Source organism: Lemur catta, chromosome 8, assembly GCF_020740605.2.
Source record: "Lemur catta isolate mLemCat1 chromosome 8, mLemCat1.pri, whole genome shotgun sequence".
Taxonomy (NCBI): Eukaryota; Metazoa; Chordata; class Mammalia; order Primates; family Lemuridae; genus Lemur; species Lemur catta.
In genome coordinates this window covers 35,032,248-35,608,963 of record NC_059135.1, presented here as the reverse complement: position 1 = coordinate 35,608,963, position 576,716 = coordinate 35,032,248, and the positions used below count along the sequence as shown (strand labels likewise).

The window sequence follows — 576,716 nt, the reverse complement described above, 5'->3', positions numbered from 1 at the left end:
CAAAAACTAAATTTTGAAAATAGAAGGTTATGAAAACCAATGTAACCCAGAGCCTCTCTCCCCCATCTCATATTTGCTGGCAGCGTGCATCCATCTCTCCCTCTGTATCCAAGGCTATAATCTCCTCCTCCTCTTCTCATCCCACTTTTCTTCCTCCTCCTCCTCCTTCTCCTCCTTGTCATCTTTCTTCCCTTCTCTCCCTCGTTCCTCCTGGACTTCTCTCTTTCCTCTCTTCCTCTCCCTCCCTCCTTCCCTCCCTCTCTCCTTTTCTTCTACCACCATGTCTCTTCCCCTTTCTAGTAGAGGTTTGACTCTCAGGCCTCCTCTTTCTCTAATAAACACTGTACACTGCCATAATCTATACCAAATTAAACAAGAGAAGGTGGAGAAACTTCATGTTTCTACAGACTAATAACAACTAACATGTATTGAGCATTTAATACGGTTAAGCACTCAGCAAGCACCTTGCATGCATTATATTATTTACTTTAATACTCAAAATAATCTACAGAGGTGGATTCTATTATTTTTCCCATTTTTTAGATTAGAAAACCAAGGGGAAAAAGCAACAAACTTGTCAAAGATTACAATTCATTTAAATAAAAATCAAATTTCAATATTTTTACCCACCATTGAAAATAGCTCAGAGGAATTTTACCAAATTAGCAGAAAATGCTTGAAATAGACTTGAAATGTACACACTGGATCATATATAAAAATCCCTTTGGAAGATCTGCTGGAGGCCCTTCAAAATAGCAGGCTGAAATCTTCCAGAGAAACTCTACCTGGGGCTTGAAAGGCTGGTATAATTGCCACTTGTGAGGGATAGGTAGACAATGATTGAAAATATGACCTCAAAATCTGAAGTTTCTCTCTCTCTCTCTCAATATCTCTCTCTAGTTCTCTCCCCCCCCCTCTTTCCTTCTCCCTCTAGTACACACATTCATACACATGTACACACATGATATATGGATTTACAAGAATTGATTTGTGATGAATCTGCTTCTTATGGGTGCAACTCTATAAAGTGTTCTCTAGTAGTAGAACATTTTGTATTTAATAATGATCAATAACCCTCCAATGGGTAGCCTAGGATATATAATATAAAAAGAACCTATGCAAACAATTATTTTCTCAATAATATGGGCTGCAGAATTTTGAATACAGGGTGTTCCTCAAACTCAAAAATTACCCTCTTGGCATCCTTTTGTGTTTTCCAGAGGTTTAACAGTCATCAAATAATGCCAAAATTGTTCACTAGCAAGAACCTGTCATAATCAAGCATGCCAAGTTAAACATTAGAGAGTTGAATGTGTTGTGAGTGATTAAGAGCTTATTTTACAGTTGGGAAGCAAATCCAGAAAATCATAGAGGTTATCAGATGTAGACTACAGCCTCCAGAGTCTATTCAATATCAACCACAGCAGAAATACAGTAGTCCAATTAGCAGAAATACAGTAGCCCAATTATTACACAGTGTATTGGAAAGAATGTAGTGTTCTGAATTAGATGTCAGTACAGACATCAGCTCTGCCAGTGATCATTTAGCCCCACCACCCCTCTCCTACACTGCCAGCCATAGTTTTCAATTTATTTAAATTTTTTAATAATAAAAGCACTTTGCACGTTTTTTATACTGATGTATGTAAGTGGTCTAGCTGAGATATATAGGCTTTCGTTAAGTTACAACTGTCATTAGTATCTTTTGTAAATTGAACAGCACCTGGTTATGTACAAATAAAATGTTTTTATATTAATGTAGCATCATTGATTTATACTCAAATTGCTGTTGCCTAAAAACCACCTCAACCCACTCCTATAGAACTTATCCAGTTCATTTCCATACTGTACCTACTGTGCATGTTTTTGATATGGGACTATACCACTTTGCTGAAACAATCTCTTGAACTGGGACAAGAAGCAAAATCTAAAATCCAGTTCATTACTCTTTGTAGCCACATTTCCCTGTTATCTCTCTGTTCTCATGTCTCCAGTTCTACATTCCATCCAACAATTTCTTCATAGATCGTATCCTTGAGGAAAACACAAGACTAATTTATGAGCAGAAAAAGTTATTTAACAAAAGTTGCATTCTGAAATGCTGAAAGATATGACTGGTGTCTGAACACATTAAAAAGAAACAAAATTTTGTTCTCATTATGTGGTAAAACATCGTTGTTTTCATTTTCCTGTAGTATAAATCAGTGTGTGGATTAATTCATTCATATAATTATATTTGCAGCTCTTTTACCTTTATTCATGACTATAACTTCCTTTATGGGAAAGAGCACATTGCAAGTGAGTATAAAACATCTGAGCACTGTCGAGGAAGGTCAGAGATGATATGTGGGCCTGTGGACATTGTGAACATCTGAATTCTGCCAGGATGAAAAAGCAGATGCCTCGGCAATTTTACGTTATAAACACCAGGAAGATTTTTAGACAATAGATCCTTGATTGCCAAGCTGCTAAAGACAGTTATTTCATCTCTGGAAGATAATTGGTCTGCTGGTATTATACCTACGTTACTTGAAGGGATGAAAATAAAATTATAAAGTGCTATGTAAAGCCTGAAATGGCCACCTTTAAGTTTAATCTTCCCCTTAATGTTGTAGAGTCCATAAAATATGCATTAATTCTAGTTTCTAGTAGCTTTTATCAATCCATCTTTCTTCTTCAAATGGTAGACAAAGCCTAATAGAAGAGATTTCTCTCACTGCACTATCAGGCCGTAATATATCTTGTAATTTTGCTTTTTTTTTTTTTTTTTTGGTTTCTTAAGCAACATTTATTAGATAAAACATACAAAGCAATAAACAACTTCTCTAATATTGGAACTGTAAGAAAAGCTAGGATCATTTTGATAAGCCAGTTCATTCATTATAAGCAGATTAGCCTTTCACTGACAAAATATTACTATCGTAATACTTTTAAAAGATTTAAACTTATGAAACTGCTCCTAGTTTTCATTTACCTTTACATTATATTTCTTTAATTCAAAGCAATACATTCTAATTTTAAGAGTCTACATTTATAATTACAAAAAAAAATTCAGGAATTTTGATAAGGATGACAATTACCTCATTTATCAAACTCCCTGTTTACTACCACCTGGCAAGGTCCTGAATTTTTTGGCAGCAATTAAAGAATAACAAACTTGAAATGAATAAACTTGATAGATCTGACTACAACCTCCTAAAAATTGGAAACAACTTAAATGTTCCAAAATAGATGATAGATTAAATAAACTATGGTATATTCAGAAAAGAAACATAATTCAGTAATTAAAATCATAGCCTAGTAGAATAATTAATATTAATAACATGGGCTAATGTTTTCAGTAGAATGCTAAGTGAAAAAAGTAGGGTACAAAGGAGTACAGCAGAATGATTTTAATTTTATTAAAAGCATAAATAAGTTTATGTGTAAAATCTCTAGAGAAAAGCAAAACAAAATAACTACAGGGTTTTTTCTCTGTAATGGAGTGATTTATGTTTTCTTCTCTATAACTTTAAATACTTTTCAAATTTTTCCATTGACTCATATGTGTGAGTCAGAAAAAAAATTAATTGTTTTTAAATTGATGAAAACTTCAGATACTTATTTATTGATAATAGTATCACAGTGTAATCTGTATTAACTGCTAATAACTATAATAAATTCTTAATTCTAAATTAAATATCAAGATGAAATTTTTATTACATTTGACAAAAACAATTAAATTGTCCAATAAGTATATTGAACAACTACTAAACAGCTGGTATGTAATGTGCCATGGAATGTAAAAGAAGTGAATTTGATGATCAGAGAAATAAGTATGCAGACCATCTAAAATACAGGGGCCAGATTTCAGTATGATCATGGAAAATGCTAGAAAAATGGACTACGGAAGTAAAAGAAATGAACTAACATGTTAGATGTGGGAGTACAGAATTGTTAGATGGCAATACAGTGTCAGCTTATCCATTAGGCACAGTAGGCAACATGTAATTTCATTTATAAAGCTAAGAAAAAACTAACTTTTAGATTTAAAAAACTAACTTTTAGATTTAAAAAACTAACTTTATGCCAACACAGTTATAAAGTGTAATTTTTAATATTTTATTTATGGAGGAAAAGAACTCTCAAAAGCAAAAACGCCTAGGTTCCACAAACATCGTATTATAGCCTGATTCAATGACTTGCTAAAGAATAGTATTTAAGAAAACAGCTCCAACATCTCTAGAGAACATAGATGAGAAAGTGGCTAAGCCCAGCAAGACTGCATATAAATAGGTTATAGCAAACTATGAATGAAATGAAGAACCAGAGACAGAGAGCAGCTGCAAATGATGAGAACGGTAAAATAAGCAGAGTATCCTGACCAGGGATTTGACAAGTCTTTGTAAAATTAGATGTGGATCTGATGACAATACCGTTCTATGGATTTGTCATTGATCAACTCCGAGTGAATTCTCTGTGGTGGTGCTGCAGGCACTGTTCTTCAAGCCCCCTTGTTCCACTTGAATGAAGACATGCTTTTTAAAATTTCACAGTGCACAAAGCTGGAACAAATTCCTATACTGACTGGCAGAATTAAGTTAAAATGCTTTCAAAGAGTGAAAGACTGAAAACAGTGAAATTAAACAATTATGAATGTAACGTTCAACAAATGAATTGCAAAAATGCACAATGGGGAAATGCGGATTCAAGAGGTTCTATGAAGGAGGAGTGCGTGGGTGGATGGTTCACCCTAAGACCAAAATGAGCTAAGAGCTTGTCACTGCCATTAAAACAAGAACAGAAGGGCAATCTTAGACTTGGACTTGAAATATAATCTCCAGGTCAAAGAAACTTACTATGTTCAGTTGTGCATATATTATTTTTAGAAAGAAGCTGATATACTGTGATAAAGAAGTAAACAGGTTGTCAAGCAGTCTATAAACCACTATGTCACCTGAAGGAGGGAGATGTATCTGTGCACGTATTGGTTGGGAGTGGGTCATTGGCTGGGGCACATCAACTGACTCTAAATGCTTGATTATGTGTTACCATGTAAAACAAGAATTTTCTTATTTTGAGTAATTCCTGAAAACAAAACCCAAGGCTAACCGTTGCAGACAAAAGGATTTTCACTACACTATGAATAAAATAATTTTTAACAATTAGAGTTTTCCAAAATTAAAATTCCTGGAAAAGTGGTGAATTGTCTGGTACTAGAAATATTCAGGTACAAATCGGAAGATCATTTATGAATAATGCTATGCTCTACAAGTGATTCTTGTAATGGATATGTGGTGGGACAGGATGATCCCTAATATTCTTTGAGAGTAAAATATTTTATTGAAGAGAGACAAACACAAAAGACACAGTGAAGAAGAAAATGGCAAGGCTGTGTGGGAGACCAGATGTGGAAAGGCAAAGGAGAAACGAGAATCAAAGCAGATGTGTAGCCACACATCATAAGCTAAAATAGAAAAGATTTCAACTTGTGATTTCCCCATCACACACGGTGTACGTCTGAATCCTTTGTTGTCCACTCAGCTCAGCTCTCTGCAGGGCACAGGCCAATGCAGCCCTACCAGGGAATCAATATAGGCTCTCTATTAATGCCTTTTCTTTCAGGGACTGTCAGAAGCACCAAGAGCACACCCAGAGTACCCTGAATAGGTAAACTTCATAAGCAATCAATCGGCTCTTCACACTCAAATTCTCTCAGTCCACAAGACAAGGAAAAGCAGAATATACCAAAAGAAAATCTGTGAGACTTACCATTTTGAATTGCAGTGGATATCATTAAACAATGTTCTTTATGGATGTCAGAAAAAAAGTGTATATTGTGCCCCCAAAATTTATTTCCTGATATAAAGCTGGAGAAAACTAGGGCTTTTATCGGTATCTCATTTTGAGAAGTGTGGATTAAGTATAAATAATTATAGAAATAAGTCAAAAGACAATAAAACAAAATGAAAAGCAGCTTGAGACTTTTCAACCATGAAATATAAGCCTGAATGTTCAAGTTTTATTCTTTCTTGTGCAGTTTATATTATTAGCATTTTATTATGTAGAGCTGTAAATTTGGTTTTACAGTGAAAATAAAATTGGTCTCTTTTAACCTGTTTCCTTTTCTGAAAACTAAGGGTTTGAGCAACATTATTGCTACAGCCCATTTTAATTCTGAAGTTCAAAAATTAATAGACTTATATTTACTATTTACTCTAGCCACCAGAGTGGCTGATTTTGAGAGATCTTGTTCAAATTACTCTCAAACCACTTTTAGATACTCATTAGCAAGCAAGAGTTGAAATAACGGAAGCTATTATTTCCCAACTACCATCAGTATGCAAGCCTTAAAGAAAGACGATAGAAGCAAACAGTCCCAATTATTAGAAGCATGGTTTTCATATCAATAGGTTGAGGATACAGAATAGAATGTTGATGAACCTAGAAATGCTCTCTCTACATTTATCACAAATTGGTACTCACAGAATTCATTTCTTGTAAGAATCAGAAAGGAGCTTTTAAATCTAATTTGCGTGATTTCCTGGCTGTCTTTGTGGGGAACCAGGAATATTATCTCAGACCCTCGTGGTGATCCACAAGTTAAAGTGATAATCATTCTTTTTAAGCTTCACATTGCAATAGAATATATTCCTATAAATATAGGATTAAGAAATAAGACTTAAAATTGGATTTGTGTCCTTTTTGACTATTTGAGTATATTTAACATACAAAACATGCTTATTCTGTGACATAAACTTCTACACTAGCTGAAGCAGTATCATGATAGAAACTCTAAAGGGGAAGTAAATGATTGAACTTTTTGGCTCGAGGCTGCAGAATGAAAGATAACAGCACTGTCTATGAAAGTGTCTAAAAATTCCCCCATATAAGATTTTCAAAATTAAAAGAGTTAAAAATGGTTCCGAGATTCTTAACATCCTTCAAAGTGTATCTTAACAATAATTCAAATGTCTCTGATAGAACCTGATTAACAGTCAACAAAAAAATCCCTATTAACTTTTACCAGGTTCAAATTATGACATGTTCACATCATTTCATGTAATAGATGAGTAGGAAATCAAATAAGACAATTTTGGAGTAATTGGAATATTACAATATAAAGAATCTCTCTCATAGTAGATGATCAACAAATGTTAGCTCCCCTGGGAAAGCACCATCCCTAACTATTATCCTTGGATATCAAAGAGAGCACAAGTAATATTTGTAAAAAACAGTATTTTTCTCATAAATCAAAAATTCAGCAGATAGCCCTCTGTAGGTTTAGTTCTAGGCTATTCTGGTCCTGTGATATTTGATAAACACCATATTTTTAAGTCCCAGTCCCTGGTTCCAAAGAACCCTAAAGAGTGATTGAAAGTAGAAAACTGTTGAACAGTGGCAAACACATACCAAAGGGGTCAGAAATTATATTTGACCTTTAAATAGTCACAAGATTATTCCTCACCAAACAAAAGCTTTAGTAAGCATAACAATCACTGAAAGAGCGTCTTAAAAATAATCATACCCTATGCTAACCCCCATTCTTTAGTAGGGCCTAGAAATTTGCATTTTAGCCATCATTTGGGTGTTTTGGAAACACATTCATTCTCAGGGTATACTCAGAGAAACCATGTCCCAAAATACATGGCTGCTTCTCAATGAACTTCATCTATGAAAACGAAAGACGTGGTGTCTCCGTGTCAATGTGATTGTCTAAATGGATTGCAAATGCAATGGCACGCTACTTCTGCATTGGACAGATTTTCATAATTGAGTGGCTTGGGTGGGGACCTGATATAACTATTCTGAATGTGATTGATGCCACAGCTGATAAAGCTGAACTGTACTCACTAATGCGCTACGCTCTGGGAGGTTCTTTATGCTGGAGGCTGGGACTGTTGCCCAGACACTGTGATTGTAATGAAGATAGGCATGGGTCTTTAATGTTTTCCACCCCCTACCCTAAACGCTGAAAAATGGTTAGCATTGAGTATTTTTACACATAGCAAGAACAAGACAGACTGAGTTGGAAATTCTATTCCCCTGTATCCCAGTGACAATATTCTAATATAATTTCTTTTCTAATGTTCCATTAAAATGATTGATGTCAAATTAAACCTTTGGAATGGTGGCTGATCATGTGAAAGAGTGACAGTTGGCCAGGATGCCATCATTAACAGTTTGTATTCTGACTGATTTAACAACCCTGCTCCATTCAGTATTATATGTGTGCATTTACCTCAATTTGCACTTCCTAAAAAATGTTCTTTAATGAATAAATTGGCTCATGACAACTGTTGCTTGATTACCTTTTTCTAAATCTTATTTGTAAATAAGGCTCAGCTATCTAGTAACCAAAAGGTTTGCATAGATTACTTTGTTGAATTGTTCTTAAAAGAAGAATCTTCTTTTGGAAAATCATTTATTATACATTTGCTATCTATATACTGGTCAGGCTTTAAAAATCATGTCCTCCAAAATGGAGACAAAAGAAAATCAAAGAGGCAAATCAAATATGCCAAATTTTGCAGAGTAAAAATATCATTATATGCAAACCTAATGCATTTCGTAACCTGAGTGGCATTTCTTAGACCTCCAGTGCACTGGCAAGCTCCGGAAACCACCCGATCCAGGCTATCAGAATACCAAAACACCTGAATGCTGTGTCTAAAATTAGACTATTGAAATTCTCTCTGGATTGTCACTTTCCTTTATTACAAACACATTTTTTTCTTTGACCATCAAAGCTGCTTTAAATGAGTAAAGAGTGCCACCAAGCGGCAGCGTATCAAATTCCACAATCAACTATTTTCCTTTAGAGAAAAAAATACTTTACCTTTGTTAATTGTTCTCACAATCTTAAGAGATAAGGCTTATTTGCATGATTTAAAACATGTGTTTCAAATGTCCAAGTTATATCTCTGTGAAAAATCATACTTTGCTGAATTGAGGAAATTTTTTACAATAAATTTTTTAAAACATGAAAATTCTATCTGCAGCTAATAGTATTTGTAAAAAGAAGCATAGTCAAGCATCACTTAATAACAGGGATACATTCTAAGAAGTTCATCATTAGGTAATTTCATCCTCATGCAAACATCATAGCGTGTACTTACGCAAACCTAGATCATGTAGCCTACTACACATCTAGACTGTAAGGTCCAGCCTATTGCTCCCAGGCTACCAACCTGTACAGCATATTACTGTGCTGACTTGTAACACAATGGTTAGTGTGTATCTAAACATATCTAAACATTAGAAAGGTACAATAAAATGCCATATAAAAGATAAAAAATAGTATACCTGTATAGGGCACTTACCATGAATGGAGTTTGCAGGACTAGAAGTTGCTCTGGGTGAGTCAGTGAGTGAGTGGTGAGTGAATGTGAAGGCCTAGGATACTACTGTACACTACTGCAGACTTAATAAATACTGTACACTTAGGCTACACTAAATTTATAAAAAAGAAAATCTTTCTTCAATAATGAATTAACCTTAGCTTACTGTAAGTTTTTTACTTTATAAACTTGTTAATTTTTAAAACTTTTTGACTCTTTTGTAATAACAAATAACACTTAGCTTAAAATACAAACACATTGTACACCCTGAAATAACAATAAAAAGTAAAATATAATAAATACATAAACCAATAATATAGTCACTTATCATCACTGTCAAGTATTATATACTGTACATAATCATATGTGCTGTATTCTGATATAACTAGAAGCACAGTAGGTTTGTTTACACCAGCATCACCACAAACAGGTGAGTAGTGCATTGTGTTATAACCTTACAATGCCTATGACATCACTAGGTGATAGGAGTTTTTCAGCTCCATTACAATCTTACGGGACCACCTTCATATATGCTGTCTGTCATTGAGCAAAATGTCTTTACACGGAGCATAACTGTACTAAGAATCCAATTTCCAAATCTTATCGGCTGTGTAGTGACTATTGGTATGGAAATCTGCATAGTTTCCAGAAGAAAGTTTTCTTATATAAAATGTTATCATTTCTTTCCAGATATTTCAAGTATATCAGATCAAGGGCAAAGGGTCATGTTTTTTAAGTACAAAGTATGTAATACCAGCAATGTTGACCTCTAGCCCTAGCTCCACATTGAGGGGAAATGAGGTATTCTCATTATTCCATCTTGCTTTTCAAAGGATTATACAATTTTATGAAAACAAAATCCATGAGTAGTCTTCTAAATCAATCTTATTTTTTTCCATTTGTTTTTTATTTGTATATATTCCTGGGATACAAGTGCAATTTTGCCACGCTGATATATTACATTATGGTGAAATCAGAGCCTTCAGCAGGAACACCACTGAAGCAACACACACACATTGTATCCACCAAGCAATGTCCCATCATCCACTCGCCTTCTCCCCCCTTCACTTGCAGTCAATGACTTTGACAATGTACAATAGCTATAAGAACTGTTAATTATTAATCTTATATATGGCTCAGGACATGGTTGAATGATTTACTTAAGATGTCATAGGAAGGTGGTGGCAGGATTAAAATTAAAATTAAAATCTTCTAACATACAAAACTGTGCTCTTTCTAGGAGGCCAATGCTCCCTATGATAAATACCTTTAATTAGCATGCTATTTCAAGGAATGTCATTATTATACTAGGTTCTACAATAATTATAGTGATGCTGATACTGCTTAAAATATTTCTGGAAACCTTGCTTTGAATTTCCCTTACAGAGAATATAAGAAAATTAGTCTTATTACATATTTAATTCAACAGAGATTTATTCAGTATCTGTCACTTACATAGCACCACACTGGGTGATGTCAGAGTGTTAAAATGATGCAGTTGGCAAGAAATTTACAACCTGGTAGGCACAATGAGAAATGTAGTACTGATGCCTTTTTACTTAGCATTAATACATTGTGTGGCCATTGTATAGACATAACATGTACTATACTGTATTGAATCTAAGACATTGTTAAACACACTATTTTATGTCCCAATAAGGAAAAAACGAAAAAAAAAAACACTGAAAATTAAAGGGTGACAAATTGTTTTCCCATCATTTGAAAAAATTTTACATTTATTTTAAGAGCCCTTTAATCTTATTCTGACATAGATTTTCTTTAATATATAACTCTATTGCATACATAAAAAGAAAAATATAGCAAAATTAATTGGTTAGGGCTAAATAACAACTCTGCCACAACTGCTTCCTCATGGTTGATAATTATAAAACACCAATGATTATTATATGCACTCCAATTTAAGAGATGTTAAAATGTTTTAAAAAATATATTTTAGAATCACTGAAGTGCATATTTCTATAATAGTCATTGTGTAATGGAGCTAAGACAAGTCATGAAAAAAATTGTACAATGGTTTAACTCATTCACTTTTGTCTTTGGGTGCTATTATTAATCACCACAGTAGCTAAGAGCATGCATTATAGAGTCAAAGAGACCTGAAATCAATTATTCATTCTACTTCTCACAAGCTATGTGACCTTTGAGCAGGTTAATGAACCTTTCTGAGCTTCAGAACCTCCATATGTAAAAATGGGAACAATAATAACTACTGGTTATTAAATGAAATAATGTTACTTAACACACTTAGCACATGGCCAATAGTACTCTTATATTTGAGTATGGTTTAGCTCTGGTAATCCTTCTGAATAGCATAATAATACTGTACTATTAAGCCCAGGACTTGCTAAAAACCCTGTCTCTTCCCCTCTCCAATGACAGCATGTGCAATATCACCCTTTCAGCTGATCCTTTTAAAGGCCTTTGATCCCACCCTCATTAAGGTAAGAAAAGAATTAAGTGCTCTGTTTTAAAGCCATTCTTGAGTAACTAACAAGTTGTCAAAAAGAATAAATAAACCTGAAAGGGAAATTCAGTTTCTGAATTGATCCCTCAACTCCAAATATTCAAATATTAAGCAGACTATACAAAAGGAAGTTTATCCCTCATATTTATCCCTCATAATGTAATCATAATTTCAAAATAAGCTGAATTTAAACACTATCAAATAAACTACCCCAGTCAGGAGAGGTACAAACTGAAAAAATAAAATAAAAATATCTGAAAGCCTGCCTTTCAGACAATGTGGGCACCAGAATCATAATATAATGAAGACAGTTCAGGAAACACAAGCAAGGACGAGAATCTAAATCAGCTGGTTACAGTGAGCTTTGGGGTGACTGATAGCTTAGCTGCTGCTTTTCCCCAGTGTGCCTCTGTGAGAGGTGGAACCAAGCCAAGCCCATAAATCAGACACAGCCTCGAGGTTAGGACTTGTTAATAGAACATAAAGACAAACTTCAGAGACAACTTGTACCTCTCAACCCTCCCTAAGGCTGGCGAGGCCAGATATCCTAAGGCACTGAAAGCCATTTCTGGGTCACTTTCTGAATAGGAAAGGAAGCTTTAATTTGGGAATATTTCCGCACTTCAAATGCCTGATCACCATCATTAGCCCTGACCACATATTATTTGTTTCCTATTTAAAAGACATATATATCATTATAAATAGTAAATATGTTTTACCAATGGAATAAAAACATTAGTATTTCTGCAAATATATTTCTCAACTGGGAACACTTTCTAGTCATTTCCATTTAAAAGGGGGCAGGGGGCAATCCTTAATCCTATGGGCAGGAGGGAGTAAAATGGACAAATAAACAAATATTTGGAAAGGTGTACTGTATTTATTTCTATTTTACCAGAGGGAGTAGATTCGTCTGTTTCATTATTCATAAGCCACAATTTTAGTTTAGTTTTCTGCTTGCTAAATATCAAGAATGTTCTAAGCCTCCAGGCAACAGATTTCTGTAAATGATGGCTGAATTTCATTCAGTGCATTACAGCAAAAAAAAAAAAAAAATGAAATCATAAAACATGTGGGTAACAATGTTCAGAGCTTCCCTTTTTGGTGGAGCATTGCAACTTTGACGTCAGTGACTAGTCAGCCTTTGTGTATTAGGAATGTTCATATGGCAAATTAATATAATATGAATTTTATTTTAATAAAAACAGTTTACTTATGCTTCTGTTCCCAAAGGTGAAAATCACTTAATCATTGGTCTACTGTGAACCTAGATGTTGTAATAAGGTCAAAAATGATAACAAAGCAATTTTCAAGTTAACAGTGCTCACAATGCTCAACTCATAGGGACTCTCCGGATTGTTTTCACAAAAGTTACATTAGCTCTTTAAAATGCAAGATACAAAATCAGGTACATATATTTCTGCAAAGTTGTTTCTCAGTCTCTCCCTCAAGTTGTATATTTTAAATTCTCCTTTAAACTTAGACATAATGAGGAATGCTACGTGAAAAACTTAAACAGATTTAAGTTTCTGACCTACTATAATATTTTATTGAGACTACCCATTAATCATGTCATTCTGATCTGGTCTAATTATAAAAGTAAATTCTGTCCATGAAATATTGCATTTGAGCTCTGAAAAGGATTTAGATTGTCATTGACATAGCATAAGCACATTCAAAATAGAGGAAAAATATTTCCCATGGAATACCACCCATAATGTCCTGATCATAATATGCAGGAGTTTTTTGGTATGCTTTGAGTATCCCCAAAAAAATTCATGTTGGAATCTTAATTCCCAGTGTGGCAATGCTGGAAGATGGAATCTTTAAGAGGTGGAGACTAATGGGAAGTGTTGGGTCATGGAGGTTCTACCCTTGTGGGCAACTTGATGCCATTCTTGCAATAGTGAGTGAGTTCTTGCTTTCTCAAGACTGAATTAGTTCTTGCAGGAATGCATTAGTTCCCACCAAGAGCAGGTTTTTATAAAGCAAGCCCAGCCTCTCATGTGTATCCCTCTTTTTGCATGAGCTTGCTTCCTCTTCCTCCTTCTGCCATGAGTTGAATTAGCTTACCAAATGGACTGCCCGATCTTGGACTTCCCAGCCTCCAGAATGGTGAGCCAAATAAACTGCTTTTCTTTATAAATTACCCAGATATTCTGTCTCAGGTATTCTGTTATAGCAATACAAAACAGACTAAGACCATTTTGAATCCTCTAAGGCAATAAGAGAGGAAAAATAGTAGAGAGAAAGAGAGTTATCTGATAAATATATGGAGGTCAATGAGGGTAAAGCCCTCCATGTATATCCTGGGCTCTTCTCAGGGCATTTTTGCCCTATTTGCTATTCATTTGAAAATAGATATGATCTGATTTTCTTTAATAGGAGAAATCTCATCCAAAAATATCTTTCTCATTGGCTCTGACACAATGCTGAAATTCACAAAATGCTAACTCCTATAGGTCAAAATATAAATATACACTATTTCATTATATCTGCCACTATCATTTTGGTTTCAATTTGTTGATGAGATTTGCCAATAACTTGATAGAGATGTAAAATATTAGGATAGAGGTAAAGAAAACTTTGATGACAAAGGAAGAGAAAGTCTGGAAAGATATGAAGAACTTCCAGGAATCCTGCTGAAGAAAAATACCAGTGTCTGTGGAAGAATGGGAACTTGGGCTTGTCCTCTGGGAAGACTACACTGAGTACCTAGGAAGAGTTCTAAGAGAAGAAGAGAAGCTAGTCAAAATCAAAACTGGATAGAGGGACACCAAATATCAAGTATACCTACTTCCCAAAGTTCTCTAAGATTGGCCTTAACTATTAATAGAACAGATGTCAATCAATTTTAATAATTCTCAACTATTGAAAATAAAAACTGTTTATTAGGGATATGATAGATTATAGGTATTAGAATATGACTTAAGTGACTATAGCTATATCCTCTCTAGGTTTTTACACTTAAAATCTGTTTGTTGAGTGTTTTAATATTAAAAGCTGGTTAAAGGTTTAGGAAGGATGGAAGGATAAGATAGATCTCAAATCACACAATAACTAGCAGTGGAACTCTGATTGGTTCAGGTAGACATGGTAGCCATGCAAATGATTAACCCCTGTCAATCATCTAGTGAAGAATAGGAAATTAGTTTTTTGTGATCCTTTTCTTAATTCCTTACCTCAACACTCTAGGAGCAGCAGAACTGTCTACTTACAAGGGTTTCCAAACCAATATATGGGGAGCCAAACAAAGAACTCTTTACACCTAGCATTTGGGAAGAGATTGAGTTAAGATGTAGACAGAAGTAAAGGTAAAGAGTTCTTGGTAATGTATGTGGAGAAACAAGGACAACAACTCTTGTGTGAAGTGATGGTTTTTAATTGCTTTCTAATGGCTGGGCATTCATCTTCTTTGATCTATGCTAAAGCCAGTTGGAGAATAAAACCTGCCTCCATTAATTCTATCACCTTCCCCAATCCCTGATTGCCATTAACCATGGGAAACCATAACTACCAAAAAAGGGGGTAAGCAGAAAGTATATTGGGGGTTTTTCTTTAATGTAATGTGTACTAAAATATATAACTACACAAGAAATGAACAAAAAAGAAAACTAAGGTTACCGTGTGTGATGCTACACTGAGTGGAGACTGATAATAAATAATTTTAATTCATTTATTCAAATACAAGTTCTTAGGACCAAAATTGAGCTCTTTTCTGGTATGAAGCACTGTCCTGGCTTTCAAAGGAGAGGTGTTGAATGAAGAAGGTACTAGGGCTTCTTAAGTTCTACCCTCACTAAATAATTTTTAGTACAGGGCTGCATTTGACTTATATAAATAACTTACCAATTCCTACCCACTTAAGAGAAAGTACTTCTCAGTGAATTTGGAGGACTTGGTTACTCTTCATCCACATTCTAAAATTTGAGGGAACAAAGCAAAAATAACTGATAATTCTACTAATAGATGGGGTTCATAAAATAACCTTCCACACAGTTCTTACTACCTCAAGCAGAACGTAAAATAAATTTATGTGTTGAGGAAGTAGCATAAGTATTGTTAAATACTGGGATCATCCTGTGAGGAAATGATTATAATACATGCGTCACATAGTAAGATACGACCTCTACTTGAAAAACATCATCTGAATTCTTCACTAGAGATAAAAGATAAATGAATAAGATTCTTTTTCTCTTTCTTTCTGTGAACAAATAACTTCTAAATGGAAAAATGGCAATCTATTTTTGTGCTCATCATGTTTGTCTTCTTTGAATACAGGGAATAAAATGAGAGCTCAATTAAGCCAAGAAACATGTAAAGTAGTGAAAAGGTATTAAGTTCTCCCAATTTTTATTTTTAAAAGAAAGCTATCTCAAACCTTTATCTTTAATCTGCTTTCCACCTTTTTTCTAAGAGAGTCAAAACAAAATGTGGAAGAACGTTCACTGGTACTTCATGTACTTGTTTCCTCAAAGGAAATATCTTAAAAATAATTCACCGTGTTATCTAAATCTTAGGTGCACAGGGCTGGTAGTCACTTTTTTCTCTCCCCCCCCTCCCCCAGCCCACCTACTGTCACCATCACCCCTATTCCTGTCGTCAAGCTGACATGAATTTTGGGGAAAACTACTCCAGATTTTCCCAGATCTTTCCTAAAAAAGAAAAAAAAGCCTCCAGAATATATTTTGAACATTTCACCTTCTTTTCAATTACATTTAATCTGTTGTTTATGAATGTGTTTTCTTTCATTAAATCAGTAATAATCCCATCCTGCCTCTCCTTGGGCAGCTCAAGCTTAGTTGTTCTACTCTATTAATCTCTACAAAATTGGGTCCCAGATGTGCCCAGTTTTCATGTAGAGTAAAAACAAAAGTTTGCACACAGTTTCATCTTCACATCTTCTGTTTCATTTCTTGGTTATCCACCAGATTCTTTTATGTTCTACAGCTTGACCTCTAGAAATATGCTGGAAATATGTCCATACATGTGATAGTCCCTCATATATTTGAAACACTAAGCCACCGCCCTTATTTCAAATGACAGAAAAGTTTAAAATGGTGTTTTTCAGACACTTTGAATAGAAAATACACCTTTATAATAGTTTACCTCTCTTCTGTATTCACTTTGAAATAACTAGTAATAAGGAAATTCAAAATTCATAAACGTGTTCTTAATTTTTAAACCATAAAGTTGTTGATGTGATAAGGTACCCTATATCAAAAGTTGGTGATGTTTGAAAAATCACCAAGGAAAAGTGAAATACTTTATTTTTAGCAAACTGCTCTTCTCTTAAGTAAAGAACAGGGCCTGTAGCTTCTTATTTCTGGAATATGTTACATGTTAGAAAATGGAGGAAACTAATGGGACAATTTTTTAAGGTGACAGAATTAATCAGATCACTAAATTGCTTCATTTCACAGAATTCAACTCTGGAAAAGACGTCCCTTTAAAATTCCACCTGTGCTTTTCTTCAGTAATTATAGAGAAAGAAAACTGAAGCTTTGGGATTTAATTTTTTCTACTCTCCCTTTACCTTAAGCATATGAAAGTGGAATTCCTTTAAGTACATTATTAGTACCATGAAGGAGATCAATTTTTAACACTCTCCAGAGTTAGATTGGTCCAATGAAAAGCTTTCAAGAGCAGTGGCATCATGATAGCTCACTGCAACCTCCAACTCTTGGGCTCAAACGATCCTCCTGCCTCAGCCTCCCGAGTAGCTGGGACTACAGGTGCTTGCCACCATGCCCAGCTAATTTTTCTATTTTTTACAGAGGTGTGGTCTTGCTCTTGCTCAAGCTGGTCCTGAACTCCTAACTTCAAAGGATCCTCCTGCTTTAGCCTTCCAAAGTGCTAGGATTACAGGCATGAGCCACCATGCCCGGCCTAAAATTTCACGTTTTGATGCTCTACATTATGCTTTTATTATGGCATCATTCTCTCTTAAGTGGAGTTTGGTGTGAGGATCATCTTGGATCCCTTTCATTGTCAAATCACAAAGGAACATGAGAAGACAATTCTTCCAGAAGGTCATTCCAGATTATTGTTCCAAGGAGTAGACTTCTAGAAATCCCCTAAGTACAATGTCAATTTTTTAAAAATCTTTTACTCTATGTTATTCTTTTTCATATTCAAATTTTTAAAAAAGGGTAAGTTCTTAAATTAGTAGAGAACACAGAAAATATCTTTAAAGGAGACCTTGTCAATAGGCTTTGGTTGATTTTGTGACCTACCAAACACTCACCCCCACTTATCATAATAGTAACCTATTTTTGCTTGGAGACAATCATCCGTAATTAATCCATGCAGCATGTGTGTGTGTGTGTGTGTATGTGTGTGTGTGTGTGTGTGTGTATCTCAAAAGAGATATAAACAATTAACTTAAAAATCTTTTGAGAAAAAAGAAACCTCACCGTATGTCTCTTTTGTCATTCTCAGCCAAAAGGTTATGTGTGTGTGTGTGTGTGTATCTCAAAAGAGATATAAACAATAAATTTAAAAATCTTTTGAGAAAAAAGAAACCTTACCGTATGTCTCTTTTGTCATTCTCAGCCAAAAGATTATTATATTAATTATATCAACCCTCTTAAAGAATCAATTTATGGGGCCAGGCATGGTGGCTCATGCCTGTAATCCTAGCACTCTGGGAGGCCGAGGCAGGAGGATCGCTCAAGGTCAGGAGTTCAAGACCAGCCTGAGCAAGAGCATGACCCCATCTCTACTAAAAAATAGAAAGAAATTATCTGGACAACTAAAAATATATAGAAAAAATTAGCCAGGCATGGTGGCACATGCCTGTAGTCCCAGCTACTCAGGAGGCTGAGGCAGAAGGATTGCTTAAGCCCAGGAGTTTGAGGTTACTGTGAGCTAGGCTGACGCCATGGCACTCTAGCCAGGGCAAAAGAGCAAGACTCTGTCTTCAAAACAAAACAACAACAAAAAAGAATCAATTTATGTTTGGTTCCTATTTTATTAATTTCTGTTCTTGTTATTATTTTCAATCTTTTTTCCACTTGCTTTAATTATTCTTGATGTTCTTTTTCTAACTTTTTGAGATGTCTTCTTAGCTCATCGATTTTCAGACTGTATTATTTTTATTATATTTATTCATGGCTATAAATTTCCCTCTACCACTCCTTTACCTGAATCTCACATATTTGATAAGGGGGATTATATGTTATAAGTATATATTTTTATAAGACTTTCAGCAGCCTCCTTTTCTAACATACAGAAAAGGCCTAAGAATAAATTCAACGCATGGAACAAACTAAAGCCAAGGAATCAGAAAAAAAATCTTGAACCATGATGCCTTGGACTTCCTAGTTATATATGCAAAAAAAAAAAAAAAAAAAAAACCTTTTTCTTGTATCTTGTTTAATTGTGTTTCTGCAATTTTAAAATGAAAGAATCTTAAATAATTAAATGTTAATGGCTGATAAAACCCACTACAGAAACTGTTTGTTGTTCCATAGCATTTGGGGACCAGGGTATACAACCAGTTTCCTGAGGATACTATTTCTACTGCCTGCCTCCCTCAGCCATGAAGTGCCATGAGCTATCATTTCCTAGAACAAATTAATGTCAATGCTGTTCTCTTGTTTTTATTTGGTTGGCTCTTCCCAAGTACTCTGTCTGTAATTTAAGTGAGTTTCTTCTTTGGAAATAAGAAAACAAGACTCTAAATCAGATTTTCACTATAAAATAATTGTGGTTGTATAGGTATAGTTACTTAGAACATAAATTACACACTTTTTCTCCATTTCCATTCAACAGTAATGTCTTCATAAAAATAAAGTAATTTCAAGCTGATCATAAATAATTTTCTACCATTCAGATAGCCTTATATTTAAAAGAATGATGCACAAATATTGTTTTAGTCAGGATCCCAACAGAAAACAGATGGAACACTCAAGAGATAATTTAGGGAGAGTTATCTTAACATGCAAGATAATTACAAAATGACTGTTCATATAGGAGTCAACAGAGTCAGGGAAGGCACAAACAATGGTTCTGTAACCCAGGTTTATTAACATTGAAGGGACAGGGAAAGGGGGAAGTTACTGTAAAAGAAGAATTATGTAGGGGAGGCTACTGTGAAAGCAGCGGTTACCCTCAGTTAGAATAATAAAAACAGCCCAAAGTACCCTTACATGGATGGAGCCAGGGAAGTAAATATCTTGACCTCATTCCTCTGCCTCTGATTGGTTTGCCACAACTCCCTTTGGTCAAATCCAAACAGAAAACAGAGGGCGATAAAGTCTGTTTCTATATTCCACATAGGCTAGTCTCCTAGGGTAGCAAACAGGGTGGAAACGGGTGTTAGTGGATCTAAATGGGTAAAGAGATTAAAATATAAACATTGAGTGTAACTTAAAGCCTTTCTTATTAATCTTCTTATCCAAACTATTTGATATCTCACCCTAATATTTTCCTTGGTTTGAAATATTTGTTCATAAAGTATTATTTGTCCATAAAGTATTTGCCTTAAAGTATTACAGGTTAGCATACAGATAAGCTTCTGTATTTAAAAAAAAAAAAAAAAAAAAAAAACAACCTAAATAGGTTAAAGAAGCAGGCACTTATCTCTCTCTCACATGTCCCAAGATGTGTGGCTAGCTTGGTAGGGTGGCTTCACTCCATCCTGTCATCTAGGGGCCATGTTCCTTTCACCTTGGCACTCTGCCATGCCCTAAAGCACGGTTCTTATCCCATGGTCAAACTGGATCTTGAGCATGTCCATGTTCCGGCTCACAGGACATGGAAAGCAAGTAAGCACAGATCAAGCGAGTGAGGACACAGTTGCACACATCACGTGCCCATACATTCCCTGCCAATGAACTTTGTCACCGTGGCAAAGGTAATGTAGTCTTAGGAGTGTGACCATGTGCCCAAGAAGAAGAGAAAAATAGATTTCAGAAAGTGGACAACTAGAAGTATGCCAGTAGGGATTAAAATCCTCACAGCTTTTTTTAGTTTTAAGAGTTTATGTAATAATGGATCTTGTAACTAATAGATTCAGTCTCAAAACTCCTTCTTTTTAAAGGGGCCTCATCTTTTCTGAGCTAAAATCTACCTTTGTTAGTATATTTAAATATAACATCATAAAATTATTTTTTAATGATAGAGGATAATTTCTCAGTGTGAGTCTCTCACTCAAATCATTCATTTCTCAAACACATGATGTAGGACCCTCTACAATTTTATTCTCAAAATTTTCTTATCTCACACAAACCCAGAATTTCCTATTTCAAAAGGATATGCCTCATCCTCTTACTTAGTTACTTATACTGAAAATGACAAGGGTTATGGTAAGAATGTGTAGATCTACCCAAGATAGTGAGTAAAATCCTATCACACTGAGTAAAGTAAAACATGGGTTAGATATAATCATACTGGGACCTGAGGAATGATAGGCTGACTCAGTAAATAAGCAGAAGATTGTCAGAAAAAGAAAGCAAAAGTAATACCATTCCCACAGTGACATGAACTTCAGTAAAATACGCGTTGTAATTCTACCTGCAACTCACCAATGAGTTGTCTGGAATTGTGAAATTCTTAGAGACACTTTTTTATGTTTACATAGTACATAACAGATTTCTCAAACTTTAATTTTTATTCTTTAGGAAGAGAATTTATTCTACATTCCTTGACTGAGATTCCTGAATCACTTTTCTTTTTAAAACAAAGCTAGAAAGAAATATCACGCCAGTAAAAACTCTAACAATGTACCTGTTTTAGATATGTCTAAAGAACCTTTTGCGTTATTTTGTGAATTTAAGAGAGAACTGCCTAACCTGAAGATTAAATCACATTTTCTAAATTATTATACAAATATTAGCATTTGATTATAGTGCCTTTGGCATAATTTTAGTGTTTTTTAAAAATATATTAATTAAGCCATTAAAACATTGTTTTTGCCATAAATTAAATCATTCTTTTTCCATTTGTACATGTTCAAATCAATTTCAAGTAGAATCAAAAAAGTAAATATAGCAGTCATCTTCTACCTTGAAAGGCACACAGAACACTTAGTGTAGTTATTATTATTCAATATTTTATCAAAAAGTCTCTTCTTCAATTATCAGTCTTTAACGTTTAACATTTTTATCAAGATTTAGAAGTTCACATTTTTAACATTTTGCATTTATTTTCAAGAGAATAGTTTTCGTGCAGGTGCCATATGTAAATTTAGTAGAATTTCAATACTTTGATGTTTATATAGATGTCTAAAATAATTCCAAGTTTACTTTGACTCTCATCTTATTTTCTTCTGTTTTGTTGTTGTTGTTGTTGTTGTTGTTGTTGTTGTCAATTACTCACCTTTTATTATACTAAAAGCATAGTAATATTTTTATTTTTGCTTTGAAAAGTACAACTTGTTACCTGGCCAAGTGCATACTTTTCTTTTTTTTCTCACTTACGTAGAATCTTTTTCTTTTCTTTTCTTTTCTTTTGAGAATTTTACAGGGGTACACAAGTTTGGGTTACATAATTTGCTTTTGTACAGTTTGAGCCAAAGTTATAAGTGTGCCCTTTACCCAGTTAGTGTGCACTGTGCCCATTAGGTGTGAATTTACCCATCCCCTCCTCCTCCCTCCCACCTACTTGATTTATACTGAGTTTTACCTCCATATGTGCACATAAATGTTGGTCGATTAGTTCCAATTTAGTACTGAGTACATGTGGTGTTTGTTTTTCCATTCTTGCAATACTTCACTAAGAATGTTCATCTTTTTTCTCATCTATTGCTATTTATTCTCTATATCATGTGTTTCAGATAACTATATTGCAAAATTCAGTCACTGTGTTGATTTTATCTCTATTACCATTATCTATCATTCGACTAATTGAGTAACTATAACTACCACTAAGATTTTCTTTCCACTTGTGGCAAAAATGATGGGCATTAAGTTTGCTACTATTAATATTGTCTAAAATCAAATACTTTCACATGAAAAAATATTCTTTTCAAATTCAAACTCAATTTTAGAAATATAAAACATAACTGAATAAATAACAACTTCATCTAGGGCAATTCCAGAAATATATTTAGTAAACCATGTTCAGTCTTTTCAAAATTCAAAGATCTACCCTCTTACACTCTAGAAGTGTCTGAACATTCATTTTTGAAGTTATTTTTAAATGTACTCCTCCAATAAATTCAAATTCATATTATCCTACATTTAAAATATTAGGAAAGCATGAAGGCCACTGTAGTTTTTTTTTTCAAGAAGTTAATCATAAAGTCTTATGAGTAAGAATCTTTGAAAAGTTGTTTAACCTACATACACACCTACGTCCACCACTTTCAGAAACAACTGCATCAAACATACCCAGATGGAAATCTAAATCTCATAAGAAACAAATTCCATAATCCACTACTCACTGTCAGGAAATTCTCCTCTATGTTTAAATTACGAAGCTCAAGCTACAGATTAAGCCTATTTCCTCTAGTTCTATTCCTGGTGAAGGAGAAACACAGATGGACACCATCCATCACGTATTTGAAAGCAATAATTAGATCACTTTTCTTTCTCCAGTGTAAAACAGAAAAAAAAATCTTTTGGTGTTTTTGTATGTATTATATTTCCTAATCATACCTAATCATATCTGAAGGGGTACACATACAAACTATTTCAGTAATAATGTAAGTGGGGGGTTTACATGCAAAAAATCAGCTGGTAGGCAAAATTTGTTCTTAAGTGTCTCATTTTCCAGTTACCAGTGACCTCATGTTCTCTCCCTGTTTGTCCCTGTGTATATAATTCCTTGTAATCATTGCAGAAGAATATGAAATAGAAATGAGAGGGACAAGTCTTGGTCATACCCAACTGAGCCCTGCTCTTCATTTTGGCCTGGGAGCTTAAAGCATCTTCAGTGAAGCTACAGGCAAGCAGCACATTGGGATACCAAGTAGAAGAGGTGCGAGTCCCTGTTACAGAGTCTACGCAACAAAAAAATTCAAATGAGTAATAAGGCGAACTGAATCCAGACATTTCTCATCCAGGACTACTACTATCTCAAGGCAAGATGTTTCTCATTTCAGAAAAGCTGTAAGACTAGAATGGTCACTGGAATAAAACCTTGAATTGGTTCTAGAGTGGCAAGCCATCTTAAGGCCTAGGCCACATAGGAAAAAATGTTAGGAAACTTGGAGAACATGGGGTAAGCACTAGCCCCCTACATCCTGGGTTAGAGTTGCAGAAAGAGTAACAGAGGACACCAGGGGTGAGAGCAGACATCAGCAGCAGAGAGCTCACATTTATTTGGTTCATAGACATTCACTGCCTCGAGGGGGCTGAATTGATCAAAATTTGCCCTGGACCTCAAACACAGTTAGCAAAACTTGACAGATCTGTAAACCTTAAAGTTTTTTAATCATTTATTCACACATTTTTTTAGGATCTACTACAGGCATCTACTATGTATTCTAAGTGCTAGGAAATAGCAATGAGCAAAGAACAGAAAAAAAAATTCTGCTGTATGGAGCTCACATTCTAGTGGGAGAGATAATAAACAAGATAATAGTGAAACATATTGTATGCTGATAAAGGCTATGGTGAAAAAAATACAAAAGTATGGCATTTTAACAGTACACAAAACTCCTATTTTACTTAAGTCACAAGAATAAAGTTCCTTTAGCTTCATCGCAGCAATGAATTGAACACGGAGGAACTTGGGAAGGAGATCCAGTCCTTGCAGTGCTCTGAAATCCCAGAACACAGAGGGCACTTACTGCTCCCCTTGGAATCTAATTCCTCTGCCTACCCAATCAGACTGGATTAGATCACAATAATGTATTATACGATAAATATAAGGCTTTGGAACTGTTAAATACTATACCAAAAAAAGCTGCATTCTTTTTTATTGCTAGACCATTATTCATTCAGATGGAGCATCACTACCTAAAATGTCCCTGGTATCAGGCTGCTGGATTGTATCTTTGCCCTCTCCTGCAATATTTTTATCAACAGCCTGCATGAAGGCATAGAAAGCATGGTTATCAAATTCACAAATAACACTCAGTTGAAAGGCAGAGCTAATATGTCAGATGATAAAATTAAGATTCAAAATTATCTTGACAAGGCAGAACACCAAAATGAAACCCATAAAAATGAAATTAATAGACATGCTATAACTACACGATGAGTGCGTTGTGCACCGTCTGGGGAATGGTCACGTTTAAATGTTCTGACTTAGGGGGATGGGGGTGGGGGGAGGCGATGGGGGTACAACTACATGATGAGTGCAATGCGCACTATCTGGGGAATGGACATGCTTGAAGTTCTGACTTGGGGGGATGGACGAAACATGGGCAGTGTATGTGGCCTGAACTTTTGTACCCCCCATGATGATAAGTTAAAAAAAAAAAAAAAAAGACATGCTATGATTAAAAAAACAAACAAATGAACAAGCAAATTGCCCTGCATGTATACAAGATGGGAGAGACTAGGCATGATAGCAATTTTATTGAGGGTAGGAGAAGACTTGAGGCTTTAGTTGATCTCTGGTTGAACATTAGTCAACATGAAGCAAAAAAAAATGTCTTAGGCAGTATAATAGAGTAATATCTAAATCAGGATAGGCAATATCTATCTGGAAAAGAATATTCATCCCTGGGCACCATATTTAAGAGCAATATTAAATTTTTTTTAAATATTCACGGCAGGATGACAGATGGGAAATACAGTTCTCACACCATATAAGGAATAGCTGGGAGAATTTCCTGCCATAAGAAAGAGAGAGCTTATAAAAAAACTGGTACTTATTTTCAAGTCTTTTAAAGAGTTGTTACTGATAAGAATACTTCATCATTTTTAACATATTAACTGTATGACCTTAGAAAAGATCTTTGGCCTTCAATACCTCAATTTTTAAATCTCTGAAATAGAGATAAGAGTATCAATTCTATAGGGTTATTATAAGGATCAACAGTGACACATGTAAGAGGTGAAGTACATTACATGAAACATTGTCTACACCCCATGAAGGGTGGATATTTTTATTCTCTGTTGCTCTAAGAGGTAGGACTAATGGACGAAGTAGGCAGAGCCATGCCATAAAAGAAAGAAAGACTCCTAAAATGGTTAGTTCCTTTCCATAAATTTTCCATGCAAATGTTACATGACTATCAGGGAATTTGAAAAGAGATCCCTACATGGAATGAAAAGGTGGACTAGATAATTTCTAAGTGCTCTTCACTGAATAATTTTTAAGCTCCCTTCCAATGCTAAGATTTTGTAATTTTCTCTGATTTCTCTCCATGTATCTAATAGATGTGTTTCTAACATTACTAAAAATACATAACAACAGTTAAAACTAAGATTATTTATGCTTTACTCTGTGCCCCACACTAAGAGGCAGCTAACATTTATTATCCTCTTTTCACAAATGAGGAAACTGAGGCAGAGAACAGTTATGCAGTTTGATGAAGATCCCATAACTCATCACTGGCAGAATAACAATTTTAGCCCAAGCTTCAGAATTCAGAGCCAACTGGGCTAATTGCAACGCATCAGCCAGACTTTTCTCTCTATAGCTATTGCAGCAAGACAAGAGGTTTTGTAATGCCCTAGGGTTTCTTTAGCTATCTCCAAACTGTTCTTCAAACACATTTAATTTTTAAAGTAAAGTAAATTGAAAATCACCAGTTACTGCTGGTGGCTGAATTGAAAAACATTATTAGGAAATGACATGTTCCATAACAATTTATTTTGTAAACTAATAAAGCTCATTTCCTAAGTGCTGAACCTGATTCTATTTCATCCATTTTGAATACAATTCATTCAGTAATAAATGGCCCAATTCTTGTTCTAATTTATTCTAACTTACAGAACACAAGTTAACTTGTACCTATGATTCAAGATCATTGCATCATTCATCAATGTCTTCAGGATGTATTGATAAATGGACCACACCAAAGTAAGCAGACTCTGAGTGAGGGCCGGAGGAACTCTCCAAAGAGTAAATTCTGAGTTGTAGGGTCAGGTTTTTGTGACAGTGTCCTGGCTGCTCACAAACTTGTTTTCTTCCTTGTTCCAGATTGTTTCAGGTGGGTGTAGTTCCAAGATGAAAGACTTCTAGTTATGTAAGATGGTACCGCTTATTCAAAGCAAATTTCAGTGCCTATCAGATAATACAATGACAAAGTATGAGAATTGGTGCGTGGTGAGAAGCCAGAAAAAATTAACTGAACTATGTGGTTTATGAAGCCACAGGAAATTTTGTCTGTTGAAAGGGGTGGATTGCTGAGAGGAAGTAGAGGGAATTGGTAGGAACAAGTGAGAAAGTTTAGAAGTAAATTAGGTTCAAGGAAGTAAAATTCTATAACACTTTAAAACCTAAGTAATTTTTTTCTGTTTATTTGGGTAAGTTTTGCTTCCTGACTGTTATAATGGGTTTAAGTTTCTGTGTGTGTTTAAGGTTTCAATGCAGGTGTCTTTAAGCTTGCAAATGTTTATAGAATTTCCTAGCATCCTCTTTCCTGAAATTTAAATAGCTTCATATTTAGTTTTATAAATATGTCTTTTTTTTCTTTCCATGGAAAATTATAACTTAGGGCTTACTTGGAAATTTACTTTTGAAACTTATGATAACGATCTACAAATATTTCCCTGGAAAAGAGCTTTCACCTAAATAAATAGATTTTATGTACTAAAGTGTTAATTTGATTAAAATTTGATGGATATTTATTCTGTTGGTTAATCTTTCTGCTAATCTTACCAAATATTTGAATAAAAGCTTAACTACTGAACTATGCCTAAAAAATAGAAATAATGAAACTTTATAGGGTAATAGGGTATATTTATAATTATTTAATTTATCAATATATAAGAACCTCTCAAATAATTATTAATTCAGTAGATATTTATTGAGGCATTCTGCTAAGTTCTGAGCATACAAAGGAGTTTAGTGAGGAGAGAACTTACATCATACAATGTAGCGAGTGTTCGGGTGATAGGAACCCAAAGGAGAAAGAGCTAACTCAGATTGAGAGAGTCAGATTAAAGATCGGAATTAAGTACAAGAATGGAGTGGAATTAGGATAAAAAAAAAAAAAGGACAAGTCAGTCAAGAAAGACAATGAGCTAAGGCCAAGAGGTAAGGAAATACAGAGTACATGGGAAAATGTAAGAGTGGTTTATATTTACTCTCTCCAGTTGTTCTTCTCCCTTCCTCTTTTGTATCTCTTCTACAGGCTTCTATTTCTCGTTATTTCCCTGAAACAGCTTTTATCAATATCACCAATGACCTCCACATTGCTAAGTTCAATTTTAATAGTTTTCTATTGCTGCTGTAGTAAATTACCACAAACTTAGTGGTTTAAAACAACACAAATTTATTATCTTACAACCCTGTAGGTTAGAAATCTGACATGGGTCCCACTGGGCTAAAATCAAGATGTTATTAGGTTCTTGAGAATTTTATACCAGCAGAAACACTGCAAGCTTGGACTAAAAGAGACAGAGACGGTACAAAATGAACTTAAGCTGTCAGACTGAGACCACCCCCTCCCCCAAAATAAATCTACAGGCAAGAAACAGGCAGATAAAACCATTCAACTGCAAGCATGTGCTGCCTTCATGAAAAAAGACAGATGACTTCAAGGGTGGAGCACTAAACCCAGAGGGTAGAACCAAAAGCCACAAGGAGTTTTTAAATAGTTTGGAAACTGTGTCTTCTTTTTTTCCTTCCATTTTCTCCCCTTCTAAACTGAATGTTTATAGCTGGTATCTTATGCCTGTCCTTTCATTGCATTTTCAAAGCAAATAACTTCTTTCTTGAGTTTCAAGTTGACAGATAGAAAGAAATTGTCTCCTAGATGGATTTTATCTTGAGCCTTACTCATACGTGATTTAGATGACTTAGATGATGAGATTTGGGACTTTTGAGCTAATGTAAGATACATGAGATTTTAGACTTGAGTTGATGCTTTGAGAACTTTGGGATTGAGTGAGTATATTTGGCATGTGGAACAGACATGAATCTTTGGAAGTCAGAGGGTAGACTATACTAGGCAGAATAATAGCCCACCAAATACATCCATATCCCAATCTCCAGAACCTGTAAGTATGTTATGTTACAAAGCAATGGGCAATTAAGTTTGCAGATAAAATTAAGGTTGCCAGTGAGGTGACTTTAAGATAAGGAGATCATCCTGGATTATGTGGTGATCCTAATATAATCACATGGACCTTTAAACAGGAAAGAAGGAAGCAGAAGAGTCAGACTCAGGGAGATGGCATTGTAAGAAAGACTTGGCTGGCCATTGCTGGCTTTGAAGATGAAAGGGGGCCACAAGCCAAGCAATGTGAACAGCCACTGGAAACCAGAAAGGGCAAGAAAATGAATTCTTTCCTAGAGACTCCAGAAAGAAATGAAATCCTGCAGACACCTTGATTTTAGCTTACTGAGATCCATTTTCTGACTTCTGATCTCTAGAACTGTAAGATAATACATTTGTATTATTTTAAGCCACTAAGTTTGTGCTTACTTGTTATAGCAGCAATAAGAAACTAATGCACAAGCAAAGGCTGAGAAACTATCACAGACCAGAGAATGAAATGCAATCTGATGCCCTGGATTGAATCCTGAAACCAAGAGGACACTAGTGGAAAGTCTGCTGAAATTCAAATAAAGTCTAGAGTTAATTAACAGTATTGTACCAATGCTAATTCCTTAGTTTTGACAAATATGCCATGGTTATATAGAATGTTAGCATTAGGGGAAGCTGAACCAAGAGTATGTGGAACTCTCTATACCGTCCTTATAACTTGTCTCTAAAATGAAATTTATTCTAAAATAAAAAGTTTATTTAAAACAAAGTAGCTAAAAATGGAAGGAGTAAGTTTGGGTAGCTAATTCATGTAGGTACTAGACTCAAGAATGCTTTTCGCACCAAGGCATGCTAATTTTAAAATATTTAATTTTTAAAAAGTTTTTCCAAGACATTTATTTGACATTTTTCTTGATAATTCATAGCCATTAAGCAAATGTTTATAGTGCACATGGCTAATCTCAGTAAAATTATGAACTATGTAGCTTGTGTGGCAGGTACTGCGTTCTTCCTCTTTTCCTTATTTTACTACTTTTTTCTTATCTTTATTATATTTATTTCTTTCTCCAAGTGGTTTCATGCAGTCCTTTCCAGTTGAAGAATAAACAGGATGGATAAAAAATAATTTGCACCAATGTGCTTAGTACCTTAAAGTATTCAGTGTTCTTCTAAAATTTGCACTGCAAAACAAGCAGACCCCAAGGAATATTGAAAGTTCTGACAGCATAATTCTCTAAATATATGAATAAATTTATCCCAGGATTTGCTGCTTCTATCACTGTTTTCATATGTAGTAGCTAAATTATGTCTTATATTTTATCCCTCTCTATAACATGGATAGGATGGATATTTTAATAACCAAATCATTCATTACTGAGCTATCAAACTACAGGCCTCTCCTAGTCTCATTTAGATTGTTTTCTAGTAAAATCTGAGATGTTAGGATTTATTAATAATTATAATAACTTTCCACTACAAGAACCCCACCAAAGTAATTTCATTTTCATAGCAACACTATACAAAGGATATTATCATTATGCCCATTTTATAGATAGGGAAACTGAGGCTTACAGAATTGAAATAGCCTGCTCAAGATCAAGCAAGCAGTTGAGGATAGAGATGGGATTTGAAGTAAGGCTGCCCAACTCTGGAGCACAATTCAGGCTTAGCTCTCTCCCTATACCTCTGCCCTTCCTTCCCTCACTCAACCCTACACATATTACCCAATTCTGGGTAATACAAGAGAACTCATCACTGTCCTTCTTCATCCCCTAGCATAATACTAACATACTAAAACAAGAAAATATAAACCACACATAGTACACAATAGCTATAGTGAAACATGCTTTTCATTTTTAAAACATATATTTTATGTCATCTCTCTATTTCCACAGTAGCCTAGGAGACATGGTTTTCTTTCTGAATATATGTGCATAATGTTCTCTCATTCTGCTCAGGGGCAAACTATGGACATTATGATACAATTCATGTACAGTAAAGTTCATGCTATTTAGTAAATGATACTCTTACTACAGATAAAGGAAAAATTCAGTCTCCTTTCAACTTTAGGTGCTAAAACAGACCCTGTTTAGAACAGTGATTTCTAATCTTATTTCAGTGATGCCTTTATGTATTTGATAAATAAGGCACAGGTATCATTTCTCTCATGAAAAGGCATTTTGTTCAGGCACACTTTTAGGATCTCATTTTACTCTCTGTCTTAGTTCAGAGTGCTATAACAAAAACACCACGACTGGGAGGTTTAAACAACATTTCTCTCATAGTTCTGGAGGCTGGAAAGTCTAAGATCAAGATGTTGCCAGATTTGGTTCCAAGTTGAGAGCTCTCTTCCTGACCGGGAGATAGCTGCCTTTTCAATGTGTGTTCACGTGGCTTTTCCTCAGGCCATGTTCAAGGAGAGAGAAAGATCTCTGTGTCTTTTTTTATAAGTGCACTAATCTAATCATAAGGGTCCCACCCTCATGACCTCATGTCAACCTAATTACCTCCCAAAGTCCTCACCTCCAAAATTCATTATATTGGGGGTCAGAACTTCAGCATATGAATTTGGAGCTACACAAGAATTCAGTCCATAACAACCTCCTAAAGTGTGACTTTCATTATATTACTATACAATTAAGAGAGAATATCTTGGGCAATTCTGTTCTAGTCGTGTCAAAAATCTTAATCTGTCAACAAGCAAAATATGTGAAGGACAGGTTTCGAGGACACAATTAGGGAGAATAAAGTCTATTTGATGTACAATGGAGGGAAGGCACCTGGCTTCCTGAAAAGCAGTGGATTCATGAGCTGTGACTGAGAATCCTGGCTCCAACCGAGATTCTCTGGCACTGTCAAAGTGAACTAAAGAAAAGACAGAAAAGTTTCTTTTGAACTAAAATGATAGTCACACACTGTCCTAGAATAAACTGATAGGAAATCAGTAATTACTGTATTTTTGGAAGTTTCAAGAAGACTTAAGGCACAGCCATGATTAAGAGCCTATTTCTATAAGAATTTTTCATTTCTAAAAGAAATGAAAAATTCAACCCCTCAAGCCAATTCAAACTCCAGTTTTTATCCCAAATAGCCAGAATGAAAGAGAAGGATTAAAGGACAAACAGAAGAATCTAACATTAACTTGAACCCATTCAGAGCATACACTTTAGTAGGTATTGCATGCTATTTTATTCAATCCACATAACAACATCATGTGATGCAAGCTTAGGGATGGGTATATACACACCTAATGGGTGTGGTGCGCACCGTCTAGGGGATGGACACGCTTGAAGCTCTGACTTGGGTGGGGCAACGGCAATGTATGTAACCTAAACATTTGTACCCCCGTAATATGCTGAAATAAAAAAATTGAAAAAAAAACAAATATATTTTACACATTAAAAAAAAAAGTTGTATGTTGACAAAATGGAGACTCTAAAAGCATAATTTGCCCAAGATCACAAAGTGAAGTGTGAGGCAGGTCTTCTGTAATTGAGTTGAGTGCTCTTTCCAATGCAATACAAGTAGGAACTAATGTGGTATGATGTGGGGTTCACAGGAAACCACCCATAAAATTATTGCCCATAAAAAAGTGGCATGGTTTCCCAACAATCACTCTTTATTGCTCTTTAAGTCTTTCTAAATAGCTTTTTCTAATTAGTTTATATATTTAAAAGGCAAATAGTTAAGTATTATGCCCATGATGGACTGTTAAGTGAAAAAAAAAGTTGTCAAAAAATAAACACAGAACAGACCTAAAGAAATTGTACTAAAAAAAAAGGAAAATCCAAATACCCAAAAATATGAGGATGACTAGATAAACTGTAGAGAGACTCAGCCATTAGAATAAAGACTTCTACTAACAAAAGACTAGGTTAATCTATAATATTAAGTAAAAAGAGCAAGACATATAATACAAAGTAGTATGTAGAGTGTGATTACAGCTACGTTAAAATGCATATTAAATAAAAGGCTATACAAGAAGTATAAAAGTGATGCACTAACATAACAGAATTTAGTAATTATTCTCTTGTTTTTGCTATTATTTTCTCTAACATAATTCAATTAGTTTTTATAATTTCTTAATCAGAAATCAGTGAGCTTTTAGAAGAAATAAGCTCAATTATTTTAGTCAAGCCATAAAATAGCTTCCTCTTGAGAGCCAGAAGCTTTTTTTTCCATTTTATTTCCCACAGTGCACAGTTCCTTATACCAAACTGATGTTTAATTTTTTTTATCAAATACTTTTTTTTAAAGGATAGACCAAAGCAAAATAGATCTTCCTTTGCTTAGAAAGTATTTCCTGTATAGGTTCACTAATTAGAGATTTACATGTGTTAATGAGTTCCTCTTTTAAAATGCAAATGCATCAAATGGCTAAATGAGCAAAAAAGTATGAATAGAGAGCATACAAGAGGAAACACAAATGGCTAATAAACATTAAATGAAAAGTTCAACCTCATTAATAATCAAAGAAACAAAAATTAAAATATCAGTTTTCCTTATGAAACATGCAGAAATGTTCATGGTAATTCTCAACACCAAGTGGGATATAAACAAGAATAAAAATATGTGCCTCTTTCATAAATTGCTGCTAGGACTGAAAATTGGTACTAACTTTCTGAAAGCAATTTAGCAAAATGTTCCTAACTTTTGAGTGAGGAATTCCATTTTTAGGTAACCAGTTTAAGGAAAAAATCATAGATATATGTGAAAAACTTATCTTCGTGGATGTTCAATGCAGCATCATAATCTAAAACAATTTAAATAACCTAATTTAAATATTCACAACAAAGAGAAACTACATTTTTTAAATCAGTTCAGTAAAATAGTATTGAGTCTTTATAATAAAATTTTCAAAAAACATTTTAATATAGGCAATTTCTCGATATAATATTAATTGTAGAGAAATGGGACATAAATTGAACTATACATCATGATTTCACTTTTACAAATATTTAAGAATAGGCAAAATATTGGAAGAAAATGGTAGGAATGTCTTTCTCTGACTGATGGTTTTTAACATGATTTTTGTTGCCTTCTTAATTTTTTTCATATGCAGCTTTTCTAAGAGAATGTTTGTTATATATAATCAACATTTTAAACATGTATTCTACCTATTCCAGCTGCAATTTCTAGGATTGATCCCAAGTGAAGAAAATGTTTCTACACAAAGATGTTTATACACAGCTTTATTTAAAATAGTTAAATTGGAGGAATATCTTTAACTATCCAGTTAAGGATAGATGGCACAGCTGTAAAATAGACCATAATGTCTTTTAATTGTTTAATTCCTTCTACTTTATGCAAATAAATCATCTTATTTTAGCCTGCTAGCATGCACACACACACACATACACACTCCATCTTCTCCTGAAAGAACTAAATTCAGGACTGGAGTAGTGGATCAAGGTTTCTTTTCTTTGAGTACTGACAAGATGAGCAAGATTACTCCTCTTTCTGTGAGTTTCTGCTGTATTTCTTAACCACCTCAAATATAAACACACATGGATAACAGAGAGGGAACATTTTTAATAATATGAGAAAATTTTTTGACACCACAGTTAAATTTTGAAAAGCAAAGCAAAATTGCAAAATATTCAGGGTAACTCAGCTTTTTATATGTACATGAAAGTGGCCTGTTGAAAAATCTTTGAATTCAGTGGAACATAAAGATGACATGGTTTTATTTTCCCCCATTCTCTGCCTTCAAACATGCTCTGTTGAATTTCTTTTTCCTATCTTGGACAGATCCTATAGCTTCCCAGTCACTTTCTCGGTGTTAAAATTTTTGGTTTAGTCTAGTAGAGTTTAAAATCTCACATCCAGTTCTGTGCTCATCTTGACCTTTCCCCAGCTGGAGGGAATTTGGGATGGGACCAACATACTCTCCATCATTCTTCCTCTCTCCCTTGCTCTTTTGCTCCTAGCACGTCCAAGAATGGGTAGGAAGAAAGATAACAGAAATAGACCAAAGGTATACCACTAACTAGAGCTGATGTAGCCTCTCATGGCTGTAAATGATCCCACAGGCTTTGGGAACAGGTTCTCAGCAAGCCCCGAGAGGACCCTCCTCACTAAATAATTTGCTGACATGGGAATGCACTCCAGCTTAGCTGCTTCTTAACCCCACTCCCACTCCACTTCCAACTCTAGCATGTGCCCACAACCTTTCTTGCTAGTGTCCCCCTTCCTGCTAAGGCCAGTTCTCTCAAGTGAGATATGAACAGACTACTGAAGCCCAGGTACCTTCCTTGACATTCCCATGACACACTAGAAAAGGGCACATCTTTGTTGTGAAAAACAGCTTTACTTCTCTATCTCTCCCCAATCCACCATTGAATTATCTCCCCCAGCCTCACTCCAAAGAAGTATAGAGAAAGGTCATTAAGTCTGATGCATAAGCAACCAACTAGAGGATAAGATTCCTTATCTGCCATTTTGTGGTGACACCCCAATGTTTATAAGGTATTCTGGTGGATCCCTGCTACCCATGGCATTCTTCTCACAGGTTGACAGATCACATTTCTAAAAGCTTATATGGATCTCTTGAGTATAGTACTCATATAGCCTAGGGGAGGGATGAAGATACACGGGCCAGTTTTGCCACCTATTAATAATCTCATGAGGATATGACTGATGCCTCCTGAGCTGTCTTTAAAGTATGTATGTGCATGCTGTCTGTGTGTTTTTTCACTTTGTTTGGTATTAAGATATTTGGTTGTTTTGAGATTTTAGAAACAATTCCAAGATAGCAGTGATAAAAATATTCTTTCAACATTCTGTGACACAGAAAAATGACTAGAAGGAAAGATATTACTACACCACAGTGTTACTAGTGCTTCTTACCAGAGGGCAATACTATGGTTTCTTATTATCACCTCCTGATCTTATGAATTTCTCTAATTTTTAGAGAGAACATGCATTAAAATTCAAGGGGAATATTTAAAATGATATACAAATGTAGCAAATGCATACATTTTCATATAAAAGTAATTAAACAGACATGCCTATCTACAGTTATAAAAGAGATTAGTTGTAGATATGCAGAAAGTGTCCAGACACTGACAGATTCTTTACTGCTCAGGCAAATCAAGAAATTATAAGAATGGCTTTAACCTCCATAGCTATACACACATACACACTCAGAGGAGCGAATCATACTTATTCCACACAGTTACTGAGTTACGTTAAAGAAATAAGAATTTTAAGATCAATAGTAAAGTTCCTAAAAAAAAGAAAGACATCCAATTCAGACAGAACAAGGTGGATCAAGTATCAGGCAAACTAGAAGTGAATATCAAAACCTATTGTATATCCTGTACAGTCTATTCAGGTTGTAAACAGCATGTTGTTCACATTATTGAAGCTGCATCATTCATTTTTAACATATTCTTTTACTGCCTTCATAAAATTCTAAATCTAAAAAATCCTCTAAGCATTGAAATTGATGCACACACACACAAACACACTGGCTCACATATATGGGGTTCTCGTTATTCAATTATCACAGTGTCCAGGGAAAAGGAACTTAACTAAGTCCATTTAAAACCAGGGAAAAATTATATATATAATTTATGTATATGTTAAAATTATATATAATATATAAATTACATATACATAAAAATTCAGTACATATATACACACACAAACACACACACTGGAAAGAAAATGTATGAATGGGACTTGACTTTGAAAAATAAAATTAACAATTTTTAAATGTTTATCTTCTATTTAATGAAATGGAGGTTCTATTTGCAACCGTGTACCAATTCTTAGAATTTATTAAAAAGTGAACCCATCATAACTTTTTTAATTTTTTAAAATTTTTCACACAAAATTATATGATATGTTTTCACCTCAAGCTTGACTTTCACAGTAGAATCATACAAGAGGGTTGTTTTCTTGCAAAATTACTGAAGGGCTCATCCGTTTTCCCAAAGGGCCTCTCTTAATCCTTTGAAATTCAAATCATTCTCTTTTGAAGAACTTGTCCAGTCATCACGATTGCCACTTTCTGCTTCACTGTTAACTTGTCTAACTGCCAAATCCTTGGTTATCAATGGCTTTGCATGTGACTATCGCAGTTCTCAAATACTATCACTTTCCACAGACTTCAGAAATGGTTGCAAAATTTGCAATCACACCTTGAAATCTGTTAGAATTTTATTTGCAAAAACTGAATGTTTACATCTTTCTATTATCACCTATAAATGTGACTAAAAAACAATGGCATTTGATGGATAACGATAAAATATATTCATATCGTGAACACTTTTATTTCCCTGACAACATTCTCCAAAACAGAGTTCTGATGGTCACTATTAGGACAGTGAGGAGCCCTCACGAGTGTGTACGTGTGTTCACTAAATACCTGGGCCACGAGAGCGTTACCTAGTTACTGAGGAAATTTTTGGTCCTAAAAATGAGTAAAACGAGGTAAGCATGCTCTCCCATTTTTAGTCCCAAAATATGTAAATCGACTGAGAGAGTTAAACCAGATCTTATTGCAAATTATAGTCAGAAAATCACCTAGTCTGGGAATTCAACTATACTGGTGGATATTTTAACTAGAGTAAAAACGGGGAATAGAAATTTAAGTTGGGAATATGAGATAATTTAGGAGGAAAAAAAGTACTTTTAGAGGTGCTTAAGTGTGTACCTTTGGAGGATTTATGCTTTTAACAGCTAAATGACAGCATAAATATCTTGATCTGCAGAAGTACAGAAAACAATATTTTACTACTTTGAAATGTGACAACACATCTCAGAGTTACAACACACACGTACACACCACTTTTTCTTCTACAGTGCCTAATTTTAATATTAATTTATGGAATAAGTACTTATTAACTGCTATTTTGTGCTGGACTATTTTAAACAATGAGATACAACCCAATAAGAGACTTAATTATAAAGTTCTCTTCTATAGAAAATGCAGTTTCCCTATTTCTAGCATTATTTTATATCAGTAAATCTAATCTCTTCTAAACATTTTCAGACTCCTTATTAAGTTACTTCTGACTTGTATAATTTACCAGAAAATTCATTAAAGTGTTCATTAATTTTTCACCAATCTATAAACCTTATCACTGCAGCTTTTATTAGCTAAGATATAATTAACTAGGTTTGACTTTTTAATTTTGGGTACAAGTCATTTACCTGCACTATCAACAGTTTTATAATAATTACTTTTTACTCCATTAGATTTCTTTCCCCATCAGGGCCAGTAATTATAAATTCCATACGTAATATCTTATAGTCATAATGACATTTATATCTGTCTTTTTTACTCTTAGTCTTTAAATACTGAATAGTTTGTAATCTTAACTGTCTGTTTTAATGAAATCAATAGCAATAATGTGCACAAAATTGAAATATTAGTATGTTAGAGATATGTCCATTAATGGAAAATTTTGATCCTTATTTCCTGACATTTATACCACAAATATACATATTATTAATATAATATATATACAAATATATACATATTATATCCATCAATGAATATAATATGTATATTATATATAATATTATATATTATATTAATCCATCAATGAATATAATTTATATGTTATGTATATAATATTATATTCATTGACTATCACCTTTATTCCTGTTATGAAATATAAAAAATTAAATGTTAGTGACTATTGACAGGTAAAAACAGTGATTAAACAATGTTATCTCTCTTAAAACAAATACAAATTCACTGAATAGTACTGATGTTAATCTTTCCAGCAGATTCCATACATTTCTTCTGAGATTTGGTTCCTCTGAAAAGTTAAAGGTCAAAAATGGATAACAACAACCAACATAGTCTCTTAAGCAAAGTACTAGAATCTCCATAAATTGTTTTCCTATAAAGATGCACTATAAATTTTAAAAAGACAGACATAAAATGGAGTCATGAGAGCTTTGCCTAACCTAGGATTTCAGTTAGCTAAATAATTCCATCAATTTAGGCTTGACCTAATATATTACCCAAACTATTTCTCTTCTTGAAGTTTAAAATTTCTTCAAGTAGGAGTTTAAGTATCAATTATATACATCATTTTCATTTTTTCTTTTGTTTACAGTATTATAATTAGTATTTGCAGACAGTGTCTTTACATAAAATATCTAGTATAATTTTAAAGATAATCTTTTTTTTCCAAAATAAAAATCTTTAGGAAATGTACTTAATTAAACTGCAAAAAACCCATGTGCAGTCAAGAGAAACTGGTTTCTTGAGAGCTAGATACTACTTAAAAATTAGCAAGTAAAATTTGTGATTATTGGAAAATAAGTGGGAAGCATCTGAAAAATATTAATAATTTAGGAGAGTGCTCTTTTGGGACTGTCCTGTAGCATTAATTTAACATGCTGTGTGTCCACTAAGTGCCAATATAAACACTGTATTATGTCTTCCATCCAATATTTTTTAGTTTTGTAAAGCCTACAGTATTGTTATATTCAAAGATAACAATAGGTAGCCAAAAGTAAAAGCTAAGCATATAATGTAGCACATAACAACAACAAAAAAAATATGAGACAGAGAATTATTTTTCTGCTTAAGACACCAACTCATGATTATATGGGAAAAAAGTAGAAAGCTAACAGAAATGATCTTATCTAAGAAATTCCTTAAATAGCTTATATAATGGATAAAAACAAAAATAGATCTTCTTTGAAAAAGACTAGATTCTTGACATTTTCAGTCCTTCCAGTTTAAATAAACAGCCACTCACTTAGAAGTTTAACCAGAAATTCCAAAAGCTTTGAAATCTGCCATATTAAATTGGGAATTCACATTAGTTTATGTTTGCATGGTCCTCATTGTCAGAGAGGTTTTCTAATAACAGATTTTTTCCCCTAAATAATCCTCTAGAATTTTAAAGAAGCCTTGAAAGTGGGAATTTTTCAAATTAAATAACGTATTCTAGAAAGTGAATGTGAAAACTAGAGTTGTAAATGGCTCATACCTAAATATATTTTGTCAATCAGAAAATATGAATTCAGTACCAACAAAAGGCAAAATATAAAAATGTGTCAGACATATTTATAAGAGCCTATAATTCTTTGATAAAGGGTTTATGCATGCTGGGCATGGTGGTTCTCACCTGTAGTCCCAGCTACTCAGGAAGCTGAGATAGGTGGATTATTTGAGCCCAGGAGTTCAAGTCCAGCCTAAGCAACATAGCAAAACTCCATCTCCAAAAAAAGAAAACAAACAGAAAAAAAACATGAAAATTTGAATAAAGATTTACATACATACACACACACACACACACACACACACACATATTAACTACAAATACAAAGCAAAGTGAAATGTGTATGGACTGAATATTTATGTCCCCTCCTCCCCCAAAATTCATATGTTGAAGCCCTTGCTCCCAGTGTGGCTCCATTTGGAGATGGAGCCATTAAGAAAGTAATTAAGATTAAATGAGATCATGAGGGTTGGGCCCTTATCCTATAGGATTATTGTCCTTATAAGAAGAGATACCATTGACAACAACTTGGATGGAACTGGAGGCCACTATCCTAAGTGAAGTAACTCAAGAACAGAAAATCAAACACCACATGTTCTCACCTGTAAGTGGGAGCTAAGCTTTGGGTATACACGGTCATACAGAATGTAATAACAGACACTGGGGACTCAAAAGCAGGGATGGCGGGGTGAGGGATGAAAAATTACTATTGGGTACAACATACACTATTTGGCTGATGGGTACACCAAAAGCCCAGACTTCACCACTATACAATATATCCATGCAACAAAACTCCACTCATACCCCTAGAATCTATTGGGATAAAAAAGAAGACACACCACCAAGTGGTCTTGCTCTCTCATGCACACTCTCTCTCATTCTACATGCGCTCAGAGGAAAGTCCATCTGAGGACACACTGAGAAGGTGGCCACAGGAAGACAGCCCTTATCACAAAGCGAAGCCTGACAAAGCTTGATCTGGAACTTTGAGCCTCCAGAACAGTGAGAAAACAAATTTCTGTTGTTTAAGCCACACATTTTGTGGTATTCTGTCATGGCAGCCTGAGCAGACTAAGACTAAACAAATGCCAAGAGAGCAGCACAGACAATTTGTGCTGAGGGACTGTCCATGGGGAGAATGAGATCAGGATGGGCATGAGGAGGGGGAGATCTTCTAAGAAAGAGGGAAGCCGTCTGTGCACTGATTTGGATATGGATAGGTTAGCGGCAAAGGGAGTGCCAACAATAAAGGTGGAAACTGAGTATGTTCAGGAGACAGCAAGTACCCATCACTCCAGGGTAGAGGTTGAAAGTTCAAGTACAAGGAGATAAATGTAGCAGATGAAATAAGGAAACATTTCCTTTTCCATCTCATCAGACTCTCAATCAAAAGAATTTAAGTCTGCTCAGGAGATATTTCCTGGGTAACAAAGAGACTATCCATTTAAAAAGTGTTATGCCCAAGGGACGCTACTGCATCTTAGAGCTGGAAACATCCCAAAGCATCTCAGGCCCATCAAGTGGGCCCGTTGTCCCCCAAAGGACCAAGGCAAGGAAGATCCACAAATAGGGAAGAAATCACTTCTCACTATTGGATACATTGTCCAAAACTAAACAAACAAGCAAGAAAAAGCATAGGTTTCTCTTGGAGAGATGTGCTTATTTCACCAAATCACCAACCAAGATCACTAGCAGAGCCACAGAAAAACACCCACAAGGGTTGGAGAAGCCACCTCTCCCCTTTCTCATGAAATAGAATCTATTATATGACTAAAGCCTGTGAAACAACAGAGAGGTGACCATCAACTTTAATCCAGCTGAAGCCCAAGGTCTTCTTTAAAATTTGAGGTCTCAGAAAGACATCAAAAAGCAAGCCCTACTGCTGTGGAAAGACTGGAGAGTTCCCAAGAGACAGATTTGTGCAGTTACTTGATGAGCCAGAGTAAAAGGAAAGTAGGGTAGAACTTCCACCTGTACTGGCGTTTCTTTCTGAGAACGCCCTAACTTTGTATAGAAAATGAATATTCTACTGCATTTATTTTGGGGCTCCAGCAGAGAAGAGGGGTTTTGGCACCTCCAGATTCCATGGAAGAGAAATTTGCAAGAAGGTAGACAGTGAGAGTAACTTTTTAATTGCAACCAAGGTTTCTTAAAGGCTGTCCTTTGAGGGAAGTGAGGCTTGGGGGAACACAAACATCTCTGTTACAGTAAGTTAAACAGGCAGTTTGGAAACCAACATTACAGCTTTTAAGCAATTAATAAGTAAACACTGCATCAAGCTAAAATGTTCCATTAGTAAATGCTCACAATCCCACAAAGGCATGATTAATCTTTGTTCATTTCTCCAGTCGAAGCAACATGTCTTTTTCTTAAATTCCCTTTTGTACTGGTTCCTCTTCTAAACACAGTAGCTAACTAGAAGAGTGTCAGCTCTAATTGGAAGATAGTTTGGAGGCTTCAAATCTCCCAGAGGTTAAGCAATGTAGCATACAGCCAGTGTTATTCAAAGGGAATGTTTTAATACACTGGGAGAAATGCAGCCACACAGCGGCTGTGTGAACTCTGGCAGACATGCTGCCCTGAAGAAGCATTGTATTGTCTCTAATACCTTAAGTTCAGCAGTTTTAATTCCCACCTCTGTGTGATGTTTGACAGTTCATTCATTTAGAGAGCTTCTGCAAGGCACAGGTGACTCGAGTTCAGATAGTTATTTTAAGGATATGTCGCTTCTGTTTATTTTTTAATGCTAAGGAGAACACACTGAGTGAGTCAGGGGCAGACCTTTTGCACACAAAAGAAACTGTTCTTTCACAAAGCAGAATGTTTTGACATTTAGAGACTCAGCACTTCTTTGGGGATAGACTTCCTTAAGGCTGCAACATTGATTGGTAGCAAAGTTAAACAGAGTCCAACCACATAGTACTCTCTCTAAATGTTGGGTTTTAAAACACTCAAAGCTGTAAAACAGGGGTAAATCTTTCTATATTATTTGTTGCAGTGCTTTAAATATGCCTCTTTTTCAGGCTGTGAAGAGTATTTCTGAATTTCAGTCTTGATTTGATTTAGAAACATTACCAAAAATTGAATTTAACAAGGTTAACGGAGAGAGACTCTGCTCTTCACACCAGAAGAAAATAAGGAAGAAATGAATTCTTGGCAATACTACCTACAGTGTTTACCCAGGTAACCATAGTGTGGTTATTGGTCAGTTGTCTGGGATTATGAGTGTGTAAAACTGGACTGAAGAGGTAAACAGAAAGATGAGGGGTTGTGCTAGACTGTTTTTGGGTGGAGGGATTGAAACGTGGAAGAATAGAGGTCAAAGGCAGGAAGGGTAGCATAAGAGGCCCTAGGGCAAATTGTAATGTATTCAATGGCTGCATTCCTAAGAAAAATATGTCTTATCAAAAGTACTTCATTGAATTTTTTAAAAGTTAATAGCATTTCTATTTTTATAAAACTGATGAATTTACCAATGTAAAAAGAATAGTATCGAGAATAAATTAGCAACACCTAAAATATTATTTTTTATGTTCCAAACTAGCATTTTATATTTTAATGGAAAACGACTCATTTTGTCACATTTAAATAGCATAATTCAACATAAAAAACCTGTTTAGAAATTATACTGAGCTTCCTAGTATATGAAGATGAACTAGATTTCATTGAAACACCAATGTGTCAATTGCTGTTAACAGAATCAATTCTTAAAGCCTAAACAATTCATTGTTCAGATATAAAGGACTGTTTTTTTAAATAAGCTGCTCACCATAAATTTCTTCTCATTTTTCTATCCCATTTTCTCTCTATCACTATTTCCTTTAAGCCCTCATCCTAAATCCACATTATATTCGTTACATCCAAATAAAAAGTACATTCTGCCAAATGTTTTCTCATAATCCATGTTTCTTTGTTCTGTCTTTTAGTTTCTCTTCTCACAACTTGGCTCAATCTTTTTTCAGAGTTCCCAGAATTTCCTGCTGTTCCATTGGTTCTTCCTTGGAGGTTGGGAACATCATCAAGCGACAATGTGGGAGAAAGGCTTCCAGTTCTCCAGGGAGCAGTCAGTTTGTGCTCTTGCACCCTCCCCTTCCAACTCCACCTCTTGAGAATCACAGCTCATATGTTTCACACAAGCAGCACTATTAATCATCTTCTCAAGTGTCATTGTGATTATCGTGCCCCATTTTGGAAGCTTACAGCCATTTTCAGTTGTCATTTTCATCAAACTGAAATGGATAATCTTTTAGATTTTTAAAGAGTAATTTCTCAAATGCACAAAATTACTTGGTTATTTCAGGAATATTTTAAGAAAGACTTATTAGCACTTCTTTCATCTGAAGATATTTTTTTATTTTTCCTGGCAAATAACATGCAATATCACTGAAGGCTCAGGCATTAACTTAATTAAAACATAAATGTTAAATACTTCCTTTTTTTTTTTAAACCCAAGATGTTATAATGGAAATGTTCACTTTCCTTGATGTAGAAGACATTTGCAGGAAACAAGATTTCCTTTGAATGAGTAATTATATTTTTAAAATACTCAAATTAGTGCTGCATTGAATTATAAACTGACATTTCTAATAGTCATTTTGTTCTGACATTTCTACATTAGCAAATTTTATGTCTGGAAAAAATTAGTGTCTAGGGACAACATTTTGTTACTGTCCGAGTAAAATATTAGGAAAAAATTTTGCCTAAGATTTTGTTTGATTATCAGTGCAGTATGTTCAGTGGTCTTCAGAAGGAAAAAAGAAACACTTTTTAATATTCAGTAGTCATTTCAAAAAATACATTTTTCATTGTAATTGTAAATTTATTGCTAATTTTTTTTTTAATTTTGAAAGCAACATTCATCAAATATGAAAAAGTATTACACTCATATGATGAATTTGCTCCCTTGGTAAGAGCAGAGAAAAAAACTGAGAGCAAATTCATGAGAATGGCCCTGGACTAAATGTCTTTATCAAGGTAATATTTCTATAATGCAAATTATGCTTGCTTTTATTTGTGACTTGTTCCAGTAATCTATTGCTGAATAACAAACCACTCCAAATTTAGTAGCTTAAAACAAGAAAAATCATGTTTTGTTTCCAAGTATGACACGTGAGCAGGGAACAGTCTTATCTTTTACCTCTTCCTCGCGTGCTGTCAGGTGGGGTGGCAAGAAGGCTGGGGATGACAGAACTGGGGCTGGAATCTTCTGAAGGCTCGTCAGGAATTGATGATGGCTGTTGTACAGATGGGACATGAGCTGTGTAACTACTGACCAGAACGCCTACATGTGGTCCTTCAGGTAGGTGCTTAGCTTCCCCACAGCATGATGAATGACTTCTGAGAGTGACCGTCCCAAGAGTACAATGTGAATGTGCATGGCATTTTAGGACCTTGTTTCTGAAGATGCATGAGGATCATTGAGCTGCACTGTATTAATTACAACTGGTACAGATATATTACAAATTCAAAGGAAGGGGATGTGACCATACCAGTTGATGAGAGAATTGTCAATCTCATGGTGTAGAAATTGCATGCGAGATGAGATATATTATGGAGACCATCTTTGGGGAAAAAAATCTGTCATATGACCATACAGATATGGGTAATTTCAGAAGAAGTAGTTCTCCTATAATATACACTCCATAATATACTTCTACTAAAGTTGCCCTTGCCAAATACTTTCTCTCCACAGAACAGGAAACTTTTATGAATTTGATTTTGGATATGATGGGAATAACTTCTAGGCTGAACGTTACTCAAAAGAAGCTTCTCTTCTAATGAGAAGCACATTTATCAAACTATCATTGTTTCACTCTGTCAAGAGCCTAGGGTTGACAGGCTGTTCTATCATCACTCTTTGTGGAATATACAATGAACTACTTTGATTTATTCAAAAGAAATTTGTGGCCAGTCACAGTGGTTCATGCCTACAATCCCGGCACTTTGGGAGGCCAAGGTGAGAGGATTGCTCGAGGCCAGAAGTTCTAGACCAGCCTGGGCAATATGATGAGACCCCATCTCTACAAAAAATTTAAAAAATAAGTAAATAAATTTTTAAAAAGAAATTCATTATGTACCTACAATAAATAACAAACTATCCTTAGCTGACCTAACCAAGCACCTTTAAATTGATCAGTCAGCTCCTTTGCCTCGACCCCCACTAATTTTGAGCACTGGTATCCATGCTTTGTTCCCAGTTTTAGTCATGGACGTCGTCCCATTTCATATCCTGTTTCGTAATCTTGTTCTCAGCTCCAGACCTCTTGCTTCTGCTCTTGACTGGGAACTCACATGCATTGCCTTTAAATCTGGATATAGAAAGGACAAGCTTACGGGTCATTTTCCTGAATGTGATTCTCACTTTTTGTCAGACTGCATCTTCTTCCCCCTACTCTAGGCAACAGGCTGTGCAACTGCTGGTACCTGCCAGCCCAGCCTCTGCAACCCTACCTGAGTGCTAGCTTAGGAAGTCACCATTTCTGGGGGTAGGAAAGCTGAAACAATCATTCCTCCCAACCGTGAAGAATAGGAATGTGAATTATAAAGATGCTCACCTCCAATTAGTTTAGCATCTAGTTGAAGATGTAATATACATCAACAACTAAATATAATACAGAGCAGAATAAATGCATGCTATACAAATTACAAATTACTTAGCAGTATTATTAGTATTTTAGTATTAGAGAGTTCATATAAACACCTGATCAACTATGCTTAATTTTTCTAAAAAAATCATTTGATTTTGACAAATTACATATAATAACATACCTCAATCAACATGTGCCTAGTTTAGTCAGGTGAATTGGCCTTCCCAAAGGAAGATAGAATCACCTGTTGCCAAGTACAATTGAAAAATAGTGTCCTAGGACTAGACTTGTCTTAACAATAAATGACAGTTCCCACTATCCTCAACCTGGATTTCCCTGTCATTGCTGGCATAGTGTAGTGTCACTTAAATTTACAGGAAAGAAGACAGACCCCAAATATTCTAACATACTAAAATGTGTCACTGAAAGCTCTGTTGGAGCAGAAGAAACAACTGTTGCCACTGTTCAGAGATATGCTATATACCTGTGGGAACATTTCTGATCTCATTTATACTTGAGTATTTGGTTATACACAGTACAGCAGTGTGTATATTTAAGTATAAATGATATCATTTAATAATATAAATATTCAAGTATAAATTCAATCATTTATACTTGAATATTTGGTTACACACAGTTCCAGCATTGTTTAGTAGTTACTATCTGGACTACTGTGTCCTATACAAAAATTTCCACTTGTTTATTTTGGATATTATTTAAATTTCCTCTGTGTGTTTCCTACGAAAATTCTAAACATTGTCTTTGATCTTTTCTTTTTATTCAACTAGTTTGAATCCCTGAAATTCCAAGATATGTTTTGGCACAAAACAAAAAGAACAAAATAGATTAAATATTTTCCTAATTCTTTTTTAAACTTTGAAGAAACACAAGTTAAAAGTTATTGTTGTTACCATGTGACTTAATGAAAGGTACTGAATGTGTTTTTATATGCACTTCAGAAGAATATTTGTTACTTATATCCTTTGGATAATAATACTTGAACCGCCTAGCTAATTTTTCCATTATCAATATTGTTAGTCCAAGATCATTTTATGCTTTATTTGTAATTACTACAGAAAGCCTTGAGCATTCCAAGAAAGTAAGATTTTAAAAAATAATAATAAAGTTATCTTCTGTTTGTAGAAGCTAACCCTTTGAATGTGCATGACTAATGTTTGGGGAATAAATAATCATTGCTCATAATTGTGCGTGGTAGTTTCTTCACAGTCTGTGGACTACTTTGTAATGAAAGTATAATTTTATTTATTTATCTTATATAACACAATACAAATTATTTGAATAATGGAAATGTAGATAAATGCTAGGAAGGGATATTGAACAGAAATTTAAAGTCTTGATTCCGATGTGTTGAGGGATGAGTAGCCTTCATTCAGGATGGACTTATGGAGGCTCAAATACTTGCTCCCACAGTGAAGTGAAACCAGGGCTCCAGAACTCTTTTTAAATATGTTCAGTTTAAAAATAAAGTAATAATGTAAAAGACAAAAGTATGTTAATAAAAATAAAAAGATTTGTCCTGTGAAATTTGGATTAAGTCAAAAGGCCATACTTAAGAACCTAGAAGGCCACATGTGGCCTTAAGGCTGCAGGTTCCCCACCCCTGGCCTATACTAACAGTGTTTGGTTGATCTGACTGCTGCCAGTCAGTAGTTATTTACTCTGGCCTCTGTCCCTGTAATGGTCAACCTCTCCTGAGAAAGTACCTGAGTGTGTACTATTTGTACTCTGATCTGCCATCCTTTTCCACTAGCTGCCTCTGCAGACATAATAGATGCCTTTGATTGGCAGACTGCGCTCCAGCCTGAGCTAAACTAGAGTTCTGGAGCTCTAGTTTGATTTCACTGTGGGAGCAAGTATTTGAGCCTCCATAAGTCCATCCTGAATGAAGGCTACTCATCCCTCAAGACATCGGAATCAAGACTTTAAATTTCTGTTCAATATCCCTTCCTAGCATTTACCTACATTTCCATTATTCCAAATGATTTATATTGTGTTATATAAGATAATAAATAAAATTATACTTTCATTACAAAGTAGTCCACAGACTGTGAAGAAACTAAACTACCACCCACGATAATGAGCAATGATTATTTATTCCCCAAACATTAGTCATGCACAGTCAACTGTAACCACCCACTAACTATAATAGTTTTGGGGCCTGGGTTGATTCTTGTTTTTTCTTTTTTTTTTCCTTTTTTTTTTTTTTTCTTTTTTTCTCCTCCTTATCCCCCCCTGGGTAGATTATTGTCTTTATGCTGCAACTCTGTGTCTTAATGCAAAGAAGCACTGATTTGGAAAAAAGAACCTGCTTTGAATTGCACATCTAGAACCTGAGCATATCCCTATTCAGAATAACGTTAGTATGCAATTATGCAATTTCTGCCTAACAAGGATAAAATGGAGGGCAATATATACATGGTTCCTACCCTCATGAAGTTGACAATCTAAGAATCTAAGACTAAAGACAGACAAACAAGTAACTACAGTGGAAGAAGAAAAGAAGGAAAAGAGGAAAGAAGGGAGGAAGGAAGTCTATAAAAGAGCTGAGGAACAGCAGGGCTTGTGTTGTTCTCAAGGAATGATGTGAGCAGTGCCAGATAAAGCCACTTTGCCCCCCAGACCTCACCTCTCCCTTTACCAGCACTGGAAATCCCCACATTAATCTTTTTGCTTAACCAATCAAATCACCCAGCATGTGGTAGGAATTCAATAAATACTTACTGAATAAATGTCATAACAGGAATTCCTTAGCTTGTCTTTCACCAGATTGGGCCCCAAGGACATAAGCCATATGGATTCGGGAAATTGTTCTAGAACACTGTGCAAGCACTAGGCTCCCAGAAGGATTGCTAGATGCACACTCACAAGTTGCCCACAGCCTACTCAGCTGAAGACAACAATTTATTCTGATTTGCTAAGCTGGAGTTCTAATATTTACAGTGTGAATAAGTAACTATCCTCTAACACAGCGGTCCCCAGCCTTATTGGTAACAGGGACTGGTTTCATGAAAGACAATTTTCCACGGACAGGGCAGGGGCGGGGGGATGGTGAGTAAAGGGGAGCAGCTGTAAATACAGATGAAGCTTTGCTCACTCACCTCCTGCCTGGTTCCTAACAGGCCATGGATCAGTACCGGTCTGTAGCCCGGCGTTTGGGGATTGCAGCTCTAACACATCTATTTTCATAAAAAGGAAACTAACAGTTACACCTTAAAACCTATAATATCAACCACTGGCAATCACATTTAGTGCTGGCCTACTTACACTATTGGCCCTGTTAGAAGAGAAAAGTCGAAACAGATGTGCCTTGATAATTCATTCCTTTTCAGTGAAACAGATATTAGCAACTGAATTTCAACTACGTGCTAAGAAAGAAGCATTACAGTAATTTTTTCAGTCTTTAGTTTAAATTTTTCTGTAGTGGTTTTGGATATAGTTAGAGATTAATTCTATGGAGGGGATCATAGAAAGCTAAGATTCAAAGTTTTGAACCATCTATGGGCCAGTTGGCAGCAGTTTGTGAACTACATTCATAGTTCTTACCAGTTCCGGGTTCTAATGGGAACAATTCATTCATTCATTGAATTAATATTTGAGGGTCTAAATGTGAGAAAATATATGGCTAAGCAAAAATCCCTCACTCCTTGAAAATTCTAAATCATTTGCATTTGATTTCATGAAACATTAATTACACTACCTATTATGCATCAGGTCCTATGCTGTTAAGCAGATTGGCAAACCATCAATTGCAATGCAATTAAACAAGCCTTATAATAGAGATATGCAAATGATGCTACCGGAATGTAAAGTAAGAAGCAGACAACTATTTCACGATGACAAGAAAAGATTTTTTGTTGTTGTTATTACTTATTTCTGTTGTTATTACTTATTAAACACATACATGTGTGAATGTATGTGTTTAATCTTGTACTGCGTTCTTCTTACATTCTAGGCTGTAGTAAGTACTTTTCAGGAATTCTGATTTAATATTTACAGAATCCTAGGAAGTGAGCAATTATTTTCCCCATTTCAGCCTTGTATGTGTGGAGGAAGGTTGGGGTGGAGGGAGAATGGTGAGACATCAAAGCTGGCCGGATAAGAAGAGCCAGGCGATCAATAGTTTTATAGCATATATAACCTGAAGGCAGGAACTACTGAAGAATTTTTATGCAGAATAGGAACGTGATCTCCTTTCATGTTAGAAAAAGTATTCAGCCTCTACATTAGATTGGTAGGGCTATGCCACAGAAGCTTTCTGCAGAGAAGGTTTGCTGGGGCACAAACACTAAGCAGGGATAAGGGATAGTATTACCCAACAGTTACAGAATAAGTCACATAAAGATGCAGAGGGATTCTAGATGTCAAAAAAAAAAAAATATGCAGAGGGAGCCCTGGTTAAGATAACTTTGCCAAGGTGAGGTAGCAAGCCCAGCCATCATGTCAATACCTCTAGAAGCACTATTTCAAGTATTGGCTCATTAATCTGATGGCGTTGTTTTTCTGCTGGTAGTACTTTATAGGGATCTGAGAGTCAATGATTACCTGTAACATATATTACCAGTTTCTTCCTGATAAATGTGATAAAGCTGTTATCCAGAGATTTAGGCAGAACTGTACCCAAGGTTGAGTATTGAGTGAAAGAAGAACACACACATAATCTCCCAATAACACACACACACATAAAGCTCTGTTTGATCAAATACATGTAGATCCCGTATTTTGCATTGTTACGATTAAAATATACTAATATCAGCTTCCCTGCACACACTGAGCAATGTGTCATGTCTATAGTGCGGTGGTTATCATTCCAGCTGCAGATTAGAATCTCTGGGCAGCTTTTTAAAAAATACTCATTTTGAGGTCTCACTCCAGACTAATTCACTCACAATTTCTCCAGGCAGGGCCCATGTTTTAAAAGGTCCCCAGGTGACTCTGATACATAACGGTGGTTGGCAACTGCAAACTCTTAGGGGATGCATAAGGCTGCATGAGCTGCTGACTACAGTGTGGCGAATTTCAGTTCATCCCACAGTAAAGTTTCTCCTGAGGCCTTTGGGATTTCGAACGTAATCCATAGCTTTAAATCTTAAACAAATGACTTGTTTGCTTGTCTCAGCATACCTGTCAGGACATCCACAAAGGTAAAGATCAAACTGATGCAGAAACTGTCAAGAAATGCTGTTGAATCCCAGATACTATTGTGGCCCACTTTATCAATTTTAAAAAATAGCGTTTTTAAACTTGGTCCTCAGAGAATTATGTATTTGCTCATATATTTTACCTTCAATTAGCATATGTTACCTCCAAAGGAGAAATGATGACTGAATTATTTATAAAACGGTATGCTTCTCAAGAATCCTATTAAGAGGGAGAAATTAGGGCCTTTTCCTCCACAGTGATTCTTTTGTAAATCTTTTGTAAATAGACACTTTGTTAATTTGCTAAATATAACAATAATAATAACCCTAAAAGGCAAATTATTATAGAAGAAGAATCTAGGTATTATCTAATGCCTATATTACTGATCTGAGCTGTTCCAGTTAACACTTACTAAAACTCTATTTTTATTATAGGATTTCAGTATTATGTTTTTGTTTTCAACTCATCCTGAATCTTTCAAGCTGGAGCTAAACCCCCTACCTGTGACTGGAAAGTTTTCAGGACAACATGGTTGGGCCACTGAGAGCTCATCTGCATCTGACAAATAAGCTTTCTCTCTAGGACTGCTTTCTGGAAATTAAAGTATTCTGTGATGGACTCTTCTATCCCTTGTCAGGTGGATAAGCCCAAAGAATATATGTATCTTTTCTCCATAACAAAAGAAGACAAATAATGTTGTAGTAGATAAGACATAACACTGTTTGCTGGTACAACAACACAAGATGGTCTTTTCCTAATGATAAGAAAGCAATTTTCCAATATCAGTCCTAACAAGGAGTGGAAGTTTCCCACTTTAAAAGGCTATCATAGCTAAGTGATCTTTTTAGAAACCATCTCTAAGACAGGCTCAGGTAAATCTTTTTCAGATATAGTTTAGAGTCATAAAAATACCGTATTAAACCCTAAGTTGAAAAAAGGGACAAGGTATTCCAGAACATACAATTATGAAACAACATGTAAGATTTTTTTAAAGATTTTTTTAATAAAAATTTTAAATACATTTGTTATTTTACTTTATTCTTTGTGGACCAATTGAATCATAATATAAAGCCTAGGAACTCAAAGTATTCTAAAGGAGATGACCCCCTCCTGAACTGAATCCAATTTGAAGAAAAGGACATCTAGCATTCATATTGAACCTATATTAACATATCATTATTTCAACCAGATTAAATTGCTAGAAAAAAGTTTTAGCACCTTCCCATTAGGATATTTTGAGTAGATACTAATGCAAAGAGTATCAAAGACTACTCAGAAAACCTATAAAAAAGGCAAAGCATCTTTTTCCACTCACACCCGCTTCCCATCAAATAACCATCAAGTTGTAAGTTATCACCTACTTCAAGAGGCTTTGCATAGCAAACAGAATGACATTTACTAGTTTTTAGCTGTGTTGTTACTAAAGCATGAATAACTGACAAAACACCAGAGTTTTTTCAATTTTTATTCTCAGAATGCAAGAGTATACCATTCAGAATTATTGAAGATGTAATGAAGCCTATATTTAAGTTGTTATTTGAGTATTATTGAGTCATCAGAATTTCTGTTTCCAAAAGAATATACATATGTGTGTGTGTATATATATATACACCCACTGTATTCATCATAGGAAAGAATTTCTGTAAGTATTAAGAAAATGCAGCAGACTTTCAATAAGGGAAGTCTTACCTGTTTCTTTTTCTTGAGGGTATTGATCAGCTTAGCAAGGCAAACATCACTGCCTCCACAAGCTTAGAGTTATATATGGGAATAATTTGCATACACATAACAGAAATTACAGAGAGCATGCAATATATCTGTACTGCAGATAGAACTGCAATAAACATAGAAACCTGTTTATGTGTTTTCTGAAGTAAAGGAGGAAAACTATATATTGATATTATGTTTAAACACATAAGTTTAATGTTTACAAATAAATTTGGATAGGGTGAAGCTGAAAGAGAATAAACAATATTTATGCCAAAAATACCTAAGGGATAGAAGTAAAGAACAAAAAATAATGCCATGTTACTTTAAATTTATATTGTAAACAGGTAGCTGTATAATAGCATCCACTAGAAAACATTAGATCTTGTTCAAGGGGAAGAGCATCTCCTTTAGAAAACCCTGACTTCCTAGACTTTATGACTCAGTTGATCCACAAAAAAAAAAAAGTGAAATAATATATTGTACACTGTTGGGAGCATGAAAATTAGTACAGTCATTAGAGAAAACTATATGGAGGCTCCTCAACAAAATTAAAATGGAACTACCATATGACTCAGCAATTCCACTTCTGGGTATATATCCTAAGGACTTGAAATCAGTATTTGAAGAGATACCTGCAGCACCTCCATGTTCATTGCAGCATTATTGACAATAGTCAAGTTACGGAATCAACCTAAGCATCCATCAATGGATGAATGGATAAAGAAAATCTGATATACACATGCATACACAAACACACACAATGGAATACTATTCAGCCTTTTTAAAAAAAGGAAATTCTGTCATTTGCAACAACATGAATGAACCTGGAGGACATTATGTTAAGTAAAATAAGCCAGGCACGTAAAGACAAAAATTGCATGTTCTGACTTATATGTGGAATCTAAAATAATCAAACTCATAGAAGCAGAGTGTAGAATGGTGGTTACCAGAGGCTGGCAGGGGATGAGAGTTGATTGGCACCTAGACTGATTCCTTATCTTTGTGATTGTGAACTGTGCTGCAAGTTCAGGTATCTTTTTGATATAATCAATTCTTTTCCTCAGAATAGCTACTCAGTAGTGGGATTGCAGGACCCATACATAGATCTATTTTCAGTTCTTTGAGAACTCTCCATACTAGTGATCTCCATAGAGGTTATACTAATTTATATTCCAACCAACAGTGTGTAAGTGCTCCCTTTTCATCACATCTGTGCCAACATCTATTATTTGTTGACTTTTTAGTAATGGCCATTCTAATAGGAATAAGATGGTATCTCATTGTAGTTTTAATTTGCACCTCTCTGATGATTAGTGATATTGAACATTTTTTCATATCTTTCTTGGCCATTTGGATATGTTCTTTTGAAAAATTTCTGTTCATATCATTTGTCCACTTTCTAACGGGCTTTTTTTTTTCTTGATGAGTTTGAGTTCCTTGTAGATTCTGGATATTACTATCTTGTTGGAAACACAGCTTGGGAATATTTTCTCCCGTTCCGTAGGTTGTCTATTTACTCTGTTGATTATTTCTATTGCTATGTAGAAGTTTTTTAATTCAATTAATCCCACTTGTTTATTTTTGTTTTTGTTACATTTGTTTTGGGGTCTTAGTCATAAATTCTTTGCCTAGGTTAATATCCATAAGAGTTTTTCCTATCTTTTCTTCTAGAATTTTTATGGTTTCAGGTCTCACATTTAAGTCTTCAATCCATCTTGAGTTAATTTTATGTATGGTGAGAAATAGGAATCCAGTTTTATTCTTCTGCATATGACTATCCAATTTTCACAGCACCATTTATTGAATAGGGTGTCCTTTCCACAGTGTATGTTTTTGTCTACTTTGTCAAAGATCAGTTGGTTGTAGGTATATGGTTTTATTGCTGGGTTCTCTATTCTGGTCCATTGATCTATGTGTCTACTTTTATGCCAGTGCCATACTGTTTGGTTACTATCACCTTATAGTATAATTTGAAGTCAGGTAATGTGAAACCTCCTAAGCTCTTTTTGCTTAGGATTGCTTTGGCTAGTCATGGTCTTTTTTGGTTCTACATGAATTTTAGGATTGTTTGTTTCTCAGTCTGTGAAAAATGACATTGATATTTTGATAGTAATTGCATTGAATCTGTAGATTGCTTTGGGCAATATGGTCATTTTAACAATATTGATTTTTCTGATCCATGAGCATGGGCTATTTTTCCATTTCTTTGTATCATCTAAGATTTCCTTCATCAGAGACCTATAGTTCTCCTTGTAGAGATCTTTCACCTCCTTAGTTAAATATATTCCTAGATATTTGATTTCTTTTGCAGCTAATGTAAATGGGATTGAGTTCTTGATTTGGTTCTCAGCTTTATCATTGTTGGTATATAGAATTGCTATTAATTTCTGTATATCTATTTTATAACCAGATACTTTGTTGAATTCATGTATCAAATCTAGGGATCTTTTGCAGGAGTCCTTAAGGTTTCCTAGGTATAAGGTCATATCATCAAAAACCAGAGATAATTTGACTTCCTCTTTTCCAAATTGGATACCCTTTGTTTCTTTCTTTTGTCTGATCCTTCTGGCTAGGACTTCTGGTACTATGTTGAATAGAAGTGGTGAAAATGGGCGTCTTTGCCTTGTTCCAGTTCTTAGGAAGAATGCTTTCAATTTTTCCCCATTCAGTACAATGTTGGCTGTTGGTTTGTCATAAATGGCTTCTATTATTTTGAGATTTCTTCTATGCCAAGTTTTCTGAAGGTTTTATCATGAAGGGTTGCTGGATTTATCAAATGCTTTTTTCTACATCTATTGAGATGATCATATGGTTTTGTTTTTAATTCTGTATATGTGGTGAGACAAATTTATTGACTTGTCTATGCTGAACCATGCTTGAATCCCTGGGATGAAACCTAGTTGATTGTAGTGAATTACCCTTTTGATGTGTTGTTGGATTCAATTTGCTAGTATTTTGTTGAGTATTTTTGTGTCTATGTTCATCAGAGATATTGGTCTGCAGTTTTCTTTTTTGTTGTTATTGTTGTGTCCTTTCCAAGCTTTGGTGTTACTGGCTTTGTAGAATGAGTTAGGGAGGATTCCTTCTTTGTCAATCTTTTGGTACAGTTTCAGTAGGATTGGCACCAGTTCTTCTTTGTTCATCTCATAGAATTCCTGTGAATCCATCTGGTCCTGAGCTTTTCTTGTTGGGAGATTTTTTATTACTGATTTAATCTCACTACTCATTATTAGTCTATTCAGTTCTAGTTCTTCCTGATTTAATCTTGGTAGGTTGTATGTGTCCTGGAAAATATCTACTTCCTCTATGTTTTCTAGTTTGTGAGCATATAGTTCTTCATAATAGTCTCTGACCTTTTCTATTTCTGTGCTATCAGTTGTTATATCTCCTTTTTCATTTCTGCTTGTGTTTATTTGGATTTTTTCTTTTCTTTTCTTGGTTAGCCTATATAGTGGTAATCAATTTTGTTTATACTTTCAAAGAACAAACTTTTCATTTCATTGATCCTTTTTTTTCTTTTTGGTCTCTATTTCATTTAGTTCTCATCATTGTATTTCTCTCTTCTGCTAACTTTTGATTTGGTTTGTCCTTGGTTTTCTAGTTTCTTGAGGAGTGATGTAACTTGTTCATTTGTGATCTTTCTACTTTTTTGATGTAGGCATTTAATGCTAATAAACTTTCCCCTTAGCATTGCTCTTATTGGATTCCACAGGTTTTGGTACATCGCGTTTTCATATTCTTTCATTTGAAAAAATGTTACATTTTATTTCTTCATTTACCCAGTGATCATTCAGGAGCATATGGTTTAATTTCTCTGTTCATATAATTTCTGAAGTTCTTCTTTGTATTAATTTCTACCTTTATCCCACTGTGGTCTGAAGAGATACGTGATATAATTTTGATTTTTTTAAATAAGCTAAGATTTGTTTTGTGGCCTAAAATGTGGTCTATCTTTGAGAACATTCCAAGTGTTGATGAAAAAAATGTGTATTCTGTATTTGTTGGGTGGAATATTCTTTAAATGTCTGTTAAGTCCATTTGATGTAAAATCCAAATTAAGTCCAGTGTTTCTTTGTTGATTTTCTATCTCAATGACCTGTCTAGTGCTGTGAGTGGGGTGTTGAAGAACCCCAGTATTATTGTGTTGCTGTCTATCTCTTTCTTTAGGTCTAATAATATTTGTTTTGTAAATCTGGGTGCTCCAATATTGAGTGCATAGGACACTTTGGCTTTGATTTTGGGTGCCTGCAGTAGTGTGATCTTTGTATGATTTCTTAGGCAGTCCACAGAGGCTGTAGTGAAGTTTTGCTGGGAACCTGAATGTCAGCCAAGCCAGTCTTTGCGCCCCAGTGATGTAAGCTAGAACTGGAACCACCATCACCCCACCCCACAAGACACCACAAACACACAAACACACACACACACACACACACACACACACACACCCTTATACACATGTATACAAATATAGTGTTTGAATGTTAGGTGCCTATACCTTCAGTGAAAGGGTGAAATAAAATAGAATAAAAATCTACCCATTAGCAATGGGAAATATATCTATAGATAAGATGAGAGAGAGAGAGAGACAGAAATTGTTTTGTATGGGCTCTGGTTGGAAAATTGTCTCCTCTCAGAATTTATAACACCATATCTGTGCTATACATAAGTTTGAAATTTGCATGTACACTACCACATTGCCAGGGAGTCCCTGACTTAAGAAATTAACACTAAAGTGGACTAGCCTGGATACATAACAGAAACAAAAGCAAACCTTCCTGGAAGAAACATCCTGAATCTTTCCCAACTCTTTTTGCAAAAGGACTCTTCACAGAGTTCTGGATATACGGGAAGGCTAAGGAATAAAAGGTAACTCAGGACTAATAGTAGCAAAGCTGCTATTACCCTTAGCAAGAAGGGATGAGGGGACAGGGTGAGTACTGGAATCTAGGAGAGAAATAGGTAGAGAAAGTCGTTGTGAGTGAACCAGTGGGCTTCACTCGATGAACAACTGAGGACATGTGGACCTAACAGAGACGTGTGCAAGAATATTCTGTGCATCGCTGTTTGTAAATGCAAAAAAATACATTTCAAATGTCCATCAACTGGACAATAAATTCTGGTATACTTATTCATTGGAATACTGAATAGCACTTATAATAAATGAAAAAGTACTACATTTATCAATATGTGCATATTTCAAAAATATAACAAGTGAAGAAAGCAGCTTGTGAAAGATTCTTCCAATATGGTTACTTTTATATAAGTTTTTAATTTATGAAAAACACTTTCGCTGTTTATATTCATATACATGTATAATAAAAGTACAAAATATGCACAGGAATAATAAGTACAACTTTGGGATAGTGAATAACTTTTAGAAATGATTCAGAAGAAGAAGAATGAATTTGAGGAAGAACACATATAAATATTGATGTATGTCTACAGTGGTCTATTTCTCTAAAAATCTACTGTAAACATGGCAAGTGGTGAATATTTCACAAAGCTGGATGGTAGATACATGGATATTCTTCATACTATTTTCCCTACTGTTCTGTATTCTTGAAACACTATATAATAAAAAACCAAGTGTCCTAATTGTTAACTTAGATGATCAGCCTTCAAAAGTGATTCTTCACCAAGCTAAATTAAAAATAAGGTCATATGAAATTATAATAAATCCAACTCTCATTAAATGCTTCTGTATAATATATCAAGGTGAAGTATCTAATAAATACTTTAAAGCATAAAGTCCAATTTTAGGCAAAATTAAAGAATTCTAACAACTTATAGCATTAGAACATTCAGGGAGATACAGGGGAGGTGTCACACTACACTGTGGGGAGAAAAAGAGGCTCTAAAGAAAAACAATACAGTTACAGGCAAAGAAAGAAATCTTTGTATTAGATAAATTTGCTTTCATCAGAATTAGAACAACTCTTATCTAGTTAAGATTATAAGGTTTTTAATTTTGTTTTCTTACTGATTTATATACCTAACCTCATTCTAAATTTACATACCTGATCTCATTCCAGATTTGTTGAGTAAATTAACTGAATATAAATTCTTATATATATATATATATGACCTATATTTTATCTATATATGAATATTAACACCAACACATGGGTATCTAAATATATAAAGAGTATGATAGTGTTTGTCTTGAGAGGAGGAAGTGACAGACTACACTGAGATTAGAAAAAGTTCCATTTTGAAATGATAAAAGTAAGTATAGTAACATGTGACAGAGACAAATACTAAAATAACTAATCACATGGCTGTCTTTGCCCTTCCTGCCTTCCAAGCGGAAAGGATCATTTCCTACTCAAGCAAATCCCCTGCCTGAGCCTTTGCCATGCTGGCAGCTGGGCTACAGAATCAATGATTTATGTGGTTACAAGGCATTCTGTGAGTTCACTAAATTGAAGAAGTCAGAGAAATCCCTATGTGACACTCCAGGCTAGGAGTCAGTCTGCATGGACATCCAATTTCTTATGGTTTTAGAATGTTTTCTGAAAGAAAAGAAGATAGTGACAGAGACAACTGAAGTGGTTCAGAGCCCGTGCTCCACTCCTCTGGCAAAGGACGGGTCGCCTGGAGGCTGAGTTGCCGCCCAGTATATCTGAACCATAGGGAAAGGCTGCTTGTTTCCAGGCACTACTATACCCAAGTCAGAAACACATGCATTCTAATATTGAACCCTGGAAGTAGATTTGCTGTTTTTCTTATTTATTGTCTATCTCTCACCCCTAGAAAGGAAGCTCCCTGAGAACAAGGAGCTCAATAAATATTGTTATTACTCAATAAATATTTGTTCAGTGAATAAATGTATTTGAATAGTTGACTTACCAAACATAGTTGAGTCACCAAAACACTACAAAGATGACAGACCCTTATCAATGAAAATTGCCTCAGTCTAAGTGAAAGTTTAAAGGACCAAAATTAGGAATGATGCATGAAGCTACAGACATAGAAACTCTTTTTCTTGTGCCAATTGTCTAGATGCCCAGAAAAAGTATACCCCAAGGTGAAGAGTTGTTAGAAGTCGTGTTTAAGAGGCATGAAAATGTACACATAACTACTTAAACATGCAAAGGAAATACTGCTCTGCTCTTTTCCAGAACTGATTTCACCTTTTCACAAATTCCCACTGAATAGTGGAGAAGATGGCAAGATGAGGAGTTGGGGGGGAACACCAGGCCAATGTACAATATTTCAGGCTCTTCCAGATTTTAATTTCTTTGGAGTAATTTAATCTCTTAAGAAAGCACTTTGTCTTTCAGAAAGTCTTCCTTTGTTCCCACTTCTCCCCAGCATAGCATCTGGCCTTGTGATAGGGCTTACTTGACTTCATGGTGACACAGGATGGGTATTTGTAATGTTGAAAGCATGTCTAGCCCATCCTCTGCTCTGTCATGATCTCTGCTGCAGGGTTCTTTGCAAAAGGCCTCTTTTGCTGAGGTGTGGCTAGTCTATCTGCCTGGTTTAGACTGAGGTTTATAGACCCAGCCATCTACTTTCAATCACAGAATTACTATTTCCATATGTTCACCTACGACTTCACAAGCCCCACCAACTCTTTCAGCACCTACACAGGCCACTCCTTCCTCCCTCATCTACCAGGATACAGAGATGCAAGATCTAGGCCATGGTAGATAGGAGCCCTGACTTAGGCTCAAAGAACTACCCCTCTCTCCACCAGCGCTGTACTAGTTCTCCCTCACCGTGTTGGGCATAGCTGCACGTCTACTGTGAAGCTTCTCCCAGAAGCTTCTCATCAGGCACACCCACCATCCTCCAAATCCGACATTTTGTCTGATGCTTCACTCACCTTCCCTTCCCTCATTCTAGCAGGTCTGTAAGGAGAAGACTTCTCCTCCCTTTCTGCATAGCAGAAACTTTCCTTTATTCCTAGCTTATAGAAACATTGACATTCCAGCTCACCAGACTCAGCTCTTAATATAGTAATGGAGACTTTAAAAATGTAGAAAATCAATTCTCTCTCTACAAAACCTAACTTTGGGGCGCTATTGTTTTAGTGCCAATTAGAGGTGCTAAAAGTTGACGCTCTTTTGCTTATATGCCATATCAGTCCAGAAATGCCATCCAGGAACTAAGGTCTGGACTCGGAGGCCTCAGGAGTCTGCTTGGTACTTCATTTTACTGTGGGCTGAGCTGGTACCCAAGTTGCAAAACAAAGTCCTCTGAACTCTTCCCTTTCCCTCCCCAAGTGGAAGATGACTCTCCCTGAGCTGCACTGCCTGGAGTTGAGGGAGGGGTGAGGCAGGAACTGGCTTGGCCACTCCCATGGGTGTCTCACTGGGTCACATGCTCCCCAAGTCCACTGGCTCTGAGGGAGCCAGAACAGCTGCAGGAATTGCCCAAGGACTGCAGCCCTTGTGGTCCGACTGCCTTATAAATTTAGTCCAGGCCCCAGGGCCACTTTTTGTCTGGGGCTAGTCAGAACTCGGGTTTTGGCGGGGGAGGATTTCTCTCTGGGCTGCGGTATAAACACTTCCTCCGTGGGCACCAGCCGAAACCTGCCCTGTGCTGTGTTCCCCTGTGCCAGGGAGGTCCTGAGTTCCAGTGCTAAGTCCCACAGTCACCTCGCTCTCCCTCCGCTGGGCACACTTGGAGCTCGGCCATAGGGAGGGGTGACGCGAGGTGGGGAGCATTGGTGTGGGCAAGGCCAGGCTGTCTTTTCCGCCCTCTTCCCTGCCGCTTTCCTTGATATAATGTTAAAACAAGATAGTGTGATCACTCACCTGATTTTTGGTTCTTCTGAAGGTGTTCGCTTGTGTGGACAGGTGTCGAATTTGGTGTCCCTGACGAGGCGCTATCGCTGGAGACGACGATTCAGCGGTCCTGCTCCGCCCCCTCCGCGGGGGTTTTAAACGCCGCTCTGCTCGCGCTGCCACCGGCCCCAGGTGGCCCAGCTTGTCCAGCTCACGTACTGTATATATGTTAAAGGTAATATATATAAAGATAATTCATATGTTTTAAAGATAATATATATTAAAGATATTTAATAAAATTTACCACTTCATGTTTCTTCCACTTTTTATCCTATTCATTTAATAATGTTATTATTTTGTTTCTTTATCAAATTACAGAATTTTAGAGCCAGAAAGTATTATTCAAGATGGGGGCCCTGGGCTGGGGGCCTGTGGTGCGGCCCCCGCGGCCCCCAGCCTGTCGCTTTCCCAGGCACCACCCCCCACCCTGACTGGCCCCATGTGACTCTCCAGTAGCAGGACAGGGTCCCTCTGGGGTCTGGGGGCGGCTTTAAGGCCACATAGCGCCTTCTGCATCTTTCAGTGTGGGCTTTGGACTGAATCCAAACTTTACAGAACAAATCCTTTTATTAAAAGGAGTGCAGCAGAGAAAGATAAAGCTTTTCTTGCCTCCTTTGGTGCTTAAAAAAGAACAATCTTGAAATCAGAAGGCCACAGGTTCCCCGCCCTAGAAGGGTCTCTCAGATGAGGACAAGGCCTGGGAGCCGGGAGAGAACCGGGGTTGCCCCGGCCTCGATGCTGAGCGTCTACAGTCACGGGAAACAGCACGTGAGACACATCAGTCGGACGGAGGCAAGCACAAAGCTGACTCTGATTCTGAAGATACGAGAGAGGAGAGCAAACCGAAAAAGAAGAAAGAACGGTCAGAAAAGCCACGAGGCTGTGCTCAGGGCTTGGAGCCGTAGCAGATCATGGGAGCTACAGACTCTAGTGGGGGGAGCTGATGTTCCTGATGAAATGGAAAAACTCTGGTGAAGCTGGTCCCTGCCAAGAAAGCCAATGTCAGGTGCCCACCCGTTGTCATGACCTTCTATGAGGGAAGGCTGATGTGGCATTCCTTCCCTCCTGAGGGTGATGACAAAAAAACCATGACAAGAATTAACTCTCCTGAGTACCAGCCCCTGTCACATCTGACTGTGGGTTTCAAGTGGGGAGAGAAGGAGTTCTACTTGTCTTGACACCACAGAGGTGGCTTGAGAAGATGTCCTTTGAAGAGCCAGTATAGTTTCTGTGCCCTGCAGCAGCCCAAGTGCTTTAAAGCCGTTCAAGCTGTATAATTTGCCCACCCAGCCCAGTGGAGGGGAAGGGCGGTAAGTGTTTAAAGGTAACCCACTGTTCGCTTTGTTGATAAAAGCAAAGGGCCTTCTATGAAGGACAAAACTTGCATAATTGGGTGTGTGGGAGAGCAAAGAGATACCATAGATCTTCAAAGAGATCTTCACAATCTCTTATTCCCTATAGTGTTAACTCTGCATTTTTACAGTATAGCTTGTGTGTAGGTTTGGGCTATTACTGGTGTATTATTTGGGGGTAGGAGAGATGGGGTAGGTAAGAAGGGAGACAAGTAGGATCATTTTGGCTAAAATTTGGGGCCTGATTGGGGTAATTGTGAAATAATGGAAAGAACAGACAACTAATGATTTGCTTCTATGTCCATAATATTTTACTTTTTCAAAAAATGTCATTGGCACCATAAATCAGAACTTTGAGAGACTATTTAAAAGCTGTGAATGACTAAAAGCTATAAGCCAAGGTGTTCCATGCCTGAGCTTAATGTTGCTCCCCACAAAAGACCAAGCCAGCTCATAGTTACCAAAGCTGCCATTTTGGAGATGGAAACTGATTGAGGAGAGAAAGTATTTTACTGGAGACCACACACTGGCAGATCATTCTGTTTTAGAGCTGCTAATTCCTGAAATTAGACAAGAGGACCTTTTCTTTTCCAATTATGAAGTTAAAAATATCAGCTTGTCCATCTAAGGTGTTGGGGAAGTGGGGAGGTGTTGGGGAAGGGGAAGGGGTGGGTACAGGAGATGGGAGAGTAAGGAAGATTAGAAAGGCACCTGCTCTTAGGGTGGAGAACTCTTGGAGCCTCTCTATTCTTTTGAACTTTGCACCCTGAAATCTTTGGTGGCAGGGTTCAGTCACTGACAGCACAAGTTTCATTGAATCAGTTCAAGAGTTGAATGATTTCAAAAGCCCTGGTCTCAGAAGATTAAATTTTCATACTGGGACAGTGATTCACTTTAAAACACAACAAACAAAAAACATTTTTAAAAACATCCTAAGAATTAAATGTTACCCAAAATGCTCTGTCTTGCATTACAGGATCCATAAGTTCTTGACATTGTCTAGGCTTGCAACTAGAGCTACATCATAAAATCTTTTTAGCCATATGTTAGATTTCTGTGAAAACTTTGTTTAAATGTAAACTTCATACCACACTGTCAGTTTTAATAAAACTATAGATTTAATAAAACTTAGTAAAACTTAATAAAACTATAGATTTTTTAAAAAATTATGCAATTTATCTAGTCTTCTATTATTATTTACTGATAAGTGAACTGGAGGCTAGTAAGGTTAAGCAGTCTCCAGTATAACTCAGCTAGTGAATGAGGCAACAAGAACTGGAGACAGGTCAAAATGAAGTTTCTCAACTCCTACTCCAAGGCAATTTCTTCTGTAAAAGAAAAACTGCTTCAAACCTGATACAAAAGCCAACCTTTTTCTCCTTTGGGGAAGAAATTTACATTTTTGGCAAAATGCTTAAGCAAATTTTTTATGAAGTTTAATTAAAATCTTGTTATGGGACACTATTTCCTTCCCACACATCTGTCTGTCAAGAGTGACCTTTAACCAGACTTTTTTTTTTTTTCATTTATAGCTAATCCTGTGGCTCCCAAATTTTACTGCACATTGGAATTACCCAGGGAGATTTTTTAATTTTCAAATGTCCAGATCAAAGTCCATACCAATTAAATCAGAATGTATGGGGATGAAAGCTAGACATCAATATCCAATATTTTTTAAAGCTCCTCTCCCAGGTAAGCCCAATGTATAGCAAAGTTTAGAAACCACTGGTGTAGCCTAACGATAATTAATCCTCTTTCTCTTTCTCGCCTTCTCTCTTTCTTAATTGCTCTCTTTTTCTAAAAAATGGCCCTACCAAGAATGAAACTTAGAATTGGCCTACCAGAGGCTTTTTCCCTTGAATGGATTAACTATTTTTATAAAGTTTGTCCCTCTTTACATTATTTTTCAAAGAAAAATATTATGCTTACTTTAAAAAATAATACTTTTAAGAGACAAAACGTTATTCCTTAAAGACTTTACATTTACAGTAGGAAAATCTGAGATACTTTAGTTATTCAGGATAAATAAAATCACAACTAACAATTTACTGCCAGAAAAAATAGTCTTGATTAACACCAAATAAAAATAACTATTTAACTAAGCACTTTACATTTCTTCCGTGATCGTGGAAGCCCTTGCTTGCTCCTCATTATACAATTATTGGACTGCTAATGCTTTTATGAGCTCTAATCACTATTTTTGGCTTCTTCCCATTCATAGCTGCAACTCTAATTGAGTTTACTAAAAAAGTACATTATGCAATTGTCCATCATAAATTGACAGGCCAATTTCCCCACTTCCTAAACAGCTAGTCACAAAATTACAACATCTGACGGAGAATACTAGAAATCTAAAATACCTCTATTATTGAAATCTGGTTTTTTTGTCAGATTAACTACTTTTCTAAACGTCATTCCCTATGCATTCATTAACTTGGAAGATTAAATATATGCTTAAAGTATACGAAAGCAGCCAAAACTAATATTATCAACACAGGAGAGAGAGAGAGAGAGAGAGATTAAATTTTCAATATATACCAGGCTCTAAATGAGCACTTTATATACATTGCATTATTTAATCTTCAGGAAAACTCTAAGTCACATCTTTATTTTATAATGAGGTAAACTGAGACTCTGGAAGATTAACCAAGAAGTCCAAGGCATTCTGATGGGGAGGTATCAGAGTCAGGATTCATACTGTCAAACAATAAATGAAGACAACCATATTTTTGCTGTGGTTGTTAAATCCAAATCTACTGACTTGCCAGACGAGGGAATATAGGCCAATAAGAAAGTCACTAAGTAGTTAACTGAAGGAAAAAAGTCAGGGATTTTAATTACCAAAAAGGAGGAGTTTCTTATGTTTATGTGAGTTAAATATTGAAAATTTGCCCATTGGATAGAATCAAATAAATATATATTATCTGTAAAACAATTTTTTAAAACAAGTCTCAATTCTCACAAGACTTGTATCCATAATCTATATTTTTGTAAAAGCTCTCAAAATTCAGTAATAAGAAACATCCCAGTTTTTAGAAATTATGCAAACATTTAAACCAACACTTCACTAAAGTAAATATACAAATGGCAAATAAGCACATAATATACTCAACATAATTATTCTTTAGGGAAATGCACATTAAAACCATAAGGCTATGTCACTGCAAACCAATTAGAGTGACTAAAATTCAAAAAATAAAGTGCTAGCAAGGATGCAGAGCAAGTGGAACTCCTTTACATTACCAGGGAGGTTCTGGGGTGGGCAAATTGGTACAGATATTTTGGAAAATTGTTTGACAGTTTCTTAAAAAATTAAATATACACTTATTATATGACCCAGCAATCTCACTTATTTCATACAGGAAATAAAAACTTATTTCATACAAAAACCTGTACATGAATATTTATAGCAGCTTTATTCATAAACTCCAAAAACTAGGTGTCGGGGGAGCAGAATGGGGACAAATATCCTTCAACAGGTGAATGAATAACAAACTGTGTTATGTGAAAGGGGCCAGTTTCAAAGGCTATGCACCACATGATTCCATATATATGACATCCTAGAAAAAGTAAAAATAAAAAAACAGAACAGATCAGTGGTCACTGAGGGTTAGGGGTTAGGAGAATATTTGCCTACAAAAGGTCAGCAAGAGGAAATTTTGGAAGATGATGGAATTGATCTGTGTCCTGATTGTGGTGGTGATTACACAAATCAGAGAAGAGTTTAAAACTTATAGAGATATACACATACACACAAAGAGGACTTTGTGACATGTTAGTATTTATTAAATAAAATGAAACTTTTAGTCAGAGGGGAAAATATTTCCATTGTTCGTTCACTGGGACAAGGTCTTCACATAGGTCTCCCAGGGGCCTAGTGTATTGGGGATACTCAAAGTTAATGGTCATTTATCAGCTTCAGTTGATCGGACTCAACTGTGATGAAGCCCAACATCCAGCTGTCAAATCTCCTGTGGAAGTGTTTCTCTTAAGCTTAAAAAAAAGAAAAAAAGAGGCCGGGCACGGTGGCTCACGCCTGTAATCCTAACCCTTTTGGAGGCCGAGGCGGGTGGATCGCTCGAGGTCAGGAGTTTGAGACCAGCCTGAGCAAGACCCCGTCTCTATTAAAAATAGAAATAAATTATCTGGACAGCTAAAAATATATATAGAAAAAATTAGCCCGGCATGGTGGCACATGCCTGTAGTCCCAGCTACTCGGGAGGCTGAGGAAGGAGGATCGCTTAAGCCCAGGAGTTTGAGGTTGCTGTGAGCTAGGCTGACGCCACAGCACTCACTGTAGCCCGGGCAACAAAGTGAGACTCTGTCTCAAAAAAAAAAAGAAGAAAGAAAAAGAAACTCTTTTTCCAGTCCCTCTTTCAGTGTTTCTTCACCCTGAGGCAACAAGATGATTGGACAAAAGATAAGCAAATCATCATATTTTAGAGTCTACACCACCATATTGGTTCTGAGTGTCAGTCTCACAAAACTCCACTGTGTCTATTCAAGTTACTTGAGTTTTCCTTTGATGTAGAATTATCTGATATATGAACCCGCAGGATGATGGATGCTCAAAAGCACTTAAGGTCCTATTAACAATAGGCTTGACAACAGTAACAACTAGACACCATAAAAAATGTTTATAACGCACCCCTTAAACAGTTTATTATTTGAACAAGCCCAAAACAAGTGCACTAACCAATTGGTTGATTTGATTTTCCCCACCTTGGACATCTGAGAGGCTTATTCTGTTGTTTTTTGTTTTTTGTTTTTTGTTTTTTTTTTTTGAGACAGAGTCTCACTCTGTTGCCTGGACTCATGTGCCGTGGGGTCATCCTAGTTCACACCAACATCAAACTCTTGGGCTCAAGCAATCCTTCTGCCTCAGCCTCCCGAGTACCTGGGACTACAGGCATGAGCCACCATGCCCGGCTAATTTTTTTGTCTATATATTTTTTTAGTTGTCCAGCTAATTTCTTTCTATTTTTAGTAGAGACAGAATTTTGCTCTTGCTCAGGCTGGTCTCAAACTCCTGTGCTCAAATGATCTTCCTGCCTCGGCCTCCCAGAGTGCTAGGATTACAGGCGTGAGCCACCGCGCCCGGCCCCGACAGGCTTATTCTTGAATTATACATAAGGATCCAAATGCAACAGGAACTGTTAGCCCACACACAAATGCTACCTAATTTAGTGAATAAAATATTTAAAGTGATTCTATTATCCAGTGCCTTTGCAAGAAGCAAGTTAAAGCTTTTTTGTTCAGTTTTCATAGCACACACAGTTTACACAATTTTATTTGCTATTAGTATCACTGTAAGGATAGTTTCAAATACAGCATTCAGGGACCTCAAGCCACGGGAGAAACCTGTACTCAAAGCAATGGAAACCATTATCTCCAACCTCTCCCCTAAGAGATTGTCATGTCAACAGATAGCTAGATGAGAAAAGAATAATTCATCCTAGACACTACCAATATAGAAATATCAAAACCCAAAATGGCATATAAATCCTTCCCATATGGCACCCTCCCTCCTCTCTCCAGGGCCCACAAAATGAGATGACATTACCATGGTTTAAATATACCAAGTCACAGGCACACAGCCTGGAATTTTGGTAAATTCTGTTAGTATACTTCTTGGGTATTACCATAAGTTACAACAGAAAAATGTAGCTAATCCAAACAGTGTGAAAAAATTTTCCTTGATCAATTTTTTGAGTGGAAAGTGTTATTTCCTGTGTTGAGGTGCCGTGAACAATATTTTACATAATATAGGTTACAGAAAAGCTATTCTTTTATAGGAGGTATTCATATTATAAGGATTAAAGTAACACAAGGAATATATTTTAAAATTTTTTGACCATTATAATTAGTTTTTTTTTCTTCACAAAATTAGTAGCTGAATATTATCAACATGGAAGACATAATTTTTACAGCTAGGATTATTAATTGTGGGAATAATCAGAAACAGAAATTACTTTCCATGGGTGAATCTTATCATAATTGCAGCTGGCAATATTTTTAGCAGAAAACCCAAATAGATAGAAACCTCCTTGGTATTCCAGAAGGATGACGAACTCAAGTTAATTACATTTCTGATACAACTGTGCCTTGCTGAATCCAACAAATAGTTGCCTATGTAAAGAGTTTTCCTAGAATTAGGATGGTCAGAAAAATAAGAGATACAAATTTCATGATTAAAAATAACTTAGAAATTAAAATGCAAACAAATTGATCTGAATATCAGGTTATGTTTTAGATTATTCAAAGTAAAGCATAAGTGGATTAAACTTTGTCACCAAGGGGAGAAGCTTTGAAATATTTAATACATTTTCTTGATATATTTTCCTGGGGGAAAAAAATAAAACATAAACAAATTTAAAATGTGAAAAGGATGAAAACTAAAGACAGGCAATCAACAACACTGCCCAATACAAAACTCAAAGAGGCGGAACCAGGTCACACTTGGAAAAAACTCTCGAACATCAGGCTAAGCCAATGGGGACTTCTGAGGAAGGAATTGTCAAGAAAGGTTTCCAAGGTCAAAAGAAAAAACACATATTGCTTCTTCTGCATAGCCATTAGTCAAAAGATGTAGCAGTAATTAGGATTTCTGAGACCCAAAACTCAAGGGTGGAGATAGGGCAGGAAAGAATGGGAAGCAAGCAAAATGCACCAGGTCAGGCATGGAACCTGCAGAAGCCACTTGGGTGCTGAGTACAGTTGATCCAAGATGAATCTCAAGATGTGTATCTTTCGTTATCATATCCTTTATACACAGACCATATAATTAACCATACAAACTGGAACCCTTTAACGGAAATAGGGCATTAAAAATAATTAAATTACATGGCCTTTTGAAATGTTATTAACTATTTATTTGCATTACATTGTTAGATTATTTAAATAGTCCTATATAGTCCTTTAAATAGTACTATCCAGATACTATTTTCAAAAGGAAATTTTTCAAAAAAACTAAAAATAACACATATCCATCTGCACGAAACAAAATTTTTTTTAAAACTCATGTTAGCCAGGTGTGGTGGCACTAGGGAGGCTGAGGAGGAAGCATGCCTTTAGCGTAAGAGTTCAAGGCCAGACTGGGCAACATAGTGAGACCCCATCTCCAAAATAAATAAATAAATAATTTTTAAAACTTACATTAAATATCTGAACATTAACAAATAACAAAAGTGGGAAAATTATCATTATTTTTAATCAGTTTTTTAAAATAACATTTGTTTCTAATACCATGTCCTGGCATTTTTCTGAAGAATTAAAAACTCTCTGTATAGGTGCTGAGGTGCTTGATAAATTCAGTGCAAGTTCTACTAACCAGAGAATATTATCAATGATAATTCCTGTGCTCAAATGTGTGATTACTTCAATCCAAATATTTTCACAGGTACTATCTTTTGCCTCAAAAGTGATTTTCAAAGTACTTTTCTTTAACAAATATTTTTACAAGATAAATCTCATCAAATAAGTCATCTCTCTTTATGATTCTTTTGAATGCTTTGCCAAACTTGGATAATGCAAAATCATAGTCCTTCTCAGTTTCATTCCATTCTGGCACAGAATATAAATTTATCTAATTAAAAATAGAAGTTCCATTAAAAGATTCTTCTCACAAGTCAAGATATTTCAATATGCAGTTATAGAATTTCAAATTTAAATCTTATACTGCATTTGAGATAATAAGTTAATTTATTCAGTTCTGTCATTGGAAAAAGTCCAATGTCATAAGGTTTTGCAGTAATTGTAAATTTTTTAAAGCTTCAAATGCTGACATTTTGTAAACTATGTTCATTAACCACATTGATCAAAATTTTGAATTTAATATGACAAAAATGCAATTTAAATTCAGGACCTATTTAGATAAAATCTATCATTACAGTTAAAGGTAAGATAGTTTACAAAAAAATTTTCCAAAGATTTAAATATTCCCAAAATTCATTTGATAATGGACAGAAAAAAGAAAATATATATACATATACACACACATAACCATGTGAGAATACTTTTTTAAAATTCAAATTTAGCTACATCACAAAAACTTGTAGTTTCTTGTTTATGTTCTAAAGTATTTGGAAATTTTTATAACTACAGCTTCTTTGGTGGAATTTCAGCTTCTGTGATATAGAATATTATATCACAAACAATTTCAAAGTACAAGTTTTAATTTTATAAGAACATTACTTTTATCATGATCCTGTATTCCACCAAAATATCTATATACACTGCCATGAGAAAAAATGATTTTATCAACAGTGTTGAATGTTTTAACGGAATTTATGATAACATTTGTATCATTTCACCTTTGACAAAATGAACTTCTAAAGTTCTTTAACATCTGTGAATTGGATGAAAATGTCAAACCATTATAAGAATACACAGATAATTTTCTATTTGAAGTATCTGATGGCAGGATATAAAAAAAATTTTTATCCTTGAACTGATTACAATGTTCTGCAATTGGAGCTGAGACAAAAACAATCAGTATTATTTCATAGGTATACAAGAAAACAGAATGAAAAAGGAACAAAACTAACTTAGAAGAGTAATTACTTGATACAAATAAATTATTGGGCTTTCTAGGGTGGTCAGTGTAGGCACGTGACACATTCTACAGACTTACCTATTAAATTGTGGTCTTTAGAAGTAATCTTTTTCTCTTTTTTTTTTTTTTTTGAGACAGAGTCTCGCTCTGTTGCCCGGCTAGAGTGAGTGTCATGGCGTCAGCCTAGCTCACAGCAACCTCAAACTCCTGGGCTTAAACGATCCTACTGCCTCAGCCTCTCGAGTAGCTGGGACTACAGGCATGCGTCACCATGCCCGGCTAATTTTTTCTATATATATTTTTAGTGGCCAGATAATTTCTTTCTATTTTTAGTAGAGACGGGGGTCTCGCTCTAGCTCAGGCTGGTCTCGAACTCCTGACCTCGAGCGATCCACCCGCCTTGGCCTCCCAGAGTGCTAGGATTACTAGAAGTAATCTTCTTAAAGGAACTACTAATTTTTGAGATAGATGCCAATATTTCTTTGTTTTTAATGCCTTCAGATTTTCATATTGTCGGTTATATCACTATACATGTGCCACCACCCATTTGTGGTAAATGTCCACAGATATTTTGTGAGTTACCCATGCAAATCACAAAATGTACTACTTAATTTGTCATTTTTAATGCACTTTTGATTTTTTGAGTTATTAAAAATTTCAAGTGTTACCAAATATCAAAATGTATAAATAGATTTAGATTTATAAATTACCATAAATGACAATATCACTGTAGGGAGAGCAATCAGATTTCCAGATATCCTCCAGAGAAGGCACTACAACCTCTATTCTCTGCACATTTTTTCATATATACCTAAGCTAAAATCCCCATTTTCCTCTGACCCGAGTGACTAGTGACAACTTCATGAATTTCATAGCTCAATTGGCTGGTACCTCAAGAGGCTACCTCTCACCACCCTGGAGACCAGAAGGAGTGAGCTGTCCCAATTTCATGCCCTAATTCAATCTGTTTCATCAACAAGGGCCCTCCCCATTGTCCTTGTATGGGAGGCATCAGATACTTAGCCTCCAAAAGGGTCAGGTTATTGCTGCTTATCTTTCAGATTTCATTATAATATATATTGGTGAGAACTCTGATCACTATACAAGTATCTTCATAAGATCATGGCAGAAGCTGAAAGTACAAAGTAGGAAGTACAAACTATCCTGCTTATTTTAATGCAGATATTAATAATACAATGCTTCATTAAAAATTAAATATGAAGGACAAATGATCAGACAGGACATGATTACTACAGATGTAAATTAGGACTGACATTCATCTTATGGGCTCTATCACACATACTTAGTCTATCATATTAGTGATTATCCTATCATAATGCCCACCATCAACCCATGGAAAAATTTCCTCATGCATCCTACAAATGTTGTTAAGCTCCATTTTATGAGGAAAAGCTTTCTTGTACACAGAGGTAAACATTTGCACAAAGCCATCCAGTATGACAGTTCAAGGTTTACTCCTCCCTGATGTTTAAGAAATGCCCCGAAACTCTATATAATGGAGGTAGAGGTAAGTGAAGACAGTAGCAGGAACTCGGGAACTACTATGTAGGTGTGCTGACTAACCAGCACATAAAATTTTTTTTTTGGCAACACTTCTAAGTTTATAACCTAGAAGAGAATTCCTGAAGTGTTTTAAACCAACAAGTATACTCTTGATTGAACTTTACCTTCTGTAAAGTTTTTTAAAGTGTCTATTTTATTAAAGCAAAGACATTTCCACAAAACTGGTAATGCTAATCCATAATTTCATAAAATTTTAGTTCTCATCAATGATAAAACTTTTAACTCCCAACTTGATAAGAGCTTACAATGAATTTTTACTCAACTATATAGATCAGGATTCCATCAAGGTAACTGACTAACATGAAGCAGTTGTTTTAAACTGAAAAAATAATGTTCCAAAATCCATGTGTTTATTCAATAACAATATTATAAGCTCCCATAGTGTGTAAGACCTATACTAAGGGTTTCAGGTATATTCTGATGAATAAGATATGGTTTTATACATAAGAGGTTTATTATCACCTTAAGAATGTATAGCAGCACTTTAAATCAGCCAGGATCCTACTGTCACATAAATTTCTTTGGTAGGCATCAAAATAAAAGAGATCTATTGAGCTATATATATGAGCAGTAAACAATCTAAACGTAAAATTAAGAATACAATTCCATTTACAATAGCATCAAAAGGAATAAAAGACTTTTATTCAAAAGGAACAAATTTTTATCAAAAGGAACAAATTTGGCAAAAAAAATTACAATAGTTGTACCCAGAAAGTTACAAAACTTTGCTGAGAAAAAAATAAAGATCTAAACAAATGGAGAGATACTTTATGTTCATGAATGGGAAGACTCACTACTGTTAAGATTACAATGCTCCTCAAATTGATCTATAGATTCATTGCAACTCTATCACAATTCCAGCAGCCTTTTTTGTAGCAGATGACAATCAGATCCTAACATTTATATAACAATGCAAAACTAGAGTAGCCAAAACAATTTTGAAAAAGAAGAACAAAGTTGAACATCTTTCACTTTCCAATTTCAAAACTTACTATAAAGTTACACTCATCAAGACAGTGTGTTACTGGCATAAGGATAGATATACAGAGATCAATAGAGCAAAATTAAGAGTCTTGAAACAAACTTTTCTATATATAGTCAATTGATTTTTTACAAAGGTGACATTCCCAGTGTTTTTAAAGGGCTCCTCACCTTTCTAGGCTCAGTTTCTGTTACAAATTGAAATAATCTGCCTTGTAACTGCTTCCCTACTTTAAACATACAGAACACAAAATATTATGTCCCCTTGTAAAGCTATTATTATAGAATATAATGGGCTGATCTCCAATTTAAGAGTGGTTCAAAAAAGTCAAAAAAAATATTTTTGCTTAGAAAGTAGATCCATAGCATAACGTCTTAGTTTTTTCTAAGTGTGTACAATAGATGCTTTCCTGATGCACATCCATTTAAGTACACACAAAACTGTCTAGCCCCTTTCTAAAGTGCACCAGGGTATGCTGAACACTCAAAGTCTACAAGGCTCTCACACAAGTATGTGCACATACGCTCCCATCAAGTGAATCACACGTTTACCCAAAGTCTGCTGTTTACTTTTATAGCATTATTGCAATTATGTTATTTAATTAAATAATAGCATTAAGTCAGTGAAAATGGTAGAGTAACAACCTCCAAAAATCCTCTTTTCCATCAAAGCAATGAGAATACTGAAAAATAATTATCAGAATCAACTTTTTCAGAACTCTGAAAAGTAACTAAATGTTTGCAGCAATCCACGGTATGCTTACTGGAAAAAGAAAATTTGCTGAATCTCAGTAAGAACAAATATCTTTGTGGCATTTTAACTTGCCCTATATCCACCTCTCCATCTCCAACTCTACAACAGCCTTAGAAACAAACAGCACACAATTAGGGTAAAAAAAAAAAACAAGAAAAAACATCCTGGTAGCCAAAGGAAAGCAGCAGAATTGATTATATCTCTTTCAAAGTCCCATTCTCAGAAAATGGGCATTATTTGACTTACCTAGTGGATCCCTGAAGGTTTCATTCATGGCCTTTATTTGACCTGACTCAGAGCTGATCTTGTGCAAACAGCCTTTTTCTCTTAAGCATTTGTTAAAAATAAGCAGAGACAATTGTTTAATGTTACACACTGGATAAGAGTTGGGGCTTGATGGTGTCTCATAACTTCCATAGGCTTTCTTCACTCTTTTTCATTCTTTTTTCTTTTTGTTCCTCTGATTGAGTAATATCAAATGACCTGTCTCTGAACTCACTGATTCTTCTGTTTGATGGTATTTGCTGTTGAAGCACTCTATGAAGTTTTTCTGTTCAATCATTGTGTTCTTTAGCTCCAAGGACTTCTGTTTGGTTCTTTTTTATGGTTTCTATCTCTGTTCAAATTCTCATTTTGTTCATGTATTGTTTTTCTGATTTTATTTAGCTACCAGTCTGTATTCTCTTATCACACAATGAGCTTCTTTAAGATGATGGTTTTGAATTCTTTGTCAGGCAATTCATAAATCTCCATTTCCTTAGAGTTGGATACTTGTGCTTTATTTTGTTCCTTTGGTGGTTTCACATTTTCCTAATTGTTCACGATCCTTGTGGCCATGCTTTGCTGTCTGCCCATTTGAAGACGCAGGCATCTATTCTATCTTTACAGACTGGCTACAGTCAGGAAATCCCTTCCCCAGTCAGCCCATCCAGAGATTCTGGGCAGGCTGTCTGATGTGGTCAGTGGACAGGTTTTCTGCTAGCACACACGAAAAAACTCTCTAGGCCCTTTCTAAAGCACGCTGATCCATCCATGGCATACTGAATGCTGCTCAGGCAGGCTGGCCTGGTACCAAGAGGTGGACAAGCCAGCCACCTGGATTCATGGGATTGGGCCCGGAGCCTGGGTCCACTGGGGTGGGCCTGCAGCTTAATACCACAATGAGATATCACCTCACACACATTAGAATACTCATTATCAAAAAATTGAAAAATAACAAGTGTTGGAGAGGATCTAGAGAAAAGGGAATCCTTGTACACTGTTGATAGGAATGTAAATTAGTACAGCCACTGTGGAAAACAGTATACAGATTTCTCAAAAAACTAAAAATAGAACTACCCTATGATCCAGCAATCCTACTGGGTATATATCCAAATGAAGTAAAAATCAGTATGTCAAAGAGATATCTGCACTCCCATGTTCAATGAAGCATTAATCGCAATAGCCAATATATAAAATCAACCTAAGTGTCCTTCAGCAGATAAAAAAATAAAGAAAATGTATATATATCCATAATGGAATACTATTCAGCCTTTAAAAAGAAGGAAATCCTGTCATCTGTGACAACATGCACTACCCTGGAAGATACTATGTTAAGTGAAATAAGCTGGCACAGAAAGACAAATAATCTTGCTTATATGTGAAATCTAAAAAAATTGAATTCATAGACGAGGAGAGTAGAAAGGTGGTTACTAGGGGTGCAGGCTGGGAGTGATGGTGTAGAGATTGAGGAGATATTGGTCAAAAAATATAAAATTTCAGTCAGGAATAAGTTCAAGAGATTGATTATACAACATGGTGACTATAGTTAATAACAATGTATTGTATACTTGGAAATTGCTAAGAGAGTAGATTTTAACTGTTCTCACCACCAAAAATAATAAGTATGTGAGGTAATGCATAAGTTAATTAGTTTTGGTCATTCCACAATGCATACATATTTCAAAACACCATGTACATACCATAAATATGTATAATATTTGTATTTGTCTAATCTAAAAATTAATTAATTAATTTTGCAAAAATGATTTCGGGCAAACAATTATTTTTTAACCAAAAAACTTAAAAGGAAAAGCTGAGAAGGAGACATCTATAGTAGGTTTTGAAAAACTTTAACATATTCCTGGGAACTAGAAGGTCATACACATATACAGGACATTCCTATTCCCTGAACTTCTGCTGCAATTATTGCCAAACCACATCATTTAACACTTAATTATATGGAAGCACAGATGACTTTTAATTTTAAGTTACTTTCATGTCCTCAACATTATATTAACATCTAACTTTTATATAGCACTGACTATGTGCCAGGAACTATCCTGAGTGCTTTAGATGTGTTCACTTATTTAATCCTCACAATAAGTTAAATATTATTAATACCCCAAATTTACAGAGAAGAAAACCGAGGCTTACATACAGTATTTGAAATCCCTAAGTCAAATAGCTACTAAGTGGTGAAAGTGGGATTCAAATTCCAACCTTTCAGCTCAAGAAACCATTCTCCTAAACATGAAGGTGTATCACCTCTAGCTTATAGAAAAGGCAAAGGATTTGGAGTCAAAGACTTGTCAACATACCACTTTCTAATTTGGGGAAATCATTTTCATCTCTCTGAGTCTCAGTTTTCTTCTTTTTAAAATCACTCTAATAGTACTACCTATTTCATTAGGATATCATAAAAATTAAATAATAGTGTATATGGAAATATACTTTACATATTGAACAGCGTTGATAAAAAATATTCACTCATCAGATGGAGGGAAAGTAAGAAGAACTGCATGGCAGAACAGAGTCAACAAGACCTGGGTTTGATTCTGGCCTGAACAGTTGCTATCTCTGAGACCTTGAGCAAATCATTTAATCCTCATGAATCTTAGTTTTGGTATCAATAAAATAAGAATAATGCACTTCTGGGTTCTGCGGATTAACAAGAAAAAATAAACAAAACACCTAAAAAATACAATAAACTCAACAAATATCATTTTCCTTCCTACTCCTCTTCATCATCATGGAGTAATGCCCATTTCCATTCACTTTATTTTTCACCATAACACTTGTCAGCATCTGACATATTATATACTGATTTGTTTATTTTCTGTCACTCCCATATAGGATATAAACATCTTGAGGGCAAGGACTTGTCAATTTCTTCACTGCTGTATTCCTAACACCTAGAACGCTATCTTGAAAAAATAGTAGGTGCTCAATAAATATTTATTGAAGGGCTTTTATTATTATTTATCATTATCATGGCTATAATTGATATCATGGGCTATATAACTGTAATAACTTAGCATAACATTAATCAAATATTCACTGAGTAGCTTTAAAGTATATAATATGCTCTCAATCCAGTTTTCTCAAAGATTAATCCCTGCACTATCTATATCAGGATCATCTTTGGTATTCACTACACCAGAATTGCTGAGTCAAAATAGAGGTGTCCCAGAAATTTATTTTTTAAACAAACTTCTTCTTTTTTTTTCTTTTAATCCAGAGTCCTGTTTACCAACCATTTAAAAATTCTACTACTTAATACAGAATTTTGCTGTAATTTGGATGAAGGAAAGATATGCCTTTTAAATTTTAAATTCAAAGGTTGGCTCTGAAATTAATTTCAATTTTCTTAACTGTATGCTCATAGATTAAAGCCAGAAAAAAAAGTATTTCTATCCTAGTTACCACATATTTAAAGTCCAAATATTTTCTCTGGCCCAAAGAATTTGTCATAATTTTTATGAAATGGTGTTTTTAAATTTTTCTCTCACTTCATTGTTTAGAATACATCTTTGGACAATATGAATTCATTAGAGTTTAAAATTTGGGGTCAGTTAACAGGCTATCACTCAAAACATATCTAGAAAACCATCCTTATGTTACAGAGAAAAACTTTGTTTGCAATCCAAAAATAAAAAGTGCAGCATTCAAGCAACTGCCTCATTCTCATTCTAAATGATCTCACTGCACTGTGGACCTGCACTGGGTTGAATATGGTAAACACTCCAAAGCTGCAGCAGCAATCAAGGCCACCCAACTAACTACACCAGAATTCAGCCTCAGCAGGAGGGGTATTGTAAGCCACATGCACACTAGGTCTTTAGCACTAAGCACAGTGGCAGTTTTACCTCCAGTTCTTGTATGTTCTGGACTTCAAAATTTGAAAATGCTTATCTCTAGGGAGATTGCATATTTGCTCAACTAAATCTTAAGCACAAATAGCTTCATACCTTGATCTATCTTTTGTCTACCTACTTTTATAAGCTGGGAAGAGGAATGCACGGGAACAAGAAGTTGTCTCAAATAACAACTGAAGAGGAAACACAATGAGAGGGAGGGTCCCGGGGAGCCCCTGCCTGATTGCTGAGCCAGTTTTTCTTCCCTTTTACTCATTTACCATAATCTTGAGGTAACACAGAGGTGGAAATCTATAAAGGATGCTGTGACACTGTGAAGTGTCTTCTCTGGTGTCAATACTTTAGGTACATCAAAGGGAATCAGCAAACGCCTTTCATACATGTTAGCCAAAGAGAAGAGGTGCCAAGAGGCAAGGGATAGAATGGATTCCTTGTCACACCTGTGAGACACACAGCTGCAACACAAAGAAGTCACTAGAAGATAGTAAACTTTTTATTAGGACACATATATTAGAAGCCAGGATCTCCTTAAGAAACTAGGATATAGAGCAATCAATATTCTACATAGCTGACTATAAGAAAAAGGGGAAAAAAACCTAGTTATTGCTGCGAAAGAACCATTAACTGTAACAGAACAACGCTGTGATAAAGATCAAGATTTTATACCCACGATAACACATGCACTTTTGTGGTGTTCCCTGCAGCCTAAATAGTCTTTGTTTCAGTTGCTATTACTGAAATCAAGCAGTCATGTTCTACCCTCTTGGAGGCTCTTAGAAGCCTGCAACACCGCTATCTTCAGCAGTCTGCCTCACCACTCCTGGAGGCAGCTGATGCCTAAACTAGGAGGGTTATAGCAGCCTTTAATCTCTATAACGACAACACTTAGATCCTAATTGTCCAGGGAAATAATTCATGCTACAACAGTGGGAACAAAGGCTCCTTTTGGTCTCTTTCCTCCCAGTGTTTTCCTCAAACTAAACTCAAAGAGAAGATCATGGCAGTTATCCAAGGTGGACTTGCCCTGTAACAGAATAATACCTCTCTGGGGAGGTCATGACCACCTTAAGGGTACTTGATTACAGAATGGGAACAATTTCCTAAGTCCTGAAATTTAATCAAGCATCTCTAACCACTAAACAGCAGTCATCTGGTTGCTGCTGACTACAGCTGTTAAAATCTAGTCTTTTAAAAATGCAGAATATTTTCTCTCAATATGTTCTTTAGAAAAATAGAGCCATAGTTTTCATAAGTGACAGAACCAGCATAACGATAAGAAAAAATATATATAAGGTTTGTACCATTATATACCTGTACAGACTAAGGGGAAAAATCAGAAAGGGAAATATTCCTGAGGGCTAGGGTACATGTGAAAGATTTTATGGTAACACATTTCTTATGCCCATTTCACAGATGAGTAAAGTGAGATTATACAACTTGGTCAAAGTCACATAACCCCTAGGTAAGTATTCAAACCCAAGTCCTCTGAGGTGAGAATCTAGACTTGCTCCACTACACTGGACTATCTCTCCTGAAAATGGTAGGATTTAAACTGGCCTTTGAACAAGCATAGAATTTAATAAAGTTAAGAGAAGAGTGCAGTACATTTCAAGACAGGGAAGAAAATTAACAGCAAAAGCACAGAAGTAGACTGGAATGTCTTAAAAGAATAAAGTAAAGAGGATGGTATAACTTAAGCGGAGGATTTAGAAAGAGATCAGTTAGAAAATATTGGAATGGAAGGAGGGCCTCAAAAGAGAAAAGTAAAGGAACTAATTTAAGGTTACCACTCTAATAGCTATGTGTTTGCAAACAATGCCATTTGTTGAATATCTCCTATGTTCCAGGCAAACATTATTTCACCCACCCTTCCCAATTGCTTTGGAAAAACTGGATACAGAAATCCTGTAGTACTTTAAATCTAGGCACAAAGCAATAAAGTAAACAACAACTCAGTTAATGGGAACCAGTAGAAAGATTTTCTTTTGTTTTCATATTTTTCAACCTGGCAATGATCTTGAGAAAGATATTTTAGACAGAAATTATTACATTTTTAAAATCAAGACCTTAAAACATCAAATTACCCAGATATCACCACTGTACAATTCATCCATGTAACCTAAAACCACTTGTATCTTTAAATCTATCAAAATAAAAAAAAGGCACATAGAATTAAAATAAATAAAGAGAAAATGAGAAATAAAAAAATCAAATTATGCACCATTTTAAAGAACTGTCATTCACAAACCTAAATGTATTTAGCATGCAATCACAAAACTGTGTATGAAAAAATTGATTTTATAAATAGAAAATGATTAAATAGTGCAATTTGCTTAGAGTGGATAAGTACTTAAAGAAGTATCTTAGTCTAAGCATACTCTTTGAGGAGAAAAACTAATTGCTGTAAGAGAGGAATCAAATCTTGATCATGTTAAATTTTAGATCAACTCAATTCAATAAATATTTATAGATGACCTATTATGCTGAGCATTTTTTAAGTCTTTGGAAGAATCAGCCCCTCCAACAGGCCCTGTGTCACTAATGGCTATGTTTTGTATCTCATATGCTGCCACCCTTCCTGTCCTTTCACAGCTGTTTAGACGAGAGTATATACTGGCATAAGTCAATCCTTAGTTTGCCCAGTAACGTACCATAAATCATGGCCCAGCTCAAAAATAGGAACAAAAATCCCCTCTTGGAAAATATGAACTAAGAGACTACAGAGAAAGTTACTAGACGATGATAAGTCTGAAAGACCTAGGGTCCTGCATGGTCCTAGAACAGTGTGAGCATTGTGTCATCAGATTTAGAGGAAGCTGGTCTGACAGAGGGAACATGAGCCAGAAATGAGATAGGCCATGCACCCCCTGAGGGAGAGAGAGAGATGAAAACAAAATTCTGTTTCTAATGTCTCCCCACTTCTAGTTCCCAAGAGTCTTGTACATACTCCAGTGCCTGTATTTAGATATCACTGATCGTCCTTACAATAACCTTCTTGTTGAGAGCTTTTCCTTTTCAGTGCTTCTTTGTTCCCTTCTAGCAAAATATTCTTAGCTAAGATACCTGCTGTGATCCAAGCTCTGAACTATCATTTTAAGAGTACAAAAATGACTTAGGGAGAGTCCCTACACTTAAAAATCTTGCAACCAGGGAGAAAACAAATACAGGCGCATTTCAAATATAATACAAGACAGACAGTGTACAAGAGTACAAAGTACAACAAAAGAACAATGGAAAAAAATCTCCGATTCAAACTGGTTGTATCTGGGAAGGTTTCTTGAAGAAGGTGAAATTTTCAATGGGTCTTGAATAATGTTAGAGTTTCAAAAGTAAGGAAAGATGGAGAATTATATTCTACTGCAAGGAAATAGTGTTAGCAAACCCAATGATAGAAAAGGAAAGCTTCTTTGAAAAAGAGTAACTGTTCTGAAATGATTTTACTATGCAGTACATGTAGCATGGGAGAGTTTAGGAGGAGATAAGATAAGCATGGCACATGCCATGGAATGTGGAAATCATTATGTAGCCCATGGAGACTTTTAATTAGAGAAATTATTTTATTAATGCAAGGCTATAAAAACCTTAAAATTCAGTATTTAGCATTGACTAGGAGCAGAGAAAGTCAAGGTGAGACACCAGTTATCAGGCTAACTGATTATTGTAGGCCTGATCCTAGAAATATTTAGAAAACCTGGAAGTGATTTTCTGGGGTAAATGTGTAAGCAAGATTCAAGGAAATTTGCTTACTAGGGCAGAGTTCCATAGGTCACAGTGGAAAAGGTTGGGAAAGGAAGAGGATGTGCCAGGAGGACAGGAAGGACAGGGCAGTGCAAAGTTTAAAGTATGTGAGAAAATAGAAACTTTGTGAATGACAACCAAGGATGCCAGAGTTGAAAAGCACAGGGAAATTAATTAGCCTTGAGGTGCCTTAGGAATTCACTTGTAAAGTAATTGTAGTGGTTTGCATTTATAGTAAAGAAATAATTTCTGAAACCACAAAAATTATCAGTGTATCAGGGTGACTCAGTAGGTTAGTGAGTAATTTGACCCATGAAAACCAAAGCACTACATTGGATATTTAGAACTCACCTTAGCTGTGCTTCTAGATCCTAGGAAAATTCCTTTGTAACCTAACTCCTACAAAGGGTATTAAAACCAAACTAAAATAAATATTAGACATTTATATTTCTAAAAAGGCATTAATGTCTTTAAAGCAAAAAGTGTTATTTTTCCCCTTAATGGACTATGATAAATTTTATAAATGAATTGCTAATACTCAAGCAGTCTTATTTATGAAGCAGTCACTGAACATCGCTTGACCTCTTTCTTCCTTTTCTGAATGGCTTGAACAGTCACTTGGTGCCTGATACTGCTTAACACACTGAGAAATTATTCAACAAAGTGAGGGAGTTGGGTGTTGATAAGAGAGATAATCATTAAATGAGACATTCCTTTATGGCCTCCTAATCATTATTTTGTTCTCGTTAGATAAAATTGTAGTTATCTTCTACAAAATAATCTTAAGTATGAGCTGAAACATTGTGTTCTTTCTAGGGTGAAGGATGAGAGAAAGACTGTCAGTATGTTTACTCTTGATATTTTACATTATTTGGAAAACTATGTCTAGTAGTTGAAAAGTTAAACTAATATTTGATATAAACTATTGAGAACTTGATGAACCACGAGAATGATGAACAAGTATTAAATAGTCTGAGTGTTTAAAATCAAAACAGAGAAAAAAAACAGCCATAATAAAATTGGGGCATGATAAAAACCTCGTAACACGGTCTGTGACCAAATCAAATATCTTTAGCTGAATACACATTTCACAAAGTACCCTATCTGAGGGTTCTCTGAAGGGTTCACCTAACAGTATTTCATTTAGAAGACTGAAGTGAGGGAAAGGGACTGTGAGTATGTCAATAGGCATGCAAGTAACTGGGTAGAGTTGAAGAGAGAGTTTTGGAATCAGAGCTGAATTTAAACTCCTCTCCTTGGTAGCTGTATAAACTTCAAGAAATCACTTAATCTCTCATAATTTCTACTTAGGTGAAGTAGAAAGTAGGAGTACTAATATCCTTCTTATAGGGTTATTTTAAGAGTTATATGGAATAGATAATGTTGGAAATTCCTGGTATAGAATGAGTGCTCAAAAATATTGGTTTCCAACTTCTTTCACCTACTACATCATCACTTGGCCTTCTGGGGTAAGGCCTACAATAACTGTGAAACTAGGAAATTTTAGCTATGGGGAGTCAACTCAAGCCCTCCTTAAAATGTGTAAAATGTACTTTAGTTAGAAACAGAAGGCACCATATGAAGATGCTTTGGGGCTACTTTAGATAATCAATAATGAGTTGACTTTTGCACTAGTTCAAAAGTAAGGGGAAAATGGTAAAGAATTGTTTCCTATTGTTTTTAATTATTTAAACTCCAAGAGGTAACTATAATTTAGAAATGACTAAAATTGAATTGCTATACTATGTTCTATAAAAGATTTAAAAAATGTAGATTATACTCCAACTACTTAGAGAAGTCCCTTCATATTTACCCAAAATAAGAGAAATGGTCCAAAAATTATATATATGCCTTTTTATACATCCTACTGGAAATAAACATTATTTTAGTAAAGTGATACCACAACCTAATAAAGTTAGGTAGGCTGTGAGAGGAGTACTTACCTAAAAACTCCTCCAGGTCACCCTTAATATACTATTTTTTTTTGATGCAGTTAATTTAAAAGATATATCATTTTTCACTACACACTTTAAAAATAAAAGTTAAAACATGTTTTTATCCATGAAACACCCTCAAAAGCCTTGTCAGTTATACAACTGGTCGCCACATTTTCTTAACTATCACAAACATCCTTCATTGCAACCCAACCAAGTGTTTGCAGAACAGATATACCGCAGAGCCACAATTAGAAATAAAATTGTTTTGCCTCAAATTCTATCTTAATTAACCTATTATCAAGCTTCATTCTCCAAAATTGTTGCATCTTATGTCAATCAAAGCGATTATATTTTTTCAATAAATTGGAGTCACCATCTCTCCCTAACGACCTGGAAGTTGTTTCTTAAAACTTTAGTATTTTGGAAGATTTGCAAAGTCTTACAACAAAATTATCCCTTCCTCAGTATAATATCCAACAGTTTTTTGAGTGTTTTCATTCATCCTTTGAGAATTCTTCAATGGTTATAATTGTATAATGGTATAGTCATATAATTTAGTGATTTCAAATGATTGATTCACGAGTGTACATAGACATTTGGTTTAGATTAGAGCAAGGCTCAACCATAGTAAATCTAGAATGATCTCTTTGAGTCCTATTATTTCCAATGAGTTTCATTCCTACCCCATGACAACAAGCTGCATGCATGGACATCAGCAGCATTTTACACATATAAAAGAGAAAAAGTTGAAACAATGGAGCAATTCAAGTCACTACTAGAAAAAAGAAATTTCTCCAATGTGTAGCAGTTAATGAAGAAGTAATCTGATCAAAATGATAAAAAAGACATTGTTGGAGTTGGCTTTATAAATTTCATTTATCTTTGCAATTCCAGCCTACTGATCTGTGGTCACAGATCACATGTTGCCATCATGAAATCATGAAGGTGTTGAAGGTACCTGGAAGCAGAAGGCAAAAATACACTACATGTGCTACCACCATCCTACACTCAGAACAATCATTAATCATGTCACTCTTTTTTAGTGAATCTAAATGTAAGTTCTCAAAATTGGGCTTTGGACAGCCGCTACTAATCAAGCACAATTGTTTTGCAGGATAACAGACCGGCTGGCTCACACTAGGCACATTCCTGCTACTGTGAGAGACCTGTGGCACTGTGCTAACTTCAGGCCCTCTCCAAGAACAACAGAAATGGAGACATGGAAGTGCAGGGGTCAGGGAGCCAACCACACACGGACTATCATGCTTGTACTGCCGAAAAAAAAACTTGTTGGATAGTATTAATATTACCTATTTCTGGGCCATCAGGGTTTGCTGAAATAGGTCATACATAACACAGACCACATAAACAGTTCCTTAGATCATCAGTAACTGCTTCTTAAAACACTTCTGCCATTTATGTAATGGGGGCCACTTCCCAAAGCATCATCAGGATGAAGCCATGTGTACTGGTCAGCCTACTAAACTGAAACAAAGGCATTCTTATTACAGCAATTCCAAATCTTACAGCCTCCATCTGACTTTGACTTTTCTTTGAAAAAGAAGAGTTTGCAAGATGCTGCAGTGAGGGAAGAAAATCTTTTCCTATGTTTAGAGGAGAGAATATTTCAACTATAGGGCAGCATTTATATTTATTATGTCCACTCCTCCCAAGTATGCATATTTAGACATCAAATAAATGTGTGGGGGTGGGGATTATTCATGTTCTGAAGAAGAATATAAACAGAAGAATATAGAAACATATCCAAATAAGTATATACAAAGACCATAAATACTAGCTGACCACCAATAATCTGTGGCTCTCCCTGAAAAATAAAATTGATTTCTCACTTATCATATTAGCATCAAGCACCACTGCATAATTTGTCCAGATCTCTCATGTACAACTCCATTAAATAAGAGTTATGATTAAATTTATGTTTTAAAAATGCTCAATCCAATTCATTTCCTTTTAATTGTCAATTAATAAAATAATTTCATGATAATTCCTCAATTATTTTAGTTCTTTAATTGAAAAAAGTTTTGCTATGACATTAGGGTTAAAATGGACAATAGAAGATGTTATATTACTGATGGCCTATTCTTTTCTATCTAAAATATATTTCTGATCCTTTTACACAATATGCAAATTGATAAAGTTGAGTGTTATATATTTCAACTTATAGAAATTTTCAAATATTAAAAAAGTAGAGAGAATTGTCATATTAACTCATGTGCATAGCAGCCAACCATCTCCAACAATTATTAACATTCTATTATTCTAATTTATCTATACCTTTGCCTTTTTTCTAAGATATTTTAAAGCAAATTTGAGAAAGCCTATCATTTTACCCATGAATACCTCAGTATGTATTTCTATCAAAAAAGAACTTTTTAAAACATATCACAATATTACGCCCAACAGAATTTACAATTCCTTAATCACTACTAATAACCAGACCATGTTTAACTATCTGAAAAAATGTCTTTTTGAATTTTTTGGTATAAATCAGGAATCAAGGTCCAATCAGTTGATCAATCTCTTATAGTATTTTTTAATGTAGAATATTCTTTCCTCCTCTTAATTTTTTATGCTCTATATTAAAGAAACTGGATCATTTGTCTATATATTTTTTTCCATTATGTATATAAGTAATTGGATCCTTATAATAGTATTCAATATGTTCCTCTTTCCTCTATATTTCATAAAAGTTGGAATTAGAAATAGAAGCCTTATTGATTGTGGATTATTTTACTACTTAATATTTTTTTGGAAAGAATACTTCATGGTTGGAAGTGTTTGTTATTGTTTTACTTTAGGAAGCACAGGCCTCAATTTCTACTCTTCTCATATTGAGAGAGATCTACCATTACCAATGTCCCCATCACCCTTCCACTCACTTAATGATTCTAGCAGCCATTTGTGATTGTTGCCTCAATTCATTATTTTATTAGCACTTGCAAAATAGTAATATTTAGCATTCTTTTTCATTTGATAGCAATGATTTTTCTATAAATAAGAAATTCTATCATAAGCTATTAGGTATTCTGAAATCCAGTTCATACAGAAAAGACAATAAATGCTTCCATCCTTCCTTTTATCAATTTTCAAATGAGTTGATGTTCTAGCCACCTCCAGACATGTTCAAAAGGTTTTGTGTTTTTGCTTTTTTATTTCTTTGCTTTTGTTTTTGGTATTATTATTAAGTGTTTCACTGCACTGGCTGCAGTCATCATTCTTTTGCCCCCACTTTGGTCAGCACCAGCCCTTCAGCTTGGCTTCTGTGTAATTTTGACATGATAGCAATACACTTGGATAACTTTCTTTTATCTGTTCTGACAAAATGTCTGAAGCTTATCTTGTACAATCTCTACCCTGACCTACAATCAGCCATTTCTCTAAAGAGCTTTGTTCCTCTTAGTAGGAAATGGTATTTAGAAGCCTTTATCTAAGTTCTAGAGTAGTCAATGTGACTGGGTGGTCATTCCTTCTAGAGCTTTTCAGTAGACAAACCCAGAAAACATTTATTTCAGATAGAGAAAAATACGTAAATTCATACATCCCTAATTCAAGTTAATGATTACAGGATTTTTGCTTAACTTCTTTGATTTTATATTTTTCTCTTCTCTTACTCTGAATATTCTGGTTCCTAACATTTGCTAACATTTGCTTGTTCTTGCTTATTTGCTTTATCCTATTTATCTATTCATGTGTCTCTCAATAATAGTTTTTAAAAATGCCAACATTACCAACCGTAGTACCACTGAATGCAATTCAATATTTCTTTGTACTTCCCTTTGTCTTTACAATATATCTCACCAGTGGTGTAAAGTCAAAATGCTGTGCTTCAAAATCACTGGAAATTATTCTTTGTGTAGTTCTCAGTGGCATAGAGTTAGGTCTATTAGTTTCTATTTATTTTGTGTTTTACAGATTGCTTTGTTGTCTTTTTTAATTAATTTTGTTTTCTAATTACATAATATACTTACATGGTTCCCAAACAAAAAATATAAAACAAGGCACTTTGATAGAACTCTAGACTCCATCACCATCTCATCCCATCTGTTTTCTCCCTGTCCCTACAGATAATCATTTTCATAACTTTTGGTTTATACTTGCATTGTTTCTTTTTTAAAATATTAGCAATATACACATATACACACATATAAACTTAACACAAACATGGCAACATTTCTTGCACAAGAAGCAACGTATAATACACATTTTTCTGCATTTTGTATCTTAGAGATTACTCCAACCATTGTTCTATAGCTGGCTTTTAAAATAACTTTTTAAATAATTTTCTAATCATTTTGCAAGTAGTTTATTATTCCTAAAGGGCTGTTTGTTTTTTGTTTTTTGTTTTTTGTTTTAGTTTATGACTTCTTTTTCCATTGAAGGTTTATAAGTTAACTCTGTACTTTCCTGGCCATATACCTATCTCAAGACAAAAATGGCTGACTCTTAATGTGAAAATGTGTATGTCCACAATAGAAAAAATGAAGTACACTTTTTTAAAACTGAAGCAGAAATTTGTGGTTAACGATCCTCCTTTGACATGAATTGAAAAATACCATTTATCCTGTGGATTATAGCACACAAGAAAATAGGCAGTAAATTATTGGTTTAAGGTAACACTAAACATTCCTTACAAGATTTGATGTGCTAAGAACTTGCTAAAATGTACCACAAATTTTAAAAATAAATGTTTTGAATCAAACAAGTTCACTTTTTTTCAAAACACGTCTACATTAATTACCTCTGCCAATTCAGAAATGACATATATTTGATTTCATGTATGCAAATATATATGTGCAATGTATAGGTATGTGTATAAATACAACATATCACAAGAATATATCAAATGAATTTGTCACTGAGTAGGATTCATCAAGGATACTGTATCAAACAATTCAAGCATACATTGGTTACATATTGTGGGTTAAGCACTCTGCTAGCCACTGGAAATACAAAGCTGAATTGGCTGCCTCGATTTAAATGTCCCACTAAACTGTGAATTTTTAAAGAGTTGACAAAAGACAGATACGATTTACAAATTCTGAAAGAATGTCCTGATGACAACAATAAATGTTTACAAACTACAGTAGAGGCAGCACAGATGAGAAGTTCAAAGGATTAATTCTTGGGAAAGCATTCAAACTAAGTGGCAATTGGGTTAGTCTGTGAAGGATCAATAACTCTGAGGGGAAGATGGGCAAACGAATACCTGGAAAGGGAAAAGCAAACGATATTATTTTATCCATCAGAAAACTCTACATAAAACCTTTTCCAGGACTCAGTACCTCTAGGGTCTTTAAAAAATTACCCAAACCTGGGCACCAATCCACCCCTACAAATGTACACTTCGATTAATTAGTCTGGGATGAAGCCAAAGCATGGGAATTTTTTAAAGCTCCCCAGGAATTCAATGTGAAATCAGAGTTAAGAGCCACTGCAATGACTGATGTCTGAACTACCCAGAAATATTTAAACCCTGTAAAAATAGGGCTTTTTGGCTCTAGGATGAAGGGATGTCCTTTTTGCTTATAAGAATCCTATAATTGTTGTCCAATATGATATCCTGGGTGTAATGTTCTCAATATTTTCCTCTATCACTGTCAAATCAGGAAATTGTCACCTTTTTCAAAGCATATCAAAGTCAGCATTTTTAAATTATGTCAGTTGTTTTGCTTATTTTTATAAACATACAGGAGCAGAAACAGTTTTAGCACTAGTAACAAATTAGGCTTCACCTTAAGCCAAAATCTAATACAAGTGAAAGAAGATTGCTGACTTTTGGCCGTTAATGCTTAATTATGCATTTCATTAAGTAAAGTTTTTACCTTAAAAGGTTCATTAGTAACAATTAGTCTTCTCTCTGTTCTAATTGATATGCACCTGTTTCTAATTACAGTGGCACTATGTCAGCCTTAGAAAATGCATCTTAAACTCTTTAAGATAACTTGGATATTTCTGCTTACCCAAGGATATTTATCTTCTTGTTTAAGAGATAACTCTATTTTATTTCAAAAGCATTTCCTGTACTTTCCTGTACTCCTCTAATACTGAAAAGGCAAACGAGCATTTCTATTTTGTTCTTTTTCTGATGGTGTACTTCTCACTGAAGGGATGATCATGTCTCAATAAAAAGGAGACAAGAAACCCTGGAAGCTAATTTGTAATTATTAGAGTTTTTTCCCCCTAATTTTCTGACCCTCAGAGCTTAAATCAAAGCCACCTGAACTAGTATTGGAAAGTCTTTTCAGAAAATGTGACTACTCCTTCAGCAGAGAAATGGCCATGAACAAATTCTCTACTTTAAATAGCATCTTGAACAGCTGAAAGCATGGAATTCTGTATTATCTACAGGGACAAGTAGATAGAAAGGTTTACTTATAACAATCTATTTTTATAATATTAACATGGAATTTTAAATATATATTGTAAATTATTGCTGACCAGTTAATAAACAAATTCCTCCTTTGGGAACTTTCAGACTTTGAACAGAAATTAATCTTAACAAGAATAAGGAAAAGAATGATGCAGAAAAATGATCATTTGATTGTTTTTAGATCATCATTACATAATATGTAGCATTGTAAGTTGTAGACATGAATGCTCCTTTTGAAAAATAATTAGAATTAATTCCTATAAGTACAGCAAAGGAACATCTCTTACCAGGGTAAAGCTTGGGGAAAATCTGTCCAATATTTTCACTCTTCTCCTCGGGCACCTTCTTTCTCCTTGCAGCATCCTTCTTTATTCCTCCCTGACCAACTCTGAAATTTCACATCTTCTTTTTGTGATTTTTTACTTCAAGTCTACCTAGCCCCAAGCACTCCTGGGCCTCCTCTTACATAAAAACTTAGCTATCCTTTGTTTCACCTCCTCTGTTCTCAATTTGCTAATGAAAACTTGACAAATTTGTATATGTACATTCATGGCTGATAGTTCATTCCAAGTACAGTTATGAAGTTTCATAATTATCATCTACATCTTCTATTTTAAAACAAGTAAGTTATTCTAATGCTGAATATTACAGTGGTTTTGTGGGGGAAAAGAGTACTAAACAAGGTACTAAACAACATAGTTTCACAGCTCTGGGTAGCTCACTTAACCTTCTTGATCCTCAGTTTTAGCAACTGTAAAATTTATATAATACCCGTACCATTTATTGTGAGGATTATATGAAGGGAGATAAGTAAAAGTACTTTGATGCTTTTAACGTACCTAAGCATATTCCTGTACATACATATTATGTGTATACATACACACACACATATATAAGATAATATTATTTACTTAATATGGTGGAGTACATGGACCTTTCAGCCCTACCTTCTATAATTGTCAAACAAATGAAGGACTAGTTAGGATATTAGATGACAAAGGGAAGAGAAATGACCTTTCAACAGAAAAGGATTGCTATATACCTTGGAGACTACTGCTGAGATGCTCAGAGAAATGGCTTTTAGAAAAATGGTCACCATTTCATACCTTTAGCTTTCCATGTCCAATATAGCTGAATTTGACACAGTGGGAGAATACAGGATAAAAATGTCCCTGCAGGTAATTTCATCCTATTATGTTTATATGAAAGGAAGACTGTGAACTCTGTGCATTTTTTTTTTTTTTCAGTTTTCTTTCTTACAGTTTTAGTGCACTGATCAGAACCAACCTAGAGCTATGTGCTGAGGGCTATAATTTCATAGGAAGTACCACAGTAAAAAATGTGATGGATGTGTATCCATAAGGAGATAACCTCAGGAAGGCATCAGAAGCAAAATAAGATTGCCTTAAATAAACCCATTTAGGACTAACATATCATATAGACTTCAACACTATAAAATTATGGATTAGTCAAGAGTAGCTGAAAAGCTTGTAAAATATGCTGAAGAAACAAGTTCAGGCTCGTGTGTAATTTTAAAGCTGCTGAGGCAGGAAAATCATTAATTGCATTTTTTGAGTGACATTTTTGATCATCCTACCTTCTCATAAAAGAGGATTTTCTGGAAATTGAAAGAGAGTTAGGATGTCAAGAAATCAACCAAGTAAGGTGTGTTTGCCCAGAATATCATTTTCTGATATTGTGGGGATTAGCAAGAAGAGCTGTTGTTGTTGTTGTTGTTGTTGTTGTTTTCCCCAGAAATCATACTGTGACTGAGCAGTTATTTAGGATGGCCCCCATACACAATAATTCCTGACCTGACTCCTGAAGTGGGTAAAAATTCATGCCAAGAGGACATAAATGTCATCAGCTCCCTTTCCTTGTAATTTTTCAGAAGAATCTTATATAAATGTACTGATAGGAGCAACCAGTAATGGGATTCCTCAGTGAGGAAAAGAAAGAGCAATAGGATGAATGGTGAGCTTTGGGGAAAGAACAACATCAGCAGGAGATAAAGAGAAGTTGGGCAGTGTTCAGGCTGGAAAATTGTTACAGAACCAACAGAATAATCTCTGCTAATACATTGCTGGCTGCATTAACATAGCAGCTTCAGCACTCGTGATAACTACTCTTTTCTGTAGGAAGAAAGAATGTCAGTGCTTAAGCTCTGGTGCTGCTGAATATATGGAATTATAGCACTTTAATAGACTCATTTAAGGGAAGCCATTGCCCTTTTGGAAAAAGAGCTACCTCCTGTATTCAAAAAGCCATGAGATCACTGGGAAAAGCTGATGAGCTAACTGACCATCGAGTCACTGGGAAGAACAAGGGACAAGCCAAAAGGGCACTTCTCACCTACTCATAAAAAAAAAAAATGTATCTCCTTTTCACTTCCCTCAAGGTCATCTTTCCTACTATGTGTCCTAGAAATGCTTAACTTGGCTGCTTAAAAATTCCTGTAACAGTTTTTTAAAGGCGATTTGAAGTTAGTTAATACGTATCTCAATAGCCCAATGCTGCTTAAAATTAGATAAATGTTGGATTAGTTTTATACATTTATTTGATTCGGCACTAAATTTTATTTCTGTATGCTCAATCTTCCTAATTTGTTGATCGCATGACAAGTTCTCGGTGCACAACTTTTAAACATGAAAAGGGACTTCGCCACCTAACTATTTAAAATTTCTAAATCACACTAATTGCTATAAACTGCAGCTTTCACACTTTTCCCCATATTCACATTCCTTACCAACTAGTCAATCTGGATGAGATAAACAATGTTGAGAGGATTCAGTGTTGGAGAAAAAAGAAAGATGTAGAATATTTTCTCACCATACAGTTCATTCCAAAAAGAATCTGTTGACACCTACTACACGCCTGTACTCAAAACTGTGGGAGATACAAAGAATAACAACAGCAGACTCTTCAGACTTAATTTGGCTGAAGAAGAAACTCAGGAAAAAAAAAAAAAAATATATATATATATATATATATGTAGGAGGGGGGATTATATTATAAAAGTTGCGTTAAAATTATAAATTAATAAGATTTCCAAAAATGATGATTAAATAGATACAAGATGAGTATCCTGTATGTACCATGCATTAGAATGAAAAGCAATATGAAGTTTTTCCGAAAATGATTTTGTTATTTAGGTTATTTTCTTCCTTTTCGCATTATTAGAGTAAGAAAGTAAATGTGAAAGACATTTTGGTATTATTTTATAGTTAAATAATAGATCTTAAAAGAATTAATCATTCTGATTCAAAATAGATGTGCATTGTCACATTCTCAGATTTCTAAAGGCTGTCAAGTGTCTGTATATTCCTAAAGGTCAGCATCAGGAAGCCTAGAGGCAAAGTGAAGGAGTCATTCCAGTAGCTCTAGGAAAGAAGTTTTTTTCCCCTATTGGCCTGCTAAGCAAGATGAACCCCAGGATGGAACAGTGCTGGCCTTAGAGCAAACTGCAAGTAAACCGCAACTAATATGGGAAAATTGAGGATCCAGGTCAGGACAAGCTTGTACATGGTGAAAAAAAAAAGCAATAGGGGAATTGAATAAAGCTGAAGGTCTAGGAGATTTTCTTTGAGGCTCACCTCCGTTGAAAAGCTGAAGCCAAAAATCACTCATGGTTTCATCTTTTTGCAAGAGAACAGGAAATAATGTGTATTTTTTAAATTGCTTCTTCCCCTGTACTGTTTATACTATTTGTCCCTGAGTTTTTACTTTCTTATATTGCTTTTTATCCTCTTGTAATATTTCCCCAACTATTCTATAAAATTGTCTTTAAATCTTACAGAACCTAGTGTGTAATTGTTGTGTAACTGAGCAAATGTATCTTTAAAGAGATTAGCATTGTTTTGTTTTGTTTTGTTTTGTTTTGCCGACTTCATTGTGTGTGACCTTTCTCTCTTTTAATCCAGTGTCCAAAGGAGAATTGGGATTTTTATAGCATAAATACAAAATCAATATATTCCGCTTTTGACTCCCAAGGTAAAAAACTGAAGTCCAATTTTCACTTAGCCTAACTTTGTTAGGAAAGAAAGGAGTTTTCTACATTTCAAAACTATTCTCTTACATATTAAGAGCCAACCTTGGCTGACTCAAATCAAAGAGTTATGGTGTAGAAATAATGAAAAACATAGTGTAAAGGAAGTGTTTACCATGAAGAGAAAAGGGGATATCTTCTGCAATAATAAGAATAAGAAGGATTCAGAGAGGAATATGAGGGTTATACAGGTCCTAGAGGAGGAATCTATTTTCTCTAATTCCCAGATTCTCAACCAAAGGGAACAAGGATACAAGAGTATAAAAATTTTAATATAGCGCTAGAGAGGTTGTAAAGAGAATAGGACAGCATCAAACTTGTACTATACTCACCCACCTTGTCTAGCACACCAAGGCAGTGGTGGGGCAGCAAAGTCTGATGGAAGTATTACATATATATGGCTATTCGAAATAGATATGATGCTTAATATAATGTATCAACTTGGCTAAACTATGGTATCCAGTTATTTGGTCAAAACCCAGTGTAGATAGATATGGCCATGAAGGTATTTTTCAGACATGATTAACATTTAAATCAGCATACTTTCAGTAAAGCAGATTACCTTCCGTAAATATCGGTGGGCTTCATTGAGTTAGGTAAAGGCACGAAGAGAACAGATTGAGGTCCCCTGAAAAGGAAGGAATTCTGCTTCTAGACTGCCTTTGGACTCGTGACTACGGCATCAACCCTTCCCTGAGTCTCTAGCCTGCCAGTTTGCCTTATAGATTTCAGACTTGCTAATCCCTACATCATGTGAGCCAATGCCTTAAAAATAAATCTGGTTTTCTTTCTATATGTACACACAAACCCTATTGATTCTGCTTTTCTAAAGAAACCCTCACTAATGTAATTAGCAAGCCTAAGATGTCCCCCTGAGCCCACATAGCATGAAAATGCCATGCAGGAGGCCCAGGAGCTCCTGGAAGGAGGACCAGGAGATGCAGAGCAAACAGTGGACCACCTGAGACTAGAAGTCAGGAGCAGGAGGCTTCAGAATACAGGAACTTCAGGACCAAAGTAAATGGCAGCCATCATAGATTTCAATAGCATCTACACAAGTGACTCCAAAAAATAGCTAGTCACACCTAAGACGATGTCCGTTCACAGCACCCAAGGGCCAGTACAGACTATACCACAAAAATTAGGGAGGATACTAAGAATAGCACATGAGCCAGTCCACACTCCCAGCCCTCCATAATAAGTTTACATCAGTTTCTCACTGAGCAGCCTTCATGGGAAGAGACACCTGGAGAGAACAGAATACTAGCCCTCACATAAAATTTCCACTTTGAATTGACTATTACATGAAATGCACTGGGATAATCCTAAATAGACCATATTAAAGTCTTAAATTACCTTTATTTGTAAAGATTAAGTTCATTCATCTTTTCATCATCAAAGTTTGGGGTATCCAGAAAATAATGATGACTTTCATTGACCATGTGCATAGTATGTAAATTTCTACTCCACTATATAACTTATTGCTGCGAATCCATTCTCCTACCTAACCCAAACAAAGATGCCCTTAAGGTCACAAATGACTGATACTCATCTAGAGGATCAGCTGAAACTGAGGACCTCCATGCTGCAACCAAATATTCAAATGCTTTCCAACAAAAAGCAGACACAACAAAGTCATTAAAACGTTAGTTAACTTTAAAATTAACAAATAGTTTTCATTTTTTGAAATTAAGTACAAAGTAGTTAGATTTTTACAAAATAATGTACATTTTTAAGTATATAAAATTGAAGTTTCTTTCATGCAGCCTTATTTGATTACAGCTAAATTAATGCAGCCTTCCAACATGAAAAGGTTCCCCATCCCTGGCCTAACTAAGCCAATCAGGGCAACCCAGGGAATTTGTCCCATGTCCAGTCATAGTTTCACATGGGCCCTTGTCCCTGGAAGCTCCTTGAAAAATTTTTCTATTATAATTCCATCTTTAGAGGCTGAGACCAGCCAAATATGCACTTATTAAATAAATGAGGAGTTGGCTGCTCCTGGAATAGGTGTAAGGCAATCTCCCTTGATTAGTAACAGTCTATCAGATTGTGTTCAAGCTGTCTCAAGATAGAGACAAATTTTACTAGTCTATCGACAAGCCAGTGCCAGCCTCTGAGTATATTATAAGCCAGGGAGGTCACCTGGAAACAAGAGGGAGTAAATAATTCCAAATATGAAATATTTGAACAAAATCCATCCATGGACATTGGATCAAATAACCCCACACAAATTCTTTGTTACTTACAAGACTATGCACCTCCACTCCACTTCTCGGTATACGTCAGAAATCCCTCCAACATACAAAGATTGAAGACTATTCAGGAGTGTTCCAAACCTCAAGACTTCGCAGCCAGGCCAACATTCAACTATAGATCTTCAACTAACTTTTTTTTTAATTGCTAAAATAATTCCATGTGGTTCCTTTTTCTTAGCAGATTTTTTTTTCTTAAAGTACTTTTAAATTCACAGCAATATAAAGCAGAATATACACAGATTTCCCATATATTCTCTGCCCCTACACATCCACAGCCCCCCCAGCTGTGCCAGTTCATTTTGTGCTGCTATAAAGAAATACTTGAGGCTGGGTAATTTATGAAGAAAAGAGGTTTATTTGGCTCATGGTTCTGCAGACTGTGCAAGAAGAAAGCATGGAGCCAGCATCTGCTTCTGGAGACAGCTTCAGGGAGGGAGCTCCCATTCAAAGTGGAAGGCAAAGGGGGCATAGGCACATGGCTTGGCAAAAGGAGCAAGAGACAGAGGAGGGGATGCCCATGCTCTTTGAAACAACCAACTCTTGGGTGCCCTAATAGAATGAGAACTCACTCAGTTCTTCAGGAAGGGCACAAAGCCATTCATGAGGGATCCACTGGGACCTAAACACCTCTCACTCGGTCTCACCTCCAGCATGGGAGATCACATTTCAACATGAGATTTGAAGGGGCCAAACATCCAAACCACATCACCCACCATCAACATCCCACGCCAGAGTGGTACATTTATTACAATTGATAAACTTACACTGACACATCATAATCACCCAAAGACCATAGTTTACATTAGTTCTCACCCTTAGTGTTGTACATTCTAACAGCTTTTGACAAACGTATAATGACATGTATCCACCATTATAGTGTCATCTAGAATAGTTTCACTGTCCTAAAAATTGTCTGTGCTCTGTCTATTCATCCCTTCCTCTCCACTAGCTCCCAGCAACCTCTCGTCTTTTCACTATCTCTATAGTTTTGCCTTTTCCAGAATGTCATATAGTTGGAATCATACAGTGTGTAGCCTTTTCAGATTGGCTTCTTTCACTCATGAACATGCAATAAATGTTCTTCCATACCTTTTTGTGGTTTGATAGCTCATTTGTTTAATCACTGTGTAGTATTTTATTGTCTGGATGTGCCACAGTTTATTTATCCATTTATCTACTAAAGAATATCTTGGTTGCTTCCAAGTTTTAGCAATTATGAATAATGCTGCTAGAAATTTCACTGTACAGGTTATTATGTGGACATAAGTTTCAACTCATTTGTGTAAATGCCAACAAGGGCAATTGCTGGATCGCATGATAAGAGTACGTTTAGATTAGTAAGAAATTGCAAATTGTGTTCAAAAGTTGCTGTACCACTTTGCATTTCCACCAGCAATGAATGAGAGTTCCTCTTGCTCCACATCCTCACCAGCATTTGCTGTTGTCAAAGTTTTGGATTTTGGCCATTCTTATAAGTGTGCAGAGGTATCTCATTTTAATATGCAATTCCTTAATGACATTTGATGTTAAGCATCTTTTCATATGCTTATTTGTCACCTGTTTCTCTTCTTTGGTGAGGTATTTGTTTAGATTTTATGTTTTAAGAACGAGGTTTTCTATTTATTTTTGTTACTTAATGTATAGAGGGACAAATTCACCAACCTTTATAATAACTTTGAAATAGATTTTCTTCTAAGATTCCAACTATTTCGATGCTGAGATAGAACTGAAGAATCAGGGTTATTTACTAAGAAAAAAATCAAGTCATTTATTCATAATCTTTTCTTTAAACATGAAGAAAAAAAATAAAACTAGTATCTTTCTCAGGAAGGAACATGGACAATAGTGTACCTGAAAATAATAGTGCACATTGTCCAGCTGGCATAGAACATTTTGCCACCTGACTTTCATTTTCCCAATTTCACCTCTAAAACATTCACAGGACACAATGATTATCACCACCTCACTCTGCATGATTAATGTTAGTGTCTGTGCTATTCTTTGAGTTGTCACTTTAGTTTTATGAGAGGAACCCTTGCTTGTTTTGAATGCCCTTGTATTTAATCCTCATCAATTTTATGGCCAAGTAAAATAGGAATCAAATTTACTACACATGCTCTGATTCATGAAATTATTTGAACAACTATTAGCATTGGACCAAAAAGGCTATTACTTTCTAATAATCAGTCCATGTGCAAATAGGTAGCAAGTCAGAGATATTTACTTTTTGAAAATTTGTTATATCAAAAGACAATAATGTACTACGGGGATATGTCATAAGTGGGTTATTAAAAATGTTTTGGCACAAGGATAATTTAGAATATGAAATTGGTTGTTAATGGTGCCCAAGAAGTTTATAATACATTTATAGGCAAGGCTGTTAAGGGCAGTAAAAGTATCATAACATTTTTAAAAAAGAAAGAGAGTAAAGAGACACAAATGTAGGACATAGTCAAAATATCTGTAAACATCAAAAATTTAGATAAAAATTAGACTTTACCTTCTAATGAATTTTTATTTATTAAAAAAAATTATATGTAATCATTCAGATAAAAATCCTATATTCTTTTACCTTTAAATTTAAATTTAATTTAATTTAAATTTAATGACCAATATACATGTACATTATGCTTTGATACAATCTCTAAATGTGTTTTAAAACTTTCTTGAAAAGTGAATATTCATATAATGATAGTTTTATAAATTATATCATCAAAGATAAAATGAATAAATTCAAGGATAGATAAGATCCTGAAATAACAAAACCAACTATCAATGCAATCACTAGGAAATAAAAAGCAAAATTATCTATTTATCATGAATTACTAAATAAATGGGAGTTTTAGAATATTTTTGGAACTGCAAGTGACTCAAAAGGTCATGTGGTCCATCTACCATATTTGGATAAATCTATAATTAAAAGTCATTCTAGACAAATAGTTGTCAATCATTCTTCTAACAATACTTGGACCATTCCCTGACCATAAGTTCCAGAGTCCAACATTTAGTAATTACCTTCTAGAAGGTCTTCCTTCTCTTTGCCTAAATTCTCTCCTGCTGCTATTTTCTCTGGTTTACCTTCTGAAGAAATTACAAATAATCTTTCATAAAGTAGACCAGTGTTAATCAAACTTCAGTCCAACCAGCATTTCTACGTCAATGAAATAGAAAACATTGGAGTGCAGTGCACAAAGAGAAAAAGTTGATACATGAAACTTGTTTCAGTTATTCACGTGTACGTGTGAACTGAATATTCATTTATACACAAGTACACATGTGTCAGGATAAAATATATTTTTTACTAAGTATAATGGTTAAAAAAAACTTAGGAAAACATAAGTGTCTGTTAGGACATCAAGAATTTTTCTTTGTTCACTTTTAATTCCTTCTACGGTTGAAGAGCATTTTCTGACCATATGTTTTTCCTTTTGGGGACTCACAAATTGTTATTGTTCACACAATTATATTCCTTGTTGATTGTCCAATTTTGCTTTAAAAATAACTCATAAAATATTTTCTTAGAGACTATTTTTTACGAAACTATATAAACCTAGAATTGTGCCTCTTAGAAAATGAAACTAATTTAAAAACTCTGACATATAGTTTGTGGTATAACTGCTATTTAGCCTTTACATCAATGGGAATAGCTCACAATGTCTGTATGTAAGAACTAACTTTTAAATTGTTATTAGAATTGATAAAGCATGTAGGAACTGGTTTTTCTGTCTGTGGTGCAATTGAAACCTCAATTATGGTACAATAAATATCATTGCTTTGACATGTAATACAAAAAGGCATTTAAGAAAGAATTTTTCCACACTAATTTGGCACAATTTCTCATTACTAGAGGCAGAAATAACAGAACTTGGGATTAGTTTCTGGCATTGGCAATATGAATCTTTCCTAAAATAAAAACTAAATAGATGAAAAGGTATGTGATATAAAATCCAAAACTTTTCCTTTGATATTTTTCTTTAAAAATCAACTTTATTTAGGTGTAATATACATAAAAGAAAATGCCAAACATTTTTAAGTGTACGGTCTGATGAATTTTGACAATGTATACACCCCTGTAATCAGCAGGCTTTCCCGTCAATCCGTCCTCAACTGTGCTGTATGCATCAGCAGCACCTTTGTGCCTGGCTTCTCCTGCACAGCATAATGTGGTTGAAATTCATTTATTTTGTCCTGTGTTGTTTGTTTCTTTTTATTGCTAAGCAGTGTTCCATTATAAGGATATATCACAATTTGTTTATCTACACATCTATTGATAAACATTTAGGTTGTTTCTAATTTGGGACTATTCTGAATAAAGCAGCTATGAATATTTGTGTCCAAGTCTTTTTGTGGATATGTATTTTCATTTATCTTGGGTAAATACCAAGGATGAGAATTGCTGGGTCATATGTTAAGTGTATGTTTAACTTTATAAATAACTGTCAAGTTGTTTTCCGAAGCATTTGTGCCATTTTATACTCCTACCCAATGTATAAAAATGTATTTGCTATATAGCCTTGCCAACACTTCTTTTTAATTTTAGCTATTGTATTAGTCAGGATTCTTCAGAGAAACAGAATCAATAGAATTCTCTCTCTCTCTCTCTCTCTCTCTCTCTCTCACACACACACACACACACACACACACACACAAAATTATATATTGTATGTATATTTTGTGTGTAGGTTATAAGTTATTATAAGAAATTGGCTCACACTATTGTGGAGGCTAAGAAGTCCCAAGATCTACAGTTGGTGAGTTGGAGACTCAGAACATTTTCTTAAATGTCCTCTTCTTTGTGCTGAAATTTCCAATAAATGTTCCCACTTCCCATCCTCCATCCTCCAGCGTTTACAGGAAATAAAAGTGGGATCCTGACTGCCAGCATTGGAAGGATGACCTCTGACCATTGTACACTTGCTCACCAGCCAAGAAAATGCCCATTGAATCAATTCTGGATTCTTATAGGAGTAAGGACCTCTCAAAGATCATTTTGTTGGTTTATTGGGCACTAATATAACCTGACATTTTCCTTTGTTTGGTTCAAAGGCTTCATGTATATTTCTTTCAGGTGGGGTTGGGGACAGGTGAGGAGACAGTCCTATTGTGAAGAAAGTGTGAGTCCTACTAGGCTCCAGTTTCCCAAGCTGGGATTGTATTTGCTATTTCTCAGGTATGAGTTCAATGACAGGTTTTCCAAGCTGGGCATTTTATGTTTTTAGTATTAAATAAAACTTTGTAAGTTTCAAATGTCTGCCATGATTTCCTTCATATCTGAAAGCTTTTACAACTTTCAGATGTATGCATTGGAACATTTCAGAAGAATTTTATTCTTTTAGTCACATAGGATTATAAGTGTTTAATTTTTTCCACAGTTTTCCTTTATTGATACATAATAGTTGCACATATTGTAGCAGTACATTGAGTATTTAATCTTGAGAATGGGGTTGTCCAAAAGCTGAGATTTTGCCATAAATTGGTACCTATGTGCCAATAACTGTCCAAAGTGCTCGATAATTTTTAATTTATTTAATCATTTAATCACCATAACCATAGGAGCTGGTTACCAGTATTACCACTATTTTACATTTATCTGTGGCACAGACAGGCATAGATAACTTGCATACATTTACACAGCTATCAATAAGAGCTGGCAATCTAACCCAAACAGACTAGCTGGTTCCAGAATCTACATGCTTAACCATTGTGCTTTGCTGCCTCTCTATAGAGTGGTTCATTCTTTCTTCTTAAGGTGGTTTAATGTTTGAAGTTAAAAAAAAATAAGGCTAACATAAGACATTGCACCTAGCTGGGTAATATGTCACAGAGCTTGGGAAGGGCATTATGTTGAGATCCTCACATGCTTCTTATTATACCATTATAGGAAAATCTTATCTGTTTTTCCAAGGAAAAATAGATACACTAAAATTTGATGCTGTCATTTTTAGGTATTGTAAAAATAAAGGAAAAGCCAAAAATGTGTTTTTCCTACTCTCTATTCATTACTCACACACTCAGTACAACACTTCTAACACCAGATGTGTTGGGTTTTTTCCTCCACACACACCAAGCAAGAAATTCTGAAATGGATTCCCCAGCAGACATGAGGTGGGTGTCCTCCAATTCAATTCTGGCAATATCTACCTGGAGATAGCATCATATCCCATGGGTTGAGAGCTCAGACCCACAAGACTTTGCCCTGCTTCAAATGCCAAGCACAAACCCCAGCTTCTGACCTAGGCTTTTGAATGACCAGCAAGTTCCCACAACCCTGTCCTTGGGTTTCTAGTAACTTGCTAGAATGGCTCACAGAACCCAGAGAAACACTTTACTTACATTCACTGCTTTGTTATAAAGGGTATTGCAAAGGATACAGATGAACAGCCAGATGGAAGAGATGCACAGGGCAAGGCATGTGGGAAGGAGCATGGCGCTTCCACGCCCACTCTGGGTGTGCCGCCTTCCAGGAACCTCCACATGTTCAGCTATCCAGAAGCTCCTCAAATCTCCTTGTCCAAGAATTTTTATAGAGATTTCTCTCCAGCCCCCTCCCTCCTTTCCTGGAGGTTGGTATGTGGGGCTGAAAGTTCCAAAGTTCTAATCCTCTACTCACTTTGTCTTTCTAGTGACTGGCCTCATCTTGAGGTTCTCTAGGGGCCCCACCTTAAACTACCTCATTATCATAAACTCAGGTGTGATCAAAAGGTCATGAAACAAAAGATAATCCTATCACTTGGGAAATTCTGAGGGATGTAAGAACTTTGTACCAGAACCAAATATTATAAAAAAAGATGCTGCTATCACCCTTATCACTCAGGAAATTAAAAGATATTTATGAGGTCTATGTCCGGAACCCAGGAGAAAGACCAAACATATTTTACATTATACCACAGGTAAATTAATCAAGAATTATTTTTGAAAATCCATACATAGCATCAGGCAAACATTAACAATTCAAAAAAAAAATGGATGTGCTTCCAGATGGCTAACTAAAGGCATCTGGTACTTGCCTCCTCCACAAAGAAAAACCAAAATAGCGAGTAGATAATCACACTTCGAATAGATCATCTAAGAGAGAACACTGCATTTCAACAGAGAAGTGACAAGAAATATCTAAAGCAAGGATGGAGAGGGGAAACAAGGCAGCCTGCTTTCCCAGGATTGGATGAGAGCCTAGAGAGGCTCCCCAATTCAGGGAAAAAATAAATGAGAGACCCCAGCAGTCCATATGCCCACCTCAGACTCCTGCAATCCTAGCCACAGGAGAGCCCCTAAACCCTTGCAGGCCCCAACACTAACATAGGAAGCTGCCTAGAGACCAAGCAACAGCATTGCTCCAAAGAGGGAGCTCAAGCTGGGTCCCACACAACCCCCTAGTCCTAAGCAGCTATAATATTGAGAGTCCAGCCTCCATTAGACTGCTTCCTGCCCAGAGTCCCAAAGCCCCTACATCTCCACATCCTTGGGAGCCTCACTGACATTTCCCAAATGCATCCACCCCTGTGGCTGGCTGATGCTACCAGGGCTGAATTTTGAGCCATTGGCTAAAACCCCACTGCCCCCAGCAGCAAAGCTACCATGCATTTTCATGGGCTCAAGCACAAACTCCCCACCTGCAGCTGCCACCACTGTGGGCTGCTGCCAGTGGGGCTGAAACACTAGCAAAAAATGTACTCCCTAGCCATCCAAATATAGCTACTAGCACTGAAACCAACTCCAACCTGCAGCACAGCTACTGCCATCCCTATCTGAGCATTTCATAGGGGACATGAGGATCACTCCACACCTGCCTATCACAGGCAGTGCCTACACACACCACTAGGGGGCCTGAGGACAGATCCATTTGGCCCAGTTCCCCCCCCCCCATCCAGTACCCAAGCAAGCTATGCAAGGGCCTGGGAACTGCCCAACCCAGTTCATCAATGTTGACACCTGAGCATTTTTCCCAGAGCCTAAACCCAGGCCCCCCAAACTGACAATTACATCACAGCAGGAACCTACTTGCATGCAGTCTCTACTGGAGACTAGCCTGCCTAGCCCATCATATCCATGGCCAACACCAGCATGAACCACTTGGGAGCCAGAGGGCTCTCCCACCACTGCTAGTACCATCACCCATACCACACCCAAGAACCCACCCACCCACTTGGCCCACTTCCGCCAATACCAGCACATGAGAAAGCTGCCTGAAGGCTCCAAAATTGGCCCACTTGGACCTGCTAGCACTGGTTCCAGCATACAATGTTCTGGGTCCCAAAGACAGGTATGCTTGGCCTGCAGCTGCCACCACTGGGGACTAAGGACAGACCAACCAGGTGTCCCTGTCCACAGCAAAATTTCACAGCAGTTTCCACTAAAAACCACACCCTAAGTCACTTAGGAAATCACAGCCACCACTAATGCTGTTTATAGCTGAGGAAATCATATGGAGGTTACGCTATTGTATCAAAGCCAAAGTACCCAACTGAATCAACACCATAGATGCATCTTCAAGAAAAAGTTATCTACTATGAAAGCAAATTCAAAAAATTAGAAGTAACTATTATACCAGACATGCAGATATCAACAAAAGAACACAGGAAATATTTTAAAAATCAAGGAACTATGACACCTCCAAAGGAACACAATAATTCTCCAGCAACAGATTTCAATCAAAAAGAAATTTATGAAATCCTGGAAAAAGAATTCAAAATAATGATACCAAAGAAGCTCAATGAAAAATAAATACAAAGAAAACAATGCAAAGAAATCAGAAAAACAATTCAAGACATGAAATGGAAATTTACCAAAGAGATAGATATTATAAAAAAAAAAAAAAGAAATTCTGGAACTGAAGAATTTATTGATGGAAAGACCAAATACATTAGAAACCTTCAACAATAGACTAGATCAAGCAAAAGAAAGAATTTCAGAACTTGAAGACAGATCTTTTGAAATAACCCACTCAGACAAAAATAAAGAAAAAGAATGGAAAAAGCTTATGTAATGTATGGGACACCATAAAGTGACCAATATTTGAACTTTTGGTGTCCCAAAAGGAAAGAGAAAATGACAGGGATAGAAAGACTATTTAATGAAATAATAACTGAAAATTTCTCAACATTAACAAGAGATTTAGACATCCAGACACAGGAAGTTCAGAGATTAGCAAACAGACAAAATTCAAAAAACTGTTCTCTGCAGCATACTATAGTCAAACTGTCAAAAGTCAAAGACAAAGAGAAAACTCAAAGAACAGCAGGAGAAAAATATCTAATCACTTATGAGGAACCTCTCACAAGACTAACTGCAAATATCTCAGCAGAAACCTTACAGGCCACACGTAAAAGCAAAGGGAATTCGTCAACACTAGACTGGCTATACAGGAAATGCTTAAGTAAGACCTATACTTGGAAGCAAAAGGATGATATCTACCATAATAAAAATATATCAAATTATAAAACCCCCTGGTAGAGCAAACAGACAAATAAGGAAGAAAAAGACTCAAATGTTATTGCTACAGAAAAGCTTCAAACAACAATGCTAAACAATAAGAGAGAAAGAAAGGAACAAAGGCTATAGAAAACAACCAGAAATCAATTAACAAAATGACACAAATAAACCCTCAAATATCATTAATAACCTTAAATGGAAACAGATTAAACTTTCTACTTAAAAGATATAGACTAGTTGAAAGGATGGGGGGAAAAATAACCTAACTATATGCTGCCTACAAGAAACTCATCACACCTATAAAAACACATAGAACAAAAGTAAAAGAATGAAAAAAAAATTACATGCAAACAGAAACTAAAAATGAGCAGGAGTAGCTATACTTATATCAGATAAAACAGACTTTAAGTAAAAATATTAAAAAGAGACAAAGAAGGTCATTATATAATGACAAAGGGAAGAATAATAATGGTAAACATCTATACACCCAACACTGAAGCACCCAGATATACAAATCAGATATTATTAGACCTAAACAAAGAGATAGACTCCAAAACAATAATAGTTGGGTACTTCTAATACTGCACTTTCAACATTAGACAGATAATTTACACAGAAAATTAATTTTAAAAAAATGGATTTAAACTGCATGTTAGATCAAATAGACCTAGAAGACATTTAAAAAACATTTCATTCAACAGCTACAGAACACACATTCTTCTCATCAGCACATGGAACATTCTCCAGGATATACCATATAGTAGCACACAAAACAAGTCTCAACAAATTTTAAAAATAGAATTGATATCAACTATCATCTCAGACCACAGTGGAATGAAACTAGAAATCAACAACAAGAGGAACGTTAGAAACTGTACAATATAAGGAAATTAAACACCATGCTCAACATAATAAAGGCCATATATGAAAAATTCACAGCTAACATCATATTGAATGGGGAAAAGCTGAAAGCCTTTCCTCTAAAAACTGGAACAAAATAAAGATGCCCATTTTCAACATTCCTACTCAACAAAGTACTAAAAGTCCTAGCTAGGGCAATTAGGCATGAGAAAGAAATAAAAGACATCCAGATTTGAAAAGAGGAAGTCAAATGTCCCTCTTCATAGATAATATGATTTTATATCTAGAAAAACTAAAAACTCCACCAAAGAGCTCTTAAATCAGGTAAATAAATTCGGTAAAGTTGCAGGATATAAAACCAATATAAAAAAATCAGTATTATTTCTATACACCAATAATGAACTAGCTGAAAAAGAAATCAAGAAGGCAATACCAATTAAAATAAAATAAAAATTACTAAAAAAAGTAAATTACCTAGGAATAAATTTAACCAAGGAGGTGAAACATCTCTACAAGGAAAACTACAAAACACTGATAAAAGAAAGTGAAGAGGATGCAAGCAAATGGAAAGACATCCTATGCCCATGGATTGGAAGAATTAATATTGTTAAGATAACAATACTGTCCAAAGCAATCTACATATTCAATGCAATCCCTATCAAAATACCAATGTCATTGACAGAAATAAAAAAAAAAAAAAACTAAAATTCTCATGGGACCAAAGAAGAGCCCAGATTACCAAAGCAGTCCTGAGCAAAAAGAACAAAGCCAGAGGTGTCACATTACCTGACTTCAAAATATATTATGAGGCTATAGTAACCAAAATAGCATAGTAGGTACAAAAATAGACATATAGACCAAAGGGACAAAATAGAGAATGCAGAAATAAATTAACATATTTACAGCCAACTGATTTTCAACACAGGCACCAAAAATGTTCATTGAAGAAGGGACAGTCTCTTCAATAAATGATGCTGGGAAAATGAGATTTCTATATGCAGAAGAAAGAAACTGGACCCCTGTCTCTCACCATATACAAAAATCAGCTCAAGACAGATTAAAGACTTAAATGTAAGACCTGAAATTATAAAACTACTAATAGAAAACATAGGGGAAATACTTCAGGACATTGGTCTAGGCAAAGATTCTATGGCTAAGACCTCAAAAGCACAGGCAAAAAAAAAAAAACAAAATTAGACAAATGGGACTATATAAAACTAAAAAGCTTCAGCACAGCAAAGGTAACAATCAACAGAGTGAAGAGACAACCTGTTGAATGGGAGAAAATATTTACATCCTCATTTACTGAGCTAGGTGCTATGCCAAGAAAGCATAACCGGATATTCCACGTGGATAAACAGGAAACTACCTTATATTTAACTAGTGTGTGTCATAAATTTTGTTCTCTACTTCTGACTTTGGTGAAAATAATACATCTGATTGCCATTCTCTGTATAATAATATCATATCATATACACCTGAAGCTGGTAATTAAGTTTCCCTGAAGTCTTAATAACTGTAATCCTTGCAATTCCCTTTATAAACTCCAATTCCCAAACCTTTAATCGATTACTTTATTATGGATTCTTGCCAAGTTCTCTTTATTTTTTCATGTCTCTTAAAATTGTTGTGATCCAAATTCCATACATTCCATTATTTATTGTTAAAATATCTTTATCATATTGTCAGGTAGATAGTGAGGGATTCCAGGTCTCCTAGGAATGAAAGTACTGTAGCCCCCATCTTGGTTCTGGCCCACCCTAATCTCCCAAGCGGCTGCCATACCTGGGGAGGAGGGAATACCCTACAGATCTGCCAATCAGAACTTGGTGCACCAGCTACAAAAGAATGAAGGGACTCTCTAGCCCACAGGCCAAGCCACAGGGGGACCATAAAGTCTGGAAAGTGACCTAGAACCCACATGCGTAGTTAAGGCTCAGGTCATGTGACTCCCAACTCCTGTCCAAAGTGGTTCCATGGCCACGTCTGAGCCACTAGGGAGGTTTCAATAGGGCACTATGAAACAAGACACAGACCATAACCAGTCCCTTTTGCACAGTTCCTTTGGCTCTCCCTTTGCTGCAACAATGGGTCCCGTCGTCATCTGTGACATATGTATCATGCTCTGTAAACCTATACTTTGCTCTTGCCCTATAATCCTGTCTTCCTCTCCTCAATAAACCTCATTTTCATGCTTGCCTAACTTTGGCATGTCTGGTCATTCTTCGGCCATGGGCACGCCAAGAACCAATGTTTCAGACTGAAACCTGACAATAGCACTCCCTCTTGTGAGTACTGGTTTTGTAGTCAGGAGACTTAGTGTCTACTCGCCCCTTTCCAATGTATTAATATTAGCTGTTCTGTGTTGGATAAGTCATCTAATTTCTCTTTATCCTGGTTTGCTTATATGTAGATAGTAGAAACTGAACTGGAAGATTTTTGTTGTCTCAGGATACTATGATTTTATGACTTCCTTCAGTGAAACAATAATTTTTAATGGCTGTCTGTGTATAACTAACTTTTTTGCATTCTCCTTTGAAGATTTTTTTTCTTTGCAAAGTAAATTATTCTTCATTTATCTCCAGGGAGCTTCAGTACATTTATTTTTTTCAGCTTCTCAAAGTCATTCAGAATTCTAATTTTCTACTAGATGAGGGATTCACTTAAAATATATGTCCTTCAATTGCAACATGCAGTAACTAGGGGAGGAAAGCCAGATTACTCCTATGTGAATTGAATCAGTTTCAAGAATTTGTATATAAGATAAACTAGTATGTTTACACCTAGAGTCATAAAGGAAAGGTTTAGCAGGATGAGGAATAGGGCAAAAGGTGACGTTAACCAATATTTACTGATCCTCCCTCATTCATTCCTCTTCCAGTAATATTTATTTAACATCCTCATTTACTGAGCTAGGTGTTATGCCAAGAAAGCATAACAGATGTATTTCTTGTCCTGAACGAACTCAGATCTTAAAATAGGTGTCATTGAAGTGAGGAAAAGGGTAAGAAACAGACTTTAAATATGCAAAGAAGGCCAGGGGCTGTGGCTCATGCCTATAATCCTAGCCCTCTGGGAGGCCGATGGGGTAGGATCCCTTGGGCTCAGGAGTTCAAGACAAGCCTGAGCAAGAGAGAGAACCCATCTCTACTAAAAATAGAAAAAAATGAGCCCAGTGTGGTGCTGGGGGCCCATGGTCCCAACTACTCTGGAGGCTGAGCTAGATTGTGCCACTGCACTCTGGCCAGGGCAACAGAGCTAGTCTCTGTCTCAAAAAATAATGTGGAGAATATGTGACTTTTTCAAAGTATTTGCACTTTTACCAATATCTGCTGGTTGGAATCTAGTAATAAAAGGGTCTTCATCTCCAAGGCTGACCTTATGACTTGGGCATGAGCTTCTGCCCCGCACAGCTCCATGTGACTTTTAGGAATGTTCTTGTCTGGAAACAAACACTGTCTTTGTTCTTTTACCACTACTGTCTTTTCTCACAACTATCTCTTCCCCATTTCCTTTTTTTCTTACCTTCCTCCATCTTTCCCCACACACTCACTACCTTACTTTGCTTATAGATAATCCAGGTCAGGTACTTCATGTAGAGTCAGCCCCATACTCTCCATGCCATCTGGGTTCCCAAAATTATTACCAACTTTTTTCTTAAAATTGCTTTCAAATTATTTCTTCCTATGAGAAAGGATTCCTGAAAAATAATAATGATGATCAATCAAGTGTAGCATCTTTCCATAAAGAGGCTGAGAACCTCTAGTGCGGGAACTGTAAATAATTGTTGGTGGAGTGAAGTGTAGATAACTTGTGGCCACACAGTTGGAGAAGGTCATGAGAACTATAAAGGAAGAGTTGAAAAATTCTTGGTAGAACTGAAATGGAGAGATAAATTTTAGAAACATTCCAGCAACATTTGAGAACATGCAGAATGTGCTAAGAAGTAAATGTAGTGGAGGAAAGAAAGAACAGAATAAGCAGTCCAAGAATTTCCTGAGGTTCTCATTTGTAACTATAGATAAGGAATTGGACAGCTAAGAAGAAAAACAGCAATAGAAGAATTTTAATGAGAGTGATTTGATGGCTAAAGTTATTGGTCACTAACTCATTCTTGATAAAACGTATAAACAACCACGGCCTTTATTCCTTTATAAAATAAGGCCAATTCCCCACTGAGGGAATGTCAAAAACAACCATAAAAATCACTGAAAAGTTACTAAGAAAAAGTCCCTTACGTAATAACTTTTCTTCCCTCAATTTTTTCAAAGCTTTGTTCAATTTTTTTATAGATTTGTTTTAACATGCTTTTTTAAATTCTAGCAAAATACAGCTATCATTTGGATACCTAGACAATTTTTTCCCTTGTCAACTGAAAAATAATACTCATATTTATAAAGTTCTAAGAGCGATCATCATAATGTAAAATAAGATTTGTGCTTTTCTTTTTCAAAAAAAAATATGCTAGAGCAAGACTGGTTCTGAAAAATGGCAGTAAACAAAGACATGATAATGGGGAGATGCTGAATCAGGTAAGCCACAATGTTGAATATAAACCTAATCATTTAAGAATTCATTTTACAGAAACGGATGCATTTAAATTGCTATTTAGGTGCTCTCACACATTGCTGTTTATAGGGTATGGCTTAAATTCACTGTTCATTTAGTTATAGCTCAGTTGGTAGGCCTGTTAATGAACAGGGTACAGTTTGAGCCATTTATTTAAAACATGCAAATACTTTCAGGCAAGAAAAAGAGTCTTCCTCTCTGCAGGGGCACATATGTAGAAAAACTCTGTTTTTATGTTGATTCTAGTGACAATGCTGGAGTCGATAAAAGTTGAAAGCTAAATGCCTGATGGGATTTGTATATTCAGAGGAAATAAAATCCAATGCAGTTGTGTTCACAGGCTTTTTATTTTCTGCTTGGTGTTTAAAAAATGCTTGGGGAAGAGATGAATGTTTTATTGATTAGCCAACCCAACAATTTTTTACTATGTATAAATAATTGCTAGGTGTTTCAGCAAATTCTAGTTGCAAAAGTGAATGGAGTCAACATTATTTGGTAAATTACTATAATTCCTTACTAAACATTTTTTCATATTTCAATTAACTTTTTTCATCCACTAAGTAGTAAACAGTGAGGTAAATATACAGTGAGAAATAGTTTAGTCATGTCTGAACACTACTATTTTACAAAGAGCAATCATTTTTGGATACATAAGCTGTCAGTATAGTAATTGCATTTCCTTTTAATTGATGCTTAAGTCTCTTTAAGACTATCATTAACAAACCTCCTTAAATGATTTAGCCAGAAAAATATCTTCATATAATTAGCACTTTTCTGACACTAAGCAGTCCACTTTTGTCCTAGAGGGGTAAAGAGTGGAAGAACTTCTGAGGAGGCCCACCAAATGACAATTCTAGGACACATCTTATCAATGGTCACAGAGGATAAATATCTGAAACCATTTAATAAAACTCCTGTGGGGGACAGAAGGGAATGCTATTTAGTGAAGTCATTGTTTTGCATTGGCGAAGGTGGTTTTCAGACATTCTCCTTTGCTGTGTGTAAATGTGGAACATCTATGGGAGCAAATGCCTGTGCAGGCTGTGCAAACAAAAAGAGAAGGATTCCCATTTTGAATCTCCTTCCCGGATATTGTTGAGGATGAGGGGGAAAAGGACCAGATCCTATTTATGGCATTTTAAGTTTGTATGTACAGTTGCTACAGAGGATAATCAGGTTTGCCCATTCTTTCGAGGCAATGATGCTATGATGATTTTTTTAATGTCCCCAAGCATGAGTTACGTATGTAGACAGAGGCAGGTTGATATAATGCTCTTAGAAAAGACACACCAGCCAGGGTGGGGAACCTGATTAAGGCCACACATGCCCTTCTAGGTCCTTAAGTGTGGCCTTTTGACTAAATCCAAATTTTACAGAACAAATCCTTTTCTTAAAAAGGGTGCAGCAAAGAAAGATGAAGCTTTTCTTGCCTTCTTTGGTGCTTAAAAAAGAACAATCTTTAAATCAGAAGGCCGCAGGTTCCCCACCCCTTAGTCTCCATAATATACATCAGAAAATAATTTGGAAAGGATGAATTCTATTCACTTTCTGCTAAAATAGATAAGACTATCATCTCAGATTATTTTTAAAAACTTACATGTTGACTTTATTCAAATACTAATTAGAATATTTCAGTTAGATTTTTGGCTATAACAATCTTTTTTTGTTATCACAGTCTTAGACTAAATTCCCTGGTCATACCAAGTTAATTTAGACTAAATGATTGAAAATAATGGAGGTAAGTAGTAACTATAGCATTTAGAATAATTTTAGTTTTTTTCTCATCTCAGATGTTTAAAATACTTTTCAATGAACCAAAAAATACGTCACACTTTGAGGTTAATAAATTTATACATTACATAGTAATTCCATATAAGAATCAGTAATCAGCAAATATCCTTTTGGTCTTTCTTTTTTGTCTTTTGGCTGAAGACAGACATATTTTTAAATATTGTACAATTCCCAGTCTTGACTGTCTGTTAAGTAAGTCCAGCCTGATTCATGATTCACCATATGATGTAAGATAAATTTCTTCATTTTTGGCACTTAGCAGATAATTATTGGGGCTTCTTTTAACCCTGTCAGAGAAGTTATTTTAACAATATTTTAGGAGAAACATGCCATATATTAAAAATTGCACATTGTGAACCTTATTTAGTATGGTCTATTTGGAAAATGTCATGCTGATTACATTTTTTTAAACTTTTATGTCTCAGGAAAAGGGGCTATGGTGTGGTTCAGTTTAATTTAAATGTTATTTTAAAGCAGTAATAGTTTAAGGCAACTGAAGAAAACCTTTATGGTTGCTGACAAGAAACTAGATTTATAAAGAGTAAGGCAAAATTGAGATTAGACACCAATATTTTAAACACTGTGATGAAGGAATGACATACCACTATTGGTATACTAGAGTGGTAAGGTGATTCTGTATAAAAAAAGCCTGAAATTGTTTTGAAAATTTTACTGGGTTCATTAAACTAGAAAACTGGCTGCTGATAACAGATTATATTAATTATTCTAGGATTTCCTAGCAAATGAAATTAGTATTGTCTAATACCAAACTATCCTGTCAATTCCACATTGAAAAACGAATTTTCCATATGATATATGAAAACTTCAAAATGGTCTTCATCACATTTGTTGAAATGTTTTGAATGTTTTTGCTGAATAGAGGACTTTAAAAGCCTGGATTGTTTTTTTCCTACGTGTTCTTATTGTCCTTAAATTTATAACCTTTACCTTTTTCTCTGTTCTCTGTAATTTAAGAATGTGAGAAAATTGTTTCTACAAAGTTTAATGCATTTCATTGTGGTTTATGGGCACAGAGTCTAAGTCATCAAAAGCATATTATGTAGGTCTGATTAGCCTTCTTGCAAAGATCTTTTAGAATTCATATCACACACTTCGCATGCAATCAAAAGCAAAGATATGGATGAATATGGGGAAAACTGAGGCGATATCCTTGATTGTACTTACTGAATTCCAGAATTGAAATGAAAACATGTTTTCATAATTACCATTTATTTTAGCTCCATGTCAGTCTCTAATTGAATTTCTTTTTATAAACAACATCCATACAGATAAAAACTTTAAAAATAAAATTAGATGCTATGGAAGATATAAAACAAGCTGTGAATCTTGTCTTTGAGAAGCAATTAGTTTAACACAGGAGGTAAGATGTGTAAATGGCCATAAGAGAGGGACGATGGGTGTTAACATATGAATGGTTGGGATAAGTTAGTGAAGAGGAAGATGGCTTAGAAAAGGCCCGCTGAGGAATACAGCAGAGGAGTTTGGGAAATGAGTCCAGTAGAAATAATCAGAAGATGAGGAAGGCAGAAAAGTTCATAGTACATAAGTTACTATTAATGAGGGAAATTATCAGATTTGGGGAGATGCAGCTACTGCTAGTTGCAGGGGAGACCTGGAGGCTGTGATTCTGCTCTCAGCCTGTCTCAGGTCTGCTCATTTTCAGCTCTTCCATATTTGCCTTTTCATATTTCAATAGCTAACCCCATGAATGTTGTGAATATTGAAGGCAGCTAAGGGACTCCTACTGATGAATTTCTGCAATTTATTTTCTCCTTTTGCTATTCCATTTTTAATGAGCAGAATAACTCATAGGGGAGGTTCATTTTCTAACAATGTTCATTTCACACTTAGAACCAAATTCTAAGGCAACACCTGAGAGTAAGTCCTCAATTTGGAACATTGGAGGGCTGGGCGGACGATGAGAGGGGAAGTGGTTTTTTAGATGAGGCACAGCCAAGCCATGCTGACACCAGGAGAAGAAGCTAAGGTCGGGTCGTTAGGGATTCTCAGGCCATTTGCTGCCAAAGGATTAATGCGGACCTCAGGTCCTGGGTGAATGCCAACTAAGATAATTGCTGGGGGGAAAATTAACTTGCATATATTGAAAACTGCTCTTTGCCCATATATTAAACAATCTGGAAGCTCTCATTTTTCCATGTGGTTTTTGTTTCTGAGCAGCCTGATTACAGCTAGAGGCTGTATTTTTTTTTTTCTTTTTTATGGTATTCACTCGCAGAACACTGGGTAAGTAGAAAAGGCTTAGACAATTGAATTGGATTTGGGGTAGGCTACTTCAAATGTGTAGGTGATGGGGTGAACTGCATTCCTGAGCCTTTTAAGGTAGTCATTAGCAAGCACATTGTGGCCACCGCAGGTGAAATTTAGCTCATTAATTTTAATTGGGGAAAGTCATCTTTACTTCCTCCTCCTAATGCCCACACTTCATTCTATGGCTTAATTATGTTATTAATGCACCTCACCAAAAAAGCAGTTCATCTCTTCTTAATCTCCTAATAAGCGTCTTACAACTGCTCATCCAAAACTTCCCTACTGTTTCCAAGCCTTCAATTCTTCACACTCTCTCATTCTCAACAAATGAGCTCATTCCTATTTTATGGAGGAGCTAAAAGTCATCTAGCATAAATTCCCCTCATCTGTTCTCTTCTCAGTTTTGGTTTCCACACCTATCGTGTCTCTTTCCCTAATTTAGTCTCAGGGAAAGAGATGTTTCCTTTCCTTTCCTAAACTGAGTTAGCACTATGTCTGTCTCCTTGCCTCTCAGAGAATGGCCTGAGGAGCAGAAACGTCAGCACCACCTGGGATCTTGTTCTAAACACAGACTCTCAGAGCCCATGCTGGACCTACGTATCAAAATCTGGGTATTAGAAAGATTCCTGGGTGATTTGTGCACACTTTCACATTTCATTTTAGATCCTAGTCAGTCCTACATCCCCCAGGACTATTAATTATCTACTTACATTGGGATTTTACTTCTACATGTACCCTTGAAAGTGGTCAATGATCTCCAGTTCCCCAATTCAACAATCTAGTTTTAGTCCTCACACCTTTACATTTTTGTAGAATTTGGCACTGATCAGCACTTTTTTTTAACCTTTCTTTTCTGGCTTCTGTGACACCAGACTTTTGTCCAAGGCTCCAGTATGTGGTGTTGGCTTTTTTTTTTTCTTTTCTATTCTCAAATGTGGTTGAAGGATTAGCAGGGGAGAATGCTTAGGTATAAACGTGAGATACCATAATCACAAGAGATCCCCCCTTAATTTAGAATTGGGGTCCCCAACTTTCAGCATTCAAGGGTAAAATAAAGTGAAATCCAGAACTTGTATACATATTTTTTTCCTTTATCACTTCTTACAGGAATGTATACTTATTTGTTCAAAACAAAAGGGAAAAAGCAGACTTAAGGAAAAGTCCTAAGGATTAAAAGTGCTACAGGTCCTTACTGGATTTTTTTGGATGCCATATTCTAAGAGAGGCAAAAAATGAGCTGAATAGCTTTTAGATTTTGTTCAGTGATTGAGGATTTTGGTATCATAATTATTCTTTTGATGGGAATTCTCTCAGATGAGTTCTCTCTTCTCCTGCAACTTGGTGTAAATAACTTTAGGAATCAGAAAAAATGTCAATACAGAAAAATTTTTAAAAATAGCCCAGAAATCTACCTTCTCAGGGGTAGACAGATGGTAGATAAATAGATATGTGTGTGTAACACAAACCTTTTTGGATACTATTTCATTTACAAAGAATGAAAGCTGCTTTTTTCAGTTACTTATATAGTATTGGCTCAAGTTTCTACGTAAAAGCATATACATCTACGTCATTTTTAATTGCTCAGTATCCTTGTGAATGGCTGTGACAATTTATTTCAACAATTGTTTATTATTGTTTTCAATGTTTTTCTCCTTTAAATAATGTTTAAATGAACATTAATATATAGATACTTTTATTCATTTATCATATTATGCTATTATGATAAATTCCCAGAAGTGGCATTTTTATGGCAAGGGCTATGTGTATTTTAATTGTGAATGTATATTGTCAAACTGCCCACTAATTTATAGGGCATTTTCAGTGCATGTGTGTGCTTATTTCTCCTGGTATTTACCAATATTTGCAGGGCCAGCCTTAAGGTCATATAAGTACAGGGCTGGATCCTGACTTTATTTAATAAAATTTTGATATTTTGTTCATTATGGATTTCTTGGCACTAATTTGCATCAAAATGTCATTCATCCTGATTGCTAAGTTTTTTGGCACCTAACTAAATTCTGTGCCTGAGGCAAGTAATTTGTATCCTAGCACCAGCTCTGAATATTGGGTCTCACGCTTTAAAAAAAAAAAGTCCAATATGACTGACATGATGGTAGTTAACTGTTATTTTAGTTTACATTCTTAAAATTTCTAGTGAGAGTAAGTAACTTTTTGCATTTGATGATAATTTATATTTCTTCCTCTAAATATTAGTTTGTATTCTTTGCCACTTTTCTATGGGATGCTGTCTTTTGCTTTTTGATTTGTAGAAATCAAATGTGCTCTTTCTCTGTCACATAGATTCATATAGATTATGGTAATTTCCCTAGGTTCTTTCTTAATCTTTCAAGATTTGGGGGGCATTTTTTTTTTTACATAGAAGTTGAAAATTTTTTGTAGTTATGATGTGAATACTATGACTGTTCAATTTGGAAAGCTAACCTTTTGGTTATCCTTCCTTTCTTCAAATATTTTTTCCTCAGAGAGTTTAAAGACCAAGACTTCCTTGCCCTTGAGGAAATGTTGACTGTTTTGGCAATTTTTTATAACTTGAGTATTTTAAAATGTACCATCAAAGTCCATTATAGCAGGAAAAGGGGAGACAGGTGGGAGAGGAAAAGCACAGTGGAGTAACAGGTAGAACAGGGTTTTCCCTGCCACTATAAAGAACTTCTCAGAGGAGCTAGTTTCAGAGCTGCCTTTGGCAGCTCCCTGAGGAGGATCCCAGAAAGGAAGGGTTGCATCATGCACCCAGGCAGAGGAGACTCATTCCCTATGTGCCTCTGTGACACAGAAGCCACAGAGAAAGCTACCTGACTTCAAGGACCATCCATGGACTTGGATATTGAGAATGGCAATGTTAGAAATTCCCTGGAAATTGAAAGCACCGTCATCCCTCCCCACTCCACCCCTCAACCTGCCCAATTTTCTAGCTACCACACAAGCCTCTCTAATTCAGTGCAACCTTAAGGAAGAGAAGAGTATCAACTATAACAAAGTTGGAAGTAAATTAATTTAAGGGAAACAAAGTCTTATTGCCTGTATACTCAAGTTTGGGGACAGATTCATACTTGCTAAATGGTTACATTTAACAATATTTTTTTTTATTTTGATATAATGCTAAAAATAGGTCTTCCCACCCAAGAATTTTTTAAAAATTATCCTGTAATTTTTCTAGTACTTTAATGGTCGCATTTTCATTCTTAAATCTTTAATTTATCTTGAGTTTATTTTGGTGTATTTAGTATATATTGTATAGTAAGAATATAATTTAAAAATTGTTTCCCAAATGGTTAGCCAGTTTAATTATTATCTCAACTACATATGAAATTTATAAATGAAAGCAAATGGATAACCTGGCGATGGGAAGCCAGGAGTTGATAATTCTTTCCTTTTCTTACATTTTGTCAATCTAGTCCAGGGCCGGGGGACCTGCCACCTTAAGGCCACATGTGGCCTTCTATGTCCTTCAGTGCGGCCTTTTGACTTAATCCAAATTTTACAGAACAGAGCCTTTTATTTTTATTAGTACATTTTTGTTTGTCTTTTATATTTTTATTTTATTTTTAAAACGAACATATTTAAAATAGCAAAGAATCAAATAAGTTTCAACAAAATGATCCTACTAGATTGACTGACACAATTAGAACATTAGTAAGCCAAAAGGGCTAAATTGAGGGCTGCTATGCTCATGATTTAGTTCTAACTTCCCCTGCCTGACTTGGCACAATGACCACATGAAGCTGGTTGGCGAGTTTTTGGGGGTCGAGTATGCCAGCCTGCTATCAGCTTTTGACAAGGGTGCACTGTGTTTCTGTTTGAAGTGCAATTTGTGAATAGTTGCACAGCTCAACAGTATTTTTTAATTCTGTCTGCTTAACAGTCCGTCATGTCAAAGACATGTTTATCTTGTTTCTGCTAAAGATAAGATGATTTGCTTGCTTTGTGATACTACAATATCAACGTTAAAGAAATTCAATGCTCATCAGCATTATATTAATAACACTTCCCTTCTCACTACTGTACTTGACTAGTCTTTTAAAAAAATAAAAAATAAACACTCATAAGGACAACAGATATTTTAAATTAGAGGGAGAGGTACAAAAGGTTGTATTATGGAAATTAAAAGATGAAAAGCAAAAACAAAGAGTTCTTTCAAGCAGCAATAGACCTAGAAATAATACCACTAAAGCAACTTCTAGAGTAGAATTATGAAAGAATGAATTGTTGAAGTTGTAGGATGTTTAGACCCCAATAACGTTTCAAAGTCAAAAACTGCCTCTTTCAAGGAAAACCATAACTGATTGGCAGCATGAATTAGCCTCCCACTTAACAGAACAACTGTATGCAATACCTGAAAAGGAAAATATATATTATTAAGTCCCTTTGGATGGATCAACTGATACTACTGACTTGGTGCAGGTTTTACACTTCATTCAGGTCATAACAGAAGATTTTCTTTGCTATGAAGAGTTACTTACTTTGAGCACTCTTGAGAACAGAAATAGACATCTTCAACAACTTTCAGGATAAATGTGGTAAAGTTGGATTGAATTTGGTCAATTTAGTGAGTGTAAATTTACAGATGGTACACCTTCCATGACAAGAAAACATGAAAGGTTTATTGCACAGATTTTTAAAAAAAAGTATTAACAGATCCAGATGCTCTCATTTCTTTTCATTGCATCTTGCATCAGCAAAATCTCCGTGCTAACACTACTATTTTAAGTGACACTTTGCAATAAGTTATAAGTACTGTTAACTATATTCATGCAAATGCAACATGGCATGGTCAGTTTCCAAACATGCTAAAGTTGAACGATGAGGTATTCAGTGTGGATTTGCTGTATCATTCTAAAGTGTGTTGGCTATCTCAGGGACAGGTAGCTAAATTTTGTGAGGAACAAAATCAGCAATGTGAATTATTGAAAGATCTCTATAGGGATGCAGCATTTCTGTGTGATATCATGTCAAATAAAAATGACTTGAATAATTCTTTGCAAGGTAAAACTAAGTCTATATATGATATGTGGCAAAAAATCCAAGCATTTCACAAAAAGCTATCTTTTTACAAAACACTCTTCTTCAAAAGGAAATTTCGGATAAACACTTTCAGTTAGCAAAGGTCGCTGAAGAACAGCATGATATATACGAATCATTTGAAGAATACGCAGCTGTTATAGAGCTATTAATTGGAGAATACAATGAAAGGTTCACTGACTTTGAGAATCATGACATAACACTCAAACTGGCATTTCAGCCTCACCTAGTTGATATCACCAGAGCACCTAAAGAACTACAGATGGAATTGATTGAGCTCACAGGAGATGACATTTGAAAGTCATTGTTCAATGCTAAGAAAGATCCATCAGAGATATGGAAAAATACAATAGAATATCCATGCCTTTGGCAAGATGCCCGAAAAATGCTTTCTTGCTTTTCCATCACTTATTGCTGCGAATCCATTCTCCTACCTAACCCAAATAAAGACACCCTTAAGGTCACAAAACTGATACCCATCTAGAGGATCAACTGAAACTGCAGACCTCCATGCTGCAACCAAATATTCCAATGCTTTCCAACAAAAAGTAGACACAACAAAGTCATTAAAAGGTTAGCTAACTTTAAAATTAACAAATAGTTTTTAGTTTTGAAATTATAGAGCACAGAGTAGTTAGATTTTTATAAAATAATGTACATTTTTAAGCATATCTAATTGAAGTTTCTTGAATGTGGCCTAATTTGATTACAGCTAAATTAATGTGGCCTTCCAACATGAAAAGGTTCCCCACCTCTGGTCTAGTCTCTTTCCTAATTTCCTTCAGCTCTTTCCCTTTCGGTTTATTCCACCGTGAAACCAAAATGATCTTTCTAAAAGGCAAATCTGTTCATGCCATAATAATTACTATCAAACATTTGAAGGACTAGGTTGTATAAGAGGAATCTACTGTCAAGCAGAACCAGGACCTCTGGTAAGAAAATTTAGTACAAATTTAAATTGTGAAACAATGTCTTATGAGGAATTAATTCCTTGTTATCAGTTCTCTGTGAAAATAATTTCAAGCCACAATTGTGCTATGTGTAGAGTTCCATAGAGCCAGAGTTTAAAATACAATGAATTTAAGAAAAAAAAATCTATAATTTTTGAGATACCTCCAGTGTAAACGTATTTACTTTTCTTGTTAGAATTGTGCAAAATACTATATGATCATTTTAGATAGTTGTAGAGTTTTTTCATAGAAGGAAATTGTGAAATTTGTAATAAAATTGCTATTAACTGCTATGTTTATTTAAGTTTTAAGGTAATAGAATTGAATTTTCTGGATATCTAATAAATTTATTTATAATTATAATTGTTTCCTTTAGTATTGGTATAGTATTTTATTGCAAAAAATTTTCTTATTAAATGTTGACATATATTCAGTATTTCAGTTTTAGATTATCTAATTAATTATGATCTATTAAACATATGTAAATATAATATATTTGCGGGAATTTGATATTAATATAACTCATTAAAGTGATTTCTTTTAGTGTAGAATGATGTTATTAGACCAAAGACTTGATTAAAAAAAATTGAAACAAAAAGTTTTATTATACTTTTTAGCAGTATTCATCAGCTAACACTGATTATTATATGAAATGGAAGAAGAAGAGCATCAGAACTTCATAGTTTCATGATTTAGTCTCTGAACCACAATCTAGTTAAGAGTAGAGCCTCAGGGTTACTAATATATTAGGACTAAGGTCACAGAAGGGAATCAAGTGCCTTGTGCCTTGACTTGATTATTATTAAATGTTTCCCTTCAGGAACATTACATTAATTTTCAATTTCAGAAAGAAAATTACTTTTGCAATGCTTAGGACAGGATGGTAACTAGGTTCATCCAAAACCTGGACTTTTGCCAAGTGCCTTGAGATATTCTTGATAGATAATTTCCTCCGCCCTCCTCCCTTCATGCACTATGTCTAATTGTCTAGTGAGTGGAAAATATAATTTTGTGCTAAATGAATTTTTGCAGATGTTATTTGGAGTACCTACATGATCTAGCCACTAATTCACAGGGGGCCGTTTGCCTGGATAAAGACTTTAAATGTATGGTGGTTATGGAGTTCTGAGTATTTGCCAAAAAATAAATGTTTTTAGTAACATTTCTCATCTTTTTAAATGTATAGGATTAACAGTGTCGTATAGCTTAGCAGAGGAAGAAAGGCAGCAGAGTAAAGGAACAGCTCATTCAAACAGCAGGTATTTGAGGGTCTTCTCTGTGCATAACACTCTCAAAACTTTTTTCTCCCAAGGATAGCATTCTCATTTGTATTGTCTGAAAATCTACTTAATACATTTTCTAGATTGCACAAAGAAAGATTCACATTGGTCAGAACATTTCAGCTTTAAAAATTTTACTTATTTGGCATCTACATGAGCACTTTTTGTGTTTTGAATAATACTTAAGACTATTTCAAAGAATACTACATTGCTTGTACCACTATGCATGAGGTGCAAGCTGTTAATTTCTTCATTCTTTTTCTCCAAGTACCAGAGGACTCCCTCAATGCCGCTTTATGATTAGGCTGGAATACAGATCCTGAGAATAATCATAATTGTTTTTTTAGATAATGCAAACAAACTGGTCATCAGATAGGGCTGTGTTTCTACTTAGACTCTTTTTTGAAAGTATCAAATGCTTTGATATCAGTTTTGCCTAATCCTGATGCAACAGTCTTGAGAGTGTCAAGTTTAGTGTATCAGTTACCTGTTGCTTTGTGACAAATCACCTGAAAACTCACCTAATCACCTAAAAGTGGCTTCAAATAACTACCACTTATTATTTATTATAATTCTGTAGGTTGACCGGAAGGGTTTTCTAGCAGTCTCAGCTAGGACAGATGGACCTATTTCTCCATCTTCCAGGAAGCAGACCTGAACTTCTTCACAGGTCTGGCTGCTTCACATGGCAGTTGGGTTCAAAAGGATGAAATTTATAGGGGTGAGGTCCCTTGATGCCTTGGCTTGGAAGTCACACAGTGTCACTTTTGCTACATTCTATTGGCCAAAGCAAATCACAAGGCCAACTCAAATTCAAGGACATAAAGAAGTAGATACTATCTCTTGTTTGTATGAATGGAAATTTCACTTTCTAAAGTGGAAGAAATTTGGAGCCATATTTGACAATCTATCACCTCTTGTAAGCAAAGAAGTGAACATGGGTACATTCATGTCTAATCTCCATTATTAGACTGACAGTCCCTGTTAATGTAGGACCTATGTCACTGCCTTTTTTCCTCAATACTTAGCAAGATTCTTAATTTTACAAGTTACTAATAATTGCTTGTTAAATAAAATTTTACTGTATCAATTATTTTTTGATGCACGATACTGACATGTTAAAAAGAGAATACCAAATAAAAGATAGTTTGTTCCAATTATCTCAGAGATTTTAAGTAGAAATGAAACTTAAATTGTCAGTCTTACATATTGTGGGTTTTCTTTAAAATCAAGTAATTTTATGTATTTTTTAAAATAAGTTTTGCTTTTTAGTACATATTTTTAAATTTTAGACTGTTTATAATTTACAATATGGGTTCCTTTTGTGCTAGATTTTAAGTTGAAACTCAGCTTTCTTGGACTCACACACTGGAATTTGCTCTCAGTGCTGGCTCTTGGTCCTGGAATCACTTTCTAATAGTAAGTCATAAAAGATATATTAAATACATTGACAATGTAAGATAAGAAATGCATTCATATATGGACTGATGATAAATTCTAAACACACTCTAGCAATTCTCAGAGGGTGGGCTTGGGGATAATGGGGAATAGTTCGTTTTAGTATCTCTAGAAATAGAATGTGACTAGTTTGATAATGTAAATTTGATTTGATCTATATATTATAAATAACTTACGTGGGGAATAAAAATCACACAAAACAAGGCATGGTTAAAGCTTGGCTAGTATTAATAGAAATATGTGAAGATAAAGTGAAAAAAACAGGGGTAATAAAATAAAGTTTTAATACTTAGTGTATACTTGACATATCTATTCAGTGAGAACAATCTGATTAATTCACAAAGAAAAAAGAAGTTTTTTAATTTACAAAATTAACAGAGTTCATTGAGCATCTATTATGTGTGAGATACACAAAGGCTTTCATTATTTAGCTATATTAAGATAAAAGCTTTCATTTTCTACTTTATATTACATGTCTAGACGGCCTTAATTTCCACCCAGAACTAAAGAACACGTAAATAATTTATTCTTGTAAGTACAAGGATTTATCCTCCAACTTCTATCAATTCTTCTCCATCAATCAGGCCAGTCCCCAACTAAACAGATGGGATTTTCACCGAGCTCTGATGGCCAGCAGGCATTGTTGAGCCAAGAATGAAAATTAATTTTATAGACAATGACCTTCTTCTGAAAATGCTTACATAGTCAAGGTTTGCATTCAATCATTCAAGGAAGATGTATTCTACTTGATTTAAGAGAGGCCTTTGCTTCTATTGCTATATTGCTTGCTATTGAACAGGAACTCATGGGGAGGAGTAGTTGTCAAAAGACAGGGTTCTCTGCCTCTTTCCAAATGATGAGGTTCAGGTCATTTAAAAGATAATTTCTCCATTTGTAAAGGAGCATGGCAAAGCTCATCTCTTCTCCAACTATAATGATAGTGTTTAGTATATCAAAAACCACAACAATTTGTAATGTATTTGAGTGTGGTAAACTCGGATAACCTGTAGCATGTTTTCAGTGCCTGCCTCATCACAGACAATTTATTAACTTTATTTCAGTGGATCCCAGAATAACTCTTTGAGGAAGTATAATTATTCCCTTTCTACATGCAAAGAGACTGAACTTCAGTAATGTTAAAGGAATGTAACCAAGATACCATTTCAAGTTCATGCTAGAAACAAGATTTAGAACTGTGTGGACTGACTTCATATTCAGAGCTCTCTTAACTCTTCCATCTCTCCCCCTCAGGGAAATGCCATCTATTGTCACAGTATTCTTTCCAGATTGTTCGGTATGTCTTGTAACTACCCATGTAAATTATATAAATTTCAAACTAGACTTTTTCCCCTCTACCTCCAGCCATAAAGACCTCATAACTATACCACCTCCAAGGAAATTTGTCATTGACTCAAAAGGAAACTGATCTACAAGCAAAAATAGCCCTTCATGGTTTTACTAGTGATTGAACCAGTCCTAATCCAAAAACACTTAGAATCAGCTCAAACCATACTGCTCTACTTTTTAAACAAAATTTTAATGAAATAAAAGCTTAAATGGCATCAATACAGCCTTAAAACTTTAGCTGAATATAATAACTAAGTTGGGATCTTTTCTCAACCTACAAAAGTAATTAATTCACCACCTGGCTTAGTGCCTCAAAAGGATTAAATATAAAACATGAAAATTGCTTTCAGTTAAGGGGCAGTGAGATGAGATCACACGAGAACCTAGTAAAAGGCTCACAAGATCAAAGACGGCACATTGGCAGCAGGTCAGGGGTATCTGTTTAAGCACAGCTACTCTCATGGTTCAAACAATTGGCATTTATGTGGAGCTATAAATAAGCATGCTCAGTAAGGAAAAGTGTCCCCAGTTTCTACTTTTCAGAAACTGCTTGGGAAAGTGGTATTTATCCTGCTTATTGGCCACCAACAGGTTTTTGGAACCAAGTATCATTGTCATAAAGGGAAAGACATCCCTGTATTTTCCAAAAAGAAATTTAAAAAATAAGTGCAGAAGATAAGTATATGATTTATATAGTGTTCTCCATAATTCTGAATTTCCTTTTTTAGCACTTAGAGGGAGGATTCAGATCATATTCATATTTGTGTCCCTCCTTCCCAGCACATATCCTGCCACATAATAGGCTTTCCAAAAAATATGTGATGTCAGAATCATCAGGGTGGCGAGAGAGGGACATCCACAAACAGAATACATCACTCAGTGAGCCAGTTTAATGGAGTCAGTGATTGGACTCTGGAGTCAGACTGTCCAGGGTCAAATGTTCACTCTAGCACTTACTAGCTTTTTGGCCACACTCATTATAAAAAAGGAATAAAAGTGGTATAAGTTCATTAAATAAAATATGTGATAAACTTAGCACAGCACCTAGAACATAGTAAGTGCTCAGTAAATGTTATTATTTATTATAATTGTTATTGGTCTGGAATCCAGCAGGGTATTTACCAACTTTAATCACCATATCTTGATGGTTCACAGAGAAAAAGATGGGATGAATGATGGTCCTATCAGGGAGTACCAACTGAGTAAGTGACTTTATGAAAGAGTGGTAAGAAATGATTGGAGGGACTTTTAGGAGCTGTACTTCAGGGTTCTATCTTTGGCCTCTTCTGATCAATATTTTTATCAGTGACTTGGTTAGAGATTTATCCCATAAAAGTCCCCCTGACATATCTGTTATAAAATGGCATCTAGCATTCCCCAATTCAGCCTTTCTTGGCTTCCCACTAAAATATCTGCAAAAAAAAACAAGCACATTGCCAAATTTCAAAACCTAAAACTGAAGATCAATGGATTGTGGAAATACAAGAGGCATTTGTACTATCAATATGAGTGAAGAATCTTCTACATTAATGTATCACAATCAATACTAGCCTAAATGTATTCACGTGATTCCATTCCTGTTATGGATTGCCTCCATGAGCTCAGCACTATTCTAGGAACCTGGGACCTATCCGTGAACAAAACCATATGGAACAGGGAGATAAAAAGACAGTACCCATAACTGATAAATAAAATAAAATATATCGTGTGTTAAATGATGTTAAGTACTGTGGAATAAAATGGGGGGCAGAAGGGAATATGGGCCGAGGATGGGGGTTGCAGTATTAAACAGGGCGGTGAGGGAAGGCCTCATTGTTGAGAAGGTGAAATTTGAGCTAAGGCTCAAAGACAGCTTGAAGGAAGTGAGGGAGTTGGCTATGCAGGCATCTGAGGGAGGAACATTCCAGGGAGAGAGCAGAGCTGAAAGAAAGGTTCAAAGGTGAGAAGAAGGAAAGAAACAAGATATACCTTTTCATGCTTGTCCCTGGGTGGAAAAAAAAAAAACATAAAGGGAACCGAAGCTACATGTTTTCAAAAAGAGGAATAATGTCTATGCTGAATAACAGAGTTAGATTCAGAATTCAAAAAAGACCAAACTAAATATAATGAAGTTTAATGGGGATAGATGTAAAATTTTGCAATTGAGTTAAAAGAAAAAAAAAAGTATACCTAACTATAATATAGCAAAGACATAGCTTAACAACAGAATTTATCAAAGACATCTGGGATTTTAGCTGATTTTTTTAAAATCCAATTTGAGTTAACACTGGGAGTGGCTGCTAAAATAACTCTGATATTAAAATGCAAAATTATTTTGTGGTATCCCAACCCAGGAAGTTGATATTTTGGCAAACTCTACATGGTTGGTCAAATCCAGGGTGTATATTGATTAGTCTGCATTCCACATTTAAAAGTGCACTCGGAGGAATGCAAACACTATGTTAAGAAGATCAGTAGCCTGACATCTGAGAAACAGTTTATGAGACTGAAACTGAGAAGCTGGAAAAGGAAAGGCATGGAGTAGGAGTAAGAAAATGTTTAAATAGTCTTGAGAACACATACGAAACACTTTCAGCCAGTTTTCTTGCTCAAGCTTCACAATGCCAAGAGGTAATTATTATTACCTTTATTACTGTCTCTCTCTCTTTCTCTCTTTTTCCTCTGCTCATCTCGTTTTTCAAGCCAGAGACTGAGACTCAGGGTGGGTAGAAGAGAGGCTAGGTTTGACCTGGGCCCTCAGGCGTGAACATAAAAGCTCCACTGAGTGTGGCTCCAAACTAAGCATGGCCACCAGCCCCCCAGCATGAGCTCAGCTGCCCCCCACACAAATGCTCCATTTCAAACACTCCCTGGCAGACTGAGGACCAGTGTTCCAAGTTGCCAAATGACTAAATTAACTGGAGCAGTCTAATTTCTTTCTCATTTTGTCTATGTCTTCTCCTTTTAGTTCTTATTACCCTCAGCTCCCAGCACATTTTGCTCTTCCTTCTACTTTGAAAATTAGTGAATATTTATTAAATACCAACAGTGTAAGTGGAAGGAGAAGAGATAGCATGGGGGTGGGTAGTGAAGAAATAAAGATAAAAGACTACATCTGGTAAGTTGGAAATAGACAGTATATACATCATAATTCCCTTTCTAGGTGTATTCTCTAAACAAACTTTTGTACCTGTGCATAAGGAAGCAAGTGGGAGAATATTTACAGTAGCACTGTTTGTGATACTGAAAATTGAGGCCGGGCACGGTGGCACATGGCTGTAATCCTAGCCCTCTGGGAGGCCAAGGCAGGAGGATTGCTTGAGCTCAGGAGTTCCAGACCAGCCTGAGCAAGAGTGAGATCCTGTCTCTACTAAAAATATAAAAATTAGCCGAGCGTAATGGCGCGCACCTGTAGTCCCAGCTACTCGGGAGGCTGAGGCAGGAGGATTGCTTGAGCCCAGGATTTGAGGTTGCTGTGAGCTAGGCATGGCACTCTACTCAGAGCAATGGAGTGAGACTGTCTCAAAAAAAAACATTGAATAGAATCTAAAGGTCCATCAGTAAAAACATGTATAAGCAGAAAAGTAAAATGAAAGAACCAGATCTATATAGAGCTATAGAGGTCTCAAAAAAAATTGAGTGAAAAAACAAGTTGCAGAATAATATAACAACATGATGCCACTTATGAACATTTGTTAAACACACAAAAGAATATTACATACACACACACACATATACACATATATATACAAATTTCCCTGCTTGTGTTCTTCTTTCAAGAATTATATTCCTCTTTGTCACTTCATTTCCTACTATGTTCAGATGTCCCTATTTGCTCTTTTCTGGGGACCTCACAGAGATAAATGCTTGCCTGGGGAAGGAGGTAAATAGGAAAGTCTATCTGAGAAAACTTTCTACTAGGTTTTTAGCTTCATTTTTCTCACGTACCATATCTAGAGATCCTTGCTTAAAATGTCCATCGCCATTGCCTGATAGAAAATCCTCACCCATCCTTTAAGATCCAATTTAAACCAATCTTCTAAAACACTTGCCTAATTACCTTCAATTGGAATTTAATTTTCCTTTCTCTTATTGTCTTAGCACCTTTCTCAACCACAACTTTAGCATGTCTTGTAAAATTATTTATGCATGTCTGTCTCCTCACTAAAGTGACTGCCTCCAGAGACCATGGGTTTTATCTTTTGTGTTACTGAATTCCTCCTCAGCACTTAACACAAGTGGCAGACCATAGGAAGTCCTCAATGAATGTTTGTTTATCTCAGTTTAATCCTGACACTTTCACATCTGAAAGCTGTTTGATATGATATCTTGACACCATGGTGTGGACCTCATGGCTTCTTTTCATCCTCCTAAAACTAGTTTTGTGATCTGTACGCTAGACCTAACTAAACTCCCAATGGATTGCTTGTCCCCTTCTCTACCTTGGCAGACTTGTATTAACTTGAAATACCCGTCAGCTCTTTCCTGAGATAGCCTTTAGCTCCACTGTTCTATCCTGTGAGTGTGTGCATGGTTGTGTGCGCGTGTGTGTGTGTGTGTGTGTGTGTGTGTGTGTGTGTTTCTACCTTCAGACCAATTTTCATTATTTTCAATATTGAGAACTATAAACTAGTGGTCAACAGGATTGAATTATGCCTATGTTATTTTGATGCTAATTAAAAATCCGCTATATACAATCTTGGCCAGATAATATCAGCAAGAATTGATAAATAAGCTTCTTTTAAATGGATTTCCCCAATTAATTTCAGGATTAGAAAGTTATTGGAGTTAGAAGAGGTATTACCAGAGGCTTTGGAAATTTTCTGAAAGACATTCTGAATTAGCAGATAATAAGGAGTGTCTTTGATAGCTAATTTACAATTGAATGCAGCTGAATAATAACCAACCCCAAAAGATACCCAGTTGTGTACTATAACTCTGATTTTTAATATGTATTTTATTAGGACCAGAATAGCCAGTTCACATTGCATTTTTTCTCTCATCCTCTTCATCTTTGTAGATTTATTTTTGTCTTTATTGAAGCACATCCTTTCTTTCAGAAAAATCTCTGGACTAACATAGTCTTTTTCTAAAAAGTTACTTATTTTGCCGTCAATTTTGAATGATACCTTAGCCCTAGTACTTTAAGAATATTACTCTCCTTTGTCTTTGGCATCTATTACTAACAGAAGTCTAATGTCAGTTTTATTATCATTGCTTTGGCAGTAATCTGTCTTTTCTCTCCATTTATGTTGCAACATTTTCTATTTACAATTGTATTTTTCCATTTTTACTATATGTGTCTAAGTATAAATGTGTTTTTATTTATCCTAGTCATTACACAAGTGTATTTTTAATCCAAGAATTCAGCTCTTTTCTGTCTAGCTAAATTAGTAGCTAGACTCAGCCCCACTATTACAATAGTGTTAGAACAGCCTGGATAATTTTCTTTAATTCTAAAAAATTCCCACAATCCTCTCTTCAAATTCTGTTTTTTAAGTTCTTCTAGATGACTATAAACAGTCAAATCTCTCTTGCTCTTAGCTGTTCTTTCATACCTTTAACTATTTGTCCCTTTTTTCTTTATTAAGTATTCTAATTCCTATATTTTTACCATATATTATTCCCTATATAGTGTTCTGAGCAAATTCCTCAATATTATCTTCAAATTTATTAATTCTCTCTTCCAGCTGTGTTTGGTTTAGAGTCTTGATGTGTTTTATAATTTTGGTTTGCAGACTCATTTTTAGTAGGAATTATTCTCCCTCTCTCCAATCTACCCACTCTTTTCAATCTAGCAGTTTTGTGAATTCATCTGCACAATCCCCTGAGGAAACCAGTTCAGAAACTTTTGTTGGAGGCATAGTGCTCCTGCCCTGTGGTAATAATGAATGCACAGCTTTTCTCAGATCCTGCTTTTAGACTAATCCAGGTCCCCCTGCCTCTACAAGTACCCAGTTTAGTATAGCCCTAAGCAGCTGTCATTAGCAACTCTTTATGGCCTCCTTCACAGGAAAGAGCCAACTAGCCTGTAATTTCAAGTGATATCCCTGGCCTAGTGCTCTAGCTTGTGTGAAGTTGTATTCTTTCTGTATCTGACAGACACACACTCCCAGCAGCTCCAGGGCTTTGGTATCTCTCAATACTTTGCAATTATATTCTTTCTGGTCCATGGAATGTGTATCCTATCTTGAGCATAGTTATGTCCTTTTATGTGTTACTTGTCATTGTGAAGTGTTTATAGCTGAAGTTGAGGGGAAAGGTGACTGAAGTCTATCCTACCCCATTACCATCTACATCCTAGCTCTCCTTGACACAATTCTGCCCACCTCACTGGTACCCTTCCCTCTTTCTCTACCAGTCTAACTTGTGAACATTATCTTAAGAGATTTGAGTTCCTTTAAATGAGCCCAAGATAATGACATTTTTCCTCAGGTTTGGGCAATCCCCCTGCTCCATCTCCGCAGACTCTTCAATCCCAGCTAAATACCTGACAAATGTATATACACTGTTCTCTACTGATAATGGGGCAAGAGCATCATTTCACACAATCAATTGGTATTTTCTGTCTATTTAAATCTGCTGGGTCAATACAAGAGGGGAACATAACTTCTGTATTAAATGAACTTGACACTTTACAAGATCTGGAAAACTCTGTTTATCTTGAACTTTGACACTGAGCGAATCAGCATAGGCACCTTGAAGAGTTGAGTTCTCCTTTGTTTTCACCTGGTGAATTGACCATTACATGAGCAATCTATTCCCTTAGTGGATACTACAGAATATATATGAGACTCTTTTGAAAGGGGAGAATGGGGACTTGTCTTCAAGCTGTATCCGTGTTACAAAAATACTGTTTTACTTAGATGATATGCTTATGCTGGTAGAGTTTTGAGAAGGTTAATGGAATGTGGCTGCAAGATACAGCATAGCATGTATCGTATTAATAGAAAGAGGCAGTAATTGACTGATAACAGAGCCAGCTGGTAACCCATAGCAACAATCGCCACTCTCAAACAGCACTTTCAAAAATATTTAAGAATCTAACCACCACTTTTTCAATATTACTTCTCCAAAATACTTATGTGGATTTATTTGTATGGGAGAGATGAAAAAGAGAAGGTGTTAATGGAAAACAGAGAAACAGAATTAATAAAAGCTCTAGTCCAGAATCTCCCACTTTTGACTTTCAGTAGCACTTCAATTGCATCACATAATTTCTCTATCTGCAAAGTAGAAATGCTAATATTTGCCATATCTTCAACTGATAAACTCTCTTTGAACAACCAGGATTAAGACTCAACATAAATACAGCAGAGTGCTATTTTTACTAACATTTTTCAAAGCCTGCTAAAATTTTTAATCCATTTGAAAATAATTGCTTAATTACATGAAAAGACATGAACACCTGACTAAAATAAGATTTCACACCCTGTGGGAGGATTCACATAGAGCTGTCCCATGAATTTATAGAGGGAATAAATTGGGCCTATAAACTTAGAGCCTTAGGTCAGGTTTATCCCCATCTAAAGCTTTTTCCAACTGTAAGGAAAAATTTAGCCTCATTTTATGAGATGAAAAAGTCATAAAACATACTGCTCTTACACAACTGAGTGACTCAAAGTGCTATTTCTCTCAGCAATTATCATATGAGCTACAGGAATCAAATGAATTCAGGGGACGCTGTGGGCCACTGTAAAATGCCAGTGCCAGTGTTTTAAATGAAATAGCTGAACATTGTCAAATGAAGAGCCATGTTATGAACAGTGCTGGCATTTAAAAAGGAGCCACGTCTCTGCCTGCTATTCATCACCCGTGTGTGCTGGGAGGCAGTTGCCTTCTCAATTTTTTACCATGTTTATTTTTGATTCAGATCTTCAAGTGTCAGTAATGATCGGTGACTGCAAATTTGCCAAATTCAGTGATCTTTCCTCAAACTTAATGTACTTTAACATCTCTGACCCATAAATGACACTCATTTCTAAAACACCTGATGCATCTGGCCAGAAGGGACATCATCGCACATGCCAGATTCCTACCGCTGATTACCTTAGACGGTGCTTTTCACCTTTTTGCATACCCTAAGGTTTCTTTATTCACTCTTGTCTACTCATACTTTGTTTCTGTTATCATCTCTATGTTGAGGACTCTGAAAACTAAATGTCTAGCTCCAACCTCTCTTCAATCTTTAAATTCACATTTCTAGAAGACCTAATCTTTAAATTTACATTTCTAAAAGCTTTCACTGATACAACCTATCAACTCAATATGTCTCTGAAGACCCGGCATGAGAACCGCTCAGTAACTAATAACAATCAGTTTTAAGGCTTTGTGTAAGGCTTATTGTAATCAAATCTTTCCTTCTGGTTCTTGCTGTTGTTGTTCTTGCTATTGTTCATTGCCTTAATTCAGGTCCCTGTTATTTCCCACCTAATCTACTAGGCTCCTAATGGATCTCAATAGCTTCTCTTTGCAGGCCTAATAAATTCAAAACCCCAGGAATAGGCTGCACTTTCCCTTTCTAGACTTGTCTACCATGGCTCCTCCACACACTCTCAACACTCCTGTGAAACCAGGCCACTTGTTAGCTCTAAATCACTGCCACACATTGCCCCCTCTGACATGCTGATGTCTATCCTTCAAGACCCTTTGTAATTGCCTCCTGCTGTGGACTGAATTGTGCCCTCCTCCCCACCCCCACAAATTCATATGTTGAAGCCCTAATCCCCAATGTCACTAGATTTGGAGACAGCATCTTTAAAGAGGTAAACAATTTAAATGAGGTCATAAGGGTGGGGTCCTAATCCAACAGAACTAGTGTCCTTATAAGAAGAGGAAGAGACCCCAGGAGTGTGCACGCACAGAGGAATGGCCATATGAGGACACAGCAAGAAGGCAGCCACCTGCAAGCCAAAGAGAGAGGCCCCAGAAGAAGTCTTGATATTTGGACACCTTAATCTTTGAACTTCCAAACTGAATAATTATGAGAAATAAATTTCCGTCGTTTAAGCCACCTCGTCTGTAGTATTTTGTATGGCAGCCCTAGCAGACTAGTACACCCCCTCTGCCATGAAGTCTTTCCGAACGGGCTCTCTCCTCTGTGGAACCCTTCAACACTTTCTTCTGCACTGCTAACATGGCACTGCTTTTTTTCTTAACTTTTTGTTTTGAAATAATTTTAGAATCAAAGAAAAATTGCAGAAATAGTATAGAGAGTTCCTATATACCCTTCATGCAGTTTTCTCTATTGTTAATGTCTTATATAACCAGGAAGCGAACATTGGTACAATATTATAAACTACAGGCCTCACTCTAATTTCACCACTTTTTCCTCTAATGTCCTTTTCCTAGTCCAAGAATCACACATCGCATTTGGTTGCCCTGCCTTCTTAGATTATTTCAATCTGACATTTCCTCAGTCTTTTCTTGTTTTTTATGACCTTTATACTTCTGAAAAGTATTGGACAGTTACTTGGCAGAATGTCCTTCAGTTTACCTGACTTCTCTTTCATGATTCAGTTGAGATTATGCATTCCTGATAACAGTGCCCTAGAAGTGAGGTTGTACCCTTCTCACTATATTAAGGTGAGGGTGACCAGCAAACATGGTGCCCATATGTCTTGTTTTGGGTGATATTAACCTGTGTACTTGGTTAAGGTGTTGTCTTCCAAGTTTCTTCACTGTACAGCCACTATTTTCCCTTCATAATTAATAAGTAGCTTAAAGGAGATAGTTTAAAATTATGCAAATATTCTGTTTCTTATCAAACTTTTGCCAACGAATTTTATCATCCATCGATGAATCTTGTCTGCAATAATTATTACTGCTGCTGTGTTTACCCAATAGCAATTGTTCTATTTCTCTCACTTCTTTTACATTCATTAATTGGATTTGTTCTATAAGGAAGTATTTTTCCCATTCTCATTTATTTATTTATTCAATTATTTAAATCAGTATGGACTCATGGACATTTATTTTATTTTATGAGCTATAATCCCATCACTATCATTATTTACTTTTTTGCTCAAATTGTTTCAGCCCTGGCCTTTGATTTTGGAGTTCCTTAAGTTTGGTTCATAGTCCTTTCCTGTCTTCAAAGCCAACAAACAATGGCTGATTAAGTCTTTCTCACATTATGACTCTGACACTGACTCTCCTACTTCCCTCTTTCACTCACAGGGAGCTTTATGATTACATTGGACCCACACAGGTAAACCAAGTTAACCTCCCTCTTTTAAGGTCAGCTGATTAGCAATCTTAATTCCATCTGCAACTTTAATTCCTCTTGCCATGTAACATAATTCGTTCACAGGCTCTAGAGATTGGAAAATGTCTATTTGCATTATTCTGTTTCCCACAATAATTATGCCTTCAATTTTAATCCAACACCCCAAGGTTCCTTCTAGATTTCTCCTTCTTTATTTGAAATGTCTTTGTCTGATGATAATTAACCTGGCTCTCATCATCTATGGTATATTTACTTATTTGTTGAATCCTAATATACACATAAGTATACCTGGGTATATTTATGGGTATATTTATGGGTAAGCTGACCCGTACCCTGGAGAAACAAACTTAGTAACTACAATACAGTATTTATGCACAGTTCTTTTTGCCTAATCTCACAAATATAGCCAAAATACTGTTTTCCAAAATTATTTAGGTGAATTTTTATCTTCCCCACCTCCTTCACTGTGGTTATATCATTTATTTGCAGCGCAGTTAGATTCACTTGTTACTGTTCACATTCTATTTGTGGTTCTCCCTGCATCATGGTTGATCCTAATTATTTACTGGGGGGGGGGGGGGGGGGCGGGCGGAAATGATACTAGAAAAAAAGGATTTTCTTCCAAATTCAGTCTTACTAGAAAATTAGCTATGTCAGGTGTGAAAGACAGGACTTCCTGTTGATAAATAAGAAACAAACTGCTCAACAACAGCTCTATGAATATGTCCTCCAGAGGTTTCAGACTGGTGGATGGCAGGCCAGATACAGCCAATGGACCTTTTTTCTTTGAAGTGCTGTTTTCCAATAGTGAGCAACATTTTTTTATATCAAGAAATACTCTCCTGGAATATGATCAAGCTAAAAATGAAAAAAAAAAAAAAAACCTCATTAAAATACCAATTTTCACTTGTTTCCTGAAAAATTTAAAGAACTGGTAGCTCCGGGCTCACATTTCCACATGATATTAATTGGCCGGTGTTGAGAAGTGGCTGCCTCCTTTACACAGGTTGTAAACTCTTCAATTTACCACCATCTCTGCTACTTCCCAACCCAGACCACTTTTTTCATTTATGTTCTGTCTAGGCCCTAGATGCATTTGAGCGTGTAACCACGAACAAAGAGTTTAGCGTGGATGCTAATTCAGGTTGCAAATTCCAAATCCAAAAAAAATCTGAAATCAGAAATCCCAAGCATTTAGGATAAGGGATACTCAATCTGTAGGTAACAAACTCAGTTTGGATTAACATTTTTAAAAGAGTAGGTAACATTTATTTTAAAAGAGTAGGTAAAATTTTAGGTGCCAAATATTTTACAAGTACTTCATATACATCGCTTACATCTAAAAAAAAGCTCTGTGAAGGAGGTAAAATCCTCCCATTTTACAGGCAAGAAAACTGAGGCCCCAAGAAGTTTAACTTGATTAAGATCACACTACTACAAAGTGACACTTGGAGCAGGGACTCAAAGTCCTTAAAGACAACAGATGATGAAAGCAGATGGAATGACAGCACAGAGAAGAGAGAAGTCTGTTCGTTGAAAAGTCACAGAAAAACTGGAAAAGAGAAGACAGTAGAAGACTCGCAGAAGAGTGAAGTAGTACAGCAAAGAAAGAAAACAGAATAGGAAAGTAAAGTTATGAGAACACTCAGCAACAAGAGCAGAAAGGCAAGACTAGACACAAAGCACAAAGCAAAAAGGCAAGACTACAAAGGAAGCCAAGGAGGTAGCAAGACCCAAGGCAGCATGTGCAGTGGGGATGGGACCACAGGCTCCCTCAGCCCATACGCTCATCAGATACAAAACAAAGCTATTTCTCTAGCTTTCTCCACATTGTACCAAATCATTCTGTTTAACTGATCTGCTTAGTAAATCTGTTTCTGATTTCATCCACAGCAATCACGGATTATCTAGAATAAATACTTTAGAATGTAGGTGAATGGCAGTTGGTCCTGTTGAGCTGCCCTATATGCCTTAGTGCCTCAGAACCATATAGAGTCTCAGCGCTAAGTCATACTCTTCAATCATGTCCTTGAACCTATTCCCTTTTTGTTCCTGGCCCCTTCAATTCCAGTTTGTAGTTATTTCTTTGTTTTGTCATTGTTATTCTTTCCTTGTTGTACTCACTGGTATGCTGCTAAATGTTTAACAGAAAGGTCTTCAAAAGGGAAAGAGAGCGGGAGGGAGGGAAGAAGGGAAAACAGGGGAGAAAAGGAAAGAGGAGAGAAAGAAAGAAAGAAGAAAAGAAAGAAAGTTTTTGATTTGTAGCACTTGCCAATTCCCATGGTGCAAATACGCCAGCCATAGCTGATTTCAAGCTACGTTTGAGATGTCAGTGAAAAACAACTTGGGTAGAGATGTGTAGGGAAAACACCGTTTTATAGGATTCCCATCATACCATACACAATCTATAGATATAGCAATAATATAGTAATAGTAAAATGTAGATAAATAAATAGAAATTAGTTTGAAATATTTATTACTTTTTTTAATATAATATATTTAATCATAAATTTATATCACTTTAAGTTTTCATAATAGCTATGTTTAACAAGCAGCTAACAAAACACCTGAAAATGTAACAATCGGTTCTCATGAGCCAGTGTCAGCTAGCTCAAGCACACCACTGCTTAAACTTCAAACTTCTAAAGGACTTGAGACACTTAGATGGGCTACAAATCTGCTTTTTCTAATTTTTATAATTAAATTTAATTTTTGATACTGAGACCCCCATTCTGTGAGACTGCCATAAGAAAGAAGAAATTTAATCTCAGTCCTTTTTTGTACTACCTGCCCCATAGTTTGTGCCACCCAGTTCTGAGGTCTTTCCAAGTATTGGAAGGGAACCACCAGATTCTCACCTGTCAGAGCAAACAGGTGCCACTGAGATGTCCATTGTCCTTGCTCACAGGATGTCCCAGCCAGTGTCTCTCTGCTCCTCTCTTCCCTGTTTTGACACCTGTTTCTCAGGTGCCAAGGAAACCCCCAGCCCCTCGCAGGTGACCCAGCAGCACTGCTAGAGAACAGCGTGCAGGTTCCTGCATTTCAGGACCCACAATATCTCTGTTGTTCCTTCTTCTCTCCCCAATTCTAGAATTGTTTTCTACTCTGGGAAGGATATTTTCTCAAGAAGATTTAAAACTTCAAGAAAACTTGTCTATTCTACAAATCCCCTCCCCATTGTGAAGCTGAGGTTTTTTGAAAGAACATCAGGGAAGACTCCCTAGTTATTTCCATGAATTGCCCTGTCACATTCCTCCACTGAGATAATAGATACTGTCACATCCCTCTGCTGAGATAATGGGTACCCTGCAACTACCAGCTTAATTGGAGGAAAAGAAAAAGGGGGGAAATATAGTAATACAATGAAGGTTAATTTTTTTGAAAAGCTATTGCAGGATAATCCAAAAATCCAAAATCTGAAATGTTCCAAAATTCAAGACAGTGATACTTTTGCTTTTTTTTTTTTTTTTTTTCTGAGACAGTCTCACTCTGTCACCCTGGGTAGAATGAAGTGGCGTCATCGTAGCTCACTGCAACCTCAAACTCCTGGACTCAAGCGATCCTCCTGCCTCAGCCTCCCCAGGAGCTGGGACTACAGGCATGTGCCACCATGCCTGTCTAATTTTTCTATTTTTGTAGAGACAGGGTCTCACACTTGCTCAGGCTGGTCTCAAACTCCTGAGCTCAAGTGATCCTCCCGCCTCGGCCTCCCAGAGTGCTAGAATTATAGGTATGAGCCACTGTTCCTGGCCACTTTTGCTTTCTGATGGTTTGATGTACATGAACTCTGTTTTGTACACAAAATTATTTAAAATATTATATAAAATTACCTTCAGGCTATGTGTATAAGGTATATGTAAAACATAAATGAATTTCGTGTTTAAATATAGGTCCCATCCTCAAGATATTTCATTATGTATCAGCAAATATTTCAAAATCGGAAAAAATTTGAAATCCATAACACTTCTGGTTCCAAGCATTTCAGGTAAGAGATATTCAGCTTGTATGCGAACTTGCCCCTGGGCATCTTTAACCTGGCCATGCCTTGAGTGAATATTCCTTCAAAATGGGTCCCATGTAATTCTAATATCTCTCCAATCCCCTCCAGAAAAATAAAAAGAGAGTCCTCCTCCTTTCTGCTGCAAGCAGAAGGAGGTTTCGCTAAGAAAAGATGGGGTTTAGGAGAGGAGACAAATACGTATATAGATCAAAGAGCCATGCTGTTTTTCTTTCATAATTGGAGTTTACTGAAGTACACATGTGGCTCTAAAACATGTGTAAGAAGTATGAACACAGCCAGGCATGGTGGCTCATACCTGTAATCCTAGCACTCTGGGAGGCCAAGGTGGGAGGATTGCTTGAGCTCAGGAGTTCAAGACCAGCCTGAGCAAGAGTGAAACCCTGTCTCTACAAAAAATAGAAAAATTAGCCAGGTGTGATGGCACGCACCTGTAGTCCCAGCTACTGGGGAGGCTGAGGCAGGAGGATTGCATAAGCCCAGGAGTTTGAGGTTGCCATGAGCTATGATGATGCCTCTGCCTAGGAAACAGAGTGAAACCCTGTCTAAAAAAAAAAAAAAAAAATTATGAATACTATCGCTTTTCCAGCCTGGGCTGCTATCGCTGGGACGCTAGTCCCACAAAGCCCACTTGCCCTCACTGCTCTTCTCCCCACGGGTCCCCCTCCACTCTCTTCCCTGACTCTTTTCTTCAAAAGTTTTTCATCAGTCCCTGAGGGAGGGTCAGTGCAGCCTCACTGAAAACCCCTCCTGAGGCTCTTGGTCCACTCACAGAACAGCTGGTCCTGGGAGCTCCTCAGGCCAGACCTAGTTCTCTAAAGTTCCAAGGCTGCCAAGCACTGCAACCACGAATGTCCCTCCCACACCCCACGCTTGCCCCAGTCTCTCGGGTCAGTTCACTTTAATGTTCATTTGCTGAATGCCTTCTAGGAGCAAGGCGTTTGTGTGGTCACTAAGGATACAAAGATGACTACAACACAACCATGCCCTCTTGCTGCTCACAGTCTATAGTATGGTCAGTTCTTCAGAGGAGGAGGCAAACTTCATCTGGCCTCTAGTCTCAGTGATGGTGCTGGGGGAACATAATGTCTGAGGTAAAGACTAAGTAAAACTCTGACAAGCAAACAAGAGAAGCAAAGGAAGACACTCTGGGCAGGAGAAACAACCAGAGCAAAGGCACAGATGTGTGACAAAAAAGATAGAGGGAGAGGCTTCCAAAAGTAACCCAGATTCATTGGAAGGTCCAGAGAGAGCCTGATGGTGCAAGAAACTAGGCAGGAGAGGGAGAATGGGACCAGGTCATGTACCATCATCCTCATCAGTCTAGATCAATTAGAATTGGGAAGCCATTGACAGCTTTAAAGTAGAAGAGAACCAGGAGTCAACATCCTCATTGTATTAACAGGAAAGCTAAGGACCAGATGTTTTTTAATGACTTACCCAAAGTCACCGCTACTCAGGAGCAGAAGCCAGGCAGTGACCCAGGCTTCTACCTCTAAATCTAACAGTACCAGGGAACTCCGTGATCTGATCCTTGCCCATGTACCACTGTCTAAGGTGATCTCCAGCTCCCAGACCTGCTGTCCTTTTCTCCTCCGGCACATCTGTCTTCATGTTTTGGGGCCTTTGCCTACACTGACCTCATCACTTAAAAGCCTTTCTCTTATTTATCCTTCTCCCATTCCAAACAAGAGCTGATAAATTCCAGCTTATCATTCAAGACTTTACTGAGGAATCTACTCCTTTAGAATCCAGTGCGTGTCGCCCTAATAGTTCCTATCACACTTTATTGTCATCGTCTGTGTTTGGATTTGTCTCACCTAGTGAACTGTGACCTTCTTGAGAGACAGGTTCAGTGTGTTGCCTACCATTAGCACAATGCCTAGCATGGAGCAGATACTCAGCAAATAATTTTGTTTACATTAAAATGACCTTAAAAATGGGCAAGTCTCATTTAGTAACTTTAAAAAGGGATTATTTGTTGTACAAATAACCTCTTAGCTACAAATTAAGCCAATGATCTAGTCAAGAAAGATGCTGGCTAGAATTGCATCAGGTCACATGTATCACTGAAATAAATCCCAGGAGCAGCATGAGATCGTGCATGCGGCAGGTGAGTGGGACACCTCGGTATGCTCCTTCCCAGGTGAGTGGGACACCCTCTGTATGCTCCTTCCCAGCAGCTGTCCCAGTGAACCCACCTTTCCTTGAGCTTTAATCAGAGCCACTATCCACTGTTTACCCCAACAAAAACATAAAACTAACAGCTACAAACAGAAGCTGAGAGGGTTTTCTACTTTCATCACCATGGAAAACACATTTTGATAATTCTCCAGATGGTTACAATGAAGAACAAATCCAAGCCAGAACGCTAAACTAAGCCAAGTCAAAAAGGCTCATTGTGGAATGAGGTGGACAGAATAAGGGTCAATGGAAGAGCATTCTCAGTAGGTGTCCATTCAAATGTGTCGTACTTTTCATGACCGCAAATGTCACAATTGCTTCTCATTGAAGACTTGAGTTCACACAAAAGAAATTAACATGATCAATTTCCATTCTATGATCAATGAGACATTAGTACAAAAATAGTGACAAACTTCAAAGTGCATAAATCGAGAGAGATAAGAAGCATTTCTAATTTTTGGTAGAAGCTAAGTCAAAGGGTCACAAGAAAAAAAATGCAACAGCAAGGCTCTTACTACCTAGATTCACAAAACACTGCATGAGGAAACGAACCTTTCTTCTTTCCTGCCCTGTGTAAAAACTTATTTGTGCTCTTCCCTTTAATGATCCCTTTGCCCCTTGTTATGTGTTGAATTGTGTTCCCCAAAAATTTATGCAATGAAGTCCTAACCCTCAGTACCTCAGAATGTGGCTTTATTTGGAAATAGGGTCTTTACAGAGATAATCAAGTTAAAATGAGGTAATTAGGGTGGGTCCTAATCCATTATGGTTGGTGTCCTTATAAAGAGGAGAAATTTGGAGACACACAAACACAGGAGAATGCCATGGGAAGACACAGGGAGAAGCTGGCCATCTACAAGCCAAGGAGAGCGACCTGGAACAGGTTTTTCTGCCACAGCCCTCAGAATGAAGCTGACTACATCTCGATTTCAGAGTTGCAGCCTTCAGAACTATGAGACAATAAATTTCTGTTGTTTAAGACACTCCATTTATGGTACCTTATTACAGCAGCCCCAGGAAACTAATACACTCCACCTAAGCATTCTCCACCAGACATTCTTCATCCCTGTTCTAACATTTCCCAAGAAAGAAAAAAAATTACTTTTCATATGCATATTATAAATCTTACCATTTCATTTGCCTTCTTTTAACATCAGTGGGTAATCTTACCTCACAAAGTTAGATATAATGTGGGAAAAACCTCTACAATTTTCAAACCCATAATAATCAAGTTCTATAATCACCAAAAAAGAAAAGTACAAAAGAAAGCCAATGCTGAGAACTCTTATGAGGCAAGTACAAAGGCAGAAGACAAAATTGGCTGTGCACTATCATTAACTAAAGCTATCATGGTTCCTTTGTAATCTTAAGCAGCTATTCCATGATCTTTTCACTTGCAATGATGAACCAAACTTCGGATAAAAGAAAATATTTGATCTCCTTTTAGCCAAAAATCTTCTTTATAAGCCCATTTAATATTCTGGAAGGGTTTTCTTTCCTTTGAAGAAATATAAGTTTGACATTCTAAAGGCATTTGTATTTTAAAGCCTACAAAAAGATTTTTGGAGAGTACCTGGTGAAGTACTGACTCGCCCCTGTGGCTCAAAAGTTCAATTATTGTAGACATTTCACTCAGAATAGTCTATAAATAATTTCTACCTTTTAACCTTCATCTAAATAATGTTCATTTTTCCTTCACTATGATGGAGTTCAAGCCCTTACAGAATGTTTTAAAAGTTATAGGAGATACACAATTGTACTTTTTTCCTGTGTTCATGGATTTTAAACAGTTGTCTATATCCTCAAAATAAAATAAAACTTTATGTTTCCCGTAGATACAAGTTTCCCAAAAAGAAATCAGTAAGAATAGATTGCAGTTCTCTCAGACAATGAGCATGTATCAGGCAAGCATATCTCTTTTATTGTGTTTTTCTACTGAAACACAAAAAATAGATATCCTAATTTTGGAAAGCTGATTCCTATAAAGACACTTCTAAATTGTGAGAAAATTAGCTCAACAATGAGGAATGAAACTCTCTTTCCAAAAATATTTACATGATTTGCAAAGAGCTGGCTAAAGCACATCTTAACAGGCAGTTTGTATTTGTTGTAGGTGGAAAGTGCTACAGCATAGTGATTGAACATGACAAGACTTGGCTCTTGAAACTGACTTCATCTGGCAATTAATAAAATGAATTGCATTTAATTCATGGCATTTTTACCATATGAGAAAGAGTAAAATTCAAATGAAGCAAAAAGAGTAAAGTTGACAAAGATGTAATTTGAAAATGTGGCTGAAAACAAACCAAAGGTGAAATGACCTTGTCTATCATATTATTCAGGGTTCTCTGTCTGTAAGCAACAGAAACCGACTCTGCCTAACTTAAGCAGAAAGTAGATTTACAGGAAGACTGTGGGAAAGCTCAAAGAATAAAACAGCTTAAAATATTGGAATTAGACTTCCAACAATCTGGGTAGCAAAAACTAATGGGCAGTTTTGTCTGGATACTACTGCTAGATAAATAAACTTCAACTGCTTTGCCATCTAGATTAAGCCTGGGAAAAATCTGATAAGCCTACCTTGGTTACTCACCTAGAAGAGTTAAGAATTCTTTGACTAAGGTTGCTCACAGTTCAGGAGAGGTAATTTCTCCTGAAGGAGAATTTGAGAAGTGTTTAACAGGAAAAGGAGAAATGGATGGTTGCTAGGTTGCTAAAGTAAGCAAATAAATAACAAACATTCTCTATATAAATATATTCTATGTATTTTGGGGGAGAAAGAGTTTTTAGAACTCACATTTCACCTAGTAATGGCTTTATATGAAAGGCCTAGAGAACTTTTAAAAAGGTTTAGTAAATCTACAATTAACCTAAGTAATTTTAAGCCTTTGTTTGACATGCTAAAAAAGAGTTACGTGCAGGTTCTTCTATGTTTACAAGTTAGCATGAATATATCAAGTAGCTCCTGGATGTATTTTTGAAGTTTTATCTAAAGAAACATATTTGTGCACTCTAAGAATGATACTTCAACTATGCAGACATTCCTTATAAAAATGCATTTCCAATCCTACCTGTGTTTAGCTAAACTTTTGCAAATACTACTTGATCAGAAAGCCTACATCTAATTTTATGACTTTGAACTTTGAAATTGAGCAGCATGAATCAGAAAAATAAATTTTAAAAATTTTACAGCTCAGATTCTGAGATTGATTCAGGAGCTACTATTCAAGCCATCAGATAAAGATTTTGCAGTTAACTCCTGACACATTTAATATTTCTAAGCATAAATAAAAGTTTAGAAATGTAGTATTGATCTTATATTTTCAAAAACATACTAAATGAACAGACATTTAACAACAATCTGTTCAATTCAATTGAACAGACATTTAACAACAATCCTCTGCCAAATTCTGGGACTGCAAAGATGAATAAGACATAGACCCTCCCTTCAAGTCACTCAAAATCTAGAAGCCTGGTAATATATAATCATAATGTTATGTGGAGAAGCAATAAAAGATTTATGCAAAATGTGCTAGAATAGTATATGGAAGGGAAGACTCCATAGAAGATAGTGTTTGATCTGGACTTTGAAGGATGAGAAGGTGATCAGAGTGGGAAAAACTTGCTAACTAAGAAGACAAATAATAAAGGCCTTGAAATATTAAGAAACATGGAGCGATACAGGAAAAGCAATAAGCTGTTTATTGCTAGAGCATAACTTTGACATGACTACAGAACTAGTAGCTAGACTCAGGGGCTATATCATAAATGCTTTTCATGCTGTAATAAAGAATTTGAACTTAATCTTAGAGATCAGCATTTCCTAAACTATGCACCCTAAGAACAAAGAGCTCTTTTGAAGAATTTCAACAAATTTTCATGCTCAACCAAATAAGCCTGAGAAATACTGCATATTAAAACCTACATAGTAGACACTATAGGTGAGTGATGAATATCTATTTCCCTGCCTTTCCAAAAAAGTTTCAAAGCAGTTTGAGGAACTGATTCCATCTCCAGAGAAGGGCCCTGATTAGTCCGAGCAATTAGAAGATCTTGTCTCCCTTGCCCAAGATTGCTTAAGGAACTCTAACCTATACCAATAAGCACATGACATTCCTCTGGTGACAATTATTGGTCCAGAGTCACACCTAAACAATTACAGTTGACCCTCGATCAATATTAAGTTAGAGGTGCGAACCCTGTTTGCAGATAAAAATCCATGTATAAATAACTTTTGACTCCCCAAAAACATAACTACTAACAGCCTACTGTTGACCAGAAGCTTCATCAATAACACAAACAGTTGATTAACACATTTTGTCATATATTATATTCTTACACTAAAGTAAGGTAGAAAAAAAGAATATTATTAAGAAAATCATAAGAAAGAGAAAATATATTTACTATACATTAAGTGGAAGTGGATCATCATAAAGTTCTTCATCCATCACATTTTGTCCTCTTCATGTTGAACAGGCTGGGGAGGAGGCAGAACAGGAGGGGTTGGTCTTGCTGTCTCAGGATTGGCAGAGGTGGAAGGAAATCCATGTATAAATGGACTTGAGCAGTTCAAACCCATGTTGTTCAAGGGTCACCTGTACATCAGACTGAAGAGAAGTACTATTGTTCCATGACTGATGAAAAGCACTCTCTCTCTTTTTCTTCCAGGAGGCTTTGAGAATAAATGAGCTTCAGTGCTATGGGCAATGGGCAACGATGCTATAAGAACCAAGCTCAGGATGACATTGTCAGGGTGCGTGGCAGAGCAAAAGGTGGAAAGAACCAGAGTTTTTGATGACATCATTGAATTGCTGGATCAATAAATGCTAAAGAGAAGAATAAGACCTGGTTCATAATGTCAAGGAGGTTATTACCTTACAGGGAGGAAGGCACATATACAGTAATTTCAATACACTTTTAAAAAGTACTATAATGGAGATTAGTACAGGCATGAAAAAACAAAGGAGACTGGCTCTGCTAGGCAAGGCCCAGAGCTTCACATGCTCTTCACCTGAGTCTTGAGTAATGTGTAGGAGTCTGCGGTTAGTCTACAAATTCATTTTGTTTTCATACACTGACATACTTAGCATTTTACATTATACCCAAAAAAGTCATAAAATTAAAAAAAGCAAATCATTTTTAAAATGTAAGTGTGGACAAGTAGCTGACAAGTTGCATATGTATTAAAAATGAATTAAACATAGTTTATGATTGAGTCTCATTATACATAATAGGATTGAAAAGGGATTTTTTTTAGATTTAACAGTTTGATAAGACATAAAACACCTAGAATAAAATATGATTTGGAACTACTCACGCATACTTTTTCCACGTTTTAAACATACTGTCATTGTAAAGTCATAAATGACTTTGTCTCCTAGTCTCAGTTTTGCATTTATATTTCATTTCACAGATACATTCCATACAGTGGGATTTCACTATTGGCATGAGTTTAATGCCATTTCTCAAATACAAATAGCCAATCCATGACACAATTTAAATTGTTTAAAAAGTGTTTTGTGATGAGCATTATAAAACGCCATGACTAGGAGCCTTTGGAAATGTAGCCAAAATTTTAAGTTCTCTTTAATACAATAAGCCTTGTAATTGCTATTCAGTAAACTATATCTTTAATTTGAGGTATTTTCCCATCAGTAAAACTTCAATTGTTCCATAAATACCAGTTGGTTTGGATTTTGTTTTTGCTTAAAAGAGAGACATAAAAATTATGATTGATGATATAGTTTATCACCTGAAAACACTATGCTTAGCAAGCTTTGTTTCTCTACCTAATAATTTGTTAAGTGGTCTCTTACCTAAAAAATCCTAAAGAGTTTCTCACCATGTAATAAAACTAAGTGTTAAATTTTCCTCATGGCTTGTCAAGACCAAGGAATTGATAAGAGACAGCTTGAAAAAGGAAACCACATCAAAATGGTTTTATTTCCAAGAACAAGATTTGATCATTTAAAATTTTTTTTAAAAAATACTCTTTAAGTTTAATTTAATTTTTTTAAACCTAAGTTGTTGGAAACATTCTCACTTATTTTATCTTAGCAAAATGGAGAAAAATGTAAAAACGTCATGTGCATTCTTTATTTAAAAAGAAGAATCCTTTCTGGAGTAGAGGCTTTAGGCATAAAGTTCTTCATCTAATAGCAATATTTTGACTATCTTTATGCTGGAATCTTCATTTTGACATTCTTGCAGCTGTGCAAGTTTGCAGCTTCCTGAGCTAAACTCAAGAGGCTCTGAGTCCATGCCAGCTGTCTTTCAATTTCACATCAACTCTCTTGGTGTTTTGTCAGTTTAAAGCTTTTGCAAAGTTTGCAGGGCCTGAATTCATTAGATAAGGGAAATGGGTCATCTAAATCTTAGCCAACCTCAACTGCCATAGACATTCACTATTGTAAATTTCCTTCAAGACTGAATTAGAAAATAGACCCATGGGTTTTTGTCAGTGTTGGTATTTGATGATACCCTTGTAACAGCAGCTGCTGAAGCTGTATGTGCCTCAATAAAAATTTCTGTTTTAAATTCTCTTTCCTTCATATTTTCTGTATAAAAGTGGATGCCAACAGCTGCACAAATAAGGGCAAAAAGGACACTTAAAGTTCATTTTGCTAGGAACATGATAGGCAACAAATCCATCGCAAAGGCACTTTTTAAAAATAATGGTGAGTATTAGGAGAAAAAAAATCCATCTTATTTTTAAAGAATTCTGCAACATCCTAAAACAGATAAGAAACAGATTGTCAGGGATAGTTAAATAAGTTGGAACACAAAGCTTCAACCAACAAAAAGATTTGACGATTCCTCTGAGAGTGAGAAACAGCTTTATTATCACAAGCCATCACATGTTATCTATATTTTGGTACAATATACATCTCAGATCTGCAGAGACCCAGCCCTTGCCACATTTTGTCATAAGATAAAAATATTTAAGTGCATGCCTGTATTTTAAACTGAAAGGGGAAAAAAGCAAATAGCATGTGGAACAGGAAAAAGTATTGTTAACATTCTGTAAACGAATGAGTGCCTCATCCCACAAAGATTAAAATCTGTATATGTTTGCATTCTGGAGGTAATTTCCAAGACAGTGAGGACAGAAAAAAATAAAGTATCAAAAGAGGAGAATTTCAGATTATGTGATCCAACTGACATTTATTGCCAACTGCTTTTCTACAACTAAGCTATTACAATACTGTGTGACCTAAATCATGGTCTTCAGAATTATAAAAAGCCATTCACATCAGACTTGGCCAATTATTATATGATCTTGGGCATGTTATTCGTACTTCCTCAGCCTCAGTTGTCTTGTTTGAAAAATGGGGATAATATCCAACTCACAATGCCATTAGGGTTAAATGAGATATAATACATGTCAAGTACCCAGCATATAGTACATGAACAATAAATGCTAACTAATGATTTCTATCAGGGGTTCATGACATCCCCGATAAAGATAGGGTCCCCGGGCATAATGTGTTGCAAGAGATGAAAGAAACACAGACACAGACACAGAAATAATATTTAAAAGAGTGGGGACATCAGGGGACCGACCACCAGCACTCTGGTGCCAAGGTGGCAGTGACTGAAACCCAGCACTTGATTTTTATTCTCTTTGCCATGCTACAAAATACAATGATCTCATGAGAAAAAATCATGGGATACAATGATCAAAGGTCTCAGGGCTCCCCCAAAATCACAAGGTGTCTTAGCTAATTTCCTTCTCCTTTCTAGAAGTGAAAAACACATAATTCTTCAGTAGGTACAACTCTTGATCAAGGTAAACTAACTAATTTTATCCCAAGCTCAAGCTATGTACATGGATATCAATCTTTAACTTCAGTAGCTGCGACCCATTTGATCAAGGAACAAAGAAACTACATGCTTTCCACTGGGAAACTGGTTTTACATTAACTGAGGCATTGTGGAGAGAAAGGGAGAGAAGGAACTTGGCCCAATGTTCTAACAATGGAAGCCTTAAGACCCTTCTCCCGGGCTCACATACTGCAATCTACCTCTACAGCCATGAGTTTTCATGTCAGGCCACTCTGCAGCTTTTCATGCATGAGACCCCTTAGGCTCTGAGGTTGGAGCATGCTTTGCCTGTACTCCCAGATTGCTAATATATGTTCCCCAACTTGGCAGTTAACATCTGCCCTTATTTCAGGCTTCTGCTCAGGCAATTCCTTCACCTCCTTTCCTCCCACAGCCTCAGACTTAGCATCCCTGAGTCCCAGTGGTCTTAATCCCATCAGATTTCCAATAGATGCCATAGTGTAAAGAATTTAAGTGCTCCTTAATTTGTAACCCAGAATAACTATTAAATCCATTCCTGGGGAATTTTGGGAAAATAGTGTGTCTATTGAAGATGTATTTGTATGTACCACTCTTTGCCCTCTTGGGAAGGGGAAGGAAAGGATATGTAATGAAGCATTTAAGGCATGTGACAAGTCAACTATTAATATGTATTTACTGGAGAGGTCACAAGCGCTGTAACAGTGCTGTCCAATAGTACTTTCTGCAATGATGAAAATGTTCTATGCATGTACTATCAAATATGGTAACCAATAGATACATGTGACTATGAACACATGAAATGTGGCTAGTACAACTAAGTAAATGGATTTTTTAAATTCTATGTTAAATAATTTAAATTTAAATAGCCATATGTGGCTAATGCCACCATATTGTATAGCACATCTCTATACAGCTTGACACGTTCATTAGACCTTCTTAGGGAACATAAGAGAAAAATATCAACAGATCTGAGTGAATAAAAATTCAGTATAGACATCCAAAAGGCCTTTTCCCTTAATGCAATCGCCAAATCTTTAGAACAATTTTATTTGCTGAGCTGTAAATAAATGCATAAGAACTTCTCCTACGGGAATCAGCAGGGGCTTTGCTAGGTGGTCCAAGAGAAGTGGTGAGCGACTCAGATAGCTCTGCCCAAGTATGGCAGAAGTAATTGTCAGCTCCTTGATAAGATGAAAAATACCAGGACCCTTTAGGAACTGCCACTGTCATAAGCTTCCTAAAGAGGTATCCCTGGCAGAATACAATGCCAACAGGAACCAGCACAAGCAGAATCAATGCTCTAGAATCAACAAGGAGCGGTTGTTAGGGACAGCTAAGGAAGACACAATCTTGTCTTAGATACCCTCATCTCCTCTACTTTCAGTTGGTTGTTATCCTTGTAGAGGCATAAATCTTTTTTTTTTTTTTTCAAGACAGGGTTTCACTCTGTTGCCTAGGCTAGTACAGTGGCATGATCATAGCTCATTGCAACCTCAAACTCTTGGCCTCAAGCAATCCTCCTGCCTCAGCCTCCCAAGTTGCTGGGACTACAGGCACGCCACCATGCTGGGTTAATTTCTCTTTTTCTTTTTCTTTATTTTTGGTAGAGACAAGGTCTTGCTATGTTTCCTAAGCTGGTCTCAAACTCCTGGCTTCAAGCAATCCTCCCACCTCAGCCTCCCAAAGTCTGAAATTACTGGTAAGCCATGGTGCTCACCCTGAAAAATAAATCTTAATTCCCCTTTGCCATGTAACCTAACATATTCATAGTTTCTGGATATTGGGACATCTTTAAAGGGCCATTATTCTTCCTACCACACACACACACATACTCACACTCGTATTATAACAGAGTATCCATGATAATGTTGACACGGAAACCTGAGGACTCAAAATGCTATGCCATAGAGCCTCTTTAGAATAAAAGAAACTGCATGATTCTGATCTGTGATTTTTGTTCAAATTGGGTTTAACCCTGAAATGAGATTGTTATCTCCCTGTCCATTAGAGTGCATAAGCAAGTGAGCCAATGATTTTAATTAGACTGGCATAGGACACAGGATGACTTCCATATCAGATCAGTCTGCCGATTCCTGGTCCACCCTAGTTCTTACAAAATACGTAAGTGGGCAGACATGATAGATTTCCTGAACAGATCAAAGATTTCTTCTACCCCCATAAATGTTCTTCTGGGAAATTAAGTAAAGCAGTTACTTTTATGTGGCAACAATATTTCTGTCCTCTCTCAAAGTCAGAGGCCTTTAGACTTTATCAGTATTTCTCTGCTAACTGTAGGCTACTTCAGTCCATCCTCATGGGATTTTTTTTTTTAATTAATGAAATTTGACAGTCAAGAGCCACTTTTTCCTGATAGAAAAAGAGGAGCTAGAGAGGAAAGATTGATTTGTATATGCGTTAGACACAGACATTCTACCTCCTGGCTGAAAGGTTAGAATTTTGTTCACTTATTTTTCCTTCACCAGTTATTTTCTCCTTTCAAATAATTACATGAATAAACAAGTCATTCAGTTCCAGCTTAACTCAAATTTTTATGTAATAAAAAAGGTGGAATTCAATTTTGAAGTCCTCCCCACTGGTTTTGAAAAAGCAAGCAGGATTTCCCTAGGAAATTGAGTAGTCAGCTATACTTTTTTATAGTTGCAGAAGTACTGATATAATCTGCTTGATATTGTCTAAATAAGAACCATTGAGCTGAGCGCGGTGGCTCACACCTGTAATCCTAGCACTTGGGAGGCTGAGGCGGGAGGATCACTCGAGATCAGGAGTTCGAGACCAGCCTGAGCAGGAGCAAGATCCCATCTCTACTAAAAATAGAAAGAAATTAGCTGGACAACTAAAAATATATAGGAAAAAAAATTAGCTGGGCATGGTGGCACATGCCTGTAGCCCCAGCTACTTGGGAGGCTGAGGCAGAAGGATTGCTTGAGCCCAGGAGTTTGAGGTTGCTGTGAGCTAGGCTAATGCCACAGCACTCTAGTTTGGGCAACAGAGTGAGACTCTGTCTCAAAAAAAAAAAAAAAAAAAAAAAGAACCATTGAGCTGAGTAATCTATAAGATTTAATTAAAAGCATAGTATGTCCCACTGGATTATTTTTTCACATCACAGTGATAAGCTTTATAGAATGCAGAGAATTTAGCAAAGTTTTGATTTGACATTAATATCATAGTCTCTTGAACCATTTTAAAAGATTCGGTTCAGACAACAATGATGAGACATTCCATTTGCAATTTAACAAAGTACAAGAAATAATTAGTACTGAATTGTTACCCCAAATGAAGCACATATAAATATTGTTCAATATCTTTATTATTATATGTATAGCACTGCAAGAACATAACTGACACCATCGTAACATTTTAACATCTGAAAGAATACATAAAATTGCTAAAAATCATTGGACATTGACAAATGGATGCCCATCCCCCCACATCCCTATAGGATGATGTTCAACAGTGAACAAGTGTAATATCATACAATACCCATTTACTCACGCTAGCTGAGGGCAGCAGAGATAATGCAAAAGAAACTAGCCAAAGCCTTTATATTTGATTATAATGTTAATATGAAAATTTTCCCCCATAGATTTACTTTTCTTGAAATATTTTACTTGGTTTAGGAAAGGAGAATTTTTCAGACATCAGTTTGATTTCACCTGTGTTTCAAGTCATTCTCACAGCTTTCACTCTCAAAAAAAAAAATCCTCAGTTAACTTCTTTTTTATGTCAGTGTTCACTAGGCGTCATTAATCCTTAATGTTTCAGCGACCTTCCTTAGGAAAATGTTCCAAACTCTGGACTGGGGAAAAGAATTAGTTTCCAATTTACAAATTAACTCTTAGTATACCAAGCATTCTTAAGTCAGTTGATTTGAACTTGGAAATACTGTCTCCAGTAGCTCAGAGTGGGGATCAAAGGACATCCAGGGGCAGGAGGTTATGGTGGCTCTCCTGGGAGCTGCCCCCATGGAGAGGCTCCTGCTAGAAGACGCACCCTCAAGCAAGGGCTTCCTCAGCTGCTTCCCTCTGCTCCCCTTAAGGAAGGCTCTCCAAGCAGCAGCCCAGGAGACCCTTCACAATGAAAACCAGATCTTATAGCTTCCTATATGAAAATTCTCCAAGGTATCCCATCACACTCTGAAAAAAACCCCTAAGTCCTTACCCTGACTCACATGATATGGCCCGTGGCTGCTTCTCTCATCCATTTCCTGCCACAGTCCCCTCCACCTGCTGCCCACACACTCTGCTCCAATCACCTTGGCCTGCCTGCAATTCTTCAAACATGTCAAGCATGTTCCCACTTCCAGCCTCTTTCCTTGCCCATCTCTCTACCTGGAAGGCCCTTCCCCCAGGAGACCTGGCTTGCTTCCTCATTTAATTTCTGTCTCGGCTCTAGTGTCACCTTCTTAGAGAAAAAGGTTCTCTCTGATGACCACAAAATAGCACTCCAGCCACACTAAATCAAATTGCTCTGCTTCATTTTTCTATCACAGCACTGAATACTCTCTGACTCATATTATATATTTGTTTATCTTCCTTAGGACAGTAAGCTCTATTAGGGCAGGAAATTATTTTTGCCTACCAGTTTATTTCCTTAAACAGTGCATGGCATGTAGTACACATTCCATCATATGTGTTAAATGAATGAACGAGAGGTATGGTACTCAAAGAAAATTGTTCACAAACCACAGCCTGCCTAAATTGAAAATTGGTTTCTATTACTTCAAGACACACCAGCCAATGCCAGGGAAAGGTAAGTTAACTAAATAGGAGTAGTCAGCCATGTAATAACTAAAACATTCTTCTGAGTACAGTCTGGAAAATTAACAACCAGAAATTTTTAAAAATCAATTTGTGGAAACTTCCATCTTATTACCTTGTGCCTTGAGTATAACCAGAAACTCTAAATGCCATCTAAAACTGCACCCTCCCTACCCCTGTATATTTTTCAAACTGTGCACATCTGTGTAGTCTTCCAAAGCTCTTGGCTCAAATGGGAAACACTTAAGGTTACTGACATTCACAGATGAAACACCTTCACCTTCAACACACTTCAGCCTTTAAGGCTTCGAGAAACACATTATATTCAGCAGGAGTGAGGATTGCTAATGGTGGATGGACAGAATGTTAAATCTGAGACACCTAAAAAATTATTTAATCAACCCCCTAAATTTATATTTGAGCAAATCAAGACTCAAAGAGAAGTTTCTGATGAATCTTTATGATTTTATTAAACACTTATAAATAGGTTTTGTTTAGAAGGCATTATTCACTATTTTTTCCTATTTTTGTTAATTTGCAAGCGTCAGCCCATTTTATGCTGCTATAACAGAATACCACAGACAATTTATAATGAAAAGAAATTTATTTCGCATAGTTCTGGAGCCCAGGAAGTCTAAAATCAAGACACCAGCATCTGGTGAGAGTCTTCTTCCTCCATGATCCCAAGGCCAAAAGGGGAGAGAGAAAGAAAAAGTGCGTGCACAAGAAGAAGCTGAACTCGTCCTTCCATAAGGAACCCACTCGCACAATAGTGGCCTTGATCCATTCATAAGGGCAGTGTCCCCATGACCTTAACACCTCCCATTAGGCCCCCACCCAACACCACTGCATTGGGAATCAAGTTTCAAACACAAGAACTTTGGGGGACACATTCAAACAATACCAACAAGCATAAATTTGTCTTGTATTTTTCAGCTTTTCTTTAACGAACAAATCTTGAGAACCTGACATAGTGGATAGCTCTTGATTTTTGCGTACTCAGTAACCCTCAGTCCCTCCCCAGACACACACAGCTCTGAATCACATACTCTTTCCACATCCTGAATCTAAGTCCTTGGATGGAACTGAAACACCCCTTGGCTACAGAAGTCAGCCTCTGACCCTAGCCGGTTAACTAGAGCATAGACTAGCCCTGTCCACAGTAAATTGTTCATGGATGAACACATGATCCAATTAGCACTAATTACAGGACTCAGAAGTCCTAATTACAACAGTAAATAGGAGAGGAAAATTCACAGTCAGCCACAGGGAAAGCCTACCTGAAAAGTCATCCAATACAATTGAAAGCAGAGACAAGAGAGAAAGAAGCTGAGACCTGATGCCCGATGACAGTGTTAGGGCATTTAGATCCAGCTACGGCGACACCTTGATTTTTCAGTTACACCGAATTGAGTTTTCTGTCACATGATGCCAAAAATGTACTAACTAAAAAATAACTACAGAGTGTTTTATAAATTTACAGAAGAAATGCAAATACAATGGATAATGATTTAGTGTAGATAGTGATTTGAACACACACTACAGCTTTTCGCATTCATTTGTCTTCAATAAAGAAAGACAGCCTAGGCAAGCAAGACCCCATCTCTACAAAAAAAAAAAAAAAATTAACCAGGTGTAGTGGTGCAAGCCTATAGTCCCAGCTACTTGGGAGGCTGAGTCCAGGAGTTTGAGGTTGCGGTGAGCTATGATGATGCCATTGCACTCTAGCCCGAGCAACAGAGCAAGACCCTGTCTCACACACCCCCCCAAAAAAGTGAAAAATTACAAAGAAAGCAAGAGGACCATCACTCCAAAACTGGAAGCAATACAAGTATATAGTTAGCAAGTTTCTTGGCTCTAGTTTAAAGCAAGAGACCTACTTCCTTGAGTTTTAATCATCTGCATTTTTTCTTCTCTCCCAATATCTCTAGCAGAAATAAATGCCAATAAATTGTTCTAGAAAGAAAAAAACCTTGTGAATTGAATTTCTATTTTTAATGATGGATGAAAAGTTTTAATATAAAAACATACTGTAATAAAAAAACTGCAGCTGCAAAAAATTAAGATCAATTTGGAGATTTGTCTTTATTCTTAAGGCAGATAAATTGATGACTATAACAACAACTGAATGCATAACTACCCACAGTTCCTGTGGCCCCAAATATAGCTACAGAAAAGATGCTGTCACGCATTACCAGCTTTCAGCTGGGGGGAACAATAGTGCCAGCCAGAAGAGTTCAATTTTCCCTTCTCTCTGTGTGGGATCACTCACCTAACAGAGCTGGCTATAATAATAACTAGCAAAACAAAATGGAAAAGCTACACTGAGATAAGCACTTTCCAATTTCAACTCTATTTAAAAGGGAGGTTATAGTAAAAACCCTTTTTTTAGCAACACATTTTCCTATCCTGAAGAGTTTTGGAAAGTTTAATGTGCTCTCAGTCCTCTCTGGAGGGCTACAATGCATGAGTCGTTTGGCTAAGTAATCTGCCTTCCTCCAACAATACATTTATTTGTAGTTTGCTTGAAGGTAGAGCTGTAGTTGCTGTGATTATCCATGGCTGTGTTTATATAGAAACAAAAGTTGCGCTGATAAACATTAATGTAGAAAACTAAATCAATCCAAAGAGTCCAGGAGAAAAACAAAAGTACTCTCACCTAATGGTGAGTAAATTGATACCAGTGTGGTTTTATTATGAATTAAACAGAAAGCTTCCTGAATTCTTTACTTATATTAGTAAAAACAACAAAAAGGAATTGAATGTTCCATTAATTCAAAAGTGGATTGACATAGTAAAAGATGTCCATTCTCCCCAAATTGATCTACAGCTTTAATGTAAATCCTAACAAAACATAAAAGGTTTTTGTTAGATACAGACAAGCTTATCCTAAAATTTATACTAAAGGACACAGGAATTAGAATAGCCAAAACAATTTTGCAAAAGAAGAATAAAGTGGAAGGAATCACTCTCCAATGTTAAGGCTCACTGTATAGCTACGGTAATCAAGACAGTGTGGTGTTAAGGGAGGGAGAAATGCACAGATCCATAGAACAAAGAAAAAACCCAGAAATAGACCCACACAAATATGTCTGACTGATTCTTGTCAAAGGGACAAAAGCATTTCAATGGAGGAAGGATAGTCCTTTCAACAAATAGTGCTGGAGCAATTAGAAATCTATAGGCAAAAAAAAAAAAAAAACCCAAAAACCTCACACTAACCCTCACATCTTTACACAAAAATCAACTCAAAAGGATCATAGACTTAAATGTAAAATGTAAAACTATAAAACTGCTAGCAAAAACAGGAGAAAATCTTCAGGACCACAGGCTAAATAAAGGGTTCTTAGATTTGATGCTAAAAACACAATCTATAAAAGAAAAGAAAAAACAATAAATTGAACCCCATCAAAATTAAAACTTTTTGTTTGGTGAATGACGCTAAAGAATATGAAAAGACAAGTAGCAGACTGGGAGAAAATATTTGCAAACCACATCTCTGGCAAAGAATTTCTAATATAAAATACATTTTAAAATCCTCAAAATTCAACAGTACTAGGTTCCACTTCTACAATCATGGCTTGAGGGACTCTGCAGACCTACTCCCTGAAGAAACACCGTATAACTAGTAAAATTACCAAAGGAAAAAAGTCTCTGGAGATATAGTCAAGAAAATATACTAAAACTTGTTAAGAACAGCAGGAGTCTATGACATCTGAATTTAGGACCCACTATCCCCCTCCTCCTCCTAGCTCAGCATGACAGAAATTCCACTCTGGCTGAGTGCAGCTAAGAACACAGGAATCCCTCTCCCTCCAGCTGACAGTTCAGGGCTATGGCATCTCCCCAGGAGGGGCAGGCCACCAGCATTTTTTTTCCTTCTCCCCAGATCCATGTTGCAGAGGCTAAATTCCAGGCGAGTGCAGCTGAGCGGTCAGAGGCTCCCCTCCTTCATCCGGCCCCGGCCCCCATTAGCAGAGTAAACCTCTTCCCCAGACAGGGACCTAAATGCCAGCAAAGATACTGAGAAATCGGGCCACTCATACATTGCTGATGGAAATGTAAAATGGTACAGTCACTCTGGGAAAGAGTACGGCAGTTTTCATAAAACTAAACATGTGCTTACCATATGAACCAGAAGTTGCACTCTTAGGCATTTCTTTATCCCAGAGAAATGAAAATTTATGTTCACACACACACAAACTGAACCTAAATGTTCACAGCAGCTTGTTCATAATAGACAAAAACTGTAAACAACCCACATGTCTTTCCATGCATGGGTGAGTGCCTAACCAAACTGTGGAACATCCTACCATGAAATACCACTCAGCAACAGAAAGGAATTGATACATTAATCAACTTAGATGGATGTCATGAAAATTATGCTGAGTGAAAAAAAGCCCATCTCAAAAGATTTCAAGTCATATGATCCCATTGATACTATATTCGTGAATGACAAATTAATAGAGATAGAAAACAATCAGTGGCTACCAGAGACTCAAGGTGAGTGGCTGTGGTAACACAAGGGTAGCATGAGGGATCGTTGTGATGGAACTCATCTGTATCTTGACTGTGGTAGTGGTCACAGGAATATACCCATGTGACCGATTGCATAGGACAAAATACACAGACACACACAAATGAGTGCACATAAAACTGGTGAAATCTGAATACGGTTGATGGGTTGTATCCACGTCAATTTTTTTGTTTGTGCTGTTGTACTGCACTATTGCAGGAATTCCTAGCGGGGGAAGTTGGGTAAAGGGTATATGGGATTTCTCTGCATTATCTCTCACAACTGCATGTAAATCTATAATTATCTCAAAATAAAGTCTTTTTTTTTAATAAAAGTGAATTGATGTCACAAAGTTGCATGATCAAATGACTTATAGATATGCTCGGCTAAGCTAGTCACATCGTCACCACTATTTGAAACAGAAAATTTCCTTTCTGTCACCTTATTTTGGCCCTTTAAGAAATTAAAGACACTAAAAATCATATTTGGAGGCTACTTTTTCCAGCTGTGGTCCTGTGGTGGCTAACAGGTGGAGAAATTTGTCTTTGTTAATCATAGGTCTTGGCACAGAGGTGATTCGGTGCTGTGCAAAGCTCATGGTCATTGGTGTCACAGGCATGAAACAAATCCTGGCTTTGTCTTCTGCACAAGCTGTGAAATAGAATATGTAACTTGCCCTGTCAAAGTCAAGGTTGTAAAATGGTATAATAATAAAATCTGATGGAATTTTGTAAAATTTAAATGTGATAAAATATGTAAACAAATGGCCTTTGTAAAGGACTAAACAATTATTGCCATTAAATTGAAAGGAAGCCATAATGGTACTTCAGCACTTACCTAGCCAAATCCAAAATTTTATGGATGAGAAATCTGAAGTCAAGAAAAGTGACTGTCTGAGAGTAGACAGGGAGTAGCCTGTCAGGCAAAGAGCAGAGGTTTGGAAAACCAGTGCCATTTTTATAAGAGAAAGATTTCAAACAATTTAAGGAAATCACCTCTTATTTCACTCCTTTTTAATATCCTCCCTGTACCCAGATAATACTACACACAATATAGTTGTTTTACAAATGTGGACACCTTCAATTAACAAAGAAAATTTCATAGGCAAATTCTAAAAATATGCATTTATTTCATATACAATTGTTAGTCCCAATTTGAAAATCAGCACAGCTCTTCCTCCGTCTCAACAGAAAGAGAGCAAAGGTCAGGATTTGTAGCCATTTCTAAATTTTCTTATGGGATGATGCAGGCAAGCATCAGTAAATTTTTGGTGTCTATTTCACATAAAGAGCAATCTAATTGCCCACCGTGTGCCACTCATGCAAGAAGCCCTTTTTTGTAAATTTTTAATTCATTAAAATCCAAATTCTGTCATGAGTCATTGTCTTCACCTTTGGAAAATGAGCTTTATGGTCTTTTCCCTTTATGGAAAGCTGACCAGATGTTAAAACTGACAGGTTTTTCTTGGGGAATATCAGGACATTTTACATTCATAGTCTATTTCTATGAAGTCATTCTGAATAAAAACTTTAGGATTTTGTTTTATAGCAGAGTTTTACTTCTCCAAGACTCCTGTCTCAAGACTTTTTGTACTGCTTTATAGACCTGAATTTTCAAGTTTATACCTGAGCCAATAAGAAGTATATTTAAGATGTCTTTCTCTGAGCCCATGGACCACAAATATATTCATCTTTATGTATGCATGTTCTGATTATGTTATATAACTCTATGCCTTATTCTTTAACAAGTTCTTTTGTAAGCCAGACCTGCTGAAACAATAACCTTAAGCTCCCTAAGGGTTTCTTCTACCATAGTATCAGCTTCCCTGGACTTTATTGTGTTACCACAATTCCCCAGGGCTTTGTAATAATAAAAACTTCTACATGTAGAGCACTTTAAATTTTTCAAAGCATATTAATCTGTATAATTTTATCCTTTGATTCCTTGTGGATGCTATTTTTGTCTATTAAAGGTGAGGATGAAAACAGGAAAAGAGACTGCTTGTGTTCTCAGAGAGGGAGGTCAGATCAAAAAGCTGGTGTCCTTTGGACTGTGGCTCAGTTCCTGTTCTGACTAGTAATTAGCACTCACATCTACTTGCCCTGAGTTTTCCAGAAGGCTGTATCAGTCACTTCAGGACAGACTCTACCTTAACAGTCTACCAAGGTGAAACGTTACATCTCAGGAGACCATGTGCTTTTGGCTCCTGGGAGTGTTCAACCATAAACTGAATGACAAACTAAAATGGATTCAGTCAAATGGGTGGCGAGACAAGAAGACACAGAAGGTCATTTCTAACACTGAAATTCTGGGATTATAACAAAATATTTTCTTCAGTCTAAACTACTATTTTTTTTTAGTAAATTGCTTTCTCATTTTTCTCCTTCCTTGCAGATTATGATTGTTAAAGAGAAAAAAATGCTAAAGGTATTGTATAAAAAAGCATTTATGGCATATAAATGTTGGCCTCATTTCTTCAGCCAATTCGCCACTACATTAATAAATTCTTAATTGTTTATCCTGCTTCCAGTTTCTCCTCTCTCCAATCCACCCTCTATACTAGTGCTATTCATTGGAAACCCCTGCGATGATAGAAATGTGCTGTATCTGTGCTGTCCAATACAGTAGCCACGTCTACCTCTTAAGCTATTAAGCACATGAAACATGGCTATAGTAACCTAACCAAGTAATTTCAATGTTTAATTTCATTTCATTTTAATGAATTTTAATTTAAATAGCCACATGTGGCTAGTGGCTACCATACTTTACAACACAGCCTATATGACTATTAAAGTAATAGTCTCCAAAAAGACTGTTCTCCCCTGCTTAAAAATTTCTCCTGGATCCCATTTGAGAATGAACGGTGGCAGAATATGCCACCCCAAACTATGCCACCTTGGTATAAGGTGACATAGTGCCTTTTGAACTAAAGGCACTTGAAAAGCAGCAGGTGCAAAAAAAACACTCTGACCTTCCCTCTTTCTCTTAAAAGCAGGAGATGAAAGGACGTGAAAGATGTCCTTCCTATACCAGAAGGAAGCAACATTCTTATCAAGGAAAAGAAGATGAGAACAAGAAAACTCTGTACAAATACACCTTATTAAATGATTTCTTGTCTTCCTTAAGCTTCCCCGCATGGTTTAGTCTTTTTTCAAGCTACCACATGTGCATTTAGGTTTTACCACTTCTTTGGGTCTTCATTGTTTTTATGAAGGCTCCCACGTCACGTAAAACATATAAATGTGTATGTTTTTCTCCTGTTAGACTGTTTGACATCAATTTAACTCTCAGACCCAACCAAAAACCCCAAGAGGGCAAAGGTGAAATTTTATCTCCCCTATACCACATCAGTGTTTCTCAAATTTGCTGTCAAAATACTGCTTACAGTAGAGGTTGGAGAGCAGATTCCTGAGTCCAGGAGTTTAACTTAAAACTGGATAAGTTGAGAATTAATTTAAAGTGTCTTTTTTATCTTTAAATATGTCTGAATTTTGCCATCCTTTACATGATATAACCAAATTTCTCTTAATATTATACATAAAGGTCTAAAATGTCTTGCTATCAGGTATAGTAACAAAAGTTTCCGGCAGCCTTCATTGATTAACAGGTGAGAAGCTACTACATTAATGGTATCACTAATGAAATTAGCTACTGACAATTTGAGAAAATCCAGCAGAGTGAAAGACTGCTAGTGCTGGCACGGCTGGGAAGCAGCATCAGATTTGACACCCAATCTGTTTCTCTTCTGGGTATGGGTGTCATAATATTTTGAGAACTGAGATTCACATAAGTATGTGGTTACAAATGGCAATAGTTTTGTCTTGTTTTGTTTTTTCCCATTACTTTAAGAACTGTGTCAGAATAATAATTGCCAAAATGTTGCCAAAAGTGGTAGTAGGTGAGACATAATTTTAGGTACGTGGTAAATATTTTTAACCTGTGCCTGTTTGCTGAGAAGTTAAATCTCCAGTGCCATATTGTCAATGATACAATGGCTTTTACTCTCAAAGGAAAGACTTATAAATCACTTTGCCAGTGGATAAAGAAGGCTGTTGATGTTCTTGATTTTACCACAAATTTTGTAATTTTTATCACATAAAAAACTTTTTGCTAAATTCACTTTGAGAATCACTTTTTCAATAAATAATACTTTTGTAACATGAAAAAATTAATATACTTCTCATAGAAGACTAAATTAAGGCAGTGTTTTTTATTTTCCATTATTGAATGAAAAGTCCTATTAGGACTTTTCTCCCTTTTCCCTGTTTTTTCTAAGATGTAGTCTACATTCAAAATAAACCTTTCAAAGTTTCAGAGCAATGAGGCAGAGGCCAATAGTTTATCCAACTTTGAAGATACTATCAGGCAAGACTACACTTTTCACGGCATTGTTTCTAGCTATTATGCCTGTATTTAACAAGATTTCTTGTGATTTTTCCTTTAAAATATGGACAATTTTTTTAATATCATTGCAAAAGGAAAAGCTACAAGAGACTACATTTTAGATTCATTTGCAGCTCCTCAATCACGACCTTCATATTTTAAATAAACATCTAAGTGTTATGTCTTTCTTCATATCTCTTTGAATTTGGTTTCTCTGTGCATTTTTCTAGCTGTGTTTGTCGTGGCGCTCTGACTTCTTTGCCAGTGCCGGTACAATGGGTCAGGTTGCTCTAAACTTTCCTCATTACCATGAATATTTACACTGGCTTCAAACATCTTATTTTTGTCCACTGATCCACGTTCCTAGTTGTCTTTGTAATTGTAAATTGTTATACTAATACTTTCAAAATGTAAATTGATTGATAGTAAGATTATCCAAACCTTCAGTACAGTTTCAATACTTCTGTATTATCAGAGCATACACTGCAGGACATAGAGCTAAGAGTACCAGTAACCTCGTTTATAAACTAATATTTCTTTGGCTGCAATTGCAGAAGAAAGCTAGTCAGATTTGTGAACTATGTTTATGTATGTGTATAAGAAAAAATTAAGAAAAATAATAATACTGACTCATATTCTGGTAAACACACGTTTCTCAAAACACTGTCAGTGAGCCTCATGGAAGACACTCGTGTTTTCCAGTTCGCCTGTGTCATAGGCCAGAACCTGGCGTGCGGACCTTGGAAGCTGGTGGCGGGCACCCCTCCCCTGCCTAATGAAAAAAAGCAGCAGCCCAGGAGACCTGCCGAAAACAACGCCTGCAAGGCCCAGCTAAGTTACAGAATAACCACACCTGGATGGTTACCCTGATAAGGGTCTCGGTTCCTGGAATCGATACATACCACCGGCCCCTCCTAGTCCTCAATACCCACCCTAAAACCGTAAGGGAAAATTCCGCGCCAAAACTCTTCGCGCCAAAAAACCCCCACCCCCAGCTCTAAAACACACATAAGCCCACACAAAACTTCTCTCTTGGGACCGGCTACCCTCGCCCGGGAGCGCTCAAATAAAGCCCCGTTGCTTACCCCTTTCAACTCGGCTCCTGTTTCTTTCGCTGGCGCCGACCATCCAAAACCCTCACCGACCGTGGACACAGGCGGTGGACACTGTCAGACTCCCTCTGGAGCCCCCTTCACGGAACGGCTTTTTGCTACAGCTGTTTTCAGCTATCAGGTCCTTCGGGGTCAGACCCAGCTGCAGCGAGTCTCCCGGCCTACGGGGGCGCCCTTCCAGGGAGACCCACAACCAGCGACTGATCGTGGAGCCCCGGTCACCTCGACTACGCGGAACGATGATGCCAGGGTGCTTTTAGTTCCGGGTTTCTCCGTGGAGCCTGCAGTGGCTACCACGCAGCCCACTTTGTCGCTTGGCTTCTCCCTCAGCTCAATCTTGCACCCTTTCCTTGCTTTCCCCAGTAAACCTCCTACACACTGCCCTCAGTCACATAATCTCACCTTCCAGAAATACTAGAGTCCTGTTGCTTTCTCACAATACTGATGTGGGGTCCCAGTCTCAAATGGCGGTTCTTCGTGCGCTCGTGGCCGGAGAATGACCAGGCGCACCAAAGTAAGGCAAGCAGGAAAATGAGGTTTATTGAGGAGAGAAAGACAGGATTATAGAGCAAGAGCAAGGTACAGGTTTACAGAGCGAGACCCATACGCCACAGAAGACTGCCCGACCCACTCTCTCAGCAAGACGGCAAAGAAAGTGTTCGGATATGGTCTGGGTTTTGTTTTATGGCATCCGGATTGGGACCTCGTGGTTCAGGTCACCATCGAACCACTCTGATAGGACAGTTGGGAGTTCTGTGACCTGAGTCTTACTGCGCATACGGATCTCCCATGAGCCTCTCTGAAAGCCCATTTCGGGATTGAACCCTGGCAGCACCCACTTTCATCCCTAGGAGCCCCAGAATCCCTCAGTACCTACCTAACACTGATACCACCATGGCGAAAAATTGCTCGCTTTTCTAGTCACTCACTAGGCATAAAATATTACATACACTATCTAGCCCAGTGGTTCTCAATGACCTGAAGAGAGTTTTTTTTATGTTAGTATCCAGACCAATTAATTCTGGGATGAGCCCTAAGAATCCGTATTTTTCAAGAGCTCTCCGTGAGATTCGAAAGGGCAGCTAGAATAACAAAATCAACACATGTAACTAAAACCATTTATTCCCCAGTAATATTTTGAAATTAAAAAAGAAGGGGGGAGGGAGAAAGTGTGGCTAGAATTGAGAACATTTCAGGCTTTCAGAAAAAGTGTACAATTAACCAAAGAAGAAAAGGATTGTGCTGCATATCCTTGTGCTTACATATGCTAAAAAAAAAAAATGCTCCCACCACCTAATAATCTGCTAGCCAGTCTGCACACACACCCATCACCGCTGCTTTGGCTCATGGTCCACCAGGTGAACTATTTGTGCTCCAGGTCAAGGCCAGCTTCACCATCTGTTCGGTGGATCCCATCTTCCTAAGGACTTCTCTTAGAAAATGTCCCCTCCTGGTCTGCACCATTACTTTCTCTTTCTCTACTGCATTGTTTCCATTAGCATGCAAATGTGCAGAGATGGCTCCATTCTTTGCAAAAAGAAAAACCTCAGCCCCACATTCTTCTCTGGCTATGTCCAGCCTTTCAGTTACTGCCCCATTTCTCTGTTCCTTTATTAGGCAAATGTCTTCAAAGAGTTAGCTATATGTGTTTTCAGCATTTCTTCACCTTCCATTTTTTCCTAAACCTATTGAAATCAGGCTTTTATCTCAACCTTTCAAGCAAAGCTGCTCTCATCAAGATTACAGTGACATCCACCTTTCCAGCCTTAGTTAATTCTCAGTCCTCATGTTACTAAACCTACCAGGAGCCTATGACAGCCGGCCATTACTCCCACCTCAGACACTGCCTCAAGTGTCTGGTGTCCCAGATGGCACACTCTCTTGAGAGTCTCTTCCTACCCTAATGGTCCCTCCCTCTCAGTCTTCTTTGCTGGTTCCTCTTCATCTTTCCAGCTTCTATTCATTACTTTGCTGACGCACTCATCTCTTCTCTTTGCTGGATGAATTTGCTCTTTGGGGGATTATCCCAATTTTATGCCTTTAAATACTATCTATATGCTTGAGATTCCTAAATGTAAATTCCCAGTGCATACTGTTCTCCTGAATACCAAGCTTATTTACCCCAACTACGTGTTTCAATCTCTACTTGGATATCTAATTGTCATGTCACACTTACTGTGTCCAAAACCAAATTCCTCCCCAAACCTGTTCCTTTTCCAGTCTTCTCAATCTCAGTAAATTATAATTCCAACCCAATTGCTCTTACTAAAATCTTTAAAGTTATTCTAAACTGTTCTCTTTGATTCCATGCCACAAAAATCTGTTAGCTCTACCCTTAAAATATATCTAGAAGAAGACCTCTTTCCACCACTGTCCTTCTGCCACCATTACTAAGCAGCCATCGTCTCTCAAAATAAATCTCAATGTCCTTAGGGGTTTATAGGCCTACTCTTCGTGCCCCAGGTTAAGTTTCCCTGCCCGGGTGAATCTCTTCCAGCTCTCCTCCATGAATATCTGTCTCACAGAAAGCATGTACCCTTGTACTTTGTAATGTCAATCTCTCCCTCAAGACTATGAGCAGGTTCTTAGATGTCTTTTTATCCCCATTCACGGTGCACTGACTGAGCACAAATTTAAGGTTTCAGTAAATGGTAAGTGGATAAATAATGAATGAGTAAATGTTACAATATTGTCTATAATGGATAAAGAGATATATTGATCTGCTTGACAGAAAATTCAAGAGGTTATTATTAGCTACATTCACTGTGCATGCCAACTGGAAAGAATTTCACACTTGCTTTGATGTATTCATTTTTCTCCTCGATTCAGTTGGTAGAATTGAATTGTCTTTCTTCTTTTCAGAGGATGATGAATTTAAACAAAAGGGCATGTGTACTGACCCTCACGGCACAGTGACCAAGTTAGTTGACTCCAATAATTCACTATATACAAAGAAAGCCTGTTGTAACAAGACAGGAGCTAATGAAGCCAACAAAATCAGTCCTAAAAGTTTAGAAAGCCCCTAATATTCTATGTATTTTTAAATTATCTCAAAATTGTTTATAAAGAACTTAGGTAGCTGTTACATATTCCTCAATAACTCAAGTTGGCAGAATATGATCTTTTAAAAGCTTTGACTATTTTTATTTTTTTTTAATGTAGCTCTACTTGGTATTAGTTTAGAAAGGTTTACACCTGGTTCAAAATTAAAATTAACGTGTATTTCCCTAATGAGTGGCTTCATGATTTGCATTCACATTAATTCTCAACAAGCTTACTTAAAATTGTTTTGAATTAGAGTTTCATAATTAGGACTTAACATCTAAATCATATTCAGAGACTGTGCATATGGCTAAACAGACTGCCAGAATAAATTATGAGCTAACAAAATAGTAATCTATTACTTTAAGGCATTTGGTAAGTCATATTATAGTTATCCTTTTACATCTTCTTACAAAAATATTCTCTTAGGTTTTTAGCCACATTTCATCCCCCTCATTTAACCCATGACACTTACTTACAATGATATCACCTTTACCATCCCATGCCAGGTGATGGCTTAGTGATGATGTCCTATGATCTAATGACACAGGGGGAAATTCAGTAAAATGCCTAACATGCTTACTTATGTTCTCACTAACCTAAGCTCTGCTCTCTTTTCCCCCAAGCATAGTTTAACCTCCAATAATGCTTTTTTTAACTTAAAATATCACCTTCCCAATATTCTATTTAGAAATTGGCAAAAACTACAAGATTGGGTATTCATACCTTTATTTGCCTTTGAAATTTGAGCACAATTTTATTGGTTATCTTGATTTCTAACCTTTCCATCTTCCATTCCTCTCCAATTTTATTGTATCCTGGCATTGTCTCCTTGCCTTTAGTCCAAGGTTTCACAACCTCAACACTATTGATATTTTGGGCCTAATGATTCTTTGTTGTGGGGGAGCTGTCTTGTGCATTTTAGGATATTAGCATTCCTGGGCTGTACCCACCAGAGATGCTACTAGCAACTCCTCCTACCCCTACCTTGGTTGTAACAACCAAAAATGTTTTCAGACATTATCAAGTGTCTTCTGGGGAGGTGGGAGGACAGACAAATTGCCCTAGTTGAAAATTGCTGCTATACAGCAACTAAAGCTAGAGGTCTTTCCAAATGACATAGCTACTAAGGATCACTGGGATTCAAATCCATATCATCTGAATCCACAATGCATTGTCTTTCACCTAAAATGAGAAATCTTGCACTAGATAGATGCCAATTCAGGCATAGTGTGCTCCTGGAGATCATGAGTATAGATATGTAATGGTTACACTAGGAATATGTTTTTGGATAAGATTAACATTTTTATTTTATTTTATTTTATTTTATTTTATTTTATTTTATTTTTTTGAGACAGGGTCTCACTCTTGTTGCCAGGCTAGAGTGCAGTGGAATCATCACAGCTCACTGCAACCTCAAACTCCTGGGCTCAGGTGATTCTCCTGCCTCCAGCCTCCTGAGGAACTGGGACTACAGGTGTACTCCACCATGCCCAGCTAATTTTTCCACTTTTTGTAGAAATGAGGCCTTGCTCTTACTCAGGCTGGTCTCAAACTCCTGGGCTCAAAGTAATCCTCCTGCCTTGGCCTCCCTGAGTGCTAGGATTACAGGCGTGAGCCACCACTCCTGGCCAGATTAACATTTAAATCAGTAAGCTTTGAGTATAACAGATTGCCCTTCATAATGTGGTTGGCTCTCATTCAATCAGTTGAAGGCCTAAGAATAACAAAAAGACCGACCACACCAATATGAAGGAAATATTGTCCAGCAGACTGCCTTAGGACTGGAGCCACACCATCAGCTCTCCTGCATCTCAGGCCTCTTGGCTCACACTGCAGATTTTGGACTTGTTAGCCTCCATAATCACATGAGCCAATTTTTTACTTTATATAATTATATATATAATATATGTATATGTATTATTGGTTCTGTTTCCCTGGAGAACACTAATACATGGCATAATTGAAATAACAATATATATACTTTTCTTCCCCTCCATACACTCTTTCTTCGAGTCAGCAGAGTTATCCACATTTCCTTGAGAAGGAAAAGCAGACTCCTGAATGTTGTCAAAGAATCAAAGAATCAAAAGGGAGGGAGAAGCCATGGGAGCCAATCCAATGCTGGAGGAGGCCAATGAAGGGAGCACCTCAAAGGACTGGGACAGAGAACCACATTGACTGTAATCTTGTGGCCGCAGTGTGCTCACCATCAGCTGCCTGTGTGTTGCTTGTGAATCGTGCTCCAAGATTGTTCAGAGGCCATTTCAAACTGCTCAGTGCAGAAGCAACCCCTCTTTTGCAATGACCAGAGCACTTACAAGCCTCTTCCCAAAACAGGGTTAGGTTTTCCTGGGCACTCAGAGATAAGGAAGGGAAAGTCGCTGCATCAGTGAAATCATGAATGCTCATGCTGTGCTTTCTCATGCTGAGAACAATGTCCAGAAATAAAGAAAGGTCGTGAGAGGGGAAGTACAGTCTTTAATGAGTAGAGCAGAAAATGCTGCAAAGCAAAATATAACACAGAGAGAAGTAGAATCACCTTTCTAAGTTTTGAGAAATCAAACTTTCCTCCATCTGCTTTGTTTTAAATCATGGATAGCTTTTCTGAATGGGTGCTCTTTTTCAAAAGAATAGAGCTCTACTTACATGCAGACACCATACTTGTTATGATACCTATAGCTTCTTCGTTATAGGTATAAATTGAAAAAATTGAATAAACAATTTGAATAAATTGTTTCTATCAATAATAATATTGATAGAAATAATATTATATTATCATGTGATAATAATATCACATGAAAATGGCTAGACATAATTCACCAACTTTGAAGCATGTGCTTAGGATACTCTGATTTAAAATTTAAGTTGATCTATCCTGTGGCCTAGAAATTTCACTCATAAAGATGTACCCATGAGAAATTAGTGTATGTGCCCACCAAAAGACATGTACAAGAAGGCACCTGGCACCTTTATTCATTAAAGCTCAAAACTGGAAACAACCCAAACAACCATCAGTAGGAGACTGAATAAACAAATACAGATTTATGCATGCACTAGAATACTATATAGCATAAAAAATGAACTACTGATACAACAACAGCAAAAACATTATGTCGAATGAAAGGAGCCAGGCATAAAAGCGCATACTGTATGATTCCATTTACATGAATTTCAACAACAGGCATAACTAATTGATGGTGATGGAAGCCAGAAGAGTGAATGCCTCTGGACGGGGCAAGTATTGGCCAGAAAATGGCATAATGGATGCAGGAACACCCACTGAAGTGATGGAAATATTCTATGTCTCCATCTGGGTGGTGGTTCTTGGGTGTTTACATATGAAAACTTCATCAAGCTATATGTTTAATAATAGCACACTTTACTAAATGTATGTTACATCTTGGCTTTTATAATGTTAAAGAGAGAGAAAGAACTGTGCACAAAATTCACCTTGAGGAGCCTCAGGAGGCATAACTAAAAAAATAAAGGCAGTCATGCCTTAGGCTAACCCATATGAAACTGAGGTCCTCGCTGAGTTAAAGTGTCATGTGGTCATCTCAGGAGTGGAAAAACAAACACCACATACTCTCTAATAATTCGGAACTAATTGATGGGCACACATGGGCCCAGAGAGAAGTAAAAGTCATTGGAAATCAAGAAGTGGGGGGAGGGGAGGGGCAGAGGCCTTCCTAACAGGTACAATGAACACTGTTCAGGTCATGATGTCCAGAGATAAAGAAAGGTCATGAGAGTAGAAGTATAGTCTTTATTAAGCTGAGTAGAGCAGAAAATGCTGCAAAGAAAAATATAACATGGAGAGAAGCAGAATCACCTTTCTAAATTTTGAGAAATCAAACTTAAGTCAAGGCACACTGATAGCTCTGACTTAAGCATTATAAAAGTTATTCATGTAACAAAAACATTTTTACCCCTTAATATTTTGAAATTTAAAAAGTCTGACTTATCAAAAAATAAAGAGTCATGTGTTAAATGTTCTTATGGTATAATCAGAAAAAAATTATTCAAATGTGAAGGCTAAATGGGAAATCACAAGGGTGGCCATTCGAAACAACAAACACAGTGTATTCAGTTTCTATTCCCACCATAACAAGTTACCTCAAACAGAGTGGCTTTAAACAATAAAAATACCTTATCTCTCAGTCTCTGTAGATCATAAGAACAGGCTGGCTCAGCTGGTTTCTCTGCTCCCAATTCACAAGGCCAAAACCAAGGTGTCAGCCAGGTGAGCTCTCATCTGGAGAGACTTCATTTCCAGGCCCATTCAGCTTATTGGCAGAATAAGCTGTAATCCTAGCAGTTTGAGAGGCTGAGGCAGGAGGATTGCTTGAGGCCGGTTTGAGACCACCCTGACCAAGAATGAGACCCTGTCTCTACAAAAAAATAGAAAAATTAACCTCAGCGTCCTGGTGTGTGTCTGTAGTCCCAGCGACTCAGGAGGCTGAGGCAGGAGGATGGCTTGAGCTCAGGAGTTGGAGGTTGCAATGAGCTATGATGACACCACTGCACTCTACCCAGAGTGATAGAGTGAGACTCTGTCTCAAAAAAAAAGGCCCCCCCACACACACAAAAGTAAATGCAATGATGTATAGAAGGCAATATAAGAATGCTAGTCATCTTGTCAGAATTTTGAGTAGGATTATAGAGTGATGCCAGGATCCACCTTAGTTGTGACATGGGTAGAGCCACATTTCCTTTCCCCTCTGGTAGTGTCTTTTGTGTCTTTACTTTGCATAGTACATCATAGTTTATAAACTTTTTGCCACACATATACTTTCATTTCAGCCTCCGAATAATAATTAGACAAGCATTATTATCCCATATTTCATGTGTGGTAGTTGAGATTCAGGACTGTGTTTACTGAGTTTACAGGTAGTGAGCGGCAGACCAGACTATGCAGTCAGCGTCTTCCCACCAACACTGCAGCAACATCTGTACCAGCTGCCAGATCTCTCCTGCTCTCACCCCTACCCCTTTGTCAAAACCCAGCCCCTGCGCCTCATTCACAATACAGCATGAGTGATGTTTCCTCCCAGCAGTGTCTGTACTTTAATATCAAAGGAGGCAGAGTCAAAGTATAAAATCACAGACATTAAGCAATCAAATCAGGGAGAAATGGGTTGAGATGAAAGGGGGCATAAGAGGAATAAGCTCTTCCCAACACTCCTAAAATTACATCCAGAAGGTTCTCCCAAATGTATCTAAATGTTAAACTCAGTGCCAGACTCCCACAAAACTTAAACATCAAGTTAAAGCTGTTTTAGACAAATCCTATTTTATTCCAAAATCTTATTTTATTCCAAAAATGAATAAGGAAAGGTGGAGAGTTTAAAAAGAATTAGAACAAGGAAGTTATGAGGAGAGAATGTCAAGTGCCAAAAGAGAAAAATGAGACAGATAATTAAAATTCTTAGGTTGTTATGTTAAATCAGATGTATGATAGTCTATCAAGAAACGAAGAAATTTAAAATATGTCCCTCTCTTCCTAATGATTGAATAACAGCAATTTTTATGCTTTGTTCTTGTTCATCAGGAAAATTCCCCTGTACTGAACTCAGGACCTCTGAAGCCCCTACTAGAGAAACGTAATCATCTTGGAAACGACAGTGTGCCTGTCCCCTGGAAATAGCGTGTCAGTTCCTGCCCGCTTCTTTCTTTTAACTACAGTAGTTCTTTTTCATATAGTTTTTACCTTCCTGTTATCTCTTGACCTGTTCTATGCTATCAACTTCTCATATGTCTTTTAATAATATTATCCACTTAATGTTTTTCTTTTTGAAACCTCAGATCACAAAAAAATAAATAAATAAAGTAACTGAGTCTGATAAAATTAGACTAAACCCTTCCTAGAAACGGTGCGTGGAGTTTTCTTTCTTTCTTGTTTAAATTCAGAAAATAACAAATGCTTTTTATGTAATTATAAAGCTGAAAGAACCTTGACAAAATATCTATTAATAATTTGTTATGTGAATAGAGGAGATACTACTCCTCAAAGCACCAAACAAGAGTGCATACTCCTATTGTTACTTTCTTATTTTAAATCTTTTTTTTTTTTTTTTTGAGACAGAGTCTCACTTTGTTGCCCAGGCTAGAGTGAGTGCCGTGGCATCAGCCTAGCTCACAGCATCCTCAAACTCCTGGGCTTAAGCGATCCTCCTGCCTCAGCCTCCCGAGTAGCTGGGACTACAGGCATGCGCCACCATGCCCGGCTAATTTTTTCTATATATATATATTTTAGTTGGCCAGATAATTTATTTCTATTTTTAGTAGAGACAGGGTCTCGCTCAAGCTGGTCTCGAACTCCTGACCTCGAGCGATCCACCCACCTCAGCCTCCCAGAGGGCTAAGATTACAGGCGTGAGCCACTGCGCCCGGCCTTTATTTTAAATCTTCAGTGAGGATAACTTCACAGAATATTTGTTCTCTTCATAAATGAAAAAATGACAATGATGATCATGGTTGATGTACATGGGTATATATCTATTTATAATACATGGGTTTTATTTCCCTTCAGATACACTACCCATAAGTTATGGTTATATATTTCTCTGTTTAAGAGGAAATAGATCTAGGGAATTGAGAGTAACCCCTCCTCAAAAAAAAAAAAATACCGTAGAAACTATGCCAACTAGAGAAAGGACTGATCAGCATCCATGGTCACACCTAATAACCAGACAGACAGGTGGGTCAAGGTAATGGATTAATCAGAATTCTCAAGGGAAAAGCTGCCTATGTACTTGCTCTTCTTTCTGAGGAGATGAAGCCTCTGAATGACCCGATTAATGATGGGACGGTAAGAAGCCTGAATGAAGTAAGATGCACGCTAAGATGAGATGTCCTTCTACCAAACTTCATGGACATGGGGGAGGAATAAGGATGTGCTGGGGGACAGTGAGGTAGGGGTGAGGAAGGGAAGGAAGCAAAGCAGGAATTTTATTTTCTATATTTATATAAGCCAGCTTCCCTGTTATGTCCTTGAGCTTTATGCAGACTCGAGCTGAGGCTCTCGAGCAGAAATAAAGTGAAAGTAGGGCATTGTCGCCTACTTGTTACTGAGGACGGCAGCTGATTACATGGGGAATAACCTGATAGAATTTGATTTGGAGCTAGTGATTTGACACTTCATAAAAGTGTATTTCTTGGCTTAAGATTGACGGCAATGCTCAACGAAGAGTACCACCTTATCACAAACCGCATATAAGAATTGTTATTCAACTCTCCATGTAATAAGGGAACCTAGATATTTCAGGTTCTTTTGATTTACAATTGGAGTGTGCTAGTCTAGAAAATAAAATAATTAAAAGTTATTGATACTGACACTTATACAACCCCACTTAAATTATCCAGATGTTTTTAAATATCCTTAAATAATCACATGTCAGACATTTTCAAATAATAGGTGGGCAACTGATGACTGTGGTTTAAAATAAAATGAATATTCCAATGCCAGGATTCCACCAGCCCTTGCAATTCCAAATGCTAATCTATAGTTCATAAAATCCCATCAGTGATGACAGAATAGAAATGACTTCATAATTAATAAGTACCATACGAAAAATATATTAATGATCTTATTATTAGCATAATAAATAGTGGCCTATCATGAGTCTCTGAGCTCTGACCACCTTCAGGCCCACCTTCAAGATCCTCTCATCTGAAAGGAAGAAAATTAGCAAATAGCTCCATCCCATTCCACAAAGACTCAGGCATTGTATATCATAGAAGTATAACCAAAATTCCAAATTATTTTTAGATATAGAAATGGTTAGAGGCACTTTCATATGATGTTTGATCTTCATCTTGAACAAAACGGAGACAATGAACAAAAGGATCATCTTTAAAATATATATATTCCAAATTTCTATAGATGGTAAAACCAAGAACTTAGCTTAAATTAATTTTTAAGTATCATTATGTCTGAAGCTAAGTTCAATTTCTGAACCTTCTTCATTTCTATTCTATGCCAGTCATGCTTTCCATCTTCCCACAATTATCCAAATATGTTTCGTGGTTTTGACAACCCAAAGGTTGACATCCTAGTTGGCTAATAAAACAGTACGGAGCAGGAGAGTCTATTTCTTTTGACAATGAACAGCTGGAAGCACATCCCAGGAATCTGCCAATTACTGTTGAGCAGAACCAAGTTTTAGTATTACTTGAGAGGCTGTCACAAACTGATTTGTTAGAAAGCAAGTTTTTCTTATTTAGTTCCATGGACTTACATATTCTGCTTGCTTAACTTTCTTTATCATCAAAGAGTAATAATTAACAACAAATTGCTTGAATCAACAAAGAGCACTTTTAGGTCTGATTTGCCTCACAATTCCTCTTTCATTAAAGGTAATTCCCTGTTTAAAGCAAGACTCACATATCTAACTTTTCTTGCTTTCTTCAAAGAAGGGATTTTTATTATTCTGCTTCCACAGCTCTCTATACATCATATTCTTGCAAACTACTTTCTAAGCCATATTTCTAGTCTCACAATATATAGAGCATATGAAGGATTCACACTGCAGGCTGATATTCTCACTGTCACCCTTTCCTATCTTCAAATTCACACTCCTGACCTATGATAAATTCGTCCTCCTGCAGATGCACACTCTCACCTACGCTCATGAATGACAAACACAAATGTGGTAGATAACCAAAAGCCAAAACAGAATTTCCAACATACAAACTCACCAGTTATCTATTTTTGTTCATATTTTTAATAATAGAATTACTTGTTTATTTTCATAATGCCTGCTGTTAGTTCATTAAATCTGTCTTGTTTAGGCAGAAAGAGAATTTATTAGATATATTTGCAAGAGTTCACGTAATGAATGGGAACAATCAGATTCAAAGGGGCTTCCGGAGTCACCAGGTCACCCCTTCTCTTGAATAAATTCGTTCTGACCAATTTCAGTCTTGTCTGTATTCTGCTCAAGTTTCACATTCATAGAACAAAGTGTCTGATTAATTTATCTACAGTCATATGCCCCACCTCATCCCATTTTTCAAAATGGAGAGAGGCTATTCCTCAAAAAAGAAATTTGACAGTACCAAAAGTTGGAATGGGTGACAGGCAGCTGAAAACAAGCAAGGTCCACCCTAGTCTAGTCCTTAGCTTTCCGATATTCTCATACATCCTACTTTTACATCATAGATCCAAAATATCCCCGGCCAACATTCTGTAACTATTGCAGATAAAATTGTCAAAGGACTCAACATCTCCCCAAAGAAAGAGAACGCAAAATTGGTCAGTTTCTGGGGAAGTTGCCAAAAGTGGCATGTGACTTACTCTTGACCAATCATTTGGACTGTATTTCCCTAGAAACAGTGATTGGTTCAAGGAAAGGCACAGGACCCAAGGCAAACCAGTTATAGCCAGTGAGACTTTTCTTATTTCCTCACCGAGGTTGAGCCAAGTCATATGTAGGCTTGGAGTACTGCCAACAACTTACTGTCTTCTTTGTTTCTTAATAAAGTTTCAGGTAGGATTTTTCCTCTCTCACAACAGAATACTAACTGCCCATCCCTTTGCTTTTGTCTATGGGGAAAAGACTGCACTACTGTTACCAAAATAATGGCGAAATGGATACTAAGAAGCCAAAAAGCAATCAATGACCATTATATCCCCTGTTCAAACGTATTTTAGAAGCTTTATTCAAGTATCATCTACATACCATAAAATTCATCCATTTTCTGTATACAGTTCAATGAATGTTAATAAATGTATACACTTGTGTACCCATTACCCCAGAAAGTTTCCCTGTGCCCATGTGCCCTCAATCCCAACTCCAATCCCCATTCCTACACAACTACTGATCTGTTTTTCTTGACTATAGTTTTGTTTTTTCTAAAAAATTTTATATAAATGAAATCTTACCACACAGTTCTTGTGTCTGGCTTCTTTCACTTTGCATAATGTTTTTGAAGTTTACCCATGTGGCTGTGTTTTTAAGTAGCTCACTCCTTTTATTGCTGGGTAGTAAGTATTCCACAAAATGGTTATATCATAGTTTCTTTATCCATTCACTAGCTGGGGGACACTTAGATTTTTTTCTTCCACTTTTTGTTTGGCTATTTTGAATAATACAACTATGAATATTTACATACAAGACTTTGTGGGCTTATGTTTTCATTTCTCGTGGGTAGATTCTAAGACACTATTATTTTCAACTTTTATGAAACTGCCAAATTGCTTTGCAATTTCGATTATTCATTCCCTCTAGCAATGTTGGAATGTTCAAGTTCCTCCACGTCTTTGACAACACTTGGCATTACGTCTTTTTGATGATTGCCTTTCTAGTTGGTATGTAATGCTATCTCACTATATTTAGATTTGCATTTCCCCAATGACTAACAAGCATCTTTATTTGGCATTTGATGAAAAGTCTACTCCAATCTTTGCCCATTTTTTAATTGGGTCATTTGTTTTCTTATTTTTGTGTTATAAAAGTTCTTTCTATATTCTGGATGCAAGTTCTTTATTATGTATGTTATTTGCAAATCTTTTCCCTGCAATCTCCAATCCTTGTCAGTCTTTTTGCCCTAACTATTGCCTGCTGAGAGGAATGGTAGGGAATACTAATAACAATGTTTATTAAGTCAGTGTGACATGAGGAGACTTAATGGAGTACCTCCTTTTTTATGCAAAACAGACCTTTAAGATAGCTACTCTTATTATTCCCATGTCACAAATGAGGAAAGTAAGTTTTGGAGAAATTAAGTTGCTTACCCAGGATCACATGGCACATAAGTGGTGGAGCCAAAAAGTGACAAGAATAGCAAGGGGTTTTCCCTAACCCACTTCTGCATCAATTGCTAGCCAGTTAAGACTCTTGCCAAAACTCTTGACTCTTGACTCCCCTAGAGGCCCAAGTTTCCTCAAGAGAAAAAAAGATATACAGCTATTGCCCTTTGACTCCTTTTGTACCCACTGGAAATCATAAAAGCTACTCAAGCAGCAAGCAACAAACAACTCCACATGTCACTCTAACTCCTGCCAGTTGTCCAACGTACAGATGCCAGAGGCCACCGAGCCTCTGGAAATAACAGTAACAGAAAAGTCAAAAGACTTAAAATCAGTCTATGCCTTAGACAACTAATGCCAAAAACTTTGCATTAAAAAATTAAAGTCTGCCCACAGGACATTCAGATTGAAGACAAAAAGGAAGAGAAAGGAAGAGGTATTAATATTAAATAGTTTCTCCCATTTCTCCACAGAACACCTTGGCACTTGAGGCCTCCAGGGCAATACACAGAGGAAATGGTGGCCATGTGCTTCTCAGGAGAGAATGAGAATGTCCCACATAAGCATTACCCAGCAGGAGGAGCTCGGACAGAAGGAAAAAATGGCAGCTGCCGCGTGGTAGCTGAACAGACTTGTTTATTAGTGTCTCTCTCTCTCTCTCTCTCTCTCTCTCTCTCTCTCTCTCCCTCACACACACACACACACACACACACACACACAGAAACACACACAAATGAGTTCTGTAATTTTGCATGACATAGTGTATATTCAGTATAGCGTAGGATAATAGAATAAAACTTACAAGACTTCAAGTAAAAGTGCTAGTCTTGGTCCTCCCTACACTATATTCCTGTTACTCCAATTAAGTTAATTAATATTCTCTGGGTCTCATCTTCCTAGTCTCTTAAAAGAGGCAATTGGAACAGATAATATTTCAAAACGTTCACAGTTCTAACCATCTCTAATGTTCAAAGAGCTACCCAGTTCACACTTTGGCAAAGAAATTGTGACATTTCCTATAAAAGAACTATCTGAGTCCAACCTAAAAAAAAAAGTCTAAAGTCTATTTCATTCTCTGAATGCTCTAAATTAATGTTTAGGGTATTCTTATCCTTTTTTTTTAAGCAAGTGCCCTTCAGGCAACAGAAAACTCCATGGCCTCATCCGTTGGCTGGCCCATCTTCAAGGCACAATGCATTCCTAGCTTCTAACCTTGGCAGGGCATTTTTTTTCCTTTTTCCTATTGTAAGAGCTCTCTGAAGTTTGTTTGCAGAATAATGAGGAAAACATCACTGTCTGCAAGGCTGCTTGTCACCTCTGAATATATTCCATCAACATGCTGCCACTTCATCTTGTTTAGGCTCATCGACTGCTTTGTAGAAGGACACTGATGTCCACATCTATCTCCTTGAGACAGGCAAAGAAACAAATCCTTTTTCCTGTCTCAAAAAAGAGCTGACAAGCTTTTAGTAGTGTTTATCTTCACCGAAGGGTGATAACCTTGAAAATGAAAGTTTAAAGCGACTGATACAATTAGGTATATAGTCTTCTCCATTCTGCATTACAGTTGGTTTTCTTTCATACTTTTAACATGTTGGAGTTTTCCATTGTCCACACTGATTTTTCTAAAACTGAATTTAAAGTTACATTTTACTTACAAAATGTTAAGGACATAATGTTGTGACTATTTTGCAAAACTGTAATTCCTCTGTTAAGCCTGAAATGGATTAAAAATATTATTCCTTCAAAATTTTCCATCCTATCCACCATTCTTCCCATGTTATCTGTGCCATTTTTTCTCTTCCTTGGAATTTCTTGACTCCATATCATATCATACTCAGAGAGTTGAGATTTCTCTAAAATAATTTTCCCTGATTATGGGCAAATCTTAGAATTCTAATTATTTACATCTAATTGACTCAAGGACAATAAGGAGTGGATTTGACATTTCATTAATAACTTGTATATTAGGGTTCTCTGGTCACCTAAATTGTGCCCACTACTGAGATTCAAACAGATATGGATGTGTCTGGCAAGCTGGTAGCTTGGTCCTCCTCGCTCTATTTTCATGAGGGACCACGAGAGTCCCTTAAGAAAGAGTTCACCCTGTCAGAACAAAAGCCAGAAACAAAGCTTTGGCCAACAGAGGGCAGTGTTCCTGAGTCCAATGTCATGTCTGTTATTCTGTGATGTCCCAGTACCAGCTCCCCAAGGTTTTATGTCTAAGGCACAGGGGGAAAAGAGTATACTAGCAAAAAAACAAAGTATAATTCAAAATGGAAGAGAGACATTCTCTCTCGCCATGTGGCAGAGCACAGTGCAGCTATGGCCTCTCAAATGCGCCTGATTTAGCTACAAGGGAGCATGGTGGTTCCTAATGAAGGACTGGTAGGTAACAGGATGCTGAAAGGGGCAGCGGCTGGCAGGCAAGCTGGTGCCTAGCACTCATGAATCCCTTCCTGAGGACTCTTGGACACACAGAAGGGTGACGCTAGAGAGATTGGAGTCCTGCAAGAGCAGGAGCGAGCGTCCTCTTTGGCACCCCTGCTACTCTCCCTTCTCTGCCACAGCCACCCTTCCATCCTGCCATGCCTCTCTCCATGGTGGCGCTTATCCAGCCAGTCCACGAGTTGTGGCAGGATGGAATCAAGTCCCAGGGAATAACAGCCCGAAGGGGCCTTGGAGGCCAAATTTACACTGACCTCTCCCATCTTTCTGCAGCTAGTCGGTGCTGGCAAGGCTCTGAGTAGCAACAGAGTCTGTGAGTCAGCGTCCGCCCACAGCTGAATGTTGTTGCTTGTTCTCAGTGGGAGCTGAGTGTGGACAAAATATCCTTGCGGGCTTAATCTGGCCTGCAGGCTGTATTTAGCCACCCCTGCTCTGGCCCTGAATTACTTCACAGGGATACAAAAATGTCTAAAAGTTACTCTACATAGTTTTGGCTCAGAATTTGATATTGCATCTCAAGTGTGTTATCCTAATAAAATACAGGCTGTCTCATGTTCTTTTCCATACCACTTAAACAGAGCCAACGGTCTTGTACAGGGAGGTCTCTCTTTGGCACGAATTGTCTTTTATCTCTCCATCTTCCCACCTCCACAAAATCATTATTAAGTCTCAAAGATATGCCGGGGAGTAGCTTTAAACAACGTAAATTATACCTTTCCCTAAAATAGTATAATCTAAAACAAAAAGATATTAAGACTCCATAACAAGGTTTTAAGATGCTTGGAACTATAGCACTGGGCTGGGCACAAAGTAATATTTCAATCAGTAATTTTTTAGTTGCATTGTCATGAATTAAATGGAATGAAATATCCATTTGTTGGTTTGTTAAGAGCAAAGCACTGTCACATACTCAAAGAGAAGGAACTTGGAGGAAGCCTCTTTGAAGAAATCATAGGTTCATATCCTACCTCCATTACAAAGTGTATAACCTTGGGGAAAAAATCACAATAAGCTATATCTTTCTGGAGATGTTGTAATGATAAATTAGATCAGTACATGAATCATCTAAGATAGTGTCTGCTTCATTGGGAATTGACTATCATTTTGTTAAAGTCATAAAGAATATCTTTATGGCTATACACAATGAGGATTAAAAGGTCAGCATCTGTCACTTCTCTAAGCAAATGTTGGACAAATTAGATAAGAGATACACTGTCAGGAGGTCTCCTGTTTAGAAAATGAATGTCAGTTGTAACGTAAAAGCGGAAGTTCTTGATGGTACCTGAGCACTGGACGCCATGGAAAACTCACAGAAATATCAATGTTGCAGGTTACTGTCACAGAAAGCTAGCAGTCCCTTGTCTAAATACAGCACATACCATCCAGCACATACCCCTATTCCAGAGTCAGATTTGGCCCACTGGACAAGTCATGACCTCTATCTACCTGAAGCAGTTCATTGTGGAGACAGCACTAGACCAACTTAAGAGGTCTAAAGTCCTGAGATGTAGAACTGGTTCCATCCCTTCCTAGCTGTATGGCCTGGGGCAAGCTACTTAAGCTTGTTGATCCTCAGTAGTTTCCTCATTTGTGAAATGAGAACAATATCTGTTCTTCCTATGCCATTAAGTTATTGATTGTTATTATTATCTGCTCTGCCCTAGGTCCTCCTATATTGTTTGGGCTTAATGAGTGTCTCCTCAGCACTGTGTCAGGTCTTGACTTGTGGAATACCTTATGGAATCCTTGCATCAACCTAATGAGGTAACTGTGATTCCCACTCTACAGATGAGAAAACTGAAACACGGAGAGGTTAATTAACTTACGTGGTTAATGGCAGAGCAGGAATCTGACGTCAAAGCCCATGTGCCTAGCCATTATTCTAAGTTGCCTCTCAAACAGGTGGGCTTTGAGCGCCCAGCACTCATTCAACATGTATGTATTAAGCACACCAGTCCCTGCCCTCAACATGTTTATACCCAAAGTGATCGTTTAGAGATGTGCAGCATCAGATTGCTATTTGCAGCCATCCCAGATTTAAATAAACCCTGGGTCTCCAGCCAGTGGAGTAATTTCCTCTGAAAAGATATGAGACCAAAAGAGACATATCCACAACACGAGTCACCCACACCAGGTGGGGCTAGCGACAGTCAATCTCTCTGACCATGTGGTGCCACTTCCTCTCCAATTTGTAAGCACCTTCTTCTCTATTTCTACTATAGGAGCACTTAAAGAAAGAAACACTCAGTTCCTGTCCTTTAGTCAAAAGGAAAATTGTATTTTGCATGGTCTGAAATAAACAAATTTCAAGCTACACTGCAAGAAATAAAACCTTTGTTAAATAATATACATGATCATAAATCTTTATTGGACTTTCTTACTGATATGTATAACACTGCAGTATTTAATTGCTTCCATAGCCAGAGCCTAGAATTTAAAAACTCCAAGGTAATTGTCTAATATCATTTTACATAAAAGGATTAGTCTGAAAGCTTGATCTCTTCACTCCCGTTCCTCTGCTCTTTCCACTGTAAGACTGCCCTTCTTTGACTATGCTAATTTTAATTCCCTCCCTGAAGAAGAATCATGTCGTTCTTTCTTCTTCTCTGCCAAATTCTTATTGATTGCTTAGTGATGAGTTAGTAAAAGCTTGATGAGAATGCCATCTAGGCCTTCAGTGTCAAGATCAAGGAAGGCTTATAAAGAGATGCCTTTCATCTTTTCCTAAAGTCAGTGCCTTAGGTAATCACTTCATGTCCAGAGGCAACGAGTCCCCCAGATGAGGTGCCATGACTCGGGGAACTCTGCCCCAGCTTTGTCAGCTCATTAAGAATACAGTCTACCACAAAGTGACTTTTGAACACACTAAGTAGGAAGAATCAAATGGTTTCTGCAGTGACAGGGTCAGCTGGATCAGAGCCTGAGTCTTCAAATAAATCAGATATTGAAGAAGTAAACAACAAAAGAAGCTGAAGACTGATTGAATACAGACATGGTGCTTTTATCTGTCAGCCAGCAAGCCGCTGACTTTCTCTTTTGCAAAGAGACGGTGTTTCTCTGGTGCCATCTTATCACATTGCAGGTTACTTGCCCATCTCACTTGCTGGTCTGTGAACTCTTGGAGAGCAAGAACCCTATCATGCATATTTTTGTTCCATAGTTTGCAGGATATTCTCTTTTATATATGGGATGTTTGATGTATGAAGAAATAGAAGAAAGGAACAAAAACTCTATGTCCTATATCCTGAAGAAATAAGGCTTTTTGCTGTTTTCCCAGATTATATAAAATCATGATAGAAAACATGCACAATTATTTTGTAGAATAAATGGGAAAAACGGGGAATAAGAAAATGAAATAAAGAAAGAAATTAACTTTTGCTTAGGAGCTACTACACGCCATGCCAAACACTGTAGCAGGTAATTTGCATATATCATCTCATCTAATCCTTGCAATAACACTATGAGTCAGATATTCATATTCCCCTTTTTATATATATAGATTTTAAAAACAGGGCTCAGAAAGACTAAGTAAGTTGTTCAAAGTCAGGCAGCTAGTAAGTGACAGAGCTGGAATTCAAACCACCAACTCCAGTGCCCATATTCTCTTCACTTCATCAAGCCGTTTGCCACAGGCTAAAATACTATTTTACAGCCATAATTTAACAACATTCTAGCAACAAGCATTTCTATCATTATAGTACCCCCAGCATTATTGCCTCTTCTTCTCCCATTGATATACTTCTTTTTCAAGGCACTAATTTGGAACTTCTGCTTCCAGCAAGGATGGAATAACTCAGAACAAACACTCTCCTGGCTGAAACAACAATGAGAAAAACAGATAAAATATATTAAACAACAGTTTTCAAGACACCGAGAATCAGGGGACAAACTAAAGTGATCCCTGTGAGATAGTAAACGAATGACCTGAGCCCTATGACAGCTGCAACTTACTGCTTTGCAGAGTTCCCTGGACATGACGCAAAGAGGAGGTATCCAGGCCGAGCTCAGTGAATGATCCGACTTGAAGAGACAGAGCCAAGAGTCCAAGGAGACCCAAGGCAGCTAGAGTTTGTAAGGAGAGTACCAGAGGGGAGAGAGCTGAGCAGAGAAAGAACCCAGAAATTTGTAAAGGATCTTCTTTAAGTATTTAGCAGAATATTGATCAGTGTAGGCACTTGAGGAAACTACCTGTGGCCAGGAAATATCCATCCAAGATGGTTAAAGAGAAAGTGTCCAACATTCATACAAGGCCAGGAATAGCCTATTTTCCAAGCCAGATTGTATAACCTTCATAATTTGTGGGGGTTGGGGTGAAAAAGACTACTCATCTTACCCCAGTAGTAGGGAATAATTACATTAAACACTGTACTAGTCCCACCAAACAAATCTTAAGAACAGATCTAAAGTAATTAAACTGTTTTCAAGTAATTTAACTGCATCCCAAAACAAAGCTCAAGACTATTTATAAGAATACAAAGATATACAGCACCCTACAAGGTAAAATTTAAAATGTCCAGCATTCAATCATCTAAAGAAGCAGGCAAGCAAGATAGTAAGAAAATACAACCTACAATAAGCAGAAAATTAACCAAATAATACCACCCCAGAACTGGAACAGATATTAGAATCAGCAGACAAGGACGTTAAAACAAGTATAATACTGTCTTCCAGATGTTAAAAAAGTTAAGTAAAAGCATGGAAGATATCAAAGAAAATAACCAAATCAACCTTTTAGAGGTAAAAACTACACTGATTTTTTTTTTTTGAAAGAGTCTCATCTGTCACCCCAGGTAGAGTGCAGTGGCATCATCATAGCTCACTGCAACCTCAAACTCCTGAGCTCAAGCAAACCTCCTGCCTCAGCCTCCCAAGTAGCTGGCCTTGATATTATTTTTTAAATACAATGGATGAAGTTAAGGACTGATTAAACATTGTACAACAATTAAAACTATCCAAAATGAAGCCGAGTGTGGTGGCTCACACCTATAATCTTAGCACTGTGGGAAGATCGCTTGAGGCTAGGAGTTTGAGACCAGCCTGAACAAGAGCAAGACCCCATCTCTACTGAAAATAGAAAAATTAGGCAGGTATGGTGGCTTGCACCTGTAGTCCCGGCTACTCGGGAGGCTGAGGCAGGAGGATCACTTGAACCCAGGAGTTGGAGGTTGCAGTGAGCTATGATGATGCCACTGCACTCTACTCAGGGCAACAGAGTGAGACTGTATCTCAAAAAAAAAAAAAAAAAATTTCCAATTAAAAGGCATTCATTTAGACCCTATGGATTCTGTCTTACTTACGGTTTTAACTCTCCTTAATTACGCTTTCAAACTGTTTTTCTTTCAATTTACAGAAGTAATTTTTGCTTCTGACATCACATTCTGTGATGATGCTTATTCATCTATATCATAGCAAGGGACACTGTGCTCCTTTGATGGTCTTCCATGCTAAACTCAACTAAGGCCAGGAACTGGACACCTGGATTATAAATCTTGGAGCTGAGACTTTCAAACCAGGTGCCCCTGCTGTCCACGCAAGGATTCAGTTTCTCAAGGTCACTGTGTTGCTCCTTGAAGATCCGGAATCACAGTCCACTACCTCTCCCCCAGGGATCCACTCATGAGGATCAGGCAGATGTTCTTTTACCATCTTCCAAATAAAGCGTTTCTGATTCTTCCTCCTTATCCAAACAATGGGGTCACCTGCCTTCCCCCCACTCTCAGGAGCCAAGTGTGGCTAACCTTAGTGTTTCCAGCAAACCTGTTAACCACACTTCACAAGGGAGCTGTCTTCAGAGAGTCAGAGTTCAGTTACCCTCTTAAGAGAGGCCAAAGTAATTTTCTGACACTCTCTTGCCAGAGAAGAAAGGAAAACACACACAAACACACACACACTCACATCTAATTTGGAGAAAGGTAAACTTCTGTGCTTGAAAATTCTTTCAGGTCCTCATTAATCACAAAGAGGTATGCAAACACTTTATTATTCTATAATTGATTATAATGCCTTAACACTAAACCAAGTCAATAATGATAATAACAGCCAATATAAACTGGAAGCTATTGTCCTAGTCAGTTTGAGCTGCTATAACAAATTGCATAGACTGGGTGGCTTAAACAACAAACAGTTGTTTCCACAGTTCTGGAGGCTAAGTCGTAGATCAAGGAGCCAGCAGATCCCATACCTGGTGAGGGCCCAATTCCTGCTTACATCTTCACACAGCCTTTCCTTGGAGCGGGAAGCAGAGAGAGATCTTGTGTCTCTTGCTCTTTTTATAAAGGCATTAATCCTATTATGAGGGCTCTACCCTCATTGTCTAATCTAACCCCAATTATGTGCCAAAGTCCCCAGCTCCAAATACCATCACACTGGGGATTCAGGTTCCAACATATGAATTTAGGGCGGACACAAACAATCAGTTCATATTCTCCAAGTTTGTGTCCTTCTCACATGCAAAATACATTCATTCTATCCCAACAACCAAAAGTCTTAACTCTTTCAGGCATCAACTCTAGAATCTAAAGTCTAAAGTCTCACCTAAATATTATCTAAAGCAGATATGGGTGAGACTCAAGGTACAATTTATCCTGACGGAAAACTCTTCTCCAGCTGTGAACCTATAAAACCAAACCAGTTACATGCTTCCAAAATACAATAATGGGCAAGCATTGGATCGACATCCCCATTCCAAAAGAGAGGAATGGTAAAGAAGGAGGTAATGATGACAGGTTTCAGGCAAGACCAAAACCTAACAAGGCAAACTATGAGATATTAAGGCTTGAGAATAATTCTCTTTAGCACGATGCTCTGCCTTCCAGACGCACAAGGACAGAGGTCCCACCCCTCTGACCCACGGGGCGGTGGTTGTGCCCCTGTAGCTCTGCCAGGCAGTGGTTCCACTTCTGAAACTGGAGTGGCAGCAGCTTTGCCCCGTGGCCCACGCACTCTGGGCCTGTGGTGGGAGCGGCAGCCCTGACAATCTCTGAATTGCCTTTGGGGTCATTCTTCCCCCTTTTGAAGCTAAGTAGCTTTATGGTCTGGTCTTGTGGGTCTAAGAAGTTCTACAACCTTCCTTCATTTTGTTCTATCTCTGTCCCCTTCAGTTCAAACTGGAACTGTTTCTGCTGGGGTGGCTGATTAGGTCCGTGGTTCACACTCATATTAATCTCCTTATAAAATGGTGGGTCCTCCATACCCTACTCTTCTCTTCCCATCACACTGTCTAATTTTTTGTAATATAGACCAGACTGAGAATTTTCCAAATCTTTAAGTTCTGGTTCCTTTTTGCTTAACAATTTTATCTTCAATGTATTTATCTCTTCTGACATTTCACTATAAGGTCAGGAGGAACAAAGCCAGTCCTTAAACACTCACTTGCAAGTTCTACCTTCCACAAAACACTAGAACATGAACACAACTCAGCCAAGTTCTTTGTCACTTTACAACATGAATAGCCTTTTCTCCATTACACAGCAACATGTTTCCCCATTGCATCTGAGTCCTTATCAGAATTGCTCGTAATGCCCATATTTCTACCAACACTCTGTACATGATTATTTATGTATTCTCTACTAAGATAGAAGCTTTCTCTATAGCTCTTCTCTTTTCTTCTGAGCCCTCACCAGAATCACCCTTAAAATCCCTTCACAGCAATGTTGGCTTTATCTAGCAAGCCCCTCAAAACTCTTCCTGCCTCTACCCATTACCCAGTTGCAAAGCCACTTCCACATTTCTAGGTAATTGTTACATCAACACCCCACTCCCACTACCAATTTCAGTCTTAGTCAGTTTGAGCTGCTATAACAGAATACCAAAGACTGGGTGTCTTGGACAACCAACATTTATTTCTCACAATTCTAGAGGCTGGGAAGTCCAAGTCTGAGGCATCAGCAGATTCAGTGTTTGGTGAGGGCTCTCTTCCTGGTTTGCAGAAGACTGTCTTCTTCTTTTATCTACACCTGGCCAAGAAAGAAACCATCTCTCTCATGTTTCTTCTTATAGGGCACTAATCCTATTCCTGAGAGCCCTACCCTCATGACTGAATTAACTCCCAAAGGCCCCACCACCTAATACTAGCACATTAGGAGTTAAAATTGCAATGTATAAATTTGGAGAGGACACAAACAAAGATTCCACAATACTTATTATGTTCTTCATCTGATATAGTGTATTGGTTACCAAAACCAAACCAAAATTAATAACAATGATAATAAAAGTAGCAGCTACATAATAGCTAATCAAAACTGAATATTTACTATGTTCTGTGCAAAACACTTTATGTATACTATCCCATTTATTTCTCACCATTAACCTATGGGTAAGGAACTATTATTATGCCTACTTTACATGGAAAACTATTTATCTAGAAAAACTCAACTCAGCAGCTAATTAACGTATATAGTGCTAGAAACAAGAAAGTAGCAGGTGTTTACCCTCCTGCTGTTAGTACTGCAAATAGACCAAATCAATTTATTTCCACAAATGTTTATCAAGTCCCTACCATGTAACCAGGGACTATACTATGCACTGGGGATAAAAAGACAGGGTTTGTCATGAGCCCTACCAATGAGCTCACAATCTGGTGAGGTAGATCAATTTTTTAAGGGGAAAAAAATTACAATAAGATCAGTAAGTATATTACAGGAATATAGAGTGTACAGAGAAGGAAGTGATTCATATCCTGAAAACTTTTTGATCTCAAAAGAAAACTAACAATAAGTTATGCATTAGCAGGAAGAACAAAAGAATGAGAATAAATGTGATAAAGAGTGTGAGCAAAATGAGTATAAGGAAAAGTACATAAAATTGAATCTTGGGCCGGGCACAGTGGCTTCCGCCTATAATCGTAGCACTTTGGGAGGCGAGGGTGGGAGGATTGCTAAGCTCAAGAGTTTGAGACCAGCCTGAGTAAGAGAGAGACTCTGTCTCTACTAAAAATACAAAAATTAGCCTTATCCAGACATGGTGGCATGTGCCTATAGTCCCAGCTACTAAGGAGGCTGAGGCAGAAGGATCACTTTAGCCCAGGAGTTTGAGGTTGCAGTGAGCTACAATGATGCCACTGCACTCTACCTTGGGTGACAGAGAGAGACTCTGTCTCAAAAAAAAAAAATTATCATGAGGCTACAGTAATTCAGTCACATCTTCAGGCTCCACTTCTAATTCTAGTTCTCTTGCTATTCCCACCACATCTGCACTGCCTTCCTCTCGTGAAGTCTTGAACCCCTCAAAGTCATACATGAGGGTTGGAATCAACTTTTTCCAAACTCCTGTTACTGTTGATATCTTGACCTTCTCCTATGAATCATGAATGTTCTTAATGGCATATAGAATAGTGAATCCTTTCCAGAAGGTTTTCAATTTACTTTGCCAGATCCATCAGAGAAATAACTGTCTATGGCAGATATAGCCTTATGAAACGTATTTCATAAATAGTAGTAAGACTTAAAAAAGTTAAAATTAATCTTGGATACATGGGCTGCAGAAGGGATGCTATGTTAGCAGGTATGAAAACATTAGTCTCTTTGTACATCTCCATTCGAGCTTTTGGGTGACCAGGAGCATTGTCAATGAGCAGTAATATTTTGAAGGAATCTTTTTTTTTTTCTTTTTTGAGCAGTAAATATCAACAGTGTAGGGCTTAAAATATTCAGCAAACCATATTATAAACGGCTATAAACAGATGTCATCCGGCTTTGTTATTCTATTTATAGAGCACAGGTAGAGTAGATTCGTATAATTCTTAAAGGCCCTAGAGTTTTCATAATGGTAAATGAGCACTGGCTTCAACTTAAAGTCACCAGCCCCTAACAAGAGAATCAGCCAGTCCTTTCAAGGTTTAAAAACAGGCACTGACTTCTCTCTAGCTAAGAATATCCTAGATGGCATCTTCTTCCAACAGAATGCTGTTTCACTTGCATTGAAAATCAGTTTTTCAGTGTAGTCATCTTCATCAATAATCTTAGCTTGATCTTCTGGATAACTTTGTGTGGTGTCTATATTAGCACTTAGTGCTTCGCTTTTATGTTATAGAGATGGCTTCTTTCCTTAAAGTTCATGAACCAACCTCTGCTAGCTTCAGACTTTTCTTCTGCAGTGTCCTTACCTCTTTCAGCCTTCATAGAATTGAAGAGAGTTAGAGCTTTGCTCTGGATTAAGCTTTGGCTTATGGGAATGTTGTGGGTGGTTTGATCTTGTATCCAGATCATTAAAACTACTTCCATATCAACAACAAGGCTGTTTTGCTTTCTTAGCATTCATGTGTAGTGGCGCTGCACTTTTAATTTCCTTCAAGAACTTTCCCTTTGCATTCACAACCTGACTAACTGTTTGGCACAAGAGGCCTGGCTTCTGGCCTATCTCGGCTCTTGGCATGCCTTTCTTACTAAACTTAATCATTTCTAGCTTTTGATTTAAAGTGAGAGACGTGAAACTCTTCCCTTCACTTGCACACCAGAGGCCACTGTAGAGGTTATTAATTGGCTTAATTTTAATATTGTTGTGTCTCAGGGAAGAGGGAGGCCCAAGGAGAGGGAGAGAGGCAGGAGAAAGGCCAGTCAGTGAAGCAGTTAGAACACACACAAGATTTATTGATCAAGTTCACCTTCTTTTTTTTTTTTTTGAGACAGAGTCTCACTTTGTCGCCCAGGCTAGAGTGAGTGCCGTGGCATCAGCCTAGCTCACAGCAACCTCAAACTCCTGGGCTTAAGCGATCCTACTGCCTCAGCCTCCCGAGTAGCTGGGACTACAGGCATGTGCCACCATGCCCGGCTAATTTTTTCTATATAGATTTTTAGCTGTCCAAATCATTTCTTTCTATTTTTGGTAGAGACGGGGTCTCACTCTTGCTCAGGCTGGTCTCGAACTCCTGACCTCGAGCGATCCACCCGCCTCGGCCTCCCAGAGTGCTAGGATTACAGGCGTGAGCCACCGCGCCCAGCCAAGTTCACCTTCTTATATGGGCCCAGTTGATGGCACCCCAAAGCAATTGCAATAAAAACATCAATCATAATTGATCACAGATACTATCACAGATATAATAATAATGAAAAGTTTTGAAATATTGCAAGAATTACCAAAATGTGACACAGAGACATGAAGTGGGCACATGCAGTTAGGAAAATGGAGCTTATAGACTTGCTGGGCTCAGAGTTTTCACAAACCTTCAATTCGTAAAAAAAAAAAAAGAAAAAGAAAAAGGACTATCTGCAAAGCAGAATAAAGTGAGGCGCAATAAAATGAGATATGCCTGTGTGTGGAATAAATAGTCCTGTGTGAGTTTTGTTAGTTTGGTGTTTGGAACTTTTTTGTTTGGTCTAAGATAGTGTATTCACACACCGCTATTCTGGGCTTGTGGTCTTAAGAAAAATCATTACAGACTTTCTCTTTAGAAGCCATGTTGTATATACTACTTGTATCCACTGACGTCCTTAAACCTGTTTGTCTTTTAATTTTAAAAAAAGTGTTTGGATGAGTAGTTGGAAGAAAATGATTTTCGTTCATTATTGTAGGGCACAAGAGAATTTGAGAATGGCTTCTCATCTTTATTCTACAAGAGTTAGAGCTATATTTCAGGGTCTTTGTTTTATGTTGTTTCTCTTTCATCTAGCACTATAAATGGCATACACATTTAAATGCAGGTGAAAGCTTAACTATATGTGGATGATAGTGGTGATTATGGTGGTAATAAATACACAACTGGACTTTCTTGTTCATAATTTGGGTTAAGGATGATATTATCCTATAAAATATGGAAGAGTGAAAACTTGTCCTATATATCTAACTATACCTAATTCCCAAATTCTGGGACCTCATCAAGTTTCAGAAAGTGACTACCAGGCATTATGTGTAGCCCAGAAAGGCTACTCACAGGCCAGCCACTCTTGCCTAGAGTAGGCCTAAGAGGAGAATAAAACTTAATAAGAAAAGTTTAATTAAATTTTTTCCTACATGCTACTACACAAATACCTGAATAAGTTTGGGAATGTAAATGTTTCTTGACCTAAAACTCATCCATCTCCCTGAGGTCATCTGTTCTTGAGGATCATTGGAATAAAATAGCCATACAGTAGTTCTTGCTGGAATAAACCACAGCACTTCTAATATTAAATTGATATTGATGATATTGATATCATGATAGCTAGATAGACAGGTAAATGAATTATTTATAAATATATACATACCAATTATTAGATACAGCTAAATGTGGGAAAAGAGAGTATTTGACTTTAAAAAAATTAGGCATCAAAGATTTTAGATTCAATTTCTACCCTGCCACACACTGTGACCTTGAGCAAATTACTTAACCTCCTGGTGGCTTAATTTATACATCTACAGAAGGGTAAATTACCACCTATATTATTTACAGAGAGGATAAGGATTTACTTACCATAGTAATTAGCAGGACTCTATCATTTCGGTAAAATTCTAACTCAGCTGGAAATCCACACAGATTTAATTTATGGGAAATCTTAATACTGAAATAACTACTAATGCAGTTTTTTAAAATGAAACTATCCAACTGTAAAATTGGCAAAATGTTTCCCTTGGGCTAAACAAATGAGTTTCCTTTTTTTGTAAACTTATCAGCTCACTGGATCAAACTATAAGACTAGAGAGTTCATAGCCTAGTTGCCATATTGCTCAGATATTCTCACACACAAAAAACTGCAGAGCTATGGCCTCAATTGCATCCCTGACCACATCTCAATCTACTGCTTTATAGTACATGGCATGGGTCACCACGGAATTTGGTCTGGCCTAAGAATGGAGATGCTTCATAATACTTCTATCACCATTACCTCAAAAAGCAATGCAAAACCCAGATCTTGCTAATTGTATAGGTTAGTAAGATCACTTTTGTTTCATTACTAAAATGTAAACCTCAACAACATAGAGGTTTTTGTCTATTTTCTTCATTACCATATCTCTAGCTCCCAGAACAATGCCTGATATATAATAAATAATAAATATATTTTTAATGAATTAATTACTCTCAACTGGGGATTTTGGGCTCTCTTCCTTCCATTCTCAAAGAAACTATAGGATTTTCCAAAAAACAATTATGGGGGAAAATCCTCTTTTTTAGATTGTTAGGTTATGTAATATAAGCGAATTGACATATACATTGAAAATATTTAGAAATAAACAATGCAAGGACAACCCAGAAGCATCTCTATTCATTATAATGCCTACCAATAGGGAGCTACTCATAACTGTTTGCCCAAAGCCTTCATAATTTACACCTGTTGACCTAATGTCATTATTAATGACACCTCTTTTATTATTAAGAAAGCCTATTTGGCACAACAAAATATACTCTTAATTCCACCTACTAACCTAACTATACACTGGGAAATTCAGAACCTAGATTCATTTTGCGAGCTCACTTTCTCTTAGAAAAGCTAAAACTAAATTCTAAAATAATCTATCAAAATATCTAATAATGAAGAGAAAAATGCACTGTGATATACTGAAAAGAATAATAAACTAGAATTTAATAAACCTGAAATATAGTCTAAATTGTGCCCACTAACTAGCTGGGTAACTTTGGAAAAAAAGGTTCAAATGGGCCTCACTTTACCCATAGAAGAAAGCAGGATTCATTACCTACACTAGAAAATCTTCAAGAGCTCTTCCAGCTCTGCTATTTTATAATTCTTTAGTTTATCTATTATATAGTCTCCTTTATTTTGATTATATGTGGAAATATGATTTTTGGCACATTGATTTAATTTTCTAATGCTTAAGTGATTTTGGAGATCATTTAAATGCTTTAAAAATCTAAAAAGGATATTAACTTCTGACCAGCTCTTTATAGCAAACATATGTTTTAGAATGTTTTAAATTATTAAACTCAAAGTATGTTTACTTCAACTATGATTTCACAAATCTTACACAATAAAAATTAATAAATAATACCTTTGGCTGGGTGCAGTTGCTCATTCCTGTAATCCTAGCACTTTGGGAGGCCAAGGGGGGAGGATTGCTTGAGCTCAGGAGTTTGAGACCAGCCTGAGCAAGAGTGAGACCCTGTCTCTACTAAAAATACAAACATTAGCCGGACATGGTGGGGTGCAACTATAGTTCCACCTACTCGGGAGGCTGAGGCAGGAGGATTGCTTGAGCCCAGGAGTTTGAGGTTGCAGTGAGCTATGATGATGCCACGGCATAATAGCCTGGGCAACAGAGTGAGACTGTGTCTCAAAAAAGCAAAACAAAACAAAAATATCTGTTAGCTTCATTCACCTGAAATGGGGAAATGGGAGAACGACTTGTGACACAGAACCCCAGATTCTCTGGCCATGTGAATTCACCTCTTTACTATCCTCACCACCACCACCTACAAAGCAAAAAAACTTCTATGTTGAGCTTGTGGTCCAAGGGGATTTGAGAGAGTGTTGTGGATTGAACTGTGTCCCCCCAAAATATATGCTCAACTCTGAACCCCTAGAACATGTGAATGAGAAGGTCTTTGCAATATAGTCAAGTTAAGATGAGGTTATATTGGATTTAGGTATCCTTATAAAAAGAGGGACATGGCAGTATGACAATGAAGACAGAGAGTGGAGAAGTACAGCTACAAGCCAAGAAATGCCGAGGATGTCAGCAACCACCGGAAACTGGAAAAGAGGCTCTGGTGAGTTTTTCCCTCAGGGCCTTAAAAAGGAACCAACCCCGCCTACACCTTGATTTCAGGCTTCCAGCCTGTGGAAGCAACTGTAAAACAAAATCACTGTTGTTTAAGCCACCCACTTTGTGGTACCTTGCTATGGCAGCCCTAGGAAACTAAAACTGGGAACATCAAAGCAATTTTTTGCTCTATGGTGTCCCTTTCCCACAAATGAGCCTAGAATGCCTAACTCTGCTATGTAAAAAGACAAAGAATTTGTTATTTTCGTGAGCGGCTCACTCACTGCTGATAAACTGCCTCAGCTCATGGTTACTCATGGTCTTCACTGGTCCCTTTCAAAGCAGGATGTGGTTTGCCCCAACTTCCCTCCTTCTTGGAATCACCATGTGATACATACTTGTTTTTTAAGGGGTTTCCTATTACTATTGCAGAGAAACAGAGCTTAAAAATGATTAAAAAAAAAAAAAACAAAAAACTATTACATAGTTATGAAAATCTCCAAAATATAGAAGTGGTCTCTGTGGGCTTTGCTGAGATGTCATTGTCACATGGTACTTGTACAGGAAGAATGACTATTATTATTTGTAGAATCACTTCATGAGCCCCTTCGAAAGTTGGGGCTTATATTAGGCCACTGAGAATAGAAAGATAAGATAGTCTCTGATCCCAAAGAGTTTACATTTCAGAAGGAACAAAACTATTTAAGCAAATAAGGGCAATAGGTGTTAAAAACTAAAAACCATATTGTCATATTGAGGTGGCAAAAGTTAGTTCTTATTAGCAATTTCCAGAATAAAATGACCCCGAATTGAGACTTGGAAAATATTTGTCAAGAAGGCAAGGTAAAAAAACGCATTTCAGCGTAGGCAGGAGTCCAGATGTGTTTATGTAAACACACACACATATATGTTGGCAAATTTGCAGGAATTGCAAATAGTTTACTGTGGGTAGAGTAACATAGAATAGAACTGAAAACAGTAATAAAATTACTGTTTCAAAGAAAAGAACATTATCACTTAAGAGGCTCACAATCTTATAAGGTAAAAACTAATTCTTTGCTCAAAAGAATGAGAATAATATTTTCTGTAATCCCCAAGTGCAGCTTTGGTAACAGTAGGGAAGAAGAGAAGGGAACAGAAATGAAATAAAAATGATAAAGAGGTAGAATAAACTGGACTGGATCATCAATTAGATGTGCACACTCAGGGGATGGAAAACTGTAGGACAGCTCCTGGGTTTCTTGCATTGGTGACCAGGAAAATAGAGACAACATAAACTAAGACTTAGCATAGAGACAGGAAAGATAACGAGTTTGGTTGTAGGGATACCAGCAGTTTAATGCCCCTGGGGAAATACGAGAGAAGTTGTCCACTGAGCAGCAGAGACCACGAAACCGGAACTCAGACAACAGACACGACTGGCATTAGAGATAGCAAATAAAGGAGCTTACAGTTGAAAGTTGAAACTAAAGAAAGAGATAAGCTCAGTTAAATGGGCTTGTGAAATAAGAAAAGGTGTGTGGTGAGAGGTTAAGAGCATAGGCTCTGCAGCCAAAATGCTAGGGTCCGAATCATAGCACCGTCACTAACTAGCTACGTGACCTTGGGCAATGAACTTAACTTCTTTGTTTCAAGTCCCTCAAATGTGAAAGGTTGTGAAAACTGACTGAGTTATTTTATGTACTGTACTTAGAAGAATGCCTGACCCATAGTTAATATTTAATAATCTTAAAAGAAAGAGAAGAAGTCGGGGGAAAAGAGAGAGAAAGAGAGAGACTGGCGAAAGGGAGTGCCAAGGAAAGAAGCCCAAGGCAAAGCGGCACACAAGCAGTGGACGAGAGAAGGAAGCTTCGAGAAAGCCTGGAAAGTTCCTAGCAGGAAAGATAGCAAAAAACAGCAAGGAATGTATAAGAGTGTCAAGATGAAGTGTTGTTTTGAATGTTGAATCTTTAGAGAGGTCAAAACATAAAGACAAAGGGAGAGCCCACTGGCTTGGCGCTGGGGTCAGTGGGCCGCTGCCCGGCCTCCTCGCTACCTGCTGCTGTTTTCACCTCCGTGTGCATGTTCGTAACAGAGAGAATTTCCCTAGACATGAAGATGTAACATGAAGATTCAGCATTTTCTTCTAATTTAGTCAACTTCCTGTTTTTCATGCAAGCGGATCTGGGGGAACCATGTCAAGTAGATAATACAAATTAACAAAAAATTTATTATTTTTATCACCTTCCCCAATTCCACCACTGTCTTTAAACATTGCCTGCCCTTTCCAAACAATAGATGTAGTGACAATGGCAGAGAGAGAGCAAGGGCAAAAGGAAAATGTCAAAAGAAAATGTAAGAAGGTTAGAATACAAACTAAATAAGAGTCTGTCTCAAGGAATACTGTAGCACTATAGTGAGAATGTCAGTGTATGTGAAAATGTATTAGGCTATTACTTAAAACACCGATTTTCAGGCCCTGCCTACACAAAGGTTCAGAAATCTGCATTTTACACGTTCTTTGTTTGATTAGGATGCAGGCAGTCTGAGTATCTAACTTTTCAAAGTAATCACTCAGAAGTGTGTAGATAAAGTCAATAGATATTCTTTCATTAGAGGATCGGAGATATAACAAAAGCAGGGCAAGACACTTTGTGGTACTTAATCCCACACTGAAAGTATTCCTGTACAGAAGGGGCTTTCATACTTTAAGAATCATTGACATACAGATTGCTGGGTCCTACACCCAGTTTCTGACTCAGTAGGTCTAGAGGGAGGTCCAAGAATTAGCTCTAACGCGCTTTCTAGTTCTGCTGATTCAGAGACCACATGTTGAGAACTCTTTCTCTGTAGCTTCATACAATTATCATACTTTGCTCTCCTCTGTCAACAATATGAAGAAAAGCAAGCTCGTTATAATTATTAAACAGTATTAAAAAAAACAAAGAAGAAGCAATTCTGATCTATGGGGCAAGTGTCACACACACACCCTTATATACAAAAGCAAGACAATGATTTCACACATCAATTATACCAGGTGGTCTCAAGGTCAGCCGAAGTGGGTAGAGGTGCAGATGAGCAAGATTTTATTCCTTCAGTTGCATCACAGTGGTTTTCCACACCTATCTCAAAACTTCCCTGGGAGGTTTTAAATGACACCCGCAAGAGTACTGGGTTCACCCTTATCAAAGGATGTTGTTTCAATGTAAGCATACTTCAAGTGAAAAATAGTTTGAGGATTATTTCTGCTCCCTAACTCTTGGATGTTGTATAAGAACCTAAAATGAAGATTCGGTTAATGATAAAAATCAACTTACTATGCTCGTAAATGACTTATTTTCTAACTATGACTCATAACTATGTACTTACATAGTGCGTGTCCAACATGACTGTACTGTGATTCTTTTTAGCAACAAGTTTTAAATTCCTTTAAAATGAGAAACTTGAAGTTGCTTTTGCATGATGCATTTATTGTAACAAATTAAAGTGTAAAATTCCTCCATAATTGTACATTTTGTCAATTGTTTACAGTAAGTGCTTTTTCACAAATGTATATTATATGCTGACTTTCTTTTTCTTTTCTTTTCTTTCTTTCTTTTTTTTTTTTTTTTTTGAGACAGATTCTCCCTCTGTTGCCCAGGCTAGAGTGCAGTGGTGTCATCATAGCTCACAGCAACCTCAAACTCCTGGGCTCAAGCGATCCTCTTGCCTCAGCTTCACAAGTAGCTGGGAGTACAGGCACGCACCGCCACGCCCAGCTAATTATTTCTATTTTTTTAGTTGCCCAGCTAATTTTTTCTATTTTTATAGATGCAAGAGTCTTGCTCTTGCTCAGGCTGGTCTCGAACTCTTGAGCTCAAGCAATCCTCCCACTTCAGCCTCCCAGAGTGCTAGGATTACAGGTGTGAGCCACCGCACCCAGCCTATACACTGACTTTCAAATAAGAAAGGCTATCACAGGAAATAATATCTGTTAGATGTTTATATTGTTCTTAGAAGAGTATTACTTTGTATATAAATGATTAAGCTAAAATTGTTAATTATGGAAAGAACAGGTGTTTTATGACAGAGACATTTACAACCTTTAATAAATGTACAATTAGAAATGAAGATTTGTGGCCATCAATTACATAGTCATAGGTATATTTTAGGTGAACTTAAGGCAAATAGATTTTTTTTAAACAAAATCTCAGGTGATGGGATTGGAAAATAAATACTATTTTATCCCTCCACCCTTAACCCAACTTAGAGAATCAGAGAGGTTTGACCTCACAGATGTTTTAGACGTAAACAGAGTGGTTCTGATCGAATCACTCTGGAATGACTTGATTTCTAGAGCCCCCACGGTGTCCAAAGGTGCTTCTGTGAAGGAAATAACGGCCACGGTGTGAGCTGCCCAATAGCAACAGCTTTTCACGTACCTTCTTCTAAGCTGCAGCAGAAGGAAAAGAGGATTCCTTCTTTCTTTAAAAAAAATTATTTTTAAAGTTAAGGTAATATGTATATATGGTTTTTAAAAGTGTGAAATAAAAGGAAAGTGTTTTCCTCTTTATTTTTCATAATTCTAACATTCTTTTTTTTCTTATTTTACAAAAAGCCATAATTCTAAATTTCTCTCCCCAAAATTAACCACAGTTAATAGTTGTTTGGTGTAGACACATTTAAAAATATGTACATCCCAGCTTATCTACATTTTCTTTGTCTTATTTACACAAGTGCCATCATACCATGCATACTGCTTTACATCCTTTTGAAAAACATATCTTAGAGATCCTTCCGTATCTATAGGTACAAATCTTCCTTATTCTTTTTTTATTGCATAATATAAAATTGAATGTGTGTACAAGTTATATAATCATTCTCTTATTAACAAACATTTAGATGGTTTCTAATTTTTGCTATTATAAACAATGCTGCAATGCAAGTATATCCATAGAGTAAATTACTAGTCATAGAATTGCTGGGTCAAAGGGTATATGGATTTGCAATTTTGATAGATATTGCCAAATTGCCTTCTTTTTTAAAGGGTTGCCAAGTTTCACTCCCACTAGTGAATAAAAGAGCCTCAATAGCATGGTTCTTTTCTTAATCATTGCTTCCAGCTAAGAAAGGGGCCTATTTGAAACACTGGCAAGAACCCATCTACCCCCTGCAGAATTCTCCTCCCCTTATCAGAGCACCAGGGGACCCCCTGTAGTCTGGTGACAGCTCTCAAAGGTAGCTCTCTAATTTCACTAGTCAGTTTAATCATATAAATATGTATTTAGCATATTTATCAAAGGATACCCACCATATGCCAGTTTCCCTAGAGCCTGCTGATAATCTGGAATTTTTGCATCTGTCCTATATTTCATTCTGTCCTTGGGAAATATATAGTCCCAGCATCTGGATGGCAATAATAAATAATAATAGCTCCCTTATATTGGACTTTTGCTCTAAGAACTCAGAACTCATTATCTCATTGATCATAAAACATCCCTTTAAGGAAGGCATTTTCATCTGTATTTCAAAATAACATAGCGCTTGAGATACGGACTATTAAGGATTTCCCTTAAGGGTCTTCATGAATTAATCGGTTTTATGTATTCTGGCCTTTTGATTTAAGTTCAGCAAAGTTCATGACAGAGACTTTCATTAAGGAAAGTCTCAGTGCTTTTATAAAACTGTAACAAGCAGAACGGGGCAAAGGTGTCCAGATGAGACAGGAAAGGTTGTAAACTACTTTTCCCAAAGGATTTTACCTTCTTCCATTAAACAATTACAAAGGGAATAGAAGTCAGACCACAGGTAGGAAAGAAATCACATTGTAGACTAAAGTTAATCTTAAGACCCAGGGGATTTTCATGGTGATGATTTAAATGAGACAACTAAATCTATGAAACTTCATGAGACACCCTCAAGCTCTGATCAAACTGGAATAGAGGGGAATGAATGGAAAGTTATGCTAGATTTGATAGACAAGATTAAAGATGTGGGGGGAAATCTGTTGGATTGGCCAGTTTACATTGCCACGTGAGGCCTAATAGCAGCATTGGCAAAAATATGTCTGACAATAACACAAAGTGGCGTGTTCCATTCAGCACCACTGTTGTGAAATCTAGGCTGGTTCCATGGAATTCCTGGCCTGACATAGACAGGCTTATCTACAGAAGCCCCATGTGAGCAAAGAGAGACAGAGGCACGACTGTGACATTTCCTTCCTGTTTATTAAATTGACAGCCACAAGTATACAGTGGATTTTTCCATTGTTGCATTTCTATTCTTCTCTTACGAAAGTTAAGATTCTGGGGATATACAAAAGGGCAGAAATGCTTTTCATACAGGAATCCCACTCAGGGATCCTCTTCCTGTAGTTCTGAGGTCTTAGTAAAGGCTGGCATTGCCTCCTCCTGTTACAATTTGGAGCAGAATTCTGTGGCCTCAGTGGAGGAAATTAAGTATAGTGAAAAGAAAAAATAATACGAAAGTCCATATATAAAATCCCTTCTCTTGCTTTATAACTTTAGCCAAGAGTGACTTGTGAACCAGTAGCAGAGATCAAAAGACAGCGCACAGTCTCTTCCAGAAAGAACGCTGGGGCAGAATTTTTTAGCATTTCAAACACTGAAATAGACAGAGGGATTCAGAAAAATAATGTGCAAAATACTGTGGGCTTCAGTTAGCAGAACTGATTTGCTTTCTATAGCAGCAAAATTAGATGTGACTATCTTTACTGCTAAAAACAGTGGAGCTTAGCTGCAGAGCTCATAGTCATGTTAATTCCATTGCATTAAAAGCTTTTTCATTGTTTTTGTTGTTTCGGGCTATCAAAAACATGAACACTCAAGAAAATGTACTGAAAAATTGTGCCATGTTTGACCAACAAGCTTATTATGATAACATACAATTGGTATGGCTGACAGTTGGAAGATTTCATAAATGTGAAGCAGTTGCTTTAAACACACACATACACATACTAAACTGTCCTCAGTAGGAAGAGGCAAGGTCAGACTCCAAGGGGTTCCCGTCTCCCGTAGGGTTTGTCATTAGAGAATGAAGGCAAACTGCCAGTGCCTATGTACATGAATTTTTTTAATCCTTCTTTGTTTTGGTTATGGGGTCTATCCTAGTGATTTTACAAGATGCCTGCTGTGTTCCTGAGAAAATAAAATGTGCAAAGCATGCTTCCCTTCAGCTTGTCCACACCCATGGGAGGTATCTTGAGTGATTAATTGTTGGACTCTTAACTGCTGCTCTCGCCACTCCTTGGGTAGTTTGGTGTTAATCACAACAAAGTTGTCCTTTCAAGTGAAAATACTGGCAGATCTCTTTAGGTTTTATTGGACCCTCGAGACATTTGGCCTAATTTGAATCTGAAGCTTAACTTCCAAAATTTAATTTAATTTATCTGATTTTTTTTTTTTAAGCCATTGATACTGCCAAAAAATATAGGTGACCTTTTTAAAGATCCAGTTTCAGTGGTTTGGGAAAACATTCAGTGCAGAAATCTTTGTAGTCTCTAAAACTGGGAGGCCTTTTTATGGAATCACACAATAAAATAATTTTAGAGCTGAAAGGGAATTCTAAATCATCTATTACAGGCCTATCATTTTATTAGATAAAAATTTCCATGGTATAATTTTTTTTCTAAATTTGTCACTTTTTTCAATAAGGTCATATAATCATATGGTTCAAACTTCAAAAGGCACAAAACACTGGACAGTAGAAAATAAATATCCCCCACTCCCGGCCACCGAGTTAGCATCCCTGGAGGGGAACACTGTTACTAGCTGCTTCTGATTTTTCCAGAGACATTCTGTGTATGCTATGACATCCTTTCAGCAAGAGCTTCAGACCTGGCAAGGCCAGAGAGGTCACAAATTAATCAAATTTGTTAATTATTGTAAAGTTATAGTGGACCTTTTAATTCCAATGTCAGTTCTGTCACTAACTTGGACAAATTAATCTCTCTTCCTCAATTTCCCCATCTGTATGATAGAATTAATGATACCCACCAGGCAGGATTGTCAGGATTAAGTGAGGCAATATATCAAAGATGCAGATACACCCCTTAATTTTGACTATGGGAAAATATAATCTTTTTTTCTATCTACTTGCATTTCAAATACAGAAGACAAGGTCTTATCAAGGTAGGAGTGAAGATGTCTATCGAAAATATATAATAAGGAAGTAGATGTTATGCTGTCTGTTTGCATAGCACTATCACTTTGTTTTTCCCAGGCTTGATGAAGTTGATTGACTTCTTCCTTATTCACTATGGTTTCATTAATAGTTGTCTTTAATCTTCCCCCAAATCACGTCACACAACCTAGAGATGCCTCCCTGAAATCCACTGTTTTCAAAGATTTTATGCTGATAACATTACTGAGAGAGTAAGAGGCAAGGGGATTTATCATTTAATAAATATTGATGATGCAACTAATACGTGCCAGGCACTCTGCTAGGTGGTACAGAACCAGGCAAAACACAATGGAGAAGATGGTGCTAAAGATTGCTCTACTTAGAGATCAGTGAAATTCAAGGCATTGAGTGATCTACTAAGACCTAGAAAATCATCAGTCTCACTTAAATTTAAGAATTCAATTACAAGTGAAAGGAAATCCAACTGAACAGTTTAAACAATTAAAGGGGTCAGGAGCAGTGGCTCAAACCTGTAATCCCAGCACTTTTGGAAGCTAAAGTGGGAGGATCACTTGAGGCCAGGAGTTCGAGAACAGCCTAGACAATATAGTGAGACCCCTGCCTCTACAAAAAAAATTACAAATTATCCAGGCATCATGGTGCACACCTGTAGTCCTAACTATTTGGGAGACTGAGGTGAGAGGATCACTTGAGCCAAAAAGTTCTGTTAGAGCCGGTTCCCCTTGGCCCCAGGAACAGAGAGATGGAGTCACTGAGGCTGCAAAAGGCAAAGGAATTTATTGGCTAGCTCGAGCTAGGGTCCAAGTCCCAGAGCACCAACGCAGTGGCTTCTCACAAACCAGGACCCCACCCTGGGGTAAAGGTTAAGCTTTTATACTTTTTTGTATGCTAGTTTGCACACAACACGCTAGTCTGCACACGATACATTAGTCTGCACACGACACACTGGGCACTCCATCCCTCCTCCCCCCTTAGTTCATTTGCTCCTTCAAAAGTGGCTGATCGTGTTGGCTCCTGATTGGTTGGCTCCAACCCTCGGGCTTTTCGCGCCGGCGCCAGTTGTGGTCAGCGTCATTTCGGGGAAAGGGCAGCGTCATTTCGGGGAAACCGAAGCTTAGGCCTACTTCAGGAAGTTCGGCCTGGTCACGGAGTCACTCCCGCTCTTATACCTGTTTCTCACTCTGATCAACTATATTTGTCAAACAACCAAAAGCAAGCACAGTCACAGAAGCAAGTAGCATCAGTTAGAATCAAAGAGAGCACAATTCATCACACACACACACACACACACACACACACACACACACATACACTTTCCTACTATCAATTCCTGTTCTTCAGTTCAAGGTTATAGTGAGCTATGATCATGTTACTGCATTCCAGCCTGAGTGACAAAGCAAGACAGTGAGACCCTGTCTCTAAAAAAAAAAAAAAAAAGGAAAGAAAAAGAAAGGGAAAAAACCAATTGAAGGAATTTATTGGCCCACATGACTGGGAATCAAAACACTGGGAAGGGTTTAAGGAAACCAATAGCTCCATAATGCCAAAAAGACCTACTTTCTTTCCATTGCTGCACTCCATCTTCCGTGATGCAGTTTTTATCTTAGGTTGCCTTCCCCAATGACAGTCAGAAGCAACCAGAGTTTGCTTCCTAGTTCATAGCTACAAAAGCAGAGAGTAACTCTGAAGCAACTGCCATAAAATAGAGAGGAATGTTCTTTTTCAAAAACTCCAGCAACTGTCTCCTTAACTTTATTGTCGTAATTGGTTCACATGCCTACCCTGAACGTAGGTTCGTTCACATGGTTCACATGGACAGGGTGAGAGGATATTGCTGAGCACTTTAAAACAATCAGGGATTATCTCTGGAGGTGGGCAATCCAACCCAACTCATGCTAGAAAAGGTTTATCTAGAAAGTAGAAAGGCTCTGGATGGTGAGAAGGAATTTCACAAATGCCAACTAGGGCTCTTGCTACTGCTTCTTGCTGCATTCTATGGTGCTTTCTTAGGCTGGCTCCATTTGTAAGGCTTTTATTTTAGGTTCCTTCCTAATTTGATTTACACATAGCTGAAGCTTGCCGTAGAACAACTCCCACACCAAATATCTGTGACCCTGCAACTCCAATTCCCATTATCCACCTATGACGTTCATGTTTTAGTGAAAAATTCTCAAACAATATCATCTAATTGGTGTGGCTTAACCTATGGCTTGGCTCTCAGCGTAGGTCTCCACACAGTGATCCAATCCTACCAGCCAGAGGAGTAGGGTCATATGATATAAACATGGACGACGAGGCCCATCTGTTCAGCAAGGGAACAGATTCTTTTAGAAGGAGATGTGGGCAGAAAGGCAATTATATACATCTCTAACCAGAAAAAAACCCAGGGGTGAAAACGATAGGAAGAAAGAGGCACCAAATTTAAAGATGAAAGAAAAGCTGCTGCCGTGATTCAAAATAAGATGATATAACTGATCATAAACTCTCGCTATAATTGCTGTTTTGGCCTTATATTTTCTGAAATTTACTTTATAGAATCCTGAGACACTTTTTTGAGGAGAAACATTACAGAAGAAAATAATCTTTGATCGTAGATCTAGAAATCTAAAAAGATACTTATCCTCATTACTTTGCAGATACTGAAAACTGACAAAGCATACCTAAATTTTACACCTTTTTTTGCAGACTATTGCTTCCCTAAATGAATCTAACCTGAAAGGGCTAACAGAATGCCCCAGCAGAATTTCTCAAACCAAAATGTCCTCTCACCCTTAAGTAAATTACCCATTTTCACCTTCTGACTTACAAGGGGGTGTTAGAAATCCCCATCTCATCCCCAACCCAACTCCATATGTGTTCACTGGAAAGGGAGGTTTTGAGTTCACAGCAGTAGGGAAGAAATGTTGTGTGGTTATTAGAGTAGTCCAAGCAAATCTCTCCCAAAGCAAAAGAGGGACACAGAAAGCCAGGAATGCTGTGTTTTCCTTCGCTCTCTCATGATGCATTCAGCCTCTCTTTGACCTAAATACCCATCTGACTGGGTACTATTTTAAATGTGAAAAAGGTAGTGAAAGAACTCTCCCTAGTTTCTACAAACCTGGGAATGAATTGGGCTAAGGACACCAAAACTTTCCCCTGAGGTGTAGAAATAGCACTGAAAGTATTCTTGAAGGTTCTAATACTTGAATTAAGGGCCTTTTGCCCAGATTAGCCCAAAATACTAAAAATAATAAAGTTGAACTAATGAAAAATATAAGAAACAGAGAGAAAATACTATTCAAAAAAGTTATTTGACCTGTGTCTAATTCTGATTTTAGTTTAAAAACAAAACAAATCATAGGGATGCTTAAGACAGAAGAAACAACTGATACTTGAAAGGGAAGACTTTAGACGTAAAGGCAGAGTGGAATTTTTTTAATCAACATTTCATCCCGCAGCTCCACATGGCCTTCCCCGTTCTCAATAGCTTTGATTTGTGGAAATAATGGTTATGCAATTTCCACACATTGTGCTCCAATCACAGCATGTAGGCAACAATAAAAAGAAAACAACTAAAAAGCACTTGAAGCTGGAGATTTTGATAAGGTTTTCTTTTCACTTCACAAAGTTAGATAACTTGATATTTTTCTAAGGCAACTGAAATCTTCCTACTGAGTTTTAAACAGATCTGTGTGAAGGCAGCAAAGTGTCTCATTTTCTTAAATGTATTTATGGCAGCAACACTGGTTAATTTAATTGTGAAAAATTAACCAAAAAGAAACTATTGGACTATAAGAATTCCACAGTTGACAGATTGTTGGTTTTTCTCTTTAAAAAAAAAAAAGCTATGCCATCTGTTTACAAAAGATGAGAAATGTTGAAGAAAATTATTCCCCTTAGGGCATAATGCTACAGCCATTTACAGCAAGGTCTCTGGCATTTTCAAGGAGGATTTGGTACAAGCAGCAAGACAGCATCAGGTCTGCATAGGCATTGGCTGAGAAAAACAAAGATGATTTCCTCTGGTCCCTATTTTAGTTTTACTCTTTGAACTTCCAAGTTTATTTATTGTTGTTATTATTTTTAATTTGGCACAGATTGTTTCAAGAATCATCTTGGTTCCCTTTTTTGAAGTCCTTTTTTTTTTTTTTAATTTGTTGAGACTGGTTTCTAAAGCGCTCCACCTACACCACCTGTCATCAGATGGGGGGCTGCGGCTTGGAGAACACGACAGCTCTGAGTTCAACTGTGGCCGGGATAGTGAAGGGCAGCGGCAGAAGGAGGTAGAGCTGCAGATTTGGAGGTAGGTGGCAATATAGTATTTCAAAATAAAAATCCCCAAGCTACAGATCGGTGATAAATTATCATATGTTAAGTGTGCCTGGAGAAATAAAATTAATCTCTACCAATTTTAATTCTCTCAGAAGGATTTTCCCTCTTACATATAAAATCCTGGGAATTTTACCCCTCCTCACCCAGTCATTTCTATGTGATTAATCATACATTGGTCACTCGTCACTAGATGGCATTGTGTATTTCTTGACAGCAGTGACTAAATTGGTGACGTTACAGCTTGGGCTATTTTTCAGTATTTTCTTTTTTGGTATGGATCTAGAGAATCTCAATCTGACCCCGGATATGTCATCTTTATACGTTTTATGAGTTTGGCTTTGAAACATTTGAGTATTCTTTGAGATTCGTTTTCCCCAGCGTCTTCTTAGTACGTGAACCTAATAATTATCAGTCTCACATGAACAATAAATAAGTTCTTCCTCTAAATTTTCTTCCAAACCCCATATACAAATGTTTATTTATAGAGACTCTGCAGAAATCAGATAAAGCTCAACATAGCTAGGATCTCTACCTGGACATGCAAGTAAAAAAATATATATATATAAACTTGCTTTATGGAAGGATGGCCAGTTGAAATCTAGTCATGGATAAGCCATGCTGATGAAATAACAGAAAAAGGATCAGTTGATGTTTTCATAAACCTGTAGAATTTATAAAGGAAATATAATAGCCATAAATAAGAAAAACTGATATAAGTTGGTGGTCACAGTCTTGTACTCTTCCAAATATGACAGGTAATTCTGACCATTTTTATTTGTTGTATTCCAATAAACCTTATGCTACTGAAGAATGAATTCTAACTTCTATGCTGTCAATAAAACAAGTCTTTCTAAATGATAATTATGAGAATTTGTAAATAATAATGAATGATAAAATGTATTATTTGGGGTGAGGCTAACAAGACGGATGACAGATACATATAGATAAATGATAGATGAATGGATAGTATCCAATACAGTATTCAATATTCTGAATAGTAATAAAAAAACAATAATATGATCTGCTATTTTAATTTACTTACTTAGTATCTGAAAAGATGTTTCTCTGCTTTAGGTTGCCTTTTGATTTTTATTTCATTCATTCATCCATTTGACTAACATTAACCAGACACCTGCTTTGGATTTGTTCAATACGAGAGATGCAAAGATAAATAAGACACTAAACTTGCCCTCAAAAAGCTTTTAGTCTTTTATGTTGCTAAGCATCCATCCACAAAGTAAATATCAGAATCATTCATGGGAGAGGGAGAAATGGAAAAGAAAAGAGAGAGAAATGTAATGCAGAGAGGCTAGACTAGGAAACAAGATGCGTGGCTTATAGATCTGCCCGTAGCTCTTGCTGTAACCCTGGACTTCCCTCACTGTATGTTCAAATGAAATCATTTTATATGGAAGTGTTTTGTAAACTGTAAAATACTTTCAAAATGTGAGTCTTTTGAGCTTTTTAATTTCTTCCTATAAGAATCCTATTTTTTAATAGAACTTTGATCCTACAATCAAGTTCTTCCTTCTTTTTAATTTTCCCTTCTATTTCAAAATTCTAACTTCATAAATAAAGCCCATTAAATTTTCAACTCTTCTTGTAAAACAAAAAATGGACAGAAGCATCATAATCTTGGAGAGGGAGAAGGTAGGAAGCTAAGCTAAATATTCCATGATCAAAGCAAATTCCAAAACATTGAGGCTCTGTGATTATCCCCTCTCCCTCTTGTGATTTGCTGATTCTTGCTGCTTCTTTTGGTTTCTGCAGATGAGAAATGTTATTTCAAGTAGATTCTGTTGCAATAACACATGTGGGATGGAAAGACCTCTTGTGAGGTCCGTTCTGGTCTGAGAACTTTATCTCTTCTACACTTTGATGGTAGAAAAAAAACAAAGAAGATTCTAGTTGATTACTGGATTAGGAGATTCACTACAATAACCATCTGTTTTAGATTATTTCAGTAGTTCTGCAAAATGCTTCTTATTTTTCAATAAGGCCAGGCATACCATTATCTACAATAGATCAGACAGAAAACTTTTTGTTTTCCACAGATTGTATGCAGAAATCATTATTATTTGTATTTATCATTATACAACAAACTGAAAGGTATTTAAGGCCACAATGAGAGATACCTAAAGAGTTGACCTTGGCCAAGTCCTTGACTGGATCTAGGTGTGTATAGAAAGGTATATTATTTTAATTTTCTGATCCATTATGTGGGGACTTTGTCTTTTACTTTGTTACTGCATTAAGCTGTATCTGTAGTATGATGACAGCTTACTAGTAAAGATTAACTTTTAATTAAGCATTTGGGCCTCAATGTATTAGTATATCCTTGTTTGAAAGTCTTATTTCAATAAGAAAAGAGAAAAAGTAGCTTTGATTCATTCTACTTATAAAAAAAATTATGCTTACCATTATTTTGAACGATTAGTTTCACTCTAGAATATTTGTTTCCCATCAGACATGGGCTATAAGAAAACTTGGAAGGTTAGAAATGAAAGGTTAGAGATGAAGATATCTATTTAGTACATTATTTCTTTCCTGACTTTCCCTTCATTTTTCAGGTTTATGACATTTTTGTCTTTGTTTAAAATATTATTTCAATCCAACAAATGTTATAAGAATGACTTATTAGTATTTGTTGACAAAGAACTAAGGAAATGGAATTCTATTTTATCAGTTTCAGAGACCATAACACTTAAGCTTTTCGCCATCAGTATATTCAGATGAAAAGATGGTCTTTGTCACAAAAGTATATACATCCCCATTTAGCTGTGGACAAAACTTTCCTGGAAGGAAGCAGAGATTTTTTTTAAAAATTATTTCAGGAAAGTGTACTGAGGCATTTCTCTAAAAATAAGATAGCATTTCATCAGTACTGGTCATTTTTTAGCCACATATGACAAATGATCACAGATGCTCATAAAAATCTAAAAGAAACTGACTGTTGTTCTCTTTTGAAATGGCTAAGTATCTTTCTTTTAAACTGTATTTTAAAATAAAAACAAACCTTACCACTTTGATTGAAGAAAATGCAGGAAGCCATATGGTCCCACCCAAAGTTCCTGCATGTAAAATGTTGTCATGGGGAAGAAGGTTCAAGGTGCTTTTGAGAACAGAACTTTTAGGTTTCTGCGCATTAACAATGGCACTTCCTGTTTTGACCTCTAACTATACCGAGGCTATCAAGAAAGTAAGATTATGGACTTCTCCTTTTTTCACAGTGAAGAGCATTTATACTCCCTCTTACCCTGTGTGTAGAGTTCAAAATGAGTATTGCCACTCCTCAATTCTCCTGAGGTCCAATAAATTGATCTATGGTCTCCCAACAAGGGTTGGAATGTTCCATAATTTATGGTTACTTAGTCATGACTCTGGTGTTAAAGTCAATAGAATGTGCACTACTTCTTATCTCAAATACACATGAAGCTATATGTTGCCTCCAAATGGCCCTTATGTCTTACTGAAAGTTACTAACAACACTTAACAGATCAGGACTCAGTGATTTCCTCCTTCTAAGCCAGGTTCTTTTAATAAAGAGAGAGAGGGCAGACACAGTGGCTCACACCTGTAATCCTAGCACTCTGGGAGGCTAAGGCAGGAGGATTGCTTGAGGTCAGGGGTTCAAGACCAGCCTGGGCAGCAGAGTGAGACCCACCCCCTATCTCTACCCCCATCTCTAAAAAACTTTTTTTAAATTAGCCTGGCATGGTGGTGCACACACCTGTAGTCCTAGTTAACTTGGGAGGCTGAAGCAGGAGGACCACTTGAGCCCAGGAGTTTGAGGTTGCAGTGAGCTATGATGCCACCACACACTGGCCCTGGTGACAGAGTGAGGCCCTGTCTCAAAAAAAAAAAAAAAAGAGAGACAGAGAAAGGAAGAAAAGGGAAGGAAGGGAGTGAGAGGGAAAATGGAGAAAAAGAAGAAAATTAGAGTAGAATTAGAAGACCATCATTTCAAAGTGAGAAAGAAACTATTTGTTAGATTTACTAATCTGAGTACCTGTAGCCTGGAACTCCTGGGCTCAAGTGATTCTCCTGCCTCAGCCTCTAAAAGTGCTAAGATTACAGGCACATGTCACCATGCCCTGTCTGAAAAAGGACACTGTTTAAAGTAAAAGAAATTCAGCAGCTTTTCCATTTTCTGTATTGCTGTTAGAATGACAGTTTATTAGAAATGAGAATATGTTTTTCTTAACAACAAAGAAAAACCTTATCTTGAAATTTTACCCTTCAATTCTTGGGAGAAGTTATATATTTCTATGCATAGAGAAGCAATTTTGTTAGAATTTTCCCCCCAAATTCTATAAAATCTTTCTTAAATATAAATGCATAAGCTATTAAATATATATGTATATAACTTAAATTATATATGCATAGATATAAATGTTTTAGGAAGACTTAAATGGCTGCTTTCTTTAAAATATATCAGTAATGGGGATAAATACATCAAAAATAAGCTCTTTCAGGCATTTATTATTACCATTAATGGTTTATGTTTGGCCTTTTAAAAAATAAAAAATTGATATGTTTTAGATGCAGATTACAGATTGTCATCCATACCAAATGATACTAACACAATCACACATTTACTGAAGCAGGAGATAAGCAAAACATCCACAAAGGATGTCATTGGTGTAGCGAATACAGTAGCAAAGTTAAGACTGCTAATCCCATTTCGAAATCTGCAACTGAGCAGATGCACAAAGGATATTAGTGTGAGATCTGAGATAACTAAAGATAATTAGAAAAGTCAATGTGTTCTGGGACAAAAATAAATTTTAGATGTAGAAGACGTTCTGGCACACTAAAGTGATTGAACTTTCTTCACTAATATTTCTATAAATTTATAAAACTGAAATAAAAATGGGCAACTCTCAAAACTCTCAAAAACCAATGTTTTCTCTTTATTCCATAAATAATAAATACTTTGTAAAATAATTTTGGTGTAAAAATTGTCACCAGTGTATGTTTTTCTTAATTCTTAATTTAGGTTTTTATGTATTTCTCACAAGTAAACAGTTGATAAATTGATCCTCCTGGTTCATTATCAATATCAGTCAGGTCAAGGAATTAGAGAATCTATAAATAATTTTGAAAACCCTATATAAGTAAAATATATAATGTGACCATGATAATCCATTAAATCCATCAATAGCTAAGATAGCTAAGATCGCTTTTATCTCTAAAAATCAATTGCTTGGCAGATCCAGTTTTAGATGGTGAGAGCTTATGAGCAGGAACTAGGGATTCAGTTATGCTTTTTTTAAATTATAGGATAGTAGTACCACTCATTGTTATCTCCAGTAAGTCAGACCAATTTACTCCAGTAAATCTGTTTTTTCCTTTGTTAAATGGAGATGATAGTAGCCCCTGCTTTACAGGATTGTTGGAGGATTAATTGAGATAATGCATGTGAAGTGCTTAGTGCAATGTCTGGGACACAGTAAGCATGCTATAAAATTACCAGTTGCAGTAATGTTGTTATGATGATGGCGATGATGATGTCTATTCTACAAGGATTCTAAACTTCCTCTTGAGATTTCCAGTTTTACCCGGGACTAAAACGTGACCCCCAACACACCTCTATTGTTCTGCTTGAGAATTCAATATCTATACAGAAATGAAATGTTACAATCCCACCCTCCTGTTGCTGACACCTTCACATCTCAGTAGCTCCTACATAAGGAGGGGGGTAGACCTGAAGAAGGAAAAGGCCACCCTTGAATATTTGGGAGCCACTTCTGAAGGGAGAGAACTCACAAAGTCAGTACTGTTTTCTCTGACATTTGTTCACTTTGCAGTGAAAACTACACAGCAAACTCCTGAGAACCATCATTTCAAAGGCGTAAATTTTAAGGTCAGTTATACTACAAGTGTAAAATTACAATCCTAAAGAATTTGATAAAATTGTAAAGTTTGAAAGTTTAGGAATAAGTGATCTGTGCTAAGGAAAACAAAGAGAATCAACAGGCTATAAAAATCACAAAAGCTAGAAATATGCAGTAGATTAGGATTTGATGGGGATCCATGGTGATGCTAATTAGGAACTGCAAACCCCTCCCAAAAACTCACCACAGGATTACCTTGGCAGGATGAGACCAATTTGACCTCTCATCCTATCTCCCCCTACCAAGATAGAGGGAACTTTATTTAGAGGAAAGCAGAATTACATCCTTTTTCTTTGGACCTAGAGCACCTTGAAAAGCTGTTGCCAGGGTAAGTCTCCTTCTGTTCAACGCCCCCTAGGTTTAAGGTGTATCGTTGCGGAGACTGTGGAAAGGGTATTTCGTGTCTCTCTGCCGTGGCTGTCTTTTCCGTACAGTTTAAACATTCAAACTTGATGTTGTGGGGTGGTATCCAAGCAAGATTCAAGGACAGCAGAATGCTTCTGGGGTATTAGTGGAATATTTTTTTGACGACATAAACTTTAATTTCTACAGAATACAAACTGACTATCCAAGGAGAAATTTTACCTATTTTGAGTGTGAGATTCACATATCTTGTCCTCTTCTCTCTCCCAACCCCCTTTCTCATGTTCTTAGAATAGAAACAAATCTAGGAACTACTAAGTCTAATAAAGAATATGAGTGTTTGGCACATAGAAAATTGAATTATTGGTGTTTGTTGTATACACAGAATCATTCGTTTGAACCTTTAAATTATTAGATATGTTTTTTTTGTTTGTTTGTCTTTTTTCTGAGACAAAGTCTCGCTCTTTTGCCCTGGCTAGAGTGCCCTGGTGTCAGCCTAGCTCACAGCAACCTCAAACTCCCGGGCTCAAGCAATCCTTCTGCCTCAGGCTCCCAAGTAGCTGGGGCCTACAGGCATGTGACACCATGCCCAGCTAATTTTTTTCTATATATTTTTAGTTGTCCAGATAATTTCTTTCTATTTTTTTAGTAGAGACGGGGTCTTGCTCTTGCTCAGGCTGGTCTCAAACTCCAGAGCTCAAACGATCCACCCGCCTTGGCCTCCCAGAGTGCTAAGATTACAGGCATGAGCCACCGCGCCCGGCCTTAGATATGTTTTTATTTATATTTATTTATTTAATCTTTGAGACAAGGTCTCACTGTCATCCAGGCTAGAGTGCAGTGGCATGATCACAGCTCAATGCAACCTCAAATTCCCCTGTTCAAGTATTCCTCCTGCCTCTGCCTCCAAGGTAGCTAGGGCTATAGGTACGTGCCAGTATGCCCAGCTAATTTTTGTATTTTTTATAGAGATGGGGGTCTCACTCTTGCTTAGGCTTGAGATAGGGTCTCCGTATGTTGCCTAGGCTAGTCTAGATCTGGGTTTTTAAAAACAATTCAGTATAAGAAAAAAAAACTGAGATGACTGGTTCTTTGCCATCTCTCTACACCATATTAAGTGTTCATCCAAGAATTTATAAGTCAATGGTATGGTTCACATAATTGTGAGGAATCAAATAAGACAAAGATTATAGGTTTGATTTGTTCCTCTCAATGTTGCTTTCAGTTATGAGAATCTAGGTTCTAGGATCATGCATAATGTTGGATATATGACAATTCTCAAGCAACATCATATAAGATAATGTGTAAAAATACAGAATTGTGTGTTTTTTAACTTTCCTGATAAACTTTTCAATTTAGATAAAAGGAAACAACAATAAAATAGTTTTAATTTTACTCTGCAAAATATATAATTTTGTCACAGATAGTGGTGGATATATATATATATGTTGGTGGTTCATAACATCACAGTAATTTGCACAGTAGATGAACTAACATCCTTCAGTTAACAGCTTGATAAATAGTTTGAGGCTTGTGTAATTTAGTAAAAAAATAAGCAATTTGATCAGCAAAGATTTTCAGCCTGATTAGAAAATTGAACTAGTGAAATATTAAATCAGTGAAATACATAAAATTGTAATGAAAAAGATACACTACTAGCATGATCTTATCTCTTTGAATTGATCATTAATCCCAAAACATTTAAATTACATGATAAGGGGATATATTTGGAAAAGTTAAGAAATAAACTGAACAATAACAATTTTTCTACTCTAAATGAGTCATTAGAAGGAATTATTCAAATTGCAAAACACTTTTATGAAATGGTGAAATACAATATTAAGTGAATATAAAAGGAAATTAGGAAGGACAAGGGATTGTGAAAATAAACGCAGATAAATTTCCATGTAACATAAAGTATGCACATTAAAATATTTAAAAATCATGTGCAGTTTTCATGATGCAGGCCTTAAAAATTGAAGAATAAAAGATAATACAAAGATAAATTGTACAATACAAAGAGAAAGCTATGGTCACTAAATAGTATTTAATACTTTTGGGGGAACTAACATCAAACACAGAAGATGGATTAAAATTTTTTCAAATCCTGGTTATATTATGTATTCTCTGTTGGAATTGCTTTGTGGTCTTAAAAAAATTTTTAATATGTTGCACCTTAAGATTAGCTATGGCAAGGATACAATTTTTAAGATAAAAGAAAATTACTTACAGGCCCAGACAGATCAGTAGGCATTTCGGGTCAGTGCCAGCTGTGAAGTGTACTGGAGGGTGTCCACTCCCCGGGATGGGAGCACAGGCTCCAGTCTATTGGAAGGGCTGATGTGTGAATTAACTCTGCTGGTGCAAACCCTCTTTCAACTTGAAACACTCTCTCTCACTCCCCAATGTAGGAGGCCCATCCCAAGTTTACATTTCCAAAAACTTTTCTCTAAGAAAGCATGTGATTTAGAAAAAGTTAAAACATTCAGGAGAAATAGTATTTCCGAAACAGAGGTGAAGAATAGCCTTATAGAAACCCTTATGATTATTTTGCCATTCACTGAAACAAAGCAACAAAGTAAGCACACTAAATAAAACTATCTGTGACACATCAATAATAATGGATGTTTGCTGGGCTAATTTTCTTCACTGTACCTTACTATATATGTGTTCAAAAGCACTCAGGTCTCACGTTTACAGAACTTCAATGAGATCATCTTGTTCCAGATAATGTGAATCGTGAAGAGTTTGGTATTTCTTTTATTGACATGAAGGGTGGTGGTTGTTTTTGCATCTTTTGTCTTTGATCCCAATCCTCTAGCTGTTTGGTCATACCATAAGCTTAATAATTAAAAAAAATGTTTTCGGATTATCTTTCTTTGACCTACTCTGTATAGCCAAATAGGTATTTCTCAATCCTTTCCAAAACCCATGATGATCTAGTCTTACACTCTCTTTTTAAGCTCACACCAAAGCTTAGGCTGTTAGATTATTTCACTCGTCTCAGTTGCCTCTCCTCTGGGGCCTGGAATTTCTACCTCTTAGCTTCCTTTCTCCTTGCTAATGTGCCATCCTCCTCAACTCGGTTTTCTATTCCCAACCCCACATTTCCCTCTGTTTTAACTACCACAAACAGCAGTACTGAGTACTTCTCAGTTCTCAATGGCCAACACTGGAATGTACATAGTTTAGGAAATAGTATCCATAAATAAAGCTGTGTGTAATAGTCTTCCTTATAAGGGTACCTCAGGTAGGAAAAGCATTACCTTGCTGTAAGTAAATAGCCCATTGTTTGCTGTGAAACTCAAAGGATGGCGGTACCAAGGGCTGAAGGGCAGGCTAGGTGTGTTAGAGGTGAGGCACAGACACAGTGCTCTCTGTATGGAGGGCCTGAAGGACAACAGTGGACTGCAGTGTGCAGGCCCTTGTCAACAGGTCCCTGAGTGCAGCTACAGTACTTGTACACCAAGAGGTATTTTTGCACTGTTTGAATCCCTAAAATTTAAAAACTGCTGTATATACCTCTAAAGTGAAATATTTACAGGCTGGCCAGACCTTATGGTATTTAGTACTCAATTCTAAAAGCTTTTCACAAGAGCCAACAATAGCATTTTATTCCTCTTTTCTTAGGAAAATAATAAATTAAGGGTAAACCCTGGCTCAGAGAGGAACTATTTCTGGCTCACCATCTTTTGGCCAAATACCTGACCATTTAGCCACCAGACATATCCAGGTATGCTAATTGAAGAGCTGGAACAAGGGGCAGGGGTGGAGGGGAGAAAAGCATGGCTTTCTTTTGTCTAGAAATCTGGTTTGTATACAAAGAAACCAGTAGTGTTTATGCATAAGGGTATGTATTCTGGAATTGTATAAGAGAAGAAAGATCAAGCCTTCACAGATGTCAAGGAAGGTCCTAGAACAGAAACCCTGGTATCAAAGGCAGCAGTTCCCAACAGGGACCCATTTCATGGAAGACAATTTTTTCATGGACTTGGGTAGGTGGGTAGGGAGGTTTGGGATGATTCAAGTGCTTTACATTTATTGTGCAGTCGAACATCTCTGCTAATGACAATCTGTATTTGCAGCCACTCCCCAGCACTAGCATCACCACCTCAGCTCCACCTCAGATCATCGGGCATTAGATTTTCATAAGGAGCACGCAACCTGGATCCCTTGCATGTGTAGTTTGCAGTAGGGTTTGTGGTTCTATGAGCATCTAATGCTGCCACTGACCTGACAGAGGGCAGAGCTTATGCAGTGATGCGAGCCGTAGGGAGCAGCTGTAAATATAGATGAACCTTCTCTTCGCTCACTGCTCACTTCCTAATGTGTGGCCCGGTTCTTAACAGGCCATGGACCAGTACCAGACTGGCCCAGGGGTTGGGGACCACAGGTATAAGTTCTCTGGTATAAGAAATCAAGGTTCAGAGAAAAGGGAAACTTGGGGACCTGTCAAACCAGCACTATTTATCCCTATTCTTCCTAGACTTCCTAGACACTCATGAGAGATGGTATGTTGTGGGCAGCTGTGCAGAGGAAATTATCTTTGGATTAAAAAGAGTAGAAAGATTAAATCTGAAGGAACCAAACTTCAGAGTCTGCAAAGCCACAAGCCCTCTGGATGGGCCAGCTGGGTTAATCTTTTTATTCTCCCTCTGCATTGCTTTGTCTTGCTTCCCTTAGCTACCAGAGGCCTGTGGAGAAAGCACTCTATCTAGTTAGATTCCAAATTCTTCTCAAGTTAAGACAGTGACCTTCCAAAATTACTGGCTCTTTGGCTTCATTTGTAAAGCCATGAAGGTGGGGCACCCAATATTGCAAAACATGACTCTAGATTTAACACACTCATCTGTCATGTTAGAAAAAAAAAGTACAAAAAATTCAAAAGCCAAATCAAAACTACACTTTAAAGCAAAATGCTGACTCCATTTTGTTGAGATTTCTCTCCTTGATTGCAATCATTTCAAGGTGAGAGAGGGTAATTTCTTTCTCCAATCTCACCTCTTCAAAGAAAAGAAGCAAGTGGAAGCAGAAGAATTAGCACTTATCTTCCTCATGTTCAGATCCAAGGGGCAGGATGGGGCTGTGTAACACAGTAATGGAAACAGGATGAAACCCTTGTTGCTGTTTTCCAGAAACTAATCTGAGGGTTGCCATGGTAACTCACCAGGGTAAAAGACAGTTGTGAGCTTTAGGGTACAATTTTGGTTTACATTTTTAAAAGAGGATATCAAGTGCTTGCATTAAAAGAGTGAGAGAAGAATCTTTTGGAAGTGGATCGATTTAAGATTTTGGTTTGAACTTTTGAGAAAGTAGGTGTCTTGGGAAAAAAAACAACAGAAATAAATCAACTGACAAATCTTGCTAAGCCCGGAGGAGAAGACAGCAGAGCTATAAGAAAGAATCTGAAAGTCAAAAACTTGGAGCTATTTGGTTATTTAAATATGCACAGTTTTGTAAAAATGTGAAGCTATAAGAGAAATTGCTTTCTGCTATTACCTTCTCTATTGTCCTCTGGGTCTTACTTATGGAAGACTCCATTTCAGTGGATTTGATCCTGCTGTTTTCTTAGATTTTCATTCTGAAGCCATTGCTTCTATGTACTAATAGCTTTATACCTCTTTTCCCCTTTTTATAGAAAAGCTAAATGAAAAAAGGTCTCACTGCAGCAGTTTAGTTTCAGAACAATTATTCCTGGTAAAGCTATTTAACGGTATAGAAAACTACAACTAAATTTTTGCTGAATTTTTTGAGCATCTAAGCTTGCCCCTTTGGCTTCTCAGATTAGAGTATCATATACTTGTGGGCACGAGAATCTGTACAAACAGGCAGACACACCTTCTGAAGCTTTAACTTTACTTGAAAATTTTACAACATTTAAGACAAAACACAGAACTTGAAGGAAATTTCATATTTGGGGCTGGCCAGCTTCCTGCCACCTATGCCCTCTTAGATTCCCGTACGGTTCTCATGATTAAAACTTTATGGAAAACTTTAAAAAAAAACCACAATTCGAGCACTCTTCTGGGGATTTCTGAGCTCTGATCCAACTGTGCAATATGCAAGTGGCCCCAAGTTACTATTTAATTATTTATACTTAGTTTAGGGCGTTTTGACTTGTCTTTTTACAGCAATTACAGAATAGAGTATGGGTTAGTGTGACTCTAGGTCAAAAGTTAAACTTCTTCCTTCACACCAAATCTGATCCATTGCCTGTTTTTCTACAGCTTGCGAACTAAGGATGTTTTTTCTTTTACACTTTTAAATGGTTGAAAAAAATCAAGACTATTTTGCAACATAAAAATTGTGTGAAATTTTCATTTCAGCCATAAATAAAGTTTTATTGTAACAAAGCAACACTCATTTGTTCATGCATTGTCTGGGGCTGCTCGAGAGCTACAAGCGCAGCATTGAGTAGGTGCCACAGAGACAACATGGCGGATTAAGCCTGAATATTTACTATCTGGCCCTGTGCAGAAAACATAGCCAACCTCTGATCTAAATCATGGTCTCAACTATTGCCAAGTTACAGCCTGAGTTATCTAAATATAAAACATTAATCAAATTATATTACTACTCCACTAATGAGAGCTGTTCTGATGAGAGTCCCTTGTCCTGATAGAGAAGCCTGAAAGCACAGAGACCAGATTTGGTAGGATTGACAAGAAAGAAGATACACAAAGAGAAAACAAGGAGTGTCTCTTCTAAAAACAATAGAAAACTTTTCAATGCTATTTGCTGTTAGATTTCCTTTTTCATGTCAGAAACCAAAATGCCCTATTTTCAACCATGTGGAAATTCTGAAGATACTGCCACTTAATTAGAGATTTTCTTTCAGAAGAATTAATGATCAGTGTGTGCAAGTTCAAGTTCTGACCTTATTTGTCAAACTGTCTGAGGTTGAATGTGCCAGGAAAATGACAAAAGGAAGGAAGCATTTAGATATGTGTCTCCTGAGACTTAATTCATCTTTGATTATCTGAAGAAGTGAAGAAGCCATAAGAATATCTTTCTAGGCAAAAGATAACCAGCTTCTTTTTAACAGAGGAAAGGTATTCTTTTAAATTGAAAATCTAGTTGTGATTCTAATTTAGCTAAGTGTTTTGTCTCACTATTAAAGTCTAGAGAGTGTAGTTCTTTTCATGGGTCCTAGGAAATCTTTTTTTAAAAAATGGAACAATTGGATTTATAATTGTACCATTGCCTTATCAGAGTTCTCAATTTTTCTGCTAATGCACATAGTGGGTGATGGTCACATGGGGTAAATACTTGAGTATGTCCAAGATTATACACAATTCCAGGATCTCCTGGCTATAATGCAACCATTCATTTCACACTCAGGCTTGGAGAATGCAAATAAGTATAAGGAAAGCTAGAATCTGCTCTTGTGTATATTTTAAGTAAACTTCAGTACATTTATGTCAATTTTAGGAATTGTCAACATCAAATTAGTTGCCACACCTCTGTTGTATTTTCCTTGAATTTGGTCTAATGTGTCACTCTGGAGAGTGACTATAGATTCTACCCTTGCCCTGATGGGACTCTGGGGGAGGTGGTCGGGGATGTTTACGGTGTGCTGTTCACAGGACATTTCCTTATCCTGGCAGACGGCCTAATGTCTAAATGTCCAATCTGTGACCACGTGTCCCTCTCACAGGAAACTTGTTTATACTGGCAGATACACACTGGAGTGGCTCTTGTCTGAACTGTATCCAGTTTATTCCCATCAAGATAGCCACTCTTTGGAAGAGTCCTGACACAGAAAGAAGTTAGGTACAGGTGTGTCAGTCAGGTGAGACACAGAGGAGGCAACTCAACAAGACATATGACATAGCAGAAGCAGTGTGTTACTTTCAGACCCCCGAGAGAAGAGGACAGCATGCCTCACAGGGCCAACGTGAAGTGGGGAGCCGTCTGGGACAGGTACACTCCACCAGCGGGTGGGGAGCAAGAGAAAGAGAGCCAGGGACATGTGGGCCAAAGCCTTATTTGGGGTCCAGGACATTACCTAAGCAGGTTTCCCACAGGGAGTTCTAACTGTTAGATCTAGAGCAAGCAGGCATGAGTTCCGTGGAGGCACGTTGTGACAGAGAGGTGGTCATGGTGACATATCTGCTCAGCCCACACAGGGCGTGGGGGTCAGTGGGTGAGTCCAGTCTGTTGAATCTAGCTGTCCCATAGGGAGGTGGTCATCAGGACATGGCTGTTTAAGTTATCTGGATCAACCACATTGAGGAACTGGGAAGGGGTGGAGAACTGGAAACTGTGTCAAGGGTGAGCCCTCCTTCTGGTCTGAGGAAGCCTAGCTTACATGCGCGTGGATGCCGAGGCAACATGAAACTATGATCTTACACAAACCGGTCACAACACCTCAGTTGCGTGGGAACTACAGCCTTAGAACATATTGAAGTTGAGCAATACAGCCAAAAATGGGATGGCTTGGCATTCTTTGGGCAGCCTCCTTGGTAACAGTGGAGTGAGTTGGTGGCTTTAGCATCAGCGCACGGGATTTCTGTGAGATGAGGCTCCTGGACGTTGAGTTTAACGTCTCTCACAGCCTCACGCTTGGCTCCACCTCTGGTGCACATCGTCCCCATGGAACCCATTGCCCATGAGAGCAGTTGGCTGCTCAGTCCTCCTGGACTCAGGTATAGGTAAGGGATAAATCCTCATCTCTATGTCATTCCCTGCAAGTCGTCAAGCCTTCTCGGAAATTTCACTCTCCTCACAAACTGCTGGAGAAAATATTTCATTGTGTCAGGATCACTTATTTCTATGCACACTCTGTAGCATTTTCAAAAATGTGCTCATTTTCATTAGGCTCAAACAGCATCCTTCCAAGGTTGTACCTTCTCAGAATCTTTTGCCCTTAAATATTTAGGACAGCATCCATCAGGAACGAGCACCGATGAAAATCATTTGGTATGAAAAATCATTCAATACATAGTGCCTTAAGTTAAAGAAATGGAAGGAAAAGTTATAGTACAGTGGATCTATGTTAAAAGAATTCTTGCTTTTAACAAGAAAATGAAATGTCCTAAGTCAACACACTGGGCTTTTAGAGTTCTTCTATCTTTTACAATGGCTTCATCAGACATGAGGAGCAGAACAGACCAGCAAATCAGCAGGAGAGTGCCAGGAAGTAGTAACGCAGTGCAAGGCAAGTTAGGATAATTGTCGCAAATCTGCAGGGAATCTTCATTCCCCAGAGAGTTGAAAGTCTAATTGCCAAAATGAGGAATGCTGTTCTCATCCTGAAGTGGAAAAGGCCCCTTGAATAAGAATATAGTGGCTGACGTGTATCATGCAGAAGCCAGGGAGTCTCCTCTAAATATAAGGCTTGTTGCCAACACTGAAATGTAATTAATGTCACATTTCTAGATAGTAAATTCATATAACATAGAACCTAATTTCTGGAAATGCCCTACCCCACTTGGCAGCCATGAATTCAAAGTAAGGCTGTCCACAAAGCCCTGTCCATCTGGTTGGACTTTTTTCTCTCTTTCTGCCTCCTAATTGGGAGACAAAGCTTTTTTTTTTTTCTTAATTCACATGTCTTCCTTTTTGACTCTTGAACAACATCCTTTCTCTTGGATATTTTTTCTTCTTACTGTCTTAAATGCTTTATACCAATCAATAAAGCCTTTACATTTTTGCCTTTTTTTCTGTTTGTGTTTCTCATTTTATTTTCTTTAGTAACTCTGTCACTTCAATTTTCTGTATGAATATGCTGCTGCTTTCAAGCATCCTCTTTCAAAAGAAATGATAGGATTTGATGGATTTTCTTAGCAAGAAACTGATATAGCAACATGTTGAAAAAATTCTTTGATTAGACTGGATTTTTTGGTCATTCATATAGCTTCTAACTTTTTTCAGCTTTTGTTATTATTGTCCATTCTCTGATTCATGGATTTTTACTCTTTAACTTTTTTCTTCCTTCTGTTTACCTTGGGTTTAATTTGTTCTTCTGGTTGCTTAACGCAAAAGCTTAGGTCATTTGTTTTAGACCTTTCTTCTCTTTTAATACAAGCCTTTAGTGTTACAAATTTCTCACCGATACTACTTTAGCTGCATACCATAAATTTTGCTGTTATATTTCAATTTGTACTTAATTCAAAGTATTTTCTTCTTTTTACCATGTGCTATTTAGAAATATGTTGCTTAATCCAAATATTTGAAGATTTTCTATGTATCTAGAAAATGGTTGAATTCTTGTTTTGATAGCGGAGGAAAGATTTCTTTTCCTCACCAATTGCTAGATTCATGGCTGAGACCTCTATATCAAAAGACAGATTACCAAGAGAAAAGCATACAAATTTATTTAATATAAGTTTTATATGACACAACAGCCTTCATAAGGAAATGAAGACCCAAACAGGTAAACCTATGTATTTTTATGGTTAGGTTTGATGAAAAGTGAACAGTCATGGGAAGTATGATTGGAGGACAAAAGAATATCATCTAATGTTAACAAACTGGGGGGACTGTAGCAAAGGAGGGAGTTTTATGGCCTGCTTAGGACCTGTTTCCAGGGAGAAGGGGAAGGGGAAGATGAGAGAGACTTTCCTGCTTCTACAGTTTTCTCAAAAGCCAACATACCATATTTGGGGGTAACGTGTCCTAAACCCTATCATTTCCTTCCATATGGCCAGGAACATCTTTCTTAGATTTTAAATCCTTTTAAATTTATTAAGATTTATTTTAAGTTCAAAATTTGATGTATCTTCTTAAATATTCCATTTACACTGAAAAAATGTAAATTGCTATTTCAGGATGCAGTGTTCCATGTATGTCATTTAGGTCAAGCTGTTTGATAGTATTGATAGTTTTTGTTTACTGCTGCTTCCTGAATACCTAGAACTGTAGTAAATATCTCTTGCATGCTGGAGGCGGTGGCACGTGCCTGTAGTCCCAGCTACTTAGGAGGCTGAGGCGGGAGGATTGCTTGAGCCCAGGAGTTCTGGTCTGTAGTGCACCATGCCCGTTGGGTGCCTGCACAAAGTTCAGCATCAATATGGTGACCTTCCGGGAGCAGGGGACCAGCAGGTTTCCTAAGAAGGGGTGAACCGGCGCAGGTTGGAAAAGGAGCAGGTCAAAACTCCCATGCTGATCAGTGGTGGGATCACATCTGTGAATAGCCACTGCACTCCAGCCTGGGCAACTTATTGAGACCCCGTCTCTAAAAGAAAAAAAAAAACTAAATATTTTTTGTATGAATGAATGAATAGATGATCTAGATCATAACTATGATTTTCATTTTTACCCTCACCCAGAATTCTAAATATTGGGATGGTTGAAGACTAATCTCAAATCTAACCAGTGTATCTATCTTACTAGCATCCAAACAATTGCATATGAGCATGAAGTTGAAGTTGAAAGGCCATGTAGGTTGCATTTTTAAATCTATCACTGCAGAGTTCATTAAACTCATTATTTAAACTTCGAGTGGGGGTGGGGAATTAAAAAAAGGGGAAAAAAAACTTTGAGAGATTGCTGACTTTCAATAATGTTCCAAAAGAAAACATCTCAGAGAAAAAGACCATAACTACATGTATAGAGTTAGTACAAATTTGATTTCATGGTGGACAGCTGAGTATGAGTAGAGGATACGGCCACATTTTGGAAAAAAAGGGATTGTGGCACTGAAATTTTTATATCATAAGTACATTCTTTAATGATTGCAAAGCTTTTTTCATACTCTGTGTTTCCAAAGCTTTTGTTTCTTTGTATGACTCTTTAAAAGAGATATCAGTCATGTTCGTGGCCCAAGAATAAAAATTGTAGTACTTGTAATAGAGATTATAGCCTTTTCAGAGTAGCCTCACCATTCCCACAAGTTATATTTCATGTTTATTTCTTTTTAAAATTCAAGCAATTCAATATTAATTTTATTTTGAAACTTTTGCAACACCCTTGAAATCACTATAAATATACCGCCATGTTAGAAAAACCAGGATTTCTGGATTGGGATTATGATCAATTTGGAATTATGAAAACTATTAATTAGAGTTGTAATTTGTACAGTCTCCAAATGTGGTAGGAGGTTAGATTTTTCTTAATTAATGCATCTAAAGTAATCCATATTAAATTTGCACACTATTGATGTTCAGCTCTGCTGTCGTTTCAATTCTCTAAGAGACTAATATCTTTTTCTTCTTTTTTCTTTTTTAACTTCCTCCAAGAAAACCTCGATAGAAATCAAGTCTAGCCAGTTTTACTAGTTCTTACCTTAAGTATAAGTGCTATCTTTAAAATCATAGAGTCCTGCTTGCTAGTCTGAGATGTTTTTAATTAGGCCAAAACATGTCTTAGCCTGAGAATTTATCTGCATAATTCTAGGTCTTAATATATAAGAAAGCTAGCCAAGAGGATATTATGCGTGGAATTTTTTGGTTAAACCTATTGAAACTAATTTGATGTAATTCTCTATAAAAACTTTCCTCTACCTCTGAAATCTTTTAATTAGATACTGCTCTGAGTATATGCAGACATCAACTTAACATTCTGTTGTTTTTAGCTGATGGTCTTCTACATTTCTCCCCTGACTATTTCTTCTGTTATTCCCATAGGTTACTACAACCCCCCCAAAATTCTTTGTGCCTTGTTTTTAGATAATCAGGAAGAATGATTCTGCTCTGATGTGAAGGAGAATCATTCCAAATCTAACAGGAACTGTTCCGTTTTGAGAACCTGAGGAGGAGCACCTGCTGGAAGAAGTGAGGGGCTGTGTAAGGACTTAGGCAATGGGGGTCCAAGCTACCTTTCCCCTGACCTGTAAGGCCCCCACCACTCTATTTAGCTAGAAAGTGAGCACAGACCCTCTTCCTTCAGATGTCAAGAGAAGGAAACACACACTTCCTCTGAAAAGTGGATTATAAACTATGGTGCAAGTCTGCAGTAATATGGGTTCTCTACATCTCCTATACTTAGGAATTAACTAGGGTTGTTCTCAAGGAGAGGGCACCTTAAGTCCCTGGTACCAGCTACTTCTGAAAACTTTTCACTGATCTCTGAGTGTGCTTTTATTTTGAGAATACCCAGGGCCACTGGCCAGTTCTCCTCATGTGAAATAGAAAAAGGCACCCCTTCCTCATAGGCAGGAGAATACAGCCTCACGCCAGGGCCCTTGGCTTCCCTGATGTCCTTGTGTAATAACAGCCTGGACAAGTGTTGTGTGCGACTGTCCAGTGGCTACATCAGACTACAGCCCCTAAGGCCATTCTAGTTTAGGAAATAGTCTGTCCTGGTTGCCTCTCCTATCACCTCCAGAGAGTGAGAGCCAGAAACTACTGGGAAGTCACAGGACAGATAAGGCTAGTGGTTACCACACCCGCTCCTTATCTTTGGTGTCTTAGCTTAAATTTCCCTTCCTCACACAGGTCTCCCTTTGTCAACCCACCTAGAATAGAATCTTGGGTTTTTTCCTTCTTACAAGTGGCACTTATTTGTGTTTGTATGCTTATCATATTCATTGACAATCTTTTCAGCTATCTCTGTGAGGTGTTCACCAATATACCCCCCTACCCATAGCTAACTACCTGATACAGAATTAGCATTTGCTGAACGAAGGAATGCCTTTAGAAATCTCTGACCCTGGCAGGGATGGGAAGTATGAAGGAACAGAGGACGCATGGCAGCCCTTGTTCAGAGATATTTATCTGATTTCCCATGCTACATAGGCTTTCCTCAACCCTGTCACCTTTTTCCAGATAAAGAGGCTGAGCAGTTGATGTTTCATTGTTTGCTTTTAGCTAACATCCACTGAGAATGCCAGGCACTGTGCTAAGGGATTACATACATTATGTCATCCAACCTGCACAACAAGTACCCTATGAAGTAAATATAATTATTATCCTATTTTGCAAATAAGGAAACTGAGACTAGGAGGGTATGCAGTGTGTGTGTGTGTGTGTGATTACCTAAGAAATAAGTAGCAATGCCAGGACTCAAACCCAGGTCTATCTGACTCCCAGTAATGTACTCTTTAAAAAAAAATAGAGAGATAAGGTCTCTCTATGTTGCCCAGGCTGGTCTCAAACTCCTGAGTTCAAGTGATCCTCCAGCTTCAGCCTCCTGAGTATGTGGGACTCCAGGCGCATGCCACCATGCCAGATGTGCACTCTTAGACATTGTATTGTTAAACCTTTAACCTGGAACACAGTGTGATATGTGGCAAGAGATTCAAAATGTTCATTACCAACTTGCTTAGTCTGGATCTCATGACCTAACCCTCATTTGGTCTTTCTGGACTATGGAGGATTTCTGGCTCTGACTGTGTCCTAATCTAGAAATCTTGGGCTCCATCTGCATTACCTTGTTTTGCTTTCTGGGTTGGTGCTCACTTCCCACATTAGAGGCAGAGAGCTAGTTCCTGCGTAGTGTCCACAGCCCTGAGCCAGATGTAAGCTGTTTCTTACCCTAAGCAAGGTACACGGGAGTCTGGTTATGTATAGTTCAACAAAGAATGGCGCTTAATCTTCCAAGTTGGGGAGCTTCCTCTTTTTCACTTTAGAATTTTACTAAAAGGTGGCTCAGGTGGGATTTCCCCCCCCAATTTTAATGACCTTTTATAATGGCCCCCCTCTTTGCCTTTCAGTTCTGTTATAGTGGTGGTCAAGTTGGCAGTTGGGAACATCAGCCACCTCCAGAAAAAAAGCATAGACAACTGCTCCTTGAACCTAATATCAGAAATGTTTACTAAATTTTCTTATCCCAAATGATCAAAAAATTTTTTCATAACCAGTTACATACATATCTGTGCTCTGTATTTACTTGCTAGGCAGAATGTTATGGTAATTATCTAAGATATATATAATTTTTCAATATATGCAAATTGCATTATAACTCTTTAAATTCTAGGCCAGGCGCGGTGGCTGTATTAACTGACATTCCCAGTATACAACGGTTCCCTGTCTCCTCACTGTCGCCAACACCTACCTTTCTTCTGCCTTTTTGATGATAGCCATTCTCACAAGTGTGAAGTGATATATTATTGTGGTTTCAATTTGCATTTCCCTGAGGATTGGTAATGATAAGTACTTTCCCATATATCCATTGGCCATTTGCATGCCTTCTTTTTAAATATCTGTTTTAGGTTCTTTGCCCATTTATTGATTGGGTTATTCATTTTCTTGCTATTCAGTTGTTTGAATTAGGAGGTGGCATTTGATATCATTTCAATGAACAATCTCTCCAGACTATAACCTCCTCGAAGGTGGAGAATACAGTTGGATCAGGCTTCACTGGTTTCTGTTTTAGACATTATTCCTCTTCCACCCACTCTCTTCCATCCCACTTTCCTTGCCAAAAGAATAGTAATGGATAAGGAAATACTTTTCTTTCTCTTCAAATGCAAAAGTTTTTTGGCCTAGGGACAATAAGGTAGACAAACAATGCATGAAATATTATACTCAGAGTAAGAACATAACACATGCTATCAGAAAGGGATACAAACCTTGCAAGATTTCAAAGCGATCTCTCACAGGAAGAAAACAAAAAGTTAGGTAGGTAGAGGGGGCGTATAAAAAAGAGGAAAAGCCAGAATGTGTGTGTTACGAGTTTACTAAAGTTATTCTGTGATTTAAAAAAAAAAAAAAAAACAGTCCAAAAGACCTTGTTTTATTTATTTAATCAAGTAATCACACTCTCTCTTAAACGTTTAGATGCAAGCACAGAAATAAAGGTATTCATGAAGTCAGACTTGCAATTGCCAGGAAGTAGTAAAGAATGCTACCTGTGTAGTCCTAAGGGAAAGATGAGCTCATGAATGCATATGTAGAGATCATTATAAGGCTAAATTACAGCACATTAAATATATAACCCCTGAGGGTACCCAACATAAAAAAGAAAGTTGAAGAACACTGAAGCTTTAAAAAGGAGGGTGGGGGGAACCTAAGATCCTCACTGGCTGGAGAAAACAGTTACTAAGCACCCTTCAAGAAAAACACCTTATATAAAACTTGGCTTATATAAAGCTTGGTGTTTGAAAGACCTAGCACCTTAGCTGATCTAAATGAATGCAAATTTAGGCGGAGGGACTTGCTTTATCCTTCTATTTCTGGTCTCCGTAGCCCCTGGACCTGAGAGGCTTTAATAATTGTCACCTGAGTTGGATTGGGCTGAAATAAAGAGGCAAAGCTCCTCAATCATCTATTGAAATCTTCTCTGAAAGGTAAGTTTTATTTATTTACCATTTGTTAAATGGTATAGTCACTAAGGAAAGTATATGCTGTTGGTTAAACAGTTGGACATTTCTTTTAATATTTCATTTTGGGGTAACAATGTCTTCAGTCATAAAGGGAACAGTGCAGAGTGACAGACATACCCCCCCCCCCCCCCCCCCCCCCGCACACACACATAGATAGACACCTGAAGTGTCACATTTAGGGAGTGAGCCATTCAAAAAACCTTTGGTGTATTACTCAATTGACATCACCAGGGGACTCAGTGGGTACCAAAAGTAAAAACTTTGAAGACCTTAAAATAGAATGAAGTGGCTACCAATCAAAAGGAAGAAATATATAGAGTCATAAAAAGGAATAGGAAAAAAACTGAATTCAAACTGAGAGGATGCTGAGACAATGGAAAACATTAAAAATGGAGAAGCAGGAGCAGGAAGGAAATTTATGTGCAAAACTAAATTGGTTTAAGAACCATAATGTGGACAACAGGTTCTATACAGGAGCCAGCTGGACATAGTTCTCAAAAATAACCCAAAGTGATTGAAAAGAGATATTTACTTCCCTAAAATTGGCTAATGTAGACATTCCTTTTACGGAAAGCAACCACTCTAAAAGATGTTGAAAGGAGAACCACAAAAGTAAACAGGAAGAGTAAACATTTTGGAATAATGAAGGAAAAAATTTACAGAGCATAGGTACACATTATTAAAATTTCAGGGATGTCTATTTAACTATTGTGAACAAAATAAGGGAGAAAAAAATCTTGAAAGAAAGAAATACTGTTGGTTCCCCCCGACCCAGTAATCTCAAAAGTGGACCTAACCAGACATGTTTGAATGGAGATTAACTGATTAGCTGCTAGTGGGTTTAGGATCACAAGCAAGCTCATCCTAGGTAATTCTGAAGCAGAAATACAACCACCACAAACCTGAAAACCTGTCTAATACTACCTGTAAGCAGTTGAGCTTCCATTATTGAAAGAAATCTCTTTTATTCTATGAAATAACTTTAAATTCTGAATTATTCAACCTTAGGCAAACTTGTAATGTTAATTAGTATGAAGAAAACAAAAAAGCATACCAGCCTGGAATTCTGCATGTCTTTAACTGCAGAGAATCATTAACAACATAGAAACTAAAGGCCCAGGTACAATTCTTTCAGTAACAAATTATGGCTTATTTTAAACGTAAATAAACTAATTTCAGACTATAATTTTCATTAAAAAAATAAGGCATTAAGAATTTAAATCTTATTCAGAGCTTTTCTTCCACGTAGAGAGAAACTATAAAATGAAATGGGGTAGAAGTCTTAGTAAAGAAAGATTTCAGTTAGTTTTTGGACTTTTTGATCTAAAAAACGTTCATCAGGGTATAAACTTGCTGAACAGTTGGATTTTAGTCTGCTCCTTTAGGTTCCATCTTGTAGAAGCAGAACATCTTGTGTGTGCATATTCTCTTTTTTTTTTTTTTTGCAGTGATCCCATATTTAGGATCAGTTATGCCATGAAGGGCTTCATGCTTGCGTTTTTTATTTGTGGGATAACAGAAATATTAGCCAATTTGCCTTTAAGGTAAAGAAAGACAAGCAAATGTAATTCAGTACCCAGCTTTCTTGCTCTTTGCTTATCTTCTTATTTGGCATTTTTAGATATCCTTTCTACTGACTTTACTTTTTACTGTATAGTCTTAAATGAGTAAATTTTATTTTTTTCTGCAGGTATTTGAATCTATATTGACAATGTTGTAGATGCTTACATATGTTTTGAGAAAGTGTGTGTGTTTGTGTGCGTGTGTGTATGTGTGTGTGTGTTTATTTATTTTTTAAATCAACATTTATCTCATGTGCACCTACTCGGAAGTATGCATCTAACACACCAAGGTATATTCTGTGCCACACAAAAAGAAGACTAATCAACCTTTACCCTCAAGGAGATTACCATCTATTTTAGCTGATTTAATTTACATCCATGTTCTCCCCTGGGATAAAAGAATAATTTATCTCTGAGAGTGTTGAATAAACATCTTGCCTGAGCAGTAGTAAGATAAATGATTTTGGTGTTCAATAGATCTGAGTTTAAAGCCTGGCTGTGCACACTTAATACCTTTGTTTCTTGAAAGCTGAGATTTCCACTTATAAAATAAAGATACTAATTTTGTTTATTTTTTTGTATATATTCATAGAGTACAAGTGCAGTTTTGCTACATTGATGTATTGTGGTGAAGGAGATACTAATTTTTAGCTTATATAGGTGTCATAAGGGTTAACTGTGGTAATGTATATAAAACACCCAATACATGGGCCCTAAATTTTTAGTTTTTCTCCCTCATATACATTATTTAAATGTAATGCTCAGATTTAACATTGTCCATTGTCTTCATGAACTTTGGTCTAAGATTTCTTTCTTCTTTCCTTTTTTTTTTTTTTTTGCATCCACTACCCACTCCCTGGTCTAAGATTTCTAAATCAATTTCATAAATGCAGGCAGGTTGTAATTGGCAGCACTTTGGGTAGTGAATGAGGCAGCAATCTAGTGATTAAAAATTCAGACATGAAATAGGAATGCCAGAGCATGATGCTCAGGGCCAACCTGAATCTTTCCCAACATTCATCACTAGTCACAGCCTCTGCTATTTGAAACAACTTCCCACAGCTGAGGAGTGTCTACAGGAGGAACAGGAGAAAAGCCTTCATCCTGTGCCTAAAAAATTTGGAAAAAAGAAAAGTGGCTATGGAGATAGGAATTTGTTTTGCCACAGTTTTTAAAAAAAGAAGAGCACATAAATTATATCAAAAGAGTTTCACTAGAAAAACATATTAGGGCATATTGCCCTTCTGCTTCCTGTCTACCAGAGAGAACACAAAGGAAAGTCCAAGCAGATGGACACCTTTCATACCTGGGCAGTGCTTCTGCCTACAGTCTCCCCTCTTCCCATTCTGTTGAACAATGTAGAAAGTAATCTTGAGGCCAAACTAATTCTCTGCCTGAAACCTAGATAGTCAATTGATTTCCTCTTTGTCTTCTTGGTCACTCTTCAACAATCTCCCTCAAAAGAGAATCAGAGTAATCCCTACAGCCTTTGAAGAGACGGGTGGTTATCTGTAACCAAGAAATTCTAAAATGAAGTCCCCAAAGCCTACTATTAATAGCTTTTTGGGAGTCTTTATAATGTTTTAATTCCCCTCTTCCCACATTCCATGCCTAATGACAGAGAGAACCTTAAAAGGAAAATAGGTTGCTCATTCTTTGAACCCCTGCATAGGGGTTATTCTTCTATACTTTTTAAAGTGAGACTATCTCTTTCTCTTTTGTTGAACCCCTTGGCATTTTGGGGGTGGCTTTCTAACTTTTCTTTCCCTCCACTGTGAATTTTCTTTTAATATCATTATTGAAATTTTTCATTGCAGAGTAATATACATACAGAAAAATGCACAAATCTTAAATATATAGCTCAATGAATTTGTATATACTGATATACCTGTATACTTCACTCATCAAGATCTAGGAATAATCAGCACACAGAGGCTCCCTGGTACCCTTTCCGAACCAGTGATTCCTCCCTGGGAAACACTTTGCCTGATCTGGGACCTCACATAAACAGAACCATAATCTATGGACTTTCATGTATCAGTAATTTGTTCTTTTGTTATGTAGTGTTTCATAGCATGAATATGCCACAACTTATTCTTCCTCACTGATGAATATTTGTGTTGTTTCCATTATTTGGCTACTAGAAGTAAAGCTGTGCTGAACATCTCCAATGTGGATTCTTAATTTTTTCACGCCTCCTCCCGGTAGAAATTGTGGTGAAGAGAATTCTGGGGAAGGTTTATAGGTGCTCAGCTAACCTTGCTCCATGTTAGTTCTTCTGGTTACTTTGGCACCAGTATTTAAAGTAAGTAAAAGTCCCATGTCACCCCAAATTTTCATAAAGATAGAGAAAAAGATGGAGGGAAGGGAGGGAGGGAGGGAGGATGTTTAGGCATGTTAGTATAAAACCTTAAACTCCTAATTCCCATGTTTTAGAGCTATCTGATCATCTTAATTTGCAATGGCTAAATAAGTAATGCTCACATGATTACAGACTTCTTTACTTCACTTTTGGAAATACTTCATGCCCTCTGGAAGTTATTTATAGAGCTTTGTCATAGCTCTGAAAAAAGTGATAAAATCACAGTGTCTAGTGCAAGTTCCAGAGCCAATTGCACAAGGCAGTTTGGTTGACTTTGAGTATTTTTCTAGGAGGGATTTTTTTATTGTTTTAACCTGATGAAGACTCCAAACTCTTGAGCAAATCCCATGGAGGCTGAGGAAAACAGCAAAAATGTTTCTTTAGGTTTTCACTGTGGTTTCTGTAATGTTAAAAGCCATCTCCATTGCTGACTCTTATCTTTTGATTCCTTATCCCACTTCCCCTAAATTTCTCTGCTTTTGTTGTTACTTTATTTTGCTTCCTCAAATGTAGAAAGTCATTACACATTCAAGTTTGTTTCTTTTGAGCCCTAGAGTCTACTACATTAATAAATTAACGAATTACCTAGACACTATCCTTTTTCAATTTTTATATATAGATCATCTAGCAAACTGGTTAATTAAAATAATCAGTGCATAGTAATTAGCAAATTATGTGCTCAGCAGTTTGTTTTTTTATTACAGAGGCTTTAATTTCTATCATTAAGGTTAAGTAGTTTTTTAAAATTGTGTATTCATTTTGGGAATGTTGGCTTATTTTTAATTGTATCCTTGTTTGTTTAGTTATAGGAAAAATATACATATTCTTTGTAACAGCATTGCTTAATGTTTGAAATCAGAGTGTAGTCATTTTCAATTAAGTTCATACCAAATGAAGTTTGAGAGACTTCACGAAAAATTTTATCAAACCATAGAACCTATTAATAGCAGCCCCTTGGTACTGTAGAATAAATTGCAAGTGATATGAAAATAGTGACAATGGCTGTGCAAACATGGCCATTTGTCAGCCAAATTCTGGACATTAACTCTTTAGCCAAAAATACAAAAAATAGCAAATGACTTTTCAATTTTCAGTTTTTAACAATCGCAAGTAGAAGTTTAAAATATGGTTCAAGTTTGTCTGTGGCCGTTCCCCCAGCATTCAGGACTGGATCAATGAAGCTTCGGTGACACTCATCACCCATGTGCTGGTAGCAGTTTTACTTCAAGACAGAATGGAAACTATAGGCCACAGTTGAAAGAGCAAAGATACATATTTGTATTGAATGGCACTGACCATAGAAATGCATCTAATAATAAGTATATAAAAGGCTTGGAATTTATTACATTATTTGGAAGGGCATTTTTTAGACCCTTGAATTCTCTTGACATACATTAGCAGCTACACCTGGGAAAAGTCAGAAATTCTCTGTCCTAACCAAACTCCAAGGCCAACTTTCAGGCTTTCCTTAAAATGTGCTTTGTATTACACGGTCAGGAAATTGCACTTTGTTTGCTCTATAGTTCTGGGCTCAAAAAGGCTGAAGTGATAAAATTATAAATTGTGATTCTAATAGGGTGAAAAAAACACCCTAGCTAGAGCTGGTTTTGAATTCCTGCAATAGTGTTTAACTTGTTCAAGGTTCTGCATTCAACATTTACAATTGGCTCAGTGAGAGGGAGCAGGAAAAACCTAGGAAAAACCTGTTGATACAACTCCTTTAAGTGCTGTGGGTTTCAAAACAACTCTCTAGGATAGCACACATTCCTATGGTGGGAGGCAGAGTGAGCTGAAAGCCTTCCCCATTCATTCAAAGAAGGGGAAAGAGACTGAACTCACCTCCCAACAGGTGAAGTTAAGCATGTCCTGTAAGTGTATTGATTTGTTATATAACTCAAAGTGCTGTTCATAGGAGCCATAAACAATATTCTCTCACCTGGTACCTTTCCATTCCCCCACCCCATCCCCATATCCCCTAGCTCACTGCTGGAAAAATATTTCTTGCTCAGAGATGACTTTCTTTCTCCTTGATGATAGTAATTTTTTTCTCTTTCTTTTTAACTCAAAAGGAGATTTTTTTATCATGTCTGTGTGCTTTGTCTATCTAATACAATACATTGTTTCTTTTTCCTTTTGTTACTATGCTTGTGCACATCTTTAAAAAATGTGAACTTTGTATCATAACAAGTGTATGCTTTATAAAATTATAAAGAAATAGTACAGGTGTTCTCAGTGATTATATTTTTAGAACATTTAAAATGTTGAAAGTGCTTAGAAATTTCTTTTTAAAAACCTATCAACATTCTTATAGAGACTCATTTTGTGAAGTTTTTTATTTTTGCTCTTATGGATTGTTTACAAAAATGCCTAGTGTGTTTCAGAAATAATTATGCATAGTTTAGTGAAATGGAATTTCAACAGAGTAAAGCTTTGGACTGATTTTTTCATTTGTAATTAATCAGTTGTAGTTACCCATAGAAGTGATTTTATGTAATATTTCAGCAGAGGTAGATTAAAAACACTACACAGTGTGACGACTTAAAAAAGAATAACAGATCATATAAGGGTTGTGGGGGAAAGAGAAAATGGTTGTTGATATTTATTATTCTTTGAAAGCCACATTCTACTAGTGCCATTTTAAATTTTGTGAGCGTCGTCAAACTCATCAGCAGTGTAGAGAAATAGAGAGAGAATGTCTGTTCTGTTTCTACCTTTGTTCTGTACCCAATTTCAGCTGTCCTTAGTAGTCAAAGACAAAATTACCTAGCTACTGACAGTCTCTAGTTGGAGGGATAACTGCTCTGAGTCATCCACACTTTTATCTTGTGAGATCATTCATTCTATGAGCAATGACATCAATTTTCCAGGAGGCTGGCTGGCTAGGGATAAAGATAAAGGCCATGAGCACATAAGAAATGAAGTGAAAGAACTTGGAATAGCATCTGATACATTGTAGGAGCTTGATAAGTATTTGTTGGGTAAAATTCTTCAACTGTGTCCTTTATGCCAGTTCTAACTCCAACCAGATCATGCATGAGGGAGTAAGTTTTCTTTTTTGTTTGTATTGCAATTATAACCCTGGCTTTAAAAATATTGAGTGACTTTACGTTACCAAAATGAAGCATATAAGCTTTACTCTAGCAATCCGAGCCCTCCCAACTTTTATATCTTTATTTCCAATATAACCCTTTACATTTTGTTTAAGGGAGTGGTAGAGAAGAGTTGCTGAGTGGGTGGTGCTCCAACCCCTTACCCGCTTAAATGAGAGCAGTGTCATACGTTAAACTTTGACATAAAATATTGCCGGCAGGAATGCTTTAGCTGCTCAAAGGAATTTTTAAATGAATACTAAAAACAAAATTGACGTTAAAAAACTTCTGCCCTACAAACCCCATTAATTCACCACTTTCTACCTAGCAAACTGGGAAGCCTCTGTCATCTTTTGATGACTTGAATCTGATTTCAATTATTTGTGTTGTTTCCACCAATATAAATGGAAAAATTAGAATATCTTCAACCAGGGGGTCTGGCTGTCCTCATGGACACACTGAATGGATACTGGGTAATGAAGGCTCACTCCCTCAGTGCAGGATAAAGTTCTCCAGAGCAGAATTTCTCAGACTTTATAGTACATACAAGAATCATGGCCAGGTGCAGTGGCTCACGCCTATAATCCTAGCACTCTGGGAGGCCGAGGTGGGAGGATCACTTGAAGTCAGGAATGTGAGACCTTATTTCTACTAAACATAGAAAAAATTAGCTGGCCATGGTGGCAGACGCCTGTAGTCCTAGCCACTCAGGAGGCTGAGGCAGGAGGATCACTTGAGCCCAGGAGTTGGAGGTTGCAGTGAACTATGATGACGCCACTGCACTCTAGCCTGGGCAACAGAGCGAGACTGTCTCAAACAAAAACAAAAAAAAAAGAAAAGAAAAAAGAAAAGAATCACTGGAAATATAATCACAATGCAGATTCCAATTGTGTAGGTCCAGGATGAGGCCTGGGAGTCTGCATTTTAACAAGTCCCCAGGTAATGAGAATGTTGCTGGCCCACATTGAAATTACCTGGGCAATTTTTTAAAACTACAGATACCTGGGTTCCACTCTTGCCCCATCCCACTTCCTGGGATTCTGATTTAATTGGCCTGGGTTATGGCCTGAGTATGGGGATTTTTGAATCTCCCAGATGATAGTAATAACACAGCCAGGTTTAGGAACCTCTCGATCCCATTTATCTCAGTTTCCACTTGGCTGTCTATACACTTACATGCATTACTTGCCTGGTCCCTGTAGACATGTAATTGAATCAAATACTCTACCCTTTCTTGAGGAAATCACAATAATCTTTCAAACCCCCTTTTCATATACTACTGCATTTTTTAGATATATAATACATTTTTAAAATTCTTCTAGCAGTCGCCTTGCTCTAAATCCCATACAACTTTATTTTTAACTCCTAAGGCAATGACCATATTCTGCCTTATAATTATGTGTATTTATCTTAACCTACTTTGTTGATAAACTACCTAAAGGCAGAGATTGTCTCACCTCTTTTATCTTTCCCTGGGGTTCCCCCAGACCCTGACACTGAGCATGCATTTGTTCATTCACAGAGAATCCATGTGCCAAGCAGACCAGGCTCTGGTGGGGTGTACAAAAACAGACACCTGTCCTCCCAACCTGTAGGAACTTCACGTTCAAATGAGGGAGACTGATGTCCACAAATGATTCACAAAAACAAATGTAAGATTTCAGCTGAGACATGAGGGAATCTGAACTTCTCCAGACTGGAAAGAAAATAATTTTGAGGAAATCATTGGGATCTGAAGAATTTGAAACTAGGTGGAGGTGGGAAATGAGGATGACTAGCATGCAGGTAGATAAATCTGTCTATACAAACGCCCTGTGTCGGGAAGGAGCACGGACGGCACTGACTTGGAGGAACAGCAAGGTGGGCTGAGTTTAATCAAGAGGATCCAGGTTGAAAGATGTTTCAAAGTACCTAGGAAAGTAGAAGAAATTTAGTAAATATTAAGGACAGAATAATGAACCCCCTAAAAAGCAAACAATGGTATAGTAAATTCAACTTTTGACTTATATAATGACTGAAACAGGAGGCTACGGGATTGATACAGTCATAGCATTTGGAATTAACAAAACTGGCTGATTTGATTGCAATGATTGCTTATAATTTGAAGGTAACAATGACCCTTAAAAAAATTATACATTCTTCTCAGAGAATGTTATAGTTCCTGGAAACATCAAGCTAAAAAGTATTTCATGTTTATCTCTTAAGTTTTTAATTAGGAATGCATTTGTATGATTTTTTAAAGAAACTTAAAAATTTTCTGTCAAAAAATCTCCTTTCTACTCCTGTCACTCATTCACCCAGATCCTCAGAGAGGTGCCAACTATTATTAGTTCCTTGTGTACCCTTTAAAGTCTCTTAAGTATTTTCAAGCAAATGCATACTAAGCACTGTATTCCCATCTCTAAAACCATGCTTCCCCCCCCCCTTAGTTGTTCATTCTTTGTTTCTTTTTTTTTTTTTTTTTTTGAGACAGAGTCTCGCTGTGTTGCCCGGGCTAGAGTGAGTGCCGTGGCATCAGCCTAGCTCACAGCAACCTCAAACTCCTGGGCTTGAGCAATCCTACTGCCTCAGCCTCCCAAGTAGCTGGGACTACAGGCATGCGCCACCATGCCTGGCTAATTTTTTCTATATATATTTTTAGTTGTACAGATAATTTTTATTTCTATTTTTAGTAGAGACGGGGTCTCGCTCAGGCTGGTCTCAAACTCCTGACCTCGAGCGATCCACCCACCTCGGCCTCCCAGAGGGCTAGGATTACAGGCGTGAGCCACCGCGCCCGGCCTGTGTTTCTTTTTTATTGCACTAAAGAGTTTCCACATTGTTTCATAAGAAAAAAATATGTCCTGAAGCTGCTACAAGGTGGGAGGAGGGAGGAGGAAATGGGTAAATTCACACCTAAAGGGTACAATGCACACCATCTGGGAGATGGGCCCACTTTGACTCAAACGATACAAAAGCAATTTATGTAACCAAAATGTTTGTACCCCCATAATATTCTGGGAAAAAAAAGCTGCTACATATTATTGTATTATATGGATATATTAACTGATATGTACCATAGTTAGGGTGCTTCCAATATTTTGCTATTGCAAGCTGTGCCACAATGAATAATTTTGTACTTTAAACATTTTTCACATGTGAAAATATATCTGTAAGATAATTTTCCAGAATAGAAATTGCTGAGTTATGAGCATATGCTTTTCTAATTTTGAGAGATATTGCTAAATTGCCTTCCATACATATGGTATTATTTCACAATACCATCAGAAATAATAGTCCTTTTTTTCCTATAGCTGTCTCAATACTGTATTATCAACCTTTGGGATATTTTTCAGATGTAATAGATTTTTTAAAATGATATATTAATATTTAAGTTTGGATTTCTCTTATTGTGACTGAAGTTCAACATCTTATGTTTAAGAGCCTTTTTTTTCTGTAAATTGCCTGTTTTCATATTCTTTGCCTATTTTTAATATTAGGTTGTTGGTAATTTTCTTGTTGATTTCCAAAAGCTTTTTAGATATTAAAGATGTCATACTTTTTTGATAAGAGTTGCTAATAATTGTCCCAGTTTGTCTTTTGCGTTTGCTTATAGTGTTGTGGAGTTTTTTTTTTAGTTAGTTATTTGTTTGCTTTGTTTGTTTTTGCCTTGTAGAAGATTTTGGTTTTGATAGTTAAACTTATCAATCTTTTCTATTTTGATTTCAGAATTTTGAGTCATCTTGCAAAATCCTTCCATACTCCAAGACTATAAATGAATTTTTCCCCATTCATTCTAGAACTTTTATAGCTCCATGCTCTGCAGTGAGCAAGTCTATGCAAACTTACTCTCAAAGTCCAGGGAAACTTAGGGCCCAAAGAAAGAGCCTGACAGATTCAGTTTCTCAGAAAGAAACATTTAATGGGGATTTATGAACAGAAGGCATGTTTTGGACAGTGGGGACAGAAAACAAGATGGTAGATCCCTCCCCACCCCACCACCACCATCATTACCCCCAGGATTTATACACCATAGGGAAGGAATAGTTAGGACAATTAAAGTCAATTCCTCAAGGAAAGGCAAGAATGCTATATAAATCTGCCTGAGGGCAGGATTTATACTAACAATAGATAAAGTAGAAATCGTAGAGACATTCTTGGGCGGTTAACCATGAGACAACATGACTGATTGGCATCCAAGATGGAGTTGCTTTGGCCTCCACACTCCATCTTCTTACTTTTAAATCTTTGATACATTTGGTATATGATGTAAGGCATTGATCTGATTTTTTTGCATGCCCATCTGCTGTCCAGATAACATTTTTTGAATTATTATGATTATTTGAGACAGAGTCTCACTCTATTATCTGGGATAGAGTGCAGTGGCATGATTATAGCTCACTGCAACCTCACTCTCCTGGGCTCAAGTGATCCTCTTTGCCTCAGCTTCCCAGGTAGCTAAACCACAGGTGCACACCACCACACCCAGCTAATTTTTATATTTTTAGTAGAAGTAGGGTCTCACTCTTGCTCAGGCTGGTCTCGAACTTCTAACCTCAAGCAATTCTCCTGCTCTGGCCTCCCAGAGTGCTAGGAATACAGGTGTGAGCCACCGCACCCGGCCTTGAGTTATTTTTTAAGAGTTAATTGAGAGAATTGAGAAGGGAAAGCAAGATTCAAGTCTGGGAGATCTGTTCTAGAAAATTAAAAGGTCATTTGCTTTGGTACTCCATGGAAATGTTAGGAAAATTTAAATATTCCATCTGTATAGCAAGAAGAATAGCAAATATTTTATATAGGTATTGCCGTTACCTCCCCTTCATGATAGTCATGACTAATCTGTCATGGCACTTTTCCTTACAATATATGGCTTAAGGCAGCCATTTTTAATTAATCAAAATAGACACATTTGCCATCCTTGGTGTAGGATTTGATTTGGGAGGAATGATAGAAAGATAAGTAGCAAGAGATATACCTGAAAAGGCAGGTGATGTCAGGGTCTTGAATGCATATTAAACAATGGAGACAATGCCATTTTTTAAGGTGAAAAATGGCATGATAAGGTATGCATTTAGAGAAATGAGGGAATCATGGATTGAATGAGAGAAACCAAAGTCTATTGTACTAGTCCAATCCAGGGATGCTGAAGACTCGAACTCAGGTAATAGATGAAATAAAGGGGAAAGGCCATATACAAGAGGAATCTCAACAGGATATGTCAGAGTTAAACTCAGCAGGACTTGAAAACCGACTAGCTATAGGTAGTAAGAGAGAAGGTAAAATAAAACATGATTGACACATATAGTGGAGTTAAGAACCCACACAGAGAACTTAGGGGGAGAAACAAATTTGGGGATGAAGAGATAATAATGAAGAGAATGAGTCTGGTTTTGGATTTCAGATATCAATACTATATTTGTACTGCTTGCGTTTGCCTATTACTGGGCTGAGCTGTGATGTGCCTAGCTATGATGTATTTAGAAATAAAGAGATTTAGTGTTGACAGACACCAGGAATGTACTTGAGGAAAGAAACTGCATATTCAGGAGGTAGAGAATGACAAGTTAGATCTGTACATTCTCAGTAGAAAAGATGACTGCCTCAGCAATGGTGGGAAAGGATAAACTTGCACATGGAGCATGTGACTAATAAAAGAAAAACAAAACTAAAGGTAATATAAGTCTACATAAACTGGAATAGACAGCATGAGGTGACTAATTTAGCATTAGCCTCTACCTGCCAGTCCCAGCATGTTATGTCCAAGCTTGGGCTCCAGGACTTTAGACATTAAAATCCTGGAGAACATTCAAAGAGCAACAAAGATAATTAAAGGGTTAGAAAAAATAGTTGACATATGAACTATGAAAGTACACTGGAGTTATTCTGGAGAAAGAGGAACAAATGGTGACTCCCTTCACAATAAATAACTGAAGGCATTATAGAAATATTTCTCCAGAGTTCAGAGCAAGAGAAAGGATTAAATTTTAAATTGATAGGCATGAGATATAGGGCAAAACTTCCTGGGATGAAGATTATTAGAGTTATATTTGGTAGTTCAAGTTGTCTAGAGATTGTGAAATCTTCTGTCTGCGAATCTTTAAAGTATGGAGAACTACATAGGAAATTCTCTATGTGGCAAACACTCTGTAGTGAAAGATTGAAGTTTCTGATCCCTACTAGCAAAAACCCACCACCAATCTTGTGTGGGTTGCTGCCATGTGATCCCTATTCTAGAAGGTCATTTCCACTGTCAATGCCCCTTCAAGAGCCATTCATTCATTCAGTAACTATTTTAAACAACATGTGAGACATTATTTTAGATGCCAAGGATATGGAGTGAACAAAACAGAAGAAAGGAATGTATCCAATCAGTTTATAGACTGCTGCTCTGTATCAGGTACTAATCAACTAACTGCTCAGCCCTGTAAGACCCACCCTCTTGAAAACCCCTCTCCTGCCATAGTTGCCACTTCCTGGACCCCTCATCTATTTCATCACACATCCCTGCCTAACTGATGCCTCAGAGATCAGTACAGGTGACTGGAAAATCCTTGCTCCAAAAAGAAATAGAGAACTCAAGAAGTTAGATCTAATATTTTTCAAATCAAATATGGATTATCTGTAGTTTTAATTTATGCCAGATTCATTTAAGATGTAATTTATTCATTGGGTTTACTTGTTCCCTTTTGACTATCTGTTATCTGACTGCCACTAGTGGATGAGACAGCAGGATGTTCAATGATGGTGCTTATTGAAGTCATAGACAGTGACTTATATTAGTTACTCAGACAGGCATAATTAGAATATATGTTATTTAAATAAGCAGTCCCCAACCTTTTTGGCACCAGGGACCGTTTTCATTGAAGACAATTTTCCCATGGACAGGAGGCGGGGGTTTTGGAATGATTCAAGCACATTACATTTATTGTGCACATTATTTCTATTATTATTACATTGTAATATATAATGAAATATTATACAACTCACCATAGGTTGGGGATGCCTGATTTAGATATTTTGTTTATGTAATACATATAGATATATTACTACTATATATTTCTAGATGTTTAATAATACAAAATATTTGGACAGAAGGCTAATATAAGAGTACATGTTGGGAAATTATCTAAATGTCTATAAATGCATACTTAGAATTGGAAATTCAATGCCATATAGATTGTAAGTTCTTTGATTTCTTTGAAGGTAGTGTTTGGAGTTTGCTTTCTTGATACCGAATTCAGCATAGGGCAAGTGCTGTTTATATCTTTGTAGAAGTCAACTATGCTGATTTAGAAGGTACCTGTAGGATAGGGTGTCATTTTCCTCCTGTTACTATTATCTCCAAAAACTTTGAAGCATTCCACATGGCTTGATCCAACTCTCAGAAGAGCTGGCAGTAGCAAAAGGTAGGATAATTAAGGAGAAAATTCTTGGAACAAATGATTTTACTGGTAGAATTTTCACCAATTCACAGATGTGCAAACCAGCCAGAATAAATTTGTAGCAGTTAAAATGTGAAGTGACTGAGCATTGGAACAGAGTTTTGCTTAGAAAGATAGACATTAAAGGGTAAATTTTTGGAACTGCATATGAATAGGCCAACATAGATGATTCTTTGAAAGAACACAATGGGGTGGAAAGATCAAGAGCATTCTGAAATGAATGTTTTGTGTTTTCATACAATAATTACCTATGATCATAATAAATCCAATGATCAACTCCAACAGATAGGAAATATGCTCTAGGTGCTTCATAAACATTTTCCTGTTAATTCTTGATAAACACAATGTAAGGTAAGAAGTATTTTGCAGATGAAAAACCTGAGGCCCAAATAGTTAAATAATTTCCCCTACATAGTAAACGGTCGTTCTGGGATTCAAACTCAAATCTATTTGGTTCCAAACCTGTAATCTTTTCATTATATCACATTGCCTCTTGTTATGATGCCTATCGTACTTTTTTAGAAAATGAGTGATCTAGAATTTACTCTTTTAAGTTCAAGGATTCCAATATTCCCAAAAGTGTTTTGGGTTAAGTAGGCTTACTGAAGTGAACAATTTCAGTCTGAGGCCAGGAGTTAATTGCAGTTAGATGACAATACCAAAACTGTTGCTAGTCAGCCACGCCTTCCAGGCATAAGTAAAGGTGATTTTTTTTAAAGGTCAGGGAGTTTAAAGAGAACTCAAGTGTTTAAAAGAGAAATTGTGGTGATTGTGATAAAATGACTTGTAAATTAAAACCAAAGAAAGTTTGGACATCCTTGATGTCTAGGCTTGCAGAAGAAACAAAAGACAATAGCTGGAGATGCCACAGAGGTGTTGTCACCAGGCAATGATTGCCTGGGACAAGTGAGCTAAGCCCAGAAAATAAGACTGAAAGAAGTTTGAGGAAAGTACTATGCTAGTTTGTATGTAAATGAATGATGTCTCTTTAAACTAAGATTTGAAATCCGTTTAATAAAAAGGCCCATTGTATTGAGGGCTGTTCTGCCAAATTACCGAAGGACATGCATTTTCAGGACATTTTTGGTTTTTTGTGTGTTCTATCTATAGTGCAATTTTCCTCCATAAGTGTAAGTTGTAATATTTAAATATTAATACTTCCGTTTTAAGGTTCATTTAGAATTGCTTTAGTGACCTTGTAAGTTTTTATAATAACATAGAATCTACTTTCCCCCAACCACTCCAACCTTACCCAGTGTTATATAATTTATTATAAATCATTTGTTAATGATATATTTTTATACTAGAAGTAAGTGTACCCTTTTGGGAGCTTGGTATACATTTCTTAAATAAGAGCAGCCATATTAAACCAAATACTTACTATTAACGTGAAACAAATAACTGGTACTCTACACTTACAGTCTTAAGGAGAGCAATTTTTACCTTGGCTCTATAACTAAAGTTTGAGACAAGCCATTAATTACATGCTTTAACTCTCAAAAAGAAATTTGTCCCAAAGCATTTTCAGCTTTATAAAATTGCTTATTTTCACACTTTAAATGGGGCAAAATGAATACAATATACTATATACACTTTTACTTATTCATTTTTCTCAGCAACTTGCTTTTTCATCCTTTGAAAATGGAAAAGCCTGAGAATATTGTGAATATGCTTGTAACATTGTAAAAATATTCCATCGAAGTAAAGATGTTTTACTCATCTGTTAAAAAACAAACAAACAAAAAAACCCAACCAACTAACCAGAAAACTATGCGCACACATACATACACATACACAGACACACACAGACACACACACACACACACACGCACACACACACACCTTAGGTATATAATCTGGGAAAAATTAGACCAAAGATTCACAAGTTAAAATAAAGGCTTTGTCATTTTCTGAAAATTTGTACTCAGAAAGAAAATAAAAGAGAGAGATCATTAACCAGAAAAATCCTGTGATCCCTTCAGTTGTATCCAACAGGCCTAAAAGAAGGCCTGTTGTTTCCATGTATTAAAGGTGATTCTTGGCCAGGTACAGTGGCTCCACTTGTAATCCTAACACTGTGGGAGGCTGAGGTGGGAGAATCGCTTGAGCTCAGGAGTTCAAGACCAGCCTGAGCAAGAGTGAGGCCCACCCCTACTCGCCCCCATCTCTAAAAAAAATTTAAAAACTAAAATAAAATAAAAGATGATTGTCTACTCAGGAGCAGGGAAGGGTGAATGTTTTAGTCATAAATTCGTAAATTTCAAAAAGGCAATTTCATCAGGTGTTGATAACTTACATTTGAGAGTAGTCACAGTCTTTGTCCCATGAGGCATTAAAGATCTAAAACTTGGTTGACAACTTATTCTAATCAGCCAGTTATATAAGAGCACATATTCACCACTATCCATCCCCAACCCTAATTCATATATTAAATACCTATTGTGTGCAAGGCATTAGGATGGGAGATGAGTTAGGAAAATTCAGGTTTAAGACAAGATCTTTGTCTTTCCTGGAAAGCTCATTGGACCAAATTGAAGAAAACTTTGGTGATGATAGACTTAACCAAATTTTTACTTTGTTATATTTTATTTATTTTTAGAGACAGTCTCACTTTGTCACCCTGGCTAGAGTACAGTGGTGTGATCATAGCTCACTGCAACCTCAGACTCCTGGGCTCAAGCGACCCTCCTGCCTCAGCCTCCTGAGTAGCTGGGACTACAGTCATACACCACCACACCCAGATAATTTTTCTATTTTTTGTAGAGATGGGGGTCTCACTCTTGCTCAGGCTGATCTTGAACTCCTGACCTTGAGCAATCCTCCCACCTTCCAGAGTTTTAGGATTACAGGCTTGAGCCACTGCACCCAGCCTTAATTTCAGTGTGGGAAACTTAATTTCAGTGTGCTTGTAAGTTTTACATTTTCCAATGTAAAGCTTAGTACTGATTTTATTTGAACAATGTATAAGGAATCACAATCTCTTCAGATTGTGATTCCTGTGCATTCCTAATCTTGAAGACATTTTCTTCTGTTTTGTACCCTTTATTTTTCCCCTGGAGACAGTAGTCTTATGATGAGAAATCATAAAATTTGTCAGACTCCCGTTGATACAAGATAAAAAGATCTCACCCAGCTTCAGATAGTGGAACCATGACTGCGATGAATTCAATTCTGTCTTGATGGTCTGAGTAGGGCTACTTCCCAATTTCTCTTTTCTTTCTTGATGGCTTTGTACCTAAAGCTTTGAGATGAGAGTAATAAACAAAATTTTCATTAGATGTATGAGAGAGAAAATAATACAAGATATGCATTACTAATCTATGTGTATCTTAAAAAACAAGCAAACAAGACTTCCATAATTATGTGAAAATGAAAGTAGAAGAGTTTCTTTTTAAAAATCAAGCACATCTCTAGATTTTAGGGGAGACTTTAGGGGTTCCTATTGCAAAGCACAGGTGATAGAGTCAGTATCTGTAGAAGGTACACATGAGAGTGAAGAGGATATCAGGTAAAATATCATCAATAGGTAATAGTTTCCCTGAGCAAATTTTCCCAGAAGATATGATTTTTCTATGTAGAGTTACTCTTCTGTATCCTAGGCTCACAAACTGGCTGGCAAGTTTTACTGCCAGGAAAATTGATAAATAGTTGCAACCTAGAGATACAGTTTCTCTCCTTGCACATAAACGTCTTCCCATGTCCCTTGGCTGTTTTTACCTCAAAGCATTAATCCATGTTTCTTGAAGGAAAATATATTCACGATGATGCATCAGTAACTTCTCAACAGCTCAAAGACTTGCCTTAAAATTGTATTTTAAAGTATTACTTTTCTGTATTAAATGAAAGGTTCACTATTACCTAAGAGGTGATCTAGATCCGGAGTTTTGTACCAGGGATAAGCAAATTCCAATGTATTATAATGACTCTGAGAGTTTAGTCCTAAGCCATCTCTCAAAACATTTTGTAACAGTAGGTCTACAAATCTGCATTAAAACAAAACAAAATGACCTCCCCCCAGTGACTCACACCTACCTCAGTTATTTCAATAAAATAGCTACAGCTTCAATAATTGTCCATTCTTCCATTTTCAAGTGGCAGAAACTTGGAAGATGCTCATTTAAATACGTGCCAAATTTATGCCATTCTGTGTACCAGAGGGTTGGCAATGTGATTCCAGTCACACCAGCTTCCCACCATTAGCAGCATACCCTAAAGGCAATTATATTATCCAAATGAACATAACCCAGACAATAATGTCATTACTTGAGTAGCTGAAAAATGAGGAAGAGAGACTTCCTAAGGATTTGCCAGTTCTAACATGCCATATATGTCTCTTAGAATGGTTTTTTTCATTAACCCACAGCTAGACGTTTCCTTGTACAAAAGTAAGACCAGAAAGGAATTGGAAACAAGACAGGTAAATTGAGAGAAAGAAGATATACATAGTATATTGAATGGCCAGGTGCTGCATTGAGAATCTCTAAGTAACAAGTGGCAGCAAGTGAACACTGGTGAGGAATAGGAATTCTGAAGATGGGGGCACATCGCGGTCAGTATCAAACTTTGTAGACCTCCTACTCCTGGTAGTGTCTGCTGTGTGAACAATTTAAGTCTTTTTGGGAAAAGGTATCTCTATAAAGAGGCATATTAAAATACATTTTAGAAATAGACCTCTGGTATTTATTTCTAAAGTAGATCTCATACCAGATGAGTACTTTGAGTAAGATCAGCAAAATCAGTGTCATTTCTACCTTGTTTACTAATGCAATGCTATAACTAAAACATAAATGTATATATTTTAATGTTATAATTAAAGCACACATTGAAACAGTGAACATTTATGAACTATTCATCACATATAAGAGAACTGTGAGGGAAATTTAGATGCTCCCTGTACCTTGGGAGCTTTTGAGAGAGTATTTGTAGGGTTGATGAATGGTCTGTACTTTGAACATATAAAATTCTCCACAAACATTCATATATCATAGTTCTTCCACAGGGAGTGAAATAGTATACTCAAATGCTTGAATTCTTTGCTACTTAATTTACTTTCCCTTAGGAAAGTTCAAGATAAATGAAAACTTGTTAATTTCTGAAACTCTTACATATATTAATAATTCTTAAATTGCTATTATCACTTTAGCAGGCTCCTTTTACTTACATCAACCAATGTCCACATCCACTTTGATTCATAACGCAATACTTATTTTCATATTTAATACATACCTGGCAATGTACTACGCTCACTCTAGGGATACAGATTGAAATAAAAGGCCTCTGTCCTCATGAAATGTGCATTCTAGTGGAGAGACAAATCATTAATTGCAAATTGTGATAAGCAAAAGGATGAGGACATATGGGAAGGTATTGCCTATTTTATACTAAGCAGGAAAGTTCTTTTGACAAAAGTAAAAATTGAGCAGAGACCTAAAAATATGAGAAGTCAGCCTAGTAAAAATAAAGCAGGGCAATTCCTTAAGTTTTTCAGGCAGAAGTTCTGGGCCTTATTTACATTCTAACCGATTTTCTTTTTCGTTTTTTTTCCCCAATACGTTTAGGGGGTGCAAATGGTTTTTTGTTACACAGATGAATTGCATAGATGAAGTCTGGGCTTTTAGTGTACCCATCACCCAAATAGTGTGCATGGCACCTGATAGGTAATTTTTCATCCCTCACCTCCCTCCCGCCCTTCCCCTTCTCAGTCTTCAATGTCCATTATGTAACTCTGTACCACCATGCATACCTATAGCATACCTCCCACGTGGAGGTGAGAATGTGTGGAACTTGTTTTTCCATTCCTGAGACACTTCACTTAGGATAATGGCCTCTAGTTCCACCCAAGTTGCTGTAAAAGACATTATTTCATTCTTTTTTATGGCTCAGTAGTATTCCATGGTGTATATATACCACATATTTTTAACCTACTTATCAGTTGATGGGCATGAGGTTGATTCCATATTGTGAATTGTGCTGCAATAAACATACACGTGCAGGTGTCCTTTTGATATATATTTTTTTCCTTTGGGTAGATACCCAGTAGTGGGATTGGTGGATCAAATGGCATATCTATTTTTAGTTTTTTGAGAAATCTCCATACTGTTTTTCGTAGAGGTTGTGCTAATTTACATTCCCACCAACTATGTTTAAGTGTTCCTTTTTCACCACATCTGCCAACATCTATTGTTTTTTGACTTTTTAGTAATGGCCATTCTAATTGGAGTAAGATGGTATGTCATTCTAGTTTTATTTTGCATTTCCCTGATAATTAGGGATGTTGAGCATTTTTTCATATGTTTGTTGGCCATTTATTTCACTTCTTTTGAAAAATATCTGTTCATGTCTTTCACCCATCTTTTAATGGGGTCGTTTGTTTTTTCTTGCTGAATTGAGATTGTTGTAGATTCTGGATACTAGTGTTCTGTTGGATGTATAGTTTGTGAATATTTTCTCCTATTCTGTGGGTTGTCTATTTACTCTGTTGTTGATTATTTCTTTTGTTGTGTAGAAGCTTTTCAGTTTAATTAAGTCTCATTTATTTATTTTTGTTTCTGTTGTATTTGCTTTGGGGTCTTAGTCATGAATTCTTTGCTTATATCAATGTCCAGAATAGTTTTACCTAGGTTTTATTCTAGAATTTTTATAGTTGCAGGTCTTATGTTTTAAGTCTTTAATCCATCTTGAGTTAATTTTTGTATGTGATAAGAGATAGGGATTCAGTTACATTCTTCTGCATGTGGCTTTCCAATTTTCCAAGTACCATTTATTGACTCGGGTGTCCTTTCCCCAGGTGTATGTTTTTGTCTGCTTTGTCGAAGATCAGTTGGTTGTAGGTATACAGTTTTATTTCTGGGTTCTCTATTTTGTTCCATTTATCTGTGTCTATTTTTACATAATACTAGTATCATGCTGTTTTGAGTACTCTAGCCTTGTTGTATAATTTGAAGTAGGGTAATGTGATGCCTCCAGATTTCTAACCAATGATTCTTAAGCAATTTTATCTAAGCCTGTGGTTTCAAATATCATCTAAATTCTTCAATTCCAAATTTATTGTCTGACTCAGACTTCTCTTTGGAGTTTGACCTGTATAGTCCATTACCTACTTGACATCTCCACCAACATGTTTCTTACATATCTCAAACCTGAAATATCTCAAACTATGAAGTCTTCATCCCCCACGCCCACCTCCAAACCTGCCCCTCCTCCAGTCTTCTCCCTCTTGGTGAAAGATACCTCCACCTACATAGTTGTTCATATCGGAAACTCAAGAGTTACCCTTGACCTTCAACTCCACCCTACCCCACACATCTTATACACTCTATAGCCAAGTTTCTTTTTTTAAAAATTTTTTTAGATTTTTTTATTCTTTCTTAGTTTTTTTTCTCCTTTTCTGTACTTTAATGGATGCAAAATATAGCCAAGTTTCATCAATTCTACCTCCAAAATATATCTCAAGTCTGTCTACTCTTCTTGACACTGCTTCTACACTAGCATATTTTGCTTGGATAACTGCAATAGCACCAGTGAATACAAATTCAATGTCCATGTCTGAATACAACCACAGCTGTGGAGCCACAGACTGAGCACATGGCAAGTGTTTGCACTTATACAAGTGATTTAGCAAAGTTTCTAATGACAAATAAGGCTATCAGTAATTCAAAATTAATTTTTCCCCGTGGCTCTTAACTGAAAGGAACAATTTGGAGAAGAAATATTTTCACACTATTGCTGGAAGAATTGAATTAGTTAGTTCACTTGACATCTATGTTTAATATGTCAAATTGAACCTTTGATTAAAAAATCCAGTCTTTAATTAAAACATATCTTAGCCCCAAGCTGTACAGCTATTTTAAAAAATTAGCATTTTTTACAATACCCTTAAAATACATTACTTCAAAGTTTAAAGGACTTATTTTTTTTAAAAAGAGATGAAATTGTTAAATGAAATTGTAACTTCATTCATTTTATTATAATTTATGTAAAAGTTACTGATAACCTACCTTGTTTTCTGTTAGTGCTTCAAGATGCCTCAAAAAACATGAATGGAAATATGTTAATCCTTGCTGAGTCTTTGATTTGAAGTTATTTCCAAAAAATATCCTTAAAAGCAATCTCAATTTGTAATTAAGAATATTGACCAGTATATAACATCAATGTCCATTTGCAACAGAGATGTGGGAATATTGACATCACCACAAGATCAATTTTACTTGATCAATTCTAAGGTGGAAAGATCCATTCTAACGTAGAAAGCAACGCAAACTTTTATGGATATACTGATCATTGTTAATAAACTATAAAGGACAAAATAACTAGATTATATTTATGACACAGGTTGGGAAACTTCAGTAAATGCACAATTACTACTAAATATGAGAACACTTATTATCTTTATAAAACACTGAAGCTACTCCATCATACAATGACTGTAATTCATAATTTGGGTAATATAATCTTCAATGCTTAGGTTTTTTTTTTCAAGAATTTTAGAGATCTGCATTATCCATATTTGTTTTGATATTAAGAAGAATGTAATCGGCCGGGCGCGGTGGCTCACGCCTGTAATCCTAGCTCTGGGAGGCCGAGGCGGGTGGATCGCTCGAGGTCAGGAGTTCGAGACCAGCCTGAGCAAGAGTGAGACCCCGTCTCTACTAAAAATAGAAAGAAATTATCTGGCCAACTAAAAATATATATACAAAAAATTAGCCGGGCATGGTGGCTCATGCCTGTAGTCCCAGCTACTCGGGAGGCTGAGGCAGTAGGATTGCTTAAGCCCAGGAGTCTGAGGTTGCTGTGAGCCAGGCTGATGCCACGGCACTCACTCTAGCCCGGGCAACAGAGCGAGACTCTGTCTCAAAAAAAAAAAAAAAAAAAAAGAATGTAATCATGCTTTTGATTTGAGATAGGTTACTCCCAAAGAAGTTTATGGTTTTGTTCTTATCAAATCTTTTTCAATGAAGGTGAATTTGAGTGGTAATATCAGATACAAAGAAAGGTCTCCAGCTCTCGTCCCACTTCCTTTTAAATAATTGTAGTACTTGATTTGCTAATGTGAATTAAGATTCATGGTTTCATCTATTCCTCTTCAAGTCCAAAACCATTTCTACCTGTGAATTCAGTTCTTCATCTGGTGATAACGAGATGTAACTTCTCTATTTTGAAACCTCTAAAACAATGAATTTTGATGTGGTAACGTCTACTCATTCCAGAGTTCACCTAAATTAAAATATGTAAGTAATTCAATGGTATTTAATATTTGAGCTTAAAACATACCATTGTCATTCAGTTTTAGAATTATTATACCTTGAAGGACCTGAAATTTGACTGATGGAGACTGTTATTTTTCTAAAACTATTCTTTATGCAGTGGATTAGATTCTCCTTGTAGAGACAGGAACTTGGATTTTGCAAGGCACAAATAACTGTGAACCATTTCTGCTTTTCCACTGACACACAGACAGGGAAGTGCACAGGAGAGCTGAAAAAAAAAATTGTTTCTGTCTATAAGACCATTTTTTTCTCTTATGTTTCTCAAATTTAAGCATTTCATCTTCTGAATCTCACAGTGTGTTATTTAAAGGTTAAAAAAGAAATTCAGATTAGAAATCCTCAAACCCATGTGCAAGTATCAAAAGACAGGCCTATTTTATTTTGAAGAGAACTCTTTGCTGTAACTTGAAAATTTACAAATAAACATAGTTTTTTACTTCTCTGACTAGTGACCACATCTCTAATTTTGGTAGTAGAACATTGGTTGTGTTAACACAGAATAACAAATACTTTTCTATTGATCTACTACATAATCTGTGATTTGATTTCCCAACTCTTGGGTATACTCCGAGGGTTTTGCTCCTGAGCACCTGGTTACTTTCTGATCCTAACTACTCTGTAATTGAGGAATAATGTTTTTTAGTCCTGAATTTTTGGTGTTATATTCTCATCCCCTTAAGGGTTCCCATTATGTTTTTATTAAAATTTAATTTTATCTCTTTTATTAGATTTGCCTCCATATAAGCAACCTGTTCTAGTTGTTCCACTTGATGTGCCTCCTTCCAGCTACCGTGTCCTGTTAAATGACTTGTAATCATTTTATTTGGCTTGCTCATTTCAGAGAGTTTGGGATATATCAAACTCTGGTGATCAGGCCCTGGGAGTCTTTTAAATAGTGTTAGATTGACAGGAATTGTAAGAATATATTCAACTTTAAAAAACAGAAAACCCATCTAAAGGCCATTTGAACAATGAGGGAAATTATTATCTCACATAATAAGAATTCTACAGAGAGGGCAGATCCAAGGTTGAATAATTCAGTTTGCCCAGGTGTTTTCCATCTTCCTACTTTCCTGAATTCAGTGTGTTGTTTGTCCTCTTGGGCAGGTTATTTCTAGGATTCGCTTGTAGATACCAAAGTCCAGGGGTTGGAGAAGGGAAATTTCTGCTTCCACATATCTTGTTAAAGGAAGAACCTTTCCTGAAGGCTCCTTTGGCTTATTGGCCAGACTTATGTCACATATCTCTTCTAGAAGTAATTGGTAAATGAAACGGAATATCACATTGGCTTAACGCAGCAGTGGTTCATGGAACCTAGGGGCCCTGAGATCCCTTCAGGCAGTTAGTCCACAAGGTTAAAATTGTTTTCTCTAATAATGCTAAGATGTTATTTACCTTTTTTCACTCCACTGAGAGCTCAGAGACAGCAATGGCCCGGGCTAGCACTGCCAATACCTTAGCACAAATCAAAGCAGGAGCATCAAAATGTGGTAGTAGTCATTGTATACTTCATTACCAGGCATCCCTATGAAGTTTTGTGTTTTGATTGTTTATTTGTTTTTCTGGTGTGCTTTAGTTGTCGCAGTCTCAGTATTCCTTGTGCAATTGTTTGAGCTGTGAGCTGAAATGGCCACTTTTTTCATGGAACACTTTTTTTTTTTTTAAACCTGAAAAGACTGACAAAATACGGTTATTTAGACTTTGGTATTTTGCATTTTTTTGTAAACAAACAGAGTGAGCCTGTCTTTTCAAAGAAAACACTGACAGTATTTGTTGCAAATGATAAAATCCAAGTCTTCAGGTGAAAATTAGAATGTTGAAGAACTTGTGAGTTTGACAGCTTCCCAGTACAGTCCTTAAGATTTACCTGTTTAGATTGGTGGTGTTATTTTATTTATTTATTTATTTTTTTGAGACAGAGTCTCGCTCTGTTGCCCAGGCTAGAGTGCCGTGGCGTCAAGCTCACAGCAACCTCAAACTCGTGGCTTAAGCAATCCTTCTGCCTCAGCCTCCCGAGTAGCTGGGACTATAGGCATGTGCCACCATGCCTGGCTAATTTTTTTCTATATATATAATTTTAGCTGTCCAGATCATTTCTTCTAGTTTTAGTAGAGACGGGGTCTCGCTCTTGCTCAGGCTGGTCTTGAACTCCTGACCTCGAGTGATCCTCCCGCCTCGGCCTCCCAGAGTGCTAGGATTACAGGCGTGAGCCACTGTGCCCAGCCTGGTGGTGTTATTAATAAGAGTGATTCTTTTACATGGTATGATGAAATATGACAGCATTTCAAAGATTCAGTGAGCTAGTATTTTCCCAATGACCAATGCATATTACAAAATTATGCAAAGGTAAAAAGATCCATTCAAAGGCCAAAATAGGTCAAAAGATTTAAGGGTAACAGAGTACAAAATTTCCACTGATCTGTTTCCTGATTTCACATTAATTAACCTTCAAGAAACTACCACTTTTTGAGTTTTAATGTAGTACCAAAACTTATCTGAAAAAATTATTAAAATACTTCTTCCTCCTTCAATTATATATTTGTATGAGTCAATATGTATGCTTCAAGCAAAACAAAATACTGAATGCAGAAGCAGATATGAGAATCCATGTCTTCTATTAAGCCAACCTTCTCAAATTTTTTCTAATTTTAAAAACTATAGTTATTTTTCTGTAAAAATATTATTATATGTAATAGGTTTATTATTTTTATTTTTAAATGAATTAATAAATATTTTAAAATTTTCTTATTTTTAGTTTCTAAAATGGTAAATATTGACAGATGTGACCTACAAAAACAGATGCACTTTGTAGTCCTTGGTGGTTTTGAAGGGCATAAAAGGGTCCTGCAGCCAAAAATTAGAGAATCACCCAGTTTAAATTAATCAAAGATTTACCATTTGGGGCTTGGCTTTGGCCTCCTTGTGTGTGCCATCCTCTGTTGTCTCAAAAGCAGGATTCTATTAACTAGGAAAAAATGAAAGCAGGTGGCCAATGGCTTGATGAGACAACAATAATCTGCCATGGTTAAGTGAAAGAGAGAATTGTTCCAGTGGGATATGGCAATCAGCAATCTGTGACCTTTTTTGGGAAATGTTGACAAAAGATTCTCAGGTGTCAGGGACAGAGACCCTATACTGCAATGCCGCTGGGCTGCCAGATTCTAGGGGAAAGCTTTCTCCATATGGTGGACATAAAAAGTGGGCAGAAGCAGTTAGTTGCCTTTCATGCCCATTGGAGATCAACATGAGTCTCCAGTCTGGCCTCTGAAGCAATCGTGGTCTTTGCCCCAAGCTTGGCGTGTTTTGTTTCTCTCCCAGGAAACACCAAACAAGGGCATGTCATATACTTGTTCCATACCAGGACTGTAGGTCTCAGCTGTAGCGGTGCTTACCTCCAGGTTCCACAAGTCAGCCAAGGCTATTTTTAATGATGGGTTGGTTATTTAAGAAAATTAATGCAGTGACAATAAAGAAATCAGGTAGATATAGAGTCAGATAATATTTGTATGAGAGCAGAGAAAATAATGGTGTTAAAGAAAACAGTCATGGGTATATGTAAGGATCCTGTACGATAACTGGGGAAATTATAATGCTCACACTTAACCATGACTGGGGACACAACAGGAGCCACAGAATTAGATTTCAAAACAAGAGTTTCTTCTTTGGACATATTGTGTTTAAGATCCTTGAAGGTCTGTGTAGGTAGAGATGCCCAAGTAGTTGGAAATACAGTCTGACCTTTAAAAGAGAGATTGGGCTTAGAATATTGGAATGTTCAACATAAAGGCCATAGTTGAAGCTGCAGGAGTTGGTGAGACTTCTTTCCCCCTGGGAGAGAACATGAAGTGGTTAGATAAGGCAATCAAAATTAGAAACTTAGGAAATACCACTTAAGGGACAGGAAGAAGAGCAATCCGGTATTGGAGACTGGAAAAAAGGGTATTAGAGAATAAAAGAACAAAGAGAAATTATTATTGAAGAGGCTAAAGGAAGAGAGAGCTTCTGCAAGAAGATTATTCTGAAAGTACAGGATGAAGATTGTGAAAAGTCAATAAAATTTGGCAAGTAAGAAGTCAATGATGACTTCTTTAAAAAAAACTATTTTTTAAAATAGTTTCAGAATTACAGAAAAAGACAGTACAGAGAGTTCCTATAGGCTTCACATCTAGTTTCCCCTATTATGAACATCTTATATTAGTATGATACCTTTGTTGTAATGCACCAATATTGATACAGTTTTATTAACTAAAGTTCATAGTTTATTCAGATTTCCTTAGTTTTTACCCAATATTCTTTTTCTGTTCCAGAGTCCTATCCAAGTTATCACATTCCATTTAGTCATCATGACTCCTGAGGTTCCTCTTGGTCGTGATGGTTTCTCAATTTTCCTTGTTTTTTGATTACTTTGACAGCTTTAAGAGTACTGGCCAGGTGTTTTGTAGAATGGCTCTGAGGTTTTTCTTGTGATCAGACTGGGGTTAAGGGTTTTGGGGAGGACAACCACAAAGGTAAAGTGTCATTTTCATCACATCGTATCAAAGGTATGTACTATCATTATGATTTATTGCTGTTGATGTTGACCTGGATCATTTGGCTGAGTTAGCCTTTGTCAGATTTCTCCACTGTAAAGTTACTCTTTTCCCCTATTTCCAGACTATACTCTTTGAAAAGAAGTCGCTATGTTTAGCCCACACTTAATGAGTGAGAAGTTATGCATTTATTCCTTAAGGATGGAGAATCTACATAAATTATTTGGAATTCTTCTGCATGGGATATCTGTTCTCTCCCATTTGTTAACTTATTTAATCATTTGTTTATATATCAGTATGGACTCATGGATATTTGTTTTACCTTTGTGTTATAATCCAAAGCTGTATTTATGTTTTTGCTCAAATTGTTCTAGGTTTGGCCTTTGGGAGCTCTTTCAGTTGGCTTCTGTGTCTCCTTTACATACCCTCATTCAGTGATGACTACTGAGTGAGTCATTTTGCCAGAGTGGTGAACACAGGTGTAACAGTGTGTTGAGAAGTAAAAAGCAGCGAAGCAGTGGAGCACAAACACAGTTAAATAGCGCCTCAAATCAAAGTGAGGCTTATTATTTGTCTTCATAAGTCCTTAAGACATTTTAATCTCATAAAAACACAAATAGATGAAAGTCCTGGCTACCCTGTGAAAAGCCCCAAAGCATTTTTTTTAAAAAAAGCAACCTAAAATGCCCAGAGTGATCAAATTGGATGAACACTGAGGATGCCACTAAAAATTTATATCTGATGAGGCTGAGCAAAGAAAATAGTTACTGTATGTTCTTATTGCTTTTATATTTGGCTTACACTAATTTTTTTAAAACAGGGAGTAATGTGGTAAACGTTAATTATAATGTGAGTATGCCAGAATTTTTGATGTACTCAAAACTTCTCTGTGAATGCCAACAGTGCAGGATTATAGAGAAAATGATTTGATTTTAGGTCTCATTTAAATTCCTGTAAAGACTTGATCTTCAGAAATGCTATAAAAATGTTTTCCAAAGAATAGGTAATTTTTCTCACAGCGAACATCTTCTAGCAGTAAAGCAATTTTAAAATATTTAGAAGACAAAAGTTGTGTTCATTTTGTTCTCTGATCATTTCTTGAATCAACTTAAGGTTTAAAATTTTACCAGGGGCAAAAGAATTGAAAGAGAATTGGGGGTATTGCTTGATAGAGTGTGGACAGGTTAAAGATGAGGAGAAAATATTAATTTATAACTCCTCCCACTTATACCATTATCAGCCATGTTTCATGCTTTGGGTCCAGGGAAATTATTTCCAGCAGCCATCTAGCTGTATTTACTCAGTACCTACTTTGCACCAAGCAATGCACCAGATGCTGAGGATACTACATTGAACAAGGCAGTCCTTACTAGCAAGGAATCAGTGAACAGAGGAGATGTCCTTGTGCAGGGAGGGAGTAGACAGTTAAACTGCATGTTTCACAGTGCAAACCACGTGCTATGGTGGGAGGACACCTAACCCAGAAAGGGGCAGAGAAGCTCACAGTGATATCTAAACTGAATCCCAAAGGACAAGTAGGAGATAATCAGATGAAGGAAGTGGAAAGGATGCAGAGAAGAGGAGGCACTTTAAGCAAGGGAAACCATGACGTCTGTGGAAATAGAAAGTCTTTCAGTATGGTTGGGTCATAGAGTCCTAGAGTCGCATTGTCCAATAGAAATATAATGCAAATCACATATGCAATCTAAAAATTTTTAGGGCCAGGCACAGTGGCTTATGCCTGTAATCCTAGCACTCTAGGAGGCCAAGGCAGGAAGATCACTTGAGCTCAAGAGTTTGAGACCAGCCTGAGCAAGAGCAAGACCCCCATCTCTATTGAAAATAGAAAAAATTAGCCAGGTGTGGTGGTGCGTGCCTGTAGTCCCTTTCTGGGAGGCTGAGGCAGGAAGATTGCTTGAGCCCAGGAGTTTGAGGTTGCTGTAAGCTGGACTGACACCATGGCACTCTAGCCCCAGGAACAGAGTAAGACCCTGTCACAAAAAAAAAAAAAAAAAAAGGGCCGGGCATGGTGGCTCACGCCTATAATCCTAGCACTCTGGGAGGCCGAGGCGGGTGGATCATTTGAGCTCAGGAGTTCGAGACCAGCCTGAGCAAGAGCGAGACCCCGTCTCTACTAAAAAAATAGAAAGAAATTAGCCGGACAACTGGAAACCCAACTTCAATAGGTGAGTTGAGCAAGTGGGTCAAATAAGTGTAGAAAAATCTTTTTAAGTGTCTTGGCTATAAAATGAAGGAAAGAGAAGGCAGAATACGTCTACGGATGTTCACTTAGGAAATGCTAAGACATGCATGCTCTTCTTCTGCGTCTGTCTATCCTATTTCATTTCCATTGTATGGGTTGATTCAATACTGTAAAACCATAGAATTTCTGCCCATGTTTCAGAGAATATAGTTATTAAATAATGAATGTTTATAATTCAAATCAGTCAAATGATCTTCAGTCATACTATCACCTCTTCTACTAATAATTGGAATGGATAAAGCATTGTGCAGAACAATGACAGCTGATTATTAATAGCTTGAAAGAAGTGCCAAGCTACAGTAGGTTTGGGCTGGATGAGGGAGATGAGAAAGGAGGAGAAGCTGGAACCTTGAACCTGAATTTCTCAGTCACCTTCTTACTGTTCTTTACTGGCCAATCATCTATAATTGGCAGAGCTTGCCTCCCTGACCCCAAACTGGTAAAATCCTACCATCATTCAACCATGGTGAGCCCATAAGTCAGTTTATATATTTCTGCTAAATAAAAGGTTATCACAACTTCATTGTTACAGTAATTTTATTTGCTGTTACCTCTTCTCTACCTCTCAACACCACCTCCATTATCTGGTTAATCTAGAATTGGCTGATTATCAGCCGCCAAACTTGTTTAACATTGTTGAGTACTACCTTAGATATTATATAAATGCAGTAAATATTTAAAAGATGTGCTTCACTTTCAGTATGAATGTGGAATGCTGCAAAATATAAAAACTCAAATCAAAGATATAAATAGTATCTGAGCTTCACTTCTAAACATAACTGAAAGCTTAACTAGGTTAAATGTAAATTAGTTATTTTTTTATTTCTTCCAAAAAGAATGGATCTATTTTGAAAGGAAGCCAATTAATTTTAAAATTACATTTGCATCATGGTCAAGGTTTGCCCAATTGCCTCACCCATGACCAATCTAACTGTATTTAAAAAATGAGTACTGGGCAGAGGTATAAAAGCATCATACTAGCTAATGTCACCACTAATACATTTTGGTCATCTCAGAACAGCTCCAGCTACAAAGCTATTTTTTGTATTTGAAATTCTTACTTAAAATATAGGGAAAAAATTACAAACTACTTCTGGAATCTTATTCCTCAAATTACATTTAAAAATCATTTTTATGTTGGAATATGGTTCTGTTCCTTGAACAATAAAGGCACTAGGTAGTATATTTTTTTAATTTGTATTTATTGCAATGCTTCATTTATTTTTTACCCACATTACTTTTCATTATTCTAAAGAAACTCTACACCCATTACACCTTAACTCCCCATTCCCTCTTTCCACCTCCCACCCTCCAGCCTGTGGTAACCTTTATTCTACTTTCTGTCTTATGAATTTTCCTATTCTAGGTACTTTACAGAATTGGAATCATACAATGTTTGTGTTTTTCTATCTGGCTTATTTCACTAAGCATAGTGTTTTCAAGGTTCATTCATGTTGTAGCATGTACTTACTTCTATTTGAGTTCTAAAGCTAATGTTAATGTATTAGCTTGATAAAAAAAATAGAAATTAAAAGAAACAAAACCCTGCAAATATTGGCCATTTTACAGGTATTGAAAATGAAGCTGAATGATCAGGTTAAGGCCACAGGTAATAAATTAGAAGAGCTGGTGTTCAAGTTTGATTCTATGTCCTTGACAGTTCTCAAATTCAATCATTTCACTTTATCCATCATCACTTCTCACATCATCACTTCTCACAGTAACAGCTTCCTAATTGTTTTATTATTCCATGGCTGGTGTAACACATCACCATAAATGTGGAGGCTTAAGACAATATGAACTTATTATTACATGGCTATCTTTCTTCTGGAGACTCTAAGGATGAATCTATTTCCTTATCTTTTCTGACTTCTGGAAGCTACTTACATTCCTTAGCATGTAGCTCCCTTTCCTCAGCCACAATGCATGTTTCTAACAATTATTTCTCTTCTTCAGTCATAACTCCCTTTCGCTTTCCTCTTCTGCCTCCCTCTTCCACTTTTAGGGACCCTTGTCCCTAATTGGGAAACAATTAAATTGGAGGGATCTAGATGAATTAGGCTAATCTCTCCATCTCAAGGTCAGTTGCTTAGCAACCTTAATTCCATCTCCAGCCTTAATTCCCCTTTTGCCAGGTAGCTTAACATATTCACAGGTTTCAGGGATCAGAACATGGACATCTTTGGGAAAGAAACATTATTCTGCCAACCAAACTACTCATATTATCTACTTCCCTTCTTGCCTGTGATCCTGCCACTTGCTTGTTGAAAATTCTTTAGTGGCTGTTATTGCCCCAGGGTAGCATTCAAACTCCTTAATGTGGTACACAAAGGCCTTGCTTACCAGTCCTATCTCATCTTCCTCAATCCCCTATGCCCCAAACACATAATAAGACTATGTTGTTTCAGTTGCCCAAACTGAAAACCGTGCCTTCATCTCATTCTTCTGCTTATTTGCTCTCCCTCTAGCTCTTTATCTGGTTCTCTCCTACTCATCCTTAAATCAGACTTCAGATGTCACTTCCTGTTGGAAGCCTGAGTGTATCTCCAATTTTTGGCCTTTGCTGCCATTACAAACCATACCTATCTCTAACATAGCACTTGCTAGTCTATACAGTAATTAATTCTTTACTTACCTCCCCCAGCAGGATTATAAACTACTTACGGGCCAGGATTGAATTTTGTTCACCCTTGTATTCCAGCCACTTACCATAGTGGCTTGCACCTAATAGAAGCACAAATTTTTGCTTGAAGATATGGCAATCCCTTAATATTTACGTGTCTCTTTTTCCAAGGTAGACTTGCAGAAGTTGTAGATTCATAGCAATTTAAGGACTGAAATGTACCTTTAATCCTCAAAATGAATTTCACTTTAAATCTGCTGGGATGTATTTTTCTGCACTCAAACAATTCTTCATTGATTTGCTCATATTTATATTACTAGGATTGAAGTCATTAACACACACCTGATTCTGCCTACTTTTTCATATAACTTTACTGGTATAAATAAATAATTGAACAACTACATCAAATCACCATAAAAGGCGGGGGGAGCTTTCAACTGAATATATTAATATAACCAAATTGGCTAATTAACATTCTAATTTAAAAGACTGGACTAAACATCACCCTTGGAATTGATTCAAGCTAGTCAAGTTGAAAGATAAAGCAAAAAAGAACAAATGTTCAAAATAGAAATATCTTGATATGTTTTTGTTTTTTATTTATTATTTATTATATATTTTTTTAAGAGACAAAGTCTTACTCTGTCACCCAGGCTGGAGTCCAATGGCACAATCTTAGCTCACTGCAGCCTTGAATTCCTGAGCTCAAACGATCCTCCTGCCTCAGCCTCCAGAGTAGCTGGGACTATAGGCATGTGCTAAGTTTTCAAATTTTGTAGAGATGGGGTAATGTTTTATTGTCTAGGCTGATCTTGAACTCCTGGGCTCAAGCGATCCTCCCACCTCTGCCTCCCAAAATGCTGAGATTATAGGCATGAGCTACCTCACCCAATCTATTTTATTTTTTATTCCATTTAACATTACATTTAAAATTTCCATTGACCTGTAGCATTTACAGACTGGAAAGCCACCAGCTTATGGTTCTCCTGATTTTCCTTTTTCTTTCTTTCTTCTTTTCTTTCTTTAATTACTAACATTTTCAGAGAAAGTAGTATAGCTTGTAAAAATAGGGACCTGCATACAATCCTAATATAAGAGGCAGGGTAATGCAAGGGTTAAGAGCACAGCCTCTAGAGCCAGACTGTCTGGACTGAGATTCTGGCCCTGCCATATGCTATGTGACCTCCTCAGTTTTCTTCATCCGTAAAATGGGCATAATAATTTCTGACTCACAGGGTTAGTGTAGGAATTAAATAAGTTATATTCAAAGCATTTAAATGGTGCTTGGCACATTGTAAACCGTACAATTTCATGTGTTTAGGGTGGGAAGACAGACTGTAAAACATAACTGCTTAGAGAAAGCAACTGCCATTCTAATTAGAATGAAACTTGGGTGTGATAAAATCACTGGAGGCTGTAGGTGAGATCACCTAGGAGAAAGCAAGCAAGCCAAGAGTGATGGGTCACTCACTACTGGGCACTAGCAGAAGCATTCCTCACAAAACATAGGGAAGTTTTTAAAACTTCTTAAAGATGTGTGCTGGAAAGAAGAGGTGGTTTATGGGATTCTATGAAGAATGGAAAAGCAGTTTATTCTATAAAAAATAATATATGATTCAAGCTTTACTTAGAGATAGTACAAGAAAAATTTGGAAATCTCTATAAGCTACTCTTGTTTTGGCAAATCATTTACTGCCTTCTCTAATATGTAGAATTTTGCTGCATTCTTGGCTGTCAAAATTTTTTAGTAAATAAAGGTAAGCAATATTTGCTAAGGTGAAACAAGTGTGTCTTGATTTTAAAAGATGGTTTTGATTATTTTCATAAATGTCAGTTGTGAAATTGAATCTCATTATCCGTTATCTTAGAAGCCCTAGGCAAGATTTGAAATTTCCTCTCATGTGATGACATTTAAAAATGAATTTCAAAATGGATGTATTAATCTCAACCAGTTTAACAAATGAACATTTTTAAAAAAAATATTTACATGGTAACTTGTTGCTAATTCATTTCCATGTTGATAACTTTTCTTAAATCGAAGTGTAATCATCCACAAGTACTTTCCAAATTTGTAATATTTGCAATGTGGATATTTATGCCTCTTTTTTTATAATTCCTTTGGACTAGGAGTTAAGTTTTGAAAAGCATTTCTGCTGTGCCGCTAGAGTTCCAAACTATCTGAAATGGCTACCTACCATGCCTACTGTTTTTCTGCATCTTAGTATTCTGTGAGTGAGTGAGGCTGGCTAGAAGCAAGACCCAGAAGTTGGCAATTTGTCTACAGTTTTCCTTCTCTCCCTTTGCATCACATTACCCTTAGGAATCTAGATAACCATGTCTTCTCTTTTCTTAGAACTTCCTCTTCAGAAAAGTCCTGAAAAGGTACATACTCCCATGGTAGTATAAATAAGTAATAAAATGGTAGTGACGTCCCTCAGGGTGAAAGCCTCTTTGGTTTCAAGGCCTAGAAATGAAATGCTAAGTGTGGAATTCCAGGAATTGGGGGGTACAATAAGAGTAGGTTTAGGGTAAGCAGCCTTCCTGACTTCGTCATGTGGACAGATGTGTGGTCTGTTAGTCTGAGCTTTTTGCTTTTGTTCATTCTCCTGAGCAGGTCTTCCTCTTTCTCTTGAGACGGTTCTCATTTTTATTTTCTAAAGGACTTGCCATGGTGAATCAGAAGCTAGAAGTGTCTCTGTTACTGTCTCTCTTCCAGGAGAGATGCCTGATGCTAAAGGCCTTTGTTTGTATTGCCTTGGTTTGAAACTAAAGGATCTTTCTAGTCTAATGTTAGGATCATCCAGGAAAATCATACAAAGTTATCTTTTCTTCTCTGGGTGGGGAGTTGCTTAAATTTTAGTGTTAATTGTTTCATTTCTCCAATCTATTTTTGTCTCTGCAGATAGCCTGAAACTCAGTTTCCTTACATAAGCCTACCAGTTCAGAATGTTCTCCCTTGACAGGCACATGGGTCAAATGTGTCTCTCACCAGGGTTTGTATTGGTTTATCTCTCTTCCCTGGCTTTGTATACCCATTCTCAAAGTAGTGGGCTCTGTGGAAGAGGGTGGTTTTCTCAGATACACAAGTCTTGTTCTTTAAAAAGGGACATAAGGGCAGCTGTGCTCTTCTAGCGAGAACATCCATAGACCTCTCAAAGCCCATTTATCTTAACTTTCAATAGTAATAGCAAGCTTTGGTGTGTGTCAGGTACTTCCAAAGTGCATTACATATATATTAATTTAATACCTGTAAGGTAATGAGGTAGGAATTATCCAGGAAACTGAGGCAAAAGTTTTTAGAGTCTGCAAAAAATGAGAAAATACGTCCATAATTTCTTAAGGGATCAGAAAAAGACTGCCCCATGGGCTCCACCTTCTCAAAGAATGGGAATGACATGTACCTTTTGCATATCTCCGAAGCTTCAATACCCAGGCTGAAAGACAGTGTCTCTAAAGATGAATAGGTAGTTATTAATTTTGAGGCCTAGGTTTAGAACTTTACCTACATATTGCTGACATCTTCCTTTCCCAGATCTTAAAAACTATTCTGGTACTTAATACCTCCATACCCCACCACATTGACATGGCAATATGATTTAGTCTTCCTTGTGCTCTTGACTAATGGCCTCTCTCAGCATAAACTTGTTTGAACCAAACTTTTTTGGCCATGTCAAAATCAGAGTTTAAACCAAAGATGAATTTAAGGAGGTTTTTTTTATCTCTGGTTATTACTAATCTTGAATCATGGAATGAATGATCAAGTCTAAAACATTTGATTTCTTAGAATTAGTCACGTTCTCTATAGATTTCATTAAAGAGTCATAACTTTGTTGTGTATGACGACTATGTTCTCCTCTATAAGAGAGAAAAGCCAGGTTTATGGCATGAATTTCCTTCAGTCATAGCTAAAGATTGAGGTATGAAGCATGGTTCTTACTTCCTCTTTTGTAGCTGGTTCTTTTCTAATCCTCTGAGGGGCAAAAAGGCCATCAGATTTATTATATCATGCCTCACAAAGGTAGACTGGTCACATTTAAAATTTTAGATATGTGAAATAATATTGTAACTGAAGCAGTGTGAATAAGATAAACAATGAAAGGTAAACCATTTACATATAATTCAATACTCCCTCTTTCCCCCAGGTACTGAAAATCATTTATACTATTTTTATAGTTCAGATGAGCTTCTTTATGAAGCAAATGAGGTTGCTGGAAAAAAAGCCTTACACTTTCAGAAAGTCCTATGATTCCAATATATTAGAAATTCCTCACCCTAACATATTACCTGTTTATAAAACGGGTAAAAATAAAATTCACATGTTATAGTGATATTTTTGCAGCACTGTCCATTATTTAACTCAGCAGGTGATTTTGTGTAAGCCTGCAAATCATTTTCTGAGATTCTTTTTCCCAGTAGGAAAATTTACATGCTAGTCTGCAACTTAATAATTTATCCTATCTGATAATTTGCTCTAAGCCCCACCCAAATCAGTGTGTATATACTGATGTGTATGAATGCTAGGGTGAGTTTGTAAAGTGGTAGGAGGCATAGTCTCTATTTTCAAGTAGCTTACCATATAGTCTTATGTAGGGATGCTATTTAAAATATGTAACAATTAGTAAAGCATAAGCACCAACCAAGTAGAATAGGAGTCATTAATAAGAGCTGGGTCCATCTTTGCCAGGCATTAACCCTTTAGTTCCTAAAATGTGGAGATCTGGAGAATCTTAAAGGAAGGGACTGGGATAAGGGTGGGAAGCATAGGGGGATACCACTCAGATTGCAGCTGTTGACAAACTTGCATGGAAGTATTTCAATATTTGATCAATATTTGTACCATGTGTACCAGCTGAACATGATCCTGGTGTATATGTAACTAAAAAAGCAGAGTAGGTATCATAAAACAAGGAATGCAAGTGCTATATCTTATTGATACTTGAAAGAAAGATATTTTAAGAGTACTGATAATAATGTATTCAATAACATAATTATGAGCCTTAAAATATCAGCATAATTTAGATGCCTTTTTTACAGTACAAAGGATGTACTATAATGATTTTATGAACTGTAAGGATTTTAGTGCTAGAATGAACCTTAGAATTCACTTAAAACAATCCCCTTAACTTATCCATGAATCTGAGGACGATAGCCGTTGTCTCCCACATTTAGTGGCAATAGCTAGATTTGAAATTAGGACTCAGATTTAACCTCTTTCCTCCCTTTGCCAGCAGGAGTGAGGTCCATAGATTGGCTTTCCCAAACAAGAAAAGGAGGATATGAGTAGCTTAGTTTCCTGGCAGTCCTTAGGCATTTATTAAGCACCTAAAAGACTCTTTGTAGAGATACAAAACAAAAACAAAATAATCTTCTTCCATGAAGGTATAATATTAATATGTAGAATAGCAGGAGTACTTAGCCATAATGAATGGGTTTGGATCCCAACTCTTGTCCCTACCTGCTCTGTGATCTTAGGCGAGTTATTTAATGTCTGTCTTGTGCCTCAGTTTCCTGGATAATTCCTACCTCCTTACGTTACAGGGATTAAATTAACATACATGTAAAGCACTTTGGAAGTACCTGACACATAGCAAAGCTTGCTATTACTATTGACCATGGTTTTATGCACTCTGCTAGGCAGTAGCAAGGCACCCCCCAGAACTCATTCTCACTATTAAGTAGGTAGATGCTGGTTGAATACAGAAACACAGGCACCCCAGGCAGCATACAGATAAGCCTCAACATGTGGATTAAGTAAGAGCCAGGAAGCAGAGTAATGAAGCAAAGGGAAGGTGTCCAGAGCCACCTTTTAAAAAAATGTGGGTTGCTGGTTGCTTAAGAAGAGGGGAGGAGACGATTCAGAAGGGAGGTATGGTGTGAAGGAAGGAATGGGAGCAAGAATGAGCACGATGTCGGCAGGAGTCCATGGAATTGCTTGGCTGGACTGGGGGAGTTTTTGCCGTTGAGTGTTAATAAATAATCAATCAGTTGAGGAGCAGGAGGTGGTGGAAGACCTTAGAAAGTTGCCAAAGCCTCGAGAATTACTCTGAATGCGTGACATACTCTCAAGACTCAACTTTTTCTTTTAGGCTTGGAAGACCCACCGTAAGTGTGCTTTACAATAAATGGGGTCGGGGGAGGAGTTATACAAAACACCTAGCACTTGCGCACTAAATAAATATAAATTCACGTTTGCCCTACGAGACCGAGAAGGTTACTTTAACAAAGGAGGAGGGATTAATTCGATGTAGATGGTTAACTCGAGTACGGATAAACATGCTAATTTATCACTCTGAAGCCTTTTGGCTAAAGCGTTTGCGATTAGGCCTCCCATTACTCATCCGCCAGCCCAAGGCCTCAGCAACCGACATGCAAAGCCGGGAGAAAAAGCGAGAGGTAAAGGGCGCTCCACGCATGCGTTAGAAGCCGCCCCAACTCCCCCGCGGCGTCCTTTCTTGGAACAAAACTAGCGCGGAGCCTCAGAGCTCCGCAGTTTGCGTAGACTCGAATTTCTCATTGCTCCCACTATCGGTGTAGAACTCGCGAGTGGTGCAGTTCCCCTACGCAAGCGGCGTTATTCGAAGCGAACGGCTAGGCGGTGCGTGTGCGCCCATAGCGTAGCACCCATAGGCGGACGGGGTGCGGCTGCGCAGGGACCTGAGTGGGCCTTATACGCCGCTAGCGTATCGTGGCGTCTGACGCGCGGGCCTCCGCGACGAAGTTAGCGCAGCCAGCTTTGGTGAATACATGATTTGGTGCAGCTGGGGTTTGGTACCGAGCGGAGAGGAGATGCACACGGCACTCGAGTGTGAGGTAACTATAAAACCCCGATTTGTTTACATTCCCTCCCCCAGAACCGGCCCCATGCGCGGCGGAGACTGCAAGTCCCGGGACGGCGGGGGGGTAGAAAAGGAGAATAGAACCGGGGAGTCGGGGCTGGGTCCCTTGGGGACCCGGGCGCTGAGGTTCCCGCAGCTGCTGCAGTCGGCGGCGGCGAGCCAAAGCAGAGCGCGTGGTGGGCAGCGCGTGGAGCGCCGCGGCTCCTCGTGTGCGCTCCGGGCTGCTGCGGGCGGCGGAGTGGGTGGCTCAGCAGCGTCCACCACGCGTGCGGGGCCCCGCGCCGCCCTCAGGGTCCTGCGGAGGGTGGGGGACCCGCGCGGGAGGTCGGGGAGTGACCGCTGGGCGGGCGGCGGCGGCGGTTAGGGGGCTGCGCGCGGGCCGCGGGTGGTGTAGACGGCAGAGGCGGGGACCCTGTGGCCGGAGAGTGGGAGGATCTGTAGGCAGGTCTTTGGGGGGCTTGGCGACGAACTCCCCTGGGTCTCCCTCTCCTGGTCTCCTCTCTGCTCTGTAATGGGGTCGGTGAAGGGACCCTGGGATGGAGCCTCGGTGCCGCCGTTCCGGTACCGGGAGGCTAACGGACGACGGCGCCTCCTACTTGTTTTCTCCCTGACTACCCGGAAAGCCGAGGCGGAGCGCGGGGGAGTTAACATTTCAGTCTGTTGGGGTTCCCGGAGCTCAGGGCCAGGGGGGCGCGGGGGTGGTGGGGGAGGCCGGGCGGGGTGGAGGTGGCGCGGCCACCCGGCTTTGTTTCCGAGGGCCCTGAGGTGGAGAGCGATGTGGGGCGCGGCCGGGGGAGCGCGTCGGGGAACCTTTGCGGACCCCCCTCTCCGGGTCTGGGAATCTGCTGAACTCCCAGCCTCTGCCTTGGGATCCCCCTAACGCCCCATCTAAGAAGGGGGCCTTGCGAGGGCGCGGGCGACATGACGTTGAAGGTCTTCCTGTGGCTTCTGCAAAGAAATGTTCACGTGGGCGCCCGTCCGTCCACATGGGCTGTCTGTAAGGAGCTGGGCATGAGGAAGAAATGCCACAGCAGAGCCCTGGTCCTCAGCTGGAAGGACTGTTCACTCAAGTACCTGTTTTAAGCAATAGTGACGACACAAAACACATTAAGTTAAAAAAAAAAAAAAGACCACAGGTTTATACATTTTTTTTAACTTTCATTTATGTCTTTTTCTGGTAAGTCCTAGTTTTATTTTGGAACTGAGTCATTCTTGGAGCAAAAGTAGCATGTAGTTTACATTTACATTGTGTTTCTGGATGGGTACCTAAATTCTACATAATTAGGAACAAGTAATGGAAAAGCTGTAGATTTAGAATTTAATTAGTTGTGGTATGCAGTTGAAAACCTTATCTCAGGACTCTTGTGTGCTGTTTTATAATTGGAGCCCCTCTTGTGTAACTATTTGAATACCTTACTGTGAGGCAGTCACTTTTTCTAGACCTTGGGAATCCATGACAGACGACCCACATCCTGCACGCACTGAATGTTACAGTAGTGTTACCAAAAGTTCGGCACTTGTCCCTGAGGCCGCACAGAATGAGGACAAGTGATTTGAGAAGGAAACGCATACATAGCATCAGTGATAAGTGCTGAGGTAAATAAGTGCTGGCAGGGGTTTTTAACTCTTTTCTGTGATGAACCTCAGAATGATGGTTTTAAATGGATGAAATACCTAAGATAAGCGATACCAATTGTATTGAAGTGTAGTTATCAAGATATTATTTATTTATGAAGTAATCCATGCTTTAGTGAAGCATTAAATATCAGGAGTAGTGGCTGGTTTAATAATGACTGATTTCCAAGTAGTGAGGACTAAATGATCTTTCCATAACTTAAATTTATTTTAAATGCTTTAAAGAATTTTAAACTTAAAACTTCTGTAGGTACTTAACGTAATTTTGCATTCTTAATTGAAGGAATAAACTAAATGTCAAGGTTAATTAAAATTTAAGATTCACCTTTTTTCCCTTATCTGTGTTTACAAACCTAAAGTCTATCCACAGGCCACTTGATAAGAACCCCTGTGCAAGAATGACTTTGGTGCGGCTTTAAAAGAAGTGGTTAGGAAAGACCTTTTATGAGGTGACATCAATAATATATTGCATGATAACTCATGCTATTAATAGTTTTTCCCTTTATATTCCACTAATGGCTTAAAAGGTAACATGGTTCTTTCCTTTTTTTGAGCAGCTGATTTGAAGTACATTGAGGAGGCCTCAAGTTTAGTATGCAAGTACTACTCTAGGGGGTGTGTCTTTTTAAAAGTGATTTATGGAGACAATAGACTATAGGTATTATAGCAAGGGAAATTATTCAGCAGCTGAGATCATTTGCTTTTAATTAGAGAAATTTACCTTGTTAATATTATTCTATTCCCCCCTCCTCCCTCTGCCCTCAGTATTGGAAAAAATTTGGGGCTTTGGAGTAAGTTTCAAAACTTTAATCTATTGTTATCTAGTTTGGTTACCTTGAGCAAGTTGCTTTATCTTGATTTTTTTATCTGTGAACTTGAAGTACTAAAAAACCTACCTCGTGGGTTTACTGTGACCATTAAATGAGATAATGAACCTAAAGTGTTAGATTCTTAATTCATTTTACCTTTCTTCTTTTTTAACTTAGAGACAGGGTCTTGCTCTGTTGCTCAAGCTGGAGTTTAGTGGCCCAATCGTAGATTATTGTGATCTCAATCTCCTGGCTGAAGCCATCCTCCCACCTCACTTCCCAAAGTGCTAGGATTACAAGCATAAACCGTGATGCCTGGCCCCCTTCTTTTTCTACATGCAAACGTTTCAGTTCTTTAATTAGTTGTTGAAGGACTTGGTTTCTCTTTTTCTTTTACCCTGATAACTTGATTATCCCCATAGTGAGGTTTGGTGATCTCTACTGGGCCTTTGAGGGGACACAGTTATCCTACTAGTTTTATATCATTACTCATGTGTAATACCCATAGAAGTTTTTCCTGCTTCTCTTGCATGTCATAATTTATGATTACATATGTGTATCTTATTTTCTCTTCCAAATTAAATTTCTTGAGAGGGGACATACTCCACAGCTTTTTGTCCCATGCTATTCATGACACATTTATAAATGTGCAAAGCTTGTTTGTCAAGCTCTTTAATCTAAAATGCTTATTGAGTGAAACCAAACTTAAATTTTGCATTAACCTAAGGAAATACTTTGGATAAAAATATCAGCCCTTATTTATATAGTGCCTACCTCAAGAATGGAAATGCCATGAGTTTTGTTTTATATCGAAGGGATATTATTACTAGTGCATTTTCAACTGATATTCACAAGTCAAAGATGCAAAAGAAAATACACAGTAGGAAATGGAAGAGAAATGTAAACAGTCAAAACAAAGTTTTTTCCTTTGTAACAGAAAAAACAAAAAATATATAATAGCTTAAAGTTTGCAAGTCAAAACTGCCCAGTTTAAACCTCTACAGTTTGATGCTGCCCTCTAGCGTTTAATTTGCCTAGAAATTTTCTTCACCTTCACCTTTTCCTAAAACAAGATACTATTTAAATTACAATTAGATTTATTAGTGCTATAAATCTGGTCTATTTTAGGATTTCCTCCAACTGGTTAGGGTTCTACTAAGATGGACATAGTCTTTGAATTGGTTAATTTTGATTGCTTTTAGACCCCAGTTTTCCCAGTAAGGGGTGAATTTTGGATGGAGATAAAACAGTACAGTGTTACCAAGTAACCTTGCAAAAATATATGTGGAATTGTCAAACAGGAAGAGGGTAGTATGTTAGGAATATATCTTTGAAGTTAGCGGTGTGTATGAATGACAATTTTATTAATTTAATCAGAGGGAGTGTATCTCCTTATCTTTGAAAGAGTGTTATAAAAATCTGCTTCCTGGCTTAGTTTAGTCCCATGTAACTTTGTATTGTTTTGACTGTACTAATAATAAAGTTTGAAAATGTTAAATTCATATTGTGAGCTTTTTTATTTGTTTGTTTTAAACTATGAGTTTTATATAATGATTTTTGAAAAATAGAAAGTCTCAAGGACCTCTTCATAACCCATACGATTTCCTATAGTCCTTCATGTAAACTCTAAGGTTTCATTCAGATTATACCAATTATCCATATTGCAAACTTTTTTCCTTTTTATTCTTTGTTCATAAATTCTATGGGTGGACCACACAATGACTTTTAGATTTTACTAAAATAACCAAGTATATTCTCAAATAAAAATTAACCAGAAATTCAAAAGTATGTTCAGTAGGTATGAAGCAAGATGAAGCTGAAATTGTAAAGCTTAAAATAATAATAGTATTATTGAAATTATTTCTAAACTGACTGCCTAGGAGACCACACATAATGTTCAGAGCACAATTTACTGTATCACATAAATTCAATGTCAAAGTGCCATTTTTCTATTATAATAATGTACTAAGGATTTTTTTAGATTGCCAGATATAAGGATTGGCTATTTAATAGATTTTAAATCTTAGATTTTTCTTGTTAAAAGATGTTAGAATAGGATGCTGGTGGTGGTGATTTTATAGATGGTGGCTATAGGTTTGTACAAGTATAAGGGTAAAATCTAAAATCTTGTTCAAGTAATGTTTAATTTATTTTCACAATGGAAAAATGGTACGTGATTTTATACCATTTTTATAATCATTGTGTAATTACTCATTTTTTATATATTTTGCTGCTGAAAGGGAGGTATCAGGTAATACTTAACCTCATATTAACATTTCTAACAGACATAATTTTACCCTTAATATGTACCCTACTTTTAGGGACCACCCATCCCATTCAGAAAAGGTTTTCAGGGATTAGAAAAGTAAGAATGTTATAGGAAGTGATCTTATCTTATTAATATAATAAGATTATGTACTTTCATAAGGCCAGAAGTTTTATTATAATAACTACAATGAACTGTGAAAGAGGTTAATTTTAATCCTCTGTAATTATCTAAGACTTGTCAGTGATCACTCTAGGTTTAGATTTATATTCATTCAATATAGGAAGTAGAAAATCTCAGTCACTTTTAGTGTAGTGAGAAGGTCACAAAGATACATATCCTTTTGTGCTATTCACTTTAGTATCTAAGTAAAAAGAAACCATTTCAGATGTGCCCTGATACCTCTATAAACATTTTTCTAAATTCACTTTTATTATATATTCTGTGAATTTTTTTTTTGGAGACAGAGTCTTGCTCTGTCGCCTGTGAATTTTTGAATTTTAAAATAGTGGTTTCTCCTAGAGTTATCTGCTGAATTCATATATATTTGAATATTTTTAACGTGTAGATTAGGTCAGGGGTCAGCAGATTATGGCACACAGCCCAAATATGCCTGCTTTTGTAAATTATTAGTGGGGAACGTTGCTTCCTCATTCATTTAGGTATTGTCTATAGCTGCTTTTGTAAAATAGAAAAATGTTCAATCATATGATCAATTTGTAGATAATAATGTGAGTTTTCAGGTTTTCCTCATCTAAATAGTATAGAAGTTTTTTTGTCTCTTCTGCCTTTCCATTTTCCTTCTACAGAAAATACAGACCTTTATTATTATTTTGTAATTAGTTTTTTTTTTAATTTTGTCTATTTTTTTTTTTTTTTTGAGACAGTTTCATTCTTGTTGCCCAGGCTAGAGTGCAGTGGCATCATCATAGCTTACTGTAACCTCAGACTCCTGGGCTTAAGCAATCCTCCTGCCTCAGCCTGCCGTGTAGGTGCATGCTACCATGCTTGGCTAATTTCTCTATTTTTTGTAGAGACAAGGTCTGAGCTCTTGCTCAGGCTGGTCTGAACTCCTGGCCTCAAGCAGTCCTGCAGTCTGCAAAGTGCTAGGATTACAGCCATCACACCGGATCAGTAGCACCTTTATTATGCTTGGAGTTGGAAAAGGAATAGGAAGCCCGTGACCATCAACTTTGGGTTACCACCTAACTCTGTCTCACTGTGTCTATATTACTTCTGTGGCTTTTCTCACAGTTTACCTTCTCTAATTGAAAAGTTGATTGTGTCTTCCTTGTAACTCAATCAGAGTAAAAACTGTATCATATTTATTTTTATGCTTCTCCTTGCCTCTGTCCTCTTTGCCTTACCCTGTCCTCCTTTTTCTCTTCTCCCACTCCTCTCATAAAGCAGTTCATAATTGTAGGCTTTTGAACAAATGTTTTGGTATATTACCTCTCAGTCTACCTCTACTGAAGATGAATCCTTAACACTCTTTGTTTGCATGTGAAGAAGTATGTTTCGTACTGTGTCATAGAGGAACATAGCCTCCTGATGAAGGGAACTATGGAAAGATTGATTTATATACCTTTCAATATAAATGGAATAATACATTTTTTTATTACAGTATAAATGAGATCAGCAAAATGATATAATTAGAAAAATATCTTATATAATTATAATATGCTATTTAATTATAACATAATTATATATAAAATTATATGTAACAATTGTGTTATGTATTGTATATAATGTATACATTATAAAGCAGTGAGATCATATTTTCTATTCCCATGGACCCTTTTTTAGACTATCATCTGAATTCATAACTTGTTAATGTTTCAAATATACTTTTATTTTTTTGAGATTTTAGTTTTAAATTAGGATATTCTAGTTTTTTCAAATAAAGAATTCAGTATATATAACCTGTTTAAATATAGTTTATTTTCTTTAATCATAACAGTTTTTAAAAAACTGAAGAAGGAAATCAGAAAGGTTTGCTAAAGTGAAATCACTGAAAGATATTAATATATTAAGAAAAATGTTCTTTTTTTTTTTTTTTTTTTTTTTTTGAGACAGAGTCTCGCTCTGTTGCCCGGGCTAGAGTGAGTGCCGTGGAGTCAGCCTAGCTCACAGCAACCTCAGACTCCTGGACTCAAGCAATCCTGCCTCAGCCTCCCCAGTAGCTGGGACTACAGGCATGTGCCACATTGTCCTGCTAATTTCTTTCTATTTTTTTAGTAGAGACAGGGTCTTGCTATTGCTCAGGCTGAATAATCCGCCCGCCTCGGCCTCCCAAGTTTTTGGATTACAGGTGTGAGCCACCGCTCCCAGCCAGAAAAAAATGTTTTTTAAATTCACTGTACTTATAATTTCATATCATATGTAATTTATAAAACAAACATTAAAGCTTTTCCTATGAAGATTTTTACCTAAACACAACTACTTGAAAGTATTATTGAGACTAAAACAAAAAGTTTTTTAGTTAACTGATAAGTGTGTAAGTGTTGGATATTAGTTTAATGGACAGTTTTCTTTTTCCTAAGAAAGAAGTAGATGTGAGGAGGTCTTCCTTAGGGGTCTTATTATTTTTAATTATACCTTTTTTTTAAAAGAAGTAAATATATATTAAATATGGGAGGAAACCTCTTAAATTTAGAAATCATAGAAGAAATTGCAAAGAAATCAATAGGTTTCATTGCATGTACATGAAAACATCTATACATGAAAGGGAAAACATTGTAATCAAAATAAAAAGGCATGAAACAGAACTGAAGGTATTTTGCAGAAAATACCCAAGTCGTATGTTATATAAAAGCTCATATATGTTGATAAAAATATGGAGACATCAGGAACACTTTTAGAAATATAAATTAAAAATAAGGGAAGATCTTTTACTTATTTCAAAATTGATAATACTGAGTGCTAATGAGAGTGCTTTGATCATACTGCTGGTGGCAGTATAACCAAGCTTAATTTTTCTAGGAATCAATTTGGAAAGTGTGTGACAAGACCTGAAAAGTGTTAAAATTTTTGTAGTCTTTCCCCACATCTTGGAATTAATTCCAAGCAAGTAACCAAAAATAATACCACAAATTGGAATTCAAATATTTGCATATTGTGATTAAAATTGCAAACAAATTCTTGTGAAAATCTTTAAACTATAAGTAATTCATTTCCTTCCACACATGACATAATACAATTTTATTGGTTTGTCAACTACAGTTTTTTAAATTTATAATTGCTAACTTTTAGTTTTTTATTAAAAGTTATACATGAATATAGTTTAAAGAATCAAATAGTTCTGTGAAGTTTCTTAGGGAAAAGAAAAAAAAAATCTGTCCTGTTTCCTCCTTTCATATTCTTCCATCTGAGATATATGGAACCCTTTTAGTTCCTTAGTTGATTATTTTGCTGTTCATCACCATATTTCCAGATAATATGTTCACTACTCATTGTTGATTTTTCAGTTTTATTCATTATCTATTTAATGAAGAATGACTTAGTGCTCTTCCCACTTCTCTGCATATCTTCTCATTTCCTATAGTCCAGTTTCTTAGTACAATCTTATTGTAATTTTGTTTTAGAACAGTATTTAATATTATGTTTTATGATATAAATGTTACTTACAACTGAGCCATTGTTATGAACTATTGCTTTTCCTTTCCTGCACTTTGTTTTTTTCTGGCATTAATAATTTTGTTAGTTTTTTTCTATGTACCTGTATATCGAAATCTACTCCAGCTCTGTGTTCCTGAATGTAGCTCTGCAAGGAAGGGGAATATGGTCAAGAATCTGTGTTCTAGGCCAGGCGCGGTGGCTCACGCCTGTAATCCTAGCACTCTGGGAGGCCGAGGCAGGAGGATCGCTTAAGCCCAGGAGTTTGAGGTTGCTGTGAGCTAGTCTGACGCCACGGCACTCACTCTAGCCCGGGCAACAAAGCGAGACTCTGTCTCAAAAAAAAAAAGAAAAGAATCTGTGTTCAAGAATTTATGTAGTTTTCTTTTTTTATTTAAAAGACAGGGTCTCACTCTGTCACACAGACTGGAGTACAGTGGTGTAATCATAGCTGACTGCAGTCTGATCTCAAGTGATCCTCCTGCCCAAAGTGCTGGAATTACAGACATGAACCACTGTGCCTGGCCAATGTAGTTTCTTATGTATTGGGCATTGCTAAACTTGGTAATAAAGATGTTATTGGATTGGTAATTGATAGTCAAATTGGTAGCTTGCTAGTAAAAATTAAGTAGCTTTGACATTTGAATCCTACTTTTAAGAGTCAGCTAAATGGCTGAACAGAGTCATATTACTTTATTCAATAATTAACAGGACCTTGATGGCTTAAAATAATTATAAGGACAACTAAAATTAATTGGATAGAAAGCTTCCCTGGTGGGGAAGAACTAGCCTCTGTGTTATCGGCAGCATCAAAAATCATCAACATTATAAAAAGATTGTCTTGGAGATTCTGTGATTATTTTTTCCCTCTGACCTCATGGAAAAGAAGGGTTATTTTAACTGGCAGTTCTTTTGAATGGCAAGCTGGTACAGAATCATGGATGTGTACCAGTGACAAGATGCCAAATAAGGAAAATGCAAAGGGAAGAGTGAAGATGGGTGGCATGATAAAGATTTGAGGCAGGGGGACAGTAGTTATTTTTAGAATGAAGGCAACTGCCAGTGATGACTGGAAGGAGAATACCGCTCTGCAGGTTGAAGGGAGGAGGCATGCTTATGTAATTCAGGTCCTAAGGTTAGCATTCTCTAAGTCCTCTTCATGATGCATGTTATGTACGTTTATGTGCATGTGGAATGGAAAGACATTGAAGCCTATTTATTGAAAGAGTAACTAAAATTGTAAACATTTTAGTAGCTTCAAAGGGCATCTCAATATTTAGTGACTGATAAAGGCATCACAGCTAGTGCATTTACAAATCCTGGATGTTCTTTGTATACTCGAGTAGCAGAACAGACATAGCAATATAATAGGTAGCTTTCTACCTATATGGTTCCAGGTTTCCAATGTGACGAAAGGTTGAAAAGCAGAAATCCAGCTAGTTGTATTGACATTTCATGAGAAAATGTCAATATAGATTGGATGTGTTGTTGATTGATTTGGTGCCTTAAATCAAAGTGTAGATGTTTATTTTCTCTCTCTTTTAAGTTAGTGAAACAGGAGAACCACTAAATTATACCCAAGCTCAATTAGCATGCATTTGCTGTTTTTATATGAATGAATCTCAATGGAAAGATTAGAGATGGCCGAAACTGTGGAGATTTTTTGTTTTTTGGGTTTTTTTTTGAAGAGTTGTGTTAGCATTCCAAACTGTGAATATGACTTTAATAGATTAGATAGCTGGTGAAGTGAGGGGGACAAAAAAGTAAACCGTGAAGCTGTAAGAGGATTTTGTGATTCCTGCCGAGAACTCATTACTGCAATACTTATCCTTTGAATAATTTTATAATGTCATTGAAACTGTTAATTTGTGGTGAGTCTTTCCAACATCTCAGGTCTTGGATGTGCTAATGCTGCATGTGCTCTCAGAATATTTTGGTAGCATTCTTTCAAAGGAGTCACAGTAAAGAGACTTTTCCCCCCTGGTTCTATACTTTTTGTAATTTAAGTGAATGATACATAATACCACATCTAATAATAACAATACCCTCAGGTTAATATGCTTAATTGCTTTACAAAGCAGTTTCATATACATTAGTTTAATTGGTAGATAAGTGCAGGTGTTATTTCCCCTGTTCTGTATAGAGGAAACAATGGCAGTGCTGGGATTACAAGGGTTTCTGATTCCTGGTTTTATGGTACATACAAAATACTGTATTTGGATATATCAGAAATGGTAATGGAATTCAGGTTATATTACTATTAATAACTTGCACTTAAATAGCATTTACATACTACAAATATTTTAATAATATAGGAAAATAAACATTTAAACTTTTTACTACTTAAAAATATGTACATTATTTTATTTGGTTCTTATAGTTACTGTAAAATAGAATAGAGATTAACATTCTCACTTTATAAGTAGTAATAAGACTTAAAGAGATTAGATGTTTGCCCAAGAACTCATAGCTAATAAGTGAGAGTCAGCTGTCTGAGATCTTTGACTCCTAGACAAATGTTTCTTCAGTATGCATACAGTCTCATCGCTGCTCCTCACTTATTCTGTGTGTACCATTATTGAATTGCAGATGTAAACTAAATTGTTACCTAACTACCTACATTCTTGTCAAGATAGATAAAGATTGATGAAGCCATTCGTGGTATAAATACCAGTTGTATTTATACAAATAAAACTGATTTCAACCATTATTTGAGGAAGTTCTGTAATGAAACCCTTAAAAAATGAAGTCCTTTATAAAATTAGGGAACTGTATATATTGAATAAATATATTCACAGTGTTCTGGTTTTAATATATACAAGTTTGCTGGTATGGGTTTTCACATTGTTTACTTAAAGCCTTGTACACCTATATAATCTAGGATGAGAATTTTAGTGATTTCTCTTTTGGTTTCTACCTCACTGACCTTCAAAATACCAATCTGGAGCATTGAAAAGGCTTGTTTTAAAACTTTAATAAGCAACTGATAGTATTTTTTCCTATGATTATTAGCATATTGTGTGTGTATACACACATTAGGGTGTGAGAAAGAAAATTGAGATACAGATACTAATGTTATCGAAACCGCAAGGGGGTGTTGGCCTAGGTCCGGTTGCTGGAAGCACAGAATAACCAATTGCATACAAGAGAACTACCAAGGAAGAAAGAAAATTTTAATACAAGAGATGTCTTGTGGAGAATGGGAGAAGCCTGGGCTTTTTAAAGAGGGGAAATTAACAAGGGGCTACCTGTATTTTGGCAAGTTGTGTTGAAATTAGCAAGGGGCATGTGTTTGGAGCGTGTTACTAAGGGATGGTGAGTCTTGGCATCAGAAAGTCTGTCCAGGGGCCTTAACTACTTTGTCTTGCAGAAAATCCATTATTTCTGGGAAACAACTCAAAAAGTCAAGTAGTTAGTTAAGGGAAAGGATTATAAAAAATCGTATAGAAGATATTGAACTTTGTTTATAGAGCTGGTTACACTAACTTCTGGTTCTGTCATTTAGTCTTCATTTTCCTTTAAAAAAAAATGCCCTAGAGAAGTTCATTGACCTCTTCAGAAACAGGAACCTAGCGTTGGAAATAGGATTATTTTAGTATTTGCCAGTTATTTTTCTTATTATGTCAACCTGTCATTTTGTTAAGTAATGGTATTCATGACTTTGTTTTTAATATTACCAAGTAATATTAACAGATAATTTCTTTTCCCTTGGAAAAAAAGTCTTTGTAGTATATTTTAGATGGGTTACTTTAGTAAATATCTTAATAATGTTTGGTTTTAAGATATACAAGTATGCTGGTATAGTAGAAATAGCCCATGACTTTTAAGTCAGGTGAATGCCACAGACTTGAAATATCATCTTAATCATGTTGGTTACCTTCCCTGGGATTCAGATTTCTTATTTATAAAATAAGATTATTTAGCTATATACACTTAAGGATATTTTTATCTTAAATTTTCTACATTTCTATTATGTTCATCTGTAGGAAGTGAAAGACAATCATCTTTTTTGAAACAATATATATAGGAAAATTCTGTCATTTTAACCATTAGTGTATATTCCTGAATTTATTCTTGATTTAAGATATTTAATTTTATTTAAAAATTTTAGTATTTGCGACTTGGCGTTTTATACAGTAAAAACTACAATAGATAGCCTGTAATTAAAGATTTTTGTGAGTCTTTATAGAAGAATTGGCTGTGGAGAATATTAGCCCTTCTTCCTTTCTTATTTAATTGACAAATAAAAATTGATATATTTATCATGTACAACATGGTGTTTTGAAATATGTATACAGTGTGGAATGGCTAAATCAAGCTAATTAACATATGCATTTTTCACATACTTTTTTTTATGGTGAGAACATTTAAAACTATGGAATGCTTCAAGAATTTATGTGTTATCCTTGTTGCAGGGGCCATACTAATCTTCTCTGTATTGTTTCAATTTTAGTATATGTCATACTGAAACACACACACCAATTCGAGAATCTTGTTAACCTTTCTTTTAAGTATAACCATGTATTTTGTTAAGCAAGATCTTTTTTTTTTTTTTTTTTTTTTTTGAGACAGTGTCTCACTTTGTTGCCGGGGCTAGAGTGAATGTCGTGGCATCAGCCTAGCTCACAGCAACCTCAAACTCCTGGGCTGAAGCGATCCTACTGCCTCAGCCTCCCGAGTAGCTGGGACTACAGGCATGCACCACCATGCCCGGCTAATTTTTTCTATATATATGTTTAGTTGTCCAGATAATTTATTTCTATTTTTAGTAGAGATGGGGTCTTGCTCAGGCTGGTCTCGAACTCCTGACTTCGAGCGTTCCACCTGCCTCGGCCTCCCAGAGTACTAGGATTACAGGCGTGAGCCACCGTACCCGGCCACGCAAGATCTTTTGGTTCCCATAAATGCCTTTTTTTCTGTTAAAAATGGATTTTCTACTACACTATTTTAAAGAATGCATATAAAAACAGGTGAAATCTAATAAGGTCTGTAGTTTAGTTAATATAGTATTATATCAATGTTATCAATGTCAGTCTCTTGGTTTTGCAAATATACTATGTATAATGTAAGTTGTAATCATTGGGGAAACCTTAGGTAAAGGATATGTAGAAACTAAACAATTTTTACAACTTCTTGTGAATCTTAAATTATTTCAAAATAAAAAGTTAAATTTATCTTTCATGATTAAGTATGGATGTGTTTCTAGAAGCTGCATATTATTGATTTTTCTAATTGAAGGTTGGAATAAATGTTCTTCACGAAGGGATTAAAAATTAACCTTTGGTTGAAATATAACAGCTACAGAATATAGCTAACTGTTAAGTGTAAAACTCAAACCAATTTTCGTGGAAAAATTACACATTCTTGTAACCAGCACCAAGTAAAGAAATAGGACACCAACAGCAACCCAGAATTCTTTTCATGATTCAGTCCCCACACCAAAGTATAACTCCTATCTTTACTAAATATTTAGTTCTGCTATTCATGTTAAATACAGGAGAATATTAGTGAACTTCATTTTTTTTGCATCCAAAGCAAAATATTTGCATCAGAAATAGTATAGTAATTAGCACAATGATTAAATTGCCTAATTGTAAATTAACCCTATTCTTTTTTTTTTTTTTTGAGACAGCATCTTGTTCTGTCGCCCTGGCTAGAGTGCAGTGGCATGATCATAGCTCACTGCAACCTCAAACTCAAGCAGTCCTCCTGCCTCAGCCTCCTGAGTAGCTGGGACTACAGGCGCGCACCACCACGCCTGGCTAAGGTTTCTATTTTTTGCAGAGTCGGGATCGTGCTCTTGCTTCACTGATCTTGAACTCTTGACCTCAAGCAAACCTCCTGCCTCAGCTTTCCAGAGTGCTAGGATTACACCTCACTTGGCCCACCCCAACTCTTAATGTAGAAATTACACAATGATAGAGTATTTAGACTTTTAACTGTAATGGTATATTGGAAAGAGACAGCAAAGATGAAAATAAATTGTGGTGGCAACTGCTAGTTATTTATCAGAATCCATTCTTCCATTGCTTGTCAATAGGATCATATATCAATCTCTACAGCGCCTACTATAAGTTTTGGGTAGATAGCCGATTTGAAAGAATATTCTCAATTATAAAACTAACATTCTCAATGAAGAAAACTTGTAAAACTGTGAATCGCAAGAGATAAAATAGAATATTTTGGCTAGGGCAAAGCTGAATCCTATAAGGGCCAATATTTAGGGCTGAATGGTATATGGACTTGCAATATTTCTGTCTCCACCCCAGAGATCCTCTTTGTACTGTGGGTAGAAAAGAACTTGTAACTGCCATTAGAATGTTTGGGGTGCTTTATAAGTTGTAGGTATGACTATATTTCCTGGCCTCCTAGCTGATTGAGGCCATGTGACTAAGCTCTTGGAGTAGAATATGAGGGGAAATAATATGTGCAACTTCTGCTTCTCTTGCTTTTGAAGAAGAAATTTCTGAGCTGTACTTCATTCTTTCTCTTTTCCCATTGGTTGGAATAGCACCTGTGTAAGGCTGATAGGTCTCTGAATGACTGGAGCAGAGCTGCCCTCAGACCTAGAGCGGTCATCTTGGGCTGTTTTTGAGAGAGAAAAAAACTTACTCATTTCTTTTCTTTTTTTTTTTTTTTTTTTTTTGAGACAGGCTCTCACTCTGTTGCCCAGGTGAGTGCCATGGCATCATCCTAGCTCTCAGCAACCTCAAACTCTGGGCTGAAGTGATCCTCCTGCCTCAGCCTCCCAAGTAGCTGGGACTACAGGCATGAACCATCATCCCCGGCTAATTTTTTCTATTTTTAGTAGAGATGGGTGTCGCTTTTGCTCAGGTGGCCTTGAACTCCTGACCTCAAGCAATCCTCCCGCCTCAGCCTCTCAGAGTGCTAGCATTACAGGTATGAGCCACAGAGCCTGGCCCATAAAACTTACTCATTCCTTAAAGCCACTGTCTTTTGAGAGAGATCTGTTGGAATAGCTGCTTGGCCTATGCTAACAAAGTGCATGATTTAAGCATACATCTGCTATAGTAGTTCTACACTAAAATTGCAAAGTTAATGAATGATTTACTTAAAAAACACTTATCACAGATTTTGTTTGTTTGTTTTGTTTTAAGGCAGAGTCTTGCTCTGTTGCTCTGGCTAGAGTACACTAGTGTCATCATAGCTTACTGCATCCTCAAACTCAAGCCATTACAGGTATGAGCCACTGCATCCAGCCTTAGCACGGGTTTAGTATTAGATCTGTGATGTCACTCATGTCCCTTCATTCTTATGAGGTTCTCTTGAACATAAGTGATTATAGTACTGAAGATATTTAGAATCTTTGCAGTAAATAGAGTGAGTACTATGTGTTTGAAAAATCGAATCAAGTGACAATTTAAGGCACGTATAGACAGACCATCCATAGTTTTTGTGTTTCATGGAGTCATTTATTTGATGTTGTCTGATCTATATATGGATGTTTTATTTCCACCACTAGTACCTATTCATTTGACAGCGAGATAATGTGCGCTAGAGAAACCTCACAGCATAAATGGAACAACACTCGCTCAGAATATCACTTTTAACTAGTATTTTCTAATGTAAAACCAAGGTAACTGCAGGGATTGTCCCATTAGGAGCTAAAAGGATATGGATCCATTTTTGCTTAATAGTGATTGGTTTTAATCGCCTGTGCCCTTTCATCTTCATTAGTGTATAAATGAAATTGATGTATTTTAAATGGGGAGTTTATCCATGAGACTGTAAGAAATTCAAGTGTTTGGATTAAAAAATCTCAAACTTAATGTAGCTTTGGAATTAATTTTATAAACTATCTTTAAAAATTCTTAACCCATATTGCTACATATGATAATTCAACCTAATTTATTCATATAATCTTAGCATTCAATTGACTTCCAGTATCATTTTAAATAAATGGGAGTGTTTGGTAATTTATTTGTATAGATAGTCATTCTCAAACTGACTGGCAAAGCTGGATAAATCATTGCTGGGCCCTACCCCAGAGTTTCTGATTTAGTAGGTCTGGGTGGGGTATAAGAATTTTCATTTCTAATGTTCAGAAGGCTTCTGCTGCTTCTGTAACCACACTTTGATGAACCACTGAATACAGGTTATGTAATGTCTTTTCAAATTTACAGAAAAATACATAGAAGAATATAGCATGCACCTCAATTCCATATCCTGCTTTAACAAATAGTGTGTTTTGTCACATTACTTCAGATCCCCTTTCCTTTTCATAGAAATAGAACACTGCAGATGCAGTTAAATATGTATACCTCCTCCACCAGCTGATTTCCCTCCTTCCTTTCCTGGGAAGATAACCACTCTCCAGAAAGTAATCATCTCCATGTTCTCTTGCCACATGTATTTATACCCCAAAGTAAGGCATTTTATATGTTTTTCAATTATCTATAAATGATAAGGCATGTATCTTTTTGCAGTTTACTTTTTAAATTATGTTTCTGAGATCTTTTTGGATGTTAATATATGTACCTTCATAGTCACATCTATAACTGCTGTATAATCTTTAATTACATAAATATACCACATTTATTTTATCCATTCTACTCATAGGCATTTAGGTTGTGGCAGGCAAATTGATGGTTACATAATTGGCTGCTATTCCTTATTTACCTCTTTTTTCCTTGGAGACTCTTAGTCTCCCATGTTCTGTGAGGATTCCCTCTCCTACATACAGTCATGTGTTGATTAATGAAGAGGATATGTTCTGAGAAATGCGTCATTAGATGATATTGTGTGAACATCACAAAGTATACTTACACAAACTTAGATGGTGTAACCTATTACACACCTAGGCTAGGTGGTATAGCCTCTCGCTCCTAAGCTACAAACCTGTTGCTGCACTGAATACCATAGACAATTGTGATACAATGGTAAGTATTTGTGTATCTAAACATATTTAAACATAGAAAAGATACAGTAAAAATAAGCTATCAAAGATAAAAAATGGTATACCAGTATAGGACACTTAAAATGAATGGAGCTCTCAGGACTGGAAATTGCTCTGCATGAGTCACTGAGTGGGTGAGTGAATGTGAAGGCTTAGGACGTTACTATACCTTACTGCAGACCTTATTCTTTCTTTACCTGTGATTGGCTTTGGAAAAATCTGGGAAGGACTTGAGGGAAAGATTTTTCTTCCTGGATAAAAAGAGACAGGAGCCTCATGCCTGTAATCCTAGCACTTTGAGAGGTCTAGGTGGAAGGATTGCTTGAGGACAGGAGTTGGAGACCAGCCTGGGGAACACAGTGAGACCTTAGCTCTACAAAAAACTTAAGAATTGGCCAGGTGTGGTGGTGTGTGTTTGTAGTCCTAGCCAGTTCTGTGTTACTTTAGTTAATGTAACTTTATAAAAGGAAGTCTGTCTACCTTGCTAATCTTCTGAATTGTCTTGGTTGTCCATGGGTTTTTGATTCTGTGAGTTTTGGGGTGCAGTTGTGGAGTCTCGACCAAAACAGCTACTAGGATTTTAATTGACATTGAATTAAATTTGTATATACACTTGGGGATATTTTGTGTATTTTATGCAGTGTATCCCATCCATCCATGTAGATGGTGTCTCTCTCTAGTTTTTGCAGTTTTTTTTAACTGTCCGTTCATAATTTTTTTTTTTTTTTCCAGACCGGGTCCATTATATCAATCACCCAGGCTGGTCTTGAACTCCTGGGCTTTAGAGATTCTCCCACTTCAACCTCCCAAGTAGCTGGGACTACAAACGTACACCACTGCATCTGGCTAATTTTTTTAGACGGGTCTTGCTCTTGGCCTCAAGCAGTCCTCCCATCTCAGCCTCCCAAGTAGCTGGGATTACAGCCAAGAGCCACCATACTAGCTCTCAATAATGTCTTTTTTGTTTGTTTGTTTTGAGACAAAGTCTTGCTTTGTTGTCTGGTAGAGTGCCCATGGCATCAGCTTAGCTCACAGCAACCTCAAACTCCTGGACTCAAGCAATCCTCTTGCCTCAGCCTCCCAAGTAGCTGGGACTACAGGCGTGTGCCATGACACCCGGCAAATAATTTTTTTTGTTGCCTGGCCAAATTTCTTTCTATTTTTTAGTAGAGATGGGGGTCTCACTCTTGCTCAGGCTGGTCTCGAACTCCTGAACTCAAGCAGTCCTCTCGCCTCGGCCTCCCAGAGTGCTAGGATTACAGGCGTGAGCTACCACACCCGGCAATAATGTCTTATAGATTTTTCCTTTTAATGGTGTGTATGTCTTGTTCTGTTTATTTCTAGAAGCCATATAATTTTATTTATAATTACATTTTCTAATTGGTTTTCACTGAAGAAAATTTGATTTTTAAAAAACTTTTCATTGAAGTAGAGTAAGTGTTCAGAAAGTACACAAGGCATAAGTGCTGTGAATTATCACAAAGTAACCATATTTGTGTAACTACTAACTCAGGTTAGGAAAGAGAGCATTGCCGTATTTTGGAATCTCCTCCACTCTGGTCTTCTCTCAATTATTCCCCCTACCTTTCTTTCAAAATGTGATCATTATCTTGGTTTAGTTTTGCTCATTTTAAACTTTATGTAAATAAAATTATATAATATGGTTTTCTTTGGTATTTGTCATCTTTTGTTCAATCTAGTATTTGTGAAATTCATCTATGTTAATTAATGTGTGAAGCTATAATTTCATTTTCATTCCTGTATGGTATTCCATTATAATATTATTCTGTTTTATTTATCCATTTTATTTTTTATGAATGTTTAGGCTTTTCATTTTTGAGCTGTGATGACTAAAGATTATATGAATGCTCACATTGATATCTTTTCATGTCCATGTACATGCATTTCTGTTGCGCATATACCCAGGAATAGAATTGCTGTGTGAGTAGATAATCCAGTTAACTCTGTATTCTTGCCTACTTTTGACATTGGCAGTGTTTTATATTTTAGTTATATTGGTGGGTATATAGTAGCATCTAATTGTGACTTTATCCATTGCACCAATGGCCCGTCCACCTAATTGTGACTTTAATTTAAATTTCCCTAATGGCTATTGAGGTTGAGTGTCTTTTCATATGCTTCTTAGTATTAATAATTTGGCTACTCTTATGAAATGCTTGTTCAAGTCACCTACTCATTTTTCCATTGGGTTGTCTCAAAATTTTTGTATTGATTTGTAGGAGTTCCTTATATATTATTGATTATATATTGTGGTAGTCTTTTCCCAATCCATAGCTTGCCTTTTTAGTTTCTTTATGATGTCTCTTGAACAGAAACTCTTAATTTTAATGTAATATATCTTATCAGTCTTTCCTTTATAATGCTTTTTGTATCCTATAATATTTTGAAGATCTTAAAATTCTCCCAAATAAATCTTCTAGATCTGTACTTTCCAGTTTAGTAGCCAGTAGCTACTTATGGCTATTGAATAGTTGAAATGTGGCTAATCTGTGTTAAGATGTGCTGTTAGTGTAAAATACATGCTAGATTCAAAGACATAGTATTAAAAATAATGTAAAATATCTCAATAATTTTTATATTAATTACATGTTAATAATATTTTGGATATAATGGGTTAAATACAGTGTAGTATGAAATTAGTTTCATCTCTTTATTCTAGAAAACTTATAAATTACATAGTTGGCTCACATGTTTCTGGATTCTAGAAGTACGTTTGTCTGATAGAACTTTTTATAATGATAGATATGTTCTGTTTCTTCACTATCCAAGATAATAACCATTAGCCACATGTGGCTATTGAACATCTAAAATGTGTCTAGCATGACTGAGAAGTTGAATTCTAAATTTAATTTTAGTTAATTTAAATACCTGCATGTGACTAGTGGCTACTATATTGGACAGAATAGTTCCAGACACTCTATTGTTTTAACATTTCTTATTTTAGATTTAGGTTTACAAGCCGTCTGTAATTGATTTTTATGTATGGTGTGAGGTGTGGGTCAAATTTTATTTACTGTTTTCTTCTATATTGGAATCTGATTGACCAAGCTCCAAGGAAAAGACCATCCTTTCCTTTTTTAGATTCTCTGTTTTATTCCTTTGCTTTATTTCTTATTGCAACATATGTGACACTATCTTTAATAACTGATAGAGTAAATGCTCCTATTTTGTTCCTCAAGAGTGTCTTAGCCATTGACCCTTTCTGTTTCCACATAAATATTAAAAATAGCTCATCAATTTTCACAGAATAACTTCTGGGATTTTGGTTGGGGTTGTATTGGATCTATAGCTTATCCAGTCATAAACATGATATAGCCATCTGTTTGTTTAGGTCTTTAATTTTTCCCAATAATATGTGAACCTTTACTATATAAAGGTCTTGTACATCTTTTGTTAGGTTTATTCCTAGCTATTTGCTACTGTAAATGGTATTTTCTAATTTCATTTTCTAATTATAGGTATATAGGAATACAGATGAATGAATTTATTGTCTTAATATTTAGCAACTATACTATATTATTTAGTTTTGTAGACTTGTTTTAGATTTTCTACATACTTAATTCTACCTTTCATGGATTATGACAGTGTTACTTTTTTCCAATTCTTACATATTTTACCGTTTTATTTCTTCCTGCCTTATTACACTGAGCAAGACCTCAAGGCCAGAGAGGAGCAAACATTTGTAAAGGACCAGATAGGAAGGAAGCCAACAATTCTTGTATAAATATATAGTCTGTTTAGTGTTTTGCTTAATGGGAGCCAGAGTAGTCTTGAGGGTGAGTCTTGAAAAATTTGCATAAATTTAAAGGGCTGTACACTACTTTGAGTAATTAAATGGAGGTGTTTTCATAGGGAATTGGAAAGGAAAAAATTGTTTCATAGCCATGAAAGAAATGGGGTAAAACATTTGCTTAGTGCATTGGCAACTACAAGAGTTTGTGATTATTTTGAATGTGCCTAGGTATAAACTAATGCTTGTCTCTCTTTTTAAATCCTTTTAGGAAAAATAGAAATGAAGGTACATATGCACACAAAATTTTGCCTCATTTGTTTGCTGACATTTATTTTCCATCATTGCAACCATTGCCATGAAGAACATGACCATGGCCCTGAGGAGCTTCACAGACATCATCGTGGAATGACAGAATTGGAGCCAAGCAAATTTTCAGTGCTGGCTGCTGAAAATGAAAAAAAATACTATATTGAAAAACTTTTTGACCGTTATGGTGAAAATGGAAGATTATCCTTTTTTGGTCTGGAGAAACTTTTAACAAACTTGGGCCTTGGAGAGATAAAAGTAGTTGAGATTAATCATGAGGATCTTGGCCACGATCATGTTTCTCACTTAGATATTTTGGCAGTTCAAGAGGGAAAGCATTTTCACTCACATAACCACCAGCATTCCCATAATCATTTAAATTCAGAAAACCAAACTGTGACCAGTGTATCAACAAAAAGAAACCATAAATGTGATCCAGAGAAAGAGACAATTGAAGTATCTGTAAAATCTGATGATAAACATATGCATGACCATAATCATCGCCTACATCATCACCATCGTTTGCATCATCACCTTGATCATAACACTACTCACCACGTTCATAACGATTCCATTACTCCCAGTGAGCGTGGGGAGCCTAGCCATGAACCTTCAACAGAGACCAATAAAACACAGGAACAGTCTGATGTTAAGCTACCGAAAGGAAAGAGGAAGAAAAAAGGGAAGAAAAATAATGAAAATTCTGAGGTTATTACACCAGGTTTTCCCCCTAACCATGATCAGGGTGGACAGTATGAGCATAATCGGGTCCACAAACCTGATCGTGTACATAACCCAGGTCATTCTCATGTACATCTTCCAGAACATAATGGTCATGATCCTGGTCATGGACACCAAGATCTTGATCCAGATAATGAAGGTGAACTTCGACATACTAGAAAGCGAGAAGCACCACATGTTAAAAAAAGTGCAATTTATTCAGCTCCTGGTCACAAAGATCATAATGAAGATGACCGTCAACATGAAGTAAGTATAAAAAGATGTCTGATGGTTTCTTCAAACTTCTCAGGTAATTGTGGTGCATTTTAAATATAGGATAACAGTGGAATAGTTACTCGTATCTAACATATTTCTGTACATTCATATGTGAAACATCAGATAACGTTCCTGAATAAAATACATTAAGAAATCAAAATCAATATAAAGATTTTTTTATCTGGATTTTCACTTGTTTCTTATGTTCTCAAATTTGAGTTTCTCAAGCCTAAATATTTAAATATTGTTAAAAAAATGTATTCCTATGAACTGTTTGACTTTCCAAGTTAATTTTCACTGTTGTTACTGTTAGCTGGTTTCTACATACTTGAAAATTAAAATCTTTTTTGTATGTGTGTTTCATCATCATTGTTGTTCAACCTGTCCTCTTGGGAAGTCACTAGGACAGTTTCATTTTCACAATTGTTAATTTATTGAATTAACTATTAAGTGGTCCCTGGTCATTGATCTAGCTCCAAAGTCAGGTATTTTGCACATGTGGTAGGCTTGTTTTCACTGTGTCACTTTATGATAAGGCCTGCTTTCTCATGGTACTGGTCTTTTCTCAGGCCTTTAACACATTCAGGGGTGAATGCAAAAATATATAGTAATACAAAACTTCAATAGTAGTAGGGTGATCCTGCTTTCCTTTAAATTTTCATACTCTTGGATACGTTCACATTTGATTGACTCTTGATAAAAGTATTCACCTTAAGCACATTTATTTTTGTTTCCCTTGTTTATTCTAATTTTTAGCACTCATTCAGGTTTAGAGAAATTTGTTGAATTTCTTATTCATATGCATTTTAATCAGTACCATCAGATGTGGAAAATGACCTCACCCTTTTGTGTCGTTATTATTGAGATATGTTTTGCATCTAAGTAAATATCTTTGTGTTTCTTCTGTGAATAAATTGTCAGATATTTGGCTTTTAGCAGTTATAAGTACTGATTATAAAATAATATGTATTAAGATCTTAGTATGCTTTTAAAGTATGCATTTATTACTATGGATAATATCCTAGAATCTTTTGTTGGTAATAACTAGATCTTATTGGTGTTTCCTCTTTGTATCAGACCTAAGAGGTCTGTATCATCAGACTTGTTATTGGTATTCTGACAGGTCTGAGCCATACTGGGAAATCTCTCATGATTTCTTAGAACAATCTATGCATTGAACGGGGTGGTACCTCATGGTAATTAACACCTAAGAAAAATCATTTTTGTGTGTTTGTAGATTTTTGGGTTTTGGTAGATTTTTTGTGTCATAGATAAAATCATACAGTGAGGTAGCAAGTCAGTAAACAAGCATGCAACTAGAGTGGGTGTATGTGAGAAAAAGGCGCGGTGCCATCTCTTTTTGCCTTAATTTTAGATACTTATTTTTTAACTATATGATGTATCCAAACTTGTTTGCTATTTGTTTTCTGCTTATTAAAGTACAATGGATGAAGCTTTTTTTGTTTGTTTGTTTTAAATCTTCTGGTTTTGTCTTCTCAACTGACATTGGGCTAGAATTTCCCAACACAATATTCTTTGGGAGTGCCTTTGGCAATGAAGATGTCTCTATTACGGTATATTTTAATATGTTATTAAAGTACTCTAAGTCTCTTTAACACTGTTTCACAAATGAGGATCTTGAATGACTGATGATTGCAGTTTGATAGGGAAGTGGTTTTTCTCTTCATCCCATGAGAATCTTGCGGATATAATTGTGAGTCATCCCCCCCCCCCCACCTTTTTTCTTTCTTTCTTTTTCTTTTTTCTTTTCTTCTTTTTTTTTTTTTTGACTCCTTGATCTTGGAATGAGTCATTCTTATCAATGACAGAAAGTTCTTATCTTTCATGTGTTGGAATGGAAAAATGACTAAATCCATAAAATGTCTTAAATACTCTAGTTGAATGTATCCCTATAAATTCTTATTAAAAAGTTTTATTTTTAATAGGTATCTATATATTACAGATTATTTTCAAGTAATATTTAGAATATTTTTTATTCTACAGTTACTCATTTTTCTGTATGATCTTTTACTTAATTTGTTTTATCAATTTCCTTGCAGTGTTTGAACGTCACTCAGTTGTTAAAATACTATGGTCATGGTGCCAACTCTCCCATCTCAACTGACCTATTTACGTACCTTTGCCCTGCATTGTTATATCAGATCGACAGCAGACTTTGTATTGAGCATTTTGACAAGCTTATAGTTGAAGATTTAAGTAAGGATAAAAATACAGTTCCTGAAGATAAGGCAAATATAGGGGCATCAGGTAAGGAAGAGATTTAAGTTTTTTCTCCTTAAAATACTACCTGTATTTACTTTTTAAACTATAGTTGAATGAGAAAGTAATTCTAAATTGCATTGGCTTTCTTTTGGTGTTAGACTTTAAATATGTTTTAATCAGGTTTAGATACGCATGTTTAAAAGGAATTAGGGGCCGGGCGCGGTGGCTCACACCTGTAATCCTAGTACTCTGGGAGGCTGAGGCAGGTGGATCACTCGAGGTCAGGAGTTTGAGACCAGCCTGAGCAAGAGCAAGACCCCGTCTCTACTAAAAATAGAAAGAAATTATATGGACAACTAAAAATATGTATAGAAAAAATTAACTGGGCATGGTGGTGCATGCCTGTAGTCCCAGCTACTCGGGAGGCTGAGGCAGTAGGATCGCTTAAGCCCAGGAGTTTGAGGTTGCTGTGAGCTAGGCTGACGCCACGGCACTCACTCTAGCCCGGGCAACAGAGCGAGACTCTGTCGCAAAAATAAATAAATAAATAAATAAATAAATAAAAATAAAAGGAATTAGGGAAAGACAGGAAACATAATACATTTTATTTATCTCTTCTGCATTACAAAGGAGTATTTTGCTATGGATGGAGAACTAGATTAAAAAGGTTCTTAGATTTGTGATGAATTGGTTCCTCTTGAGCAAATGTTAATAATGGGGCCTCTAATTATTTGGTGTTGTAATTACTTAACATTTAGCAGGGGTGGGGAACTCTAGTGAGAAGCAAAGGTAATTAAATTTTTAAAGAAGTGAAAAGGGATGGGAAGCTAGTGTGGTTAAACTCCAGGAATGTCTAAGAAATGCAAGATGTAATTGGCACATGAACTTTATCATGGGTATTTTTAGAGAGTTTAAACTAGGGTAAAACCAAACTATTTTTAAACTTCTCGTTAGGCTTTTTTCCCATCATATGCAGGTTGGCTAGATAGCTTTACCTTGATGTTCACAGATACCTCCCACCTAATATTTTAAAACTTCTCCACACAAAGTTTATACCTCCTAATGGATCCCAAATGCTATTACAATTCATTCTTTTGATAAAATGTGGAACTCTTTGACTTTTTTCCGTTATGTTTTTTTTTCTTTTCGTTTTTTTCCCCTTGTATAATCAGTTATGAAGTCCAGTTGAGTTTCTGTCTCAAATATATTCTAACTCTATGTACTCAGTCATAAAGAACCTTCTTGGTTCTTTATTGCGTTGTTGAAATAACTTCATAACCTTTCCTGCCTGTGTTCTTGTCCCTCTTGCAAGACACCCTTAGCATTTGAACTATATTTATCTTTCTAAAATGTAACTGAGATTCCTTGACATAGAATTTTTTCTTTATAGTGATAGCTAACATTTAGTGAATACATATTTTTTTATTTACTTAGCAAACACATATTGCAGACATTGTTTTAAACTCAATTCATTTATTCCTCACAACAGTCTTATGAGGTGGGTAACTTATAACTTCCCCAAGATCTCAAAGCTAGTATGTAGTAGTACTGGGATTCAAGCCTATGTAGTTTAACTATTTTGCTATTTATGTACTAAGTGTTTTACATGTATTTTTTCACTAAATTTTGGCAGTAGTCCTGTGAGGGTGATATTATATGATTCTTGTTTTTATAGATAAGGAAACTGAGGCATAGAAAAGTTAAGTAACTTCTCCACAACTCCCAGGCCTTATAAGTGTCAGAGCCCACAACCACTAAGGTTTGTCTGATAAAAAACAAAACCTGGGCAGCTAATCCCTATGCCATTATCTTCTAAATTTAGTTAATTCTGGTATCACTTTCATGATTTTTGCCATATATCCTCATCTTTACACAATGTAATACTTTTCATTATATCTGTAATTTTTTTTTTTTTTGAGACAGGCTCTCTTTCTATCACCCAGGCTAGAGTGCAGTGGCATGATCATAGCTCCCTGCAACCTCAGACTTCTGGGCTCAAGCAATCCTGCCTCAGCCTCCTGAGTAGGTAGAACTACAGGCCCACACCACCATGCTCAGCTAATTTTTTTTTTTTTTCCCAAATAGATGGGGATCTCATTATGTTGCTTAGGCTGGTCCCAAAAACTCAAGTGATCCTACTGCCTTGGCCTCCCCAATCAACCTGATATACTTTGATAATAAAATGTTCTCAAAATTAGTGGGATTTTCATGAACTTCTTCACCATGTGCCAAACTGTAATGGAATTACTGTTAACTTAGAATAATGAATGCAGTTCTGGTTGAAATACCCAAGATATAGTGGCCTTAGAGGATAACAGTTAAAACTAAAATGATGTGCATTAACATGGATTAAAAACTGAATTCTGAATAAAGGATTGTAAGGACAGAATTTTTTTAAATTTCATAATGTAGGAATAAGGTAGACATGTTTAGGAAAATCACATTCTGGTATATGAGAATTTTATTTGAGATAGAGATATTTCTTAAAACTTAAAAGAATACAAATATAAGCAAATGCTATTACTACATAAAAAGGTAAGTGTCCTAGTCACCTGCATTTCTATTTCTGGTGAATTTCTTTGTAATAGGAAAATGACTTTAGAATAGATAATCATAATAGCCTGTATTTATTGGGACGTGTAATGTGCTGTACTAAACATGTTTAGAAGGATATTTCATTTAATTTATTAAACCCATGAGATAGGCACTTTTAGTTCCATTTGGAACTAAGGAAAAGGAGACTTAGAGAAGTTAAGTAACTTGTCCAAGGTCACATAAGCTGCCAGGTAGCAGAGCTGTAAGATGAGCTATAGTATTCTCTATCTAAAGCTTATAATCATAACCACTGTGCTCTATTGCTGTGTTGCCTGCTCTACTGCTTCCTGCTGAAAGGTTCTTAGGAGTGGTTTGCTAGAATGTAAATGGCAGAGAAATGAGGAGAGTTTTATATAGTTATGTTTAGTACCATTTTGATAGATAATACAGGCATAGGCAGGAAAGTGGTAGAGAGTAAGTATTGGTGTAAGTGTTGTTATAAATGTAGGTAATTTGGTATTAAAAAAATCCAAGTTTGGTCTTCTAAGTAGACAAGTTGGGTTCAATCTGAGATCAGTAAAAGACAGAAAAAGTGTATTCATGAACTAGATTTGAATTCTGATCTTGGAAAAGATAAAATTTGTCCTTTTTCTTGGCTTCATGCTTATTGCTCTTGGAAGGTGAGTAAACACCTAAAGAGGCACAGGTGTCTATAAATGCTCACTGTTGCAAGAGAAAGGGGGAGGCTAGGTCTGAGATTAAAATTAATTAAAAATAAATACATTTATTTCTTCTTTACAAGGAATAATGGAGACAAGACTGTCTCATCTAAAGTTTGAACTAATAGCTTTTTTTATTTTTAAGGCTTCTAAAAGATTCTTTGTTTTCATGTCACTTGTGGATTATGACTTTTAATTAGAGTTGTCTATGTTGTAGTATTGCCATAATCAGTATATTGTACTGAAGCTGTTGGCAGATGCTTGACTATAGTAATATTGAAAGTTATAGCTTATTCGATCTGAAAAGCCTTAGAGGAAATTGTACTTGCTTTGAAAACAAATATGTTACTAATAGTGAATATTGATTGGTTGTTTGCATGTGGTTATTAGCGTTGTCAGAAATGCAGCTTGAATTAATTATGTCCTGATAGATGTTAGTAATTGTTAGCGATAATGCCCTGCTAGTAATTAGTTTTAATGACTACTGCACCATTAAGAAAGGTTAACTTGTTCTATATAAATCTCCCATAGTGACACAGCTACTACCTCATTAACTTTGTTCAAAGACTGCTGTAAACCTAATATGCTATATACTGTGTATGGTAGAAATCGTTTGTTTCACAAGATTGGCTCATTTAGTCATAGAGTTGACCCTAGCTTAATTACCAAGGGGGGTTGTGAATAGGCCACTAAGCATTTTCTGCCAATTAAAATGCTGAAACAGTGTAGAAAACTGCCATCTTGCACATGCTTTGAACCAAGTTAATTAGAAAGTTTCCACAGATGAGCGCTTCTTTTTAAAAGAATGCATTTTCTCTCTAGATAATGAGAAAGGGAGTTGGTGAATAACTAAGCTTGAAGACCTTTAACGTTTTAAGCGAACTAATTTGCAGAATAAGTGAAGCTTGTTTCAGACATTTAGTGCTTTTTATTGCATGTGGTATCTTGGGTACAAATAAAGAAAACATTTGCTAGTTGTTTTTAATAGTTTGCATATGGTTAGTTTGATATGAGATTTTTAAAAGATGCCTTTTATTAATATTTGTTTTGTTTTTGCTTTATGCCAAATAAATTATGATTAAAAAGCACAATAATTTGGCTAGAAATCAAAACAAGTTTATTATCAGCATTGCCTTTTTTCCCTACACTTAGGAAATTAGGATAGAATTTATATAAGATTAGATTTAAATGTTATAAATTCTAAAGGTAAATATTTAAATAACATGGGAAAGTATTTTAAGTACAGTAAGTTCAAAACAACTTCACATTTCTTCTTATAGGTCAAAGGATTGTTCTATTTTCCTTGGAGATTTACAGGTTGTTAGAGTAGAACTGCCTTTTACATTTGTTGTGCTAGAAAGCTGAAATTATCTTTTAAAAAATTAACAACAAATAACAATAAAAATGTGTTTAAAATAGTGTACACTAATCTTAGAATAATAAGGCTGTTTTGCTAGTGAAACAGTTGTCAAAGTATAGTCGCAATATATAGAAAATAGCTGGAAATTCAGAAATTTATCTGAAAAGGGAAATCTATCTCTTTACTCTTTATTCCTTGGGACTAGCAAGAAGGAATAAGTGATAATTTATGTTAGATGGGATATAAATGCTTTAATCTCACTGCTTATGTATGTTTTTAGGTAGCATTAAAATAAGTATAAATATATTCTGATAATTCTATGAAGTTACAAGTTTGGTAGTACTCTTGTCTATCTTAATTAGCTCAAATTTTGAAAGATTGCCATTGGATTAATAGTCAGTCTTCCTTCTTTCTTTCATGTTTAACTGCGCTTAATTTTCCTTAGATCTTCTTTTCTGCGGAGCAACCTCCATCAGATAATAAATACATGAGTGATAAATAAATCACTTGGCAAAAGATTCTCTTAAAATACTATGATTTAGTGGAGGAAACAATGGATTGAAAGTTAGAGGACATTGGGATTTGTTTTGACTTTGCCATTTTAGAAAACTATTTAATTTTTTATCATAGAAAAATATATAACATAAAATTTACCATTTTAAAAAATTTTTTACAATTTATATTAAAATACAATAACATAAAATTTACTATCTTAACCATTTTTAAGTATACATTCATAATATTATGCAACCACCACTGCAGTCCACCTTCATAACTCGTTTCTTATAAAACTGAAACTCTATACCCATTAAACAATAACTCCCCATTCTGCTCTCCTGGCAACCACCATCTACTGTCTTCCTCTATGATTTTGACCAAGTATTTAATACCTCTTATATGTAGAACCATACAGTATTTGTCTTTTTGTGATTGGCTTATTTCACTTAGCATACTGTCCTCAAGGTTTTTCCATGTTGTAATATTAAAAATGTCTTCATTTTTAAGGCTGATATTTCATTATATGTATATAGTACATTTTGCTTATATATTAATCTGTCAATGGACATTTGGGTTACTTCCACATTTTAGCTAGTGTGAATAATGCTGCTCTGAATGTGGGTGTATAAATATCTTTTTGAGACTCTATTTTCAATTCTTTTGGGTAGATACTCAGAATTGCTAGATCATATGGTAATTCTATTTTTAATTTTTTGAGGAACCGCCAAATTGTTTTCTACAGTGGCTGTACCATTTTATATTCCTACCAACAGTGCACAAAACTTCCATAAGGGGTCGGCTTTTCTCTTTCAAAGCATTTTTTCTCTTAGTTCACAGATTTGCTTTCTTAAGTGAATGAGAAAGAGATATAGTCATCCCAGCTGATACATAGGAAATTGTACATGGGACTGTATAATACATATGACATGTACCAATTTGTGCACACATGAATTCACATAAAGACCCTTCCCAACTACATGTGTAAGTACTTAGCTAGTTCATGTGTGTCAATCTGCTGATTGGCCCTCGTTTATAATGTATTAGCTCTTCCATTAACATATTGACAAATTGATTTTTATTGAATTAGATTTTGATTAATTTGTTATTTGGTGACTTGGTTTTTGGCTAATTTACCAAAAGCCATGTGGGATTGTGAGTCATTTTCTCAGAACATTGCAAAATGTTTTTGGCTTTAAAGAATCTTCTCTGGACTCTTCTTCACATCTAAGACATCCCTAGCCAGAAATTAATATTATGATAATTGCAGAAAGGAAATATGTACTTAGAATAACATTCATTTTCAGACATTAGTTTTATGATTACGTAATACAATCACATTTTCTCTCAACTCTTTAATGAGTAGATTTTTATAAACATGCTTATAAGAATATATGTGTTGTCTTAATATGGTCTTAAATTTCAAAATGTAATAAGCTCAAATTTTAAAGTATGCTTCTAATACTGTTTATTAGCTTGTTATATTGTATAAATTGTTAATCATCACAGGTGTATACTGTATCAAATTAATGGTATTCTCTCTATATTAAGATTTAGAAATTTAATTTATATTGCAAATGTCTTAATAGGCAAGTCCAAAAATGAATGAACATGTATTTCCCAGTGTAGAATGTAATGTAGCCCTAGAAAAAAAATAAATCAGATTAACAAGATTTACCCAACTAGATTTTTACAAATACAGATTTTAATTTAGCATCTTAATCTGGTTACATGAATTGTCTTGGACATTAATGCATAGGAATAAAATAAATACTTTTATTGGGTAATTTTGGTGACTAATTCTAGTGTATTTTTGGCCAAAGTAATTCTGATTAATAAAAATTTCTAAGAATTATGAAGAGTCACCGTTTGTTTACTGTGTTTATATTGTGTATTTCAGGTCTTCTCTTTAGTTTTGGCAATCCCTGTCTATATATATTTACATTAGTGAGTATATACAGTTATTCCTTTTTTCTCCTGCAGAGTATCTCAGAGTATGAATTATTGGTTTTTCCAAGTAGTTTAATGCATTTTTTTCTTTAAGTTTTTAATTGAAGTTGCTTTTAGCTTATTGCTTTGAGATATATTGCTTCTAGATTGGATTATTGCCAAATTTAAGAAGAATATATTTGGGAAGGGAGAGTTGTGTCTTACTCTAGGAGATATGTTTTATCTTCAGGTTAGTGTTTTTGTTACCAACCTCAATTTGTCCCATTTAGTTATTGTAAGTATCCTGTCCCTTTTGTCTCCTTTTTTCCTCACTAATATGATGGAAACTAGAGAGCTGTGGTAGTTTTGTCAAAAATTTTTGATTTAATTGTCCAATAACTTTATTGGCTCCAAGACCTCATGTCTAAAATTTATACCTATAGCCACTTCTCTGATCTATTTCATTAAGCTCTTCCACAGATTTTGTTGTTCCTGTCTGTGAACAGGGGACAAAGTAACTTGATCATTATTATTAAGTTAGCCTTTAAACCTTATTTGACCATATATTTTTCTTTCTAGAAGTTTTGCCTTTAGTTCCCTGTGCCCTGTAGTGGCAGCAATAGTTGGGGGAATCTTCCTTTTGTTCCACTAACCAGGATGTTAACCTTTCTTTCTTTTTTTCTTGTTTTTAGATAGGTGTTTCAGAAGCAGAATTTATTCCAAATATGTACATGCATCTTCTCCTCTTTACCTAGCAATTGGAGGAGGAGGTGGTAGTTCTGTAAAGAGTAACAGATGCTTTTCCAATAAGATTTTGATTTGGGGTTCATAAAAATTTTGTAGGAAATGGTAGGTAGATTTCACAATATATTAGAAAATTTCCTCACCTCCTAGACTTTAAAAAACAATTTTATTGTAGTAAAATATACATAACAATTTACCATCTTAACCATTTAAGTATACAACGCAGTGGCATTAAGTACAGTACATTCACGTTTTTGTGTAGCCATCATCACCATCCATCTCCAGAACTTCTTCAGCTTCTCAAACTGAAATTCTGTACCCATTAACCCCTCCCTCAGCCCCTGGCAAAGGCCATTCTGCTCCTAGACTACTTTTGGACTCATTTTCTTCTTTCACTTAATAAAGTGGAGGGTGCATTGCTGATTAATCGGATTACTTCTATATGTGGAGGCCTTTGTGGGTATATGTGATTGAGTTTATTGTAGAGAAAGGTAATAGAAAATGGGATTGTAGAAAGAAGACAGGTGGAGACACAAACTGGAAGAGGGTTTCCTACTAGGTGTCGTATCCACAGGCCTCAGCATCCCTGCCATGGATCTGCCTGATTCTTTCACAAGAAGTTGATCTTGCAAGCCATTTCCACCTTGTAGATCCACCCATGGGTTTCATAGCTTTCCCACTGTTGCCGGCTACATGGCTTCTCATAGTACCATTGACGCTTAATGTCCTCAATGAGCCCATCCAGGGTGAGGATTCTGTTTAGGGTCTTAGTCCTGTATGCACCTACCACCTTCCCTTCCTGTACCATCACCGTCCTGGCAATGGACTTTAGATGTTTTGCCATGACCTTGAACTTAAGTTTCCATTCTGCAGGACACTACACTCTCAGTACTCAGCTGATCTGCAGGTGTCTTCCGGGATATTAACTTTGCAATAAATCTTTTCCTAACTCTGGTTCCTTAGGAATTGAGTGCCCTGCCCCTCCTGATCTTTTTCACTCTGATATTGGTTGTGTGTTTGGATCTTCTTTTACTCTCTTGAGTTTCCTTTATTTACATGATAGTATTAATAATTGTCTTTTAAGATATAGGGTAAACCACAGAGCTTACCTTAGTGATAAATGACCTCTTGTTTTAATTCTGTGAGATAATTTAGCTAATGAATATTGGCTATAGTGTTATGTCATTGGATACTGTGACTACGATGTCCAATGGATAAACACAATTTTATCAATAAAGTACAGCATTTATTGGGTTAATTAGTGTCATCTCCTTATCTGTCTTTTCTTTGTTTTTGAAAATTTTAAGTTAGCTTGATGATCAGATGCATTTTTCCTTTGTTCACTTATCACACACTTAAAGTCTTTCACCAGATTTATAGTCCTATTAGATTTGATTAGAAAAAGTAGTATTTTAGATTAAAACCTCTGTAGAATTATCACTCTTCAGTAAGATTTTCTGTAGCTAGATATTAAAATAAGCAGAATTTTAAAAAATAATAACATTTCTATTTCATTTTTGGCCAGTAATAGAAATTGTAATGAAAAGGTCCATCCCTTGAACCACTGGCATTTATTTCTGGTATCTTATCTGTTCATGAATGATGTGGATAAAGAAACATGCAGAATTTCTCTTCCCCACCACACCTGTGTTTCTTACAAGTCATGTTGTGAAAGCATTTCTCTTGTGTCCTGAGCCAGTTAAAATTATATAGTGAGATTTTAAAAATTGGTAAATTGTACAGAAAGCCAAATTGGAGGAAAGGAAGTTTGGAACCAGGTGCAGAGGTTAGAAGAAATCAAGGAAAATAGGACTGAATTATCCTTTGTTATGATCAAGCTACCAGTAAAAAGATTTTTTTATTATCTCATCATGTGAGTATATTTCCATTTTGGGCTGATATGTTTCTTAAACTTTGTATTAGAAAGATTTTCAAATATTATGATAGATTAGGTAGATACTTGGCTTTTTTTAATGCTCTCACATGAGTTTTATAATTACATTCTTTAAATAGTTTTATTGGTATGGCTCTTCCTTTACACATTAGGAAATTTTTATTTACAGTCTAGATATTACGAGTAACTCACAGCCTTAAGCCATTTTAAGTCAATCATGGGCCATTGAAGGTACTATTTAAAACAAATTTTTTATTTTTAATTATTATGGGTATATAATAGTTGTGTATATTTAGAGTACCTGTGATGTTTTGATACAGGCATACAATGTGTCTTAAATCAAAATGAGGGTAATTGGCATATTCTTTACCTCAAGCATTTATCATTTCTTGGGGAACATTCCATTTCCACTCTTTTTGTTAACTTATCGTTGACTATAGTCACTTTATTGTGTGAAGGTACTATTTATAACTTAAGTTTCTGAATTTCTTAATTCTTTTTTTAAGTGTTCTAGTTGGTTATATGTCATATTTTTGTTTTGTTTTTAGCAGTGCCATAAAACTTCTTAAAAAGCATAGTCTGAGTAAGATAATTTGTCTTCCATGACTGGTTTATCTTATGTTTATTCTTCTTCAGAGCTTTTTTGGTTTATATTGTAATACTAATGTTGACTATTAATTTCTTTCTTACAGCATGGATTTGTGGAATCATTTCTATCACTGTCATTAGCCTGCTTTCCTTGCTAGGTGTGATCTTGGTTCCCATCATTAACCAAGGATGCTTCAAGTTCCTTCTCACATTCCTTGTTGCACTAGCTGTAGGAACAATGAGTGGAGATGCCCTTCTTCATCTACTGCCCCATGTAAGAAATCTTACTAATCTTTTAAAAAATTAAAAGTGAAAGATATTTAAGCTAAAAGAGTCCTTCATTAGCAAGTTGTAGTGCACTAATCTGGTATTTGTGATGTTTTATTTGTTTATAGGATGAAGTATTTTTTTTTGTTTTTACAGTTTTAATAGCATTATTTTTGAAATAAACCGAATCGTTAGGTTTTTAAGTAGCAGCAAAGACTGGTAATGTCAGCTTTGCTTTCACCAGTCTTTAAAAATACTCATTGGATTAAAATGTGCTATATTAGCAGTTCTGAAAATGAATACTTAAAAAATTAGTGAGTGATCTTTTTGTCTATGTGGGATATCAAGTAAGCCTTTAGAAGAAATGTGTATGGGGTGTTGTAATTGATTGTGCATATAGCCAGTATGCCATCAGCATCTTTATTTGAGCAGTAGTAGGCAGACATGCTCAGTTAACTGTTTTAGGCTTTTAGCTCATTATACATGGGGCGGGGGTATTTATCTTTTCATCTGGCATACCGCTTGTTCTCTTCCCTTTGGGGACACTTCTAATGATAGATCACAAGCCTATGCTTCTAGTACCATGCTTATGAACTTTTTAAAAGATGGCTATCTGTAACCTATTGATAGCTAGATAAATAGCTCTCTATCATCAGCTAGGAGTATTTGATTCACTTTTTACTGTTTTTACTTCAAATTAGGAGAATAATGGAGATTTTTCTTTTCCAAATATAAAATTGCAATATTGAATATTTCCCTTCTAGAGACAGGATTTATTTGTGTGTGATGTATAACTTGTCTCCCCTTCTGCACTCTTGGCTGATAATTCCGGAATTCCAATCTAAGAACAATGTATGGCATTGCCTTTAAAAAAAAAAAAAATGAATTAATGAATCTTAAGACTGTGTATATGAATGTTTTGTTTTGTCCTTTCTACCAACCATCAGGAACAGAAATAATCTTAGAACTAAGCCTAGTAAGAGCAGATGATTTGAGAACAATATTTAAGTGCTGCTTAACTTGTTTTTCTAGTAAGAATGGTTAACTAAACTTAACCATTGAATTGACCATTGTTGAGTGGTCTAACCTCCTGTGAGAGGTTTAGAAATCTCTTCTATTGGCCACTGTTTAACAGAGAAAGAATATATACAAATGTTACAAGAAAGAAAAATGCTTAAGTCTAGTTACATAACTTAAATTCTCTAAGATTAATATTGTGATGCTTGTACATTTCACAGTGTTGAAATGTAACTTTTTCTGTACATAGATTTATTTTTGCTAAAGCTTTAAAATGTAGAAAATTATGTACACACTCTTGCTAATGTTTCAGAGTATATACAGAGATCACAAGCTCATCACCTCTTTGAAATAATTTAGAAGAATCTTATAAAAATATAATCAGTTTAAGAAAGAGATTACAGAGGGTCACAAGTAGTGACCTGCTGATGAATTAGTTTGTGTGTTTTGTTTTATTTTTACTAAATAATTGTCATTTCAGTGGGTCTTGTTCACTTTGATTTACAAAGAACTCATCACTTCGTATTATTACTTCTGGCTGCTTCTGGCTTGATTATCTCTCTATAGTATAAATATATCTTATAGGCATTTTAATTTGTGGTCTTTGTTTTGTAGTTAATATAAAATCTACTTTTTAGATAAGTGAGTAAAGCAGATTAAATGGAAGACTACTTAATCTTTAAGTGCAATAATCTTAATAATATCTAGGGGAGCACTTTAAATATTGAAATGTATTTTTTTTGCGTTCTCTAGGAAATTATAATCTTAAAATTTTAAATAGCATTTCAATTACTTGTTTAGAAGTTTTCTTTATTGTTAACAGTCTCAGGGTGGACATGATCACAGTCATCAACATGCACATGGACATGGACATTCTCATGGACATGAATCTAAGAAGTTTTTGGAAGAATATGATGCTGTTTTGAAAGGACTTGTTGCTCTAGGAGGCATTTATTTGCTATTTATCATTGAACACTGTATTAGAATGTTTAAGCACTACAAACAACAAAGAGTAAGTATTTTTTAATTGTTTATTTCATTTTCTGAGATAAAACCAAAAAATTATCTTTCTAGGCTTTTTAAAAATTATGATGTTTGTGTTATTAAATCTGTTTTTTAACAGCTAATCTTCAGAGGAAAAGCTGTGTTTGATGTTTGCCATTTTTTGTTATTATATTTGTTTTGGCATTTATAATGCCAAATACAGCAGTCTTTGTTTTAGTTCATTTATGTTGTATCATACCTAATTAAATGGCTTAGGATGGAAAAAACTATTGGCTAGTTTATGTTCCTTATAAAAATGCAAAAATATATAAATAGAAGCAAGTCTCATCAATCTTAGGTAATATTTTTGATCACAAGTGGATTTTATTATAATATCTTTTAATGAAAATCTTTTTACAGGACGCATTTCCTTATCAGAAATGCCTTGGCAATGGTAGAAGTATTAGGGATAAGAAGTCAGTTTAACGGGGCTTTGTAGGAAGAAAATATAATGAAATGATGAAAGTTGATTTTTTTTTTTTTTTTTTTTTCCGAGAGTGACTCACCTTTTGGGAGATGGTGCTTGGTCAGACTATTGATTAAATACCCCATCATGCAACTGTCTGTGTTTCACTTCACATTTATGAGAATAAAACAAATATCTAAAAAAATTTTAGATATTTTAGAAGTAAGTTCAGGGCCACTGCCGTTCACTATGGTTTACACCCCTTTCCGTTCACATCAGTTCACATCTGCCTATCCTGAATACATCTCACTAAAGTGTTTGTGATACTAATGCTGATTATCTTCAGTATAGTCTGTTTAAGTAAAGCTTTCCACACAAAAAAGTTAGAGCTAGAAAATTCTTACATTTTGTTAGTTAACTCCAAATATCTTTTTTCCCTTCAAAAACTCAGGATAATCATGGTCTTAATATGTACAGTCTACTCTTAAGATACAATTTTATGTTATTTTTATGTATGTGTTTTGTTTGCCTATATATGTGTTTTGTATATATCCCCTTAAGACAAAATATGGTTTGGAGCAGAGTGCTGAACTGGGAATACAGAACTAGCTGTGTGACTGTGACTCCTTCCCCACAATTTCCGGTAGCTGTCTAAATCATGGGAAAGATATCTTCTCATCTGTATTTTCATATCATGTGTCAAATTGTATATTTAATTTTAGTTACCATATTTTAGTCAGTACATATTTGATTGCTTCCAAAGAAGGGATGATTAAGATGGTGAGCCCAGTTAAGTATTACCTGAGGAATGGTGAAAGGAACTGGGAAGGTTCAACTTAGAGAAAAGTGAAAGAGATCTAACAGCATTTGGATTTTTGTTTGTTTGTTTTTTTGAGATAGTCTTCGCTCTGTTGCCCAGGCTAGAGTGCTGTGGCGTCAGCCTCGCTCAGCAACCTCAAACTCCTGGGCTCAAACAATCCTCCTGCCTCAGCCTCCTATGTAGCTGGGACTGCAGGGATGCACCACCACACCTGGTTAATTTTTTTTTTCTAATTTTAGTTGCCTGGCTAATTTTTTCTATTTTTAGTAGAGATGCAGTCTTACTCTTGCTCAGGCTGGTCTTGAACTCCTGAGCTCAAGCGATCCTCCCTCCTCAGCTTCCCAGAGTGCTAGGATTACAGGCGTGAGCCACCGCACCCGGCCAGCATTTGGATTTTGAAGTGTATGTGGAAGGTGAAGTAATTTGATGGACGAGTGGAGAATAAAATATGGTGGGAAACAGAAGTGCCTAGAAGGAAGTAAGAGTTGAGTAAGGAGATTATTGCAGAATAATTTAGAAGAGAGGTAATGAGGGCTTGAACTAGGGTCATGGCAGAAGGAATGGGGAAGGAAAGATGATTAAGAGAATTACTTAAATGAGAGTATCAATAAGAGGACTTGATAGTTGATTAGGTATCAGAAATATAAGTAATTAATAGTTCATCAGTACCATAAATTACATATTGCAAAATATGTAAAGTAGTTTTGGAATTACTAGTTGAGCATCATTAATCTGAAAATCCAAACTCAGAAATGCTCCAGTAGAGCATTTCTTTTGAGTGTCATGTCAGTGCTCTCAACAAGTTGTGGATTTTGGAGCTTTTTGGATTAAGAGTACTCAGCCTGAACTGTGAACCCTAATACTCTTCAATTGTGTCTCTACTAACATTGAAGCGGCAAATATTAGGTATTTAAATGTGCAAAACATTAGGGACTGTGTAGTTTACAGGTAAGTATAAAATGTAGTCCTTCAAGGGACAGTTCAAAATAAACAAGATTTTGTTTTTTATAATTTAATCTTCTTGATCTTACTTTGAACCTAAATTTAAACACATTTATTTTTGCAAAGAAAACTGATACAAGATTGGAATTCCCAAAACATGGCAGCTTTTTTGTAAATTTGAAATTGTAGGAAATAAAAAACTGAAAGGAACACCTTTGGTGCTGGTGGTGGGGGTGTGTGCTCTAAATCTAATAGTAAGAAATTCTTCAAGTATATCAAAGAAGGGAATCTGGTCAGATATGTCAGGGCATCTCTTTTATGAGTAATAGGACAGTAAGTAACCTAAGATGAAAAGGATATGACTTTTTTTTTTAAAAAAAAGAAAGAGAATTAGTGGCATTTGAATAGAACAGACATTTGAAAAATGCATAGAAAAATCAACTTTTGGAAGGAAGCTCTCAGACCGTAAGTTAAATAATACACCAGTTGCTGAGTTGTTTCAGTAAGTTTTGGGCCTTAAGGGTAATGATTTGCAAGTTTCTAGGAGAGTGGACCAGCAGAACCAAAGCAATTAATAAAAAAGTTCCATCTGGTATTTGTATTTTCTTTAATTTCTATATCCTGCTCATTGACTTGGTACTAGTGTTAGCTCCTCCTTCCTTTTTTCCCCCTTTGACTCATGGTTACTGTTTCTTTTCTTTGGGGTATCTCCATATTATTATTTTCTTTTGAATATTTTATATTTTCCCAGTTTTTCTTAGTGGCTTACAACAATTTATTATTACTCAGAATTCAGTGTGTCAGGAGTTTAGGCAGGATTCAGCGGGGCAGTTCTGCTCTACTTGACATATGCTAAAGTCACTCACACTACTACATTCAAATTCATCTGGCCACTGGGCTAGGATGGGCTGGGCTGGATAGGGCTGGAAAGTCCAAAAATACTTCACTCCCTGTCTGCATCTTGATGTTCCACATGGCCTGTTTTTATAGTCAAGTGTGTGCTTCTTCATAGGATAGTGCCTCGTTTCCCTGAGCAAAAGCAAAAGCTGCCAGGCGTCTTTAAGACTAGTCCTGGAACTGGCACAGAATCATTTCTGCTGCATTCTATTGGTCAGAACAAGTAAAAAAAAGAAAACAGTCAAAATTCTAGGGCAGGGGGTAGACCCTACCTTTTGACGGGTGGAGCAGAATGCTCACATAGGGAGAGAGGGAGGAAACCGATGGTAGCCATCTTTGAGGTTACCCCATACTCAACTAGCTATACAAGAGTACTTATGCAGCAGATAGAAGACTTAAACATCTGAAATGTGGGACATGCCAATTGGTAATCATCTCCCAGGGAACAATGACTATTTTCATGCTGTTCTAACATACTCGATTATTTGGTTTCTTAAATTAACATACATTAAAAGCAGAAATTTAAGTTGGAAGAGTTATTAGTGGTAGTTACATTGATAAAAGAAGAAAGTACTAAAAAGTCAGAGTATTAAGGCGTATGACAGGAAAAAGTCAAACCTAAACAATGAAATACAGTAATTAGTATTTACAAGTAATTGATAACTGATCAGTGGTATCCAGCCTTTTTAGCACCAGGGATAGGTTTCCTGGAAGACAATTTTTCCACAGATAGGGGCAGGGGGTGGGGCGGAGCTCAGGTGGTGATGCGCGACCTGGTTCTTAACAGGTCGTGGACTGGTACCACCGTGGGGTTGGGGACCATAGGATTAAATTATATTTACTGTCTGATTACAAGGTGATAAGAAAGAATGCTTATCTATTACTGTGATAGGTCATTTTCATACATCACCTCATTTAATCCTCATAAGAATCTTATTTTTATTTGACAGATGAGTAGTATTCTTGATCAATAAATTTAACAAACTTTCTCTAGGCTTAGCTGTAAACTACAAATTTAGGATTCTAACTCAAATTTGACTCTTTTTTTATGTCACATACAGGGAAATGTGAGACTGCATTAAATACAGAGTCAAATTCAAAAGAATAAGCTTTAGTTTTTTTGAACTTTCTATTATCTTACACTATTAAATAAGGGATGTTACACATATTTCACTCATTTGGGTGGCATATAATAATTTAGTACTGTGTACTCTATTCTTAACTTTTAAGTAGATAAATTGAACCTCTTAGTTGAGCATTAAAAGAAAATACAAATTTAGTTGGAGTTTTCATCTGGTAGATTCCTTGAATAACTTCTACAAAACTTTTTCTCACCCCTTTTCTAAATAATTTACATATAAAGTTAACACCAGTTTGTCCCGTAGATGTTAACAAGTGAATATTGTTACTAATTATGGCTACAGATTTTATACTAATCAGATGCCTTTTTTAGGGAAAACAGAAATGGTTTATGAAGCAGAGCACAGAAGAATCAACTATTGGAAGAAAGCTTTCAGATCATAAGTTAAACAATACACCAGATGCTGACTGGCTTCAACTCAAGCCTCTTGCCGGTAGACAACAATTCTGACTAAAGAGAAACTTTTAAGATCTAGAAATTGAAATATTACTTTTAAACTATGCCTGTGTTGTTTGAATTTTTTTGTTTTTGTGGCTTCCCTAATATTAGTTTCTAACATGTATTTCCTTAAATGTGAATGTGTCTTAATTGTGCTCTTATTTGTTAGTTTATTTTTTTTAATAGTGGAATTATATCATGGGGCAAGGAATGTTTTACACTTGTAGTTTACAGAAAAAAATATGAGTGAAACAAAAAACAGGCATTCAAAGTGGTGGATTAGTGTTAGTTTTATTTCTTAAGCATGAAGATTTCCTCCCCATATGATTTATTTTGTATGGAAAAAGGAGAATTGGCCTACCCTTTATATTTAAAATCTCTGCTCATCCATTCATCTGTTCTGTTACCTGATAGATGTAATGAGGTATTTTGTAATTTTCAGGAAACATTAAAGAAGTTTTTTAACCTAATTTTTCTCCCTTTCTGTTTAAACTTATATTTCCCCTAAATCCACCAATGATTTTCTGCAGAAGAGGGCAGCCTAGACTCTAACTGTAGAACTCTGCCCCAAAATACAATTTGGGAAATACTGAGATCTTTGTCAGGTAATAAACGGCTTTGGAAAACTAGTGAAAGACCCACCTTCATTTTTTAAAAAATGCTTATCAGATGTTATTATTACTTATAATCGTTTCTGAACTTCATCCTAGCAGTGTTCTCTGAGTAGCATTGTTAAATAGGCAGGGCATTGAGGGATTTAAAGAACGTTGACATCAGCTAATCATACATGACTTAAGCAAGTTATTTAAATTTTATTTGTCTTTGTTTTCTTAAATGATAAAAGGTAAGAGTGAGGTAAACACTAAGATTCCTTTTTTCTCTGAAAAATTATGGGTTGCTTTTGTTATTCTGTAACTACTACAATAACAGTCTACCCTTTGATTTTTTTTTTTTATCAACTCTTCCATGGTTCGCTCCTTAAGTTTCATAATATCTTCATGCTTTCTAACTTTTCTCCTGCTTTTGATTTCATTTCCCTTCCATTTACCACATCTGCAACATCTTTTGAACTCTCCAAACTTCAATTTGTTTTTTGAGTGTGCACATTCATGTTTTTATTGGTTGATTGATTGATCAGACTCAAGAAAATATTTTTCAATTAGAATGGCTTCTAAAAAATTTTAGGGAAATATATTTTTTAAAGAATTTTTAAAAACATTCACTTAAGAAAAGTTCATTACACTGCTGTTATGCCTGGGTTTAAATTAGCAAATATTCATGGATTTACTTGCTGATAAAGCATATTCTTTGCTATACATATATAGGAACTGATGACTCGGTTATTTCTGAAGATCGACTTAATGAAACTGAACTGACAGATTTAGAAGGCCAACAAGAATCCCCGCCTAAAAATTACCTTTCTGTAGAAGAGGAGAAAATCATGGACCATTCTCACAGTGATGGATTACACACCATTCATGAGCATGATCTCCACGCGACTGCACATAACCACCATGATGAGAATAAAACTGTGCTGAGGAAACATAATCATCAGTGGCACCACAAACATTCTCATCATTCACATGGTCCCTGTCATTCTGGATCAGATCTGAAAGAAACAGGAATAGCTAACATAGCTTGGATGGTAATCATGGGGGATGGCATCCACAACTTCAGTGATGGGCTAGCAATTGGTGAGTGGGCTTGAAACTTGGATTATAATTAGTTCTTTGAGACTATTTTTCTTCTTCCACTCTATCTGTACTAATCTTATGAACTATAATATATAAGGTTAAAATTTGGAACTTAACAAATATGTTATTATATATTACTCTTGTCATTTGATTTTTCCAAAGGCTATAATTTTGTGTTTAATAAATAAATTTGGAGGTATAAAGGTATAATCTAGTGTTGTTTTTTGAACATGTAAACAAGTGTCTATAGTATACTTCTTTAATAACTATTTTTTTTTGGCCGGGCGCGGTGGCTCATGCCTGTAATCCTAGCACTCTGGGAGGCTGAGGCAGGTGGATCGTTCGAGGTCAGGAGTTCGAGACCAGCCTGAGCAAGAGTGAGACCCTGTCTCTACTAAAAATAGAAAGAAATTATCTGGCTAACTAAAAATATATATGGAAAAAATTAGCCAGGCATGGTGGCGGAGGCTGAGGCAGAAGGATTGCTTGAGCCCAGGAGTTGAGGTTGCTGTGAGCTAGGCTGACGCCACGGCACTCACTCTAGCCCGGGCAACAGAGCAAGACTCTGTCTCAAAAAATAACTAGTTTTAAAAACTGTGTTTTTAAAACACAGTCACCATATTGAAAAAGCTACCATAACATTATATTTTCAAATACATTTACATTTCCCTGAAAGAGAACAGTTCAGTTTCCATCTTAAGTTTAATAAATTTTTTAAATCTTTGAAAAGGTGATGAAAAATTTTAAAACATTAAAAATATATTGTACCAAATTCAAGTATATTAGAATCTTGCTAATGTAAACTGATATTACCAGTCTAGGAGAACATTAAATGTGATCAATACATGATTTTCTTTGAGATCCATACTCTATTAGCATCCAGAAGTAGGCTTTGATTTATTCTGGAAAGCAGAGACCATGTTTTTGAATTCACAGTAACTGGTGAAACTTAAGAATAAGGAATTCTGCTAGTACACTTAGATGCATTTATGCATCTAATCTTAGCCCTCAAGACCAAGACTAATAATACTTTGTGCCATTTATGCTGTAGACCCGGGAAAGTTTAGATAAGGATGCTAGCCATTTAAATATCTATAAATATCAATGTGAGAGAGCAAATGCAATCATAGACTTATAAGACTTAAATTGAGCATCAGACTCAGAGATCGAAACAATGAAACTTGTTCCTATTCCCAAGCTATTTGTGAGTTAGAAGGCTACACAGGAGAGAGAATTCAATTCCATACGTAATATTGCTTTCATTGAATAGCTCTTTCTATAGTTGTCACATACTTATTGTACCCTACTATATGTTCAGAAACTGTAGTGTGTAAGATAGATGAGTTACTCATATATTATGAAATTAATTTAGATAGATATATATCATCATTAATGAAATGTAAAAATAGACGATCAGTGAACATCACTCATTTTTTTCTTATCCTCTTCAGGAGCAGCCTTCAGTGCTGGATTGACAGGAGGAATCAGTACTTCTATAGCTGTCTTCTGTCACGAACTGCCACATGAATTAGGTAATATAACCTTTAAAATTTTTACCTGAGACTTCCTCAATTGTAAGTGCATCCAAATTCAAGACATATTAAAACAAAAAATGGCTGATGGCAAGTATAGAGTGTCATTAGTTTTAAGACATATCCTGATGTTAAAATATGAAGAAAACGTGCTTAAAATTGATGAAAGGTTAATTTCTGGTATGCTTTTCTTTGTATTCATTAACATAATTATGCCATCATGATGAAGCGTTATAGATTATTACTAATTCATTGAGTATAACTTTTAAAAAGACATATTATTTCTTAATTTAAATGCCATATTTTGCTGTTAATCCAGTATTCCCCAACCATTTTGGCACCAGGGACTGGTTTCATGGGAGACAATTTTTCCACCCACAGGGTTGGGGTTGAAGGAGGTGGAACTCAGGTGGTGATGTGAACAATGGGGAGTGGCTTTGAATACAGATGAAGCTATGAAGCTTCCCTCGCCCCTCACCTCCCCTGCTTCCTAAGTTTCATGGAAGACAATTTTTTCCATGGATGGGGGATGGGAGTGGGGTTGTGGCAGAGCTCTGAGGTTAGGTCCCTGACAGGCCACAGACCAGGGGGTGGGGCCCGCAGTGTTAACCTACTGTAATTTTATTTCATGTAGCATGTAAACTCTTTATATTTTTTAAAGAATCAGGGTAAACCTTGCAATTACATAATTGAAAGTTGTCCTAGATGTACCTAAGGCAGTTTTTCTTCATAAATAATGAAAAGATAATATTGATGTTCAAAAAAGTGAACCAGACAGTTATTAAAGAAATTGCACTTCATTCTTGATTCTATCGTTAATCAGCACTGAGGTTTTGGAACATTCATTTCTAAAAGCTGTTATTTCATCTATAGAGTAAGAGGGTTGGATGATTTCTTTGTTTCATTATACATATATTTTAATATTTTATAATCTTAACATCCAAAGATCTTGTGTTAGTTTCTTATATGATTTTAATAGAGTAGAGCTAAGTGCTCAAAAAATACTTTTAAAGGCCTATTTTTTGTTTGTTTGTTTTCTTGCTTATTGATAGACTTCCCACTATAATAATAACATGTAAAACATTTCTGTTTAGGTTAGACTTTCTTCTTTTTTTATAATTTCCTGCTTACATCCATTTCCCTCCCTTGATACAGACAACAGTTCTCTTATATTTATTGTATAGTTGTTATATGTTCCTTAAAAATGTGTATTACTTTGTGCATACATGTTTTTAATTTATGTAAACTATATTATGTTGTATCCCATTCTTTTTCTTACCTTAATGTTACTAGCCATTATGTTTTAAAATCCATCCAGGTAACCATGATTTATTATCTGTTGCTTCTGCCTGGCGCTCAGAGGTATGCATTTACCACATTTTACATATTTAGCACCTAGTATTGGACACACCATGTGGCCTTTAATTTTCTGCCCCCACCGATAATGGTGCATTCAACGTCTATAGACTTAGTAGTTATCAGCCCCTGTGAGAACATCTTTTAGGTTTATACCCAGGAACAGAATTAACAGGTCCTAGGATATGCATGCCTAAGAAGTACCATATCACTATCCAAAATGGCTAAACTAGTGTAATTTCCATATGGCAATACCTGAGGGTTCCTCTGTTGCCACATCTCTGCTGACACTTGGCATTAACTTTCTCATTTTTGGCAATTTAATACGTATAACATGGTATTTCTTTGTTGTTTCTGTTGGTATTTATTGGTTTAACTAATTATTTAATTTCTCTTAATGTGCAGTAGTACTTTGGTTTTCCTTTTCCATAAATTGAAAAACAGTATCTTAAGATGTAAACATGCCTTTACACAGAAAGTAACAGGGAAATGGAGATGGCATTAATTTGAAAGAAAAACACTAACATCACCTTTTGAGTATCCAAGGAATTTCTTCATGTGCTTTCTAATTTAATTTCTTTCTAAAAACTCATCTGGCTATGAAAAACCTGTCATTTGAGTATGTTTAATCATCTTTATTTGTAGTAACCTTATTTCTCATTTTGAATAGAATTTATTCATGTAATTTGCTATAAAAATTAATAACTTATTACATAAAGCAGAAAAATATATTGGTGCATACTTGGTGCTGATTTCTGAGGGCTTGATTCCTTATAGTTTTGTTTACCTTGTGAACTTTGGACATCTAATGTTATATCTTGTTCATGCCACATAATTCTTTACCCAGACCAAATCTTCACTGCCTTGAAGACTTCTTAAATCTGTGATGTGCTTATATAATCAAAATCTGCCAATAGGTTTCCTTACATAGAAAGTAAAGTTAGATTGGTTAGTCCTACTTTCAATGACGTTACTTTTTCCCTCTACCTGCCAGTTCAGTCTTACCTGCAGCACATCCTGTTGTATGTTTTCCACTTTGCCTAAATACAGTTCACCAAACATGCAGTGTGGGTGCCTGAACCTGTTTCTTTGCTTATACCATTCTCCTATTTCGTTTGTCTGAATACCTCTATCCCTACTTTATGATGTTAAGAATCTTTCTACAACTTTGTTACTGTCCTCCACTACCTCATGCCCTGCTTGGCTTACTCTTTGCTCTAAACTTTATCACTTACTTTCTCTGGGTCCTTCTTTTGGTACTTAGTACATTTTCTTTTCAGATGTCTTATTTCTTAAACTGTAGTTTATTTATATGCAGATACTATATACTTATATTCTTCTCTAACTGGCAGATACTGCCTTTAGCCCAATTCTATAGCAATACAAATCAAGGCTTTCTATTGCTTTCTATATATGCGTAACATATTGCCTCACATTTTCATCTTTCACTTTTAAAAAAAAAAACTTTCTTAGTAATAGGGTTGGATAATCACACACACACACACACACACACACACACCCACGCACCCACCCACCCATAATATACTAGAAAAACGCCCGATTTCCCTTCTGTTCATCCACCCATTACTCCCTAAATGTAGTATGTCAGGCCACCTCATGTGTAGTTTTATTGAATTGCCCTAACCGTGGAATATTAGGGACAATTGAAAACAAGGAGTTTTGGAGATTAGGGATGGTTGCCTTCTTACCATTTACTCCTTTTTCTCTCTGCAGTTTCTCACTGAAGGAGTGACACACAAGGAATGATATCCACATGTAGAACAAATGCATTATGTATATTAATGACTGGGTAAGCCCTTGATATTCAATTCAGAGTTCTGGTAAAAAGCTGGATTAAAGAACTCTGCTTGGGTCAGGACCCCTCAATGAGTCATTCAGACCTCAAATATCTACCTGTTTTATCCCCCAAATAAGAGGTTGAGATGTTGCTATTGCTGTGAGAGGAAACATTCGTTGAAAGTATACTAAACTTTGCCAGAGTGAAGGCATGTGACTTCATGGAAATGTACATTTCCCCCCAATGCCTCGTGCTAAATCAACATAAATTGCTCCATACTCTAGCTGGATAAGATACTAGGAAAGAAAGAGCACAAAGAAATGATTCAGCTTCCTTTCCTGGAGGTGACAGAAAAGGCTCTGGCCCTTGTATCTATCAGCAAGGTTGGAAGTGGTCTACTGACCAGAATAAAGGAAGTAAAAATATCGTTCTGGAGCCTAATTTTTGCCTTAAGGCACACAGTAATGGGCACTTTGGTAAAATAGGGCCAGGTGAATATCCCTACTCTGTTACTCAAGTTGGAGAGGAATAGGATGTGGAAAGAGATGTACAAACTTCTTCCTCAGAACTCCCAAGCACAGGGAAAATCATTTTCTCTATAGGCTGAGAAGTGTGGCAGGTAGGTATGGGAAAAGTCCTCTCCCCACTTAATAGGTTAATATGTTGATAAAGCAGCATAGTACATCACATTTAAGGGTGACTTATTTGTTCTAAAACCTTTTTTGCCCTAGTTACATTTTTTTATTATGTATTCTTAAAACTCTTCCAAGATTTCCATTATATGCAGTACATTGAAGACCAGCCTTCAGTCAGTCAGTAATTCCAAGTTCTGATGTTCCTATTCTGAACGGATTGCTGTTTCTCCAGTGGTATACCAGCTCATTTTTGTTGGAGTTTAGGAATGTGATGAGAAAAAAACATATCCTTAGAACCTTAGAATGATATACAGCTCGGAGAGTTTCACCCCAAGAGGTGTGAAGAAATTGAAACCATTCGAGGAAATAGCAAACCCACATCTCTCCTTTCATGTTTGGTCTGGGGTGTGGTAATGGGTGAAATTTCCTGAATTATTAAGTCACTACTCTTTTCTGTTTTTGCCAAATTTATGTAGATGAATTTAAGTTACAGTATTACTTTGTTGTATTCTCTCCACTTTCTTCTACCTTCCTTCAATAAGGAACTGTACAAGCATTTGAAAAATAATTTATAAGAAAGCCTGTAGAAGGACATATAAGGAGGAGATAAGGTTGGGATAATTCAGAAGGGCAGGATGAGGACTGGGCTTCAGTAGAGGAGCAGATCAGCCACCTGGGTGTCAGTCTGCTCTCCAAGAACAAGCTTCGCAAACTTCTATCTGAGGCTCCCACAGAGAGACTTTTGACTGGATGGGTGCAGAATTCTTGTTATTGGGGGATACAAGTAGGTTCTCTTCTATTCTGCCGTCTTGGTCTACCATGATTTCCCAAAAACTCTTCTTGATGTTGAGTAATGTGTTTCGGCTTTAAAGATATAACATTTTGATAAATAAATGTAATCATACTATTAAGACTCAGCTCAGAGAAGTTATAATGTTGTATATTTTTCCTTTCCTTTCAAGTGAATTAAAGATCAAATAGAAATTCAAAGTAAGATTTCTATAATGTACTAAATTTTCCAACGAATAGGTTTATATACAATTTTAATGTGTATACAATCATTATTTAAAACAAGAATAAAGAACCTTAAAATATATACTCATTTAAAAAAAAAATCTCCAGAGTTGAAGTTACCAGATGTTAACATGACTATGGCATAGGACCACATTAATTTAACAGCTTTAGCAGGCACACCTCATTTGTTGTACTAATGATATCCTTTGTCAGTAGGAAGGAAAGAATATTAATTTATAAAAGATGAATAGATTTGCATCTTGGTATAAATCCCAGCTGTAAAGATTACTTTGACTTACTTGCAAAATGTTTACACAGATTCTTACTGAGAAGGGGGATATGAGGAAAAAGAGAGAAAATACGGGAATACCTTTGAGAATTTATAACCCATGATAAGACTGGGACGAACATAAATTTTAAATGAAATAATTCACTTGTTACAAAGATTATTATACAAAAATCATTTGTACTGCTATATGCTAGCAATCTATAATTAGAAATTGAAATTTTAAAAAGGTACTATGTATAATAGCACCAAAAGCATGAAATACTTAGCTTAAATCTAACAATATGTATAGAATCTGTATGCTGAAAGCTACAAATTACCAACAAAAGAAATTAGAGGAGACTTAGATGAAGAGATATATCTAGTTCAGGGACCAGAAGACTCACTATTGTAAGATGTTAATTGTATGTATACAGTGTTTTCTCAATCATAAATCCAACGGGCTTTCTTACAGAGATGAACAAGCTTTCTAAAAATTGTATATGGAAAGGGAAATGAACATGAATAGCCAGAAGAATTTTGGAAAAGGACAACAAAGTTGATTTTAAGACTTACTATATAATTCAAGAACGGAAAACCAAATACTGCATGTTCTCATTTACAAGTGGGAGCTAAGCTACAGTACACAGGGGCATACATAGTAGTACAGTGGACATTGGAGACCTGGAAGCAGAGTGAGTGGGAGGCAGGTGAGAGAGAGAAAATTACCTACTGGGTACAGTGTACACTGTTTGGGTGACAAGTACACTAAAAGCCAAGATGTCACCACTATACAATTTATCCATGTAAGCAAAAACCACTTGTTCCCCTAAATCTATTGAAATTTAACCTCCCCTCCCCCCCAAAAAAGACTTAGTGTAAAGCCACAGTAATCAAAACAGTTGGTATTGGTGAAAGAACAGACACATAAATCAATGAAACAGAGCATAGACTCCTCATATAATATAATAGATCATTGATCTAAATGGAGAATTGAAAGTATACAACTTTTATAAAAAAAACATAGGGGAATATCTTTGTGTCCTTGGGTAGGCAAACTGTTAGATACAGCAGTAAAAGCGTAATCCATTAAGGAAAAAATAACAATAAAATGGACTTCATACAAATTAAAAACTCTTCACAAAAGACACTGTTACAAGAATAAAAAGACAAGCCATAGACTGGGGGAAAATATTTGGAAAATACATATCTGGCAAAGGACTTTTAAGACCAGAATATTTAAAGACCTCTCAATTCAATAATAGGAAAATAAACCAACAACAACAACAAAAAAGTAGGCAAAAGAACAGACATTTCACCACAGCAGGTATAACAGATGGCAAATAAATAAATGGAGTTTCAGATACTGGATTTGTGATCATGGGCTGGCAAGGATGTGGAACAACTGAACTCGCATACATTGGTGGTGGGAATACAATGTCTTATAAAGTTAGAAATACACTTACTATATGACCCAGCAGTCCCACTTGTAGGTATCTACCCAAGAGAAATAAAAACTTACATTGACACAAAAGCCTATTTGTGAATGTGTATAGTGGCTTTCTTCATAATTGCCAAAAACTGGAAACAACCTAAATTTCCTTAGCTGGCAATGGATAAACTATGGTTCATCTGTGGAATATTACTGAGCAATAAAATAATTTTCCAATATATTTATAACATGAATGACTCTTACATGCATTATGCTAACTGAAAAAAAGTCTGGAGAAAAAAAGACTGCATACTGTATAATTTCATTTATGTGATATTCTGGAAGAGGCAAGACTGTAGGGACAGAAAGCAGATCATTGGTTGCCTAGGGGTAAGGGACCTAAGAAAATTTATGGTTACACAGTATGTGTATTTATCATAATTCATAGAACTCTAAATCCAAAAAAACCAGGTTATATCTCAATTCTTTTGTTTATTATTATTTTTTATTCTTATTTCAACATAATGTGGGGGTACAAAAGTTTAGGTTACGTATATTGCCCTTGTCCCCCCACCCTCCTGAATTCTTTTTCTTTTTTTATGACCCATGAAGACAACAAAGGCACTTTTCAATACTTAAAAGTATTAAATAAAAGTAGTTCATCTTGAACCTTAGTTAATGCTGTTTGGTTGTTACTCAGAAATGAACTAAATCATTTTGCTATCCAGTAATACCAGAGAAGGCAACAAAGTTCATGTAATTTGTACCTATGACAAGTTGAGTCATAGGTACATTGAGTATTAAATAATGCTTCTTTTTAAACCACGTTTTATAATGAAATTGTAAAAGGAAGCGATATATTGTATAACCTGAAAGACACTTCTTTAGTTTCATTTTGTATTACCTAACCTCCTGCTAAATGAAATTGCCCCTTTAGCACAGTTGGTGGGTGAATTATTGAAAATAAGGAGGAGAAATTTGTTAGGGAAGTTAGGGAACTCTCTCCTTAGAGAAAGCTGAGATGAAAAGACCAGAGGAAATTAAATAAAACTCCAGGAGAGAGAAGAGATAAAAGCTGATATCAAATCCAAGTCTCAGCAGGAGAATTATGGTATTTAGGATGAGATGGGAAAAGATATAAGGAGACTAGTGTTAGGCAGAATCTGGAGAATGGCAATTTAGAAGCCATTGGTAGATAATCTATCTCCTTAGGTGCATTATCTTAATTTCCCAAAATAATGTTGCATTATGTAGTTTTTAGCAATTTGTTGGAACATAGAAAAATAATGCCTTGAACTAATTTCTTTGTTCTTAACTTTTACTTACCTGTTATAGACTAGGACCTTGTAACCATGAGAGTTATAGAAGAATAGATCATGTATTTTTAGATATGTAGATGTTAGGATCGTTTCTTAATGGAAAGAAACAAACCCAGTCAGTATTCTATATAGCACCTTGCACATACTAAGAGTTAAATAATTTATTTATTAATGCTTGTACATTTAGTAACTAAAACAATTAGAGTGGGTAAAGCTATTGCTTTTGACCCTTTGGACTATTATCTCTAGCAGCATGTTGCCCTTCTACTAACATCCCTCTAAGCAATAATTGTTTTTTCCAAATGCTTCAGCTTTAGACAGATGAGCGAGATCCTCCCCTGCCCCCTCCTCCACTCTTCCCTTTCTTCCCTAGGATGTGACACCCCTAGAAAAAGAATCCCAAGATTTTCCCTCCTGTATGTTTTCCCTCCTGTATGTCAGGTCTCCAATCATGGATGGAATCTGTGTTCCATGATCACAGACCTGATGTTTGCTCTGTTTTCAGCATTTTAAGTAAGAACCTGGTGTTTGCTTTATTTTCAGTATTGTTGATGCTCTTTTGTGTGTGTGTGGGTTGTGAGGAGGGGTGTTCAGTTGCCTTGTTTATTTTTGTTGAGAGAGTTTCACTCTGCCCACCTGGGTAGAGTGCAGTGGCATCATTGTAGCTCATTACAACCTCCAACTCCTGGGCGCTAAGTGACCCTCTGCCTCAGCCTCCCCAGTAGCTGGGACTACAGGCTTTTTCTTTCTTTTTGTTAGAGAGGGTGGTCTCACTCTTGATCAAGCTACTCTCAAACTCCTGAGCTCAAGCATTCCTCCCACCTCGGCCTCCCAGAGTGGTAGGATTACAGGCATGAGCCACCACTGCTGGCCAGCATTGTTAATGCTCTTGAGAGCATCATCTAGGCTATTTATGTGCACCATTATGGCGGCATGGAAAGGTGGTGGGAAAAGCTCTTTATTCTCCTTACAATTTTAGGATTTTCAGAATTAAAGTTTAAGTTTTTGTTTTCTGGGGAAAAAATATGAACATAGTATAAGGTATGCTGAAAGCACCTTTACCTCTGTTCTTACTTAGGCTATTTCCCTTTGAAGAAAGGGTAGAAATGAGGGCAGAGCGCTGTTAATTGTTATTTACAAAAAGAACAATGACTATGCTTTTTGTTTTTCTTTGTTTCTTTTTGTTTTTTCCTGATTTTTTTAAATTTACATTTTAAGTTATACAGTAAAACTGACTTTTGTAGTATATATAGTTCTTTGAATTTTAATATTTATATAGATTATGTAACCCCCACAACCACCCTCAGAATACCAAAGTTCATTCACCCCAACCGCCTCTGCCCCGGGCTGCTCCTTTATAGTCACACCTCTCCACCTTCTCTGTCCCCTGGCAACCACTGGTTGTTCTTCATCCTAGTCTGTCTGAGAATGTATTTATAACTTTCAGACTGTCTTCTTTCAGTTTCATGCCTTTGAGATTCATCTGTTTTTGCATGTATTATGGTTTAATAAGTAAAAAAAATGTTAGGTAATAAAATATCCATTATTAAAGGTGTATCTTTTTATGTTAGTTTTAATTTTGTTTTTTACTGATTTTCTCCTTTCACATTTGTGTTTAAAATCCTATGGTTTTAAAATTTTACCATTATGTCTTAATTGCAGGTGATTTTGCAGTTCTTCTTAAAGCAGGCATGACTGTAAAGCAAGCCATTGTGTACAACCTGCTCTCTGCCATGATGGCTTATATAGGCATGCTCATAGGCACAGCTGTGGGCCAGTACGCCAACAATATCACACTTTGGATCTTTGCAATTACTGCAGGCATGTTCCTCTATGTAGCCTTGGTGGATATGGTAAGATTTTGTACTTTTTTTTTTTATTGTTGTACTAAACCTGCAAATAGAATACAACTTCCAAAATTGGAAGAAATCCTTGGAAGTGGTTTGAAGCTGACTGTTTTTAAAAATATAACTCATTTTAAAGATGTGATATCCTAAATAATCTATTAGGGAAAGACATTTAAGTAGGAGGATTTCTTTTATGGAAACTGGTTGAGATGCTGAAAATTTCTGACCAAATGATATTATTATTGAATAATCATCAGTAGTATTTAAAGAGATAAATTACAGAATTATTATACTGCTTTGAGGATTTTATAATATTGGAGTTGAAGTGTTCTATTGTTGTTAACAAAATAATTTTTTAAGCTTTATGGCAAACAAGAAGGAACTACTGCATCTGTTAGGTAAGCCAGTCTTCTGCAGGAAATGATGTATAATCCATGGGATTTATGTAATTTTTCTTATTTTTAAATTTAGCTTAAATTAAATCTAAATACTAACAGTTTTATTTTAATTTTACCCTAATATCCCAAATATGTTAGTATATTTACAGAACTAGCAATTTAGTTGGCTTTTGGTTTTGGTTTTTCTAACTAGATAGTACATTTATTTTTTTTCCTGTTAAGATCATCACATAGTCTCATTTCAGAATTAAAAAGCCTACATTTTTAATCACAGAATTAATGCCTATTTATTATAGAAAGTTAAGAAAATGTAAATAAAAAGTATTTACATTGTGTTCCCTACGGGCTAGCCATAACCACCCCCCCACCCCCACCCCTACCTCTAAAACCTCATTTCCTGTTCTTATCCTCAGCTGAGAACCTTGCTTCCTATTTCTTGGGGATCACTGAAGCCATCAAGACACCTTCCACAATTTCCCATCACCACTTCAACGTACCTTGCTGTTTCTTTGCCCATTTACTGTCTTTCGTGTTACTCTGAAGAAGCTTCCGTGTTCCTAAGGCTGTCTCCTTCAAACTGTTTACTAGAACTTATTCCCTCTTGCTAATGCCCTTAAATTCTCCTCTCTCTTTCTTGCATCATTTTTTCCCTTTGCTGGATCATTCCTCCCAACATACAAACCCCATATTATTTCTTGCTTCTTAAAAAAGTGGAGGAGAGGGATCTCTCTTAGCTCCATGTTCCCCTTTAGCTGTCACCATATTGCTACTCTCTTTCAGCAAATCACCATATTGATTGATTGATTGATTGATCAATAGGGTCTCCTTTTGGCGCCCAGGCTGGAGTGCAGTGGCACGATCACAGCTCACTGCAACCTTGAACTCCTGGGCTCAAGCGATCCTCCTGCTCATCCTCCCGCATCATTTATTTTTAAATATTCCTCTCTTTTGTCTAATGTCATCAGATTTTCTCTCTGACTGCTCTGGCAGAACTGCTTTTGTCAAATTTACCATTGATCATGACATTGCTAAGACCACTGGTCATTTCCATTTTTCTTGTCACAACAGCAGCATTTGACAGTTGATCATTCTCTCGTCTTTGAAATGCTTTTTTATCAGAAGGCTTCTGTGACACCACAGTCTCCTGGCCTTTCCCCCACCTTTCTGGCCTTTCTTTCTCAGTCCCTTTACTGGATCTTCCTCTTCTCCCCTACCTCTAAATGTCAGCAAAAGACCTAAGCAATTTCATCTAGTCTGATGGTTTTAAATATTTGTTGGCTAATGATTCTCAAATGTATGTCTTTAGTGTAGACCTTTCCTTTAACCCCAGACTAATCCACCTGTTTACTTGAGTGTCTAAAAGGCATTGCAAACTAACATGTTCACAACTTCGCCCTTGATATTTGCCAACCCCGCTCCTTGCACCAGCCCTTCCTGTAGAATCCTCTGTCTCATAAATGGTTAACTCCATTCTTCTAGTTGCTCAGACAAAAAGCCTGGGTGTCATCCTTTGACTCCACTTTTTCTGCCCTCCCCACATCTGGCTTGTCAGTAAGTCCTGAGGCCTCTATTTCTAACCCCTGTACCTCCATCACCCTCACCTAAGCCACCATCTTTCTCTTTTTAACTGCTGTCCCAGCATCTGCCCTTGCCCTGCCCTCCAGCCCTGCATCAGCACCTCAGCCAGAGGGAGCCTTGTAAGTGATAGATCAGATCATGCACTTACATGCTTCAAACCCTTCAGTGGTTTTCCATCTTATTTAGAGTAAAAGCTCCAGTGTTTTTACTTTGACTTGCAGGATTTTGGGTCATCACCAAGCATTTCCACTCTCTTCTCTTAATTTTCCTAACCTTACCTATCTCCTCCCACTCTCTCCCATGGGGCACACTCTGCCTTGGGCTGTGGCTCTTCCTGGCCACTCCATGTGGAACGCTTTTCCTGCAGACGTTCTCACAGCTGGTTCCTTCGCTTCCTTCTTATGAGGCATCCTGTCTAAAATTTCAGTCCCTCTCCCCAACATTTCACATCCTCTATCCCTACTTTACCTTTTTCTCCTTTGTACTTTTATCTCAATCTATTAAGTAACATACCAAACATTTATTTATTTATTGAGTTCTTTGTCTTTCCCACTAGGATGTTAGCTCTGGGAGGACAGGCATTTTTTCCTTATTTCATGTACTACTGGAAATGTAGTTCACAATTAGTATCAAATGAAGAATGAATGAACTAATTTTTATGCTAGGAAGCTAGAGATGTAAAAGAGTCTTTATGGTAAGGATTTATAGTTTAATGAAGAAGAAAAGTAGCCATTAAATGAAATATTTTGATATGTGTTATGATAGAGTGGATACGATATGTGCTATGTTTATGGAACTCCAGAGGGGATAGCTTAAAAATTGGGACATAGAATTAGGGAAGTTTTCCTGTAATAGGAAATCTGAGCTGAGTCTTAAAGAATGGAGTTTATTAAAGACAAGAGGAAAAGGTGTATGAGTAAGCCAGATGATTATAAGCATCATTCCTTTGACCAGTAAGTCTAACTCCTGGGATTGTATTCTGAGGAAATAACCTAAAATGACTACTACTGATAAAACAAGCAAACAAAAATAAAACCTTCCTAATGTGTTCTTTGCAGTAGCCATTATAATGTCACAGTTATATTAGCAACAGTTTAAATGTTCAAGAAAAAGGGAATAAACTATCCACATATATTTATTTAAGATTTTAGTGACACCAAAATTATGTATTTTCTAATGCTAAGTAGAAAAATAATGGATTAAAAAATTATGTCCATATTGTCATCAGGTAGGTGTTGGCCACATCAAAATAGTCACACAACAAAAATGTCATAAGGAAAAGTTTAGAGTTTATCTTGTGAACTGTGGGGAGCCATTAAAAGGTTTAAGCAGTAGAATGACATGATCACATTTTTGTTGTGCAAAGACCACTTTGGCTATAGGGAGAAAGATTTTTATTGATTTAAAGTCATTCAATGAGATACCAGCAATACCAGAAGTTTTAGTTTTGAGTTACCTTTGGGATATACAGGTGGGAATATCTGGTTTACGAGACTTTGGCCAGTGATGTTTTCAACCAGTATGGAAGCATTTTTGTATGGGTTTTTTTATTTTTATTTATTTATTTAATTTTTTGAGACAGGGTCTTACTCTGTCACCTGGGCTAGAGTGCAGTAGCATCATCATAGCTCACTGCAACCTCAGACTCCTGGGCTCGAGCAATCCTCCTGCCTCAGCCTCTCAAGTATCTGGGCCTATGGGTGCATGTCATCATGCCCAGCTAAGATTTTGGGTTTTTTTTTTAATAGAGATGGGCATCTCGCTATTGCCCAGGCTGGTCTTGAAATCCTGGCTTTATGTGATCCTCCCGCCTCAGCCTCCCAAAGTGCTAGGATTACAGGCGTGAGCCACCATGCCTAGCCCGTTTTTGTTTGCTTAATAAGTATGGCCATATCAGTAGGTATCGGTTGGCTCTTAGCCGTGGTTATGATGAACACTATGGGTATTGTTATTCAGGATAGAATTGAATGTGGCAAAGCCGTAGGGCCTATTCTCATTGGTATGTATACGTATTTAGAGGGAATATTTCTGTGAAGCATCCTGTATATTGTTTATGCTTAAATATTGAATGTCAGAATGGAAAATTTTTATAACAATAAAAACATGGGGGGAGGGGGCAGGAAAGATATAGTAAAATAATCTTACTAGAACCATATGTAGGAAGTTACCAGTTTTAGTTGTAATCCAGAGGTTGGCAAACTATCTGTAAAGGGCCAGGTAGTAAATGTTTTAGGCTTTGTGGACCATATAGTCTCTGCCACAATTATTCAGTTCTGTCATTGTAGTGGTTTCTGTCACTGCTACTCAACTCTGTTGTTGTAGCACAAAAGCAGCGTTAGATAATGTGTAAATGAATAGGCATGGCCAGATTCAGCATAGCTTGCCAACCCTTATCTTAGACCATTAGTTGATTTGATAAAGTAATTTAGTAAAAGGTTTGGACAAGAAAATAGCCTTTATTAGCCATTATACACTAGTTCCATAGATTTTTAAACAGAATATATGACTATGACTAGCATGACGAAATTCTTAAATAGGACCCTCGGGAAATTGTTAAATATACTGTAGCACTGTCAGAACATGATGGTTGGATTAACTGTACTCATTATTTAATAATGAATAATAATATTTCTTCCCAGGCAGGAGGAATTATGAATTAAGAAATCTGTAACTTAACACTACATTTCTCTTTCTTGTACCCAAAAGCACCAAGATAACTGTTTAGAGTAAAACTTAAGTGTCTAACAGAGTAGCATATCAGTATCATCTTTATGTCGATATTGATTGCAGACTTGAATTATGTTTGCAGAAAGGTGAAAATAAACATTGGAAGTAGCAACTCTTTCACAATTTTGATTAGGTTTGCATGGAAGAAATTTATGCTTTATAATAATGGAAATGCATTTCTTCCACAAATCCTATGTATTAGATAAATTAAATATTTAATTTTTATACTTTGAATCTATTCTTAAATGTAATAGTATAAACTTTTCAAAGCATTCTGCCTTTAAAGATACAATTTTCAAATTTTTTAAATTTTACCAATACTAAGAGAATAGAGTATACCATGAGGGTGGTGTGCATGACTTGGCCCTAGTTATTCTGAATAGCTTTGATAGATTATTTTCTATGTCTATTATTGGAAAGAAAATACTGGCTTAAGGGTATAGAGATGCCAGTTTGGAGTTGTCTTCAAATATCTCTTTGCTGTCATGCACAGTGAGAAATGAGAATTTCAAATGGAAAAGGGTAAACAAGTGATATAATTTTGAATTAGGTTTATTTCCCCAAAGAATTTTCCTTTCTCAGTGAGTTTTTAAGATATGTTAGTAAATGTGGGAATTATGGTGATCTTTTCTGAGAGTTTTATTGGTAATAGTAAGTTGTCTTCTATTTAAACATAAACTAAAATGTTAGAATTAGTAGGATCAGTGGTTGGTAACTGGAAAATGACTAATGCATATATTTCAAGTATTTGTTTGCAGGGATGGTGAGGAGGGAATAGAGTTAGTATTTACTTAATAAACAGCCAAAGCATAAAATTTCTTTAGTATTTGACTAAAATATGTCTTACGGGTAGCATTGTATTCAATAAAATGATTATTTTGTTTCAGCTTCCAGAAATGTTGCATGGTGATGGTGACAATGAAGAACATGGCTTTTGCCCAGTGGGGCAGTTCATTCTTCAGAATTTAGGATTGCTGTTTGGATTTGCCATCATGCTGGTGATTGCCCTCTATGAAGATAAGATTGTGTTTGACATCCAGTTTTGACCATTCCCAGTAATCACTGTTGATTACGAGAATGTACCACGCAGTTTTGCATCTGTTCCTTGTACTGTATGCACATTGCTCAAAGAAAGTCCGTGGCTTGCACTACTTACAAGTTCCATAGGTTTGAGCCTAATCACAAAAGACTGGTGCTCAGTACTGTTTTCCCTGCGTGAAGGGTCTTCTAAAAATATAAAACTTGTGATAAAGAGAGGAGAAAATGGGACTCCATGAACTAATGTTGATATAGGTTTAATTAAGACTTTTTAAAAAATAATCATATAAAACACTAAAGTAGCCTCTTTATTAGTAGAAACTTCTGTGGCTATGCAGAAATAGAAATTGAACCAAAAAATCATTTAAACCTTAAAAATATTTTAAATGGACTTTGGGCAGACATTTTTGTGTGTGCCGAGAATGAATTGTATTATAGTACCCTTCAGTCCCCCTACATATATACATACGGTGATAGAGATCAACTTGACACAACTTTGAAACTGCATAAAGTAGACTAGAGGAACTAGAGGAAAGCTCAGGCTGCATTAGAATATGAATTTAGCAATGGGAAAAGCCCTTATTCTTGAATCTAGAGTTACTATTTTTGTATATATTTGCATAGTGTTTAAACTTGCAGCCTAAACTACTGAAATTTGTGATTGTATGTTTGTGTGAGCTTCAGTTTAATGAAAGATTCATAATGGTTCTTTGTATTATTATAATACTTGGTGTTTGGGTTTTTTTTCTTTTTTTTTTTTTTTTAACTTTTGTTTAGGGTTTTGGGGGGGAGGGCAAGGGGTCAGAGCATGTGGTCATATGTCTTTTTTTAAAAATTGTAACCCTCTAGAAAATATCAAAGAAATGAACCTAAACGTGGTCTAAATAGTTGATTTTCTTACTTTAATAGTACCAACTAGTTAATTGGGAAATTTAAGTTCCAAATGTTCATTGCTTTACCAGTTTGGCATTAAAACCAAGAGCACATCCTGTGGCTGGCAGTAAGGTTGTAAGGCAGAAAATCTAAGTTTACCATGTCTATAATCTGTACATGAAGTGTTGTTTAAAACGATTACTAGAATAAACTCCATTGATACTGTGGCTATCATAGTACCAAGTGACTTGGAAGATATGTTTAAATAACTAAGCTGAAATCACTTGATCATTTTGTGCCAAGATATGCTGTTGGTGCCTGATAGGAATTAGTCTCTTTCTTGGGTGCCCTGTTTTCCTACCATAGTTATGAATGATTGTGAGAAGTGCAAGCCATGTTTATCCTGAATTTTGACTTAATAATTTGTAATACTAGTCATATGCATGTAGCTTTCTGTTTACATTTTGTGCCATATGGTCTTCACTTATGCCAGGTAAACTGTATTTGAACTGTGTGCAGCTGGCTTTGTTTTAATCTGCTTGGCAACCAATGTAGCTGCTTTAAAAATCTTGTTCAAATATATAAGAGCCAAACTCTTTTCCATTCCATTTAAAATACTTCATTTAGCCCTCCTCTTTTCTCCTGTTCCTTTCCTCTTACTCTATGAACTTTAAAACAAAACAAAACAGAACTTCAAGAGCAGCATATGCATCCAGGTATTAATAGATTATTGCCAGTGTTTCTTCTTTGTGCTCTAAGCATGGGAGCCTAGGTGTTATTTCTTTAATTTATGCTTGAATTTGAAAAATTATTTCTGACTTTCTCCATGGCCTCCATGTAATAAGTAGCAGTTTTATACATAGATTCTTTTTAGCAGTGGGCACTGCATTAGGACAGTCTCATCTCATTGCTTGGCCCTACAAGCAACCTAGCTAAAAGGTGCTGTTTTATTTAGTACTGCCAATTTTAAGTGATTCAAATATCTTGATTTCCGAACCAAGATGTATGTATAGTTCATTTTTGGTTTCTATACCCAAGGAGAATTTTGCATTCCAGCATTAAATCTGCTTCATTTAAAAACTTTTATAAAAGCAACAGCTGGAATATACTCCCAGTTTTAAAATAAATGCCTGATTTAAAGCAAGTGGGTTATGTTGAAGTATATAAAGTTTTATATTCTCTCAAAAATGGTATCTTTATTTGCTAGATTTTTAAAATCTTTTAAGAGGACTGTAATTGTTGCTGCTAGTGTTTTGTTAGGGTTCCACCAGTAAAAGTATTTAGTTTTCACATCATTCTAATGTATAGTTTCAAGTCTTACTAGACAATCTGAATTCCACTACATTTCTGTTTGGCTCCAACATTCCATTTAGCTTGACCAGTCTAATTTAACATGTGTTTGTTGGAGATCATTAATGTTACTTGTACAATGCTGTCACTGTGTGACATCCATATGAATTTTGGTGTATATCACATTGCATTCAATCAGCTGTGATTATGCTTAGAAATACTATAGTAACTAGATGCAGTGTGAATTTTTTCCATTAAGTCAGTGGCTTAAATGTGATTGTGGTCCTGCAAGGTAATACTTGCTAAAATATCTAAACTTTTTTTGTTGTAACTGAATCATTTTTTAAAAATTTATAAAGCTGGAAATGATCAAATGCTGGTTTTTTTTTTTTTTTTCATTGTCAACAGTGGTGTGTCATTTTATGTATGTTCCTAATGCTATGGAACGCTCCCAAAATAAAGTTATTCAAAAACAGCAAATATATCAATGTGTTTTCTTTAGTCTTTATTTCAGAACATTTTCTTACATTGAAGTATGGATAATTTAAAATTATCTGCATTTGTGTATAAGTAAATTCATAATTAAGTATAACTTTAGTCAAATTTATTTAAACCAAAAAAATTGTTTAAACAGTAAAATATACTTTGTTCTCAGCCATCTAATAAGAAATAGGAACAAGGAAATGATGTCTTCTGGTTATGAATTGAGTTGACATAACAGTGCTACACCCCGTCCAATCCAGTGCTCCTTGGGTTGGTCAGAGGGAAGAGTCATGGCAATCACGAAATTCGTAGAGTGGCCTGTGGTGGATAATGTTCCTCTCCGCTCACTTGTCTTATACAGTGGGGCAACATAACTTGGTCGTTTCGGTATATCTGTCCTCTTACAGGGCTTTAGCCACATCTGCAAGAAAATGCATAATACCTCTTTAAGTCAAGGCTGTAATACTTAACATATATTTGAGCCTACTATGGTATTCTCAGAGTAAGGTTATGTCTGTGAATTTCTGTTGCCCAAATAGATTTTATTTTTGTCAGCAGTGCTGTGATTGCTCAAAACATTTTTTAGAGGTCTCATAACTAACTTGAGAACCAGTTTAGAAACTAAATGAGAAAAAAACAACAGTTTTCACCTACTCTATCAAAAAGCGTATTATACAACTCTTCATTACCTCTCCACTGTACTTACCCAGGAATGATTTTGCTGCTTACAACAACAACAAATCAGATATACTTTCAAAGGAGAGGATTACTGCCACTGATACTCAAAATCATGTGCTTCATTAGTTGAAAGCCAGTGTCAAAAAATTCTGAAGGAATTTTTAGCAGCAGCAATATAACGAGAGCACCTTCCCATTTTAGGAGACTTTGAAAAGAGATATTATGTTTATTATGCTATCTGTTTTAAAACATAGTTTTATTCCTTTGTAACTACAATATACTCCCATTCTAGAGTCATTAGCCGAATTCCTAGAATGTTAAGCATACAAATTGTTGAACCTCACCAAGATTTTGAAGCAAATTAATCTTTGCACATAAGAACAAACTGATCAGAAAGATGTTTTAGAATTTAATTAAATTCATTTTTCTAGTAGTAGTGATAGCAATCCTTGAGGTGATAAGACTTGACAGCCCCGTTGTTCAGACCTCTCTTTTAGGTTTCTCAGGTCAAAACACAAATTGTATGAATGACCTTATGAGGATGAAGTTTTCTCTCTTTCTCCCACATAACTGTGGAATCCAGATTGTCATAAGGGGATCCATAAGGCGTTTTACAGGTATTAGCTACAATATAAGACTTGACACTTGGATGTATTTCATTTCAACCCAAGTGCATTTTTCTTTTTTTCTTTTTTTTTTTTTGAGACAGAGTCTCACTGTGTTGCCCGGGCTAGAGTGAGTGCCGTGGCATCAGCCTAGCTCACAGCAACCTCAAACTCCGGGGCTTAAGCGATCCTACTGCCTCAGCCTCCCGAGAAGCTGGGACTACAGGCATGCGCCACCATGCCCGGCTAATTTTTTCTATATATATATTTTAGTTGGCCAGATAATTTCTTTGTATTTTTAGTAGAGACAGGGTCTCGCTCTTGCTCAGGCTGGTCTCAAACTCCTGACCTCGAGCGATCCACTCGCCTTGGCCTCTCAGAGGGCTAGGATTACAGGCGTGAGCCACCGCGCCAGCCCCAAGTGGATTTTTCTAATGAGAATTTTTATTTCTTACTAGCTGACTGCCTTATTCAGTTGAATCATTATCCATTTATAAGTAAATTTCTTTTACTCACTGCAAGCTACTTAGGAGTTTCCATGTGAAAGGAAAAAAAAAAAAAACTAAATCCCAATCAACTCCTGAAATTGCAGACATTTATTTGCCCGTGTGACTCTCGGTTTGGGTCTCATATTTTAAGCATTTTCTACACACAGTATCTTAGTATATACGACACGTTTCTCCCAACTGGCTGTCACCTGGCCCCTCACTGTGCCTGTGACAGCTGCTCTGAAGACCTTTTAAACCTGTCTTTGAGCTGCTCCCCAAATCCCACAAACAATTCATTTAAACCCCACAGCCTGTATTTTATCATACCCTCCAGACCCACCCTTCAAATTGTGTAAGAATATCTCTAGCTGTTTTGTCATAATGTGGTTACAAAGGGAAACAATTATATGTTGTTAATCTGCCCATGTTGAAGGTAAGTGTCTAGAAAACAGCTTTCTTCACAGCTGGTTGTCATACAGTAATCTTTTAATCTGCAAACTTAAGATTTTTAGGTCAAAGTACATGTAAGAAAAAACAATCCCATATGTGTGCATGTGTATACATATATACAGTTGATACTCATTATTGATGGATTCCATATTTGCAAATTTGTCTACTCACCAAAATTTATTTAATCCTAAAATCAACACTGGCAGCACTTTCATGGTCCTTGGCAAACACTGACAGAGCATCACAGATTGGGGTCATCTGACCCATATGTTCCCAGTTAAAGTTGAACCAGGTGAGGCTTTGCTTTCTTGTTTCAGCTCTCTTAACCATAAACAAGTGTCCTTTTTCCTGTTCTATTTAGTGCCAAGTTTTTCACATTTTTGTGCTTCTCGTTTGGTGATTTCACTATTTAAATTGGCTCTCAAGTGTAATGCGGCAGTGCTGTCTGTGTTCCTGAATGCAACAACGCGGGTGATACGCCTCGCGGAGAAAAATACTAACTCATGCCTCAACGAAGCTCATAGTATTTTGGCCATTAGTTAATGTTAATGAATCAACACCACATTAAATAAGATGTCTTTAAACAGAATAAAACAAGGTCATGTATCAACTGGCTGACGAAAATGTGACCAAAGAAACTCAACCCTGTATTTCCCCTAGGAGCAATGGTTCCGTATTCTCTAATCCAATGTCAGCAGCAACTTTGTAGAACATAATTACCCATGAATAACAAGAATTGACTGTATATGTGTGTACACATATACACACACACATATGCACACACATATATGCACAGGGCCTATTTTATATATAATATGCAAAATAGTTTATATAAAAAATACATAAAATGGTCCCCAATGTATATATCATTAGAATTTACTAACCACAGGTACTGTATCATAAAGAATTTTGGGATGTGATTCTGCAAGTTTCTTGATCTTTCTATTCCAGGAAGCTCCATCCAGAAATAATCCATGAATGAAAACACCTAAATATAAAAGAAAAAGGTTAATATATTTTAAATATGCATATTGATTGAATTTTGAATCTGAAATTCCTACATGTGACTACTGTGCCAGCAATAGCAGATTAGCAGCCTAAGCCTTGTTCTAAAATGAAAGCAATCTCCTGAGTATTTTGTTTCAACATCCATATTTCAAGACCATCTATACTTTGCCTAGTGAAGTAATGCAATAGTAAAATTAGGTGTGGAAGACAAAAATGGAAAGGAATTTTAAACTAGTCTATTGGAAGTCCTCAGTGTGTGGGAACATTACCAAATTTATATTTTTAATTGGCCAATGATTATACTATGTTATCAGAAGTCATGAATTCTGAAAAAAAAAAAAAAAAAACCCTTTCTTAATTATAAGGATCCCGTGGCTATTAGGCAGCCTATGAACAAAATACTCCTCTATAGATCACTGTCATGAAAGTTAAATTTCTCCTTTTAGAATATATTCTCACTGCCACCAGCTCTCAGTCTGCATGCTGAAAGGACACATAGAAGAACTCTCTAGAGTGTAATGGCATACACTAACAGCTGAAGAGCACAAATTAGGAAATTAAAGAAACATGAGTCACTTCCTTTGGCTTTGCCTGTCTATAAAGCCTCAGGTATTGAATATAGGTATCTGCACATAAAAATATTTATTTGAATTATTGTACAGAGGTCGGCAGAAGCAATGTGGAACTGAGACCAAGGTTTTAGTTCCTAATTTGCTGTGTGACCTTGAGCAATTCATTTAACCTCAGAACTGGTCTTATCATCTGGAGAACCTGAAAAATAGTGCTTGCTTTGTCTGCCTTGTAGAGTCATTAGAATCAAATCAGCTAATACAGGTGAAAGTGCTTTGAAGAGCACATAAAAATCCATTTGAGCAGTGTGTTCAATAGGACTTTTTGCAATGATGGAAATGTTCTATATCCGTGTTGTCCAGTGTGGTAGCCACTAGCTACATGTGGCTATTAAACACTTGAAATGTGGCTAATGTGACAAGGGACTGAATTCTAAATTTTATTTTAATTATGGTTAAATTTAAACAGCCCCATGTGGATAGTTCAGTGATGGGTGTTGGGGGGAAGACTTACCCGTTTTCCCTTCTGGGTTTTAACTGATGGAAAGAATGAGCTGGAACAAAAGATCAATCTTATAAATTGGCAAAGCACTTACTTGTCCAATAACTGCCAGTGTATAACTTTGGCCAAGCTGAATTGCAAAGTGCACCTTGAGCTTGGGCAATGTTGGGGGTGGACCTGCCTGAGGGGAGAGAGGGCCTGCAGAGCACATTCTAAGTCCTGCCTGCCAGTCACAGTAATGGGCGGGAAGCGGGAAAGTAGGGGAACTTCATAACACTAAATAGAAACAGGGAAAGAGGAGAACCTACACACAAGTCCAAGTGAGCCTTGCTGACTTGTAAGCGTAGCCCAATAAATCTTTGCCTCTAACCAGCCAGATATTTATTACTCACTTGGAAAGAATGACAATGTCATAGAGAATGAACAGTAGAGTTCCGTTTCAACACCAGAAAAGTGGTGGTAGGAAGAAAAGTTCCTTTCAACCCCACAATTTTATAGGAAATATATAATATGATGAGGATGTTCAAATGCATTTTTATTTCTCATGGTAAGGGCTGTAAGGAAAACACACGACCTATAAAATGGCAGATAGATGTTAACTGGGTCCTGCTCACAGCTGCTCCAGCTCTGAGTCACACCTTTTGGCGTGTGCGAGGTGCTCAGCACGCAGTGTCAGGGGCAGCTCCTGCAGCCCCTCTCTCGCTCACTGTGTCCTGCCTCCCTGCATGCTACGCAGTGCTCCAAGTGAAGACTGTGAGTCACCTAGCAGTACCCAGCAACTCAGATAAGAGGAATCTTAGGTAAGTACATCTCGAATATTCTAGGCCAAATAAACTTTCAGGGGCACTGTAGTCTTAAAGTAACCTTTTCATTACATTTTAATTTAATGTTAGGTAAATAAGGCTGACATCTTTGAGCCCCAGAGCCCAGAAATAAACATGTACTAAAGTATGTATGGAAGAGAAAGACTGCTGAGGGGTAGAGATTGGAAAGAAAGAAACTTGAGTTCTAGCCCAGGTTGTTCTCAGGTGAGGCCTATGTTCTTCCCATTATCCTGTAAGAAAGTGATTCCTTGGGAAAAATCCCATTTCCCTAAATCATCCCATGGATTCTTTTTTTTTTCCTGGTAACTAAGTAGAAAGGAAAAAACTGAAATGAGAAAAAGGCTAATTTGGGGATATGTGTGTTTGTTGGTTAAAATGTATATGTGTGTTTTGTATTTGTATAAAACAATAAAATTTATAATTTAGCAAAAAATCTATCAGCTGTTATAAATTAAGCCTGGGCTAACACTTTGGAAGCCAGCTAAATAGCTTATTTAGCTGATGACTACTATTTACTGTCTGATCTTGGAACACTAAATGGTCTTTATTAATCTTTTAATAAGTTGAGCTTTATATTTGCTCCATTGTTTCCGAGATAATTTTGGATTTTTAATACCTTACCTCCTTACCTCCTTTCCAGAGCTTTTGTGGGTTAAATTAGTAAATCATTATAAAAAGAGATATTAACTACCCTGTATAATATTTAAGTTCAGTGTATAATGATTGGCAATTCAATAGTATGATCTTGGGTATTAGCTAGTTTATAAACTGTAGGCAATGCTTTTATAAATTCAATCTTTTAGCTAAGTTCAAAAACATATAATTCTGAGAGACATCTTCCATATTACTCAGAATTCAATCTAAATGCCACCTTCTGCCTTATAATGATACGGAAAAAATTAGAAAACATTCTTGCATCTGAATTAAAGACTTAAGAATTAACCATAGCTTCTTCAAGAAAAATTTCCTTGAGAAACATGATGATGTTTTCAAACTTCTACTTCTACCAAAAGACTTAGGAGACCACAGAGAAAGCAGCCAGGCATGAGAGCCAGACGGCCTGGAGTTGAATCTCAACTCTGTCCATTTCTAGCTGTGAGATCTTGGACAAGACACTTTACCTTTCTGAGCCTTAGTTTCCACCTCTCTCCCATCCAAGTACTACCCAGACCCGACCCTGCTTAGCTCCCAAGATCAGACGAGATCGGGCGCGTTCAGGGTGCTATGGCCGTAGACTCCACCTCTATAATGTGGATAATAGTAATATCTGTGCCATAGGGTTATTGTGAGGATTAAACGTCAAGGACTGGGCTGTTTCTGGAACCCAGCAGTGGCACAGGACAACCCCACAGCTAGTAGTCCATGCCCTTCCCTTGGTTTGCCTTTAGCCTACTCCTTTCCTCCTCCCTTCTCAAATATTGAGTTTAAACCAAATTCTTTATCCTTCTTGGTATGTTGCTACATTTATCTAACTATATTTTAAATTTTATGAGGCCAGGGGTGCAAACTTTTTTATTAGTATCTTTTATTTTGTAATATAGTAAGCTGTATAGGGAAGGAATTTTTTGAAAGCTTATGTTATTAAGGAAACAATAAACTCAACAACTTAGCAGAAAGTTGTTAAATTTCCTTCAGACATTCAGCAACAGGCCCATTCTGAGAGCTAAGAATAAAGGGATTCTGAACCAATGGCCAGATTAATGACGAGTTAGGCACCCATAGCTGGGGAAGAAATGATTAGTTCTAAGATATCACATGTCCCAATGATCTTTTATCCCTTTCATTGTTTTTAAATGCGTTTCTGCAACAAAACTATTTAAGTATTAAACATTGGAATAAAAGGTGGCTAAAAAAGGTCAAATGTGAGTCCATGAGTTTGGAGTGAATGCAAACAGCATGATTTTTGGAATTTCTACAGCAGCACGGGAGGGCCTGTGATGGGCCAGACACTCTGAGAGGCACTGAGTGCAGAAGGGCACAGACAAACAAGGTCACCACTCTCTTGGTATTCGTATTGTAGTGGGGGAGACAGGCAATAAAGAAGGAAACACATAAAATAATTACAGAGTGTGACTAATGTTTGGAAGTTAATAAGCAGAGGTGTAAGAGAGGATAACAAGGGTGGGGGGTTCAATAGATAGGATGTTTGCGGAGGTGCCTTCTGATGAGCTATAATAGAAGCCGAGACCTGAAGGCTGAGAAGTGTGCACCATGCTGAGTCTGGGCTTGGGAACAGCACGTGCGAACAGCCCAGAGAGAGAGGAGCTTGAGGCATTCGGGGAGCCAGAAGGTCAGTGTGACCTGAGCACAATGGCACGTGATGGGCTTGTACAGAAGAGACGAGAACGTGCCTGGCCCCGGTCATGGTAAAGGGGCTGGATTTTATTCAAACTACAAAAGGAAAAATGGAACTTATTTAATTCATTAACTTAATTAGCTGTCTGAATTTTCAATGGAGGCTAAGGGCTGACATAATCTGTTTACATTTTTAAAAAAATTTCTGTGGCTTCTGTACAAATTAAGGAATATACGTGGCGGTGGCAGCAGGACCATGGTGAGCACGTGCGCTTGACCTGAGCATGTGAGGAAGCAGAAGAATGAAGAAGAACTCGTGGGTTTCTAGATGGATATTGGTGCCATTTATTGAAATTACTTCAGTTTTACACATCCAGGAGAACCAAAGTAGAGATGTCAGGCTGCCAGTTGGATACAGAGGTCTGGACCTTAGGGGAAAGATGTAGGTTGGAGATTGACATTTGGAGGACGTCAGCAAGGAGATAATGTTTAAAGACACAAAAAAGGAGGAGGTCACTTGGGGAGAGGATGCAATTAGGAAAAAGAAACAGTCCCAGGACTGAGTCCTTGCAAACTCCAATATTTAGAGGAGCCTAAGCCAGCCAAACAGCATGAATGTGGCCAGTGAGAAAAGGAAAATCAGGAGTGGCTGATGTCCTGGAAACAAAGGGAGAAGCTCTATTTTAAAAAGCTCTCTTCTAAAGGCTCTCTTCCGATAGCTTTTTATTTTTTCGTAAAGGATGAGGTGAGATGTGGGGGCAGAAGGAGGGGCAGAGAAGGCATAAGTGGTCATTCTGAGAGTGGGAAAGCGAATGTCCCAGGGAATAGTCATGGGTTGCTTCATAGTGTCACAAACCCTCCCAAGATTTGTGACAATCGATTTAAAGTAAAACCACTTAGCACAATAATGTGACCATCGTATACTGTTGTAATTACATAGCCACTCGTTAGTACCTAGAGTATACAGTAGTTGAGGGACAAGATTCTAAATTGTTCCCTGTTGTTATCTCCAGTGCCCGACAGAGTGACCTGGTGAATCCATCGTTCAGTGGTGAGTCAGGAGGCAGAGTTGTCTTTGATACATTAATTAAGCAGTACTCATTCACAGTCATTAGAGATGAATGTCATTTATTTAAAGACAGCACCATTTTGATAAAATTCTGGAATCTGTAGCATTTAAAAAAGAATACTTGTTTAAAATAGTGGCCCTGTCCACTAAATTTGAAATAAAACACCAGTGTAGCCATGAACTATTGAAAGACAAACAATCCATGAAAAAAATAAAGATTTCCTCACACTCACAAAACAAATGCTTTTCTTAGCTGTAAGTTTTGGAATGACACACGTAACAGGAAAGAGTACATATTTTAGGAGTGTGCAAAGCTATGCTCTTTAGGGCCCAGGAGAAACCTCCTTTTCAGTGCTGTACCGTCTTGACCCCCAAGATCAGCATAAGATTATAGTTGGTTATCCCATGTGCTGTTAATTTGAGGATTACTTTCTTCTTAGCTTATTAGAAATAATTCTTAACTTACAAGATTTTGCAAAAAACTCCCAACAGTAAAAACGACATATACTGTTTATCCAGATTCATCTACTGTTATCATTTTCCTCCCCTATTTGTGTGTGCATGGTCTCTCTCTGTCTCTCACTGGCTCACTCATTTGCTCTCTGTCTGTCCATAAATTTTTCTTAATAATTTGAGGATAACTTACATATATGATTATTACTTTCTTAACAGCTGAGGAAAGTAAGCAAGAATGTTGTTTTTGTTCAGTGCATGGATATAAGCCCACTCATTCTGCCACTGCACTTACCATCTTCAGGAGCGTACTTATATTCTTTGTCTTCCATCACTTCGTAGTCAAACCCAAGCAGATCAATGGGAATGGTGTATTTCCTGGCGTAGTTCTGCTGGGCACTGGTCAGGAAGGCTTGTGTGAAGAAGAAGCCGGAAAGCCAGAATACAGGAGGAGGGCCGGTCTCGTACCATTGCTATGATGTGAAACACAAATGTTCTAACAATAGAGCCTTCCAACCTTTGAATACAATATGGCTTAATAAAACTTGTCCAAAGACACCCACTATATTTTAGGTAAACTAACAAATGACCTCTGAGGAGTAACAGGCCATACTCTCAAGGTTTTAAAAATAAGTAGCATATTTGGTGTTCTGACTTCATATCCATCCCATCGGCTTGGGAATTACAGTGTGCATGAATACAGATGTAAATGTCTGTTTTATACAGATATGGTTCTCTCAGAAAGGCTGCATGTAACAGCGAACATCTAATATACATTGTTGCACAATGCATTATATTATATAGTTGAATAGAATGAGAGATCTCTATAAAGTCCAGTCAGATGGTAATATTTTTTCACTGTTTTCCCTCTAGCTAGCCATTAGTGCCCAGTAGAATATGGCTTTGGAGGTTTTTCCTCCTACTCCACCTAAAATACAATGAAATCCAACATAGGGGAACACAATATTGTACAAGGAACTCCCGGAACAAGCAGGATAGTGAGCCCTTAAGGTCTAGAAATACCAAGATACCTTAACTCTGTTCATATCATAGATTGTAATGGTAAGGTAGTTGAATACTGACTTTAAATAGTGAATTATAGCAGTCTGAAGAAATGAATTTGAAGGCTTTTCCCTATAAGAGTCCAAGGTAAAACCTCATCTTTTAACAACAATCTTAATTCCTTAGTATCAACTCTAGTGCAACAGAAGGCCTATATTATGAAAAGGGAGTTTAGTCATTTTATCTTGCAGAGATTTCCTCACAGATAGCTTTTGATGCACTATGTATAGTATCTAGGAAATTAATCAATACTTCTAAAGGATATAATTGTTAATAAGAACATAGTTAAGCACCACTATTACCAGATAATTAGGAGATAGGCTTCTGCCCACTCAATACTTCCAAGACAATTAGCCATTGAGGTCATTACTGACTTGGGTTGACCCAGCAATCTAGTGATTTCATGACCTAGAAAAGTGCTGGGCAGTGAAAAAATAATACTCCTCACTAGCATTAATCGCTTGACTGGCTTTCTGAGATGTTTGCTATAGGGATCTATTTTAATGGTAAATATTTCATGGAAAAATCAACATAGCTAGATGTTTTCTCCCTTCAAATGTCACTGATTTGAATGGCTGGCTTTACTGAACATGAATACCTACTCTGAAAGAAGCTTTCAGAGATTGTTCTTCCAATACTATAATAGTATGCTGACAGGTCAATGTAACAGTTATGTACACTATATGAAATATTACGTAGTAGCCACTTGTACCTGCGATGCACAGAAAAATTAGGGAGTAATACTCATTATATTAGGCATTCTGATGAAGAAAATAAAACCAGAAGAAACTTAACAATTTACGATCATTTGGATGAACTTACCTGCAAGAATTTTAGTCTTGCAAGGAAGTCATTCACGTAGCTGCCAAGTGGTTTAAGACTTGGGTAGGATTTACCCATCCACATTCCTGGAATTTTGACATTCAAAATGCTTCTAACCACTTCTTCAAGATCTGTAGACATTACTACAAGCCCCTGAAACATATTTAACCTTGGTTAATATGATAGCATAGATTACGAACAACCCCCTTTTTTAAATGACTTCTTAATTATCCGTTGTTTACAACTGTGATTGAGTAAGGTTGAATAATATAGCAAAAACAGAGAAAGTGAAGATATTTGCTTTTGCTCACAAGAAAGTCATGGAGTCTTTGAACTAAAATATTAAGTTTTAATCTAACCAAATTTTAACAGAAAATCTTCTTTATCAATACTCGACTACTCACTAGCTATTAAATCAGAGTCTAACTTTAACTTAGTTTACTTGTCTATTAAATGGACAAATAATATATCTCCATCCTGCCTTTTTTTTTTTTTTTTTGAGACAGAGTGTCGCTCTGTCACCTGGCTAGAGGGCAGTTGCATCATCCCAGCTCACTCACTGCAACCTCAGACTCCTGAGTTCAAGCAATCCTCCTGCCTCAACGTCCTGAGTAGCTGGGACTACAGGCACACGCCACTATGCCCAGCTAATTTTTCTATATTTTGTAGAGATGAAGTCTTGCTATGTTGTCTAGCTGGTTTTCCTGCCTTCTTAGAAAGACAATGATGAATATGGAATTAGAAAAATTATATGAAATGCTTTGAAAAGTTAAAATATCCTAAAATTCAATTGTGAAGTCTAGTTTACCTTTTCCCATTTTGCATCACTGATGCACAGGAGTTAAAACTTTGAGGCTCTTGAAAATTCCTGCTTATTTGATCTTTCAATTGGGCCAATTGTTATTGTCATTTCTGTTTTTCTCATAGTTGAAAATATTATTCCAATTGACACATGGAGAAGATTTTGGAGTAAATTTGATTACACATTTCATTTGCCTCCTTCTCAAAACCCCAATATAACAGTAAAAGAATTCAATTTTTAAAGGTATAGGCCCACAAGTGCAGAAAAACATAGGGAAAGGGACAATGACAACACAATTTTGGGAGCAAGAAAGCCTATGGGCTGCTGGTAGTTGACTTAGCGGTCAGGAGAAACCTGATTCTATATTGGCAGAGGGGAAAGCTAAGAATCAACCAGATATACATTGCAGAATGTCCCCAAAATCCTGTGAATTGAAGCCCCTAGATATTATGCTTCTGAAAGTGAGGAGAGGAGGTGTTAAATGGTGTTAAATGAAAAGGATTGTTGAAACCTGGTTTATAAAACAGATTCCTAGGTCTTCTCCTCCAAAACTGTATGTTGCCTACCTTCAATGTAACCTGCAAAGGAAAATGTAGAAATCTCTAGAATGGGAAATGCCAGGCCCAGTGGGGTCAGAGTTACTATAGTTACTATACTGAAATCAGAGCGGTTAAGTCAACGTACGGATATTAGACACTGAGATCTCTGAGGCCTCTTTTCCCTTTTAGCTTCCAGAATGCTAGAGCCAGCCCTTTATCTTCCAGGAAAGAGATAGAAAACCAAGTCAAAAGGAAAAACATAATGATGTTGGATGTTTCTTAACCAAACGGCCCAGCCAGATTACACTACAGTGAAGATCACAGTTAGCAATCACTAGTCTTCTTGTAGTCTCCACTCAACATGATAATGTCCCTTTTTTTTTGAGACAGAGTCTCACTCTGTTGCCCAGGCTAGAGTGCCGTAGCATCAGCCTAGCTCACAGCAACCTCAAACTCCTGGGCTCAAGCAATCCTCCTGCCTCAGCCTCCCGAGTGGCTGGGACTACAGGCATGTGCCACCATGCCCGGCTAATTTTTTCTATATATTTTTAGTTGTCCAGCTAATTTCTTTCTATTTTTAGTAGAGATGGGGTCTCGCTCTTGCTCAGGCTGGTCTCGAATTTCGGAGCTCAAACAATCCACCCACCTCCACCTCCCAGAGTGCTAGGATTATAGGTGTGAGCCACTGCTCCCGGCTCCCATTCTTTTTTTTTTTTATTGATACATAAAATTGTACATATTCAAGGATTACATGTTACATCTTGATACAAGCACACAATATACAATGCCCATTCTTAAATGTAAGCAGACAACCAAAAATCATCAGACACCAGAGAAAGGCTTCTAACATGAGAGAAAAGTTTTTCAATTGTGCATTCAATTTTTGAGCACAAAAAAGACTACTTAGATTTTCTACTTCTTCTTGTGTTGAGTTGGTAACATATGTTTTCTCAAGAATTTATTCATTTTATTTACATTTTTAAATTTATTAGCATAAAATTTTCAAGATATCATCTTCAGATCTCTTCTACTATACTATCTATTGTGATGATCTCCTTTCCATTATTGATCTTGGTTTTTGGTTACTTCTCAAAGGGGCCTGACCCAACCTGACTAAGAGAGCTTCTCACCCATCATTCTCTACCCCCTTCTCTTATTTCATTTTTTTCATTGAACTTATCACTTACCAAAATTATGTATGTATAATATTTGTTTATTTTTAAGTTGTCTGTCTCTCTCACTAAAATGTGAGCTCTGTGAGGGCAGAGGCTTTTGTCCTAGTCCTTACCATGCTGTGTTTCCTTAGCATGTATCCTATCCAGCACGCTGTCACTATGTAGCATACTCTACACTGATTTATCCATTTATTAACTGTCATTCTATAAACTCCTCAAGGGCAGGCATTATTTTCTCTGTTCTATCCCCAGAATCAAGAACAGTGCTTACACAGTATCCGTACCCAATAAATGTTTGCTAAATAAATGAATGCTATGTATAATTCAATCATTTTTGGGTGTGTTTCACCTTACCTTGATTGCTTTTTGAATATTAATGCACGAATCTCTTATGGTCTGCAACAACTTATTGAACCGTCCCATCTCTTGGACAAGCACAGTGTTCATGCTCTGAGTGTAAGTTGTTGGGTATCTCCTCATGGCAGCTTCAATGTCAAAGTTATTTGGAAGTTTGCCCAAGATGTCACTAGCGACCTCATTTACTACTTCATCTGATGATTTTGCACCAGCACCTGCTGAACGAGACTAGGAAGAATCCAACCTATAACTAAAAATCCTCATAAACATTTAAGAATAGCTGAATAAGAAAAATCCTAAGGTAAATCTTTATAAGAAAGAACACTGGCTCTGCTATATTATCCATGATCCTTTTCCACACAAGATTTATTAAAGGGAGGATAACAGGCATGGGGATGGATTTTTCAAGGGAAAACGATTGTTGGAGAGGAAGAAGGGCATGTAAGTGTGTTCAGAGACAAAAGAGGGTCTGGAGAAAGCAAATATGCTGCACATTTTGCTGCCTAGGCACAGGTGGAGGACCAGATGCTGCAGAGAGAGGAAGAAAGAGTGTTTACTTGGTGGAGAGGCCAAGTGATAACAGGCATTAAACCCCAAAAGGAAGAAATCTCATCTCGCTTTGAGAAAGCAGACCACAAAATATATCTGCTAATAACTCTGGGCCTTCTGGTTGCCAAAAGCAGAGATATAGTTTTCCCCTTGAACCAGGAGGGCAGAGAAAATAAGCTCATTGCCTCTAAGCAGTAGGAAGAGTTATGGAGAAAAGACAGACTAGTGATTCATGTTGGAAGCAAGGAAGGAAAATTTCAATTTTTGTTTTTTATATTTATAGTGGCATTGTGTAAATGAATCTATATTTTCTAGAAAAACCCTTTAAGTCCTCAGAACAAATGAATGTGTGTATGCATGTGTGTATGTGTGTGTTTGCTGAGAGAGAACAAGCACTATTAGAATATAAATGAATATGTCTCATGTTTTTCCAGTCCGAGGAAATTGTGTTTTGTCTTCTCTTAAATTTTGTTTCCTGGTTTCAATACTATAAATATTAAATATTCTATAAATCTATTCTATAAATATTAACCATTTTACCTAAGTTCTACCATGATTTTTTTAATGCTACCTACCACATACCACCATGTTATCCTATAAAGTTATACAATAATTAAGTGTTTGTAAATTTTAATTATGTGCTAATAAAAAAGGGTTATGCTCACATAATAATTCCTTATTATGACCCCAAAGTACTGAGTTTACAACTAAATATATAAAATAATTCATAGACAACAAAAAAGATAGTGAATATTTGGCCCAAACTAGTGAAACATCTATTTCCATTGCATATGAAGAATCATATGCTGATTTCTATTTGTATTTTCATGCATGTATAAGATACTATAAACTCATTAAAAATATTTCTATTTTCTAACAAGAGCTGTGCCCCTACAGAAAAACAAATCCTAGGCCTATAGTCCTTCAAAAAATGTAATAAAAATACTTTAGTAACACAAACATTCCCCTCACCTGTTTCTCACACACCAAAATCATCAGAGTGATAGGTTTTTCTAAAGTAATATCCAACTAATAAAGAGACTTGAGAGCAACTGGATTGTGACTTGTTTGTAATTATTTATCTTAGCTCTTTCCTTTTTACCACTTTTCCTTACAGTTTTCACAAATACCAGTTGGAATCTTCTAAGGGTTCTTTTTTTTTTTTTTTGAGACAGAGTCTCGCTCTGTTGCCCAGGCTAGAGTGAGTGCCGTGGCATCAGCCTAGCTCACAGCAACCTCAAACTTATGGGCTTGAGCGATCCTACTGCCTCAGCCTCCCAGGTAACTGGGACTACAGGCATGCGCCACCATGCCCGGCTAATTTTTTTATATATATATATTTTGAGTTGGCCAGATAATTTCTTTCTATTTTTAGTAGAGACGGGGTCTTGCTCTTCCTCAGGCTGGTCTCGAACTCCTGACCTTGAGCAATCCACCCGCCTTGGCCTCCCAGAGTGCTAGGATTACAGGCGTGAGCCACCGCGCCCAGCCTATTTTCTTTTTATTAAACAAATAACATAAGTGGAATTCATTTTCAAGGAAACATTAGAGTTTAACATTTTCAGAGATCCTAAACCATATCTAGTTTTATAATATTTTAAGTGGAAACAATTTTCCTACTCAAAATAAAGTGTGACAGTTAAGCTTAAGCAAAGGAACTCTGTAAAAGTAGCATTTTCAATTCCGATAGCCCCCTCTTTTATTTTTTCCAAGATAAATTAGTTAAATATATAAGGTAAAAGTCTTGTCACTGTTAACTTGCTTTCCCAGCTCCATAGTTCTGATATCTGCCTCTGAACTGTGATAAACCCAATCTAGAATCACTGAACTACTGCTTACCCATTACTATAATTGTACTTGCCAATTGGAGATTGAGGATATTAAAAGAGGTTGTTTAATTACACACTGAAAAGATACCCCTTGTGTATTTAAACTTATTTGTTTGGTTCTGAGTCATTTTCTGTTGGAATGAGCCCACTGTTTTATGTATTCTGTAATGTGGCACACCCCATCAAGTTTAAATAAAGCCAAAAGACAAATGTCCCGTTGTCAGACTGTTGTGTTTTACACACATCTAATGTTCCTAAAAAATCTACTCATTTATGTTTGTACATATACTTTTGTGCTCAGGCAATAACTGATTTTAGTGACATTAACATGTAAAATGGACATAAAAATAGTGTCTCTTTTTTGCCTTATTAGAAAATGTCATCATAGAGTAGATCAGAGATGGGAGTTCCATGGGCTCTTCCATTAATGATAGCACACCACGTTAACCTACTAAGTGTTAGCTTTTTCAGCATCTCTGGATATCCACCTTCTGGTTCTTAACCCATTTTTAGAATCTAGAAGGGACTACAACACTGTAGTTCAGAACACAGATTCTAGAGACAAACCAGTGGGAGCCAGATTGCTTGACTTTGACTCCTGGCTTGAAAGTGCACAGCTCACTTTGGGCAAATTCCTTGAGATTTCTGTGCTTCAGCTTTCTAGCTGCAAAATGGGAACAATAATAGCCCCTATCTAATAGGACTGTCATAAGCATTACATTGTTATACATAAAGCACTTAGAACAGAGCTAGCATGCAGTAAGCACTAGGTAAGTATTTACTATTAATATTTTTACTCTGAGATTCCATAAAAATAAAAAGATCAGTTAGAATGCAGGATAATTTGCTTAACTGATTATTCATCCTTAATTTATTAAAATTTCATTTAATCACTACGGGAACTCTTGCTATTTGGACTTAATTTGCTTTCAAAATGTTTTTTAAAAACCAAATAAATAACTGAGCACATCTTTTAAAGGGAGAACAACACAGAAAAGATCTCTTAATAGACAAACAAGATTAATGAATGTTTTTCATTCAAATGTACTGATGTGTGCCCATGGCATGGTAAATTTTGGTGCCTTAGAAGATAGCTTTCCTACATCCGATGCTCCTATGCACTCACCGGTAGAGCTGCATGTCTACCAAGAATCCGCTGTATTCTTCTCCTAAACCTTTTTGTTCATTTTGCATCACCACTGCAGCTGTATACTTTAAATATTATGTAATCTGATAAAAATATTAGCGTGAAAGGAACTGTTTCTATGTAAACTAGGTTAAATGTTCTGGAATATTTTATAAAGATGAGTCATTTTTAAAAGTTGCTGTGGAATTAGTAAGGGAATGGAAAAATAAAATAGGTAAAATTCTAGATGGATTTTCTCATCAAACTGTTTCCCAAGTGTCCTTGAAATTCTTCTTCCACTTTAAAGAAATTAAAAAGGGGCATAATACATAATGTATTGGGGCCCGGTTTATGCAAGGAAGGCAAAGTGGCATTCCTAGAAACAGAATGATACTCCAAGAATAGATCTAGGTCTTGGTTCCAAAACAAAACAAATTGATGTAAAAAACCCCATATGATCATGTACTTTGTGTTTAAATCCATATTTAAGGTATGCACGTATTTTTGGCTTTTCCTTTAAATGCTTCTCCACTTCAACAGGATTGTAGAAGGAAGGCTCAGCGGTGCTGGCACATGGGGCTTGGGGAGCATCACTCACAGGCTCCTGTACAGACCACACACCTGAGTAAGAAGAATGTTATCAAATAGTAGTTGAGTTTCTGACTGATCTTTAGTGATATCTGCATTGGCATTCATCCCGAAGATTTCTGGTGCTGGAGTCAGTGGCAGAGTCTTTGTGTATTCGATGTAGCTTTTGTGCTGCAAAGATGAATAACACGAAGTCAGGAGGTTAGAAATCAATTACAATGAAGAACTTCTCACTGAAAAGAGGTAATTTTCAATACTAAAGTTATTCAGTGGATAAGCCTGTGAGACTGGATACTAAATGCTTTCCTCTTCTTTCAGCCTGGGACAAAGTTTAAAAAAAATATGGACATATTTTGAGAGAAAAAGAAAATGTACCATTCAATTTGAATAGCTTTTTAAATGGGGGAGGGAGGTGAATTCTGGTAACTTCATTTAGAAATTTCTTCCAGAGAAGTCTTTCTGTGTGACATTTTGCTGATAATGAGTCATCATTCATCACAATACAAATACTTTTCTCTGATTATTCTTGTTTACTGTTACTGTGAAAAATCTACCCAATTCAGAAAAGTAAAAATTATCTGAAATTGTATTATCCTGAGATAATTGCCATTAACATTATACGTAATTTTATGCATATGTACACACATTTCATATTTTATTTACATGAAATACTATCAAATTCCATAGCTGTCTTGCTTATACACTCATATGCAAACAGCCATCTACATATGTGGCAAAGGGGGTTTGGTCATCGATGGTTTTACTATGTCGGTCCTGCTACATGCTTTATTTCATCTTGCTTTGTTCTCAGTTGACAATTCATCTTTGGAGAGCTTGTTATCTCAACTCCCATGCTGACTTACTCCACCCCATCAGCGATCTAGGCTCTGGCACTGATTTTTCCCTTCATCCATACTAGTATCTGTCCTCAGCCAACATTAACCCCAGTGGATGGGGATAGGGTTGGGGGTTATAGCATGTGTCTCTGTTGGATGTGACAATGTGTCTAACTTTCAGTAGAAGCCCTTTGACTTTGGGAATAAAATAAGAACCAACTCAATTGTCCTAGCAATCCCTAGAAATGTACTGGCAGATAATCAGGAGCCAGGGGACAGGACTGGAGAAGAGCAGAAGGGACTCTGGCCTTGTGTGCTGCAGGTGGTTCTGGGATTCTCTGCCACCTCCTATCTGAATGGCCTTGGGCAAGTTATTCAACCTTAATGGACCTGTTTTTTCATTTGTAAAGGGGATAAAATAGTAATACCAATGTTAACTTGATACTCTACTGAGATAATTACTTGTAACTGATTTGTAAATAACTAATATAAACAATTACTGTTAATGATATTTTGTAATCCCTGTCATGTGTATTTCATTTTAATTGGGACAATGTCTTTTTTACCGGAAGGACTTAATTATGATGACAGAATTTCAGGTGACTGAGGAAGCCATTCTTGGGTGAGGAACGTTTCTGATCTCCTTACATTACAGCAGATAGGCAACCACTACGTCGACCTATGCATGGGGTTTGCTCTATCCCCGTATGACTGAAGAAATCAAAGAAAAGGGTTAGCAAAAAACAAGACCTGGAGGAAAATCATTTAAAAAAAATATCATCACAACCAGAGGAATTTCATGTTTTGCTGCTTTTAGTTTTCTTGAAGGGCATACTTACATCACCTGAAGGAGGGACAAAATAGATGCCACTTGAGTCGAATTTATAGTCCGGGTTTTCAACTAATTCTGTACTGTAGAATTTGTTTAGAATGCTGCGCAGCGTGCGCCGGTCCCAGTCATCCGTCACGCGGCCTCCATAGTTGCATTCACCGGTCATGTACCGCAGAGCGTCGTAAGGCAGTTCCTAAAATTGAGAGTGCAAGTCACTCAACCAGTTAAGGGTTATCAGCACATTATACAAAATCGTGCTTCTTGTTTGCTCCTATTATAAATTAAACATTTTACAAAAAGTTTGCATGAACACAATTTCCCGTATACGCTTCCTTGCTAATTGTTGCATTTTTTCCTAGGGTCTTTCTCTCCTTTTGTGGTTTTTCATTTCCATTCAGTCAATGCTGAGAATAGAACCCCTCTATTAACTTGTGAGCTCATTTACTATTCAACCAACATTGTTTGAACACCTACTATATGCCAGACACAAACAAGTTAGACCATAATGCCATCTCTGAAAACTCTGCACTGCTGAGTGACATTCAAAACAAATACAATATAATTCACAGATCGTCAGTGTTAATTTACTTTTTATATCTATATTTATTTGACAATTGGAATCACATTGTATATATAATTTTGCATTTATTTTTTTCACCAAACCTCCTATGACATTTCACTTACCATTTTATAAAACATTCTTTGAAAATACAATTTTAATAGCTGTCTTCTAATATTGAATACTTTGGTGGCTTCTAATTTTTTAGTGTATTGAATTATGCTTCATTAAATATATGTTTCTTAAAATTTCTGATGATTCTTTAGCCTAGATCTTTGAAAATGAAATAATTTAATAATTATATAATAATATATAATAATAATAATTTCAAGGAAAGGAGCTTACGAATAGTAATTTGTAAATGTTACCAAACTGCTTTACCAAAAAGCTGTAGCAATTGTGGCAGCCAGTTTTAAAATCTTTGCTAATATGATGTCAATGATAATTAATATTATTATTTGCACTTTCTAGAATACTAGTGATATTCATGATTTTTTCATATATTTAATAACATTTGTTGTTCTTCTGTGAACTAGCCTCCAATATTTTTCCTATTTTGTGTAAACTCTTTTATAAACTGGCCTTTATCAAATTTGTGGAAATATCTTTTCTAGGTATTTTTCTTTTTGGGTTTTTTATTATGTTCTCTAGTAATACAATTTTGAAATGTTTATGAATGCAATGGTATTGATTTTTCACATTGCACTTTCTTTTATCCTGAGCATAAGTACTTTCATATCCACCAGCAGTATAAAGAATTCTATTTCTCAGTGCTCTCAACAGAACTATTATCATTTAGGGGAAAAATGACAATTAAACAATAGGGAAGTATTTTTAAATTTTGTTTTTGAAATTGACATTTTAAAAATGTTTATTTACCACCTGTATTTCTTATTTCATAAATTATCTACTCTGTTCTACGGGTTTTTCTAATTTGAATGATTATCTTTTTTCCTTATTAAAAGTTCTTTGTAAAGATATTGAATCAGTCTTTCACATAAATTTTAGATATTTTCTCCAACTTTTATTTGTCTTTTACTTATATGTTGTTTAACTGTTTATGGTGTGTTAATATAGCAACATTTAAAAATATGTTATACTAAAATATAGCAATCTCTTATTCAAGGACTTTTTTTTCATCACTGTGCTTTACATGCCCTTCTTATGGTTATCCATTGAAATCTAAAGTACATAGATCCTACATTCCAGTAATCCCGATCTGAGGAATCTCTTCAATAGAAATAACAGGACTAGGGAAGAGTAAGTAGTCAGGTAGGTAGAAGTGATCAGAGAAGGGAAATTTGCTGAATTAGGAGCTGGAAATTATGAGACTTGTTACTTGGTAGAATTGGAACTTCAGGCAGTGTCAGAGGGAAGAGTATAAGAGAACATGTGTCAGGGACCAAGACCACATGTAGAAACAAACAGAATCAGGAAGGAGAACTCCAGAACATTTCTGTTCTTCCAGCTGCAAATGTGAAGGACGTTTGATCAGGAGCATACACTGGGCTTGTATTCAGCTTTTTAAAATCCAATAGAAATTATACAGTATGAAGAATCTAACTTTAATAAATACCCAATTATTCTAATACCATTTATTGAATACTTCTCCCATTTCCTTTCATTTTAAATGCTGTGATCATTATGCCAAATTTCTACATAGAGTAGTGCTGCCATTTTTGTTTTAGAGAGCTTGAAGATCTTTCCACTCATCATGATTCACTCATTAAACAGACACTTATGGAGCCATCTCCTGCATGTGAGGATGCAAAAGCAAGCAAATCAAAATCACCCTATAGTAGTGGCTCACAATTTGGCAAAATGTGCTCTACTTCTTAGCAAAAGTTTCTAGTTCCTGGTAAACAACTCTGTCAAGGCTGCCAGAGCAAGTTGGGGCCTGGGCACCCATGTTTCTAATCACTTTGCTAGAGTGTCTTAGGGACAGGATCACAGAGATGATGAGCAGGTAGACTACAGAAGACCAAAAACATCTGGAATCACCTCCTGCTTGTGTAGAAACTCACCCATAAAGATAAGGACTCGGCAGACGCTGGATGAAGTGACTCTCAGGCATAGAGGCATGCCAAAATGTGCCCAGGGGAGGCAAATTTGGCTCCTGGGTCTGAGCTGCCTATTCCAGAAAGAGCCCCTAAAGTAGACAAGGTTTGAGCATAGGAAAGGGCACTCAGAATTGGAGAAAAATACAGGCCAAAGCTCAGGGATGAGAAAGAACACCTCACACCGAGAGAAGAGCACGTAGTAACACATTGTGGGGCCTGGAATTGAGGGTGGGAGGGTGGTGGAAGACAGGATATGGCTAGCGAGGATAAGGGGTAACTGAGCATCAGTGACTTCCAGATTTTTAGCTTGAGGGTTGGGTAGATGGTGATTCTGTTACTTTGATGCAGGCAAAGAATGGAAAATAGAGAATAGTGACATTTAGTAGTTCTTCATGGAAACAAAATTCCATAAGATAATCATTCCTTATTCTGCTTCCATCCCAAATTTTTTTCTGTACTCCTTGGCCTATTATTTTTTACAAACCACATCATGTTATGTCAGCTCCTTGTACAGCCAGCACCAGACATAAGTCCTCAATGATGTATTTTAGCTACAGGCTTGTATGCCAGGGATCACTTTTGTGAAAACTATGTTCCTTCAAGTTCCTATTAGATTCAAGTTCAAGTTAAATTCCTCTTGAATGTCTGAGGTTTACCCTATAGATTTCACCTCCCTAAAAGCTTGCTTTTCCTTTTTATTTATTCTTGACTGAGGTGGGGGGGACTTACCAAGGTCATATTTCTGAGGCATAGGGTGAGGACTCCTAAAATCCTTCATTCTTATTTTTTTATAGTTTGACTTTTATTCACAAGAAATTAGAACATATAGATTTGGATCTATTGCCATAGGTGATGCACTGGACCTGCTTAGGAGCCAGAAGAACATGTTCTGGTACAAGTTAGCAGGTCTTGGGGTTTTATTTTCCTTGTAACCCATTCTTATTTTCAAGTTAGTGCACCTCTCTTTCATTTGATTTCCTCATTTTATTCATTCTCTTGATGGCAACAACTTGTTAGTCCAGGTTTTGTGTGTGTGTGTGTGTGTGTGTGTGTGTGTGTGTGTGTGTGTGTGTGTGTGTGTGAGAGAGAGAGAGAGAGAGAGAGAGTTTAATTCTGATCGCTTTGTCAAAACATTGGATCATTCTGCTTGAAGAAAAAATGTTGATTGTTGAAGAAGGATTGCGTTAGAATTCATATCAAAGGGAGCTGTGAATTCACATTCCTCAGAGAATTCCTCTGTAACACTGGATGGATTATATGTGACTCACGAGTAGCGGTTTTGTCAAGTTTGCTACATAATTACCATGCTGGAGGAGTGAGAAGCACTGCTCAGTTGTCACTTACTAGAAGGAACCAGTTCAGTCAGCGATATATGTCATTAAAAGATTGTTGATGAAAGTGAAATAGCTCATACTTGTACTACAGAGTTATTTATCATTTTTCATTTACTACATTTCAATATTGTATTCTTTTCCCCTAAATGAACTAAAAGAAACACAGATGGACACATTTATAATAAATTACCCATTTTCCCAAATAAAAACAGTATTATTTCTGCCAAGTCCTAGAGGTTTGAGGGAGCCCAGTACTTAAAGAGATACACTTTTTGGAAGTTGCTGTTGCACATCCACAGGCACTTAATTTACTCTCTGTCGCATTTGAAGGGATGGACTATCCTTGATATCCCTTATTTCCTCAGCCTGCCCTCTCCTGCTTTTGTTCCTGGCTGCTCAGTCTGCCCTTTCCACATCTTCTGTCCCCTCTCTCCTACCACTGATACTTGGTGCTCACCAGCGTTCAAACTTTGTTCTCTTCTTTTCTTAAGCCACAAGGCCTCCCTTTGAAATTTATGTTCTCGGACTTTACCTAATGCTCGAACAATTCACAAATCTCTATTTTGTGCTCTCTCTCATCCTTGGGCTCCGTATCTATATGCCAAGAGCCTATTAGTCATCATTACCTGGAAATCCACTTGATTTTTGTATTTATATATTAATCTTGTATTCTGTAACCTTGCTATAATTGTTTATTATTTAATAGTTCCAGGAATATTTTGGTTGATTGTTCTGGATTTTATACATAGATAGTCAGTTATCTGTGAACAAAGACAGTTTTCTTTCTTTCTTCCCAATCAATATACTTAATTCTTTTTCTTGTTTTATTGAATTCCATAGGACATCCAGTACAATGTTGAAAAGGAGTGGTGAAAGGAGATATCCTTGCCTTGTTCCTGATCTTAGTGGGAAAACTTCTAGTTTCTCACCACATAAGTATGATTATCTGTAGGTTTTTTAATATATATTATTTATCAAGTTGAGGAAGTCCCCCTGTATTCCTAGTTTACTGAGAGGTTGGGTTTTGGGTTTGTTTTTTTTTTCCTATCATGAATGGGTGCTAGATTTTGTCAAATACTTTTTCTGTATTTATTGATCATGTGATTTTTCTTCTTTAGCTTGTTGATGTAATGGACTACATTAATTGAATGTTGAACCAGACTTGCATACCTGCATACTTTTACTCTTTACTATAAACTATAATATTTTAAATTAGAATTTACTCTACAGGTGTTCATAACAAATTGCTAAATGGAAGAGTTCCTCATCCTTTTAATATTTTTTTGTACTGAAAAGTATAATTATTTCAGTACAAAAAATATTATTTCAAATATTTTCTCAGGCACTAGATCACTGCATTTTTGCCTCCATTTTTATTATCATTTTTAGGATAAATGTTAATATAAAAATAAACTCCTTAGATTTATGATTCTTTTAAAAGTTTTGCAAATTTAGATGCTGCAAAATTGAAGGCCTTCTTAATTCATTCCATCTTAGTACATAATAGGAATTTGTTCAATGAAACAAAGAAGCTCAAATAAAAGATTCTTCACATAAGTTTAATATGCCATTTGAGCTCTCAATATTTATTTTGTTCAGTTCCTTCTTTGCTTTTAGAGAGATAGAATTCAATGCCTTCCTGTTTGCAAACCTTTTTAAAAATAATCATAATTCACGGAAAGTTTCAAAGCCAAAGTTTCTTGATATTCAATGGATTAAATAATTTAGTTATAGATTTCCAACTAAATTTGAACAAAATTCTATCAAAATTTAAAGGATTAACTTTCAATAAAAGCTTTATATCCTTATAGGACATTTGGATTGATTTACCAAATGGTTTTTCAATGGTGTAAGCATGTTAAAAATCCCACTGACAAACATTTAGCAAAGAGAGAAAGGGTACTGCCATGCTGCATGTTTATGTATATGTGAGAGTGCATGTGTGAGCATCAGAAAAACAGAGGATGAAATGTAGTTGATGTGATCACATTAGGCTGTTTGGCTTCTTTCCAGAATCTATATTCCAGGTTAACACCAGTGGCTTAAACAGTTTGTTCTTCCCTGACAAATTGTCCAAACTCTGGAATAATAGGATAACGACATTTTTTAAAAAATAAAGTCATGCTCCAGAAAAGAAGAAAATTGATCTGTTCGGTTTTTTTTTTTTTTTTTTTTTTTTTTTCATTTTGGAGCTTGGTTGATTTATGGTCTTCTTGAGTACTTTTCAAAATAAGTACAATATAATCACTTTTCAGATCTCTGTAGGTATTCATGTATCAAAATACATGATAAATATAAGTTCCTGATAGACAAACTGACATCCTAACTACCTATTATAGCAGTTATAATACCCTGTTATAATAAAGTACTACTTAATAAGCTGTTGATAACTACCCTGCTATTCATTTTATAGGAGTAGAAATTAATCATAAGTCTCTGCTTACGGTATAAACACAACATGATAAAGAGCAAAGTAGGTAATGTCCTTGCTGTGATTTTTATGATACCTCATACTGGTTCAGGAACATGCGAAGTTGCTGTACACTGATTCTTAAATCAGTCTCATTGAACTCATAAGGAATATTCCACCCCAGGGGTCCGAATTTCCGTCTCTCTTGTACCAAAGCATGAAAGAAACAGAGGCCATAAAGCAATTTCTTGAATTCCTCCTGTAATGAGAAGAAATGGTGCCATATCATTATTTTTCCCCTAACACTGCATTATACTTACCGTATTTTAAAGTGAATGTAATTAAATTCTTTTTGTTTATAAATAGCACAGGGATATATTCATCCCAAAGTATAACTAAAACAGAATTAAGTATATTACTACAGGCTCTTCAGGTAAAAATACACCCATTGGTGTACATGTTCAGTTGACACACATAGCTGTGTACACCAGGTTTTTAGGAAGCATCAACTAATTTAATGTTACCTTACAAATTAGACCACTATGCACAAATTTCAAAAAAGATAACTTGAATCAATTAGAGAGCTCTAAAGCCCACAAGGAGAATACAAAATAATCAAAATAGAGCTCAAGAAAGGATTTGTGAAGCAATTTCCTTGGAGAGACCAGCTGCTGTGCTGGGAGTCCCCTTCCTGCACCCCCCAAGGGAGAAGAGTGTGTAAGATCTATCTTCTAGGTTCAAGGTAGTGCAAAGGAATTAATGGGGCCATTCAGAGAGTTGACACATGTTTCCTGCAGCTGGGGCGGGGTGGAAAAGTACAAAACTTATGCCTGAAAAAGGGAGAGCCATCTATGGCTGCAGGGAGAAGAATGAGAGGGAAATCACCACACCCTCCAAGGTGGGCCCATTTAGTGGGAATCTCCAAGAGCAGAGGGGGAGTGTGGGCTAGACATGGCAGCCAGGGGTCATTTTCAAGGTGTTCTGTCCAAGATAACTACTGCCAGGGGCTCAGGCAACCCCAACCATAAGAGTCTGTAGGAAGGGAATGCTGGAGAACCTGAAGGCAAGGGGATCAGGAGCAGCCACCTAAAGCAGAGGCAATGCTGAGGGTGACAGGGTCATAGCCAGAGGAGTCCAACAGGAGAGCCTAAGAGGAACCCATGAAAGAGCTCACAAGAGAAAAAGTCAGGGTCAGCTTCAACCCTGGCCAAGTCCAGAGAGTGCCAAGCAATACCAGCCCAGAACAAGACTCCCTGCCCCTCCACCCCTCATCCTTGCACACACTCCGAACCGAGTGGCCAGTGTCAGCAGCTGTCAAGTGCAAGAGAAGTTACAAAAATAAAGATGTCAACTCCATCTTCTTCCCCTGATGGCACGAAGCCCACCGACCACAGGCCCTAGGTGAGATACTGGGGACTGAAACCTAAATTTTGAGTAAAAGTTCAAGTAATGATTAATTAATTATACTTCCTGATTTCTAAATCAAGGCTGGCTTTGCAATTTAAAGTAACTATGGGACGTTTTATTACCTATCAGTAAACAGAAAAGTCACAGAAGTGCCCAAAGTTTCATCCAAGAGCTGGAGAAACGTTTTTCTGGTAGAATAAATTTGAAAGGGAGAGTGGGAAACAAAACAAAAGTGACACAAATTTAATCACAGATGTAGGAGAATTAAAGTTAAACATGCTGGGCTAATTCTGGAACTATTTTAGATATATATTAGAGAACCGAGCAAATCAATAAATATGTCGATATTTTTGGAAGCCAGGTTTCTCGTACAAGAACGGACATACAAATATGGAATGAGGAAAAGCAAGAAAGAACCCTGAGAAGACAGACTGAAATCGGAGGTATTGGTATGAATTCATCACTTTAAAATATATGTATGAGTATATATGTGCATATATACTAGTTTGTGTGTAGGCATATGTGTGGACACATATTTGCATATTTGTGTATGTGTGTGCACATGTACATATTTCCAAGTTCTCTCTACTGAAAGGGTCAAGAACCAAAGGCGATGCAGGAGCAATGAGCTCATATAACACCCAGAATGTGGTCTCTAATACTATTCTCCATTAAATGAAACAGGGCTCTTCAGAGAAATGGCTGGTTCCAAGAGTGAAGCAGGATAGGTACAAGGTGAGCTTAGAACAGCTTATGCCAGAAAATAAGAGGTGCTAATAATAATAGAATTTTTTTAAAAGATAGGACCTATAACAAGTACAGAGGAACCAGTTTGAAGGAGCTCCCATTGACCAAACCTGGAATAATTTGAGCACCAAAAGACTTCAGGATACTAATTAATTGTAAACTATTGGAGAAAAAAGCCTCAAGAATTCATAAGTCCATACCAATTAATAGATTAACAAATGGGGGAGAAGGGAGAGATGTTGCTGACAGTAGACTGCCACGTGTCCATGCAGAGGGCGTGCTGGAGTTGGGAGATAATCATTTTGCAGTCATCCCAGGAAAACCTGGATCGGACAAGAATCATCAGTGGATACTGAATCTAGATGGGGGTGGATTTTGATGACGAACAGGAAACTTGCATGGTCCTAAAATACCTTCCTGCAGACTGCTTATTAGTTGCAAGGGGAAAACAGTTATTATACAGTGAAGATATCAGTGAACACCTTGTCCAGGTGACCAAAATTAGTATCACCATACCATCAGTGAGGAACAAATAGGCATCACGTGCCTCCAGATGTGCTCTTGGAGGACATATCACCTATGCAGCATTTTGGCTAAGAATAAATAACCTGAATCTAATCACGAGAAAATATCAAACATACAGAAAATAAGAACTATCCTATCTAAAAAAACAGGAGGAAATGAGTTCTTCAGAGATGTCAATGTTATAAAAGACAAAGAAAGGCTGGGGAAATGTTCCAGATTAAAGGAGGCAAAAGAGACATGACAACTAAACGTAATACCAAACCCTAGGCCAGTGCTATCATGGACAGGGAAATGCTCTAAAGGACATAACGGATGTCACTACACCAACTGACAATATTGGAACACAAACAGTATAGATTAGATAAAATAGCATATTGTTGTTACATTTACTAAAAATAATAACTATACCAGGATAACATACTATCCCTATCCCTATCCTTAGGAAATAGGCTCCAACATATTTAAAGATAAAGGGCTATGATGTACCTAACTCACCTGCAACTGGGGTGTGTGTGTGCAGAGAAAGAGAGATGGGGGGACAGGGAGCAAGAGGGGGGATGCAAATAAAACTGATGGGATAAAATATTATCTTAATATTAGGAAGTGAATGTGGACAAAGGGTATGGGGTGTTGCTTGTACTATTTCTATGCTTACAACTTTTCTATAAATTTAAAATTATTTCCAAATAAAAAGTTACAACAGAAAAATTATGATGTGCTGCTTTGGCGTTTAATGAGATTTCGGTTTGGGTTTGGACTGTGTTTCATAAGTGCCTAGACCTCTAATATATGTGACTACTGCTGGAGAGACTTTTGATCTAGAAGAAAGGGAGGGTTGAGTTAAATTTTGCAAAGGGGCTCTGTCCAGCCTATCATATGCAGAAATGCCCTCACCACCTGTCTGGGAGTAATCTGCTCTCTCTGGGCCTAATCAACGCAAAAGCTGCCTAGGATAAGGTTTGACTTAGTTTTAAATATAGGCACTTTTTTTTAGTACCCAACACTTTTGTTTAATGAAAATACTTCTTTATTTTTAGTGTTTTCTTTTGATATGCACTTTAAATATATTCAGACTTCAAGAGTGTGAGCTTTTTAATGGCAAAAACTTACTAAGGTTCATAACCCCTCTTAAAAAGAAACTCTTCCATTTTTAATTATGGTAAAACACTGTGAAACAATTTTAGGTCACAGACATTCACACACACAGTTCTAATCATGAAAGCAGTGGGTGGTTTCCTGGCTTGCCTGGTGACGCTAAAAAAGACCCTTATGAGTCCCATCAATCAAGGAGTAAAATCATTTTGGCTCTCATTATAGTTATATGGAGGAAATATTTTTATGTTTTAATTTAGAGATATGGCTCCAAATAGCACAGGGCTCAGTTAACATCCTGAAACAAGATTCTCCAACCTTGCAGATTTGTACTGGGAATGGCTTACAGCTGACTTTCCAAATAGAAAGCTCCATTATTAATGACACCCCATAAGATCTCAGCCGAGCAGGAATGAGGCTGGTGGTAAAATTAAAATAAAATATTAATAAAATTTGACTTCAGCACAGTCAATAATCAGTTATCAAAACCAACTGTGCTGCAGTGCAGGAGGCCTATTTAATTTGCAGTTGTGCTCAGTGCACACGTCCGTGATCACTGGGGGCCACTTGAACTGCTTTACAGGGCTGAGGTAACAAGACGGAGCCATTACTAACAGGCTTTTTGCAGCTGCCAAAGAACTCGGGGTCAGAGATCGGGTCCATGAGGTATGAGCGGATGATATTAGCTCGTAAACCTTTCGGTGCTTCATTGGTCATTTTCACTCCATTCTGCAGGACTGACACAGGGAAATTTGGGGATGGGTAACTTGTCAGCCAAATGCGGAAATCTGGATGTGTTGATTCTGGGCTTAACTCCTGTAAGAAAATAAATGAGATAAAAAAAACGGTAAATAAAACCCAAAGAAAATCTCCAGAGCATACACACAAGGGACAGGCTGGAGTGGGGAGGAAGCATTTCTACAATGTAGAAATGTAATTTTCAGCAAAAGCCTTAAAACCTGATTCTGCCCCTAAAACAACATGCTTCACTGAGAAGGCCAACAGTGTTGTCATTCTCCTTAAAAAAAAATTAATTCATGTGACTACAAAGTTTACAAAGGTGTTATATAATTCAGAGTTGGCCAAAATAACTGACATTCTAAAAACTCTTGGATCTGCAGTGATGTTGCTGAAATATTTACAGAAATAATTCTCTGTCCCAGAGCTAGATTAAGACTAATCTATTCTTCTTGCTGTAGCCAGGTTGTGAAAATAAGCAAAGCACTTGGATAAGTCAATATTAAACCAAGCAGGGATTTTTAAAAAAGTATTTTAAAGGATGAGAAAAAGTTGGATATCTTGAAGCATCAAAACTTATCATCATTGGCTATATTTGTTCAAAGAGATAGGCCTGGACTACAGAAGGTAGTAGGACTGTCATTCGGCAGTCACAGGCTGCACAGAGCCCAGGAATAATTACCACGGGCCCTCCTCCCTTCCTGTCAAACCCACTCCCTACTGCTACTTCTCCCAATTGTCCGTGTCAGTGCTATCTATGTTTCTTTAAATTGCAGATCTTTATCAGTCAAAACATTTTGGGGCATTCCTACAGTGAAGGAGTGGGGGTGAGTTAGGAAGGATGCACAGGTGTCTACATTCTTTAACAACATGATGGTGGGTAAAAGCACCATTTTTTCCTCCTACCTGCTGCCCTCTATGTCTAGTGACTTAAACAATATGATTAATGGGCCTCTGAGCCAAGTCCCAACTACCCATTAGCGACAGCTTTTCTTTCTTATATGACTCTGAGATGGGTGTATATGATACAATTCAACAGGTCATGCAAATGGCCTGGCACAAACATAAAAACTCTAATATAAGGCCTGAAGTATGAGGAGATGTTGGTAAGGCAAATAATAGAAAGAACAGTTTTTCAGGCAGAAATAATACCTGTGATGATGGCCTATATTCTTGAGAAGGGGTGTCGTACCAATGAAAAGTGCAAGAAGTTCAACTGGCTGGAGCGTAGAAGCCAGGATGGGAAGTGGCCAGAGAAACAGGAGAGGTAGGTAGGCAAGGGTCAGACCATGAAGGGTGTCGCCAGTCATGCTGAGGGTTTGAATTTTGTCTTGCATGCAATGGGAAGTCACTGAAGGGTTTCAAGCAATGAAGCAATATATTAATTCTCTAATTCAATAAATATTTACTGATTGTCTCCAATAGGCCACACTATTCAAGGTGCTGGAGATAAAGCAGAGACTATAACAAATTAAGACAAAGTCACTGTCTTCATGGAGCTTACGTGGGAGATACAGGCAAACAAAGTGATGATAAGTGGCATAAAGACAAAAGCAAAACAATCATCCCTTGAAGTCTCTGTTGAATGTCTGGACGGTGCAAGTTCTATCATTACCCGAGTTATGCAGTAGCCTGAGGGACTCTGAGAAGAGAGTTAGGAAGGGGCTAGAGTCACGGGCAACTCAGAGGGTACATTTTCCTTGTGTTTGTTGAAATCTAGTGTCAGGTTTTCTGTTTACTCAGTGGAGCTACATGGAGTTTTCTTCCTGGAATTTCTGCTCACCAAATTAGGGAAGCTCCATGCAAGGAGGATGGAAGCAGCACCCTTGGGTTTTCAGACGGATCCTCTGTGGCAGATAACTGGCCAAGTGGATGAGAAGTAAGTTAAAGACAAGGTACATTCGGAAGCCTTTCTAGGGTGGTCACATGAATTTCACCTTGAACAGTCTCCTTTGCTGCTTTTGGTCCACTGCTGTAAAAAGTAAACTGGTTTCTGTCAGTCCTGCAGTTTACTCTCATCCTTGAGCCTGCTGCTGAATAAACCGTTGCCCCTTTTAAGAGAGATTTGCCACGGCCTGACTTTGTGTCCCTCCTTGGTTCCTCCAGATACAGTTCTCAATGTGAGCCCATCTCTCCTGTAATCCAGCCACTCTACTAATCCACAACCCTCCAAATTAGAGGACAGGAGTGGGGTTACTTAGATGTTATGTATATTTCACTAAATAAGTAGGGAATACAATCTAGTAAATATAAACTTGCATTTTTACCTCACAAACTTTCTCAAGGGTTGGCATCCAAGAGGTGGCAAGGTGACAGTTCTGAAGAACAACCCATGTTCCTTCCTTGACAGCTTTTTCTACCATCTTCATTGCAATGGGCCCTTGGCCTTGACCCAGAGATAAAGAGCTAAGTTTTGATCCCCCATATCCCTGTGTACAAGAATAGTAAAGATGTTATTTTAAATCATATTTTAAGAAGAATCAATATTGTTATTACAAGAAATATTAACACTACCTATATTAAAATTTAATTATGTAGGATTCCTCAAAGGTCCAAATATACACAGCCCTAAAAAACTCTTATTGACTAAGAATCCTATAAACACTTAGATAAAAAGCAAGTCAATTCATGTAGAAAACAGTTATGGCAGTAAATGAGAAAATCTGTAGAATCTGTTGATGCAAGGGAGAGAAAAAAAGTAAGACTTTTAACATAAGGAGGAGATGAAGGGGATTGACTGTCTTGCAGCAACTCCTAAAAGCCCAAAGCTGAAAAGAAAACTATGAATAGAGAGAAAAACCTGTCCTATTTCCTCCAGATCTTTGAATAAGCATATTATAATTAATTTGGCTACTGCATAAAATTAAGAGAACTAAAAAATTAGCCACTAATTCCCATTTAAGTTTCTTTAAGGGATTCTGTGAGGATGTTTTCCTGGAATTCAGTTCTATTTTATAATATCCTGATTTATCTGTGGCTTTGGTTCTCCTTCTTTCTAGGGTAGATGTCACCAGACTGCCTCTTTGGAAGTGGCCTTGGGTGATGGTAGCAGTGGAACAGTACGGTCTTGGGCCCTAGGGTCACTAGCAGGTAGAAGCAGCAGGAAACAAAACAGAGCTAGATACTACTGTTTCTGGGAAAAGTGGAGCTAGCAAGTGAAGACAATGCACTGAGCAGGACCCACACGGGAGCCAGAGAGTAACCACATTGCATAATGTGGGGAGGGATACAAAGAGGAATCAGGAAGGGCCTAAAGGGTTATCAGGGTTGTGTCAATTTGGAAAGGCAAGTCTCACATAAAATTAACACTTTGAGCCACCTCCACCACTTGCACTTTAGTCCTACCCACCACTGCTCTTCCTGGACTTTCAACAACCCCCCTGACTGATGGCCTGCTTTCATTTTGCCACTCAAAGCAATTCTCCATGCTCCAACTAGGGTGAGCTTTATAAAATATAGGTCAGGTCACATCACTTTATTGCTTAAAACCCTACTCCATCTTCTCATCTTACTCAAAGTCCTTAATAATGCAGGCTACAAAGACCCTATAAGATCTTGTCCCTCACACATTTGAGACCTCATCTCCTCCAGTCACCATGACCATGTTCCAACACTTCTTTAACAAATAGTAAGTGCTATGTCAGACAATCAATCCTCCAGAATATAAGAACTACACCTATGCAAAAATATATAATTTATAACTATATTTTGTTAACTTAAAATATAGTTGCTCAAAGATCTGGAAGAAATAGTACAAATTCATGTCTATTCATAGTTTTCTTTCCAGCTTTGGATTTTTAGAAGTTTCTATGAGACAGCTGATCCCTTTCATCTCCTCCTTATATTAAAAGACTTCTTAATTTTTTTATTTCTTTTATCAATTGTGTTGGCCTAGTAAAGAGCACTTTAACCTATTAGCTAGGTGGACTTTGAGAAACTACTTAACCTTTCCCAAGCTTTAGTGTCCCTACCTATAAAATAGAGATATCATCATTTACCTCATACGATTGCTGTAAAAATTAAAAGAGAAAATGTATATACCAAGGTCTGGCAGAGTTAACAGTAAAATTAAGCACTCCATAAAAGTAGTGGTGGTGGTTTTAGAAATATCAATAGTATTACCCCAAAATGTTATTTAAAAAAATTTTTTTTTACTCCCTCAAATCTGGAAGAGAGCAAAATGTTATTTTAATTACACCAAAAGGGGCAATAATCAACTCCGAAATGCCCAGTCATGTTTATTACTATTTTCTTGTTCTAGACTGTATGGTATAAGAACATACATGGTGAATTGATTTGAATAATGTTTAAAGCCTAGGAATGTAAATAGTAGAACCTATTCTAAAATCTGGTAAAGAGACTGTAATGTGTAATTGTTCTGGAAAGTCAAAGACAGTCCCTCTTTAGAGACTGAGAGGGGGGCAGGATCAGAACAGGTTAACCCTGGGGTCATTGTCTACGCTTGAATTTATTAAATAAATTAAAACCTAAGCTCATACACTGGGTCAAATGATGATACCTTCTCCCCAGTTAAAGAAAAGCAAATGCCCCTCAAATCCAAATTCTGGTTTTATAATTTGGAGGAGCTATTTTTAACGTCAGTGCTGCCAGGTAAGTATCATGTTCTTAGGACTTTGGAACATCTGGACCACCAAGCTTTTCAAAGGCTTAATAACAAATTTTTACCTTTCCCTCACTCCTTAAGACTTCAATTGCAAGCAAATGTTTCTTTAAAAAAAAATAGTATCAGATAACCTCATCTGTTTTAAAAAAAAAATAGTATCAGATAACCTCATCTGTTGTAAGGTACCTGGTCATCAGCAAATTTGAGAAGGGCAGCCATGGGATCCACTCCAGGAGAGAGCACAAAAATCAGTGGCGTGCAGCAGTTACTGTCTCCAAATGCTTTGGATAAATCAAAGGGGGGTGGTTCAATATATGCACGCCCCATTCTGTTGATTATAAACTCTTGCACCATTGGAATAACCTAGGAAGAGAAAAGAATATATTTGAAAGAACATTCAAAATCTGCCTAAGACCTTAAAAAGTTGAGATTCAAAAATATTTTTTAAAAAAGAAGTCTAGTTATATTTCTTTAGGTGTTTGTTAGTGGTGGAGAGTCAAAGGCATCACTGTTTATGTAAATGCCTTTTAGATAGAAAAAATTGCAAATTACTTAAATAATAAAAGGTGGGCGGTAATTGATACCAAAATTCAAAGGCTTTTTTCTTCCTTGGAAGGAATATTCAAGACATAGTGGATGAAGACGATAAGAAACCTGAACTCTTAAGTTTTAAACCACTGATTATGTTCCAGAATTCCACTATTCAAATGTAGAAATTTCAGTGTAAGTTATACAAAGTTTCCCATACCATCAAGAAAGAATTGATGTAGTTGGGGAAAAAAGAAGAAGAAGAATAGGAAAAGCTCTGTGAAAGAGAAACAAACCATACAGCCGGAAACAGGCAAAACTACGGTTGTATAGAATTTCTGATAGAGTGCCTGAGAATTTTCTGGGAGCCTGTTTAAGAAAGAACAGAACTCTGTGGCTTGGTGTCCCTGCTACTTGATCCTTTTATGGGACTGATGTGGGAGTGGATATCGCATAAATCAACATTAGAGACACATCATTCCTTCTTTTCAATGAACGGTCTACACCTGGCATCCTTGGGTGATGGCGCCAGGTATTCATGACCCAGGTGCAACCCCAACAAATCATGAAAGTAGGTTTAACAAACCAGTATCCCTGTATCTAGTTTGACAAATTGTGCAAACATTTCTCCCTCTAACTGTATAAACTCCTCCTCCTCCAACAGTCTTTGTTTTTGCCTGTTCTTTCTTCATTCTGCTGGCTCCCTCATTAAGGAGCTCAAAAAAACTTTGAAATGTGCTCAACGTCAAGTTGCTTTGTCAGTATAAAAGTAGTTGGATATGGAGAAAGAAAAGCATAATGGCAAAAGGATGTGTAGATTTGAAGAAAGAAAAGGAGAAGAGAAAATTAAGTGAGACACAAGTGCATTCTTCTTTCCTATATTATTTTCTCCTGTGTCTTGTTCCTGTATTTATTTGTGATTTTCACATTGAGACTTTTTTAATAGGTGAAAGCACAGATATCAATTGATCTTTCTCCAGGAAAATAAGAGAGTTAAGTTTTATGCTGAGTAAATTAATTGACAACATTGTTTAGATTTCTGACACTTAAAGGAGTCAAAACATTTGTTTGATGTCTCTGAGGCATGGACGTGTGAGCCAACCAACAATGTCTCCTGCCCAACTTTGTAAGAATTGCTGATGCACCCTTGAAAAGTGAAGTTGAAAAAGAGCCCTTACATTTGACTAATATAGCCCTAAACACCTTGAAAGCATTTTTAGGCTTTCTTTGCTCTGAATTTTCTGCTTTGAATATAAGACAACCAAGCTGAATTAGCAATACCATGTTAATGTATTGAAATATTAAATTAACTTATTTTAAATGGCTCTTTTAGAGTAAAAATGATATATCTTTTATCTCATCCACTTGCCATGATTGAAATTTATATTCACTTTGGCAATAAATGGCAGCTACAAATGTACATGTAGACAACATTAGGAACAAAATTTGTTTAATTATCGCCATGGTTTGAGTTTGTCCCCACCCAAACTCATCTTGAAATTTAACTCCCAAAATGGTAGTGTTAGGAGGTGAGGCCCAATGGGAGGTGTTGGGGTCATGGCGAGGGGGCGGGGGTGGACCCTTCATGAATGGCTTAGTGCCCTTCTCGTGGTAGTGAGTTTTTGCTCTTGTGAGATTGGATTAGTTCTCATGGGAATGTTCCCATGGGAATGGGTTGTTAAAAAGTCAGAGTGCCCCTTGGGTTTTGCCCCCTCCCATGTATCCGCTTCCCCTTTGACTTTTCGCCATGTCGTGATGTAGCACAAAAGCCCTCACCAGAAGCCAAGCAGATGCTGGCACCATGCTTCTTGTACCTTCCAGCCTACAGAACCATGACCTAAATGAATCTTTTTTCTTTATAAATTACCCAGCCTCTTATAGCAACACAAAACAGACTAAGACAATTATCTAACTTAAATTTGTCTACTAAGTTTTAACTACCAAATATACTTTTTCTCAGGCTGGGCGCGGTGGCTCACACCTGTAATCCTAGCACTCTGGGAGGCTGAGGCGGGTGGATCGCTCAAGGTCAGGAGTTCGAGACCAGCCTGAGCAAGAGCGAGACCCCATCTCTACTATAAAAATAGAAAGAAATTATCTGGCCAACTAAAAATATATATAGAAAAAAAAAAATTAGCCAGGCATGGTGGCACATGCCTGTAGTTCCAACTACCCGGGAGGCTGAGGCAGTAGGATTGCTGAAGCCCAGGAGTTTGAGGTTGCTGTGAGCTAGGCTGAGGCCACAGCACTCACTCTAGCCTGGGCAAAAAAGTGAGACTCTGTCTCAAAAAAAAAAAAAAAAAAAAAAAAAAAAAAATATATATATATATATATATATATATATACTTTTTCTCCTGCTCTGAAGTATACACATATGCACAAAAATTTAAGTAATAAATACTTACTGTCGATTTCTTAATCTCAAACTCTTGTAAATTAATTAATCCCCCTTCACAGAACATTGTGAAGACTACCTTAAAGTTTAAGATAAAAATCTTGGTAGATGAGAGGCTATACAAGGGAACAAGGGATATTTCAGGAAAAGAAGTAATGGAAAGTATTTTTTGAATCACTCACTGAATACCTGCTCATATACAAGGATAGAATTGTGTGAATATACAACACTTCAAATTATGCTGACAATTCCGCCAGCCTGCGCCTTTTCTCAACTTGAAGCAGACTGCAGGAACAATTTGCAGGTACCAAGTATCTCAAAAAGATGGTCTCCTCTGGAAAAAGTTTACAAGTATTTCTAAACTTAAGTTGTATAGTCTATGGAACATCTATTTACACAAGATTTATTAGTAAAAATCATTGACATATCATAATGCCTTTAAAAAAGTACCAATCCTGGTGTGTGTGTGTGAGTTGTGTGTGTGTGTGTGTGTGTGTTGTGAGACTAAGGGTGTTAGGGTGGGGAGCTAAGAGCAAGTGGAGGAATATCTGGGTCTAAATTAGTTTTTTGAATCCCTTACAATATTTTTCTAGATTGATTCAAATATGAAAAAGGTATGGATGAGTAAGAAGTGCCATGATGCAAGGATCTACCTAGCAAGATGACTTATGTGTTGTCCATGCGCAGTAAATATCCATTGAATAAGAAAAGGGATTAAAAACTCAGGATGCTTACTTTTGTAAGGATGGGGTTCTAATTATAGAAATTCCAAATAAAAATCACAGAATAATAAATTCATCTATACTTAAAGTTTCATTGCTAGATAAGGTATTTCACATTTCAGAAATTTTGAATGGTAGCAGATGTCACACTTCTTATAGGAAAACTAAAAATATCCTAACTGCTATCACAGGCCTTGTCCCTGCCCCTTTATTTATTATTCTTTCCCTATAGTTGGTCTTTTCTTGCTAGATTAAAAAAACATTAACATAAAAATGCCACTTTTTTCATACCCTCTTTCCTCCCAAGGCTACCATCACTAAATTATAGTTTTGCAAACAAAACGAAAAGCACATGGATTTTAAGTGCGTGGTTTTTACTTGTAGTAAGTTTGAGTTATATGTGGCCCTGCCTTTGTGAGTGGTTCAAACTGGCGTCAGTCACTGCACACAGGCACACGTGGCTGGCAGGTTGGAGTGATTCTTCTGTCTTAGCACTGGAGGATCAAGATGCTCACCTCAGAGTGAGAAAACTGCAAGGTTTCACTCTTTAATGTTACAGCTGAAAAAAACTTGTTTGCTCCCAAGACTAAACTGTAACTCCCAAGGTAAATTAAGCTGTGTTAGCTACCCAGTTTGCAAAGCAATAGAATTGGGCGTGCCTCTGCGATCTGATTATGCCAATGTTAGTTCTGTAAAATGAAATCTGTCAGTAACAAAAATTACGGACTAATTTAGGCAACCATCTTCCCAATGGCAGGAAAGAAGTTTATGGTCTTCTATGTATGTTTTTACTATTTATTGCAAGTTCCAATAGGATTTATTTGAGGACAGAAAAACATATTAACTTATATTTGACAAGTTTCTTATTGAAAACTGATTAATTTGCTGTTTATTTACAGTTCAGATAGAGAGAACTGTGGCCAGAAGCTCTTCATTTTGTAAGTGGACTCAGAACATTCCACATCTCATTATTTAACCATTTGATATGTTTCTTTTGTCAATAAAACACTATACACTATTGAATTCCAAAGGAAAGTGCAAGCCCATCTCATTTTTCCTACTGATGATTTAGTGAGAATCTTTTACATTTTTCCAAACTAGAGCATTAAAGAGCTTGGCATTTGTTGCTGCTTAGCACAGAGTGGGGCAGGTTTTGCAGGGGTGGTTTGGGAGGGGGAAAGGAGATGCTCACACCAAAAAAAGTCATGTTGACAAAGTCTGCTGGAAACTAGAGATCAATCAATTGCTGATTTTCCTGCTGGATATGCATCTCTTGACTTAGAGATGGCATAGAGTGCTAGCTCAAATATTGGTGCTATATAGCACCACTCCTTTCCTTGGTATGCTAATACTATTCTACTCTGGAAAACCAGTCTTTTAAAAGCATGATAGTCATATAACATTTTATCATATACAAATTCCAAAATTATCATTTCACCAATTGGAGTCCTTGGCAACAGTAAAATTAAAAGGTTTGAAGTTGCTGCATAATATAATGGCATACAAATAATTATTTTTACATTAAGGATATGGGTATGACAGTGTGTAGCTAATGGTAACTAGTTAATTGTATCACTTAAGATAGACTGAGTTTAGCTGCAGTAGCAACCCATTTCCAAATTACAGTGGCTAAACACAATGGAAGCTTACTTCTTGTCCCTGCAAAGTCATCCACGTGTGCAGGAAACTAACTCTCCATGCCCTGGCTCAGCAATCAAGCCTGCTTGTGGCAACACGTGATTCCATAATTTTGATGGCATAGAGAGTGCCTTAGAGAATCTCACACTGACAGTTAAATGCTGCTGCCCTGACATTTCTGCTCACATTTTATTGGTCAAAGCAAGGTCTGTGGCCACAACCCTCTCCACCCCTCAACTTCAAGTGTACGCAGGAGAGGAGAACCAGAAATACTGGTGAGTAGCATTGTCTACACACTTGTCTATCTATCCAAGGAAAATGGAAAAATCCTAGAGGAGATTTGTAAATACATATGAAAAAATTAAAAGATAGGGTGCTAAATTATTAGGCAGAGTAGCTGAGAGAAGTATAAAGCTGTAAGTTTAATCTCCATTGATGTAAAAACAGACAAAAAAGATAAAAACAAAAAAACACCCCAAAAAACAAAAAATCCCCAAACAACTCAGCTTGAATACATAACTCCCCACCTCCCTCAAATATACTTTAAAAAGAGAATGAATGTGGAAAGTAAGATTTGATCTATTTGATAGCTTGATGTATTTTCAGATTAAATTGTCAAATCTTTAAAAACATAAAACTGGGGAAAAGATATTTGCAGATGAAACTGCTGCAATTAGGAAATGGCTCATTAATCACTTTTAATTAAACTTAATATAAAACATGAACAGAAGCTTTTTTCCCCCCAAATATTGAGGGGGAAAGGTGTGGTACATGCAGAGCCATTTTATCATAGTATAATAGTCTCTATCTAGCTTAGAAAACAAAGTGGAAAACTGAAAATTTTAATAAAAGATTTGATAGGAGAAAGCCACATTAAGCAAGAGTTTGAAGCACTTTATATTGTCCCATCTTTAATACTTGAAATGAAAATTTCTGAGGCACCACACTAAAGTTTTAATAGAGATTCATTTTTTAAAAGCAGAAGGAGGATGTTTTATCAGGTTCATAATGAATGCTAAACAACTGTAGGTACTTCCAGCAACCAAGAGCAGGGTAGCTATATGGCTTTCATGGGCCCTAGGCCCCTTCACCATAAAAAATATTTAAAATTATATTTTAAAATTGTTGTGGTATAAAGACAAATATAATACACATTGGATTATATTCTTTTGATTTTAAAAGAAATTAAAACATTTTCATGGGTCCCTAAAATTATCACAGGCCCTAGGCACTGTGCCTACGGCGACGGCTAACAGACACTTGGGCCCGGCTAAGAATGGACTGCCAAGTCAAGCAAGAATTACCTGTGTTCATTGAACAGACTATGGTGCATAGAGGAAAAGGTGCCTCTACTGCATGTTATCACTGCCGTGCATACAAATTTTTAAAAAATTTATTGCTTTTACCATCTAAATTCTGCTTTTATTTTGGGTTGGGATGGAGGTATTATCTTCTAGTCATAACAAATGAAACTGTGAATACAGTAAGATTTGAAATATTTACATAAAACTTGCGAGTAGTAACAATGGAGAACTAGGATATTTTCCCAATTTCCCCCCAAAATACCTAATATCTATATTTTTCAGAATATTTTGACATCATTGTGGACATCGGTCAATACACTCAGGTGGATTTCTTTTAATAGTATATTACACAAGGCCAAACACTTTGGCTCACACCTGTAATCCCAGCAATTTGGGAGGCTGAGGTGGGAGGATCACCTAAGCCCAGGAGTTCAAGACCAGCCTGGGGAACATAGTAGGACCCAGTCTCTACAAAAACATTAAAAAATTAGCCTGGCTTTGTGGCCTGCACCTGTAGCCCCAGCTACTTGGGAGGCTGAGGCAGGAAGATCACTTGAGCCCAGGAGTTTGAGGCTGCAGTGAGCTATGATGGCACCACTGCCCTCCAGCATGGGCAACAGAGTGAAACCCTGTCAAAAAATAAATAATAATAATACCAATGAGGATATTGATGGGTGTTGAAATTTGCTAATGTAACAGGTCTGCTGATTTGTTGGTATTACAATTTATTATCTAAAAAGTTAAAAGTAACAATATTGATATTTTCCTTTGTTGTCAATAACAATGAATGTCTTTAAAAAACAATATTCCACTTGGTTTCCAAATTCCAACAAAGAGCTATTTATAAGCACAGTATTTGAAGAGTCCAGAGATTCTAGTTTAACAGCTTGATGTTAACACCATTAACTAATGTAACAAAACAGATAAGAATAAAAATGAACATGATGAGTGCAATGCTCACTGTCTGGGGAATGGACACGCTTGAAGCTCTGAATAGGGGGGCTGGGGGGGAATGGGCGGGCATGGGCAATATATATAACCTGAACTTTTGTACCCCCATAATAAGCTGAAACAAAAAAAAAGAATAAAAATGAGACTATAGCATGTAAAGGGAGTAGATTGTGAGTAATGGGAGCCATAAGTTAAAAAGAATAATCACAAAACAAAACTCTAAAATATAATTTGATTAGTTACTAATTTAGAATGGTTTTAATAAATGTACAAACTTTTGGAAAAACGGCTGCATTAGGAGGAAGTGGGGTTATTTCTTGCAGGCTTCTCCACTTCCCCATGATCACATAAAGAAGCACATATTGGGCTGGACTGTGCAGAGAGGAGGGTCTGGAATCATTGAGCTGCTTTCAAAGCCCACATTTACCTTGTCTGGCCTCAAGCAACGAATAATAAGCATCCTTTGAAACTCACTTGCTTTATCTTCCCACGCTTCAGGGAAAACTTCATGGTGTGGTTCCTAAAATGACAGTGTACATAATTCAGTGTTATTTTGGAGATTATTTCCAGAAAGAACAGTATTTTGACTTATAAACCAATTTTTTAGAGAAAACATATAACTAAATGAAATATGCTTGTATAAATTTTGTTAGTGTAAAATCAGTACAAATTATGAAGTGAGTAATGAGAAGAAAATTTAAAACACCTTAAAGTTATAAAAACTAGGACATGAACTAAGCAGGTTAATGTCAATATGAACACTAATTAAAAGACAAAAAAATAATCCCTACTATGAAAAAAAGTAAATGTGCATATAGGACTATTTTCCCATTATTTCTCCAAACACCTAGCCACTTCTCTCATCATCTACTTATAAAAATAAATATTTATTACAAAAGAAGTAGGAAAGGTATTGTACTGAAATTTATTAAGTGTTACATCTTGTTTTGAACAATTTTTAAAATCTTTTTTTATAAAGGGAGATTTGAGAATATGTATAAGTAAAGAAGAATCCAACAGAGAGAGATCTATTAAAAATGTACAAGAGAAGCATCAATATCCTAGGGGGAGGGTAAACCTTGAAAAAAAGGGGCTATGTATACCTTTGAAACTTCAGGGAAAGCTATGTGGTATCCCAAATCAGAAATCTCTGCTTTATCGTAGTGAATAAAATTTTGATTTTAAATTAGAATGAAGTATTCACAAAAACATATTTGTCTCTAGGAACATTTTTATTACTAACAAGGAGAAATCCAAAGAGATCCTTTCCAAATATTTGAATTCCTGTGAAGACACAATCTCACTAACACATATAATACAAGTAGGTAACCTAATGAAATATGTTAACCAAATAAAAAATGCTCATTTTTTTCTCTCCTCCTCTAACCTTCTCCAAACAGAGCTCTTGCATATTAAACCCATAGAAAGCAAACATTAAGAGAGTAGAAACGAAGGAATAGAAAAAATTCCAATTCTGGGAATTGGAAATATATTAGCCCTTGTACTAAAGAAAAATTGAGGGAAAAAAGCAATTGCTATATATCACAGAAGGGAAACTGTATTATGTTGTGTGTCAATTATGATAGTATCTAGTTATCAAGACAATGTCTCATGAAAATTGTTTCAGAACTGTTGTACTAGCTTTTTCCTTTCCTCAAATGACAAAAATATTTATTAGCTTGATTCCTACATTCAAAAAATCAAAACAACAGCTCTTTTGTAAAATGTTAACTCATCTACTATTAGGATTACCAAATCTAAATTGACAATGAATAGAAAGCTGGCACAGAAATTCAACAAGAATATTTTTAAGGACCATGCAGCTTTTTTTGCATCTTAATAGATTTCAAGGAGTTTGAATAGAAGTTCAAATAGAACCATTGACTTAGGATAACATAAATCAAAACTTGCATTTTAACATCTGACCAGTTGTTTAAAGCTCATTTAAATCTTGCTTTTATGCAAAGATATCAAAGATAAGTTATTTAATATTATTTCCTCCATTTAAAAACTTTGGAATAAGTAAGAGTTAAAACATACCAAACTATCATAAACTCTTTTCCATGCATCCTTTAAGTGCATAAACTCCTTGCGAATGGTTTTGAAGGCAGGCAAATCATCTAATCGACATATTTCATCCCAAGATTTTTGAGGAAGCCATGTACAAGGGTTGGCATGAGGATTATCCAGTCCAATGCCACCAGTTAGCAGAAATCTCCATTCACTTTTCTTAATCTTTGGAAAACAAGGCAGCATGAAGAGTCAGAAATGATTTCATCATAAACTAGTTTACAACCATTTAAAGAGTTGATTGTGGATTTGCAAGTTTCATATATGGTCTCTATGAAGTTCTACAGCTACTGATATGCTCAGCATTTATTCATAAGAAAGCAACGTACCCATTATAACCAGTTTTCAAAATAGTTCCATTTTAAATAGCTACTTTTTGATAATTTTCCTCCAGAATTACTAGTCTAACTGAATATATTCTATTTAATATGTTTTCCAAAATGACTGCTTAGAGTCCTATTGGCTTTAGAAATTGTAGAAAGACAGAAAGCCATCAATCTTCCATGTTTTCAATTATATTCCATAAGGCATAATGAGTTACTGCTTTAAGACTTTGGCAAAAAATACAAAAATAAAGCCTATACTTCTTCAGAATTCAACCAACACTTTACCATATGAAATCAGTAAATCTTTTTTTTTTCTGAGACAGAGTCTGGCTCTGTTGCCCAGGCTAGAGTGAGTGTCATGGCATCAGCCTAGCTCACAGCAACCTCAAACTCCTGGGCTTAAGCGATCCTACTGCCTCAGCCTCCCGGGTAGCTGGCACTACAGGCCTGCGCCACCATGCCCGGCTAATTTTTTCTATATATATTTTTAGTTGTCCAGATAATTTTTATTTCTATTTTTAGTAGAGACGGGGTCTCGCTATTGCTCAGGCTGGTCTCAAACTCCTGACCTCGAGCGATCCACCCACCTCGGCCTCCCAGAGGGCTAGGATTACAGGCGTGAGCCACCGCACCCGGCCAAAATCAGTAAATCTTAAACATGTAAGTGTGTCTAAAATAGTGACTTGACAGAACACTTTTTTGTTTCTAAAGTGTTTTCTATATTTTAAATGAATAGATTTAAAAGATAGCAAAAATTTATGTAAGATATTAAGACCAAACGGTGAGATTTGGCTGACGTGTTTACATAAGCTTTTAAAAACATTACAGTTTATACTTGGTGTAAAGATATCAGTATTTAGTATATATCAATACCAATATTTAGTAAATTTATATGGATACTTGTATGAGATTCTAATAAACTGATTTATTTTAAAATAAAACATATAAAAGTTTAATAGTAACATAATAAACCCTGTGCTTAATTTATATTTTGCCTCTGAAATTCGGTCTCATAATGTCTTGCCTTAAGTATAATAATAATTAGTATTATTTTTTTAATTATTTACAACCTTTTAAAATGTATTCCCATACAAATTAGTAAATTAATGAATCAGTGTTGATGTTATGACTTTTTTCCTTACAAAGAAAAACAGTACTGACCGCACGCTCATGTAGCAGTAGATTTACAGTTAGACAAAAGGAAAAGAGCAGCTTATCCTTTTCAAACAGTGACCGACAGACATTAACATAGAGTGAATATGTAAAGTGGTCCTTGAGAATTTGAAGCCTAAGGGTCAACAGAAAAAAAAATAAATAAATCAAAATGTATTATACTTTAAAGAAAATGCTCTTAAGAAAACCCATTACAAACCATTTAGATGTATGTTCTCCTAATGAACTTTCGTTTCTGGTCAATTAGCCTCAAAACAATCAAGGATCTTCATTAACTGGGTGCACTAATTTGAGAGCTACACAATGTGGAAACACTTTAGTAGAATTGCATTTTACTGTCAAATGATTTTTTTAAAAAACTTAATCTTCCTTTTGGAAAAAAGTGCATGGTATATTAATTTATTAGATTAAAAGGCTTGTAGACTATTTTAAACTACAAGCATTTCTGGGGAAAAAATTTTACCTCTGTATAAATACTTCCAAATGTTTTATATTTTGTAATTAAATGAACAGACTACAATTAATAGCTTTTTTATCAAATTAACATTGTTTAATATTGTGCTACTCTGTTCAAAAATCCATAAAAGCTGGAGAAATCACAAAATTTGATAAACTGCATTTTTATTTGCTATAGAGACAAAACATGGAAATAATAATAATCACAATATTTCCAACTAACAACTTTCTAGTAAGAGCTAACGTGATCTGTGTCCATAATAATTAACATCAATATAACACATTAAGCATTTTCACTTAATTATTACATAAGGAAATAAATTATCATTGAAATAAAATTTTTTAAAATATTTTTATTACATAGGTTTAATATTTATAATAGAAATGAGCAGTTGCCTGAAAACATTTGTAGAGAGCTAATGAATCACATGGATTAATGACCCGAACTTTCTAAACAAATCAATTTATCTGAAGGAAAAATCATTATAATTTGATTATGATTAAGCAAAATTATATTGGTGTTTCTTAATGTGTCTAGTAAAAAAAAATCTACCTGTCTGACCGATTTTGGCAATTTCTAGAGTGATATCCTATCCTAGGCTGTCAATTATCCTAGCTCTATTTTTTTTTTTTCATTTTTCCTTACTTGCCTATTTTCTTAATTATTTTATATCCCACTAGCATTCTCATAAGGAGAATTACAACAAATTTGTCTACTTGAGAACTCTGAAAAAGGTTTTGGTAGAGAATGGCTTGATAATGGTTGCTGAAATATAGGTGAATTCTTAGAAGACTTAAAATAAACATACTATTCCTGCCACCATTGTTACGTTAAAAGTGGCCTTCCTTTCATGCATTTAATTAGTCTCACCTGTAACAGTACAGTACAGTTACTACAGGGTGACTCAGATTTGGTCTTTATAGAATGAAATAAAGTGTTCTGTACTTCAAGGCAAATTTCCTCTGGTAGATAGAAAGATTGAAGGGAAAATTAGGAGCCAATCATATTAAAAGTTCAAGTTCAATCTCACTAGTGAAAATGCAGATTAAAATATGATATTTTAATAACTTATTAAAGTGAAAAAGAAGATAAGACTTATTCTCAACAGTGATGAGTGATACAGTGATATAAGATTATTTATGTTCCTCCTATGGAGTTGTGCATTTGAAAAACCTTCCAGGAAAGCAATTTATATCAGTAGTCTGAAAAAAGTGAACATCTTTGTCCTTATTTGGGATTCTAGTCTAAGAAAATAATCAATGATGTGGACATTTATATTTACTGAAGCATTATTTATAATATAAAAGCTAAAGACTATCTATAAATCTTATAATGAGAAAATGATAGTACATTCATAAAATGGTATACTTTACAACTACTAAAAATTATGTAGGATTTAATAATTAAAGAGGATTTAATAACATGGGGAAATGATTGTGATAGATTTCAATTTGATCCCTATAACAAAACTATATCCTAGTTAGATGTTTGTTTCTGTATTTTTTGCTACAGTTATTAATTTATTCTGCTACATAAATTCTAAGACATTAACAATTTTATAAATAACAGATGATCCAAGTTACAGCAATTTCACAGTATACACCATAGTAGTCATAACTAATATATTGTTGGTGTCATACTTAAATAATAATTATTATGGATAATAACCATCAGAAGACAAACAAGTATAAAATACATTTATATTCCTAAGTAAAGGAAATGAGAGAAAATTCCAGACCAATATTAAGAGTCTAAAACAATTTGGTAGGATAGTATCAACAGTCACATGCTTCCTATGATTTTGGTATAGTTATAGTCTAATAACTGGCTAAAGTCCACCTGTTATTTGATGTTTATCAATGACTGGCAGATAAACAAATCATTCCTCTGAGAACTCGAGTAATCTTTCTTTAATTTCTGATTTGGGAGCTATCTTCTTAATTGAAAACTCTTATTTTACCTTAAAAAAGGGATCAAACAGGCTTCTCTCTTGGTATAGTTGCTTTGGGATACTATTTGGCAGCATCTACTAAAAGGGAACACATGCTTGCCCTGTGATCATCAATTCCATTCCTGGCCATATACCTACCAGAGCTGTGTGCATATCTGCACCAAAAACCATGTACAGAAATGAGGCAGCAAAAATTCCTAATAACCCCAAGTTGGAAGTTACCTAAATGTTCTCAACAGTAGAATGGATAAAAACTTTGTGGTATAGTGTTAGGACAAATAAAAATAAGAGGCTTTATTCTCCATGTTGAAAATAAGGAGAGAGATTCCCTTTCACTCCTTTAGAGTATTTAATTTAGAAAATCTAAAATTATAAGTACTTTCTCTTCTCTTTGAAATGTATATCAACTCTTTAGAAAACCAGCCAGGGCTTTGTCAGTTTTAAGACCCAGTAATGTCTTTCTCAAAGACCTGGAAGCCCTTTCTTTGAAATGTAAACATCAAGGGAGCTGGCACACCTATCTCTGGGCTTCTATGGAAGGGTAGGAGCCTAGCTTCAGAGGGCTCCTTGCTCCAATTTACAGAACTACCTCCTGTCGTATAGACATGAAAAGTTTGGTTTTCCTCAGGATAAAACCAATTTGCTAACACAGATGGTCACCTCAATTGTCAGGTAAAGTTAGGATAAACAAAGTGACATGTAATGGGTTGTATCTGCTTGGATAATTAAGGGGGTGAGATTCTGTCTTTGCAATCTCTTAGTGGATTGCCTGTGATGTGCATCACATTCTGGTTTAATGCTGATTCAATAATAAAACTGTTTTTTTTCTCTACTATCTTTGTGGAGAGAATTTCTGGGTTGGGAGAAGATTTAGTTTTTAATTATACTTCCCTAACAGTAGTCACACAATGGAAAACTAACAAGGAAAGTAAACAAAACAGTGCACTACACAAAACAATACGCATGAATTTCACAAATGTAATGTAAAGTGCAAGATGCCAGACAGAAGAGCACACACTGTGTGATTCCAATTATATAAAGTTCTAAAACTGGCAAAACCAATCTATGATGTTGAAGGTCCCGACAATGGTTACTTTGGGGGAGGGGGTCAGTGACTAGAATGGGACACCAGGGAGATTGCTGGGCTGTTAATAATGTTCTGTGTGTTGAGCTGGGTGTTAGTTACACAGGTTTGCTCACTTATGAAACTTTATTGGGCAAATACTTCCGGTTTCTGCACATTTCTCTATGTATATTAATAATTTCAATAAAGGTTTTAAAATCTATTTTCTCTATTTACTCTTTGGTTCCAGAAACTATACTTTTAGGATTACTGTAGTCATACATATGATTTTTATTGTTTCTAAATTAAAAGAGAAGCCACATTTTATTTTCTATTAACATCTGGATAAAAGGGATGTGATTTTCTTTAAATCTTAAGGGACTATAGCACAGTAATACACAGATTTCATATCTTGGATAAGTTCTTATTTGATATAATAAGAGAAAATAAAGGACCAATAATTATTTTTAAAGCACAGAATTGTTCGAATTTTTAAATCTTATATGAAAAATATGTCTTTAAATGGCAGACCAAAGCAATTTTCTTCTCTAGACTCTAGCAAATATCTTGATTTTAAACTAGTTAAGAGAATAACATTGTAGTTGCTATTGTTCTAACCAAGGTAAACTTTAAGACCTGCAGTCAAAAACAGAGCATCATTTACTGTGTGGCTATCATGTGATTAGCACTAGTAAGTGCTGTGTATATTTCCTTTAAAAAATCCTTGCTTCACGGGAACTCAGAATCCAGGGAGAAAACCACACAGGTGTGCTTCAGTAACTAATTTGTAATGCAAACAGCTGGGAACTTTTCTAAGCAAGATCATTTAAAATTTTGTTCTCTTTATTTCAGTAATCCTTGCTAAACTTGAAAATTTCAGAACTGGAAGAAATAGAGAAGTAACCTAAACATTTTTAAATATCATAATATAAAAATGAACTTTAAACTCTATCATGAATTTCTTCCCGAGAAACAACCTACTTTCCTCCCTCTCTTCTCTTTCTCATTGGTAGACATCTGAAAATTTTTTGCCAAGCCAAAAGTGTCGGCCTTACTCCTTTATTATTAATAGTCTCATATTCAAGCTTGTAAAATATTAAATCTTACAAAAAATAGCTGAGTCTAAGAATATTCAAAATTTTAGACCTCTACTATGATAAATGAAAGGCATTCAATTCAGATTTCAGTGAGATTAACATTTTGGATTTCTAAAAAATAATTCTTACTTGTGAGTGATATATATTAAATTGAGTTTCATTTGTGGGTATGAACAGTAAAGAAATGGAAGTATCTATGTTCATATTGATCAAGACAGTTATAAAGAGCAAAGGTTGCAATTAATTACTTTCTTTGTTCAAGAAGTAATTTCACATTACACTCTATAAAAAACATGTTTTAATACCAAACTAAAAATCATTTCTCTGATAAAATATCAAATGAAATTTTATACTCTTATAGATTTAAGTTAGGTCTTAATTCCATTACTTATTATAATAGTCAACAGGTAAAATGCCTTATATTAGGTTATTTTATGTACATAAGAATAACACAAAAGAAACTCTATTGCCACAAATAATCACAAGGTTTGGGATTTTTTTACCCTGCTACTTGACAAATTTTATATATGTGTGTACCAAAGTATAAATTTGCAACTTTTGGAATGCAAGCTCATAGAGTGTAGGAGTCATATCTTTTGATGATACTAACTACTGTTTCTGTATCTCCACTCATTAATATATTTTGCAAATGATAAACAAAGGTAAATGTTTCCTCTTTTAGAATTACATTATAATCCTATATCTCAGTGAACAGTTTCTTGGCAGACTGAATTTGGGCCCATCTGTTCAATTTCTAACCCTCAAATTTATTTCTGGTACAATGATTAATCAAGTTCATTTTAGGTAAGTGGCTGCAATGCTTGCACCATTCTGAGACAACAATGGAAGCCAAAAATGACTCTCTAATTTTCATGCATTTACTAGTATTAATTAATATTTCCTTTACATACCTTTTTGCTAAATTTTCTGATTTCTCTGAATTTTCAATAGACAGGATGAAAAGGTTAATAAACCAGGTCAGTGAATATTGGTACATGGGCTCAATGTTGGCTAAATCAGCAATAGAAAAAAACAGGATGGAGGAATGGATGGCAATAGGGCGATAGCCCATGCGTGTGGAGTCGATCTTTTTCTCCGTCTCTTCGGCTACTTCCTGCTTTTGAGAAATCTCATTAGCCAAAGCCTTGGAGGAAGATAATATCTTAATAGCAGTTTCATCTTCTAATATATTGCCTTCTGAAGATGAAAGCACTTCTAAAATCTTGTCTTCTATTTCTTTTAACTGCCTGGAATAAAACACAATTTTCTCAGAAGAAAAAGAAATCGTTTAAAATCACTTCACGTATACATTCTTTTATAAGAAACAAAGAGCTTGTAACCTAAAGAAATGCATCACTTTGTGACAAATATCCGTAACAATGATGTTGTATAATTAATTTCTTATCTTGCAAAATGTCACAAAGACAGGCCTTTCTGCTCCAGTTCACTTTTTAATGATCATTTATGTGGTAACTGGGGAAAAATATGACCAGCCAATCTACTCTGCCATCAAGTATCTCAGCTCAGAGTGAACAGAAAGGATCACTCCATTTATTTTCTGAAATTTTACATGACTTATGCAGCTTTACTCTTTCTACCTATGATGTAGATGTTACGAGCAGAAAGTGGGATGCACCATATTCATTGCTTTATACCACACTCTAGGAAAAACAGGTTACTTCAGTTACATAATGAACACTAAAACTTTTGAGCTAAAACTTTGTTGACTAGTTGAAAATACACTGCCTGGACTTGTGGCAGGCCTTCTGGTTCTCCCAGTGCCTAAGAACTTGCATTTAAAAATATACTCAGCAATGCAATTTTCTAAATTAACATAGAGGCACTGTAATTCCTTACATTTTCTTCTTAAATTTTTCCATTCGGTGTAGCTATTAGATTTAACAAAAAAGAACTTTAAGATGTACTTTAATTCGTTCTAGTGATTGTGAAACAAATAAGAATAATTCTGTGTTTTATGACATTTAAAACCTTTTGTTTTCAGCTCCTTGTAATATCAAGGCTTGCTTTTCTTCTTCAAGGTCCGGCCTTTCTCGTGCCACCACAATTCCCAGAAGCTGATCTTGCATTCCCTCAGAAGTGATCATGAAGTTTAATAATGTTACCTATGAATGTAATGATATACAAATATTGCATCATTATTTCTACTGGAAAAGTCTCTGCTCATATACATTAAGTTCTGACCTTAAAATAGCCTCTATTTACTTATATATGCATGTGTGTATGTCTGTGTGTGTATACACTATGGAATTTGTAGAAACTATGATTAAAGCATAAGGAAACATGATTGTTGGATTAAAAATCCACTACAGTTTCTCATAGTCAGAAATGTAATATCTTAAAGGGTTTATTTGGCAATCAATTTATTCTCATTTCAAACTGATCTAATTTCTGACAACTCTTCGACACCAAAATTCATTAGAATTGGATTGGAAACTATCTTTAATATTACTTGGACTAGCTGATTTACATTCTAAGAATCCTAGTGGTGTCAAAAGTAAAAGAAATCTTACAAAGCAAGATAAGAGAAAAATGAACACTGTAACTACTTGTCATGAGTAAAGTATTTTTACAATATGAACATCAGTCACTATTGTGAACTAAGGAATTTACATTTTAATGATGTCCGTCAAGAGGCTGTCTGCTAACACCTGCTTCATCCAAGCACCTAATTGGTCTTACAGGCAAATCTTAAAATTTGCCCTCTCCTGGTTCTTTCCCATAAATTTGTAAACATGTCCAGGTCTCTTTTTTTAAAAAAAATGAACAACAAATAAATCATTCTATTGCTCCCACAATCCCTTCCAGCCATGGAATGATTTCTTTTTGTGCCTTCACAACTACACTTCTTGAAACTGTTATTTATATATGTTTTCTGTCTCTACCTCATTTCATTACTTGGCCCTCTACAATCTGATCCCTGCCCGGCCTCTGCACATTCCATCAATACACACAGCAACAAACCACAGAAACTTTCTGGCTTTGGTCACCATAAGCCAATAAACACTGACTTGACCTTGGCTTCATTTGAAATCCTCACCGTTTGTTTGTTCATCTGTTTTGCAGTCTCCCTGCCCTCATATCTGGAGTTAAGGTCTGCATTTATGTGTTTTGTTTTTTTTTTGGAAGACAGATGACTCTACTGATGTATCATGTACCATGTATCATGACTCTATTATGATGTATCAATAATTTATTTTTAATTTTTACAGATACATAATAGTTGTATATATTGCACCTATGTTTTAAGCATCACCTCCCACTACTCTGTTTCACGTGCCTTTCATTTTAGCTACCCAGAACTGATTGTGGAAATCCCATACTATGAAATGCCTCCATGTGCTCCAATGTTTGTGCTACTTGTACGGAAGCCCTTCCCCTTGTTATGCACCAGATCAACTCCTATTCATCTGTCAATGTGCAGATCAAGTGTTACCTCCTCTTGGACACTTTTCCAGAGAATGTGTTCTGCTCCCACCCCTACACCAGCCTTCTTCCTGCACTTCCTCCCAGGGGCTCTAACCTCTTATAGCACACATCACACTGTATACAATCATGGGTTTACTCATCTCTCTCCTAGTCTACAGTGAAACTAACTTTAGTACAGGGATCATCTTGTATTTGACTTTATGTCTCTACTCTCTGGCACAAAGTAATGCTCCCTAAAAACCTACTGAGTGGACAATCAGAATGTCAATATACCTTGTTCGTGGAGTTGCTTTCTGCTACTTCTGTTTCCTAAAACTTTTGGCATTTGGTTATTTTCCAAGGTATTTCATATAAAATAATAGCCACTATGAATCAGGATTTATACTACAAAGACTAAGATATGGTGTGGTCACTGCCCTTAAGGAGTTTTAGTTGAGTTGGGCAAACACAAGTGCAGACAACATCCAGGGTACAGAGAGTTTTAACAGCTGCCCAGGTGATTTTACTGTGCAGCTGGGATTGAGAATGGTTGCTCCTGGCAGACGAAACAGCGCAGGCAAAGCAGCAGAGCAAAGCACGTTTAGAAGAACACAGGCGATGTGTGATCCCAACACAGGACAGTGTGTAGGTAGACCCCAATGAGCAATCTTCATATGCCATTGGGGCATGGGACGTGTACAACCAAAAATAAACATTTTCTATCATGTGTCTGAGAATTCAGTACTCACAGCCATCATAAATATTAAAAATACTAGTTTCCTCCCCTTGAAAATGCTACAAAAATTTCAGGAACTACCATAAACCATCATAGGCGGCTCAGTATTTGCTCCCGTTTTCATCACTTCTCTAAAGAAAGGAGATCTCTCAATAGGAAGTACTTTGCTAAGCCCAGCAACACCACTGAACTCTATACATTAGTGAAAATTTTGTCCAAAAGTTTTTAATATATTTTATATCACCACTTAGCCAGATGACAGCAGCTCAAGAAATTGCCATTTTGACATACCCAAATCTGAAGGTTTTTTTAATTAGAATTTTAAAACAGGAGAATTAGGAGAGAGGAAACAAAATAACCCAATGGGCAAACTACCTATATGTAGGTTATAATCAACCAAACATAACACATTCAGGTTATTAGAAGGATTTATTTGCATAGCACAAATGTTCTTGTTTTTATATTTTATTCCTTCCAAGGCTCTGCTATTCTATGACATACTTTGTGTGGGTTAGAAAAAGGTGCCATCTGCATGCAGACTGAGCCCCACACCAGGCCAACACCTAAGAAGCTTGGGGCTAGATTTTACCTCTATTTAATTCCACCTCTATGCTATATACAAACTGCACAACTATAGAAACAGCCGCTAGTCTCCCCCATTAAGACAACAGTATTTCCCTAGCAGCAAGAGGTTAAAAAAAGAAGGGCAAAAAATGTTATTTTTCTAATCTCAACAAGTTCTTTGGCACCTTTGGTGGTTTTGCCTGATTTGGAAATTGCGTTGTCAAGGCACAAAGGTTTTCCTTTCTTCCAAACTGAAAATAGGTAATGCTGTTACTGATATTGCTGTCCTCTCTCTCTTTGGTCTTTGTCTTTTCATCTGTGTATTCCCAGCTCTTGCTACTGGATGGGAGACAGTGTGTTTCCTTGCCCTTCCTTACACGAGAGTATTTACTCTGCAGGAACAGAGTAATTTTGCCTATCCGGGGTCAGTAAGTGTAAAACAGCTTCTTGCAATATCCCTAGGAAGGCAATTCCCTCCTTTTGTGTAAACCTAGACACCTTCTCCACGGTGGGTATCGTTTAGGTTAAACTTTTCCCCCACTTGTCCCATAGTAGGCCTTTGGATGCCACTAAGTATAGATTACATGGATATAATCATAAATTTAGATGAGATAATAAGCAATTCTTGAAATTGAGCAATTTGGAAAACTCATTAAATGTTATATATTTAATAATTCTCTACTGCTTTGGCATTTATTCATCAAAAACTATAACTACAGCTTTCAAGGGATTTTCCCTACTGGCATGAGAAACCAAGTGCACAGGTTCCATTTACTTTAATCCAAAAACCATAGGCACAGTGTTAGCAAAATGCATATTTTACAACTTTTACCTCATTGTGTTCAGACACAAGGAGGTATTCATTCATATTCCATTAATTTTGGATCTTTTAAAATCTAGATTTTGCAAATCTAGCCATTTATTCACAAATAAACATTGAAGATCATAAAATATGGCTTCATAATTTTATTTTCATTTAGACTCAAAAGTATTATAGCAGCATGGTACCATCCCTTGGGTGCTTTTGAAAGCAAAAGGTACATAAAAGATCCTAAAAATGGGATCCAGAGGAAGTATTCTAATTTGTAAATGAAAGCAAGTAACTGCCTCGCTATGTTTTCTAATCCCTGTTTAATCAATCCCAGCAATTAAAAATAATGAAGCAATAAGACACTCTAGGGATCTTAAGGATTTTGATACTGAATCATAGATATTTCCTCCCCACAGGGTTTTATGACTTGTATTATAACCAGTTATTAGTGAACAAAGAATTGTGTGATATTTTCACATATTTTACTGAAAAGTAAAAAAGGTTTCCCATGTCATTTACTTAAAAATATTTTTTTCTAACACAGCTTTTGTCATTTCTTTTTAGGCTTCTTTCTTTTTCACTTATACTTAAAATGGTTAAATAAAGGTAATCAATAACATTAATATAACACTACCTGCTGGGCCTTGTTCTAAGCATTTTACATAGATTATTTAGTCTTCACATCACTCTATATGAGAGAGACACTTTTATTATTCCCATTTGACAGGTGAGGGAATTAAGGCACAGAGAGGTTAATAACTTGCCCAAAATCACACACTTGGCAAATAATGGACCTGGGATTTAAACCACGGTAGTGGCGCCTGAATCTATGATCTTAACTACTACTGGACATTCTTTCTCCTGACAGGTAAGTAGATAATAGATACTTTTAGGTGTTTAGATAACATATTGTATTTTAATTAATTAAAAACAATGGCCAAGAATTTCCATATTTTAACATTCTGTTTTTAAAATTAAGCTCAACGGTCATCCCATTTCCCCCCAGTCTTCCTGGCATCCCTAAAAGTCCAGTCTAAGTGTCCTCAAACTCTGAGCTCCCAGGACACTTTATAGCTCCTGTCTTCCTAGTCACTGGTCACTCTGTATACACATTTATAATGTAAACCTCTTGAGAACAAGGATCATGTTTATTCATCTTGGAAAGAATAAATTACACCATCTTAGTCCTTTCTCTGCCTCTCTGCGGAGAGATGCCTATGTTAATTTAAATATTTCCAATAAAGGAGACCATTTGAACTCACTGGATAAATCTTGCCTCTATATATAACTTTCAAAATCTGAATAAGTATTTCTCCTGCTTGCTTCTGTTAATGAAAGCAATCCTTCCCTTACTCACTCATTCACTCACTCCACAAACATTTATTGAATACCAACTAGTGCCAAGAATTAGGAACAAAAACAGAATAAGGTATAGTCCCTAAAAGCTCCAGGAGCTCACCTGCAGATCAACATCTCAAGTCATTTTAGTCATTGACTAAAACTTTGAGCCAACTTTACTCTTTAAGGGAATTTTTAGTACTTTAAAAGAACAGTGATTGAAAACAGTTATTTTAAGTAATTATATAAAATCAGATAGCAGCAACCTTAGCCTTAGAAAGAAGAATGGAGTTCTGCTTCTGAATTTCAATTCCAATAATTAGCATATTATCATTTATTACAAAGAAAGAATGTGAATATGTCATCTATTTTTAACAATGAAAATCTAAGAATCATATCAGTTGTAGAAATTAGATTCTGATAGTCTTTTTTCACAGCATACTGAGAGCTCCTTTATGACTTACATGCACACACAAAAGCAACAGCTGGAAATTATTATAGCAATTTCAAGAAACACAAAAAAAGGACAAAATCCATTTTTCTTAGGACGACTTCTTCTTAAGGCTCAGGAGGAAAATACAGTCACTTATTGTAAAATATGATAAAGAAACATTCATTTTAGATACTGGCCTTCACTGATGTTTCAGGAAGATAATGAGGATTTCTTAGCTTGGTGGTAATATAGAAGCGGAAGTCAGGCGCATATTCAATTGTAGCGTCACCAAGCCGGATACATGTACTCCCACCCTGCTTAAAGGTCTGTTTTAGTAGAAGAGGTTCCAAAATAGGATCTAGTTCTTCTCCAACATTTTCTAGCAACACTGGAGTAAAATCACAAAAAGATTCCATGTTATTTTTAATATTGACTATAAACATTCAACCCTCGGAGTTCTTTCAACCTTCTAGATGGCTTGTGTTCCTAGTTATTATTTTTGGCTTCTACATACAGGGAAATGATGCTGTAAAAACAGTTGCATTCTGTGGGAAGGGTGTAACTGGTAGTTCTACCTGGTCATCCTGCTTCTATGCCCCTGAGCCATAGTCCTACTGGCTGCCCCCCATCTGGCCTGGGATTCACTACGTGTCCAAGCATGATGGCAGTGAAGTCTATCCATCCGAGACACTGGAGAAAAAGAATTTCTAGTTGTAGTTATTCTAAATAATTACTTGCTTTTTAATTATAAAAAATAACATACTTATTGTAGAACATCTGGAAATATAGGAAAACATAAAGAAGAAATTGGAAAACTAACCCTAATTGGATTTTCTTCAGCTCTTCCTCTCCCTCAACATTTTACATAACTGACTCATACCACATATAGACTGGTAGAAAAATGACACAAAACTATATATGGTATGATAATTGTTAAATAAATTATTTTTCACTTCACTATTATTTATCTTTTTACACATACAGTTAAGACTAAACAATACATTGAATTTTGCATTGTAATTATTTCGCTTGACTTATAAATATTTCCCCATGTTATTAAAAGCTCTAATAAATATGCTTTTAATTACTGCATAATAGTCTATCATATTGTTCTCTCCTTTTTTTAACCAATGTTCTATTATTAGATATTTGTATTGTTTCCTGCTCTTAATATTATAAATAGCACTGTACAAAATTTTGCATTTCAGAATATTTTCTTCTGATAGCATTCTAGAAGGAGAAATCCCTGGGTCAAAGATCAGTGACATGGTTGAGGTTACTGATATTCTTGCTGTGTGTAAGTCTTACATTTTGGCGTCTGGGGTGCTGTCTTAGCCAAACTTGATCATGGCATTTTGTAGGAGTCCCTGAATGGACAGTGTGTGCCATCTGGATGGGAAGGAAGGGGCTCAGGGCACTGGGATGACAGGTATTTGGATCTCTATTGCAGTGAAAATGCAGACATAGTCTGCCCCTTCACACAGGTTAGTCCTGGCTAAATGAATTTTTAATTGTCTTCTTGTTGATTTCTTCCACTGCTGAGATCTTAGCCAAAGTAGGTATGTCAGATGATTTTTAAACCCATTTTCATTTTCTGCTTGCATAAAATGATTATTTTTCATGGTTAAATAATGAGTGCATCATAATGTATTAAATACATTAATCTTCTATTGTTTAGGTTGCTTCCATTTTTGCAGTTATTAATAATGCTACAATAATGAACATCTTTTTGAAAATTCCTTTGTATTCATCTCTGATTACTTAATCAGGCTGGAGTCTTAGAAGTGGAAGTAATGGTCAACAGTTGTGAGCATTTTAAAAGCTATTTTTATTGTCACATTACTTGCCTGAAAAGCTATAGAGATTTCAATGTTGCAACCAGCATTCATTTTGTTGTTTGTTTTTAAACCTGTTTTTTTTATTCTTAGGTTGTAATTTTTTATTTCAGCATATTATGGGAGAACAAAAGTTTAGGTTATGTATATTGCCCTTACCCCCCACTCCGAATCAGAGCTTCAAGCATGTCCATCCTCTAGACAGTGCGCATCGCACTCATTATGTATGTATACACCCATCCCTGCCCACCCCCACATCTTCCCTACACCTGATTGTTATTCCTAAATGTGCTCTTAGGTGATGATCAGTGAAACCAATCTGATAGTGAGTACATGTGGTGCTTATTTTTCCATTCTTGGGATAATTCACTTAGTAGAATGGGTTCCAGCTCTATCCAGGAAAATACAAGAGGTGCTATATCACCATTGTTTCTTATAGCTGAGTAGTACTCCATGGTATACATATACCACATTTTATTAATCCACTCATGTATTGATGGGCACTTGGGTTGTTTCCACATCTTTGCAAGTGTGAATTGTGCTGCTTTTTAAACTTATTTTTACACAGTAACCCTGTACTCACAAATGCTGGACACCATTGCTGACATTGTGTTTTCTCATCACCCTCACAACTTTAAAAATACGGGCTATTTTTACCTCAATTTTGCAGATGAATCAGGACAGGTAATTGAAGTAAATTTTTCAACTAGTAAATGACAAAGCAGGGACTTAATGAGGCAGTCTGGCTCCTTATAGTGTCCTCTTAACCACCATGTGATACTGTCAGCATTAAATAATATATTTGTGACCTACAATTTGATAGGTTAAAAATATTGTTAAAGGCTGGGCGCGGTGGCTCATGCTTGTAATCCTAGCACTCTGGGAGTCCGAGGCGGGAGGATCGCTAGAGGTCAGGAGTTTGAGACCAGCCTGAGCAAGAGCGAGACCCTGTCTCTACTAAAAATAGAAAGAAATGATCTGGACAGCTAAAAATATATATAGAAAAAAAAATTGGCCGGGCATGGTGGCACATGCCTGTAGTCCCAGCTACTCGGGAGGCTGAGGCAGAAGGATCGCTTGAGCCTGGGAGTTTGAGGTTGCTGTGAGCTAGGCTGATGCCATGGCACTCACTCTAGCCTGGGCAACAGAGCGAGACCCTGTCTCAAAAAAAAAAAAAAAAATTGTTAAAATTTGTATTTGGGGCAGATTTGATGCAGATTTGTTCCTCTACTCATTCAGTCACTTAGAATGCAACAGACACACAGTACCCATGCTCACTCAATGGCATTTAGCACCACACTGACTAATACAGTGAAGTCATCATTGTTCACACAGGCACATTCCAGTCTACTCTTCTTGGCTGCCAGGTTACATTGATGTCACGCAAACTGCTCTCATCATATTAACAATGGCTAGAAACTTTCTGGACAGACCTCGTATTAATATATTAAGGTTCGTTCCAGCTCTTAGTCCAGTTAATTCCAAACTTACTCTTCTGAATTTTCATTGGCTCTTTACTTTCTTTTCCCCTAGGTTTGCTTTAGTATTATTTTGTAAACACTTATTTCTGAAAAAGTTGACATCATTACAAAATACAGTTTTTCTATCAGAGAAAAAGAAATGTCCCAGGCAAGTTTTCTCTTGTTTTTCAGCAAAGTTTTGTCATTTTCCTCACTTTTTATTGTTAAAGTCACTCTAAGTTTTTTTATTTTGTTTTGTTTTCTATTCAATGGTTGTCTAGAATCACTTCCCACTTATTTTGATTCTCATTTGTTATTAATTTAATATTCTTTTTGGAATATAGCTACTCCACTGAATTCTTTTATTCTAATACCTTTCAGAAGGTATTATTTGTCTAGATGAGGTATATTTTCTACTAATATGATAATTTTGCTTCCTCTTTTCAAATGTTATAGCACCCTCATTGTTTCTTGTTTTGTTCCATTGGAAAAAACATTCCTAATAATGTTAAACAGTAATACCAATATTAGATATCAATTTCTCATTTTCATTTTTACATGATCATATATTTAAAATCTAATTTGCTAGACAGTTATGAACTGCAATTCTGTTTAAGAAATATTATAACATTTAAGTTTTGCCTGATTGCCTCAACATTTATCAGTTTTAATTTTTTGCATAAAATGATATTTAATGTTGGCTAAAAATATTTTATTATAAAATTTCATCCCCTAATCACTCTAATTTTTCATAGTTTGAAATGTAATTAAGAGTGTCTATATTAATATATAAGTATCTTTTTTAGAAACTAAAGTATACATTATGAACCTTAAACATTACAAGCTTTATTCTTTTCAAGAGTGAAAATTTATTGCCTCACTGGTAGAATCAAGTCTTGAGCCTGTCAGGTAAGATTTTTGTAGCACCTTGATTTAAAAAAAAAATATTCTCAGTATTGACTATTATAAGCCTCACTGGGAAATTAAAAGCATTTTAAACTTTAAAAGACAGAAAAAAAGAATAAAAACTTACAGGTAGGTACATGAATTACCCAGAATGCTATCCTTAATTTAACTATTTTATTTTGACTCTAACTTTTGACTCCTTATTTAACTTTTAATTATATGAAAATATGCCTCATGTTAAAATTACATGAGCAAATTCAGGAGACAGACTTCTCTTCGTATTTCTATCATCAAGTTTAACAATATGCTGGTTTATGTAAAACTTCATTCCTCATTTCCAAGTGCCAGCACATTACAGTATTTGCAAAGCTTGTGGGAAACCAAGACTGGGAATCCAAGCACACAGCTGCTAATGTCTTTGAGAAAGGCAGATCATCATCTCACTCAAAACGAACAGTTATCCTTAGCAACAGAAATATAAAGAGGATCAAATGTTCTTTTCAAATTTCTTTTGCACTTAAGACCTTAAATAATATCAGTTTTTAAGTTATAAATTATCTACATTATCTTATGTGAGACTTCAAATTAATAGGAAAAAAATCTTCCGCACATTATATTCCACACTGCAGCATGCTGTATTCAAAGTAGATTCAACAATTACTGAGCACCTATCAAGTGCCCTTAAGCAGCTTGTAGATGAGAAACAAACAGTTATATACATAAAGTAAGGGCAACAGAAGAAATTCATGCAAGTTTCAGTGCTGCCACTTCATTGGAAGAGTCAAGATATCACAGAAAAAGAGGTATTTGAACTGTATCTTAAAAGATGAAATTTAAAGGGATTCACCAGATGGATGGAAGAGTAGACATAAGCTAAGAGACTGAAACAATGTTGTGTTGTTATAAGCGCTGCCTGCTCCCAGGTACCCTGCACTCTCATTTTCTAATCCTCATTTCACGTGTAATCTCTGTCTCCCCTTTAAACCAATAAACTCTATGAAAGCAGAGACCAAGTCTCTCTTGTTCTCTTGTTCATGCTGTGTTTTCAGTGCCTACCACAGAGCATCGTATAAGGTAGTTACACAATAAATGTTTGTTAGATAAATGAACAGACAAACGAGCAAATGAAAGAAATGTTAAACCAGAAGTAGCTTGTTATCCCTGATTTGTTGTATACAAGGGGGAAAGAAAGTAAAGTGCAGGGAGATAAGAAAAGTAAAGAAAGCTCAGATATGATAGATTTTGCTGTTGATACAAAGGTTTTTTTTAATAGATTCAATGGCAAGTCATTAAAATATCTTCTATATAAATCAATTTCTTTGTCAGCAATATTTGTATAGTTAATATTCTATGCAACCTTTTCCGTTGGTATAGCTAATACAGATGTACCTTTATTTTCTAAAACATTGGCTTTTAAACTTTTTTAAAGCACCTTTTCAAAGAGGATCTTATCTTAAAATTCAATATAAAAAAGAAAAGGGAGATTCACTCTGGTTGAAGCAGAGGCAGGTAGGTAACGCAAGCAAAAGCCTCTGCCTTCTCGACCCAAGCTGCCTGTGAGGGACAATAGATCAAAAGCTACTGGCCCTGAACGGGCCAATATCTAAAGATAACTTCTTAAATGGAAGAGTCTTTAACCACATATGTTTTAAAACTGTAACAGTAACTGGTTCTTTTACTTGATGGTAAAATATAAAAATAGCTATAAAATCTGCCATCTGTCTTTCTATTAAGAGATTAAAACTTCTCACTTCTCTCTCATGACTAATGTTAGAAGGCACTGTAAATAATCATTAGCCATTTAAAAAGTATTTTGTTACAAAAAGTAGGTTAAATCACCTGAAAGAAGGTCTTGCTTGTGTGATACAGTAAGTACTGGACAAAAGCAGAAGACTTGGGGACTAGTTCTAGTACTCCCCTTAACTGGCCATACAACCTTGGTAAGCCATTTAATTAATGTCCTCGAATACCTCACTGACCTTGTTGATAAAATGAAATGGTTGGAATTACTATTGGATTTCAAATTTTTATGGCCACATCTCAAAGTAAGAAATACATTTTAAATCTTGACCTTGTAGACATATAAAACTTGAAAAATTTCATGAAATACTTATCCTTCGGTTATGCTATGAAGCCTAATATGTTCTATTCTTTTGTATTGCATTTGATTAATAAAATGTCAGTTGTGACCTACTATATTGAGTTTCTCTCTCACAATGTGACCCATAATTTGAAAAACACTAGACAGATAACCTCTGTGGCCCTTAAGTCCTCTAAAATTACGGAATTCTAACATCAAGATATGTGGCTAAGATTATAGACATCTCTAGAATGTCAAGCACATGATAGGTGCTCAATCATCATTTAATTGTCTTTTACTGTGTCAAGGAGAAATTATTTGAATATTTAAACTAAATTAAGTAATTGTAATTACTTAAAGTATTTAGGGCATCAATTCCTTCCATAAATATTCCTGAATTCCATAAATCTTCCCGAATTCCTTTGAATTCTTATCATACATCATCTGTGCCTTTCTTGTTATATTTTACTAAGAGATGATACACATAAACCATATAGTAAATGCTCAACAAAAATTAACATAAATTGAGCATTTATCAGACATTGCTATAAGTATTCAAAGTACAGTAACTCATTTCTTTCTCACACTATATGGTTAAAGTACAGATGGAGAAACTGAGTCTCGGGAAGGTCAGTGAACCAGTGAGTAACAGAGGCAGGTATTCTGAATCCAGAGGCAGTGCCTCTGCCCATCAATTGTTGGTCCCAATAAGGGTTAGTAATGGATATTCATTTTCTATTTCTCTCTCTATATATATCACTGCATATATAATCCTGATATTTAAGAAGCAAAATACTTGATAGAGATCATGTTTCTCCCTTTTATTTAACTCCTATGTCACCATACTGTATGCTAAGAACATGTTTTAAATGAAAAATACGGTGTGGGTGTGTGCACATCTGTATGTCCATTATGTAAACACAAAATTTTGTAGGTAGACTTAGTTTTTTTTCATTTCATGCTTATTCTAACAGAACCTAAAATTGTAATTAATGTCTGAGGATTAGCTCATTATTAAAATGCATAAATAAGATGTCTATAAGACTACCCAGTATATTTATTATGATTCTTCTATATTGTACTAGCTCTAATAGTAAGTGGGATTTGCTTGACTTGTCCTGGGTCTACCTACGTTGCAGTTTAAGTGCTTACATTTATTTGGTCATGTGAATAGTCAAAATTTTATGGGTTACATGAATTTAAAACATGACTAATAACCCCAATTTACTCAAATCACAAGGATTCTGTTTTTTCGTATTGACAAATGGGACATCTGCATAAGAGCTTTATTGAAAAATCTATTGTAAATGGCCAATAATAGCCAGGCATGAAGAGCTGTACTCTCTTCTCTGCCACATTTGTAGGGTAAGTTGAGAGAAAAATAACCACAGGTAATTGAACTAATGTCATGTTAAAATGCTATTGGCATATTAAGTTGCCCTTTTAATTGCAGAAGTCGAGTTGTAATAAGAACAAAAGAATGACAAACAACAGACAAAAATTAAAACAGCTAAATTAAAGGAAGCATCACAAATGAATCTTGAGACAAAGAAAACCTCCTAACCTTCTGGGCAGTTTATAATCTTTAAAATTCTCACTCGATTAATTATCAATAAATAATAATAACAAATTAACAAAGTCACCATTTAAGATGAGTCTGACATGGATAGCCTTTTAAAATAGAAACAATCTACATAGTTTTGGGTTAACTGTGCCCTCTCCAGGCATTTCTATATGGATGTTTGTTATTCAACTACATACCAGGAGTACCAAATTGGATGCAATTTTCCAGAGTCCTGACACAGTCAGGATCACTAAATTTAATTACATTAAGACTGTTGGTTTTTTCCATGTTCTTGATCCATTTATTAGCCTGACCTTGAGGATCTATCATCAGAGGCCACCTTCTTGCATTCCTAAAACAAAGAAAGATGATGCTGATCAGGCTGTGATTTGTTTATACGCTATTTAATCATGTACACATCACTTTCTTAAAGTTTATCTCTCATGACGATATTTTACTTTTTAACTTATTATAAGAAATTATATTCTTAAACCAGAGACATTTAGATTGAGTGGGCTATCTGAATGGCAACTACAAAAGTCCTCCTGCAAAAGTAACACAAGTTCTTTTACTCTTTTTGGAAAATTACAATCTCTAAATGTTAAATTGCACTTTTGAAAATATTTTCTGCTGTTGCTAATTATGTCACAACGACAACACAACCATCAAGAGGACTGGGTTGGAAATGAGGAAACTCCAGTTCTTCACTAGACCCTGTCATTAATTAATCATGTGACCTTGGGCAAGTCACTTCATTTTCTTCCTTAGTCTCTACCTGCTATCACAACAGAGAATGAGAAGAGATTGGAACATTGCATCTCTCTCTCTCTGAAATCTAGACCATTGAAGATATAATGGTCTAAAGAAAACATGAAAAACATAATTTTATATCATATAATCTTCACGACAGCCAAGGACACTTAAATGCTAACACAATTGTTGACCCAATCTTTGTTTCAAACACATGTATATTTAGTGTCATGTATGTAATTCATTACATATTTGCCTAGTGATTGTGAGCTTCGTGGGGACAGGAATATACTCTCTGAAGATCAGAGTTTTTGCACTATGGAAGAGCTCATACTTATTGCTTTATCGCTCACATCACCCCTTTTACGATAAGAACAAGAGCAGCACCCCATGAGGAACCCAGTTTATTTTCCATCATGTGGTGGAGTCACAGAAGAATTAGCCAGTATCTGCCATCATCGTATGATATCCAACCACATAGCTTTCTGCATTGTGTGAAATGTAATCAGGAATAAGATTACTATTCTTTTTCTTTCTCTTAGAAGTTTCAGTAAACACAAACCATGGTCCTGGGCAATTTTCTAAAGATACGGTCATGCCCTGCAAAAGAGAGCAGGGCAAATTCACACAGAGCATCAGAAGAGCAGGAGGAGAAAATACAAGGTGACTGAGGCAAAAAGAAAAAAACCCCTCCAAAATGCAAAAAAAGGGGGTGGGATAATATATTAAATTTACTCTCATTATAACATGAATTTAGAATGTCATAATTTGTTCCCCAAAATAAAAGTAATCATATTCTTTTAGCAGTTATCAGTTAGAGCCTGATACAAAACATGTAGCTTAAATGGTAAAGAAGATAGTCTTATCCTCCAATATCAGCATTATATCATATGTTAGTCTACTTGGGCTGCCATAACAAAGTACCACAGACCAGGTGGCTCAAGCAACAGCAATTTATTTTCTCGCAATTCTGGAGCCTGAAAGTCCAAGACTAAGGTGTCAGTAGCTTTGCTTTCTCCAGAGGCCTGTCTCCTTCGCTTGCAGACAGCTGCCTTCTTGTTGTGTCCTTGTATGGCCTTTTCTCCATGCAACAGCTCCTGGTATCTCTCCCTCTTATAAGGACACTGGTCCTTACTGGATTGGGGCCCCACCCTACTGACCTCATTTAACCTAGTTACCTCCTTAAAGGACCTGTCTCCAAACAGTCACATTGTAATTCAACATATGAATTTGCGGGGGGAGACTGGGGACACAATTCAGTCTGTAACATTAATTACGTGTAGAAAGAAAAGAGATCAAAAGATTAATGTAATATCTTAGATGCAATCAACTAATGAAAAGAGAAGCCTATGCCTAAGAAATTAAAAGGAGAAGGGAAATTAGAAATAAAAAATTATAAATATATAAAAGTTTTTACTCTGTCACATTTTGGAAATATTTGTAAGTTTGGAGGATTATGTGAAAATGTCAAGCAGCACTTATGCTTTTCTAAAGAAATTAAATAACTCACTCTTCTTTCTATTGCTTCCCCATTTTTTTTTAGCCATAATACCCACGTTCATGCTGTTTCTTTGTCCAAGATGTGCTTCTTCCCCATCTTTTCACGTTCATGTCCTACTCATGTTTCAAAGGGCTCAAAAGCTATGTAGTCCACAAAGCCTTTCTTGGTCTCTTCTCTGACCTTCTTTAGCAATGCCTCCATATTACATTTATAGTACTTTCATATAATGATAATATTCTATTGTGGTAAATTCTATAATTCCTTAGCTGCATCACACATCTAAATTATATATTCCTTTGATGGAAGGGTCCATGCTAATTCTCTATTCTTGTTTTTATAGATCAAATAAAGTTTGCATTCCATAATCTACTGTTGTGGAAATGGCAAAAAATATCTGGCAAACACCATACAAGTTAAATCATTCTAAAAACTGAAATTCTCTAAGAGGTTATCCCTGCATAGAAAATATTAATACTTGTCCAATGAATAGTACTTCAAAGTCAGAGGAAAGGACTTCTGATGCTGATCAAGGCTAAGCCTATTATAGGATATCTCTTCCACTGATTATACCTAAAAATCTTGGACAAAAATATAAAAAGCAACTACTTGCAGATTCTAAAAAGTAAATAATAACAAGTGCATGGGAGAAAAGTTAAAACTTGAAGAATGACCTGCAAGGGATAGTGAGATTCCTGAGGTTTTCTTTTTTTTTTTTTTTATCTTCTGGTTTAATGGGGTAACTGTGAAGCAGGCACAGACAGCAAAAACTCAAACTTAAGAACTGAGAAAATGACCATACCTGAGCCAGAAAGTGTGGGGCTAAGTTCATGTTTTCATTTTGTTTTTTGTTTTTTCTCTCTCTTTTTCCTTCTGCCTCTACCCCCAGGTTAACCCCACCCACAGAACTGTATTCCTATGGTGGAAGCAGCAGTGGTGCAGTTACCTAAAACACTAATCAAAAACCCATCTCTCTGGATAGAAGGACTAGGAAAAGAGGCCTCTGTTGTGCACAGAATGTAAGGAGAATCCAAGTATTTTTCTCTCTTTTCTCTTGCCACTTTGCCCCAAGTGTTGGCATGAAATTGTGTAATAGCATGGGGATATAAAACTCTGAGAGAACTCCATCATTTTGGCCAGAAAAAATATAGGCAAAGGTGCCTATGTAATATGGAAAGTGTAGGGAAAATCCTGATGAGGAAAGACCTGAAGACAGGACTCCCTAGTTCTCTGAATGAACAGATACAAGCTCTGGGCTCCCTACCCAAATTAGGCTTTGAACAATGACACAAGTCCAAGTCCCAGACTAACCCCTGAGTAATGCATGCTGAGGAGAAGATCCAGACAGCATAGCAAAGGCTTTCAAATCTGAACTGGCAATGAAACATCACCCACAGATGGAAAGACAGAAATTGTGGTCAAAACTGAATCGGGTCATTTAGCTGCTAAAGCAAAAATCAATCTTATCCAGAGGATTTTAACAGGATCCCAGAATCTCATATTCAAAATTTACAGAATAAAATCCAAATTTACTTTATATTCAAAGAACAGAATGTGGCTAATTCTCAAAGAATACAGATGTTGAGATTATCAGAAAAAAATCTTTAAAGCAGATGTTATAACCATTCTCCATGAGATAAAGGTAACCATTTTTGAAATACATCTTGAAATGGAGAGATGTTCTCAGCCAAAAAAAAGGGGGAGGGGAATAAAAAGAATTTTAGAACTGAAAAATGTAATATCTGAAATAAAAATTCCACTGTATGGGCTCAATAGCAAAAAGGAGATGAAAGAGGAAAGAGTCAGTGAACCCAAAGACAGATGAATATAAATGGTCCAATTTGTACAGCAAACGGGAAAAAAGATTGGGAAAAAAATGAACAGAGCCTCAGAGACCAGTGGAATAATAAATATTAAAATGTCTTAACTTCCCTGTCATCAGGGTGTCAGAAGGCAAGGAGAAAGAGATTGATGTGTAAAACATATTTGAAAAAATAATGGCTAAAACTTTCCCAAATACAGTAAAACACAGAAAACTCAGCAACGTTTAAAAAGTAGAAACTCAAAAAAACCCACACCCAGATACATCATAATAAAACTGCTGGGCTGGGTGGGGTGGCTCACACCTGTAATCCTAGCACTTTGGGAGACCGAGGCCAGAGGATTGCTTGAGCCCAGGAGTTTGAGACCACTGTGGGCATGAGTGAGACCTCTACCAAAAATCATAAAAACAACTTAGCCAGGCATGGTGGCATGTGATTTTGGTCCCAGCTGCTCAGGAGGCTGAAGAAGGAGGATAGCTTGAGCCCAGGAGTTTGAGGTTGCAGTGAGCTATGATGATACCACTGCACTCTACCCAGGGTAACAGTGTGAGACCCTGTCTCCAAAACAAACAAACAGACAAACAAAAAAACTTCTAAAAATCAAAGATTCAAAAACAATAATTTTGAGAGCAGCCAGAGAAAAATGACAGATTATTTACAAATGACAATTATTCAAAAGGCTGAAGATTTCTCGTCAGAAATCACGAAGCCAGAAAAGAGTAGAACATTTTTAAAGTGCTAAAAGAAAAGAACTATCAACACGGACATCTATATCAACCAAAAATATCCTCAGGAATAAAGGTAACATAAAGAAATTCTCAGATGAAGGAAACTAAGAAAATTTGCCAACAGACCTGCTCTAAACAAATGCCAAAATTCTGCAGCCTGAAGGAAACTGATACCACAAAAAAACTTGAAATTTTAGAAATAAAGAAAGAATAATGAAATGGTAAGTATTGTGGTAAATATAATAGATTATTTCTCTCCTCTCTGATATATGTGTAAATGTTGAGACAAAAATCTTAACATTGTGAAGGGGGGTAGTTTCAATGTTTGCTGTATTAGTCAGAGAAACAGAGCCAGTAGGGTACATATATATTTAATTGAAGTGGTAAAATTACATACGTGTATTTTATTATGAAGAACTGGCTCACACGATTATGAAGGCTGAGAAATCACGATTATTGTCTGCAAGCTGGAGACCCAGGAAAACTGGTGGTGTAATTCAGTCCAAGTCCAGAGAGAGGCCTGAGAACCAGGGACCCAATGGTGTAAATCTCAGTCTGAGTGCCAGAAAGGAGATGAGACGGCCCAGCTCAAGCAGGCAGGAAGCACTAAAAGGAATATGTTTCTACTTCCTCCACTTTTGTTTTATTCAGCCTATCAACAAACAGGATGATGCTCACCCACACTGGGGAGGGTATCTACTTCACTGAATCCATCAATTCAATTCTAATCTCATTTAGAAACACCCTCATGGACACACCCAGAAATAATCCTTATTCTGGACATCCCATGGCCAGACAAATTGACACGTAAAAATTAACCATCACATATGCACACATAATACATATGACAACTTTAACATAATCAGGGGAGTGTAAAGGGACCCATATGGTTGCAAGGCTTCTACATTTTCATTGAAGTGGTAAAATAGTAACTCTAAGTAGATTGTGAAAATTTGTACTTAAAAATGTACAGTGAAAAGCCAATAGATAAATGAAAATGGAATACTAAAAATAGTGGATTATCCAAATAATCCAAAAGAATGAGAAATAGCGAATAGAAGAACAAAAAATCAGATGAGAAAACAAAAATAATAAAATTGTAGATCTAAAATCAACCATATCAATAACTACAACAAATGTAAATTGTCTAAACACACTAATCAAAGGAGAGAGTTTGTCAGATTAGATAAAAATACAAGATCCAACTATATACTTACTGTCCACAAGATACTCACTTTAAATATAATAGTATAGTTGTATTAAAAGTAAAATGATGGTAATGGATATATTATGCAAATACTAGGCAGAAGAAAGCTGGACTGTCTATAGTAATATCAGAAAAAGTAGACTTCAGAGCAAGAAAAATTATCAGGGATAAAGGGAGACATTACATAACGATAAAAGGGTCAATTCATCAAGAGGACATATAATAGTCTTAAATGTGTACGCATCTAACAACAGAACTCCAAAATAAATGAAGCTAAAACTGACAGAACTGAAAAGAAAACAAACAGAAAAACAGCAAGGATATCGAGACATGAACAACATTATCAAGCAACTCAACCTAACTAACATTTAAAAAGCCCTTTACCTAATACTAGCAGAATATATACTTTCTCAAGCACACATGGAACATTCACAAGTATAGATCATATTTATGCCATAAAATAAACCTTAAAAATTTTAAAAGCAATTGGAACCATACAATGTATGTTCTCTGAAATAACTGAAATAAATTAGAAATTAAAAAATAGTAACAGAAAGATACCCTAAAAGTCTCCAAATATTTGGAAATTAAACAATATATTTCTAAATAACCCATGGACCTATGAGGAAGTCTCGAGAAAAATTAGAAAATATTTTAAAAGAAATGAAAATTAAAATAAAGCATATCACAATTGGTGCTATGTAGCTAAAACAATATTTACTGGGTAATTTACAGCATTAAATCTATAGATTAGAAAAATCTAAAATCAATAAGCTAAGCTTGCTTCTTAAGAAATAAGAGAAAGAAAAGCAATTTATACCTAAAGCAAGCAGAAGAAAAGAAATAATAAATATCAGAGTAAAAATCAGTAATATTGAAAACAATAAAAAGAATGGAGAAAAACAATGCAACCAAAGGCTTGTTCCTAGATAGGATCAGCAAAATTTATCAAACTCTAGCCAGACTGATCAACTACAAAGAAAGAAGACACAAATTACCAACATCAGGAATGACAGAAGAGATTATCATTACAGGCCCTATAGACATTAAAAGGATGATAACGGAATACTTACAAACAACTCTATGCCCATAATTGGATAACTTAGATAAGATTAACCTATTTCTTGAAAGTTAGAAACTAACAAAACTCACGTAAGAAGAAATAGATAACCTGAATAGACCTATTACTATTTTAAAAATCAAATTCATAGATAAAACCTTTCAACAAAAAAAAATCCTGGCATAGATAATTTCTTTGGTCATTTCTACCAAACATTTAAGGGAGAAATATTTCTAATTCTGCATAATCTCTTCCAGAAAACAGGAAAGAAGTCTTTCCAATTCCTTTTATGAGGTTAGCATTATTCTGCTACCAAAACCATACAGACATTACAACAAAAGAAAGCACAGATCATGAACATAAATGCAAAAATCTTCAACAAAACATTAGCAAATTGAATCCAGAAATATATAAATAGTGAATAGATCATGACCAGGTGGAATTTGTTCTGGGAATGCAATGCTGGCTCAATATTCAAATATCAGTCAGTATAATTCATCATATTAACTGAATAAACATAAAAAACTATAAAATCAACTCAACAGATGCAGAAAAAGCATCTGATAAAATTTAACATCCATTAATGCTAAAACCCTCAACAAGGCAGGAATCAAAGGCAATGTCCTTCACATGGTAAAAAAGGCATACAAAAAACCTACAACTAATATCACACATGATAATAAAGGACTCTTTCCTTTATGTTTGGATAAAAGGCAATAATGTCTGATTCATCACCCTTGTTCAACATTATACTGGAAGCCCTTGTCAGTATAATAAGCCAAGAAATAGAAATAAAAGGCATATAGATTAGAAAGTAAAAAATTAAATTGTCACTAATTGCAGACAGCATGATTGTCTATATAGAATATCCCAATGAATCTACATAAAAGGTCCTAGAACTACAAATGAGTTTATCAAAGTTGCAAGGTAGAAAGTCAGTATTCAAAAATCAATTGCTTTCCTATTACTAGCAATAAACAATTGAATAAAATCTTTTAAGTACCATTTATAATAGTACACAAAAATAAAAAAATACTGAGTATAAATCTAACACCAAAACACTGATGAAAGAAATCAAAGGTGGCCTAAATAAACAGAAAAGTATACTGTGTTCATGGATTCGAAGTCTTATCAAGTTGTCAATTCTTCCTAAATTGATCTGTAGAGTCCATGCAGTCCCAGTCAAAATCCCAGGAAGATCTTTTGCAGATATTTAAAAAATGATTCTAAAACTTATATTGGGAGGTAACAACTAGACCAATCAATTTTGAAAAAGAATAAATATAAAGCTTCAATAATCAAGGCAATATTTGGTACTTATATCACGATAGACAAAAAGGTCAATGGAGCAGAATAGAGAATTCTGCAACAGACCCTCCTGCATATGGACAACTGATTTTCAACAAAGATGCAAAGGCACTTTGATAGAAAAAGGACAATATTTTCAACAAATTGTGCTAGAACAATTGGATATCCTCCTCCGCCCCCAATCCGTGTATGTGTGGGTGTGCATGTGTGTAGCTACACACAAACAGATGTTCTATAGCCAGCTAATAACTGTATTAAACTTATTTTTCCCCCAAACAGTCCCAATGTAACTTCTTTTTTATTCAAAGGCAGTACAATGTTTGTGACTTCAGCTTATATTTATTTTTAAAGATTAAGGCTTCCCTGAAAAACAGATTAATAAAATTTCAAAGTAGATAGTTTTCAATGTAGATAGAAAATACTAATTTTTAAATACACACACACACACACACACCCCAACAATTATTGTGGAAAGCTATATGCAACAAATAAATACTGGTTTAAATAGCTTCACTCTTTAGATGAATATAAATCCTGAATTCAAAATGAATAAGCACTGTATTTACTTGCTTGCTACTTCTCCACCATTATTCTGCATTTTTTTTTAACCAGAAAATGTTTTTCTCCACACAATCTTCCTCATACTTACTTTCTCCATCAAACATTCTTAAATTCACAAATGCTTTAAAACCAGTGGTTCCCAAATGGAAACTGATTTTTTATAGCACTCAGTGTTCCAAGTTTTGACAGTGTTTGTCTAGGGAGGATTGTTATTTAGAGCACGTTTGGGTTTTTGAAAAATACAGACTTCTAACAGCGATAATACATGTTCACAGCAGTCTGCACGGAAGGACATGCAATTTGAATATATGGCAGCAGTGCATTTCAGAGTTTTGATATTTTCCTCTTTATGCACACACATAAATTCATAAAAACAGACAAGGAGAGGTGTTATTCTTCTCAGTTATTGTGTGCTACTGAAATAACCCTATATATCTTTCCCCCCATAGAAATGAAATCTTACTTTTTTAAAAAAGCAGAGTTATATGAGATACAGGTTTGATCTACTTACCACACCGTTAAACAATCCTAATCCTTTACCTGTGAAAATGCTCAGATACAATCCAATTACATTTAATGTTATCACTAACCTTTGAAATTCTAATTAGCCAAGGACCTTTAGGTGTCAATAGCCCCAGAAGTTAATTATATTCTAACTTGCCCAAATTTTATAGATTCTTCCAGTTTTCCTAAATAATCAACTCCTCACTCAGCTGAGATAACATGTGAAAAGCACTTAGCACAGGATTAGGTTCTCAGTAAGTTCTCAATATTAGGTATTATCATTATCAGGCAAGGATCTCTCTGGGGAATGGAAGCAGGCACTATGCTAGTAAATAAGATACTTATCTGATACTTCAAAATGATATCAACTTAAACCTATTTAATGAAACCTCTCAGGGTAAGATTACCAGATGATACTGAGAAAAGAAACCAAAAATGAAAAATGTTTATATTATTTTCTTCTTAGTTGCTTCCATAACTTTTTGCTAACATTTCAACATTTTTACAAACGAATAGCAAAGATGTAGGGGTTATGACTCATTAACACCGTTTTCTACCTCTATCCCTCCTAAAATGTCTGTTGTTTTGAATAATAATCGCTGAAAGGTTTAGGATCTTATGAGCAGAAATATTCATCAATGGTTCTATTATTACTGAAGTAAGACTGAATCCAAAAGAAATAGCACATTTATTTGCTAGAAAATAAGATGTGATCTGGCCTCCAGTGATGGATATAATGGTTATAGATGTCCTGCTAAGTGGAACAGTGGTATATAAATTGCAAATCAAAAAACAATGAAGACATAAAAACAAAAACAAAAAACCCATAAAAACAAAACAAAACAAAAAAACAATAAAGACATAATCACCACTAAGGAGGACATAACCAGATATGTTCACAAGAGCTTAAGAAGAGCCAAAGCTCTTTTCTGAGAGGAAAAAAATAGCAACAACAATAACAAAAGAAGCTAAATTTTGACTACTCTTCAGGCTGAAGTTGATTGGTCCAGCGGGACTAAAGTGAAAGTAAATGTTGTACTTCTAAAATTTCAGAAATCTCCCACATATGTTGATCTCTAAGGTGTATTCTAATGCTAATCAACACAATCTGTCCGCACATGCCTCGTATTAAGCAATTCAACAAACTAGTTGCCATCCTGTGCTTGTTAAAAAGTACTTACAAATCTGCTATTTTAACAGTAAGCTAATTCACATATTTATCATCTATCTAGATTCTCTGATTTCTCCTTGGATTAATTTAGATTATTGGATCAGAGTATCCTGTAGTTAATTTTAGTTCCCCAAAGAAAATCTTTTCTAATCTTTTTCTCAAAATCATCAAAATAATTAAATTTAAGTTTAGTTCCCGAAAAATGTCTGCCTACATATGATTTACTTGGCTAACAAGTAAGAACTACATGACACAACTTTTCTTTTTTGCCTTAGTTACGAGAAAGCTTTGAACTTAATTCAAAGCCTAACTATAAGGATTAGCTTGTCTCATGTATCTAATAGTAATTATTCCTTTAATTTCCCATAGGTGACCTAATCAGATTTTATCTTTTTTATATTATAATCAAATTGCACATATTTCAAATCCTTGTAGAACAATTTGGAAAGTAATGCTAAAGAAATCCATATGTCCAGATAATTTATTAGAGAATAAATGTGTTCACCAGAGTTTTAATGTGTGTGGAATGATTTTCATAACTACCATATACAAAAATTTAAAGAATAATTAGTCTTCACATTTAGTGGTTAATTCTATTTTAAAAGTTTACATATCTCAACCATTTTTACTTTAAAAAGTACCATCATATGAATTACTTTTTCATAGTAAACTAACAACTAATCAAAATAGTCATGTAACAGAACTAACTGAATGTTTCCTGATAGTAAGAGATATCTGTGCAATTTTTAACATGATAAAACCCCAAGAAGACTGGCTTAGCGATAAAAGGCTCATGGTCACATGAACCTGGAAATAGCACAGTTGATGACTGTCCTCACACTGTGACAGGCTGAAGTCCTCGGTTTCTGGGAGGTGAGACCTGGAGGACAGGGTGAGGCTGGACAAGCCTCTAGTATTCTACCAGCCCAGTTTCCATGGGGTTTATCTACTAACCAGGAGATTCTAGGAATAGTCTAAAAAGACCCAAATGGCCCAGGAGCCAGAAATATATCTATACAATTAAGCCAGTCCTAGTCCCACACCGGGGACTAAGATAGAATTTGGAACACCATCCTACCCAGTTACCACCAACAACCCACTGCTGCACATGTCATTAACTTGTAATAACAAAACCCTGTATTTTATGGAAATGAAAATTTTGGACTTCACTTATAGCAGAGTTTTGCTCTATTCATTAAAACTTGATAAAAAATTAAGCAAATGTCATCTGGTTTGCTTGTTTATTACAGTCTCCAATACTCAACCATTATATTAACAGGGGAAAGAAGTGGTCATTCATAGTTAATTTAGCTGATTAATTAGGTAAGTATATGTTTTTCAATACTGTAAAAATTTGCTATCTAAAATTGTTAAAAGGTATGCAGATAAATCTAATAAAAATCATTTGGGAGGAAAATATTTTTCTTACATTATGATAATCCCATTATCAATGGAAAATGAGTCAGAAGGTAATCCAGCAATATTCCAAGCTCGAATTATCACAGCTTCTCCCAGGATACCCATAAGAGAATAATCATCTGAACAGGGGATATCTCTTCCTTTGCACAAATTTGTCCACTCCTTGGTTTGGTTCTTTAAAACATACACAGAAAAACATAGAAATGAGGTTACCAAAGGAATACTTTGTAACTCCTCAATTACACTTTATTCATTGAGTCAATAAACCATTGTGGAAACTCCACCTCAAAAATGATTTGTGTTTATCAGATTTTTTTCAAATAAAATTATAATTTAGGTCAGCTATATATACTCAACATATTCAATGCTGAGATAAAGTCTAGATTGATCACTTAATGAAGTCAGAATTTTGTATCTGGAAAAAAATAATTACCAATTGTTATTCTAAAGTAGTTAGGGACCACATCATGTTTTTTTTTTTTTTTTTTTTTTTTGAGGCAGAGTCTTGCTCTGTCACCCTGCCTAGAGTGCTGTGGTGTCACCCTAGCTCACAGCAACCTCAAACTCTGGGGCTCAAGCAGTCCTCCTGCCTCAGCCTCCTGAATAGCTGGGACTATAGGTATGCACCATCTGCCCGGCTAATTTTTTTTCTATATATTTTTAGTTGTCCAGCTAATTTCTTTCTATTTTTTTTAGTAGAGACGGGGTCTTGCTCTTGCTCAGGCTGGTCTTGAACTCCTGAGCTCAAATGATCCACCTGCCTCGGCCTCCCAGAGTGCTAGGATTATAGGCGTGAGCCACTGCGCCTGGCCTCCACCATGGTTTTTTTTTTACACATTTTCTTTATATTACAAATATCCAGCAAATATAATATTATAGTAGAAAAGAAAATCCACTTTGAACAAGCAGGGACACAGAAAACATTTTTGTGCCATATGAAAGGGACTATGGCAGGGCAATTTGGTGCCATCAAGGATCAGGGCACATATTGTAGTTTGTGATACCCTACCCGGGGCACAGTCTGCTCGGATGCCCAGGAACCAGGAGGGCACTTATGAGCCATATTCAGAAAGTCAATGTCCAAGTTGAGGTTACAGATGAAAGATTTTGGAAATAGTGAAAGACATGACTGGAGAGAAAATAAGTTAGGAACAGGTAAGGGGAAGGTGGTTATGCATGGTGTTGGGACCAGCCTTTGGGTTGATGAGGATGCTGTTTGTGCACAGGTGGTGCTGGCTGAGAAGGCATGGTGGGCACTGCCATCTCCCTCAGGTTCCTGCTGAGTAGGCTGGACCGACATTTCTTCAGGTTTGCACAGGAAAGACCATGACACTTTGAGGGGAATTGATGACTTTCACAACATTGATAAAACCAGTTAATATCATGTAGAATGCCCCTCAGTTGGGTCTGTATAATGTTCCCTCATGATTCAATTCAGGTTATGCACCTTTGGCAGGAATATCACAGAAATGGTACTGTGTTCTTGCCATTGCATCCCATCAGATGGTACACAATTTCAAATTGTTCATTTACTGATGATACCAATTTTTATCACCTGATTAAGGTGTTGTCTCCCAGGCTCTGTCTCATAATTATATGCTCTCATTGTGAGTATAGGTTCTTTGGATGGTGGGACACAACACAAAGACACTCAGATAGATGAAAGGCAGATCTCTTTGTCCTTTACAGCTCCAAAAGAGAGAAGGCTGCCACATAGGGCCACCCAGGGTGTTTTACCAGAGACAGAGTAGCATCAGGCTGGAGCTGTAAGAGCAGTTTATATGTGGTAAGTAAAATGGGGTTAGCTGGCCTTCATAGGCTTCGAGGGGATTGGGTATTTTGAATAATTCTGTGGGTATAAGGAAGAAGGGGCTGTCCCTGAGCGTTAGGTATCTGGGGGCCTCTGGAAGCTGCCTATTGTAACCTAGAAGTGTGAGATCCTAATAAATGAAATGGTTGGGGTGAGGGCTTAGCAAACTGCCCACAAAAGGGAATACTGAGTTTTTAGCCATGATTTAAAACAGTTAAGCCAGCAACTGTGAAATACTACATTATAGCTTTTCCACTGTGAAGTTGCTCTTTTTCCCTTTCCCTTTGCAATTAATAAGCTCTTTTGTGGGGAGATACTTTGAAACTATGAAAATGTCTTGGTTTTTGTCAAGCACTCATTTTTTTCCATTTATTAATTTATGTCATTATAGATTCATATTTTATTCATTGAGTTATAATGTTATTATCACTATTTATTGTACTGCTGAAATTGTCCAAAATTTGGCAGGTAGGAATATCTTTAAGCTAAATTCTGTTTCCTTTTGACATGGCCCGTCATTCTTTGGGCACTTCCTTATTCTTGTTCAAAAAAGATATTTCAGGCTCATCTTTTAGTGAAGTCCAAGATAACCAAGGATAATCTTCCTACCTTAAGGTCAGCTAATTAGCAACCTTAATACCATCTGCAAAGTCCTTTCACCATGTAACGTGACATATTCATAGGTATACTCTCTGAGATAAAGGTCATGGGGCCCAACTGCTGCCTAGCATAAGTACTTAATAAGTATCATCTGACTGTTTTGCTTTGTCTTATTTGGCTACTGGTATCAGGAACAGGAGGTGTGGCTGTGGAGGGAGGAGGGGCAGATAACATTTCCAGTTTGGATTCTGCACACAGTTCCTAGTAGCATGTTTTATTCTGTTTGTTTTCAGGCTGTCGGTTGGCCTGCAGACATTTTAGGGAGGTATGCAAGCTTTTTCGATCTGGCTTGATGCTGGAGTACACACTGCAGCCAACGATAGGTGGAAAAAGAGAAAATGGAAGCAATAATAGTTGCTGCAGAATGTTCTGTTTAGAGTTGACAGGTACAGTATGTCACCACAAATGAACTCTGGATTAGCAGTTTAAGTGGTCCAAATACACGTCTGTAGGGTGTAGCACCAGAGAATAACTGAAATGAACGTGAGGACTCTGAACAAGCATCTCAAAATACAAGCCGAGGGCTCCGGCTGGTAGTCAGGGGTTGACATAGATGGTTGAAGTGGAAAACGGGCCATTAAGGGTGTCGTCTTGCTGAAAATATCCACCACCACAGAAACAGTGTTGACTCTGATTATTGGCAGAGAAAAGGTCACTTAGAATGTTCAAATTAACTCAATTCCAGGGCTTGTATGTCCTTAACAGCATTGTAGGATTCTGTTTGGGGAACTGGCGTGGGCACTGCAGTTGATGTACTGTGGGCCAGTTACCCTGGGAGAATTGGAGTTTTCTATGTTTTATTTATAAAAAGCACCAGGAACTCCACAAAGGAGTTGATGAATAATTGACAACTACTGAGATTCAAGCTTGGAAGGAGGATTCAGCTATTTATTGAGGGCCCTTGATATCCAAAGACTTAAAATCCTTTGCTGTTAAAAGATGACCAAATGTCGTAAGGCCTCCATCTCAGTTTGGGTTTCCCAGAAGCAGACTCTGAGGTGAAGATTCACGTGACGTGATTTACTGAGGAACGGATGCCTGGAGAAGCAGGACAAGAAGGGAGTAGGAGCCAATAAAGGGTGAGGGTGCAACCTCAGTTCTGCAGTCAGTGGCTCCAGGTTGATCCCACAGGGAACCTCGGAGTGTAAGTTTCTCCTTGGAGCTGTTCCAACTGGAGGGGAGACTCATGCTCCCATCAGACATTCATTAAGGGCTGCCCAGGAGGGGAGTAAATTCCTGAGCACTTCCAGTCTCTACGCATTGGGTAAAGTGGGTTCTTAGGGAAGTCTGACTAAAAAAGCCACAGGTGCTGGTTCTTGGGCAAGAAGGCACCCGGAAGCGAGGAACAGCTCGGGGAAGAACCTGACATTGCCACCACAGCCCTTATGCTGAGAAGTGAATAAGAAACCTTTGATGGGGTATAAATTGCCTGCTGTCTTGACCTGAGAGAAACAGATAAAACAGTGGAGATGACAAAGTAGGACTGAGAGAATGAATTTACAGAAGGAACAGTAACATCAGAGACTTGTTAAAGAAAGTGAAAATCTAGGTTGATCTAGTGAAGCAAAGAAGGGATAAAACTGCCTTTAAGCCTACACAGAGATGAGATGGGATGGGATGAAGTGGCTACTTGAATCAAGGGTTCAGACAGTGAATGGAGGTTCACAGAAGGAACTCTGAACTTTGGTTGTGACTTGTGTCTAATTTGAATGTGTCTTTGGCTCTGTCAGTAAATTTCCAAGGTCTCAGTTCTGGAGTTCAAGGCGCCCCTGAAGCATTTGTGTGATGGTCTGACTGGCAGCCCCCCATTCTGGTAGGAGCAGGGTGTTGGTAGTAGAATCAGCAAGGTGCAGTCCCTTGCTTGGAATGAGTCTGTCAGAGAGGGTTGGGTTGGGAGGAACAGAACTGGGTAGAGCCAGCATACTTTTAGCATGGCACTGCAGAGCTAGACAGGAGCCTGTGCAGACGCCCAGGGAAATGCTCTGAACCAGCAGAGAAGGGAAAGAGTGGCTGCAGCTACTCTCATTGTTCCAAGTCAGTGTGGGAGAGTGGAAAGTGTGCTAAATTAGGATGCAGGTGGCCACAGGTCTCACTCCTGCTCTGTCATTAACCAGCTGTGTGGTTTTGAGCAATTCTCCTAAACTTTATAAGCTTCAGTTTCTGAAATTATGAAGCAAACAAATCTATCACTAAATAGCGTTATGTCAAATGTTAACTATTTGAGCTACAAGTTGTTAATTCCATAACTTTAGACAAGTCATCCAAAGACGAAAATGAACAAAGCTAAGAAGAATATGAGGTCATGCACCAGGACAAAGGCCACTAAAACACAAAGGACTAAAGACAGAAGCACCATCTATGTGAGGATTTTAAATGTTTGGTTAAAAAAACAACAATCAAATAAACCATAACAATGGCACCAAGGATCAACCCTGCTTAGGAGAAAGTCCAGAAATTAAGTGAGGCTCAGTTGAGACCATCTGCAAGCAGATGCTTGGTAAAACTAGAAAGCTCTACATAAAGGTGAATCGTCATGTACTATTTCTCTCCTTGTTTGACACCAAAAACTATTGCCAAATGTTCTGAATTTCTCCCTTCTCTTTATTCTCATTATCTTCTCCCCATTTTTTCTTTTAGGTTTTAAAATTTTTCTAAATCTTTCATCCTGCTTTGATAGAGCCACGTTGTGGGTTGGAGTCCAGTTCAATTTTTCTGAAGAGAGCTGAAAAGTATTCTGGGTCTCATTATGGATGGAACTGAGAAGTGGGAGAGAAAAGCAGGAAGAAGAATTAAGATTAACTCCTAGGATCAGGAGTTAGGCCAGGGAGAAGAAAGAGGCAGAAGGAGCAAAAGGGAACTCTGGATTTGTTTTCTAAGGAAAGAAGCCACTTACCAATAAATACGGTTTTAGGCAGGCTCACCTTTTGCTTCCTTGAAGTTCCGGTCTCTGAAGTGATTTGAAATGACTTACTGAGACTGATAGGGAGTAGTCGAGTAGGAACACACGCAGCCCTGATACCTTTATGCAGTACTTGTTTAGGAACTGAAATTTTATCATTATAGTCTACCATTTTCAGATTACATTTTAAAGTAGATCTTTCTTGTTTCTGAAACAATTAGATTTTAGAACAGTACTTTATATAACATCTTTTGGCTACCACGTTAATTTATAGAATAAGTAAGATGCACAATTAGAAATCATTTAAAATATTTTGTTTCTTATACTTACCAAAAAAATGAAACCAAAATAAAACAAAACCCTGAGGTTAATATTGGTTGTGATGAGAGGAAGGTCAGGAAGTGATGGAAGAGTTTCCCTTACCTGTCTATAGTTAGATGTAAAGGCTCCCAGGTAAGCGACAATTCCTGCGGAAACGAGGATATCCCCTGTCAGGTTGATGTACAGCTGCCCCAGCTCCAGGGCTGTCTGGCTCCATCGGGTTTTCTCACCTCCAAGGCCTCCAATCAACTGCTCAGCTCGTTCTAGTTTTTTGCTGCACAGGCCAACCTCAAATACAAAAGTAAGCTTTTATCAACATTTACAAATAGAATAACTTTAAAATTCTGCAAGATTTTACCCTCAGAGATAAATTATTTTTTAATTGTAAACTTCTGCCTGGAATTCTTTTTAATTATCTAAAAAATATGATGTATCTCACTATGATATTTTAGAAGTTTTTCATATAAATTATCTACTTTAATAAAATTTAGGAAATTTATAATGATTATTTAGCATATAATGCAAAGAATACCACTACTTAAGGAAATGACCTACGGTACAAGACGTTGAAAGTTAATTAAGTATTAAAGGACATTCTCCTGCAAATATGGATGTTTTCTCTCCATTTAAAATAATCTTGACACATTTTATTTTCGATATTCTACAAACACCTTCCTCTCATTTAACTTATGGTTGATTTAATGTTAAAAATGTTTAAAAGTTTCAATAATTTATGCTTATTTACAAAGCACAATTTTTAGGTTGTTAAATTGTGTCAACCTACTCAGACACTTGCAGTTAAGCTTAAATTAGCAAATCAATCAATAGCTGAGAGCATGCTTTGTGCATAAGACTGTCAACCAAATATGATTATACACAACTAAGCAACGTGATAAAAAAAAGGAGGATAATCATGAAGGTGGCAAGGTGGCAAACTTCGTGAGAAAAGCAATTTCAATTCATGTGACAGCAATATTCCAGCAGAATACCTGAATTATTTTGATTTAATTTTTAAGTATCTTAGCATCATAACTCTTGGAAGAAGATTCAATAAAGCTTATCTCGAGGTTCAAAAATAACTTATATGAAAAGAAAAATTCAATAATTAATGAAAGCAAAGGCATTTAGATTATTTTGGTCTAAGAATTTGGCTTATGATTTTTCCTAATGCTATTAATATTTATATTACATAAATGCTTTTAGATTAAAAGATATGAAATACTATATAAGTTTATCTAAAGATAGGTTTGAAAAGAGCAAAAGGTATGTAACTGCTAATTTTTTTTTTTTTTTTTTTTGAGACAAGGTCTGTCTCAAAAAGGTCTCAAGGTCTCTCTGTCGTCTAGGCTGGAGTGCAGTGGCACGATCACAGGTCACTACAACCTCCAACTCCCAGGCTCAAGGATCCTCCTGCCTCGGCCTCCACGTAGCTAGTACTACAAGTGCATGCCACTATGCCCAGCTAATTTTTTAATTTTTTTTAGAGATGGGATCACACTACTTTGCCCAGGCTGCTTTCAAATTCTTCAAGCAATCCTCCTGCCTTGGTCTCCCAAAATGTTGGGACTACAGGCATAAGCCACTGTGCCCGGCTGTAACTGGTAATATTTTTGATGTTTCCTAAATTAAATTTTTTTCTCTTTTAATTTTCCCTCTTTAAATAGCTTCTATTTTCCTAGTTTCTTTTCTCACCTATCCATCTTTCAACAGTGTTTATTATAAACCAAACTGGTCTTGGACTATGATAAAGTTGCCATAAGAAGCTACTAAGTAAAAATATTTTAGCTAAAATTTTCCCTCCAAAAGCAGATTTTTAGTACATATAAATACATGTTCATTTTACATTACCCTGTTTCCAACATTTTATTGTGAAAAATAAATAAAAATTTCAAACCTATAGCAGAATTGAAAAAAGTTTACAGTGAGCAATTGCACACCCACTTATTGGTTATATTACTTAAACTAAAACTGATCATTTGAAACTCGTGCCATAATAGGTCAGATTTTTAAAGATTAGGACAATGTCTTGTATTTGTACAAATATAGAATCCAGGATAGATCTTATAGAAAGAGGCAATCTAGTACCATAGAAAGAGTGCAGCAATTAGAGTCAGACTGCCTGAGTTCAGGTCTTAGACTTAATGCTTAGAAGCTGGGTTACCATGGACAAGTTGCTAAACTTTTCTGTGCTTTAGTTTCAGAATGATACAAAATGATTACCTTCTTCAAATGGTTGTTGTGAGAATAAAAGAGATAATATATAATGCTCTTAGAACAACAGGGCCTTGTATATAATAAGCTCTCAATAAATGGTTACTGTTATAAAATATTTTCACTTTTTTTCTGGAACATAATCAGACTTCAGTTAATTTTTTTTTCTTATTTTGTTTTCTGAGACAGGGTCTTGCTCTGTCACCCCAGATACAGTGGAGGGGCATCATCATAGTTCACTGCAGCCTCCAACTCCTGGGCTCTAGTTATCCTCCTGCCTCAGCCTTCCAAGTAGCTGGGATTACAAGTGTGCACCACCCCACTTGGTTAATTTTTTGTAGAGATGGGGTCTTATTCTTGTGCAGGGTGGTCTCAAACTCCTGACATCAAGCAATCCTCCCAAAGTGCTAGGAATACTGGCCTGAGCCACTGCGCCGGCCCAGCAGTTAATTTTTGGAAATGATATCATGAAATAAGTTAGAGCAATGTTTTTAGCCTTAAAAATATTTTAGTGGACACTGCATAGTTCTGGGTTTTGAGTTCTAATGTCAGCTCTGCCATTAACTATTATAGAACATAGGTCACTCAGCACGTTAGTTCTCAATTTCCTTATTTACAAGATGAAATATGATTTAAATAATCTAGCTCAATATTATAGTAATCTTAGGCATAGACTGGCGATTTTTTTCTTTTAGAAAGGGCCAGAAATATTTTAGGCTTTATGAGTCAAGAGGCAAAACTAAGAATATTATGTATTACGTAGGTACTTACATAGCCATTTAATATGTAATCATTTAAAAATGTCAAAACCATTATTAGCTTATAGGCCATACAAAAACAGGCAATAGGCAGATTTGGCCTGTGGGCCATAGTTTGCCAACCCCTGACCGTCAAGAAAACAGGACTGGTAAGTTACATGCTAGTATAAATGTCATTCTTATTTACAATAATTAAGAGTTTGCTTATCTTTGTCTATATCAGTACTTACCTGGTTTTCCAAGTCAGCCTTCTTTTGTTTGTTTAATTCAAGTGTGTCTTGAAGCTTGGCCAGTTTGTCCTGAACTTCTCGAAGGGCTTTCTGCTTCTTTCTAAGACCATCCATGGCAATTTTAAGCTCCCCTTCAGCTGCAGCCAGTTTTATCTTTTTGGGAGCTACTATTTTTGCCACTCTGCAAAAAGTAAAATTGGAAAATTAAATATCTATTTAACACTCTAATGCATTTTCTACCACTGAATTTACATTTCTAATATCCTTACTATGACTCAAAATACTTTATACAAAAATCTGTACTGATTTATGTATTACATATTTCATCTAAGAATCAGCCAAACTTGATCCCAGACATAAGAAATGACTATTAAAATAGATATCAAATATACATAATGTTTTCAAATAAATATATTTTTACCCAAATTAACATATAGCGAGTGTGAATTTTGGTGACTTCATAAAAGCAGACTAGGATATCTGTGTAGAATATCACAATGTTAGTAGAAACAAGCCCAATTGGCTAGAGCTTAATTTTGATGAGGAGAAAGTGAGGTATTTTATCTTTGTTGTTTTACTTTTTTAAAAAAACCCTAGAATACACTTTCAACGAAAACCAATTATCTTATACATATGTAGGCAGTAACAAAAGAGATTATACAGGAAAAAGTATGGATCTAAATTCTCTCCTTAGTATCTGGAAAATAGAGTCAGTCATGTTATCTTTCTAATTAAAGATAAAACATTAAATTTATCATTAACATAATAGATCATGGTCTGAAACATACATAGCATTACTGTATATGTATAATGATCCAAATTGGGTATGAGTTTAAAAGACATCCTGTAACAGTTGTTTTTTGAAAAAATAATAATTATTACTCTGTGCATGATATATCTGGTTCTCATACAATCCTCAATAAAGGCTCCTCATTCACAAGAATACATATTGTGGTGGTGGTTTTCAAAGTGTGGTCAAAGGACCCCTGGGGATCCTGAAGACATGTACCCCTTCAAGGAGTTCATCAGGTCCTCCCTTGATCTGTGAGAGGCTGGATTTTCTTTACGCACTTCAATCAAAACAACATATTGTAACAGGCTGAATGAGGAAGCACATTTGGGAGTCTAGTTGTCTTATATTAAATTATATATTAAAGAGATTTGAAAACATATAATAAAATACCACTCTTTTCATCATTGCTTTTTACTCTTTTTTTCTCCAGAAAAAAATGTGGATTTCTAAAACCTAAGTAATTTATACTAACATGTAATTTTTGTATTGCTATTTATTTTTTATTTTTTTATTTTTTGAGACAGAGTCTCGCTCTGTTGCCTGGGCTAGAGTGAGTGCCTTGGCGTCAGCCTAGCTCACAGCAACCTCAAACTCCTGGGCTTAAGCAATCCTCCTGCCTCAGCCTCTGGAGTAGCTGGGACTACAGGCATGTGCCACCATGCCCAGCTAATTTTTTCCATATATATTTTTAGTTAGCCAGATAATTTCTTTCTATTTTTAGTAGAGACAGGGTCTCACTCTTGCTCAGGCTGGTCTCGAACTCTTGACCTCAAACGATCCACCCACCTCGGCCTCCCAGAGTGCTAGGATTACAGGCGTGAGCCACCGCGCCCAGCCTGTATTGCTATTTTAAATGAATTAAAAAACATTTAAAAATTTCTCCATTTTAATTTCTAATATGGTAAATAAACAAAAGCCTTTTGGGTTTTTTAGTAATTTTTAAGAGTATAAAGAGTGCGCCAGGTGTGGTGGCTCATGCTTATAATCCCAGCACTTTGGGAGGCTGAGGCAGGAGGATCACTTGAAGCCAGGAGTTCAAGACGAGCCTGTTAAGACCTTACTATGCTGACATAGTATGACCATTCTCTACAAAAATTCGAAAAATTAGCCAGGCAGGGTGGCGTGTACTCATAACCCCGGCTACTCAGGAGGCTAAGGCAAGGGGATTTTTGAGCCCAGGAGTTTGAGGCTGCAGTGAGCTATGACTGGGCCACTGCACTCCAGCCTGGGCAACAGAGATAGAGAGACCTCATCTCTTAAAAAAATGAAACCAACCAAAAAGAAAAGGGTTCTTGAATCCAAAAAGTTTAAGAACCACTGTATTATACTATTTAATTGGTATAATCTCACCTCCAATAAATATGTAAACACAATGCAGAATCAGACATGATTTTCCAAGGAGCCTCTCACTTATATAGCTTTTCAGTTTCATACTAACTGACCAAATGTGAAAAGAAAACATACCAGTTAGGTTTCTTTCTATCAGGACTTACTTATCATATGAATCCATTGCTATGACCCATTTGCATAAACCTTCGGCTGCTGTAGAAGCATTTCTGATCTTTTCTGGAACAAAATCTGGATTTGGAATATAATTTTTTCTTATGATGTTCATATAAGCTGGAGGAATATTGTCCTTGTCATATTCATGGAGTGACTGTAGAAACCTAATGTCACCAAGAAGTCTCTTAGCTGGGCCCCAGAAATCCTCAATTTTTTTTCCTGAACCTGTTGGGTCAGGAATTTTGTCAGCTTTGATGCCTTTCAAGATACAGACAGCTTCCATGACGAGCTTGACACCAGCAGGGGGACTCTTCATGGATTTCACCACTGTAATATCCTTGAAATAACAACATGTTAATTATCTTAAAAAAGAGATATTTGTTTATGCATTAATTTTAATTGGTGTGTCAAAAAGTACAGAGAATTTTGTCCCAAAGGAAAAGTTAAAAACAAAAGAAGAATAATAGAAAGATAGCCAATGTGAGATACTTATGACCTGAAGTCTACTTCAGAAACACATAAAAAGAGATTTGAATATCACAAAGGAGAGTTTTGTAGCTTCTTAAAAATTATAAAATAGATATCCATTATAAACAAGAGAAAATACAGAGAAATTATACATATGAAGGTCTCCTATAATCCTACTATATATAGTTTACATAAACATTTCTGTCTATATTCTTCTATATTTTTTTCTGTGTGTAAACGCTACAAATCAGTGTATATGCTACATTTTAATCAATGGAATCACAGTATATGTAACATAACATGCTGTTTTAAAACCTGCTCTATTTCATTAACAATATATAGTGAACACCCTTCCATGCTAGTAAACATTTATATTATTTTTAATGGCTGCACAGTATTCGAATGTACAGATACATACCATAATTGTAATACTTTGTCTATGGGTTTTTTTCTCTATTTTCTACTATTACAATTACTATGTTGAATTAACAGCTTTATACCTTTTATTTTTAAAGCTTTTCACACCTACTGACAAACTGCTCTCTAGAAAGGCTGCCTGTTTCACTGGATACACCCTTAGCAGAACTGGTAGGCATTCTGGTAGGCAAAAGAAATCTTATTGTAATCTATATTTCTTTAAGTATAAGTAAAGTAGGATATATTTGCATATGCTTATTGACTATTGGTATTTCCTTTTTGTGAGTTACCTATTTATAACATTTAATATCCTATCTTAGAGCTAATTTTTTTCTTGATTTGTAAGAGTTTTTTACACAGAGGCGTATTAATCCTTTGTTTGCTATGTGTTTCAAATATTTTCTCCAGTGTTTCTAAAATTCTGTCCAGGGTGTTATGTCAAACAAAATGTGTTGATTTTTAGGTACTAAAATGTATTACTTTTAAAAAATGTTTTTTACTCATGAAAAATACAAAAGAGTATCCAGCACATATATATTACAAACAGTTTTGCTTAGCGAGTTTTTTTCCTTATTTCTCTCATGCCTAGGTAATCCTATGTGCTACTCCATTTCAAGATTATAAACATCTGACCTACACTTTCTACTATTTTATAATAATATAGCTATTTATATTTAAATTTCAGTCTGAAATCTATTTTGGAGTAAGGTGTGAAAAAAGGATCTTACACTCTTCTTTTCTATTACACCCAAAAATTTAGCCAAGATTTCCTGCACTATTTATTTTAAAAATCTACCTTTATCTTTCTAAATTGAAATATTCCCCTTTCTCATCTTAATGTTTAATATATGTCATCAAATCTAAGATATGCTATTATAAAATAAATCACTATAAAACACATTATTTTATGTATTCTTCCCACCAAACCCACAAACAAACATTGACACAATACTTTATCACATCTACTACAAATACACTGGATATAAGGAAAGGGGCCTCCTCTATCAAAATGAATGATGGACCTCCAAAATTAGCCACCTTGGGAAGTTGATTCCAATTACAAACGTGCCTAAATACGAAAAAGGTGCTCCTTAGAATCAAAACATACTTGGGTTTTATGCATCTGTCAGTTACTGTAGTGCAAAGTTGTGTAACGTTCTCAAAAAAACTGTCAATTTGGGGTAGGTTATAACATTGGGCAGCTTTCTTCCTTTTCAAAAGTGTCTTTTGTCATGTACATGCATTTCTTTTTCAGGTGAACTAGGGAATTCTTTTGCCAATTTTCAAATGACTTCAGTTTCATTAAATTTGGAGAGACAAACTAGACTGTAGCACACAATGCTAAGTACTCCCTTGAGCTATGATGACACGTCTTCTAGAAAGTGTATGGCTAAGCTCTTACCTGTGCAGTTAGAGTATCAAGTGCGGATAGTGCTGAGTCTAATATTGGCAAGGCCTCTGCCAGGTCAGCATCACATTCGTCTTTGATGGCTTTGGAAGCCATAGCTTGGTCATTTGCTATAGTTTCGTCAGCTTTCACTATTTTTTCAGTTTTGGCAACTTCGACAGACTCCCTCTCGATAATTACCATCATTTCATCCACCTCTTTGCTAGCAACTTTTAATTGAGGATGCAGTGCCTCCAACTCAGTTTGCATCATGGCTACTTGAGATGAAGCAGAATCTAGTTTATTCAAACCCACTTCGTACCTCTTTTTCATTTTCATTACTTCACTGAAAGCAAACAAACAAAGGTTGGTCATGAGGATCTGTATCCTACATTAAGGAAAAAAATTAACTGTTCTTGAGCTTTTCAGGCTTTTTTGAAGGCATAACTAGAAGGGTAGTATAAAATATTTTCACATAAAATAACAATTTGTAAAAAAAATAATTCTAGTACATTGGATTGTGCACAATTAAGACAGAATGTCAATCATTTTTGTGTTTTCAGTACCTATACATTATCTAGGAATGTAACAGAAATTCAAAACAATAAATACACTGGATATAAGGGAATGAGCCTCATGTATCAAAATGAATGATGGACCTCTAAAATTAGCCACCTTGGTAAGTTGATTCCAGTAACAGTATCATTCCTTAAAACCTTTTTATGATCACTTATTTTAAACAAACTTCAGAGCCCAAAATATATTATTTTGGATGTTGCCAAAGGTGAAAAATGATTTTAAGATGTATTACACATCTTGAAATAGGAATTTTATTATTAAGGCAAAAGTGACGAATAGGATAGATAATAAAGCTCAAGATCCTTTTCATTGCAAAATGATTATAAAGTAATAATAACTGATTAGAAATATTTTAGCATACTTAAAAATTTAGTATTTTAATGTACTTTAAAATTTTTATCTGCATTCATACATGCTTTCTACACAGAGAAAACTTTTCTTCCTTACAGTTTGTTTCATTTAAAAATACCTGATATACCATAACGTCCCAAAGTAAAAGATGATACACTTTAGAAATCTACTTCAAAAAATAGGCTGGAGTAGGTAACTAGCTTGAGCTGGAAAAGGTAACCAAGAGAACATTGAAAGGATTGTCACAGAAAAAAAAATTCAGATATGAGAGCATGCCACATTTTTGTGACATGTTGAATTCCTTCTGAGTGAGCAAAATATTTGACAGTAATGGGAACTGAGGGGACTTGACGTACAGTACGGTATTATCTGTGAGTTTGGCTTCAGTTGAAACCTTGTGCAGCAAGCACAGGAAAGGTCTAATTCCTGCCAGCCTAAGACAGCTTCAATACTGGGGCTCATCCCATGTGACACTTTGTTAGCTTAACCACTGATTTCCTGGCAGGGGACCTAAAAACTTGCTTCTAGCTTACCACCTGGCTATGAAGAGATCTGAAGGCTTTAGCTATTAAGGGAAAAATAATCACAGGGTAGGAATTCTAGTTGAGGTAAGGGAGAAATTTAAAAAAAAATTTTTTTTTAGGTTGCAAGAAATTCTGAAAGGAAATATTTATAGAGGAAAATTTGAAAGGCCAATAAGAATATTTGAAAATGCCTAAGAGACTATGATGATTTCAATCTATAAATTTGAATTTATAGCCTTATAACTGATAAACTGTAAGTTTTAATTCTTTCTATAAGTTTGGATCTCATTTTTATAACCTTTCTTTTTGTTAGGGTGGCCTTAAACATCGTGAGCACACAATCAAACAAAAGCCATGAGTGATACTCAAAATTTAATCAGAATCTCCAAGAGCTATTGGTCCTCTTAGTTAGAAAAATAATCGGGGAAAAAAAGCAAGATTCCATTAAGTTAAAAACCATAAGCTCTATATAGAAAGAAATTATCTTGAGAGCCAAAGAAATAATGAAATCTAGCCAAGTTATGTAAGAAGCCTTGGGTGGAGCTACAGATTTCATTAGGTAGATGGAAAAATTACTAATAGCATGATGCAAACACAGGGCTGTGGACCATGGTGACTAGGACAGTCTCGCTTAAGAGAGCATAGCAATGGTCAATATCAATATGAATGAGGAGTTTCATGCCTATATCCAGGTAGCACACTGCCCAATATAAGAAAAGGTGCTTGAAAATGCTTGAGATAGTGGGTTAGTCACCGCAAGATTCAGAATTATATACAAAAATCAAACTCAGTACTAACATTTTTATGTTATCTGTATACATTTGGTGTGTTAAGTATATTTTTAATATTGAAAAGAATTTGACCTGTTAAATTCATGGATCAGTCTTGAACTTCCAATGAAAATAAATCATGTAATTAAGAAATAGATTTAGATTTGTGTTTTTAAGTAAAAATCTCATTAATTTTATAGATAATATTCAAACATTTAGAAGAATTAAAGGCTCACCATATGGATAAGTTTAACTTTCTGGATTTATAAATTATTTAAGTACCTAGTAAAGTTTGATTTGTTAAATCAGACTGTAAAAGAAAAATATAAATACTGTATTAAAAATGTTGTTTAAATAAGGTTTTGAATGTAATCAACATTAATCAAAGACACTCTTAAAGGTGGCCACTAAAAGTTTCTAAACTTTTAACTTTCTAGCTTAATGTTAATATTTTTAAATTTTAAAATATATGTACTGAATTTTAATTTTTAGAACCAAAGAAATGTTTGAATAAATTTTTCTGCACATAAAAGTCACCCTTAAGAACATCAAAAAACTGACATTGACACTTTCTATAGCACATACGTTTATTGATGTTTTCAAATGAGAGTTTATTACAGAAGGAAAGTTTGTCATGTTTACTGAGTGGCTGTCCCTGGGATCTCAGCTGTTCAGTATCCAAAGAGAGGGTTTTAAAGAAAAATCACTCTCCAGTAGTGTCTCCTCAATATCACTATCAAAGTACCAAATAGCCCACAGCTCTGGAAGGCACACCTTCATTCTTCTAACAAATGTGATTATGCATTTACAATATGCTTAGCAATATATCTATACCAGAGGATTAGGCCCCTCCTTACACTCAAAATGTCTGTGGATTAAATCATTTAGATTCAGCAAAACTCATAGTATATTTATTTTTTTATTTTTTTGAGACAGGGTCTCCCTCTATCACCTGGGGCTAGAGTACAGCGGTGTGATCATATCTAGCTGCAATCTCAAATTCCCCAGCTCAAGGGATCCTCCTGCCTCAGCCTTCCAAGTAGCTGGGACCTCAGGCATGTACACCACTATGCCTGGCTTCATAGTATATTTATATGAAACAAATCTCTATTACATCATTGCTATCTCATTTTTGTACACACAGATATTTTTAAATCACCATAGCTTTCTTAAAAATGTAAAATTTCATTTTTACCTTCTTTTCTTTTCTAACAACAGTTTGAAGGTAGATATTAATTCGAGATAAGATGTAGGAGTCACATAATTGTATCTTTGAAGTTCAACATAGAAAGATGTTGATAAATTTATAGTAGAAGTGTGGAAGCTTTTACACATGTCGATACAGCCATCTCGTATTTCTTCTGACATTTCAATTTCTTCCAAGAATCGTGAGGCAACTGCCTGTAGTGCATCTTCAGGCCATGACTAAATTTAAAATAAACACTTTAGCACTTTATCAAGGTTACTAATATGAGTCTGTTACTACTGCATCCCTTTACAATGTATGAATATTGGAGATGGAGGAAACAGTATGAGGTATGGGGTGGGAGAGACACTTTCACAAGGAACTTCCCCCAAGTATTTGCATGCTTAGGGCAGGGAGCCAGTAGCCAGCGCATGTAACATTAACTCTTCATGGTTTGTTCTGGATTAGAGAAACGTTCATGAGTGTTGTACAAGCAAGGAAGGGGAAAGGAACTAAACTTAGGGAATGTCTATTTCTGTGTGCATTTTACCAGTATTATCTCATTTAATTCTCCTACCAATTCCCTAAGGTTCTGTAGACATCATTCCTAAAATAGCTTCCAAACCCTTTCCCTTCTTTCTATACCTACCACAACCATCCCAATTCAATCTCTGTTATCATCTGCCTGGAATATTCCAATAGTATCCTAACTGCTTGCATTCTCTACACAGCTGCCAGAGTGATCTCTCAAAATGTAAATTAGCTCATATCACACTCCCCAATTATAGCCCTTTAAAGACTTCCAGCATTCTTAAAATAAAATCGAAGCCAGCTTGCCAATCTCTGTCTGATTTGGCCCTTCCCACCTTTCTGACCTAAATTATCTCCTCCCCCCTGACACCCATTCCTGTGCTCTTGTCACCCCGATTTCTCCCACCCTCCCATTCATTCTGTCCATCCACTTGCCTTCACTAGTTGATTCTCTCTGCCCCGATCATCTAGGTATTGGCACTTTTTTGTCTTTCAGGTTTCCTCTTAAAGGTCACCTGTTCAGAAAGCCCCTCACTCCCTATATGCCACCCCATATGGTGGAATTATTTTTTGCTAATTTGTCTGCAGAAAATAAGCTCAAGGAGAGCAGAGGTCTTTTCCATTTCATTTGCTTCCTCATCTCCAGCTTTTAGAACAACACCTGCTACAAAGCAAGAAAGAGTTCAGTAAATATGCTTTGCATGAAATAATTTTACCAGGAAGTGGAGGTACAGAGAGGCTATGAAAATTTTCGAAGGTGATAAATGCTTGTGTGTTAGATCCCATGAGTTTCCTACTGTACATGTGGAGGGTGCATTGTGGCACACTGTTGATGCTAGAGGGAGAATTAAATTGCTTTTCACTCTGAGCCAGCTGCTCTCCCTTTGCTACTTCCCTTCCTCACCCTACCCCCCACCATCCATGCTCTGCCTTTGCCTGCACTTCTCTGTACTTCCTGATACTGAAGTTTACTACAAAAAATAACATTCTGGCTTTCTGCCTTTTGACTTCTGTTGGGTTTAGCGAATGGAAAGAGATGGAGGGTGGAAGAAGAGAGAGGGAGGGGGTATTTAGATCCTCCTTCTCTTTCTAGAAGTAGATGAGTTCAAGGTTTCTGGTTCCTGTTCCTGTGGGGAAGCCCTGCTTCCAAGGCTCTGAGCTCTCTCTGGGCTCCCGTGACACTCCTCCCTCCTCTGAGCTTTTACACCCAGGTACAGTAACACTTGCTGCTATTGCTCCACCACTTCCTGAGTGCTCCAACAGCCTCTCTTGGCTCCCTTAACCCTGTCTCCACCTCCACGAACAGTCCCTTTCTTACGCCTTCCTCAGTGAGGCATCAAGTGTCCTTTCTGTTTCCTGTCGGGACCCTGACCAATAGCCAAATTTATCCTAACACTTTCTATAATAATAACACATTTACTCTTAGTTAAATATTTTTCTATTATGATTTCATATAACTCCATAAAATACATCATGATTAATCAGAAAATTCTGCTAAACTACATTTTTGGAGGGAGTCTAAAAAATAAGTCACGATGATGATGAAGATTCAACATTTCTAGAAGTCTATCTAAAATATACATAGCAATACCTGAAACCAGTCAATGGTACAGCAGTTAACAAGAGCAGGGAACTTTCTAAGCCGATTCCGAAATCCATCTCCAATGGGACTCATGGCGAGGACCACATGCAGTTGGTTGCGGCAGCGGTCAATGAACATGTTGAAAAGAGCTATGGGGCTTCCATCTGTTTGCTTGGTTTTATCTCGTTGGCGATCTAACTGACGCATCTTTTCGCATATCTCTTGCTTCTCATCTAATGCGAAGAGATTTGGAATCTCTCCGGCATTTAGCAGATTGTTGACATCTTCAAGAAATGACTCTTTTTTAATCTGAGTATCTGTAAACAGGAAGACACCCTGCATGTCACCTTCAGCACATTTCCTTAAGATCACTTTTAAATCTTCATGCCACTCAGTGTTACCATATCCCTTGGAGATTTCAACCTGGAAAACTGAATAATCAGCCATGTGGGCAGCTAATCTGGTGACAGACTGCCTTCCACTCCCTCCCACCCCAACCAGGAGAGCATGGCTGCGGGGCTGCTTCAGGATCCTGGAAATTCTGCTGATGTGTTCTATGGCAAATCGAAATAGGACGAGGTTCATGGGTTTTTTGCTTATATTGTTGTATTCATCTAGGTGAGCTTCTACTATCACTCGAAGATTATCCACATCTGAGATTTCTCTGTAGTTGGTATCCTCCCTCTTGGGATCATGGAAATCACAAAACATTAAGCTGCGTAAATCATCTTCTTCCACCACTCCATCTTTATTAAAATCCAGATGTTGAAAAAGCTCATGAAAATCTTCATACATATAAGTTTTCAAAATTTCTTGAATGTAGTTGATAAGCCAACTTCTGTCTGCATTATCCAGAAGGCGATCATAATATACTCTAAGGACCTGGATAATAATTAAAAAGCAGCTTTAGGAACTGATTCTTCTTCTGATTTTTTTAAGTTTTATAATTTCTGTGATAATTTAGAGTAATATAAAAATACTCTTAGAACATTTCTATGGGTTTTATTAAAAGCATATCCAATAAGGATGGATTCGTAATGATGTTTACTTTAAATATGAATTTTGACTATATATATTTGGATTAATAAGCAATTACATTCAGTTATCAATAAATGAAAGGTAATCTGGGGCAGCTGAAGTAGACTGTAGAGATGCAAAGAGAATTAAGGCCTCCAGAAGGGAAGTGACTGCCTTTGCTGGTCACTTAGATGTGGATACCAGAGGTAGGTACTGGTATCCAGGGTTTCTTAACTCCTTTCCTGGGATATCTCCTTTTTCTAAGACAGATAATATGTTGAAAGTTATTGACAAATCAACATATATAATTTTTTTTTCAAAAAGCACATTTTCTAGAAGAGGAAATGTCTTGGGTAGAGGGGGAATTGTTTTGGATATTTGTTGATTACTTTTGTTGCAAGTCATTGCAGAGGGTAATCAACTAAAATGTTAATAAATCTCTGGTTATATGCACATGTTATGGGACTGCAATAAATAATCAGGTTTGCCACATACAACAATTATTTCCTCAAAGTGGTACTAGTGTCCCAGGGTTACAGTCTGTTTTGGACTGAATGTGTCCCTCCCCAAATTCTTATGTTGAAGCCCTAACCCTCAATGTGACTATATTTGGGAATAAGTCTTTTAAGGAGGTAATTAAGGTTAACTGAGGTCATAAGGGCCCCTGATTCAACAGGGCTAGTGTCGTTATAAGAAGAGAAAGAGACGTTAAAGTGCACACTCTCTTTCTCAATCTCTGTCTCTCTCTCTCTCTCCTTGAGGAAAGGCCATGTGAGGACACAGAGGGAAGGTGGCTTTCTGCAAGCCAGCAAAAGAGCCCTCACAAGAAACTAATACTGATCTTGGATTTCTGGTCTCCAGATTTGCGAGAAAATTAATTTCTGTTGTTAAGCCAATATTAGTCTGTAATATTTTGTTATGGCAGACTAATACACATGTGATGCAAGCAATGCATATTTTGTCAGCAGAACTTTGAGTCCTGCCTCTGCTCTGCCATTTTGGGCAAATCACTTAAACCATCTGCATCAGCTACTTCACCTATAAAATGGAAGTAGTACTACTTTGCAAATCTCATAGATCTATGGCAAAAATGAAATGACAGCATTTGTGAAAACACTACACAATTGAAATATATAACTATTACAAATTGCCCTAGCATCAGGTTAATGGTATTCAGGAATCATGATTTTAGTGTTTTCACTGTTGTCAAATTGATGATTTGGCACCATCATCCCTTTTTTCTTTGTGATGGTGGCTGCATAGGCAAATGGTTTTATTTAAGCCTCTCCCATATTTCAACCAGTTCAAAAGCTATTTCTCTATGAGAAAATCTAATTTCCCAATGTATGCCAGTAGTAATTTCCTTGTATTGAAGTACTAAAGACCTTGGACAATATTCCTAGGGGAGAAAGGAACTAAATTAAGAGGATCCCACATATCAGGATTAATGCCTAAGCATGAATTAAGTATATTTATTATCTGACTGGCAGTTTAGCAAGTACCTAAGGCAGTGTTTCTCAAAGATAGTCAACACACCTGCACTGGAATCACCTGAGGTACTTGTTAAAATGCAGATTCCAGGGCCCCACACTGGACCTGCTTACTTAAAAACTTTCAGGATGGTACCAGGGAATATCTCTTCCCCTCTTTTTTTCTTTTCCTTATATAAGGGACAAAAGTCATAGGTGTGCGGTTCAAAGAATTTTTGCATATTTATACACCCACGTGACTACTAACAAGGTCAAGATGTAGACCATTTCCAGCACCTCAGCAGGCTCCCTCATGCTCAGTCCTGTTGATACTCTGCTCTCCTTCCTCTCCAACAGGGAACCATTATTCTATCGCCACCTCTCACATTTTTAAAGGTTGACATGTAAAACTTTCTATTAAAAATCTAAATAGTTGCAAAGGATGTAATTTCTAGCATATTTATATTGTAATTTGTGCTTTAACTTTATTTACCTCAAAATATTGATCGTAGAATTTAAAAATTGAGATATAATTTACATACCATAAAATTCACTCTTTTAAAGTACAAAATTGGATGGTTTTTACAATATTCACAAAATTGTGCAACCATCACTACTACCTAATTTGTCATCATTCCAAAAAGAATCCTGGTATAATCCTAATAGCAGCGACTTCTCATTTCTTCCTCCCACCATCCTGTGGCAACCACTACTTTACTTACTGTCTCTATGGATTTGCTTATTCTGGACATTTCATATAAATGGAATTATATAAATATGTAACCTTTTGTGTCTGGATTTGTTCACTTAGCATAATGTTTTCTAGACTCATCTATGTTGTAGGATGTATCAGTATCTTTTAAGCACTGAATATAATTGCACTGTATGTAAATACCACATTTTGTTTGTCCACACATCAGTTGATAGATATTTGAGTTGTTTCCACTTTTGGGCTATTGTGAATAATTCTGCTAATAATATTCATGTATAAGTTTTTGTGTGAACATGTATCAATTTTGAGGGTATACAGCTAGGAGGAGAGTTGCTAGGTCATATGGTAACTCTATGTTTAACCTTTTGATGAACTACCAAATTGTTTTCCATACTGCATTCCCACCAGCTGTGTATGAGGGTTCTAATTCTTTCATATCTTCACCAATACTTGTTATTCATCTTTTTGATTACAGCCATCCTAGTGGATATGAGAGGTACTTCACTGCAGTTTTGATTTGTATTTCCCTAATGACTAATCATGTTGAACATCTGTTCATGTGCTTATTGGCCATTTGTACATTATCTTTGGAGAAATGTCTATTTAAATCCTTTGCCCACTTTTAAAACTTGGCTTGTCTTTTATTGTTGAGCTGTAACAGTTTTTTATGTATTCTAGATACTAGATACTCAGCAGATACATGATTTGCAAGTATTTTCTCCCATTCTATGGACTGTCTTTTCAATTTCTTGACAGTGTTTTTTAAAGCATGAAAATTTTTAGTGTTGATGAAATCTATTTATCTGTTTTTTTTAGGGGGGGGGGTTCTTTTTACAGAGTACCTATATTTAGTGAGCAAACCAGGTTATACATGCACTTAAGTTTGAGAGCCATGGAGAAGACAAAGGGAATGAGAAGTAGTAAGCCAGTTGTATACCTCAAAAGCCATTTAGTGAAATTACATTAGGTTTTCTAGTGTGGTAATGTGTTTGGAAAGGAAAAAGATAGCTAAAATAGTCTCTGACGTAAATTAGACCCTAAAGAAATCTTTTTTGAGTGAAATAAAGCACAAGTTAAGAGTGTTGAGTTTAATCACTTCATGTTTTTTGAATGTTGAGAATAACGTGCCAATCAATGTTCTTGGCACTGCAGATAAATTAGTGGGAAAAAAAGGGAAGAAATCTCTGCTCTCATGGAGCTTGCATGCTATCGGAGGGAGGGGGAAAATAAACATCACAAATGCATTACATAGCCTGTTAAAAGTCAATAAATGTTATGGGAAGAAGGAAAATAAAACAATATGAGAAAGACTGGAACTGCTAGGATGGGGGTGGAGTGTCAGGCTGTAGTATTAAATAGGGTGGTCAGTACAGGCCTCATTGAGAAGGAGAAATTTGATGGAAGGCATGGTGGGAGGTAGCCAGAGGATCAATACTTGGGGGCAAAGCATTCCAGGCAGCAAAAACAGCCAGGAGGCCTGCACTTCTGGTGAAGGACAGAAGAGGGGGTCAGAGATGGTGACAGCCTAAGGGGAACAGAGGAAGAGATACACAAACCAGGTCCTATGGGAACTGGACTTCTAGCCTGAATTCCTCTGGATGAAGTAGAGTGCTACTGCAAGGTTTTGAGCTGAGGACTTAAATTCATTATGTTTTATATACCTACATATAAATATGAAGTAGTCAACCTCATTAAATGCCCAAAGAGCTCAACAGCCATTGTCAAAATTCAATAATCTGACATCCAAAGCAGTATTGAATCTGAAAAATTCTAAAAAAGTAATTGTATATACCATAAATACACAACAACACATACCAACTACTCCCATGACTGGAAGAAAGCACTGGCATGTATAATCCCAAGTGACAGAGCATGTTAGGTAGTAAGCCTGCCTCCTTTCTCCCTTTATGTACTTGCTCATTCACCAATATTTATTGAGTGCTTTCTGTGTGCCAGGCACTAGGGAAAGCAGTGAAAAAATAAGGATGCTGCTCTCATAAAGCTTCTGTTGTAGCAAAGACAATAAATAAGCTAAAAATTTAGAAGAGGGAAAGTGATGTTCAGTGTTATAAAGAAGAACAATCAAGGGAAGTGATAGAGCTGAGGGGTGTAGGGATGGCCCAGTGCCAGCTTGTGTGATAAGAGCTATTTGAGCTAAGAGGTCAAGCCTTGTGGATAGTGGAGAAGTGCTCCAGGCAGAAGAAATATCAAGGGAAAAGCTCTTGAGGTGGAGGAAGCTAGATGCTTCCTAGAATAAGATTCTCCCATGACTAAATGCTGCCTTAGGCAATACATTCTGCTATGGTCTGAAGTTTATGTCTTCCTAAAATTTGTATGCTGAAATCCTCACCTCCACCCACAGTGATGGTATCAAAAGATATGGCCTTTGGGAGGTGATTAGGTTATAGGGGCAGAACCTTCACGAATGGAATTAGTGGCTTTATAAAGGAGGACAGAGAGCCACTTGCCCCTACCACCATGTAAGGACACAGTGAGAAGACACCACCCAAAAACCAGGAGACAAGCCCTCACTGCTTTAGCACCTTGATCTTGGACTTCCCCCTTTCCAGAACTGTGAGAAATAAATTTCTGTTGTTGATAAGGCTACCGAGTTTAAGGTACCTTGTTACAGCAGCCCTAGCAGACTGAGACACACTAGTTCAATGAATTCAGCATCATCTTCTCCTCTAGCTTCTCTCCCTCTCCAGCTTTCAGAATATTTCTATTACCCATGTGGCCCACCAAATGTAGTGCCTATGTCCATGTCCCAGAATAAGGGTCCCGCCAAGAAAATTAAGTAACCTACAATGGAGTGCTGTACAAACCTCCCATCATCTTTTCCAAAGAATCAATTTTAGAGACTTTGCTGTGGCCAAAATTTCTGAGTGGAGTGGATCTTCACTTGGACACATACACGAATGTGTGAGGATTCAGGAATTCAAATTGTGTATCTAAAAAGCCTAGAGAAACTGGATTTTGAAAAGACCTTTTAAAACCAGGTCTCTGTAGCACATAGTTTTCACATAGTGGCATATTCCATTTTCCAGGTTTCTTAACTACATTATTCAAATTAAAATAATTATATTATTTTTATGTTAAAATGGAAGCAAATGTTTTCTCCCACTTTTTCATATTCCTTGCCCATTTAAAAAATACTGAACTATTATTTTTCACGCATTATTTTTTATATTCTCTCTTTCTCTTTCTCCCCCCTCCCTCCACCGGCTTTTGTAAGAAAATGCTCATCCACATACCTATTCCCAAGAGCGCATAAATATGTTTTTATATAGTTTCTATGCTCTCAAACTATGAATTTGCAAGCTGGTTTGCTTTGTAATTCTTCTGGCATCTAGTAAGACTACAAATAAGTAATGTAAATAAGTATATTCACCTCTTATCAAAACATGTTAAAACGTGTTTCACCTCAAAATTATTTGAAGTCAAACCAACAAAGATCAAGTCACTTAAACGAGGTTGACTTAAAGTAATATCTACTTTGAAATAGCCTATAAATCAACAGAAATTCCTGAATATGGGAGATAAAGTGTTTTAAACATCACAAAATATCTTTGTGTTAAATATTTTAAAAAATTATCTTGATCATTGGCCTTTAATAATGCCAAATAGCTGAATACATTTCAGCAATATAAATTGCTGAATATTTCTATTTTTAAAATTTTTTTTAATTTTTTTTTTTGTAGAGGCAGGGTCTCATGTTGCTCAGACTGGCCTCAAACTCCTGGCCTCAAGTAATCTTCCCTTGGCCTCCCAAAGTTCTGGGATTATAAACATGAGCTACCACACCTGGCACTGAATATTTCTTTTTACCCAGTTGTTTCTTGTATAATCACATTTCAATAACATGGAAATTTACCTCATGAACCCAAAGACGTTTAATCACGTCTTTGGTTTCTGCTGTTTCTGGTCTTGACAAACAAACACCTTGAATGACACGGGAGAAATCACGGAGATTGAACAAGTAGTGAGATTTAGCTGGAGTAGGCAAGAGGTTCTTCATTGCTTCTTTATATAGGGTCATTGTGCCATTTACAATTTGTGTGGTCAAATCCAGAAATTCTTCTGGAAATTTATAGCTTAAAATTATTTTTTAAATGAAAAGAAAAGAAAAATGTTAGCAAATGTAGAATTATGATACATAAATGATATTTAGCATGGCCAACATAAAATTTTAATTTTGATTAAATCAACTTGAGTTATGAAATTACTATTCCTTGTTATAACAATAGTAGATTTTTACTTCTTTTAAAGCTACTTTCTATTCACCATTTTATGTTATGTCCAAAGGAACCTTGTGAACTAATCTGAGACAGTTTAATGAACTTAAAACTACTTGTAAAAGTAAACAAAAGAAATAGACAAGAAACTCAGATTATGTAATCGCAAATCCAGTATCCATTAGAGAAATGCTTCCCAGCCTCTTTCATTTCCTGGCATTCTCAATTGCATATAAATAGAACCCATAAAAAACATTGGTGAAACAGGGATTTTCAGAGAGAGAGAAGAAAGAAAATAAAAATACATTTAAAAAACTAAGGAAAAAAGAAAAAGGAAAGGGAGAGTAAAATAGTGAGCCAAGATAAAAAGGACAAAGCCTATGATTAGGTAAAAAGATCATAAGGATGCTCACGGGTGGGCGGAATCAACATTGTCAAAATGTCTGTACTACCCAAAGTGATCTACAGATTCAATGCAATCCCTATTAAAATACTAACATCAATTTTTGCAGATCTAGAAAAAATAATTTTATGCTTCATATGGAATCAGAAATGACCCTGTAGAGCAAAAGCAATCTTAAGCAAAAAGAACAAATTGGGAGGCATCAATTTACCAGACTTCAAGCTATACTACAAGGCTATAGTAACTAAAACAGCATGGTACTGGCACAAGAACAGAGACATAGACCAATGGAACAGAATTGAGAACCCAGATATAAAACCATCCTGGTACAGCCATCTAATCTTGACAAAGCGGACAAAAACATACACTGGGGAAAAGAATCCTTATTCAATAAATGGTGCTGGGAAAATTGGATAGCCACATGTAGAAGACTGAAACAGGATCCGCACCTCTCACCTCTCACAAAAATCAACTCATGGTGAATAACAGACTTAAACCTAAGGCATGAAACTATAAGAATTCTAGAAGAAAATGTTGCAAAAACTCTTATAGACATTGGTCTAGAAAAAGAATTTATCAAGAAGACCCCAAAGGCAATCACAGCAACAACAAAAATAAATAAATGGGACCTGATCAAATTAAAAAGCTTCTGTACAACCATGGAAACCATCACGAGAGCAAACAGACAACCTACAGAACAGGAGAAAATATTAGCATGCCACACATCCAATAAAGGGCTGATAACTAGAATCTATATAGAACTCAGGAAAATCAGCAAGAAAAAATCAAACAACCCCATTAAAAAGTGGGCCAAGGACATGAACAGAGACTTTTCAAAAGAAGACAGAATAATGGCCAACAAACATGAAAAAATGCTCAACATCTCTAATTATCAGGGAAATGCAAATCAAAACCACAATGAGATATCACTTAACTCCAGTGAGAATGGCTTTTATCAAAAAGTCCTAAAACAATAAATGTTGGCATGGATGCAGAGAGATAGGAATACTCATACACTGCTGGTTGGACTGCAAACTAGTACAACCTCTGTGGAAAGTAATATGGAGATACTTCAAAGACCTAAAAGTAGAACTACCATTTGAGCCATCAATCCCATTATTGGTCATCTACCCAAAGGAAAAAAAGATATTCTATAATAAAGACATCTGCATTCAAATGTTTATAGCGCACAATTCACAATTGCAAAGACATGGAAACAGCCCAAGTGCCCAACAATACGTGAGTGGACTAATAAAATGTGGTATATATGCCACGGAGTCCTACTCAGTCACAAAAAACAATGGTGATCTAGCACCTCTTGTATTATCCTGGAGAGAGCTGGAGCCCATTCTACTAAGTGAAGTATTACAAGAATGGAAAAACAAACACCACATGTACTCACCATCAAATTGGTATTAACTGTTCAACACTTATGTGCCCTTATGGCAGTAACATTCATTGGGTGTTGGGCAGATGGGAGGGGGGAAGAGGGGATGGTTATATTCCCACCTAATGGGTGTGGTGTGCACTGTCTAGAGGATGGACATGCTTAAAATACACTCTTTTTAAATTATCTCTTACTCAGCTATCTCCTCATTACTTTCAAGGAAGTTTAGAACTCTTATGCAACTTTCTTGGAGTTCATGAAATATGGTAATTAAGCTCTGATGCTTTTGTGTTGTGCTCCCATGCTGGGAGGTGGCAGGAACAGAGGGGAGCAATGTTATCTAGGAAGACTTTTGTGGAAATATTTGAGAAGCGCTAGTTATATTGATATGTTTCTAAAAGATTGTATAACTCTTACTGAAAAAACAAATAAACGTTAAATTACTTACCAGGTTTTTAAATGCCAGGTTAAGATTCTAGAGAAGATTGTAAACATGGATTTATCATTAAACTCATTGATTGTTATAATATTGAAATGTCGCATGTATCGAGGAGTTACTGGATTTCGACCACCACCTAAATATTAAAAAGCATAACTCTTAATAATGTTACTAGTACACACCAGAGTATTTTCTCCAATATTTTACAGTTTAAAATAACTTGAAAGATGGACAAATTCATGGCACACAAAGAAGTTAAGAGTAATGACTTCTTTGGACAACCCTGACATCAAAACTATTTTCCCCTCAAACTCAAGGTGTTTTTCTAGTTGAATTATCTGAATGAGTTCAACTAATTAGACATAATCTTGGGTCAGATCTGTGTTACTAAAGGAAATCAGATCAGATAGAATGCTCCATGGGCCATGTTCTCCAAGGTTCATAGTCCAAAGCAGCAAATGGTAAACATTCTCATTACAATACAATATTAATATGCAATATTATACAATATTAATATAACCCTGGTGAATCGAACTGACCAAACTTTAAAGTGCTTCCAATAGGCTGAAATTCAGCACAAACTTGGCATGTAGCCTAATTCTCCCCCAACATCATGAAATGAACTTCTCTTTTTTTTTTTTTTTTGCAAGCTGCTCAGTGGATTAGATGAAATGAACTTCTCTAAGACCAGACTGTGTAGCTCATGCAACCACTTCACTGGCTGCTTACATGTTTAAAAATTTGGGGATTTTTCCTAAAATAATGAAAGACTTTGAACTTATAAATTTCTCTTGGAAAATATAAAGGATCTTTAAGGACTAAATATTCTTTCATGAAGTAATGATTATATTTTCAAATATGAAGCTTTAATAACAGAATTTAACACATTTTGTAAAATTGTATCATCTTTAAAATATATAAACAAGTTGCATTTGCTTTTAAAAGGGATTTTATCATGAAATCTTTGATAAAGAAGTGATTTTGAAAGTGTATATTTAATATATATTTTGCATAAATATATAAGTTCATGTTTTATGTTTGTTTGAAGTCAGATAAATCTTTTACTTTTATCACTGAATTGTACCCTGCTGCTTCTGAAAACACACATGTGTGAAACCATAAAACTAGCAGCAATGAGTCTGTAGATCAAAACAGTTATGTATGTCTATGTATTTGTAAGTATATGATGAACACTGGTTTACCTGGGCAAGTTCAAGGAGATGGTGAAAAGGATGCAGAAGGAAGGGTGAGAGGTCATCTATCCGCTCTTAAGTTCAACCCTTCCTCCCAGAGAATATTCAGAAATGGTGTTATTTTTAGAAAGTGGAAATGGGGTCCAAGGGGAAAAGATACCTCATGCATTCAGCCTACTCTCTCTTCAGTGCCTGAAGAGGCAGCGAAAAGTGGACATGTGAGTACAAATAATTGGCTTGAGGTGGTTGGGGAGAGAGAAAGAGGAACTGTCTGAGACCCAGGAGCGATAGGGTCTTTTATTAAAAAAAAGGGGGGGGGCAGGTGGTTCAAAGTGGTCCAAGGAGTGTGCCAAGAGCAATTACTGACTCAGAGCAAATGTCTGCGTTACAGATCAGATAAAGGTTGGGGTTAGGAAGCAGATACCAGAGAGATTCCCTGAAGTGATATATGGAGAGGAGGAATTTTTTAAGAATAGAGTACCAGCTGGAGGTCAGGAGGAGAACAGTTAAAGATGCTTAGTTAGTTGCATCAAGCCATTTTAGACACCCCAGCTTAAAAAAAATTCTCTACATAGATTCCTTTGAGTTTATAGATTTCTCTTGGAAAATGTAAAGGGTCTTTAATGGTTAATTCTTTTGGCTACTTCCTACTTACATTCTTCTCGGCAGCCTGTCTAAATCCAGAGACTGGACAGAATGGGACATGCCTGGGGTAAAACAAAGATATCTCTGAAGCAGGGATATTCCATATAGTTGAAGCTTTAAGGAATGACACAGAGGAAAATGAGCTGCTCCCGGGGGGATCTGGGTTCTGAGAATGCATAAACAGGATATGGGGTGCAAAGTTTCAGAATGCGGGAGACAAAAAGAATTTGGAAGAGTGGGCAAATGGCCTAACCAAGGTCACTCGCTTCACAGAGTTGGCCATTGTGCTATACTCCCTTAGGTCACAGTGGATACCCATAGAAAACATATACACAGTACGTTGGAACTCAGAAGAGTTTTTTTCCAGTTATCTCTTTAGATATAGCCAGAGTGATTTTCCCATCTTAATAATCACAAACTCAGAAAATGTACCTGGAGGTCCCATTGCACACATGATCTGAATGTCCACTAGTTTAATCATAGAACAATCTTTTAGGTCATACCAATTCCAGTGATCTAACCACTGCCTGAGTAACTCAATGGGAGGTTGAGCCCCATATATCTCCCGAGCAGGCATATTGACATCATCTACAAAGACAACCTGAGAATGAAAAGAGAAGTATTAGAAAATATTAACATCTTAACATAGAGTCCCATTATGTAAACAGTCTTGAGACAAATACTTAGATTATCTTCTTGTAGAGTACATATGTGGAGAGCGATAGCTTCTTTTCCAAATAAGAATGCTATCCTTATCATCCATGCTTTTAGTAGTCCTATTACTCTAAAAATAGGGAGACATCATTATTAACCAAGGACTTACTAATCCTCTCATACAATTTGTTTCTCAATATACCTTGTCTTTTTTTCCTTGTACAACACTTCAACTCATTAAAATAGACGAGAAAGGTGTGATTAAGGTGAGAAGGGTATTCTTTGCAGAGGAACACAGATAAGTCAATTAATAGCTGGGTTGTTAAATGTCTACAAAATCAAGCAGCAAAGATTGCTGAGTAAAAATGTTAGTGGAAGAATTAGGAAGGTAGATAATTTCTCAGATGAATATTCTACTTTCAATTCAAAGGGCAACTGCTTGTTTCTAACATCAAATTGTCTAATGCACATACAAATATGACCACACTTTTAGGAAAACTTTTTAATCAAGATATATGATTAAGGGGGGGCATGGGCAATATATATAACCTGAACTTTTGTACCCCCATATTAAGCTGAAAAAAAAAAAGATATGTGATTAAAAAAAACTATACAAAAAGAAGTCAATCCCTAGGATATTTGGTTTCCTTGTTCTAACTGCAGCAATGTATGTCAACAGGGACAGGATTGTACCATGTGTACAGAAACAAAGACCCATTACCATTCTCTTGCCCAGAGGAGGACCAAAAACTCCTTTTCTTCTTTTGTCCAGTTTTGATATGATAATGTTTTGAGTTTGAGCTGCTGTAGTTTGTGCTGAGAAGTTAATTAGCAGAGGTTTGTATATTTCCTTATTGAGTTGATTTAAAAGAAAATTCTATATAACAGAAAATAATAAAATGAGCCATAGTTGGAATTATGTTTTGACATTTCAAAATAAACACTAAGCATCATTAGTGACTCAAATTTAACCTTAAGTGTCATAACAATGTAACACGAGATGGAATCTGTAGGAATAAGAGTTACCATGCCATGGAGTGTCTCTATCTCTCCAGGCCCGTAGAATCTTTGGTTTTCACAACAACCCATTCCTTCTTAACACGAAGTCACAAGGACTCAGAAGTTAGGAAATTCGCCTAAAGGTCTCAGAGATGGACAATAATTCAGACTGCCATTTGTCTCTCTCCAGATCAATGTTCTTTTTAATATACCTTATTGTCTTTCCACTTATGTACCAAGTTATCTTTCTGTAAGTTAGAAAGCTTAAATAATATAACTGTATTTTCAAAATGGAATTTAGTGGTAAGCAAGTGGAATTACAACGGTTCTTAGTCAAAGTGTAGTCAAGGTGTATGACAGGGACAAGTATATCAGAATTTCCTGAGGAGCAATTAAAAATAAGCTTGCCTCGCCCTTCCTTCCCCTTCTCTCCATCAACAGTCCCGGAGAGGGCACAATGCCTCCTCAACTGAGGGTCAATTCACTATAAAATCTTAAATAAATCACATTTTCTTAAGGAGTACCACTATCAAATGTACATATGGGTAGGGAAGGGCAAAAGGGGAGGTTTTTTTGCCTGTTTCAAACTTTACTTACATTAAGTGCTTCCAGCATTCAGCTTTATTGTGTATAAGATACTAGATTATTAACCCAAATATCAGGTGGTAAAATACCTCAAGCAAATCCCCTTTTCATGATGCCATTGTACACTAAACATTACCATAATTAAGCAAATAAAAATTTTGAAAACATGCTTTAAAATATTAACTTATCAAGGCAACACATATCTTCAAAAGGGCCTATGATGTTCCCAGTAATAACGACATTCAGCACACATGTAGGAGGACTGGAAGGTAGAACAAACAGAGAAAACAAAGAAGAAAAGAGGGTAAGGAGCTGATCTGAGATTTTGGAATTGGGGCAAAGCTTTACTCCTGCCACCAGCCCAGCAAGAGCTACCTTTTTAAATTTAAAATTATTTTATTTTTTATAAATGAATACATTCTAAAATGGAAGTTCTTTAAAACATTTGAGGAGATTGTGTTCATACCTGTGACTGCCAATTAGAATAGCAAAGAGTAGGAATGAGGCACTTTAGAATAAAAGTAAGAATATATTTTTCATGATTTTATGACTAAAATGTTTCTTATGACTGTACAATTAAAATGTACATGACAGATTATTGCAAGAGGGAGAATATTTTGAAAACATGCTATTCTGTTCATTTTTTAAAAATCCTCTATTCTGAGCAGCAACTATAATAATCTTATGACATGTCTGAGTAAAGCAAATTCATATAAATTTTCTGTATTATTGGCTTAAGACTCTCTAAAAAATTATTTCACTTTGCTTGCTTACATGGAATAAAATGTAAATATTTTTATTACAATGCATTTTTTTCAGCTATAATGAAATCATGTGGTACATAATCAGTAAAATTTTGTTGGATAGATGGATGGGCAGACTAAATGGAACAAGAATGAAAATAAATGCTCAACACATACATAAGTTATGGCATGAAAAGTTTGGCAGTGAGTATTGAGACCATTTAGAAGCAGAACTAAATCTAACTAAGAAACATAAACAGCTATAAAAATAAAATCCAAATGTAACTAATATTAAATACTACTAAAAGAGTGGACACATAGTATTAAAAGTAATTTGGTAATAATGAACTGAGATTTTAAAAAAATCTCAGTTTCACCAGAAGATAGTGAAAGGAATAGGACAAAAAGTAACAATATTCCACTCTTCTAGCTAACTGAATAGGGGAAGGAGGTCAATGATAAATACTATCATTCAAAATACTGATAATTTTAAAACTCTGAATTTAGAAAAAAAATTATAGACTTTTAGGAAAAAAACCTCTTTTTAAATAGATTTAAATAATACTACAAGAATTTTAAATAGCTCATATAGCCTTCCAAATCAATAGGAAGAACAAAATAAACATACCATCATAATAACAGATTAAAATTTTTAAGAGCATAAAAAACTAAACAGAAAATACAAATACACAAGTATGACTCATTTTGACAATTTATGTATCTGAGATCAATTTGCCTATGAAAAGAAAAAAAGGACTCAGATTAACATACACAAATACAAAATGCAACTACAAGCTGAGTCTAAGTGATCCAGAAATGCTTAAAGTAAAAAGAACAGGCAAAAATAGACCATGTCAATGAAAATTTAAAAAGCAAAAAGAGTAATGAAAGAGGACAATTAATACAGTATGTTTCTTATATGTAAAAATCAGACCATTATCAGAATGTTTCCCTAAATCCAGAAGTTTATAGTCATTGATATAAAAATTCTAAATAAGTACATTTTAATTTTTTAGCAGGATGCCTTAAAAATTATATAAATGAAATTTATGCTTTCATAAGCTATCATCAGGTAAGCTTTATTCTTCAGTTTAAATGAATTATCAATCTCATAATACTCCCACAGATAAAATTCCACTTGGTCTACTGAAAAATGAATATTATTTTATGTTAACATTTAGTGCTGTCAAAATTAAGTATATACTTATATAAAATACTTGTTTCTTTTTTCAATCCAATGATAAAATTGCATGTGTGAATTAAAAGCAATATAGTTATGTGAAAGGGAAAATACTCATGCCAATAGTGCTTACATTTAAGTGAGAAATAAACATAATGAATACTAAATATTGTATTGTTAATAATTATTTTACCTTAAACTGATTAACAATGTAAATTGTGGGAAATTATAGACTCCTTTCTCATCACAATCAAGATGTTAAACCTCACAATGGATTTGCTCTCAGCCAGTGTTTTCAGTAAATTTCTGTTTTGTAAAGTGTCATTATAACTCCTTATGTTTTTATATAATCTCTAACTAGAATACTACTTATTTTCTCATTGTTTATTTAAAATCTAAATATCTAGACATGCAATAATTTGAAGAGAAAAATTACTTTAAATATTAAATTTTCTACTTAATCTTTTCAATAAGATTTAATGTAAGTATACAGAAAAGTTTCATTAAGCATTTAATATGAATAAATTCTCAGTGAAATTACTTTATGGAAATGAAAGTTATATAGCATTGTCTCAAAATAATATTTTCTTTCCCCGAAGAACAAATTTTTGAGACTCCAGCCTTATATCTGTATTATTTACAACACAACCAACTCTTAATTAATTGGGGCAATGAAATGTCCCTGGAAGGGCATGATGGACCATAACCTTTCTGAGGAAAAACTTAACATTTATCAAAAAAATCAACAATTCTTCTTTCAGGAATCTGAGAATTATTCCTAAGCAAATAAACAGCAATAAGAACAAAGATTTAGCTACAAAAATGTTTACTGCAGTCTTAGTTTTAAAGCAAAATACTAGAAAAATTAGGGACTTGAATTAATTACCATAAAATTATAGAATTGAATACTATGATAACCTTAAAATCATCTTATAGAAGAATAATGAAATAGGAAAATATTTGCAATGTAAGTTTTTTTTTAAAAAAAGCAGATTACAATATTATGTTTCCAATTTTGTGAAAGTAATGTTTTCATGCCTAGACAGTTTATTGCCCTGAATTTGATGAGGGGACAAAAGGCTGTGTTTCCCTCCAACCACTGCCTTTCACTACGTCAAGTCTCCATTCCCCAACTCTCGGTGCTGTCTCAGGTAAAGCCTTCAGCTTTCCATATACTTTCAGTTATTTTTTTTAAATCCAGGCCAAATCAACACCTTGATTTAAACTCTCGGTGAAAACTTCTCCCTTTCCCTCCTCTTGGCTATTCCCTGATACCTACAAGCAGTTAGGGTATGATAAAGGTGTCATTTCAATCTGTTATGAAAGAGATTACTCAATAAATAGTTATTTAACTATATTCCCAAATATATTCCAGACGGATTAAATTTAAAAATAAAATCAACAAAGAACTAGAAACAGGTGCTGTCATTAATTGGAGGAATGTGAATTAACTGGGAACCTGCAGTGGAAGAGGGGCCACTGCTGCCCCCTTCGTTCTCCGCCACAGGTTGTCCAATGCTACTGAGACGTGGGGCACTGCTTATTACAGCAGCCAGCATTACTGTAATTAACACATGACGGTTATGATTCCAGAAATCATTAAGGAAAATCAGTCTTATTACTACACAGCAATCCTTCAGATGGAAAATAACTTAGAAAATGTTAACTAAAACACACTTTTCAAGGGACATGAAATTCTCATCCTGAACAAGCTATTTTTATTAAAATACCAAAATAAATGGGACAATAATTTAGTGATATAAAATGGCACCATATCTTCAATGAATCTTCTAAAATAAATAAGCAATAACTCAAAAATTCTCTGTGGTTCAAACATCAAAATACTTGAACATTGAGAAAATATTTGTCTTCTATTTTAAAAAATGACATTCTTAGGAATATTATATACATTTTAATACGAAAAGTTTCACAGTACTTACAATAATATAAACACTCTTTCCAGTTCCCGTTGGTCCTACAAATATTGAAGGCTTTTGATGAGTGGTCAACAATCCCATTAGTGCAGAGTATCGAATTGTGTCCAGAGTTGGTACAATGATTTCATTAAACAACATATCTTTAGGAATTGGAGGAGCTACTTCCAATTTCTTTATCCACCGTTCCCATTTTCCTACTCCCTGTTTATAAGAAACAACCAAATAGTGAATGTTATGTTATAAAAAACTTTTGAAAGGTCTGTACTCGTGGACCATTGTAGAAAAGATCAAGACCAACAAACCCTGATATTTATACACTTGTTTTATCCTTACAAACTGCAGTCCCCAACCCCCGGGGCCATGGACTGGTCCGTGGCCTATTAGGAACCACGCCACATAGCAGGAGGTAAGCTGCAGGTGAGCAAGTGAAGCTTTGTTTCTATAGCCGCTCCCCATCACTCACATCACTGTATAAGCTCTGCCTCCTATCAGGTCAGTGGTGGCATTAAATTCTCGTGGGAACACGAATCCTACTGTAATCAGTAGGGGTTTGACGCATGCGAGGGATCTAGGTTGTACACTCCTTATGAGACTCTAATGCCTGATGATCTGAGGTGGAGCTGAGGTGGCGATGCTTGCAGTGGGGAGCAGCTGCAAATACAGATTATCATTACCAGAGAGGTTTGACTGCACAATACATGTAATGCACTTGAATCATCCCATCCCCACTCCCGCCTGGTCCACGGAAAAATTGTCTTCCATGAAACCAATCCCTGGTGCCAAAAAGGTGGGGGACCACTGCTTTAAAACACAATTTGAAAGTTAAATTTTACGTGTAAATTAAAGAGAAACTAGGCTTTTACATGAATACACATGAAATGGCAATGCTGTGATATTTTTGGTGCCCTAAGACTATTTCTACCAACTCAATGATCAATTCCTGTGGCCAAATATTAGATTCTTTAATGGCACTGAGAAAACTGAACTAATCAATGGGTTAAAGAGTAAAGAATTTTATTCAACAAATGTTAAACATTATAGAATTTTCTTCTCCCTAGAAGATCAGCTGCATACTGCTTGACTTTTATAATGGTATTTATAACAGCTTATCATTTCAGGAAATATTTCTTTTTAAAAAATTATAGTAAAGAAACATGATATCAAATTTCCCCTCAACCATTTTTAAGTGTACAGTTCACTAGCGTTAACTATTATATAGTCACATGGCTGGGTAACAGATCTCCAGAACAGGCAGAATTTCTTAATAAAAGATTATTATTATTATGAATTAACAATATGCTGAATCTTTGCATTCAATTAGCTTGTAAAATAAAATTTTAATTTGCTATGACAGTGTTAATTATAAAAAATTCAAAAATATCACATTAACTGTCATTAGAAAAACACCACCACCCTCTCCATTCTTACAGAATAAAATCTAAACTCCTGTTCATTCAAAGCACAACAGAATTCAGAACCATCCTTCTTTCACAACCAGGCCTCACTGATGGACCTACTGGTTCCACACATGCCCTGGGCCCCCTGGGCCTTGATGAATGCCACTCCCTTGGCCTAGAATATTCCAAGACTGTGTTCTGAAGAGGTCATGAACTCACTGAGGGAATCACTATGCTTTGTTGATGTTTGTATCTTCAGGCACAAAGCTGTGCATTCAGTAGAGATTTTTTTTTTTTTTTGAGAGTGTTAAACTCACATCAGTCTGGAAAGTATATTACAAAAAACTATTTCTAGAACTGATGAAGAAAATAATGCCTTTCCCATATTCTTGATAATCTTTTCAAACGTGTATCTTTTGACACCATATAGGAAAGGAAGGACTAAGAATCAGAGAATCTGAAATGTACAGTCATTTAGAGATGGTGTGATCCTGGGACAATCACTTAAAATCTCTGAGCCCCATTCCCTCAATGGAAAAATTTATAAAATAATCCTATCCTTCCTACTTCATTGAGGTGTTGGAAAACAAAATAGAAACAATTGCAGAAAGCTTAATAAACTATAAAGTACTCTGAAAATGCAGGGCATAATTTAGTAATTTGAAATGAAATAAAATTAACAAAGGTAAAAAGATAATATCTATGTTGGGCAGGGTGAAGAATTCCTTCTGGGGTAAGCCTGACAATACATCTCATGAGCCATGAAAATTCGAAAATCAATAAAGTAAATGCCTCTTCTAGAAATTTACTATATGGAAATAATCAGTTATGTACATAATGACTTATATCCAAGAATATATTTACCAAAGCAGTACTTATAAAAGTGAAAAACTCAAAACAACAAAAACAGTCCAATTTCCAAGGGTAGGAAACTGAATAAATCATGGTCCAGCCATATGGTAGAGAGGCTTTAGAAAATAAGTTTAGTGAAGAAACATCAGTGAAATGGAAATGTGTTTTCTTTACTAAGTAAAATAGAAGGATATAAAACTGCCCATTGTGTATATGATGTGATCCGAATTTTACTTAAATCTGTATATATTTAAATAATATGTATTTCTAAACTTTGTCCTCAGTACAATACTTGTGGGAGTTGCTATACAAAAACGAAGAAGCAAACACCACCCAAGTTTTACTGTCTAATCCATTTGGGAAGTGCTGAATTAACATGAAAACAGCTGCATTCCTACAGGACTTCTTAGTGCCTGTGATACACCGACATGAACCATGAATCTCCTCAAAGTGTCCTTGAACAGTGTGTCCCTGGTGCTGGACTAGATGATGTAATCTGTGTTTCTATTTAATGAACGCAATTGTCCTATCAGGTATTGTTATTATCACATTTTATCGCTGGGAAAAACTATGTTTAGGGAAATCAACAAGCCCATGGCTATATAGGAAGAAAGTGACTTTACTCAAACCCAGATGTATCTGACTTCAAAGCCAGCACACCTTCCTCTACTCCATGCTGTCTCTCAAAGTAAACAGTGATGAAGCAGGTGGCCACACAGCCATTCCATGCTGTATGTTTAAGAGGGGATTCTGCCAGGTTGGTAGTTGAAAATCTGGCTTCCGAGCTCTTACCTCAGTGATAAACTGATAATCATAAATCGTTCCTTTTTCAGGAAATGGAACAGTTAGTGCCTTTGAGGACGTATGTTCAGTACCACTCTGTATTTTAAACCTATTTCGAGTTAGGTCTGAAATTGGACCTTCCATTAGATCTCGAAGAATCTTGTTAAATTTTAACCGATCATTATCTGTACAAGAAGCACCAATGGACCAGATCAATGAAAACAGAAAAATACCCTGAATTGGAGAGATGAGAAAATAAAGTGGAATTAAAGTGTAACTTTAATCTATCCTTGAAGTTTAAATAAAATCAGCCAGATTAATAATGTCTGAAAGGAATACATATGCTGATATTCACTAGTAGGTCATCTCAGGATTTTGTAATAATTAGGTTTTTTTAAAAATCAAATTGTATGTCTTATAAAATCTTACAGTCAATAACACAAAGCAAAGTATAAATTCTGGCCATAGGAAAACTTTAGAATGATTATTATAGTAAATCATATGATATTTTCAATACATGGCAGGAACTTGATATTAAAAGGAACATTGAAATAACTTTTTATTAAGCTATTAAGAAACACTTTAATAAAAGGCAAATAACATATATTTTAATTTAAATTTTGATATAGTGGCTTTACTTTAAAACACATTTATATTCTCTTATTTGTAATAATATCTGAGCACTAATTGTGTAAACTATTAATAGAATGGCAATTCTACAAACAAAAGACCTGAGCTTTCTTCTTACTAGACTCAAGGACAGGGAACAGCGTAGAAGACAAGACCTACCAATTAGATGAGAAAACCTGTTTGTTTGTTTTAAAATCAAATCTCTTTTTTAAGGACAAAGTCAACAGAGTCCTGACTATGCTCTAGACTCTACTTCAACCTGTTCTCATACTCCTAATTTATTCATAGACTGTTTCTCTCTAGAAATTACTTAACCCTAAATTTAAAATTAATTGATTTTATAACATATAAGCTATAGGAGTATCATACTGACCACATTAGAAGTGCTACTATGAGGAGTACAGTAATATTTGTGTTAAAAAAATCCAGTCTGTTAATATTTTTATTCCTATTTTAAAAATCTGTTTATAGACTACCTATATATTTTCTTGCTTTCCTTAATCTAAATATATATTTATACACATACACACACATATATATATAATTTATATCTCATGAAAAAAGAAAGAAAAATCAAGGGAAAAAAGCAATAAATTCTTACGATTTGGAGGGGAGATGAATGTCGTTGCTAAACTGGTCATTAACATTTTGGGGATGGATCATTTCTGAGGCTGGTCAAATGTCCTGAGATTTCACAAGCAGAACTGAAGTGGTCATTGGGCTCCACCCTAATCTCATGATACACCATGACTGCCAGTCGAGAAATTTCCCCACCAGCACTTGGTGTTTTGGGCCTGGCTTTTTGTTCTCTCCAGCTACCACCCATTTCCCAGTCTCCAATTTCAGGGGCAAATTGAATTTTGTTAATCAGGAAGCCTTGAGGAAAGCAAGTAATGTCTGTCTTTCTATTGCCAGATACAGAAGGCTATGGACCTTACCTCAAGCAAGGAATAAGTTTCTCGATCACTTCTCTTTCTTACTTTGATTTCATCAGTAAACTCATCCATAAAACAGTCTATTAGATTCATTAGGGACCGGACTAAGTTTGTATCTGAAGTAGGAGATAATTCCTGAAAAGTCAGGGAAAAAAGTCTATAAAGCAACTGAAATTAGGCACTAGTTAAAATAGCATCAGCTAATATTTATTAAACTCACTTCAATTCAACAGCCATAGTATCTACAAATAGGTACTAGTATTATAATTCTAGTTTTTTAGGTGAGAAAACTGGATGTCACATTTAGGTAGTGTGTACTCTTTAACCTCTTTTATACTGATTATCAAATTTAAAAAATTTACTGTTACATGTATAGTTAACCTAATCAAAGATATATAGATTCTATATTTTACTAATATTATAATCAAAACACAAAAGTCTTTCAGAGAAGGCCATTAATTTGCATATCTAAAATGCTTAATAAATCAAATCTATTTGAGAACATATTTCTAAGCCACAGCAGTGCTAATAGTAATCTCATTCCGATGAAATACGGTTCCAGGTCTTGGAGGCCACAAAACTGTTGCTGGAGTGCTATAATTGTCGTGCACTTTACTTTTTGGCATCTCACCATGAAAGTTTATAAAATAAATTAAATAATGTGTACATTATTTAACCAGGCACCATACAACAAGTTCTCAGTAAATGTTTCTCTTCTTCCCTCTAATGGTTGGCTCTCCTCCAACTATTAGATTCACACTGCTTCATGGCTAACACGTAAAAATTAACTCTCCAAAATTGACTCTCTGAAGATTAGAAGCGGCTGACTTCATATCCAGCCTCTGCCCCGGTACAAGCAAGCAGAAATGACAGCTGAGTTTCTGAGTAAGGATGGGATTAAAGTAAACTACAACACTAAACTACAGGTAGTTATTACTACAAATAAGGCAGATACTTATTACTATACAGTAAATAACAGGCATTCATAATTCCCTCAAGAGAAGATAAAAGGGCATATAGAATATTTTAGAAAGCTTACATTAAGTGTTTTGTGTTTTGCTACAGACAGGGTAAGTTCTAGTCACATGGAAAATTAATTTATTTGTAATATCTAAATTCTCTGACAATGCCAGGAAAAAAACAAACCCTGTAGTTTATTTTATTATGACCCTCAGTTCATACATGTTTAACTGTTTTTAAAATATGATTACTTCTTATCTACAACATATTTTGTAGTGCCAAGCTTCTTGAAAGAACAGTCTACACATGTGGTTCCCAAGCCCTGGGCTGCTTACTATTACCAGTCCGTGGCCTGTTAGGGACTTGGCTACAGAGCCCCGCCGCTCCCCGCTTCCCCATCCCCCCCCAACTTGTCCGTGGAAAAATTGTCTTCCCTAAAACTTAGGAATGGGGGGTGTGCAGCAGGAGGTGAGCAGGTGAGCTGCGGGCCAGCTAGCATGTTTACAGCCGCTCCCCATGGCTCACATCACTGCCTGAGCTCTGCCTTCCCACCCCTGCCTCAGAAAAATTGAAATTGTCTTCCATGAAACCTGTCCCCGGTGCCAAAAAGGTTGGAGACCATCTACACCCATTGTCTCAGTGTCTCCACATTCTGCAAACAGCAGTGCTTAAGTGCCCTTGTCTCTCCCCTCAAGTACTTTTGCCAGGGTTCCCCCATGATCTACTCAATTGCCAAATCCCTGGGATATATGTTAGCCCTTTCCAGCCTTCACCTGACCTCTTAGTAGTATCTCATAATACTGACTGTTTCCTTCTTAAAATGCTTTTCCCTCTTCCCTCTCTCTTGTCTAAATCACTGATACATCTGAGATTCTATCCTTTGATTTCCTCTTTTTTCCTCTGAATTTTTCATTTAGGTAATCTACATTAACATGGTTTTAAATTGCGTTTTCCAGATATGTATCTTGAGCCAAACTTCTGTCTCAAGCTCTTCTATTATAGATTCAACAGAAGGATAAGTATCATCCCTGTTTCCCCTACATTTGTTCCAGAGCCAAAGTCATTCTACAAGACCTTTGGTCAACATCTCTCAAAGCAGAAATTGAGCATACTTGCTCTGTAAGTTCCAGCTGGAGAGTTTAAGAGCCTCGCTAGTACTATACAAACTCCTGTTGTCACTTTTCTACCTCTGCTTTCTCCCTACCCCACCCCCGAGTGTGTATTGAAAGAAAGAAAAATGGATTTGCCTACTTTAGGACCTCTTTCCAATCCTTCTACCAGGTTCTGGCTTATTTTAGGAACTTTAGATAATAAAGAAAATTGTAAAAATGGAAATTATTTGAAATACAACAGGCCCATCAGAAATAATAAATAACATTTAACGTCTGGGTTTTGTTTTGTTTGTTTGTTTTTACCCAGATGTGGTTATGTAGGCCTTTGAGATTTTTTTTAAGAAAGAAAAGATTAGCACCAATAAAATTTTTCAGACTCTAAGATGTTTCATTTAAAATATTTTTAAAGAATAATTATGTGACTTAATGTCATTTTACTTTATTAATAATCAGAAAAAAAGTTTAGTCAAACTAGTTAAGAAATATTTTAAATATCTCTTAGTTGACAATAAAAACGTTAAAATTGATATATTTGGCTACTTTGAGTTTCCCAGGTTTTTTTAATCTTAAAACTTCCATTCCTCTTACCTTTGTATGCTTTCTAATAAATTCAACAGAAACAGGGACCATTCTGTCGAATAAGCCTATTATAAATTCCTTCTGAATAGCACCAATTGAAGCAGGTAACAGATTCACCCACGACAACATCAGTGGTCTCCAGCCTAACATGTGAGGCTCCATGTAAATCATACCACATCTGGAAACCTGGAAAAACAATAATTGTTTACCATCAAGGCAATGCCTATAAGAGAAATATGACTTGGCACATCTGTCTTTTACAACCTTCAAAAAAGTCTTGAAAAAAAGCTTAATTTTATATAATTTCATGATCTTAATTTTTGTGTATAACTTTACCAAATGATCCTAAGCAAACAGGAAAACATCCTAACTGTTAAATTTGTCAAAGTATGTTAACAGATACATCTATTCTTTGAGAATCACAGATCATTCTTAAAATCAATTCTACTAATATTTTTAATTTAAAGTCAAACCTGCTAATAGACACATATAAAACATTTCACAATTTATAAGAAGATGTCAAAATGGAGAACTTACAGTGGCAGGAGAAGCAACTTCCAAATCCATTGGTTCAAAAATAAGATTCATTTGTGGTGACATCTGAATAATCTCTCCACTCATCAGACATAGCTTTTTGTTGTCATCCAACACAGTATTCATGTTCTCAATCCATACTGCATCTACTGGTCCATCAAAAATTAGCCATTTCCTATCTGGAGTCTATTTTATACATACAGAGAATAAAGGGCAAAAACATAATGACAATGTAGGGAAACCATTCAATAGTATTATTTCAAAATTTAAAAACATAACTCCTAGAATTTATTTCACCATGGTAATACAAAGGCACCCTTTGAATAAAGTATATACTGTGTATGTGTGTGTGATATATATATATATATATATATATATATATATATCACTAAAGAAGTCTATGAATGCCATGGACAAGACAGAAATATAGTATCTTTCCTTAAGATTTAATCTTTTTCAATGTTTCTGAATTCAAATATATATAATATGTTTTAGAAAGTATTATAAATAAAAAAATATAATTAGTCAGGTACAGTGGTATGCATCTATAGTCCCAGCTACTCGAGAGGCTGAGGGAGAGGATTGCTTGAGCCCAGGAGTTTTAGTCCAGCCTGGGCAACATAGCAAGACCCCATCTCTTAAACAAATATATATACAAAATTGCTAGGGAAAACAGAATTTTCATTCACATTGTCTGATATATAGTAACATATTCATGCAGATTAATTACTCTTTTGTGCTAAGCCAAATATTTTCTTCTCCCCACTGAATGAACTCACACATATATACATACTGCTCTTAGACTGAACTATCTCATGATAGTATGGGACATTAAAATCAATATAAGATTCAGAGACTCACAATGATGTAATAAGAAAATATTTATACATTGTCCAGACTATAGTAAATGTTCAACAAATATGAAGTGGTCAGCTACTAGCCAGAGAGTGCCAAAATTGATTCTCCTTTCCAGATCGTTATAATTCAACCTTTTTATGTACAGCTGTTGCCTTGGTTTACCCTCAGCATATGTGAGTTCAAGTTTAAGTGGGGAAGGATTTGAATCCATCTCAATACATTCTCAGTCCCTGTGGCCAACTGCATCAACCTATGAGACAGTGGAACTGTCCCAGGCTCAAGCCATGTGACACCCCCACTCAGAGGCCAGTTCTGGCTGTGTGCAGGAAAGAAGCAAGGAAAAGTCATATCTCAGTGATCACCTCAAGATCATCTTTCTCTAGTGTTGTGGGCTTCTCGTGCTTGTTAACCATCACTTTGGGAAACACCGCCATATAATGGGGAGACCTTGGGCTTTGAGGTCTGAAGGACTTCACTTTTCATTTGGCTCTACTACTTATGAGCTGTGGACTTTGGGTGAACTACTTAACCTCCCTGAGACTCAGTATTTATAGGAAGTAGCTTTCTGAAAAATGTAATGTAAGCTATGTAACTGAGTATAAGATAGAGATAGCTCAGGATTATTTCTGTGTAAACAATGTGACTGCATACATTATCAAGAGACTTCCTAGGTTACTCTGGGCCAGAGAGCATCCACTGTGCCAAGAGAGGGCCTCAGAAGCCACATGAACAGATGCAGAACTCTTTTGGCATCATCTGTGCCTCATGATTACTTTTATCCTCAAAATTACTAATAAAGCTTGATTCTGGGCAAGAACTCTGTACCATAAGAGTCAATCCTTACATTACTCATTGCCCAACATCTTTCTGCCAATAAGAGCAGAGATGAGATTTCATGTTTTTTATGTTACTACGCTGATTCATGAGGCATGGTCTGCTGGGTCCTTAAGTGGGTAAAGACCACCAAATTTAGGATGCAGTCAAAATAAAGACACATTTATTTTTTAAAAATTTAAGAAACAAATGTCTCCAGCCTAAGCCCCTTTTCCTATACTACCAGCCTTAGCAAGCTGTCTCCCATTATCAGCACACTCTATGAAGAACCTGCTAAAATACGGCACCCAAGTTAACACTTGTTGGTCTGTGGATTTTTTTCATGAGAGTCGGCAACAGCCATCCAGCAGAATAAGCCAGGAGTAGGTAACTGCCTATTCTCCCATCCACAGCTGTCAGCAGACAGATGTGCCTTTCCTCTTCTGCTTTCCACAAAGCAGCCCATTCTCTTCCTAATACACTAAAGGTAACGTGTTAGAACTTTAAGACATCATTTTACAAAGGTATGTAATGTCTTCTCTAAACATTGGAGTCTATCTAAAATTAGTGGGTGTGACAATGGCAGCAGCCCAAAGAGCAAGCAAAGGAATTACATTACTAAGAGGCATCTCATTTAGATACTCTCTGTCCTGGATCACCGGGCTTGAAAGAAAAGAATCAGATATTCTTTGTCCTGTCTTTTTTTTTCCTACTACCCTCTCCTCTATGCACACCCAGGGCAAAGGCGCTTGCTAGCATGGTCTCTGGCATTTTTGTAGGTGTTGATAGTGCTCTTCACAGAAATACTGCCAGACTATCCAGTACTGTGTTTAAATAAATATCTTAAGCTGTAAAAATAATGGATTTGTTTGAAACAATTGAAAAAACAATTGAAAAAACAATTGAAAAAAATTAGAAGGAAATATCATAACCTTTTAAAATATACATGCAAAAGTGTTAGTACTTACTGTTGAAGAAGCAAATGTTCTAAAACTGACAGCAAGGACCCCATCAGACCACTCGTGGGACACTAAATCAAACTGTCCATACAGCTGACCCATGGTGACAGACTTAGGATTTAAAACAATTATTTGAACCTTGTTTTCTTCCATTAGCCCCTTAATGAAAAAAAATCATTTATTTATTTTGAAGAATACTGTCACTATTCATAGAAAACATAACTGTGTATATAGAAAATCCTAAGGAATCTACAAAGAAACTACCAGAAGTAAGGAGTGAATTTAACAAAGTTCCAGCATACAAGGTCAATATATAAAAATCAATTGTATTTTCTATATAATTCCAATGAAAAACTGAAAAATAACATTTTTAAAATACCATTTACAACAGTATTTAAAAGTTCACAAAATAATTAGGATGAAATTAGCAAATGTTATGCAAGATCTATAAATCTAAAGCTATAAAACAGGAGTTGGCAATTTTTTTTTGTAAAGGGCCAGATAGTAAATATAGGCTTTGCAGGTTTTATATGGTCTATTACATTTCCTTCTCTGTTTCTCTTTCTTTTTTAAACAAATTTTTAAAAATGTTAACACAACTTTAAGTTTATTGGCATTACAAAAATAGGCTCTGGGCTGAATGTGGCTGAATTTGGGCTATAATTTGCTGGCCCCTGCTACAAAACATTCTCTAAGAGGAAATGAAAAATCTAAATATAGAAAAATTTATACTTCTCATGGAGTGAAAAGTTAATATTGGTAAATTGTCAATTTCTAACAGAACCCTGAAAGGTAGTCAATGGCATTGTTGCAAGAAATGTTAACATCAGGCATAAGACTTTTTTTTTCAAGTTAATAGACTTTATTTTTTTAGAGTGGTTTCAGGTTTACAGAAAAATTGAGCAGAAAGTATAAAGATTCCTTCTACCGTCTAGCACAATTTCCCTTATTAACATCCTGCACTGGTGTGGTGCATTGTTATGATTGATGCTTCAGTACTGATACATTATTATTAACTGAAGTTTATAGTTTATATTAGAGTTCACTCTTTGTGTTGCACAGTTCGATGCATAATGTCATGTATCCACCATTATATCAATGCTATTATATAGAATCATTTCACTGTCCTAAAAATTCCTTGTGCTCCACCTATTTATAATCGTTTATTTTTTATATACAAGAACATAACAAGTTCAACTTTTCCCAACACTGGCTTCTAACTGCCACCCTTAGGGCTTGGGACACAAACTACTAAACTGAAGAAAAGATACGAGAAAAATAATCTTAAGCAGTAAAACAAGCTCAAGATCTTTGCTTCCCTCTCTGTGTCCAGGAAGAGAGGAACAATGTATCTTCTTAGATACAAAAGTATCAAAAGCTCTATCATCTTAATCAGGATAAAGTTGCTGTCATCAAAGAAAAGTTTTTATCCCAAATGCAATAAGCTATGGCTTGTCTGAGGTTGCTAAGGAAGCCTGCTCCTTTTACATAATCTCAATGTCACTCTTAGGATTCCCTGGTAATGAACCATTTTGACTTTACAAGTGAGTCAGAATACTTGCTCATACTTTCATCTTCTTTTACTCTTAGAGCAGCACCATGTTTGGTTCTTTTAGAGACTTATTTTTTTATAGCAAAAACAATTAGTCATATACCAATAAAACAACAAAACAAGAAAAACACAAACAAGCAAAACACAAGATAAGGAAGGCAGGAAGACAAGCAGGAAGTCAAGCAGGAAGTTTGTAAAAAATAGAAGAAAAAAGGGAAGGGAAGGGAAGAAAGAAAATAGCATGGACATATAAAAGCAAAAGAAATAGATCACAGAAATATGTAGCATATTAGTTTGTATGATGATATTATAAATATAAATGAATTTAAATTCCCCTTAGAAAAGATAAAGACCATTGATCTGTAGCAAAAAAAAATGACAAACTATTTATTTTCTATAAAAGGTAAATCATTCATGGACACAATTAAAGACAGGCAGATATATGTGCAGGGAGGAAGTAGGGGCAGCAATATTGAAATTAGACAAAGTAGATCCAAGGCAAATAATAGAACAAGTAAATAATTTTATCTTGGTTGAAGGGGAGAATCCACAATGAAGATATAATGATCACAAATCCTGTATAGGCTACAAACATTGAAATATGTGAAGTAAAAACTATTCAAAATATAAGGAGAGGTAAACAGAAATGCAATATTAGTTGGAGAATTTAAAACAGCCCCATCCCTTTAACATATCAAAGTAGACCAAAATGTGTGGTGTATAAGAATTTTGGGCCGGGCACGGTGGCTCACGCCTGTAATCCTAGCACTCTGGGAGGCCGAGGCAGGTGGATCGCTCGAGGTCAGGAGTTCAAGACCAGCCTGAGCAAGAGCGAGACCCTGTCTCTACTAAAAATAGAAAGAAATTATCTGGCCAACTAAAATATATACAGAAAAAATTAGGCAGGCATGGTGGCGCATGCCTGTAGTCCCAGCTACTCGGGAGGCTGAGGCAGTAGGATCGCTTAAGCCCAGGAGTTTGAGGTTGCTGTGAGTGAGCTAGGCTGACGCCACAGCACTCACTCTAGCCCGGGCAACAAAGTGAGACTCTGTCTCAAAAAAAAAAAAAAAAAAAAAAAGAATTTTGAATAACATCATTATATGTGTATGCACATATGTACACACACACATTCCAATTCAGTACCATTGGAAGCTAGTAACAAAGGTTTACATTACAAATCTAACTACCCAGAAAATAAATACTCTCCTAAAGTATTAAAGGAAAACTTTCAGACTTTTCTGTGTTTGCAAACATTTTTCTACAATGAACATGTATTACTTTTATAATTTAAAAAAATAAGAGAGAAAAACTTGAAAGGCAGATTCTTTTTATGGCATATACTTTATAGGCTGAACTTCTTATTCGCTTAATTTTATTTTTCTAATTTCATTTTCTCTTTGACTCATTTTTCTCATGATTTTAAGTTGCTACATTGAAAGTATCTTTCAAAATGACAGTACATTCTATCTTGCACAAAGCTGATTATAAATAAATTAATGCATTAATAACACACTTGCCTTTTCACATATATCATTTAGTGCTCCAGCTAAGACACGATATGCACTGGTTTTTCCTCCGAATGGTTCTCCAACAATCATAAAACCATGACGCACAATCATCATTTCATATATCTGAAGAATCTTCTCGGAAAAGAATGGAGTCATTTGCAAATTCATGGCGGCACAATTGTCTTTAATAGCTGCCAGCAAATCATTGTAATCTGGTTTTGGTAATTTCACCCCAGGAAACAAATCTGAGGTAATTCCCTGATGATAGATGATTTGGAGGATTTATATTTTATATATTTATATTGAATATACATACTTAACATTGATGGAAATAGAGACACTAAGTAATAATAATTCAACAGTGTTTTTAACAGCTTTATAGAGGTATGATTGACATATACAAAACTGCATGTTAAGGTATAAAATTTGATAAATGAAACCCTCACAACCCCCAAGATAATTAACATATCCATCATCCCCAAAAGTTTTCTTGTGACCATTTGTAATCCTCCTTCCCTCCTCTCCTGCTGCCTCCCCACTCCCATCCCCAAACGACCACTGATCTGTATTCAGTTACTATTTTTATTTGCATTGTCTAGAATTTAATATAAATGAAATTACATAGTATGTGTACTACTTTTTTTTTTGGCTTCTTACATTTGGTGTAAATATTTTGAGATTCATATATCACAGCATGTATCAATAGCTCATTCCTTTTTATTGCTAAGTAGTATTTCATTGTATCAAAGTGCTACAGTTTTTAAATTCATTCACCTATTAATGGACATTTTCATTGTTTCCAGTTTTGGGCTATTACAAATAAAGGATCTGCAAATATTTGTGTATAAGACTTTGTGTGAACAAATGCTTTCATGTCTCTTGGGTGAATCAATCTAAGTGCCCACTGATGGATAAATGGATAAAGAAAATGTGGTATATATACACAATGAAATATTATTTAGCTACAAAATGAATGAAATTCTGTCTTTTGCAGCAACTTAGATGAACCTGGAGGTCATTACGTTAAGTGAAATAAACCCAGCACAGAAAGAAAAATATTGCATGTTCTCATTCATATGTGAGAGCTGAAAAAATGGATCTCATGAAGTTAGAGAGTAGATTGGTAGTTACCAGAAGCTAGAAAGTATGCAGGAGGATGAAGAGAAGTTGATTAATGGGGACAAATATAAGGTTTGATAGAAGAAATAAGATCTAGTGTTTGATAGATCAGTAGGGTGACTATAGTTTATAATAATCTACTGCACATTTCAAAATAGCTAGAAGATAATTTGAATGTTTCTAGCATAAAGAAAAGACAAACCTTTAAGGTGATAGATATCCCAAGTACACTAATTTGATCTTTACAAATTATATGAACATATTATTACATAAACTGCAAAAACATGTATATTTATTATACATCAATAAAAGAAGACAAATGATAAAATAAAAAGTTGGAGGCCTAACACTATCTGATTTCAAGGCTTATTATAAAGACTGTGTCATATTGGAAAGGTAACAAATATATCAATGGAACAGAATAGGGAGACCAGAAATAGACCCACACATATATAAACAACTGATTCTCAACAAACATGCAGAGGAAATTCAGTGGAGAAAAGAGTCTTTTCAGCAAATTATGCTAGAAAAACTAGCCATGCTCAAAATAATTAACTTTAATCCATACATCAAACAAATACAAAAATTAGTTTGAAAGCATTTTAATGGATATATCATAGTGGGTTGAATAGTGTCCCCAAAAATTTCATGTCCACTCAGAGCCTCAGAATGTGACCTATGAGAAAATAGGGTCTTTGCAGATGTAATTATTCAAGATAATGTCATACTAGATTAGGGTGGACCCTAAATCCAGTGACCAGTGTCTGTTTAAGAGAACAGAGGAGGGCGATTTAGACACAGAGACACAAGGAAGAAGGCCGCATGATGATGGAGGCAGAGACTGGAATGAAGCAGTTATAAGCCAAGGATTTCAGGGATTTCAGGGAACCACCAAAAGCTAGGAAGAGGTAAGGAAGAACTCTTCCCCAGAGCCTTCAGAGGGAGCATAGACCTCCCAACACCTTGATTTCAGACTTAAACCTCGGGTTACGGGGAAGAGGAAAAGAATGACACCAAATGACATTACGGAAACTTTAAACTTTACTCTAATACTTCCTCTCTAATCTTAAAGTCATATCATTCTTTTAAAGAAATTAAGCTTATTTTTTTATTTCTTCAGTCATTAATTGGACAAACATTTACCAAGTGCTGTACCTGTACTATGCTAGGGATTCGGTGGTGTGTCAGAATAATTACTTTTCTTTTCAGAGCCTACATTCTAGTGGAATTTATAAGCAAACATTTTGTAACTTTTGTGTGCTCATTATATTCTGCAGCAGAAAAGGTACTATTTTAAAATCCCAAGTTGTTGAAAGTCATCCAAAGCAACAAAACTAGCTAAACACACTTTAAATTAAACATAGAATGATCTGTGTTTCCCTATTATACTGCCTCATTGTTTTCTATAGTGGAAGTTCCTTTAGGGAACTTTGCCAACTTGGACACTTGATAAATACATTATTATAAGAGTTTTGATACACTGGAATAATAAATGTTCTTACCTCAAAGAGTGGTAAATCATGGGATAAAAATTTTGGCAGATTTACATCAATGATAGATCTAAGCAGCAAAATTTCTTCATTTTCATTTGGATATTTCAGCTAAAAGAAAATACACTCATGATTATATCTGTATCTGCTAGCCATACCTCCCTTTCATGTCCACATACACAAAATCCATAGGCAATTTAAACAAATGCAAAAATGCCCTTATTTCTTTTCATTTTATTGGATTGTTGTTAATTTTAGAAACTGAAATTTATGGTTGTTGAATTTTTTTTTACTACCTTATAATAAAAACCTAGGTTGAACTAACTACCTTTTCACAGAAATGCTAGGCGAAGAGATATTAACCATGAATTCAATATAATTTGGGAGTTGTCATCACCTATATGTTGGATAGAGCTTGCTGATCCTTTGCATTCAAGACTAGTAGTGGGTTGATTAAAAATTATTGAAAGTGGGCAATCATTTTGAAAATGCATTTAAGTTTAAAACATATTCATTCATTTGCCCATATTTTGATGCCAAGGCCTTTTTTGTGAGTGTAGAGTTCTGCACCTTTTCTTTTTTTACGAAACAACATCAATAACGCATCATCTACTCTGTCCCATTATGTGTTTTGTTTTGTTTTGTTTTCAAAGGGGATAATGCTCTTCAAAGATACTTGTAAGACAATTTAAGTGTATCATGCTTATAAATTTTTAAGTTTCTTTTTTCAGTTTTGTACAACTTTTCTCATCCACATCTAATCTCAAAGTCAATGTTTTAGCATTTCATCTTTACTGAAGCTTTCTTAAACAATGAACTTAGTTTTCATAGAAACAAAATCCTTCTTTTTATGCTTATATATCATCAGTTTCCCCACCATGTAATTAAATGAAATAATAACAATAACACATCCAGCTGGCTTCAAAAATGTTCAAGAACAAGCAAACTGGCTCTAAGTAAGGAATACAATTCATCTGACAGAAGCCAAAAAAGGACAGAATAGGTGACGATGCTGGCTGTGCTCACCATGCCGCCGCCACGTGTTAGCGAGTTCCACAGAGAGAGGGGAGAGGCTGGTTAAGGCACTAAGTCAGTATAATAGAGGATGTTAAGAAAACTTACATTAGATTCTAAAACATGTGTGGTATAGCCAAAGTTTACTAAAAATCTGAGCCCTGAACTTGTTACTCATAACAGTGTGAACAAAAATCTAAATTCAGAATTCTTTCTCCTAGCTTTAATAATTTACTCAACATCTCATTCCAAAGTTTCTCCTCCCCCTGCATCTAAGTTTCCAGAACCCTCTCCCTTTTCTCTAGAATCTTTCTAACTAATAAATGCCATGTTCATACTTAACTGGCTTCAACTTCACAAAGTCTGTGAAGCCTGGCATTCAGATCCAGTCTCTGAATCTCCAGAACTCCCCAATGCAAGAGCTAGTCCTGTTCATTTGGATTTTGTCTTTGGATCAATCTAACTGCACATAAATTATGAAGTGTCAGAAGTCTCTTTTGCTATTTGAGAGGCTATTATTTTGAAGATAATGTCTAAATTGTCTCTTGAGATAATAGAAACAAACTTCAAAATATTCAGGCCAAAACATTCAACAATTCTAAATTAGCTTTTGACAAAGAATGATAGGACTCATTTGCAGGATTCATTTGCTACATAACTTTAATAGCTCAATTGCATAGTCAAGATTTCAGTGATGACATACACTAGGACAATGCATTATCTTTCCCATTATCTGACCACAATGTAATCCTGACAAGCCAAGTTAATACAAATTGTTGCTTCTAGTCATTTTTGTTTATTGCAAAAAACAATGACTTGAAGTTACGTTAGGCTAATGTGAAATAGAATATCATCACTATATATCAGAATTCTTGATAATGTTATTATAGAAGATAAAAATGCATGCCATTGTTCTTAATACTGTAGAATATATTTTAAAATCTATATCTTCTACAAATCATGAACGTGAAAATTTTGCAAACTCCAAGGTCACAGTTTGCATTTTGCTATTAACTGTAGCCTATCTTGTTTTCATAAAGAACTAACTAATATACAGTTATATTTCATGGCCCCACAAAATACTTTCAATGAAAAGTTAGCCAAATCTTAAAGTATTTGGGTTTTCATATATACAGTATGATTTAGACCATTTTGAATGCAAACATTATACTGCAAATCTATTACTGCTAGTTCACAGTCGGCTGTAATTGTTTAATTATATTAAGTGACAATATTCAGAAACTTTTGAATATATTTATTAATTATACTTATTTCCTTTAATGTTTCATATGTAATATAGACTGAAATCCTTGAAAATATTTCTCAGAATCCTTGGTAGTACCCAGTTTCATATTAAAAAGTTATAGAAGAGAGCTCAAATCACTAAGAATTACATGTATAATCATTCTGTAAAATCACCTAAAATCATTATAAAAACAAATCAACATGTGAAAAATAATACATTTTTAAGTACAATAATTGATTTTTTTTCCCGTCAGTTAATGAAACCAACCAGTTATTGCAACTCTGTGAAGACGTACAGACCTGAGATTTGTACATGGGAAATTTACAACTAAGCAATGATTGCGTTCTCTACCTTTAGATTCCCAGCAGCGGTCAGCACTGACTTCACAGCTCTCATTCCATAGTCATAGTGATGTTGAGATGACAACTGCTCCGAACACAAGCGATATGTAGCCACGATTTTTATGGACAGTGGCCGAGCAGTGACAAACCCACAGGAGTACAGGACTATTTCGGCAATCATGGTGTAGTCAGGCACCATCATTGCTACTGTCCGAAAGAGAGCCTATGGGTGTGTAGAAAAGGTACTTTTAAAAAGACCATCATAAAATGAGCCAAGCACAGAAGGATAAATAACATATGTTCTTCCTTACATGGGGAAGCTAAAAAAGTTGACCTCATAGAAGCAGAGAGTAGAATAGTGGTAACTAAAGGCTGAAAAGGGTGAGGGGTGGATAGGGAAATGTTGGTTAACAGATACAAAAGTACAGCTAGATAGGAGAAATAAGTTCTAGTGTTCTATAGTACTGTAGGGTGACTACAGTTAACAATAATTTATTCTATATTTTTAAAGAGCTAAAAGAGAAGATTTTGAATGTTCCCAACACAAAGAAATGATAAATGTTTGAGGTAACAGATATGCTAATTACTCTGATTTGATCATTATTCATTGTATACATGTATCAAAATCTCACTCTGTACCCATACATATATACAATTATGTGTCAATAAAAATAATTTAAAAGGCAAAAAATACATAAACAAGGAGATTTGGAAATGCAAAAGATAAAATAAAAATACCATCATAATGACAGCCTTGCTCTTTATTCCATAACATGCTATGACTTTATAGCTTTTCTGCAATAATGTTAAATTTTAATGTTCAAATCATATAGATAAAAAATAACTTAAAAATTGATTTCCTCTTATAGTTATATAATAAATATGTCATTAGATATTTGTCTAAAGTCTTTTTCATGTAAGTGTTAATTTTCAATTACGTTATACTCTTCCTAGGAAGCAACATGTTACAGGAGAAAGAACATCAGATTCTGCCAGGATGTTTAAAAGCCAGGTTTCTCATCTGGCCTGGTGAGTGCCCACTGTTGGGAGACAGGGCTTCAAGCAAGGATCTCCAGGGATCTACTTAATTGTATAATCTAGGGCTAATCAGGTAACCCCTAATAACAAGACCATGTTAAGTAAGTGGTATATTTTTAGAAATTCATAATCTTTTTGAGTCTTCAGTCAACATGTCAGTCTTTTAGCAAGCATAATAAACTGGAAATAATTCACAGATAATTATTATTAGAGATAAATCAATTTTCCAAATTATAAAGATAATTTTTTTCATGATATTTTAAATATTGTGGGACACACAAATGTATGTGATGGCAAGTAAATAGAAAAAAATAGACTTTAAAAGAATAAATAAGAAAATTTAGGTGTAGCATATTAGTAGATATCAGGACTCATTTCAATAGCTCACATATTAAAACATGACTTTCATATACTAAAGAGGAAAAACAACAATATTTCAGGGGTGGAAAAAAGCTCCCAAAATGAATGACAATCATATTCAGATAGTTTGTAAATACCTTCTGGGAATCAGTTGAATTACCAAAAACATGAAGTAGATAGAAAATAAGAACATCCTGCTTAAGTGATCTATTATAATTATTCTAAGTTGAGAACAAATAAAAAATTTACATCAAGTAGGATCCTTCCCATGTGTTACGTTAATTAGTAGTTAGAGGCCTTAGTACTGCTATTTTATCAACAGCAGTACTATTCTTTTTTCCATTCTTTTACCATTAAAGAATGGAAAAGATAAAATGTTTAAAAATTTAGGTTGAGCAAACAACTTGGAATAGAGATGCTTAAACAAGTGTTCTGACCACTGCACATATGAGGAAAAAAGAATGCAAGAGAATTGCTGCTATATGGGTGGTACCTCTTTTAAAGGGTAGGTTCTCAAAAACTACCTTTTCAATGAATAAAAGACAAAATGACTGAATTAATGAATCAGTCAGCCAACCAATGACTAGGCTAAGGTGATACAGTCTCTCTACAATAGTACAAACTGCTACTAGTTTAGGATCAACATCCATACTGTGTGTTGCAGGTTTCCTTCTAACAACCCTGGGTATTTCACAGATTCCTATTCACATTCTCTCAGTATTATTAGCAATACTTTGTGGAACACTATGAAACAGGCATATTGGTAACTTGAGAAACAAAAAACAGAGGAAAAGAAGTTTCAAGAGAGTATCAAGATGTTCTACTTAAGAGTCCTCCACCAAAGATTTAACATTGCTACTTACTTACCACAGTGAAAAGCATCCTGATCACAGTATGTTTCAGGCCTGATCCAGTGATTCTCAATCAGGGTGAGTGACATATTTATACAATATGGTTTGATTTTAGATATGTCAGAAATAATTTGTTAGTAATAGCAGTAAGTTTGAAGATAATTTAGTGCTTTGTAAAAACAATTAAATTGGATTCTAGCTTAACCAATGACATACATTCTTGAGTGTGAAAACAAAAAGGGTACATCTAGATTCAGGACTTGAATAAATGTCAGGATATGTAATCAGTGTGAGCATAACCCTTCACATATATCTCAGCAGAAATAAATAATTGAGAATAGTTGTTCTACTACTTCTGCCCCATTGATGGAAGAAGAAAGGTGGTATGTAAAGAAGAACGTATACTTCCTGGAGTATGCTTTCAAAGGACTCCATATTGGTGCAAAAAAAATTCAAGCAATAACTTCTTACCATTTCTTTCTAAGGAATTGGATATAGATTTCATGAATATTTTGATCTGCTCAGGAATCAGTTTGATTTTAGTTGAGTGAAATGGAGGATTAAGGATCTACTTTGCTTTTTTCCCTCAGTACTACTAGAGCATTTTATCCTATGTATCAGGTTATTAGCTTTGTGACATTAGGAGACCTAGGATATGCCTGTTTTACCATGACATCCAACACTTAACTATTCTGAGATGATCACTGTGTATTGATTCTTCAAAATAGTTTCAATTTAAAATACAGCTTCTCTAAAGTGGAAATGTGTTTAAGAAATTGCTCTATTATGCAAGTTTTGTCTAGATGTAACAGGATGTCAAAATGGGACTCTTTCTGCACAATATGATATAATATATATCAGTTATCAAACTGTATGTGATCTGCCCACTATGCAATATTTACAAACAAAATTAACTCCACCCTTGAACCTTCTCGTCTACCTGTAGATCACAACATACGTGAGAGAGTAAGGAAGGAGGGAGGATCTCTGAAAATATATCCTTTGAAGAAAGCTGCTGTTGTGTTGTGAGTCCCCACAACCCCCTTCACTACCCCCAAGATCAGTGAGAGCTTTGAAGGCATCCCACATTTGGGGAAATATGGATCAGTGCTAGGCTCATGTCTGAGAAAGCAAAAGTGGCCTGTGGCAGCAGGATTAATGCCCAGAGTTTGTTGGGACAACGGATACATGAGCTGTACATGATACAGAAAAGGGCCAAGCTGGAGCCATTTTAAGTCTTGCCCTAGATACCTCCTGACAGAGTGAGTGCTCTCTAACAGTGATGTTTACGTGGAATAAACCAGAGATCCAGGCAGAAAGAAGGGAATAACAACTGGAGACAGAGAATCCATAACCCAAGTCTTGGGAGGTACAAGTAAAGAGACCTAACAGAGGAGTACAGGAAGAACCCATAGACATGTACATGATAGGATTCAGCTATAAACCTCTGCCAGGTCCAGGAACTTCACCCAGAAAGTCATATCTGAACTGTATGTATATTCAGTGGTTCACTGCTAGTTTATAGGACAGGTATGAATTTATCAGGCAGGAAAGTGGTGGTTTAGCAAAACACTTGAGAGAGAAAACAGCATGTGGAAAGGCCTGGAATGTTCAGAGGCTAGTGAGGCCCAGTGCCACAGACATACAGGGAAATGGGGGGACAGATGCAGTTGGGTCCTAATGCCAAGGCTCTCATAGACTGTACTAAGAAATTTGAATTTTATTCTATAGGCAAAAAGGAGCCCAGCAGTTTTTTAAGGCTGGAAATTATATGATTGGATTTCTTTTGGTAGATAACACTGGTAGCACTGTAATGGGAAAATCATTATAGTGAATTTCAGCGGGAAAGAGACTGGTGATGAGTGAGCTGTTGCAATAAGACACACTGGAGAAGACAGAAGAGGGGTGGCCGTAAGGAGTGGCCATGGGACCAGACAGGTGCAGAAGGGATTATAGGACTTTTGTGAAATAGGATTCCTGGGCATTGGTGACTGACTGCACCAGGTGAAGAAGAGGGAGGTTTCAAGGATGATTCTGAAGATTGGTAATGATAATTTCTGGGCTCCATCAGATTTTTTTTTCTAGAAACATGTAACTCTTTCATTTCAGACTCGTTAGGTATTTCCACATACACTTGAAAACAGATGTTCTGTAGCAGCTCTAACAAAGAAGATTGCACAATAGGAGGAATAAAAAAAGCTATCAAAATTTGAGAACAGCTTTCAGTCTAATATAAACACAAAATACATTACCCCAAGAACCACCAGGTGAATATTTTACCACTGTTTCAACATGCACAGTAAATAAAACTGAAAAAGTCTGCATAGAGCATTAACGGATTCAACTAGTAATCATTACCAGCTTTTTATAAGCTACTCACAGATTTTGCCTTTCCTGCCTTTACAATTATTTATATATTCATATTGATTCTACTGAATAAAAGAATAACATAAGTTAATGAATAAAAGAACTTCTACCAAAAAAATTTTCCAGAAGAAAATCCCAATAAAAAGTTGCAAAATGCTTCTTAGATAAATGAGGATTTACCAGTTTTCATTTGCTAATCATGCCTTCCCTCACTAAGGTGAAGTACTAAAACAACTGATCTAACATAAATGAAATGGGATGGAAATGGAAAATACAAAATGGAAATACAAAAATACTTGGCAACAATTAGTCATATCAAAAGTCTTTTTGGTGGAAAAGAAAAATTGCTCATTTAGTCTGAGAACCTGTCACTCTAAGTGAAGTATATAGAAGGAGCATAAGATTTAGTTAGAAGACTTGGTTTTGGATTCACAATTACCACTGCACTATTCTTCAATATTATTTTCTATGCACATACCATAAACATGCAGTTCACCAGACAAGGACATAAAATTGCTAACAAAGATATGGGGGAAATGCCATATTTCACTAATAAGCAAAGAAGTTTTTTTTTTTTTTTTTAAGTGAAGGGCTGGTTAATTCAATTAAGAAAGCATTTTGGGTTTTTTTTGCCAAAAAACACAATTGGTGTGGGGTATCTATGAAAATTGAGAATTGACATGAGATGTAAATTGTTTCAACCTGTTTTAGAAGGCAATTTAGCAACACAGCTCTTGGTCCTATGATCCTACCTAAAGAAATCCTTTAAAATAGAAAAAGACCTTAAGTAAAAACTGTCCATTGTAATATTATTTATAATTCAGGAAAACTAAAAGCAACCTAAATGTCCAACAATATGATAAGTTTCAGTAAATTTATTTACAGTTTAAATTATGATTATAAAGATAGGGACATTCTCATGTTACGATATTAACTTGAAAAAAACCCACCCAGCATACACAACTATTTGATTCCAACACTGTAAAAAAAGGCATTTAAAATTGGGGAGACACAATATAATAAGCAGTAGAATGGGTAACTTCTTAGTTTGATATTTTCTAGTTTTTTATAATTAGCACTATTTTAAAAATATACATTGTGGATATTTATTTTCTAAAGATACTCAAAGCTTTAAAAATTAGTTTCTAAAATAACGTTCTAAAATTTTATAATTACTGAAAACAAATACTTTGCATAAAATTCCAGGACAGCGTATTCTTTCTTTTCATATATTAACTCTGTAAATGATGGAAAAGAAATAGACGATGATAATTACTCTCTCCATACCTTCAAGTTATCTGGCAGTTCTGACCTCCCGGCATACCCAGGGTTCATTGTTATGAAGACAGCACACGTGGGGTCAAGTTTTAGTTCAGTTCCTTCAAATACTAGTACGTCAGCACCTGCATTAATACCTGCAGGTAATCAGGAATGAAATGACTTAGCAATACCTCATGTAAATGTGACTTGGCACCATTCGCTACCTCTCATATTTCATTTATTTTTACATAACACAGACTAGTCCATTACCTCTTTGGATAGTAAGGATTTGTTGAGCAACCACAGAAAGTACTTCCAAATCAATTCTGTTAAACTCATCAAAGCAAGCCCAGGCTCCACAAGATAACAGTCCCTGCGAGAAAAGAGTAATGAAAATTTTCAACTTTATCTGATTGAATATTGTATTGAAATGTTGCATTTTCACATGATCTTTTCAAGGATTTAATATCCTATCAAGGAAATTGCTTATTCACCTTTATCTTTAAAGACAGCTTATTTTTTCATTACCAATTCATTATTCTGCAGGAATAAAGAATTTGATCAATTGGAACATTTTCCAATTGATTTTTTTCTACTTTCTGTATTTTTCTTATCATTTGGATCAATATATAATTTCAAAGCTTTTCTTATTTTTTATTTACAAGCTGATTTTATTTGCTTTTCCCATGTGGATGCTATAGAATGGGTTACGATAATCCTCTAAATAAGATGACTTCAGCTGCCAAAGAGACTTGTGATTTGGCTTTGTGATTTGAGCACCTTAGTAATTAACTAACATAGTTTAAGGCTCCAATTTGCAATCCTAACCCACAGCTGCCTCACAAATGTGTGCCATTTGGTCATAAGGAAAAACTGGAAAATCAAGCATGTGTAGCTTCATCTGAATTCATATTTGCTTTTTATTTTTTTGAGACAGAGTCTCCCTCTGTCACCTGGGCTAGAGTGCAGTGGCATCATCATAGCTCACTGCAACCTCAAACTTCCAAGCTCAAGGGATCTTCTTGCCTCAGTTCCTGAGTAGCTGGGACTACAGGCATGCACCACCACGCTTGGCTCAGATTCACTTTTTAAAAACATCAAAAAATTCAATAAATATTTATTGAACATACATTTTGTAATGTGTGTGTGTGTGTCTGTTTTTCATTGACTACAATGTATGTGCCAGGCATGATTCATGGCACTTTGTACATACCTCTTATACAAGCAAACTAAGGGTATACCATATGACTGTGGTCCCCAACTCCCCAGGCCAGATACCAGTACCAGTCCGTGGCCTGTTAGGAGCCTGGCTGCACAGCCACAGCAGGAGATGAGCGACAGCAACCTAGTGAAGCTTCGACTGTATTTACAGCCGCTCCCCATCGCTCACATCACCGCCTGAGCTACTCCTCCTGTGAGATCAGTGGTGGCATTAGATTCTGCATTATGGTGAGTTGTATGATTATTTCACTACATATTACAATGTAAATAAAGCGCACAATAAATGTGATAAGGCCGGGCGTAGTGGCTCACACTTGTAACCCTACCACTCAGGGAGGCCAAGGCGGGAGGATTGCTTGAGGACAGGAGCTCGAGACCAGCCTAAGCAAGAGTGAGACCCCATCTCTACTAAAAAAAAAAAAAGAAAGAAATTAGCCAGGCAACTGAAATAGAAAAAATCAGCCAGGCATGGTGGTGCCTATAGTCTCAGCTACTCAGGAGGCTGAGGCAGGAGGATAACTTGAGTCCAGAACTTTAAGGTTGCTGAGCTAGGCTGACGTCATGGCACTCTAACCCAGGCAACAGAGTGAGATTCTGTTTCAAAAAAAAAAAAAATGTAATGCCCTCGAATCATCCCAAAACCATTCCCCCAAGCCCCGTCCCTGGAAAAATTGTCTTCCAGGAAACCAGTCCCTGGTGCCAAAAAAGGGTGGGGACCACTGCCATACGAGATGTTAACTAATTAGCACAAAACCACACAGCTATTTACAGCTGACCTGGGATTTGTACATAGTTCATTCTTCTGAATGACCACTGATTAAACCGGAACTCTATGCATGTCAAAGAATAGTACATTTCCATTATTTAAAGAAGACGCAATCTATGACTTTGACTTCTAATGCATGATTAGAAACCAGAGTGAACAGAATGTTTAGGAAGTCACATATTCAACTGGCAATACAATATGTGAGGTTCTTAGTACTAAGAACTCTGTCTAATTTTGTACCCCCATTATTTGGCATTATCCTAACACAAAGAAGGTATTCATAATCAATAAATACTTATGCATAAGCAAATTTAATACTATTAAGTGTATGAATCTAAATAAAAGAACTAAGAATTCATTATGTAGATTCAAATATTGAGCAATATATCAAATATTTCCTTAGACATTTAGGAAAAGAATGGCTATTCAAATTATATGTAGAATCCTTTAGTTTTGCTATTTATTTCTTAAAATAATCATTATAACAAGGTTGTTAATCATTACAGAAGATGAATTAAAATGTTAATCGGTCATTCAAATGTGTTCTTGGTATTTTATTAATTATAATTTTGACCTTTTAAAATTCTTTTTCTAATTGTTTCAGCATCACAAATGCACAGTATAAACTCCAGATCTGTTATATAATGATCAGGCAGTATTTCAGTCAGGAACAGTTTACTGCATTCTATTTTGCTAGTTTGTTTATTTTTTAAAATGTTAACTTTTTCTGGAGAAAATTTGGAAAAAAAAAAACATTACAGAATCTTTAGAATATATTTTGAAAATTAAAGAAAACATAAAGAAATAAATAAGAAAGAATCTACAATCCCAAATGGATCATTTTGTGTTCACTAGTGTTATTTTAAGGAATAACAGGCTGTAGCAACAAGCTGCTAAAATGACCAGATGATCATAGGTTCATAGTTAGGGACTTGGCATCTTTAATTCCACATTTGGAATTCTGTAGACTCATCAGAGTGGGAATTTAACTCAGAATGAGAAAAAAACAAATGAAACACTGATTTGGTCTTTACAAATTCTTTTGTATGAATGTATTAAATTATCACATATACCCTAAAAATATATATGTTATGTATCAACAAAATAAATAAAACTTTAAAAAAGGAAAAACAATAAAACAAGGACAAGTTCACTGAAAAAGATTAACTAGAATGTGTTTATGAAAGTAAATTATGGAATCATAATAACTTGTTGATAATAAGATCTGCAGGTTAAAGAAGTCTTTAGAGTCCCACAACCTTTACATGATGTGGTGGTTCTCAAACTTTTATCTGCCTCAATGTATTTAAGGGACACTGCTCATTCCTATCAGTAATAATGATCCATTATAGAAGACAGTGGAGAGGGAGCTCCTTCCCAAACAGGCTTTTGTTATAACCTCCCTGTCCTTGAGAATTATTGAGATAGAGCTTCTATTTTTACTTTTACTTAAGCTACAGTAAATCTTTTATTTGAATTCAATAATGTTTCATTATAAATAGTCTTCCTTTCTGATAAGTTATCCTAATGTAAAAAAAGTGAGGAGTCAATTCAAACCTTAAAGAATTTTCCTAAAGCCAAATAATCTAACCCATCAGAGCAGTTGAAAACGACACATTGTTTGGCTACAGCTTTTGCCAAATCCTTGGTAGTTTCAGTCTTCCCGGTGCCAGCTGGACCCTCAGGTGCTCCTCCAAGGTGCAAGTGAAGGGCTCCAAATAAGGTTCTGAAATGCATTAAACAAACAATCTTTGTAGAATAATGTGATTTTTTTCCATGCACTAAGCAGAGGGAATGTTTACACTGAGAACTAAATTTACCATAATAATTTCTTCCTTCCCACTAATCTCTGAAAAATCTGATAGTCCATTACTTTGTTTATTATATTTTACTTCTGAATAGCTGTACATATGACAAATTCAAAACAAATTCACTTTTGAAATTCAGTGCTGACTTCTGGCCAACATGGAGAATTCAACTGACACTGAACCACCAATTCCCCTTCTATAAGCATAGAGAAATGTTACATAAAAGAAAACAAATAATAATTTAAAAATACATGGCCATTTTTGAAAGAATGAAAGGGAAATCACCAATGCAGAGGAGATGGAAAGCTGGAAAAGTAATTGGACACTAAAAGATTGTTTTGGGATCTGTATACAAACACAAGTGTATTTATGCTCAGATAGAAACAGAAAATAATCCCTCATAACTAAGCAAAGTGGTAGAGCTGGAATGGATCCACCCATGTAAATTCCAAAAGCCTTCAAAGGCAATCTTATCTCTGATTTGGAGGTAGAATTACTCCAGCAGTTTGCTGGAGAAAGAAAAAGAAAAGTCAACTAGGGAAGAGACAAGGAAGCTTACTCTTCATGCAGGGCCTAATGAAAAGCCTACATCATTTATGGGGAAAAGAGAGGTCCAAATTTCGATTATCAATGGGCACATTAACCAAACTGAGAAATTAACATTAACATTTTATCCTACACCAGAGAAAACTCTAGAGCCCTCCTCAGACATAAATATAAAACTGCTCCCCATGGACACCTCCTACAAACAAGAACAAGCAAGACTGCATGGGGAAATAACCCTTACTCAAATGAGCTCATTAGTTAAAACTCAAGAGAGAGAGAGAGAGATCAGAGTTTGGAGTCAGACTTGCTGTAGCAAAAGGGTCTTGGAATGTTATTATTATATACATGACATCCTGCCATCTTTGGTATCCTAGTAGTCTGTTAAAAGAAATTTTAAATAAAAAGCAATAGACACCAGAAAACTGTGAAAGAAGAAAAGAAGCCAGTTTTATAAAAGAGCCAGCCAACTTGAAATTCTAGCAATTAAAAATATAATTGTCAGACTTTTAAAACCTCAGTGAACAGGTTAAATAGCAGAATAAACATAAGAGAATTGGTAATTATGCACTGAAAATCACTGAAAGAGATACAGAAATTGAACATAAGAAAAATTAAGAGACACAAAGGAAGGAAGGAAGAAAATCATGAAGAAGCAAAATTTAAACAGCAATGGCTCAGAACTTCCCAGAATTGATGACATAAATTGAAAAAGGCCCAAGTAGAATAAATAAAAACTAATCCACATCTAGACCATTACAGTGAACATCAACAATAAAGAGAAAATTTTAAAAATTATAATAGAGATACGAAAATGACCTACAAAGGAATTAACAAACTTCTCGGCAATAGCAATAGATGGCCAGAAGAATAGTATATTTGAAGGACTGAGGAAATACTATTCATCTATAGTTCTATACCTAGCTAATCTATCATTTAATAATTGAGTAAAGACAAAAAAGAGGCATTTTTACACAAGACTGATAGAGCTCACTACTTATAGAGCCTCCCTGAAACGATTACTGAAATATCTTGCCTAGTAAGAAGAAAATTAAACCAGAAGTAGACAAAGCAAGAATAAATGATGAGTAGAGAAAAACGATAAAAATTTTTGGTAAACCTATATAAACATTAACAGTAAAAATACATAACACTATATTAAATAGGGCTCTTTCTATCTCAGAATTTTGACTAAAGCCTCAAGCTGAGAACAATAAATGTCAGATCATCTTATCTTATAGATAGTGAAATTGGATGGGCACTGCTTTGTCATCAGGGAATGCAAAAAGTAGGTAGGAAGATTGTAAATGACAGGCCAACTCTTTGGAAAGAGTTGGTAGTGTGCTGTGTTTTTCACCTCTTGCTGTACGTGGCAGAAAAAGCAGCAATTTTTCTCTCCCAAGCTAACTGAGAGACCTTTAGAGAATTACCCTGAAAGCCTGGCACACTATCTGCCCTGTGCAGTTCGTAGAACACAGGAAGTGAGACCTGATTCACAACCTGAAATATTTCAAGTCAAGAGGACACCTGGAGCTTCTCCTGATGGCAGAGCAGAAGAAAAGGGGACAGTAAGAGAGATGCACTCCTACTGCTGGCAAACAAATGTGTGTGTGTCATCATGCCAGATCTTTGAGTCATACTCCTTGTGCTGGAGGCCCAACTGGAATCAAAGAAAATCCCAAAGAGAGGGTCTGTGTGTGGTAAGCCTCAGACAGAGTCTGAAGCACCAGTGGCCAGCAGTCAGCCCCAGAAGGTGTTTTCCATAGGTGGGAGAATCCAGTCACTTGGCCTTTCAAAGAACTCACAGAAACATCCCTTGGAAGATCTGGCATATCTAGGTTTGTACCATTACCAGGACATCACTGAACAGCCAAGCACTAGTGGTCACACAAGATACCTGTCACATACAAACCTACCTTTTCTTTTCCTTCTCCTTTCCGTCATCAACCCCCAGTGGTGGGGGAACAAAAGATAAGCTATTGATGGATGAATGCGAGGATAAGGATTAAAAAAATTGAGCATATCTACCTTCCCAAATTCAGGCTCTGAGCCTGAGTCAGCCTTGAGCTGATGGAAAAGAAAAATTTTAAATAGGATGAGAGATATTAACTTTGATATTAGACCTAAGTGGATTTTTACTATCTGAAAAAATTAACATTATTTATTAATATTTTAAAGCGACCAGAAAAAGCTATGGATCTACCCTAGATTTCATCCAGGAAAGAGAAACATTTGATGGAGCAAGTTTAAAAGAACAGTGATAAATTGCTTTCTGCTTGCATCCTGAGACTGGTTTATTCAATGAACTAGTTAAAATGACTAATTTTTTGGAAAGAAATTAAAAGAAAAAGTGTAATTTAGTATTTAACAATAATTGGAATATGAGTGATAGGAATTTGAAGTTAAAGTAGTTAAAGCCCTTTTATTATTCAGAAATAGGATAGAGGTATTTATTAACTTTAGGTTTCATTAAGTGAAATAGACATTTTTAAAGTGTAAGATAACCTTTAAGGGAATGAAACAGAATCTCATATCATAGCCTGTGTCATATCCCATATCATATCCATATGATGAGATAAATGAACAAAGAAAATGTAACCACTTAATAAAAGATAGAACAAGAGGCAAAGAAAACAAAATAAAATTTAATATTTGGGGAGCATAAAGCACAAAACAAGATGATTTAAATAAGTCCAAATAGTTTAGTAGTCATGCTAAGTGTAAATGGATTAAACTCACCAGTCAAAGGATACAGAATACCTTTTCATTTTGATTTGGCTAAGTCCCCTCATCCTTCAATATTAGATTTCCTAATACAAGATCTCCATCTATATCTGATATTAATAAATTATTTAGCAGGAAATTCCTCCATCAACTTCCATTTCCATCTGGATTACATATACCTATAGCACCTAATGTTTACCTCTAATATTTCACTTGGTATACTGTCTTGTAATTGTTTTCTAACCTGCCTTTCCCATCTGAAATATATCTGACTACAGAGATTCTATCTTTTTTCTATCAAGAGTACTTCTAGAGTATGTGGTACATAGTAGCTAATTAACAGTGCTTCTTGAATTATTGAAATTTAAGAATTACTTTTTCTCACAGTTACATGGTGTGTACACACATGTATGTTGAATCTAAAGGGATTCCAACATTGTAAAATCTATAAAGGCTTCAGCTGGGTACAGGGTGAAGCCATAAGCAATAGCACTTAAAGATTATGTGTAAATTCTTCAAGTGAATGGGCCCACTGCCCCTGTGCCATGAAACTGGCATAATATAAAAGCAGATGCCAGTACTATTGCATTGTTATTGGCCTTAATCCTGAACCACTTGCCCTGATTCATTGCATGCTCCATAAATAATATTCCCATGAGGCCAATGAGGAAGACCCAGACATTAAACACTATCCTCTATTTGAAAGACATCATTATTTTAAATAAAACATGTGAACAGCCTTACTGTTTATAAAAAATTTACAATTCTAATCATTCTCTAGGAAGCAACATAATGTAAAACTGCCCTTCAGTTTATGGGTGTTCAATACATGTTATTAAATGCCGACTTCATGCCAGGAAATGTGTTGGTGCTAAGGATAGAGGAAAAAAATAGGCACAAGTTTTGTCCATGAAAAGACTACAATAAAGAATATTAAATATATAAAACATATTTTTAATCCATTATCATCAGTGCTAAGACAGAAGAAGACATCAGGTGTGATGGGAATCACAGAGGAGAGATTCTAAATGTAGCTAGGAATGTCAGAGAAGGCCACCCGTAAAAGATAAGATCCTGAAGGATTAAGAAGGAGTTAAGTCATATTTACTGGGGAACAAAAGGAAGGAGGAGAACTTGCCAGGAAAATGAGACAAGTGTGTGGAAAGGTACAGAGTGAAGAAGTAGAATGGTATGTATAAGAAAGAGCTTGGTGTTACTAGAGTGTAGAGTTCAATGGACAGATCATATTGATCCTCATACGCTATATTTGAACTTAACAAGTGGGAAGATACTTAAGCAGCTAGTAGGGTGGTGCTGTTAGAGCTAACCAGAAGAAAACAGCATTGGGTAGAATCTTTCTACCCTTCCTCTCATTTTGGCTATGTCAGCCATTTAAAGGGAACTTATGCTAAAACTTCCAATTTTTCTCTCTCCAGGATTGCACATAAGAGGTCAAATCCTGACATGAATGGGAGTCTGTTTAAGCAGTAGGTGATGTCACTGTGTGGCTCTCATTCTCCATATGCAACTGGATATTCCTTCTCTTGAATCCAGCTCTTCACCCATGTAGAGAGCATGTTTAGCTTTAGAGAGAAGGAAAGAATTAGTCATTTTAGGGCTAGGCTACATTCTTCAATCTAGATTGTATGCGAGAGCTTTGAATTGAGGATCAGAGACTTGCTCAGCCATTTATAAATTAAGACTTTATTTTCCATTACTTTAGCTCTTTGGGTCCTCTAGGGGGAAGAAAAATGTAGACTATATATCACTAACATCAGAAATCCCTATCTGATTTCTAAAGTAAAATCAGATCTTTGACAAAGGAGCAAAGGCAAATTCTATGGAGAAAGGACAATCTTTTCAACAAATGGTGTTGAAACAACTGGATATCCACATGCAAAAAAGTAAATCTAGACACAAAATTAATTCAAAGTGGATCATAAACTTAAATGTAAAACACAAATTATACAACTTGTAGAAGATAACATGGGAGAAAATCTAGGTGACTTTGGGTTTGATGATGACTTTTTAGATATAGTACCAAAAAGCATAATCCATGAAAGAAAAATTGAAAAATTGGACTTTATAAAGATAAAAAACTTCTCTATGAAGACATTATTAAGAGAACAAAAACACAAGCTATACACTGGGAGAAAATATTTGCAAAAATATATATCAGGCTGCACACAGTGGCTCATGCCTATAATCCCAACACTTTGGGAGGCCAAGGCAGGAGGATCACTTGAGGTCAGGAGTTTGAGACCAGACTGGGCAACATAGCAAGACCCCATCTCTACAAAAAGTAAAAAAAAAAAAAAAAAATTAGCCAGGAATGGTAACATGGTGGCTTGCACCTATAGTTCTAGCTACTTGGAAGGCTGAGGCAGGAGGCTTGCTTGAGCCCAGGAGTTCAAGGCTGCAATGAGCTATGATTATATCACTGCACTCTAGCCTGAGTGACAGAGCAAGACGCTACCTCTGAAAAAATAGTCAGATAAAGAACTTTTGTTCAAAATACACAAAGAACTCTTAGAATTCAACAATAGAAAAACAAAACAAAATGGACAAAATATCTGACAAACACCTCACCAAAGAAGACATTCACATGGAAATAAGCATATGAAAAGATGGTTAACATCATATGTCATTAGGGAATTGCAAAATAAAGCAAAAGCAAAATTAGATATCATTATACATCTATCAGAATGGCTAAAATCCAATACACTGACAACATCAAATGCTGGCAAGATGTGGAGCAACAGAAACTTTCATTAATTGCTGGTGGGAATGCAAATAACTTCCAAAGTACAGCCACTTTGGGAGACAATCTGGCAGTTTCTCAGAAAGCTTAGCACAGCCTTACCATATGATCTAGCAATCATGCTCCTGGGCATTTATCCAAATGGGTTGAAAACTTACGCCCACACAAAAACCTGCACACAAATATCCGTGGCAGCTTTACTCATAATCAACAAAAGTTGGAAGCAATCAAGATGTCCTTCAACAGGTAAATGGATAAACTGTGATACATCCATACAATAGAGTATTATCCAGTGATAAGAAGAAATGTGCTATCAAGCTATGAAAAGACACGGAGGAACCTCAAATGCATACTGCTAAGTGAAAGAAGATAGTCTCTGGATTCCAAGTACTATATGACATTCTGTTTTATCTATCTATCTATCTATCTATCTATCTATCTATCTATCTATCTAGACACACAAACATACATAGAAAAAGAGAGAAAGAGAGGAAAAGACACACACACACAAAAGATCACAGCGGTTGCCAGGGGTTCATGGAGAGGGGAGGAAGGATGAATGTGTGAAACACAGGGCATTTTGGGGCAGTGAAACTATTCTGTATGATACTGTAATGGTGGATGCATGACTTTACGCATTTGTCAAAACCCATAAGACAACATAACACAGTGGATCCTGATATAATTGTAGACTTTAGTTAACAAGAATGTATCAATATTGGTTTATCAATCATAACACATGTACCACACTAACATGAGATGTTAATAATAGGAGAAATGGCAGTGGGGGTGCAGTTTAAGAATTTCCTGTACTTTCTACATAATTTTTCTGTAAATCTAAAACTGCTCTTTAAAACATCTATCTTGTTTTAAAACAAGGAAGAGAATAAAAAGTAAAATAATTTTAAAAAGTTAATTCAATGAAGTCAGTGGGACTTTGTGTGTCTAGATGTAAAGAACTGAGAAAGAGTCAAGGACAAGCTGGGTATTTGTAGAGATGACTAGGTTGATGGCTAGTCACTGCCATATTCTCAGATGGGAATAAAGGAAGTTGAGCTAATTTAGGTGGTAAGTGGTAAATCTGCTTTTGGAAAAAATGTAAGTACCTATGAGATACCTAATGGTGATATCCAGTAGGCATGTGTACAGCAAAAGTTTATTGGAGAGACCTTGGCCAGAGGTGGCTATGAGGGTCTTCAGGATGTGGGTGACTAAAGCCTGAGAGCTGCTGGAAACATTTAGAAAACCATGAAGCATAAGACAAATCACCACATGAAAACAGAACTCTAGAAAATTCAGTGTGTCTAGGGAAGAAACAAGATGGTTCAAATGATCCAAAAGGAAGTCAGAGAGTTTCAGGAAGAAAAGAAGGAGTAACAGTGTCAAAAACAACAGTGATACTTGATAATACCTAGATCACTAGAGCTGAGAGGAAGAAGCCACCAGAGAAGAGAAAATGAAGATAAAGCTGAAAGGAAAATTAAGGGTCTAGGAAAAAGTAACACAGGATGAATTTACAGTATGGAAGATAAGTTGGTATTTTTAAAGAAATCAGTGGTGTAGGGCTGAATGAAAGCTATTTCCAACAGATCCTTAAACTAAAGGATTTACCTGTAACATCTATCAGTGAGTGGAGTAATAACCAGCCTAGGAGAATTACCCAGATATTCATACCCATATCGCAAACCAGCATTGATCATCTTTGTTTCCAAATGATTTTCCTAGGATAAATCAGATGAAATGAAGTAAGCTGCAGTCCCCAACCCCCGGGGCCACATCCCAGTACCCGTCCAGGGCCTGTTAGGAACTGGGCTGCTCATCATTGCCTGAGCTCTGCCCATGCCCCACCCCCCACTCATCTGTGGAAAAACTGTCTTCCACAAAATTTAGGAACTGGGCCACTCAGCAGGACGTGAGCAGCAGGCAAGAGAATGAAGCTTCATCTGTATTTACAGGCGCTACAGCCACTCCCCATTGCTGACATCACTGCCTGAGCTCCGCCTCCCCTCACCACCCGTCCTGGGAAAATTGTCTTCCATGAAACCGGTTCCTGGTGCCAAGAAGGTTGGGGACCACTGGTTTAAAAAATAAAATTTTAAATAATATGAAATCTCAAGCTCTTTAATAATTAATAATCATAATGTAGACAACATCTTTGAAATTCACTTTTCAGACATCATTTGATTCAGTAGAGGAATTCAGCATCTAATTTCCACAGATAAGTAAATGAAGTTACTAGCTTCAGTTATTCCCATAGAATATTTTAGCATTTATACCTTATCTCTTCTACATTTTTGATCATTCATTTGTTTTCACTACACAGTAGGTATTATTATTATCACCATTTTACAGAGGAGGAAACTGATGCTTACAGAAAATGAGTAACCTGGTCAAGGTTATATATTTGGTAAGGGGAGGATCTGACATTTGAAATGATGGTTCCACTGTCTGAGCTCCTAACCACTTAATACACTGCCCCTCAAACTATTTCACAGGATGCTGGTTCTGGCCTCTCCTCTCCCTCTGCCCCATACTCTCAAGACTTCCACAAAACCCTATGTGATGAAAATTTCTAAGTCTGTGTGTCCAGTCAGCAGCTGTCTCTGCCCACTCTCGACAGGCCCAGTCTTGTCCACTGTACTAACAATTCCTGATCCTCCCGCCTTCCCTGTCATGATCACCATCACCATCCACCTGGATGCCATGATGAAAACCTTCCTTCCAGACTATGTTTCTGGCTTCTTCCATCGATCAAGAGAAAGCGCTAATGACTACATCAGACTAAAAGAGTTTCATGTGTACATTCTTAGATGCATCAGGAATCTAAAAACATAATTATAAATTGACTAGTCCCAACATTTTGCAGATTCAGCAAGCATAATGACTCATTTAAAATGCGTAATTTTTGGTAATTATTCATAATTTTTGTGATCTATATGAGTATATATATTTATATATAATTATATATTTGGATATAGATATCAATATAGATGATGTAGATGTAGTTATTAGCAGCTTAATCTTCAATCTGGGGAAATGCTTATTTGTTTATAGTCAACCATTAGCAAAAGATCCCATATTAATGCTATTTCCCATGTAAGCAAGCAAGCACAAATTAAAATACACTGAGTTGAAATTGCAGTGCAATAACATTTAGTGATATCACTTACTTGCCAATAGTATCTAAGCTGACTTAGCCATTCGAAGTCAGAGTCATCACTAACTTTTTTTTTCACAAGTGCTGAGAGGACATCTCTAGCATGGACATCCAGTACCACAAGTGCTCCCAGAGTAACACGATTCTGCTTGGACAATTTGCCACGCACTAAAGTGACGATATCATCAATTTGTCTGTTACATTTTTCCAAGTATTGCTCAAGAGGCTGAAAGAAAAGAAAATAAGATATGATTTGCCAATGTGATCAGAATCATTATGAACAAAAACACTTTAAACAAGCATGTCTACAGACTGTTCTCTGCATTTTGATCATGATTTTCCATCTGACATAAGTTTAAAATAACCAGTTTTTCTTACTACAAAGATGTTAGGTGAACAGGCTCAATCTGGCCAGATATGGTGGATATATTAAATATGTGGTTTATGTCTACCCATTGTCCTTTCCTTTTCTATTTCTATCTCTTCTCTCTTCTCTGTGGCTCTGTTGGAGCTGTCAAGCATGTTGCCCAGTCACCATGACAACATGAAGGAGGGGATGTGTGACCCAACCAGATCCAGTCATAGCTCTTCCCTGGGACTGCTGTATAGACTGAGAGAACAAGTGCTTTTCACTAGGCTTGCAGGCCGTGAATATGCCAGTCTGAAACTACTGCAAGCCCTCATCTTCCCTACAGAATAAAGCCCGTCAAGGCCTCTTAGAGATGAGAGAGAAACAACGAAAAGAGAGACTACGGTAGCGATGAAGCCCCGAGATCCTGATTCTGACAACTCTTCTTTTGATCCTATGTGTCCTTCTAGTACTCTAGTGTAAGCTTTCTGAATAGGGTTTGTGCCACTTAATGTGAAGATACTAATAAACAAAACATTGAACATTTTAGTTTATAATGACCTAATGCCAGTTCTGAGTACTAGGCTTGCTTTGGAGTCTTTTTTCTAGTAGATAAATCTAATGAGTATGTTAAAAAAGAGAAGAGGGTTTATGATGAAAATCAAATTACAATCTACGAAAACCACTGTGCTTAAGTGAAGTGTCAATATACTCCAGCAGTCTGATGTGGCTGCTTTCTCTACTCTAAAAATATTTAATAAACATTGTACACCCAGGAGTTTATTTCACTCTGTTATGGCCATTGCCAAATGGTGGCAATGAAACTAAAATGAGGATTTACAAGAATGAGAAAAAGTTTAAAAGACAGAGCTGGGGCCTGCAAGTTGTTTGTCTAAGGGGCACTTTTCTTGTTCCTTGAAATATTCTATCTTTTTTAATTACTATTTTTAAGAAAGCCCTTTTTTCAAAGGTGCTTAAACACTATTTCATTTCCATCATTTACAGGCTTAATTTGCTATTAATTTGCTTCTTACATAGTGAAAAATGAACTTTTCTGTCCCACCTGTTTCATCACATAAGCTAGCAAGGAGGGAGATCCCAGGAGGCTACATATGCTCCAGTAGCCCACCTGAGTGCTGGAGAAATCGCTCTGTGCAGGGAGAGTGGTGAGTAGTAGCTTAAAAATAAAAAGATAAAATGGATTCTCTGGACTCACTGGGGGAAAAAGAAAAATGCACATGGGGAGAGATAGCCAAGGACCCAGCAGTCACGCCAGGGATTAACAGCTATTAGGGAAACCCCCATGCTCCTGTGCTCTGGTTTTCATGAAGAAAGACCCTTTCCTGAAAACCTTTGACTTCTTCCCCTACACCCTTATGCCTTCCTGTAGAGGAGAAGTAAGTGACCTGTTGGTAAGTTGGAGTGAATTAAGCATGTGTCACCCAACACCTTCCTCTTTGGGATCTGGCTGCCTACAAAGAACATGTGTTCCTCTCAAACTCCTGTTCAACAATACCTTAGAGTCAAAGACATATCAAATTCTATGTCAAAAATATATTTTAAAACCATGGTTTCAAACTAAAGATCTGTATTGCTAGGTTCCAGCTGACCCATCAATCAATTAAAAGTTGATTTGCTTGAAATCTTGTCTTGATTACATTGAATGCAATTTTGGTTTTTAATTAATAACAATCCAATTAGTAATATTAAATTCAAATATGAAATTATATTAGAATATTTAAATCTAAGCACCATTGAAAATAGTAATAATTTATTGTTTATTAAAAATCAATACATTAAAAATAGTCACAATAAGTCAACTGATGCCTTATCTATATAGGGTAGTTTTACTCAAGGCTTAAGAGAGGATTATATTACTTTATTCCCTCTTAATCTTTCTGAATTTCTTAGTTCTATTATTACTGTTTTTAAAGGCACAAAAATGTATATAATAAGATTTTGAGGTTCCAGTGCTCTTGACTTTTATATACTGTGAATAAACAGATGGTTTAAACATAAATTTGAGTAGTTATTTGTATAAGTTTTTCCTACATATTTGTTATATGCAATTTTTATTTTAAAAAATCTACAGTTTGTCTTGCAGTATAACATAGATTTTTTTCTAGTGAATTTTCATTATTTTATTTTTTAGAATAAGTATATTCTGGCAATGGTAACTATTGAAAAAACACTGAAAAAACTAAGGGCAATAAAAGCTTACCTCTAGCCCCATTGGAATAGCTGTTTGTACTTCTAATGTCCAAAAAATTTGGGATACACAGAGAACAGTCTGTCCAGGCCAATCCCGTACCCAGTGAATTCGCTCATTTTTTGTATAGGCCAAAATTGCAACTCCAATTACCTAATCGAAAAAGAAAATGCTAAAGATTAACAATTTCTTCAGCAAACTATACAATGAAGAGCTAAATTCTTAAACTAGATTAACTCATACTGCTCAACTTTTTAAAACATTCTTAACCAATTATGAAAGACTCACTTAACGCATGTGATTAGAGCTATTTAAATTCAAGTTTATTCATATGCCTGTGATCAAAACAAATATTACATAATATTTTATTTTACCAATACATTAAAAATTTGTGTGAGCCGCATTATATTAATAGCAAATACTCACTTGAACATTTTAGTCAAAGATATCCTATATATATTTGGATTGAACAAGCACAAGGAAATTCAAAAAATTCCAAAATGAGATCTATCAAATTCACAGATAATGATTTTCATTTAATTTAATCAGATCTCCACTTGGCCATATGCATGTATATATATGCACACTCAGGCAAACCACACAATCCATTTAAAGTTCCTCCTGTGATTCCAGACCTCATTCCCTCTGAATCCTGTAGTTTGATGCCCAAGGCAGTGATGAGAGAGACAGATGTATAATTCATTCATGGAGAGTTGAGAGCTGTCAAGTCAGGAAGTCTAATTTGTGTACTTTGCTACATATGTTTGGTGGACTGATATATCTACTTTTTCTACCAACCATCAGTGGGAAACACCATATTCTATTATATGCATCAACCAAAAATAGTAATGTCATCTGTGAGGTGGTAAGCACCTAATGTTTGAATTTCAGAAAAAATTGTCAAAATTAGATTTTTCTGAAAATATATCAGGATGGTTAAAACCTTTCTGGATTTCTATTCTCACTGGGATATTTACAGAACTGAAGAAAGATAAAGGGCAGAGTGTTGGCTATTGATAATAAAGACATTTTTGAAAGCAACAAGCAGCCACAGAAAGGGCAGGCAAAATGAACAACTGAGGGATGGAAGAGATAAAAAAAGAATAGAAAGGCACAACCAAGAAATGCCAAGAAGATGGAGTAAATTTGTGTTCTAGAAGCATGTTGTGGGGAGAACAAGAGGAAGACACTAAAATCTAAATCACACCAAGGGACATCTATAACAGTCATATGAGGAGAAATATGATTATATAAAGTTACACAATATCTTATGAAAAGTCTACTATTATATGAGTGTTTACCATATATATTATATATATGGCGTACACAGATATAATAATATATATGCAGTTGCCTTTCAAGCATGCAAATACATACAGCACAACACAGTAACACATATTAACATATCTTATTTGTAGTATTTTATATTGCTTTTGCTTGGCTATTTTACCAACACAAACTTACACATGAGCATTTTGAGAAGATATTTATTTCCTACACAATTTGTTACCACCATGTCTTAATGCTCTGAAATAGCAATCAAAATATTTTCTGTAAGTACTTTGACAAATAAAATTAAAAGAATAGTTGAAATAATATCAGATATGCCTAAAATAATGACTTGTCACTGTATACTACATCAATTAGCAAATCATATAACCCAATTAAATGCTGCTAAATAGTGTTCAAAGTGAAATTTATTTACATTGCTAATGGCCACATAAACAGTAATGCTATTTGTCAATACTTATCAAGGCCTGTGAAAACTCATCCTCTTTGGCCCAATGGTCCTACTCATGAAAAGTTTTTATAAGAAAATAAATAATTCAATCAAAGAAAGCAGCTATATGCATAAGTACATTCATTGTAATTTAATTCATAACAGAGAGAAAATGGGAAAATGGGAAACTGTCCAAAAGATTTTACATTTTCTAGAATATATTAACATTATGCAGGCAAGATTTAAACCATATTTAAGAAGAGAAAGAAACATTAAGACACAGGGTAACATTAAACACCCAAATTCCAACAAATTTTTCCAATAATGTGTGGGAGAATCTGAAATATTAATTTAAAAATGAATTAATTAATTATGCTCCCTTCATGCTCCCCTGCTCAATCATGATTTTCATTCTTGATGAAGAACATAAATGGTAAGCCCACATTATAGTAACAAATGAATGTAACTGTTCAATCTTTATTTGTTGGCATGACTTGAAGTTCTCTATTAACAAAGATAATTACAAATGATTGAGCTGACAGTATGTTTTATGAGATGTGGAAAACATGAAGTTGCTATTAATTGCAAGAAGTATATGTGATTTTCTACTACTTTGGTATGTGTTTTGTATACTCACAGAACAAAAAGATTCATGTATGTCAAGGAGATTGATGTAAACCCGTAGAGAAATACTTCCAAGGTAAGACTAAAGACAGACTGTGTAGACCAGAGTGGATCTAAGTAATGATGAAAGAACTAGCATGTGGCCGCAAGAAATAGACAGATACATTACTAAAGTACATGTTATCTGTAGTATGGATGTCATTTTGTCCTACTTTTTAAGTAAGTCACTAAAAAATTACCATCATAGACCATCTTTTTGCCTTCAAGTTATCTATCACATTTGAATTGGTAATTCATGCCTCCATTTGTCTAAACGACAGTGCATTTGTCACTAATACTTGATCATTTCTTTTCTAAAAATAATAAATATAACTGATTACCTTGTGGATGGACTTAATCATAATTCTCTCTAACTCAACCAACCACTTTTCCACTTGACCTCTGGCTTTGGCTGTTGAAATGACCTCTGTGAGTTCCACAACCTCTCCTTCACTACTTTTCATGTGAGTAATTTCTAAAGTTTCTGTGAATTCCACCTTTGCAATTCCTTCAAAACATTTCTTCAAGTGAGGTTGCACCCTACCAGGAAAAAAGTTTTTAAGAGAATTAATGAAATTAAAACAATTCCTTAGGTGCCAGTGTTCTTTGTGCACCAATCTTCATTTAAAATTCATAAATGTATACTAAAAGTCAAGCCTGTGCTAGGTGCTGCTGGAGGTGAAGTGCTGAGCAAAAGACAAAACCCCCAAAACCAAAATGAAAGAAAAGATACAATCTCTGCCTACAAGGATTATATAGTCTAATGAGAAGTCAGCACTAACTGAATAATCACAAAACAATCTATAAAATTACAATTATAACAAGAGCTACCCATGAGGCTTTGTCTTCAACACAATGAATTAAAAGATGGTAAAAGTAACATAAGGAGCAAACCAGTCTTCACTAACAGATAAATACACTAATCTGAATAATCTTCAAATGCACAAAAGCAGTCATTTCAGCTGGGATTTTCAGAGACTGCCTGAAAATTGTGGACTAGGTTTAGTGCTTTAAGTACTTTACAGTTTACTAAATCAACTGCTTTGACAGTACCCAACTGTTAGTCTATTCAGTGTAATATAGATAGGACTGAATAAACCCCTCATTTTTGGCACATTCCCAATAACTAGTTGCATTCATCTTTCAAATGGGCAAAAAAAAGCAGAGTATTAAAAACTCAGATGGAAATCTGAGCCTAAATCTATCTTTTTGTCTGGATAACTTGTTTTCTACTTTGTAGGTACAAGATATAAAATTAACAAATTTGTTTAACAAATATCCATCAGATGCTCTTCTAAGGATTTGGTGAGTCAGCAGTGGGAAAAAACAGTCAAAACTCTCTACCATCATGGAGCATATATTCTGCTAGAGGAAACCAAGCAGTAAAGAAATAAGTGCATTAATTATAGAGCATGCCAGATGACAAGTATATAGAAGGAAAATAAGGCAGGGATGCTAAGTCCAGGAAGGTGGCTGCTGAGTGCTGGAGGGGCTGCCATTTTAAATATGGTGGTGAGGGAAGGCCTCCCTGAATGGCAGATGTTTGAGCAGGTTTCCACAAAGACCTATAGGAGATAAAGGAAGAAGGGCCTTTGAGTAAGGAACATCCTAGGCAAAGATGACAGTTCACTGAGTGGGGGAGGCTGCCCCTTTTATGTGGGAACTGCAAAAAGGCTGGTGAACTATAAGCAGAGGGAGCAAGAAAACTAGTAGGAGATGAACAGGAAGAATAATGGGGAGGTGATGTGGGAGCTGCTGCAAGCCACTGTGAGGGCACTGGCTTTTATTCTGAGTGTGCTGTAAAAGAGTCGTGTGCTCTGGAAAATCTACAAGAACATGTGATAAAATAAAAAATCCATTTGAGGTTCATCACATTTGGAAACAGTATCATTCAATGTATTATTTATGTTTTTAATTATTCAAAGTTGATTATTGGTAATATTTAAACTATTCTGAAAAAAGTATTATATAAACATAATTATATATTTATGTTCCACCTTGTTCTAAAAATTAAGTTTAAGCAGATAAATTTAGCCATGTATTATACATGTAAGTTACTTACCTAGTGGGATCTTTAGTCTCAGATAGTATCTCAAGAAGTTCATCATTTGACAAGAAAAAGAATCTGGGGAAGAAGAGCCGTTTCTTTTCCAAATATTCATTAAGTCCTTTAAGAATGAGTTCCAAAAGTTCATTTGATTTTTTCAGCCTTTCCAGCATTCTTTCAATAGTTACAACTGTCAGAACATGTTTATCCTAAAAATAAAAATAAAAACCCCTCAACTCAAAAATGTGATACAGTAACTTTATTTATATTCATATTCTATTTGAAATTGCATGTTTTTAATCAAAGGTTATGCAATTTTTTTTTTTTTTTGAAACAAGGTCTCACTCTGTCACCCAGGCTAGAGTGCAATGGCATCATCAATAGCTCACTGCAACCTCAAACTCCTGGGCTCAAACGATCCTCCTGCCTCAGCCTCTCGAGTAGCTGGGAGTACAAGTGCTTGCCAACACGCCTGGCTAATTTTTTGTTTCTGTTTTTAGTTGCCAAGCTAATTTTTTCTACCTTTAGTAGAGACAGGGTCTCACTCTTGCTCAAGCTGGTCTCAAACTCCTGACCTCAAACAATCCTTCTGCCCTGGCCTCCCAGAGTGCTAGGATTACAGGTGTGAGCCACCACGTCCAGCCAAAGGTTATGCAAATTTTAGAGGAATATTTATTTTTAAAAAGTAGTCTTGCATATGCTAATTCCACCTTGCCTCTTTAAGGATACAAAAGTCACTTTGACTTGATCCTTAGTGATGTTGTTCACAATTTCTAAGTTGAAAAGAATAAGAGACAAAAAATGAGGGAGAATGCCACCTCCCAAGGACAGTGGAAACAAACTAGTATAAGGTATGTTCTTTTTTCTTTTATTCTTTGAGGAAAAGTACTCTAAATAGTAAGTCATCATTACAATTATTATTTTGAATATTACTGTTATCAATAATAATAAAATAACATAATCCCTGTTTTATAGCTATGAAGAAAAAAGTAAGAGTTAAGGGAGTGGGGAAGGAGTTTTCAATGAAGATTTTATATAGTAAACAACTACACTTGGAACTATTTTATAACACTTCTTGCCGAAGCTCAAGATGTGCTCTTCCTGAACTTTCTAGTGACTAAGACTGTTCCACCTTTAAGGCATGGAATTCTGAACATTTTATCACATGAAATTGTCACTATGAGCTGTTTGCTTTAAAGTGATGCAAACACAATCAAATATTTTAAAGAGTTTTCTTTCATGCTATGGGATTCAAAATAAGAATTATAACCAAAAGTTGATCTTAAGAACTCATATTTTTAAAAAAGTATATGGAGTTTATTGATTTCTCAAAATAGCTATACAGTAACCACTGGGTTTATGAAAATCTTTAGAAATACATATTAAAATATAATCTGTTAATAAATACAGTTGAAATAAAATTCTTTTTGCTTTCTTTTTTCTTTAACATGTGGTTGATCTCATTCAGGCCTATTCTCGCTTTTACAGTTCCAAACTCAGTGTTCATCATCGACACCACTGACAAGGTAAGGAAAGTTCTTTACTAAATAACCTTAAAGATGTTAAAAAGAGGTGTTAAAACTCAATAGAGATTTCAGTCACCAAATAACAACCCTCATAAGAACTCAGTAGACATTTATTAATATAACAGAGCAGTTTAGAAAATTTATATGAAATTAAATCAAGAGAATATTGTTAAAAATTAAACATTACATTTCAAGACCATTAATAATTAAACTTATTTCCATTATTCAGCCACAACTGAGAGATCAACCAAAACAGTCAGTTGTAAATTGTTCCATATAAGAATTTTATTCTGTTGTAGAAGTCTCTAAAATATGTTTTTGTTGATGTACTTTGAAGATGGCTGAAAAGGAAAGATATAATTTTCTGCTTTGTTTTGAATTATAACAATGTAACTTGAAAACACAGCAATTTAATCAAAGAACAGAATAATTATCATTAATACCTGTTTTCTCAATAAAACAGGAATATATGAATCATGTATTAATAATATGATTAGATCTTTAAAGGTATATAATTTTAAAAGGCATTTTATTATACTTCCTAACAGTTTTATATTTCAACTAGACAATAAACACAAACACAAAGCACAACAAAGACTCAGGCCATAATTTAAATGTGCAATTCATCCAATGAAGGCTGCTACAGTAGTACTCTTGTACGCTTAAATCCAAAAACCAAAATGGTGTTCTTAGAGTGCCATCTTCTGGAAAAGTACGCCTTTCTTTGTTGAAAATTTTTAAAAAGCTGAATTGTGGCTAATAAATGTGAAAAACTCCTTTTACAAATAAACAATATTTGTTGTTCTTAAACAGATAATTTATTACAATGTTTCTGTTCTTAATCTCAGATTTGAAAGCTAAATATTCAGTTATTTAAACAATAGGTCATATTCCCTTCACTAAATACTATAGTTACCAAAACAACAACAAACAAACAATAACAACAAAAACCTCTGGGAACAGCATTCAAGTAAAATTTTTTGACTATTAAATTTCTGAGGTCAAACCTATTCAACCAGATTAGCTCAATGACTCTGAACCAAATAAACATAATAAATACTGAACCCGATTTTTTTAAAAAGGTCCTAAATTTGGACAGACCTCATTTCTATTCTACTCTCTGTTCCTTATTACCTATGTGACCTTGGATCATTTACTTAATCTGAGTCTTTTTTTATCTCTTATCTTTAAAATGGGGATGAGAGCCCTTCTCTTAAAGTTGGTATGAGCCCTAAATTACTAAATTAGCTAAGATATTTGAAGTGACTAATATGGTGCCTAAACACACATACACTACCCTTTTCACTACCAGCACCCATAATTGTCTCTTAGAGAGAGAGACACACACACACACACACACGCTCTGGGGAAAAGCGGAAAATGAAGCACTTATATTACTCCATCAGCTTTATGGAGTTAAAATGAACATTTTATAATCTGCCATCCTTCAAGGAAGATATTTATCATTGTAAAATAAAACTGACTTTAAACTCCTCTAAGCATTGCCATAAAATCCTGGGACAGAGTAGGCATTCCATGAATATTTGCTGAACAGCTGAATGAATGAGGATGAGTTAAGTCTGCAGACATACATGGGAACTCAAGGAAGGAACAACCCTCCATGTTGTACCAGGCTGGTACTTATTAGCTATGTTCTCAGGATTTAACAATAAGATGTTATAACAGGAAGCTACCTGAAATGTGAAATTTAGTATGACTTCCTTGACACTTTAATTACTCTTTGTCTCCTGAAGGGGAAGAAATGAATTATTAACTGTCATATTTTTGGGTTAATGGAACAGTTTTACAACTTTCATGTATCTTCTTTTGCTTCACAAGCATCCACCAATCTCATCAACTCAAATGACAATCTACTGGTTGATTTACATTTCTAAACAAAAAGACTGTCATATCAAGGGCTTGAAACGTTAATGTGAGTATATAGAGAGTGCTTTCTAATTACTGCTGCCATAAAGTTTCACAGAAAATACAGTTTCGTATACTTAGTGGAATTAAGCTCAAGCCTGTTCAGTAAATCTGTGGAAGCATAAATTTCCTAACCTGAAATCCCTGGACAACAGAAAACTGGTAAGATTCTCAGTAAACCTTTTGCTCTAAGAAAGGAAATGTGGGTTGACAGAGTGAAACTATAAGCCCCCTTGCAATTTTAAGATTCTTTGACCTCATCAAGAATAGAAATTCTTTCATTTAAGATCCAGGATATTTCCAGGATTAATCCAGATCTCAGGGCCCACTTACCTAAAATAGAATTTTCAGAGAAGTTTTTTCAGAATAAACTCAGAATCCTTAGAACTAGCAATAATTAATTTAGGGATCAATCTCAATTATTTGTTTACTCAGTCAACAGATATTTATTGAAGGCCAGCTACATCCACATATCAATCACTGTTCTCAGTTCTTGGGCAACAACAATGAACAAAACAAAGATCTCAGTCTCCATGGGGAAGGCAGACAATAAATAACAAACATAATTCATAAATCATATAGCAAGTCAGAAGATGATAGATGCTATACAAAAGAAAAGGGGGATAACAAGTGCCAAAAAAGGCAAAGGCAGGTAAATTTCCAATAAGTTTCTTAATGTGAGCCTCTTCACAAAGGTAATATTTGAGAAAAGACTTAAAGGAAGCAAGGTATTAGCTCTGCAGATATTTCGTGGTAGAGTATTCCAGGAAGAGGGTCCAGCCAGTGCAAAGGTCCTGGGGTACAGTGTGTTTGATATTTCTGGTTTTAAAAAGGAAGAAGAAGGAAGCCAGTGTGGCTGGAATAGAGTAAATAAAGTGAAAAGTTATGAAAACAGAGACATAAGGGTGGAGTGAGCAGATCAAGAACTTCCTGTTCAATGAAACCACTGATACGTCCCCACACAGAGGCATTTCTCCCTTGGATACTAAGATTAGTTAATCTAATTAAGATAATCTTTACTTGCTTTCAACTAGCAAAAATTGAGAAGCAAAATTGTTGTGAATATCTTATTTGATGAATTGGTGAGATGTGTCACTCCTATTTTCACACCTTAATTCTCAGAACCATGTATGTACTCTGCCCACAGGAGAAACCATATAGTTGGAGCTGGTGGAGAACAAATGCCATGTATATGCTAGAACTGTACCCCAGACTTACAAACTGTTCTCTTCCCTCAGATCCAGCAAATGAGTCTTCAATACGAGCTATTTCACTTTTTATAAGGTCAATGCTCATAGTCGGACCTGTAAATCTCATGAGTGTCAATCAACCACTTCATTTCCCTCGTAATATGAGTTCCTTAGCAGAAAAGAATGTTATGTGGAAACGGTGGCAATGAATAAGTCATTCAGTAAGTCAATGAATGACAATGTTAGCAGAAGCTTGGGGTGAAAAAGAAAAATCCATCTCATGCAGACAAATCATTGCCTGCTTCCATACCGAAAGAGGGCCAGTGTAGTATTTAATTCCCTCCAACTGACTGCCTGGTACCTCCAGGTATGGTGTTGTAACAGAAGCACTATGTTAATTTCTGCTGTTGGCAGCTTGAGCACCCAGCCGTGGTGGTGAAGGGTAGCCTGTGATGGTAAATCTTTCCATAATTTCCATCCCTGCCATCATTTCTTCATTTATAGCTAAAGTGACCATACATCCCAGTTTGACGAAGAGAGTTCTGGTTTATGCTTGCTTTCCTGTATTAATTACTAATTGTTTTAATTCTCAAATGTTCTCCAGTTTGGACAATGTATTACATGATTATTCTATTTCATATCTCACTGTGAGATGAGTGTTGGTTGACAGTCACAAAATAAGTCAACTTGTCAACCATATAATTAAATGCCTCTTTTTGCAGTGGTACCTTTCATTCAGCATTCACATGGAACACAAATATGTTCATATTTAAGTCTATACTATGATCTCTTACAGATCTCTTCCCCAGACTTCCTTGTTACCCATATTTCAAACTTGTTTCTAAGTCCTTGATTATGCATCAATACTCTTTGCTACTGACCATGATCAATGCATATCCACACTTCTGAGCAAACATTCTTTCCAAGCAAGGTTTAAAAAAAAAAGCTGACATACTCATTTAAGTTAAGCCCACTAGAAGGATTCCCTTCCTACTTTAAGGCCAATTCTAAGTGGGGCTGTAATTTCCACTTCTGGATGGTACAAGTATATTCTGCACAAACATCTATAAACCAATCTGTAGTTTCTTAAAAAACACATTTTCTACCATTTCAATCTTATTGAGATAGGCCATCACAGAAGCCAGGTTTTGGTCAAAACAAAGTAAGTAAATGGAACCACTCACAACTCCTTAACTAGCACATTGAAACAAGATCTCTGGTAAGCGTGCTAACCAACACATTTGACCACAACTAATTTAGGTTCTTTCCTCCCTAGACGAGCACCATGCAATACATTGCCTCTCATATTTCTGTAGACTTCTGCCAAGGCTTCTGGCAAGGGCAGCTCAGCAGAATTTGAGGGTCAGGGTACCCAGAGTCAATCAAATTTACCCAAATGTCCCCATTTCCAGTTCTCACCATGCCACTCTTTCCCAATGAGTAAACTACCTTTCACACAATGGGTCTGGAAAGGCTGTGAATTATATTACATTGAAATTTGGTAACTCATTGAATCAGATTCTGTAACTCATTTTTGACTATGTCAAACTTGTGTCTATGAGAAATAAAAGGCTCTTTGAGGACAATCACAGAAGCTCCTTAGTCCTCTGACCACATCCAGAGCAGAGAATTTTAAACTCTGGATTATGCCATTTTTTAAATTTCTGCAGGGCTTTTGAAAGAATCCAGCCCATCTCACATGCCTTGTATTTCAAATTCTTACCATATTGACCTATTCCAGCAGCTACTTCGTCCACCAAACACTTGCTGTAAAATAATAGTGTTCATTCTACAAGACTGAGAGCATAATTTAAGTTAGTGATTTTGCACTGCATGCCAGGCACTACCAGAGTCCTATTTTCAAATGATAACTACATCTTCAATACCCTAAAACCCAAGTGTGTCATATACAATCCTAGATCCATCCCATCCTTAAGGTTCTAGTATATTTATTCAAGTTCAGAGCATAATGCCTCTAGGTATATTAAGCAAAAAGGGATTTATCACAGGGAATGAAGTGATTACAAAATCACTGGAAGGCCTGGGGGAACACACTGCAGGATGGGCTTCCAGGAGAGACTCCTAAGACACTAGAAATGACCTTCCAGGGGTTATTACCTCTGCCCTAATCAAGACAAAAGGATACCACCACTGGAACTACTGAGTTCAAGAACCCACCATAGTGGCCTTGATGCTAGGGCCAGAGGGTGGGATCAGGAAGCCATCATCATCACTGTCTCCCAATACCCATAAAACTGGTAACCAGACATTGAAGTCTCATTAGAAAAAAAAAATTCACGTGTTTATTATCTTGCTTGATAGCAAAAATAGATAAAATGACAGCAAGATGGCTACTGTTTCACTTATGCATTCCAGATCCCAAATGAGTGCACCTAATTGACAAGATCTAATTCATTTCCAGAAATCTAGATGCCAGAGAGTCTGGGAGATGATGTTGTTTTGGCTTTTCAGTTCACTAGAAAGAGATGAGATGCTTGGTGCTAAATGATCACATTTACTATAGTAAAGGAAAAAAGAAAAATAAAGAATGATCCCAAGTTTCTGACCAGAACGAAACTGATGGGGTTAGACTAGAAGTGGAAAGTGTTTGAGGAGAAATTCAAGAATGCCTTCTTTTGCCTTGTGTGGAATACAAAAGAAGATTTAGGTAAGTCAAAAGCCAAGTTTGGGGATGAAATGCAGTATACATGAAGAGAGATTATCCACTTCTTTTCATCTCCATCTGGTGGGCAATTAGCCAGTTCTCATCCTCTGAATCTTAGGAAGGAGGTTCAAGAGAGTCCCTAGTAAAGTGGTCACATGCCTGAAAAGAAAGGAGGCTGACACCATTTTCCCCAGCTGAAGGTCTACTCAGTCACCATGTGTGCTGACCTGCCCCAGCGCTACCAGAGCAGGACGAGAACCCGGGAGAAGGAGGGGCAAAGACTATGTGTTCAAGGTTACTAAGAGGTACAGAAGATGGATCCCACCTTTCTGCAGATCCCAATTTTGTGCTATAGCAGGAAGATGAAATTAAAGGCTACAGATTTGTGAAATACTGCTACAGTATGGGGCAAAGAGAGACACACATCAGAAGCATGTGGCAAAAGCCACCATTGGAAGGTCAGTTTGAAGACGTAGCCAAATCTCCCAGAGTATGAAAAAACCTAGGGGAAATGTTCAGGATGTCGTCTCTCAGCAGCCAGAGCTGGGTTGGGGTCTTCACATACCCACACTGAGTCAATCTGTGCACATCACCTATCCACATTGGTGAAAAATCTAGACCAGTTGTGATGAGCAACAGTAAAGGCTCATTGCCTGGACATCATTGCCAGGAGGTTGTCCATCTTATGATAACTAACAGATAACAGCCCATTTTGCAGGATCAGTTACATCAGCAAATGCTCTTTTACTCTCACTGTTTCTCTCACTCCTCCTCATTCATCTGCCTGTCTCTCTCCCCAAAACATCCCTCCCTCCCTCCCTCCTCTTCACCTGTCCTTGTACCAACACCAGGTGATAAGTGCAGGTGGAAGAGAAATAGTGTGGGAGCACAGTCCTCATATCTCCCCACCCTGAAACCTCAGGTGTACTTGCATTGTGGGGAGGAGAAGAGTTCAGAGTGGAAAAAGAGATTGAAATTTTAAAACCGGTACAGCTATGTCTTCATAGGCAAAACTATCTGACTAACCAAAGTGACTGGAAAATTCTGGAATTAGACTGAAAGGTCAATAAGGGAGCCTCTCCCAACGAGAAAGGGGCTTTGCCCAGCATAGTTGGTAGCTGGTCCCAAAACATAAAATTATTTCATGTTTATACCTCAAGGAACCAAGACATCGCAATGAAGCCAATTATATTAACAATAGCATTTACATCCTATTTTTAACCTCTGAGGGCTTTCTCTTGGCAAGTTTACCTCTAAAAGAACCTTTATTAGGAACCCCTAACAATGAAAGTAATAACTTTTTGTACTAAGCAATTAATCCAGTGGCCTCTACTACATGGCTCATCACATTAGACTTCCTGAGAGAATATGGATTTATGTTTATTTTCAAAGCTTTAGCGACTATGAACAAAAGCTGCCCTGATACTAACATTGAGAAAGAGAAAATACAAATCAGTTGAAAAAGACAATCTTACAGCCAAGTAAATGAAGTGTCACCCCCCCCACTCCCCCCCACCCCCGCCACAAAAAAACCACACCTTCTTATTTAGGAATAAGGGCAAGTAATGGGATTTTTTTCTCTGTTTGTTTTTAATTCAGCAGTTTTACAGGATCAAAATCTGCCTCCTTTATTTACTTGGCCCAGCATAGCTGCCCCTTTTCAGGCATGGAAATAGCTACAAAATTCCTTAGCAATATGGGATTTTGAAGAACAATTTTGATCAAATATTTTAAAAAGGATTTTTTTGTTCTTTAAATCACACTAATTAAAAGAATACAAGCATCTACATTTTGCTTTTTTGGACAACCAAAAAATTCTACTTCATCCCTTTCTGGATGAAAATGTATATATGTTTTAAGGATTTTGCACTGTTGTAAGGAAACTGTATATGAAAAACCAAATTCATAAAATTAATTAGTGATGATTATGTTACAAACTAACAGGTTCTTTATATATGGAATTAGTTCCAGTGTGATTAATTTTACAAAAGTTTGGTTTATACAGAAATTCAAGTATTACATAAAATGAGGTAAACATTAAATAAATAAACCCTGGTCTATCTTTCTGAATATTTTCCTATCAAATCATATAGTTCTGCAGTCCCCAACCCGTGGGCCGTGGACGGTACGGGTCTGTGGCCTGTTAGGAACTGGGCTGCTCAGCAGGAAGGGAGCGGCAGGAGAGCAAGTGAAGCTTCATCTGTATTTACAGCCACCCCCCATTGCTCACATCACTGCTGCGCTCCGCCTCTTGCCAGATCAGCAGCAGCATTAGACTCTCATAGGAGCGCGAACCCTACTGTAAACTGCTCATGCAAGGGATCTAGGTTGCATGCTCCTTATGAGAATCGAATGCCTGATGATCTGAGGTGGAGCTGAGGAAGTGATGCTAGTTTTGGGGAGTGACTACAAATACAGATTATCATCAGCAGAGACGTTTGACTGCACAATGAATGTAGTGTGCTTGAATCATCCCCAAACCATCATCCCGTCTTCCTGGTCCATGGAAAAATTGTCTTCCATGAAACTGGTCCCTAAAGGCAAAAAGGTTGGGGACTGCTGATATAGTTGATGTCAATATAGTATTATCAGTATTTAGGACTATAGTGAGAACTCTGAAAGCTTAACTAATAAAGATATGTATATTTCTAGTTCAGGGTAGGAAAATTTTAAGATAATATTCACTCTATCTTACAGTATTGTATTTGATCAAAATACCAATGCATAAGTTTACACTCATTTAATGATATAATTTAATAACATACTTTTCTATTTTAATCTTACCTTCAATAACACATAAACTATGCTTCATAGATAGTAAATGTCTTCTGAACTGAACAAAAACCATACTTGTTTAAGTTTTATTGGTTTTTATTAAATTCCCTCCTTAAATTGTAAGTTCTCCACAGTGTTTGTGTACTTTTTTATTTTTTCATTGCATTTTGTTTATATTTATTGGACTCTTTAGGTCTATATATCTTTGTAACTCATCTTTATTTTAGGTTTCTACTAGGGAAACTTGTTGACTGAGTGGTTGGCATGCCGACATGTTTCCACCGCAGTGAATTTCAGTGGTGTTGCAGCCCATGACGAGAGGGCCATAGAATAGATGGAGACAGCAAGCACCTCATCCAGTGTCTTCCTACCAGAGCATCAGGTAAGAACCATTAATAGACTGAAGGTCATTAAACAAAGCAATTTTGACCTCAAGGAGTAATCAGGGCAAAATATCTATTTTTGCTTTTGACAGTTCTTGCTCCTGGCATTCTAAAATAATAGCTGAAAAAAGAATGTATGTGGGGAAAAGATAGATAATGGTTTATTGGAAATAATAATGGCTTATATGGATTTTTAAAAATAAAAATCATGTCACTTCAACCAAATAATCACAATTTTGGAGATTTTTACCTACCTGTGTGACACTTTTCATTAAATCTCTCCATGTTTTATCCACAGTTGTAAATCGTCTGCCTTCCTCAGGCATTTGAGACATAATGTCCGGAGAGCTGAAAATGGGCTCCAGATACAGCCACGTGGCTTGGACCTTGAGCCATTCATCTAGGATCTCCTGAAGCAGTAGGAGCTTGCCCTCCCATTCTCTGAGGAGCAAAACACAGACGTTCTTACTGACAGCAAAAAAGCAATGCTTCAGATGTAAAACTCAAAACCACAATTAGACTGTCAATATATAACGTTGTTATTCTAATTTCCATATTTCTACTTATCTAATTTCATTCAAAGATAAATCACTAGATTTGTTCTACAAAATCTGTTTTAAAATAATAACATAGTATTTATGCTAATATAAATACATGTGTTGAGCTATACCTATCTACAAATGGGCTGGTTTCTGTATATGTCATAATGATAAACCTTTCTGTGATCCAGTTCCATGGCTAGAGGGTACAAATTGATATAGGAGATTCTGGAGACAGTAAAGATATTCCCAATAAAGTTTACTCTGAGCTTCTGAGGAAAGGTAGTTACATCCAAGACTCCTTTCCTTTAACATTCTTTTTTTTCTTAATTTGGGCCCATAAAGGCTTTATTTCCAGAATAAAATACAGTTGACCCTTCAACAACACAAGTTTGAATCCACTTGTACACAGATTTTTTTCAAAAAAGTTATCCGAAATGTGCCTGCCTCTCTGCCTCCCCTTCCATATCCTCTACCTCTTCTGCCTCTGCCACACCTGTGACAGCAGGACCAAGCCCTCCTCTTCTTCCTCCTCCTCAGACTACTCAACATGAAGACGACAGGATAAAGACTTTTATGATTCACTCACACTTAATGAATAGTAAATATATTTTCTTTTCTTATGATTTTCTTCATAACATTTTATTTCTCTACTTGCTTTATTGTAAGAATACACTATATAATACATATTGTATATAAAGTATGTGTTAATTGATTGTTTATGTTATTGATAAACCTTCTGGTTAACAGTAGGCTATTAGTATTTAAGTTTTGGGGGAGTCAAAATTTATATGCATGTTTTTGACTGCATGGGGGTTCAGTGCTCCTAGCCCCTGCATTGTTCAAGAGTCAACTGTATTTCAATTTATAAGATATAACCAGCATTTAAAGAAAAATCTACATATTGCAAAATATGCCATTCATGAGGCATTCATGAGAAGGAGGCATATTTAACTTTACAATAGGTTATCATCAGTTCATTTCTAAATATGGAGAATATAAATAATGACTTAATTTCCTCAAGAATGTTATAATTACTCCATAAACTAACAACTCTGTGCATATTTATCATCACAACATCCTTACAAGGTAGGGTCCATTGGGATATCTATTTATCAATAGGGAGACTAAGGCACATAAAGGCAAGTGCCTGGTACAAGTTTAGCCAACTAATAAACAATAGAACTAAGATTTGAACCCAGACAGCTGTAACCACTCTGCTATCAGAGATAACATAGCCGTAAAGAAGAATGATTTCTTAACAGCAACAGAACTTAGAGGTGGGATAGCTTTATATGTATTTTAATGCATTACTAGTCATTTATAAGTAGTGATGTGCAATTTTAGATCTTGAAAACAAAGAAATGTTAATAAGAGCTCTACAAATCACCAGGCATTTTCAAATGCCTCTCTAAAATATATTTTTTTCAATGTTTATCACTGAATTTCTTTAACCTGTCTCCACAAGAAGACATGAATGCCTCTGCTTTCTTCTGGTGCTCTTCCCTCTTTCTCCATCTAATTCCTGTCTGATGCAGTAAATTTCCTACTTGCTAATGATACCATGCACACCATTTTTAGAGTAGTACAGAAATTATTCTCTTCATGTGCACAATGGAGCAAGCTGGCAGGAGGCAGAACAACCAAACACATAGAATGAGCTAAGGTCAGAGTGTGCCCAAGTTTATAATGTATCAATAACCAGAGGCAGACATTAACAAGCAGTCAGCTTTCCCTTGCCATGCAAATTCACCTTGAAGACAGTAGTAAGATTTAGATGTTCTCTGTTTTTTTTTTTTTAAGGTAAAATCAAAACTGCTTAATACAAATTATAAAAACTGAAAATACTGACAAACAGGTAAAGGTTTTAATTTAATTGGTTATGTACAATGCTTAAAGCTCCAGACTAAAGTTATACTTTTATTCTTTTTCACTTATGAGCTTTCCTTCATGCTTATGAGTAGAAATTATAATAGATGTTTAGGGATTATCTACAACAAACTAATTAGTATATTTTAAAAATGACATTATCTTCAGTTTTATAGTTTATACATTCTATAAACTATGCTCACAGATACAAAATTATTTTTGAGAGTCAACAAATAAGATCAGATTGTAGGCAATAAAAATGAATATCTGGATATTGATTGTTTACTGCCTTTGTTATGAATATAGACATTAACAAACCACTAAGATGATACCAAAGGATAAGTACTCTTCCCAAAGCAATGAAGGTTACCACTCCTTACAATAAACCTTTAAAAATATTAAGGATGAAATGCAGAATCAATTCTCAACAGAAATTTACATTAAATACAAGTGATTTTGGTAACAGTTTAAACAATGTCATATAAATATTTTACCTCATTTGTTTTTCATAAGGCTTAATGAAAGGAGATCCTCGCATAGTTTGTGTTTTAATAATATGATCATCCAACAACATCTGAATTTCATCAACTGATGACAAAATAAATGTCCCACTTTCTCTATAAGGAAGAATGACAAATTCCATTGCATCCCATTCATTAATCATCTTCTCCATGGCCTTTTCAAGAGAATATTCTTTGCTAGCTGCTTCACTAATACCTTCAAATCTGTCTAAATATGGTTCTAGATTCATGTCTAAAAAAGAGAAGACAGTGGAGTCATCTGCTGGCTCCAATGGGTAACCAACAACGGCAGACAAGGCCTCCCAGTGCCTGGGGCGCAAACCAGGATTACAGATCACTTGAATGAGAGGAATGTGCTGCTTGAAGTCTTCCACCTTTGCTCTTACTTTTTTTGTCACTGCCAATGCATTTGGAGAATCATGAAAAGTTTTCTCCAGCTTATATAGTCCTCTCCAGTAATTTCCAACATCTGTTTCTACTTGGTCTGGATTCACCTTGTGATATGGCCCTTCTGTCCATGCTCTGTATTTGTTGCTAAATTCAATGGCAGTTTCATAGAGACGAAGATAAGGGTTCAAACCATCTTGGATTTTTTTACGTTGAGGATATACTGATGGTAGCCAACCAAATGCCTCCTCTTCAGCATTAAACTGATCAATCTGAAAGGATAAGTATTAAATATATTAGTTATTTGGAAAGTGAATGACATTGAAATTTAAGTTTTTAAAAATATCTATTTAAATGTGACCCCCAAAACCTTCACTAAACCTTAAAGTTAAATTTCAATAATCAAGAAAAACTGAACAGTAACCTCTTTTTCCTATTTATTTTATTTATTTCTTTTAAACTGACAAAAATTGCATGTATTTATGGTGCACAACATGATGTTTTGAGATATGTAAACATTGTGCAATGGGTAAATCAAACTAATTAATATATGCATTACCTCACATACTTATTTTTTTGAAATAAGAACACTACAAAGCCTATTCTTTTAGCGATTTTCAAGTATACAATACATTGCTATTAGCTATCATCAATATATCCCCTGAATTTATTCCTCCTAGGTGAAATTTTTATCCTTTGACCAACATCTTCTTCAATCCCCACTATTCCCCACCCCCAGCCAGTGGTAGGCATCATTCTACTCTCTGCTCCCATAAGTATGACTTTTCAAAAGATTCCACTGAGATCATATAGGATTTGTCTTTCTGTGCCTGGCTTATTTCACTTAATAATGCCCTCCAGGTTCATTCATGTTGTCACAAATGACAGGATTACCTTTTTTTTTTTTCAAAGGCAGAATGGCATCCCTTTATTTCTTTTTGACTAGTTTTCAAAGAACAATATCTGGTCAAGTTACTTAAAATCATTAATATAAATTTACATAGATAAAGAAGTTTTTGCCCATACAGACATACCAAGGATACAGCATCCTTCATTCATTAACAAGAATTTAAGTACTTTTAATACACACAGCATTGTGTTAGGTACTGTGGAAAATAGAAACAAGGTTAATATTGCAAAGTACCAACTCCAAGGAGTTAGTAATCCAGCTCAGGAGAAAAGACATACATAAGTGGAAATTTAAATAGCAATTGTCCAAAAATAATAAAAGGCAATAGAAGAGATGTCTCACAACAGAAACTGTTTAATATAAAATGAATAGAATATACAATAAAATGCTAACACTCAGAGGTGGGAGATAGGGCTGAAATAATGCAGTTATAGAAGCTTCTGTAGAGAAGGTGCAACTGGAGCTCTGTTTTGAATATGAGGAGGATAAGAAGAGGCAAAGAAATCGTTAATTTCCTCTTATTTTAGTTGTGAAACATATGAGCATATGGGTAGTTCAGAGGAGAAATCTATAGAATTGTAAGTGAGCTAGATGTCTCAATTATGCAATTACTTAAAATTTCAGTGTCCTCCGTTTAAAAAAAACTACAGAGTTTATTTCTTTTTTCTCAATGCATGTTGACATATTGGTGATTATTATAAACCATTTAATTACCTGAACTGATAAGATATTAAAATCTTTCAATGTAAGAGAAATGGTAGAGCATCATAATATAATATGTTTTTGTATTCCTCCTTTTTATAAAAAATACAATTAAAAATTTTAAACATCTTATATGGCAAATGGTATGGCTTTCCTTCCTCCAGCTTCTTCTAATGAAAAAAACTGATTTCTGAAATAGCAGTACTGGGAAAAAGTGGCTTGGTGAGAGAAAACAATGGGCCTAATTTAAAAACACAGTCACCAAATCTAAGCTGGACTCTAGGAGGGTGCAACAACGAAACAGTAACCAGGTGCTATCATTCACCTGCTCTGCTCAAAAATATGGATTCCTAACTATCATAGTAGGACCATGATGCAAATGATTAGATGGTGCAAAGAAAAAATTGAAAAGCAGACTGAGATGTAACTCTGTCTTTAAAAAAAAAGATGAAGGCCACTGAAATATACCACTACCAACAGAAAACGGCAGTGTTGCTCCTTCTTGAAGCATGTCTACAAAATCTATTTGTGTCCTTTCTATTATTCTCTAATTAAATGTAATCAAACTGTTTTATTAGAATCTATTTCTTAAAGGTGAATACCCAATAGAAATTCAATGCTTTTTCATTTGAATTAATTCATCTTTTTAAGCATTTTTGAATTATACCTTGTCTGCTGCTAAATCCAACTTTCCATTCAGTGTTTGAGCCTTTTTTAGGTATCGCTGTACATCTTGAAGATCTCCACATGAATAAAATTCTTCTGCCTGTTTAGCATAACTCTCCAATTCCTCCACAAACCGTTCACACCGTAACTAATAAAAACAATATTTGTTGTTACTATTTTTAAAATTAAAACCCCCCAACATCAAGAAAAAATTTAAATATTTACAAGAGTTATCAGAATTATTATTTTTATACTTTGTCACTGGTAAGACACAAAGAGATGATCTGGAAGATGACTGAGATCTAAAATACGCAGAATTTTTAAAATTTAAAATTAATGGATTGAGATTCATCTAATTCATAGATTAGAAAAAGTTTACTCAGACTGTCTATATAAGAAGTTCTAACTAATAAAATGAATAAAAACATGTTAAACAATGGTATTTTTAGTATGATGAAGAATTTATCCTAGCAAATGATTCATAAGCATTTGAAAAGTCTCATAATAACCAAGTACGGCATTAAAAGAAAACTCAATTATTCTAAGGGCTGTAGAGGTATCTGTGACATTTTTACAAACAACTGGAAAAAACCTGAATTTCCTTAATTGTGCTCTTATACTCAGATATTATTTCAATTAGCAACACTAAAACAAGATATTCCAAGGTTACTTTTCTTGGCTCATGGGATCTCTTCACAAGAAATCAGTAAGGCAAATAAGTCCAGATTTAAAAGCTAAAAACTAGTGTTCCAACATAAAACAGGTGTGTGTGTGTGTGTGTGTGTGTGTGTGTGTGTGTGTGTGTGTGTTGTAGTGAGAAAGGCTTATTACAAAATTGTTATTGGTAAGGCATCCTAAGTTAAATGGCTCTAAAAATAGATCTTAATAAAATATTCAAAAGTCAAATCTAGGTTATTCAAAAGCAGATTTTCTATTTTATAGATTATCTAGGTTGATTTCCATCCTCTTTCTCTAGTGTCCTGGCAAATTTATTGCTCTGGCCTAGTAGGGGAAGGAAAATGAGAGGAAAAATTCATCAATATTATGTGTAGTTTGTGGAATAGTATACTTTATAACAAAGTATCAATAATTTTCAGCCACCTAGCAATTTTCTAAGAGTCTATTATATAGTAACTTAAGCATCTATCATTTACTATTTATGATGTTTTCTGCAGGTTTTTAAAAATTTTGAAATGTCCTGAATGTGAAACAGAAACTATAAACTACAGTGTAAAATGAAGATTTTTTTAAGTTTATGACTTATTTTCCCAACAACATATTCTGCCAATTAGCTCTATTTGCTATAGTACAGTAGAAAGAGAGTGAGGCTTGCTATCAAAGGACATCTCTACTGGCTGACCAAGAACAAATCTCTTAATCTTTGGGAACCTTAATTTTCCATCTGTAAAATGAGACTGAAAATACGAAGTCACTGATTCAGACAGCAGCTATGGAGTGCTCGTAGCATTCCTGTGTGTTGATCACTGTGCTAGGCAGTGAGATATAAATGGAGAAAAGGTAAACCTGAAACACCCTGCTCTCAAGGAGCTGATAGTCCAATGGGGAGACAGACCTGAAAATAGTAACATAATGATCAGGTAATCAGTTCAGTGGAAATGTATTAAAAATGCAAAGAAGCAGCAGCACCGAGGTCTACTGAGAGGGCTTCTGAGAAAGCAAATAGAATATGCTAGATAGACAAGCTCTGTGGGCAGGGGTGAGCTCCAGGGTAATCAGGATAATGTGCAGAAGAGGAGAGGTGCAGGAGAGCAGACACCTAGGAGCTGTCAGGAGCAAGGAGTGGGGAGAGGTAGGCAATGGGACTGGACAGGTAGATGGGCAAATCACAAACCATCTTATATATAAGACCAGTTAGTGAACATTAGAGTCATGATTCTGGGCACAGTGTTTAGGAGAGTTTGAGTGATTATGGAGTATGAAGGCATATTTCACTAAGCGAGCTTTGACATATTCAAACAACAAACTGAAAATAGTATTAATGCTATAAACTGTATCAGATAAGAATTATGTTTATTAATGGTCACCTGTAGGCAATATATTCCAATGTTTTCTTCCAATTGCCTTGAAAAATCAAGAAATGACCCCACTATGATCAATATACTACTCACTTCTTAGTCATCCAATAAGCATTATAAAAGATGCAATATGTGTACTATCTTCTACTAAGATTTATAGTATGAGAAAACTAAAATATGTGGCCTGTTAAATAAAGGAGTTGACATTGCCATGTGAAAAGTTAAAAGCTAAACATTTCCAGAAAATGAAAATAATTTAAAATATCCCATGATACCAACCTTCAGACCTTCTTGATATTGTTCTGTTTTCTCTTTAATGATTTTCCTGTGTTCTTCAAAAATTTCTTCCATTCTTCCATACCACTGGAAAACATTATTATTTAGCCTAATGTCTGCTGGAGAAAAGTTGGCGCACTCAATGAGGAAGGCGAGGCAGTTTTTGGAATCCACTAATCTCTGTTCCAGTTCAATCATATCAGTTACCTCCACTTTCTGAATGTAAGCCTGAGGGACAACAAAAATTACAGGTAGCGTTTTAATGAACAGCTCATGACATGAAACAGCTTATGGAAATATGATGCATAACTAGAAGTCAAGACTTCGGGTTCAAGATAAGGAACTGCAGCACAATTTACTTCTCATTCCTCCCAAATGTGTCTCTAAAATGGCAGGAAAAAAAAAATACTTAACAACACATAAAAAAGCAATGGAAAACCAGAGAGGAAGGCTGTGGGTTCCTGAAAGATAGGAAGCCAATACCATCTGAGTGATATCATTCATTCTTTCAGAATAACATTTTTGGGCACCTAATATGTGCTTGACACTGTGCCAGGTGCTGGCAATTCAGTGTGACAGAAAACAGACATGGGCTTTGCCCTCATGGGGTTTGTAGTCTAGTTGGGGAGGCAGTTATTAGTCAAATAACCACCAGAACAAATGTAAAACTGCAAACTGTCAACAGAGACAAGTGCTGCAAAGGAAAGGCACACTGCTTAGCGTACCATAAAAGTGGTTAGAGATGGAGGGTAGTTTCCCACAAACTCAAAGCAGAAGCATAATGAGGAGGAAATGAGGAAATGAGACAGGTGCAGAGGGTTGCAAGTAGAGGGAACATGGGCAGGGGCAAGAGAGAGCAAGGATAAGGGGCTGAGAGGCCAGCAAGGCTGCAGCAGAGTGGTAGGTCAGCAGACCGAAGGTTCTAAATTGAGGCCATAGCCCACAGGGCCTTGTTGAACCCAGCCAACATGACAAGACAATTAAAAGAAAAAAAGATGTATACATGTTCAAAGTTTGACACAAAACTATCATGCTTGCACAGAAAAAAAAAAACAACTGATGAAGTAATAAAGATTTCAGAGGGTAAGAGAGTCCAGAATGGACAGATACAAAATAAATGTACAAAATCAATAGTTTTCCTATACATCAGCAGTAACCAGATTTAGAAACTACACTAGGGAATATAACATTCTAATAGTTACAGAAACTAAAAAAATAACTATGAGCAAATTTAACCAGAAATGTGCTAAACCTATATGAAGAAAACTATAATAATAATACTTTATTGAAGGACATTTTGAAAATTCTGAATGAATACGGAAACATATGTTAAGATACAATATTGGAAAGATACAAATTCTCCATAAAATCAATGCAATTTCAATGGCATTTTTAAAAACTAAATTTGATATAAATTCTAAAATTCTCTGGAATGGTAAACACCTTAGAGTAACAAAGATGATCATGAAAAAGAAAAGTAATAGAGACCAGCCCTGAAAAATACTATATAGATGCAATAATTTAAACAATTCTTGTTCTGGCCCCGGAATAGACGATGGAGTAAAACAGAAAGAGTTCAGAAATAGGTCCAAGGAAATATGAAAATGGTACAGTTCAAATTAAGAGTGAAATGATAAATCATATTGGAGTAATTGGCTATTGATTTTGGAAAAAAGACCCCTAGTTATCTAGTAGGAGAAACAGAGGGAAGGTATATTGTTCAGTGAATAAAGTAATTTATAGCAGAGTAATTCTGTTCTGCACAAATAAATCTATGTGTGTGAATGGACACATATATAGGTGTGCATATGTGTGTACACATACAGGTACATATGCACGTGTATTTGTACACATATCCATATGGTTCTCTTAAGGCTCTTTTTAATATATATGTTAATTTATTTACATATTTTAACAATATAAATTTCTAAAAGAAACCTGCTACCCACGAAAAAATAAGAAAACTGGCAATTACTTGTAACCACCTATGTTCATCTTCCCATTCCTATACCCCAACTCCCTGACACTGAAATAAACGATTTTGATTTTTAAAAAATTTTAAAGCTCTTTTTAATCTCCCAATCTCCACCTCGCTCTGTTTCTCTCTCTCTTCATCTCTTTTTCTCTAGTGTTTTACATCCTTGCATACATGTAGAAAAAAACAAGTTTGGAACGGGAAGAATTCACACCAAACTATAAAAAATTGTTACATTAAAGAAAGGAATTATGGAAAAGGGAGAAATTTTACTCTTCATCCAATTCCATGTTGTTTAAATTTCAGTTTTATAAGTAAACAAAAAAAAAACTAGCACAATTCTCTAGAAATATTTCATTGATATGATATTATTCTAACTAGACTAAATGTTTTTCTGTTGCAAGTCCAAACAAATAGGATGTAAACCATGGTGGTTTCCACAAGTAACAAAATGTCCAACTGAAAATTAATTTCTTGTAATTTAATCAGCTTTCTATGTAGTCAAACAACTGTATTTTTATTTCCCCTACTACCTGACAATAAATCACTGAATAAATTCACCAGCCATTATGCCCTTAGGGGGATAATCTTTTTAAGATATAGAAATATTTGAAATACCAGGCAATGAATCCTATTTCCTTATTTTGTTAAAGATTGTTATGTACAGTAGAAATTCACAGTAAATAATCCCAAATTCCTAAATATTTTCAGTGATGGTGAGGAGAGTAAATAAGTAATACTCTTTATAACCAATATTCATTTTTCCAAAAGGGTTGTCCTTTTATGAAGAGGAATTCACAGTTTAAAAACTCTCCAACTACATTTATAATCATCCATTACCAAAGAATCACTTCATGTTCTACAACTAATACAAAATAGAAAATGCCCTAAAAAGATTATATATGGGCATGTGTGTATATTTTATACACATACGTATACACACATACACATTCACATACTACAGCCCCAATCCAAATACAAATACTTTAAAGAAAACAGAATTCTTTCAATTAGAGGCTAATATGTAAAAATTGATTCTAATGATTTTAACTAACTTTCATCTAAGTGAATAATTTAAAGAATATACATAATTATATTTCAATTCCTTTTATAATTTCCTGCCTATACAAAGTTTTGAATGATTTTATATGTTTTGCTGGGATCACAAATATTTTAAAATAAAAAATAAAAGGGTCCTATATTGGATTGGGGAATGCTACAAAATGAAAAAAAAAAGAATTCTGTAAAAGCTTAATGTTATATGAATGAAAAGAGAATAAAATGAGATGGTGATTAACTAGTTGTTTTGAATTATTTTATTTGCCATTAAGTAGACTTCAAACTCATAAGTAACATGAAAAACGATGAAAGTGAGACTTAAGATAATTGCCTTAATTATTCCAATAAATTATCTCTCCAGAATCTATGCTGGGTGGTCCTCTCACTCTGCCTTGCTTCGGTCAATGAGATGTTAGCTAGTGTGACACAGCAGAGACTCAATAAACACTTGTACAATTGGGCTTGCTTGTGTGTCTCTACCATGCCATAAGAACATACCCAGGTAAGCCTGTTGGATTTTGAGGTACAAGTGGAGCAGAGTCAAATTTCTAAAGAATAGTTAAACTAGTCAACCCAACTGAGATCTGGCTGACCCAACTGAATGAGTGATCCAACAGAGTGACCGCATTGAGACCAGAAGAACCATCAGGAGCATATAGCCTAAATTACCAAACTTCAGACTAATGAACTAAGTATTGTAAAAGTCATTTTTTAATCTCTATCTTAACTTTTGGACTGATTTGTTACTCTGTCTTATTGTGTCCATAATTAACTGTTACACATACAACTATAAAGAGTCCATAAACAATACCTTCATTTCCATTAATTCTGCTGTATTTGGAGGAGTGCTAAGAGCTTTTTCAGCTATCTTCTCAAATTCTTCACATAATCTGAAACACCAGGCAAAACCAATCTTACATATTTGCAATTAAATTTCATTCTATAATATATTCCTGTATATTTTTAAATGTTCCATTGCATGAAAAACGAAGTAAGATTATAAATTATCTGTATGACATCTAATGAATTAAAAGCAAATTTGTGTACATTTACTTACACATTCAATACACGTAATGATTACCTATTATATTTCCAACTATAATATTGACAGAGCTACAGAAATGAATTATAAGTAATAGTGGTCCTCAAGCAGCTCACGATCCAGTATGGGATGCAGGACTGTAAACAATCATTTCCAACCTAGGATTTTAAGGGCTCTAACAGAGATTTGGTGAAGATGGCACAGAAGAGATGATTAACTCTACCTGGAGGGAATGGTTTGAAAGGGGTATGTGTGTTCAGAAACATCTGGTAATATGCAAATATTTCCTACTGATTTGGCTTGTGGCCAACATAAATAATGAACTTACTTTGGGGTAGGAAAAAGGAGAGTTGCAGGAGTGAAGGAAGTCCATACAAAAAAATCTTCCATAAGGTGGGCTGTAAGGTGAAGGAGAGAGGAATAGCATGGCGATGACACTGGGTTGAAGCAGGGAGTTGGAAGATGAAAGAGGGTTTTGAATATGTTCGTAAACTTCAGAGGCAGAATCAGCAGAGAAGGAGAGGTTCAAACTGAGGGACACAGAGGGGACAACTGATGGAGCCAGGTCCAGAAGCAATGGAGGCAATAGGGCTGCACTCCCAGGCACAAGGAAACTTTGAGTGGAGTGACAGACTCCTGCCCTCTGAGGATGTGAAAAGCATCATGGAGAGGTGAGTTGAGCCATGCAAGGGCAAGAAGTTAAGGTCATTCATATCTAATGGCTCCTGTAATAGTCCTGATATGTCCTCTGTACATCCAGGGAGTCTGGTGAGAAGAAGTGGCATAATGAGAAGAAAATGGAAAAAAGTAGAACTGGCCTGAGCTCAGAGGGCATTAACGGGCAGGGAAAGTATCTGTGAAATTAAAAAAAAATATTTCACCCAGCATGAAAAGCTATAGTTAGAAGACATTTTCACTATTCTTTCAGTACTTTTTGAGGAAAAGATGCTTTAAGCTGAAAAGATGACTCTGGTTCCTAGATAAGTTACCCAAGCCTGATCCCCTTCCACATGGCCTTAGTCCCCAGCCTTTCCCCTCACCTCTCTTCCCTCTCAGTGTCTGTGAAAGCAACACAAACCACTCCTAGTTCTTGAAATACACCATGCCATTTTCACACCTCACTGCTTTCTAAGTAGCATATTCTGTACCTAAAATTTTTTCACCCACACTGTTCACCTGACAGACTCCACCTCATCCTTCAAAATGAAATTCACACATCACTTCCTCTTTGCAGCCTTCCCTGATTTTCCCCTCTCCCCCAAACCCCACTCTGGGAGAAAATTGATCATGCCCTTCTCTGTCTGACCTCTGTGGCTCAGTAAAGTACTTACTACACCCTATTGTAATGTACTGGTTTCTATGTCTACTTCCCCTTCTATATTGTAACTTCCTTCAGCAGTTTTATTCATGTTTAGAGCCTAAGGGCCTAGTCTTGTGCTTAACATATGGTAGGTAAATAAAGCTTGGAAAAAAATATTTTTACTGATCTATTTTTTCTCTGCTACCATAATCATAAAATGTATTCTGATTATTTGAGTATTTTCCCCCCCACATAACTCATACCAACAAAGAGGTTCCCAGAGCAACACTAGCATCAGTTGTTGGAAGACTAGTTATGCTAGTTATACTTCTCATTTTAAATAAATAGGTATTCTGCTTGACACATTAGTATTCTATGAATTTACTTAATATGGGTTGGTTTTCCTAAAAATCTCCAGGTTACTCAACTAATGAGTTTCTATATAGGATAGCAAGTTACCATGGCCTTCCAGAGTAATTATACTGAGATCAAGTTTCAAAGTTAGGACTCATGACAACTACTGTGTAAATCCACTTTGAAAACTCACATTTGTATTGATTACACAAATCTAATCTTCTAAAGTTAGATAACATCTACTTGACTTGCGCAAGAGAAATGTAAACACATTTTAATACCACCTTAACTCAGACAATTGGGGAGGCACATCTATGGTGAAAAAAAGTAATACTACTAATAACCACATCACCAAATGACACTTAAAGCCAAGTATTATTAGAAATAAGTTTTACATAATCTTTTGGATAATTTATGACACTAATCCATTACTTCCAATGAGTAACCGTTGATTCTATTTAACATCTCCTTCCAAAAAATAGAAATATAATCAGTATCACACAAATACCTTGTATTTATTTCCTGATGATCTCTGAACATTCTGGCTATAAGTTTCCCACAAATAATATCTGCTCGTTTCACCAAAGCTCTAATTAATTCCTCACAGTGCATTTCAAACATTCCTACACGAATAGTCTGCAATGGATTAAGTTTAATAAACATGAAAATAAATAAAAATGAATAAAAGATTCCCACAATTTTGCCATTATCATAATTTTAATTTTTTTGTGTGTGTAATCTAACAAGATTGAGTTTTTTTTTTTTTTTAAGAAAATATAATGCAGGAAGGGTTCTCTGAATACTCATTTGTATTTTACAACTATCTTCTCGGTAAATATTCTTGAAGAGTTTGTTATCTTGGAACCAATTCTATTTCAGGACAATAATGGACATAAAAACCTTGGAGAATTGAATAACCATATTGCTAAATCGATGATGTAGGTTTCAAATCTTATATTTGCTCTACACAAAAAACCATACATGTTCATGGTAGAAAATTTGGAAAACATAAAAAAGGACAAAAGAAGAAAATTTTAGATTACTAGTAGCCTACTAAACAGAGGTAACCACATTTGGGTGTAATTACTGTATTTTCCAAAGGGTTTATAAACACTAAGTTAAAAGAAATTAGGTTTTTGAAATTTGGGGCAGGGGGGAATTTTATAAAGTACTTAAAAATCAGAGTTGTGGTTCTAGAGTTTCAGCTACATGAGCACAAGAATCGTGTCTGTTGTTCCTAACTCCTTATACCCAAGGCTTACCACAATGCTTGGGACATGTCATAGGCTCAATAAATATTTTTCCCATTGATAGTAACAGTCTATTTCCTCACCATAGGTTCTAAAAATATATGCTAATAAAACTGGGAAAAGGTCATTAGGCACAGATAACAGCTGTACAAAACCAGAGTCATTTACCTTTCTAGATGTGTACTGTATTTCCTCTATTAGTTTTCGGTATTTGCGAATTTCATCTATTATTTTCTCATAATGCTGATTTTCTGCAAGGAAGTCATCAACATCTTGCTCAGCTTTTCTGGTAACTAAAAAATCATACTTGTCATAGAGTCTGCAGTGCTCAGTAGGTGCCATACTCTCTCTGATAATCACGTCCTTAATCTTTTCTTTGTGAGCATCTACAATTTCCTTCAGAATTATGGGTTTCAAGGTTGTTGGTTTAGACTTACTTTCCTAAACAAAGAGAGAAAAACAATATTAGTTACTTAAAATACCTTAGTTAAAGTAACCATATCATTTATCTTTGCAAAAATGCCAGTCTTACAATATTTTCTTTTTTGGTTCACAAGGTTGTTCTGATTTTCTAATCTGTAATCTATAGAAAGATATTCAGTGTAATTATAGCAGTATTTTAAAACTTAGATTTCATACAATTTTTTGTTTTCTTTAAGGCTACCTAGTTGTATTTTGTTTTTCTATATGGATGAAAGAACAGTCACTTGAAAATATATACAAAATAAGATACAGGATATAAAAACAGTAAAATATATTTTTTTAAGTTTTATTTTATTTTTAATTGATACATAATTATACACATTTATGGGGTACAATGTGATGTTTTGATACATGTTTACATTCTGTAATGATCAAATCAGGGTAACCACTAAATTTATTGCCTCAAACATTTATCATTTCTTTGTAGTAAAAACATTCAGAATCCTCTCTTCTAGCTATTTTGAAATATATAATACGTTACCATTAACTATAGACACCCTACTGTTGAACAGAACACCTGAACTTATTTCTCCCATCTAACTGTAACTTTGTACCCATTGACCAACCTCTCCCCATCTTCCCTTCCTCCCAACCTCTGGTAACCACTATTATACTCTCTACTTCTATGAGATCAACTTTTTCAGATTCAACATAAGAATGAGATCATACAGTATTTGTCTTTCTGTGTCTGGCTTATTTCATTTAACTTAATTACCTCCAGCTACATCCAGGTTTCTGCAAATGACAAGATTCATTCTTTTTTATGGCTAAATAATATTCAATTGTGTATATATACCAAATTTTCTTTATTTTCTTCACAGACACTTAGGCTGATTCCATATTTTGGCTATTATGAACAGTTCTACAATAAATGTATGAGTGCAGATGTCTCCTCAACATACTGATTTCATTTCCTTTGGATATATACCCAGTAGTGGGATTGCTAGATCATATGGTAGTCCTATTTTTAATTTTTTGAGGAACCTCCATCCTATTTTCTATATTGGCTGTACTAACTTACATTCCCACCAACAGTTTGCAAGTGTTCCCTTTTCTCCACATCCTCGCTAACATTTGTTATCTTTTGTCTTTTTGATAATAGCTATTCTAACTAGAATAAGGTGATATCTCATTGTGGTTTTTATTTGCATTTCCCTAATGATTAATGATGTTAATTATTATTTCATATACCTGTTGGCTATTTGTACATCTTCTTTTGAGAATTTTAAATAGGATTATTTGTGGTTTTGCTATTGAGTTGTTTGCGCTCCTTATACATTCTGGATAGTAACCTCTTATCAGATGCATAGTTTGCTACTAGTAATATTTTCTCCCATTCTGTAGGTTGTCTCTTCATTCTATTATTTCCTTTGCTATGCAGAAGTTTTTTAGTTTGATATATTTCCATTTGTCAACTTTTGCTTTTGTTGCCTGTGCTTTTGAGGATTTATACATATAAAAAAATCCTTATCCAGAATAATGTCATGAAGAGTTTCCCCTGTGTTTTCTTCTAGTACTTTCATAGTTTCAATTTAAGTCTTTAATACATTTTGAGTTGATTTTTGTGTATGGTGAGAGATAGGGGTGTAGTTTCATTCTTCTACAAGTGGCTATCCAATTTTCCTAGCACTATTACTGAAGAGACTATCTTTTCCCCATTATGTGCTCTTGGCACCTCTGTCAAACATCAGTTGGTGATAGATGCATGGATTTATTTCTAGGTCTCTATTCTGTTCCATTGTTCTATGTGTTTGTTTTTATCCCAGTACCATGTTGTTTTGGTTCCTACAGCTTTGTACTATATACTGAGATGTCAGGTAGTGTGATGCCTTCAGCTTTGTTCTTTTCACTCAAGAATGCTATGGTTTTTGAGGGTCTTTTGTGGTTCCATTTTAAGATTTTTAGATTTTTAGATTGAATTTTTAGATTTAGATTTGAATTTTGATCGTTTTCTACCTCTGAGATGAATGTCATTTTTTTAAATAGGGATTACATTAAATCTGTAGATCACTTTGGGTAGTATAAACATTTTAACAATATTAATTCTTCCAATTCATGAACATGGGAAAATCCACATTTTATTTGTTCAATCATATATATGCTAGCTGTATAAGATAGTACTCACACTGTCCATTATTAAAAGAAAGTACATTAATTCAATGTCATATCATAATACTCTTTAATCACAATACTTTTTCACCTTGAGAAGAAATCTCTCTAGAACAAAGAAAGATTGTTTACTCATTAATTGACCTTTGATCTTTGATTCTGTGAACAACAACTAGAGCAGACAAAAATCCTTAGTTCTAAAATTTGCATTCTGCTATCACAATTATAATAATGGTGGGGAAGAACGGACCAGACAACAATTTTAAATAAGCAAACAAATCTTAACAGCTTGTCTCCTTTTCTTTTCAAATAAGAGGACAAGCAAATGTGCCTACGTGATTTATTATCTGAACCAAGCTATTTATTAAAAATACATATGTTCCACCTGTCATCTAGAAGGGATTTTTAACTGTAACAAACAAAAATCATTGTCTGTAGTGAATATTCTATAGCATTCAAATTGATAGCATCAAATAATTCCTTAGAGAACTGGGTAATTTTCTCAGTTACCCAGGGGGGGCATTTGCCTGCTATGCCTCCGGTAGGCATTTCAGTGAATCCTACCACCTTTATCCATAGGCTTATTAGATGTTTGGTGTCATCTTTTCTGAAAGCAGAAATTTTAAGATAAAGCACTCTATATCAAGTACTATGTATAATGTGAAATTACTGGATCTCATGTGAAGCTCATTAATATTCATTGTAGAATGTTTCTTTTTTTTTCTTTTTTCTCCCCACTCCCCTAGAATGTTTCTTAAATTTATTAACAGTCTGTCTAATTTCTAAAGCCTATAGATCTTTCGAAATAGAATCGGATACCATGACTTCAGAACTACCTTAGAAGGTTTCATCTTGATATAGATTCTAATCAGTTCCTACCATGGGTTAAGAGAAATGATATTTTGTATGAGACATCTCAGGTGTTCTAAAGCCTATCAGATTAGATCATGATACAGTGACATGCTTGGACTCACAGCACATTAGCCCCTTGTGGGTTAGCCTCCCACGAAAAAAAAAAGTGTATCTTAATTCACTTTCAGTTTCTATCAAACGTTGTGATAAGAAACAGCTATATGACTACCACTTCTGCAGGTCCTGTCAAAGATCATTGAAACTATGTTCAATTATCTTACTCAAGATACCCTATGTATCACTTGTTTCCAAACCTGACTGATTGCCAGAATCATCTAGGGATACTTTACCAGCACTAATTTTTGAGTACTGACTCTATTGTTGTGAATCTGTATCTCTGTGGGCAAGAGGTGGTAGCAGTGGTCATCCCTGGAATTTGTTTTTTTCCCCATATTTATTTCAATGGATTTAGGGAGTACAAGTGTTTTTTGTTACATGGATGGATTGCGGAATGCTGAAGTCAGGGCTTTTAGTGTACCTGTCACCAGAATAGTGTACATTATACCTGATAGGTACTTTTTTTTATCCCTCGTACCCCTTCCAACCTCTCCTCTTCTTAGTTTCCAATGTCCATTACACCATTTTATGACCATATGTACCCACCATTTAGCTCCCACTTATAAGTGAGAACATGTGGAATTTGTATTTTTAAAATGTCACTAGGAGATGCTGACACATAGGTTTAGAACTTTTACCCATGCCTAATGCCCCCTGTAAGGCCTATCTCTCAAAATTTAATGCCAGTGTTAAAAGAAAAACTTAAGATAAATTAAATTTAACAGAGTTTAATTGACCAAAGAATGATTCAAGAATAGGGCAGTCCACAAACAAGAATAGGTTTAGAGTGACTCTAGCACTGTCGTGTGGTCAGAGAGGATTTATAGACAGAAAAAGAAAAATGATGTGCAGAAAACACAATTGAGGTACAGAAATAGCTGGATTGGTTATAGCTCAATATTTGCCTTATTTGAACATGGTTTGAACAGTTGGTCTCCTGTGAGTGGTTGAAATAGGTGGGCTGTGGTTGACTAAGACTCAGTTATTTGTTATAAGAGTAGGTTAGATCACATTTAGTTAGGTTATAGTTCACTATGTACAAAGAAACCTTTAGGCCGAACTTACAATATGTAAGGAGGCATCTTTAGGCTAAACTTAACACCAGAAAAAATATCACTCTTCACTTGAGAAGTCTAAATTAACTGTTTTAATTACAATTAAAATTTCCCATATTTTTATCTTTACTTTAGAAACCAGGAAGCTTGGGGCCATATTTTATAACCATAAAGTCACAGCAGCTGTATTCATTTGGATGATTATAATAGTTACTTTTCTCTACTTAGAACTTTATCTATTAATTCATATTTTATTAACTTGTTATATTTGTCTGTTTCATAAGTGACCTCAAATCATTCTTGAAAAAAGGCAGGCTATAAATAGAAAAGAATGCAAAAGATAAATTGGAACTACACAAAGGACAAAGTAAATAGTAAGTTTCTCAAGAGACTTCTCTTCATGGTAATATGAGGAATAGACATTTAGAAAACAACTACCTACTTCAAAACACATGAACATGCTGGAAAAAATGCTAAATTTATCTTTTATAATGTGTAGTGAAGGAAGCAAAAAATAAGAGAAAGCGTAAGGGGCCAAAATGAGAGAATTCATGAACTGAGAGAGGTTATTTTATACAGAAGTAAACAGCTGTCCTGGGGACTCTGCTGATCCCTGGTGGTCTAAGCTTTGCTTTAATGAGTCTCCAGTAAGGTGGTTGTTTGGGGTTGGAGGCATGGTGGCCGCTCAGGAAGAAAGCCTCAAACCTGAGCAATGTAGGAAGTCATAATTGACATCCCACATAAATTCAAGAATACTGAAAGGTGACACAATGTCAAAGTGAGGGTTCTGAAGAAACAAAACTGTAGAATGTTGAAAGGTGACAGAACCTTTGAATAGGGAAAACAAAGTAAGGGAAATGTCCTGTTTTTGCTTTGTTTCTCAGTGGGGAAAAAAAGATAGTTCCCTTAAGAATTTGTAACCACAAGCTTATTCTCATACAGTATTCTCAACACTGCAAATGTTGTCTGTGAAATCATTAAGCAAGAATTAAGCTTAAAATGGTCCTTGGTCTCAGAGGCACCTCTCAAAAGAATATGCAAATTCCAAAGGAACCAACTTAAACTAAGGCCTCAAAAACTTTCCTGCATAAACTTCTTACAGGTATAAGCATAATAAAGGAAAGTACCCAGAGAAATAAACCACCAGGACCAAGAGTCAACAAACAGCAGAATCAGATCAGCAAAGACCACAGATATTGGAATTGTTGGATACAGAATGTTAAAAATATTTTATGTGTGTAAAGATAAGTACAAGGTTAATGAATACATGACTAAGTACACAAGACTAAAAATGACCAGGCCTATTTGAAAAATAACTTAATGGAATTTCTGGACAATAGAAATAAAATAATAAAAAATTAGAAGCCCAATGAAAAAGACAATGTCCTATATATGGATAATTTCACAATTATAATGTTAAGTGAAAGAAGCAAATTACAGATTACTTATAAGATGACTCGACTTATACAAAGACATGGAAAAACTAAACAGAAATTATTTAGGAATATTCAGACATGTAGTAACTCTACTTTAAAAAATTATGAATAATACTCCAAAATGCAGGATAATGATTCTTTTGCTAAAGGGTGGAAGAACAGGGATGTGAACAGGAAGGAGCAATGGGGGAGAGCTTAAAGGTATTGGTAATATTCTATTACTCAAGATGAGCTGCACTTGTATGTTTATTGCAGCACTATTCACAATAGCAAAGACAGGGAATCAACCTAAATGTCCATCAACAGATGAAGGGACACAGAATATGTGGTGTATATACACAATGGAATACTATTCAGCCATAAAAAGAATAAAATCACGTCTTTTACAGCAACATGGATAAAACTGGAAGCCATTATTCTTCAGTGAAATAAGGCAGACACAGAAAGACAAATATTGCATGTTCTCACTTATAAGTGGGTGCTAAAAATGTGTACACATGGATATAGAAAGTGGATTTATAGACAACTGAGACTTGGAAGGGTGATGGAATGGGAGGGGAGTGGATAATGAGAAACTACTTAATGAGTACAATGTACATTATCTGGGTGATGGATACCCTAAAGCCCTGACTTGACCACTATGCAATCTATACATGTAATAAAATTATGTTTGCATTCCATAAATTACACATAAAAAAGTATGGGCTGTAGCTACACAGGTGTTAACTTTGTTACTATTTAAAACTTTATACACTAATCTCCTGTACTGTTTTGTATATATATGAAATATTTGTAAATTATTTGAAAAATAGAAAAAGAATAATAAAGCTACTGATTGACTTACAAACTTGACTTATTAAGTTATGGAATTTTCAGATATGCTCATTTCATATATCAGACTGCAATAACTACTAGATCTATGAGTTGAAAGTACAAAGGCAGGAGCTTACTATTTATGGAAAAAGGTGTATGAGGAGAGTAATGAATTAGAGGACACTTTTACAGAGCTGGAAGAGTATAATAGAGGTCTACATGATGGTATGAGTGCTACAGAAAATGTTATGAAAGCTACAGCAAACATTCATGGACTGCTTCAAATCCGATCACAACTTCAATTCCTTCCCCTCAGAAAGTTTTCAGCTAATGCAAATTGAAGACTAGACTAGGAAAGTAGATACCTATATTTTAAGAGAAGGTAATGGGAAATGGTATTTTTTTTTTAGCAAAACTTTCTTGTAAGCCAATGTTACTAGGTCATTTATATCCTGTGAAGCAGAAGATACCTGTCTATACCTTTCATAAGTTACTTGAAGTGAATATCATTACGCAAATTCAAGCAATCAGATTATCTTTACTTACCCACTTGGAATACAATTTTGTTTCAACTCTTGGCACAAAACTGACAGCTTTAATCATGACGTCATAAACATTTAGAAAGATATCTATGTAGTCATTAAAGTCAGGTTCAAACTTAATGGTGTCATTATCAAGAATCAGCCTCATGATGAAACCTGGATGTTCAAAAGCTCTAACAGAATCCTGCAAAAAAATAAAAAATTTTACATACATAAAAATATATATAATTTCATATATAGATATAGATATGAATTGTGATAGACTAAGCAGTGCACCAGTCCCAATTACAATAGAATACATGGGAACCCATGCATTGTCTAACGCCCTGAGACAGCTAAGCCATGGGGGAGCTCTACTAAAAAGAGCAAGAGTGATTCCAAGGTAGACTTGCTGGTATCCAATATCCATTGGGCCTACAGGTCAACTACAGGGTCAAGGTCCCAGAAAAACAAGGGTGTGTATAGCAGCAGGGTTCTACAATCATGCAAGAAAGAGCCCATGGAGAGATTCCGTTTCAAAGGCACTGCTCACACTGTAATAAGACCTCATTCCAGAGACAGAAAAGCCTACTCACAGTAACTTTCCCCAGCCATCATGACCCAAACTTTCCAATTATGTGAATTTTCATTTATTTTCACTAATCCTCACCTAAGGTGATAATCATATATTCTAAATATGCAGGTTGACCCTAACATTTTTAACACATAAGTGTAATAGGTCTAAAGATGTACTTTCTGCTCTCTCATTAATAAAGATATTTTATCATTTTCCTCTCTGAAAGAATTGAAAATAAATAAATAAGTAAATTAGTAAATGCACATTGGTGTAACGGAACTATACTTACTGGGGGTTGTGCAATTAAGTCTGTGAAATCCTGCATGGAGACTAAAGCAAGGTTCTGCAGCTGTAAATTCATAAGTGTAGCAGCACAGTTGAAAAAAGATTCCAATTTGGCACTGCTGTCACCAGTTGGCAATTGCTTTTTTTTATTACCTTGGTAATAAATATTCTGCACTTCTGGAAACCACCTTGAAAGAACAAAAGACTTTTAAAAGTCAATACTTTCAGTGAATTACTCCATTTACATTAAGCATTAACAGTAATTTCTGGACATCCAAAGGTCTTCGTAGAGAGGTACATTGCAAAATGACATTATCCACTCTCTGAAATATAAGTGCTAGAATATTTCACTTCTGGGAAAAGACATTTTTAATCTTAGCCAATAGAAAATGACTCAGCAAGGTGATGCTGTGAGAAAGATGTAAATCTAACTCTTGGAACTATGATTCCTGCACTTTTTGAAGAAATATGAGAACTAGCTTTATTGGATATTATGAGATACTCCTCTCCACTCTCTTAAATGTTCTCCAGGGAATGTATTCATTTGTGCTAAAACACAAATAACTGATTAAACCAAGGAGAGCTTGTACCATGTTCAACCCATTTGGTATTTAATGCTGTTTTGTTTCACAATGACTTGAAAATATGATATAAATCAATAAAATCTTATATTTTATTTTCCCATTTCCCTTAATGTGGTATCCTGAAAGAGTGTCTGGTCTAAAACAAAGTTTCAAATAAGTACATATCCTTGTAACAAAATAATAATAGTGAAATTTTATATATAGGTACATCATGATAAGCGAAGTTTTCAACTTACAAAACTACTACCCAACACTACAGAAATAAACAATATTGATATCTTCTTTTATAAGAGATAATGGATTTTTAAAATAAAGAGTCAATATCATTTCAGGAGTTGCTTGAATGTTCCAAGAGAGAAAATCTAAATTTTAAATATATTTAGTCAACCCTTCCACAAAGTATGTGTTGAGTGTCTACTACCTACTAAGAATAGTGTCACACAAGATATTAAAAAATGGCATCATCCTTTCTCTCATAATTATTAAGCAATATGTCATAGCAGGAAAAAACTGAAGTTAAAGGATAGAGATAGGGAAGGGAAAAGAGGAGATGTGTATATTCACACCTAATGGGTGCACTGCACACTGGGGGATGGACACACTTGAAGCTCTGACTTGGGTGGGGCAAAACATTTGTACTCCCATAATACACTGAAATAAACACACACACACACAAAAAAGGATACAAATATAATTTTCCATTTAAGTAATGGAGAAGGGTTTCATAATGAAGATGGTAATTTCACAATAGCCAAGATATGGAATCAACCTAAGTGCCTATCATTGGGTGAAGGGAAAAGGAAAATGTGGCATATATACATAATAGAATATTATTCAGCCATAAAAATGAATGTGATTTGCAACAACATGGACGGAACTGGAGGACAACATATTGAGTGAAATAAGCTAGGGATAGAAAAACAAATATTACATGTTGTCATTCATATGAGGAAGCTAAAAAAAATGACATCATAGAGGTAATCAGTAGAATGGTGGTTACCAGATGTTGGGAAGAGTGGGAGTCAGGGGGATGAAGAGAGATTGGTTAATGTTCTAGTGTTTGATAGCACAGTAAGGCCAACTAGAATTTATAGTATATTTCAAGATAGTTAGAAGAAAATATTTGGAATGTTCCCAATACAAAGAAATGATAAAATGTTTAAGGTGATTGCTATTCCAATTACCTTGATTTGATCACTACACATTGTATATGCATGCATCAAAATATCCCATAAATACATATACCCCATAAATATTTACAACTATTATATATCGATTTAAAAATTTGGTATGCAGGGCCCAGGGCTCAGAAAACAAAATCTTGAGACAGATGAAATCATGAAATTGTCAAGAGAGTATAAAGAGAGAAAACAAAGGTATGAGGAGCCCCACTCTTAGGGGATAGTAAGAAAAAATAGAGCCAGAAAAAGGGATATCAAAGAAATAGAGAAGCACAGGGCACAGAAAAACAGGTTTCCAGAAGCCTGAGTGATAAATCACGCTAACTGCTGAGTAGAAGTGGAAGATGAGATCTAAGAAAAGACATTTGGGTTTGGGTTAGATATCACAATTAATCATTTACTAATTGTTTCTCCACTATGAGCTGATGTTTTGCCTTTTAGTCATCATAAACACATTCTGACTAACGAAAGTATGGTCAGAGAGTTCGTTTCTTAGAATCAATCAGGAAGCATCAAGAAGAGATACAGCTAATCAATCTATATTTCTTAGCAAAAACTATTCAATAAAAGTTTGTACTCTACTTTGTACTTGACATGCATTTTATTAAAAAGTTTATAGTGCTAATGTATTCCTAGCGTGTAACCCAGAAGTTGTAGATCATGATAACTTAGTTGTACTCTGTCCTTAAGATGTCATTTTCTTCTCTGTAATTAATTACAGGGTTTCATTCTTCACCTCTACTCCATTTTTATGTTAACAAAATACTAATATGAAATAAAAGGTTAAAGTTTTTTCAAGTAGTATCAGATAAATAATTTAGTTCTAATATATTGGAGAAGAAAAAAAAGATAAAGGAAATATTTAATCTTAAATAATCAAGATACATTTCCAAGTAACTTTTATGCCAGAAGCTTAATGGCCTCTGTTATCTTAAATTTGATCAAATTTTAATGTCCTGTTTATAATAACTTAATGACTTGTGATAGAGACAATTTTCCTATATTGTTTCAGAGTATACTTCTGGCACCTACATCATGAATTATTATATGTGGCTATTCCATTCTGAAGAGCCAATCCAAGGAGATGTTTAATTGTCATTTGTTAAGTCTAACTTCCAATGAGATTGCAAATTCATTTAAACAATATACTTTCTCCACCTAATCATTCTTTAAACTCTTCTGCATGCCCCAACCAAACACAAATGAAAGGAGGCACAGCACCTTGCATATATTAATAGATGTCAAATATATATCTGGTGAATGACTAGTTGATGATTTTTCCTGCATGGTATCCAACACTCCTCTCAAGGCAGAGGCAGAAACTAGACATTTAGAAAAAAGTAACCATTCATCATGATCACTTTAGTTTGTGTACAATCTATGCTTTGTAAACATTATAGACCAAGGCAATTCAACACATTATATTTAACTCTCATATAGAAATGATTAAAATCTTATTAAAATGGGATTTTCTAAAAGCAGTTAAAATGTAGTACCCCACCATCACATTTTTAAACTTATGTTTTCCTACATGAAACTTCAAAACTTTACACTTTAAGTAGAGTCTCTTTGGCAGATTCCATGTGTCTCATGACAATGGTCTGAAAAGCTGACAGCTCTAATGCATCTTGGCGATTGTGAAATTCTTCAATATCAATTAAACGTAATTTTCTGCAAAAGATAAAATTGAACAGTAATTTAAGAATGAGGTTTGTTTGGTATTTAATATTTTTGCTAATTTGTTCCTTCTCAAACATATCATATTCCTAAGTTTTATCATTAAAAGTTGTGTTCCATAAAACTAAATATTCTAATGAACACTTGTTATTTTTTGTCTTTTTCTTAATGGCCATTCAGACTGGGGTAAGATGGTATCTCATTGTTGTTCTGATTTGCATTTCTCTGATGATTAGTGATGTTGAGTATTTTTTCACATACCTGTTGGCCATTTGTAGGTCTTCTTTTGAGAAATATCTATGTGAAAAGTTAAAAAATTTGAACACATTAGGTAGAGGGTGAAAAAATAGATAACAGAAACCGGGAAGGGTAAGTTGGGGGGAGAAGGGTGAAGAGAAGTGGGTTAAAGGTTATAAACATACAGTAAGATAAAAGGAATAAACTCAATGTTTGACAGCAGAATAGGATGACTAAAATTAACAAAAATGTATTGTACTTAGGTGATGGGCACCCTGAATACCCTGACTTGATCACTATGTATTATTTATATACATGTAACAAAATTTCTCAGGTACCCCATAAATTTTCACAAATAAAAAACTAAATATTCAAGAACAAAAGATATTCTAATTTAAAAAATAATTTATATAATTAAATTCAATAGGAACACAATATGATATGAAACTTCACTGTGAAGTAGAAGAAGGTTGCAATAACTGGAACTTGATGGATATTTTAGACTGGTTTGTGCTTTCAAACTATAACAATTTGAACAAGAAAAGAGGTGGGGGCTCTATGCTTACAGGATCCACTGCTCTGAAAACAAAAATTGTACCCTCTCTGAAAAGAAAGCAGCCCCAAATATCAGGGAGCCATGGGGTGGAGGAGTCTTACATCTAATTAAGACCCAGTATATCAAAGTCTTTTGAACCTGTCTGATCTTTTTAAAGAATACAGGGCCCTACTCAAATCATCAGCTTTCAGTACAATCCCTCTTTTGACTACAGTGCTCTGGGTCTCTGTTATATACATGGTTTACTCATCTAAGAATTTTCTCTGGCAGATTAACTAAAAAATGAAAGAACATTAGCATTAGTCATTGTATTATTAAAAAATCACATTTAATTTTTACTTAAAGACTAATATAAAATACTGGTTAGTAAACAAAACACATTTCAAATCTATTTCTTATTTTATTTTATTGTTTTATTTAGAGATAGGTTCTTGCTCTGTCACCCAGGCTGGAGTGCAGTGGTGCAATCATAGCTCACTGTAACCTCAAACTCCTGGGCTCAAGTGATCCTACTACCTTAGCCTTCCAAGTAGCTAGGATTACAGGCACGCACCCTCATGCCCAGCTGATTTTTTGTTTTTTATAGAGAAAGGGTCTCAGTATGTTGCCCGGGCTGGTCTTGAACTCCTGGCCTCAAGCAATCCTTCCACCTCAGGCTCCCAAAGTGCTGGGATTACAGGAATGAGCCACCATTTCTGGCCAAATCCATTTCTTTATCTTCTTTCACAAGCTAAAATTCATCTTTTAAGTTGTAATGCATGTAATGTACATGACATTGGTAATACATTAGGCACAAAGTAGATACAATCATTGCTACAGAACCTTTCACAATGTGTTATTCTGGACAGTGAGCAGGGTAACGTTTTAAATAAAATACTTTTAAATAAAATAAAATGTTTTATATAAAATACAGATGCATGTGGTGTGAAGCAGCACTGAATAAGAAATAGTTGCCAGGGCAGGAACTCTAGAATTACCTTTGCCACTGAGCCACCAGACCAATTGTCTTTAGTTCCTTAGTGTTTGATTTGAGATAAAATTCTAGGCACAGGCCACCATCTTTGATGTTTTGAGAATTGGGTTAGAGATGAAAGGCAACATTCACCATTTGCTTTATATACTTCTACATTGTTTATTTAAAGCCATGTTTGAATGTATACATTAAAATTATAATTAATGTTTTACTTTGCAGTTAAAATGGTAAAAGAATAATTAAGCTTTGATAAAATAACTTTCAATTCTCTTTTAAAAACCTCAGTAAAGTCAGAAATACTCACTTAAAATTACTGTGCCACAAATCTAGCACAGCCAGCATTGTGGGGTTCATTGCATTCAAGTGATCCCTCATATAACTGCTTGCAGCTAAAAAAGATTTCCTCCAAGGTTTTGGCAGAATTTCCATCCTGAAAAAAAAGAGAAAATATTTAGTTATCTTCTTTAAAAATTAAAAGAAAGTATTTCTATAGTAAATGTACTTTTTAAGTAATAATGATTTAATTTTAATAAAAATGTGAGTATTCATGGTAACAACAAAATATGCAATGTGTTAAAATATATAAAGATCATACTCTTTATGGTTTAGTCTCATTTCATTATAATAAATAATGATTATGAAATTAGATTTGCTTTTTTTTTTTTTTTTTTTTGAGACAGAGTCTCAGTCTGTTGCCCGGGCTAGAGTGAGTGCCGTGGCATCAGCCTAGCTCACAGCAACCTCAAACTCCTAGGCTCAAGTGATCCTTCTGCCTCAGCCTCCCGAGTAGCTGGGACTACAGGCATGCGCCACCATGCCCGGCTAATTTTTTTCTATATATATTTTTAGTTGGACAGATTATTTCTATTTTTTAGTAGAGATGGGGTCTCACTATTGCTCAGGCTGGTCTCGAACTCCTGACCTCGAGCGATCCACCTGCCTCGGCCTCCCAGACCAGAGTGCTAGGATTACAGGCGTGAGCCACTGCACCTGGCTTTTTTTTTTTTTTTTTTTTTTTTTTTTTTTTTTTTTGAGACAGAGTGTCACTTTGTTGCCCTGGCTAGAGTGAGTGCTGTGGCATCAGCCTAGCTCACAGCAACCTCAAACTCCTGGGCTTAAGCAATCCTACTGCCTCAGCCTCCCGAGTAGCTGAGACTACAGGCATGCGCCACCATGCCCGGCTAATTTTTTCTATATATATTTTTAGTTGTCGAGATAATTTCTTTCTATTTTTAGTAGAGACGAGGTCTCGCTCAGGCTGGTCTCAAACTCCTGACCTCAAGCGATCCACCTGCCTCGGCCTCCCAGAGGGCTAGAATTATAGGCGTGAGCCACCGCACCCGGCCTGCAATGCTTTTTGATAGCATTTTACCCATGGTAGAAATTCAAAATTGGAGTCAATCCTTTCAAATCCTGCCACTGTTTTACCAACTAACTTCATATAATATTCTAAATCAGTAGTCCCCAACCTTTTTGGCACCAGGGACTGGTTTCATGGAAGACCATTTTTCTGAGGGTGGGGAGGAGTGGGGAAGTGGAGCCCAGATGAAGCTTTGCTTGCTCACCTCCTGCTGTGCAGCCTCCACCCACCCCATTCCTAAGTTTCATGGAAGAGAATTTTCCCACAGACAGTGTGGGGCGGGGGGACAGTGGAACTCTGTGGCCCAGTCACTATCTGCAGCCTGGAGGTTGGGGACCGCACTTCTAAATACTTTGTTGTCATTTCAACAATGTTAACAGAATCTTCACCAGGAGTAGGTTCCATCTCAAGAAACTACTTTCTTTGTTCACTCATAAGCAACTCCTCATTTGTTCAAGTTTTATCATGAGATGGCAACAATTCATTCACATCTTCAGACTCCACTTGTAATTCTTGTTCTCTTGCTATTTCCACCAAATCTACAGTGACTTTTCCGCGCAAAGTCTTAAAGCTCGCGAAGTCATCCATGAGGGTTGGAATAAACTTCTTCCAAACTCCTGCTCATCTTGATATTTTGACCTCCTCCCATGATCATGAATGTTCTTAGTGGCATCTAGAATGGTGAATCCTTTCCAAAACATTTTCAATTTACTTTGCCCAGATCCATCAGAGGAATCACATTATCTATTGTAGCTATAGTCTTATAAAATGTATTTCTTAAATAATAAGACTCGAAAGTCAAAATTACTCTTTGATCCATGGGGGGGGCTGAAGAGATGTTTGTGTTAGCAGGCATAAAAACAACATCAATCTGCTTGTACATCTCCATCAGAACTCTTGGGTGTCCAGGTACATTGCCAATAAACAGTAGTATTTTGAAAGGAATCTTTTTTTCTAAGCAGTAGGTCTCAAAAACGGGCTTAAAACTTTCAGTAAACTATGCTATAAACAGATGTGCTGTCATCCATGCTTTGTTTTTCCATTTATAGAGTACAGAGTAGATTTAGCAAAATTCTTAAAGGCCCTAGGATTTTTGAAATGGTAAATGGGCATTGGCTTCAACTTAAAGTCATCAGCTGCATTTCCCTTATCAAGAGAATCAGCCTGATGTTTTTAGCTATGAAACCTGACATTGACTTTTCCTCTCTAGCTATGAAAGTCCTAGATGGCATCTTCTTCCAATATAAAGCTGTTTCATCTACACTGCAAATCTATTGTTTAGTGTAGCCACCTTCAACACTGATCTTACCTAGATCTTCTGGATAACCTGCTGTGGTTTATAAATCAGCACTTGCTGCTTCACCTTTATGGAAAAAGCTTATTTCCTTCAACTGCATGAATCAACTTCTGCTAGCTTCAAACTTTTCTTCTGAAGCTTCCTCATCTCTGTCAGCCTTCAAAGAATAGAGAATGCTATAACCTTGCTCTGGATTAGGCTTTGGCTTAAGAGAATGTTGTGGCTGGGCTGATCTTGCATCCTGACCACTAAAACTTTCTCCCTATCAGCAGTAAGGCTGTTTTGCTTTCTTATCATTTGTGGGTTCACTGCAGTAGCATGTTTAATTTATTTCAAGAACTTTTCCTTTGCATTCACAACTTGTCTAACTGTTTGGCTCAAGACGCCTAGCTTTTGGCCTATCTGGGCATTCAACGTGCCTTCCTCACTAAGCTTAATCATTTCTAGCTTTTGATTTAAAATGAGAGACATGCAATTCTTCCTTTCACTTGAACACTTAGAGGCGATTGTAAGGTTACTAATTTGCCTATTTTCAATATTGTTGTGTCTCAGGGAATAGGGATGCCTGAGGAGAGGGAAAGAAATAGGGGAACAGCCAGTTGGTAAAGGAGCCAGAACACACACATTTACTGATCAAGTTTGCTGTCTTATATGGGTGCGGTTTGTGGTGCCCAAAACAATTATAATAGCAACATCAAAAGTGCTACTATTATATTAATAATATGGTGATCGCCATAATAGATATAATAATGAAAATGTTTGAAATGTTGCAAGAATTACCAAAATGTGACACACAGACACGAAGTGAGCACATGCTGTTGAAAAAATGGTGCCAGTAGACTTGCTTGATCAGAGTTGCCTTCAATTTCTAAAAAATGGAACACCTGTGAAGTGCAATAAAGCAATGAAGTACGCCTGTATTTGAAATATATACATACAGATATATTCATATGTTTATATAAAAATTATAAACATATATATGAGAAAATATAATTAGTACATAACTATAAACATAGAAATGGTCACATAATCAATATCCTCAGAGAAACCTGATCACTTACTCAGCACGATGGGGTAGAAGTTCATCTGTCTTTTTATCATCTTCTTTTTCCCTAGGATCTTTTAAAACAAAATCAACTAAAAGAAAATGGAAAAGTTCTAATAAATAAATTTATATTAATTATAGCATATTTTCAAGTAATTACAAAACTCTATTAAAATTAATTATCAATTATGTAAATTATGTTAAAGTTGTTTAATAATGAGCAATGTATGCATTTAAGAATAGAAGAAAATTTTAAGATTTATGAAAAAATCTATCATGTCTGTGTCTTTGAAAATATATGTTCCCTTTCTTAACAATGTGTCCCTCTTCTTTCATTTGAAAAAGATAATTGCTTCTAATGTTACATTTTCCTTTATAGGTAATCCACCAAAAATGTTCTTGTTGAACTGAATGTCAACAATACAAAGTGGTAGTAGTTTTCTTTCACTGAGGAAAGGCATGTACAGTTGGCCCTCTGTATCCACACATTCTCCATCTGCAGATTCAACTAACCATGGATGGAAAATATTTAGAAAAAAAAAATAAAAAATAACAAAGAAAAAATAATAAAATAAATAAAAACAACAGAATATAACAACTATTTACATAGCATGTACATTGTATTCAGTAGTATAAGTAATCTAGAGATGATTTAAAGCAGATGAGAAGATGTGTGTATCTCTGGGAGATGGCGGCGGGTGGGTAGCTCTGGAATCAATTCTTGCAGACACCAAGCAATTGTGCTGGTTTGTTCTCTTTTAAATTGCATAAAGTGGAAAACAAAACACCACCACTAATAAGTGGGAGCTAATAGATGGGTACCCACGGGCACAAAATGATATAAGGGTCATGAGAAACCAAAAAGTGGAGAGGGCAGGAGGGTGGGTATGGGATAAAAATTTACCTATTGGGTACAATGAACATTATTCTGGTGATGGGCACACCAAAAGCCCTGACTTAAGCATTATACATATTCATGTAATAAAAACACTTGTACTCGCTTAATTAATATTTTGAAATTGAAAAGAATACAAATTTGAGCAGTGGTAATAATAATATTAACAGCAACACTAAAAAAATAAAAGCATAAACAATCTTGTTATAAAATCAGTACGGTAAGCTACCTCTGCTTCTGTCTTCTGTGGTCTTTATTCACAATTAATTCTAATTTTCCCACCTGTCTTTCGAGATGCTCTTTCTAAAATGAAACGATGTTATTATATAACTCCCTTACTTAAAATCCTTCAGTGACTCTCCTTTACCTTCAAATGCTCTAAAAAGGCATATAAGCCCTTCAGATTCTTCCCCTCCCCAAAATGCACCCTAAGCTTTGGCCATCAGAGCTGTTTGCAAGCTCAGAAGAGTCTTTCCTGCATGTCTGCCATCATTTATGCCATTAGGCCAAGCACGTTCCCTAGTATACTGTTCCTTATCCTTCAAGACTCAGTTCCGGCGCCTCCAGAGTCCTTCCTAACTAGTCAGAGATGACCTCTCCTCTCTTACAGTGTGTCTCCTGTCTCCCTCCTCATTGCACTTACTACTTTGCTTTATAATTTACCTCCCTTATTATACCATGAGCTCTTTGAGGGAAGGGATTTGGCTCTTTATTTTCTATTACCAGGATGCGCAATATGAGTCATAAGTTCAATGAATGTCCTCCTCCCAGCAGGTCCCAGAGCACTCCAGAGTACTGTGATATCTTCAAATTTAAACACAGCATCCATTATGCCAGGTTTACTATCACAACCAATTGGAGAACCTTTTTACAAAAGCTTACAAGTTTCAAGCCCCTGCCTCCAGGGATTTTAATTCAGGCGGGGCCAGAAATCAGTATTTTTAAAATGATTCTGATGATTAGTCAACCTAGGATCTATTGGTCTGTACCATGGGTCAACAAACTTTTTATACGAAGGATCAGACTGTAACTGTTTTCGACTTTGTGAGCCACAAAGGCTGTCACTGCTACTCAGCTCAGCTCTTGCAGCTCGAGAGCAGCCATAGACAATGTGCAAATGAGTGAGTACGGCTGTGTTCCAATAAAACATTATTTACAAAAACAGGCAGTGGGCATTTGTCTGTGAGCTATAGTTTGCCAACCTCTGGTCCACAGCAACAATTCTATAACACATCACATTCTAATTTATGACATTAGTAATATTAATGCTCATTATTAATGTTTAAACTTTTAGGTAATTATTCAAATATGTATATCCTCTCTCTCACGCCTGCACCAAAAGATCCTTAAAGGAAAAGAGCATCTCAAAGGGAGAGACTATCTCCTAAGTGCCTAATGCCTTGCATAAATTAGACACTCAGTAAATATTCTGAGGGGCTGAAATTGATGTTTTATGATTTTTTTCAGTGCTATCCTCTGTTGAAGGGATATATCCCTACAAATAGAAAGACAGTTTTTAATTTTTTGTAGTATTTCATTAGTGAAATTTGCCTAAGATCTTAAATAATGTAACAGCAGTGCAAGAAACAGTATAATTAATATAATAAGCAGTTTCAAGTATGGGTATTAACTTTTAGTACAAAAAATTTATTTTTAATGAGACATATATTCAAATTAGAAAGCAAAGAGTAATACCAATTTACCTATGGATTTCTTTACACTAAGAAGATAATCTTCTCTCATTTCATCAGATAATACACTTATGCTGTCAGTGAGGACTTTCAGATGTTGTGGAACTAAATTCAATACATGTTCTAGCCAAGAATCTTCCATTGGGGCTACATGGTCCGTATCAATTCCATGGTGAATATAATAGTAATACCTCTACCAAAAGGAGATAAGTAAATTGTAAATGGGTTTAGTACTCTACCAAAAGAAATATGTTTATCAAAAACAAAACTACTAAGCAAAATTCAAGTTTTAGGAGAACAAAGTATTTATAAATCATAAAAAAGTATTTTGTGCAATTCATGTAGGCATTATTTGGGATCTCAAATTTTAAAAATATATATTTCATGAAAATTAAAGCTCTTCTCTAAGTTCATAACTATACAGGAAAATATCAAGTTACATTATCAAATGTATAATGTACTTAACAGATTCCATGCTGAATTAAGAGTTTACTGTTTTATAAATTTTTAAAATGTAGTATGTTAAAATACTTTTTGTTCTTTGATAATCAGAGGGAGATCTTAAAAGCTGTAAGCAAATCAGTATCTTTATATATCCCAGAAATATTATAAAACAGGATTTAGGAAATTTCCAATTGGCCTATCAATATTCCATACTATAATTTTATAACTGCTATTATGTTAATATGCATGCAGAAAATAATCATTTTACAACAAGGTATTTTTCTATAATAATAGACATTTAACTTCAATATATTTCCATAAGTTTTTATATGTCACTTCTTAGAAATAAATTTAAACATCAAAATACTTTCAAATTAACATTGTTAAAGTCTTTGATATTTATATTTTTAAAATTTTTTATGTACTTGAAATACTGAAGAATTACTACTTCTAAAATAAGTTAATATGCTTTGTAAAATGTACATTATATAATTAAGATACTTTCTCATAATGAGGCTAGCTTTAACATGGGAAACAGACAGATTTGAGATTCTTTAATTGTGGTCTTATGTGGACAGGGGAGAGTGATTTCCTCCATTAAACCAAAAGAACAATTTTACATAACTCCGTATTTACTACTATGTCCACAGTTTCACAGAAGGGGAGCATAGAGTAATTTCAAAACTATCTTCAAGTATTTCCTTTATTTTCAATTAAACTGACAGAAGAAATAACTTATTACCAAGATGTCTTTCTCTATTGCAGAAGTGGTCGGTTTTGGAAATGCACTTTCATCAGTGATATCTGAGTCTAAACCAGCATCTTGTTGCCTGAGAAAATTATAAACACACTATTCAAAAACATATAAAGGGCAGTTAGAACTTAAAACAATGGATATAAAAACATCAGTATTGTTTTCTATTAAATCATAAGAAAAAATGAATTATTGAACATTTTATAAATAAGATACATATTTGTTTGGTGTAATATTCTTCCCAAAATATTATCTCATAGACAATTATATTGGAAGTGATTTGCAAGACCTAATTCAGAGGCCATACCCTTCTTGATGGCCTTTACTCATTCTTCCTTATGACTCAAAAACCAAGCTTTCTCTTCTTTGAACTTGTAAAGGAGTGTTCTTGCATTATTCCTAAAATATGTGTGATTATCTAATAAAATCAGTTTTAAAAAGATCACTGATAGAAAGTACTCTACATGCAGCTTTGTAGAAGACACAGACACATTCTTCAAAAGGCCACTTCTCAGATTTCTGGAGACATACAAGTTAGCAACAAGTGACATGGAAACTCTTAAGTTCCTATGTATTCATTATTGAGTATGTGTACATATAATACTAGAATATTTGTAACTATAAATCAATTCAAAATCCATGCCAGTCTGAGCCACATTTTGTGACTTGTTCTGGGACTACACTGTGCAGGAAGGCATAGTTCACATCTTCAGAAAAAATAAGTTGTCTGGGATAGCTTTAACGTCTTTATCATTGACTGTATTATGCTCTGGATCCCAGCTTCATCTGGGATGGATATAGGTCAGTGATACTATAGAATAAAATTCTCCTTCCCACTAATTGTCCAGTGAGGAGAGACTGGAGGTTTATCGAATATCTGTCTGAGTTACCATACCAAGGTAGGTACTCAGAATAGATCTTCTAACTTAATTTGTCTTTTATAAATTCAAGAATCCAACGTGTTGTAAACTTTACACTTATTCTTTTCAATGATATGGTCCAGAGAAAACAGTCAAGACTTTGGGTGGTGTCTCAGTTTAATGCAACACACAGTAGGTACTCAAAAAATATTTATTAAGTGAGGCAATGTGAGTATGGAAAAAGGCCTATCTTCCCATTGATTTGAGTGTTGATTTTAGACTATTTGTGTGATCCGAGAGCGCTTAAGCCAAGAAAGCAATCTAAGTGGACCAAGCTGGTAACATTCTAATAGCACCTGGCAAAAGAAAACTCAAAACCACTCTAGACAGGGTGCACATTCTCAGTCCAGCTGCACAGCATTCCCACAAATACCCTTCTTGCCATTTGTAAGCACTCAGTACACACTGTTCTCCCTTCAAGATGACCACCCAGCTAGTAAAGTGCCACACGGGGACAGTAGAACAGGGCTCTGTGGGTGAGTTACTTAACACAATGGGTCATGAAACTCCATTTGTCCCACAAATGGTATACACCCTGAAAGTCATAATGAAATGAAACTACCACAAAGCTGTGTGGAAACAAGACAAAGAGGAACTAGTGACTTGCATCTGCCTTGCCCTCCATGACGCATTCTAAAACTCAGCCCAGGCAAACCCAGGCCCTATGCACACTGCTAACCATTTCATCTCAATTCCCTTTCTACACAAGGAGACTCACACAGCAGAGAAGTCACTACATCACCTGAGCAGAAAAGATGAGGGGAAAAAAACTGCCCAAATCTTCCACCAGCCACCTTGGCTATAACCAGGACTCACAGAAATTCTACTTGCTCAGGCAACATCAAGTATTAACATTGGTACCTTTACAACTCATCATATTTAAAAGTGGGACATACTTAATAAACTCAATCTCTTTCATTCTTTGTACTCTGGCCTCATTCCAACAAGCCTTTGAACCATCCTTAGAGATGCATAGAATTCTTAAATTCTTAGATAAAATGGTCCCAGGGGCTCTAGCAAGTGTAACACAGATGGGTTAGCTTATGGAACTTACATAATGACATTAACAAGAGTACTTCTAAAGTTTTCTCGTTCTTTATGTGGAGATTTGCCCTTTGATTTGGAAGTAGATGGTCCAGCAGAAGTATCATCAACTTGGTCCTGAAATTTTCCTTTTTTCCCAAAGTGCTCCATGTATTCAGCTTGAATTTAAAAAAAAAGTCACAAATAATTCATCTAAAAAGTAAGCTAAAACATCTAAGTGCTTAGAATAAAATGCTAAATCACCTTTCAAAAAAATAGGTTCTCAAGTAATGCTAACTATAATTCATTTCTTTTTACTATCAGGAAGTTAAACTACTCTTGTTTTGTGTCATGATAAATAGAAACCTCTGAGTATTTCAAGAATATTCAATTAATTCATTTTATATTTTGATTAATATGCTAACAAAATTTTTAATTACTAATATATTTACAAAGAACCCTTTAAAAATGAACAAGATTAAATTATGACAAAAATAGAATATAAAACTATTTGAGAAAATTTAAAGAACCATGTTTTAAAAAGCTAATATTAAATGTAATCAATCTGATAAGCACTATATTTAATAAGTCAAAATATAAAAACATTAAAATGACTAACTTGGAAGTAACATTTGCCATTTATTAAAATCCCTGTTAGAAAAACCTTGTCTGTCTTTGATGCAGAGGCAAATTCTGACTTCAATAAATCAAAGTTTTATTTTAAACATCTCAATTCCTAAAATATCACCTCTTATGCTATTTACAATGGCCTGAAATAACAAAAACTGGAATCAATTATTTTATGAGGGAAAACATTTCTGAAAATTTTTCTAATTGACATTAAGTGTCACTTTGGTTTTATAATTACATCACTCTATAAACTAAATGTTATGTGGTGTTTTTCTCTAGAAATGTTCCTTAAATCTAACTTAGAATATTAAAGTTCTTACCATAGGACTGTTCATTTTTAACACTAAATTGTTCTGGAATCTCACCATCCTGCTTTACACTCAAATGAAACGATGGAGCTGCCTGCTGCCACTGGGGCTTTGAACTCACCTAAAATATGAAATTTAAATAGCATTAATAAACGATACCAGAAAAAAACTTTTTTCATGAAATGCATGAACATTTATAAACACAGACATTTTCTCAAACAGATCAGGACACCTGGAAAGAAAACACTCAATAGTAGATCTTTTTCAAGCCTGTGAATGGCCATGGTGTGCACCATTTGAGGGGTGTTATCAAAAGTCCTGCCGTTGGTTTAATGTGGGTGCCTGCACCCTAAAATTGGGGTGTTCACTCCAAAAAGTCTACTCATCCCCAGATACTGACAAGTGTCTTTAAGCCTTCTATTGAAATGAGAGGTGCTCTCTGCTTGTCTCCAATGCTAATGAGTTCCCTCTGCATTTCACCTCCAAAAGAAGGAGCTCCAAAAGGTCTTCCTGTTCTCATAGCTTTAAACTGCCCTAGATTGCTCTGGCAACCCACATATTTATTCCATCATTTAAGGCAGGGGTTACAAATGATTCTACATACACAATCTGGGCAGGTATCATAAAGAGACAAAAAGCTAGTGATGATAGATACCTGGCACTCAGATCCAGTGCTGGGAAACAATAGAGTGTGGTGGGGACTGTGGCAGACAAGAGAGCAGCACCTACATCTTCTAAAAAGGCAATGACTAATTAGCTCAAGCCAAGTATTGTAATACCAGGACACAGACCTACTGTTTCTGGAGACTACGGTTCTTCAATAAACCCAGACAAGTGGATTATAGAGTAAAATCTACATATTTTTTAACAGTGACAATTTAGTCTGTTTCTTCCTTTCAAATTCAAACCAATTTGATACCCCATGCCTGCACTGGCTTTTCCTTCTTCCTAGTTTTCTCTCCCCAATCCCTTACTCCTGTTTCCCAAATAAACTACCTGCATACAAGTCCTTGTTTCGGGTTCTTTTTGCAAGAAAAATAGGCTAAGTAAACTTCTATCAGTGCTCTTCTATCCTTCAGCCTGCCCTTTCATTCTTCACCTCTCATCTTGCTCCATCAAAGATTTAAGACTTCTGGGAGTGCTCTGAGTGAGGTATGCAGAAAGGGCGAAAATCAAGTCATCAGCTCACAAGAGACTGAGAGCCACCAGTGCTGGGTCACCCTTGATTTCAACCATAGAGATCACCTCTACAAGCATGGTCTGTAAGGAAAATCACTCTAGGTCTTAATCACTGCCAGAAAACTTCTATCCAAATGCAAAACTTAATACTGTATTCAAATGAAAATATTTTCTTTTTTAATCCAATGGATTATATTTTTAAACATCTCCTGAAAATACAATTTCCCTTAAAACATGTAAGACTCAAAAAATGCTAAAGAAAAATTACAAGGTATAGCCAAATATGAACATAAAACCAAGTTTAAATCAGCCAACAAAAGTATTTTAGATAATTATGTGATTCACTGACAGGAAAAGATTATTATTCATCTCAGCCACAGACATTCAATAAGTAAATTTAAATTAAGTTCACATTTCTAAATCTGTATGCTAACAAGACACAATAAACTAAGAGAAAATTTTATTTTTTTCAGTTTTAAAATTTTTAAATATCAAAAGAGAAAATAAAATGTCTATTTCATTTCAGATCTTTGTCTTTTAAACTAGAAAATTTAAGATAGATATTGCAGGGAAAACATCCTATGGCTCAATTCTACAGACATGGTGTGATAATGTGGCACTATCAATAAAAGTATATTTTCAATTAAAACATGTATTTTGAAATGCTCAAGATAATTAAAGAATGTTAATTCAAATTTCTAAGAAAAAATGTCCTTCATTTCAAATTATCAGGAATTTTCTCTGTATAAAACAACACAAGGCCAGGCACGGTGGCTCATGCCTATAATCCTAGCATTCTAGGAGGCCAAGGCAGGAGCATTGCTTGAGCTCAGGAGTTCTCTGAGACCAGCCTGAGCAAGAGCAAGACCCCATCTCCACTAAAAAGTAGAAAAATAAGCCAGGCCTCATGATGTGGACCTGTAGTCCCAGCTACTCCAGAGACTGAGGCAAGAGGACTGTTTGAACCCAGGAGTTTGAGGTTGCTGTGAGCTATACTGATGCCACTCCACTCCACTGGGGTGACACAGTAAGACCCCGTCTTAAAAAAAAAAAAGCAACACAAATTCAATTTTATATTAATATTAGGTCATACATATGAAATGTCTGATTTTGAATCAAAAGTTTATTTTATCCTCGAACAAGAAGCAATACAATTAATCAAGGTATGTGCCCAAACTATTGACACAGTTTTTCCATCTTAACCGTAGCTTGCTTATACCAGCTTTGAAGAAGTCTGGAGAACAAGTGGCGATGAAATCGTGAAAGGAGTTTTCCAGAGTTTGTCAAGAATTGAATATTTTTCCTTGCAAGAAGTCTTCCAAAGCCTGGAAGAAGTGGTAGTCAGTTGGTGCAAGGTCTGGTGAATATGGTGGATGAATATTCTCTTGAGAGAGTTCCCAAGTCCAGCTTCTGTAGTTTGAGCAGAGTTTTTTTGCGCCATGTGGCTTTGCAAGAGGATTGGTCTGTCTCTATTGACCAATCTCGGCTGCTTAATCATAAGCATCCTCATCATTTCATCCAACTGGTTGCCGTAGACATCTGCTGTAATCGACTGACCAGGTTTCATGAAGCTGTAGTAGATAATACAGCGCTGGACCACCAAACAGACACACTTGGGTTTTTTTTGATGAATATTCAGTTTTGGACTGTGTTTTGGCACTTCATCTTTATCCAACCATTGTGCCAAACACTTGAGATTATACAAAGAAATCCATTTTTCATCACGTGTAACAATATGGTGTAGAAATGGGTCACCTTTATGTGATGACAGCAAAGAAAGTCAAGTTTCAAGACGATTTCTCTTCTGACGCTCATTTAATTCATCTGGAACCCATCTATCCAGCTTCTTTACTTTTCCCATTTGTTTCAAATGGTCCAATATTATTGGAATAGCAACGCCAAACCTTGCTGCTAATTCACGTGTAGGTTGAGACAGATTTGCTTCCATTATAGCTTTCAGCTCATCATTATCCACCTTTGTCTCAGGTCGCCCACATGGGTCATTTTCAAGATTAAAATCACCAGAATGGAACTTCTCAAACCATACTGTATGTTCATTAGCCACATCCTTCCCAAACACTTTGTTGATATTTCAAGCTATCTTCACTGCATTGGTTCCATGACAGAACTCACATTCAAAAATAACATGAATTTTTTTCTTATCCATAGTTTCACAAAAGTTGCTCTAAAAAAAATTTGAAAGGTAATCACAAGCCAAAATGTGTGTTTAAAATAATGAGGATGTACCTTCACAATAATAATAATAATAAAAAAACCAGAGTGTCAAAGCAAAATGTCAGAGATATCAACTGTCAAACTTAGTACTTAACAAAACCGGACATTCCATACTTTATAACCTAATAGTTTGCTCTGAGCTTTTAATATATATTTTTTTAAAAATAATGCTTTGGATGAACCTTAAAGACTAAGTGAAATAAGCCAGACACAAAAGGACAAATACTATATGATTCTACTTATATGAGGTACCTAGCGTAGTCAAATACACAGAGACAAAAAGTAGAATAGTGGTTTGCCAGGGCTCAGGGAGGGAAAAATGGGGAGTTACTCTCTAACAAATACAGAGCTTCAGTTCTGGAAGATGAAAAGAGTTCTGGAGACTGACAGTAGTGATGTTGGCACAACAATGTGAATATACTAAATGCCACTGAACTGTATACTTAAAAAATGTTAAAATGATAAATTTTATGTTATGTATATTTTATCACAATTTTTAAAATAACAATATTTGCATTGAACCTCCCCTTAAATTTAACCTTCAGGAGTCACAAGAATGTAACTCAATGGCATTAAACTCTACATAATTACCAGTCAATCCTATTACAGTAAAAACTAACTTGTACAGCACTTTATCAACTGAAAATGTTCATTAACTGCCTCTTTCACAGGACAATGATAATTTATAGTCAAAATAATAAAAAAGGATGCTAAGATCTCAGAAATATTTTGTAGTACAGCAAAAGGCAAAAAATTCAATAAGAATACATAGGTAAATTACCAAAGACAACTGGGGCAAAGCTCTTGCTGGTGCCTTGGATTTTTCTCTGCTCGCTGATTTATCCTGCATGAAAAACATGAAAAAAACAAAACCGTTTACTCTGTTAATGCTAAAACTGATTCACTCAACCAAATTTTACACAGTGTATACTATAAAGTAAAGCATATATTATCCAACATGTTCAAAGATATACTCTACTACTTTTAAAACTCTCAACATTTGTCTTAGAATTGTTTTCTTTACAGCAAGAAAATAAAGGAAAATGCTACCCCACGATATTTTTCAGAAAGGTTTAAAAAGTATGCAAGGCTGGGTGTGGTGGCTCACACCTGCAATCTCAGTACTTTGAGAGGCCAAGGCAGGAGGCCAGGAGTCTGAGGTTGTGGTGAGTTATGATCATGCACTCTAGCCTGGGCAACAGAATGAGGCACTATTGTCTCAAAAAAAAAAAAAAAAAAAAAAAACACGACAGTATGCAAAGCCTTTTATCCATCACGTCTTCTGAGAATTTATCTGAACCTAGTTAGTGTCCAGGGCTTACTCAACTTTACCTCTCCTCTCTTATCACTAAAATATTTTTGTCCTTATTGACAGACCAGAATAGTCTACTTCCTAAGGTGAAAATGTATTCAGGTTGATGCATCCTCAAGTTGCCATAAATAACATTTGTATTTTTTAGCAGTAACTTTCAGAGAAAACTACTGCTATCTCCTTTGCAGTAGAGAATAATTCCATGGTAGGAGTTTCATCTAGGTAAAAGAAAACACTGTTGAGAATGACACTGATCTCTAAAGCAGGTAGTATGAGCTGTGCTTTGTGTTCTGCCTCTCAGCTCCAAATCTGCCCTTTTCATCCTACATTGGGATACCTGACAGCACCCTAAAACATTTTTTCCTTTGACAACTGGCATAATATTATCAAGGTGCTAAGGGGACACTGTCAGACAAAGGGGTGTTCTTCCTGGTTCCAGTGGTTTTTATCATTGCTCCCATAATGTGGCTGCCAGCAGTCAGCATCTTTGCGCATGGGCACTTTTCCAGCCGGTGCTGTGTGGCTAACACAGAGGCAGACGCCCTCAGTAAGTGTCACTGGCATCCTTGTAGGTAGTGTGAGAGTTGTCAGATTCAAAATGGGTCCCTTGTGTCAAACCCTGACAAAATGGAGCCAGGAAAGGCCATAGAGGGAGGCTCTTACACACAATTTGCCTGATAATAGAAACTACCAAAAGACAAGTAGTCACACAAGGACAGCTAGTGACTTATACATGGACACCTGCCTTACACACTGTCTCAAAAACCCAATCCAAAACTGCAAGGGCCTAACCATAACTCTAAGATCATAAATTCTACATAGCAACTACTGACACTCACCAATCAGAACTCTCCAGCCCTTCTAAGACACTACCAGCACCAATGAACTTTCAAAATAATTTGCATAACTTCCTCTTTCCCTAATAAGCCCCTAACCTATTTTTTTGTTCTCCAGACATACTGCAGGACACTCTGGTCTGTATATGTCCCCTGGATTGTAATCTTCCTTCTTGTACATTATTCCCCCAATAAAACCTTTTTATGTGGAGATTTGTCTTTCTATATTTTTATTTCAAGTTTCACTTATACCATAGGGAGAAACTTCCTTTCAAACTTTTAGCATCCCAGCCAGTGGTTTTCCCCTCCTAGCCCCAGCCTGTAGCACCTCAGTAAATGTCTTTGCCATCCAGTGGACCACAGCAACACCTTCTCCCTTGAGGTCTGCATCTAAGCTCTGAGGAAGGAATGGGTCTTGCAAATTTGTTCCTTGAGCACTCTCCCTTAGACCTAGAGAGAGGGGCTATTCCTTACATGGGCTATTCCTCTGTTCTTTAGAGCTGTGCTGTCCAAAATAGTATCCACCAGCCCCCTGGAGCTACTGAGCACTTGACATGTGGCTCCTCTGAAGTAAGACATATTTAACTGTAAAATATGTACTAGATTTTGAAGATGGTAGAAAACACAAAGAATATAAATTATCTTGCCAAAAATTTTAAAATTATATATTATAAAATAAAATATATATTATAAAATTATATAATTTTTAAATTATACAATATATAAAAATAATTTATAAATATTGATTAGAATATATTTTATATTGATTACATTATGTGTTCTGTATTGTTCTGAGATTACATGAATTAGGTCCTCTAATATTCTTAAAAACTGTGAGGTAAGCACTGTTGTACCACTTTTGTGCCTATTATATAGATAAGGAATGATATAGTCTCTGTCTCCACAAAGCACACAGTTCAGTTAATATTAAAAACTACTGGTTCTGTCTAGGACAGAATGTGGAGCAGAATAATCAAAGAAAGTTTCAAAAAGAAAAGGGATAGAAGCTACACCTTAAAGCATAGTTGGATCTCCACAGGGAAGGACAGCAAGGAGCTTACTGAAGACAGAAGCAGCATCAGGAATTGGGGACTAAATGACAATGGCAGGCTTGGAGGGGATGTTGGGGTGGACGGTGAGGAGTCTTGGCCCAGCTGAAGTTGAAGGTAATTCATCCTCTTATTCAGCAAGGCTTTACTGAGCTCCTACCATGTGCTGGGCTAAACTTAAGGCACTGAGTCTACAGTCATGGACAGTACTAAGTCCCTCCCTTGATGGAGTATACAATCTAGAGGAGGTATAGACAGACATTTCAGAATAGATGTGTCATATAATATCAGGAAGTAATACACGTGGTAGAGAAAAATAAAACAGGGTAAAGGGGCAGAGAGGAAAGGGTAGAAAAGTGCTAGATTAGATGGGGTGATGAGGGCCTCTCTGCAGAGGTTGTCTGAGTAGAAACCTGGAAAAAAAAAAAAGAGTGAGGAAGGAACTAGAGCCGGACAGATGGGTGCTGCTATATTGTGGAGGACGTGGGCTTCTGAGCTTGACTGAACAGGCTGGAAATAGAAAGCCACTAGTCTCCTCTCAGGGTTACCTTAAGTCTCAGTCTGCTGGGGAGAGTCCCAGTTTATACCTCCTGTCCAAGCATAATAAGTAGCACTTTCACTCTCAATGGCATCTCAGTTTGGGTGACAAATTATATTATTACCCTATTTATCAGGCAGGAACACACAAAAGGTTATTTCACAAATGGTCCTAGCAGCAGTAAACAAGATGCACAAGAAGTAGGGGACTAGAGTCAGCAGCGAAGCCAGTTTAGCAGCTTTTTAAAAATAACCCAGGGAACAGGACCCTGAATTTATAGAAAAATGCTAGTAACAGAAGGTGACCTTTACCTCCCTAAGACACAGCTCTGATCATACTGCTCCCTGTTCAGAAACATTTAAAAGCCCCCTACTGAAGTAGGTACAAGTCTTCATCCTGGTTTCCAAACCCCTCTTCAATATATTCCAAATTTAGCCAGGCACGGTGGTACACGCCTGTAGTCCCAGCTACTCAGGAGGCTAAGGCAGGAGGATGGCTTGAGCCCAGGAATTTGAGGTTGCTGTGAGCTACGATCATGCCACTACACTCTAGCTGGTGCAACAAAGTGAGAACCTATTTCAAAAAAAAAAAAAAAAATACTCCAAACTATTTTACTTTCCAGCCTCTCTTACAGTTACTCTGTATCCATATGACTCCTGCTTGCTAATGAAAAGTGAGCAGCAACAGGACGGGCAATTAAGAGCTGGTGCGCCTCCTCCACCCCTCTCTTTCCCTGCCCCTGCACCTGCAGAGGCCATGTGTTCCCACTGGCATAAGACGGAGGGCTACCTGACAACATCAGACCTCATGAGAGCAAGGGCAAATCTTTGATGGGGTGCCTCTGGGATTTGGGGGTTTGTTTGGTCAGCTAGTGTTAATTGCCCTGACTAGCAGAGCCACCAATATACTCCTCAATATCTCCCTATTAAAATCCAGCCCTTTCTTCAAGACTAGTATCAAAAATCTAGATTTCCTTTCTAACTCCAACTGCAGGTGACCTCCTTTGAATGTGCATAGCACTCCTTATTGTTTAAATTCTTTCTGGGATATAATGTGTGTGTGCTCCTACCTATCCCACTCTTATACCCCCTCACCTCACCTCCATCTACTAAATCAGTCTTTAGGGCTGGGTAAACTGACTTTAAAGTCATTTTAACTTTATCTTAGAAAATTACAAAATGGTTAACCATACCCTAAAAGAAAAAGTATAACCAGGAAAAAAAAAAAAAAAAGGAAAGAAAGAAAAGCAGGGGCGGGGCGGAGAGTGCAATAAGCTTCTAACAATACTTCCCAAAATACAGACGCCAGATTAGGGAAATGTTTCATACACATATAATGCCATACCCCAAATGGCTCTGATTTCTACAATTCCCAGTGGGCCACACAATGGGAAGGGGAACATGAGTACATTTTCAAGCTAATGGGTGCAATAGGTGTTCTCAGAGTTGAAGGCTTCGGTTTCAGGTGAATGAGGGTGTGACAATGGCCTGATAAGAATGATGTTATAAATAATAGACAGGAAAAGCTCTGGGATGTCTGGTCCAAGTGCCCTGGAATTTTCACACCAGGATACAGAGGCAATTCAAACATGGTCTGGATCCACTACAAATGTCTAAATCACCCTGTTTAACCCTAGCCTGCTACACAAATCTCCCCCCACACACACACCTGGCTTTTTAGGATCTCTGCATTGTCCATTCTGTTGCTGAGCTATTTCCCCCAGTCTCATGAGCACTGTGGATACAGAAGGGTGATGAGGGCCTTTAATGTTTCCGTACACTGCAGTGCAGATTATATATTTCATAGAATGTTTTAGAAATTGTGCTTCTTTGGCTAACTAAGATAAGCAGCCACACACATGCCAGAATATTATCTAGCTAATGGTGTCTCAACTCCTTTCACATCCTCCTGGCCTCATCTCTGATTCTAGATATGGCTGTAGTGGACAGTTCTGTGATGGTTTCAATTTACATAGGAATAGCAGTATTTCAATTCAAGAAAATGTCTTTTGTTTTCTGCTGTGGGGTTCCTCCAGTGTCACAGCATGGACCCACGCTGCCCACGCACATGACGCATGTGAGCAGCCAGAAGAAGGTGGGAGTTAACATTCCCGCGAACAATCTTCCACCAATGCAGGATGAGAGATGGTGCATAGTCTATGGCCATACAACCCTGAATGCACCTGATCTCATCTAATCTCGGAAGCCAAGCAGGGTTGGGCCCGGTTAGTACTTGGATGGGAGAGATGAGGGATAAATGCTACTCCTTGAGCTTCCTCAGGTGGTCAATTCAAGGAAGCATTCATTCTATGAGCCTGAAGGTCATGGCAGGATCACACCCAGGTGCCTACCATAACAACCACCTTGATAGCCCATGCTTATATTGGCTTCTCCTTCTTCCTAGTTTTACTCTCCCTAATCTCTTATTCCTGCTTTGCAAATAAACTACCTGCACATGAGTCTTTGTTTCAGGTTCCTCTTGCACAGAAAAATAGGCTAAGAAAACTTATGTCAGTGCTCTTCCATCTTTCCATCTTCCCTTCCATTCTTCAACTCTCATCTTACTCCATAAAGGATTTAAGACTTGTGGGAGTGCTTTCAGTGAGGGGTGCAGACAGGGTGAGAAATCAGGTCACCAGCTCCACAGAGGCTGGAAGCCACCAGTGCTGGGTCACCATTAGAAGCATGAAGATCTGTCATGAAAATCACTCTAGGTCTTCATTACTGCCAGGGAACTTTTATCCAGGTGTAAACTTTTATATTCAAATGAAATTTTTTAAATCTATGGATTATTTTTAAAAATATCTCTTAAAATATGATTTCTCTTAAAAGACATAAAACTCAAAGGATACGGAAGAAAAAATGCAAGATAAAATCAAATACGAGCACAGTGTAAGGTTTTAAATCAGCCAACAAAAGCATTTTAGACAATATGCCTTGCTGACCGGAAAGGATTATTTATCTCAGGCACTAAATATTTATTCAATAAGCAAATTTAAATTTAACATATCCAAAAAAGTAATAATTTTTTTCAGTTTTAAAATTTGTTAAATTTTTAAAGAGAAAATGTCTACTTCACTTTTTTTACTTATAAACTAGAAAACATTAATCTGTAGAACTAAAAAATATGTTATGATTCTATTTTGTAGAATTTGTGATAATCTTGGTATTATCAATGCAAATAGGTTCACAATTAAATCACATACTTTGAAATGTCCAAGATCATTCACTTAAACTTTTCATTCAAGTTTTTTTAAGCTTAAAGAATTTTTCATTTCAAAATATTAGGAATCATTTCTGCATGAAGCAATTCAAATGTCATTATATAGTTCATTCTGAGCTTTTAAAATGTTTCAAAACAAATAATGTTTGCATTGAAATACCACTTAAACTCAACTTCTATGAGTCACAAGAGTTTAAGTCAATGGCATTAAACTCAACATAATAACAGACAGCAAAGTTTATTACAATAAAAATCTAACTTGTACTCAAATAGTATGTACATACCAGGAATTAGGGCTTATAGTTACTTTATCAAGATAGTTTATTTTCCTAAGACATGTACCTCATAGAATTTCTCTATCAGAAAAGAATCAAATGGAGCACAGAATTTAAAATCAGAAATTCAGTAACTTATTTTCAACTTTGAAAGCCAGTAAATAACATTATTATAAAACAATAAGGTATAATGGTATGTTGGTACATTACCGTAGACAACTGTGGTAGAAATCTCACTGGTGTCTTGGATTTTTCTTTGCTGGTTGATTTATCCTGCATGAAAAATAAGAAAAAACAAAACTGTTTACTCTGTTAATGTTAAAATTGACTGGCTCAATCAAATTTTGCCATGTTTAGGACAAAGTACATATCATCCAAAATATTTTAAAACATACTCTACAGATGATATGATGTTGTATATAGAAAAATCTTAAGTAATTCACAAAAAAATTATTAGAAATAATGAATGAGTTCAGCAAGGTTGCATGATACAAGATCAATACATAAAAATCAATTGTATTTCTAGCCACTAACAATAAACAATACAGAATTAAAATTAAGAGACAAGTCCATTAACAATAGCATCAAATGGAATAAACTACTTCAGAATAAATTTAACAAGAGAAGTGAAAGACCTATACAATGAAAAATACAAAACATCATTGAAAGAAGTTAAAAATCTTAATAAATGAAAAGACAATCCATGTTCATGGATTGGAAGACTACTATTACTAAGATGCAATGCTCCCCCAAATAAGCTACAGATTTAACACAATCCCTTTCAAAATCCCAGCTACTTTTTTTTGTAGAAATTAACAAGTTGTTCATAAAATTCACATGAGACCCAGAAAAGCCAAACAAACTTGAAAAAAAAGAACAATTTGGCAGACTTTCACTTTCAGATTTCATAACTGACTACAAACCTACAGTAATAAAGACTGCATGGTACTAGCATGAGGATAAACATATAGATCAAAGGAATAGAATTAGGAGTTCAGAAATAAATCCATACATTTATGGGCAATTGTGCCCATAATTGGCAAGAGTGCCAAGATAATTCACTGGGGAATTGGTCATATCTTCTGAGTATCTGTCCAAATCTAATTAGTGTCCAAAGCTTACTTGGCCCTACTTCCCTTCTCCATGACTAAAACTTCATTTTTTACATAAATGGTGTAACACCATTTGATCCTTATATAAACTGCTGTTTTTTAAATATTAGGCTTTTGAAATTTATCCCCATTGATATACTTTTCTCACTGAGTTTCACAGATACGTAGTACTCTACTTTATCAATATAATGCAATTTATCCATTCCATTCTCTTGTGAATGAATATTTAGCTTATTTCCAATGTTTCTCTATTACAACAGATGTCTCAATGAATGTCTTTGGGCATTTTTTTAGTATACATGCACACAATTCTTGTCATGTAACTCAAACACACAGACATATATATAATATACATATATAACACATATATGTGCATCTGCTTTTGTCCCTTTATTTTGTTCCATTGGATCATCTATTTGTAAAAAATTTGGATCACATTGTCTAAATTACTATGATTCATAATAGATCTTGAAATGTATAGGGCAATTCCCTCCACCTTACTGTTTTAAAAATTATTATAAACAATCTTGACCTTATTTCTACCATGTGAATTTTAGGATCCACATTGCATGAAACTTTTTGGGACTTTGCCAGAAATACATTGAATTTCTAGAATAATTTGGAGGATATTGACATCATCATGATATTGACTCTTCTCTTTTATGAATACACTATACTTCTTTATTTAGATCCTAGCATACATTTTGTAATATTCTTCATAAAGGTGTTATATGTCTTCTCAGACTTATTCTTAGGTATAAAGATCTTAAACGGAAAATTCATCATAGGCTCTAAAAAACTGACTGAAAAACTTCTAATCTAACTAATTTATAAACAGGCAATAGTCTATAAAGGTTGCATCTATTTATAATAATGTCTGAGAGTTGGATGTGGTAGCACACACCTGTAATCCCAACTACTGGGGAGGCTGAGGCAGAAGGATCGCTTGAGCCAAGGAGTTCAAGATCAGCTTGGGCAACATAATGAGACCCTATCTCAAATAATAATAATAAATGTCTGTGATGGTTATGCTCTGTTTGCCTCAGATCAGATCTTCACCCTTTTCTTCCTGCTCTGTGTCTGAGAGGTTGAATTCTACATATAGGCATCATCTGGGTCCTCAGCTCTGTGCTACTCATGGGGATTAACCAAGGAGAGACACCGGTAGGAAATTGAAGAGCAAGAGGAAAGAGTTTAGGATATTTACTTCTTAGTACTCCTTGTTCCCTGTAGTTCTGATAGTGGCTGAATTCTTCCAGAGCTCAGCTTCTATCAGGAAGTTACCATTCCAAGCCTGTAGCACTCACCATGTTCTGAGAATAATGTCTAGTTTCATTGGCCCATCAGGCCTAGGCCTACTGTCCTACTGCTATTAATCCTTGAGTGTCTCATCATCCCTCATGGTTTCCTTAACCTTGCCCACACTTCTGCAAATGGTCTCTTTATAGATTTTCTTTAATTAAATTCTTTTGAGCATGCCATTTGTTTTCTACTGGGATCCTGGTTAATATAATTTTACATTACAAATTAAAATTACTAAAGAGTCTGGGTCTTCCTTAAATAGTCTGGCTTTGCCTTTAGTTCTTTGCTGATTTTTATCTACTTGTCTATTGGAAGGGAGGTTGTAAACCTCATATAACCCAAGTGTTAACCATTCTGATCAAATGATCAGAATCTATAAATATGTGGTTAAATCAACAATAATCTTATGACGCTGTCTGGTTAAATCAATAATAACCTTTCAAAATTTAATAGTGTTGATTTAAATGTAGTCATCACATCTTTGAGTCATGGTTGTTAAAGTTATATCATGATGTTGGCCTCACAGCCAACTCTTTTCACACTTACCCCTTTTTAAGCAATGATATTTTAAAAATATGATGAAGGAAATCAAGGAAAGAGTATCATATCATATAAACACAGAATTACTTGATTGTATAACTAGAAAAAGTACTGGGGTAGAGAAAGCCTGGCAGCTTTTTCCTCTTCTCTGTCCACAATCTGTGGTCAATCTGTGGGGAGCTTCCAGGTTTTTGGATATTTGTACCTTTAAACCTCTGAAAGTTCTTCAACTGAAACTCAAAATGCCTTATTTTAACTAATTTTTTAAATGAAATGAGCAATTGCTAAAGATTTATATTTCTTTTAAATACCTAACTTAAGAGAAAAGCCCAGACTGCTATTCCTAAAAAATGCCATGTCACTCTCAACCTTTCACTAACAAGATGAATATGTTAAAATCTCCTTCAGCAAATATAATTTTACCACCTGCTCACTTACTCAAACTGAATGAATATATATATGTAAATGTCACATAAAAACGGCTTTTCCAAAAGTTTAATCCATTCTGTTTGTTTCAGGTTAAAATATAAAAACTTTCTTCCTTTCAAAACGAAACTACACTCCATTAGCATAAATGAAAGTTTCAAGTTTTAAAATTACAAATCAACCACAACAGTGAAAGAGGGCCCTCTGCTGTTTAAAAATAGTATATAGAAAATGCAAATAATCCTAGATGGGCTGGCTAATGCCCATTCTTTCAAGATCCCACTGCCTCCTCAATAAAACACAACCTTTCTGGAGGGGGAAGGAGAGACCAGGGTAGTCATTTCCCAATATCACTTTTATAAAAATGAAGCAAAACTTAAAACTTAACTGCCAGTGCGTTTTTAGTGGATACTTTTTAGTTGTAGATGGGTTAAGTTAGGAAATTGTGAAATAATAGCTATTCAGAAATACCACTGTAACTGTGATAAGGGTGTCTTAAATTTCCACAACATAAGATATGGTTCAAGATCAGGCCAAAGATTAACTTGGGCATCAACCAAAGAAGTTGCTCAATATATATTGATGGCAATGATAACAAATGTTATTTCTTAAAAAAGAATAATATTACATAGAAAAAAATTACTAGTGAGGCCTATTAATTGCTCAGTTTTTTAGTACTTGTATCTGAATTCTTTCTATTTTTTGCTTGCTCATTTATTCTTCTACTACAAATTACTAATTATACTTTGGTATATGAATCAAAGTGTCTGTTTCTTAGTTCTCAATTTATTATACTTATTTCAACAAAAATGCTGAAGCCAAACTTTCTTGATATTTTAGGTACTAATCACTCATTTGATTAATTAATGAATTAGGGTCTTGACATGTGCTGCTAGTTATCTACAACCCAATGGATAGGGGAACTAAATCACCTTTTAGCATTGTTTCCACAGTAAATTCTAACACTACTAAAAAAAGTATTATGAAGCAATGAAAAAGAAAGAATTGTATTAGTTTAATATCAAAAAAAGAAGCTAAGTGAAATTTGCAGACTTAAAAACAACTGTTTTTCATCCAGGAGGTTTACAGGGTCCTTTTCATTTATTCATCACTATGTAGAAAGCTAGAGCTGTTTTCTAGCTAGCCAGAATAATGTCCAAGCTTAATACCCTCCCTATCCGTGTGACATTAAGAAGACTGACCAAAGTTCTACATTTCTTTCAGTTACAACTGCTCGTAAGTTCAATAAAGAAAAAGTTCTAAGAGAAAGAAAAAGTAGCTATTGCAACATGCACCTTTCATTGTATGCCATGAGGATATTTTCTTTAGAAGTGCCATTTGTCACTTACAAAACCCTTTCAAGTATAGTACAGTACATTATAGTTACGGTATTTTATCCCATTTGAACTTCACAACAACCTTAGAGAAGAAAAAAAGCTGTTCTGATTCCCCCCTCTGCCTAACAGGGGGAGAATGAAGGCTACGAAAGACTTAAGAGATTTGCCCAGTCACGTAGCTAGGAAGCGGCCCGGACGGCGGTCCTAGAGCCCGAACCCACCGCAGCTCCCCGTGGAGCCTCCTCTCGCCCCCGCGCCCCCACCACTAGCGGGCAGGGCCACCCGGGCTGTACTGTCCTCAGCTGGCGCACGGCTGGGCCGACAGGCCTGGTTGTTACGAAGGCAGTAAGGGCGAACCACCAGGAAGGGAACTGACGAGGGGACTCGCGGAAAGCGCGCAATAGCCCAGGACGCCAGTGGGGTGAAGGGAGCTGTTCACCGCGGGGTCACAGCTGGGGAGCCGGGAGGCGGGGGCTTCGGCTGCTCTAGAAAGGCCAGGGAAGCGTGGCGGCGGCGGGTCTGGTGAGGGGCCGCCCTCTCACCTGCTCGCTGCTCATGGCTGCGGGGACGTGCTGGCCGCGCCGAGCGGCTCCTGGATTGCTCGTGCCCGCGGCCCCCGGACCCCCTCGGACGAGAGACAGCAGAGAGGTCTCTGCTCCCTCAGCGTCCGCCGACCGGCGTCCCGGCCGCGCCGGTTGTTAAGCAGCGGGCCGGCGCAGCTCCGTTTCCGGCCATCTGTTGCTCCTGGTAACGGGGCCGACAGGGGCGCGCGTTCGCGCACGGGCGCCTCGGCGCCTCAGCTGCAGTGTGGCGGGGGCGCCAAGTGCGCCTTGAGCAGCTGAGGGCGGTGGGCGGCTTTCTTCCACACCCTTTAATCCCTGAAGTAGCTCGAACTGAGCTGAGCGCTTGAGAACTCTGCCTTAACCCCTCAATTAGCTCCATCTGTGTCTAAAAGGTCTCAGAGAACTACTGGAGTTCCCTGAGATGGCAAATTTCAATGCCCGTGTGCGTGAGTGGCGTAACGTGAACAAGGCGTGCAAAGGCCAGCTCCAGTAAACACTTTCCTTTTATTATCCATGTGCTTCCAACGCCCCTTCTTCTACTGACTCTTCCCACACACTAGAAAGCTACCCCTTGGAAGAAGACCAGAAAAAGAACCTTCAAAAATTCATTGAAACCGACATTCACGGATGGTTTACCACAGGAAACCTGTGCTAAGCGCTGGGCATACAAACCTGAGCAAGACACGATCCCTTCGGCACAGGCTCGTGGGATGTTCAAGCAAGCACTTATAATGCGGTGGAGACCCTGCTGGGAATGGAAGTCATCCCGGACCCGAGAACAGAAAGCACCAACCATCTCATGGAAGGTGTGGGAGGAATGCAGAAGGTGAGATCTGAAACGGACATGGCCAGGCAAAGAAAGTTTCAGGCAGAGAGCAGATTATATACAAAGGCAGGAGACAAGGGAACATGACTGTTGGAAGAAGTGAAAATGGTTCTGAAACACTGATGAGTAGATTTAGGTGAAGGGGATTAGAGCAAGTCCAGATGAAGCTCAGGTGATAAGCATCCTGTATCTTAAGTGTCCCTATAAAAGGGCAGGAGTTTAGACATAAAGGACAGTTGAACTCCATTGAAAAGTTTTATGTTAAGAAATGACAGGATCCCATCCTAAAATTTATATTAAATCTCAAAGGGATCACAAATAGCCAAAACAATCTTGAAAAAAAAAAAACAAAGTTGGAGGATTCGCACTTCTTGATTTCAAAACTTACTACAAAACTACAATAAAACATTTTTTGTCAACAAATGATGCTGGGAAAACTAGATAACCACATGCAAAAAAAAAAAAAAAGAAGTCAGATCTTTACCTAACACCACATACAAAAATTAACTCAAAATGGATCAAAGACCTAAATGTAAGAGCTAAAACTATAAAACTCTTATAAGAAAACTTAGAAGAATAACTTCATGATATTAGAAGGCAAAAAGAAGGAGAAATGACAAGATCATGTTTGTACTTTAGGAAGATCACTGTGGCTTCAGTATGGTGGAGGGACAGGACTGGAGGTGAGAGCTAGACCTGTTAAGAGGCTATTACAAGAATTCAGTGAGAGATGAAGGTGGCCTCAACCGGGCTAATGACAATGGGAATGGAATGAAATGGACAGATTAAAGAGATATGTGGGAGATAGCTTCATTAAGATGAGGGCACTTAAATGGGAGTCATGGGTTGAGTATCATTTTACTGCTCTGGATACCTTACTGGATGGTAGTATCATTCACTGAGGTAGAGAAAAGAGGAAGATAAACAGGCTTTAAAGAGTAAGTGATGAGTCCAGCGTGGGAGGTGTTGACTGGAGATACCTAGAGGATGTGTAAGTGTATATGTGGCCTGTAGGTGTTGCACATATTGGTCAGATCAGAAGATCATTCTTGAGCTGAGGATGTGGATTTTACACTAACTAACATATAAATGACATCTGAATCCATGAGCATAGATGAAATGGTTCAGGGAGTGTGTAGAGCATGAATAGAAGGGAATCTAGTTTAAAAAAAATACAACGAATTAAAAACTGAATACTACCAATCTTTATGAGTTGTATAGAAGGGGACTCTGAAAAGAGAACTGAGAAAAAGTAGCCAGAGATAACAGGGAACTCAGAATATATCAAGGAAACCAAGAAAAACAATATTTCAAGAAGGAGAATATGGTTAACAGTGTCAAAAGCTTCTGAAGATAAGTGAGAATTTAAAAGTATCCATTGGCTAGAACAACAAGGAAGTCATGGGTGAACGTGGCAAAGGAGTTTCAGTACAATGCAGCTGGAGGATGTGGGGTCAGACTAGAGGCCGAACCGTGAAAGGAGGGAGACAGCTGGTATAGACAATCTTCAAAAAGTTTGAGTTACAAACAAGAGAAAGAGACTGGGGACTGAGTGGATTCATGGAGACAGGGGTGATATTTTCTTTTTTCAAACAGGAGAGTTGTGTTTGTGTTCAAATGCAAATGGAAAGGGAGAAGATGAAGATACAGAAAAAAGTAAAAGGAAATAGGATTAATTCCAGATGGAGAGACACCTTGTGAAAGGAAGGAGAAAGGACAAGTGGAGACTGTGGTGTTCAGAAGCTTGGTGGTATGTAGTTGGGGGCATTCCACCAAAGTGGATTTCATTTTCTCTGTGTTGTAGAAAGCAAAATCATCTGCTAAGAATAAGAGGAATGAGAGGAGGAAGGGGATGATCAGAAATTTGAGGAGAATGAAGAAATTTTGAAATAACTACCTGGCAGAAAAAGAGAGAGAACAGAAGTGATCAGAGAAATAGAGAAAAGCCCCGTTGAAGCTGAAGCCCCTGAATTAGTAGTGGCAACAAGCCACATAGTTTTGCGATGCTCTCCAAAGATCTGCAACAGGCCAGGCTTAGGTTCAAAGAAGACAAACACATGGCACATTTCCCAAGCTGGCATGACACGAAAACAGAGCAAGAGAATGGAGAATCTGATAAGAGTGAATGAAATTGAAATTAAAAAATCAAAGAACCTAAAATAATCAAGAGAAGAAGAAAGGGCTGTTAAATGGGGATAAAAGGAATGTTAAATAGGATGGGCAGGGGTCCCAGCAAGGGTGATAAAGTGGGAGAAACTGACTCTTAAAGCAGAAAGGATATGAATGAGGATATTGACACTGTGATCTCCAAAATGGAGCAATTCTAGGTGTTGAGAAGATCCTTCCCCAATGTGGCCATGGAAGTGGGTGACTACAGTGAAGGACTTTGCCATGGAGGATCAAGGAACTAAGTTGCTAAGGCCACGGCTGTTCCCATGGATTCTGAAGTAACAGAGTGGAAAGGAAAACCGTTAGCCAAATTCTTTCTTCAAGGAATGAAGAAGGAGGCAAGGAGAGAAGATGCTATGAGCCTAAAGTTAGTAAGAATTTGCACTAGAAAACCAAGAATAAATGTTGCAGATCCCATCTCCCAGAACTAGTCCCAGCAGTTCTGAAGTATTTAGAAGGAATTTAAGATTCTTGGAAGAAGTCCAAGGCCAACTGGATTGCTTCATGGCAGGTCATAGCCCACATGAGCAGGCCAGTAAGAGATAGATGGACTCACAGCAGCAGCACTAGACAGAGATGAGCCTGAAAAGTCAGCTGTCCACCTTCCACTCTTCCCCATCTACCAACTTTCCCTCTTCAATCCTCTGCTCTCTCACTGACCGTTCACCCCATTCTCAAAGGCCGTCATTGAAATATGCAAATATCAGGCTATTCTGACTTTCTCCATTGCCTCTTCTAGGCCTCCATTTGTAGCTCCCCTGGGATCCACTTCTCATTTGCAGAATCCTCTTTCTAAATTTATCTTTGGTAGGGCACCTTGCCGGAATTATGGAAGGAAAATAATTTTATAAAAATTGGCACAAACAATTCCTTTGTATTTGTCAGTTATCATGATCCCTGTCAAGCAAGAGAAATGTGGCTCCCAGGACTGAGTTCCCATAGTAATTCTCACAGTAATCAGTAATGTCACCAGTTAGACTGAGTATTGAGATGAGAAAAGTAAACAAAGTTATCCATGTCCTGGCTGTTTAAGTTAAGACCAGCTCAAAATCCTGACAAGAATCAACACGTTTCTCAAAATGTTCTGAATTAATTTTAGATTAAATGTTTTGGACCACTGGATCTCTCAAATTATATAAAGGAACTTTTATCAATCCTATTACTTGTGTCGTTGAATAATGCTCTTATGCACTTAGTACTTAATTTGGGTTGAGCTGTCTGTATGCTTTTGACTTACTCATCTGTAAATATGGAAGTCCATTCGAAGAGAAAGTATCTGAGAACAGAAACTGGTTCCTCCCTTTAACCAAACATGAAAGACCAAATGAAGAACAGAAATTCACTTGCAGGTATTTTGGTTCCCTGAATATCAACTTCAGTTGCATTCATGATCTTGTGTTTTCTCTCATGGTTTGGGTTTTTTTTTTTTCTTAAAATGACTTTATTAGATGTGAACCAAATGCTTGCTTGAGGATTTTATGCCCAAATTTGTGCTGATTCTAAGGGAATCTTTTATGAGAAGATTTTTTTATTTTCCTTTAAAATATATTGTGTAAGCTTGTGCAGCTGCTGAGTTCTGACTTTTTATGTTGTTATTTGTTACTACTTATTTTTTTTAACCTCCTACTTTTGAAACCACAGCATGTGTGGAAGGAAGCAAGGATTGCTGGTGTTTGTTATACATCATCCTTGGAGGCAGTGTGGCAGCTTTTTATTATTATAGGGCAAAATATAAAGTTGAGAAAATGGAGTGTGCAACCTAAAGCAGAGTCCAGAGCTGGTTTCTTTTTTTCTGCCCATGCTCTTCTCTCTTTGTGAACTGGTACTTCTCCTCACATCCTCATCTTGCTCAGTCAACAAATAGTTCTTGAACACCTGCTATAGGCCCAGGAGATACAAAGGAATAGCCAAGATCCAGCTTTTGTTCTAGTAAAGAGAAATGGAAAATTAGTAAGAAAAAAATAAATTTATGAATAAATAAATTATTTCAGTTGGTAAAAAGAGCAAAAAGAAAATCAAAAAGAGTAATTGGCGAGACTACTGCCACAGAGTATCTCTTCCAGGAACCATTTGAGCTGGCATCCAGATGACACAAAGGACCCAGCCATTCCAAGACTTCAGGAATGAGTTTCCCAGGAAGTGAGAGGAGCTAATTCTAAGGTCTGAATATGGGAATGAGCTTGACATGTTCAAGGGCCTGAAGAAGGCCAAGGACACAGTGAGGAAGGATCTTATTTTACTTACATGAGGAAACCATGAACTGAACCAGGGCCAGAGTGGAAGCGGGAAGGCCAAGTAGATGCCTATTGGAATAGGCCAGGGAAGTAGCCATGGTGGCTTAAACTAGAAGGAGGCAATGGAGATGGACAGAAGGGGACAAATCGGGGATATATTTTGGAGGAAAACCTGATAGAACTTTCTGGTGGACTGGATGTGAGGGACAGGTATCAGGTAAACTGACTCAGGTTTTTTTTGTCTGAGCCACTTAGTAGACAGAAGGGGGATGGCATGTTGAAAGGTGAAAGAAATTTAAAAATTCGGTTTTAAGCATCTTAAGTTTAAGATGCCTGTTAGACGTCCAAGTGAGATGTTGAGGAGACACGAAGCTGTACAATGCAGGATGTAGCTCTGGTCAGAGTATAGATTAGAAGTTCATCCACAGATAGATGGTCATTGAAGCCATAGGATTAGAAGAGATCATCAAGTGAAAAAGAGTAAATAGGAAAAAGAAAGGAAGGAAGACAGGAAGGAATGGAGGGAGGGAGGGAGGAAGAAAAGAAGATGGTTCAAGGACCAAGCCCTGGGACTCTTGTTTTCTCTTTCTGGATACTTGAAATTTAAAAATTACATATTTTGTCAACCCTTTAACAAAAAATTATGCAAGTACAAAGTTAGTTACAACAGATAACTTAGATATAAAAGACTACTACAAAATCTGGTTGACAATTCATGCATGTGGTATTTGTTTGCGAAAATCTTGAACTATATATGGACCAATTCCCATAAAAACAAATAACAATGTTGCTTTATTACTGCACATTGACCTACTAATCACAACCAGACCGGGAAAAATAAATAATTGCATTGGTTTCTTTGAACACTAGAGGGAGATATGTTCACCTGTAAATAGGAAAAGAGAAAGCTTTGTTTTTTTTCTGTAGAACTACTCTTACCACAGAATCATAGAATATTTTAAATTTTGACATTTTCACAATCATCAAGAAATATAGCCATGTATTAAGACTGGAACAAATTACATATGTTTGGAAAGTAACCTGACTTCTTTGTTAAACAAGGTTTTACGAAAAGGTTTTCATATATGCTAATAACATGCTATATTTTCACATAATATCTTAGTCATTTTTCTCTTGAACAATGTGAAGCAACAATATATAAATCAGCTAATTTTTATTTTAAGAAACATCAATTTTTCCTTCCTGGGGATTCTGGTAATAGGTTCGTTGTAAGCGAAAGTGTCAAAAACTTACCTCTCAACCTTATGTCTGTGGAGTTCAAGAATGTGCTATACTTCATCATGTTCCGTGTTTTCATGTGGCCTAAAGGTCACTGGCACAGAGTTCAATCTAGACTTTTTAATTGCCCAATAAAATGCCTTTCAATCTTGCTAAGTAATCTCATAGATATGTACTGTTTTCATGATTGCTTGGGGCAACTAGAAAACTTTCTCTTTATTTATTTTGGTAATCTTTCCAAAGAACATACTGAAAAATGTCCTTTTTTCATGATCAGAGGTTGAATGTGAGCCCCATACAACAATTCTTAGCCTAGCAAATACTTTATTTGACCTTGTAACTAATTTAATAAGGCCTCTTTTCTGTAACTTCAGCACTAAAGTGCTTCTGATAATTAAAGGGAAAAAAGGTCTTTTCTATCTCTAGGAGAGGAGTATGGTATAGGAAAAGGGGCTATTTTGTAGAATCAGAGCTGGTGTGAATCCAGACTGTCTCTACTGCTTGGTGAAGGTGAACAAGTTACTTTACATCTCTAAATTACCATTTTCTTTTCTCTAAATTGGAATCACAACCTTTTTGAATTGTAGGGACTAATTCAGATAATGTATGAAAAGCATCTAGCTTAGTTCCTACTACAAAGCAGGCATTCCAAGTTTCCTATGCCTTCTTCTTTCCGTCCATCTGAAATGCTTTATAAATTGACCCTATAAATCATATGTTCATAGATTATATGTTGTGAAGTATTTGTCAAGCGCTTGTGATAAGTACAGAATGTGACCTGAGCCACGTTTGCAAGGCAGACTTGCAAGAGTACAGAGTGTAGTCAGAGCTATATTGCCCTGTGCCCTACACACCTAGGCCAGATATAGGATCTCACAAAAGTCCTATGTGGTGCATGATCAACCACACCTAAAAGTTGGCTTGGGAGCAGGGAGAGCTGAAGGAAACTGAAAAGTCAGGCGGATTGTTGTCCCTGAAAAGAATAACTTCCCCTTTCCCTCCACAAATGTAAACTCCACCTCCCCATAAAGATCCACTTCACAGAAGACATTCCCAGCCTAACTGAATTCACCTTTCTAAACACCTGTAACATTAACATTTATCCAATTCAATCACCTAGCAATGCATGCTTTGCGTTCCTACGTAACCATTTCATTTACGTGTATCTCCCCAACCAGGTAGGTTCTTGAAAAGCAGGAATCATGTCCTGTTTTGTAATGTTTCAGTTTAGCACATTTCACAATTTCCACATGAAATAGACATTTCATACATATTCGAATGTATTTCTATATCAATTTTCCTTCAATTTATTTTGTCACCTGCAGGTTGATAATAGAACTCATCAAGGTTAATCATGTAGATAACAGTAGGAATCACTTTGCTGATGGCATGTGAAAATTACCTTTTTTCTTTAAGTTGTGGATTATTAAAAAGAAAGAGTCAAAAAGTATAACATATTAGGCTTCTATTTGTGCAGTTTTCCTTGGTGCCAGGCCATAGCTTTCACTGAGTATTTACTTTCAGCTGGAACAGATTACAGTTGCCATGATGTAATGGCCGTTACCTACAGATACAATGCCGCAAAGAGAGTATATGATAAACATTTCATCACCAGTAGGCCATTTTTTCTTTGAAAACCCCTCAGTTGAATCTTATTTTTGATGATAAAATGTTTGAATGACCATTTAACACCTGTAAACATAACTCCATTTTTACAATACTTAGAACTGAAACAGAAATAGAAGTTTTATTATTATTGCCAGAACTGTAGGATAAAAGGGTGCTAAAGCTGGAATTAAAATGTTCTTCAAGGTCATAAAAGATAAAGAATCACAGATGAAATAAATCACCTGTTCCCTAAGTGTCAAACCATAACACAGAAAAGTACTAATCCTAAATCCTTACTGCTTGTTGGCAGCTCTGTGACACACTTGCAGTGTGACTGCACTTTAGGGTGGGCCCACCTTTCCTGTAAGCAGCACCTAGGCAAGGTTCCATGATCTTCAAGAAGACAATACAGAAACATACTTTCAAATACTAACAATTATAATAAAGCAATATTATTTTCAAAATAAATGCATGCTAATATATATTCTTTAAAGAATACTCAGGTAATGGTTATAGATTTTTTAAAAAGATGCAGAAAAAAATATGAAAGTGGACTCCTTCTTTTCTGCTTTTAATCATTTATAAGTTTCTTAGCTGCTAAAATATATGCTTGATTGACTTTTTTTTCTGAATTCCACACCATTTTCTCCTTCCTTTCATACCCCAAATCCTCAAATGGGTGGTCATTACGTACTTAATCTGTTTCCTCACCTGATCTCTTTGGAAACCCTCTGTAATCTGACTTCTATTTCCACAGTCCATTGAAATAGCCTTAATATCACTAATGCCCTTGACCCACTTCTAATTTTTCTTAACTTCTATTCAGAATTTGATGTTGCTGTCACCTCCTTCTTAAAATTATCTCCTTCCTAGTCTTGGATGGTCTCCTAGCCTAATTCCCTTAGTTCTCTGACACTTCCTTTTCTGGCTCTTCTTCCATTCCTGTCCCTTCATTTGTACATCTTCCTTAAAGCCCCATGGATATGCCCCTCCCTCAGTTCTCACACCAAGGACTGATCTGTTCTCAAAGTTTCATTTATCACCTTGATGCTTAACCACTCCTGGGTCTGTGTTCTGTGCTATATTTTCTCTCACCTGAATGTGTCCTATTACCTACATGACTTTTCCTTCTAATTGCCCCAAACTATAGGTGTAGTTTGGACCTGTAGTACAAAACTATAGGTTCAAAACTGATCTCTCCCTAGTTTTTTATTTTACCTTCAGCCTCACCAGTCTTCTAAGCTCGATATTTTGGGTTCATCTTGATTTTCTCCCTGTCCTTCAAATCCAATTCTAGTCATTAGTTCCTGTTATTATTTTTTCATAGAAATGTCTTACAGATCATCCCTTTTTTCTAGTCCTAGGCCACTTTTTAAATTTAGGTTCTGAACACCTAGATAACTGTATGAGTCTTTTGTCATTTTTTTGTCCCCAGTCTATCCAATATATACATTTAAATGCAGAAAACACTAATATAATTTGTAATGACTCCATTTTGGGTTTGATGTCATCAAACTCGGGTATCTCAGAAGACCACTCATCAGTTTCTTCCTTCTTACCAATCCAGCCTTATCTCCCACAATGCTCTTCTCTATGTAGAACCTCTATATTGTCCATGATAGAACCTCTATTCAGATTGTGATCCTCCACATTTTGACTGTTTACTTTTCCTTTGTATCTTCTGTTGTCTAACATCATCACAACCCAAATCAAAGGCACTCAATCAATTAAGCATTTGCTCAAACATCGAACAGTGGTCTATTATTTTTTGAACAAAAATTCACATAATATGATTGTCTAGTTTATTAACCATTATAGTTTACATGGATGCTACTCTCTCTTCTTTTCCTTTTATTGTTTATTTTTTCCATTTTTACTTATTCTTTAAAGTTCCAGTTCAAAGAGCAACTGCTCTACAAAGTCTTCCCTGATCATCCCAAGCACTTGAGTCCCCCAAATGTACCTGGCATTGTTTTAAACATGTAATTGAATAGATGCAAAAAATCTTCCAATTGTTCTATATTTTGAAAAAGATTGACCTCAATGAAATTAATTGCCTTCACAGACCCAAAGGATATATGAATAAATTAACAGGGAGAGATGATATTTTTCTAGGTTAAGTCACTGCTATTATGAGTAGAAGCAATAAATAGAAATGAGCTCTCAGAGCTATCCTATTTTCAGTGGAACTAAGCAATAGCTTATTACTATAGCCCATGAAATAGTTATCAATATAATCTATATAATTACTTTTGTTTTTATAACTTTCTCTAATTATAAAAATAATGAGTTTATACTGTAATGGTGGATATATGTCAATACACATTTGTCAAAACCATAGAATGTACAACACAAAGCATAAACCTTAATGTAAACTATAGACTTGAGTTAATAATGTATCAATATTTGTTCATTGTTGTAACAACTGTATCATGCTAATATTAGTGTGGGGGAGATTGAAGAAGGATATGGGAACTCTCTGTACTTTCCACTCAATTTTTCTGTAAACTTAAAATAGCTCAAAAATAAGTATATTAAAAATAATAATGTTTATGGACTTTGGGTGATAATGATATGTCAATATAGGTTCATCAATTGTAACAAATTTGCCATTCTGTGGGGGATGTTTACAAGGAGGAAGCTATGTGTCTGCAGTTGGGGAGGGGCAGTATATATGGAAATCTCTGTACCTCCTGCTCAATTTTGTAAATCTAAAATCCCTTTAACAAAATAAAGTTCAATTAAAAAATTTTTAACCATTTTACAAACCTCCAAAAACCCATGTTTATTGTAGGTAATTTATAATATTATGTAAAAACATTATAAAAAAAGAAAATAAATTTTATCTTTAAGCCCACTGTATCCATCTATTACTGGATGATACCATCCCCATTGTTAATATGTAGCTTGTTTTTTCTATTTAATCATATAAGTATTTTTTCTGTCATTAAATATGCTCCTACAACAAAATTTTTAATAATTACATGGTATAAATCGCTTTATCTTGATGGAAAATTTCTAAGTTTTCCCTCAGTTTTAGCTTCTGCAGACTGAATAAACTCATTTCCTTTACTACTTCCAAAACCAGCATCATTATTTTCTTCTTGGTATTCATGTCTGAGTTCTTAATACCCCTTTCTCAGGATGCTTCAGAGTGAGTTATATATAATATTTCCTGACTTTCTATAATGTATAATAATCTTCACACAGAACTCTTCCAGTATTAGCATTTATTTTATGAACAAATTAGATTATTAACCAAGAGTAGTTAAGTATAAAGCAATATGCCTTGTGTTATACAGCACATTGATGATTAATAAGAACATATACTAAAGTATTCCAACAAATCTAAGATATTTTTCTAACTGATGCATAATTTCCATAACATATGATATGTTCCTGGATTTACTATTTGGGTTTATTTAAGCCAGACTCTTGGGGTTAGAGGCTGGTTAGAAGTAGCACCATATAGATTTTTTCTGTATTAGGGCATCATACAGTCTCTGAATTAATACAAATGGATTGAAGTGGTCCAAGTGGTGGGCCAAAAGTGCCCATTAGTTCTGGTTTATGTTGTTACTGAGAAGCCAGCAATTATTCTCAACATTGTTTACCTGTATGTAATGTGCCTTTTCTCTGCCTGCTTTTAATATTTTCTCTTTATCATTGACTTTTAGCAGTTTGTTTATAAGGTATTTTGATGTAGTTTTGTGTTTATCTTGCTTCATATTCATCAATATTCTTGGGTTACATTTTTTCATTTACTTTAGAAAATATTTGGCCAGTATTTCTTCAATGTATCTCTGCTCCAATCTATTCCCTCTCCTTCTGATAACCTAGTTCTATACATACATATATATATACACACACACACATATACATGTGCATATTTTGGCTGCACAATCGATATGTGTCACAGTTCACTGAGGCTCCATGCACTCTTTTTTTCCAGTCTTGCCTCTCTGTGCTTCAGTTTTGATAGTTCTGTGGCCTGTCTTCCAGTTTTTTCTTCTGAAGTATTAACCCTAACCTGTGATATTTTCTTTTTTCTTTTCTTTTTTTTTTTTTGAGACAGAGTCTCACTCTGTTGCCTGGGCTAGAGTGCTGTGGCGTCAGCCTAGCTCACAGCAACCTCAAACTCCTGGGCTCAAGTGATCCTCCTGCCTCAGCCTCCTGAGTAGCTGGGACTACAGGCATGTGCCACCATGCCCAGCTAATTGTATATCTTTTTAGTTGTCCAGCTAATTTGTTTCTATTTTTTTTTTTTTTAGTAGAGATGGGGGTCTCACTCATGCTCAGGCTAGTCTCAAACTCCTGAGCTCAAATGATCCACCCACCTCAGCCTCCCAGAGTGCTAGGATTACAGGCGTGAGCCACCTTGCCTGGCTGGTATTTTCATTTTACATGTTGTATTTTTCAGTTTTGGTCTTTCTATTTGATTCTTTTTTAAAGATTCCATTTCTCTGTTCTCCCAATATGTTCATGTTTTTCTTTAAATCTTTGAACATATTTATAATTGTGGTTCTAAATTCCTATCTAGTAATTTCATCATCACAGTTATTTCTTGTTCTATTTCTAAAGACTGATTTATCTTCCCCTACTGTACAATTGGGATTGGCATACTTGGCAATGAACACAACCCCACACTTGGCCCTTGGTCTGTGGGATGAGAGCTATCATAGTGGGGAAGGCCAAGTGGAAGCCTCTGGAATTTCTCCCATCTCCTGCCAAGAAGGTTTAGCAAAACCAGTATCACATCCTGGAATGGGGAGACAGTGTGGGGGGGCAGATGGCAGAAACTGGTGCCATCCATAAGAATCTAAAAGGGAAATACTTTTTGCCAAGGCTCACAGAAAAAGTTCCATTGAATTACAAGCTATGGTTTTCTGCCTTAGTACTTTGGACAAAAATGAAATGCATGAAGATTGAAAAGGGAGCAAATTGCAGCAAATGCTAAGACATAAAAAGAAAACATTATAAATAACTCTGTGTCCACATGTTTAAAAACTAAATGATTTAAAAAAACACTTTAGACAAATTAAGTTTAATAGAGTTTAATTGTGCAAAGAACGGTTCAAAAATCAGGCAATCCCCCCACCCCCAGCCTGCTCCAGAACCAGAATAGATTCCTAGAGACTCCAGAGCTCCCACATGGTCAGAGAGAATTTATGGACAGAAAAAGGAAAGTGACGTACATAAAATGGAAATGACGTACAGAAATAGCTGGACTGGTTACAGCTGAAACTCGGTGGTTGATACAGGAGTAGGTTATAGTCTCTTTACACATCTAGTTAGGTTACGGTTCCCAAGGTATGTAGAAACCTTTAGGCTGAACTTAAAACACATAAGAAGGCAGCTTTAGGCTAAATTTAATTTAAAAATTATATGGACAAATTCCTAGAAAATATAATTTACCAGAACAGACTCAAGAATAAATAGAAAATCTAAATGATCTTCTAATCATTTTGCAATTGAATCAATAATTAAAAAGACTTCTCAAAAGTAAAAACCAGCTCTGAAAGTTCTACTTGTGAATCCAATGAAACATTCAAGGAACATATAATTATAATCTTAAACAAACTCTTTCTGAGAATAGTAAAAGACAGAAATATCCCAAACTCAATAAGCCCATTTGAACCTCACTAATAAAATTAGACAATGCCTATATGAATAAGAAAAATTATAGGCCATTCTCACTATGTCAAAACCAAAGTATTAGTAGACCAAATCAAATAGTACAAATAGTATATAAAATATAAGTAGTTTATTTAAGAGTGAAAGACTTAAGATTTTAAATATATATTAATATAATTTATCTTATGGTATAATAAAAAACAGATTTGGTCTTTGTCCCAGATTACTGGCATAGAGCTCCTAAAACTCTTAGAATTTCCTAAGTGATAGAAGTGTCTTGTTATTTAATAAGACTCTTTCCTCTACACCAGAGTTCATGCTAATTTGACTCAAGGCAGGGCTCCTAGATAGCTTGGGAATGGGAGCTAATCTTTGGAAAGACAAAGCACAGAATTAGAGGGTTGGAACTTTCAACCTCACTCCCCCCACCTACCGATCCCACCCCCGCCCCACCTTTGGGGAGGGGAAGAAGCCTGGAGATTGAATCACCAGTGGCCAATGAATGATTTAGTCAATCATGCCTATGTAGTGAAACCTTGATAAAACACTCTTGTACAGGAGGTTCTGGAAGCATCCAAGTGGTTGAATGCATCAGTGTGCTGGGGTGGTGGCACACACAGAGCACATGGAAGCTCTCTGCTCCCCACCCCCCCTACACACATGCACTCAATATGTTGCCCTATGCACCTCTTCCATTTGGCTGTTTCAGAGTTGTATTCTTTATAACAAAACTATGGTCATAATTATAGAGCTTTCCTGAGTTCTATGAGTCATTCTAGTGAATTATTGAACTTGTGGGGAGGTCATGGGAGGCCTCGAATTTATGCACGGCCTCCAGATCTTGTGACTGGTGTCTGAAATGAGGGCAGTCTTGTGGGACTGAGCCCTTTACCTGTGGGGTTTGTGCTAATTCTGGGTCGTTAGTGTCAGAATGGAATAGAATTATAGGATACCCAGTTGATGTCAGAGAATCAGGGAATTGTTGGAAAGACTGATTAACAAATTAAAGAAGAAAAATCATATGATCATCTCAAAAAGCACAGTAAGAAAATAAGTGCAGATACTTTAGGGAAGAGCTTGCCAATCGGTTTGGCCAGATCCCATACCTGTGCACATGGTCGTACCACAAATGGGTTACAGGTAAACCAAGCCTGTGAGGAGCTTGTGAAAGCCAGAGCCCCTAAGGTAGTTGCTTCTCTAACTTCAGGCAGATTTATCCATTTTTCCTACTGCTGTGTATGAATATTATAATTTTCTACATGTGCTACCATATGAAAAATTACATATTTTTAAAAATAGAAGAGCTTTACTCAAAGAGGTGAACCCTTTAGTCCTATTGTTCCACCCCCTAATAATGGGTGGTGAAATCCATTGGTTTCATCTGAGTAGAGATTATTTAAATTTTTTAAAATTTGTAATTGCTAGGAATTTGCTCTTTTCTTCCCTCCATACCCTGAACCAATGTGACACAAGAACCATGGGTAAGAGTTTCCCTGATCATCACCTAAATGCACACTGGGGAAGGATACCAATTGGATATCAGATTGAGATGGGCAGTGCGGGGAGGGGATGGGTGTATGCCTACATGATGAGTGCGTTGCGCACCGTCTGGGGAATGGTCATGCTTGAAGGTGCTGACTTGGGGAGGTGGGGGGAGGGGGGATGGAGGTATGACTATATGGTGAGTGCCAGGCGCACTGTCTGGAGAATGGACACGCCTGAGGCTCTGACTCAGGGGGATGGGCGGGACACGGACAATGTATATAACCTGAGGTTTTGTACCCCCATGAAGAGCTGAAATAAAAAAAATAAAAAAAAAAAGAGTGCCCCAAATTTCCCTCAGTGGGACTGAATCAAGGCCAAGACAAAGGGAGTGGAATGTTAACAACCTATTTGACCATTTACATAATTATACTCTTCAATATAATTATTTTCAGTAATCACACTGATATTTTTATCTTCATTGGTCTGACTAGTTCAGAACCTAAGAAGGAAAGAACTTACTGACCTCTTAATAAGCTAATGTATATTAATGAGGGGTGATTCTGACTCAAACTCAATAGATGAGCCAAAATGGAGCCCAGGCTCCCCAATGGTTTGAAAACTTTTCACATATTGCAAATATTTTCATAAATGGCCCCCCTCTCCTGCTCCTATTCTCTCTAAATTGTCACTGAAAAATCTCCTTGAAACTCCTCCAATCTAAGTCACCTGCCCTCCTGTTTTCTGCTCTGTACTGACCTGCGGCCAAGTTCAGACAGGCCTCTTACAGCAAAGCTTTTTGCTCTTTTCTTGCCCCCTCCGCTGCCTTCTTGCACGTCCATTTGGAATCTTCCTTTCTTAAAGGATTTAACACATTAACTGCCATGTGTGTTGTATGTAACTGACACTAGTTTTGAGTCCAGGGCCTCTTGAAGCAACATCTGGGCAAAACCCTACAGTTGGTTAGTGAAAATCTTATTTGTTGATGTTCTCATTGTTATAATTAATATTGACAAATTAATTCTAAAAACATGGATTAAATGAATAGAAGTCAATAAATTTCGTTTTTCATTAAATTAGAAAGGATCATTTTGTTTTCAAAGTTTTCATTCCTTTTTTGTAATAAAACACCATGGCCCCAAGGAAAAACTTTTTTTCCAGTGTGGCAGTCAATGTGTTAAATAATGACTCTGCCCCATGAACTGAAGTCATGGTTGGTGAGTTTCCAGTCTCCATGTTTTGTTTTGTTTTTTTCTATTTTTCAATCCCCATTGGCCAGGAGCCACTTCTAGAAATCAACACATCATTACCTTCTCCTGAAACAGGCACCTTCCAGGTAACACCCACGCCGAACATACTTTGAGAGTTGCAGGCTCATTTCGATAGCATGGCATTGAGCAAGCTATTATCTTTCTATCCCCTTTGGAGCTATTTCTTCAGTGGCTCCCATCTGTGAAGGAAGTCTTCAATCTGTAGTCTGAAGGAGAGAATTTTCACTGGCCACATGTCTGCCAAGACTTGTCCCACTCTTTCTACCTTGCCACTCCTCCAACACACAAATACACACACACACACACTCTCTCTCTCTCTACCCCCACCTACAAGCACCCACTATAATTACTATTTTTACACTCACAGATACAAAATGCTATTATGTTAAGAGATGGTTAACATTTCCTTTTTGTCACAAAATCTCTGTAGGTTGCCTTTTTTACATTTTTAGTAATAATCTTACATAGAATGTACTTACATATGACATGATACCTAGCCAAAGATATCCAAAAGGTTTGTTCAAAAACATGTCTTGTTGGGTCAGCCTTTATTAAATCCTCCCCAGGAGCTGATAGTTTTGGGAACAAAATATTACTGGTAAAGAGAAGTATGTAAAGTTTCCAAAAGCAAAAGCGTATGTAACCAATGAAAGGATAAAATTTCATGGCCTGTACAGTAAAGCAGCTGTTAGATGATTTACTGGAAAATTCCTCCAAAACATAATAAGGCTGCCTACTACAAAGGAAATATTTTTCCTTCGAGTGTATAATATTCAAGTTCAATATGTTATGTACTCAAATTACTTCTCTATTAAAATCTGGGATTTTCACAATAACCTCCACCGTGGGGACTTGACTCTCGTTCCATCCCTCTGAAAAGCCAGGACCCCACTGGATGGTGTGAGATTCGTGATGTGAGTTCTAAACTCCAGAGACTCATTCCTTTCATGCAGCTTCCAGTATCAGTAACGGAGGCCAGGACTTCATTTCTCAGGCATACAAGCCACTCACGCTAAACTAGGCAAATCCGATAGCCTCTCACTTCCAATTAGAGAAATGATCTCACACCTGCCAGTGGGCATGGTTGATTTACAAGACAGGGAGGACACTTGCAAAGCAATACTTGCAGGGGTCAGAGAGGGAAAGACAGACTGTTTCTCCCTTATCTCTCTACACTGACAACCAGTGTGCCGAAAGACATCCTCAGATGCCGCAGTGCCTGAGTGTTTCAGTAAAGCCCTTCTGGAGCCCAGAGCAAGCGGTGAGAGAGCAAGGGCAACTCTGAGGTGTGCAGCACACAGCAGGGTCACTGCTCCACAGCACCGGACATCTGGGGGCACACAGGAATCCAACGGGCCAGAAAGCTCTTAATAGTCCCCATGCCAAGACTTCTCCATTTAAGCTTGTCCTTGACTCTGCCAGTCCACTAGGTCGTTTATTTATTAGGAGTTATCAGAAACCTCTAGGGAGGTTTCTTCATATTTTTTCTTTGCTTAGAGTAAGCCCTAAATAAATGTTCACCAAATTGAGGGTCAGTATTTGTCATTTCATGCCTCCAGTGGTATTACTGTCTTAGTTTTTGATTCTTAACAATTTGGGGAGGTATTTAGAATCCATTGCAGGCATGGATATTTGTAT

At 36.1% G+C, this 576,716-nt stretch overlaps 3 protein-coding genes and 1 non-coding gene across 8 annotated transcripts; 1 reads left to right on the top strand and 3 right to left on the bottom strand.

The window, feature by feature from the left end:
- The first annotated feature begins 271,008 nt into the window (after positions 1-271,008).
- SLC39A10 (solute carrier family 39 member 10) lies at positions 271,009-334,592 on the top strand. Of its 5 annotated transcripts, none has more exons than XM_045558987.1 (10): positions 271,009-271,267; positions 292,829-293,853; positions 295,923-296,130; positions 306,454-306,623; positions 308,457-308,645; positions 313,196-313,316; positions 314,647-315,015; positions 316,467-316,547; positions 326,029-326,219; positions 331,804-334,592. In XM_045558987.1, the coding sequence occupies exons 2-10, from the start codon at positions 292,840-292,842 to the stop codon at positions 331,960-331,962; spliced, it is 2,502 nt and encodes an 833-aa protein (XP_045414943.1). In that variant the 5' UTR covers positions 271,009-271,267; positions 292,829-292,839; the 3' UTR covers positions 331,963-334,592. The 5 variants fall into 5 exon arrangements, with proteins under 5 accessions (XP_045414943.1, XP_045414939.1, XP_045414940.1 ...); XM_045558983.1 differs by lacking the exon at positions 271,009-271,267 and adding an exon at positions 271,387-271,538; XM_045558984.1 differs by lacking the exon at positions 271,009-271,267 and adding an exon at positions 272,299-273,160.
- LOC123644198 lies at positions 284,259-284,362 on the bottom strand. The gene has a single exon (XR_006737024.1). It is a non-coding gene; the product is annotated as a U6 spliceosomal RNA (small nuclear RNA).
- Positions 304,478-304,711, bottom strand: LOC123643442 (28S ribosomal protein S21, mitochondrial-like). The gene has a single exon (XM_045558988.1). It carries the CDS (start codon positions 304,709-304,711, stop codon positions 304,478-304,480), a length of 234 nt encoding a protein of 77 aa, XP_045414944.1.
- A 9-nt stretch (positions 334,593-334,601) lies between the features above and the next one.
- Positions 334,602-558,777, bottom strand: DNAH7 (dynein axonemal heavy chain 7). The gene is made up of 65 exons (XM_045558982.1): positions 558,595-558,777; positions 553,546-553,608; positions 546,885-546,947; positions 542,702-542,810; positions 541,783-541,930; positions 539,797-539,884; positions 538,623-538,803; positions 536,041-536,116; positions 532,627-532,752; positions 530,431-530,550; positions 527,119-527,302; positions 526,278-526,457; positions 519,035-519,307; positions 518,125-518,252; positions 515,732-515,810; positions 511,890-512,114; positions 509,576-509,722; positions 506,883-507,568; positions 504,235-504,421; positions 493,531-493,724; positions 491,810-492,008; positions 489,098-489,238; positions 486,541-486,753; positions 484,982-485,091; positions 477,092-477,260; positions 473,818-473,920; positions 473,575-473,702; positions 467,682-467,894; positions 465,083-465,181; positions 462,471-462,719; positions 459,411-459,560; positions 456,775-456,957; positions 456,247-456,423; positions 453,590-453,721; positions 452,031-452,255; positions 448,993-449,190; positions 444,267-444,422; positions 443,324-443,492; positions 441,063-441,189; positions 438,464-438,683; positions 431,401-432,273; positions 429,288-429,517; positions 425,884-426,214; positions 423,587-423,933; positions 421,301-421,481; positions 418,204-418,389; positions 412,422-412,585; positions 400,580-400,734; positions 392,735-392,925; positions 387,219-387,352; positions 386,141-386,476; positions 380,650-380,776; positions 379,133-379,327; positions 377,520-377,612; positions 369,741-369,917; positions 367,198-367,359; positions 364,808-365,008; positions 360,519-360,680; positions 354,066-354,251; positions 352,424-352,561; positions 348,296-348,526; positions 345,426-345,578; positions 343,837-344,014; positions 337,706-337,809; positions 334,602-335,021 (listed from the first exon to the last, which is right to left on the bottom strand). Exons 1-65 carry the CDS (start codon positions 558,607-558,609, stop codon positions 334,815-334,817), a joined length of 12,075 nt encoding a protein of 4,024 aa, XP_045414938.1. The 5' UTR covers positions 558,610-558,777; the 3' UTR covers positions 334,602-334,814.
- Between the last annotated feature and the right edge of the window lie 17,939 nt (positions 558,778-576,716).

Bases quoted from the DNA above. Each gene is read 5' to 3' on its own strand.
- SLC39A10 (XM_045558987.1), top strand. From the start codon at position 292,840: ATGAAGGTACATATGCACACAAAATTTTGCCTCATTTGTTTGCTGACA. The intron at 296,131-306,453 runs GTAAGGAAGAGA...TCTTTCTTACAG, and splicing joins GGCAAATATAGGGGCATCAG to CATGGATTTGTGGAATCATT. The intron at 306,624-308,456 runs GTAAGAAATCTT...TATTGTTAACAG, and splicing joins TTCTTCATCTACTGCCCCAT to TCTCAGGGTGGACATGATCA.
- DNAH7 (XM_045558982.1), bottom strand. The intron at 509,723-511,889 runs GTTGGTATCATG...TGTTTTTATTAG, and splicing joins AATATCAAGAAGGTCTGAAG to TTACGGTGTGAACGGTTTGT. The intron at 504,422-506,882 runs GTAAAATATTTA...TTTGCTCCTCAG, and splicing joins CCTTATGAAAAACAAATGAG to AGAATGGGAGGGCAAGCTCC.
- LOC123643442 (XM_045558988.1), bottom strand. From the start codon at position 304,711: ATGGCAAAACATCTAAAGTCCATTGCCAGGACGGTGATGGTACAGGAA.